Source organism: Astatotilapia calliptera, chromosome 23 (genome assembly GCF_900246225.1).
Source record: "Astatotilapia calliptera chromosome 23, fAstCal1.2, whole genome shotgun sequence".
In the NCBI taxonomy this organism is placed as follows: Eukaryota; Metazoa; Chordata; class Actinopteri; order Cichliformes; family Cichlidae; genus Astatotilapia; species Astatotilapia calliptera.
In genome coordinates, this window is record NC_039323.1 from 5,759,091 (window position 1) to 6,324,703 (window position 565,613).

Consider the following 565,613-nt stretch of genomic DNA (forward strand, 5'->3'; position numbering starts at 1 on the left):
GTATCGTCTTCTACTCACTGCAGCAGATAATCTGCTTCTCACCCTATTCCTAGCACCTTCCTCCTTCACTTCATCCAATGATTTTTTTCTGTGGTCTTCCTCTTTTCCTCTTTCATAGCAGCTTCATATTAAACATGCTTCATCCAACATATCCATTATCCGTCTTTTGCACATGCCCAAACCATCTCAGCCTTTCCTCTACAACTTTGTCTCTTACAGCTCAACCTGATATATCCTTCTGATGTGTTCATTATTAATCTTATAAATTCATACATTATAAATTTATTACTTCTACTCCTTGCAAAGGTACCCATTTGTCACTCCTACCACTCCTAGATCCACAAAGACACATTACCTTGTGACCTTCTCTCCATCAACACTCTCAAAGCAAATCTCACATCTGTATTGCTTTCACAAATCTTCATGGTATGGCTCATTATCTTTATCCCTGTGTAATTACTAAAACTGTACAAATCAACCCTGTTCTTGAAAATCTGCACCAGTACATTTGTTCTCCATTTCTCAGGCATTATCTGACTCTCTAAGATTTAAAACTCCTGGATGTTTCCATACGTCCACAAAGTATGTCATCTGGATAAGTAAATTAAATAAGTTAAACGTATAACAGAAACATACTGAGCCCCATCAAAAAAAAACAAAAAAAACAAGAGCCCTGAAATGTTATGCAACTGCTCAGTCAAATCTCCTTCTTGCAGTTCACTCAGAGTCCTGCAGGGGGAGTCACAGGGCCCATCAGTACAAAACCAGGCGGCAGCGGCTCAGCAGCAGCAAGTGCAGTGCAGAGGAGCTGGAAGAAGCAGACTGTGGGCTGCTGTCGTGAGGAAACACTGCACAGATGAAGGGACCGTCGCGGATAGCTGTCGCATATTCCTCCGTTTGACTACTGTTACACATCAAACGACCCGATCCTCTTTCCCTCCACCGGGATCGCGCCGTCGCTGTGGGTCTTTCATTCGGAGGGGCTTGCCTGTTTTTTCCTCCGGGAGGCTGAATGGAAGCAGCAGCCGAGGGAGCGGTCGGGCTGTCGGAGGCCAGGGAAGGGAGCCCGCTGTCCGGGGCCGCAGCATCCGATGATGGGGACACGGTTGTGGGAGTTAGCTACGGGATGGACGCCGCAGACATGGGTATTTTTCCACATATCTCATAAGCCATTCTCATCGTCCCTCCATCCATTTTCCCTCGCGGCTTTACTGCTGCTACCGTAACCAGAAAGTCCCGACTCATCTCTGCTAGCAAGGAATTAATAAGCTAGGCTAGTGGCTAACTAAGCTGAATGGATGGGGCTCAGGTGAAGTTAAGTGCTGTACATACTGCATGCGTTACTGCAAACTGTGTAGGGTACATTTATACAAGTGCAACTATGAGCAGCCAGCACACGGACAAATACAAGTGTTGCATGGCTGATGATAAAGTTGTTAATATTTTTGGTTCATAAAAGCAGACAGGTGTGAAGTCAAGGTTTCTCATTACTTCTTCATTTCATTTATTGATTTTTATTTATTGCTCTTTTAAAAAATATGAATGTATTCACATGGCCAGCTTTGAGCACCTAAACATTAATTTGCTTATTTGTCACCATCTTGGCACTTACTGGAACCAGTAATTTATTAAGGAGAAGGAAGGTTGAGCAAACTGGAGCCACTACAGTTGCTAACAGGCTAGACACCAGTTAAAGGGTGTAAAAGCCTTGCAATAGTGCACCAGTGTCTGAGGAAGTCCCGATAATGCATGAATAGTATGAAGCAACTAAATGCAATCAGACCACCACTGATTTGGCCGTTTACACCCGTGGTGGTCCTGCAATGACACCTCAAAAAAAGGCCCATTGGTAGTAAGTTTATAGATATAATTAATATTTAATTATTATTAGATTTAAAATGTCCAGGGAACTATGTATATATCAGCTGATAGAATTTAAGCCTATGTGTATCAATAATAACACTTTTCTGGGGTCAGACATTTGAGCATAGAAATCTAAAGACACGTGACCTTCAAACCATCCAGAAATTTGCAAAATGTTGCATTCTGCAAATACAATATCCAGTTATATATGCTCTTATCAACAACCTTGTCTATGCTAAAATGTCAGCGCCCTGCCTTATATAGCACAGTATTATATTCAGAAAGAAATATATTATCTTTGTGATGTAAAGAACAATTTCCAGAGTCACCTCACTACAGCCAGGTTTCTCAGCCCCAGCTTTACTGTTGCACACTTGTGCCGTAGTGGTGTCATGGTGGAATTTTCCTGTGTGCACTCTAGCTGCGGTGAAAATCACACCAACAGCCCCCCTACAGTTGATCACTACAATACCCCCACAGCTGTGCGAAAAGGTTTGGTGGTGTAAGGACCCTTTTCAGAACAGGTGTATTAGAGCAGTTGCTACTTTCTTTACACCATTTGTGGTTGACTTTTAGGGGATTTGTTACACACGTATAAGTGAAAAGCAGGCGTTCTTAGATCTCTGTTTTGTCCAATATGTGTCCAACATATTGACATCCTAGAGTCACACCTTTATGAGTCATAATGGTGCCACTTATTATATAAATGAGGGTAAAGTGAACAAATATTAACTAGTTTGCAGTGAAGGAAGTGGCAGACAGTGGGGAGAGCTAAACAGAGTTAACAAACTCGCAAAAGTGAATAATAAAGGGACCACACAACATAGTTCGTCCTTTTTAATAGTGTTCATTCAAGCTGATGTTTTCTCTGCATGTTCAGGATTCATCATTTCCATTATAAAATCTTCTTTGCGACCATGTGAAGCTGCTTTTAGCTGTGTGTTCAGCCCTTGTGTCTAACAGCCACCAGTCATGTTGCATTCACTGGTCTTGCACACTGTACATCACAGTTCTGGGGGGGTTTTCTTCTCACTGATGAGAAAGGTTCTGACTTTGACAAGAGTTCAGCACCTCCACAGAGAATAGGCTTGTGAATCAAAGAGACTGTCTGCTGAGGGTTAGTAGTCGAGCTTAAATTTATCAGAGGAGGAAAATGGAATCCAGGTGCCCCCGACTGCAGATGGTGTGTGTTTCATTTACTCTGTTCTGCTCAGTTACTGGCTACTCGCATGCATTGGAAAGCATAAGGTTTACAAAGGCCTTGTGTGCATTAATAGTGTTTAGGAGATATTTAACAGAGCTCTGCCCTGCTGAATATTTCATAGTTGACAATTTGGCATTCACCTGTCTATGCTTTCTTGCGAGGAACTTCTTGACCTTTAAATAACCAGGAAAACGATATTATTGCTGACATACTGTAGGGCGTATAGACTTGATCTCACTCCTTTTCGTTCCCCGTGTTGCTGCTTTTGTTTGCTTGCATAGGAATATCACCATCCGTGAGTAAGAGAGCGCAGGCGGGGTGGAGTGGATGGAGACGAGTGTCACGGATGATTTCTGACAGAAAAGCAGCAAGAGTGAAAGGGAAGGTTTACAAGATGGTAGCGAGATCTGTTGTGATGTATGGTTTGGAGACGGTGGCGCTGAGAAAAAGACAGGAGGCCGAGCTAGAAGTGGCAGAGATGAAGACCAGAATGGACAGGATTAGAAATGAGTATGTCAGAGAGGCAGCTCGAGCTTGGCCATGGTGAAGAAGGACATGCAAAGGGATGGTGTAAAAGAGAAGGATGCTGGAGAAAGGTAGGACAGAAACACAGGAAAAGTGATTTTTCTGCTTTGAGCATGAATTAAATAAAAGGAAATCCCACATTTCCCAGAACACCTAAATTCTGTGCAGTGGTTCAGTAAGCACACCTAATCTGTCATTTGATAAATGGTTCTAAAATTATTAAGTGCAGCAGCAAAGCAAACAAATAGACCACTACTGCACGCTCACTCAGTGTTATTGGTCATCCCTCAGAGTCGTGGAGCCTCGCGTGTAAAAATGCGATTATTTCCCCCTCAGTTCTCTTGTTTTTATAGCATCGTGTATAATGTTAATCCATTTCTTGCTGTCTTGCAACCTAAGATTTAATGTGTGCACTGATACAAAGCGTCGCTGGCCAAAGCCCCGCAACAGGGAAGGGTAGGTGCTGATCGTACTTTGACTTCCTTGCAACATCTGACAAGTGAGTGGGTCTAAAAGCAAAAGTCCATTAAAGACGAGTCATGTGCAATAACAATTTCATATGACCCTCACAGCAGGGTGTTAGGTTTTTTTAGTGGATATTCACAGCAGAAACGATTCAGTTCGCATAAATAATGATTAATTGAAATGTCAGCTGTAAAGGTTCAGCTTGATTCTGATTGGCTCTTTATGGTGTTGGATGCTGATCAACGTGAGCTCTCTCGGTTTACGTCAGATCCTGCAAATGCGTAATTGCGGGTTGCTCTGCAATGTGTGAATACAGCGTTGTGTGGGAGTCACAGCTGGCTGTTAAATAGCTGTCTGAGCATTTATTCCCATTTAAAGCATCACGTCTTCTGGCCGTTGTAATTTGTCCCCGTAGTCTACTTTCAGCACAATGGCAGCATTCGTCTCACTTATCTTCTCCTCGCACTCGGCTTCATCCTCAGAGACAGTCTCCTCTCCTTCCTCGCTTCTCCAGAGTGAGCCACAGCTCATCTACCTCCTCTGTGATTCCCTCACCTCAGCTCAGCCACTCATTTGCCACTATCCATCAGTCCTCGCCCTTGTCTGTTTTTCTCTGTTCGCTTCAGGCACGGCCTGTCAGAACTGCTGACGGTAGCACAAAGGGTGGGTTACCTCCTGTGGAATTTACCATCCATCTGCTTCCCCTCTTATTCCTATGGCAAGGTCTCTCTCTTTCCCCCTTCTTCTTTATCCTTCTGAAGCTATGCAGGAAAGGATCAGTTTGTATCCCTGTAGCTCATTCGAGGAGCCTGTGTAGGGTTTTTGACCCTCTGCCAGGTTTTTTGATGTCATTATTTTACGCAGATGATGACGCAGTCCAGTTACATCTCCGATTTTGCGTGCGTGTGGAGGATGTGTGCTATAGTAGATATTTTGAGCTGGCACCACAGCAAGGCTGGAGTATTGTGTTTGCTGCTGTCTGTCCTTGCGCCTTGTCAGGGTTTTTCGCTCTCCTAGGGGTACCCGCTGGACAGTTGACAATAAGGGCAGGGTGGGCATTTTTTATTTTTTTTGTCTGTTGTGGTGACTTTGCAGGTGTGAAAGCCGCCAGTGGAGGCTCCGACTCGCTTTCACTCTTACATGGCTGCAGTGTCATGCTGTAATGGCTTCACTCAGTGGGGAAATAAGGCGAAGACCTACTGTTTTCAATTAAGCGAGTTACTGAGCCCATAATGCAGGCTATTATTATTTCATAAGCAGCACCTGGAGCATGAATGCAGTGAGACAGGAACACTGTCAAACTAATGCAAACCACCCACATAGAATTAGTAGCATTTATTTTCAGCCAAAAAAACCAAACAGCATTGGATGGTGTCTTCTCAGGGTTATATTCCTCCAGATTGGCAGCATGACCTGTACAGTTTGTACTACAGCTCACCCAGTAAATGTCTACCTAAGTCCCTGATAAGCGTTTTGAAGAAGTGATTAGGATTATTAATCAGTACTATTTGATTTCTTTGAGGCTGTTATTCATCTGCTTTATTGTAGGGTCTTTACCCTACAGTGTACAGCACCTTGAGGTAACTGTTGTTGTGATTTGGCACTATATAAATAAAGTTGAATTGAATTTAATCTATATCCATTTAAGCATTCAATTTCCTTTTTTTCACCAAAAACTCTTAAATATCAGAGTAAACCTGTCTGAGAGTAGTACGAACTGACCAGTTTATTAACCAGTTTGTCAAAAAATAGAATTTGTCTGCAATCATTTTAATAAATCTAAATATAATTTATTTTTAGGGCATATTTTTCTGCAATTGGATCTTCTTTTAGCAATTGATGAAAAGAAAGAAAGGGGAATATAGCAATGTTGACTTGTTAAGCCAGAAGCCACTTCCATCTGTATAATTAAAGCAAATGCAAATGTTAACAGTTGTAACTTCTTATAAGATAAGATAGCCTTCATTGGTCAAGGTCTGGCTGTGTGGCAGGCAGGATGAGGACCCAAGTGCAGGAGACAAAACTTGAGCAGCTTTATTGCTGAGAACTACAAACTAAAATACAAAACACTAAACTCTCGGCCTGTTAGAGCTTGAACCTGGTAGTAGAGAGCAATACATGGAGCACGAAGAAGAGGGGTGAGGATAATGAGAGGGCACACCTGGGAAACACTCCTGGGCATGCTCTAACTCAGCTCTAACCTAGGGCTGGGCGATATATCGAGTTTTTAAAAAATATCGATATATTTTCATACGAGATATAAGATGTGACAATATCGTTTATATCGATATAGTCTATGTTATGTTATAATTATACTTGTGGAGCCGCAGGTTTGCCTCTCTTTCGTCCACTTTTGTCTCTACGCAATGTTACTCTGCCTCGCCTCTCATTCACTGAACACAACTCCGCCTCCCTCATAGCTTCACCTGCAGGCAATGACAAGATGAAAGCGGAAAATCTCCGTTAGCGAGTTACCGTGCGTGGGGCTGGACGGCGTCAACGTGTTAGCGAGCTAACCGCGCTAGCGAGCTAACCGCGCTAACGACATGCAGCCCGGAGGGGCTGCACGGCCTAAAATCCTTTCATTTTCTCAAAAATCGTCAGTGCGCCTTATGTATGAATTCTGGTTGTGCTTACTGACCGCGAACCGATTTTATGTGGTACACAGCGCTCAGCAATCTGTCAAAAAATGTTTTAATATGACTTTGCTAAGCTACGGAGCTGCACCGCTTGATGGATTGTCGGAGGATTACGGCTACCGGGGAGGAGCCTCGCGGAGTGATACGTACTGTGTGTGTATAAGGACCACAAATGGCACCTGTTCAGAGACGTGGTGCAGCTGTGAAATCTGTCTCTTTGTTATTATGCTCAGCGTCTATTAGTTTACATTTTGACTGCACAATTGTGAGCTTTTTGTTATGCACAAAAACAACATTGTTTTCTTTTATTTATGGACCATGAGTATTTAATAAATGCTGATAATTTATTTTTAAGTAATTTCTTCATGTACATCTACGCTGTATGTAAATAAAAGTGCCCGTGTGACATCTGGGACACAGTGTGACTAAGAACTCTCTTTTTGTTCTCAACTTATGGCTTTAAAAAAAATATCGAGATATATATCTTATATCGCCATCCAGCTAAAAAATATCGAGATATGAATTTTGGGTCATATCGCCCAGCCCTACTCTAACCCAACCTTTTTGGCGCCACGGACTGGTTTATGCCCGACAATATTTTCACGGACCGGCCTTTAAGGTGTCGCGGATAAATACAACAAAATAAAACTAGTACCCGTACCGACAAAAAAGAACATTTATTCATAACACACGTGAAAAGACCCAGGAAAACCGAGTTAACGATAAAAACGATAACAAAATAACGCTGAAAACCGATAAAAACCCTGAAAACCATACATTTCACACCTGAGCCTCAACTCTTGCAGCCCGGTGCCAAACGACTCACGGACCGGTACCGGTCCGAGGCCCGGGGATTGGGGACCGCTGCTCTAACTGACAAGACAGGGGAAGCAAAACTGATGCAAAGTACATGAGACAGGGACTATCAAAATAAAACAGAAAACACACTGAGATGGGAGTAGACAAGACAGAGCTCAGGAAGAAGGAGAGACAAAGACAGAGGAGGGATAAACAGAGACTGGGGAAACAAGATAAATAAACACAATACAGAGGACAAGAATGACTCTCACAGGAGACACAGGGATGAGGCAAAGACACAAAAGGAACCTTACAACAACAAACAAGAATCCATGAACCAGAAATAAAGAAACTCAGAGACACAAAAAAGAACTAAACTCAGGATTGTACTGTACAAACCTAAAATTCAAATCATCTCTTACAGCAAAGGAAACAATCATAAATCCATAACAAAACCCAAAACGCTGGGTGAAAAGCCTGCACCATGATAGCATTAGTCTCAGTGGGGAAATCCACATTGCGAACAACAGCAGAGAAGACAGGACAGGAATATAAAAATTGAAGAAAATACATACACCACACAAAGTGGAAGAAATATTCTATTCTGAATTTTAAAAATTCTGCTAAATCTTTAAGTTATTCGCTATCTGAGTCTGCTGAAAGTGCCTGAGCCTGACAAAGTGGAAGACCAAGATGCTGCAGGGTTTATTCAAGTTTAATAGGGCCTGAGCCGTGAGAAAATATATTCATTCATTAAACAGTGTGGGCCTAGTTGGCAAGTTCAGTCTGACCCTGGTATAAGCATTACTCCCAGCTCGTGTGATGGTGAATTTGCTTTGGGCCCCGAGAGAAGAGATAAAATAACCAAGGCTGCTTTTTCCAGTCTCTATCAGCCACAGCACAGATCGTTTCTTAGCACTCTTGAGTTACTTCTCCGATTGGTCAGATTAGTCTCTCTGGGCAAAAGACTTGCTATGCTTTTCTATCCTGGTTTCTGATGACTTCTTTACCTATTTTAATCATGTACATATTTATTAGGAAGATACTGATGTGGAAACAGCTCACTTGTCAGCATATGGTCACTGTCACTTAACTTTTCCTAGTTCATTTAAGGAGCATTGTGCAAGTAAATAAGAGAAAATGGGATTGTTTGATTAGCTGGGATTTTGCAACACATCTTGTGCAGAAACTGTTCTCTCTCAGAAAGTTTTGTTTAGATTTGTTCTGCTATGTTGAAAAAGGTGAAGCGAGTTTGTGGTGGAACAATGTAGGAACACAACAGGTTGTATATTGACTTGACTTCTCGGGACGACGGCCAGTATTTCCAGGCTTCAGTAGATTTCATGTTTATAGAGGCTCCATTGTTTAGTGGTTAACATGTAAAAGATGCCTGGTTTAAGATTCTGAGGAGACACAAATCCTTGGGTGGTTTGGTCTGGTGTAACAATCTGTGTGAAATTACTTGGAACATCCCTATTGTCCATAGTATTGCTTTAACTTTGGAATATTTAATTTAATTTTGTTTTGCTAATTAGGGCTGTGCGATATGACCAAAATCTCATATCCCAATATAAGAATTCTATCGTCCGATAACTATATAAATCACAAAAATGTAACATTTTCTGCAAATTCTGTGAATCTCGGGCAGCTCGTCTTGCGGGAAGTGTTTCCAGCTGCGCGTCATGTTGCTGGAGTCGAGTGTTTTAACCGATGCATGAAACTATACATTTTTAGACATAAGTTGTAAAGGCTGCCGTTTTCTTTGTGAGTATTTATTACACAGCGTGCTGCGGGGAAAAGCCTGTTCTAACGTTTGAGTCTAAGGTTTATTTTTTAGCACCTGGCGGCTCTTTTTAAATTCTCATCCGTAAATAATCTGCTCTTTCACGTGATTCAGTTTATTTTGAAAAGTCTCAACAGGATCTTGAACTTTATTGTGAAAGGTTTATGTGGAACATAAACAAACGGACACGCGATGCTGTTACAGTGGTTGTTGCTAATAAAAACAGGCGCTTGTCCGTCCGTAGTGTGGTTATATAAAATATAAGAGAAAGAGAGAACTTTAAGAAATTAATATAGCCACTACAGTGACCATCAAAACGATGAAAAAATATTGCCGTAAACAGTTTATTTTGCGACACCACGAAACAAAGGATAGCGTAAAATGAAACGATAGACGTTTTTATATCGTCATCCGATATATATCGTTATATCGAACAGCCCTAATGCTAATTTTCTATAGAGTTTACACTTTCTGTTTTTCATATTTATATTTTAAGCGAGCGTCAAATACTCAAATTCATCGACTGTGGTGACCCCTTTCCAATAACAGAGCAGACAAAAGAAGAAGCCTTTATTTTGTTTTGTTTTTTGTTCTGCCGGAGGTTTCTTCCTGTTAAAGGGGAGTTTTTCCTTCCCACTGTCGCCAAAGTGCTTGTTCATAGGGGTTCATATGATTGTTGGGTTTTTCTCTGTATTTATTGTAGGGTCTACCTTACAATCTAAAGCACCTTGAGGCAACTGTTGTTGTGTTTTGGCATTGTATAAATAAAACTGAATTGAATTGAATTATGAGATTGTTGATCTGAGTATAGGTTTAGCCATAAATCAACAGGATTTCCATTAATCTGTTAAGTCTAATGGGCAGCCTGGCCTAAGATGACCCCTGTAAACTGTTTATCTGACATATCCTGTTAGACAACAGCTATTAGTTTTACACATATAAAGAGAACCCAAAAGCACTATGACGAAGTTTCAAAATTATGAAAGAACCAGGCAGATATTATAACTTAATATCTTTTTAGTTGGCTACTTACAAATCACAATAGGCTAAATAATTTCTTAATTATTAAATATAAACAGCATTAATCATGCTTTTTATGAGTATAGACTGTGAAATAACACCAGTTTGTCTCTGTCTCGTCACTTGCTGCGTATGCAGAGATGCACTTAGGCCAACACAGCTCCACTCTTTACTCTGTGCTTCACAGTTAGCATTAAAGATTAAGATACTTGATTTGCTGTTGTAGAGGTATACAATGAAATTTTGCTTGGTGAGTCTATCGACCAACAGCAAGGGATGAAAGCAGCTTTTTTTTTTAAAAAAAGACATAAAAATTGTACAAACAAAACAACTATAGAAAAAGCATTAAAAAGAAAAATATACAGCACACAAACAACAAGTAAGGTGTAAAGTGACTTTCTGTTTATTTACCTCAGTGCAAAGATTATGCAATATTCTGTATTTGCACAGATATTAAATCAGACCCAGTAATTATTATTATTATTATTATTATTGCAAACTGCATTAATCAAATGCAGCCATAACAAAGCATTCTTCACTCCTGCAGATTTTCTCCACAGGTGTTTTTCTCTTTTTTCCATGTTTTGACGTTCTGTGGGTAACCCTGAGAAAAAGACTCATTATCTGTACTGTTTTGTGCTACATTGGTAGCTAAGGAATGTGTTGTCTACCACATTGTAAATTATAAACGCTGTAGCCTGTGAGTACTTTATAAGCATTCATCTGCATGTCCAATAGTGGCAAAAAAGGCTTTAAAACCACACGTGGTGCAGGGCTAAAAACATGACTTGGTGTTGATAAAATGGTAAATGATAGCACATGACAAGTGTATATATGACGCTGAAACACATACCAGTGCTGCTATGCCCCCTGCACTCTGTTTTTTCATGTAGGTGGCCATTTGTAGGGGTAGTGTGTGTGTGTGTGTGTGGTGCAAGATTGCCAGTAAGGATATCTTGCAATGCACCAGAGCATATAGATGAAAGACTGAAGTACATGGGAAATATGCAGAAATGGGATTATAGGCAAAATGTCTTTTTTTTTTCTTTTTTTTTTGCTGTCTTGTGAGAAATTTGCTCAACAGTTCCTTAATCGTAACATAATCTAATACAAATATGTGACTAGTAGCTGTGCAGGAAAAACAGCTTCCCCACATCTTTTTGTATTGTAAGACTCACGGTGTCACATTACTAAATACAGCAATAGTTTGATCTGAGGGCTGTTTTTCTTTTCGTCTCTGCACCTAACCAAGATGAGGCATAAAATAACAGGTCTCTGTAGATTATTTATTGCATGTGTGACAATACCGACTGAGACATTGTTGTGCAGCTCTGTTAGAGGAGATTACCTTCTACTGAGTCACCGCTGCCTGCAAAGATGCTGCTCTCAGCAACAACACAGCAGCACACAGTAGTCAGACTGATCACCTCCGTGTTTATTCCGACTATCTTTCCTCTCCTCTCCTCTCCTCTCCTCTCCTCTCCTCTCCTCTCCTCTCCTCTCCTCTCCTCTCCTCTCCTCTCCTCTCCTCTCCTCTCCTCTCCTCTCCTCTCCTCTCCTCTCGAGTCCATAAAAGGACTTCTTTCTCTTGGCTGACAGCTTTCATTGCATTTTGAGGATCAGCAAGGATCACTAAGCTCAGTTCTGATCTGGCAGCTCAGTAATGAAAAACAGACTGAAATTACATAAGAGTTTGAGCACTTGAGTGTGTCATTTTGCCAGCAGGACTTAGCTGTTTTTAGCTTTGCCCAAGAACAGAGTTCTGCAACTCAACCCTGTCTGTTTTTGCAGGAAAGCGAGACCTCCCTGTGGGAGCGTAGGACATGGCCACTCTCGACGTGTAAATCCAATGATATTAAAACAGTTAAACCATTCTCACTTGAAGGCATACAGAAATGCATGGTAACTGATCCTCTCCACATTGAAATAGTAGTTATTAAAACTTCTCATTTGTGTTTGCATTGACTCCGTCTGCATATTGGCTTGTGCACTGTGAGCGGGTGTCACATTCCCACAGACACACAGGTAGGCGTCTGAATAGCTGACTGTCAGGAGCTGTTGTTTAATTGACTTTTCATGCTGTATGAAGTGTGTGTCCTTGGGATGTGTTTAAAACCTGCCTGCTATCACTAGACTTGGCCCAGCTTTAATAAAAGCAGCTCTCCCTGCATCCCCTCACCTCTGATTTCCATTTCAAAGTCCACTGAGCTTTCACGCTTCTCTGAGGAAAAATTACACTTTCATGCCCACCTGTTCCATTAGTCCAGTCTACAGTTTGAAATTAAGATGCAACTGGTGAAATTTAGAATGGAGTCATTAGCTGATATAACTGCCCAGCCGTCATTTCAGCCACTTTTCACTCTTGTTTTGAACATAAAAGACATCGGTATGGACGCAAATGATGGCAGACAGGTCTTGTAGTGAAGAGTGCATCTCTGATGATATCTGAGACATATGTAATCATTTATCTAATGTAAAATCAGTCTTACAGTAATCATTGAGCATCAGTTTTAACAGTTGGCCCGATACAAATGGATCCAGTAACCCAGAAAAACAGACAGACGGGTTCCTGCTCCCACCTGTCCCTGCATTAGTACCATCTTATCCTGATAATCCTGACAGTTAGCCTTACGGCCTGGAGAGAATGGTATTGGGATTAGGGATAGTGAAGTAATCATGACCATGACTTGGCTGGCTTTTTCTTTGGGATGTTGTCTGTCTGCAACACCAACAATACCTCCGACTTGCTCTGGTCAGTCGTGTCTGTACGAAGTGATCACGCTGCAACAGTAAAGAAAAGTCCGGAGCAGCAAATATTCCATTTCCAAAAGGGTTGGGATGCTGTGTGAAGTGTAAAAACAAACAAACAAACATTTGAACCAGAACCTCAATTTTCCTGATAGTGCAAATAACTGCCACATTTTAAATAATCAACAATAAAAGTCTGTGATTTTCCTGTTCAATAACTACTTAATTAATCCATTAGCTGCCTAAGCTATTTTTGCCAGGAGTTTGGAGAACTTTCTCATAAAGGTTCCATAAGTAAATATTTAGTTTTTATATCTGTGTGTATTTATCTGTCTATTGCTCATCATCCAGCTCCAGGCTATGTGCCTCAAAGGATCTGTTTTTGAGCCAGCTGCGGGCAGGAAGCGTTTCATTAAGCCTACTTGCTTGCTATTGATCATAATGGATGACTTGGCATAGTAAAAAGCTGTCCTCTCCTTTCGTGTTCTCACTGTATTTCACAAAGTGGATGATGTGTGCTGACAACAGAGGACATAGAGACTTTCCCCTTGTGTGTGCTCCCCATTGTTCAGTAAATCTAAGGAATCCTGAGGGAAAATACTTTGCAAAGAGAACATTGTGGATGTGTGCTGGCATCATAGTTCTATGTTAAATCACAGTAACATGTTTAGTAGGGGTGCAACGATAGACAAAATTCACGGTAGGGCTGGGCGATATTACCCAAAATTCATATCTCGATATTTTTTAGCTGGATGGCGATATAAGATATATATCTCGATTTTTTTTTTAAAGCCATAAGTTAAGAACAAAAAGAGAGTTCTTAGTCACACTGTGTCCCAGATGTCAAATGGGCATTTTCTTTACATACAGCGTAGATGTAGAAATTACTCAAAAATAAATTATCAGCATTTATTAAATAATCATGGTCCATAAATAAAAGAAAACAATGTTGTTTTTGTGCATAACGAAAAGCTCACAATTGTGCAGTCAAAATGTAAACTAATAGACCCTGAGCGTAATAACAAAGAGACAGATTTCACAGCTGCACCACGTCTCTGAACAGGTGCCATGTGTGGTCCTTATTCACACACAGTACGGTAATATTACGTTGAAGCACAGTACGTATCACTCCGCGAGGCGGCTCCATCAAGCGGTGCAGCTCCGTAGCTTAGCAAAGTCATATTAAAACATTTTTTGACAGATTGCTGAGCGCTGTGTACCACATAAAATCGGTCTGCGGTCAGTAAGCACAACCAGAATTCATACATAAGGCGCACTGTCGATTTTTGAGAAAATGAAAGGATTTTAGGCCGTGCAGCCCCTCCTGGCTGCATGTCGTTAGCGCGGTTAGCTCGCTAACACGTTGACACCGTCCAGCCCCACGCAGGGGGGGATCCGAGGTAACTCGCTAACGGAGATTTTCCTCTTTCATCTCGTCATTGCCTGCAGGTAAAGCTATGGGGGAGGGGGAGTTGTGTTCAGTGAAGGAGAGGCGAGGCCGAGTAACGTTGCGTAGAGACATAAGTGGACGAAAGAGAGGCAAACCTGCGGCTCCACAAGTATAATTATAACGTAACATAGACTATATCGATATAAACGATATTGTCACATCTTGTATCTCGTATGAAAATATATCGATATTTTTAAAAAACTCGATATATCGCCCAGCCCTAATTCACGGTTCGGTTCGGTTCGATACTTTGGTGTCATGGTCATTTTTCAATACAAAAAATGTTCATGCTGTTTTAATTTGTCATTTATTAAAATTATAAATATATATTTTAACTCAAAAGTACAGTTTTTAAATGTAATGTTGCAGAAACAACAAAATAATTTAAAAAAAAAAATCTATCTGATCGAGAAATCACTCTAAATCTCGTTAAAATGACATTAACTCCATAACGCGGCAAATCTCCGTTAACGAGTTACCGCGGATTGCCCCGTGTGTGGGGCAGGACGGCGTCAACACTTTAATGAGCTAACTGCGCTAACGCAGTAGTTCCCACCCATGTAATTGAGCATTGCGTGGCACATCCGACATACTGTTTTACTTTAGTCCATGACGCGCTTACCTTCAGGATCATACTTCACATGAAGACCAAAATAGTTCCAAAGGCCAGATCTGAATGAGGGTGGGAGAGGTTCAATTTGCCATGTTGCAACGAGCTTAGCTTCTGTCTTGCTAGCTTGTGCTGCGCTCAGTGGATCTGCGCTTGACAGTGCAGCCTGGGCGGAGTAGTCGAGCGCAGATCCACTGAGCTCTCAACACAGACAGCATCGTCAGAAGAAAAGTTGATCAAATAAATAAAAAAAATTGTATTGTTCGATGCATATGCGTACCGAACTGAAAGCACTGTATCGAACGGTTCAATATCAATACGAGTATCGTTGCACCCCTAATGTTTAGAGATTGTTTAAACCGTATTTCCTGCTTAAGTTTGTAAGCAGGGTGTATTTGTCTCCCTATGCCAGCCTCTCTCTGTGTGTGTTTACATGCAGAAGCAGTGAGGATAAGCTGTAAGGCTATTATTCTGCCAGGGTGCCATAATTGCAAAGAACATTTAAAGCCTCTTTGCGTAGCTTAGCATTAGGAAGTTGATGACTCCCTAATTATAAATAACACCATAAAAAGTAGCTGATTAATAAAGAAAAGGCAACTGAAAGGAAATATTGACAATGTATGTTACCAGGCTTGTCTTAGATAGATAAGCACGCTGGAGTGCTGTGACAGAAACCAGCTTGTCAATGCTTTTAATCACTGTCTCTGCCACTAGCACTGGTTTCTTTGATCTGAGTCACATTAGGGCTGGAAATGTGGGTGCTAATGTGGAGAGTAAATAAAAATATGATTACAAATGAATGGGTCTATTCAAAACAAGTTAATTGACTCCAGAGATCCTGTTTTTCAGACAGGATCATGCCTGCTGTTCGTCCTCCTTTTAGGTTTAGTATTATATTTAATAAAGCCACTACATTTAAACCACCTGCCGAATTTTGCATAGGTCCCCTTCATGCTGCCAGAACAGCCCTGACCCGTGATTGCGTGAACTCCACATGACCACTGATGATGTCCTGTGGTAAGATGAAAATGGTGCTCAGAAATCAGGAGATCATCACATGTATCTGCTAAGTAAAGAGCGTCATTTAAAAAATCATCAAACGACACATAACACTAATGTACATCAGTAAACTATCACTAAGTTGTTATTACTGTTTCCTGCGCTTCATTCTGGACCAAAACCAGATGGAGGAGCGAGGACTACACAAGCTGGCTGGTGTGGTCATGGAAAAGTACACAGCCTGATGGATACTGAGCTCAAGGGCTCAAGGTTAGAAAGGCTTGATAACAAAGATTTCGGATCAGTTTTCCCTGTCTCAGTCTAAAGAGAAGTCGCAGTTGCAGTATTGGTTTTTTTTGTGGAGTCAAGTTTATATTAACCATCTTCTTAACAAAAAACAAGGAGAACCTGAGGGTATTCTGTCTTTCTGAACATCTGCACCATTCAGGACCTCCCCACCATTAGAGATAATATTACATTATATCATCCAGCGTTGTTCATTGGCTCTACTTTATGCTGCTGAGTACAGACTAGGCTGCTGTGTTGAATTTTTTCTGCATTTAAATACTGACAGAATGATGGATTTCTGCTTTCTGTGGGTCAGGCGCACTTTGACACGACTATCAAAAGCTGCTTTGTTGTGGCATGAAAAATTAACACCCAATCAATTGCTGGACCACCATCAGTGAGTCTCTGCCAAGATAATAACCAATCATCTCAGAGAAGCCGCTTACTTAGCTCATCCTCAGGGAGAACCAATATTGATCCTGGGCCAGACATTGCCGTCAGTAAGATACAAGGCTGTCTACAGTGTGTGTGATGTGAAGAATTACGCAAACACGCGAGTTGTTTCGTCTTTGTTAGTCATTTTGTTGTTTAGATTCACTAAAGAAGAATCTACTACATAAAGTAGTTCTGAGGATTTTCAACCCATCAGCAGGGAGAGTATCTGCTTCTTTGTGAAAGGAGAAGGGGACCTTCAGCAGGGCCCTGGTGTCAATACCTCTGGCCAAACAATCAGAAACAGACATCATGAGGGTGGCCTGAGAGCAAAATGTCCTCGATTGGGCCCTGTGTTCACCATGTAGCCTGATTGGCAGTTGCCATAGAATACCACAATTGGTAGGTCCACCACTAATGCCCTGTTCTGGGAGATCCCCCAGGACCCCATTCATGCCCTGATATTATAAGGGATGCATACAAACACATGGGGGCCATACAAACTACAGAGTACCATTTTTAATTACTTCAGTAAAATTTCTGAAAAATGGACCGGCCTGCTGGTGATACGAGAGGGGAGCGGGAGATCGACAGACGGATTGGTGCAGCGGCTGCAGTGATGCGGACGCTGTACCAGTCTGTTGTGGTGAAAAGAGAGCTGAGTGTAAAAGCAAAGCTCTCAATTTACCAGTCGATCTACGCCCCTACCCTCACCTATGGTCACGAGCTATGGGTAGTGACATACATGTGGCGGAAATGGGCTTCCTCCATTGGTGGCTGGCCTCTCCCCTAGAGATTGGGTGAGAAGTTCGGCCATTCGGGAGGGGCTCAGAGTAGAGCCGCTGCTCCTCCACATTGAAAGGAGCCAGCTGAGGTGGTTTGGGCATCTGACAAGGATGCCTCCTAGGCGCCTCCTGCGCGAGGTTTTCCAGGCATGTCCCACCAGGAGGAGGCCCCGGGGCAGACCCAGGACACGCTGGAGAGATTATATCTCTCGGCTGGCCTGGGAATGCCTTGGTGTTCCCCCGGATAAGCTTGAGGAGGTGGCTGGGGAGAGGGAGGTCTGGGCTTCTCTGCTTGGGCTGCTGCCCCCATGACCCGGCCCCGGATAAGCGGAAGAAAATGGATGGATGGATGGATGGATGGACCAGCCTGCTTTTTTCACTTTTATTTTCAAGGTGTTTTTAAATTCATCAGTAATTTGATAACTTTGATTTAATTCAGACAATGTGGGATCTTTCGCTCTTAACACATTATCCAGTTCATGCCAGTATAGATTTCCAGCGTTTCCAGTATTTGCTGTTGGAAGTGGTTTTGCTTCCTGACTTTTAATTGTTTTGCCCCTTTTTAATGCTACAAACATGTTTATTACATTGCCGAAAGTGGGCATTTTAACCTAAGAATCTATGAGGATTGAGTCAAAATCAGTGTCAAGTGGCCACTGCGGGGAACTGCAGTTTATGGCACCTCTTGCTTCATTTTTCAGCCCTGGAGGTTGGCACTTGGTTTTATTTAGCTTATCTTTTCTTTTTTTGTCACCCTGTTTGCACGTGTATGTGTTTGCATTATATCATATACTGCTGTGTGGCTGCACCAATGCCCTATTTAACAGCAGGATGAGAGGACATGTGGAAAGCAGCATCTGTCTGTTGATTCCAGGCACACGTGAGTTAGTCATAAAAATGCCGGCTGACCTCAATAGGGGCGCCATGGAAACAAGAAGGAGAAAAAGTGTGTGTGTGTGTGTGTGTGTGTGTGTGTGTGTGTGTGTGTGTGTGTGTGTGTGTGTGTGTGTGTGTGTGTGTGTGTGTGTGTGTGTGTGTGTGTGTGTGTGTGTGTGTGTGTGTGTGTGTGTTGTTCAGGTCCACGTCATAGAAAGCAAAGCGTGATTGTACCAGCTCAGTGTCAAAGATGTTGGATTAACCTGAAAGATTTCAATAAATATGGGAATATTTCTAATGAGTCATTTATGCAGAGATCAAGAAAAATAGAATATCCTGTTTGGATCTTAGCAATCCGTGTTCCCCCCCCAGAGAAGCGTTTCAATTTGCAGTATCCTGCACATTATAAAGCAAGTTTGGACAAGAGTAAATTTTATGTGTGTATTGGTATGTCTCAGGTTATTTTATCTCTTAGTATTGTAGACTTTTGTGGGGTTTTGAAGATTTTATCACACCTATTTTACATTATGGGAGTCGTGGAAACCCCAGTTCATACATTTCTGGAAAAGCATCCATTATCCAGCAGGGTTATTTCCTGCTGTTTGCTAACATGCTTTCCTGCATATTGATAGACATTGGATTGCTTTGATTCATCATTAGGCATAATTATCTAAGCTCTGTTGAGCAAATGCACAGGGTTTAATCTATAGTTTAGCAGAGATATGCGTGGATGGTCTTTCAGGAATTGGAAAACAACCAACTAGTAAAATATGAACATAATCATATAAGCGCAGGGGTTTTCAGAATGATGTACAGTCTGTCTCATTTCACCTCGCGTGAATATTAGCAGCCAGTAATGGACGACTCTCTTCAGGGTTATGAGAAGAAGCCATAAACCAACAAATTGCCATTTAGATAGGAAACAGATTCAGCTAGGAGCTGTTTACTTGGAAGGGTCTATTTGTTGTTCCATCCCCTGAAGAACTCTACAGCTGCCATATAATGGTGGAGTGAGAACAATTTTTCAGTATCTCCTCGTTCTGCAGCTTCGCAACACTGAACAAGAAGGGTAAATATGTTAAAGGTAAATGCAGAGATACCACAGACATGTTATTAAATAAGACTCCTGTATTCATGGTCAAGGCATATAAATATACTATTGTTTTCACATTTTTTGTAGGTACATAAGCTTATTACTCTGATTTTTCTTTATTGACTTTAACATGCTCTTATCAGCTTCCTGCTTGTGTGTTTATATGTGGCAGGAATTACATGAACAGCTGCAAGGCATTGTGATTTCAAGTCTTGCACTTCACGCACACACCCCACTTCACACCACTGCCAAGGCTGAAAAATTCATCATGCATCAACGGACTTCCTGCATTCAGAAAATATCCTTGGATTGTGATGTTTTCTTGAGGACATTCATTTCTCTTAACTTATATTTGTGAACATATGATCCGACTCTAAGGGGTAATCACTGTTTAGTTAGGCCTGACCCAACCTCTGGTAACATTTTAATCCAAATGTATGTTGGACTTTTTAAGTAACCGTGCTAATAAACAAACAGGCAGGCAGGCAATCTGAATCCATCAAATAACCTCCCCGTTGGAGTTAATTACGTGCTTGTAATCATAATATACAGTGATTGCATTTGAGGCTGACAGAAGCATTAGTTTAAAGGCTGAAATTTTTAATATAGTTTTGGCTCCTGTGTAATATTTCCTCTTCCCTAACCTATGTCCTTCTTTCCATAATTTAAAGTAATTTAATAATGGCTCGTCTGGGTTTACTTAATGTTGGCAAAGACCTGGAGGATGGATGGATTCTTTGAGTGAATACAACAAGTTACATTTAGACTTAGATTAAAAAAAGCCTTGTAAGTATCTTACACTCAGACTGCTGCTTAATGCAATGCCTGTGCAGACTACCGATATCTTACAGGAGCTTGTCAGAAGGCAGCCATCCAGCTGCAGTGTATGGACCCAATGTGTGGTCTGCTGTTACTTTGACTCACACACCTAATCTTGTGTATTCCCAGTCACTGCACAATCCCACATACCTTTGCGCGCATACACACTCTTGGGGCTGTCTTGACAGGTGCAGGCATGTGGAAAGGAAGAGATGTAGCCACAGTTAGTTAGATTCCTTTGCATAAAAACACATGCAACACATTTGGAGCAGACACTGTGAAGTGACTGGAGAGATGTGGAAGAAGCACAAAAATCCAGCCAACCGCATGCATGTGCACACAGGCAAAATGAATAGTAAGCACACTGAAAGCAGCTGTGTCTTTCTGCACTGCAAACATTCCTCCATTGGCTTTTCTTTGTTTTACCCATATTTTTATTACTGGTTGTTCCACCTTGCAGGAAGCTGTCGTAGCACGCTTGTTTGTGCATCCCAGTGTGAATATGTGTGTGGAAGAGGGAGCAAGTAAGAGAGACGGAGCAGGAGGAGGGGTGGAAAACCGGCTACTGTGAGGCTCAGTCACATGGGCATGCACGAGAGGCAGGCAGGCAGACTAAGAGAGGCTGGCTATCATTTGAGCTGCAAGCACCAAGTCAAGCTGTGAGGATGCTCTCCCACTCCTGTACAACCCTGGCTTATAGGTATTAGCTGTTAGTGTCTCAGCTGGCGAGAGACAGTGAATCATAGTGTGCTGGTTAGAAGAGGAAGTCTCTGCAGAGTCCAGGCTGAAAGTCATGTTCAGTTCTCATTTAGCCTGTTGTGAATTGTTCACAGTAATGCGCACTCTGAAAATTGCTTCCTCGGGAGGAGCAGAGCCAACCCATTTTAAACCATCAAAAGCTTGTGCACATTCAGACGCTGGGATCTGGTAACATTTGCTGCATGAAAAACAAAATGAGCTTCCCTTTTACATTTCCTTCCACCACCTGAGATGTTTTCACACTTGCACTGCAGCTTTTCCAGACATTGTCCATTAATTGTGCCGAATAAAGCAAACACAGTTGCTTCTGGACAACAGTAGAAAGTGATCCCAAGGTAATTCTCCTGAAATTGTTTGCAGCTCAACCCAACTTGTACTTGATGGTTGATTCTGTGTCACCTTTTACAAGAAGGTACACCCTCTTTCAGTTCTAAGCTTTTATGTATCAGGACATAATGAAAATCATGTGGTTGACTATTTTACCAGAAAAAAGTGCAGAAGCGGTGCATGAAAAATTAAACGTAATCACCTTTAGCAGCAGTAATCTGAAATAATTGTTACCTGTATGACTTTATCAGCCGTTCACATCATTTTGAATCTTCTTTAAAGCGTTGCTTCCGTTCATTAAACCAGAGCATTTCAATCTTGCTGATGTATAGATCATTGCAGCACCTTGATTCATTTCTTTTTCTAACTCTAGAGCGCAGGTGTTGACTCCAGGCCTCGAGGGCCGGTGTCCTGCAGGTTTTAGATTTGCCCTTGATCCAACACAGCTAATACAATACACAGTTGGGGCGATCGTGGCTCAAGAGTTGGGAGTTCGCCTTGTAATCGGAAGGTTGCCGGTTTGAGCCCCAGCTTGGATAGTCTCGGTCGTTGTGTCCTTGGGCAAGACACTTCACCCGCTGCCTACTGGTGGTGGTCAGAGGGCCCGGTGGCGCCAGTGTCCGGCAGCCTCGCCTCTGTCAGTGCGCCCCAGGGTGGCTGTGGCTACAATGTAGCTTGCCATCACCAGTGTGTGATTGGGTGGATGACTGGATGTGTAAAGCGCTTTGGGGTCCTTAGGGACTAGTAAAGCGCTATAAAATACAGGCCATTTACCATTTTACAAATTGCTAAATGACCTCCTGTCATGTCTTGGGATTCTCCAGAGGCCTGGTAATGAACTAATCATGTGATTCCGGTGTTTTGACCCAGGATGATATCTAAAACCCGCAGGACACCGGCCCTTGAGGGCTGGAGTTCAACACCCCTGCTCTAGAGTCTGAGATGCAGCACTTGGGGTTTGTTTGCAGTTTCTCCAAGCATTGTATGGTTAGATCTTGGGTGGAATTTACTGGAAGGTTCACTCTTGGGAAGATTGGAAGCTGTCTTGAATGTTTTTCACTAAATAATCTCACTATATAACGATGGACTTCACACTGTTTGGAAATGGTCTTATAACCCTTCATAGAACCCTTCTTCTCTAAATCATTGCTGTCATCTTTCCTCCTTGGCATCATGTTAACACACTCCTGAATTCTCCAGAAACCTCACACCTGCCCTTAATCCATTCATGGGTTTATTTTGATTAGCAGTACCTGCCTGATCCTAAACCTCTTTATTCCCATGTAAGCAGTAAGGATGTACTTTCTAATACACTGTTTCTGCACTTTGGTTACATTTGTGGTAGATAAACAATTCAAGATTAATTATATTTTTGATTATTTTTTTGAAAGAGGGTGTACTTTCTTTCACGATGACTGAATATTAATTGAAATGGCTGAATGGGCTTTCACCCAGCTGCTCCTCTTTTGTCCTAACGGCAGGGTTGCATGTTTCTAGGCGTGCAGCAGTGAGATTTGAAAGCAATATCTTCTCCAACAAATTCAGGCCTATCACCTTGTCATAAGCAATAAGGAACTTTCTGCTTTCCTCAGCGGTACGGGATGTGTTGTAACCTTACTGACACAATACCACAAGAAAATCTTTTAAACATTGCCGCTCCATCTGTTTCCCAAAAGTGAAAAGTAATCACATAAGCAAAACTGGTGTCCTCATCAAAGTGTCTCATCAGTTGTATTCATATCATCATGTATTTATTCCCAACTGTCAGGCTGTGTTGCTGCAGTTTCTCCATAAATTCCACCATCTGGGCTGCTGAGTGTGATAGCAGTTATGATGATAACAGTAACAGAGTGAGGCTGATTAATTCCCTCTCTGTCTGAAGCCATCTCTGAACCACCCTCTTCATCACTTTCCACTCTTTCTTTTGCTCATTTTCCGTTCTCCCTTTCCTGTTTTCCTACCCTTCTCTCCATTATTATGCTGAGTGTTATATATGTCTATAATTATGTCTATTTCAGGCTTTCCTGGTGGAAACAGGACTCTGATTGCCTTTCTCTACTGTTTACATCCTGTTATTAGGCTGGAAATGATCATAACATGGCAGATACTGCTTTACTTCATGTATTTACTGGTATGATGAGTATTTACTAGTGTAGCACGTTGTCACCATACTAGAACTGTTTATCTAATATGTTTAAGCTTGTCTCATGATATGCGGACGCACCTGCACGACATCTGCAGATCACACCCACGGTGTTAAAACACGGGGACTCAGGGGTTGTTGCTGTGGTGTGATGTGCGGCTGGCAGCTTGGGAGCTGCAGCCAGTGTAAATAAATAGCTCAGAAAATGGATCTGTGGTCCCGCCGTGCCTTATTCACGCCACAGAGGCATATTGAGTTAAAGTTAAAGTGAGTTCATTAAGAGAGCTTGCAGTCACACATGTATCTGTGAACCTGTACTTGGGCTGGGGTGGGTGGACTGTAAATGTCTGAAGAAAAACCTATTGGCATTGGAACAAATAAATAGGATACATTTTGGTGCATAGTCTAGCCAACCATCACACACATGGGCTTCAGTGCCGCCTGCACAGCAGAATAATCAGTTGTACTTCATGAGGTTTTCTAAAGGACTTCGTGCCCTTGATGTTACTGTTTCCTGCAGTCACTCAGTCAGGCCCCTGCTTGTGTTTGACACTGTCATTACATAATGTTAGGCTGCTGCATCCACCCTGTGGGATTCATCTTTGTCACGGGAAGGACTAATGATGCTGAGTAATGGAGCCTCTCTGTCACAGAGCGACTTACAGCCAGTGCTTTGTCTCTTCTTGTCCCCTCTCTTACAGATGCAGCTGCTAAGAAAGCCTTCATCACAGAGGTGAGCCACCACCTGCACCTGTCTCTCTGTCTTTTACTTTGCTTTTTGTCCCATACTATCCCACTATAATGGTTTCATTTGAGGCTTTTAATTGGTGCTTGAAAACCGCCTCCAATGTCACTACAAACAGCACAAAATATTTAAAAGCATTAGTGATTTTTCTTCTTGTCTGTATTTATAGGACACAACATTTTATCAGCATGTATCCTTGCTCTCTACATACATATATACAGCTACATTTAAACTATCCTGAGTTTGAATAAGTAATCCTTAGTGAGGCAAAAGCTCACTCCACCCTTCTCTAAAAACATGGTTTATGGCCCTTTTTTATTCTGCTGTTCTCTCCAGTGTCAGCGAGAGCAGATATGATCATCAGCACAGAGCCCTGCCTGCACGTTGTTCAAATTGTTTTGTTCGGGAGGGGCACCCAATTAGAATAAAGGGATGTTTTCCTTAAGACAGTGGAAGAAGTGAGGCGCTGCACTAAAGCCCAGTATGAGATAAACAGGAATTATTCTGAGCCGCGACTCAAACTCAAAGCTGGAAATAAGCATAATAAGTCTTCTTTAATCCTCCTAATTTGATCAATCCCTTTTATACACAGCGCATTTTAGCAAGCCCTAAAGTATTGCCCAATTTGTTTAATAGGAGTGTGCAGATTATTTAAATCTACTTAAATACCAGTTTAAACCAAAAGCTCAGTGACCATTACGTACAGTGGCTCTAGAATTATTTGCAGTGGATAAGATCCTAAAATTATTACATCAGCTCCATTACATTAGCTGAGCTACAGTCTGTATATCGCTTCAAAATGACAAACATCAGACGTTGAAATTGCTGCCATTCAACGGTCTCCATTCATAAAGAAGTGCAAGTACTGCTGACCGGATTATAATAGTCTGCTTCTCTCTTCTTCTTATCAGATGGCCTCATCCTCAGGCCAGCCTGGTCAAGGAAAGAAGATTGGACACAGAGGGGTGGACGCATCAGGGGAGACTACTTATAAGAAGGTGCTATACTATACAGTTTCTGTTTCTAAGAGTGACCTTTGATATGCTATCGAAGAATAGTGCTATGTCTCTAGGTGTTATAAAATGAGTTTTCCTGCCCTGTTACACCCAAAAAAGGTTTTAGAGGCCAGAGGAAAATAAAGATTTTTCTTTCAGTCAGTTTTATTATCAGAGGTTAATTTATCTAAGAAATATATGCATTTTCTGTTTGTCTGGTAATCAGAAATATGAAATGACATGACGCAGACTCATTGCCTTTGTACACTTTATAGATGATACCATTAGATTCTACTGAAACATTTCTAAAGAGCAATCTCAGACTGTCCTGTGAGGTTTAGAAGAAGATGAAGAATTTCATTTTTGCCTTCTCCACTCCCTCTTTTGCAGACCACATCATCAGCCTTGAAAGGTGCCATCCAGCTGGGCATCGGTTACACAGTGGGTAACCTGAGCTCCAAGCCTGAAAGAGATGTGTTAATGCAGGACTTTTACGTGGTGGAGAGCATCTTTTTCCCCAGGTTTTGTTACACCCAAACACCCACTAAAGCCCTCTAGTGCACTAATAAGTGGAATTTTTTTAATTTATTGACCGGATGTTGTTATCCTAAACTTTTAGTGAAGGGAGCAACCTTACTCCAGCCCATCATTTCCCGGATTTCCGCTTTAAAACGTACGCTCCTGTGGCCTTCCGCTACTTCAGAGAACTGTTTGGCATCAGGCCGGATGACTACCTGGTAAGAGTTCACTCGTCTTTGTCTCTAGATCCAGACTACGTTTAAGGTCATTGAAAACACTTGAGTGGTAGCAGACCAATCAAGGTTGGTAGCAGACTTTCCTTTATTGGTTAAAGCACTCTTTGATTTGAATCTACACACACCTTATCAATAACATTTATATCCTTCAAATGTCCTGAAAGGACGATTTTTGACATTTCACCTTTTTTCTAATTTTAGATATAAATAAACTTCTTTTTAACGGCCGATAGTGGCCAAACCGATTTGACACAGAAAAAGGCATCACTGCAACTTGTTGGGGTGGAGGTGTAAACAACAGAATTAGAAGAAAAAAACTCTTGATAAAAAGTGGGATCTTAGTAGAGAGCTAAGTGAAAAGGAATGTGGACAATAAGCCATGAGACAGCATCTGAGAGGGCAGAGAGGAGAGGAGAAGAAGGCTGGAGAAAGAGAAGGCAGGTCTGGAGCTTGTCTCTCTTCCTCTGTCTGGGGAACCCGGAGGCTGCATGATTCAACGCTCTGCATATACATACACTGATTAGTCAGTGTTTTTGCATGCTCCATGTGCACTTGTCCTCAATGCATTGGTACTCCAACCACGTGGAAACACAGCATTGTGCCGGCTTTTCTCCCTTTTCTCTTTCAGTCAGCAAGTCATCTGGAGACATTTCACCACTGACTGGCTGTACTTATTATTCAGATTTTAGGTCACAGCATAAACTCAAAATTATAATATGAATCTAGAGTCCATATTCTCTTTTAATTCTTTTTTTTAAGCATTTCCTTAAGCACTTGGACATAACATAGGACAATCTAGTTGATTGTCTTAACTGGTAGATGGTGTTAATTGAACGGTGCTCAACAAATCCTGAATTGAAATTTATAGAAAATGCAGCAGCAGCAGAGGAAGTGGTATACAGTGGTCCCTCGCTATGACACGGTTCACCTCTCGCAGCCTCGCTATTTCGCTGAATTTTTTTGTGCAATTTTTCATGCTTTTATTTATTTATTTATTTTACTGTGCATTACGTTCTGCATCCTGATTGGCGGTAGACTATTGTCAATCAATCTTGTGCCATGTCTCCTGTACAGTACAGAATGCATTCACCTTCTCAAATTAATATAAATCTTCGATTGCTAGCAGTGTGATTCCATAGTGCTGCACTAAATGTTTGTAAGTTTTCTCCCCAACAAATACAACAATGTTGATTAGACGTTTTGCACCATCAAAGGCAACCGCGGGTGCCTTTGGTTTCATTCTATAATACTGGACTTATTTTCTACAAAGGTTTGAACTTTGAGGGTTTTTAAACAAGAGAGAAAAGTGTGAAAATGTTCATGCCTGTCTGCGAAAAGTGTATAAAGTGTGTAGTGAGGGGTTTTACAGCCTTACAGCATCTATAATAATACTAAAAAATAAAGTTGACTCCTTTGCGGATTTCACCTATCGCGGGTTATTTTTAGGACTTAACTCCCGATAAACGAGGGACCATTGTAAACCTCACTAACCTAAGGGGTCAACACTTTAATTTGGGACATAGTCAACAAAGCTTTCAATGATTTTTAAAATCAGATATCACTGATATTTCTGTACTTGCACACTTACGCACTGACGACCACTGAAATTAATTTAGACAATGCTTCAAAAGTAAGGCCAAAGTAAGATTACATTACATGATCGCTGGTTGTTGGTTAGACGTGCTACAGGAAAGACTTAATGTTCATGTTTAGTGTTCAGTCTGCTGTGGATTTTTGGTTGTAAGTTTAAAAAAACAACAACTTTCACTTCAACTGCAAGGCTAAAATTTATGGGCATAAAGTGCTATAATAATGATGATGATGATACATGCTATTTCTATATAGCATCTTTCTAAACCCCAGTTACAAGATACTAAAATAGCAGCATGGAAACATTTCTGAATGCATAAAAAGAGAGAAAAAAGACAAAATGATGACAGAAATCATTAAGAATACATAATAAAACATTATGAACAAGCCAGGTGCTGTTGTAAAAGCAGATAAGTGACGGATAAGAGTCAATTAAAAGCTCAAATTTTAATCTAGAACATAATTATTCTGTGACTTATGAACTGAAATGTAGTCTCACTATAAAAAAATACTGTATATGAGCCATTTCTGTTCACAGGTAGCTGATGTTGTTAGAGTTCATTAGTGGTGGATGTTAAAAAGTAATTTGTTACAGTAGAAAATTGCTGCCATTAAAAGGTAATTTGGAGGGTTAACGGCTTTTTGCATTACCAGAACACTTTGGTCGTATTTCCTCTGTCTCGTAACCAACAATAAGCTTGTTAGTGTTGCTACGAGTGACAGCTTCAGCCATTGCTGTTGTGGGGCTGTAGCACTGGCACCATCTAATCCAGCCTTTCTAACAAGTCACTCTGTTATGTGTTACCACCAACAAGTTATTCATAGACAAATCATTAGGGCCTGCCAGAAGAGATAATGTGTTGTTGACACATTTGTGGCGGCAGCTACTGATTTTTGTTATTTCCTGTGGACCTGCCAATTATGGGCCTTTCTGTTTTGTCAGTAAATAGTGATAAAGAGATGTTAGATTTTCTCACACCCAAAAAGACAAAGAAAGCTTAAATAGTCTCTGCAGCAGTTCTGTTCGCTGAAGGTTTGATGCTGTTTTATCACATCCCTAAAGAGACTTTCTCGTCTGATAAATTAAACATCTTAGTGTAGGGCTGTGCGATATGACCAAAATCTCATATCCCGATATTAAGACATATATCGTCCTGATAACGATATAAATCACAAGAATGTAGCATTTTCTGTAAATTCTGTGAATCTCGTGCACCTCGACTTGGTGAAGTATTTCCAGCTGCGCGTCATGTAGCTGGAGTCGAGTGTTTTAACCGATGGATGAAACTATACATTTTTAGACATAAGTTGTAAAGGCCGCCGTTTTCTTTGTGAGTATTTATTACACAGCGTGCTGTGGGGAAAAGCCTGTTCTAACATTTGAGTTTAAGGTTTATTTTTTAGCACCTGACGGCTCTTTTTTGCTTCTCATCCGTAAACATTCTGCATACTCTTTCACGTGATTCAGTTTATTTTGAAAAGTCTCAACAGGATCTTGAACTTTATTGTGAAAGGTTAATGTGGAAACTAAACCAGCGGACATGCGATGGTTTTGCCGTCGTTGTTGCTAACGACAATGCATAAAAACAGGGCTTGTCCATCTGTAGTGTGGTTATATTAAAAATAAGACAAAGAGAGAACTTTAGGAAATTAATATATCCACTACAGTGACCATCAAAACCATGAAAAAATATTGCTCTAAACAGTTTATTTTACGACACCACAAAACAAAAGATAGTGTAAAATGAAACTATAGACGTTTTTATATCGTTATCCGATATATATCATTATATCGAACAGCCCTAGTGTGAAGATGAGCCTCCCAACTGTTTGCTTATTGCTATTCCTAGTCAGCTTCACATTCTTATCCTCCCGTCCTGCTTAGGTGTGTTTTAAAATGTTGGAATTGATTCAGGAGAATGTTCAAATGTGAGTAATTAGCGGAAGTTGGATGGGGAGTGTTTGTATAAAAAAGGTTACAACATTGGAATTTTAAAAGCATGTTCTTTCAGCTTTGTGTTTGTTTCCATTGTAATTCTGTAAAATATATATTTATTCTATGTCCTTATATGTCCTATGTCCTATGGCCTTTTGTGTTTCATTAATATTCAAATTTGGGCTCTGTGTCTCAGCATGCTGGTGTTTGTGTTTGATTTCCAGTGTTTATGTTTATTATCAGCAGTGCAGGCAACTCCTCATTTATAGATTTGATCCCCAGAGAGCCAGAGAGTTCTAGTCAGCGTGGTATTCTTCATTAATATGTTGTTAACAGGAAGGTATCAGAGGAGATGTATAATGAAGTGCCGTAATTATTTTTCTGTGCTTTTTTGTGTTCCACTGGTAGCGTTTGCATGGATTGCAGTAATCTAAAAGAACCAGATGGGAAGGGTTAAGGGGGATCTATGCGGGGAGAGGTGAAAAGGAGTCGGTCCACTCAGCCAATTCCACCTTTATGGCAGCAGCAGCGGCTGTGATACAGAGCTTACGGAAGCAGTTAAAGTACTTAGGCGAACTCTTCTGAGTCATGGCTCAGTCAAATCTGAACACCGTTAACAATTTACTGAGTCAGTGTGACTCACACTGACTGAAGAAATGATCATGTTCCATGACTTTGTCGAATAGACTGCAACTTTAAAAAAAACATGTTTTCTGTAACTTGTCTACGAAGTTGCGTTCAGTTTCAGAGTAGTACAATTTGTGCGTCTTGCAGACAAGTACTACTAACAGCTAATTCAGTGTACTTTTACTGAGTACTATATCCTCTACGTAAACAATTGTAAGGTAAAACTAGGTCAATATTCTCATCTATTTTAAGTTTTATTTATAGTTGTTTTGTTTAACTTTTTCATAACATTGGTCATTTTTCTGTGTGTAACCCTGCAGTACTCCCTGTGCAACGAGCCTCTGATCGAGCTGTCCAATCCTGGAGCGAGTGGCTCAGTCTTCTACCTTACAAAGGACGATGAGTTCATCATCAAGACTGTGATGCACAAGGAGGCTGAATTCTTACAGAAGCTGCTGCCTGGATACTACATGGTAAGCAGATTGTGTGCATGACAGCGTACCTAAAATGTATATGTAACGTGCTCAAATGGGCGTGTCCCACCAAAGAAGTTCAAATGAACTGCCACAGCAGCTGTTCTTCCATGTTTTATTTATTTTCTCACTGGGATTTGGCAACTCTTTTCAGGTTTACGTTAAGTAACGCACACTAATTTCTTGTCGTCAAGACACACAGATTCATGAGCACTGGATAAAAGGCAGGGAACCCTTTGTGTACTTATGCATGTTTGTTTGAAGACACCACACTTTTTAAAAAATCCATATTTTAATAGAGATGCTTTGCATGAGTCGTAGTTCAAAAAAATAACCCTTATTTATCTTATGCCAGACTTTAGTGCAGCCTCTATCTGAAACAAGCTATTTAGCTCCCGTTTTTCTTTCTTTAAGGCCAGCCTGCATTTAAGGAAACTTTTATCTGATTGGCTACCCTTTTTTCACAGCTTCAACTGACCATATTAGGGATATCTGTTCTTAATGACATCATAAAAGGCCAAGAGTAGAACGATTTGTCTATTAGCAGTCTGAAACCTGACATTTTGGCACACAGGGATTACTTCTACATGCACTGACCTCATCATTTGAAATATTGGCTATGTTGAAAAACTGTAATAAGGCATATATGGAAGAAAATAAGAAAATCGTGAATAAATAATAGGTTATTATTTATTATTATTTCATTTAAATACTAACTTCTATCCCTACGTTTTTTTTAAGCTCTCAGGTTTATGTAAGATCCTGGAAATGTTTCCTCCAAGCACAAACCTTCAAATAAAGCAGACTTAACAGCTTTTATCTTCTGTGACTGAAACCTCAGGCCATAGGATTTCATAAGAGACTGGCTGGTGTTTTTCAGTAGCCGGATGTACTGTGCTTAAGCCTAACAGAGCATGACTTCCACCAACAGTAGCCCACTCCCACCCCCTCCAAAACTTCACAGCCTCTTTCTGAAAGAAGTCAACCAGCAACAGCTCCATGTATGTCCATGCTGCTAATCCAGCCTCACAGGTTCATAGCCCTCGCCCTTGTGTTTATTAATGCACCGACAGCTGCGGGCAAAGTCCACTGCAGGAATTTGTTTAATCATTTAAGGAAGTTGAAGTCTCAGCGCATTTACTGTGACCTTTTCCATCGTTTTGGTCGTGCTCTGAAACATTTTCACAGGTGTAATTGGTCTTAAGCGAGTGGTTTAATAAAAGCGGAGAGTTTCGGGCTGTAGCCTGAGGCAAGAGAAAGGGGAGGGAGGTTTTAAAGACTCTCAGAAACACGACACAGGACAAAAAATGTATGTTTGGACATTGAGAAGTAGTTTGAGTATTGTAGACTTATCTGTATTTTAGGCAAACACATAACAGACAGCGTACAAGCAGTCATTGGTGGAGCTCCACGTCTTCAACAGCTGACTGGCTCATGGTTGTGGGCTGAAGACTCTGGCTCTGGGCAGCATGCAGACCACAGTGATGTAACTGACTTCGTGCTGCCACTTCTCTCCCCTCTGTTTATTCACACTTCTATTATATGGCTTGTCCTTCATGTTTTAATGTCTTGTCACTCTCCAAAGAGAGCCTCCTGCTGCTGTGGCTCTCTCAGCGTGATTTATTTTCCTTGATTTCCCCCTCTCGCTCTGTCTTTGTGTTTAAATCCTTCCTCTCGTTTTTCTTCTCCATCCCTCTCCTCTGCTCCCGTGCCTCACGTGTTCGTGTTGTTGGCTCGTCACCGCTCTGCCCTCGTAACGCTGACAGAAGGGTTGTGTGTGGCTGAGGGCTGAGGATGCTCTTTCTCTCTTTGCTGCTCTTTGTAGAAGCTTTTCTCATCTGAAGGTCATTCACCAAGTACCTAGTCTTTTCAGCCACATTTTCTAGTCATCCTTCATCTCTCTGGAGTCTGTTCCTCTTTCTCTCTCCTCTTGCAGTCATTTTTACCCCTGATTGCTGTGTGTTACCACTATATGGAGCAGCCCTCTGTTTCTCGCACTTCTCTCATCTTTCTAATGGGACTGAGCTGGCCCAAGTCCCAAGGTCAAAGCAGGTTTATAACTGAGGAACCAGCCAAACTAATTTGTTTGCATTGATTCTTGAAATATTTGGCATAACCTGTGATACAGAGGAAAGTACTTGCTAAAGAACTTTTTTAAAATGTCCTTGTGTGCCTTCATCTTGTTATTGCATTTGGCTTAGCCAAAAATGATCTAAAGTGCTTTGTGTCTTTTCATTTCTGTTCAGTGATAATAGTTTGACTGTGACTTTGCACAAAAAATTAAAAAAAAACCCAGTCAGATATGAATTCAGCCGATTACCCCTTGTAGCCGGACTCCTCAGGCATCGCTGCTCTCCTTCCACAGCTGTTATTTTTAGATCGCTCTGTGTAAGTCCCCTTCTCATCACTTGCACGTGAGCATCTGCAGTTCCCACTGGATCTCCTCCAGTGTATCAAAATAGTGATTCTTCAACTTGACTTACATTTCTGGGAAATGGAAGAATAGCAGGAAGCCAAATCTGGCAATCAGGTTGATTAGTAAACCAGAACTGAGTTGGAGTGGCTTCAGCTCCAGATTTTTCAGTGTGTTATTTATTGGCATACATCGCAACTCAGGTTGTTTATGCTGAATATTCTCCCTCGGGTGCCTCAGCACATTACAAATTTCACAGTGAATAACCTTGTAAATATTGAAAAAAAGAAAAAAGCAGCAAGAAACAACCTGGGTGTGCACACCGACGACCTTTACGCTGAAAACTCCTGTTTGGTCTTTAAGTCCTAGCCAGAGACAGAGCTCTTGCTATGACATATGTTCTTCGAGATGAGAGTCAAGTCAGTTTGATGCAATACATTCAGCTCAATTCAATTTTATTTACAGCAACAGTAAACTCAAGCCGGTTTATATTGTAAGGTAAAGACATTAAAATAATACAGAGAAAACCCCAGCAATCAGATGACCCACTATGAGCAAGTGCTTGACAAAGGTGGGAAGGAAAAACAACCTTGTAAAAGGAAGAAACCTATAGCAGAACTAGGATGAAGTATTACATATTAGGGCTGTTCGATATAACGATATATATCGGATGACGATATAAAAACGTCTATCGTTTCATTTTACGCTAACCTTTGTTTCGTGGTGTCGCAAAATAAACTGTTTACGGCAATATTTTTTCATCGTTTTGATGGTCACTGTAGTGGCTATATTAATTTCTTAAAGTTCTCTCTTTCTCTTATATTTAATATAACCACACTATGGACGGACTAGCGCCTGTTTTTATGCGTTGTGGTTAGCAACAACGACGGTAACAGCATGGCGTGTCCGCTTGTTTATGTTCCACATAAACCTTTCACAATAAAGCTCAAGATCCTGTTGAGACTTTTCAAAATAAACTGAATCACGTGAAAGAGCAGATTATTTACGGATGAGAAGTAAAAAAAGAGCCGCCAGGTGCTAAAAAAAATAAACCTTAGACTCAAACGGTAGAACAGGCTTTTCCCCGCAGCACGCCGTGTAATAAATACTCACAAAGAAAGCGGCGGCCTTTACAACTTATGTCTAAAAACGTATAGTTTCATGCATCGGTTAAAACATGCATTCGACTCCAGCTACATGACGCGCAGCTGGAAACACTTCCCGCAAGTCGAGCGGCCCGAGATTCACAGAATTTACAGAAAATGTTAAATTTTTGTGATTTATATAATTCTTATATCGGGATATGAGATTTTGGTCATATCGCACAGCCCTATTACATATTTAAATTTTTACCTACAAACCCACAAAATTTCATGATTGCAGCTCATCTTATAACTGCTGTTGAGGCATGAATCCCAAACTGAATATTAGTTTTTAGAGTCTTTTGTAGAACTGTAACCATTAATTATTTGCTTTATTTTTAATAAGTAATTCAAGTAAAACATGTAAACAAAATCACAACATAAAAATTCACATCATCGCACTGAGAATGATCAAAAACCTGTCAGTCATACTTTCATTCTGACTGTGTGCTCTGGTGGAGCATCAAAGGTTTTTGTTCTTACAGTAAATTTAAAAGCTTAAATTCCGCTTTGATACGACTCTTTCCCGAGTCGTGCTTTTTAAGTATGATTTTCTTCTCCTGTGGCTACAGAGTCCAGTAACCACTTTGATATACATGACATGGCACTGTGAGAAAAACCTTCATTTCTGTTGGCTCTCTCTGTTGTGTAATGGATCCTGGTGCGATCAGGTGGTGAATATGTAACCGTAGCCAAAGTGTGTGTACACTGAGAATCATGTGTTGTTTGTCAGTCAACTGTTTGCGTAACATGTATCAGCTATCCTCTTCCTCGTGTATGTTTCGTTCCGTCACGTTCCCATGAGGAGAAAAATGCCTCTTTGTGTTCAGTGGCGTTCCTTTTTGTGCTGTTTTGAAGCTTTTATTTAAACTGAAATGGATATCATTAATCAAAAGCAACAATTTCTGTTCCAGTGTCAGAAACACTGCCTGAAGTCATACAACTTCTAAAAGATATATATTTTTTTGTTACATGTGAGCTTACTGTACCTCACACATATTGTATTTCGGCTCAATCCCTCAAGGCGTCTCCTTATGGTGTTCATTTCTCATGTTCTCCCTCTTTTCTTCTCATCTCCAGAACTTGAATCAGAACCCTCGCACTTTGCTGCCCAAGTTTTTTGGCCTCTACTGTGTCCAGTCAGGTGGCAAGAACATCCGTGTGGTTGTTATGAACAATGTCCTCCCCCGCGTGGTGCGCATGCACCTCAAGTACGACCTGAAGGGCTCCACCTACAAGAGGCGAGCGTCCAAGAAGGAGAGGGAGAAGGCCAGGCCCACCTTTAAAGACCTGGACTTCATGCAAGACTTGCAGGATGGCCTGATGATGGACCAGGACACTTGCAATGCCCTGACCAAGACCCTGCAGAGAGACTGCCTGGTGAGAAATATGAATATACAGCTAAATGCAAATACTGGTTTTAGCTTTTTTACTTGTGTTTTCTGTTGAGACAGACAGGAGGGGAGGAGATGGTGAAGTTGGTTTGCTTGTTGTGATGCAGGATCCGTTAAATGGCTCATAAAAAGTAATGGTAGATGAAGAAGCATATAAAAAGAAGGGTGGGGAAGCCCATGATACTCATGGTGCCCTGATCGATAAAAGAGGATGGATGAGAGTAGACAGGGGAGCTGGAATGGAAGAAAAACTTTTCTTGAGGTTATGATGTTTGGCATTCCCAGGACCCCTTTCTATAAATTAGAGCTGTGTTACGAGTACAAGGTTTAACGAGGTGTCTGGTCTTGTAGCTGGCTGGCTTTTTCTCTTGTAAATCACTGTCTGCTGTTTCCATTTACTTTACTCGGAAAGCAGTGTGTGTGCACTCACTGGCAGTCAAATACATTGTTTATCAGTGTGGGCATGCCCGTGCACCACTCTGTCTTGTGTATAGCATTAACATCTCCACGGTTATTGGTTTTATATCCCTCTTGGGGACATGTTAAAATAATAAAAAATAAAAGCTTTCAGTCAGGATTTAGAAGCTGCGTGTCTCATAGGTACTGCACACTGACAACTATCTTTGCCTGTCCTGTGCTCAGGTGCTGGAAAGCTTTAAGATCATGGACTACAGCCTGCTGCTTGGGGTCCACAACATCGACCAAGCGGAGAGGGAGAGGCAGATGGAAGGCTCCCAGGGTGACAGCGATGAGAAAAGGCCCGTGGCCCAGCAGAAGGCTCTGTACTCCACAGCCATGGAGTCCATCCAGGGGGGAGCTGCCTGCGGAGGGTCTATTGACACAGACGACACGTGAGTTTGGCCAGAGAGGAGAACAGCAGAGGCTTTTGGGAGTGCATGTCTCCGACTTCCCGCATTTATACGAGCTAACAACCTGAAGGATAAATAACAATGTTAGAACTTATTCATCTACCTTTATCTCTTACTCTCCCTCCTAAAGTTATTCTGCTTTCAGTAGTTACGCTTCTTCTCTCTCTTCAGCTCTTTGTTCCCTTTTAATGCTCACACTTGATGCGACACTTTAGTTCCTTCAAATTAAATGTAAACCATTTCAGTGCTTCAATTTCAACTGCTTTCAGCCTGAAAAGATAATTGCATTTTTTGGTGCTGCCTCTTACAGCTTAATATACACAACTTCAGAGAAATTCAAAAGAAATTGAAGAAAATGCAAACTTCAGATCTTGCCCGTAAAGCAATCAGCGGTTTTGTGTCAGAAGTCCGAATGTTGAGTTCAGTGTAGATTAAAGGTTCAGCAGAGACTAAAACCCTGCTGACTTGCTAAGATGCAGTTAGCCTTAACAAATCGGAGTATTCATTAAAGTACCCTAATACTCTATAGTCTTAGATTTAAGTAGAAAGAAACCAACATCTCCTGCCTTTATAGGCTTATTCTCATAAGCCAAATTTCTGGTAGAAACATCATCTGACTCTGAAATCTCATTAAATCAGATTTTCTGTCACGAGTTTAAAAGGCACTGAAGGTCCAGGGTATGATTCATTCACATTGCAGAGAAGCACTTATGGGATTATTTAGTCAAAGGTGAATGCCTGGATGCCTGCAGTTACCTGAATGAGCTGTAGGAATGGCAGAAGACTGCAAAGAGGAACCAGACCCGATGCTGTCATCCTCTCCATAGCTGGGGTTCACATTTCTGTTCAGTTAAACCCAACCATGAGTCGTACGGCTTTAAATCTAGATACATTTATTTTGAATAAGTGTTGTAGTTTGACATTAAATGTTGTTTTACTCACAAAGAACACATCCTAAAGCTGACTAATGATGATAAGAAAGAGAAAAATAAATCAAATAAACTCTGTGGAGAAGCTGATGGCTGGAGATTAATGGCACCCAAACCTGCCACATTTCATTTTAGCTTTACTTCTCTTCTCCTTTTAGGATGGGCGGTATCCCCGCCGTTAGCGGAAAAGGAGAAAGGCTTCTTCTCTTCATCGGAATCATCGACATCTTGCAGTCTTACAGGTGATCATCTTAGAAATCAGCCAAACGTCTGTATGATGCTGACATAAATAATGTGTACATGCTGTACACTACTGCCACAGTGTTTTGTACTAAAACACCTTTAAGTTCATTAGGTTTATTCATGTTTGCCATGCCAACTTTGTTTTTGCAGGTTAATCAAGAAACTGGAACACACATGGAAGGCTTTGGTTCATGATGGGGTGAGGTTTTTAGCTTTTGGGTTTCTTTCCTGAGCTTCGACATTGTAAGAGGGTTTATTGGCACAAAATGTCAATTTTCTGTCAGCTTACCTGCCTGACTCATTATTTCTCCATCCACATGGCTAAACCTGTAAATCCACACCTATCCCAGACTAACCCTATAAAGTTACAGGGCAGTGTCACAGAGTGGTGAAGTTTTTTCTTTTTCTTTTATTTATTTAACCTTTATTTAACCAGGAGGATCCTATTGAGATTAAAAACCTGTTTCAAGGGAGACCTGGCCAAAATAGGCAGCAGCAAGTCTCTCACAGTTACTCAATTAAACACAGGCAGCAACAACACACGTGAAAAAAGAAATGAAAAATCAAATAAAATAAAGATAGAATTAAATAAAATTCAGTTAAAATGACAAACAATCTAATTGAAACTGTTGCTTGTTATGGACTTGGCCTCAGGGACTCTTAGTTTTGCTTTAAAAGCACTAAATGAAATCAAATTAATTCAGTTATTTTCCAGTTCTGCAGTTCATTCCAAGTCAAGGGTGCTAAATGGACAAAAGCTCTTTTGTGCATAGAAGTCTCAAACATTCTGCTGATTCGATAACATTGAGTCAATACAGAGCTTCAAGCCTCCTCTGGCATTAACATCAGCACAAAAATTGTATAGTATTTTTTTTTCTCTCTTATTTCTTTTCTAAATGTACTTGTATATTGTTCACATGTTGAAATAAATTACCAATCAATCAATCAATCAATCAATCAGGGAGCTTCATGGCATGGGTTTCCACTGCTGAGAAGCTCCTGTACTGTGTAGCTGACTTGTAGTTTTGACCTTTGTCCTGTGCTCATGATAGATTATCCCACATATACTCCAGAGTTCACTTATGCAGGCCATCCGGGTATATCTTAGCCTTTAGCACACATCCCAAGAACGACACCATGGAGTTACATCTTCAGTCCACTCATATTTTAAAAGTTCAATAGCTCCGTAATTTCAACATTAATCTGTTGTTTATTGTATGTAAAGTGTTATTTACTAATTTATTTATAAAACCATAGGTATATCTCTCCTCCACTACCACTACTAAAACAACGTAACTCTGAGGAAAACACTGTCTGTTGCTCATTCTGAAAAACATGTGGGCCTTAAAACTGTAATGCCGTAGAAACACTTTATTATTAGCAAATTGCAACCACATTCATTTAAGTAGCGTTATTTCCATAAACAGAGCCATTAAGATCAGCAGCTGCCTACACACAGTATTTTATATTTTGTTCTGCCAAGTCTGATTTTACAGGGAATCTGATACAGAAAGATTTACAGCACAAAACAGAAGATCAGTCCCATGAATCTCCCCGCCTCCTTTCTTTACTCCAAGCTCCCACTCCGAAACACCCTGACAAGCGAGACGTGTGGGAGAGCAAACAGCGTCCTGTTCGTCACTGTTGCTGACGACAATGGATCCTCAGCACGACCTCCGAGCCACACGCAACATTACATATTGAGCAACAGTGATGCTGAAACAAAAAAAGCTAATAACTGAGATTCTCTCTCTTCATTGCTTCCGCCGCCCCTACTGTCCTCTGTCTCAAACCAAACACCAAGTGTCATCTGTCAGTCTGCTGGTGTTGTCTTATCTCCGTCTGCTGAAACATAAATAATGAAGAGTTGGGTCTGTAGCCTCGTCTGACTGTGTTTCTGCGTGTCTGTAGCAGGTGTTGTTCACTCGTGTGGTTTGGCCCAGAGAGAAGAATTACTGAAATGGGTCACTGAAGAACACAGACAGTTTTAATCTACTGCGAGCACCAGTTTGATCATTTTATTCATGCACCATTTGTCTCATTAATCTCTCTGTCTCTCCCTCAGGACACTGTATCGGTCCACCGGCCAGGATTCTATGCCGACAGATTCTTGAAGTTCATGAGCACCACAGTTTTCAAGAAGAGCTCCTGTGAGTTTCATTTAAGAAGTTGCCATAGGTAGAGAGAAGGAGAGAGCCACACACCAGGGTTTTGTTGCTTTCAGTGTCGAGTCTTGATAGAAAAATCAGATACAGCAGCTGAAAGATTTTTTAGTTCATATCATTTTAGGAAAATAGATCTGTTGGATCTCTATTTGCTTTTATTTTCACTGCTTTTAAGCATTTTGTAAAGAGTACACAGGGTATGTGAATGAGATTTTCAGCCTTGGTTAGCTAAGGTTAGATTTAAGCAGAGGGGGTTGTTAATCAGTTCTAGCTGCTTTGGTGCTAATAAAATTAAAAGCAGGCATACGGGAGGGGTAACAATGAGACGACCCCCAAAACGGGAATGGTTTTACAGGTGGACACCCCTGACATTTTATGCCCCCCTAGTCTTTTCTGACCGTTTCTGACTCTTGGGCCTGAGAGCCCTGTGCTCACTGCCTGGCAGTGTGCAGCCTGATTGGCAGAATTGGCAGGTCCACCTCTGGTGTCCTGTGATTTTCACAGATGAGAGCAGGTTCACCCTGAGCACATGTGATAGATGTGAAAGGGTCTGCAGAAGCCGTGGAGAATGTTAAACTGCCTGTTCGGGACGCCCTGTTTGGTGGTGGGTCAGTGATGGTCTGGGGAGGCATGTCCATGGAGGGAGAGCCATGATCCATGAGATCCAAGGAGATCTCCGTGGACACCATCCGTCACCTCCTTAGGACCGTACTCTAACACTGTCAGGCATGCATTCAAGCACTTGAGGTCTATACAAACTAATGAGCACCATTCTGAGTTGCTGCTATGAAATTTCACCAAAATGGACTGCATCATTTTTTTCACTTTGATTTTTGCGATGTCTTTGAATTCAGCCCTGTGTAGGTTGGTAATTTTCATTCCCATCATAGAATGTCACATCATTCTGTGGCAACATAACCCAGTGCCTATCAGTATAGATATCCAACGAGAATCTACCCCACTGAAATATGTGTTTTCAGAGTGTTCCATGTTTTATAAGAGTTTACATTCATTTATACATGTTCAGAAATGGTGTATATAGTCGCGATGTTTGCTTGAAATCCCAATTTCCTGTTTCTGCTAAACCCAAACAAATTCCTAACCTAAAGTGATTTTCTCAGGAATTAAAAGGGAAAATAAAGAAACAATATAATGGTCACTAAAAACAAACACAGAACAAGTTCCCGAAAAGGTCTTTAAAAAGTAAAAATTAATTTCAGACTTCATACATAGATAGATAGATAGATAGATAGATAGATACAGAGAGAGAGAGAGATCATAAAAACTGTCACTTAAAGGCTGTGTATACTGTAAGCTAAATACCCCAAACTACACAACACACAGGTTCATTACTGTAAATAAAAGCCTTATTGTAAATTATTCCTCAGCTTTGAAGTCCTCTCCGTCAAAGAAGGGTCGTGTGTCCTTGACGGTGCCCAAGTGTGGTGGTCCTGGTGCAGCTTGGTCAGCCAGCCAGCTGACCTCTGAGAGAGACGAGAATATCTACGACCTGAGAGGAGCTCGCAGCTTCCCAACGCTGGAGGACGAGGGTAAATACACTGCATGCTGTGTGTTATGATAAAATTAACAAAGATGGAACACGGTATATAGTTTTACAACAGCATATTCCATCCATCCATCCTTTCTCTACCATGTATATGTGGCTGGGTTGCGGGGGCAGTAGCCTAACAGAGAAACCCAAACTTCACTCTCCCCGAAAAAAACCTTCGACTCATCCGGGGGAACACTGAGGTATTCCCAGGCTGGCTGACAGATATAATTTCTCCAGCGTGTCCTGTCTTTGCCCTGGGGCCTCCTCACAGTAGAACATGCTCAGAACACCTCGCCCAGGAGGCATCCAAGGAGGAAAATGCCAAAAAAAAAGATTGCTGACAGGTGCCAGCTCTCTCCAAGATAAACTGTAATGACTGTACCTGTGTCTGTCCACCAGGGAGACCAGATCTTCTTCCATGTACTCCTCCATCATTCGAGGAGGCCACTACCGCATCAATTGCCACTACACTCTCCTCCACCACCTCTTTGTCCATTCCTGAGAGATCTCCCTCTGACACGGCCGAACACCCCCGCTACAGGTACTAACACACACACACATCTTTTAAAACATTTATATATTAGATGGTCACAGGGAATCCATCTGTTCACTGCCCTTTTAATTATACATGAGCTTATAAATATTAAAGTTCATATATGGGACAGTTAACACTGTAATTAATGGCTTTGTTATGCTTTAGTCTGAAATATAACTGGTTTTATTTCCAAACTCTTATTTCTTAAACTTAAGCTTAAAGTTGTGTTGTCAGAATTCACCAGTGTGAGCCTTAAAGCATGTTGCTCTTACTGACTGTGTTTCCTCTGTCTTCAGGAGGCACACCCAGTCGCTTAGCCATGATGGGAGGTGAGTCTGAGTCCAGAGTCACAAAATGTATTAGCTTGTTTCACAAACACTCACTTGTTGTATGTTTTCATAGCATTAAACACTCCTGGGTGTGGTGGGTGGGTGGCAGAGAAAATCTGATGTCAGTGTGTTTATGACTAGGCCCGTTTTTCCTCCTCGTGTGTGTGTTTTGGCGTTTCATTTCCTCTGCGTGTTTTTCTTTTTATATGAGGCTGCTTGTGTTTTCAGGACCCAGGAGGAGCTGCGTGTGCGTGAGGAGGATCAGCAGACCATCACAGTGGAGGTGGAGCTGAAGAGACACGACAGTGAGCCCACCATCTCTGTTCCTCAGCCCTCACCTGAAATCAGGTACTCAAACAACACAAGGATAAACACTATGTAAACACAAGTCATCCTCAAACTTAGACTTAAAATCTGATGTTGGAGAGACGAATGCGCTTCTTGTCAGTTGATTTACAAGAACAAAACATCAGAAACACACTTGTAACCTGTGTATTCACATAACACTGAGTTTAATTAAATATCCTAAACCTGTGCCAACATCGACTTTTACATCGTTGGTCAGCCAGCTGCAAAACATGTTTAAGATTTTTCGATAGATACCAGGAACCTTTGGAGGAACTTTTGGTGGCACGTTTTACACCACAGACGTGCTAAAGGGGAAAGGAGCAAAAATGTGATTTACGTGACTCTGAACATGGCATGGTTGTTGGTGCTGGGACTTTCCCACACAAACATCTCTAAGGTTTGCAGAGAATGGTCCAAAAGAAGGGGTGCTTAGTACTAACTGAGCATCGTTTATATACCAAAGTCTACTTTTGCATTCTTGCTGACCGTGTCCATCTCTTTATGACCACAATGTGACCATCCTCTGATGGCTGCTTCAAGCATCGTGTCACAAAAATCATCTTTATCACCTGTTGAGAGAAAACAAGCAAAAAAAGAACATGTACTGTACTCAAATAGTCTCCACAGTAAACATATTTTGATGTGGTGGAACGGGAGGTTTGCATCATGAACGTGGTATCCACACTGGTTTATCCATCACATACACACATTAATGGATGCATTGGGGTTCATTTAGAGTTCAGTGTCTTTCCCATGGACACATGCAAACTAGTGCAGCTTGGGGTTCATTATTTCATGGTTCCCATCTTTATTCTATCTGTTGGCCTCACCCAGAGTTAGGGGGCGGCACGAACCAATGCTTTGGTCTAAAGTTTATTCTTTAAGCAAGTGTTTCTCAGTACCTGTAAACGGACTAAGTATTTGTATACTTTTAAAAATATCCTCATTTAAAATAGATAAAAACGATGTAATACAGCTGCCACCTGGCATGTTGCCATATTAGTCCCACAAAATGCTTAATGATGAATATTTTCCACCATGCACAAAACAGACCATTATGAATAAAAGAAACAAAGTCACAGCCTCTGTCCTTTTCACTGTAAACGACAGAAAGACGTGAAAGAAAGAGGCAGCTCTTATCATACATGTGACCCAAATACAGAAAGAGCTAGAACGAGGCTCCTCTATTACCGCAATATGACTCAGTTTGACACCATACTATAAATAACCTGTTGCCTGTGTCTCAGCAGGACTTAGCCAGCTGTTAGGTAAACACACCTCACCTGTCTCACACACACACAAACACACACACACAGTGGAACACAGAGAAACACTGAAAGCAGCTTAACCCATTTGTTCATGAGGTCAGGGTTCTCTTGTTATGGGGAAATAAATGCTGCAGGTGAATTTAGGGGCATGCATCTATAGTAATTAGGTTATGAGAGAGTGCCCACATGCATACATAAGGAGTGTTTATCTCCTGTTTTTTTAAATGGGAACATGGTGCAGACACTAAATCCAAAAAACCCAAACATGGGGGAAACGATCAGAAAAAGTAGGGTAGTGGGTCGGGAAGCTTTCACGCCTGAGGCTACCGCCCATAAAGCTGCGATTATCCCACACTTTGTATATTTTAAAATGTTTCTGATTAACTAGATTGGATTGCATGTTAGTTTTAATTTCAAGGTGAAACAAAGAGAGTTAGAGCAACACTTTATGCCGCTCTGGATTTTGAAAACAAAAACTAAATAACTTTCATTTTTACAGACTTAAACAGACGTAATGTAAACACGGTGGAGTTTTCCTGGAGTCAGGTCAGTGGAGATTGGGGTGCGGTTGCCGAGGGAAGCCAACTGAATAATTGGGTTTGATGGTGAGAAGGCAGTGGCTAGACATAAGGCCTGGGGGTCTGGAAAGAGCTGGCGGGGAGGAAGGAAGGGGTGGCGAGAGCAGCCGAGACAGTGATAGGCGAATGGATTAACTGCCTCAACGCTCCTCTGAGAAGCTGCTTCTAACACACCTGCAGCTTTGGAAATGGGTTGGATGGAGGTGAGGAGGCCGACATGAAGTGGAGAAATTGTATATTTAATTAGAAGATGAAAAGAAAAGATAAATATAAGGAGCAATTTGTGAAGAAGGCAGGCAGAAAAAACTGTGTAGTGAAACATTTTGTGTAAAAAATAAATAAATAAATAAAAAGAAAGAGGAGGGGTGAAATGGGCTGAGACGAACTGAGTAAGGGAGCATCTTTTTGCATGGCAACAATCATCCCGTCCCCCCTCGTTTGTTCAGCCATTCAGTTCTTCACTTGGAGATGCCAAGTCTCCTTTTTTTGCTTGCTTGGCCTGCTGCCGGGCTTTTCCTCTGGTGGAGCTAAACTCAAACACAGAAGCTGAGGAAGCAATGTGGATGTGCCTAAATCCTTCCTAATAGTCGATGATCTGGCCAGGAACAATAAAGGATTGTGGCAGCACACAGCCAGCTGGCAAATCTTTAAGCTTAAGCATCTAAACCACAAACACCCCCACCGCACATATACGCACAGCTGTTGAATTTTCTCTAATAGCTTGGTCCCACTCTTCTGCCCTGCTGCTGGAAAGTGGCTTATGGCAAGTGACCCAATTAATGGCTCTTAACGGCTGTGGGTCTGTGTGTAGGTGGATGTGCAGGCAGATTTGTTTCTGCTCTTGTTAAAATACATTAATACATAAAGTGAGGTGAATTGAACAGGATGCAACATTTTTATAAATACCTGAAACTGTGTGCTGCACTTTGACCACATAGTTACGCTCTTCTTGAATCAAAGTAATCCAATTGTGCTTGTCTGCATACATATAAAAGAACTATTAACAGCTAATTTAATGCTGCCAATTGGAGACCCTCTCCCTGCATTCATTTTCTAACAATACAACATTCGTTTTTCCACAGTGACGTTCAGGAAGTAGCCGGCACAGACGCTCTAGACGGTGCCGCAGCAGAACCTTCAGGCTCTTTGTCAGCACCTGAGGCTGCCTCCTCTGCATCATCATCTGCCCTAGCTGCTTCCTCCTCCCCGGGGCCACCCAAAGAAGCCACATACAGCCCAAAGGAGGCGGTGGCAGTGGAAGCAGACAGGGCCAGCCAGGTGTCCGGTTCAGGGTGCACCAGTCAGGCTTCGGTTGATGACGACGACGATGTGCCAATCACAGATATCTACTTTGTAAGTACAAACATACCCTCGGACATGTGCAGCAAACACAAAGCAGCAGCTTTCATCACTTCTCTAATCTTTTAGTTTGGCTTTGTTTTTTTAGCCATCACATCATCACGTCAGAGTCGGTGTATCTTAACTGAATAGACTGAATTGTTTGACGCTGTCCTACAGATGCGCTAACACGTAGACTACAGGAAAGGAGCGGAGGATCAGGCTGGTACGGGAAAAAGAGTGTGCGCAGCTCTTGTTTGCAGTGTGTGGTGCTTTCAGCTAATCGAAATGTTTTGGGAAACATTTTGCTTTCTTGCTGGAGGCAAGTTATAAGACTGATATCTGTTATCCTGTTTTTAATGCTCAGCTTAGTCTGTTGGCAGGTAGATTAGTGTTTAGATGTGAGAGTCGAGTTACTCGTCTCATCTACCTCTTAGCAAGAGGCATATTTCCCAAAATGTTTTCTTTAAACACAGGTGTGCGCTTTGGTTTGGAGTGTTTGCTGAGTGATATTAGAGTGATGTATACCTTCACTTTGTTGCTCCCGTCTCAAATGATCTCGAGCCAACCTTCAGACACACACACACACACACTCACAGGATTTTTCTAAATAACATTTAAAGCTTTTTTTCCCCCATTTTCATCTGCTCAGTCTCAGTACTGTCAGATAGTATTGTGCTAGCAGTCTACCCAAAAGCGTAGCTATAAATGAATGTATGAGCATTGGGTGAAGGAGAGCAGAGCTAGTGATCACAGTTACAGATAGAAACGTTCTCACTTGGCCTGTCAGGAATTAAACACCTTCTAATGTGGCTTTGAGAAACTTTAATGACCAACAGGTTAGTCTGTGAGCTCCCTCAGTAATTTAACAGCCTTCTCATCTACCCGGCTGTGGCTGACGCCCATTACAAGCTTCAAAAGCAGGAGATCCTCTCTCTGTGCACAGCAGCAGGGGGTCTGTAGCACTGCGTGACAAAAAGTGACACTACACACATCCTGAAGTGTAACTACAAAGAAGCATGCCACAGGCAGAGCGCTCAGAAGGGACTTCATGGAGTGGCAAAGAGCTTGTTGTTCTATTAGCTGCTGATGAAATGCCAACAACACAAACTACAGTATAAAAGGAGTATGGACAAGTGTGTTTAGACTGGATTTGTACCACAATACTCAGTTTAGCCTTTCGTCTTTTTGTGCTCTCCTCTCGCTCTGAAGAATAAATAGGATTTCTGCATGATTGCCCAAAAGGCTTGTTCCAATCTTAAACACTTCAGGTGCTGCTCCGGTTCATTCACACATGAAGAGCAAGACACGTGTTTCGGAAATTATTTCTCAGAAGTTTCAAATGAAACTATTAACATGCTACAATCTGGAGCAGTGTTTAAATGCCTAATGTCTAAAATGAAATCAAATGAAATCAAAATTTATTTCTATAGCATAATAATTATTATTATTATTGAATAATAATACAACAAAGTTGACCAAAGTGCTTCAAGGTCGGTCAGAGCAATAGCATAAGACAGAATAAAAAACAGTTAAAAGGAGGGCAGGAAACAATATGGGTAAACAGCATAACTAGCCACGAAATAACAAACTAGTTTGAATCAAAAGCCAGACAAAATAATAAGTTTTAAGATGCAATTTAAAAGACTGGATGGACTCCGAGGACGGAATATAAGGAGGGAGGTTATTCCAGAGTCTGGGTGCTACGATAGCAAAGGCCCGATCACCTCAGGACCTCACATGAGACCTTGGTTGCGTCAGGTGCATTTGATTGGAAGATCTATGTCCTCTATTAGGAATATACAAATGGAGGAGTTCACATAGATAGCTGGGAGCCAAATTGTTTAGAATTTTAAAGGTAAATTGATACAGTGCAAGTTGGCTAAAACTGGTGTGATCATAATTTCTAGTGTCAGTTAAGAGACGCGCAGCTGGATTTTGAACTAACTGGAGCCGGTGACTAGAAGAATATGGGAGGCCCGAGTAGAGAGAATTACAGTAGTCCAATTTGGAAGTGATAAAAGCACGAATGAGCTTTTCAAGGTCCTTCAAGGGAAGGCATGGCTTTGCTTTAGATAGATCAAGATCACACTCAGGTCTGTTGGGACTACAGAAAATATCCGTTTACATCACTCCTATAAAAATATCTCTTTAATCTGATTTTCTGCACATTTTGGTTTGCTTATTTTAACACGACCAAATTATGGGAACAGTTTTTACTCGAGAAAATCAATATGAATTAGATTTCAGTGCTTGTGAGATTTGTTCCATCATTTCTGCAAGGAGGAGCGAATTGTGATGCATAAAAACCCAGTTTATCATCCCAAGACTCTGTTTAATAGTCTATCAAGCTGCTGGAACAATTTAATGGTTTTAAATTGTAGATTTTCCAGAGATGGAAATTAAGTATATGTCTGAATTTTGAAGATTTGTCAGCATTTAAGCTTGTGTAGTTCCCCATTAAAAAACAGCACAGCTGCGAGACTGAAAAGAAGAGATTGATTGGGAGTTTAGTTTTTATGATTCACATCCGTACTCACATCATATGTTTGTTTCTCTTCTTTTGCTCACTCTCATTTCTGTTGCCTCTCATGTCCACCCCATTAACCCGTTACACCTCTTCGCTCAAACGTTCAGTTTTTTGCCATTCCCTTTCCACCTCACATCCTTTGTTTACTCCCTCCATGCGCTCTCTCTTATTTCACATGTTCTCATTATTGTGATTTTCTTCAGAAGCCATAATGAAAGTGGCGAGATGGTGTTGTTGTATGCAAGCGGGAAATGAAAACAGAGGCGGCAGCCAAACACGTGAATCTAGCTGTGACCATCGACTTATCCAGTGTATCCGCGCCTTTTCCATTTTCACCCCAGCATGCTTCCTTTTTTTATCGTCAGTGTTTTATTTTGAGTTTCCCTCCTCGCCCCGTGTCCCCCTCCACCCTATTTTCAGCTTTTCATCTGTCTTTGTTTGTCCATCTGTCATGTACCTCTGCTGTTGTCAGTTTCCTGATGGGAGGACCTGGGTGGTCTCTCCTTTCCGACAAAGGAGGAAATGCCAGTCTGGTCAGCCAGTAAGTGAGATATAAGTTAGACAGCAGTGGCCTTGTAACAGTAGCTGTTCCCGTTGTTAGGCTATATTTGATTGCAGTGTTGAGAGGAAACAAGGTTTTTTGGATTGTTGTGATTTATCAACTGATTATGTTGTTTTGTGATCATGTTGAAACTAAAGAACAAAACCTGTTCACAGCAGGTTAAAAAAGTGACAGGAAGCTTCTTATTTGACAGTTTCTTTTATATTCATCTTCTTTTGAGTATTTGTTTCCTCACTCACTGACAGCTTGCTTTATTTCTCTTTGCACCTGTGTAGTTAGTGTGTTTATTGCAATGTGCTGAGCTTTGTGTGTGTGTAAATATACATGTGCAAGCGTGTGAGTGTGTGACATCCACCTCCATCCCTGTTACCTGTTGCCGTGTTGCAGCGGCTTCCCTATCTTAAAGGGCTGGTACCCCGAGAATGATAATGGCGAGACTTTTTAGAGACTCTAAACAACACTGAGTTCAAACGAACAACAACAACACATAAACAAAAGACATGTTTGCTTGTTGGAAAAGGGGAAAAAGACATCTTGTTCCCTTGCTTTTCTTTGACGAGGATGCTTTCTGTGTCTGTGTCTGAATGTCCCGGCATCCTGGCTACCCCCCGCTCGCCATTCCCATCTCCTTCCTTCTCGCTCCTCATACTTCCCGCTTGGATGATTTAGCAGCTCATCCCTTGCTTTGCTCCCCAGGACTTAGTCCAAATGTTACAAAACACCAAGACATGTGATTCAGGCACACATCACTGAGGTTCATCTTTATATTTACATGTTTACAGCATTTTTTTTGGTTTGTTTTTGTATAAGATATTAACATCATGTTCAATTCAGCCAGGATGAACACATCCTTCCAAACACTTTCAACGTTCACACTCTCCAGTATGTCTCAACAACATTCCTCCTTAATGCATCCCTAATTTTCATTTCCTGTCTTGTCTTTTCTCCTGTGATCTCCTGTGTCTTTCTCTCCTGCCTGCCCCTGCTGCTTGTCTCTGTGCCTCTGGCCTTTCCTCTGTCCCTCTGGCCCCCTCTGCTGTGGTGGGTGTGTAAAAACAGCCTCCAGAGGACAGGACCTGGGTGTACTCTCCGCTACACTATGGCTCAGAGTCTAAGGCCCTGCCAGATGGGGATTGGGAAAGAGAGACAGTAAGTGAGATGCATCGGACTAAAATATGAAGCACAGAAAGTTTCCCCCAGAAGTGGAATGAAATTTGTTCGGGACCATGTTTGGGTTTGTTCTTAGGGAAGGATGAGCTGTAACGCTACACTCTGCACGAAGCTGCTACAGTAAATGTAGGCAAAGCTTCTCAGGTCCCAAAGTCCATTACTATTTCAAGAGTACGCTTGGTCTGCGTCCAGAAACCCACTCCTACATTACAGCATTCATTGTTCATTGACAAATGGGTGGAAATGGTCATCGACTGCCTCTGTGATCATTTAGTCCACGACCAGCCATCCCGCGTCCCTCCAACAACAAGCTGCTCAGACTTTAACACACACATCCATCGGCTCATGTGTCACCAGAGCGCCATGGCTCATTCTGCTTAAGCCGTTTAGACTAACCTGACAAGTTGCAATTTATTGAACATCAAAACCCGGTTTCTAGTTATTCAGTCAGTCGGAGGCAATGTGATGAGTTCTTTTGAGTTTATGAGGAACGAGTTTATTTTCTGGTTTAAATTTATATTTAAATACTACCGAATTTAACAGTTATGTAAATTAGACAAATAAGTCACTCAAACTTATGCAAATTTAAAGTCAGAATGGCGTTTAGGTCACTTTAGTTTGGGTTTGTTAACTTTACGAGGTGTTTGTGAGCCAGTCTACTTTGTTAATGTCGCTTTAATGCAAAAGCGACATTAATCTGTTTTTTTTCCCAACTCATTTTGTTTTTCCATCTGCTTCTCACGCTAGACCTTTCTTTACTAAGTAGCCCCCCCCCCCCCCCCCCAAAAAAAAAGACAAAACATAAACAAATCTACTATTTTTTAAAAAAGGCAGAAAACAAAAATCAACAGCTCATACAACACAGAGCTCCACTTTCTTATTGTAAACGTAAGATGTCAGTATAATTTGGCCAATTACACTCCATCAGTGTGACATCATCATGTGACTAGAGTCATGTGACTGAAAATGCAGCATCATTGTCTAATGAAGAGCAGCAATGCTCGAATGACAGATTTTGACCCCATCAGCTGCATATAAAGCCTCAGTCATACCTAGAGCCTAAAGACCAGTCAGCGAATCCCTGGCAACAAGCAGTCGCTAGGGAAAATTCAGCTCAGTTCAATTCAGTTTAACAGTCTGCCAAAAATGTTTATCCCCAATCAGTTGATGAGGGGTTGCTGAAGGTTGCTAGCACTAAGTGAAATAAGGTGTTGCACTGAAAACTGTGTGATTGCGTTGATCATTAGCAGATTCCAGAAATCACCTGTAGTTTGCAGCGAAGACGCCGGCATGTGTGAAAACAGTCGCCAACTGCTCGCCGAGTGGTCGTGAAACTGCGAAAGGTCCGATGCAAGACGGAAATGGAGACTGTTTGTTGTCAAAGTTGCACATTTGGAAGCATTTTGTTTGTAGCAATATGAAACAATTTTTAAACTGAAGGCGAACGTTCTCCGTTTCTCGTTTTTTCAAATTTCACTCGTGTTCAGCTTCACAATTTACATGCAAGTGAGCGTCTCCTATGCAAACTATGGGCAACCATGGCAATCTACTACCAACCACAGCAATCACAAGGAGGTTTTCAGTATCCTCTTCGCTGCAGATTTCACCTTCCAGCAGCCAGTCACCAACCGGTCATAATTATAATAATCCAGAAAGGTTATGTCATTGGTAAACAAACAAACTAACAAAAAAACATCACGTACAAAGTTGTACGTCAGCTGGTGAGGAACATGAGCTAAAGAGTAGAAAGTGTTCATAGTTTGATTGGGATTGTTTAGACAGTCCAGGTAAAAAAAGTGTGGTTTCTAGAAGATACAAGAAATATTTACTATATGTGGGATTATTGCTGGAAAATCAAACTAATCAGACGGCCGTAGCCTGTAAAAAATATTTTTTTATTTTTTTTATACCTGCCTTTACCTGCTGTTAAGGAACTCTGCCTGAGCTCACTGTCCTGGCTTCCTGTTTGCTTTTCATCTGTAGCTGCACTTTGATTTGATGGCTCGGTGTTTATTTATCATTTCCAAATAATTAATGAGAGTTTACAGGCTGTACACCCAGGGGGGAAATGAAACATTTTCACTCTTCTGAATGCATTAACTCAGTCTGTCTGTCTCCCACAGTAAATCCTGTTTTCTGGCAGACAGGAGTGAACGTCTCAGCGGAGAGGACTCATCAGTCTGAAGTCCAGACCTCAGTGGCAGCAGCGCGATCTCTGTCTGAACCAGGATTTAAAAACATGCATACAGAAACACACTGAGAGGAAAAAGTGACTGTACCAGAGTACCAGAGGGAGAAAAAACCCTGACAGTGATGATATCACTGGTTTGCAACCATCCCTGCCTTTCACCCTTTGACAAATGAAATTTATTACATCAGTTTAATAAATAATTGTATATGTGACATAGTGCGCATAAGGCTGTATGTAGTCTTGTATGTTTGACACACCCAAAAGAGCACGATAACCTACTTTTTGTTCTGTTTCACACTAACACAGCCCTCCAACCGACTCTTTCCCGACGAATCTCTGAAAGTCATTTTTATTCGTGATATCCTTTATGTTGCAAAGCGGTCACACATACTAGCCAGCAGACATCTCCTGGGTTCTGTGATCAAACAAAACCACAAGAAGCTCATTAAAACATTGATCCATGACACAAATACGGGTTAAAAAAATGCTAAATTGAGTGGATGCTCCTTATAGAAATGTACCTGTAAGTTTTAAAGTATTAAAGTTTTCCATTTTTAAGCAACTGTTCATCTTTTGTAGCGAGGCTTTAATGAAGCTATATTAATGCTACACTGCCTTCGGTTCTCAATAAAGAAAATGAATGGCACATCCAGAACTAGGAGCATATAAAGTGGTTTCTCCCAGTAAGGAAACCTAATTTGAAGAAAAATGAAATTAAACTCGTTAATCTCAAAATTATCTCCAGTGCAATTACCTTAGACTGGAACATATCAGTCATCCTGTGACTGCACTGGCTGCTGTGTTTCCAACCAGTTCGAAGGAAATCTCCAGCTCAGTGGTTGTAATTGCTGCCAGTATGGTGCCCATTTCCACTATGCCGCTGCTGTTGAAGTTAATTAGCTGTGTCTGCTTTTCCATGATAATCTTACCAGAGGTCATCATCACAAAATTCAGAACAGTTTGATGCTAAAAGATTTTTGCAAAACCAAGTGTGCAAAGTACGTCTTACTAGGCAGCCACCATAGCCTAACATAACTCGGATAAATAGAGCTTTTTCTTTTTTTTTTTCCCCCTGAGTCAGTGGATTACTCTTCTGTATCCCGTGATGTTGGAGGGCTCTGTGCTCGCAGTACAGGAGTTACAGTGAAAACCACTTTAAGCCAATCAAAGCAGAACATCCAGATATCTCTGTCATCCTTTAAAGTAGTGAAAATATGCAGTTTAACTTAAAAAAAAAAGCAAAAACATATTCACCTACAGCATTATTAAAACTTAAGTCCTGTTGTTATATTTTCATTTCTAAACTTTTCTTCAGCTGTTTTTACTACTGTGAACTTTTATTTATTTGTCTGTTTGTATTTGATTGTAATATTCACGACTGGTACTTTTCACTCATTTTTTTTTTTTAATCTATTTGCATCCAAAGACTTTTTGTTTTGCTCATTTTCTTCACTGCGGTATTTTGCGGTATTTTGTTCTCTTTTTCATGTGTTGTCTAATTCAGTGTTGTTTTCCACTACACCACATGTTGTTCCAATAGCTGAGGGTGATGACTCTTGCCTTCAAAATAGAAGGCGTCAATTACAACACTAAGGCAGCAGACATTGTCATTAGAGTAATTTTCATGTCTACACAATGTCTTCCAGTGTTGCCCTGCTTTCGGACCGACGCACAGGGATCATTTGTAACAGTAGAATCGGCATATCTTTTTCTACATCACCTCCTCACGTCAAGAAATCGGGGAATCTTTCCAATGTTTGTAGATGTAGAGCACCAGTTGTAGTGTTTGCGGTCGATATCGTAGCTGTTACCTGTATATTCCAGTGAACGCAGTGCGTGTTGGCTTGGTGAGACACAGCAGTTTGTGAATGGGTTGAACGTTGTTTGCACTCATTAAAAGCACCTGAAGACGAACTAGTGGTAGAGGCCAAATAAACACTCGTCACATTATCCAGAAGTCATATTTTCGAGTTCTTAGATAAGAGTCTCTGCTCACACATGCTGATATTTGGACAGTATTTATTTTAGGATTGTGTGTTTGTGTGTGTGTGTGCACATGTGTCTGTGACATCAATCACAGTCATTGTACATTTAGTGTTTACTGTAGTCTCTCTGTGGCTGACATCTTAAAGACTTAAAGATTTGGAGGTTTTTGGGTTTTTTAAACTAACTACAGGCAGTTTCTTCGGTTCGTTGGTACCTTTTTACGTGTGTTTGTGTGTAAGGGAGGTTACATCAATGTCAGGTGTTGTAAAATAAGAATCGGTTTGTTCTCATGACGTGCAGTGGCCAGTTGTAATCAGTTTGCTGTTGTTCATCAGATGAAGACCATAGCAGCAATATTTTGTACAGTTTAGCTTTTACGTTAATTGCCTTATTAGGAAATTTTACATATAGGTCTGTTGTTTATATTTTTTTCCACTTGTGCTGTAATATTTATTTTTCTTTCTCATAGTTGTGCTCCTGAGAATGTGTACATAAAACTATAAATACATATATAAAGATATACAAATATATTTTCCATTTGAATCGGGAAAATATTATTTTTATTTGGTTTCATTTTTGCTGCTGGGCAAGAAATGATTGCAATCTACATGATTTTACTGTACCATATTCTTCAGTGTGTTTATTGAGATGCAGCTGCTGTATATTTATGGTTTGCAAACCACGGCTGTGTCTTTGTATGATATCCAAAACCGAAAGATTTGTGGGGTTTAATGTACATGCAGATCAATAGGGATTCTTCCAACTGTTCAGCTGTGTTGTGTGTGTTTTCAAATCCCTGTGTGCCCTCATCCAATAGGAAGAGTCCTTTACAGAGACATAGCATGATATCAAAATGAATATGCATATCAGAAATGTGTATTTATGTATATCTGTGTAAATTCATCTATTTATACATGAGGATAAATAGATGACTGTGTGTGCGTGTGTTTGGACTCAATCAGAATGAATACGAAATAAAGCAGTTCTATGAATTGTTGTCCATGGAGATGATGTGTTTTAGTTGGTTCTTTGTTGGGTGGTTTTTCTTCTTTTGGCGGCTCTGTTTGACTACATTGAATCATCTGCCTCCATGTCACCATAACCATAGCATCCACCTCTGTAACACCAACCCTCTACATGTCCTCCTTCATCCGTGAAGCTTCTCTGAGGTCTTCCTCTTTTCCTTCTGCCGGTCAGCTCCATATTCAACATCCTTCATCCAATATGTCCTCTATTGCACACGTCCGTACCATCTCGTCTCTCTAACTTTGTCTCCAAACACCTCAACCTGAGTTGTCCCTCTGGTCTAACTTCTAATCCTGTTCATCCTGGTCCCTCCCAATAAAATCACGACATTTTTACCATCTCCAACACGGCCTCCTCTCTATTGTCACTGTCATCTACGAACATCATCGTCCACAGAAACTCTTGCCTGACCTCGTCTGTCAACTTGTCCATTGCCACCACAAACAAGAGGGGCCTCAGAGCTGATCCCTGAAGTAATCCCACCCCCATGTGGAACCCATCTGTCATTCCTACAGTGCACCTCAACATGCCCTGCATTAGCTTCTCTGACAGTCCTGGCAAAATAATCATGTGACATGGAAGCGAAACTTTGAACATGGCCACTGGAGAAACTTACCACATAAACCTCTGTGTCTGACTCCACAAATCATTAGTAAGTAATAAAGTACTTCAGACTTAAGGAGTCAAAAACATTTTAATTCATGGGTCACATGCTGCCCAGTTTGATCTCCATGTAACTTTTATCTTAACCTATTTAAAAAAACATGCCAAACTTGTCACTGAAAACAATATCCTGTGAACAGTCCATTTATATAAACTGATGATGAACTGCCTCTCTTAAGAAAAACATGTCTCAGCTTTACGACTGGAAACAGTGATGATTCAAAGAAATGCACTGGCATGACTCCTTGGCTTAAACACCATATTTCTGCTTGGTAGTAAAAAGACTGTGTAATGTCTTTGTCAGTAACAAGGCGGTAAACCGAACAATGACTCAGACCTCTGGCTCAGATAAAACAGTTGTTAGCAGCACAATGTTTCCTTTGCAATATTTACATTGTAAAAAGTCATTCACCCGGCCATGCAAATCCTTTAGTGGCTTGGTTCTGATCAGTGGACAAAGTGTTTGAGAACTCCTGCATGAGGCCACAAAACATATAGGGAAACCTGAAATGTGACCCGTCCAGCATCTAGAGTATTGTCTATGTCAGATTTATTTTTACAACTTAAAGGCATTTCACCTCTCATCCAAATGGCCTCTTCAATTCTAAAAGCTGAATGGAAGTCTCACATTATTAATTCTGTAAGCATGGCAGGGGTTGTTGTTTTTGTAGAGTGCTATAAATATGGCCACTTGGTGGTGCCACTTCAAAGGTTTATCAGAGGAAACAACCAAAATATGTTTTAAATAACTAAAGTAAATCTAAGAAGCTGATATTTTGCTCTGGATTACAATGGACAGGCTAAGCTTTAACATCATTGAGATTGTTTTCCTAAGGTCATGAGAATGGCTGTAGGACTGCAGGAGAGGCTGTAAATTTGCACATGCAAAAGCAGAAAGCTGGAAAGCCACATGATCTCATTCGAGATAATCCCTTTAACCTCTTTAGCCCAGCCCTTTAAATATAATGTATCTGTAGAACATTATCTTTGCCACGGGCAATGACCACAGACATACAGGCACACCTGAGTGTAATCTCAAATCTAGCTTTTTCTCTAATTGTAAGAACAAGAATAATTGCATCACCAGATGCCTGTGTTGGCCTAGGCACATCCTTTCGGGTACAATTAAACCATTTCTGACCAGGGTATTATAGTTACCTACAACTATAATGATGTAAATGAAAAAGATAAAAGATAAAGATAGATAGAATATGAACATGGTATAACAATAATAGATGGTATATCCTGCTTTTCTAGCACAGTGTAGTATAGTCTTTCCGTCTTGGTGTATATTGTGCAATACTTTTTACTTCAAAAAGTGTGTGTGTGTGTGTGTGGGGGGGGGGGGGGGGGGGGGGGGGGGGGGGAGAGGGGGGGTACGTCGACGAGCTCTGAAGGCTCCGAGCATCCAAATTAGGAGAACAAAGGCTGCGATGGTAGTCGTGTTTTCAAGGTACACGATGATTGGCCAGCATCTTCAAAGAACTCATGTGATTGGTGGATTTGTCTGTCAGTAAATGAGATTAACTTTTCAATTGGCCTAACTCGAAGTTGCAAAACTCACGTGCCTTTCCTCTTCCTAGAAGGCGGTGCCTGCTGGTTGTTACCTGCTGGTGGAGAAGCTTGTTGTTGTTGTTATTGTTGTTGTTTGTGTTAAAGTTTAAAAAAATAAGTCTTCTAAAATGGGAGCCCGAGACGATGAATACGACTACCTGTTCAAAGGTAAGTTTATCTCTGAAGGGGGATGAATGTCAGCGTCTCGGTCGTCTTTAATATGGCTCTCGGTAACAACAGGAGCAACTGAGGAAGTCAGTAATGCTAAAGTTAGCTCCACTGGTAGCAAAGTAGCAAACGATGAAACGATACCTGCTGAAAAAACTGACGCTGCTGCAGGTAGAGTTTGGAAATTCAGTGAACAAATGTGCATTCCCTAGCTTTAGGATACACCTTATCCCAGTGAGTAAGTTTAGACACGGCAGCTGTCAGGCTGCTTAAAGTGTGTTTAAGTAGCTAGCCGCTAACATCACAACGACGTTCCTACTTTGAAGTTAACTGAAACGAACCCATGTTCTGATTATATTTGATCTGTAAATCAATTAGCTGGATAACTTGGTGATAACGACCTTGAGTATGCCTAACGGGAATAATTAATGTCATTTTATTCTCTCTGACATCATCAGATTTGTTTGTCGTCACGTTAACATTAGACAAAATATGTCTTATATTAGTGAAGGTGGTGTGCATGAACAAAGTGAAATTCTAGCGTAACGTCAGTTTGAAAATGTCAGTGTTGAAAAAAATGATTTTTTTTTAAGTGTTAAAAATATTAAAGCTGATGAGCCACATCATTAAGAAAAGGGGAAGCAGTTGTGGAAACTAGGATAAGAACAAAGCTGATGATAAGTTAGCAGCGGTATGGCACTATAGATGTGATGCCTTCTTTGAAAAGTGTAGAGAAGGTCAGAGAGTGCTTCACTGTGTCTCTGTGGATCTAGAGAAAACAAACGATACAGAGGAACTGTGGTACTCTATGAGGAAGTCAGAGGTAGCAGGGAAGTGCAGGACATGTATGAGGGCAGTGAGCCAGTGGTGACACTGGGTTCACGGTGGGATCGGATCGTCTGATCCACCTGAGCCTCTTCTTGTTTGCAGTGGTGATGGACAGACTGACAGATAAGGCCAGGGAGGAGTCTCTGTGAAATGTCATGTTTGCAGACGATACTGTGATCTGTAGTAAGCGTACGTGGCTGCTGGAAGAGAGCCTGGATAGGTGACTGTATGAACTAAGAGAGAAGAGTAATGAAAGTCAGTAGAAGCAAGACAGAATACCTCTGTGAATGAGAGGGAGAAAGGTGAATAGGTAAGCATGCAAGTAGCTGAGGTAGTGAAGGTAGAGAAGTTTTAATACCTGGGGTCAAGTCAGGGTAGAGTGGATGGAGACCAGTGTCAGGTGTGATTTGTGACAGAAAGACAGCAGCAAGAGTGAAAACAAAGCTTTACAAGATGGTAGTGAGACCTACTGTGATGTATGGCTTGGAAATGGTGATAATGAGAAGTAGACAGGAGGTCGAGCTGGAGGAGGCAAAGCTGAAGATGCTAAAATTTTCATTGGGTGAGACCATAATGAACAAGATTAGAAATGAGGACATCAGAGGGATTTAGATAGAAAGCTTGGCAAGTCTGAGATTATTTGGATGTGCAGAGAAGAAATAGTGGATGTTGAGTATGGAGCTGCCAGTGAGGAAAAAAAGAGAAAAACCTCAGAGGAGGTTGCAGAGGGTTGGTGTGACAGAGGAGGATGTTAGGGTTAGGGATATGGTGAGATGGGGGCAGGCATTCTGCTGTGGCGAGTTTGACTGGCTTAAATAAAATAAAAAAATTTCTCTGGGCTGGCTGTGCAGCGTAACAGGGGTGGGAATGCTGCAGCCTTAAGTGAGCCATGGTAGACCACTGACACAGCAGGTCTACTGTTTGCTTTGTTTTTTCATGTGTCTGGTGTGTATTTTGATTCTAGTTGTACTAATTGGAGACTCTGGAGTGGGGAAGAGTAATCTGCTGTCCCGTTTCACAAGAAATGAGTTCAACTTGGAGAGCAAGAGCACCATCGGGGTGGAGTTTGCAACCCGCAGCATTCAGGTGGACGGCAAGACGATAAAAGCTCAAATCTGGGACACAGCTGGGCAGGAGCGCTACAGAGCCATCACCTCAGCGTGAGTTTGTTTTGTCGTATGCATTACTTAAGGTGTTACGTTAGTAATGGTTATTTATAGGGTAATGTTCACACACTTAGACATGTATAATGAGATGTGTCTTTGCTAATAATTGTGGCTGAGTAGTACGTGTTTGAACCCCTTAGGGTAATAGACCTGGTGCCAGTTTTACATAAATTAATTGTCCAAATTCCTTTTGTTATCAGGAGGAATTAATCACCCAAGAGGAACCATTTTGTAACAGCTGTTTATGTAGCCGGTCTGGCCTGAAACTCTGACTGCCTTGTTCCTACGTTGTGTTGTGTGAATGATGAGAGGAGTCAACTCTCGCTTTGCCAGCTGGGGCGGGTTTATTCTCCCAAAACTGTTCAAAATAAAAACAACTCGGTACAGCAAATTTAACTGGGCTTCTGCATGCACAGTTTTAAGGGAGAGAGAAGAATAGCGGACCACATGAGAAATCACCTGCATGCGCCTGTGCCCTAACCTAGGATCGGCAAATTAGCATGTTACAATAAAGTGCTGTACTCGACAGGGAAACAACAGTTAACACTAAAACATCCAACAAAGCTGTGAGACGAAATGCATAAAGGGAACAAGCAATCCTTGAATCACTTTTGTTTACTTTAACTGTGTTTAATCGCTGTGTAACCGGGAACACTAGCGTACACGCACCTCTCCTCAGCAGGGCCTCTGGGTGACTGAGGAGAATAGCGAAATGACTTTGTGGGAAGTCAAAGGTCACACAAACAAAATAAAAGCTCCAAAAATATAAATACAGAAAATAGATATATATATATATATATATACACATACATATGTACATAAACGATACTGACAAAGCAAAAAATAAATGATTTTTTTAATACACCCGTTACATTTATATGTATAAAAAGTTGTGAAAATAATACAAGGTATAAAATGCAATACAAGAAATCCTGCTGGAGATGCTGGAGTCTTGTGGTGTCAGATTGGTGGCACTATTGTTTTCAGCAAAAGCAGCAAGCCATTGCTCCATTGGATCATTAGGTCCTGTTGTTTTCTTTGTATTGTTTGTATTGTTTGTGTGTCCTCCTTACTTCTGTAGGGATGGAAATGATTGTGAACCTTAGTGTCTTTATATGAAACTGTTATTAGTCACCAATTATAACCAAAACAAGTGTAAAAGAAAATACATTTGGCTTGTAATTTCTATTTATGGTTTAAACTAATATTAAACCATGTTAATGTTAAAAAGTTAGATGCCATAAAGCCATCATTATCAACTATCTTCATCAGGTATTATCGGGGCGCAGTCGGGGCTCTCCTAGTTTATGATATTGCGAAGCACCTGACGTACGAGAATGTGGACCGCTGGTTGAAGGAGCTGAGGGACCACGCTGACAACAACATCGTCATCATGCTGGTTGGAAACAAGAGCGACCTTCGACATCTCAGGGCCGTGCCCACTGATGAGGCCCGAGCATTTGCAGGTGGATTTTTGAGTGTTCTTTGTTTTGCTTTGGAGCAGTCAAAGTAGCTCCTTAACATTCAGTTCAATTGCTGTAAAATAAAAATCCCTTTTCTTTCTTTTTTTTAACCTTAGAAAAGAACACTATTTCATTTATTGAAACTTCAGCCTTGGACTCCACTAACGTAGAAGAAGCATTCAAGAGCATTCTCACAGGTAAAAAATAAAAAGTGTGAACTCAACTCAATAATCATCCAGGTACTCTACTGTTAGACCTCTTATGCCATTGTTTTCTTTCCTAGAAATCTACCGTATCGTATCTCAGAAGCAAATATCAGACAGATCTGCACACGAAGATTCTCCAGGCAACAATGTAGTGGACATAAGTGTCCCCCCAACCATGGATGGGCAGAGGGGCAACAAACTCCCCTGCTGCCAAAGCCTGTGACCCTCCTTTTTTCTTTTTCTGGTTGACTTTGTGTCAGAGTTTTCTCTTTTCCCTTCTACTGTCAGATGCTGTCATCTTACCCTCATGGGTTCAGAAGTGTTTGACACAGAGACTCTTAGATTTGACATTCCTTTATGCTGTTTTCTTCTTTGTTCGTCTGAGTCCCGTGTCAAAACAACTTGTCTAAAATACGAAAACTGAGAAGAAAGACGATTGTTAAGCTGTTAACTACAATCTCTTTTTAATTCACTAGGTGATGATCCTATTGACCCACTCCTGCTGAAGGAGTGGCGAGGGATCGGTAGGCCTGTTTATGAGTGCTCAGAGGTGTTTTTACTCGGTTCCTTTTCTCAGCCTAATCTGCTATAGTGGAGTCTCATTTTCATGTGGGGTTGACCTGATTCTGCCTGTCTTGCAATGTGGGTGCAGAAGAGGAGATGAGAGGAAGGTTCGTTTGGAGTGCTGATGTGTGGTCTGTCAAGAGTTTCTGGTTGCCTCTTTAATTTTAATTTTCCTCTTTTGTGCTGTGTGCCCACTCTGGCATGAAATTAGCATGAGCTTGGGACCAGACTGGCTATGAATGACTGACTCATTATAGGCAAGCATGAAACACATGACACATTTTTGTTTTTGTGTGTGTGAGTGAATGAATTTTAGTTTAGTACACAAACATACCAAAGGAAACTATCAGAATCAGTTTTGGGGAAGCTCATTTCACCGTGTTCAAGGATGTTATGCTTGCAGGTGATTGCTAAAAGGTCCAGGCTATTTGCAACAAATGTGTAACGGTCCACAGGAGATTCATTGTTATAAGTTGTGGTGTATGATGTCAAACTTTAATTTCAGAATTAGATTGGGGTTTTTTGCACTAGAGTCCAGTTATTTCAGTGGAACCTTATATTTCAGAATGGCATAAAATTTTCATCAGGTAGCATTTTGCTACCTGTAAGGAAAACAATGCTGACAGAAAAGGAAAAATGAAGTTGAAATTGTAACATTTCTGTACCGAATAAGCCATTGCTGTCATTAATCCTAACTGTTGAACAGGAATTGATAAAAGTTTGTAAACTCAGAACATTATCTGTGGAAAACCAATAAATAAATACTCCCCACATACTGCTTTCACTTCAGCAACATTAATGGGTTTTACTTGAAAAAATGGAAGTGAAAATCAGAAATGCAAATTTTGTTTTCATACTTGGGTGGAAAAAAACATTTCCACCCATCTGGTTGAGGTGCTGTCATGCATTAGGTGTTCATAAGAAAGCATCTCATACATTTAAATGTGAATTTAATCTGAGTATATATAATCTTTTTTCCTACTTTTGCATTACACCAGAAAATACTGACTCATAACTAAAACCTGTCCATATGACCATACAGCAGACAGTTATTTTGGTATCCCTTACTCAGTTTACTCATACCTTAAGCTGGGTTGTTTTAATAATTGACAGATGGGTTTCTTAGGCATTTGGGATACAAACCTACTTTTTTAGGTTGTATTCAAAATTATTAGAAATGTATAAATAAGGTTAAAGCGATAAAATTAGGATAGTTTACTACATGTAACATCTCAGTGCACATTCAGGGCAGGCCTTTCTGTCTACAAAGCACATTTAAAACAAGAAGTGCCAATTCTGAGAATACACTACTATGAGAAAGCAGGTGACATTGACGACAAGGTTTGTGAGCATTATAACTCAAGAGCGAGATGACATAAGGTTTTCAAATTCATCCTATGAGTACATCTGATAAACATCTCGGACAAATTGGAATCTCAATGACCTTGACCTCGAGTACATAGGTTAACTTTTTGAAAAGCACCTAGGGTTTTCAGGTGCATCTGAGGGTGTTACGGGTGTAAAAGGTTTCAGGTTTTTCCTCAGTAGCTGGAAAGCTGCTCTGTTGGATTTTAAATGAGGCCATTGCACCTCTATTATACAGTCATTGATTCAAACAGACACTATGATCATGAATTTGTTCTACTCCTGCTTGGGTTAATGACTTTGGTTACATATGTTAGTTTAAAGACATAGTCTATTAATAGTTGTGGCTATTATAGACCACAATATGTGTTGAATCACTATGCAATTTGGTGGGATGTATGTCATTTTAGCTGGGAAAAATATATTTTAAATGAAAATATTAGGCTAAAGAAAGAAAACTTCCAATGAGCTTCAGAGTCATTAATTGGCCACCTTCGTTCTTCAACACAGTGTGAACTCTGAGGCAAGCTTTCTTGTAGTTTCTTTAAGTAGTCTTCAGACATAGTTCTACAGGCCACAGTCTATCAAAATCTGACACTGTTTTTCTAAGTGTATGCATCCATTACCTTTGTGACATTTTTCTGTTCTCCACTTGTCCAGTTTCCTCAAAAAGTTCAAGGTTCAGTACGTACAGTACTGAGATGTGCTAATTTTTTGGCTAATAGGATCACCTTCTTGGTGCATAAATACTATTTTATATCTGTCCAATTGGTATCTTTGGGACTTTTTGTAGATTAAAATAGAATCTTAGTTGTTACAAAGAGCTTTAAATAGGCTCTTAGTAACAACGTGTCTCAACATAAACTTAAAATAATTTCTTTGCTAAGTTGTCATGTTACGTATAGACATGACACTAGTTCATCTCTTGAGTTTAAAGCATTTTTTTTATGCGTGAATGTTACATAGGTCAGTTGTAAGCAGTTCACCAAGCAAAAAACACTCCTCTGAAAATGGGTGCAAGGCAGAGAAAAGGAAAAATGAGTTGCTCAAGATCAACAGTTTTCAGTTTGACTTTATGGAAGCAAACAAAGAAATGAAGGGCGAATCGAGATTTTTGCACAGTATCATAAATGATGTGATTTAATTATTTGCATGTCTAAGGTTACGTTTTCTCGCTGCACCATCTCGTGGTACAAACTGGTATTACACTGAAATACAGCCCAGGCCCAACTTTAGTACAGATCTCTTCAACACAGTACATAGATGTTTAGAGAGAGAAGTCACAGTGGATGTTTCTTCACATTCTGCTCACAGCTGAAGTTCAAACATAAATAAGGCCGTTTAAACTGTTATAAACTAAACCGAGGAAAGCCACTATGTCACTGACTGAAGCGAAACAAAACTTAAAGTGAAATAAAAACTAATTTAAAAATGCAGATGTGTTAAACAGTGTGGGTTAATGGTTTTGAATTGTGTTGAATTGTGAAGTTTTCCGGTCTCATTGAGCCTGTCATGTTTCCTGTTGGGGCCCCTCCCTTTGGCACGCTGCTGTTTGCGGCCACATTTATAGCCGTCTTCGGGATTTGTTTGTTCTCTGAGACGCCCTGTTTCTTCACCGCAGACGCAGGCAGCTGATGATGATGATGACCCTCTGGGTTGTATTTAAAGCCCAGGGAAAGCGGAAGCCTGGCCTGACTGTTATCAGTTGAGAACTGCTAGCTGGTGTAGCCTTACACTGAGCAGCCTTCATCGTTAGCCGCCTGTGCTGTTCACTCATACATAGTTATTAAACATGAATAGAGAAGGAAATGCGAGCTTTTTCGGACAACAGGACTAAAACATCACCAAGAAGAAAGAGAAGAAGAAGTAGTCACGGGTGAGTAGCTGTTAGCTTTTATTTGTTGCTTTTTTCCACCAAGCGGATGGCTAGCACTTCGCTGACAGCTAGCAAACAACACAGCTGCCGTGAAAGTGAAACTGATTAGAAAATGCTTCTTTATAACGACATTTTCACTGTGACGAAGTTGGATAGTAGTTATTCGTGTGTAAAGAACAGCAGAGATACACACAGCTAATTTGAGTTGCCGCGCAGTTGTACAGTATCATAATTCAACTCTGATCCAGACAATAGTCTGGTTCAAATTCCCACATCTGTCTGCAGCGGTTAGTTCCTGTAACAGAGCCACAGTGAAGGAAAATGCCCCAGTTCGAAAGCTAACTGCATATTAATGTATGAGGGTTTATCATTGTAAGAAACCCATCATTAATCATTCATTCAAACGTGTAATTTTTGTTTGATCTTGACAAAATCCCTGCATTGATGTTCCCCAGCTGACGAATCCATACACACAGCTGATATTTAAAAGACTCGGAAAACAATAGCTTAATAGAGTCAGCGGTTGCCTTAATTTGGGGTTACCTCTTTGTTTATTTAGGTCAGGGATTGTACCTCTTAATCACCCCTGACGTACCCCCTCCAAATCTCCGTATGCATAAACAATAACACCAAGCAGCAATAGGGAAAAAATGCTCTTCGGCTTCACAAAGCTGTTCATCATCTGGCTCTGTTAATTCAGGATTTAACAAATCAAAGTGCATAAGATTGTGACTCAACTACAACGAGCTATAAATAATCATAAAAGGGCTTTGTTGTCTAACTTCTATTTAAACAGTGAGATGCTTGACTTAAGTTGAATCATCTTTTCTCAGTTGCGAGGGTTAGAAACAGCATTCATTGCCAGATGTTGTCTAAATTCTTGTTTGATTGAACAGCAAAATCTCATAAACAGACACAAACATTTCTGCACTGGCTGTCATGTCAAATCTCCTCTTGAAAAACAAGTGTTGGACATGGAAGAGTATACTGGGTTTGCGTATAAATGCTGTAGTTTACCAAGGGTATGTACAGTGCTAAAGAGGTTTTATTATCAACACTAGCCCAGTGTTAACCCACATAAACAACAGACTAGTAGCTCAGTAGTTCTTTAAAAGTAAGTTGATAAGTATTTTCAGTGAATATTCCCCCCAAATCCCCATTAAAGTTCCATATATATCAGACATGCTACTTTAAAATTATTGTTTCTTATTTTATTGCTTGTAATCAGTGTATTTCAATTTTGCTTATTGTGTTCTAATTCATTTGTACAGAATAGGATACATTTTTGAGACAGCAAGAAAAAATGTTGTTAAGGGTTATCTGGGTTAAGACAGCTGTTTATCAGGCTGCTGCACATCACATTCACTGTCACTGACCTCACACTTGGTTTTATAATGGATTAGCAGCTGCTTTTGGGCAAACTGGCCCACCTCCAAACGGACAGCTTTCTTCTAAAAGACGGAACGTCTTTTCTGGATAATTTTAGCCGTTCCCACGTGGTAGGAAATTAATCATTTGTGAAACAGACTACAGACATTTAAGTAACTCTGTCACAGTACTGCAGTGAGCCAAATGACGAACAAACTCTGGTCTACTATCACATTTTTATATATAAAAAAATGCTATACGTCAGTGTCTGTTTGATCAGTTATCTGGTTAGTAACCCAGTTACCGACTTCCCTGACAGTACTAGAAACATTAAGAGGGAAGTGGTGAGTTGGGTTATTGCAAAACTGTAATACCATGTTGTTTGCTAGTCATGAACATGAACATGAACATGAAGGTCAATAAAAACAGATGGACTGTAAGCATAATATAGCAAACATAAAATGACTCATCATGATAGTGCAGGCATTGTACTGTAGCTGATTTCCATAAGTTCCTTTTCCAAACCCAGAACTTCCCTCCGACGAGCCTAATCTGGACACTAAAGTATTAATGGACAAGTGCACACTATAGCACACAAAAAAAACTTACTTAAAACATCACTCAAACTTGTCTCCTTGATCCATTTATTTAGTTTGAGCATTTGCAGAGTAAACCTGGGTTTCTCTAGTATATTAAGTTGGAGTAAAATTACTTGCTATCTCTCCACCACAGACATTTTTTAAAAAACGATAATGCATTGTCTGTGTGTGTCTGTTTCTCTGCAGAGCCACTAGAGAAAAACAGGAGCAGTTTGTGCCTGGCACTCCCCCAGCCTCCCCTCACCTCCAACCCTTCACACCCTCCAGTCCATTCGTGCTGCCAGCGAATGGACCCTGTAACAATGACGACCGGCGGGTGCTGCCACCTCCCTGGCTCTCTGTGTGACTGTGCCAGCAACACAGGCCTGTGGAAGAGCGTGGAGGAAGCGGGCGGTGACGGGTGCCAGGCGCTCTACGTCACCCAGGTCACAGCCATAGATGGACGGTTGCTGTCCTCTGTGCTCAAACCAATGAGTGCACAAAGGTACTTTAAGAATATTACTGTTATTGCTGTAAGATGTTCCACAGGTAAACTTTGAATGGGATTGTATTGTGATGGCAGCTTCTCCAGAGATAGGAAAAATATATATATATATATTTTGCTATAGTTGCTAAACTTGTGATTATGCCTTGTATTAACACTATTTCAGACAACGCACTTCTCCATTTTTCTTGTTTTTTGTGTGGTTTTTTTTCACATTTCTTCACTACACACCCATTGAATATTATTATTATTCTCTTTGGGATAGAATGGTAAAACATTTTTGCTGTGTTTCATGCAGACGATGCCTGCCATTTATAAAAATCTCTGTATATTTTTTATCTCAGTGATGGTCCCATTTGCCGTATTTGCCATGAAGGAGGCAGCAGCGAGGGTCTCCTGTCTCCATGCGACTGCACAGGCACTTTGGGTACAGTGCACAAGAGCTGCTTAGAGAAGTGGCTGTCGTCCTCCAACACCAGCTATTGTGAGCTTTGCCACACGGAGTTCAGCATCGAGCGCCGACCGAGGCCCCTCACAGAGGTAACAAAGGTCAATGCCCTTTGCCTTGTCTGCAACAATCCTTCTTCTCATCCTTTTTATTCATCGTGGTTGGGCTGCTGGTTGTGAATGAGTGTGTATGTATGAAAGTGTGATGGTGCTTTTTATCCGTCTTTTTCTTGTTTTACATCTCTCTGCTTGCTTGCTTGCTTGCTTCTTTGTTAATGCAGAATGTCTTTTCTCTTCATTAGCTTCTTTCTTTTTACCTGGTTTCTGCCACAGTCTGACTTCTTTCTGTTTTTCTTCCCTCTTATGTCTTACCCCACAGTGGCTGCGAGATCCCGGCCCCCGTAATGAGAAGAGAACACTGTTCTGTGACATGGTGTGCTTCCTGTTTATCACTCCTCTAGCAGCTATTTCTGGCTGGCTTTGCCTGAGGGGCGCTCAGGATCATCTTCAGCTGAGGAGCTGGCTGCAGGCTGTGGGCCTCATTGCCCTCACCATTGCCCTCTTCACCATCTACGTCCTTTGGACTTTGGTAAAAAAAAAAAAGAATTCCCATCCATTATTACTGTAAAGCAGACATTTTCACTCGGAAAGGTTGATGTATAATGCTGCACTTCGGTTTTCTTCAGGTATCATTCCGCTACCACTGTCAGCTGTACTCTGAGTGGAGGAGAACAAACCAGAAAGTACGTCTGCTCATTCCCGAAGCCAAGGAGTCGAACTCTTCCCAGCATTCCTTGCTCTCTAATAAACTGATGAAAAAATCGGCCAGTGAGAGCATCGTATGAGACCAAACGGAGATAGTCGATGATTATTACATCTTTTACGTATGAGGGCTGATTCCCGATGCATCCTGCCCACAGTTTTGACTTTGAAGAAACACCTGTGGGGATTTTTTTTGTGTGTGTCGCTTTTTTTTTCTTTTTTTTTTTTTCTTTGCACCATGGGCTCATATTTTTTCACATTGCATTTTATAATCCTCACATGGGTGCAGGAATTAGCACATTTTAAAGGAATCTGCCTTTCCTCGTGTCAGGTGTTGACCAAGTTTATGCAAAGGCACTGAGGAACGGTGAAAGTGGTGGAAGCATGCAGAAATGGAGCCGAGCTGTCTCATCATCACAGATGTGACAACATGACTGGCTAAAACTGACAGCATAAAACAAGATGGATCGAGTAAACTTGTTAAAGAGGACTGTGAAATTGAATGATTGTCCTGCTTGGTTTAACAACCCATCGATGGTCAGGTATAGCACGTCTACTCATTGTGTATTGCGATGATAAAAGCAGCTGCTACATACGCCTTTTAATCATGTGTTACGTGGGCACGCACTTACCTACTTGGGGCTTCTCTTCTCTGCCCACTGAGGATCTCGTTGTATAATCACATATTAGTCTGTAGTTTGAAGATAAAAAGCTTTGATCTTTAATTTTTATTTCATAGTCACATCTGGATATGTCATCTGAGTGGAATCTTTTAACTCGCAGCTTTTACATCATCTCATCCGAGACCAGGCGGCTGCATAACATTTGTAAAGCAGAGACTTCTGCAATAAAACACTGTGGACATCGAGGTTTTCGCAGTACACGAAGACAGTTCTACCAACGTGCACAGTTATGCATGCAAGCAGCACTGTTAATATTTTTTTTTACTCTTATTGTATTCTAAAATCATTTTTTAAACCACTTAAGAACGAATGACTTTCCTATTCCTACTGAAGTAGGGTTTAACAGTGTCCTCATAGAGGTTCTTGTACTATCAATATGTAACAAGTAGGTATTTATATTTATATAGATGGATAGAAACTCCATCACGAGTATTGGTGTGGTGGTGGCTGGGGCAGTGTACAAAAGCGTTATCGGTGTTGCTTGTTATTCATTTTTGGTGTTTTCCTTTTTTCTTTTTTCATGATCATAACAGTCAGAGAATTCCTGCTGTTGTTTAAGTTGCGATTAAGCATTTGGTCTAATGTGATGAGAAACTTTCTTAATCTGGGATTTTAGTGCTGGTAAACCCTAAAGGTAACCGCCAGCATTTTGATGTTACTGACCAGACTCGCCTGGAACTGGCTGTGTTGGTAGAGTTGGGAGATAGCTGAAGTTGATTACAAACTACAGCGTGTGCCTGGTATTCAGATTTCCGGGTCATATGATGGTCCAGTTTTTGTAATGTGAAACATTGTTTCTTCTCTATGCTTAATTTAGGTTACAGGGAGATGTCTAATTGCTTTTTAACGCATGCTGTAGGCTGTCCACAGGGAGACAAGCTTGTAGATTTAAAAAAACCCTCCCAACATTACATGTACTACTAAAAAAATAATTTAATTCAGTGGATCTAATGAAGCCAATTCAGCTTAGTATTGGTCTGAAATACTTTAATCATTTTTATTTATAGATTTGTCTTTCAATGGGTTGCAATTAAAAGAATTCGTCCCCTTAAAGGGGGTGTTTAAAGCGATATAAGTTTAAAACTAACCTGACGACGACCTGTTTGGTGGATTTTTGATTATAATTCCAAGAAAGGAATTGTTGATGCATGACGCCGTCATGGTGATCAAACTGTGCGATGCCTTTTGATTTAGTTCCATTTAATGAATGCTTCTGCATTTAGTAAATGGGCAAAATCTATCATTCTTGGTTAATTATTTAAATATTTACCTTTAAATCAGTCAGGCTTGAATAGTAATTTATTAACATGATGTGGTGTGTGGTGATGTAAAATTTATCAGAGAGAAATGTGTTTTTAGAAAGGGCTTGTGGTAACATTCAGCAGACAAATCAGATCAGTGAAATTATTAGTTTCCAGCAAGCATCGTATATTTTCCCCTCCTGTCCTTTGTTAATGCTACATAAATGTGGTAAACCCAAAATGAGGTTACCAGTTAAGTAGGTGGTGAAGCGTTAGTCATGTAAAGATGTCTGTTTTCAGGAGGAATGTTGACATATGCTTGTGTTTTCCTCCCTTTTCTCACAGTGCTGCATTACCAGTAACGAGTCATTTCCTTGTTTACATTACCAGTTCCCTTTGGTACATTTCACTCCTGCTCGTTTGATCCGCGTTCTGCCCCAGATAAATATTTGTTTGTGTTTTTAAGAACAAAGGATTACACCCTGCAGTACTGCGGTGTGCTCGTCTGCCTTGCAGGCTTATGATTAATTTGGTCATCCGTGTGTTTACCCGAGAAAGTACTGGAATCTGTTTGTACGATGTGCAAGAAATAACTGATTTTTTTTTTTGATGCAATGCAAACTTATTTCCTGTATTGGGAGTCTCTGCAGAGTTGCATCAAACTATGCAACACTTCTCCTTTTTTGGCTACTAAGAATTTCTGACAGTGTTTTTAGAGAAACGTAAAAAGAGAGTCTAAAATGTTTGTCTTAAACGTGTCATGACACGTTTAAGACAAATTTGAGTCGCGAAAGCAAATATAGAAAGGGATTTTTTAAAATTTCTTTGTTGTTACTCAAACAAATGAACACGCAAATGTTAATAATGTTGCGTTATAACACATTTGTGAACTGGGCATGTTGGGTTTTTTTTGTTTCATCTGCAATTTATGTTGCTATTCCTCAGTATTATTATTTTTTTTATATTGTTAAATACTACAATGTTTATGGTGTGCTGTGAGGTGAAGGGATGTCTTCATCAATGTACTGGTACCTGCAATCAGCCAAGAAATGTTTGCAAAGCAAATAAAACATAATCATAAATTATGTGATCATGAATTTGTCAGTGACAGTTTGTCTGCACTTGTGTAGTGTTGGTAAGGAATTGTCATATATGTTATATAGTGTAGTTATAATGGATGTTTACAAGTCCGTCTAGTGCAGTGACGATGACATGTCATTAAGTCTGTTTTGAAACTCAGCTCAGTGAGCTTGCTAATCCTAATGGGAAAAAAAACAAACGCTAATGTCAAGTCCTTCTATGGTATCCGTGGAGACTCACTCAGTATCTGCTTCCTGTCCGCTGCATGCGGCATAAGCAGCTTAGAGTAACAGAAGTTCAAAATATGCTGTTTTTGTGCAGAGGGTCTGCTCTCCAGGAAGGAAAAATGTTTTTCACAGGTTATTATTAGGAGTCAAAGCAATGTTAAAAGGTGTTTCTTCTGCCTTCCTACTTGCCTGTCTTGCTCTCAGTGACAGCAGTTGCATTCTAGAGATGTAAATCTTGGTGTGCTGCTCCAAGTTAAATGATCTAGATGGTGACCAGATACAAAAGAGCTACAGAGGATATACTCAAGTAAAAAATGGCAATGTATTTTTAAAATATTAAAGGGGGGCTTCTTTATATCCTGTCATATACGCTCTCTGGCCTCTTCATTAGGTACAAATCTTGAGCTGTCAGTCACATGTCATAAACTTTATGCATTTAGACATGGTGATAACTGCTGATGTTCAAACTGAACATCAAAACGTGGAAGAAATTAGATTTTGGTGACTCTGAGTATGATGTAGTTGTTGGCGCCAGACAGGCTGGTCTGAGTGCTGATGTACTGGGGTTTTTCCCAAAGAAAGAATGGCATGAAAATGAGAAAATATCCAGTGAGCAGCAGTTCTCTGGGTGAAAATGTTTTGTTGATGCCAGAGGTCAGAGGAGAATGACCAGACTGCTCTGAGCTGATAGGAAGGAAACTGTAACTCAAGCACTCCCTACAACCGAGGTATGCAGAAGAGGATAGCGGAAGGCACGGGAACCTTGAAGCTGGGCTACATCAGCAGAAGACCACACCAGGTGGCACGCCTGGCAACTGAAAACAGGAAACTGAGGCTACAATTCACATGGGCTCACCAAAATGGGACAATAGAGAATTAGAAAAACGTTGCCTGGTCCGATAAGGCTCCACTTCTGCTGTGACGCATGAGTGGCAGGGTGAAAATTTGGCACAAACAGCATGAAAGTATGGATTCATCCTGCCTTGTGCTGACAGATCAGATGACTGGTGGTGGTGAAGATTTTCCTACAACAACCCACCGCTGACAATCTTCATGCTTATCACCGGCATACCAATCTTCTAATGCCTGGGTCCAACACCTTAGATCATCTCAAACAATAAGTTCACTACACTCGAATGGGCTATATAGTCACCACATCGCAATCCAATAGAGCACCTTTAGGATGTGGTGGAACAGGAGATATGGATGTATGGCCACAAATCTCTGAGGAAGAACTGCATTAACTTGTTGAATCTATGGCAGGAAGAATGAAAGCAGTTTTGAAGGTAAAGGTTCCTACCCAGTGCCCAGTAAGTGTATTTGCAGTGTTACACTGGTGGATGCTCATACTAAAGATGACTAGTTTCAAGTAAAAAAAACAAAAAACCCCCAGTTTTTTGCATGTATTGATGATACCCCTAATGTAGTCATCAAGTGCACAAAGCTGGCTCTGAACAGAGGAGCCGACCTACCTGCTGTTCAGGTCTTTTGTTTGCAAGCGGTAGCCAGTCAGAAGGAAAAAGTATATGTATAGATGGATCCATTGTATAAATGGATAAGGAAAAGTTAAAACCTCCCTAAAAAGCCCATTTAGTTGATTCAGAATTCTGCAGCAAGCGAGCTGACAGGGGTAAGACAGAGAGAGCATGTTTTTCCCACACTGCCTTCTCGTCATTAGCTCCCTGTTAAATCCAGAATCAAATATGAAATCCTTCACCTCACTTTAATCAGGCCCTCATGGTACCATACCACTCCAAAAGAGCACTTTGCTCTCAGACTGCTGGTTTACTTGTGGTTTCTAGAGTATTTAAAAGTAGAATGGGAGGCAGAGCCTTCAGTTTTCAAGCCCCTGTTCTGTGGAACCAGCTTCCAGTTTGGATTCTGGAGACAGACACACTCTCTACTTTTAAGATTAGGCTTAAAACTTTCCTTTTTGAAGTTTATAGCGAAGCCTGGATCAGGTGACCCTGAACCCCCCGTAACTACGCTAGGCTGCTAGGGGGTTTCACACTGAGTGCTTCTTCTTCACTCACCTTTTCACTATATCTTTAGACACCACTCCGCATCTAATCATTAATCTCTTGCTCTCTTCCACAATGTGTCTTTTATTTTGTTGCCCTCAACCCCAAACAGTTGTGGTGGATGACCTCCCCTTACTGAGCTTAGCTCTACTGAATGTGTCTTCCTGTTAAAGTGAAGTTTTTCCTTCCCACTGTTGCTAAGTGCTTGCTCAAAGAGGGGGTTGTCTGATTGTAGGGCCTTATAATATAAAGCACCCTGTTGATGCTATTTGGCAATATAAACTGAATTGTACTCTATCAGGGTCCAAGAATAAAACATAGTAATCAAATTTATGATCAAAGATTCGATTCGACTTAAATTTCTGTACTAGCAGCTGTATTTTCAGATTCGAAAACCCAGTTTTCTAACTTCAAAAAGGCGTAATTCAAAGTTTTAAATATTTACATTAGTAGAGTTTAGAATGAGACATTAACATGTAAGCAGTTATGGGCTCAGGAGGTTGAGCGGGTCATCTGCTTATTAGGCTACTTTGGTCAGATACTGAGATCCCAATTACTGGAAAGACGTCAGAGTGTGCCAGCTAAAAAGTGATTAAAAGCATGAAGTAAAGAAGTCAGAGAGGAAAAGCACTGTAAGTACCAGTCCATTGAACATTTTAATGTTTTTCACCTACCTTACACTTACACATGTAAAATAGTTATCTAAGTGACTTCAGAGCTAGAATTAAAATGACAATATTTCAGTTTGTTTTTGTGTGGAATAGTTTAAAATTGTCCACGCAGTTCAGTACATTTCTGATGAGAAAAAACAAAAACAAAAAACACAAACAAACGAAAACCAAACAAGTCAGAGTACGTTAAATATCCATTTAACAAACTGCTTCAGTCAAGGATTTTATTGTAAATTTACACAGTTCTTAAACTGAAAGTAAAACAATGATGACTTCAGCCAAATCTTCTTCAATAAATACATAATGAGGATATTTTTTGGCATGATGTAAGAAGGATGTAAGAGCCACACTGTCAAATAGCACAATACTGCTTCACCTGGTTGGAGTAACTGTCTGTAGTTTATTTACACAGCACCATCTAGTGGTAAACCATTGAAATGTATCTCACAACCTCCCTTTAGAGGACAGTGTTTCAGTTCAAACAACTTTACAGGCATCAGTAAGACAGCAAAGACTGCCTTGCTCCTGGATAACAGGAACCTTCACGCAGACTGACTGAGTGACATAAAGGCTTCTGAAATGTTTCTTTCATGGCAGAAAAGAAGAGCACAAGTGACTTCAAAAGTACTTTATAAAACAAAAGTAAAGGTTAAAAAAAAGATTTAAAAAAAAAAGAAAAGAGGCTAAAGTGGTGAGGGAGTTGGCCGTGAGCAGAGCTACGGGGGGAAAAAGTGCACAGGTGATGTGATGTGGAGGTGAATGTGGAGGAGAGGATGAGTGTCATTGGACAGAGCGTCACAGGCTCTGGCAGCACTGGAGTTTGTTGCCCTTCTGCCCGTCAGTGGTTGGCGGGACACTTATATCTACGACATTGTTGCCTGGAGACTCGTCGTGTGCAGATCTGTCTGCTATCTGCTTCTGTGACACGATGCGATAGATTTCTGCAGACAAATTTGAGAAAGAGGAAAAAAAATTACACTTTTGCAATGTTCATCATTTAAATTTTAATGTTCTTATTTATTTAACTGGCTGTGCAGATTAAATATAAAAAGGTACTATCAGCTGCTCGTGCATTTCCCAGAGGAGTCGCCACATGTTTTGATCTGGCACAGATTTTTATGCCAGATGCCCTTCCTGATGTAACCCTCCCATTTATCCAGGGATCAGCCCAAGGAATACACTAGTTTGTCACCCTGAGGTGGGGTTTGTTTCTCTCTCAGTCCTCTATTTTTAACCAGTGGGTGTAAAGAACGCTAAATGTGTTATTAAATAAATAAATATTTAACAGTAGCATGTAAGTTACACACTTACTGATCAAACTAATCGAAATATGAGTGCATTTAAAATGTACCAAATTTAAGTAAATATTAATTACAACCCATGCCTAAATCCCCAGAATTAATACATGTTAAAGTATGTACAGTAGTTATATAAATGTAATGTCTTTTTTCCTGCTTCTATCTGGCATGCAACTAACATACATTACTGTCAGAAAAAAGTCTTGATTCGCCATCATTTCTTTACATTTTACAAGGAAACTGACAGCACAGTCTTCAGGAATAGTTCTCCAGGCTTCCTGGAGAACATTAAAAGCTTTTCTTTAGATAATGGATGTCTTTTTTTCCCATTCCCTGACAAGATGATCCCACACTCCTTCAATAATGTTCAAGTCTGGGCTCTTAGGAGGCCAGTCCTTACCTTACAGTGTTCTGTTGTGCGTTTTTCTTCTCAGGTATGCCTTTACTGGATTGACAGTGTGTTTGGGATCACTGACAAATGAAGCCGTTGCTCAGATTTGGCTTATTCAAAATCTAACCGTTCTTTTCTGTATTCATTAATTTTGACAAGATCTCCAACACCACTAGCTGAAATGCAGCTCCAAACCATGACAGAGCGTCCACCATGTTTTATAGATGGTTGTAGACACTCTCTGTTGTACCTCTCTCCCGAGTTCCTCCAGACAAAATGATGGCAATATAAACTTTGGATTTCAAATTTGGATTAATCACTCCATCAGGCCTCTTGGCATTATTTTTCAGTCCCATTCTTGTGTAACTTGGCAAACACCAGCCTTTTCTCTCTATTTATTCCCCCTTACGAATGGCTTCTTGATCGCCATGACTTTAAGATACTGATAGACGTGCCACGTCTTATTTTGTCCTTCATTTGTCCAGTTTCCCCTGTTGTTTTAAGGATATGCTGCACAGCGTGCTAAGCTACGCCAAGTTTTCAGATAAAGCTCATTGAGAATCACCTTGTTGATGCAAAACACTACCATTGGCTTGAGTTGGGTGGCTTTTTTATGCTTCAGTTGGCTTAACATTAACATTAATTCACTGCATTTACAGCAGTCAAATAATCAATTTTTCAGAAAAAAAGCACACTGGGAAGCTATAATATAAAGTGCATCTACATGTCATCATACAGATGTTAACATGTATAATACTGCACATACAATGACTGCAACATTCAAGTTGTAAAAAAGTCCTTCACTAAGAATGAAACGAACTTACTAACCTTAAAAATCGTGGTCAAAATATTGAGCATAACATGACTTATTTTAACAATAGTTAATGTAGTTACCCATACTTGTTTATCATCAACATATTCAACTAATAACGAATGTTGGGGACATCAAAAATCATTTCACAGTGACAAAATCTATACTGAAACATTTGATGAAATTACATGAACTGGTCACTACCAGTATTATGATTTTGGTAGATGCCTTTTATCAGATTTCAAAATAAAAATTCTGTGTGCATTCCTACCTGTTAAAATGTTCTTGAATGCCTCCTCTACATTCGTGGAGTCCAATGCTGACGTCTCAATAAATGAGAGTGTGTTCTTTTCTAATACGAGAAGAGACGTTCGACACTTGAGATATGCACAAAATCACACTGAGCGCAGACTGTTTGGCATAATTGTGTCTCAGTGCGATTTACCTGCGAATGCTCGGGCCTCATCAGTGGGCACGGCCCTGAGGTGTCGGAGGTCGCTCTTGTTTCCAACCAGCATTATGACAATGTTGTTATCAGCGTGGTCCCTCAGCTCCTTCAACCAACGTTCAACGTTCTCATATGTCAGGTGCTTTGCGATATCGTAGACTAGGAGAGCTCCGACCGCACCGCGATAATACCTAAGTGAACCAGCATAAACGGAACGATTAAAATACTGTCAATACAGCACGATCGTGTAAGCTAGTTCAGACAAACTGAAAATACTCACGCTGAGGTGATGGCTCTGTAGCGCTCCTGGCCAGCTGTGTCCCAGATCTGAGCCTTTATCGTTTTGCCGTCCACCTGAATGCTTCGGGTGGCGAACTCCACCCCGATGGTGCTCTTGCTCTCCAGGTTGAACTCATTTCTTGTGAAACGGGACAGCAGGTTACTTTTCCCTACTCCAGAGTCTCCGATTAGTACAACTAGAAACAATACAAAAATTATATTTAGACTTTAAATGAAAAGCACTCAAGGAAATTGTACTTTTAATAGTGTCCCATAGGCGGGTCTGTGACCAGTGACTGGATTTCTACTTTGTTTTTACACTTAATTTAAACAGACTCATTTTTAGCTGCAGGATTACAGATTTTACTACAGAATTTACAGCCATGCTGAAAGTGCTGAACTGTTGCTTTCTATCTCTAGCTATCAGACTTTGCCCTTTTGGGAATGAGGCTATTAGAAGTTGCCAATATCCTGCTCTATAGGAAATCTGACTCATCAGTTTCTCAACGCCTCTTATTGCTGTGTCGTAACGAGTCATCAGTATCTTACAATCAGTATCCAATGGCTTCTCTAGACCGCCTTACTTTGATTTGATATTTTTAAGAGATAGCTACTTGGCCATTCATAGTGTTTCATCTCAGGTTAGTATCACAAGGGAGGAAATAAGGATGCCACCTATTGTGGTCCCATTCTGACAATGAAACCTAATCAACATAACTGTAATCCTAGGAGTAAATGGATCATATGATCAGGGCTTGGTATTTGTTTGGTATGAAAATATGCTGGCTTTTGATGTTTGGAAAACACCTGGGAGCAAAACAGGGCTCTACTGGAGTTTCCTCCTCTTTGCTTTCACTGGGAGCGAGTTTCCTCCCTCAGGCTCCAGTTTTGTTTTGTTTTTTTGTTTTTTTGTTTTTTTTTGGGGGGGGGGGGGGGGGGCACAAAGAGGAATCCTGTTTTCTTAATCATTTCATCTGAGTTTAGGAGGCAGTCTAAAGAAAGCAGACCATTGCTGGAGCCCCTGCTTAAATAGCAGACGGCTACGTGTGGCCACCGCAAAGGAAAACTTCTCTTCCATGCCAGTAAAGTTTAATTAATGCAGAAGTAATGGCACCATCCGTCTGACTAGCCACTAGCTTGCAGCGCCACACGCCCTACTTTCTAGAAAAGCCCAAACTGCTAGCTGTAAACCTCGGTACAAAAGAAACAGCACCGCACCTAAAGTAACGGTAAATATGGGTTTAATTAGAGGAAGCGACGCTTCAATTGTAAAATAAAATAATAATAATAAAATAAAATGTAAAAAAAAAAAAGGGGGGGGGGGATCTCGGGTTAGCTACAGTTAGCAGCCACCACCAGCTGATTTTCTACCCGGCGGTACCGCAGCTAGCATGCTAACTGACGCTGAACCCGTCCAGAAGCGGCAGCGGTTCCGCTTACCTTTAAACAAGAAGTCGTATTCATCGTCCCTGTTCCCCATCGTTTGATACTATCGCCCTCCTTTTTGAGATTGCGGTGATGAGAGTAGGTAGGTTTCCCTGCCCAAACCAGGGTGGTGCGCCAAGATGACGAGAGACAATGTGCACGGAGCGGAGCCGCTGACACGGTCACGTGACTGCCCGCTACGCAGTTGCGCGTACCGAGAGGAGGCGATGCGGTTAGTACTGGGAAAAGTCTCCCTGTGGATACTTTACATTCATTTACCTTCTTATTATAATTCGACTTTTAATATGTTGTGTTTTTAAGGTTATAAATTATGTCATAGTTTTTGAGGTTTCTGACGTTTAATTTACAGACATATGAAAATGAAAAACCAAGTACATCCTTACCGCTTCCATAGGAATAAAGAGGGTAAGTAACAGGCAGGTGCCGGTAATCAAATGCAACAAGTCCTTCATTGTACAGAGAGATTATTCACAAATTGAAAACATTCAAGACAGCTGCCAGCAAATTCACCCTTAAGTTACATGTTCAAGTTCATGATTGTACAAATAGAAAACAGCAAGAATGACTTGTTTGGAAAGGAAGGAGAAACCCTCCTCTTACCAGAAATAACTGCCAGCACGGCTTATCTGCACCTGAACAAACCACAAGACTTCTGGAACAAAGTGGAGATATTTCACCATGCACAATGAAAACAAATCACAGCATATCAGGAAAAACGCCTCATACCATAACTGTCAAACATGGTGGTAGAGGGGTGATGGTTTAGGTTTGTTTTGCAGCCACTGGGACCTGGACACACTACAGAAAATGAGTCGACCATGTACTCCTCTGCATACCAAAGTATTTTGGAGGCCATTTGTCTGACAGCTAGATGTTGGCTCATGCAATAAGAAAACAATCAAGGTGTTGTAATGGTCCAAAGTCCAGACCTGAACCCGACTGAAGTTTGTCTCAAAAGCCTTAGGACAGCTGTGCAATGCAAATGAATAAGAGTGGGCCAGAATTCTTCCAAAATAATTTGAGTGACTGATAAAGTCACACAGAAAACAAGTTATTGCTGCTAAAGGTGATTCCACATTTAGCAAGTTACTGATTATGGGATGTGCTCAGTTTTTCACAGGACTGCAGAGAGTCCCTTGAAGACTTTAAAAAAAGTCACATACAAGTATTTTATTTGCATTGCTTTAGTTTTCCATCCAAACAAGGAAAAAGAAAAATGGAAAAACACATAATACTGATGATGAAACTGAGTGCTAGCCATCCCACACTCTTACAAAGTTGGCAGTACTGATTTCTCCAGCTGCACTGTGCTGAGAAATGGTTAAACAGTTTTGTATATTAAAAAATGTGTTGTGTATTTATTTTAAAGATCCAACAATTAAAGAAATTGGCCCAACAAACGTGATAAACTGCTGCCCATGTTACAGTCTGTGGACGTCAGGCCAATCAAGCTGTAGTACAATAGTGGCCAAATGTTTTGGCACTACCAAAACTAAACTTATATATATTTGTTAAATTAAATCTTTGAAACTTATGAAGCCTTTGTGATTGTTCTTCACTGTATCATAGAAACATCTTTGTGTAACTGCCAAAACTTTTGACAAGTGTAGGACAAAAAAGCAACACCAGGGGACAGCAATGCTTTGGTCTGAACCAACTCTCTACTTACAACTAATCTGACAAATCTATATCATCCAAGTCCATCCAAAACTTTTGAACAGTGGTCAAATGTAGAAAAGGCCCAAAACAGCTAAAGAAAGGAACCTGTGTGGCCAACACTGGCAAGATATTTGAATCTCATCAGCTCTTGAAATGGTGATATTTATGCAGTGCTTAACTTCAACAAATGTATAAACTAATAAACTTAAGATGGCACACCTACAAAAAAACCTCTACACCCTTCTCTTGTCAAATGAATGTACAATAAACTGTGCAGCCACTTACCAGAAATCAGAGAGATTTGCAGTGAGGGCGAGGACTCTTGGGTGCACTCGCTGTTGCTTCTTTTTTTTTTTTTTTTTGGTTTCAACTTTTGTGTCCATCATCTAAACACCTTTGTGAACACAAGAATTCATAATCAACCACTATAAACAGTGATTCACGCTAAATGTGGTTTAAAAAAACACACACAACTTAAGTACAATACTCACTTCTAAAGGAACTCAAGTGGAGAGCTGTGGATTTGCAAATTTTAAAGACATTGCAAAATTTATTCATGTTGATAGGATGTGGATTCAGGCTGCCAGCTGGTGTATTGAACTTGCAAGTTCAACAAATACCAAGAAGAAACCAAAAAAGCTCCCGGGGTGTTCGCTATAAACACATGCAGGTCAAGAGCCAGCAGAGACAAAAAATAACGCACTTCGGGGCCCTTTTTATTGACGACACCTCCACCTTTTGTTTATCTTAATAAATAAATTGAATACATTTTCAGATTTATTCAATCCCCATCTTACACTGTATGTTATTCCCCAACTGTGTCCGAATCTTTTCCTTAACAATTTCCCATTAGTTGTGTTTATTCATGTCTTACTTTGATCAACATGTCAATTTACATCATTTTGGTCCTGCATGATATTTGACACTTGTGTTACATCACTGTCTGGGCACTCCACCCGGAGCTTATGATTTGTTCTCATTGTGGTTATTTTGACAGGTCGGTGCTGCGGTAGATACGCAATGATGATTGTTTTACTCGCTTTTTTTTTTTTTTACATATAGGCCTACCCCACAGATCCATTGGGTGGTGGATATTCAGGTAATAACTATAATATCTGTGTCTGTCTTTCTAACTGCCTCTCACACTTTAGGGCCAACGTCAACAGACTGGGACAGATGACTTCACCAATACTGCGCTCTGAAAAGTGTGCTTTCGTGACAGATGGGCTGTAAATGATGATTCAAACTTGGAAACATTTGTGCATCATTGCGGATAATAGTCTTCACTAAGAAACCGGAAACTACACCGTAACCTTCCAGGTAACATGACGCACCTTCAAAGAAACGTAACTATGTGTCAGGTCGAGGCAGACCTCGGGACTTGAGTGCCGTGGATGTTATCCGCGTGCTTCAGTTCGCCTGAATCAAGATGGCACAGCGACATATTTCGCTGTTGCTCTCTGTTCAAAGCCTAAAAGTTGGATTGTTGGTGGTGAACCCATATTTAAACGGAAACAGTTGCATTTTGTTCTCTGAAAAGAACTAAAAGAAATAATATTTAACATCTTGTTTCTGTAGAAATTGAGAGCTTATGATTTCAGATTTCAGAATGGAGGCTGGCTTTATATGTAGCGTTAAAAGTAGAGCAAAAGTTTTCTTTTTTTTTTCCTTTCTTTTTTTCTTTTTACAAATCAATAATATATTTTCACATAAAAACATATATTAGCAGTAAAAATTATTTTTACATAGCTTAATGTTTCTTGATTTACAGTAACTCTGTACTATTTTTAACAGTAATGTTGAATTTTGTTTTTCACTGTAATGTTCACGGATATTTCTTTTTTTTTTACAGTGTATAGGTATGAGCCCTGCGTAAATGAACCTTAGGCTGGATTGTTGATGTTAAACTATAATGGCTAAGAGTGAGTTACTTTGTAAAGATCAAAGATCACACATTCACAGAGTAAACACTGCTAAGGTAACGCCAAGGCCCAACCTTAACGTAAATTCGGGAACTGCTATTTAATCTTATTTTTTTCCTGCATTGCTTTGTGTTGTGTGTTTGCACAGTTATTTCAACACGAGGAACAGCCATAAAATCGACAAAAACATGTTTTTGTTGGTGGCGCTGGCATCTGAAAATGTGACTTCGTGTCCTCAGTTCATTTTGTAGCAACAGAAAAAAAATACACGATTATTACTACGTCATCTTTCATGCAACACTGAGCTCAGCAACGTTCTCATGGAATCAGATTACCAAAAAACTTTGACAAGATTGAGAATAAAGTACAAGTTGATGGCTAATCTCAGGACCTGTTTCATGTTATCTGAAAGAAGCCTGTGCTATTTTTTACTAAAAACCGTGATGATATCAAGTTATGGCTCCTGATTAACCGAAAGATTAGGCGTGATACGTCAAGATCACACCTTGACGTGTCCCGCCATTGTTTCACTGCCTGTACCTTGGTAGTGGTGCACCCTTAACGGGTCGCCAGTTCTAGGCAGGGCTAACGAGGGCTAAAGAGAGACAGACAGTCAAAATTCAGTCAAAAACTTCATTTACATTTGGGCAATTTAGATTCACCATTTAACCTGACGCCCTTAAGCGCATGCCTTTGTCCTGTGGAATACCTGGAGAGAGCCCACGCAAATTTAAGCAATGTGCAATTTCTTGGTTATAAAAAACAAACACCATTTCCCATCTTACAGCGTTAGTACACTATACTTTTTTAAAGGTGCAGGCTGTATTATATAGAGTAGCCTAACTTCTGTGTATTTTATAGGAAAGGAGCAACAAATCATAAACATTTGAATTGAATTTGAATTATGTTGTAAAGACCCTGCACGCTATAAGTATTTTAAGCATGCCCAAGTTATAAACTTTAGAATAATTCAAAATGAATCAAAAATCTTTATATGGAGTATATTGTTTCCTCATAGTTCCATACTGTGTGGAGCTATGGGACCTGCAGCACGTGCAAAACAAAGATTACTATTACTAATACTAATACTAATACTAATACTAAACCTAAGCTAAGGCCAACTAAACAGAAAACAAGCGGAAAACACATAGTGTACTTAGAAATCTAAACTAAAATAAAAATATAGAGTAAGAAAAATAAGTTTGGTTTTAGTCTTTGCCAGTTTCGTCAAATTATGTCAACACAACCTGCCAAGCAAGTTTTGGTGCAAATGTTTAATCAGAGTGCCCCAGATGACTGGGGCACTGATGACTAACCTTCATATTAGGCCTTTTTTAAATATAACCATTTAAAAAAAGGCCTAATCCTCAAACAATGAAGACTAAATTGAAATTAGCAAACACACTCTGGACTGAGCCCATTTAAAACCAAATAAAAATAGTCACGATAAGAAATTCTAAAACAACTGCGCTTCAAAGCAGTGAATAATCTACAAACAAACTGTATGCAGAGGTTTGAAATAAGCTATGAATTCAGGTCAGAGATTTTCTAAAAGCAGGTCTCTGGACAGAAATCTGGAAACTGTATACCTGAGAAACAGGTAAACAGGTGAAATGGTTCTGGAGCAGACTTGTGAATGAGTAGCTGACTATTCAAAGTTAATGAAAATGTAAAAAATAAAATAAAATAAAAATGAAGTGGTAAACACATGTACTAGTTACTAGTGGCCATTGATGATGGCAGGTCTAAAAAGCTAACGCTCCAGCTCAACAGCTTTATGGTTTGCGTTGTTTCCATTTAATGACCTGTGAATTATTTACTGTAAATAATGACTGAAGAACATACACGCTCTGATGAGCATTGTGCTTTAGTTCTTTTGAAGTTCATTAAGGTGTAAATACCAGGCGCTGGAGTTTGTTCCAAGTTGCAAGAAAAGGTAGTTTCCGTCCTCAAGAAACACCCACCCACTTCGCTCTTTGACCAATCATTGGTCGAGGGCGTGGCCCAAGGACTGAGTTGTTTTATAGTCAGGCAGCTGGGGCACTTTTCATACATTTGTAGGAGAATTGAGTTCGTATTCACAGTATAATCTGACTTATTCTGAACAACGACACTTGCTGTGATGGCAAAGCGAACAAGGAGACCGAGGGACCAGCTGCCAAACTGTTACTATGAAGGATACATGGAGAAGAGATCATTCAATGATGAGGTAAATAAGATTTTTGCTTGGTTGTTTGTGCAGATATGTGACCGTTGTGTACTCACGCTTACAGCAAACATGTCATTATTTTCCATCGAGGCTTCAGGTTTTTAACTTTCAAACAGTTTAGTCAGTTTTTGAGTTTAAATGTCCATGAATTTCTCATAAACGATCAAGACCTGATGAAGCAAAGTCTTTCTATTGATTGATACTGTCCAAAAGAATTTACTCTTATATATAAGAGAGAGAAAAAGAGCAAATCCTTACAACTGAAAAGTGCAAAAATGTGACCACTTTTGCTTGAAATGTTGTCAAATTCGTTTCCTTATTGTAAAGCAATCAATTAGTCTGCAATATGTTTTCTGTTTGTTGTGTGTGTGTGTGTGTGTGTGTGTGGTAACAACAGAGGAACATGAATGATTGACCTGCCAACCATGTGCAGAACATGCCATTAATGTTCCTAACAACTGCCAACTGTTAAATATTTTTATTTACTTATTCATTTTAATGTCAGGGCCATTTAGTGACTTCAAAGAGGACTTCTATGCTTTTTTGGGCAATATTTCATTTTGTTTGTAGTTCTGTAGTTTTTTTTTCCTGCACAAGCCCGTGCTTTATATAAACTGTACTCCAATGTAATATTTGTACTTAGTCTTTACAACGTTATGCTTGAAATGATAAAACAGCACTGCATTGGCATGGTTACTGCTCAGTTACCCTTTAAAACAGATGTAGGTAAAAGACCTAGATAGAAAAAACCAGGTAAACAAAGTTGTTTACTGTGGTAGAGAAGCTCCTTGTCATTTTCACATTTTTTTTCTGCCTGTCAGACTGGTTTGACTTCTTTATTGCTTTTGTCGTAATCATTTGAGAAAACCAGGAACTAACACAAGATATAAACTAGAACATCAAGCTTTAGAGATCATAAATCCTGAGGGCTGTTCTTACAAGGTGTTACTGATAAGACTGTGCACATGAGACTGAAAGGCAAGCCTTTATCTCACTTTATAAATTCAACACAATTTGTTTGAGCTTGGCATCGAATGCCTTAGAGATTTTGCCATCAGCCTTAATATTTGCCAGCAGGTCACAGTGTTGGAAAATGGAAAAAGAGAGCTTCATTCGGGTCTTTGCTTTGTCTGTAGACCAAAATAAGATTAAATTATACATGAAATGTCTCTGGTTTTCTCAGTCTAGGCAAAACAAGTCTGGGGAGGCATTGTACAAGCATGTAGAGCAGAGTTATTAATATCATACACCTGTATCTGTTGAGGTTTCTCGGTTTCCTTTGCGGTAAAGGAATCAGTTGACTCATCAGGTCTTTCCCAGAAATGTCATCAGCCTGGTTTTTGTTGATGTTGTTGTTTTTTCCTTTGTTGTGTAACTTTGCTTTCTTCTTTACTTGGAAGGAAATAAATGAAATGGATAAAAGAAAATGGATGATTTTATTTTTAAAATATCTATCCACGTGTCTGGATTCGTCACTTTTCTTGAGCTGTTTTTCTTTTGTGTGCAGACATCTCAGAAACTGTGGACCGCCCTTTGTGGAAACACCCTTTTTTTCTTCAATGACAAAAAGGACTGCGATGTAAGTTGACTTAATGAAATTCACAAATTTGAATTATTCTTTTTAAAAAACAACAAACAAAAACCCCCCCAAACTTTTCTTGATTAACCCTCTTTGACTGTGTGTGTTTTATCAGTACATAGAGAAACTGGATCTCAGTGGATTTATCTCAGTAACAGATGAGACCAGACAGGACCGTAACTTGGATGCAGCCAGATTCAATCTCCGACTGAAAGGCGGAAATATCAAATTCACCGTAAGGGAATATGTGGAATACATGCAACTGGTCTGATTTCTATCAAAGGAGGATGCTCTGTTTTTGACCTTTTCCTCCTCCTCTGTCACTTCTTTAGGTCCCAAATGCAGAAGTTCGTGAGTTTTGGAAGGGCTATATCCAAGCTGTGGCTGAGGTCTGTGGTACAAACCTTTATCTCACTTTATAGAAAAATAACAAGCTGTAGATGTAACACAGAGTATTTAAAATTATTATTATGTATTCCTGCAGCTGGCTGTGCCCACCTCTCTGAATCTGCTGCCAGGTCAGATCCACATGCTGAAAGAGGCAGTACAAAAGGAAACTGAGAGAAAACAGAACAGCCCTCCATCTGCTGAGACCAGCTGCCCTTCTTATGTCACCCTACAAGCAGACATGCCAGCGTCAGTATCAAAGACACTCGTGACTTTTGCACTATTGCTGACTATGTTTATGGCGAAGAGGTGTTGCTATAACTGTAAATGCGTTAACTGGTATTTAACTGAATTATCTGCATTTTCATTCTCGGAAAAAAAAAGAAAAGAAGCCAGACATGTTGGAATTTTGTTTTCTTTGGAAAGAAGTCAAGATTGACTCTAATGCCAGAAACATTCTTTGCATATGCATTCCATTAGAATTTAATTATATACCGAGCTCAGCTGCTGATGAGTGACACATTTGTGTCATTCCTATAGCTGTTACCACAATGTCTCCCGCCTGGAGGCCGAGCTGCTTCTTGACAGAGAAGTCAAAAGAGGAAACCTGCTGCTGAGACCTGGAAGCGATGGGAGCTCCTTCGCTGTCAGCACCAGGCAGGACTTGGACAGGTACGCACACACATCGGACACAGATATAAACATGTACTCACTCATTCATACATAACACAAATAATATACAAACTTAATTCCCAAAAAGTTGTGATGCTGCGTAAAATGCTAATTAAAACAGAATGGAGTGATCTGAAAACCTCATAAACCCATCATATTGTTTATTCACAGTAGAACTGAAATATGGATTTATTTATTCTGTTTTTACGTTACGCTTTGCACAGTGTCCCAACGTGGCTGATAGCAATAACTATGCTGGTATTTTATTCAGGTTTAAAGTTTATTCATTTTTTTTCTTGCAGCCCTTTAGTCAAACACTACCGCGTGATCCGAAAACACGACGGCGGCTTCATCATTGATGTGGAGCCTAAAGTGAGTATTAACACCAAAGCCCAATTCTGGGTTCAGTTGTACATGTGTGCCTCAAAGAAAGGAGCAACTGAGTAACTTAAGTGGAATCTTTTATTCTCTATACAGGTTTTGCCTTTTTTTTTTTATTGCTTTATGAAATCTTCTGTGTGTGGCTTACACCCACATGGCAGTGACAAACAGTGCAACACACACACACTGCTGCCCTTGATAGAACTTTTTTTTTCATGGTTTTATTGGCGATAGAGATAAAGTGTTATGACCTCCTGGAAAACAATAAGGTATTTAACAGTAAAGGCTGTGGTGGGAATAAAATTGTCATGGCAGCAGATGATTGTTTTAATCTGGCTGCTGTTTTCACGACTCAGCCTGGTGTGTGTGGTTTTTTGCATTAGTTTGCGGGTACAACGCTAGGTTTGTGCTTGAAAGTTGCATACATTTCCTTCTGTGCTCTCATGACACACCTCAGTCTGTAAAGTGAATTTCAGCAGCAGTGCTCACTGCAGTTCCTGCAAGACATTTTATCGTTGCAGGTCCATAAATGACCAAGTCAACACACGCGCACACACACACCCTTGTTAACTTTGTGTATTTGATTATTCTCTCTGTGCAGGTCACCTGTGACACTCTGCACGATATGATCAGCTATTTAGTGACATCAACTGACGGAGTTTTGATTCCCCTCATTATTGAAGAACCATATGAAAAGAAATTATGTATGTACAGAACCTGATATAGTCCAGTCTCTATTTGTTCTTCTGTAATAATTATTCCATGACTAATATAAGCTATGGACTTTTTTTAACAGCTTATATTTCTTCTGATAATGAAAATGGAGAAAAGAGTGTTCAGCAGCCCTTGCAAAAAGGTCCTCCACCAAGCCTTCCTTCCAAGCCTCCCAAACCAGGTATTTTCCATTAACACAAACTCATACATCAGTCTGTTTACTCTGCTTTGTAAGCCTCTTTGTTTTGGTGCAGTTGGGAGATTCCTCCTTGAGATTTAACTTTAGTTTCTTCTTTTGGCTCTGGACTTTGAAATTAAATGCTAATTACCATTAAACTTTAATTAATTAAACTGTAATTTAAGAAAATCTGCACAAAATATCACAGTAAACAATCGTTTGAAATGATATTGAATTCATTCCAGACTCCTGTGACTAAAACATATTACGTTAACCTTTATTTACCTGAACATAATATGCCGTGTTTATTGTCTGCATATTTGTGTTTTCCCAAGGTTGCTGGTTGAAATAGTACCTGTTTTTTTGTTTGTTTGTTTAAAATCTGGTCATTTTCTTTCTTTATTTTTTATTAGGTGCTCCAATAATCAAAATCATGTCTTCTATTTTCCAGTCTGTAGAAAAACACCATCTCCTGAACCAGAGGAATTGCCAGTGGAAGAGTGCTTGTATTTGAATGAGAACTGTGAGTATCACCATTGTCACATGTGCCATCAATCAGCTCATCCATCATGAGTTTTTTGTTATGTTTCACAAGTGTAAACAGGTGTGACTTCATTTTTTCCAGTTACTGTTTCTAAGCAATGTCTGTGTTCAAACAGGGAATGAGGAAGCAGAAGAGACAGAAGATTCCTCAGTCAATCCGTTGCCACGTAAGTGGCTCTCGATCTCTATCTCGCTTTCTAATTTAAGAAACTATTGGAAAATATTCACTTTGACGCTGCATGGTTAATTTCCCCCCTTGTATGTGTCTGTCTTCACTACAGAACCAGAAGGGAAAACCCAGAAAATTCCACTCATGCCTCCAACTCCTGCACCTCGCAAATTTTTTCCCTCCTCCGTTTCAACCACAAAACAAGATGTGAAGGTGAAAGCCGTTACAGACCCCGATAATCAGCGTAGGTTCACTTTAAGGCTTTTTCCTACCTCAGTGAAATCTGAAACACATTTAATATTTTTCTAAATTTTTCTAAATAGTTATTTTTACTTTTTTCTCATGTTGCTTTTAGTTGCTCGCGCAACAATATCTGAGCTGAAACTTCGGCTGGAAAAAAACAAGGGCAAGTGCCAGTGACCTCTCGTGACGGGAGCCCCTGAGAGCAATCTCCATCTGTGACAATATGGCAAAGCTGCTGTGTCAGACCGTCCCTGCAAGATGAACCGACACATGGGAGCAGAAACGGGCCGCTGATAACCTCCCCCTGCTCCGCAGTGTAGCTCGGCTCTGTCGGCAGCACAGAAGCAGCAAAGCCTCTCAGAGGATTAACGTGCTATTGATTTTTGCTTCTCTTGGACACTCGTTAGCAAATTAATCAACTGTAAAGAGCAGTGCACATGTCACATTATCTATACCTTTCTCTTGTACATTTTGCACATTTGCCAATGAAAGTGGCACTTTTTTTCTTTGTTCTATTGAATCACATTTATCAGTGTTTTTAGATTTTGTTTTTTTAAGATTTCCATAGCTACAATGGTTATATTCTGCCTTACAGGCAGGATGTTCATATTTGAACTGTAGTGTATTACTGCCCACCTTTTTAGTGATGCAGCCCTATGAAGAAAAACAGAACTGCCAGACGAACTTTTGGTTTCTGTAAATGTATCATATAAAATTTTTATTTTTTATTTTTTTTACTGAAGTAAAACTTGCTCTTTCGCATCAGGTCATGTGATCAAGCAAATTCTAGTAGGTGCCATGCAGCAACAGGATAGGTTTTATGACGGTCTGTGCCAGGTCTATTTCCGCTTTATGTATTATTCATACAGCCAAACCTTTTTGTCCTCCTTTGTTGATTTCTGTTTTGAGACAGACATCCACGGACAAACACAGTGCTCTCACTCCTTTATTACCTCAATGACTGATACATTATAGTGGAAAAAATTAAACTATTTACAATAAACTCTGACATCTGTCAGCATGTGAAACAAAGTCAACAGAACTCTCGCTTCTTTAAAGCATCGCAGGCTACATTACTCAGAACACACGTAGAGGGAGAAATGTGGCAAAGCAACACTGTTACCGTGTGTTACATACAGCATGAGGTGGATGCTTCTCAGAGGTCAGGCGGTGCACAAAAACAGACTTCAGACTAAGTTTTCAGGGTTTATCGTTTTAGTTTCTCGCCTGGGTGGCTCCATAAATGGCTAATCTGTATTATATGATTTATTAGCTCCAGCTACTGCCTAGCTATTTGTTATATTTAGGACTAAACGCAGTCCACTACTCATAATGGGAACTCTTTGCTGCAAAAGAAATGGTGCATATACAGGGACAAGCATTAGGGTGCAGTTATGTGAGTATACAGTACAATCATTTCAAAAATCCTGAAGCCACATGAGCGCTCTGACTTCACTACAAGGAGTTAAAATGAAGGAAGTTGCCTCTGACTTTTAGTCTGTACGACAGACTCCTCCACAGATAACACCATCTCTGATTTTAAACTAACAAAACCTCAGCAGGAGCCAAAAGAGCCCAAAGTGTGGGTCCTGGCTATTATATGAAATACAATAGACACTGTTAAATGCACATGCCTTGGCAACAAAACAAATTCAGCATCCTAAATATGTTAATTTCTTGTATCTAAAAGCTGCTGGCAGCGATTCAGGTGTAGGTGCAGGTTGTTATTTGGGTTATAGACCGTATGTTGGTTGCTGGCTGGATAGGTAATAACCGCTAATCCAAATTTTTCTGACATAGTTTTAAATTGGAACAGAAAGCTTATTAGCGTACCCGATTTCATCTTTTTGGAAATGAGCAGGAAGGCACAGGGAGAGAGAGCAGACAGGACAGAGCGTAACCCTGAACCAGCAGCTGGCTGCACAACAGTTCGGCTGACAGAAGGATGGACAGCGGCCAGCGCTAAATCAGTGCTCTAGCAGCAGTGGTGCTAAATGGATGTGCAGAGACAGGAAACCTAGCAAGCCTACACCTACTGTATCCCCAGCATTCACAACAGCCAGAGTCATACATCTGAAGAGTTCTGTCACTGAGGGAGCAGCAGACCCACCTCTTCCCACCTAAAGTTCGTCTCTATGCAACACAGACACTGCACGTGGAACAGGATAAACTGTCATACTCCAGTGATTTAACTCTTCTGCGATATGGCTTCGACCGCCGTCAGGGCAGAGGAGATGATCTGCGGCGCTGACCAAGGCTGGGTGGAGGTGGGAGGAGTCCACTTGGCTAGGTGGATGGATGTGTCTAGTTGAGACTGGCGTTGGAGCTGCTGGTGCCGCTGTTCTTCCTCTGGCCGCTCTGCACCACGCTAGGAACCTGCAGGCCCGTCACTACAGAGAAACTCCCGTTCCACACCTGCAGGGGGCAGCACATGACAGGCAGTTTATTAAAATAAATAAATAAATCAGCAGGTGGTGCAAAGTTTTCAGACAAAAATAGGCTTGAATTTCCTCACCATGAACGCTGGGATAACTGGCTGCTGAAACTTAGTTTTAAAAGTGTGCATCAGCTGCTTAGTTTTGGCGTTGTAAAAAGACAGAATACCTGGAGAGAAACACAAAGGCAAACATACTTAACGGTTTATTTTATAAAGATTTTCTTTTTAAAATGTATGGAAGTTAAAGTAGCCTTATTCTTGCTTCACTTTAATCCACAAATAACGCTAAACAGTCTTTTTCTTTTATTTCATTTTGTTCCAGTTACCAAATTGTGGCTGAGGCAAACTAAATCTTTGAGTTCACCCATTGATCTGTTTGGATCCTACCTTCATCGTAGTTGATGTAGACTCCGATGCTATTTGGGATGGGACAGTCGAGGGTTCGAGCCTTGTTGTTGTGCTTGGCTGTGAGGCTCTGCTGCAACCAGTTGTTCAGGTGGATGCACCAGGAAGCGCTGCTTTTCCCCAACTGGTCGAATCGGCCGAGGCTCCGCAGGGCTACGCCCACGGCAAAGGCCTTGCTCTCCTTGTCGAAACGCACCTCCCAGTACTGCTGGCCAGCATCAATCACAGTGTCAGCTGTCACGACACATAAGGCCAGCGTCAAAACAATCGCCACTGTCTTTACGCATGCTGACAGCTGTGGTTATGTACCAACTGCCTTGCTAAGAGATGGAAATCTGATTTGAAAAGTTAGTTATGTGGAAATGATTTCTGTTTAAAATATCCAAAGATGTAAAAAGTGCAGTATTTAAAAGAAACAACAAAAAAACCCTTTGGTTTAAATCTGGATCATTTCTTCTCCTGTAAAGCCTTCATTACACCAACTAATTAGTTCACCTTGGGCGGTAAGGAAGATCAGATTACTTTATTGTGTAACTTTCTAACATTGTATCTTACAATCTACAATCTGGGGCGGTTTGGTAATGCAAAAACAAGTTTGTGTCTGTCCTTCCCTCTTTTTTTGCTGCACGTATTCTTACCCAGCACTGTGTACGACTCTGCTGTAAACCTGTCTCTGCCGGGCCGGGCGGTCGGTGCTCTCTTAGGAGACATCAGGGCTGACCTGATTACAGAAAAGACACGAGCTAGAAAGATTCAATATTTCTGAGCTTTATTCATAATGAGAGTTAGCACATGAAATCAGCAGCTTACAAACCTGGCTGGGGAGTGCATTGGTGAGTTGGTTCGGTTCTTGTCTTTTCGGATGTCCTGTATTTTTCCTCCGCTGCTGTCCCACTCAACGCTCAAGTCCTCCACCTTCAGGTTCTGATGAGCTGAAGCAGCATCCAGCTTGAAAGTGAAAGCTGGATATTGGGAAAGAAGCAACGTTTTTCTTTTAGTGTACAGGAAACTGAAAAGCCCCACATCTTTTGTCAGTCATAGTAAAATAACAGCAGCCAGATCCAAGTATTCTCACCGTGGGTTTCTAGTGTAACCGGCTCAGAGAACTCTCCCGCCACAGCCTTGTTACACGCTCTCACTCTGAACGTCAAGTACCGGGTGTCAAAGCGCAGACCTTGGAATTAGGGAAGTTTTCTAGGTTAGAAAATCTACTCAAAGTTTAACTATAAATGCCAAACATCACCTCACAGTCCTCTTCCTACCCGTGAGAGTGTGCTCCATCTCTCGTATCCCCTCCACCACCATCCAGGGGTAGTCCTCTCGGATGCGAGGTGGACCCTCGTGATTTGTGCGCCGGTGTTCTAGTATGTAGTGGTCTATCTTGCTATCAGGCTCTGGTAAACTCCAAACTACAGTCACCGTATTGTCGCACACCTGGCACTCTGACACCTGGATCTCAGGAGTAGCAGGAACTGAAGACAAAAAGAGTTTTTACCTGTTACAGATTGTGTCCAACGTCAACTTTCACTACTCTTTACTAAAATAGTCAAGAAGTGTAACAGTTCGATATTAAAGCTGCATTTAATACCACAAGGGGGCAGTATTTTCCTAAAAGAAGTCTGACATGACCTTGTGGCAAAATATAAATATTTATTTTATTTTTATTTTTTTTTACATGCACTTGATAAAAAAAAAGTCGCCCTTCTCTGTGCCCAACTCTTCACTCACATTCATCTGATAAACTTTCACCTTTTCTATTTACTGTATCCTGTTTAACCAGCAGTGTGTCTTAGCTCTGTGTGTCTTAGCTTTACAGCTAAAAGCAGGCGATTCAGATCAGATTGAGACCCACACTACATATGTAGGCTGTCAAACCGCAACGGTGCAATAACGAGGTTAGGAGGTCTCGCACAGCTGTGGAGTGATACTTCTCTGTGGTTTTATTGCTGTATGTAACTCCCCGTCACATCACATGTATTCATTTGACTCATTAATATAAAAAAATGCTGGTAAGTGGAACATACTGCAGGAAGTTTAACACACAGCAAGCATCGACCCTTTCTTTTGTTCTGGTTGAAAAAACACAAAAATGCCTACACTGCGCTTAACAACACCTCCAGGGTGGCAGCTTATACTTTATCTACCAAACACAGCCTGACCAGAATCTCTTAAGTATTTTTTTGAACTCTTAACTTCATTGTGTTGTGAAATTAAGTGTAATGTGCAGTGACTCATTTCGGGTTGTTTTATCTAGATTGCATCGTCTTACTTTTGAAATTCATTGAGGTGAAGTTAGACTACATGTACTGTGTAGCAGTTCAAGGTGTAACAATACAAAAGCTCAAATCTTAAAAGAGTTTTCACACATGAACTCAGGTGGGAACGTTAACCAGATTTCCCCCCTTTTCCCACATGCAGCACACCGGATCACGCAGCCTGCTTCAAAAACACTGTTTAGTTTAGGAGATCCCGCTGCCTGAACAGACGCACATCCCGCCTAGCTGCTGTAAACTCTCCTCATATTTTATCTGCTCTACTATATGACCTAGTGAAAAACTACCTGGACTTTGTACGAGGGAGCAGGCAGGTTACAGGTTGTTTAACTTCCGATGCGATTGAGACAGTTGTGCCCTCACGTGCAGCTCTGCTGATCAGAGAAACAACTGAAAGCCGACAATGACATGACTAGATGCAGATTTTATACCAAAAAAAGTAATTTTTCAGACAAAAACTGTAAAGTAATTAGTTACTAATTATAGTAAAATACTACAGCTGTAATTAATAATTACTCAAAGTAATTATTAGTAACTAGAGCTGTTAAGGAGAACCTCAATTTCAGCTCCATATTTAAATTCTTGGACTCTGAATCATGCTAAGCTACTCTTGTAGAGTTCAAAATAATCCTTACTAATCTTATGCTCAGCTGTACTGCAGCCCCTAATTTTATCTGACCTTCAGCCCTTCTCTCTTTAACTTTATTTATATAAACACATTAAAAACCACTAAAACTAAATAAATTAAACATGTTCCTGAATATTGATGCTACACAACATTTACAGCAGGAACCTATCCTCCAGAGATGAACTATTTCCAAAAGCCTGACAAAAAAAAAAGAAAAAGAAGAGGTACATTTTCAGTTTAGATTTAACAACCGTCACAGGCGATGCTCATCCGATTGCAAAAACAGCCGAGGCAAACATCCCTCTTTTCAGAAAGCATCAATCAGAGGAATGATCAGGAGTGGCACACTTTAATGATATTGAGTGTATGGAGGCAGACTATCTACCACATATCCAGGTGCAAGACCATTTAAGGCTTTAAACACAAACAGTTTTCCTTTATATTGGATTCTGTAGTGCACACTACCTGTAAATAATCAACAAGTAACTGACCTACTAATCTATGCAGTGCATTACAAGAGTCGAGTATAGATGTAACTAAGTGTGCATGTGTAACTTTCTTATCATTGGTTATCCCTTTTAAACAGAAGCTTTAAACAATCAACCGGGTGTGTAAAATTAAACAGAAGTAGAGAAGCAGAGTGCTGCTTTAATGTTGTGCAAGTCAGCAACTCCTTCGTTTCAGACCTGGGAGAAATTTGAGTCCTTGCAACATCTCCCTCTCCTGGCTGAAATCCACCATCAAGTGACTCATGTTGTCACTGGCTTTAGCCTTCAGGGAGAGGCGAAAGGCTGGAGCCATTGTGACGCTGTGGAGAAAGACACACAAAAAACACACAAAGACGTGGGGTGGAAACAAGTGCGGGTCTATTATTGAACTGAACCAGAGGGCGACAAAGAAGAAACAGGTGATTCTAGTACTGCTCACTAAGAAAAGACCACTAACTACATTTCTGACATACTAGCGCTGAACTCATCACCCTAATTCAAAAAGCGGAGCTAGAGAGGGAGCAGCATTCATCCAGGGAGGGGCTGACACAGGATGGCACAGACTCGAGATGAGAGTGGGGAAACTCAGAGACAAAAGAGTGGAAAGCTTCCATCGTGCTTACTGTCTATGAAATGGGTGCGGTGGCTACAGGTTTGAATGCATGCACGCTACATTCATTAGATGGCTCGCTGGTTACAGGAGGCTATGACAAAAGGAAAGCAATGGATTGCTGAGTACTATACCTATCCTTAATGTCTTTGGCCGCCTGGAGAGGAGAAGCACAGAGAGGGAAAGGAAAAAAAGAGGAGAGACACGGAGCGAAGAGAGAACTGAGTAGGAGCCCATCATGTTGTCATTCAACACAAAAAGCTGCCGGTGGCCATGTTAAAATCACTGCTAGTATGACAGCACAAGGAGGACAGATTAAATCGTATGTGGACACTGAAATTCACATCAAACGGCGCAGCAGCATGACTGTCAGTTACCTGAGTAAAACCGTCCGTCTCAGAGGAGCAGAGCGTCTGATTGGCCATCTCCAGAAGCTCCTCTGAACTCTCCAGGGCTTTGGAGCAGGCGCTCAGCTGACTCTGAGAAAAGACCAACTTACAGTCAAATGGAGCGCATCTGCAAACTCCCACAGGTTATTCGTCTGTATAATAAGTTGATTGTGTTGCCAGCAGAAGCCATGGAGCTAGCTGCATCATTTGAGAGTCATCGCTCAGTCCTGAGGCTACAGACGTTTTTGAATTATTGGTATTTTGACCTGAGATGAATGAAAACAAAGATCAGCCTTCATTCATGCAGCTAGTTTGGAATAAATGTTGCAAAGAAAGAGAGTAAAAAAAAGCAAAAAATGCAAACTTGAGATGAGTCATTTTCACCTCCTCTCTGCAGCAGGTACCTCTGGCTCCACAGCTGCAAGTTCCTGGCCTTACCTTGTTTATTGTTACACAATATGAACAAAAGTATCGGACCACGCCTCGTAATCTTTGAATTCAGGTGTATGAAAATCAAGCATGCAATCGGCCTTTACAGACTGCATGGCTCACTGAATTCGATGGTGCTGTAATAGGATGCCTCTGTTGAGATCTCTTGTAAGAGGCTTGTTGCAACATGGAAGTGTTTAGGAACCATGCTAGCTCAGCCATGAATTATATCGATGACATAAAGTTACAGAGCGGGGTCGCCGAGTGCATAAAACTCGCCGACGCTCTGCTGATTCAGTAACTGCAGAGTTCCAAACTTCCTCTGGCATTAACACCAGCACAAACACTGTGTGCCGGGAGCTTCACTGCATGGGTTTCCATGCTTGAACAGCTCCTGCAGGTGTAATGTGGAGATGGCTCAGTAGTTTTGAGGCATATAGCGTATATTTCTCTTCTCGCTCTCTCTCTATGGTCTTCTTTCTTACTTCATTTTTTAAAGCACTTTAACAAGCTAAAGCAATGTAAAGGAAAAAAAGTAAAAAACAGTGTTGCTATGGTGGAAATCATTGAAAGCTGATTGGAGCAGAAGTCACCTGATTCTGTACACACCACTTAAAAACAATCACATACGGACACTTTCAGTCTCCTTGCATCTTTGGGGCGATTTTGGCCAAACCATTCATGTTCAGGAGGTTCATGGTTCGAGGAATAAATGACAGTTTGGACCTTTTTTTTTTTTCCAAACAAAGGGGAACAACAGCACCGTACAGATGGTAGCAGTTTAAAGGAAGTGGCAATATTATTTGTCTTGCTCCATAGTCCCCTATAAATCTTTCTAAGCTTGGCAACGCACTTCAAAACATATTACTAGCTATTGTTACTGTCTTCCTAATGCCTCAGAGGCATTTCCAAACCAACAAATGACACATAAAGTCAACACACTTTCAAGAGAAGTACAACCGAACATGTGAAGCATTTTAGAATTCAGCTTGAAGGATAAACGCTTCTCACCAATATTATAAATTACAGTGGCATTAAAAAACATAAACGTTAAGACAAACACGATGATGCTCCACTTAAACCTGTTATCTGTAATTTTGTGGTTTGTATTCTGTACAGTTACAGTATTTTTTAACAGATCGTGTTAAAGTACGTTGCATTCTGCTTGCTGTTCACTTAGAAAAGTTTAGATTTTAGTCTGACTTAAAGGTCAGGAGGCTCCGGTTTTATCCTGTGAACCGCCTTACTCAATCAGTGATCAAGAGATGAGCATGGGATGTACAACAACAAAGAATGAAACAACGTCCCCACAAGCACTGATGCAACACCTGCTTTCGTATGCAGACAGGTAATAAGTCTAAGCCATGCAATGATGCCCCCCCGATTAAAAAGATCTAGACTTTTCAAATCAAGAAACAATAACGGCTACCTGCAGCTCATAGGTACGGCTTGCTCGCTCCTGTTTGATACGGGTCAGCATATTTTCTTTCATTTCGTCCAGAACAGCATGGAGGGAGCTGCATTCAGACTCCAGGTCCTCCTGCACCCGGTTGGAATTTGCCTGGTGTCGCAGCAGAAAAAAAAAGTTCAGGGTATCATTTGAGATCAAATTTAACTTGAGCCCTTCGCGTTACTGTACCTCCAAGTTGTCCAGACTCTGCTTGAGAGTGCAGATGAAGTTGGAAATCTCCTCATTCTTCATGGCCAGTGTGTGGGTGATCTTCCGCAGAGATTCCTGAAGAAAAAGACAAAATTTTCCTTTAGTCAATTCAGATTTTTCTTAACATTTCTGCTTTGAACTCACACACAATCTGACCCTTCCAGGCAGGCTCAGGATCCCTGTATTAGCGCACAGGAGAGCCTCCTCTGTGGATAAGATGTGTTAATCAGCCCTTGTCTGATGAGTGGACACATAACGCTTTAGGCTTTGAGCTCCCTTTTAAACAGATGAGATCAGAGAGGGACCTACCCTCGGTGCACAGGGAGGGCGGAAGGATGCGCATTTATAATTTAATAATGCAGCTCCGCAATCGTTACGCAGGCGACTTCAAAGACCGGACACACAATATTACACAGAAAAACCCACACTTTTGATTTGCTGCCACTCCTGCTGCACTGCTCCGACGCCACAGTGAAAAAGCCCATTCATACAGAAGAACTGTGCAATGTTTGTTGATGGAAGAGGAGCTACGCCAAGGCCCCCTTCCCCACGTCCCCGACTGCTACACCGATACTTGTCGATAAGAAAGCGGTCGATAGCGAGCACAGAAACGACCCCACATCCACCCGAACAAACACCGAGTACAAAAACAAGACGACTGAGGAATTCAAGCCCATGCTGCATCCACAAACTCCCTCATATCGCCGCGTCTCCCCCTCCTTCCTTTGTACACTACGCCCTGAAACGGCTTCCCCCATCAGAGACACCTGTTCCCCCGGCTCCGGCTCACCTTCTGGTCTCCCATCTTGCAGTCAGGTGCACCGGCGCGGTCGCAGCTCCACACACCGCCAGTATGTCTCCTCCGTCCCCCGGTGTTTGGTGTATTAGCACGGCGGAGCTGGTACTGATGCTGCCGGAGAGCAACGCATCTTCGGACGGACACCAACCACCAACGCCTTTGGGCCGTAGTAAGCGGGGCGCATGCGGCACGGGGGGATTCTGGGTAGTGATGTTCTGGTGGCGCGGGTGAGGGATGCTGCTTTCAGGTGCAGTCAGAGAAAGGACAACGCGATAGATAGATAGATAGATAGATAGATAGATAGATAGATAGATAGATAGATAGATAGATAGATAGATAGATAGATAGATAGATAGATAGATAGATAGATAGATAGATAGATAGATAGATAGATTTTAAATAGCCTATATAACACAATACAGAGCCATTTAGGGTCCCAATAAAAATCTTCTTGGATATGGTTTTAGGTTTTCCTGTTATTTATAAAATCTCTGTATCTACTTTAGCTACTAAAAAGACAAAACTCTGTGTCTGCTTCCTTCTTTCTTTTTTCTTTGTAGAGGACACAAATGAATGTCTTCTAAATAATGCAGGAGAAGGCTCCACCTGAAATCTACATCTATATTACCAGATAAGTCGCCACAGCAGTGCTGGAGCCTATATCTCCCTAAATACTGATTTATTTATTCAGCATCTCTAATCTGAGATGTAAAACTGAGCGCATGGTTGGTAATAGTATGGTGAACCATATTATGAATTTGGATGATCTTGTGGTCTCTAGCCGTGGTAGTGCTGGTCTCTATTAGCTTCTTCACATATGTTGTGGATTAAAAAAAAAAAAAAAAATCATATACAGTGTCTGTAAGAGCGATGTTATTATTTATAGAACCAAGGAAAACAAACATTTAAGATTTTATAGACTTCATATTGTCCTACAATAACGTTACTGTGTATGTAATAGGGTCAGATGTCTTGGACAGAGCAAAAAATAAAAACAACAACAAAAACACGTGATGATGATATTTGTAGGCAACGTGCGATAATGTATATACCAGCATATTTAATGCATGCACAGACGGAGGGAGGGTCTTCATTTAGATCATTATGTAGAGCAAGGTGCTTTTCTTTCCTTTAGTTTGTGCATATTGTACAGCTCTAGCATATATGTGCACAGGAAAATGAGTTTACCGAAACTAAATGTAGCTTTCAATGACGTCATGAGGGTGACGATGGCTCAGTGCATGTAAGATGTTTGTAACTACTGGAGCCAGCATATTTAAAACTACTGGGTGTAAGTATATTTGCAGGCTTAATATGAAATCACTACGGGCTAAATGCAAATGATGTTTAACACTAGACATTACCAGTATTAATTCTAGAGACACTGGTATCCTCTCTTTGTTGGATGGTGTTTTGCAACTGAAATAAAGATTAAATGAATGAATAATCTGCCCATTAAGGTGTGGTTAGAAATATGGAAATAAATAAAACTTTTACTCAAGTATTGTGCTTGTTTTGATGTAACTGTATCATATATGTCACTACTTCATATCAGAGCTTGATGTTGGCCTTTTTTCTATTCATTTAAATTCAGACTGAAAATTTGATATGAGAGATGCAAGATGCCACCCTCCACACCACTGGGCTCCCCTCTGTTAAAAGTGCTGTGTGGATAACACTATCAGCTCACAGTAAGAAAGCACCGACTTTGAATTTAACTGTCGGCTCATGTAAGTTTGCATTTTCTCTTTGTGTCTGCATTTGTTCTTACAGGTGCTTTGACTTTCTCGCTCCCCCACCGTCCTCTCAAACACATGCATGTTAGGTCAGCTAGTGATTATAAATTGCCCAGAAGTGTAAATGTGAGCACGTATTTGAGTATGTCTATTTGACCAGGGCCTACCACAACTCTTCCTCTCTCTTGGCCTCTTGCCTTATGAGAAAAATAAAGAAAATAACTATGTGTTGTGCATGTGTATTGTGTCACAGAGACCATTCATAACCTTTAAAACTGTTAAAAGTGATGACAACGTGATTTTTAAACAAAGTATAAAAGCATACGTGACCTTTGTACTCACAATTTTAGTTTGGACACGTTTGGACAACTTTCTTTTCTATTTCTATGTCCTCAGAATGGGTCACATCACAGTGACCGCAAACTTGCATACTTTTGATGAAGGAAAACAACAATGAAACGACCAATAAGTGGCCAATAAGTGTAACTCAAAACAAAGGAATTAAAAATAACCAACAGAGACTCCTAACTTAAGAGATGCAGCTTCCTGTCTGCTCAGCAGCAAACAAAAGACCCACTCTGACTTAGCTGCACTGGTTCTCTGAATAGAAAGAAAAAAAAACCCTTTTAAGTATCGCTCCCCTAAAACCTAAATGTTGGTAACATTTCTTGATTCTGATCAGTATACTAAGTAAATTTTGCATTATGTTTGATTAAAAAAACAACAACCCCGCAGCTGTTTCAAAGCGCAACATTTTTTACAGTAATTTTTGTCTTTTTCTTTTGCTTTTATGCATCGACATGCGTTTCTTATGAAAAACCACACCAGTAATTAGAAAATGGTCCGAATTTTATTATCATTTCATATATAACAGCATAAAAGATGAAGTGTATTGTGTTCACAGAGTCCTACTAAATAAATGATTTTAAGATTCTTTCTTTTCTTGCATTACAAACAGGACCTACTTTCAGAGACAAAAAAAAGATCATAGGGTTGAGGTTTCAGAAGCTATACACCCCCTGCAACCTTCAGATGTCTCGTCTTGTGGCCTTTTTTCTTTCTTTCACTGTCAGGAACAAATAATACACTGACACCTGCTATAATGTTAGTGAATTAAAGATTAGTTTTCAGAGCAAATCAATGCAGCGCGGCTTTACACTTTAAACACCTGAATGCAAAATGCCACCCACACTGTTGTGTTCTTAAAGCCTTTTGTTGTGTTCACTTTATAAAACAACAATGCAAGAAAATTTATATATGTAATATATATGAGTTGAATCTCTTTCTTTTTGTCAAGATTGTGGTTGGAGACTGGATCAGAAAGTTCATCAAGCCATTTTGCTTAGTTGTGTCTTGTCACAGGAAGCCAGATGTTACTTTTCTAGTAAGACGGTGTGGAGACGAGGCGAGTAGAGTTTTAGCACCCTTGCACTTAAAACCCACAGGGGTTTCACAACCCCTTCACATCATCCTCATGTTTTTTATATTTGGTGACAGCAAGAAAGTCAGCAAATGTACATTTATATCACTGAGGAATTCACAAGGTGCAGAGCAATGCAGGGTATATATATATATATATTTTTTTTTTTATAGAAAGGCCTAAGAGTAGTAGTCAGGTTTGATTTCTAGTGACTAAAACTGTTAGGTATAAAAAATGAGTTGGTGTGTCTGGTCAATAATTCTGTCTTTCTCTTTCTCCGCTTTCTTTAGAAAGCCTACATCAGTTTCCATCTTCATTTGCCGTGTCTGCCTAAATCTCCAATAGTAAAAGTAACTGACTGACACTGAGCAGTATTAGAAAAAAAGAAAAAAACCCTACTCCTCCCTCCCACCAACCCAACCGCCCACACACCAGTTCTACGTCTGGCTTTGTCAGATGTGCAGAAAGGCAGGCTGCTAAGACAGGATGACACTGACGATTAGAAGACCACTGCTCACACGATAAGATGGAAATGTCGCTGAAGCAGTTGATTCTGATGCTACTTACAGGTAAGACTCCCAATTTTATATTTAACAGATTAAAAAAAGACACAGTGTCATGCTAAATGCAACATGTGCACATTTCCTGAAGAATGAAACTCGTCTTCCTGTCTGTAGTTTTTGTCTACATGAACTATTTTGTAATTCAAAAAGTAAAATATCTTCTTTTTTCTATTTACAGTGGCAGCAACAGCCATGGTGATATCAGGTCAAACTGCTGTATTTCTGAATGAAACAAGAACAGTGAGAGTTCCATCTGGATCAGACCTGGCTTTGTACTGCTTTTTGGACACTGAGAAATATGAGCGATATCGAATCTTCTGGTATTCCAACAAATCTGAGAAATCTGAATCTTCTTCCAACGAGTCAATATGTCACAAAATCATTAACAAACCTGCAAACAAGACTGAAAATGAAGATTCAAAATGCATTTTGTCAAATGTTAATACAAACCACAGTGGATGGTACTTTTGCAAAGTCACAACAGAGATTCCCAGTTTAACAGAAATCCGCAGCAGTGGAACAGAAGTAAATGTTTGTAAGTATCACTTCTAGCTTTTAAAACTGTTAATTTTTTACTTTAAGTCTCTTGCATAACTTTTTTGAGCAGTATACAAACATTTAATAAATGCTGTATAATACACTAAAATGTAGCAGTACAGTAGTACACAGATAAAAAGCACTTTACTTTTTATCAGGTAATCTATATTTGTCAACAACTTCCTCTGTTAGTATGGAGACATCATTTTTATGTTAATAAATACAACAGCATCCACTTCAACCCACCTTTAACATTAATGTGTTATAAACCATTACATGTTTATATGCCGCTTACAAACACCTTAACACCTGCTTTTTTGTCATGAATGAATGCATAACTAATTTAAATGTCCTGGCTTGCAATGAATGTTTCTCATATAATTTTGTTTCCTCCACGACAGCGGACAGTGAAGTTACAACGTACCCGTCAAATGTGACGAATATTAAAGGTGTGTGCATGTATGTGCGTGTGCATGTGAGAGAGAGCGCGTGTATGCAGTTCTCAAAAGGCATAGGACATTTTCAGGACCCAGGAGATACTGAGCTGCGTAGATTTTCCATTCAGTGTCGCTCTGCGTGGGTGTCATTTGTCCACTTACACAGGGGATAAAAGCTCTAGCTGATGGGTCAAAACTGTTTCAAAGTGCTCACATTCGTCCTGTCAGATGCGTACTGCTCACAGGAAGTGCGTGGACCTTTACATAAAAAGGGCTGACTTAACGACTACATATCTTTTAAAGTGATCACATAACGCAGCAATTCATTTTATTGTATCCATGGTGTAACTTGAGAGTTACTTGTAAGTTAAATGCGTTCACATTTCAGGGCAAACTTTTCCTCCCGCAGACCCTCCTGCCCTGAGTGACAACTGGTGGATATGGGTGGTGTTGGGAGCATCCTCTTTCATCCTGTTCATCCTGACGGTCACATGTGTCCTACTCTCAAGAAGACAAGAGAATAGAGGTAGTGCTATTTCTTTTCATTGTGAAGGTTTAGATAATCATCGACAGTCTATACAGATTGCAGATAAGCTGTGCTTCAGCTGTATGCAACAGAAGCTGCTAGCCTGAGATAAAAGTTGCTCTATAAGAAAAAGAGGTCAAGCAACAAAAAAGCAAATTATCACACAAGATAACTTCACAAGATCTACAGTCACTTCAAATCTACACTGCATACAGTACAGGCTGATTCATTTCGTTGCAAATATTTGCATTTAAAAGAAGAAAACCTCTCATTTTTTTATATGAGAGAAGACGTTTTTATGATTGCAGAAACCTTCCCAAGTAGTGGCTGATGGACACAAACTAAGCAAGAAAGTGGTTAGTGTGGTTTGACAGCACACCGTGAGACAAACTCTGCTGTCACTAATAGATGTCTTCTCCTCCTGTGCGGTTTCACTTAAGAAAAAGATTTTAATTTCTAGCAGACATCAGAGACAAGGACCGCAGTTTATTTTGTGAAGCAGAGCTCGAGGTAAACACTTTGAGATCTGGTTGTAGACAAGTGATCAGCACTGTTATTAATATCAGATATCTGCAGAAATAAAACACAGGCAAAGCTGAAAAAGCCCATCCACATCTGCATCAACCAGCACTTTTACTACTTACAGATAGATTTCTGTAGTGTCCATATTTGACAGGCAAAATAAACTGAGCTGTTTCATGATTACTGAAGCCCTTACAAGTGGTTTGACTATAAAACTGGTATTATTATGATTGGAAAACTATGTTTTTTCCAAAACTCATTTTTTCTGTCCATTAACTGACAAAAAATTAAGTTTAAAACTTCTGACTTCAGTCCCACTCGTCATCATAAGATTGTATTTAGCTCACAGATTTAAGTCATTGACACATTTTTTAAACTAACTTTAAACCACAGAGGACAAAGCAGTTCTTTATGTAGGCAACCAGCAGCTTGTGCAAGTACATGTGGTTGTTTGGCCACCATTGATGGCCACAGAGGAAGGAGAAAAAACAGATGTAGAGTGAAGCTTTGAAAGTACTGCCAAACAGCTGTAAAATCACACGTATGACCCAGGCAAGGTGGTTTCTGATTGACACAAATTGTTGTTTGGAGTATTGTGTTACTGAGAAAATGTATTAAAGTATACTACTGAGGAGAATGAGGGAAAAAAGAGAGTTACCGGCAATAAAAAGCAAACCTCTGCTTTAGAAAAAGGTATTGAAACGATATCATATACAATAAAAATATAAAGGAAATTAATTTTAGTTAAGTATTTTGTAAGTTTGGCCACATTTGTCAATATAACCAGCACAAGGGGACGCGAGTGCTTATGCCTATTGAGACTCGGGCACCCCTCGGGTATCGCTGTACCATTCTGAACTTCAATCTTTTAATATGTCAAACAGCACCTGCAACATAACAATAAGAGCTAATATTAATGTTGAAATGAATAAAAATGAGATGAAAGTTGAAATTTTAAAACAACAAAAACTAACAACCAAACTGACTTTTGAAACTAAACTGAACTGAAAACACAAAAGTAAAAATAAATATAAAAATAAATAAAACAAAACCTAAAAATGTATAATCTTAGTTATTTTATAGTTATGACTAGCACATCTGTGTCGCAGTGAGAAATTAAATACAGAAATTCCAGGGGACTTTGGTACTGACTCTGTTTCTTTGACATTTAACTATCTTGACTGTAAGTGAACTTTAACTTGAAAGGCTTTGATGTATTAATTTGATGAATCTTTTTACTTTTGAATCATAGTCAAGTGATTTCACTGAGTCAACACTTGTGTTTTTGCAGTACAAATGAATGTTTGCACTGCAAAATGTTTTGCCTTTCAGTAAAAAATGTCAAGATTAAATTTACAGTGACAGCATTTTTTTTTGAAAAGCGTGAGAAAAACTTACACGTGGTTCCAAATGTACAGTTTTCGGGGCAGAAAGGATATTCTGTTAAAATAGAAATGAATTACAATTAAAAATAAATATTTGACATTTGAATAATTCCCATCTTAAACTATTTTTTTTCTTTTGTTAGGAAACTTTCAAGTTTACATCTCCTGATCAATTTTTAAATTGCAAAACCACTTTAGTATTAAGTTGATAATAAAATATGTAAAGCAATTGTAGTAACAAGATGTATATTGACTCTTAATACTATGTATATTCAAATATATAAAGATTTGGACGGACAACATCTGACGTGACTTGCAGTCTTTCTCTAAAAATCAAATGATCAGATAATTGATGCTGACATACTACATATGAAAAATAAGGTCATGTTATTTAGTTACTTGCACAGAAATCAGTCTTTATTGTAGATCACTGTATTTCATCACTGAATAGACTAGAACAGAATTCCTTTATTGTCACTATACAGATGTACAATGACATACAGAGCATCTCCTACTCAGTGCAAACATATTTGAGAAGAAAGGAGGGGTGGGGTGCACAGTTTCTGCAGCACTGCATACATATGAAAAGTATTTAGAAAAAAAAAAAATATATATATATATATATATATACATATATATATATATATATATATATATATATATATATAAATCTACAAATTTACAAATCTGGAAAAAAGGAAATAAAGACGTAAATAAATAGTGTTATGTGTTTACACTGTATTTCATCACTGTTTTCATTGTGGTTGGGGATCTAAATAGCTTCTTTTGCAGTGTGTAACAATTAGTCAACTGCACAATAATCAAAATTAGCTAATTCAACTAATAAAACTAAATAAGAACATTTTTAGGGTAAAACTGTATTTTTTTTCCTGCATTTTGGTCTCAGTGATGTTTGATTACTACGTTAAAGTCTAATCAGCCAAATGATAAGCAAAAAAAAAAAAAAATCCCTCTGAGCTTTTGTTCTACAGATTGTCCTACAGCTCAAATGCAGATATACATTAATTAAATGATATGCCATTGATTCTGTATTTGCCTTTCGTCCACCAGAAGAGCCCATCTATGCAAACACCCCCAACAAACAGCCTTCACCTCGGCCGTCCATGAGCGCAGCGGCGGTCAGCCTGAAGGCAGCTTCTTCCTTTCAAGACCCGCGGACCCCGAGTCCTGCCAGCAGATACGACGAAGGCAAACGGAGATATAGACACTGAACAAGTCACGGATCTCACAAACTAATGCCAGCAAAGGTCCTCACAGCTAATTTCACCGGGACACTGAAAGAAACTTTCCCCTTTCATTATTGTCGGATCTACATTTTGTTCATCTGGATTACTGGTTTAGGGTTTTTTCATTCAAACTGTACGTTTTTTAAAATGCGCAGGTGAAGTAGCTTTTATGAGCCACTAGATGGCAGATGATGAATGCGGTTTGAATGTGTAAATTCATGGTTTTGTTCCCTTAATTTTTGTATTGTATTACTTAATATTGAATATGATGAATACTGAATATTTGGAAATGTTTCCAATAGCTTTTGAATGGAGTATGGAGAAGATTTATACACACATATGTATATTTTTGTATTATTTTTTTAAAGGAGACTAAAACGTTAATTTCTTATATATGGACTGTGTCCTTCTTTTTATTTTCAAAATAAACGTGGCTTTCTGTCGTGCTTAGGCTAACACTTTAATACGTCCTCTGATAAAATACTTATTAAGTCGACTTAACATTTCCAAACAAACCAAAAGTCCGCACTTGGGAACATTAACAGGACTATGTCGTTGCTATCTGCTCGGTCGCGAAGCCCAGCGGCTCCTATATAAGTAAAGGTGCGATCAAACACGTGACGTGATCAGGCGCTGCCTACCGCTGAGAGCTGCCTGTCGGATAATCACTCCCTGCAGGAATTAGACGTGGAGTGGACGTTACAGGTGGAGCAGGGAAAGAAAGAGCGGAGCTGGATTCAAGACGGGAAAGACATCGGCACTCTGAGCGGTTTAATATTAAAACTAACTACTGGTAAGTGCGAGTTAGCCCGCTGACTCGTTTTTTTCTTTCCTTTTTTGTTATTGGTGCAGGTTTTTCCCATTGGGCGTGTTATTTTTCCACTGCGCTCGGGCTTGTTGTGGGAATTGGATTGCCAACCTGAGGGGTGGAGAGGTTGCAGAGACAGCGCACTGCAAATTCTCTGACTTACCTTAAGATTATAGGATATCCTAATCTAATAATAGCAGCGGGGCGTTAGAGTAAGCAGTAGTAGGATATACTTACAAACTCTTGCACCAGTAGATGCACGGATAGTGTTACACTGAGAGAGACGCGCTCATCAAACTTGGAGGGGTCGCGCGTTCCCTGCAGCCCTCAGGATTAGATATAGCAGCGCTACGGGAGCGAGTGTGTGGTTGGATCCGGAGGAGAAAACGCTTTGAATCGCGAGCCAAGCTGTTTTATAAAGCTTAAGCACACAGATTTTTATTTATTTTTTCCTCCGCTGGAAACCAAGCATATAATTCACAGACTTCAGAGACATGAATCAGTTCTTAAATATAGTGCGCAGAAGGAAGCATCAGCATGTTTAATCTTTTGGAAACGTTTCTCTGCGCACACACAGCTACAAAAAAAAAGAAAAATCAATACTGCTGCATCAATAATTCACACATTCTCAAATAATTTATTAAAAAGCAGCAAATTTTCATTGTATGCACATTATCACTGAACCGAACTTGATGTTAAATGGGGGTGAAGCGGATATTCGAGGGCATTTGTGGTGGAGGTTTAGTGATGGTGAGAATTGTACCAGTGTGAGTGTGTTTGGCTCAGTGAGCAGACGATAGACGAAGTGAAAGGCTTTCAGTTCACTTGCTCTGGGGATTGCCCGATTGTAGCTGTCATACTGCAGCTACATTAAGTGGGTTCATGGCTGATAATAGCACTTACATTGCTCTAAGCTGGAGATGATGCAGATTGTGTCTGTTTCACTGTGATTGCATGTATATGATTCATCTCCAAAAGAACTTTGGAGTTTATTTGACAGATAACTTCTTATAGTTCGCAATCAGATTCTCATAAACTGCGGTTCTCAAGCCTATCCAAGCATGACCCCCCCCCCCCACCCCACCCCCAATCAGTAGGTGACTCAGATTTGTTATCAATCATTAACAATAACAAGGACAAAAAAGAAAGCTAGTTAATTTTTTAGTGAAGGTCAGCAGGACAGCGTCAGCAAACCCTTGTTTTCCCAACATGCTCTTTCTTTGCATATTGATCATCAGATTACCCCCACCCGTCTTCTTTTAAGTCTGTGCCCCCAGTTTGAAAACCACTGCTTTCGACTCAGACAGTCAGCAAAGTGGCTTTCAGAGATTAGATAAGTCTTGGAAACCACAACAGGAAAAACATCTTTATGGTTGTCACATCGTAACTGGCTGGCACCAGGTTTTTAAGGTCTAAGCTCAGAAAGCAGAAGGCATATTGCACATAGCAGTTTATCAACACGACAGTTCTTGGATTTAAAATGAAATGAATAATAACATCGTAATGGCAGTAAGTGAAGGTTTACAAAAACATCAAGATTCTCTTGCCATCCCAGTAAGAATACACCTTAGTGTTTCTAAGAAAGCTGAAAGAACTAATTCAGTGATAATTAAAATAAAGTGAGACATGAATTCTTTGTATTTTGCTCCTTTTTGTCCTCTGTAATGTTTTATGGTATTATAATCTAAATTATCTTCTGGTTTTTGGTGGCTGTTTGGCCAAAGTGAAAACACTGAGCTGATAGCACTGGTTTAAAAAAACACACACCCTTTTTCTAAAAAACAATGTAAGAGTTGTGAAGTAAATTCTTGGTGTTGATTTTTAAATCTAAAGAGAGGAGCGCCCCACACTTTACGACCTGCACAGACTTGCCTGGGTGTGTGTGTGTTTTTCTCCGTGCGTGCATGCGTTCATGCGTGCATTTTGACTCAATAACAATTGATATGTCAAAACAAAAGTCAGTATCTTATTAAACAGGCTTTTGCTTTTGTTATTGTGTTGCTCAGTTGTCACTTTCATTCCAGTTAATGATATTGTCAGTTGTGCTCTGGCGCAGTTCCACTGATTTGGGCCGTAGCTTAAAAACTGTACACGCTGCATGTTTTTGAAGTATTGCTCTCAGCTAATTACAATCCTCCTGCATATCAAAACAAAAGGTGGGAAGCTACTGTCATTGTGATAAAAGAAGGGGGGCTTTTTCTTTTTTAAGCAAATGTGAGCTTGCAAAAATATAACCCGGTGCTGAACTGGGGTGTGTTTTCCAGTGAATAACAACAGTCTGTGACACACAGGGTGTCAGGGGTGAAAACCCTCCCACTGGCACTTTCCTGTTTAGGCCGGTGTGCTGTTGAAATACTGTATCACAGCCAGCTCACCAGCTGGCCTGCCAGTGGACAGCTCAGCTTACGCCCAAATGGCAACAAGACGTAGAAAGAGGCAGTAGACGACCAACCAGTCGGCCAGTGACTCAAACAGAATCAAACCTGAATAACAGTTTGTCAGGCCAGAGGTAAATCAGTTACTGCCGAAGGGGACCTCACCCATAGAGCTCAGCGTAGTGCCGTCATTTAAAGCGTACACCAAAGCAGTCATGGCTCACTCCAGCTGTTTGACTGACTGCTTTTTGGATGTATTATGACTCACAGGGATGACAACAGCATGCAAGTCTGAGCACGTCTCAGACGCTGCTGCTGCATGAGGTTTTTACTTTGTTATCAGCACGCAGTTGTGTTGAGAATCCATTGTAGAGGTTTTTGGAGATGGCGTGGAGGCTCCTAAAGAGGCTATAAATATCCCCATGCTTCAAGTGGTTCCAGTGTCTTGAGATACTGCTGCCAGGCTTCTTCGGCGCATTGAACTCGTTCATGTGCAGCTTTTGAACCCACAGTTGTTCGTGTTGTACCGATTGATGAGTAAAAACCCACTTGGAGTCCCTGTGCTAACCCTTTTAGAATGTTGCTTGGTAGGAAGGTACATGCTGACATTTACATCTAGATGTATGGAGATGCAAGGGAACAGTTTTAGTCACAATCTTGTTAATTCTGTTAGTACTGTTTGACCTTAGATCAGACTTTAAATGTCAGTGATTTTAAACAGAAGCAAAAGAAGTATAGAGATTAGAAAGTGTTGTTCATTGCATGCAGGTTCTGTATACTGTCTGTGTGAGCAGTATTAGTCAGTGAGTGAATACCATAGATTTGCTCTATAGTCTGACACAAAGGGAATATCAAGTTTTTCAGAGCTGCATAATGAAGTTGCGTGCTCAGTGACGGGTCCGTGAGCAGGTTTTGCTGGCCGTACTGGAATTTTCATCGTGCCCTTATGAAAAATAATAGTACACTAGTCTTCCATGACATAGCTTTTGCCTCAGTGAAGAGCACACCCACGCTGATGGCGGTTTAATTTTGTTTTTGTCACTAAGGTGTCAAATAAACAAGAGGAAATCAAAAAAGCTGGGGTTCACTGTACAAAAGGTCAAATCCTTTAATGTTAATAAATGGCTCACCATTTAAAATGTAGTGTTAAAACATCTTAGGTCCAGTTTTACTTACCAGAACTAATAAAGGTGTGCTACTGATAAAAGGCCACTGTGTAATAAGCCATAAAGTCTTAGGGGCTGTATTGCTAGTAAGCCATTATGTAGAGCAGAGGTGTTATGCAACTGTGTGCATGACAAAAAAGGTCAAACAGTCCATTGGTGTGTCTTTCCTGATTAAAAATAAAAAAGCATTCTAAAGAAATCCTTGACACGAATCTGAAATGTAAAATTAATGTTCGTTTCCAAGGAAAAATAAATCCTGAAAGGTGCGGCACCTCTTAAAATAAATGAAATCTTTACTTCCTTCTTCCCTTATTTATTTGATTTCAATACAACTCGTATCTCCCGTTTGACTGCGATTGTTTTTTCCAAGCTACTCGCGGTGTCACAAACCCTGCTCGTACGCAGTGAACAAAATCTGATTTTTCTTTTTGGTAAGATCAGAGAAGCTTTCAGCACATTTACTAATGTCAAAGTCTGAACATGCATCAGCGTGCGCTCACATGCAAGAGAAGCAATGACCAAAGACATGAACAAAACACATTTTTATATCAAAATATTAAAAGCTGCACTTCTAACGGGCTATCTACCTCTAATGTAAGAGGTGTTGTTTCTAGTTATAAATAAACAAAGAATGACAACAAATTTTCATTTTTCTACACTCTTTGTTTTGTTAGCCTGCAGTCAAACACTGATTTTATCTGTAGCAAGGTATAGGGCTTTTTTGTTTTTTTGTGGAGGTACACGTTTAATAAATAAACTGCGTGTGCTTCTCGGGGATCACTAAATGGATACAGACAACATTATCTTAGTGACTAGCTAATGAAGATGCAATTTCAGCTTGTTCTCCTGCCTTAGGAGGCAAATTAATGCGATAAATAACTAATTAATGCGTTTAGATTAATAACGTACAATCCACTGATAAAGCAGTGGGGCCTTTTTACTTTCAAATTCTCAGACTTTTAGGATTTATATAATTTTTTGTCAATTCATTAAGCGACTTCCAGACTAAACATAACCTAAGGGCCCCATTGCGAATGGAAATCTGCATCATATGTGTTGTAAATCCCTCAGCAGTGCACTGTCACCCCTTACGCTATGTTAAGTGTGGGAGAGCCAGAGGAAAGGACGACTGTTGCGTGTTGTATTGTTATTGTGGCCATGCCTACCTGTCTGCGCCATCGTGACCTATCTGCCAAAACCTCTGAAAAACAACCTTCAGTTATTCCGTTCAGCTGTGGCGCTTAACCCACAGTACCCTCAGCCCCCAACAGGCTGTGGTAAAAAGCATGCAACATGTCACCTCTTTGACAACACAGGGGCAGTCCTGTACATGCAGCAGCTCGTCCCACTGTGTCAACTAACAACAGGGTGGGAGCACAGCAGGTTAGCTGCAAAATGCACAACCCAGACTGCTCAAAGACCCAGGGGAGTTAACGCTTAGCTGTCTCTCAAGGAAATATAGATACTGTCATTTTTTCATTTCTGTCAACAGGCGAGGACTGTACGGTGTTTCAAAAGATGCATCTTTACTTTTTACTTTTACTTAAATCTGAATAGCACATGCAAAGCAGCTGTGTACTGCACACCCCATTTTATTTATTTCTTCTTCTTTTTTTTACCTTGCGAATCTGGTCTCGAATATGCTCTCTGTGTTATTCTGAGTTAAAGTGCCTTGATGAATTTTGAATGAGGCTGCATCGCTCAGTTTGTCAAAACACAGAGAGTGAATCTCGCCAAAGAAGTGGTAAGTCTCGATTCCACATGAATCCCAGGGTAGGGATGGAGTTCGTGAGCTGTGAATTACCGTGATCTGCATGCATGCCCAAACCTGAACTGATCCCTGCTGCTGCTTGAACCCTGCTGAGTCCAGAGGAAGCAGGTTCTTATCAGGGAGGAGGACAGGAAGATACAGAGAGTGCAGGAGGAAGAGAGAGAGTGGGGGTGGGTGGGTGGGCAGTATATGGCACTCTGCAGAATTTCACTTAACATCAGCTTCCTTTGTGAAGTTTACTGTTATGAGTTGTCATAGCTTTAGCTGTAAGTGGTGCCAGACATCTCTGGTAGAAAAACATGGTTATATTTGTCTCTGTTTAGCATACTGTCTGGGTCTTCAGGATTTAACGGTCAGCAAACAGAACATGTTCATTTATGACACTTTTCCCCACCTTAGTATTTTCACTACTATCTTTAACTTGAAAGGTGTTGCTTATTTTTAATCTGGCTCTTTTGAGCAACCCAAATTAATAAAAAAAAAAAGAAGGAAAGAAAGACGGAAGTTCTCCAGGAAACGAACAAAGTGTTCATCTTAAGTGGTCCTCTTTTTCCCAGTCTTGCTTGCTGTCACTTAGATAAACTTAGATATACAAAGGGAGCTAAAGTGCTTGTTTCAGGCAGTAGATGAACTGGGGGGCTACATGAGGACCCAGTATAATGTAAAATAAAAAGGATTATTTTGAATTGTGAGCCATGCAGAGTGACTCTTGTAGAGGCCATAAGTCCATATAAATGAGAAGAATAGGTAGCAAGGGCATAATAGTAGGGGTATTTTAAATTTATATTGCCCTGCATAAAAATCATCAAGCATAACAGAGATAAAATGAAAAGAAATAAAGTGTTGGAGGAAAACCAGCTTGCATTGAAAATTTTCAAGGGAATGTAGCCATCTTTTAATGTACCGGTATGTAATATTTCCCGGTTTGGTATTAAAGTCAGGTTTTCTATTTCATGGGTCTCTTTGATTATTTCATAGATGTTTTCATATCTCTTCCAGAAGTGGGCTGCCGTGAAAATGATCTCCTCCAGCATCCCTCACCACTAGCTGAGCAGTATGGCTTCTGCTCCTCCTTCCAGAGAGGACACCAGCAGCTCGTTAGCACTGCGCTGGAGGCTAACACCGACATAGATTTCCAGCAAGTAGCTGCGCTCGACGTTCCCGGTTAAACATCTGAACGATTCACCTTTAGAGGGTCTCTGTAAGCAAATATGATGACTTATGCCAGAGTGCCACATGTCCAGGACCGTGACATCACCACAGTTTAACAACATCTGGACTGACACTGTGGACCATGATCTTTCTCTGATTTCGTGCTTTGGTGGCGGAGCTGGATCTTGCAGCTCTTCCACACTTAGACAAACCCGGACTCTGAGCCATGTCTCTTCTTTTAGCTCTGAGCATCATCTGTGGATTGATGCTCCATGTTTGTTTTAGTGCCGTCAATACTGACTATTGTGTGCCACGAAAGACCGTGCCCTACCAGAGTGAGTCAGAGATTCTCTCACCTTCTCCAGTAATATGTCGTAGAATTATTCTTAGCATATTCTTTCTTCTTGTGGGCTGAATCAGAAGTAGAAGCTAGAGCAGTTTTGAATATTTTTACTGTGATTTATGACCCAGTAGTGCAACTTTAACATCTCTTTTTTTGCTGGCTGGGACAAGTTTATTAGTTTTCAGTAAATTAGCATTTTGCTTTTTGCTGTGGGGGCATTTTTCCTACTGCATGGAGTCACAGTAGCTAACATGTGGGAGGTAAATAAAGCAAAAAACAGTGTATGATGCAGATTTCTCCGTGCAGATGAACTGAAGTTGTTCAGGGAAGAGGGGATCTACAATTACTCCACGATGCTGATGAGAGAAGACCTGGGTGTGATGCTGCTGGGGGCAAGAGAGGCCATCTATGCTTTGAATATGAGCGACATCTCAGTTAAAAATGCTACGGTAAGAACATGAGGAGTCTGTACACTCTGAACAGAGCTGTCAGATAATGTACATATAAAATACACACGCTGGAGCTGCCATGTTGCTTATTTTGTTTGATGAAATAGTAATTAGTTAACTTTTTTATCACTGTGGATTAAAAATGGAAGATTCATTAAACATTTATGATGTTTTACCACAGCACTGAAGCCATTTCCTCAAATAATCAGTAGCCCTGCCAAAGATGGACTTATCATGCTTAGATGTGATTTGTATTCATGGTTCTTAACTTTCTTTTAGGTTATGCTGTGATAGCACTGGCTTAACACAGTGAAATATTTCAGTACTTTACAAAGAAAAAAAAAAAAGTAAACAGCATTTTGTTTCTCGCTGGTTTGCAGTATAGCAATAGCTGATAATAGCTAATAATAGAGGTTGTTAATCAATAGTTAATCAACAGCTAGGCTGGTATACAGTACTGATTTATTGCATGCACTTACTGGCAGTTCTGTTAGGTGTATCTGTTTAAGTGCAACGGCAATATCTGATCAGCCAATCACATGGCAGCAGTTCAGTGCATTCAGGCATGTAGACAAGTTCAAACCGAGCATCAGAATGGGGAAGAAAGGAGATTTAAGTGACTTGGAAGGTGGCACGGTTGTTGGTGTCAGATGGGCTGCTCTATTTTTTTTTCTGAAAGTCTCAAATATCATTCACAGCATATTAAATATCTTCCCTAAAATCCACTGTGTCAGGTTTGTCGTATAAAGAGAAGAAACATTTCATATTTGCACATCTTTCAGATGCTGTGAATTATGGGCAAATGTTAGGTCACATTACGTACAGTGTTTTCTCACACATCATTTCATTCTACATGACCACTGCACATTTGCATGAGATATTTCAATAATAATGGTTCTGTTGGACTCTGTTGTTTGTTCATAGTTGTAGATACATGTCTAACAGTCAGAGGCGAGGAGTGCTTTGCCAGCTAACCGGTTCATGCTTTTAGAGCACGCTGACAGGTCTCGAAAAACAATAAATTGTGAAAGCTGTAACTGGACTACTACTGTGTGGTTGCAACACCATTCCTGAATGCTTTGACAAGACTCTTTCGTTTTGTTGGTGCAGGTGTATTGGCGGGTGACTGAGGATAAGCAGAGGGACTGCACGTACAAGGGAAAAAATGCAGAGGTTTGTGTAAAGTCGTTCAAAACAAAAGCTTTGCACTAGACAACTTTTACTTCGGGGGCATTGCTGCAGCTGTAAAAGATGACCACTGATTGAAAGTTGTTTACTCCCCCCTCACATTTTATCTTAGCACATGTGTAAATCATTTATATGAGAATGATTTTTTTCCCCTTTTCATGTCTTTACATGGAATTCTCTTTGAAGTACTTGGTTCATATCTTTGTGCTGAGAGTCCAAATAAAGGCACAGGAAGAAAACGCATGTGCACAGCCCTGACCTTTTGGTCACCGCGAGCTGCGGACAGCATGTGCAGTCACTATATGTATGCGGTATGTTTGTGTTTTTGCGGCTGAACTAACAAAGCTCTGACCTTGGCATTCTCTCTGCTGGATCTTGTTGCAGGTGGAATGCCGCAACTACATTCGAACCCTGCACAGAGTGAATGACTCTACAATTTATGTGTGTGGTACAAATGCGTTTAGCCCGACCTGTGATTATCTGGTAAGTGTGGCTTTAAGAGTTAAGAGTTTAGTTTATTGCCCCCTTGTAAACTGATGCTAGTAACACTTGCATGAGATCCATTAAGGAGATCCACATGAAAAGCTCCTTCCTACTGAAGATGTAGAAGTTAATTTTTTTTCTTTTTTGTAACTCAGTGACTCCACAAAACAGTTACAGTGGGGCAAAAAAGTATTTAGTCAGCCACCGATTGTGCAAGTTCCCCCACTTAAAATGATGACAGAGGTCAGTAATTTGCACCAGAGGTACACTTCAACTGTGAGAGACAGAATGTGAAAAAAAAAATCCATGAATCCACATGGTAGGATTTGTAAAGAATTTATTCGTAAATCAGGGTGGAAAATAAGTATTTGGTCACCTCAAACAAGGAAAATCTCTGGCTCTCACAGACCTGTAACGTCTTCTGTAAGAAGCTTTTCTGTCCCCCACTCGTTACCTGTATGAATGGCACCTGTTTGAACTCATCATCTGTATAAAAGACACCTGTCCACAGCCTCAAACAGTCAGACTCCAAACTCCGCCATGGCCAAGACCAAAGAGCTTTCGAAGGACACCAGGAAAAGTATTGTAGACCTGCACCAGACTGGGAAGAGTGAATCTACAATAGGCAAGCAGCTTGGTGTGAAAAAATCAACTGTGGGAGCAATCATCAGAAAATGGAAGACATACAAGACCACTGATAATCTCCCTCCATCTGGGGCTCCACGCAAGATCTCATCCCGTGGGGTCAAAATGATCATGAGAACGGTGAGCAAAGATCCCAGAACCACACGGGGGGACCTGGTGAATGACCTGCAGAGAGCTGGGACCAAAGTAACAAAGGTCACCATCAGTAACACACTACAACGGCAGGGAATCAAATCCCGCAGTGCCAGACGTGTTCCGCTGCTGAAGCCAGTGCATGTCCAGGCCCGTCTGAAGTTTGCCAGAGAGCACATGGATGATACAGCAGAGGATTGGGAGAATGTCATGTGGTCAGATGAAACCAAAGTAGAACTTTTTGGTATAAACTCAACTCGTCGTGTTTGGAGGAAGAAGAATACTGAGTTGCATCCCAAGAACACCATACCTACTGTGAAGCATGGGGGTGGAAACATCATGCTATGGGGCTGTTTTTCTGCCAAGGGGACAGGACGACTGATCCGTGTTAAGGACAGAATGAATGGGGCCATGTATCGTGAGATTTTGAGCCAAAACCTCCTTCCATCAGTGGGAACTTTGAAGATGAAACGAGGCTGGGTCTTCCAACATGACAATGATCCAAAACACACCGCCCGGGCAACAAAGGAGTGGCTCCGTAAGAAGCATTTGAAAGTCCTGGAGTGGCCTAGCCAGTCTCCAGACCTCAACCCCATAGAAAATCTGTGGCGGGAGTTGAAAGTCCGTGTTGCTCGGCGACAGCCCCAAAACATCACTGCTCTCGAGAAGATCTGCATGGAGGAATGGGCCAAAATACCAGCTACTGTGTGTGCAAACCTGGTAAAGACCTATAGTAAACGTTTGACCTCTGTTATTGCCAACAAAGGTTATGTTACAAAGTATTGAGTTGTATTTTTGTTATTGACCAAATACTTATTTTCCACCCTGATTTACGAATAAGTTCTTTACAAATCCTACCATGTGGATTCATGGATTTTTTTTTTCACATTCTGTCTCTCACAGTTGAAGTGTACCTCTGGTGCAAATTACTGACCTCTGTCATCATTTTAGGTGGGGGAACTTGCACAATCGGTGGCTGACTAAATACTTTTTTGCCCCACTGTAGATGTTTTTCTTATATCCAAATACATGTGTACTCAGTACTACAGTGTAGAAGGGACTGCCTTAAAATAAAGTACAGTACTTACTATAATGAATGAAAACTGTGGCATAGATTTCCTCATTTAATGTACGTGTGTTTGGATGCACAGTTTTGTTTTTATCCTTTCCCATGTTGATTTGTTTGCAATGAAAATGATATCACTCGTCTTACTTTAAAGGGAACCTGTAATACTCATTTCCAACTTCATATTTTATTCTTGGCCTGTACTAGTGCAGCTCTGGATGACCTTATCTTACACTCTTAAACAAGCTCCTCTCCCTTTAACCAGCTTTTATTTCATTGGCTGCCCCTCACAAACAAACAATGTGAACAGCTGGTATATGGTACACAGCTAGGGTGGTGTGTCTTAGATGACCATATTCAGAAAATCTGCTCTCACTGTTTGAAATGTAGGGTTGTTGAGCAGCCAGTAGCCTACCTGTAGATATGCTGAACTTGCATCCACCGCTGAAAGATTCTAGACATAACAGAGCAGAAGGCAGTGCAGGGTCTGCTTTAATTCAAGCAGTAATAACTGGGATTGAATTTTGTTAAGCTTTATGCTGAAGTGTTGTAAATGGGCACGCTTTGAGACATTTCTCTCCTGTCATCGTCAGTTAAATTTCCTTCCCCTGTTGTTGGTGTCTTGGAAAACTGTTTATTTTGGCAAGATGCTGAAATTTCAGAGGACTGAGCAGCCTTGGCTGCATCACAATGGGGTGTTAAACTGTTGCTATGTGAACCTGCAGCACTATGATAATAACAAACGAAATAAATAAAGGCAGACAATATGCTCATTATGTATCCCCAGACTCTGGAAGAAGATTTTAAGAGAAACAATTAAAGTGATTCCGGATATGAGTTTTGAAAACCCATGTAAAACCCTTTGTTTCGTTTGGACACTTTAGCGAGTTATTATGCAAATGTATGCAAGTTTAGTTAACTGCTTAAACATGTGAACAAACGGTAAGCTTCCAGTTCCAGTCCTCAATCTCAATAAAACACAGCTTTCTCAACTTCTCTCTCTTTGCTTGATCTCTTTCTTTGTTTCTGACAGACGTTTGCTAAAGGACAGCTGACGCTGCAGGGAAAGCCGGAGGAGGGGAAGGGCAAGTGTCCTTTCGATCCCTTTCAGAGATACTCCTCCCTCATGGTTGGTGAGTGTCTGAGGCAGACACAGAATGAAGATTTGATAGTTGTGTGCAGATTTCACTTCACACACTAAATAAATAAGAAAAATACCGCTCGGAGTATATTTGCTAGAGCTACCTGCTCATTCAGCATTCTCTGTACGATTTGTCGAAATGCCAAATTTTTCTGTATATAAATGTGATGTTGTTACAATTTAAAGTGAATAATGGATTTCCAGGAATTTTCACTCACCTCTTTTTCCTGTCTCACAGGAAACGATTTGTATTCTGCCACATCCATCAACTTCTTGGGCTCTGAGCCTGTTGTTCTGCGCAGCTCAAACTTGGCTCTTCGTACCGAGTTTAAAAGCTCCTGGCTCAATGGTGACTTCCTCTCCCTTCTTTTTAAAATTTTATAGCACCCCATGAACATTTTAGCGTTTGTGGTGCTGTTGACTTCTATTTTCGTTTGCCTGTGTTCAATTCAATTTGTTCAATTCAATTCAATTTGTGTTTTCAGAGCCAAACTTTGTCTACATGGATTTTGTGGATGAGAGCTTTGATAGTCCCGATGGTGACGACGACAAGGTGTACTTGTTCTTCAGTGAAAATGCCATAGAGTACGACTTCTACAGAAAGGTTTCAGTGTCACGAGTGGCCCGTGTCTGCAAGGTAATGAACACAGTCTGTTCAAAAGCCTTGGCCTGTCTGACACAGGTCTGGTTGTTGTTAAAGGCAATACGCACACACATCACAGAGTGCTCCATATCTGTGTTAAAGGGGGATATGGGCGGCCAGCGGACACTGCAGAGGAAATGGACGTCGTTCCTGAAAGCTCGCCTGGATTGTTCCCTGTCTGAACCCAGCCTGCCCTCCATTGTCCAGGATGTCTTCCTTCTCAGACACAAGGACTGGAGGAAGAGTGTCTTCTATGCTGTCTTCACTCCACAGTCGTAAGTGTTTGCTGACAAATCCAGTGGCTCTTATTGCTCATGGCGGGTGTTGGCTTTGAGGAATGTTAGGAGTATCCTGAGCTTTTAGTTAACACACACAAAAAAAACTACCAAGTCTGTTGCAACTAGTATTTTGTTGAGACTCAGCTGATAAGAACTTGTCTCAGTGTGTTTCACCTAAACTTGTTATTTTGCGTTTCCAGGAGCTTATCCCAGAAGTCGGCTGTTTGTGCATACAGCGTATCTGCTATTAGAGATATTTTCAATGAGGGAAAATTTAAAACCCCTGTTGCTGTGGAGACGTCTCATATTAAATGGGTGATGTACACCGGTGAGGTGCCGGTCCCCAGACCAGGAGCGGTGCGTTTACAGACTTTTGTTGCATGCAGAAATTCAATTGAAAAACCAGATAAACGCAAATAGATGTGGAAGAAAAAAAATCTAAATTGCAGTTTTTGTGTTTCAGTGCATCAATAACATGGTGCGTAAAATGGGGATGAATCGCTCTCTGGACCTTCCAGACAAAACGCTCCAGTTCATCAGGGATCGTCCTCTAATGGATGAAGCAATTCGGCCACTGACAGGAGGCCCGCTGCTGATCACGAAGGGAGCTCTGCTGACTCGGATTGTAGTGGACAGCGTGCAGGGCCTGGACGGAGAGAAATATAACGTCATGTTTATTGGCACAGGTAAAAAAAGAGCTGTGTTTTTCAGAAAGGCCCCTTTGGAGTACTGCCGGTGTTACTTGAGTTTTATTTTTAATGTTAAACAGTCACTCACATAAAATTCTTAAAATAGTTAAAAGTTTAATATTCAATACTGCAGTTTTAAATGAATTCATAACCTTTTAAATGGCTTTAAAACTTGACAGAAGGAGAAAAGTAACAAAATCAGATATCAGAACAGCAAATTTAGAAACTGGCTTTTGTTTCTGGGTGAAGCTTAGCAGCTGAAAAAACATAGTGATCCACATAAATTTTGTTTGAGGACTTAATTTTCCTAATTATGCTGATTAAAAAGAGATTCGTTTATTGTACTTGGGAAAGAGTTTGAGCACTGCAAGTGGCTCCCTGACACAGAATTACAAATGTCCTCAGTGATTATGTTTCTCACTAAATCTGATCAGAACTTATCAGAAAGACTGAATTATGCAACTTTAACGCAACTATATTGTCGTTATAATGTAACTAAAGGAGGTGAACATATTAGTTTCCATTAATTTAGCAATAGATTTTAACAATATGACATTTGTCATATTGTCATATAAGTGTTTTCTAGTTATAAGCTTACCATTAAAAAACTGATGGCACAGTTTTTCCCCTTTATAAAGGCATCACCCGCACAACACCTGGTTGGGCAGGTGACCCATTTGCTGAAGGTGGCTGCAGGTGCCTGAGTTTGAGTCCACCTCACACCATTTCCTGTGTGTCTTTTCTATAGTCCCTATTTTTTTGTAATATCTTGGCTAAAAAAATGCCCAAAGCAAATCTAAAACTGTTGCAAATGCAGAGACCAAAGTAAAGGCTTTTAAAGCAATAAATATAACTTGGTTAATCATTAGCTTTTTATGATTTGTTCTAAGCAGCAGAGTCATCAAATGATATGGGTAAATACACTTGTGTAAGTTACGGGCTCTGCTTTTTGTCTTTGTAATAGGAAACGGTTATGTTCAGAAGGCTGTGAACTATGACGGAGAGATGTTCATCATCGAGGAGGTTCAGCTGTATGAAAACCATGAGCCCATCTCTATCTTGCGCCTCTCATCCACTGAGGTAATATATAATAACAAGTCCATTATACATGTTTCGTCATCATCACAGTTTACGGTTGTTTGCTGGGGTTTTGGTTGGGAGATACTGTTTAATATCTTAGTTTGAATATGTCATCACCTATTTGGCACTTACAGGCAATAAAGAGGCTTCAGTTGTGCTAAAGGTGAAACACTTTTAGTCTTTTGATATTTATGAGTCTTTATGGTTGTGCACTTATAGGGTCAAGTGTATGCTGGTTCAACTTCTGGTGCAGTCCAGATGCCGGTCAGTAACTGCAGCCGCTATGAGACTTGTGTGGACTGCATCCTTGCAAGAGATCCGTACTGCGCCTGGGATTTATCCACCAAGCAGTGCTCCTCCGTCAACACTTTGTCCCCCTCCCCACATACAATACAGAGTCTCAAGAAGGGAGATGTGTCACAGTGTCCTCCACTAGGTACTTTAAATTCAGTTGTTTTTATTTAGTGTTAAATCAGAACCCAAGAAAGCACAAGGGTTGTTCGATTGTAGAAATAACAATATTATAGAGAGAAACCCACTGACACCCTTTGATCAAGCGTGTGCTGACATGGCAGCAGTTTTATGAGCATGAATTAACCTTGCGTTTGTGTGTTTTTAGATCCAGTGACAGCTGTCGAATTAGTCCTCATTCCAGAGAACAATATCCAGCTGTCGTGCCAACTTCACTCTAACTTGGCTGTGGCCGACTGGCGATTCGGTAACCACACACTTCACTCCAACAACAAATACTACATCTACAGTGGCGGTCTCCTCATCCTGAGTGCTTCTGAAACAGACGCTGGCCAGTATATCTGCGACTCAGTAGAGGAGATAAACGGACAAAAATACAACCAGACTGTGGCGGTTTATCATTTACAGCTCTACTCTGACCCGACAACGGGGATCATCCCCACCTTTGGCACAGAGGTGCCAAGTACCACAGAAGCTATTCACAAAACAATACATTTGACACCAGATCCAGTGCCAAGCCATAACATTGACAAACCGTCGTCTCCTGAGAGTCAAAACGACAGTGGCAGGATAACTCATCTACAGGTGGCTGTGGCCATGCTGTCCCTGATTTGCCTCTCTCTGATGGGAGTCATATTTATGATCTGGAGCCGTGGGCACTGGGAGTGCTTAAAGTTTGTACAGCGGCCCAGTGAAAGCGAGACGAGAAGGCAGTCAACCGAGTACAGGCAGATCCTGAACAGAACTTCAGAGGTAAAGCTCCTGGGGCCTGAATCCGGGAGACCTTGCAGTGCCAATAATAATCACCCTGCTGTTGACTTCAAAGGGAATGGGGAGCATCACTTCCCACCTATGGCCAACATTTCAAGTCTGGACGGTCTGGGATACATAAATGATGAGTCAGAGATTTGACTCTGCTGAGGTGTAGAATTCAGTCTGAGGCAGGACTCGTGCACTAATTATCTTCCTATAGGTGTACTCCCACTAAGATTCGGTTCCTATAAAGGTTTTCGCATTATAAATTCTTTTGATTGGTGTCCTGTTTCCTACACTGACTATCATTTCCATATTCTTACCAGGCAGCTCATGTCCTCTAAAAAGATATTTAACTGGTGGTTAATGTTTTTATATGTATTTTTTTTTTTTGTATAATGATAAATTGTGAATAAGCTTTGTGCAATAGATTGTGTACAGCCAACACCTTTTCTTTTTGGACTATTTATTTGTAAATATAGTATAAAAAACACTGGACATGTAGCATTTTGATCATATTTTCAATGATTTTTAATGATTGATCAGTTGTCTGTATCACTATTTTATTTCCTGGTGGCCGTAAAAAACATCTTCTACATACATACCTCTATTTTTAAGCATAACCCCCACTAATATAACAGTTGGACCTCTGTCTTCAATAAGAAAAAAAAAAGAATTTTTATATTTAGGGTGAACTGGGGTAATTCTTTTCTTTTTTTTGGGGGTGTGTAGCTACATTTCTGATTCCAAGCATACTGTACACTTAATAAGAAACAGACAAAAATGTCATTGTAATGTCAAGGGTGGGGGTGTACATTTCTGTCAGTGAAACAACTCAGAGGTGCAGCGTATCCAAGAGTTTCGGTGTCAAACTTTGAAACATGCTGCCTTGCTCATGAAAGGAACTTTGAGAGTCTTGTCATGCACTTATGAATCAGTAAGTCAGTAATGTCTCACACAGTCGGGAAATGTATTTGAAGGCAACGCACAAAGCCACTGCTTCCAATATTAATGTTTCCAAAGGTTTCATATGGTTTGTAGGGGAGGAAAACATCATCATTAACACCACATGCTCAGTTCGTAATTATTACAGTTTGTTTTGGACAAAAAGTCAATTGCAGTGAAGCCCCCCGAATCTTCTCTGTGGTTTTCAGTTTTGGTCATTAGCGCCATTGCGCAGAGACTTTTATGTTTCATCAAGTTCTGTACAACTGTCTGTATGAGAGTTGAAATGGGTCTCTGCTGAATTATTAAACAGCAGAATTGTATATGGATGTACAATATCAGTAGTACAAAGTAATCATTCAAACGTTACCTGTGCATTTGAATATTTTTTTTATTTTTAAAAAAGGGTACAATTTGTGTGTGTGTGGTTTTTTTTTAAAAAAGCACTAAAAAAATCATCCCAGCTATAACACTGCCAACTACTGTTATACATTTTATAACAATAAAGCTACAAGACTTAAACGGAATTGTTTACATCATTCAGAAATGGCTTTTAGCTGACCTCTCTCAGGCCCAATTTTCCTCCCAACATTTAAATGAGGCTTCTTCTCTTACATCTGGCTTTGAGTTATTGTGTGATCCTTATGGCAAATATTTATTTGCCTTTGTGAAATGCATTGTAATACTGTTCTTTGGTCACAGTGGTGCAGTGGTTAGCGCCATTACTTCACAGCAAGAATTTCCTAAAGGTGCTTGTGTGGTCATAGGTGCAAATAATTGTCTCTCTTTGTTAGTCAAGCAACAGACTACTGACTTTCTAGGAGGTGTTTAAGTTATTAAAATTAGACCCCAACCTATTTATTGGAAAATTGACATTATTTGCTGATAGATATTTGCTAATCGGTTAGTATCTATTAATGATGGCCCAAAACATGAAAGTTAAAAAAAGAAGACACGGGAGTTGTTATGAGTGTTGACATTGCCCCCTGGTGGGCAAACTATGTAAAGTGCAACTTCCTGTTGGCAACCAATGTCTTCAGAATTTACAAATACAACAATTTGAACTAAGTAGTGGGAGTGTAAACTAGTAAATTCATGTAACAAAGGATGGCAAAATCTCTTTTTTTATGCATCTGAAAGAAAAAGGAAATCAGCTAATGTATCCAAATATTGGTATTAGTTTTAAACATCCTGTATTGGGCTCTATTTGAAAAGCTAAAGCCAGGGTCCCCAACCCCAGTCCACGAGGGCCGGTGTCCTTGCTGGTTTTAGATCTCACCCTGGGTCAACACACCTGAATCACATGATTAGTTCATTACCAGGCCTCTGGAGAACTGCAAGACATGTTGAGGAGGTCGTTTAGCCATTTAAATCAGCTGTGATGGATCAAGGACACATCTAAAACCTGCAGGACACCGTCCCTCGTGGACTGGGATTGGGGACCCCTGAGCTAAAGGATAATAGTGTTGCTGAAATGAATTCATCAGCAGTAAAACTGTAGGGTGAAATATTATCAATTTTCAGGGTCTTCTTGTGAAGCAATAGCTGCTACTTCTGTATGACGAAATTCAGATTAGTTGAATTTAAGAATAGTAGGATTGCAACATGATGAGCTTTACTGGAGCAGATTTCATCCAGAATTTTAGGATGTCAAGAGATACTTTTATTCATACCCCGAAGCATTTCACTAGTGTCTCACAGCAAGAGAGTGAAGTCAGGCAAGAAATGTACAAGCTCCACAAACTGACAGGACTGCTTGCAAAAAAAAAAATCAGACTGGCATCTGGTTCAAATCACAGCTGAAAAGCTCATTCTCTATGATTTTTGGTGTTCAGACTATCAAAACTGAACTGATATACATGAGTTTGCTTGCAGTTTAAAGACAGCATAAAAAGTATATATAAAACTCAAGTAAAAAGATTTAAATTCACTCTATATTAAAGTAGCTGTGGCAGAACTGACTCATTTTTAAGACTTTCAACATAAATCCAACAATTACATGTATTTTTATGATAAGCAGGGACAGGCAAACACAATGTGAAAAAGAAGATTTATTGAAATGCTGCAACAGTGTTAGTTTAACATATCCATTTTATCAGTCACTTATCAAATATCAGAAAAATCAAAGTATTAAATTTGGCAGTTGGCCATAAAGGGCACTTCAGTATGTTGAAAAGAAAAAAAAAAAAAAGTTGTGTATCTATGAGGGAGCAACCTTTCTTTATGACAGCGCTTTTACTTCAAACAAGCTTTATCTGGATCAACGGTGTTGCATTACCAGCATATATGCATATTTCTTTAAAAAAAAAAAATAAATAAATCCAATAATTCCTCAGTCATGTCTGATATTAGACTATGTTTAAACAATTTGTTACCACATCTGCATGCATTAGTTCACTCAGCCAGCGGTTTGTACCCGTCTTTACTGTTTACATCACATCCGTTCATTTGTAATAAGAGAATCGCCTTCATTCAGAATCCCACAGCAGGCTGCATGCAACACAGTGTAGACCCCAGATGCAATAACTCAGTCTATCTGGGAGAAAATTGAAAGTTGCTGGAGGTTTGCAACAGCTGATAAGGTGCTGTCACTGCAGGGCACTGACCACTAGAAGCAAACAGTGTAGCTTTAAAACAACAGGAATTGTGAAATACTGAGGTGGAGACACCCAGCCCCCTCCGTCGTAAGAGTAGAAAGTGTTTTGGCTCAATGATAAGTTGCACAGAAGAGTTGCTTCACTGAAGCATCCAGTTTTACAAAAAAAAAAAAAAAAAACAACAAAAAAGAACAATTAGAGTGTTTTTTTAAGGCAAAAATCAGGTGTTCAGGCTTTTTTTTTTTTAAACATGCAAAAATCTGAACACAACAGTAAGGCGCATTTCAATACATCACAGGCAAGCGTGGACATATCAAGCAGACCATCAAAAATAAGCTCAATTTATGCTCAAAAACCTAAAATTTAAAAAAAAAAAAAAAAAAAATCACCAGTTTGTACACCGTCTTCTTGCAAAAAAGAAAAAAAAACCCTGCTCTTCAGCATACCATTATTTCGAGCATGCAATTCTGGCAATATACAAAAACAATCCTATTATAGAGGTCTATAAGGCACACATCTCTCACACACTCTTGAAAGTGTTCACTCTTTTTCCAATTGAGTCATTCATTTTAAGGACTAGATGTAAACAAAGCTGAAATGGAATGGTATAATCTAAGGATAGTCCTCTACCACATGTGTAGAGGCTTTCTGATAAAACTCTGTCCTCTCATAAAACACACCTGTATACTTTGAAAAGTAAGGGTTAAATAAATGGCGTTTTTGAAGTGCTTTCTTGAACATTGGTTAAACTGCCAGTTATCTGTCTCCCCCTAGAGGCGATTCTTAGCCATCACCAGTGACTGTTGTCGGGATAGCTGGGCACCGCCGTAGGGTACTGTGGCAAACTTGGGCCTTGGGCAGTCTGAGCGACGGCGTTAAGCCCCGCTTCCCTCACCGTGGCACTCTTCCACACCCCGGTGCTCCACTCTTCCTGAGCTCGCTGCATACTACCGCCACCACCACGGTACATTCTGTGCACCTGGAGAAAGTGGGTGTGTTAGGTAGTTGTTGGTGTGCTTTGGTGTCTGCAAGGAACTGTGTGCACGTTGACCCACACAAAGGTAAAGGTAAGTGCGTGTGCATTTTCAGCATAGGCGTTCACTCACCTTAATGAGAACCAGTGCCATTAAAGCAGTCACCAGAGTGAAGAGCAGAGTTGTGATAAGCATCACTACAGCAGAGCCCACATTTTGGCTGAAAAACGTCACTGTTGCAATCCAGCCGCTTTGTTGTGTTGGTGAGGGTGAGATGGAGTTTTATGGGTTAGTGTATCAGACAGTATGCACTTAGCAAAGTGGATTTAATACAAATGCAATTTAAAGTTTTATTAAAAAAAAAAAAAAAAAAAAAAAAAGAGCCACGAAGCAGTGAGAACTGAGGCATAGCAACAAACAGCGCAGCAATGATCAGCTAACACATCGACCAAAAGTCTTATTATCATTACTTTTTATTATTACTTCCTACATTTTTAAAGATTTTCTGGCCTGGTTCTTATATGGAGTGTTTCTTTTTACTGACGCATTCAAGGCGCTTTACACAGCTTGCCTCATTCACCCATTCATACAGACATTTTTCTACACGCAAGTGTTTTCTATCTAACATTCACACTCTGAAGAACGCATCAGAGAGCAACATGGGGGTCAGTATTTTGCCCAAGGATACTTTGGCATACAGATTGGAGCAACCAGCGATCAAACACCAATCCTCCAAATAGGAGAAGACTTGCTGAGGTTTAGCCACCCCTGTTTTCATGTTTTATGTTAACAAAAAAAGAAAAAAAAGAAAGAAAACAAGATACTACTTGACCTACACTTACTGGCCACCTTCATGGTCATTAGGTACACCTTATCAGTACCAGGTTAGATCCTGTTTTGCTGTCATAACTGCCTTAATTCTAGGTGACAGATACAACAACGTCCTGGAAACTTTTCAGTTCATAATCGCATGATATCATCACACAGTTGCTGTAGATTTCTCTGCTGACCAACCATGATGAGACTCATTCCACGACATCTCAAAGTTGCTCTATTGGATTGAAATCTGGTGACTGTGGAGGCCATTTGAGCTCAGTGAATTCACTGTCATTTTCTTACATGCTGTCATGCCAAATTCTGACTCCACGATCCAAATGTTGCAGTAAAAATTAAGACTCATCAGACAAGGCAACATTTTTTCAATCTTCAGTTGTCCAATTTTGAGAAGCTTGTGTGAATTATGGCCTCAGGTTTCCTGTTCTTAGCTGGCAGGAGTTTTCCCTACAGTGGTCTTGCTACATCCCTTCATTTTTTAACGAGTGGTTACTTTTCCTTTCTATCAGCTCAAATCAGTGTGGTCATTCTCCTCTGTCAGCAACAAGGTATTTTGATTCAAAGAACTGCTGCTCACTGGATATCTTTTTGGGACCAGTCTCTGTGATTCTAGAGTTTGTTGTGTGGGAAAATCCAACGGTTTCTAAAATACTCCGACCGGTTTGTATAGCACCAACAACCATGCAACATTTAAATTTGGGGGCAATATAGCCTCAAAATTAAATCACTATATTTTTTAAGAAAATGTGCCACAATACTTCTGAAGCAGAAAAAAAAAAAGACACTGAACACTAAAAATGGTAAAAGATTTTCTATCTGGGATGTTGTAATGTGGCTTGGTCTCTTTAACCATTTGCATAACAGCTTCCTTTCCCACCGTTTAAACTGGTCTCATGTACTTTGCCAAACAATATATAACCACGTCAATGATTTGCATCCATTTTCTGCTCTTCCAGTCTATACGCAGTTTAACTAGCTATGCACCAGTGACGTTTGGTTGAACCATTTGTTTACTTTTGGACTGTACACAGCTGCCAGCATCTCTCCTACTTGCCTGTCACCCTAGCCCAGTTGTACTCCACAGTGTTTTTGCCTCGAGTGTTGAAAAGAAGTTTGTTCCATTCAGCTGGAACAGGTTTCTAGCATATTTTCCAAAAGTATTGCGCTATGTTGGGGGTGTTAGAGCAGCTCCCTTTTTACCAAATCTTCAGCAGCAGAAATACACTTCTCACTGTCAGATATGTCACTTTGTTGTGCATGAGGGACATAAAGGCACAGTGTTGCTATAACGATATCACGAATGACCCCCCCACCCGCCAAAATCAGCAGGTCATCTTGACCATGTTTAAATTAATCGAATGGCTGGCATGTGATTGGCTGATTAGATAAGTGCTTAAAAAACAGTTGGACAGGTGTACCTAACAATGCGGCCAATGAGAGTACAATGTCTCTAAAAACAGATCGATGTCAGTACTACATGAAACCGGTTTAGAAACACCACTTCATAAAAACTTTGCGAAATTTAAAAAATAATAAAATAGTAATCCACAAAATTTAAACCACATTGTTATTCTGCAGCTCAAACATATACAAAAAAAAAAAAAAATGCACTTTCATTCTGTATTTACATACAACTGGGTAGATAACAGGCTAAAAATGGCAATTATTTTCAATTTTAAAACAGTTTGAAATGTTTCACCTCCTTATATGTTAACTTCATGATTTTTTTTATTGAACAGATGAGAAACAGCCAAGTGTGGTGAAAAGCACATTTTCCAGCTGCCTTGATCATCAGAGAGAAACCTTCATGACCCAATCCGATAAAAAAAACCCCCCAAAAAACATAAAATAACTAAATAAATAAATAAACTAGCAGCCAATATGTGTGGTGTTCAAAGCAGGTTTGGTTCAACTTACCATGTTCCCCAACCAGGGATGCCGATAGCCTGGATGAGGGCCAAGACACACTGAAAGAAGAAGATGAAGAAGAAGGCCATGAAGTTGAACGAGCTGTCAGCCCTATGAAGAAAATAAGAAAAGAAAATACAAAGATGATACAGTAGAAAAAAAGCCCGAAGGTTTTCCATTTCTGTTGCAAAGTTGCTTCTTCCTTCTTGTTGGCAAGATTTGAGTCAAACTACCACACATACTTGCAGAGAAACATGAACAAGTCACAGAAAAGCTGGAAATGTTCTCAGTAAACTCAAAAGATGGGTGCAAATTCAAATCAGAAAACAAGCAGCACAGTCAGAGCTGATCAAACTTTTTGGGGGCTTGTATTCAATTCAATGAATTTTATTTATATAGCACCAAATCACAACAACAGTCGCCTCAAGGCGCTTTATACTGTAAGGTAGACCCTACAATAATACATACAGAGAAAACCCCAACAATCATACAGGAAGAAACCTCCAGCAGAACCAGGCTCAGGGAGGGGCGGGGCCATCTGCCGCGACCGGTTGGGTTGATTTCTGTCCGTTCTAAAGAGTTCATTCTATGAGTATTAGGGCTGCATAAGAAAAGAAATATTGTCGATACTTTTGAGAAGAAAGTTGAAATTTCAAGATTAAACCGAAAAACTATTTTGAGAAAAAAATTCAAAATCTACTTCAAAGTTTTTCAATCTGACCATCTTTTTAATGTCCTTATCGCCACAATATGATTATGTGTTAAAAGAGAAATCATATTCTTCCTAGTTACCAAGAACGATTTTACTAACTCAGAGGGTATTGCAACCGTGGCAGTTTTGTCTTGTAATGACAACTGTAATCTCCACGTTTCGACTTTTTCCTCAAAACAGAATTGTGACCTTAATCTCAAGGTTTTGACTTTATTCTCAAAATTATGAATAATCTTTTTCTTTCAGTTAGATTTGTTTTATTTCACTTTTAAATACCAAAAAAGCTCACCTTTTCCGCTTTTATTAACTATTAACTAGCTTGTAAGTTAAAAGGCTTTTGGTCAATTTTCAACCAATAAATCCTTAAGATGATCTTGAAGACATCGGTGGATGGAAGTAAAATTTTAATGGATTATTAACATGACGCCACTCCACACGCTTAGAAAGTTTTACCATAATTTATGATAAACTTTTGAAGCCATCATGTTTACAGAGAGTGAGACATACATGCATGCAATCAAATGCTAACAAAAACATACATGTCCCTGGTGGAGGCGATCATAATCTTCCTCATCTTTCCTGAACATACTGACACAAAATTACACATGCAGATAGTAGTACGTAAACCCTTGAAACTGACACACTTTGAATCAGATATATAATCTTCAGGAAATACTTTTAGACCACTTTTCTTGACACATGGTGCAAGCAGCTCTCTTAAGCTCACTCAACATCTAACTGATTCAAAGCTATGACTTTTTTAAGAGACATAAAAAGTCTTCTAATTTAAAGCTTCTAAATTAAGATAAAACCGAGTTTATTTTACTTTAAAAAGCTTAGAAACACTGTGTTTAACCAGATACTTACTCTGAATGGCATTACCTTGGCAAAGGAATCCTGGAGTCATTTTTGACCAGGATATGTGCTTCAATGCGCATATTTACCAAATATGGCGCACTGCTTTCTTGCATTTGCGCAATATGTCTAAAATTAGAATAGTCATGTCTAAGAGTCATGGTGAAATAGTAGTTCATGCATCTTTACTTGTAGGCTCGAGTATTGTAATTCATTATTATCGGGTTGTTCTAAAAGCACCCTGAAAAACCTTCAGTTGATCTGCACCTTTTGGCATAGCTCTGGAATAATGCAGCTAGATACAGATGAATTTTCATTTTCCCTTGATCTATATTATGTTTATTGCTGCCTTTTAAGCATTCCAGACTGGAAAACAAAACAAAACAGCTTTTACCGTAGAGCCTTTGCTTGTTATAGTCTTCTTCTTTGGAACATGCTTGAAAGCCATTAGTTTTTCTCTCTGCCAGTTTTACTCCCTGGGTAAACATTTGACTTTGATAATGTGTCATCTGAGTTTGTTTTGCATTTATAAGAACTTTTTAATGTACGCCTGATGTTATGCTAAAGTTGTAATGTATGCATGCGTGTAATCAGAAGCTGCTCATAAATTTGTGGGAATTACTAAATGATAACTGACCTGAAAGCTTTGTAGAGTGGTCTAAACCAGCAGGTGTAACTACAGGGGCAGAAGAGGACGAGCCAGAGCAGGGAAAAGCCAAAGTTTGTGGCACCTCCACCCCCGGCCCACCAAGCAATACATCCGATTAAATTTACACACAGTGTTCCCGAATACACTGCAAAGAGGAGAAATAAGCGTGCGTTAAAAAAAACAAAGGGAAATAAGTACTTTCTCAGCAAAAATGGAAGGAATCCATATGCTTCCTGTTCTGAAGAAACTGAAGACACTTACTCATCCAGAGAATGTAGACTCTGCGTACCAGCAGCTGGTGGGGTGCAGGTATTTCCTCTTCAATGTTCTGGTAAAAACATGGCTTTATTTTTACAAACTCGGGCAGGGGTGGAAAGTTATTGGCCCGCTCTGAAACAAGAAGCAAGATTACATCATAAAAGTACTGCCATAGTAATAGTTTTTATTTGAATATATCTGAATACAGTGCAGGGAGGGAGAGAGAGAAAACGAGGTATAGTGGAGTTGTACTTTAAATAAGATTTCAAACATGAGGCTTGGAGGCCAAAACTGGCCTGCTAAAGGGGCCCAATTTTTGCAGGGAGTAAAAATTGCATTCCAAGTACTTTGCAGCCCACCCCTTCTTTAATAGAGAGATAGCAACTAACCTGCCATTTTGAAATTCCACGTCTTCCCTGAAAAAGAAGAATATACAAAAAAAGAGACGTAAATCTCCACACATTTTTAAATTATATATATATATATATATAACTGCCATTAATTTTCTGCCAGTGCTAACCTTGATTTATACAAATTCAAGCTAACCTTCGACCACTTGCAGGAACAGTAAACCCTCTAATTAGTTCTAACTGCAGATTTCAACTTTGCTCAAATTGTATACCGATTTCAATACGCCAACAGGAACACTTTCATGTTTTACCAATGCCAACGTGAAGTTATTAACTCTTTGCTTTACGTGAGATATTTTAGAGTTGATAGCAGCTAAGGCGTGTTCCTAAGCAGTTAGTTGTCGTACAGTAGCAGATATGAGCTCAGTGACTTTATCTCACGCTGCTGCTTCATTTGAATAGCAATGGTCTGTACAGCAAAAGGACAGCAAAGACATGTCGGCTTTACCGGGGTAACAGAATATCCTCGCGGTTCAGTCGACGACAACGGTGGGGTCCTGGAATCGTTTAGGAATCGCATGCGCTTTTTCGACCCATCATCTGCGACTGCGCTACCCCGTTCACCACATGTAGTTCAAAACTGTTTATATTCGGCAAGTACAGGGGACCAGTAGAACTACACGTCCCAGCAGCCATTCGAGCGGTAAACGGAAAACGCGTGACTTCAACATGACATCGTTTCCACCCAGTCCCCTCTCTGTAAACAGAGAGGTGGAAGTGGTGTTGGATGGTTCAGAGGCTGAGGTGGTGTTGGATGGTTCAGAGGCTGAGGTGGTGTTGGATGGTTCAGAGGCTGACGTGGTGGTGGATGTTTCAGAGGTAGATGTGGTGGTGGATGGTTCAGAACTGGACGTGGTGGTGGATGTTTCAGAGGTGGATGTGGTGGTGGATGGTTCAGAGGTGGACGTTGTGGTGGATGTTTCAGAGGTAGATGTGGTGGTGGATGGTTCAGAGGCTGACGTGGTGGTGGATGTTTCAGAGGTAGATGTGGTGGTGGATGGTTCAGAACTGGACGTGGTGGTGGATGTTTCAGAGGTGGACGTGGTGGTGGATGTTTCAGAGGTGGATGTGGTGGTGGATGGTTCAGAGGTGGAAGTGGTGTTGGATGGTTCAGAGGCTGAGAGAGGCCTTTTTAATCATAAAGTAGAGAAATGAAAACCTCATTAACACATTCATAAACATTTAGCCGCTTTACTGACACAAAAAAAACTGTTGGTCCGGGACACTGGAATAGTCGGGAGTTTATACAGGTGTTGTGCCAAAAAGTGATTGTCTGCCAGAAACTGATTGCCGTCCGCGGGAGCGCGCGCAGCTGCTTAAAGCTGTAGCGCCCGGATTACTTGCGTTGCCAGCTACTTCCGTGCAACTGATATAACGGGCGGGGGGGCAAACAAACACATTTATGCCTTTGTTATTAGGCAAAGGTATGCATTTATGAAACTTCAACGTTTCTTGTAACTGAATTATGACGCTTTTCAGAACGTTGCTTTCAGTGTGTAGCGCAGTCACGAATGACTACACGCATCACGATGGAATAATTAATGCCTACAGGTTTAGTATGTCTACTCTCGTTGTTCATATTTGTTATAAGACTGTCGAATAGTAGTTAAAACAATAAAGACCATTTGTGCCAGTATCACCATGACTCTTTCTTGTTTGTTCAGAATAACGACTGAGAACATGGCATTTTAGCGCTACCAAAAAGTGATTGTGGCCTATAACTCGTCACTGAAACAATATTTCTGCTTCAAACTTGGCGGATGTCATTCAGAAGGGTCATATGCCAAATATTACATCTCAAACAGTCCCTTAGAACTGCTGGATAACCCGTAAAGGAACATTAACATTGATAATATGCCATTTTCAGCCTGCCAAAAAGTGATTGCCGCCTATATCTTGTCACTGAAACAATATTTCTGCATCAAACTTGTTGGGTATCATCCAAAAGGGTTACATGTGACACATTATATCTCAAACAGTCTCTAAGGACTGTTGAATAACTATTAAAGGACCATTAATACCCATAACATGCCATTTTCGACCTGCCAAAAAGTGATTGTGGACTATAACTTGTCACTGAGATACTATTTCTGCTTCAAACTTGGTGGATGTCATTCAGAAGGGTCATATGTCAAATATTACATCTCAAACAGTCCCTCAGAACTGCTAAATTACCATTATAGGAACAATAAAACTGACAATATGCAATTTTCAGCCTGCCAAAAAGTGATTGTGGCCTATATCCTGTCACTGAAGCAATGTTTCTGCTTCAAACTTGTTGGGTATCATCCAAAAGGATGATATGTGGCACATCATATCCCAAACAGTCTCTAAGAAATGCTGAATAACCTTTAAAGGATCATTAATACCCATAATATGCCATTTTCACCCTGCCAAAAAGTGATTGCCACCTATATCTTGTCACTGAAACAATGTTTCTGCTTCAAAATTGTTGGATATCATCCACAAGGGTTACATGTGACACATTATATCTCAAACAGTCTCTAAGGACTGTTGAATAACTATTAAAGGACCATTAATACCCATAACATGCCATTTTCGACCTGCCAAAAAGTGATTGTGGACTATAACTTGTCACTGAGATACTATTTCTGCTTCAAACTTGGTGGATGTCAATCAGAAGGGTCATATGTCAAATATTACATCTCAAACAGTCCCTCAGAACTGCTAAATTACCATTAAGGGAACAATAAAACTGACAATATGCAATTTTCAGCCTGCCAAAAAGTGATTGCCACCTATATCTTGTCACTGAAACAATGTTTCTGCTTCAAAATTGTTGGATATCATCCAGAAGGGTTACATGTGACATATTATATCTCAAACAGTCTCTAAGGACTGTTGAGTAACTATTAAAGGACCATTAATACCCATAACATGCCATTTTCGACCTGCCAAAAAGTGATTGTGGACTATAACTTGTCACTGAGATACTATTTCTGCTTCAAACTTGGTGGATGTCATTCAGAAGGGTCATATGTCAAATATTACATCTCAAACAGTCCCTCAGAACTGCTAAATTACCATTAAGGGAACAATAAAACTGACAATATGCAATTTTCAGCCTGCCAAAAAGTGATTGTGGCCTATATCCTGTCACTGAAGCAATGTTTCTGCTTCAAACTTGTTGGGTATCATCCAAAAGGATGATATGTGGCACATCATATCCCAAACAGTCTCTAAGAAATGCTGAATAACCTTTAAAGGATCATTAATACGTGCTGGTGGACGGTTCAGAGGTGGAAGTGGTGTTGGATGGTTCAGAGGCTGAGGTGGTGTTGGATGGTTCAGAGGCTGACGTGGTGGTGGATGTTTCAGAGGTAGATGTGGTGGTGGATGGTTCAGAACTGGACGTGGTGGTGGATGTTTCAGAGGTGGATGTGGTGGTGGATGGTTCAGAACTGGACGTGGTGGTGGATGTTTCAGAGGTGGACGTGGTGGTGGATGTTTCAGAGGTGGATGTGGTGGTGGATGGTTCAGAACTGGACGTGGTGGTGGATGTTTCAGAGGTGGACGTGGTGGTGGATGTTTCAGAGGTGGATGTGGTGGTGGATGGTTCAGAATTGGACGTGCTGGTGGATGGTTCAGAGGTGGAAGTGGTGTTGGATGGTTCAGAGGCTGAGGTGGTGTTGGATGGTTCAGAGGCTGACGTGGTGGTGGATGGTTCAGAGGTGGACGTGGTGGTTGGGGGCCCGACTGTGGATGTGGTAGTGGTGGATGGCTCAGAAGAAGAAGCATTAGACAACTTATGTGGAATTCTTGGCTGTTCCTCTGTGAACACCATTAAATGATCAATGTTAATTTTTGGTATTGTCACACCTTTGCTGTCCAAAAGATCCACACTTTTTCCTGCTATTGCAGCAATTGTGTAGGGGCCGAGGTAATTGCGATCTAACTTGCCCCCTTTCCTCTGCTGGCTCCTCGTGTTCATCCTCCACACTTTCATGCCGACTGTAAAACTCGGACTAGGTCTGCCTTTATTTTTGTTTTGATATTTTGACTGTGTTTTTTTGCTATTGGAAATAGCAGTCTGAAGGACTTCATCCAGCCTAAGAATTTCTTCTGTTGCCTTATTTTCAATATAGTAATTTGAATTTTAATCAATGTTTTTTATTTTATGTATTATGTCACAAACCATTTACAGGAAAAAATACAACTAAAATGTTTACCTGTATCGGTGTGTACTCCACCTCCTTTTTAATGATGACACTGCTGGCCTGGCATGCCACACACTGAGTCACCTGAAAGGAGGGCAAAATAAATAAAATAATATTATTATACTATAATCAGTGTAATAATTTTAATCATATAAATCTCAATAAAAAGACTTTTAATTTTTTTCTGATACAAAACGTATAAGACATCGACAGCTAACTAGTACACTTGTTAACTTGAAATTTAAGACAATGAAGGACATTTTGCGAGACAAACAATATGCATGTATAATCAAGTTGTATACAGACCCATAAATTTATTTCCTCTGACATTCCAGGCCAATAAAATCTTTTTGAGATTGCCTCTCTTGTTTTTTTCTGGCCACAGTGCGAACCACCTCTGCTGGCATGAAAATCAAGGAAAACTTCATTGGCTTTGTTGGGCCCACACAGCACTTTTGCCTTAATGCAGTGATTTGTGCCTTTGTACCTTATGTAGTACAACTCGCCATCTGTAAGAAATAAAAGAAATACATGAGTAGTTTTAATCAGCTATAATATAGTCATAAATGTTGAATTATTACAGTACTGTAACATGCTCAAAAACACATGATGTGTATTTGTAAATAGAATTATTTCCACAATATCAATGTACCACACCAAAGAGTTAATGTTTAATTATAAATATTTCCTGAATAACACACCATAGTTCATTATGAATTACAGTTATGAGCCAATGCACGCATTTAAAAATCAAAAGCAGGGCATTTTTCTGTTTACTTGAAATTAAAAACTTCATTAAGGGGGAGCGACTGTTGTATTGCTGACACGTGTATTTATTAGCACAGCAAAATAAAAAACAACACACGAACAGAACACGTGACCTCACGATATAAATTCCCTTTTTTCTAAATTATTCCTTTTTTTCAAATTACGTCTTTCACTTTAGAAAAATTACAAGACAACAATAATATGTTGTTGGTGTCATTAACAAAATCCCCATTTAAATTTTTCAAACAGAATTAAGTTGTAAACACTACGAACTTCCAAAGCTAGTCAGTACTAGTTACAACACCGTCACCACGTCAGCCTCTGAACCATCCAACACCACCTCAGCCTCTGAACCATCCAACACCACTTCCACCTCTGAACCATCCACCACCACATCCACCTCTGAAACATCCACCACCACGTCCACCTCTGAAACATCCACCACCACGTCCAGTTCTGAACCATCCACCACCACATCTACCTCTGAAACATCCACCACCACGTCAGCCTCTGAACCATCCAACACCACCTCAGCCTCTGAACCATCCAACACCACTTCCACCTCTGAACCATCCACCAGCACGTATTAATGATCCTTTAAAGGTTATTCAGCATTTCTTAGAGACTGTTTGGGATATGATGTGCCACATATCATCCTTTTGGATGATACCCAACAAGTTTGAAGCAGAAACATTGCTTCAGTGACAGGATATAGGCCACAATCACTTTTTGGCAGGCTGAAAATTGCATATTGTCAGTTTTATTGTTCCCTTAATGGTAATTTAGCAGTTCTAAGGGACTGTTTGAGATGTAATATTTGGCATATGACCCTTCTGAATGACATCCGCCAAGTTTGAAGCAGAAATATTGTTTCAGTGACGAGTTATAGGCCACAATCACTTTTTGGTAGCGCTAAAATGCCATGTTCTCAGTCGTTATTCTGAACAAACAAGAAAGAGTCATGGTGATACTGGCACAAATGGTCTTTATTGTTTTAACTACTATTCGACAGTCTTATAACAAATATGAACAACGAGAGTAGACATACTAAACCTGTAGGCATTAATTATTCCATCGTGATGCGTGTAGTCATTCGTGACTGCGCTACACACTGAAAGCAACGTTCTGAAAAGCGTCACAATTCAGTTACAAGAAACGTTGAAGTTTCATAAATGCATACCTTTGCCTAATAACAAAGGCATAAATGTGTTTGTTTGCCCCCCCCCGCCCGTTATATCAGTTGCACGGAAGTAGCTGGCAACGCAAGTAATCCGGGCGCTACAGCTTTAAGCAGCTGCGCGCGCTCCCGCGGACGGCAATCAGTTTCTGGCAGACACATTCCTTTATTTCACACAACATGGCAACCATGACTTCAGAAAGTCAAACTCTTCTGCCAATCACAGAGCCCGAATCATCAGCTACACTGGGCGTTCTTTGGTTCACAGCCTCGGGTGTCCCCTATGGAGTGGCTAGTGTCGACATAATAAAGTTAAATTGGTTTTAGACCACTGAATGACATGAGAGAATAAGCTTTTATTGTTACATTTCACATCTTAAATACTATCAGACAGTGCCTAGAACTCTCTTTCTACCAAGAATAAGTCACGTAGCTTTATAAAACGTGAACAGTAGCATAAACGTGCAGCGCAGCAGTACAAATCAAACAGCCCCTTGGCAGCCGGTAACTTCTTTTGGGCCAATCAGTGAGGAGCATTGATGGAAGTGACAGGCTCCCGCCAATTCCGACTCGGGAGCGCGAGGCAGGCAGCAGGGTAAACCAGGGGAGCATGTAGGAGCTGTAGGAAGGAGTATGTGTTATGTTTTATGTGAAATAAATTAGCTATACATGTCGTTCGAATAGCAGCACAATATTGGTTTGCTACCACGGTGTATTTTCGGGTGTTAACGTGAACCTTGAGGGTATTTTGAAGTCACTTTGTCGGAGAACACAGCTAACGACAGAAGCACCGGGTTAGTGGTTGGGATGTTGGCGGCTGAAAACTCATCGGTGGAAGGACATTTGGCAGCATCGACTCCTCGTAGAAGAGGTAATGCTACGGCCCTGAATGCCATTAAAGCACACATATGTTTACATGTATATCATAGACAAAGTACAGTTTTGTCTTAACTACGTACAGAGTTGACAAACTGACAAAACTGTCATTTGCGTACTATAAAGTTATCCAACGCTAAAAACTGTTTTATATCGCGAGGCTATTTAATGCCAATGGGACGAGACACACACGGATTGTTTTTAAAAAAAAATGCGCCATTGTCTTGAGTCATTAAAGTCTGCAGTGTGCAGCTAACCTACTACTTTGCTGTTATAATGTCACTTAACGCCAATCCGGAAATTCTTAGCGTCGGATAACGTTTAAATTAGTTAAGTTAGGCTTCCGTTGGTCGGTATTTATATCTATCCAAATCTAACTGTAAATTAAAGGCCTTTAACCGAATGACAGTTGTATTTTTTTGCTCTACTTTGCAACTCAAAGCTCTGCCTCAGGTGCTTGGCTAAAGCTGCTAGGCTAGATGCTTAGCAGCAAACATGAAAGCCGGGTCACAGTTAACGCGTCAAAGCTGCTCCCTTCCCTTTAGCTTTACACACATTGACGTTTTGAAGCTGTTGTAACTGTGTCGTGTTGTTACGACCATCCTCAGTTGTTGTTTCGAGGGAGGTTTCAGCTCAGCACTTGGCAGGCAAAACGTATCCTGACAGACCCAAACTGAGGCGCTTGCCCGGTGGACTCTACCGGGCCTTGTTGCACCGATGCATACGCCGGTTGGCGGGAGAGCCAGCCAAACATAGCTACTATACTCGGTGTAATGTTGTTGTTGCAGCGTATTGTGCCGTTAATACAGCACATTCAAGAGCTACCTTTACTGTCAGATAAATGCATCTAATGCCAATCGATTAGTATTGGTTCTCGGACTGTTGTTATGACACTATTCAGTAAATGCTATTTTACTACAAGCAGTCTTAACACTAAAAAGTGGTGTTGCCAGTGTTTTGTTTTGCTTTTTAAATGGATAAATATAATTTTTTGTGGGGGTATGGCTATTGATAAATATTTTATTGATGAATGCCAATATCTGTTCTGATAACGGTTCCACTTCTCCTAAAGTCTGATCACTCTGCTGGGAGTGGGGAGGGGGAAGTAGGCCTTAACAGGTTACCAGCATGAGTGTAACTGTTTTATTGTGTGTACATACGAAAAAACGTTAAACGCTATGTTTTAAGTATTACTTGCAATAGCAGTCATTTTACAAAGACAGCTGGGACAGGCTCCAAGATGGATAATGATACTTGGAAGTTTAAAACCTGTTCAGTTTTTTTTTCTTTTTCTTTTTTTTTTTTTCCTTCAGTCCATCAAAACCATTTCAAGTGCCTTGATGTGACTGTTGTGAATTGGCACTGTATCAGTACAACTGATTTGAATTGGGGCTCAGAAAGCAGTTTATTTGCTCTAAAAGGCACAGATGTTTCAAATATTCCAACTAATTACAATCACTTGTCTCGAAGCTTTTGCCATTGGTGAAATGTTTTTACGTCACAAAACAGTGCTCCTAAACTAATGTTTCCACAGAAATTCCCTTTCTCTACTTAAAGATTTATCAGAAATAAATAAGGAATTGATAAATATTTATAAAATCTTATTATATTATATAATATTATATAGTCTTTTTTTTCTTCTTCTTCTTGAGCACTTTTACTGGCAGGTAATTTAAAACAAATGAATATCATGATGTGAAATTTTACTTTAATTATCTTTTAATGTGTCTGTTTTCATTTTTCAGGCATGGATTGTAAGTCAAGTAACAATGCCAGCAAGAAACTTGTACAAGGTAAATGCAATGTTTAATTTTTACTTCTACATTTTGTGAAACATATTACTCTTGACAATGAGAAATGAGACAATGCAGATTAAATGTTTCGTAATTTCTGTGCTGTCTACTGTAAAATTATACCTTGCACTAACAGTGCCTGTTACTTACTTCTAGACTTTCTGTATTACTTTTTCCCTCATCAATATATTGAATCAAAATTGTGTCTTTCATCATACACAGTGGTGCAGCTCCAAATGATCCGTATTTTCTTCTGTCTCTAGCCCGTCTTCCTTTCAAGCGCCTGAACCCTGAACCTAAAGAGAACCAGCCACCTAAGCGCCCCTGTGCCCATTCCTGCCCTGAACCTGAAGTCTCAGACAGGGAGAATGAGAATGCATCCTCTCCTCTTTCTGTGCGCAGTGGCCCACCTTTGGTTAATGGTCGTGGGCCACTTGATGGCTTCATAAGCCGTAGACGCGCCACAACTTCAGATGAGAACATGATTATAGATCTGACTGAGGACAACACATCATCTCCTTTAAAGCCCCTTGCCTCATCTGTTTCAGCCTCTCCCTGCGTCCCAGCAAAAGATAAGCATCACTGCAAAGACACAACGGCTTCGCCTCAGAAGTCCTGCAGTGCTAATGGCGCTCCTAAAATGCAAACATTAGACTCTGTTGTAATCAACAATGATGATGATAAAGAGGAGGAGGAAGAAGAAGAAGAAGAAGAGGAGGAGGAGGAGGAGGAAAAGAACAACACCGCATCCATCTCTCAGCTTGACACAACACAGGATTCTGACACTGAAGCAGAGGAGCTGAATGAGTCAGGAAATGTTTCTAGTTTGGGAAACCGGTCCATGCAGTCAGTTTCATCAGTCACCTCTCCGTCTGAAAGCTCGCCAGAAAAGTCCAAGACGGATGACCCTACACCCGCTACTACACCTACAGTATGTACAGCACTCTGTGACCCTGCTTTTTGTTGCAGCCCACATTGGGCAGTATATTACTACAAACGTGACATAATCAGTGTTCAAAGAGTTTGTTTTTTAAATATAAATTATATATATAAATCTGCACATATCACACAAAAAACAAGATTTCTATTGAGTGTTTGCTTCCTATCATCAATAGATTGCTTTAATTTGATATTTACTCATGTAATGCATAACACTAAAGTACTAAATCATTAATAATTAACAGTGTGGTGTTTTTGTTTTGTTTTTTTTGGGGGGGGGGGGGTGTAATCTTGGCTGTTCAGAAAAATGTCATTGTTAATTGAAGTAATTATACCATTGTTAACATTTAACATTGTTAAAATTTAAACATAGGAGCATTTGTGAAAGACAGGCAATGATCTTGAGCCATATTTCTTTTCTCTCACTAACAGGAGTCAAAGACCACCCCCAAGATACCAGCAGATCAAAAAAAGGTCAAAAGACGCTCATTGAAGGTAAAAAAAACAAACAAACCCAAATTGTTGCATTCGGTTCACTTTCATTTATTTATTTATTTTGTGAGCCTTTTGTGTGTCATATTTCTTCACCCACTTTATCAGTTTGTAGAAAAAGTGATAAATATTTGACATTTAGAGTTTACAGGAACAAGACGAGAGACTCCGGCTGCGACAGGAGAAGGAACGGCAGAAGGAAGAGGCCAAAGCTGCAAAAGAGAAAAAGAAGGAAGAAGCTCGGAAACTAAAGGAGGAACGAGAAAGGGAAAAACGGGAGAAAAAGGAGAAGGATGAACGAGAAAAACGGGAGAAAAAAGAGAAGGAGGAGAGGGAAAAGGCAGAGAGGCTAAAAGCAAAAGAGGAGCTGCGGAAATCCAAAATGGAGTAAGTAATGAATTATTGTTTTACATTGTAGTTGTCCATACTTTTCGCCACACCTGCAGTCATTTGAGAGACTTGCAGGTCAGCTGATGGAGGAATCTGAACAGTGAAAACACTTTCATTGTTTCATATGGTTGTAAAGATTTGTGTCCGTTGTGGCAGTGGAGCTGAAATGAAATGTGGTTTGGGTTATCCATATATTATTTATATTTCCCTCCACACTTGCAGTCATTTAAGCGACATATAGGGCAGCTGATAGAGGAATCCATATAGTCTATTCATTCAATCTGAATTAAGTTTTGTTTTTAAGTTTAGATTTGGTAAAATATTTTTGTTAACATCTGCCATAGGGCCAAGCTGGAAGAAAAACGAAAGAAAGAGGAAGAGAAGCGAATGAAAGAGGAGGAGAAACGATTGAAAGAAGAAAAGGATGTAAGTTATTTTTCTTTTTTCTTTCTTTTTTTTGACAGTTATGTGCTCAGCATCTTGTTCTACATTCAAAATTAACCATTTGACTGTTCTGTTTTGTTACAGCGCCTCAAAGCTGAGAAAGCAGAAATTACGCGGTTTCTACAAAAATCGAAGATCCAGCAGGCTCCAAAGGTAAGTAGATTTACTAACCTGACATGAAAATTGATGGATGTCACATTTGAACTCTGATCTCTCCTTCAAAATCCGTACAGTTTCATAAAATGTCTTTTCTTTAAAACTACACCCACATTAAATATTTACAGCAAGTATTGTTAAGACAAAAAGAGAGCAGTCTACAGTGTATTTTTAACTAACTACTGTTACATTGTATAACAAGCTCAGTGTATTCACGTTCAGTTATTTAAAAATCTGTGCCCATTATCTACTCCTACATAAGGTTTGTGTAATCAAAGCAAACCTCTTTCATACAGCTGCTACCCAATTTTCATTGCACTGCAAACTTAATGTATGTATTGTTAAAAATACAATACTAAAGGTGAATGCTGCTCAGAGAGTGAGCTACCTTGGCGGAGGTTTGCATTCTTAGTGCTTCTCGTTTATATTGACTTCATAAACCTCCAGTATAATAATTGCCATGTGTTTTCTTCCCTTGTCATTTCAGACACTTGCAGCTGCGTGCGGGAAATTTGCTCCATTTGAGATCAAAGAAAACATGGCTCTGGCACCACTGTGCCGGGTTCAGTGTGAAGAGTCTGCTCTGGAGGAACTGGACCGATGTTTGTTGAATCCTGCTGATAACCTGAATGGACTGAAAGATTGGATTGGGCAAAAACCCAGACAGTCAGGACCCACAAAACCCAGACAGACCAACTCACTCAGGTGAGACTGGAATTGGTGGTAATCCCAATTTAACTTTTGTTTTGTAAATCTATATACAGCAGCAGTAATCCCTTGCTCAGACTCCTTGGGCAGAGGCGGTCACATGATCTTGGTTATTAACTGCTTAAGTTAACCCAGGGTTTGTCAGTTTAATTGCGAGCATGTTTATTTGAAAGAGGTGGCCCAGTTGCAAACATGAACAGGCAGAACATCTAATTTTTAAAAAGAAGTTAAAACTGTAATATTAGAAAAATATAAAAAAGTAAAATGCATAACACAGGCTGGAAGCAACACAGCTGCTTCTGAGCAGTACAAGTGTATTTGTTGTCAGGAAAAGTATTTTGAAGGCATTTTGGTCAGTTAGTCTGAACAAGATCTACTATATCAAAGTCAGCTAAATTGGACTGTAAAAAGTCAGGGGAAAGGTGAAATGATAACTATGCAAGTTTCTTCTTTCACACAGTGTCAGTGCCACTTCTCTATAATACACAGATGAATTTAATCAACTATTAAATTAGTATTTTCCTAACTGGCCCTAGGACGGTTACAGTTTCTATTCTGCATCACTGGTCATGTCCAATGGTCTGACAATAAAGTATAAAAACAAACATAATTCAAATGAATGACCAAAGTCTAAAGTACAAATGGATTATATATTAATGCCTGTAGAACAATAAAATTGTTTTAAATTGGTTCTCATGTATCATTTTTATAAACTGAAAAAAAAAAAGATAATTAAAATAGTCCTTCAAGCTTTTGTTTGTTTTCTTCCTCTCTCAGGGATTGTATAGCAGTGGAAGGGCCAAAACCAGATAGTGTGCCGGACCGTAAACGTTATGGGCCCATGAAGCTTCTGCAGTTTCGTGAGAATTACCGTCCAGCCTACTGGGGCACATGGAGCAAGAACAGTTCACACATCTCACCTCGCCGCCCCTTTAGACAAGACAAGGTGAAACCTTTATTTGTAATTTTATTAATGTCTTCTGTTCATGCACCACCCTAGCGGTGAATGTGCTTATGTGGGTTGCCAGTTTATGTGTAGCTGTAGTGATAGCAACTGTTCTCTACGACCATAGGGTTTACTTGACTATGAGGTGGACAGTGATGAAGAATGGGAGGAAGAAGAGCCAGGAGAGTCCCTGTCTCATAGTGAAGGGGTAAGTCTTTTTTTTGCCCCCCCATTTAATAACTGATTTAGACACATGCAGACATATAAACATATAGGTATTACTGTTCATCAAACAACACACCCACATTTGTTTTTTTATTCTCTTTGAAATCATTGAAACCCGTTTCAATCACTCATGATTTATATAGAAATCACAGATTGTTGTCCCAAAGTCCTGGTGTGAAAACGACCATTGAGGTGTGTGTGTGTGTGTGTGTGTGTGTGTGTGTGTGTGTGTGTGTGTGTGTGAAGTGAACTTAAAAAAAAGACCATCTTGTGATGTGATTGTTCAACCATGACACAATAAAATGTTGACTGTGAGCACTTGGACCACACCTAATGATTTTAAACTCAGTCATATGCTTTTTAATGTTTGTTTATCCATTGGTAGGGGTTGATGAGTATGGCAAAGTATTCAAATCCATCTTAAATTATAGTTGACGTTACAGTATGCATCTTCAGCCATGCCATGATTATATGAAATGACAGCTATGCACGTTTCTTTTTACAAGGTGAAAACAATACCGGTTATGCTTTGTGGCTGGTAATAACTGTGACAGTGATTATTTTACTCGTTAGAAAGCTGTGAACTCTTGATCACTTTTAGGAAGATGAGGAAGAGGGAGGAGAAGATGATGACGATGACGATGATGGATTCTTTGTTCCTCATGGCTACCTTTCAGAAGATGAAGGGGCACTGGAAGAAGAGGTATGAGTCGAACTACAGTATTAGTGCCCTCTGTCACCTTACTGAAAGAATTGTTTGACTCTTCTAGTTTCAAAATACTTTGGCAAAGTTTCTTTTGGCGGTTCGCACAACTGATAATGCCCAATAAACCTCCCAGGATGGTGGTGACCTGGAAAAGCAGAAACTCCGTCAGAAACTGAAAGCAAGGGAGTGGGATGAGCTTATGTCCAGCAAGAAGAAGATGAAGGTCCTGGAGCCGATGGTGAGGGGCTGCATCTGGGAGGGAGAAGCACCTGGCTTTGAACTTTTACAGTCATATGTTGTGTGCTTGGTGGAGCCTTTACCCAAAGCAGACAACAGTCCCAGCCCAGAGGAGATGTCACTGAAGTCTCAGAGAGAAGAAAAATGTAAGTGTCTGTCAGATGTTTTGCTTGCATGCAAAGTTTGAATGGTAAATGGCCTGTATTTGTATAGCGCTTTACTAGTCCCTATGGACCCCAAAGGGCTTTACACAATCAGTCATCCACCCATTCACACACTGGTGATGGCAAGCTACATTGTAGCCACAGCCACCCTGGGGCGCACTACCAGGGGCGAGGCTGCCGGACACTGGCGCCACCGGGCCCTCTGGCCACCACCAGTAGGCAATGGGTGAAGTGTCTTGCCCAAGGACACAACGACCTACACATTGTCCAAGCCGGGGCTCAAACCGGCAACCTTCCGATTACAAGGCGAACGCCCAACTCTTGAGCCACGATCGATTGAAGAGCTGCCTGAGCTGCCTGCTCCTCTTGTGATTAATTATGGAGCAAGTAAAGGCGGCTCACTTTACCATAAATTGTGTGGGTGTGTATCTATCTGCATATTTAGCAAGAAATGTGCCCATTTCTTCATTCAGTGAAGTGATCGTTAAGCTTCAGCAGCAGTTCTCAAGGTTCTTGCTGTGAAACTGTAACTGTTTAGCAGTGAACAGAAGTCCTGTCTGACTAAAAAAGTCCCTCACAGGCTCCAGATGCAGGAAGAGCTGTATTGACTTTGAATGACAGTTTGATGTGAGGAAAGCTATGCAGTAGATCCATATTTCTAATGAATATACATGAAAGGTACATCTCCAGCTTCCCTGCTTCTGGGTTCCTGACCCCATGGATCCAAAGAAGTCATCTTCATCGGATAGGCTACTGTTTGTACTGGCCTCATCCAACTCTGTGTCTAGGTGATGTCTGATGAAGTTGAGACCTGTGGAAAGATGTATGGTTTTCAAAAGAATTAGGTCTGGGCATTATTGTGCTGTATAGGATGTTTGCCTTGAAAATTTGATCACACTGGAGATGTTTTTTACCAACTACTAAAACAAAATCTTGTCATTCATAGCCAACAAATAATTTGCGATGAATTCCAGATTACATTCAAAATCAGAACTTATGCAAGGCTAAGCAGTGCTGGCAAATAGTCTCCTTCAAAAAAATGTTTAGCCTTCCTCTTAGTTATAAACTTCTACACCTCATAATTGAAGTTCATTGAAGGAGTCAGGACAAAAAGTCACTTAATGAGAAAAGAAAAATATTAAAACAGCTTAATTACCAATGTAGTTTCTAGCAGAGAAAGGGAGTGATTCTGGAAATGCGCATCATTTATTTATATATTTTTTAAATCATTTAATTTTTAATGTGGCTCAAGACTGTGATCCTATAACCCACAGGTGTTAAGCTCCAGTCCTCGAGGGTCAGTGTCCTGAAACTATTAAACGTCTCCTTGCCGCTACACACCAGAATAAAATGTCATTTGCAAGACTCTATAGTACTTGACTCCATGCTGAGGTGGCAATTCAGCCGTTTAATTCATGTGTGTTGGAGTATGGACACATCAAAAAGTTGCAGTACACTGACCACCGAGGAATTGAGCTCAACACAGCTGCTGTAACATAAGGATGACATCCACCTAACCACAGCTAAAAAAAAAAACAACGAAATTTAGCATGCTTCCTCGGGTTAGATGTTGAGTTCTTGTTATGCTGAAATGTCGGTTTGTTTTGGCTCACACTGAAGACACCGCGTTATACAGCTGTTATTTTGTACTGCTTTTACGCAAAACATGCTTTGCACATGAGGGCAAGGGTGTTCATCCTCTTCAGTTCTAGCTACCTCTGCCATTTTTTAAAAATGTGTTTTATATCTGGTCATGTGACTGCATGGCTACATCTGATTGGTGAAAGAGTTACAGGTGGCATGATCCATTATTAGTAGTAGTATTATCTAATGTTATTAGATATAATGTTATTAGACTAGAAATTAATTATTTTTAAAAAAGTAACAAGTCAAGTATTGCCAAATATAGTGGAGTAAAAGTAGCAGTTCTTCTTCACAAATGTACTCAAGTAAAAAGTATGGTGTAACAAAGGTACTTTTAAAAGTACTTTTTCCCCCAAAACGTATTCAAGTTAATGTAACGGAGTAAATGTAACTTATTACTACCCACCTCTGTAATTGAGATCTCAAATTCTGACCATACAGTAACCAGCATGTTTACGAAATAAAATTTTTAGAGTAGAGTTTCTAGAGTAAGCCTTCAAAATAAAAGCAGGAAAAATCGTCTGTTATCAATTATCTTCTCATGGATGGATGGTAAAACAGGTGTAAAGTGTCTATATAAAGTCTTGCAAACTCTGGATCAACTTATTTTGGCAGCGGAATGGGTCATGGTTCGACGCTAGCCTAATATTGTACAGCACTGTTGGCTTCAAGGAAATAAATCTTTTGATTTTTATGTGAAATGTATTTAAATTCTAATAAATGTATGTATTTATGACATAACAATGAATAACTCCCTAATATTCTCGTCTTGGACAGTACTCGGTAAGCTCCTGCCTCTTCTGCATGGCAATCTCAACAGTAGCAAAGTGATCATCAATGAGTTTCGGGAGTTTTGTCGCCAGGAGATCACCTCCTCATCTCCTCCTGTTCTGTCCAGCCCTCAGAACCCAGCAGAAAATATTCCCAGCAGGTAAAGCAATGGTTAGGGAACAGTAAATGTAATATTCAGTGTGGACGTTTATGTTTGTATGGTGTAGTTGTATTGTCTTGAGATTTTTCCTTTCCCTCCTGCTTTGATCAGGATGCAGCTGCGACGCCTCATCAAGAACAATGCTATTTATGAAAAGCGTTCAGCCCACAGGCGATGCTGCTGGTATGTGCACCAAGAGGTTCTGTCCCGTTTTGGTCAGGAGGCTCTTCCAGTGCCCTGCCAATGGACCTACCTCACCACGGGAGCTCGAGAAGAACCCCGTGAAGAACCCCAGGCAGCCACAGGCTCTCAGGGAAACTCTCCCACAACTCCCCAGAGCTGCTCCACCACCCCTTCATCCTCTAACAAAAGGAAGAGCACAGGCAGCATGTCAATCACCAAGTTTATGAAGAGATGTAATGATCCTGAGCAGGTAGGTAAAGGTGGATTATGAGATTTTTTTTTTTTTTTTTTTTTTTTTAAAGCCCTGTTTGCAGGACTGGTCTACAATGAAATATCCACTTCACATTACCACTTTTAAATATCATGTTACCAAACACGTGAAAGGATTTTCTTAAACTGACTGCAGCTTTTTACTGTTTACCAGATGGAAGCAATGGAGGCTGACGGTTTTCAAGCTGACACTGAGGATGATGATGAAGATGACTGTGTAATTATTTCTACCCAAAGTGGTAAGCTGCATAGGAAGATTATTTTTTTGTAAAACTTTACCTTTTAACTGTAATTTTCAACTTTAAGGTTTAAACCAAGATTCAACGACATCACAAGAAAATAATAGTGAATAAATGGATGTGAAAGTGTTCATTTTAAACATGGCTACAATCAAGTGAGGCCAGCATATATACGAGTAATTCCTGTGATGCAAAAGCTCAGAGTTCAGACTGCTGCAAATGCTCATTTTACTCTTAATTCTGTATAATGCCAATGAGAATGGCTCCTAACATAGTCATCTACTGTTCATACCTTTTTTGGAGTAGCAGTCAATCAGAAGAAGTTTTCCAGTAGTCTGTAGTTGGATTTTGATGGTAGTGATTGAATTTAAAAACTGTGTAGTGAACTTTTATTTCAGCTTCTGAAGTAGGGCATGTCAGAAAAGGTTTGAAAGTGAGTGAACTGAGGGGTACCACCAAGACCCAGTATAACATAAATGGGGATTGTTTTCAATTATCAAGTATGGAAACTTACTGTGGAGTCAAAGAATAAAATTATGGAGCTAGAAAATAATAGCACAATAGAGCCACTTTGAGCCAAGCATTTAACCTAAGCTGTTTATTACAGTTTCCTATATATATTATTCAGTTTTAAAGTGTATGTATACATTTTAGACACCTAAATTAAATCTTATTACATTTGTACTTTTTTTTTTTTTTTTTTCTTCAGGCCCTACAAAACAGACATCCAGTGAGGGAGATGGTACAATGGAAACAACCCCCTCTGACACTGCTGCTCTCCCCACTGCAAGCTCTGCGTCTGCCCTCGACACTGTCTGAGTGCAGGACAGGCAGTCTTCACCCAGTCAGACTACCCCTTTTCTGCCTAGAAATTCCTGCTTGCTGGATCTGAACTCCACGGTGTGCCAGACAGAATCAAGTCTTCAAGTAAGATGAAGCACCTAAGATACGGGTAACTCGTAGCAGGTAAACTCTGCTCAGGATTGAGTTCCCTCTCAACTAATTCAGTTCAGTCAGCAGCCATCGGGCCGATAGCAGCTATCCCTAATATTGGTGACTGGTTTGAATAAGGACAGGCTTGACCAGTATTCCAGTATTCATTGATTATATCTGATATTTGTGTTTAACGTGGGCCCATAGAGGGGAAGGTGAATTTCTCCGGCACTGCTTTAGCTGCTGCTGCAGATTTGGGTTAAACAGGGAGAAAAGCAGAACACAAATGGCCTTTTTTTTTTTTTTTTTTTCTTCCCCTCCACGAGAAGCATCCAAGACATCGAGAACATTATTTACGGTTTTTGAAATGTTCAATTCATCAAGTTGTGGATGTGATATTTTCTAATGTATATAGGTTACCAAAATGAGAAGCTTAAAGTCCATCTGTACATTTTCTTCTGATTTCCATGGGTTCATTTATTCTGCAACTTCTAAACCTGACAAACTCACTGGAGTAGTTGCTAGATCTGTACTTGTACAGTTAGGTTCAGTGCCACAGTGTTTTATAAATATGTATTTTCTTTATTTTTCAAGAATACTTGAACAGGATAAATCCATTAAACATGAATAAAAGTACTGCACTTTTATATACAGTTTATTTCTTGTCTCTTTGGGATGTTTTGTTATTCTATTAGTAGAGTTCTGTAAAAAAAAACTGGCAGCTGAGTTGTTACATGGAACTAAATTCAGAAAATATTTGTCCCACAATGGGCAATTAAGTTTGACAGTTGATAAGTAATATATTAATGATGCACATGTGTTACCTAAATCTTTTGTTACACAACATCAGTAAACTGTCATGTTTAAGAAACCAATGCCAGGTGATTTAGGCTCACGTGGCTTTATCCTGCTGGAAACAGTCATCACTGTTATACACTGTTGTCACAAAGGAATAAACATAGTCAGGAGTAATATTGATGTTTACGCCAAATTCTGACTCTACCCTCTGAATGTTGCACCAGAAATTCACTCATCAGACCAGGCAACAGTTTTTTCCAATCTTCTGATCATTTTGGTGTGCGAACTGTAGCATCAGTTCTGTTGTTAGCTGACTTGAGTTATACCCAGAGAGCCATCTGCTTCAAGGTTAGACGTGTATTCAGAAATGCTCTTGCGCATATCTTGGTTGTAACGAGTCGCTATTTGAACAATCAGGCCATTCTCTGACATCACATCAACACATTTGCTGCGCACTGGATATTTTCTTTTTCAGATCATTCTTGGTACACGGTACAGATGTTTGTGCTGAAAAATCACGTAAAGCAGCTGTTTCTAAACTACTTAGAGCAACATCTGAATACTGATACTGCAGTTCACCTTAGCCAATTTGAATGTATATGATAAGGGATAGAACACCAATCAGACTAAGCCACACAGACAGCACTTGGTGACAGTGGGAGGGAAAAACTCAGTTTTAACTGGAAGAGACCCCAAAAGCAGGCTCAGGGAGAGGAAACCATCTACCTGGTTACAGCTGGCTAGGGGGGCTGAGGAGTATTAGCAGCTCTAATTTGGTTTAAAGATGGTAACCTGTTTTTGACTTATTTTGCTGTTATTTAGTTAAAAAAACAAAACTGGGGCACTAACATGGTTTACCAGTTGAGAGGAGGGAAACTCCCACCAACACATCCATTAAAAGATGATGTAGTCTGGTTAAAGACACTTTGTATTTCATCCAATTAACCCTTTAAAGCCAGAACCATAAAATAATTGCCAGAAAATTATAATTTTATGAAAATGGAGTGATTATTGAACTGTCTGCATATATGAATTTTAAGTTGTATCATATTTGTTATAACCGGTTCTTTTCTTTTTGCAATTTATTTTTTTCATAGGGAAAATAATCTGCAATAATGCATTAAATATCATACACTTGACTTTAAAAGGTCCAAATCTGAGAGCAGTAAATGGCTGGCTGCTAAACTAATTTCACATTTAAGGTATCAGCACATCAAGATGTTGCACATATTATGAAGGCTTTGCAAATAAATACATGTCCAACACAGGAATAGAAAACATTTCTTATTCCAAAGACAACTTTTATTTATTTTTTTTAAACAGACTTCTGTTTGTTAAAAGTTAAGAGGCTTTGCAAGCGATCGTTATTACAGGCAGCTTAAAAAGCAACAGAACACCACTCGGAAGGAAACATCTGGACAGATCACAACTGCTCACTTAATTATTTCATACTGTTATGGTGCTAATGAAAGATCTACATCCCTTTTATGCAATACCTGTGGACAAGCGTTAGACTGCAGAAAGGTTTCTTTTGGCTGATTCAACCTGGGCTGTGAATGAAATAGTGGACATCAGTTTGTTTCCCCATCACCCAGTTCTAATTTGTGTGTTCAGTGTGCAACTGACCATTATTAGCAACATAAGAGGGGAAAAGACAGTAACCCCTAACCTTAGACTGATGTTACATAATTGTGTACATTTCCCTTGTGATGCATGGAAATGGTAAGAGGTAGGCTGTTGTCATTTAACCAACCACTACAAGGAGAAAGTAATTAGGTTTTAAAGTTCTACTTGGTAAATGCTCATGTACAGCAAAACCACAAACAAAATAAACATATGCAGCTTGAATAAACTTTGAAACTTCAGTCTCTTTTGCAACTTGAGTTGTCACTGGATTCAGTTCGGACAGTTGGTGTTTTGAGGCGTTTTCATGTACTCGGACCCTTTTTATGTGGAGAAAAATAAGTGTTTGATGCAAACAAATACAAAAAATAATTAACCACCATTTTCAATACAACAGAAATCCATGCTGCCAGAAATTTGGCTATCTCCATGCCAGGGTGGAGTTGGTTACACAAAGCTTCAACATAAAATTCAAACATTAATCATTTAAGTGTGAACAATGTAATAGTAGAGGTGTTTAGGCCCCTCCCTACTCCCCAAAATATCCTTCATTGTTACAAACTTACAAAATAGTTGATTCCAGTACTAGAATTGCCTTCACATTGTCACCACATGGCTGACACAATTATAAAACTATATATATATATATATATGGGCCTCATCTTTTAATTATTTTTAAGTTACCCCTCTGTTTTGTCTCAACATAAATTTCAAAATTATCCAAAATAAAAATTTTGATTTATGAATTCTGATTTAGGCTCATGCTCATACTGAAGCAACAACAAAAGACAGTCTGTGTTGTAACACCAAGGAGCCCAAGGCCGCTCCGGAGCAGAGGACAAAAGGGCAACAGAAGCTTATGTATGTTTTCAGCAATAAAGCCAGACTCGTATCACATCAAATCAGTTAACAGACTACACTGAGCTAATCTCGAACACCGCCAAACAAAGCACAGAGCATTTCAAGTCTGAAGTAAAGCCAGTGCATTGACACCCAGCAGCCTTACAAAAAAAAAAAAAAAAAAAAAAAAAATCACAGGAGCCGCTGAAGGAGCTGAGATACTTAACGTGATTCAACAACTGTATCTTGAACGGTCTTTGCCATTTATTTTTTTCTAAAGGGGAGGGAGTGGTGACACAGTTAAAACAGGGTCTCAACATGCTTTGAAAACTCTACCTGACTGACTTGGGTAGAACAGGAAAGACTGCAGCTGCAGAGTCTGTTTACTACACAGCATGTACAATCAGGATGCAAAACCCCCCAAAACAAGCATGTGCTCTTGCTTTCTCCTTCCATCTGTCAGCAGTGCTTCCTTCAACATGTCCTGCTGAAGCAGGCTGTGTTGTGACCTCATCCCCATGGGGAGATTATGCTCAGCCCAACAAATATATTAGGGTAACATTGCCCCTAATCTATCACTGCTACCGACTTAGGTTAGAGTTTGCAAAAATAAATGTGTCACTAGTAAAGGGCCGAATTCACCCCAGTAGTGTGAGAGGAAAGAGGAAGGTAGAGGGGAGGGTTCGGGAGAGAGTACTCTTGCTCAGCTCAGGCTCTGAATGTTTTCCAGCAGTTCCGGTTTGAGGAGAGTGGGGCTCTTTCCACCTGCAGCTGCAATATCAGCCTGCACAGCTGCATCCCAGGCAAACGTGAGCAGCGCAGCAGGGACCTAAAATATAAGGGAAGTCAGTACAATACAGATTATTTTTCGTTTAAAAGGGAGAAAATTAGTAGTTCAAATGTAAATGTGACACTTTACCTCAACATCAATATTACCTGACTAAAAACGACCTCAAACATTCACTCTCTGTTCTAAAAATTTGCCACAAACTAAAACCTGAATTAAAACCCCTGCTCTGTGCTGTGGGTTTTAACATTGAAGTTTGTTTTCATTCTCCCAGTGCCCACATTCATCAGAAAGAAATACTAAATACAGTGTTACATGTTAGGGCAACAATGGGACTGACAAAAAAATTAATCCACAGGCCAGTTTGCCAAGTAGATTCTGATTTCAACCCACCAAGTTGCACTCTGCGAGAGCAATGTCTTCAGATTCTTGTAGTTTTTGACCTCCAGGAGCAATCAGTTCAAAGGGCTGCCAACCGTCCACCAGAGACTCCCGCATGAAGGAAAACAGCACAGGCATCCGGTCCCAGGCATAAAATGTTCCTGAGAGGGTCACAAATCATGAGCAGTTGTGTCAACAATGCCCACAAAACTACAATGTGTAGGATTTTTCAGAGTAAAATGCTTTTGGTTTACTCAATTGATTTAATCTTGAAGTACATTTTAAATTGTGGCTTCACCTTGTAGCAGGTTCCCATCAGGTAGTCTCACCCTGAGCAGGGTGTAGTTGTATTTCCTCCTCTCCCTCTGTTCCTCTTTCTCCCTCATGGCTTTAGTGCGCAGCATGGCACTCTTCTCTACTAACTCACTCCTGTGAAACACACAAGGGACTCATTCGCTGATAGACAAACACTAGTAAACCAGGGAAACTTTTCTGGCTAGAGGCACATGACACACCCAGAGGCTATAAAAAGAACATCAGCATTAAATAATCCATTATTCTTGGGTGTGCTGTTAATAGTGGAAACCTAGAGTCAAATACTGCCATACAACCCAGGACAACTAAGAGTTAAAAAATAAATAAATCATAATTTCAATGCTGCAGTCGTTTAAAACAAAAAAAAAAAGAGAGGTGTTAGTTGTACACCCTTTCATGGAAACAGTATTCCCTGATGGCTGCGCCCTCTTGCCCCCATGTCTCAGTCTAATCGAGCATCTGTGGAATGTGCTGGACAAATAAGTCCGATCCAAAGAGGACCCACCTCAGAATTTACAAGACCTAAAGGATCTGTTGCTTTACATCATGTTGCAAAGTTATGAGAACTAATGATCCATCGAGGGGTCACTGTCTACTGCACACATCCAGGAGACTGTCACTGTCTCCTCTGAATCTTCTTTACTTGGTTACTCAAACTTGGAAACCATGTGGAACAAATATAACCAAAACCTAGTTTGATCACCAGCATATTTAGGGGCAAACTGTTACTTGTGGTTCTTTTACAGCAGTCTTGTAGGATAAATTCAAACAGGGATGAAGTTTCTCTAACCACACTGTCACAGACAAATTGCAAATCCTATGAGCCAAATATTGATCTTTACTCCATTTCACTGGAACTGCTACCACAGCGAGTGAAATCAAGTAACTGATCTGACTGCACAGACAATTCATTAAAGAAAAGAGAGACAACATTTCACTACCACCTAACTAGAATTTATAGCTGACTTGAATTAGATCCATTTTTTGGATTGAAAGTGAGTCTATACCTCTGCTGTTGCTCCCTTTTGAGCTCCTCCGCTGTCAGGTTGTAGAACTCTGGCGGCAGCTCAAAGCGTTGAGCGTTAGGAGACTGCCTGAAAGCTTGAGGCTGCCTGTCCAGCTGCGCTCTGACCGGCTCGCCTCTCTGAAGACGATCCCTCCTCTCCTTCATCAGCTCCAGCGCATCGGGGCTCTGCTCTGGCAAAACCAGGAACTCCTCTTCCTCCTCTGATCTCCGTGAAAGGTGGGCACGCGTTAAAACGATGTAAAGACTGAATGATGCATAAATGAAAATCACTGGCAGGTGAGCAGACACATACTGCTCATAAATATCACTATTCATTTACCTTGGCCCTCTATGGGAAGCATCACACTTGTAAAGCCCAGAGCCTGCAGGAACTCCCTGCTGCCCTCCACAGACTTTACTTTCTCCTGAAATAACACAAGGAATCTTATAAGACATGCAAAATTATCTTGTTTTCTTATAGAAATCCCATAAAGTCTGCTACAAATAGTTAGTCTTGATCCAGGAACGTTACACACCTGGAACACTTTGTTGCTGAGTTTAATTTTCCTGTATTTCTCTTCTGTGGGGTTCTTGCATATATTTTCAACATATCTGGAAACAAAACAATGACAACAAAAAAAAACCTTTGATGTCTAGAACAGATATTCAAAATCTGTGACAACAGCATAAAACATTTACATATGTAATTAACATCACCATCAGCGTCTTACTTGCTTATGATGTCCACAGCAGCCTTCACTTTCTCTCTGTCTTTGTTAAATGTGTGCATCATCATAACAGACGCCTCGACTGCATCTTCCTCAAACCGCTGCAGGGAAAAATTGCATGTTTATCAAAAGCACCGATTAGATAAGCATTCAGTCTGACTGCACACACGTTATAACTGAACCAACATCCTCAGACATACCATTAAAATGGCCTCTTTAATGTGTATTTCCCTCTCACTCTTGGTTAATGTGGCTCCAGTTAGTGGACAGATGAAATAGACGCCTGATACTGAGAGAAGGGTGGGATCTTTCACTGGCACTTTGGAGCCCTGGGAGGAAAATGTCAATCAGTGTTGTTAGATTCAGTGATGAAATTTTCATCCACACTAACAGGCCACCGCTATTACTCTGAATTTAATACAGCTCACATAACTAGGCGGCTCCTTTTCTGATATTCTGAATTAGGCCTCACAACCACTGACGTATTTTCCAGTAAGGACATGTATAATTCAGGTTTCAACAAGCATATAGGGGTTTTTTTTTCATATAAAAAAAGAAAGTTCTGGCTTTTCAACTAAAGAAAACCACTAGGATTGTGATAAAAGAATTTTAGTACTGAACAGATTTAAGGTAAATAAGGGAAGATTAAAACAAAAGCCCACTGTCTGGCTGGAGAAGGACACCTACTTTTATGAAACTGACATTGAGATGAACAGCTGTCTGCACCTATGCTGCCCTTTTCAACACTGGACACTGTATGATAGGCTGTGTATAAACAGGAATATTTACTTTAATCAGTCATGAAAACAGCTTATCAGGAGTACTGTCTTCTTCAAAGTGAAAGAAAAAATTGAAATATTTTAAGAAGTTAACCACAGTCGATGTGAACCAAAATTAGCATGAAAATTGTGTCACAATTCTGGTTTATGCAACACTTACCTCTGCTGCAGCTGCCTTTTCTTTTTCAGCAAGTGCAGCTGCCTCGGCCTCAAGTTCTCTTTTTACTGCAAGCACGTGTAGAAAACAACTGTTATAACCAGAATATTTTTTAACAGTTAATAAATAATTTTTTTAACCAAAAATATTACCTCAAAATAAAAATCTTTGCCGTTTGCTTTATCAGTTTAAAACAGTATCTAATCATATCTACTTCCCATTGACAGGATCAGCATCTTAATATAAACATAAAGATTATATACTTGATGCAAATCTTCCCATGAATACAAAAACAATGATTTTTTTTTTTTAAATAAATACTTTTTTGGTTCAGGGACGAGTTGCTACCTCAAGTGGAGGAATTGAAATATCTGAGGGGGGAGAAAGGTCTGGGCTTCTCTGCTTAGGCTGCAGCCCTCACTAACTGGCCTCAGTTAAACAGCAGAAAATGAATGGGTGGGTGACTTCTATGATTATGTGGTTTTTCAGAGGTAATAAACGTTTTTGGTGGCTGATCTTTCATACACTGGATATAGTGTACAGTAGCAGACAACAAATTTAGAAGATATGTTTTTTTTTTAAACAGATCAACTATAATAATCCGTAGAGTGCTTCACAGTCCAAAACATGTTTTAATACCCACAACTGAATTATCCTAATACCCACAACTGAAACGAGGAGGCTGACGTTCATCTGTGTTTGATAGACACCACCTGGTGTAATAACAGGGCTGCATGTCTCACCCTGGGTCCTAATGGCGTCCTGGGAGGTGTGAACCTTCGGCTTCTGATGCTGTTCAATCCTGGCCAAGGCTGCAGCTCCAGCCCTCTGGGCTCCTTCACTGGGGGCATGGCGATCGTGCTTGACACTGGATCTGCCCTGCACCACCTCAGGCTTGGCACTGTAGGGTTATTAGGAGAGAAACAGGACTATAAGAGGAGACGTGTTGTGGCTTCACAGTAGGAAGAAGAAAAGACAGTGCTAAGCTAAGTAGCAACGACAACAGTACAAACACGTCAGAATCACAACAGCTCTGCTTCCTGTTGAGAAGCAGGTTTGCTTAGTTCTTTAACTAAACAAGCTTGTGCAGGGATTAACTGTTAGTCAGGTCACCATGAAATTATACAGTCGCCCCCCGCCGTGCTCAAGAATATATAACAGTTAGCCGTTTGACAAACACCCGTGAGAAAAACACACACAAATTAGCACTGTTGTGGTTAGCTTCAATACATGGGGAGACGGAAAAGCGGTAGTCATTACTGATCAGCTGTCAGCTATGAGATAAGCCCGTTTAGCCAATGTTAAATAGCTATCTGTGCGGCTAGCTCTGCTTAGCGCTGTAGCAGCTGAGAAAAGAAAAGTTTGTTATTTGCCTGGTGTCTTCCGTTAGTTTCTTCCCGGGTCCCGCGGATTTAAATTTGATGTCTTTCTTAAAGTCATCGAAAAACTTCTTCATTTTCTGTAGCTGCACAAAAATCTGACTACCAGGAAAAAACCAAACAGATGGGCAGCACCCAGCCTGGTTTTAGCGAGGAAGAGGAGGACCACAACAAAATTGTTTCAAATGAGAACAAACTGCTTCCGCCTCATCACGAGAGACGGTCGCCCCCTCGTGGTTGAACTCAGAACTGAAAGTCCAACCAGATCAGTTGTTCGTGTTTTATAAGACAACTTTATTTTTTATTATTTGACCTTTTTGTTTGTTTGTTTGTTTGTTTGATTACATGTACTTACATGTTTGCTGAAATTACCCGAGTATTGACTGGCTCACACACACACACACACACACACACACACACACACACACACACACACACACACACACACACACACACACACACACAAACATATTATGCTATCACATTCTGGAAACACATCACATTAAGTTACTAAAAGCTAATTTTAGCTGTTCCCTAATTCACAAAGTGGTTGGCCCAATGCAATGCAAAAAATGTTTTGTGTCTCTTCCTGAGCTCGAACCAGTGATCTTTTACTTATTAGGTAAAACTGTAAACCAGTTACTACTATGGCAAACATAATGAGCTGTATCAATGTTAGACTAATATCAGTGTGAACAGTAATGAAAGAACAAAAGGAAAAACAAATTAAAAGAGATTAGTAAACGAGTTTACAACACACAAATGAAAAACAATAATTTGTGTTTTTATTCTTTTTAGTTTAAGTGGAGATATGTACATTAGCTGGTTCATTGAAGCTGACTGCTCTGTCTCTACCTGTCTGATGATTTACCTTTGATTACATTCATAAAGCTGCTTTAGACTATCAAAGACTGTTAAGAACAAGTACAAATACGAAAAAGTGATGACAAATAGTATAACATAAAGCTTGCATGATTCGGCATGTCGGCAAATACAGATATATCAGAAAAAGAAGTGCATTTTCATCTCTTTATTAAAGTAATCAAAGAAACTGTCAAAATATCTCTTTGGGCTCAGTAGGCGAAGCCATAAAATTTATATAAATAGAATTTCCAAAAATACAGTTAGTCGTTCATTTTTCCTTCACATTTTCCAAAGCTGTCCAGAGGTGTTAAGAGTTTTTGATGGTGTGGTGCAAAAAAAAAACAACTATTAGCTGTTCATGACTTGTTGCAATACAATCTGACAAGAAAATTTCAGACATGTTTCTCAAACATGATTTCAAGACAAAATAAAAGCTGTGATCAGTTTTTGGCAAGGGGACTTGTATATATATCCTTCATTTATTCTGGTAAAAAGGGAAATTGACGTCAAAAATGTATTTTTAAGAAAGATGTGCCCAAGGGGGCAGCACAAATGGCAGAAAATGGTTATCTCAAGATATTTTAAGTGGCCAGAACAGACTGCTGTGATTATCAAATAGGTAGAATCAAGAAAGGTTCTTGCAAAACAGACCATGTCTTTACTTTATATATAACCTTTTCAGAAATCCTATTGACTGCAGTCTATTTAACCATATAAGCAAATATATTACACAGATAGAAAACAGTTTTTGGCACAAAATCAGACACACACACTCCTAGCATAGAGTGATTAAATTTACAGGTGGCACTTGAACGCATCACTGACTTGACTACACAGGCACACCTCCTGCCACGTCAAATGTGACGTAGCAGGAGGTGTATTCCGGGAGGGAGGCGAATAGTGACCAGTGCGAGCGAATAGTCATCGATTGGCATTAATGATCTTACACCGGAGAGGAGTCTTTGTGAGAGGTAAGAGTTAAATATTTGATTTACTTCTATCTGCTGTGTGTGCAGCAACCTGAGCGGTTTCCCGCTCCTCAGTCGGGCGGATATTTGCTAACATGTGCCCGGCTGTAGCTTGACTGATGCGCAGACCGCGGCTAACTATCTTATACAGTGACTGAAAATGAGGTTCACTAACTCTATGCGCTTCTTAGCAACAGTCCGTGTTATTACATTGTGCTAACACTGGATTTATCTGTGCTCCGAGTCAACACAGCAGTCCCTGCTACCTCTTTACAGGCTCACCGTCACAGTCATGTTGGAGATGTGAAGTTTAAAAGTTTTATAAACACTTTAACTAAAAGTGATATATGAGTATTGTGTATTACAGCTGTAGATAATTCAGGTTGTGTGGCTGTGGTGTTAGTCGTCAGCATCCCATTGAAAAGCTCACTTACAGAGGAGATTTCTTTGGTGTAAACCCTCTTAGAAAACATCATAATATCGCGTTGTTACACAGCTATTATTGTACTGTTGTAATTATCAATCATAATAAGCAAACATAATGGGTATGAAAGAGTCAGTATTCACACTGTGGTATAAATGAAACTATCCTCGACCTTATCCTATAGTGTTGTGACGACTTCCTGGTAACAGTGGGTGTGGATTTAAACAAATAGGATAAACATTCCAGCAGTGCTTGTTTTACCTACACTACAACTAGCACAGGGCTATTAAATACTCTTATCATGTTTCCACCTTCCATCAGAAGATCTTCAGTCACTTTAAGGACATTGGCTATGTCATCAATTATTTTTTTACTCCTAAAATTTGTTTTTATATACACATACAGTTTCTTGGGTGCTCAAAATGAGCTTTTAGTAGTGACTGTACTAAGAAATATGATTGGTCCACATGAAACTATAGGAAAGAGTCTATGTTACCTTATATAACAGATTTTTTCTGTAATTTTTTTTTACCCATTTTACTTAAAAAAATTATTTAAAGGTGAGTAAATTAAACCACACTGTTAAAAAAAGCTACAAGTATTTTTTAAAAGGTCCTTGCAGAAGGCCATATCTATATGTGGGAAAAACCCTGCAAATGTTTGGATATTGTAGTGCGACCTTTCTCTTATCATCTATTTTTTTATATTTACATAAAGGCCACCGGCTTATACAAAAACAACACAAGACCTGGGGCATGTTTTTCAGTTCTTTTTAAATAAAATAATCTTTTTTCCCACAGTTAATTAAAAGCACAGGTGATCATGGACCCAAACATCAGCACACTCAGGCAGAAACTGGCTGACGCCGGCCAGTCTCACCTCCTGCAGTTCTGGAACGAGCTGAGCCCTGAAGAGCAGGCCGAGTTGACCCAAGAATTGGAGGGTATGGACTTTCAGGAGATCAACGGATTCTTCAAGAATGCCATGCAGACATCTAACAGCAGCAAACAAGGGAAGATGGACTGCCGCATGGAGCCCGTGCCCAGGGAGGTGCTGGGAAGTGTGACGAGAGACAGGGAGAGCGTCAAAGACTGGGAGCTGACAGGTGAAGTATATTCTCACCTATTTACTGCTTTTGACCTTTAAACTGTACTTACTCGGTATACTGAGTGTTTTAAGGAAACATAAAGCATTAGAATTGGGAGTATTTTATTTTAATGAGAATATGTAAGCTATTATCACTTGTTAAACAAGATTCGCCTAGTTACCGCAAGCACGTTTAACACAATGAAATCTTGACAGTGATGACCTGCAGGTAAGAGAGGAAAGCTTAACTGGTATCAGACTGGGAAGCTTAAGTGGATTAAAACATCACATGGGTAACCCAGCTGGATGAATAGTTGTTCTCATGGCAATATTTTTAAGTATCCACATCCAGATGTTAGCTCACAGAAAAACAGCCCATTAGATCAAAACTTTTGCAAAAGCTTATTACAAAGTTCCAGTCATGCTGCGTCAGAAGCTCCATGTTTATCCATTGTGCGTTTCTGGGCAAGGGTTGACATTTGAGTAAGTTGCTGGAATTATTCATTATGTTTTGCGCAATCCCTCATGCTTCATTCTTCCCGGGGCTGTATGACTATCTCGGTGGGCAGCAGAAACATCTGGTGTTGATTTGTACTTGACGTAACTGGAGTTCCCTCTTGACCCTCAATCATGAGCTCATTGTGATCTGTTGGGACAAAATCTGTGTTGCTGGGTGTGGGGCATGTGTCAAAGTTTATGGATTAACCCACTACATAAAACTTGCTTCCTGGCACCAACCAGTAGGAAGAGAGTTTCATATCGTGTCACGTTGCTGCAGTTTATGTAAGACAAACTGGAACCATTATAAACTATTGGTACATTGAACCATAGTAAAATCTTGAGTGGGGTTGTAAGATTTTAGCTCATATAATGTGTCACGTCCACAAGTACTCCAGAACCAGTCATAAAATGTTGCTAAACTGTTTGGATTAATGTTATCAGAACTGTTTTGTTAAGTTTATTATTATTCATCTACTAACCAGGCAATAAGAGGTCTGCAGAGATTAGATACTGTGCATTGTGTGCCATCATATCAGTGTACAACACTAAATGCATGGCCCTGTTTTAAATAAACTACAGGACACATTTCTGCTACTATTTATGACCGTTGTGCTGTGTTGCCCTTTAGGTCTTCAGTGCATCTCTAAGAATAAAGTGGCAGTCTTACTGCTGGCAGGAGGCCAAGGAACCAGGCTGGGGGTCTCGTACCCCAAAGGCATGTACGACATTGGGCTGCCGTCCCACAAAACCCTCTTTCAGATCCAGGCTGAGCGCATCTTGAAGCTGCAACAGCTGGTTGAGCAGTCGCACAAAATCAAGTGCTGTATCCCCTGGTGAGACACGAGGTTTCCATGACTAAGGCGTTTTAGTCGACTAAATCTACAGCTTGATTTGAGGAAAAATAAACAAGCTCGAGCAACCAAATAGGGCTATCCTATTTGTAAAGTGAACTTCAGCTGTCACAATTATGTTAGCATGATGATTAACTGGGTCAAGTCACTGTGTGAATCAAAGGAAACTCAGTCAAGGAAGCTGTGTTGCCGGAAAAGCTTTAAGTCCCTGCAGGGGAGATCCAGCAGTTTATAGTTTTAAAATATGAATGATCGAGATAAAAAAGCAGGAAATAGAGTTGTGCGTGTCAGATTTAACGTAGTTGAAGGATATGTTAGAAACATCTTCATCAAGTTGTTACTTTTTATTGTCTGCTATAAACTTAAATATTATACTGTTGGTTCAAGCTAACATCACCTTTGCTGTTAAGTTTTTGTAAGAGATGATGAAGATGTTTTCTGCAGCACTGCACAATTGTTAAATTGTTTAAAATGCATAAGTGCTGCGTTCTTTCCGTGTTGCCTTCAGGTACATCATGACGAGCGGCAGGACAATGAAATCCACAAAGGATTTTTTCTCCAAACATAACTACTTTGGTTTGGACAAGAACAGCGTGGTCTTCTTTCAGCAGGGCATGCTGCCGGCCATGGACTACAACTGCAAGATCATCCTGGAGAGCAAAGGAAAGCCCTCCATGGCTCCGGGTATGTCCACACATATACAGAAGTGTATGTATGCTTCATTCACAGTGTTGCTCAGTGTGTGAGAAATGTGTCTGTGTTTGTGTTCTAGACGGTAATGGGGGTCTTTACAGAGCTCTCGGGAACCAGGGTATCCTGGATGACATGGAGAGGAGGGGGATTGAGTCCATCCATGTTTATTGTGTTGATAACATTTTGGTCAAAGTGGCTGACCCTGCCTTTGTTGGTTTCTGTGTGCAGAAGGGAGCGGACTGTGGCGCTAAGGTTGGTCATACCACCTATTTTTTTCCTTTTTTCTTCTTCTTCTTTCAGCTGCCCGCTCTAGGGGTCGCCACAGCAGCTCATCTGCCTCCATCTTTGGTGAATTTCTTGTGGTAGCACCTTCCAAAGTTACTGACAAGGGCGGTAATTCCAAACTTTGGGTTCAACAAAGGTGTGGTGTGGTGCTGATGCCATCATTTGGGGAGTGACACTAATATTTTTTCTGTGGGAATGTGTGGAACTGGGTCTAGACTGGACATGAGTAGTACTTATCCCCTTGAAGCCGAGTAAGTCATATTTGATACATGAGTTTTTTTTAGTTTTTGAGACTTTACCCCCCCAAAACCAAAACAACTGACTTCTTTTTGCATTTATGTTAATCAGTACCCAAATCAGGCCACATAAAAAGGCACGACAAAACAAAAGATAAAGAACCGAGGAAGCAGTAAAGATATTTTATTCCCCTCCTAAAGTTGCCTGAACACTGATAAGTCACCTCGAAGCACTATAAAAGTAACACTGAATTGAATTCATAAATCTAAAGTTGACCTTTATCAGACCTTTTAGTATCAGTGATTGCACACACAAAGATTAAAAGTCATTAAATAGGAATGGCACATACAGATGAGTCATGCAAATACTAAAGCATGTATTTGAGTTAGGTAATATGTATGCCAATAGTCGAGTCATGTTTGTAGTATTTTATCCAGTCTGAGCAGTTAGTCTCGTTCTTCTTGAGCAACCATTTATCATGTATGACAGTTTTATACATGATAAAAAAAATAAATGAAAGAAATCTGCCCACATGACCCTGTGGGCTTAAATTGTAAGAAACAAATGTGTAAAATTACCGAAAAGGTTTTGGTAGCTCATTGTGTAGACTCTTCTTTTTTATGAAACAAAAGTTTCTGTTAATTCACAGAAACCTCTTTTTTTATACAGTGGACCTGCTGTAAAAGACAGAAACCTATATAGTACAAAGTGAAACAGAGGAAATTTGCTGTCACTTAATCATGTGTTACCCTGTGAGCAGGCACTGAGGAGGTCTTCATCAGCAGGAAAAACTGAGGGCTCGTGAAAATATGATCCCAAGTCCAAACTTTATGCCCTTCTTCACAGCTGCCCAGGGGTCTAATTGGAGTCTTAGCCAGGCCGATTCTGGCCCTTGGACCTTATGTTTGAAAACCCTGTTCTAGAAGGTCCGAAGGGTGACAAGTGTGGGATGTCATATATCGAAAGGTGGGGTCAGTTTAACTTGGCAGGTTCCAGATAGCTGCACCTTCCACAACTTACCACTGGGTGGAGTTGTAATCCACTTCTGCAATCTTCTTTTGCACTACACTTAGCTTTCTAGGAAATTTAGGAATGAGCCCAGAATCTTCTTTTGCCTACTATTATGGTCTTAGTTGATAGTGTGATGTGAAGATGCCACTTTTCCCACATATTTTGGAGCCTTCTTGTCCTGTGAAGTGTTAGTGATAACCACTGTTCCACTGTTCCACTGTGCCACAAGTGTAAGTAATTAATTAGTAATGTGATTTACTATAAAAGGATAATCCCAAAGAAGCTTAATGTTGCAGAACTAAAGACATAAAGGAGTTCTGATTTATAAAATAATATTTTCACGTATAGACTCGCAAAAGAATTTGAGCAGAATCTAGTTTGTGGTGATGTGAAAATTCAGTACTCACTGGCCAAGATCTGCTGCTGAGGAGGCTATGTTCGAGATAAAAAGTTTTACATTTATTCTTCACCATTATTCATTCTGTGAAGATCCTGCTGACCTTGGTGCAGAGATAGTTAGAGGGACATTTTTCTAAAATAACACCTACTGACGAGCTAAGCGATAAGAGTCCAGTACACCAGAAAGAGTGTAACCATCAGGAGACCTCTGTTTTTAGCTTTAACAGTAAAATATGACTGATATATGTGTGACTAAGCTTTGCTGGCAGATCTTACTAATTAATTTCTAAACAAACCACATACTACTTCAAATACATCAAAGTATGAAGTCAAGATTTCACTTTTTTAACTGTTTTTGCACAAATTACATGCTTCAGTGTGTGTTGGATAGCTGAAAAGTGCCTGAAGGATCCTGCTACTTTTTGATTTCCTCTAAGAAGTAGAAGCACTATGTATATTTTCCAGCTAACATAGAGCAGAGTGAACTAATTATTGTAATAAGATCACCCAGACCCTGTTTCTGTTTGAAATTATGAGATGTGGGGTGGAGCAGCGATGGAAGAATCAGATCAGAGCGGGGTACCACCCTCTCATCGTAAATTACTAAGCTCCGCTAACAGTTCATGTGGCTTCACCAACCCCCCCTGCCAAACCCCTACCAGTTTACCATCCCCCCCTCAGGACCCTGTCATTAGTAACCGACAGATAGGAAGGGGGGAAGGATTTTTCATTCAGTGCAGACTCGTAACTTACTGGTTGTAAAATGGAGTGCACCGATTGCTTCATAGCACTTTTATTTACTATTTTATTTCAGTTTTAGACTATTTCTGACTTTAAATAATTTACAGATAATTTGACTCATAAAGAGACAACAGTGAAAATATTTTGTAGTTTTTATATGGAAAACTAAATTTAGCACAATTAAAGTGTACCGATCTGGGGATTTTATTGTATAAATAGTTAAAGTAGAGAGTTATTAGCATTTTACAGTTGCTTATTTTTATTCTTTGACTTAACTAGAGTAGCTTTGCATGATTCATGTTAAAATAATCCTTTTTTAATATCATAACTTTTTTTGATACAGTTGATCGGTTCATCCTCTGTCTGAAACAAGCTTTTTTAGTTCCCTTCCTCCTCGCTTTAAACCAAAAATGTATGATTGGCTGTCTCTTGTGGACAAAATATTTGAACAGAACAATTGTGTGTGTCTGACCATATTATGTTTGGGATATCTGCTTTTATCAATATGATACAGAACCAAGAGTAGAAAAAATTGACTGAAGCTGAGCATTCAGAGCAGTCTGAAGCCTGAGCTTTGGAGTTACAGCAATTACTTGGACATGTGCTGAACTTTTGATTTGAATCTTTGCTTATTTTTGATGTGAGCATCCAGCAGTAACAGTTACATATGTGACAGTAAAAGGAAAAGCACAGTCCACTTTAAGTTGACTTTGTAGTAATCTGAGGTTTTTAGTAAGGTCATTTTGTGACATTGTTTCCCAGGTGGTGGAGAAAACAAACCCCACAGAAGCAGTAGGCGTTGTCTGCAAGGTGGATGGTCGTTACCAGGTGGTGGAGTACAGCGAGATCACCCTAGCAACTGCTGAGAAGCGGAGCGCCGATGGTCGTCTGATGTTCAACGCAGCAAACGTGGCCAATCATTTCTTCAGCTTCTCCTTCCTCAGAGACATAGTGCAGTAAGGCAAAGCTATAAACACAGTTATCATTACGTTTCAGATTCTTTCAGCTTTACATCATCGTAATGAGACATTTTTTCCCCGTTTTCACATTAGGAAATACGAGCCCCAGCTGCAGCACCACGTGGCCCAGAAGAAGATCCCATATGTGGATGCTCAGGGTCAACTAATCAAACCAGAGAAACCAAACGGCATCAAAATGGAAAAGTTTGTCTTTGACATTTTCCAGTTTGCCAAGTGAGTGACGGTGCATTTTTTTCATATATGGCATAGAAAATATGAATGTGCGTGTGCATGCCAGTACCAGTTAGCTAAATCTTGCCTCATACTAACCCCCCCTCCTTTTGAGAGGTGACCAGTTTGCATATATTTGGGGCCCTGGTTCTACTGGTCCTTGATTTTTTTCTTCCGTGCAAGGACTGTCTTTTTTTTTCCAGCCCTAATTTCTGCCCTCCAGTCGTGCCATTTCTGCAAGGTCTGGTCCAGCAGACTAAGCTTGCCAAATTCTCCACAGGGGGATGGAAGTTTATGAGCGGTTCCACATCCTTTAGTGTTACATGACATCAGCTCTGAGTCACGTCACTACTAATAGAACTTTATATTTAATGAAAGTATTCCTGTAACAGTTAACTGATGGAAAATCAAGGACACCATATCAAGCTTACTTCAAAGTTTTTGAAGATGTATTTTTAAAGTAAAGAAAAATCTATTTTTGATGCTGCTGAGGACATGGATTTGACCCAAGTCTTCAGTTTTTAATGTGGCCTGCTCTGTTGTCTTATGACCTGTCTTAGAGCCATTTGGTCCATAAAAATAAACAAAACTTAACTGATTTCAGTCCTCTGCAGAAGCATTTTTATGTGTTCCTCTGGTCTATCTTTAGTGTGGCTGCTATTTTTATATCGCTCCATGGAAGTCACGCACAATCTGAAAGCACAGTGAAACCACTCCAAGCATAGAAAGAAAAATGACATTTTTGTTTTTATTTGTTGCGGTTTAATTTCCTGTTGAGTAACTAATTAACCTGCTAATTTTTCAATCCCTGGGAGCTGCTCGGTTGTGATGCAAGTCTTCGGTTTGCCTGTGTGCTGATGGGATGCTCTGTGTTTGTAACAGGACGTTTGTTGTGTATGAGGTGCTCCGAGAGGACGAGTTCTCCCCGCTGAAGAACGCAGACACTCAGGACGGAAAGGACACACCCACCACAGCCCGACACGCTCTGATGTCCCTCCACCACCGCTGGGTGCTCAACGCTGGGGGACATTTCATTGACGAGAACGGCAGACGTGTACCCGCCATACCCAGGTGACTACAGCATGTCATGTCACTTTACAAAAAACATACATAATAATGAGATCTTTGTGGTTATTCCCTTCTCCTCGACACTTTCCACATGGTGTACAGACTGTATGCGCTGGACTTTTTGTTTGTTTTGTAGACATCGTATTCTTTTAGCTTCACACTCTCACTCCCCCTTCTCTCATGCTTGGTCTTGCTCCTGTGTGTCCCGTGCAATGTTTCCAGAGACGGAGCAGCAGGCAGTGTCACAGATGATGGCAAGAGAAAGTAATTATCCCTCTGCAGTACTGAGTGCATGGTGATGGGGTTTTGGCTTTCTTACCCTCTCGCTCAGACGTGTTAACACCGTGTAATATTACTTCTGATCCTTGACATCCCTTTCCTTCATTTCCACTGAGAGGAAAAGAGTCTGTAGAGGCCCTGCCAGTCGGCGGCCTTCTTTCAGTCTTTTTACGGTCAGTCGGGATGCAGGAAATGACATCGAGGATCAGTGAAGTCACCTGAAAACATGGTCTTCTTCCGCACCTTGGTTAAATGATCTACTATCATGTCAACCTGTGATATATTGCATGCTGGGTAAAGGGAGACAGTTACTAGACTGCAGATGAGCACACACCTGTTGGTTTCTGTACCAAATAGTTATGTGGTCAGCTTCATCGCTTGCTATTTTGCCTTTAAGTTTAAATCCACCTGCTTGTTTTTCCAGACAGAATTAAATGAGCATGTGCTTCACAAACTCTTTCGGCACCACGAATGTTTCCAACACTCTTAAAGGGCGTGCTTCTTTCTCAGTCATTCAGCTTTTCCATCAGGCAGCTGCTCAGCAAAACACCTGAAACACCTGATGTCTGATTAGTGATTTTTTCTCTCTGTAATCATCATCTAGAAATTAACACGTTGAGTGACGGCAGTCTCGCACAACGTTCCTTTCATTCGTCTGTTTTCTTCTAGCGGACTTCTATCACAAGTCAAAGGACTAATCACTTGTTGCGATGAAGCGCTGATTCTCTTTGTCCTCTAATCACAAGCCGCAGTAGAAGAACAGCTGTGTCAAGGAGTCCTAGCAGCTGTCTTTTCAGCTACAATTGCTTCTCTTCTTCCACGAGACCGTCACTCATTCGCTTTCTGTTTTTCTCCTGTGATCCTCTCTGAATTTGTCTTTCCACCGCAGCCTGAAGGATGGAACGGACCTGCCGATCAAATGCGAGATCTCCCCACTGGTGTCGTACGGGGGAGAGGTAAGAACACGTTGTACTAAATAAAACTCCAGATGTTATTCTTATCCATGAATACTCAGTAAAATACTAACATTGTCCTGATGGTGTCTGTACTTCAAGGGTCTTGAGGAGCTGGTGAAGGGAAAAGAGTTTCAACCAACTCTGACGATCGATAAGGAGGGAGTCCACCAGCTGGTGAAGAATGGGGTGTAATGACTGAACGGGAGAATGCGGGGAAGGAAACGGCCCAACTTCCCTTTATCTCTCATTGTATGGGAAGAGAAACTGTGATGTCATCGCTGTGCAATAACAAATATCACACACATGTGTTCAAGAAAGAAGCTGTCCTGTCCAAAATGAATGAATGAACAACATGAAGTTTACTTTTTAGCACCAGGCTTTCCTTTGCTTTGTAACTCGTTTTGCTTTTCTTCTTCTTCTTCTTCTTTTTTTTCCTTGAAGACTTGAACACAGCAAGAATTGAAGTATGAAAATCCTGTCATACTGACAGGTTGAAGCTGTCTGCAGGTGCATCTATTTATTTTGCTTATGAGACTTATTTTTATATGTACTGATAGATTATCTATTGGTGGAAATGGCCATCTACTTGTTTTACCTGGTGATTTTTTATGCAACAGCTGATTCAGACGAAATGATCACACAGATGTTTCCTACAATCAGATACGGTACATGGTCAGGATGTGGGGGGTATTTATAATAATTGCTTCTTCTCTGCTTGTAATCAGTGAAGACTGGATGTTATTCAGCTTTAAGAGACGCTATGGCTCATCTTTATTAAATACATTTTCCTACTTGGAAAGCAATGTCTTTGTGTCTGTTTAATTATTCAAATGGTGTTAACATGTTTTTTTGTCATATCTTTGCTCGCCGGTGTCTGCGAGGTGTGTTTTTTGCATTATAGCTCTTTGGTGTTGTGAATCACCATTTCCAGCAGATGGTTTATGTTCAAGATGGCTCCGAGGACGCAACGCTGCTGCAGCTATTCAGGGCATTTTTCTTTGTGGCTCCTTTCTGACTCACTTTCTTTCTCTCCCGCTCCATAACGGCGCTGTTAAGACTAAAGAAGGTCTCTTATAACGTCTATGGAAAGACAGCCTGACCTGTAGCTAAGCTGAAAAACTCTTTAATGGCATTTTAATCAGTACATTAATTCTTTAACATATTTCATACACTTTACCTGTTCTACTGAGAGTCCATATTCAGCAGATAACAGATATGTGACGTTGTTACTGGGCACAACATGCTCATGATGCTATTTACAAGTCTTCAAAGTTTGCTCAAAAAAATCACATTTTAACTATGAATATTAGTATTCACAGTCAAACTTAGTAGTTTTAAAAAATCATGAATGAACCATTAATGGCTATTAAAATGAAACAAAAATAAATAATACTTAAAAAATTATTTATTTAATATTTATATTTAAAACGGATAAAAAGATGCAAGGCAGAGCTGGAGGTGAGGAGCCGAAGATTTGTTCCTTGTTCCGACACATCTGAATTAAATGAATGGCTTGTTACAAAGCCTTTGCCAAACTTCATGGCATGCTGAAGAGGTAACCCAACCATCTGATTCAGCTGTGTTGGAGTAGGGATGCATCTAAAAGCTGCTGGATAGTAGCTCTCGAGGACTGGAGTGGACACCCCTGATGTAAAGCTTTCATTAGGAGTGACCAGGATGGACAAGATTAGAAGTAGAGGGACAGCTCAGGTTGAGCGGTTTGGAGGCAAGACTGAGATGGTTTGGACATGTGCAGAGGACGGATAGTGGATATACTGAACAAAGGATGTTGAAGTTGGAGCTGCCTGGCAAATGGAAGACAGAGTGTGTTCATGATGTAATGAAGGAGGAGATGCAGAGTGTTGGTGTGGCAGGAGAGTGTTAGTGATAGTGTGAAATGGGGGCAGATGATCTTCTGTGGGGACCCCTAAAGGAAGTAGCTGAAAGAAGAAAAAGAAGTGACTTAAACAGAACGTTTTAGGGTTAACTTGTCGAAGGCCTATTTGCTGGCATATCAGACTGTAAAAGTCATGAGCCAAAGACCAAAGCCTCCTTTATCCTCTAATAACTGACTCCAATACTTACAATAATTTACAAAAGAATTTAATGTTCTCTTCCTAATGACTTAAAATAAGAGACTGAGTACATAAACTCATGAGTGAGGTGTTTAATGAGGGCTGTTTTCCAACGCACCATCTGATATCCCCATGTTGGTGTTGTTCCTGGATCATCAAAGCTAATGTTTGTCCAGGTTTAACACTGCAACGATATCCTAACTATAGCCCCGTAACCCTAACCAAGATCACATGTTAGCCCTCAACCCAAACCCCTCCTTTTCTTGGATGTTTTCCTGAGTGGACATGGGCAACGTTTTTTTTCCACATCGCAAAACTATGACACCATAACACTGTCATTGGTCACTTGTGATACTGAACCAAGGTCAAAATGAATTATGATGATTCAGAAACAACACTAACACAGGGATATCAGATACACCTTTACACAACTGGAAATCTCTTTGTAACTACAGTCGTTGCCCCAACAGGCCATCGGAAAGAACTGGAAAGCTTTAAGAGACTTGACAAATGCCTAAACAGAATATTAAACTGGGGAATACAGAGTAGGACAGTGGGAGCTGTGGTAAAACACTTGCAAAAGCAGCAGAAAAAACATCTCCAAGCAAGTAAAAAGTAAAATCCTAGGGTTCCAATAAATTTCCACTGGCCATTGGTGTCACTTCCCTGCAGGTCAATATGGCTTCCTCATCAGCAAAGCAAGCAGCTTTGCATGTAACTAAGTAAGAAAAGCTCTTAGTCACCATGTCTAACAGATGAAAACTTCATTGTTTTTATAGAGATCAGGTCATAGAGTTCAGACCACATCAGCAGCAAAACACACAGAGTACAACGTAATAAGAAGTAGACCTCTCTCTGACACCTGACTCACACTTTTCATGGATCTGGTTCGACTATTGAGGTTGTGACAAACTGCTGCGTTAGTGCCACTGAGTTCAATAAAAGAGTAGCTTCTTTTGCAGTTTTTAAACCTAAATAAGCTTGTTTTTAAGGTTAGTGATGAAACAATAAGTTATATGAATTTGACATAAAGCAAGTGACAGCAACACCACCGCAAATACTACCTTCAGTTATGGCTGCTTCTATGCTTCGTCCTGTAGCTGTCAAAAGAAAGGTTCCTTTCAGGAGGAAGAAAGCTTTTTGATTGAGCTTTGGATTTTTTGTGTGTGTCTTTAATTGAAACCTTATGTGTGGCATGTGGAATTCTGGGACGTTGGCAAACTCCCAGGAATCCACAGAATGTGATTTTTTTCCTCCCTCCCTCTCTCGCTCTCTCTCTCTCTTACTCTGTTTCTCTTCTCTCCCTCTTTTTCCCCCCCCCCTATTTGCAGGGGTGTCTTACATCAGCCCAGTGAGTCCTGGTGAAGGCAACTGACGGACAGAGAGTGAGCGAGCAACAGAGAGCAAGGTTTGGAGGGTTACATCCAGCCGCCTGCGTCTCACTGGAATAATCTAAAACCATCAGTGAACAAATGGTTTGAAATGAAAATAAAACCTTCTTAGAAGTAAGTCACTCATTTCTTTTACTTTAAAAAAACAACAACTTTTTATTCTCTATGTTAGGACTGTTAAGACTGATCAGCTTTCTTGGCTCTCTCCTTGAATTATTTCCTCTTGGGAGGCCCGTTTGCACACGCGATCCAGACTTCTGTGTACTTTTGTGACTGAAGCAGCTTCTGTTTGCATGGCAGACGAGAAGAGTGGACAGCAGAACAGAGCGATGCGGTGCCGCATTCAGACTCCTGTCTGCTCTGCAGTGGATGCAGCTGTTTTCAACAGAAGCTATTACTTACCGTTTGGCTTTGCTGCGGTTGACTTCAAATGTGATTGAGGCCAATTCCTTCTTTTCACTCCTAAAAATCTTTTTATTTCTAATGGAAATTAAAATTGAAGGAAAGAATATAATGCAAACTTCTCTTTGCAGGCTAAGATCTTCCGATGTGGAGTATTTTTTATTCTCTATGTGCTTACTGTAACTTTAAGACAACACACATGTCTACTGTTGACTGGCTTAAATATAATTTTGGAGTATGTTGCGGTATTGACTTCATCATACAAACCCCTCTCTTCTGTGCGGAATGACTGTGCGTATTATTTTTACGGGCATAGCTAATGAAAAAATGATGTGACTTCTTTTCTACTGCCGTGCATCAAACTCACACATATTTTGTGTGTGTTTTTGTGGCCTGGAAGTTTTGGAAAACTAAAACAACTGACTCATTTCATGCTGCTTAGATCCTCTCTGTGGTCACCTGGTGAAATGTTGAAATTTGAAGTTGCAGCTTTCTAAAAAAAAAACACGCCTTTGTGTCACTGAGGTGATGTGTGTACTTCAGTGTAGGTGTTACATAGGTGGTATGTAGGTATCATCCTGTGGTATGTGGGTAATAGATGTTCACACAGAGGTCGCTTTTGTGCTTTGCCGAAGAGCGCAGGATATGGACTATGAGCTCAGAGCTTTGACATTTGAACCACGGTGCCCAGCTGAGGTGAACAGTCATGAGAGGTGGCTCTGATCAATGGAATAATTGTTAGAGGAAGGTCACGCTGACACTCAGGTATGCGTATGTAGTCTGGGTCTAATATGGGGATGGATTTCTTTTCTGGACAAGCACTTTCATTCCAGTAATGCAAAAACCTGATGCTGACCCCAGTGACTTCATAATATCTGAAGTGATTTGACAAAAAAAAGCCCTATTTTAATAAAGCTGATTGCTGAGACACTGTTGATGGCACAAGGCTGTGACTTCTGTGCAGGACTGTAATTGCTTATGCTATCGCTGCTATTAGATCAGACACTTTCTCTGTGAGGACCAAATAAGTAATAGAGTAGGAACAGACAAAAGAAAGCAATAAGTCAGATTTCATAACATCACCGCAAATTAAGTCCAGGAATGTACTGATTACAACAAACTGTGGATTTATTGCAGTGTAAGACTATATGGGTGTGGCTTTTTCCTTTAAGCTCTCTTTGTTGTGTCCCTGCTTGGCGTGTTATTGTGTTAATAGGAAACCATCTTTATCATAATAATTGAGTTCTTTGCCAAAGCAGAATTAAAATAAGTTATTTCCTATTACGTTGAAATATATGAAACACTTGTGGTTGATGCAAGAGGGGAGTGGACCCATATATTTTACTTGCTCAGACTGTTGGTTTAAGCACATGCCATCACTCTGTTCTCCATATATGTCAGTATCTGATGAGCAGCTGTGTGCAGATGCATATAGGCGCACACCCAGATAGAGAGAATAAAAGAAGCAACAGGAGGAATTATGCATTTCTCCTGCACGCCCTTTCAATTAGCAACCCTTCTGTCTCGAGCTTTGACGCTGACTGACATCCTCACATACAGACCCAAATCACACACCACAGCAAAGGTTGTAATTTCAACCCTACTTTCAAAACACTGCACTAGAGGCACCCGGTGCTTACTTAGCTTAGCAGTAACCCGACACTGACCTTGTTTGATTGGAAGTGTTTTCAAATCAATGCCTCTGGCAGGAGAAAACCAGCTGTGCGCTCGTTAGCTGAGGTGCATGCTGTAATTTGGCATAAATAGATCCATTTCAGGGAACGTCATGGCTAAAATACTGCGCTGTTGACTTTGTAATCCCACATGTGCTTGAACTTCGACCCTGCCCAAACCACCACCCATATCATCACCTTTCTTTTGAGGGGCATTACGCAACGTGTAACCCAGAGAAGTCTACCTTTGTCCTTCTTATTTCTGAGTATGTCTAATTGGTGTTTCTCTGAAAACTATATGTTGATTTGTCTTCAGTCATGGAAAACATATATTTAATTTCCGCTGTAGAATAATTATTAAGCTCGCTGCTTTTGTCCAGAGTGAGCTTATTCTCGATGTGTATCATGAAAGCTAGGTAATTATAAAGGAGCCAAGCTAGAGGTGCTCATTAACACAAAGCAGTCAGAAATCCTCCTCTTTCTGTTTGCACGTGTCCTCAGCTGTCCTCCTTCTCCTGTTTACATGTGGAAGTCTTTTCTTGTTTGTTTGTTTGTCTGATGCTCATCATCCATCTCTTCACCTCAGTTCTCTCATGCCTTCCCTAATTACAGAGTGTCAGGGACACTCTGAGGCAATATCTCAACATGAGAAAAACCTCATGACTCGCTGCAGCCTGCTGCTGCTGGGTACAAATGACAGTCTTGGCTTTGAATGAGTTGTCACTGCTGAGTTGTCACTGCATGGACAACGCCGGCCTTTTTTTCTGGAACCACTGCTATCTGCTCTGCTGTGTCGACTTGTTTTTATTTGATCCTGTTACAAAAAATACAAAAGAATTTATTGAAATCATTCTGTTTTAATTAGTGACCTTTTGGACAAGAATGCGCTTTCAGTTTGAAAGTGGGTGGCAGTGAATGTATTTTTTTTTATATATTATTCACTTCAGTGGCAGTCACTGATATTTGTGAGTCAGTGTGCTGTTTAAATTTAAGACAGCCCCAACTGCCACAGTCAAATGGCTTCAATGCACAAGTGCTCTTGAGCTGGGCGCCGTGTGGCGGATAGAGCTCTGCTTTAACGGGGGAGATGGAAATTGGCGTGAGATGCTGTTTTTCCAATCTGACAGTGTAGCTGTAAAGTTCAGGGCCTGCATATTCAATCAAACTGGATCTCCACTCATAGATTTTGGGCTACTCTCCTTACATAACAAACACAGCCTGTAGCTGCACAATATTCACAATGAACAGTTTGTGCCTTTGTCGAAATATTTTGGTGGAGTTTGCAGGTAAAACTCTGTGCCCGGTCAGCCTGAGGGTGCTAAAAATGACGCTTCAGTCTCTCCTGCAGGTTCTCACATTCTTTCTCCATTTTTACAGCCTTTTTTTTACAAGCACTTGTACACTGGCTTGAACAGTTCGTGTCCTCAGGCAAGTTTCAGTCCCCAGTGGCACCATCGCTGGCGTACTCCAACAGGTGTGCTCCTGGCTGAATGCGTTGTACACAGTTATGCTGTAAAAGAAAAACCCCTTTGCTTTATTACATAGTGTATTGGTGGGACAACCGCCTTACGCAGCCTTTAAGCCATCATGTAAGCAAGCAGTACGAAGACAGAATCCAGACAGTTTTTCTGTGTAGATTTTCAATCATCTGAATAACGGTAATGGACCGAAAAGAGATCTGGTTGCCTTATGCTTTGAACCACTTACTCCAGCTCTGTGGAGTTTGACTACTGGCTTTTTTTAAATAGAGAAATTTCTGCGAAGCTTAAAACAAAGTGAAATATGACAGTATGTCACAAAGCTGCGTGTGATATGGTGTTTCTTCTACAGCGCTTTGTGACTGCTGTTCCAGGATAACAATAAATAAATAAATAAAGCAGCTTTGTGACTCAGTAATAAAGAAAAAACAAAAAAGACGCCTCGACACAAGATGTGACACATAATATTTCCCCTGCACAGCTTTTTAAAGGAAATAAACAACACGAAGGCAACAAAAAACAGACTGTTTATGTGAAGAGATCCGGCAGAGGTTGTCTCCAACCAGTGAAGCAGTGAAGGACCTTTGCTTTTCAGCTTTGGGTTTCACATTACTGTAAAACTATTGCTTAGGAAGCGGAATCTTGTATTCATCCACAGTGTCGCAGAGCAGCATTTAAAGTCTGCCGTGTCACATTTGCATATGTGGTGTAAGATATCCCACATTTAAGCATGTAACTAAGGACTTCTCCCCACATGTCACAACATTTTATGTGGACAATAGAGGATTGTTTTCCGTGGCGTTTTTCCTTTCCAGTCACAATAATTTAATTGTGTGTGTGTGTGTGTGTGTGTGTGTGTGTGTGTGTGTGTGTGTGTGTGTGTGTGTGTGTGTGTGTGTGTGTGTGTGGGCCTTCTTCCATGCATGTCCCTGCTCCTCATTCTAAGATTTTACGGCTGTGTGTTTACATGGCTCCACCTGGGTCTGGTTGTGAAATACAATTCGGATTCCATACTTTTCCATAAAAATAAAATATCTGTGATTCTATATTACAGCCTTAAGGGAGAAACAAGAGGATATAATAGAAAGCACATGTGGATGGTTATGGTGCATAGCATACGGGTGCACTGAATAGCAATCAGACCTGTGCACATAAACACACTCACACTAGTACATGTGCTCTATGCAGGGCGTGGCTCTCGGTGCAAAAGTGCTTCTTATTATCTTATTACCAATTTGGTACTCATGCTCATAATTTTTCTACCACGTGTCCTGGCATTAACACAGAAAACAAAAATGAGGGGAAAATAATAGATAAGAAAAATAATGGTTGACTTTTAAGCATTTTCTTATTTTCTGCCTTATGTATTTACTCATATTAAATCTGACCAAAGTTAATAATAGATAATGAGATCAGCATGTGTGTAAGTAATCCTTATGAGCCCAAATCTTGGGCTTCAGGCTTCAGTCTACTATTGATACCATTTGAACAATAGAAGTGCTTTAAAGACAGGCTCCATTACATTCCAGGTCTCCAACAAAACCCAGTTTAAAAATACAAGGTAGCTAATAGATGTGTTTTATTGTTTTATTCATAAGATCAAAATGATTTAGTGGCCATTAAAATGTGTTCAGATTTGGCAAACTGATAACGATTCATCTCATAAATCAAGACATGCCACTTTGCCGTATGTTAGTGGGCTTAGTATTAGCATAAGATTACGCTCCATCCTTCCTGTGCTTCTTAAATCAAGAGCCTTTGTGCAGTCAGTCGGGACAAGGGGCGATATCTAGGAAGCAGAGTAAAATACGAGCAAATGGAAAAGCGAGAATTGAGCAGTGACATTATAATGTGTTTACCCTGGAAATTAACCTGTCATGCAGTTATTTTTATTTTCTAAAAGCACTGTAGTTAAATTTCATATTTTAATCAACGTGAAGTCATACAGTTTGACAGAAATTATGGCCTGTGTTTTAGCGTTGTGATTATAAAACAGAAGATATAATTTTCTAAGTGCCTCCCTAGCCTCAGGCCTTTGTGCTTTCCTTCACCCCCTCCTCTTCTGTCTGGCCACTGATATTGGCAGGACAGTTTTTGGTGCCTGGATGGTGAAATTCTCAGTCTTTCTCAACCGTGCCAGCCTCGCCTGGCTGCTTCCTGTCATGCGAGGGATCCTGTAAAACCTCAGATGTTGATGCTGCTGTGTGTTTGTATGTGAGAGAGGCAGGGAGTAGAGCCAGGTAAACCTGTGTGTTGACTTTACAGTTTTTCCCAGGCTGCAGGCCCTGGTGCACCAGTGTTACTCTGTGTGCTTTGCCCGTTACTCCCGAGCAAATTAAATTATTTACACAAACATATAAAGCCTGGGAAAACAAAATAAAATCCCTGTGCATTTTTTTTTCTTTGGCAATGTGAGTGCTCTGCAGGAGGACTTTGCAATCAGTGCATGAGCGCCTGTGAGACTGCCTTAATATTTAGGTTGAATAGTTATTCTTCTGAATTGTCCAGACTCATCAGTTTACCTCAAAGGTATTTAAGACGTCCTTCAGGTTAAAAAATGTGTGTGCTGTGCGTGTGTTTCTTTCTGCGGCCTTGTGGGTTTCTGAGTGGAATATCTGTCCTTCACCACTTCCTGAACTAGCCAAGAGAGACCTGATATCGACCCCAGAAACAGAAATTTGAGCAAACAGTTATTCCATTCAGGAACGTTCTGCTCCAGCTAGATAATAAACTTTGCTTGCTGCTGATCACCGCTTGGTTTATAACAACCTGTTTTCAATCAAAGGCTAGAGCCCTATCACAGAGGCTGAAAGTCATTATTTCTAAAAAACATAATGTCTGTTCTAACATGCAATAACTCTGAATAGCTTTGGCCATAGATGTTGTCCTGAGTGGGGTCTAGCCTCTAGCATGTAAGATTTTGTGTAAAATGTAAAGTAACCCAAAAACTCCCAGTGCGAGCAGGAACATTTAAAGCACGTTTTCTATCATATTTGAGTCTTGGTAAGACAGTATGTATAAATAGCTGTTATGCTGGACTATATTGTAAGTCAAGAGGAAAATAACAATTCATTATTGGTGCTAAAGTATTGCATTTGAATCTGTTTTGAGGACATCCAGCTCTTTTGTGGATTCATTTGGTGTTGGAATAATCGGGAAAAAAAAGGTTCCCGGCTGGAAAAAGTTCACCAAAACACCCCCTCAAGTTGGAACAACAACTTTTCCAAGTTCTGCACATGATTTGCCGAGTTCTTGACGTCATAAAAGCACACGCGGAGTATGAAAGGAAATGTTTTGTTGGCTATAGCAGCTTTTGGTCAATCGTGGAAATTCACATATTGCAGACCACTTTTATAGTATCATTTAATCTGTAGTACTGTATTAGATTGTAACATTACTTGCCATCCATCTACACTGTCTGAGACTAGCTAGAAAGCTTATTATCAGTGAATACATAAACAATTCAAGTAAAACTATTTTATTTATTATATGCAAGAAACAGTTTCTCATTGTAGCATCCATGTTATTTCCATTTTCTGACTTAAAGCACTTGAACACAACGTCAGAAGAATGACCTTCTGACTCTGGAAATTCGTCCTCCTGGAGAACATGTGAACGCACAGCTCAGTAGGAATTTACTGCAAGTATCTACTTAGCTTAGCATAGGATAAACACTCAAGACTGGGGAGTCAAATAGCCTTTTTCTGGCCTGCTAGCACCCAATTTTCACACTTATAAAGACATCTATGCAAATAGAAAAACAGAACAAGTTAGATTAGATTAAGCTAATATAACCAGTGGCTGACAGCAGCTTTTTGTAAAGAGACACATAGGAGAAAAGTATTTATCGTCTAATCTAAGTCTTTGCAGGAAGGGAAAATAACATGTCTCCCAACATGTCAAAGTATTCTTTTCACCAGGAGGGCTAACTTATCGACCCATGAGGGGCTGAACATGTAAGCCTGTGTCTCAGCCGACCTGAGGGTGAGGCCCCTCGCGGTCATGATTTCCTGCATGGGGAATATGTATGTAAATGTAACTCTTGATGATGTGGAATTATAACAAGTTTCTTCATAAACAATCAGAGTTTCAAAATGACACTAATAATGACAGATGAGTTTAACCTCAGCTGAAAATCGGGTTCTTGCCTAATATTGTGACTGAAGATAGAGCACTCCATTATGACATTTAGCATATTATGTTTACAGTCCCCTGAAAAGGATAAGCGGAAGCGAATGGATGGATGGATGGATGTTTGCAGTCCTAGGGGAGGCACACAGATGTATTTAAAAGAAGAAATTTCCATGCTTTCTGTTTTTTATATGCTAAATAGTTATGTCTATGGCAGCATATGAAACCAGAAAAAAGGCCATCCTCAGGGACTCTTCATCCCACCGATGGCTAAACATTTTCACTCAGGGAAAAAGGAAACTTTTGGAGTTGGAATACAGTAAATGAGGCCAATTTTCCTTTTGAGCTATTGCCTCGGCATTTATAACTTATAGTCTGGAGATACAGCTCGGTAAGGTGGAACTGATGTGAAACTCACCACTCTGTTATGTATCTTGTCACTCTTGACAATTATAAACTGGTGAAGTCATATATTTGACTTTTTTTCCTAAATTTTGTGGCCTCTTTGGACTATATTTTTACTATAGATTTGTATGCTTTTACAGAATAACTTGTAACAGGAAAGTTTCCCCGGACACATTGAAATGTGTCATGCCTGCTACTCTAAAGCCTTTTGTTTTGATTGCTTTATACACTTTCTGCTCAGGTTTATTTTTTGTTCTTTTTCTGAAAGCTTTTGGAAGTGTCCGCAGTTTATTTTCAGAAATGTGAACCTTGAGCGGGCCTTGCACCGGTATAGACTTTCCTGAAGGTTAGCTGTCTTAAAAGATAGGTGATCAGAGGTGTAGACTCTCTCATGTCTATGAATTTAAAACGTGAGGCGGCACACAGATACTTGGATATGCCTAAGTCAGCAATTTAACATGTTCAAAGTGAGAAAGTTATAAGGCAAGAAGGATCAGAAATACAGTACCAGACTACAAACTGTATATCAAAGATGTATGTTCCTTCCAAAAGTGTGAAAGTGTCTTAAACTTACCGTTTTGTGGCCATGTTGAGAAAATACACTGGATTATAGATCTAAGAAAAATGGCCCTAGACCTTCTTAAAAACATTTTAACAAGTTTAACACTTCATAATAATAATTTCCTAAGAAAACAGCCCCTAATAGGGTAAAAGGGTATATCCAAAAGCACACCTTTATTTGTGGAGTCCACCTTGTGTTTGGCAAGGTGCATTATCCCTCAGTTTCCCAGTCAGACCCGCCTCTCAGTCGTCAGTGTGGTTACAACACCAAAATTGCAGCAAATTGGCAAAAATGATCACCCTAACAGTTCATAACAGGATTTCATTAACTAATGGGTGATGTAACGGTGGCTACATCCATCTTTTACATATAACCGATCCCAAAGCGAGGCCTCTGGACATCACTTTAAGAACTACACCATGACAACAACCGTAAAACACGCTCGTTATAATTCATCTTGCTTTCCTTCTTCCTCAGAGCTCCGTTTATGAGTTGACATGTCCTCTATGGAATCATAGCCCTTTTTCATCCAACACCTCTTTTGTGCTTCCATCCTCACCTCGTTTCTCCCCTCCCGTGGTTCTCAGTCTCGCTGTTTACACTGGATTGCATGTTGTGAAAAATGCAGGCCAAATTTGGACCCGGTTTACCTGGGCGCCATCGTCACAGTAGAGAGCAGACTTTACCTCAGACCAGTGATATCCAAACCAAACTCTGCCTGCTAGTGTTGAAGGATTGTTTAATTAGCAGGAAAATGGCAGACATATCGTACCTGGAAGGGGACACTATTTCCATTTTCACCTCAGAGAATTTGAATCCCGTGTGTGCTCCAGCAGGCTGAATAACAAAGGGCCTGGAGGTTGTTCTGCATATGTACAGGTGGGGGTGTCTGTGTATACCCAGCTCTCCTAACTTTTTCCTGTGGTGTCTCTCAGGAGCTATCAGAATAAATTCACCTCTGAAGGGTTTGTGCAGCTGGTCTCCAGTTTCCCCGTCTTTTACTTCACCATTGCTACTTGTGTATTTCATCATGAAATGAGACAGCTAATTTTCTCTTTATGGAAAATGTTAAATATACATAATATGATGAATAATAGTACACTTTAAAATTACTCACCAATTATATTTTAATCATATTACATGGTTTAGTAATAGTTTAATGAGATACTTTCTGTTTTTCTTTATTTTTTTCACATGAAAGTCTGAAATTTTTCTTTGGAAGTGCAAAGGAAAAATCCCTGGAAAGGATACCTTTTGAAACGGAGATAGGATATGAATAAGTTTTTCCTGCCGTGTTCCTGTAAGAGGAGAGCGGAGAGAACTTTCCAGAAATGTGGACCTGTGCTGGGTTCTTAGCACTGTGGACTGATCTGATGTTACTATAACAGGGAATAAAAGCTGTTTTATTAATACAGGTATGGAAAACACACCTGGAAGTTGTGTAGCTGTATTCCGGGGAAGCAAACAACTCTTAAAAAACGGGTTTAATTTTTATAGATTAGACTTTATAGTTACATTTTTTTGCCTTCTAGATTTGATTTTGTCACAACATACGTAGTTTATCCAGGCTGCTGCTGAGCCGAGTCTTTTCACTCAGATTCCCGGTGTTCTTACTACAATTTAAGCTTTCACAGTAGTCTTTATTACCATATTAAGCACTTTCCAAACCTCTGCAATTAAATCTTAAAGTAAATTATGTCGAGATCTGTGGTTGTTCAACACTTTCTAACTTTCTGAAGGTCCGTGAATCGGGAATTAGGATCCGTCTGCTGTAAAAACAGAGCTGGGGTTTTTATAACTGACTAAACAGTTATATGATTATTTGTGTTTCATTTTTGTTGTATCACATTCGCAGAGTAAAGATGTAATGAGTTTTAGGGGAAGTTCAGTTGTATCAAGTGAGTGATAAGGAAATTTATTGCCCAAATTCTCCAGAGCAGCAGAGTCCAAATGTATTCATTTTCAAATTGCAGTTTTGAAGCTGTTACTGATTAAACTTTGGAATATTTATATGAGGAAACCTTAAAAAAATGATGTTTAAAGCTGAGAAAAAGTTAAAAACTTTAATAAATAATAGGCCATACATTTTCCTCTGCTTATCCATTCAGGGTTGTGGTGGGACTGGAGTCTATCCTTGGTACATCAGGTACTCCTAGGTACACAAATGACTTGCACAGGTACACCCTGTGTCAGTCATTAGTCTTCTGAAAGGTTAACACAGAGATCTAGACAACCATGCATGCTCACATTCACACACAGGGCCAATTTAGAATCATCAGTTTACCTAACATGGATGTTTTTGAAGAAAACCCATGCAGACATGGAGCGAACATGCAAAATTCCAGCATCTTAAAGGGCCTCTCATCCCCATACAACAAACAAATGAAAGTTAGACATTTTACTTTTGGCAAGAGAATAAAAAGCCATTATTATCTAAAACATGTTTTTCTTGGTGTTGTTGCCATTTAAAGACATTTCAGACTCACTTTTTGTGTTTGTCAAATGTACCCCGCCTTTATTTGTGTAAAACCTGCAGGTTTTTCAAGTTTGTCTTTATCCACAGGAGTCATCTGTGATTACAGCGTGCTTTGCTCGCTTACTGAAAGTATATCTGATCATTAGTTTTAGAGATAGTGCTTTGGAGGTGTTTCAGAGGCTGGCCTTTTGATCTGTTGATTACAACTCAGGGGACCACCAATTATCAACAGGAGACATGGTCTGGGGATTCAGCCTCTCTGTGCTCAGTTTTGTCAGTCCACATATTTAAGTTTAGATCTAAAGCGCTCCAGACTGTCTGATAGTTGGTGAGCAGTAATGTGAAATGTATGTTTGCACGCAAACACACTGGTATGCTCCTTTGAGAGTCTCCAAATGTATAACCAAAAGTCAGTTCTCCTCCCCGACATACAATACAGGCAGTCTTTACATAAATGTTCTCCAGCACATGGTAAACACATTTTTGACTGCCACATACACGCAAGCCATCAGGTGTTTGTGTTTCATTAGCTACGAAATGCCAAGAGGAATTAAGCTTAGCAAAAGCGTCTCAGTGGGAAATGGCCGTAACATGAAGCTGCAGGAAATAGCAGTAAGAAAAAGCAATGAGATTATGTGTGAAGGTACAATGAAAGAGGCAAGTCAGGGTGTAATAAGTGTCACAACATGCACTGGGTGGACTCTCTGTTCTCTGTGCTCAAGCAATCAGAGAATTCATAACTAATGTACAACTAATGCTAAATCAAGCATTTTGATAGGATTTTGTTCTTAAACATAAGGCGCGATTCTAAACTTCTTGTAAAAACAGTGTAAGCTCAGGGCTACAAAGCTATATTACACCTCCTGACCCAGTATGAACCTTCCAGATCCCTCAGGTCATCTGGATCCGGTTTTTTATCAGTTCCCAGAGTCAGAACCAGACACGGAGAAGCTGCATTCAGCTTTTATGCTCCATATATCTGGAACAAACTCCCAGAAAGCCTCACATCAGCTGAAACACTCAGTTTATTTAAATCCCGGTTGAAGACTCACCTGTTCTCAGCAGCATTTGAATAAAACACCAAATCCACACTTTAAGCTTAAATTTCAAAACTTACATTTTAGCTACTGATTTTATCAACTGTTCTGATTTTATCTACTGTTTTTTTAATCAATTTTAAATCATGCTTTTTATTTGTTTTTGTTTTTTAATGTCTCTGTAAAGCACTTTGAATGACCTTGTTGTTGAATTGTGCTATATAAATAAACTTGCCTTGCCTTACACTCCTCATTTATCCTCAAAACTGAAAATACACTGTTTGATTTAGGTGACAGAGCTGAATGAAGGATGAAAAACACAGGAGGAGTGCTCACTATCTTTGAATTTATCTTATCGTTACCTGTTATCGTTACCTGCACATTTAATGTCCAATCTGAGTGCACTTCTTGTTCCTGTGTGCGTCTTAGTCAGGTAATGTTTAGAAACACATGCTGCAGTGCAGGCGTATCTATAGGCGGACAGATCCTGTACCGCATATATGTTTGATTTGGACAAACTGAAGTTTCAGCAAATCTTGAAACAGATGACAGCAGATTGAACATGAAATAAAATGAACAGAGGCCTGCACTGTGGTGAAACTCTGTTTCATTGACCAGACTGCTGCTCCTTTTGTTATTTCAGTGGGAGAATGTCAGGAATATGTTGCTTTTGGCCCGAGACGAAGACCAGGAAATGTTCGATACAGACACACACACACTCACTGTGATGTTTCTTTATGAAAATTCCCACAATGTTCTCTTAGTTTTGCTTTGCATCACGTGTGTTTTAGTTTAGATAACCTTGCTTTATTGATTTCCTCTACTACCAAACAGCTGAACAGCGTGTAGAGTATTCTACGCTGTAAAATGTTAAAGCAAAACTAGACTTCAGGTGTTAAGTTCTGATTTCTTCAAGCAGACACACGGTGATCAGGAATGTGCAAATTTAGTGCGGAAACATAAGTGGAAGCTTTTGCTAATGCTGGCGAAGCTGTTCAGAGTTTTAATAGTCTCCTTTAAAAAGATCAAGCACGCTGGCATTTCACTGATCTCTTTCATCACTTTTTGCACTTTTACATTTGCACAGTCACAGCATTTGTAAATGTAATCTAAAAAGTGCTACAAATAAAGGCTGATTATGAATTGGATTTGGTGAGAAACTAGCTGAAACTAGGTGTTTCTCTCTGGTGTTGGATGGACTGGTCAGTTGGAGGCGGCTGGTTGGCTGTGCGGCCTTCCAGCTGAGGTCATGTCTGTGACTCAGTGCCTCAACGTCTCTTTCCCCCTCGCTTCATAATTTGTCCCTTCGTTTATTCGTTCCTCATTTCTTCCTATAATTAGTGTGCATTATGTAAAATCATAAAAAAACCCAACTTTAACTGAGACTATTTTGTCTTCTTTGGCTGAAATTTAAACATCCCTACAGTTAGATTTTAATAGCTCTTTCACAGAGCGATAAAGCTCTAAATAAAGGGAAATTCCAGTTTTCGGTGGCAGTTATTGTGTTTTTTATTGAGTGAAATAAAAACATGTTTCCAATTAAACTGCCATTTTCCTCTTATATATCTAAACAAATGTTTTTGTTCCCATGAATACAGGAGGAGTTAGTACAAAATGTAATCTGGTCATCCTGCAGGCACCAAAGAGTTCACAGTTTTATCCCCGAGTTTATGAAACTGTCTTTCAGGTGTTTGCATAACCCGCTGTTTCCATCTTGTCTTTCAGGTTGGAAGTCTGTCTCTTTGCACGTGTTTGGGATGAAGCACCTGTGGGACATTCACTTCCTCCTGCTCATCCTTGTCTATTTGTTAGGAGGCGTCACGTCACAGGTCAACCCAGGTGTGTGCAAAATGAGATGACGTACTGTGTTGAGCTCCCATTTTTCTGTCCTTGGGTGTCTGAGGGTGTAATAAGGTCATATTCAAGAGTTTGTGAATACTATAAAACCACTTTTATGAGTTTTGAGTAGGGATTTTTGGACTCAGTGCTGCAGCCCAACAGTCCAGACTGCAACTGATTCAGATTCTGGATAAGTGCTGCATTGTGGGAGCCATGTGGTCCTCTCTTTCTGGTTTGGCCTCTTTGATCCCAGCATGCACGCCTTTCTCCAGCTCTCTCTTCAATGTATGTGTGGTTTTTGTGATGTCAATGAAAAGGGACCAATAATTTTTTTTTACAAGGAAATGGGGTAGCAACATTTAATGGGCAAAGATTGAGTCAAAAAGCAACCAAAGAGAGCTTTCTAGTTATTGTTGAAATTGTAGAAATGCAGCAGATATTTGCCAGTAAAAACCTCGAGCTGGCTACTGTTTATGATTTCAGTTTCAAAGCTTCTGTCATCAGGTTCAGTTTTCTTTATTGTTGAAAGAATAATGAATGACATATATGCCACAGTATTTCAGATCTAATAACAGTAATTAATAATGGTTTTGTCAGAAAAGTTCAAAACAGGGTTTACAGGTTATATCCCGACAGCTCTGCCAAGAAATGTTAAAAAAAAAAAAACAACAGTGGAAAAAAAAAAAGTGCCCCATCACTTCCACATCCTCCAGCCTTTCTACACCCCACTTCCACTTTCAAAATAAAACTTTCTTACATGATGTTCTGCAGCATTTTAAGACCGTAAACCCAATTTTATTTTGAGAAAGTATGAAAGTAAAAGCAAACATGAGGTCATGATGACAGGCCTGGGGGTTTTCTGCTCTCTCAAATGGACACTGCTGAAACAAAACTACAAACATTACATTTTTCAAACCCACCAAACCAAAGTATTTTTTTAAGAAACACAACTTTTCTTTTTCCTTTTTTTAAACAACAGCTGTTTTCTACATGTTTCTTTCTCATTCTCACCACTGAACTGCACAGGCAAACACAAATACTTACACAACCACATCACAGGTAAACGCACATTTGAACCTGACTCACTCTGGCACTCATTTATTCATCAATCCAAAGACAACAGAATAAATTCAGCCTGGTTGCAATTGAGATCAAAGGGTGTCAAGGAGTATAAGTAAAATAGTGCCTGCATGCTGTGGTTACTTTCAAGCATTTCCTCATACGTAGTTATTAATAGCTGCATTTCTGACCTATATAGTCATATGTGAAAGCCTTTTCAGGATTCAGTACCAAAACTTTCAAACATGTCTTATGAGACATCTTCTCAGTTACACGTTGAGTGTTTGACTCTGTTAAAGCTTCTCCCTCTTGTCTGTCTTCTTTCCTTGTTTTTGTGAGTGAGTGAATGCATGTGTGCGTGTTTGTGCGCCTGCTTGCATGCATATACCCGCATGCACACGCATGCTGTGATCCAGCTATCCCACTGGAGTCTGTGGCTAATGCATACCAGACATTCTGACAGCAGGAAAGTCCATTGAAATAGGCTCTGTCTTTCTCCCCACCATTTCTGTGTTTGTGTGTGTGTGTCTGTGGGGTGTGCAATTCCCAGTATCTGACCACTTATAAGTCAAGGAAAAGACTGTTTGTGTATCTGATCGTTGTCAGCGTTCAACAAGTTCACCATTTAAGACCTTTGATCCCGTTTAAAATCTGATCCAAACCATTGTTTAAAGCATTCACATCCGCTGTCACTGTCCTCCGCTAAAAACTCAAATCTCAACCTGCTGTAATAAACGGAAGCAGGACATATCCACCTATAATTCTGTCTAATGCTTTACTTGTGCTGCATTGAGAAGTGAGTCGTTTTTTCACTGTGTGGAAATATTCACTGCTGAATTTAGTGGAGCTAAGATGCTGAGTGATGCCAACTTTCCCCTGTTTAAAATTCCCAAGCAATGGAGTTATACCATCCCTGTTTTTCCCATTTTAATCGTGAGTAGGCGAACTTTATTTCACTGTGGAGAGAGGAGGAGGGCGGGGAGGAAGTGTGGACACGAGCACAGGCCAGGGCAGAGCATCCAAATATTGGGCAGTACTATTATTGTGTGGGCTTCTTCTTTTGAGGATGTTTAAGTCTTGAATGAATGAATGCAGTCGAATTTGAGAGCTTATAAAAGTGAATTTCACTACAATAAGAATATAAATTATGTGATGTGAGGAATTAATTAAATGCCAGTCTTTGCAAATTTGCTGCTGCAACCTAAATATCAAGAAGCTTATAGTCAAATAACTTGGTTAATGGTTTATATTTACAGCCTGGATGCTAATGGTAAATGGCCTGTATTTGTATAGCGCTTTACTAGTCCCTAAGTACCCCTAAGTGCTTTACACATCCAGTCATCCACCCATTCACACACATATTGGTGATGGCAAGCCAGATTGTAGCCACAGCCACCCTGGGGCGCACTGACAGAGGCTGCCGGACACTGACGCCACCGGGCCCTCTGACCACCACCAGTAGGCAACGGGTGAAGTGTCTTGCCCAAGGACACAACGACCGCGACTGTCCAAGCCAGGGCTCGAACCGGCAACCTTCCGGTGCAAACTTCCACTAAAGCCCCAGTTTCTAATGTGTGTCCTTGGGGAAATTAATTGCCCACCATTGACCCAGAAGCTGCTAAAATGGTATGCACAGCAAACCTTTCATATCACATGCAATTTTTTGATAGAAATATTGATTAATTCAGCTTTAAAGCAACTGACTTAGGTGACTGACTTGAGCCATAACCATGTAAATTCCCATTTGTGGCCACAGTGGCTGCTATAAGTTTACATGGTCATGGTCTCGGAGATACAATAAAGCAGACAGCTTATTTATAGGCAATGAAACCAAAACATGACTGACACATAAGGGACAGGTATGTGAACATAAACTTTCATGACTGCGGTGTGTGTGTGTGTGTCTGTGCAGTCAGTGGTTGAACTGCAAAAGCTAAAGAACAAGTCTGCCTTTCAGTGCAGGGTGCGGTAAAAATCAAGAGGTGAGCGAGAGGTTTGGTCCATTGCTTCTTCATCTCTCTCTCTCTTTATTCCTCCACCACACAAGGCAAGTATTTTTCCACCTTTTTTCACGGGGGATATTTTTAGATAGCGCAGCTCAATGTGAAGCCTGATGGGTTGTGGTGATGGTGGTGGTGGGTGTGCACATAAGGGGAGTGGGGTATGTGTCCATACATCCAAATGCACACACTGGACTGCCCCCACAACTCACCCCGGGGGTCACCTCTGAGTGGGTCGGGTAGATAAATAAACACAGCAAAAACCAACATTTGGAAGAGCGGTCACACATCCGGCAGGGCGTACTGAAACCCGCCTCTTTCTCGCTTTGACTCTCTCTGGGATGTGGTTAAAGGGTCTGATAATGGCTCCTGTTTCATTCGTTGCGTCTTGGGCAATTTCACCTCAAAATGGTCACTGAAAGTATTCTCTTAACTTTTGACTGTGTTTCATAGCAGAGACAGTTAAAGTAAATAACAAGAGCTGCTGTGCTTTGCTCACTCACTCTCCACCTCAGTGTCTGTTTACACTCTTCACCTCTGTGCGAACGAGACTCTACTGGCATTCAAAAGTGCGGGAGCGCCAACCACCTCAAACCCCCTAATCTAGCTGGACTGAGCTGCCACAAAAGGACAGATTTCAGCTACATGTCAGTCTGAAACCAGTGATTACTATTCATCGTTTGTTTTCAAACAGTGTAGTTCTTTGACTGGATTGGGATTCGTGTATTACACATCTCTGCAGTTCATCTTGAAGGAGGTTTGATTATTTTTTCCCCTTTACTCCAGCTGTCATTCGTGCAGTTCGAGCACCTGAAATTGTTTTGTAATTACGCATCTAAGGATACCACTAATTTACTTGGAACATGAGACGAGTAGGATGGTTTTGGTTGATGTGGTCTGTTTATTGCCACAGCGATCTGGTGCATGGAGAGAAATTGTAGGAGGGGAGGGATATAAACAGTAGGGGATAAATGATGCGGGATGGAGTGAGGAGGGCAGCAAAGGTTAGTGAGGACAAGATGAGAGGAGGTCAGAGGAGGTAAATGTAGACATCTGGAAGAGTTTTTGTTTGTGCTTCCTTCACCGTGTCACTGCCAAAACGAAGCTTTCATGCGTGTTTGTGGTTTCATCTACTCTTGCTCTTTTGTGTATCTGTGCGCGCTCCAACTTCCAAAACGTAAGGCGTCTCCCCATCTCGACTATTAAGCAAATATTTGGAGGAGATTAGGATCAGAGGAAGAAAGAATAACAGGGAGACATAAAGAGCAAGAGGAGGACACAGGAGGCCTTGGACCTCAAGCTCTTGCTGGCATCTTCTCAAAGGGTTTTTTTGTGAAACAAGGGGCCAGGCGAACTTGATCAGACTCCCTTTAACTTCCACCTCCAACCTAGCTAAAGGCTGCGACCTGATGCTATCACACATGCAGAAATCAAATTTTTCAAAGACTCTTTCATACATGGTTCAAAACAGGTTGCATGGTGGTCATATCCTATTAGGTGGAATTAGTCTAGGAGCCAAACATAGTATCTCTCCCAACCTGTCAAGAGTGCCCCTTTTTTGGCCTCTGAAAACACCCATAAATCGCTTAATTCATTCAGAGGCGTATAAAAGTTAATAGATGCCATGTTGGCTGGATCACGCTCAGTTAGCCTCTAGCTCACTGAGTCTTAATGAGATGAAGATTTTGTAAAGCATGCTGTTAACTTTAATCTCTTTTAACCACTCAGATGGTCAGAGGAGAGCAAGGAGGGACCACACAGGATGGGACACAGGGGAGAGAGGAAGAAAGGAGCTTGAGGGGGTGGAGGGCCATGTAGGAAACGATGGGCATAATGGTTTTATTGACCGCACAGTGGGGGCACCAGTCACTCTGACCATAGACACACACACACACACACACACACACACACACACACACACACACACACACACACACACACACACACACACACACACACACACACACACATGCATAGAATAACTCAATCCTCATGTGCTTGATACCAGTGCTGTTTTCACTGGCAGAAACACCGAATGGATACAGCTTATTATTTCAATAAGGAACCACAATTTGAGGGCACAGAGTGTGTAGTCGTGTGTGTATGCGCATGCATATGTGTGCAGTCCTCCCACAGCACTACCCCACCCCTTCGTCCAGCACTATCCATCAAGTTTTTCAGGTTTCTTGACAGAAGCTGGGAATGAAATATTTCTGTCTGGTGAATGTTTGAGTACGAGTTTGAATTTTCATCACCGTCGAGCACTGCGGAGGGTCTGGGGAGAGTTAGGGGAGACGTTTGCTTAACAGTGTGATAACTGATTTAAGTACAGGAGGTGGACAGTCTCCCAGGAAATTCCTGCTTAAAAAGAAACACTTAAGTAGAAGTGGTCCTCTTATCAAGTTAAAAAATACCGTGATGATATGTTGGTGCGACTGCAGGTTTAACAGAGGTGGAACGAGTTAGACTAGAAGATTGATACAATATTTACTGCTGTTTGTAAAGACATGGCCAAGAGATATTTAGCTTTGAGTCTTCTTAAAGTGGACCTATTATAGTTTCTCTTATTTTGATCATATATATTGTTAGTAAGCTTGTGTACAAAAGCACATACTCTAGACTGAGAAAATTTAGCTCCTAATCAGTGGTTTTAAACGGATTTCTGCTCATTGAGAGTGGATGTCCTAAAAATGATTATTTCAGACACACAGCTCTGGCTGTGAGCACAGAAGTGCCATAAACCTGCTTTTTTCTAGCCTTCTGCTTGTGAGGGGCGGCCAATCAGTGGGTGAACTGACCGGCTATAGCAAAGACCATCATGAGGATTATTCTAACTACAAGGAACCTCTACTAAATTCCAAGAATTCAAAAATAGCTGGGCTGAAAAACCTTTCATTTTTTAAACAAGAGGATATATTGAGGTTGAGCTAAATGTATTAGTGTTTTTAAAGCTAACTGTTTTTTTTCAAAGGGCTGATAAAAATGGGTGACAAACAAAGAGAAAACAACCCAATAAAGAGTGTCTTACCAAGGTGGTGGGTGGCTCTACTGGAAGCTTGGAAAAACATTTTTCCATTTTTCTGTCATGACAGTGCTTTTGGTGGTGGAAAGCACTGTCACTGGTCCACAGTCTCCTGTGGGTGTTCAGTTTGGTTAGGGTCTGATTACTGGAAAGGCCAGAGAGTGTGATTTACATTGTGCACATATCAAACTGTTCAGTGACACCCTCGCATCCACTGGATGGGGACATCGTCACACTGAGAAAACCACTCACATCTGAGTTAGGATTAGCCAAGTAATATAGTTAAATATTACTCCACTATGAAAACATAATTGTCTGTGTCAGTGTTTTAGTATTTTCTTTCATTAATGCATCAATATGTAGGCAGCTTCTTTATATATGTATCATTATGCTTTATATCTGATGTTGTCATTCTTTAAAATGTCATTCTGCCAAGACACACATGTGGAATATGGATTCATTTCCAACATAGGCAGCAAGACACAGGAACACAGAAGGCAAACACAGAGAGGACATTTAATGCTGATAGTCCATACCCAGTTATTCAGAAAGTAAATCCAGGGACTTCAACAATACAGAAAACCAAGCTCAGAGAATATACAGCTAAATATACAATGTGACAAAGGAAGGCTGAGACAATACATACATATATACAGAAGAGGTAATGAGGGAAGAGAACACAGTTGGGGAACTAAACAAAGCTGAAAACAATCAAGACAATGGGCAGGTGTAGTAAAACTAGACAAAATACAGAAAGCTAAACATTGACCAAAATAAAATGGGAAATAAAGACTAAACGAGAAAAAAAAAACTAACTTGACACAGGAGATGAGAAGGAAAACAGGAACACTGAAAGTAAAAGGGCAAACACAGAGTTATGGAGGGACAGAGAAGGAGCATAGAGGTGGCATTAATTTAAAAATAAATGCCACCAAAATCATCAGTAACAAAGACTCAACAAATAAAGGAACGCAAACAGACTTCAGTCTTAAACAGCAAAAGTAGGAAATAGACCATAAAGAGCCCATACAAAGCATCAGAAAATAAACAAGGCTTCTAAGCACAAGATAATTAAAAAAAAATACCTTAATGAATAGAAAGCTAAGTGCAAACTAGACACACACACACAAACCCAATCAAAAAGACAAACTAAAAAGCAAGACTCAAATGACAGGCTAAATATAAAGTAGGACCACCAGGAAGGTATAATAAATAAAACAGAAAGCTAAATTTAAACAAAAATGAAGAACAAAACCCAAACAAAATATGAATCATGCTCAAAACAAAAGAAAACATGAGCTCACAAAAACTCAAAACCGATGACAAAAGAAACTGTAGCTAAAGACACAGAGCAACTTGAGTGCTGTTAAAAATACACAATTTCAGAGTAGATAAACACAATTACAAAAAACGTTAGACTGCAAACATTTCCTGACTAAAGTAGCTGAGTATATGTACTAAGTTACTTTCTGCAAGCTGTGTAATACTAACCAATCTGGTTTCCATTTTTCCCTCATCAGAATTTTTAATAGGCTGAAAAAAAGGAAACCAGTGGAAAAATCATATTTTCCTGCTTGCGTCGTTACCAAAATGCTACTGTGTAACTCTGGCCTTTTCATAATTGCATAATCAAAAGTGGACTCACAGCAAGTTAAAAGAGAATTACTGCTTTCACAAGTGCTAGTAAAGAGAAAAAGCTTCTCATTGACAGCAGTACTTGTAATCAGCAACCCCCATCCCCCCGCCACATGCACCCCACTGGCTCGGTGGTGTTTATGGCTGAGAAAACATCAGGCTGCTTTGTCTGTCTGCTTGCATATTTGTGATTTCAATTGATGGATGTTGTGGTGTTTCAGGTGTGTGCCGGTATCCTCTGGGGATGTCAGGAGGACAGATACAGGATGAGGACATTTCTGCTTCTAGTCAGTGGTCTGAATCCACAGCTGCAAGATACGGCAGGTAGGTATCTCTCTACAAACTCTTACATACGTGTTTCATGGCATGTGTACCCTGATAATGAGTGAGTGTGTGTGTATATGTGTGGGTGGTTTATCCTGCAAGGTGCCTGTGCCTGTTTATTTGCAGTTAACCACAGACTGGGGTATCAGTTCTAACCTACAGCCGCATGATTGTGTGTCTCTGTGTGTGTCTGCTCTAGAACTTGGGTGGCCCTCAGTAAGTATCAGGATAATGATGTAATATACTTTCCCCATCCATCCTGGCTGGAGTTTCAGTCTTGCCCAGCGCCGTCTTTCCTGTGCCAGGCCCCTGCCTGAAATTAACACTTTAAGATGAATTTACGATGCAGCCTTTCACCAAAAGTGTTTTCATAGCAGGCTGCAGGAACTGAAATCCAACACTGAACTCACTTTTACTTTCCTCTCACCTTTTTCTTCTCTGTCAAGTCCTAACGTTTCTGCTCTATTGCTCCCTTTCCGGCTGTAATTCTAATGTGCACATCTACTATTATTTGTCTTTCTCTCTCCCTCCATTTATTTCTCCAGGTTGGACTTTGAGGAGGGCGATGGCGCGTGGTGTCCGGAGATAACAGTGGAGCCAGACAACCTGAAGGAATTCCTCCAGATTGACCTGCGCTCCCTCCACTTTATCACGCTCGTGGGCACCCAAGGTCGTCACGCAGGAGGCATGGGTAATGAGTTTGCCCAGATGTACAAGATCAAGTACAGTCGTGATGGCAGTCGCTGGATCTCGTGGAGAAACAGACAGGGCAAGCAGGTAAATGCACCATAGAGTTTGTCCTCTGCAGTAAATCAGGTGAAATTACATCTTTTTCTGGTTTGGCAGTCATATCTATTTGGACCTTTACAGCAAATGATAACGCTGTACTGATTTTACCCTTTTAGTGCCTCTCATTACTTGGACCTATTATGACTGCGTTTAAAGTGATGCAATGGCTTTGCTATCTATAAACTCTGTGACTCTCAGTCATTAGTGTCTGCCATAACAGTGTATTTGTTTGACCTCCAGGTGATTGAGGGAAACAGAAACGCCTACGACATTGTCCTCAAGGACCTCGAACCGCCCATAATTGCTCGCTATGTCCGCTTCATGCCAGTCACAGACCACTCCATGAATGTCTGCATGAGAGTGGAGCTCTATGGCTGTGAATGGCTGGGTAAGTGGTGGATCAGGTGGAAGGGAAAACCGTGCAGAGGGAAAAGTGGGAAATATAATGAATAATGTGCAAAGAACTGTAAAGGCAATTCAACAAATCCTCCTCATCTTTGAGCCCATAAAGATAGAGAGGATCAGCTGAGGATCTGTTGCTTTTTAATGACAGGCAGGGCAGTGTCTGAAAAACACTGGTGCCCTTAATGAGTATATGGCAAGAAAAATATTAAACATCTACTTTATAGGCACTTTAGTCCCTTTACATGGTAACTTTTTTTTATTAATCAGTGAAAAAAGAGCCAACGTGTACTTTTTAAAGCACTTTTTCTCTGTCTCTGCTCCCTTAAATATTATGCAAAAATCAATGCCCAAAACCAGCTTTAAAACTGGCACAAATGCCATGATGTATTATTTTGAAACCCTGCATGCTTCTTATGCTCATGTGAACACATCCTTGTTTAAAATTCACGTGTATAGCTAATGAATCAATAAAAAGCTGGTTAATTAATGACATTACTCCTGCAAATGCACTTTCAGTTTTGATTAAATGCATTGAACTACAACATTGAATAAACCTTTGACGTATTTTGCCATATTTTTTTACACAGTCCCATGAAAAAGGTGCCTTTGTTGAAACATTTCCAGATTTTAGTGCATGAAATAATACTGCATGGCTGAATAGGTTTTGAATATGAAGTAGTGAAATGTTTGTGAAGCAGACTTTATTGGTCATGTTAGCAGATTGTTTTGCTCGCATGAGGATGACAAAGAAAAAAAGAAAGCAACTGCTTTTTAAAAGTCACTTTACCTCCAGCTTGTTAGAAGCTTTAAGGGGGTGTCTTAAAGTAAAAGTGCTATTCAGTCGGTTTTGTTCATTCCTTGTGCTACATAAAGTCCTTCTTTTCTCAGCGCTGGCAAAACAGTCCCGTTTCTCCCATACTGCTCCTAAACATTACATTTATATTCTTCGTTTCCTCGTTCTGCCTCTTCATCGAGGACTATTACTGCTACCAAAGTGGAAAATTCCACCCGTCTCTTGTGACGCTTGACATTTTGGTAAAAATCTGAACTACAATGTAAAACAAACTTTGTGGTTTTCAACAAAGGCTTTCTGCATGACGTGAATGATGGATCTCATAAAAGTCCATGGGATTCTCACTTAAAAAAGAGAAAAGAATAATTTTTCTTTGCTTTGCAGACGGCCTTGTTTCATACAACGTTCCAGTGGGAGAACAGATGAATTTGCCCGCTTATCCTGTTTATCTCAATGACTCTGTGTATGATGGAGCGATCATCTACAGGTGTGTGACTGTTTAATGTATTGGGGTTTTTTTTTTGTCATTTTCCTCCATCACACACAACCCTCTCACTTTACATCCACCTTCTTACAATCCTCCCCTTTGCCATGTTGTTGTCCAGTTTCTATGGTGACAGCAGAGACAGACAGTGGTGAGTGGGCCATGGTGGTTTACTGTTAGGCAATACCTCATGGGAATAATTGAGTCAAGCCTGCTCACACAGTTACAAAACCAGATTGAACCAATCTGAGTATTTTGTTGACATTCATGTTTGGGTTATGGTAGGGTGAATAATCTCCTCCATGACACAAAGCTTCTTTTCTCTGTCAAGGAAAAAGGGCAGAGGGAAAAGAAAATGGACCATATTACAATATCAAAGCCAAAAGCCAAAGATTAAAAAATGATTTATGCAATGCTGCCACCTAGTGCTGGATCAACATATGAAAAGTGTTCCTACTAGGGCTAGTTAACCTTTCCAAAAATTATTTATTTTTGCCCTTCAGATTTATATTGTGATATAATTTGTATTATCCAGTGCATAATAGTTCTCTCTTCAAAACAATGCCTGTAGCTTTTTGGCATTTGAAACATGATATTTTACTCTCAAGATTCATTGTTGTATTGTTTTTTTATTTATTTAATTTAAATATAGTGACGTCCTTAGTTACAACCCAAACACAAATACCTTTGGATCAAGTGGAATTTCTTCTGAGTTAATCACACCACATGTCACATTGACCTCTTCCCCAAATGTTTTAATCTCTCGGCTAAATGCAGTGAAAAGACGTTTCTTCAACTTCTGTTTTAGTAACCAGTTGTAGTAACAGTTATTCTTCAGTATGAGGCTCCATAGAATTTAAGATTGGAGCATTAAGCATGCTCTACCTCTCTGTTTCTCAGTATGACAGAGGGCTTGGGCCAGCTGACTGATGGAGTGTGTGGCCTGGACGATTTTACAGTAAGTCATGAACGCAATGGATGGCCAGGATATGACTACGTGGGCTGGAACAATGAGAGCTTCCCGAGTGGATTTGTAGAAATAATGTTTGAGTTTGACCGCATACGAAACTTTACCACGATGAAGGTGAGGTTCGTGATCAGAAAAGCTGAAATTCTCCATGACTGTTCAGCTCCACACATCTCACCGGGTGGCTTTTTCCCCGCTCAGGTCCACTGCAACAACATGTTCTCGAGACACGTCAAAGCCTTCCGTCAGGTGGTTTGTTACTTCCGCTCTGACTCGGACTGGGAGGCCACGCCACTCTCCTTCAGCCCAGCGGCGGATGAGAAGAATCCGACTGCCCGCTTCGTCATCGTCAACCTGGCTAATCACATGGCCAGTGCCATCAAGTGCCAGTTCTATTTTGCTGATGCCTGGATGCTGTTCAGCGAGATCACCTTCCAGTCAGGTACACATTTGAGAGCTGTGTGATGCTCTCTGCTAGTCTGTTATGTATTTAGAATAGGTTTGTATGCTGTCATGCTCATTTCAAGCTCTGTGTTTTTATTGATTAAAGTACTTTCATATGGTTAAAAAAATACTTATGCCATACTGGGATTTTATAGTGGGCTTTGTGCAGCCCTTTCTTCAATCCACTGTCTGAAACAAGTAGCTTTCACTCCTGCCTCATATAAGCCTGCCTTCTTCTGATTGGCTGCCCCTCGTTTGACTTCTGCAAATAGCACCAAGTGCTTGAGGGCACCACTTCCTCTCTTTGCAAGTCTGGAATTACTGAAAAAATACTAAATACTACTATTTTCTCACTATGCTTTAATAAAAAGTTGACAAGCTCGGCTAATTTCCGATCAACTCTGTGCCATCTGCCCTTTCAGACACAGCCATGTACAACACAACGCTGGCTCCACCCGAGCAAACACCTAACACACCACCAGGTTAGTGCAATACTCACCTCACTTACACTAATAATACACCTATCAGTTACAAAATCTGTGGCAACACCCAACGACATTGGTCTGAGCATTTGGCAGTGATAATGAATGCACCAACACAGCATGCAAACTATCAAGGGTTTAACTTACTGATGTCTCTTTGCTGTTTTCTTATTCCAATCAATGAAAAGCAATTGAGATTTATTATTATTTGTTTACTTCCATGTTTCATTTGCATTTTACAAACTGATTTAAGCAGGTTTTAGATATGCAGTGCCGTAAATGGATATTTTCACAAAATTAATGTTAACTAACCCTCAAAAGCAGGTCCGTCCAGCTGTCATAGGGTGAAAGGCCTGGGCTGGTCTGCAAGAGCACACTCCACTTCAAAATCTTCAACTCTTGCCTCTCTCTCTGTTTCACTGCAGAAGATGACCCCACACACAAAGTAGATGACAGCAACACCCGCATTCTGATTGGCTGTTTAGTGGCCATTATCTTTATCCTTGTAGCCATAATTGTGATTATGCTGTGGAGGCAGGTGTGGCAGAAGATGCTGGAGAAGGTGAGCACACGGTTTGTGCATTTCAGCTGAAGCTTTCTTCTGAGAAGTGATCAGTTCTGTTTCTTCACCTCTATATCTTTTATTTCAGGCCTCTCGTCAGATGCTGGATGACGAACTAACTACTAGTTTGTCAATACAGAGTGAAACACTGGGCTACCACACCCACAACCAGTCGAATACAACCAATGCACAGGAGTCTAATTCCACCTATGAGCACATCTTTCCTCTCGGTCCAGACTACCAGGAACCTTCGCGCCTCATAAGTAAGCTGCCGGAGTTTTCACAGAGAACAGAAGAGCCCAGTAAGCAGGCAAACACGGGTACTTACAAATTCAAATGTATTTTTATTCATTTGCACTGATTTATAGTTACCATGTTGCATTTCAGGTTCGACCAGCACTTCTGCTTCTAAATCCACTGCCTCTTTTGCAGTCCAAGATGGCGTCCCTCACTACGCAGAGGCAGATGTTGTAAACCTACAAGGTGTAACTGGAAGCAACACCTATGCCATCCCTGCAGTAACTATGGACCTGTTGTCAGGGAAGGATGTTGCTGTGGAGGAGTTCCCACGAAAACTGCTCACATTTAAAGAGAAGCTTGGAGAAGGCCAGTTTGGAGAGGTGCAGGTTACAGCTTTGGTTACAGCTTTGCATAAGATAAAACACAAGTCACGTTTTGAATCGCACTCTCCCCGCTCCCTGTTTCTCTTCTAGGTCCACCTGTGTGAGGCAGAAGGAATGCAGGAGTTTATGAATAAAGAGTTTTTGTTTGACATCACAGAAGATGAGCCCGTCTTGGTGGCTGTGAAGATGCTCCGTTCAGATGCCAATAAAAATGCCAGGTGTGCCGGTGCTTCTTGTACCCTTTAAATGAAATGAAATTGCAAGCGTACATGTGAAGTTTTTATTTTTCTCACCTTTAACTTGCAAATTGTTTTCCATTGGAAGGAATGACTTCCTTAAAGAAATAAAGATCATGTCACGTTTGAAGGACCCCAACATCATTCGCCTCCTAGCTGTGTGCATCCACAGTGACCCTTTCTGCATGATCACAGAGTACATGGAGAACGGAGATCTCAACCAGTTCTTGTCCCGCCACGAACCAGAGGGACATCTTGCTCTGCTTAGCAATGCACCTACTGTGAGGTAGGAAGGGGGCTAATATATGCAAACACATGTAAACATGATTTTCAAGCAAATTATATGAATATTTATTCTCTCTCCTCCCCAGCTTCAGTAATCTCTGCTACATGGCCACTCAGATAGCCTCGGGGATGAAGTACCTATCCTCACTTAACTTTGTTCATCGAGACTTGGCCACACGAAACTGTCTGGTGGGCAAAAAGTACACAATAAAGATAGCTGACTTTGGCATGAGCAGAAACCTGTACAGTGGGGACTACTATCGCATCCAGGGCCGGGCAGTGCTGCCTATACGCTGGATGTCATGGGAAAGCATCCTGCTGGTGAGGACTTCCTGCAAAAACATCACTTTATTCAACCGTTACTGATAAATTGTAAATTGATATCTAATTAAACTTTAGTAAATACTTAATTTAGTATAAAAGAAAACAATTATATGATAATTCATATACCATAGATTGTCGGTTATTTTTATGACATTATGTATAAAATGTTTTATAGACATGATATACTGTATTATTTTTTTCTACTGACACTGAAACAAAAATTTAGTATTTGTTGATACATGTTATTGTGATTGTTACTCATCAGTGTTGCCAATTTCAGCTGAAACAACAATCGTGTGATTTACGTCACCAACACCTCATCTGTCTACTTATCTGTCTAATGCTCTATTTATTTGTCTACTTGTAAAACAGATAGCAGATAGCTTTCAAGTCAATTACTGATTAGTAAACATTATCAGTTTAAATGCTGTTATTTGTACAGTGATTATTAAAAAGTAGAAAAAAAACATGTTTGCAATCTTCTGCTTTGCAGGGGAAGTTCACCACAGCCAGCGATGTTTGGGCCTTCGGGGTGACCCTGTGGGAGATACTAAACTTCTGCAAGGAACAGCCCTACTCTCAGCTCACTGATGAGCAGGTGATAGAAAACACGGGAGAGTTTTTCAGGGACCAGAAACGACAGGTGAGGGCTGCCAGAAGCATTTTGTCATTGTTTCTTTTTAAATAAGAAAAATGTAGTTATTATCAGCATTTTTGAACAAAACAAAAAAATAAGAAATTAAACAAACTGTTTTACGACAAAGAATTCAATTAAAATGGGAAAAACACAAATGAATGAATGAAAAGGAGTTAGCAGAAGCTTTATCCTATTCTAAAGGAAAATAAATTTCTCACTGGATTTCACCAAACAAACACCAAGTACTACATACCCATACCTTCACACAGTAGGTCATTTATGGAGATATTAGGGAATGATGATGTAAATGTACTAGTTTTGATATGAGATATATTTAGTTTGGTTTCAGATATTTATTTCCATATTGTTTTAATGAGCCTTCTAACAAAATGTTGTTCTCTCTTATTCACAAAAGGTAGCTACAGCAAATCGATCTATATATTCGATTTAGCATATTTTTTTTACACCAGATGCCTCCTGACACAATCCTTCTATGGATTTGTGTCTCCTCGTGAGCTAATGGAGCCACTAGTCTAAAAATCACAGCTGAAAATCTAGTTTGATACAATTCTTTCTAATTTCATAAATTTGACTTCATTTTTTTATTTGCCAGTGTCAATCAACACCTCCACAGTGTATTTCTTGTTAGCCATAAACTTCTATTAGTTCCATTATTACAGCCATTGAAGTGAATGTGTTTGCTCTGAACCCAAAGTGTAAGTTATTTAATAAATTGTATTTTTCAATTAAAGGAAACAGCTAAACAGTCTAAAGTGCTAAAACAGTAAACTCTTTTGATTCCCTGAGTTAATATCTCATCCATATTGTGCAGATCTACCTGCCTCAACCTGTGTTGTGCCCGGACTCGCTCTACAAGATTATGCTGAGCTGCTGGAGGAGGAATGCAAAAGAACGGCCGTCCTTCCAGGAGATACACAGGGCCATCTTGGAAATACAATCTTAAGCCAGTGCAGTGTTAAAGACAGTGATTTCCAGTCTGCTCATCTCTGGAAGTAAATGAAAATATGGCAATAACAGCAGACATTATCCAGGTTTAAGCTTGTCTCTGTAGAGTAACAGGGTTGGGGGCACTATGTACTACCCAAAAGAGTGAGTGTGTGTCAGTTATTAGCAAAAACAAGTTGGCTAAGATGTTTTATATGCATACAAATATTCCTCAAAAAAACAGTGCTGTTTTATACTACGCTATTCTTCAAACATGCTTAAGAACATGACCTAAGGCTCTGACTCATGTCGATGAAGCCTAATTTAATGTAGCAAGTGACATTTGGCACTTTTGAAAATATATTTTAATTGCATTTGTTAATGTTGGTTTAAATTTCCTATGTTACAGCAATTTTCATATTGACAACAAAACTAATGCAACTGAACTCTCTAGTGTTTTCTCTTGGAAGACTGCTTGAATGTAGAGGAGGAAAGTCCAGAAAAACCATCACTGTTACAGTTCATCTTATCTCAAGTATCTAATCACCACACATTTAGATTGACGAGAATAACAAGGAAATACCATCTTTTACATCTCCTTGACGTGGTTTCAACATTAAATGTATATGACTCTGTATTTTAAACAGATAATTCTAAATCTCAAATATCAATATTTTGTATTAGTATTTATATGTTAATATGTGTTTGTTCCGTTGGTTTTGTTTGTGCATTAATATGCTCTTTATTTGGAGTATTGTATTTGATGCAATGCAATAATTCTCTAGGTTACATTTTGGATTTCTACATTATCTTTTATCCTGCTGCAAACTGTTGAGTTGATCATACACTAAGCTCTAAACCATTGTGATTGATAATCGATGAGATATTGGAAGATGCTTATCAGCAATCCAGGCCGCGTTGGTTCAACAGTATGTGTTTACAGTCAGTGTCATTGGAAAGATGTTACTGAGAGTGCTGTGGATGTTGAACAAATGACAGAGAAAATAAGTCTTTTTTTGAAAGCAGATTAAATGTAGGTATTCATCCTAAATGGTGTGTTTGACAAGAACCATAAGATGCCTATGAGTGAACGCTTTCACTGTAGTTTATACAAGCAAATGAAAAATAAATATCTGATGAGTCATCTACAGATTTAGCTTTCTGCAGTTGGCTTTTTCTTCTGTATTATTTCCTCTTCGATTTGTTTGTTTGTCCACGTCTGTGCTGACTTTCAGATAGTTTAACTGTGTTTACAGGCTTTGCTTTTGCAGGTCTTTGTCCCTCTTTGTAAATCAAGAGAAAGCTCAGATCATTGCCCTTTCAACTTATCCCTATCTGGGCAAAGACATTCTACAAATTAAATCTGATATTTGGTTTAAAGATACATTTGTGAAGCTTGCAGATGTTCTCACAAGACAAAGAAAGCATTTCATGGCATTCTCCATCAGCTCAGTGCAGGCAGATGAAGTCCTAATATGTTGAGATTCATTTCATCTTTGTACTCAAATGTTTAAGTGAGAATATTTTATATATTTCTGTAAGCAAAAGTTGTTCATTAAATAAAAATTAAACTGGAAATTGAATCTGTTTGAGAGCTTTTGTCTTATTCATGAACAGAGCTGAATATTTCATGCTGTGTCTGAGTGGGCTGTCCCTAAAGATGATCAGCTGACAACCATGTGGATCTTATTGGCGGAGTGCTGCTACAGCATCCAATCAGAACTCAGAGGTGGGGCGAAAACTGTTACTTCACAGATCAGGAAATCATTCTTAGGACTTTGCACGGATCAACTGACTTAAAAGAACATTTGGCAGCAAATGTAGTTTTCTATATTGGCAGTTTGAAGTTAACAGGATGAATAAGGTGATTTTGGTAACAGGAGCCAATAGGTAATCACTGTTTTTGTTTTTTAAATGATAACCTTCAAATCAGGAAACTTTATATGTTCAGTGAACTTACTACTAGTTATATTACAAAAATGTTTGACTAAATGTCATTTTTGCAGTGAATTTAATCCACAGTATTAAACAGTAATACTGTAGTAAAGTATTGTTGTAAGTAGTAGTAGTAGTAGTAGTAAATACTAGTAGTAATAGTAATATGGATTTCCCTGCAGTGGCATTGGCCTGGCACTGTGTGAGCGTCTCCTTTCAGTGGACACAGAGGGTCTCCAGCTTTGTCTGGCCTGCAGGAACATGCGCAGGGCTGAAGCTGCTCACTCAGCTCTCCTCACCTCTCACCCCAAAGCCCAGGTAGCCCTGCTGCAGGTGGACACCAGCAGCATCTCCTCCGTCATTAGTGCTGCACAGGAGGTCAAAAAGAGGTGGGAAGATGAACTCAGAAACACAGAAATCAAATCTGTACTTGATAAATCATCACTGATCACCAGTTATGCTGATAGTTCTTTATGTGCTATAGACAACCATTGTTTGTTATCTGCAGGTACGACCGGCTGGACTACCTTTACCTGAATGCAGGAATCATGCCAAATCCACGGTTTGATGTAAATGCCTTTTTCAAAGGCCTCTTTTCCAGGTAAACTAGTAACTCTAGATGTGCCTGAATCCTCAATTTTATCTACAGTGCATCACAGTTTCTTTATATTTCATCATCTTCAACTGTGTCCCATGCTGCATTTCTTTTGCCTCAAATTTCTATAAACCTGTATTGCAGAAATGTCATCACAATGTTTGCCACCGGTGAGGGCATTCTGACACAGCAGGATGGTGTTACCCCTGATGGCCTCCAGGAAGTTTTTATGACAAATCTCTTTGGTCACTTTCTTTTTGTGAGTCACTTTTGTAATTTGGTGTCTGAATAATCTTCATATTTTAGACAGATCTGCTCATAAAATATTGTACTGAGATGTGCTTTGTCATAGTTTTCTGAAGGAAGACTAATTGCTGGTCGGTTGTCCTTGATGAAACAAATATAGGTGATACTGGATCTGTCTGTCACTTAGCAACTATGCTCATTAAAAATTAACAGCACATACTGCTCTAGCCATAAGGTCACAGCAGGTAATATTCTGCTCACTTTGCATTTTCGGCTAAATTGGGGCTGCCATCAAAGTAACCTTTTCAAAGTTCTTGTTTAAACTTTCAGCAATTATAAAACAGTCTTCAGTGCGCTTAAGAAAACTGTTCACTCTCACTAAAAGTGAGAGTGAACAGTTTTGGTGGAATCTTCTTAAAATGCTCATTCAGTTTCTTTAAAATCTACATAGATTAGCCACAACATTAAAACCACTGCCAGGCAAAGAGAATAAGGCTGATTCGGCACTGGCATTTATGTGGAGATTAGTTTGGCACATTCCTCCCATAGAAATGTTTTTGTAGACCAAACAGAGACAGTAATGACACCCAAAACAGAACTGGCCTTCAACTGTAGGACTGTGCACATTGTCAAACCCCCAAAACTGCTTTCGAATGCTTAAAAGAACAGAGTCCAAGGCCTTCAAGATCAATAACTAGAACAAGCCCAGTCAACCCTACAGCCCACTGGACCCTAGGTTCCACTGCCCATACTATTTTGTTAAAGTTATTTTGGTTACTTATATAATATCAGCTGGTTTTAGTGTTATGTCAGATTGCTGCATAAGCATCCAGTTTAATATACAGATGTGTTTAAGTACATGCAGTAATCTCATCTGTTCTCACACAGTTCACCCAGTTACCTTGGGTTTAGCTTCTTTTTTGGACAAACTGCAGTGCAAGTTTTAATTTTATCTTTCTGTGATTTTGTGTCCTGCTTTTAATGATAAAGGTCAGGGAGCTGGAGCCAATGCTGTGCCGTGCAGGCCGGACCTCCCAGCTGGTCTGGACCTCCTCTAGTAATGCTCATCGTTCGGCCTTTAGTCTCGAAGACATTCAACATAAAAAAGGCACTCAGCCTTACAGCTCTTCCAAATATGCCTCTGACCTGCTCAGCCTCACACTCAACACACACTACAATAAACAGGTCAGCTCATGCACCTCACATGCCATGACTGACTCACACCAGAAATTGCATTTCTTTTTTTAAGCTCCTAATATTTTGATGAAAGTGACCCTGGTGCTCATTATTTTTTTAGGGTTTGTACTCATCTGTGATTTGTCCTGGTTTTGTGATGACCAATCTGACCTACAACATCCTGCCCTCCTTCCCAGCATTCCTCTGGACACTGTTTACGCCTATCTTCTGGCTTGTGAGTGACACAGTTGTTACAAATGCATAGTTGGGTGTTTGGCTCTATCTGAGATGTGTATTTCTTTCAAACTCACAGATAAGAATGTTCACAAACACTTTCACATTGACACCTTATAATGGAGCTGAAGTTCTGGTAAGTAAAACAGAAATTCACACTTCCAACACACAGTTCAGGTGAAATTCATGTTCTCAATTCTGTTCTTATTTTCAGTTTTGGTTATTTAAACAAAAGCCTGAATCGCTGGACCCATATGCAAAGTATCACAGCTTAACATCTGGGCTAGGGAACAACTACACACAGCCCCGTAAGGTACGGCGGGTAAAAATTTACATTAAAAACTAATGTTGAGTCAAAACAGTCTGTAATGTAGTTCCACATATGTCTTCTGTGTCTCTTCACAGATGGACATTGACTTGGAGACATCGGAGTCTTTGTATGAGAAATTACTGCAGCTAGAAAGAGAAGTAAGGAAGAAACTGAAGGACGAACAAAAGGAAAGCCCACCGTGATCCCCCAAATCCTGCAGGATCATCTTGATGCAGATCACCCAGTTCTGGATGGAAAACATTTTATTCCCGTCTCACAGGTCTCCTAGGAGGATTATGTGCTCTGGCTGTCAGAAAAATAACACACCTCTACCTGTCACAGCAACCTGCAAGGCTGAATTTTAAGTGGGAACTGATGAGTGTGGTGCATGTTGTGACAGCACACATTTTCATCTAACAATACAAATAAGCACTGCCTGTTGCACTAATTCTTATTCAGAGACTTAACAAATTATCAGAACCTACTAACACAGCTACTAACACAGTTTTGGAGTCTAAATACACAGAAATAAATGTGATCACCACTATGCATTTTCTCCACTTTCTCCAATCTGGTTGTTAATCCCATGGTCCTCACGGCAAAACGCAGTGCAGTCTGACAGCAGACTATCTGTGTCTTCCCAAAAGTTGATATAGGTACTTCGTGTGAGCCTCTCGGCGGTGTACGGAGGTGCCGGCAGGTGCGCACAAGCGCTCTCGAAATACCTCTCCGGAGGATCTGGGGCAGAAACCCAGCAGCCATCTCCGTGTTCCATTGTTTGGTCTCCAGTCTCGCACTCCTCCTCTGCTCCGCTCAGTTTCGGATTGCAAAAAGCCCAAACCATCCCGCAGAAATAGATGAAAAACGTGCCCATGACCATAATCATGAGCGCGTAGGACTCTATCATAGCTTTGGTGACTGCGGACGTCATTTTGCGCATATGCAGGAGTTACTGAACGGACTACCGAAAGTCTGGTCGCGAGGGGGAAGTCAGCAAAAGTGGCATCACCGTTCGAGCTGGACCACTCAGAAACGCGAGACAGATATAGGAAGAAAAAAAAATTCCCGGACGATTTAAAGTCGACTATTATGGGAGTTTTTAAGATTCTCAAAATTTCGATATAAACAGTTACTGTTTTTTTGTTTTTTTAAGACTACCGAGGAGAACCAGCAACAAAACATCAAGCTTCTGTTTAATGTGTGGTCTTGCTTTGTGTTCGGTTGTCTTTTCAGCCACTCACAGTATTACATATGCCTATTTAATATTTGCTTATTGGCTACAGGGTATATATATATATATATATATATATAATCATACATGAAGCACAACCAAGTTTCCAACTACCACGTGGCACTGCAAAATATAAATGCACATAAAAGTGCAGGAATTTAGAGATCATTTATAACGTGTTTGTTTAATGAAAATATTACAGACAAGACAACATATTAAATGTTGAAACTGGAGAATATTTTTTAAGGTATAGGTTGTTATTTTTAATTTAATCCCAGCAACACATTAAATAAGACTGAGACTGGTGCATGTGTTTAGTCTTACATCATACTAAAACTCTAAATGTTTTCATTTTCTTGATGATGCATGATGCTCAACTACTCACTGTCTCCTTATTAATGTGTCCGTTTCTCAATTTCCAAGTAAACAAATACAATATATCAGAACCAGAAACATGGTGGTGAAAATAACTCATTCTGTGCTGTGGAACAGCTGCTGATTAAAAGAAAATGTCACAAAAATGTTGCAGATCATCAAATGCATTTTAATATTAGACAAAGATAATCTCAGTGAATACAAAATGCTGTTTTTAAATGATCATTTCATTTATTAAGGGTTATCCAAACATTCCTGCGCCCATGTGAAAAATTAATTAGTCTCCTTGTTAAATCATGAACTAACTTTCTTTAACCACATTTTTTGTAAAGCTGAGTTCATTTTCACCAACCACACCCAAGCGGGATTATCAGGCCTATTGAATCACTTAAACAGAACCTGTCTGACAAAGCGAAGTAGGCTAAAAGATTTAAAAAAACAGCACAACATACCACAAATTAAAGAAACTCAGGAGCAGCTGAGAAACAAAGTCACTGACATCTATCAGTCTTGAAAGTCTTGGAAAACCATCTCTATGTCTTTGAGACTCCAACAAACCACAAAGGGACCCATTTTCCATAAATGGATACAACTTGGAACAGTGATTACTTTTAAAATTGAGCTTTTCCTTCCCACTTTTCCTTCTCAATGTCAAAAACATTTATGGTGGTGGTAGTGTGATGGTCTGGAGCAACTTTCCTGCTTCTGGACCTGGATCACTTGTCCTAACTGATGGAATCATAAATGCTGCTCTCTACCAAACAGTCTTAAGGGAGAATGTCTGACCATCAGTTTATGTTCTGAAGCTCAAGAACATTTGGGTTATGCAGCAGAACAATCTGAAAACCATTAGCAAATATACTACTTGAATAGCTCAACTAAACAAGAACAAAATGAAGGTTTTGTCAAAATCTGGACTTAAATCTGATTGCATTTTGTTTTGCCATGACCTTAAAGAACATACACATAAGGTCAGGCCATTTATGCCTGAAAACCCTCCGATGTGACTGAATCGAAACAATTTTGCAAAGAGGGTTGGGCCACATGTCCTCCACAGCGTTCTGAAACACTTATTGCCAGTTATCACAAGCGCTTGATTTTGGTTCTTGCTGCAAAGGGTGGCACAACCAGCTATTAGGTCCAGGGGGTAATTACCTTTTCACACAGGACCAGGTTTATTTGCATAGCTTTCTTAGACTAATACAATAAAACATCATTTTAAACTGATTTTTATATTCACTTGTGTTATGTTTGTGTAAATTTTTTTTTTTGATGATCTGAAACATGCAAGTGTGACAGATACGCAAAAAAATAAGTGATCAGGAAGCAGAAAAATAATTTTTAATTGTAGCCCTGTGTTACAGTCTTAAACCACCACAATGCATTTTTGTATAGCACTGTTTGCAGGTTTCCTCACCTACATCAGGCAGTGCTGATAAAGCTATCTCTAAATACAAATGTGAAGTGCTGTTTATACTTGCAGTAGGCTACTTGCCAGCTTTAAATGGGGGCTAGGCCCCGATATTGTGCGAATGCTTGTTCTGAGCTGTACTAACATACCTATACTCTGTATATTAACTCTACCGTAAACTTAAACTTTAACAATTTAAGTGAAATCTTTTACCACTTCCTTTTGTTTTCCAACAAAACTATAGTGCCTCTATTAAGAGGAGCACCTGCTGTTTCCCTTCGAGATATGTGAGGCAATATATAATAAGCCTGACCAAATATTTGGGCCCTCATTAGTGTGGAAACCAGTCTGCAGTGCTTTTCAAGACAGTTTCGAGGACTGGGGACATTTCTGAAAAGTCAAAACAAGAGCACGCAGTGTAAATGAGGGCACTCATGCTTTATTTTACAGACTACACCGGATAGCAACACTAGCCCCTCTTGCATTGTGGGTAAACGAGTTTCTTCAATTGCCTATCAGTAACCCAGTCTAGTGATTTGATCGTCCAAAGAAACTACACACCCCACCCGCGCCAACCCAGAGGTCCCGGATGTCTATCGCGCCGGAAGAGAAGACGGTCCTTTCCCAGCCATCTTGTGGCTTCACCTAGCGAAGTGCTCGCACCAAGCCTCGTAGAATCGGAGGAAAATCCTGCTGAAGGGGCGCCATCATGCCCGGACAAATGCAAGAAGGTTTTGGCTGTGCCATAACCAATCGGTTCGACCAGTTATTTGACGACGAGTCGGATCCGTTTGAGCTGCTGAAGCAAGCCGAAGTAAAGAAGAAGAAGGAGGCTTCTGCCCCTGGTGCCGCCAAGACTGCAGCCCAGGCTGCCAAGCAGCCTAAAAAGGAGTCTCAGAAAGAGAGAAAGACCCCCTTGACCGATAAGAAGGAGGAGACCCAGGCCGTCCCGCTCAAGAAAGATGGTAAAATATAATTTTCACGTTTCATGTCTCGCACAGTTAAAGCAGATGCTTAACATTGAGCTAACAGGCTAAGCTGCTTGATTACTAGCTAGCAATGGTTCACAAGCCACCCTCCCCGTGACATGCGGTCCACATGGCTGTTGTGTGCCCCTGCTGGCTGTCATTTACCCGAACAATGACATTTAAACAAACGTGTTCTGCAGTGGGATCCGTTGGGCTTAAAAAATTTGCTGCCCGACGTGTTTTGGCTTGCCCTCCCCCCTCCAGTGGGCCTTGTTGAGCGGGTAGAACCTGAAAGCCTGACTGGCCGGGGGTGTATCTCCGGGTTTATACGTTTATGCTTGCCACGATGGGCTTCCAGAGACCCCCACTTGTGGCTGAGCTGACCCAGAAAGCAGTTTTTAGGAAGCAGTTAATTATTTTAAAAATAAAAGAAACATATCTTTCTGTATATTAATGGCAGGCGCTTTAAGGAGAAGGAAGTTTAGCACGTGCAATGATTGAAGTAACGTAATATGAGTACATGTGTACGCTCGTGGCGGATCGGCAGGTGGATTGGACCTCGGAGCCTGCACTGCTCTCGCGCGGATGAACCTCGTGGTTGTAGTGTGGGGCGTGTTAAAGCACAGGCTCTTAACCCGCCACTTCCCATTGGCACATAATGCAGCCGCGATGCACGCGGTCGACGTACATTCACAGCGCTTGTATCTCCGGTTTCCATTTCCCCCCAGATATTTAATTGTCATATATAACATCATGTATAGTTAACAAGTCATTCAATATATTTTTGTTTTACAACTTGTTTGTCTTAAATTTTCCAGCGTCAGGATTTGACCTAGTTCCAGGAGGTTAGTTTGCCATTATCTTCACTTCAGGCTGCCAAGTAGGCTCATATCTGTTTGCAAGAGAGAAGATGAGACAGGTGCGCTGACTATGGTGCAACCAGCTGCTCCTGTGTAGTGGTGGATGTCTATTTTGGTAGCTGGTGAGTTAAGCAATGGGTGGGTGGTGTTGTGTCACACTGGGTCAGTGGCAGTTAGATGGGCCATACAGGGTTAAACACTGTGTAGGTGTTAATTCACATGGCTGGCCTGTGAAAGGAAGGAGTAACGAGTGATTAAGTTATCAGATGGCTTTCCAGGTTAGAAAACAAAAGTAGGTCAACTTCCTTTGCATGTTAATTGGAATTATTTGCTCCACTTAAACACAACAAACACATCTTCTTTGTCTTTTATCACACTCGACATTTGGTCCCAATCTGTCACTTTCACTGCTAATGGTCATCTGATCCTCCTGTTGTGGTCAATCCTAGGTGCTGGAATGAGGAGGATGGGCCGGAAGCCGGAGGGTGAGGGGTCCAGACCCCAGGGCGGCCAGGGAGAAGGACGCCCCGCAACAGACAGACGGCCAGCGGACAGGCGGCCACCTCGCCGCTTCGAGAGGCCTGCTGGCGACTCTGGCGAGAAGCCTGAGGGTGGTGAATTTTCAGTGGAGAAGTGAGTTTATTTTCTGAGCAGACTAATTTCCAACAGGGTGTCTTCTGCTTTCACAAAATAGTTGTCATTATTGGGTGGGACTACAACTGTTTAGGCGTTTTTTACCATGATAAGAGACTGTAGTCTTGCCCAAACTGCGGCAGGCACATATATTTTATTGTCACAAAAATCTGTGTAGGAAACTGAAAAAAATAAAGTCATCTGCAAATCAACTTTTAAGTAGCTACTATCAGGATTTTTATGAACCTTTTAAAAAAAATCAGTTGTATGTGCAGTCCCACTCAGTTGTATGGAGTCTTACAGGGAGCTTTAGGTCATTGCTCAGCTGATTGATTCACTTTCATATTCTCAGTTTTTGTTTACAGCAGGCAGCAGGAAAAGGAAAAACAACAAAAAAACCAAGCAAACAGAAAGCTTAGCACCAAGCAGTAGACACAGTTAGCTGTTCAGGACTCCCTCAGGAGTTTGTAGAAACCAAAACCGGAGATAAGAGTGTTATGTTGTAATGGTGAAAACTTGTTTTTACTGCCCCCAACTGGACAATAAAAATGTTTTCCCCATTGGCTAAGGACCTTGGCCAGACTGTGATTGTAACAGTTGTTCTGCATTAATTTCTTTAGGCCCGTCAGCGACAGGCCAATGAGGGGACGTGGTGGCGGTAGGGGAGGCCGCGGAGGCAGGGGTCGCGGCATGGGTCGCAGCGATGGCTTTGATTCCCGAGGAAAACGTGAATTTGATCGGCACAGCGGCAGTGACAAATCGTAAGTAATATTTTTTTTTTTCCGCTCACTGTTCTTATATATCGCTTCATTGAAATACCCTTAATGCATCTGGTTTTAAGACCTTTGTGTGTGTTGTGATGCAGTGATCATGTTATGATCCTGGCTAATCCAGATGTTGTTTCAGTAGTTTGAAAGGAGAAGAGAAGCGTGGTGGAAGTGGATCTCACAACTGGGGCACCGTTAAGGATGAACTGAAGTAAGTTCTTACTTTAGGAACAGAAGAAACTTCTGTGATAGTTAAATAACACCTTTACGCTTTGATAGCGATAACTCTCTCGTCTGCAAGAGATACATTAAATGATCTATTAGTATGCCATTCTTAGGTGACACATGTGCTGTTCTGGGTAAAGCTTACTAAAATTGATGCATGCAGAGCAATCCTCATTTTCATGGCTTCCCTGCCCCTCCTTGCAGTGAGCTTGACCAATCAAACGTCACTGAAGAAAACCCTGAAGGAGAGGAGCATCCAGCTGCCGACTCTGAGAACAAGTAATTTTTTTCACCTTGCTGTGTTCCTCAATGAGACTTCACTTTCACTGTGAAAAGATTCACAACTTTTGATGTGCATTTTGTAGCCACACATGCACATCCATACTAAATCAGTTACACTGAAAGACAGTGTTATTAATTCTAACGCTTATCTGGGTGTGTTCATGTTGAAGGGAGAATGAGGTTGAAGAAGTGAAGGAAGAAGGCCCCAAGGAGATGACTCTGGATGAATGGAAGGCCATGCAGGACAAGGACCGCGCCAAGGTAGAATTCAACATCCGCAAGCCCAACGAGGGAGCTGATTGGAACAAAGGATTTGTGCTCCACAAGTCCAAGGCAGAAGTGAGTAAAAACAAAAGGTCTGCTCTCGGTTGGAGAAATTATTTGTTGCTACATTTTAACAGGTATCCAGTATTCAAGAATTATTCTTCCAATGTAGTATATTGACACTTCCAAAATAGGTGAGACAACAGCTTAGCCAGGAATTAGGGAAGATTATGGAAACTCCCATGTGTTGGAGGTTATGTTAAATATTCTTTCTCCGTGAGATGAAACTGACTTTAATAGTGTTGCACCGGTGCAAAAGGTTTTCATGGCTGCACTTCAAAGTCAGAACTTCAACATAGAACAGGAAGTAGTTGTACTTATCAGACAATGATGCAAGTTTTATTTTTGCAATATGCCTTTAAAAAAAAAAAGTGAATCGGAGTGTTGTGCAAAATTGTATTAGCCAGTATTCACTTTCTAAGGCAGTACTCCATCATAGGATTTTCAGTCAATGTGCAGAACATGTCACTAAAACTGGGTTTCACATTATAGGTGTGAGTCATAAATTTTTAACGGGAATCGACAGGATGTTTTTATATTAACTGTATTATCTTATTAAGAGATTTGAATTTGTTGGTGGAAGCACATTATTTTGATCAGTGTGTTAATGTTGGCTTGTGTCTTTGTACCTGTCCACTGCAGGATAAGAAGGGTGATCTGATTGAACCTGAGGTTGATGAGCCGAAGGTAAAATTTCTACAGTTGCATGTACTCTGAGTATATGAAATCCAGACATGCATGCTAGCAGAACATTTATGTTGCAGATATACCAAAACAATAAAACTTAATTTTTAACCCTTGTTTTTGTAATTTAGGGAGATGATGAGCACCATTGCAGGAAGCCAGCCAATGACATTACGTCACAGCTGGAGATCAACTTTGGAGACCTGGGCCGTCCGGGCCGTGGACGTGGTGGACCACGTGGTGGCCGTGGAGGTGGAGGTGGAGGTGGTCGTGGCCGCGGCGAAGCCACCAGGCCAATGCGTGGTGGAAGGTCTGACAAGGTATGGGGCATTAAGCACAGCTTAGTTGCTGTTATATCAGCAACAACCAGGTTTATGCGCAGGAAGTTGGGATGCACAACACGAAATGTTTAAATTACCAGTGATTCTGATATTTGCTCTTTTTGTCATATAGAACGTCCTTTTTTATAGAAGTGGTACAGCCCTTCATTTAAAGAACAGATTGCCCTCTGCTGTTAAATCATTTTACGACTGATGGCAGTCAATTTATTTCTGTATTATTGCAGTGGACCATTTCCATTAATCAGTCATCTTTTCTAACTTGTACTTGTTGTCCACCTTTTCTAACAGTCATCTACGTCTGTGCCAAACGTGGACGACCCAGAGGCCTTCCCAGCCCTGGCTTAAGCCATGGTTGCTAATCCTCAGGCCTACAGGAGCCTCCTGAGCACCTCCACTACGAGGCTTGCATGTTCCTGGATCCTTCAGCAGAGTGAACCAATGGAGAAGACTGTCATTTACTATGACACTCAATGTGAGGACTGAGTTTTACCCAATAAAAACAAAACGAAGATGGAAAAAAAAAACAGAAATTAACAAAAAAAACAAAAAAATAAAAGGACTTCTTGCTACTCTGGAGCAACTTATTGGTAGAGGTTTTGTACTTGGAAACAAAGTAGCAGGGATGTTTTCATACAGTATTTTTTTCAGAGGTTATGCATTGTCCATTGATAAATTTTTGTAATTGCTGCTTGAAAATATGCATTTTGAAAGAGTATCTTTAGTGTGGTGTGTGCCATTGCTTTCTCGCTTTAAACTAGGCACTGTGGAGCTCCAACCCAAGCTCATAAGCTCTGACACACCAGGTATTTCAGATGACGTTACAGCTTCAGTCATTGAGATTTATGGATTTTTTTTTCTTTACCACTGGGATATTGTTTTATATTTTGTACAGGAGGTCTATTCTTGTATGATCTTCAGCCTGTAAATCGTAACTATTTTCATAGATTCTTTCAGAGACTGTATTTCACATGGTGCAAATAGGATGCACCTTGATCTTTGGTCAAAAGGTGCTACCTATCTTTGAATGCATTGATGAAATGGCGCCTAAATCTGAATTTAAGGTTCTTTTTGTACTGAAGATGTTTTGAAGGAGTAACATTAGGTCATTTTGGAGGAGCACGCTGGTGATGACTCTTAAATTTGCGCTGATCATGAAACTTTGGTCAGGTGAATTTATTAGCTCAAAGATATTTCACATTTTCTCGTTACTTGTTATTTGAAGTGCAATCCTTGGTCTAATGCATCTTCCTCCTTGCCCATTTCATCTTTGATCACTGGCCATGTGCGAGTCAATTAATGCCTTTCTTTTTACTTTAGAGCGATAAGGGGAGGAAGTGTTTTTACACAGTTGAGATTTGACCCTCTCCAACTGTTTACACACTCCACTCTGGTATCCTTTTACAGATGTAAACTCAGCCCAGCTTCAGTTTGTTTCTGCAGTCTGTTCTGTGCTGATATTTTCCTCCACTGTTGACTTGCCCTGTAGCTTCCACAGTGGCACCACTGCATAATTGCTCTGAAAGAAATACAGTTGTCCATTGTGTGGAACAACAGAAGTTCTCTACAAATGTGTGAATTCTAGCCCTGCTATTGGAGACCTCTGTCGGTAAATAAAGGTGGTCGATAAATTTTTTTGCATTGTCTTTTCTTTTTTTTTTGTCCTGCCTGCACAAAGGCACTATTATTTTACGCTTTTGCTGTACATTTCTTTTAAATTCCCTTTTGACCGCATCACTTTTTAAATGTATGCTACCACTGTGTTCAATTAGGGGGACCTGTTATGATATCTAGCTGTTTTTTCACCTTGCCCTACTAGGCTAGTGTTGCATTGTTACTCTAGTCATTTGACTTGCGCTGGACCTTAGTGTAGCCCCTCAGTTTTCTGAAACAACCTGATTTCTTCACTCCTTTAGGCCAGTTTTGTCCTGAAGGTTGGCTTTTGCAAACAAAAGATGTGAACAAATTGGCTGCCTGTGCACAGACCCAGCGTGGTGTCTGGGATAATCATTTGATGCTAATTTGCTGAGATGAAGCCAGAAGTCCTTATAGTCTGAAACCAAACATGTAGATCAGATTGCATCCTGTATTTTTGGCTCTGGAGTTACTATTACATACAGAAACATTTTTAAAACCCTGACCATGTTTGAAATGAGTTTGTAGAGAGATACTTTACTTGTCCCTGAAGGGAAATTGTTGCTACTGCTTTTAAAGAATGCAGTTTGTTGGGGAAAGACAGCTTTTGTGTTTTTGCTGCAAGTGCAATACTCAGATATTTGTTAATGATATTTGTTAATGATGAGCAGACTTTCAGCTTTAATTTGAGGAATTTAACAAAAGTATTTCATTAACTGTTTTAATAAATAATAGGCCCTTTTTTCAGAGGCTCAAAATTAGACTGCTTTAAATCTAAATAAATAAATTAAAAAAAAAAAAAAATATATATATAGATATATAGATATAAAAAATAAAAACACTCCTCCCTTTAGAGATTCTGCCAGCAGCTTCAGTTACTGCTTATGTGGGTTCTTTTGCATTTAGTAAGTGGAAGGCATACTCTACAATAGAATAGAAAGGCCCTTTACTGTCATTGTCCATGTACAACAAAATTGTGAGTGCTCAACACCAGCTGTGCAGGTTTAAAATATAAATAGTAAGACAGCAAGAATAAACAACAGGAAAAATGTATACAAAATAAGAGGTAGGCTCCATTAGAACAGGTTGCAAAGTGCTTGGTTTAAGATGAGATTCAATTCAGTTTCCTTCATATAGCAGCAAAGAACACGGAAAACCCCAACACTCATATAACTCACCTTATAAGCAAGCACGTTGGTGACAGTGAGAAAGAAAAACTGTTTTAAAAGGAACCAAACAGAACTAGGCTCAGGAAAGGGCAGCCAACTGCTGTGACGGCTTGGGGTCTGGACGAAAACAGGACCAAGACACACTATGGAAAAGAGTCAGAGATGAATAATAAGCAGTGATTAAATGCAGAGAAGTGTATAAAGAACATCACCTGACGGAAGAAAAAACCCCTCAGTGCATCATGAGACTAGATTACTGACTCAATGATTACTGATTACTTTATTTACCATGAGAAACTCGTGGCTTCTTTTTATTTTGACAGATTGATTTGACTGAATCTGAGCAGAGATTTCAACCTTGTACGCTTCATTTGACCTTGACCTTCATTATTCAACCTTTATAGCTTTTAGAAGCCAAATATTGCTCCCATCATATGGGTAAAGATAGTAAAATACACCATTTCTGTATGTAATGCTTCAAGGTCCTAGATCAACGTTTAGGGTCACATGAATTAGGAAAAAGCTTTTAGTTTCCAGGAATATACTAAATTAGTCTTTATTTGAATTCTTTGAAACATTTTTTTCAATCTAACATTGTATGACTTCCTAATGACATAAAAAGATTAATATACTAAACTAGATTTTGATATTAACAATGCTGACGTCAGCACAAATGATGAGAGAACAGATGATGTCATCATACTGTGATAAATATATGATTAAACATCAGAGAAGTGCTCTCTGGGTGTTCTTGTTACTAAACTAGGTTTGCTTTGTACGACTCTGGCACCACAATTATAATCTTTGGAGTCAGTGGACCATATGACATCCAGGAAAAAAAACCCCATACAAAGTCTGAATGATGAACTCATTTATTGGTATTGACATCGAAGTAAATTAAGTATATATTTATGAGCTACGCCGATTCCCATATAAAGACAGTCATAGTCAAAGGGTGCAAAATCATCAAAGAGGTCACTCAAAACACAAGATTGTTTTGAAAAACATAAAAGAATAGCACTGTACATTCATCAAATTTTACTCTTTTTTTTTTTCTTTGCTATGCCAGCCCTGGAACAACAGAAAATATAAATGAATATATGAAATATATCCACATCCAAATATATTCGTTTTGATTTTCTTTCACCCTCTCATGAAGTTCATGTTTGCGGCTTTAAAGACTTTATTTCTGATGGCATCTGTCACTTTTACATCTTTGCAAAATGTATCTGATTCAGCTTTACTTTGTGTTCAGTGGTAATTGTCATTTAAATTAAGATAGAACTGATAAATGTGGATGTTACAAGTATCCCTTTTTTGTTTCTGCCATGTTTGATAGAAATGCATCACATAATTTTTATATTAATCAGATACATATTCTTGCTATTACTTGCCTTTTCTTAATGAGCTAGTAGTGTTCTACTGGATGTTGATCTGGGGACTGGGGAGGCCACTAAATTTATCACGTTAATTAAACAATTAAAGGTAACTTCTGCTTTGTGACATGCTGAATTTAGCATTAAAAGTAGAAAATTGTGACCAGAAAGAGATGCACACCATAAAGTCCTGAGATGATTGCAGGGTCCAAAGTCACTGCGCAACTGTTGTCAGGTGTTTGACTCAAAGCAAGCTGGGAACATGAATCCTACAACTGTTGCCTCAGCAGATGTGAATAATCGTCAGGGCACACGGTGTTTACCAGTGTTGGTGAGCCTGTGCTGGCTGCAGTTTCAGATTTCTGTTTTCAGCTAACAGAATTGATTCCTGATGCAGAAATCCGACATGTCTAAGATGGTTTTCTGCTCAGTGCAGAGATAAGATAAAGCTTTTCCCACGATTTTTTGGTATTAGAGTAAACTGAAAACCTGAAACAGAGAATCGTGTTTGGTCTCAAAGATCATACTTTCCCTCATTCTGAAACTCCTGAATGTTTATCTGCAGGAGTGTATGCTGTACCAAGTTGACTGGCTGTTTCCATAACTGCACAAACAAGTAGATATACAGATATTCTAATGAAGTGTTTGTTGAGTGTAGTAATCATATTCTATAAACATCAGCATGTTTTTACTGGCTTTGTGTTGTCAGGCTAATATTAGCTATTGTCTCTCAACACTGCTGGGCTGTTGAATTTGTCTCAAGTTAAAAAGTTGCAGTTAGTTCCAAATGGTCCAGTTTAACCTCCTCCTTTTGTAGATGAGCTAAGACTGAGGTAGGATAAATGCATATGCACGGGATAGTCAAGGCTATAACAGAGTATGCATTTGGGATGATCTTTTACAAAGGAGAGGACATGTCTACATGTCATAGCAGGAAAAGCACAAACAGAAAAGCAGATTATGTCTGAAATCTATTTTTGCATCAGGAACCAAGTTATCTCTCTGCTTCTCCTTCTATGAAACGTCTGATTGGGCCTTTGGAAATTTCTTCAGCCAGATCAGAAATGACAACATCTCTTGCAAGCCTGTCCTGTTAATTGTAGTCAAGCGATTAGTGTGTCCATTGCCGTTTTGAAGAGAAAACAATTGTAATGCATGACATGAAAAGAATACCCTTTAGGTTTAAAATTGTTACTGCATAACTGAAGCTCAGACTTAAGCAAAAGTTCTCTGATTTCAGTGAGCATGGAGGTAGTTCATGCAGTTCTTTGTTTCTGGGCTGTTGGCTTATCAGCATTCGTCCTCTAAAAGCAGGTTTCATTTGCTTTCAGTTTTACTAAGCGTTTTGAAAGAAGTCACTGCAGTCAATTTTCACTGCATCCAGAGTCAGCTTCCCTCCAAACACCAGCGGCTCTATGAAGATGTTGTGATTGGAGATGAAAGGCATGTCCAGAAACTCTCCACATTTCTCCTCATCATCTTCCTCGTCCAAATTTCCAGGCTCGTGTGATGAAATATAATCAACAGTTGTGTCCAGAGACGTGTGCGTGTGATCGGAGCTGTCTGAGTCGTGGGACAAACTCTTAATGTACGTGGTTGGAATGACCGACTCCGGCTCAGTCTCAGAGCTCAGCCTGGTTGAAGGAGACATACGCAAGATTGGTTTTCTAGATTCACTGTTCTGCTTGGGTAGCTCCTCCACATTCACCAGGATGAGCTTTTCTTCCTCCCTGGGTTCACTGGAGCTGCATGGTGGGAGCGGCAGGTTCATGTTGCCCTGTTTGGAACAGAGACACGAGCTCAAATGACGAACAATAAGAGATGCAGTCCAACCTGAATTCTTCTTAACTTTTATACGTTTACCTTGTCTTGGGTATACTCTTTGGCCCACTTGCTGTTTGCAGGATCTGGCACAACATCTAGCATGAAACACTGAAAAAGCTCCCAAGACCTGAGGGAGAAGGAGAAAACTTTTTATAGCAACAAAATAATAAGGTGTAACTGCGTTATAGAGTTTATGTTGCACATGTACCTTTGCTTTACGGTTGAGTTCTGGTACAAACACACAAGAATCACCACAGCCACGGAGCTGATAATACACACCGGTAGGAGGAACGCTTGGGTGTCATCTGCAACAGTGGCAACAAAATAAAAAGATGTAAGATCACGGAATACACCTTTATTTCCTCTGTTACAGCGCGTCTAGGACGCTTAACTCTTTGCAGGTTCTTGCAACAGGACAGCAAATCTACAACAGAATGGCTGAAAAGTAAAAGCATTAGGTATTTCAAAGGCCCACAGTCCAGTTCTCCACCCAACTGATGCGGTGGAAGTACTTCAAGAAAGCTAAGTATAAATAAATGCCAAGTTTCAATGAACTGAAGCAACTTTAAAAAGAAGAGTCATACAGAAAATAGGTTTACTGCTGCTTATAATAGTTATGAGACACTAAGTCATTGTTTGGACTTATTTTCTCACAGGACTGCATAGAAGGCTGTGACTAATTTATTTTCCTCATTACTGTATATGTACATTTAAAAAAAAATTATACATCAGTATCAGGGACTATTTTAACGAAGATCACTTGGATTGAAAACCAAAAAGCAAACAGTCTGAGTATAGTATAGTATATACTAGTATAATAGTGTGTTTTTAAACAGTTTCACTTAAAACAAAGCTTTAATGTGAAACTTTACAATTACTTGTATATAATAAATTTAGTGATAATAAGTTATTTAATATTTTATTTTTTATTTATTTAATATTAACACAGTACTACAGATGTGATCATTGACATGAACTTCTTACAGACCTGTTAAATTCAAGGCAACACTCAACAACCAGGTAGCTTAGCTTAGCTTAGCAAAATGATTGCATTGGAAATAGCTTGCATGGCATGCAGACCTCCTATTTTACCGTGTCACTAGTGCAGTTTCAGATTTACTCTACAAACCCAAGAGTGGGATTGAACTCCTCCCTGAAAGAAACTAAGTGTAAAAAAGAGGCTGCTTACGTGCAATGAAGAACTTGATCTTTTGACCTGCAGGACCATCTCCTGCAGCTGTTGAAGCACTCATCCACAGTCTGTACTCTGCTGGAGGCAGGTCTTTAATTATATACGTCCTCTCTGATGCTGGCGTAGAGTCTGAAAATGTATAAACACATACAGCAGAGGCAGAACATTTTGTCAGTGTGCATAGTTTCTGTTAAATATGTTTCAGTCACTGACTGTATATAGAAGAGCTCGGTCATTTGAGAGGGACTCAGCATAAAGTTGCTTTTCCTCCACACTGAAACGATCCAGCTGGGGTGGTTTGGAAGTCTGGCTAAGGTGCCTCACAGGTGTGAGGTTTTGGGGCTTCCCAGCTTGTAGGAGGCCCTGATGTAGACCCAGGAGAGATTATATATTTTAGTTGGCTTGAGAACAGCTTGGCATCCCTCTTCAGAAGAGCTGGAGGAGGCGGCCGGGGTGAGGTTGGTCTGGTTGTCTATGCTTACACTGACCCGTTTAAGTAGCACAAACTGGGTAAATGTTACACTTTAAGGTGTGGCTGTCTTGTGATTCATAAGTCACAACTCTATAGATGCACATGCAATCTGTGGTTTCTTTGTGAGGCCCACCCTTCACTCATTGTGTCCGGTTTCCAAACGGCATGCTGGCAACAGAAGAAATGCTGAACTTCACAAACTAATGGCTGATGAATCCTCTGTATGATCTGTATGCTTTTTTAATCATCTGTTCTCTTATGTTTCATTTGGTTACATCGCTTCACAAGAAAAATGCTTTAATGCCTGGAACCATATTGAAATAACAAGCTTTTGAATAAAATATTAATGTGGTCCCTTCGATTTAGCATTCTCATTTTCTTCACCTTGGCCTTTTCTGAAAATGTCAGTAAAATAAAACAACTGCAGTTTAACTCTTCCTTACAGATTTTAGTGTTCCCCATGGTCTCCAAATAGATAGTATACTTGGTAATGCAACCCCTGCGCTGACTCCTGTCAAGCTCACTCCAGGTAATGTTCACGTTGTTTCTTCCCTCAACCTTCTCTTGGACACGTGGGGCGGCTTCTGGAGCTGCAAACCACAAGCACAACCCAAAACACTGCTTAATATGATGACCATTAACAAAATATTTAATATTTAATAAGGAATATTGACTGTTTTGTATGTCTTACCTGACTCCAAAGTGGCAACACCTTTAAATTTCCAACTAATGGAACTCTCATTATAGAGCACATACACCGCTCCGTCATAGCACTCATATGGGTGGACATCTGCAGAAAGGAGGACAGAAGCACTTTAAGAGAAAAAAGAAATGTGCAAAATGTGTGTTTTAAAAAAGTGACAGATCACTCATTAGAGGCTTTGCTTTTCTCCTGCTTCATTTTTCACTTCCTACCTGAAATGACAGCGTGGTTTTTGTTCTCGCCCAGCCTGACCCATCTGAGCTCCTCCAACTTGTTGCCATCTGGGTACCACTCCACTACATATGTGGTCGGTGGTGGTGCAGTTTCAGGTTTTGTCCAGGAGATGGTGATATTGGAGTTGTTGGCTGTTACTTGTAAGTTGTTAGGGGATTTGGCTGAAGCGAAAACAAGGCAATCATGTAGTCACGTAATTCACAAATGCATAGACCAGTGTTACTAATACATTTGTAACATTTTAATGAGAAGACTTAAAATTAAAAGAAAGGGAACCAGACTGTGGATTTTTATAATTCTCCTGACAAAGAAACAAGGCAGAATTACCATCTGGGAAAAGTTTTTCACGAGGGCAGTTAGGAATTGTTTTATTTTTTGCAACAAATAGACGTGTAAGGTGAACTGCAACCTGAATTATTACATAAATAACTGCCCCTGTTTTGTGGAGGGCCTCAACATGTTGGTGTACGCTGATAATGCACAACATTACAACCACCTGGCCTGATACGAGCAGATCGAGCATGCCATCAACACAGATCTGACCCAGAAAACATGCACGCAGGAACACTAAAATTGTCATATATCTAATCTATAGGGTGACATTAACATACACTGTGTCATATCTTCCCTATGCGAAACTGAAAATTAATTCCTGGGAAAAAGGAACTAATGGAGTGAGAGTCACCTTCTACGCCCTTCCCCCAAGTCACAAGTTGTCTTTGGTGTAGCTGGATTTAATTTCCTTGTGGTCCCACCCACCAAATCACACCTTTTCTTTACTATCTTAAAGAGCCGCTAAGTTAAAGCCAGACTTTAGAGAAGTCTCTGTGTCCATGCTGAGTTTTGAAAACTAAAGGCAATGAAAATTTGGGACTTTGTTTTATTGTGTGAGACAAGGGATGAGGAATAAAAATGCTTTACAGCCACAGGCACCTGGACACTCTAGGGTTACTGCTTGGGCCGGACTTGTTGCATGGGTGCTCAGTAAGATTGGGATCTGGAGAGTTTGAATGCTAGGTCAATATGACAGACTCTTTATTGCATTCCTCCAGCTGTTCGTGAGCAGCTTTTTCAGTGGCGAGGTGAGGACACTGTGGCCTGAATGCACTGTAACGAGACCATCAGTGCCATTCACTCAAACTGCAGGGGGGATTTTGCTGTAGTCGAATTTGGTCTAATTTTAGACCAGATCTGTCCTTGAAGAGCATATTCCAAATATGTTTTTGGTGAACCAGATAACTACAAACAAAGACATATCAGTGTTTCAGCACAGAAGCTCTGGTTGCAGAACAGACGATGGAAAAAGAGATACTGAATCATATGTCAAATGTCTTTGTTTTTTTACCTTCAGTACGACGGGTTGTTACTCTGGCAGGAGGGGACAGCCCTTTGGAGTTGCGAGCCCTCACTGTCACATCACAGCTGGCACAAAGTTCAACTAGACAACTCCTTTCATTGGCACTGACGTTGGTGATGACACTAAAGCTAGAAATGCTGAGTTCATATCCTAGGATCTTCCCTCTAGAGACGGAAACGTTCATCTCCTGAAATCAAAGAAATAAAAAAGCATCACATCAGTTTTTTTGATGACTGGAGGATGCAGACCAGACAAAGGAAATGATTACACAAGCCTGGGATTTAGATGCCGCTCAAAATCAACATCACAGCAAGATGAGTATGTAAGACACATCATTTCTGTTCAGCTCCTCTCTTTCTTGTAAACTGAAACTGTGGTATCTGCTGACAGGTTTCACTTGTCTCTCAGTGTCTTTATGTGACATTGAAAGTTTCGAGGTGTGTGTGTGTGTGTGTGTGTGTGTGTGTGTGTGTGTGTGTGTGTGTGTGTGTGTGTGTGTGTGTGTGTATGGTCCAGAGTGGTGATTGTGTGAGTGTGAATGTCACACCTCAGAGGTGGTCAGTTGTTGACATTTAGTCTGCAGAATAAAGTAGTAGTAGTAAAGCACAAAGATCAGAAAGTGTTACTATGGTTACAATGTCACATGCCCACACAGACACACAGAACGGGGAGAGGGGAATACATGTAGACCTCAAACCCTCAGACTCAAGCACACACAGCAGCGCTATGTGCTGTGTGTCAAGTGCAGTGCAATTTCATGTAATTCAGCTCTGCAGCAAACATGTTAAGGATAATAAACAGTGAAAACTGTATAAGTTTTCTAATAAGACTTACCTTCCAGTAAACTTTCATGTGTTTAAAATCAGATGCAAGCCACACATCCAGCTCTTTGGCAGGGGCTAAAAAAAACAAAACAAACTGCAGTAAGTTACCAGGACATATTAACTCAATTCATGCAAGAGAAGCTAGTGAACTGGGTGGGTTTTCATTTCAGTAAATGAGCGCATCTGCATTAACGGTGTGATGGTTCCTTATCAGTGATGAAATGCTTTGAAATATTTTAAAAAGTGACAGACATCCATTGTGCAGCTCTGTTAAACTTTCCATCTTAACTCTGACAGTAATGAGTAGCAATTCCAAGAAACCCCGTGTTATTTGAATCAAAGTCCTTATCTAATTAAAAAAAGAAAATAATGCACAAACAGTGTGGTTAAAAGGTCTGTTGGTGCAAACTGTGGTTATTCATTATTAAAATTAATTCTATGAGGCTTTATTCACAAACTCTGTGATGCTTTTGGAAAGTTCTGTCTAAACCAAACTTGCTAAAGTCTTACACAGGGGAGGGTGGTTTCCTCTACAGTAACTCTGGCAGCAGTGTGTGACCGTACATGAGATGTTGTAACCCAGTGAGGAAGAAAAGGTCACTTCACCCTGTCATTTGTGTACAAATGTAGGAAGATGTGGTAAAATAAATGTAAATGAGGTTAGAGGGAGTGCTTTGTACATTGCCTCCTAGAAGACGCATGTATGCTAGCGTCAACCCTATTCCAAAGTGCACTGCCAGTTATTACTTTCTTTCACTTCCAGTAATTTCTCAAAAGAAGGAAAATTTAAGTATTAATGAGAACACACAGCAGTCACATGGTCACAATGGTTCCCTGTTGATGAGTTCAAGTGCTGTTGTAAAATGAGATTTCAGGGTTGGCCGCTTGCAACTTTTTAAATGCCAGTTTCAGTTGTTTCTATTCAGAGTGTTTATATTTTCAAATACAGATACCAACCACAAAAAAGGATATCACAGCACTGCCTAGTGCAAAAATGAAAACACCTATGAAATGATCCACTTTCACAAGAAAAGGCAACATATTGGGTCATGTTTCTCTCTAAGCTGATTTTCATTGTGCCTTTGATGTCATGATAATAATCATCTGTGGTCATTTAATGTGTGGAGTCAAAATAGCCTTCTTCAGAGGTCCAGAGAGCACGTTGCTGTCCAGAAAAATGAGGAAGAAAGACAAACTGCAATTAATGTGTTTGATGCACACACGCTCGAAGAAGGCGCGCAAGACACTCTTCACAAACGTTGCTTCACCTTTCTGTCAAACTGACGTTCATGGAAAATGATGATCTGTCACTGCTGTACATTCATAGTTTTACATATATGTACAGAGGCCTGCATATCTTCACACCATCAGTATTAAAAAATGCAGCGATACTTCCCATAAAGCATCATGGTCTTCTTCACAGCCTCACCTTTCTTCCCTGTGCCTCACTATTGAACTTGTTTATAATTACACTCAATAAATATTTCCTGAAGATATTTATTAAATTAGCAATTTAAGAAAACATGCATACATCGTATTGGAAGTAGCTGCTTTTGTTCTCAGCACAGTAAGACCCATTTCAGTGGCTCAGCCAGTGGTGAGCAGATAAGTGCCTCAGAAACCGAGAGGAAGCACAATTGTATTATCTGATGGTCTGCACAGATAAAGCGCCACAGATATACTGTATCTGTACCTTATTATCCGTCTCTAGACAGAATGTGTAGTGTCAGGAAGTGCTTCATAATACGCAAAGGCAGACCTTAAAACAGCCTTCCGGAGCTGCAGGTTAACACATGAGTACTTACATTCCTCTTGAGTCCATGCGTAAATGTTTGTGCTCCACTCACTCCACAGGCCGGTGCTGAATTTAGATCTGGCTCTGAAATGGTACAACCTGTAGGGCTCCAGAGAAGAGATGGACCAGTGGGAGGAATTCATCTGCACAACCTGTAAGTTAATAATAAATACATATTTTTCAGTTATATAACCTCAGATTGCCATATAGATATGAGTTTTGCATGTGGAAGTGATCCGCGAATTAACCCATTGTAAGAACACCTGAGAGAAGATAAAAGGACAAATTCCAGCTTGTTTTTACGACTTGAGCATCATTGTCAATTCACTTATACTCATATCAGTCCTGCTACTCATATATGCCTCTCGATCTGAATCAGTAACAGACCTATTTGGTCTAACTGTATATCTTCAAAGGTTCATGTGATATCTCTGACTTCTACTTTTCTCACTGAAAGTCCCTAAATTCTCAAACTCTGAAGAGTTAAAATGTCTTACTGAGTCCTGATAAGTTGTCCATGTCTGCTTTTCTGCCCTGTACTGGATCTCCAAGTGCTGAGTCCTCACAGGCTGCTCCACTTTCATGATGCACTTCCGGGAGTAGCACTCTGGCTTGCCCAGAACGGGAGTCGACGGCATCACTGTTCGGATCAACGCAAAGTGGTCACATAAATGACAAAAACAAACATTTTGTACAGCACTAAAACAAAACAGGTTCCTAATATTTGCCATATATGTATTGTCTTGATGCATGCTCCATCCAGCGTGTAAGGAAATCCATCTGGATGTTGCGTTTTCAGTGGGAAAGGTGTTTCATCCCTCATCCGTTGAATGAGTGACGAAACGTTTCCCGAGCTAAAAACGTAACATCGGTGTGAGCAGAATCATCTTTCTGGGATTCCTCTGGATTATTATTGGCAGGATTTGGAAAAGAGCATGGGTGATCATCAGTAACCATAAACTTCAAGATTGAAGTATAGAACAGTTTCCACTGCAGAGTTGGCGTGAAATTCTACCCACAGCATCATTACGTTGTCACACCCTTCAGTCAACCTGAAAATCTTTTCTTGCTTTTTTTTCTTTTTTTTTCCCACAAGTTTCATCTCTGGAGTCATTGGTCTCCAGTTGATGGTAACTTATATGAGTCTTACCAATTTTACTGAGTGTGTAGTTAATGATGGACGAGTTTGCAGAACCCAGTGGGTTTTCAGTTTGAACCCACACTGAGATGAGCTCGACTGATCTGGAGACAGTGAAATTCACCGACAGCAACTCGGTTCCCTTATCGGAGACTTTGTATGACGTTGATCCAGCCGAGTGACTTCCAGAGACCCCCTTCACCCTGAAAGTTTCAGTTGACAGAAAAAACTGTTATCGATGTGTTTTGAAGGCAAAACTGACAAGCAGAATATTTGTTTTTATAGCAGTATGGTGGTGACTCACCAAAGCGCTGAACTGTTTCGAAGATTAGTGTCCCGTCCTCTGTTCCAAATGCAGACCACAACTCCACTTTCATTCTTTACGATTTTGTAGATGCATGAAATGTTTTTAGGGTGATCTGGTAGGTCTGGAGATCAAAGAAGACAGAGAAAATACTCAACTGAGTACTGAGCGGAGAGCTAAAGCATAAACAATACTAAAAGTAGTAATTTGTCTTTTTATGTCAAGCTGCATGTGTCAGAAACAGCAACAACAACCAAAAATAGTTTATTTTCACACTTGAGTTAGCAAATCCTATATAGACTAAATAAGAAACTTATCATAGCTAACTTTGACACTTAGCTGTGCTCACTCCTTAACATGCAACCAGAGTGTACATTATGTAAAGACAAAAAAGCAGAACCAAATGACCCTTTGACAGCTTTTGTAACTTAGAAGTGCTAAACATACCCTAAAATAAAAAGTTCTCAAGCTGAAAGACAAGTCCTGCCCTGCAGAGCATCGCTCAGGACTTTTCAGTCTATTCAACATCAATCTGTTGGCTTTTTCTAATTAGAAATAGAGAGCCTAAAATCCATGAACCTGGGCTAAAAGTCTCAGTAGAGGGGACTTTCATGCTCACTGAATACTCACATCCAGCTGAGATGTCAAGTCCACAGGGGTCCAGATCTTTACGGTTCTCACAGTGACAGCTGTATGTTCTGTTCTCTGTTATGTTCACCACCTTAAAATGTATGGTTGTAGAATTCAGTGCTTTGTGTTTCTGCTTTGTGGGACCTTGGCCACTGTACATGGAACCCGTACACATCAGGTTAAAGATGCAGAACACCTCAAAACTGGAGCCTAGCTGCACTACAGAGTCAGTACTCGACCTGATGACGCAGGATTTGTCACCTAAAACAGAAAGAACAGCTTACAGACTGTAATAACATGATCATATATATATATATATATATATATATATATATATATATATATATATATATATATATATATATATATATATATATATATGTGTGTGTGTGTGTGTGTGAAAAAAGTTATATCCCAGATGGCAGATACATTTGGGGTTAATCAGGGCTATGCCTGACACTTGGCTCATGTAAGATGAGCCAGTCTGAGTCAATGTCTTTAGTCAAGGCCAAATTTGGCTCATAGGAACCTGCAGAAACAGCCAAACATTAACTGCTAATCTGGATTATGTGAAAATCTGATTTAACTATAATTTCAAATGTCAATCTTCACATTTGCACACAAAAACACTGTCCACACGTTCTTCTTCTAGGCATATTCTTCGGGATATCAGTTATCACATTAGTTATCATATATAAACTATCACATAACCACAAGGTTCACAAACGACGGACAATGGGAAAGATTCTAGATCACTACCTTTAAGACTTCTTTAAAAAACACACCAAACAAACCCACTGATCGTGTTGCTGATATCGAACTTTTATCACCAACATATATAAAGAGAAAATAAGAGATATGTTAGAAAACTGAATCCACACATTTATCTAAGCTTACCAATGCAAAGCTGCACGGCCAGCACGGCAACGGCGACGAAGACCGACCGTAACTGCAACATTGTTGCCACGAGTCATCAGCAACTTTACAGCAGTCTAAGTGTCTCTTCCATTGCCACGGGAGCTGCTTCGCCTTAAAAAGGAGAAGTAAAAAAAAAAAAATGCCTGCGATCTCTTATGCTTTCGATGCAGCGACTGTAGAGGTGGGAGGAATCAAAATAACATTATTGATTAGAAATGTTCACTTCATACAGCCAATAAGGTCGTAACTTATAAAATGTATACATTGTGAGGCATGTACCAGTGTCAGTGTAATCACACGCATGGTTCAAGTGCAGCAGAGGACAGTATATAGTCAATAGTAGTTTAAAAACAGGAGAAACGATCCTGAAAGTCACCCAAATATCACATCTCAACATCAAATTTAACTTTTAGTTACCGTCTAAGCTGTTCGTAGCTCTAGCCGTCTTCGTATCGGATCCTAAACATCTTCATTTAGAGAGAGAGCGCGTCCACACTGCGGTGGTAACGTGAGAGCGGAGACTCCGTGTTGGCTGGCTGCCGCCCCTGATGTGAGGTAACTAACTCCTGAAACTGGTCTACCTTTACTTTAGAAATTATCACTGAAGCCAGATAACCACAGAGGCTTCTGTGCGCACCCAGGCTGCACATCAGCACTGCCTACTTGTCTGTTTTACTAATACGTGCATCCAAGATTTAGCGAATCATTCAATCACGATTTTTATTTTATTGCAGTTATTACCAAAAGTACTAACTGTAAAGTAAAAAAAATATATATAAATGATTTGGGTGGGGCATTTTGTGGTGTTTAGCATATTCAGACGGACAAACAACACGTGACAATGATTGCATAAATGATCAGCAAAACTTTATTGTGCGATAAAAGGTGCAAATATTGATTAGTATCTTATGGGGGGCGTCTCTTCGAGCTGCTGTTTAGATGATGCTTGGGAACCTCCTGAAAAGAAGGACCTGCAAAAGCACAACAAGCTCTCAGAACGAGTTACATTATCAGATTTTCCATGCAGCCCAAAGTCTTTCAGTCCCTCTGTTACATCTCCATGTGGTGCAATGGGGGACTTTCCAATGTGGCATCGCATTCTTCGGAAATACAACACAAGACTCAAGATGAATGGATATGCCTGTAGTGGTTAAATTAGCAAGAATAACGAGATATCTCTAACCTGGAGACTTCCTAAAATGTAGTATGTCAGTAAAGGAGAGACTGTCGTGAAATGTTGATTTTCTTTTAAGGAAGTGAGCCGGCTCTCAGGAAGTGATAAAAATGGCATTGAACTGCAGGTGGTGCATGTATGAGTAGAAATGAAGGTTCACAAAACCCGACAGTGAGCCACCGACTGCAGAGGGAAAGCCCCAGAAGGCTTTAGCCTGGGTGTGTTTTGGAATAATTTCACACTCATTGCTTTTCTACTCACCAAGTGTGGTGCCAGCACTTAGAAACATGCAGGGGTCGCGCCCTAATGTGTGAGTTTGACCTGATGCAAGCATTTGGATTTTTCTGGATAAAGGCACTATCAAAGTTGATAACATTACTTTGTTTTTTGCTTGATTAATTGGATGTGGTTTCATCTTTAGCTTATTAGCAAGCACAGTTTGGTTTCCAGGCTCTTTTTTTGTGATTGTCACATACTGTTGATAGTGGATGACCATGTAATTAATCAGGTCAATGTATGAGCCTATGAGCAAGAAATTACTAAAAGCTTGCTCATAGGAAGTGTTTTTCTTCCTCTTGACTCTTTGTGATGCAATAGAGAACTGATATTGCGAATGAATCTTATTCCTTCACTCTGCATACTTTAAATGCGCATCTCTCATTCTTCCTTGCAGCCACCTTTGTGCAACCCACCTTCTTCCCAATACCGCCTCTCATCACTCGAGCCTCCATCTTCATCTCCACCACCATTGTCTAGACTCCTGGGTTGTCCTACCCGAATCCCTATCACGGCTGGGATTCTTTCCTGCTGTGATGGACTGTCGAGTCTAACTGCTAAATACCTCAAACTGAATTCTGTACATCAATAAATCATGAGGTTAATATAACTACAGGCAGTGTTAGCTAAAAGATCAGGCGACAGACTGCAGTACGCTAAGCTTCACGTATGCTTTTGAGACACTAGTCTCTCAGTCTAGTCTAAAATCTGGACCCAGATTACAGTTTCTTTGGGTATTCTTTAACAAGCTTAATAATAAAAACAAGCTACGCTAGCATCTCTGTGACACTTTACTTACAGTGTTTTGAATGCTAATGCTAAATTCTAATGTCAGCCTGCAAATCCTCCACCATCTCCACCTCATAGATGTTATGGCAGGCACAAGAACATGAAATTCATGATGCTTATCGGAGGATCAACAAAATATTACAGTTCAATCCAGAGAAACCATGAATGTCTCTATAGTGACAGATCTTCCAGTGAGTGGATGAGTTTTTAACTCATTCTTTAAGTAAGTGGGAAACATCTTGTCTACACCTTCAATCTGTTTTACCAAAGTTGACAACAATCTACCAGATAAATGTAAAGATTAAAAGAGATGACAACATCACTAAAAGATGGATGGTGGAAACAGAGGAGATGCTATTTTTTTGTTACCTGGTTTAATTCTCTTGGAAACATAAATCATTTTCTTAACAAATTAGATAGATGTGAATCACTAAATACTAAAAATATTTTTCTATGATGCTATTTACAAGCACAGCGGTACAGTGGCTAGCACCATTGTTTAAATAGCAAGAAGAGTTTAGTTTCAAATCCAGGCTGGGGCCTTTCTGAATGTGCGTTTTCTCTCCAGGTACTCTGGCTTCCTTTCACAGTAGTGATTTTAAATCGACTCCTGGGCTAACACGTCTCCATGCATGAGTCCTGCAACAGACCGATGATCCCATGAGTCCAAATTGCATGGAAGAAAGTTGTTTATGTATGAGTGTGCTCCACTGTTAGCATTTTTGGAGGGGTAGTGTTATATCTATTCATATATTCAGGAGACGTTTTGGCCTCATGTGGTCATAACCATTCTGCCATCAGGTCACTCTGATGTTTGACATTCAGCAAACTTGATAAAGTTTTTTTTTGCTTTAAATTTATTTCATGAATTTGTTTTTGACAACAATTTCAGGCAGATTTTCATTCTGATCGCACAAAGTTACTGAAATCATCATTTCAAGCGATAAGGTGGTTTGATAATGCTTTCTTTGTAGTGCAGGTTTATCTTTTTTTCTTTGTGTTGTCCCCATCGTCCATGCTACAGTTGATCACTGCTGACGGCAGCAATCTGAGGGAAGTAACCGCCAAACAGTATTATCTCACCAGTACATTGAGACAAGCTGGGGTCTGCTGTGTCAGGAGTCATAATCTCATCCTGTGGCAAGTCCAGAGATGGAGAGTCTGTTTCTACTTCATCCACAGTCCCTCTATGTTGTTGTAAGAACTGAAAGCCTCTAGATATTGTGCTTGGTTCAGGAGGTTTAGGCCTCAGACGATCATTCAAAAAGCCGTGAGTACGTTCCCGAGATGAATAAGAGGAATTCACATCCACACTCAACAACAAGCCACTCAGTAATCCTTCAAACACACTTGAACAACTGCCGTCCTCCCCATTTAATGGAGCGTCCATCTGCTTCTCCTCCACTTCATTCACCTCCTCTTCTTCTGAAGTCATCATGCCAATCTGGGGTTTGTAGCAAACATGCTCGAGCCTTCTGTCAACAAGCATTTTCTCAGTATCTGACATCAGGAAAGGTGTTTTCACTGTGAGTGGTCCTGATCCAATCTGGGACTCTTCAACATGGATGTTGGGGTAGATTTCATCCCTCTCCTCCTGGGAGATGACAGTGATGGGGGACAGTGGAGGGTCATTGTGGGTGCACGAGAATAATGGTTCGACTCCATCGTGCTGTGGACCACAAAACAAACAAATCAAATCCATACTTAGATCTAGAGAGATAAATACAATGCAATTGTTTCAGAGTTATGTGTGTCATCAAGACAAAGTATCTAAATCTCTCAGAACGAAAGCAGGAAGTAGCATTGACTTCCTACGATAGTTCAGGCTAGCAATGTCTAGAAACTAATAGTAGGCTATTTTTAGTGTAGCTCAAAACTGGCAAATTGATTTCTTTGTTTTGCTGGCACTGGTGGAGTTGTTTCATTTGCTAGTTGTTTCTCTTTTGGTCATTATGCTGACAGTAAGATGTAGTCTCCTTGGCTGAAAAATGAAGCCAATACGTGCCAAGGGTCAACAACTGCAGTTCCTGGACTTGGGAGCATCCGCTAAGGCTGGCATCAGAAGTGAGTTAACACTATTAGACTCCAGTGCTACGTTACTTGGAACTAGGAATGGGAACAATGAAAAATGTGGAGATTCTAATTCCATTATCGATATCAGTTATCGATTTGATCACTTGTTGATTCTCATTGGCTCCACAAATGCTAACAGCCTATCAAATGCATTCATGCAAATTGACTGCACGCTGTGTGAAATGTTTGTGTGTGTGGGAGGCATTTCCCCTTTTTGTTGTGATCAGTGTTGGGATGGTTGCCTACTATAGTCCAACACACTATTATAAATCCCTATCCTAATGAAGATATGAACTTTCTATGATCTTTCTCTTAGCATTTAGCTAAGCCAAAAGCACAAAGCAGAGACGAAAAACGGCACAAAGAGACTAAAGTGATCGCCACAGTAATTCTACTTTGGAAATGTTATATTTTAAAGCGTATCACGATGCTTTAAAATGCAGAGTTCACAAACCAAAATGTCATGTTATAGTAGCTATATTCATCTTTTATGTACAGTGTATGGCTGATGAGCATGAATGTCATCTCAGTGGACATGCTTGCTTTGTTTACCTCCAATAGTCTGATGGCATTACTGTGTCCAGGTTTTGGCAAGTTTTCAACTAGCCAGGCAGGTCCCCAGGATATACATTTCTGTTTGATCCTAAGACAGAAAACAGTTAGATTTTCAGTTTTTGATTAAAACGCTACAACAAAACCTCCTTATTGTGCCTCTGAGGTACTAGACAAAATAACTGATGCATGCGTGTATTACTACAGCTGTCTACTACTGCAAATCAAAATCAGTCTCTCCGCAGGTAAAACCACCAGATTGGGAAAGAGTGCTTTGACCACATTTAGTAGGCTACACGTGTTGGTTTAAGTTTCTCTTCGTGTTAAATCTGTGGCTTCTTGTTCATCTGTTCATGTTGCGGTGTGGCATTTTAATAAAGCCGACCACAATGGCATCCATCGCTGTTACTAGTAAAACAAAACTTAAGGTCCTGATGTGGTATCCTTAGAAATACTTTGGCTGTTAGGTTTTGTTTTGTGTCTGTCGGACAACAGTTGTTTCGAGCTTAATTGTTCATTTCGAGCATAAATGATTAATACCTTTCCCTCACGCATCTCCAGCACATCAGGTTGGCTATGATCGCAATGAAGATAGCAACGATGAAAACACACACAACCACCAGGCCAACTACAGGAGACAAGAAAAGAAAGACAACACTTATGAGTTATGAAAATAATATTATTTTGATGTTAGTTGTCCTCAAAATACAAAAGGAGAGTTAAAAGCTTAAATATGTTTTAGTATTTGTGGCAATAGAATATTGACCTGGAGGAGCTGCAGGCTGAGAGTAGATCCGGCGCCCTCGCGGTCCTTCTCCTGCTGAGTTGGATGCAGTCATTTGCAGAACCACATTTCCTTCAGGACAGTTCAACCACTCCTGCCTTGGACCAGGTGCAGACACAGTCTCTGTGTAGAGAAGCAAATGAGAGATATTTCTTTTTTTAAGCAAGCACAATATTTTTAAGGTAGCCTTAAGAAGAAGACCGGCATAATGCTGCTATTTGAACATCAACATGTCTTCTTTTGCATGAGATGGACGATCCCTCTGTTTCTTCACTACTTCCCTGGCCTCGTCCTCTTGTAAAGATAACATATCATTTGGGGGTTTTAGTCAGCGTCCTCCAGCCTACTGTCAACAAGCATGATCATAGGATGTGTGGCCTATGTGCTGCTTGAAACCTGCTTGGCTCTGCTGAACTACTGAGGTTAAAAATGGTTCTGATGCACCAACGCTTTCTGGGAAGTGGGTGTCTGTGGATTGCTGAGTGTACACTTGTAACAATGGATACTGGTGAAAATAATTTCCTGGTTTTTGGGAAAAAATACACTTCTTATGAGTAAACGTTTATTTTCAGGTTCAATTACTGATGGGGAATTTGCCACCCTAGTACTTTCAGTTCTGTTGAAACACCAGTTTTGATTAGTGGTCTAGCCAGACCTTGTGTATTACACTGATGACGTCCCCATAAGTGTTGATTGCACATAAAAATAAATAGCAATAACTACATCATTTGTCCATAGTTGACTGGTAGGCCTGTGGCTAGCTTAATTTGCCCAGCTTGAGCTTTTGTTTTAGTTTTTTTTTTTACAAACAACAACACTATCAGTCATGATTTGGCCATCCAATAACCCCAACCTTAACGTTACTGAAGCAGTGCGGGATCATCTTGATAGAGAGCGGAACAAAAGGCAGAAAACACTCAAAGAGCTTTGAATGCCCTTCAAAACGCTTCGAGAACTGCACCTGAAAACTACTTGCCATAAAGCTCTCTAACAGAGTTCAGGCTGTGCTGAAGAATAAAGAATTAATAAGCCACAGCACTCATTTCTCATTTTTCCATGAAAAATAGAGAGAAATGAGGGTTGGCTCAAGACTTTTGCACATTATTGCAAAACAGAAAATGAAGGAAAAACAAGATAAATCTGTAACAAAGAGACTCTTTCACTTGTCAAGGACTTCATTGGCCAAACGTCAGTCTGATCCTTTTTCCTCTGTTAAAGCCACAATCCCATCAAACTTTTTCTAACCAGTATTTTTCCACTCATGTATTGGTGTGTTTGTGCAGATCATTTGCAGTTAAACGTTTCTACCAAACAGAGATAGTGAACATTGAGTCAGATCATGACTGTCTCTGAGTGCAAAGATCTCACCAGTTTCCACATGACTTTCTCTTGTAAGCTGCAACTTTCAGTGCAGTGTAAGAGGATTAACTGCCAATAAAAGATTTTAGCATGATCTGGCTGCAGGTTATATTTTGGCACAGTATATGAGTAATGGAGCAAAATGGCATAAGACAAAAGTAGATCACTGAAGTAATTATCTGAAATACCTCAAAGAACACTGATAGTTAGTATCTGCACGTAGCACATTTGAGAGAGCAGAATGTGCGCTCTCAGGTGCTTTAAAGCTGACATTCCAAAAATAGTGCACAAAGCAGGCTGGTTTGTAACTGTGTTTACGGATGCATTTGTGCACATAGCCACATGGCTTCCTGTTTGTGGTCAAAGCCAGTTCTAGAAAACTCTGAAGACTCTGTGAAAATGACGACAAACAACTGTTTTTTCTTAGGTGAGATCTCGGCATACACAATCAATCACCAAGGTGATCTAAGATAGATACAAAATGCGTAGGACTTCAGAGAAAACTACCAAAAAGGTCTCTTGTCATGTTAGACAGTGATGCTGTCCCCTCCTTTTAGCTTTTTTTGAAAAAGTATTTTTAACATAATAGCTACATAATCCACATGCAGCAGTTTAACATTTCAAATTCATGACATTACTGGAAGCGAGAGGTGAAAAACCCTGCTGATGCACTGCATCTTTGTGGGAGGGGAGTATCGATGGAATCCTGGTTGCACACTTTCCATTTTGTAACACAAGTCTTCTGCTCAGACACAATTTGTGCTTACATAAATTTACTATTGCATACATAAATTTCCCACATGTGTGCGCCCACAGGAGGACTTTGTCTGACCTAGGTGGAATACAGACACAAAACGTATGCCTACATGTGCTCCATAAAAGGCAGGGCTCGTGATGTAGAAGAACAGGAAACACAGCGCAAAGTTGTGGTTCCTCTAAACCTTCAGTGCAAATCAACATGTGTTTATACTGATCTGAAAAAGCAGCTGAAAAACATGTGTTAAAAAAAAGAAAAAAATAGACTTTTTCTTTAAAGCAACAGCCTGCTCATATAACTAAACCTTTTCTGTCACACCAAAGCATGCCAGGTACTTATTTTGGACCTGCCTTAAAAGGATAAATAAGGTGACCCGATAATGTTTATAGACAACCTACCAATTTTCACTTACCGCTACAATAAATGTCTGTTTCGGTTTCTCAATTTATCAGTTAATATGATGTTTTTTCGTCGAACAGCTGATTGTGAAAAAATGCCCATCCCATCAATTGGCATATACAGTTTGATACTCACTATTTAATTCTTTGTCTTTGGATTCCGGTGTTTTGCAATAGATGTTGTACTTTGTGATGAAACCCCTCTGCTGGTATACGGGCAGCTCCTCCCACTGGATCTGGATGCGTCGGGCCTCGTGGGCCAGCACAGAGAGGTTTGGACCAGAAAGTGGCTCTGAAACACACAGTGATGCAAAGACTATGTGTTGGGTACGGTAAGTGTTTCCTGAAGCCCAGGTATAGATTCACAAAATCTAGCACATGCTTAAAAAAATCTTCAAAAATGTAGAAATAAACTTCTCTTAAAAAAGAATCTGAAGAAGTGTTACTCTGTTCTTTGGAGTAGAGCAGTATGGATGATGGAGCACTGACACCTCTGGTGGTCACAGCATACAGAGAGATGTTATACCTCACACCTGGAGCCAAACCTGAAGCAAAGCCAGAAAAAAACTACATTATATTAAAATATATTATTTATTTTGCAAATATGAAGATTAGTTCACAATTACAGAGCTAAGGTATATAAAGACCATATCTGCATTCTGTGCTTGTGCTGGTGTAATACAACAAATGGCCACAAGAGGCCACTGTTTTCTCTCATTTAAAGCCCTGGTGTCTTTATATCATTTCATAAATTTAAATTTGCATTTATGTGATGCAATATTTTTGCTGTTCGTATGTGGACAGCCAGATTCCCTAGTGGCTCAGTGGTGAGTCTACCTGTGATTGATGTGCTGTTTAGATCTTTGGCCAACTTTTGCCACCACAGCCCTTCTCCAGATACAATTGTCCTTTCTATCACGTAATACCGCAGTTCTTCCTCCTGTGTCGATGGGTAGTTTCCTGTTGTCCACGACCAGGAAACAAACACAGCACTGCCATCAGCAGCAGGGCTAAATTTGATCAGAAGAGATCCAGGGACACCTGAACAGTGAAGACATTTAGTTTTCATTTTCTCCATAACTTAACCGTACTTTTGTTTTAATCTTCTGTGTGCAGTATTGCTATACCTGATTGTCTGAGAATTACATCAGCTGGTGGCGACTTTCCATATGTGGTGACCGCACTGATGCTCAGGCTGCTAACCTCTGCTGGTAGCTGAACTGAACACTGGATGCACTCGGCAGCACAGGTTTTAAGCTTCTGACCATTATCCAGAAAGATGTCATACTCAATCACCTTGCCACTGAAATCCTCTCGTGGTAGAGGCTGGGAAAGAAATCCAGTCATCACTTAATATTTACATTTGTCATTTGCAGATTAAGTTCTTTAGGGTTGCGTGTTATGTAAAATAATTTAGCTGGTGTCTGTAAAACCTCTGATCAGAGGATGGCATTTCCTGTTTGCAATTGTCCCTTGTTTAGCGTTAGCCAAGAGGCTGTTATATTTCTTTGCACTTTGCTGTGATGGATAAAAAATTAGAACTGAAATGAAATTGAAATTCTACCTGCACTCCTATATTACTCATTTTTAGTAATATAGTTTGCCAGTCTGAAATACAGTTACTTGCTTATTATCCAAAAGTTAGATTAGAGGTCTGACACCACTTTCATTTTACTGTATAAATTGAAATTACTGCTGCCAGAAGACAGGCTTTGTGTTAGATTATTCTGTGGTCAGGTATTGTGCAGGAAGTCGCTGTCAAGAGAAAGTTTTTTCTTTCATGTAAAATGCACAACAAAAAGGTCTCCGCAGCAAATCAAGTGGTTGCAATTTACAAAATGATAAATGATTCCTTTTAACCAATCAGCAGTGAAGGCTTTCTGTGTTATAACCAAACTGATGCATTATAAAAAACATTTCTTGTATTTGATGGATGTTTGGGATTCATAATTGTCAGCATAACAACAAAAGCCAGGGCTCATGAGTGGCCATAACTTATTACCTTCCACAAAACAGTCACGTTCCTCTGGCCGTCTGTCCCCTGCCTCTCCACCTTCCTCCAAACTTGCAACTGCTGGGATGGACCTGAGGGGAGGGTAGACAATAAGTTGTGGGCTATGAATTAGAAACAACAAATTCTTATATCATCACATTTACATTGCATCTGTCTTATGATAAGCAAGAACAGTGAGCTTGCCTTTTCCAGGGCTTTTCTTCCTCACAGACGGGCTCCATTTGCTGCAAAGCAATGCTTTTCTGGCGCTAATACTACTTGCGTTGGTATGTGTCGGCACAGGCGCTGTGTTGCATATTTTCATCTGGAACTCATACTCAGTCAGATGTGTTAGATTATCTACCCGTATCAGATTCTTACCGAGTTCCACGCCCGCTCTCATTTCCTAAAAACATTGAGAGATTAGATCAACTTCATGGTGCCAGATAAAGGCTTTTGCTGTAAAAACCCCCCACAGTGTCGTTGGAGGAGTGTTAATAAAACTTTACCCAGGAAGTGTTGTTTGTGCGCAGCATGACATGAGGTCTGAGATAAACTGAGGATTCATTGCTTTTCCATTGCAATGTGGCTGCTACGGAATTGCTCGGAAACTGTATCTGCATAATAATAGGTGCATCGGGAATCACTGCAAGACAAAGGAAACCAAATATAGTGCTCACAAATGATAGAGACAGAAACAGCTACATATTCTGTAATGGCACAGAAATTCTGGGCAATTAAAGTTTACTGAAATAGTGACAGAGCTCATCCGAGGGCGTAGGTAAATTTCTCTTCAAAGAAATATTACACAAACAGAAAAACAGTTTGCTGATAAGAAGGTCAAATTAGTCAAACTGTGACCATAAAAAAAAAACTTTCTAAAAATGATACATCAGGTGATGACACATTTCTCGAGAAACTATATGACTCTAATAAAAAAAAAAAGAAAGACTGAAATTAACAAGTGAAAAAAAAACATTCAATAGTATTCAAGTATTCAAATTCAAGATCTGTGTAAGTATTGCAGAAGCACAGGTTTACCTATGTCCTTCACACGTAGGACAACTGGATCGGATTGTGATGTTCCAAAGTGGTTGGAAGCAGTGATAATGATCAGGTATGTAGTGTTTTCATCAAACATGCTTCGTGGTATGGTGATTTTGTCAGCATCCTGGATTTGAAATAGACGTATCTGACTCCCATTTTCCCTAAAAATAAAACATTAAAAAAAATCAAACCATGAGATTTGGATAAACAAGAAAATACAAAACAAAAACATAACACCATACCTGTTTACAGAAATGTTGTAGAGAGTAGGGAGGTACGTTTCCTGCCCCCTCGTCCACGAGCAGTTTATTAAGGATGAGCTCTTTGCTGTTTCACATGTTATAGTGTCAGGTTTATCTGGAGGCACTAAAAGCACATGATTGAAACAAAAAAAAAAAAAACAGACCTTAGTTTTTACATTTGCTGGAAAATGAAAACTAGTCATTTGCTTTCTGTGTCACTTCTATAAACAAATTTCAAAGTGTAAAATATTAGCAAATGCATATTTTCAATAATTTTATACTTTCTCCTAAAAATATATATTTTAGTAATTAAAGTTTGAGCACATCTGCTCCCATTACTACAAGGTACCCATGGGTTTACCTTTCACTTTGCTTTTTTTATTTTTTTATTTTGTACTGTTTGGTTAGCTTCTACAAGAAAAATTAATAAATAAAAAAGAAACTATGTTCCAATAACCCAGCCTCCAAGTTCTGCTCAACATCAGCCGTAACAGACAGCAGTGAAAAACAAAAAAACAACAATTGTGATTTATTTAGCCTGCTGCAAACCAAGTTTACCTACAACCCCACTGCATTTTCTTACTATTATGCCACTTTTATAGGCAGTGTTGTAAATTTGTGTCTTACTCTCTCTTTCTATTTTTTGCACTTGCACACAAATTTTCTTTTGCAGCTGCTGTAAACTGTACATACGGCCAGCTCGTAGATCCACTCCATTCACAACGCTATGCATATAATTACTGCAGATCGCTGCAGACAGTGGGATCCATATGCTGGGCAGATAGAATTTCACTGTAGTGCAGTTGATTCTCTCCCATTTATCCACAGGCTTGCCATTTAGCACCATGTATATCTTGGCTCTGCATGTAAAAAAGAAAACTTTTAATTATCATTTCCTAACTGGTGGAGAGGGACAAGAAGTCTAAAAACTAATTTTCTGTTATCAAATATGAGCCAATAAAGCTGATAGCTACAAACACAGCAGGGAGATTTTCATGCATGGCAGAATACTGTGTAGCATTGTTCTGATTCTCACCTCCAATCACATTTATGGGTGTGGCAGTACACCGTCAGATTTGAGCCCATGAGAAAGAGTGGAGCTGGCTCTACAACCAGGTACCCAGTATACCGGGTAGTCATCGCTCGTTGGCAGCCAACAGGCAGAAGAGGGAAGTCTGTCCGGAAAAGACAAATGCATGAAGTTTTCCCCACAGCATTAGTCGAGAAAGTGAATTTTAGACCATTCCAATAAATACCTTATGTATAGCAAAACCCATTTACTATAAAAACCAAGTGGATCATTACATTCATTGGCTGTAATGTGTGAGTGGGAGATCCCAAAAAATCCTCTTTGTGCAAGAAGGAATGCCAAGAACAGACAAAGTAAAAGTGTTTTCCATGACTATGTATCTGCTAATTTAATTACTGAAACACTTGGGTTGAAGTTGTGGTAAAAGCCGAAGCAAGGGTTACAATTCAAAACCACAAGAGCTACCAAAGTGTGATAAGGGATCTCAGTAAGCAGAAACAGAGTAATGGCGGTGTGTTTTTTTAAATAGCTGGAACCTGTAACACTCACAATTGATAGAAAAAGTAAGAAGTACAATAATACATCTCGAAATGACTGAGGAGACAGTCATCTCAGCTCATTTTTCTGAATCCCGAAGAACCCCTTCAGCAGCTGTAAGAACAAAGAAATGAGAAGAGAAGAAAAACAGGTTGTTTTTTTAGGAAACAAAATGAAAAATGACAAATTTCTTACTTCTTAGGAATCACTTAAAAGAAATTTCCTTTCACAAAATTATCTTCAAAGCCTACCTCAGTCATCTGCGTGCGGGAGCACTGGAGTGAGCTGCCTAACATGAGGCGGAGGAAGAGCTTTTAACTGAATGTCTCATTCTTTCCAGTGCAAGCTTGAAGCTGATAACATTAACAAGTACAAGCGTCACAACACCGTGGCAGATAAGAGAAAACACGTTCCTGTCAATGTTCTATCCTGCTGACACAACTGAGATGAACTGAGATTAAGTATTTCCTCACGTCAAGCATGTTAACTTTCAATTCTTTCGCTGCCAGCAGCCTGTTGGGACACGTTGGTTTTGGTCCGGTGGCTAACGAGCCTTATCGCTACTCACCTGCGGCACCCAGAACCTGAAAGACAGGACAGGAATAGGGAGAGAGAAAAAAACTGCATTATCCCACAAGGAGAGTCTCCTAGCGATCAACGACTGTAACGTGTTTCTCTGTATGTTTTTGTCTCTCAAAGACTGCACATACCATCACTTTCGACATATAGGCGAAAGATTGAGATAACGCTCACCAGAACTCCATCCTGTCTGGGTTTTCTTATCAAGATACCATCCAAAAAGGCTTTTGCTGTGAATCGATCGTCAGACGACTTGCTGTGTGAGGAGCACCTGACTAAAGTGATCTCTTTCATGGGAGTGAAATGTCTTAAAGAGGCCAGTGACCTAGTTTTGTGGTATTCTGGCAAATGCAGAAACTTTGATCATTTTTTTGAGTAGTTTGTTGCCCTACTTCTGTTGCCTGTTTTTCATCACCACAACGATTCTGTTGACTTGAAACATCAGTGTTCTCAGCATCTGCTCTCATTAAACATGCTGCTGCTGGCACATAATCCAGTGGTCAACCGAGCAAGCGACACGGTGACATCAATCATTTTACTTTGAAAAGCACGCTGACAACTTGGTTATTTGACACAATAAGTCAAAATGTGCTGAAGGACAGACTTACATAATAAAGGTTATAAAGATTTTTTTTTTTAAATGACATAACAGAAAACTGCTCAGTGACATGGAAATTAAACACATCCTGGATCTTAAATGTGTTTTAGAAAATTTTTAAAAGAAACTTACAGAGAACTCTTTAGAGAAATCGATTTGCACTCGAACATCTTTTCTCACTGAGCCCGTTTGCTAGCGTTTGTAGTCCCGCAAAGTACTTCAGCCTCAACTGTTTAAAAGTCTCTAGCTATCTTGGCTTTTGTGATTTTCTTTCACAAGATATTTTCCATCTGTAACTTCAAACGGTTTACAGGGAAAACCCAGAAGTTTGACGGGGTGCATGTTCGTGAGATAAAGGTGGCTTGAGGTTTAAGGCAGTTTTCAGAATTAATACTCCTTCATGTTCATGGTTCAAATTCAGAAACTCTCTGAAAGTGTTACTTTTCACAAGTGACATGACAAAATTTGGTATTCTTAACACAAATACTATAAATAAAAAATACACAAATTTTTAAATGATTCAACCTTTTATTGACATTTCATTTTCTTTCACATAAACTTTATGCTCCACAGAACTTTTTTTTTTTTTTTTAATAATCAATCTTTAAACTACAGTGATTTTAAGAGAGCGACAGTAAAGAGCGGCACGTTGTGTTTTTTTTTTCAACTTCCAAACCTCAGAATAAAACCACAGTGTGAAATTTAACAAATAGCGGTCTGAATGAGAAACATACAGTTTATTCAAGGACGTCGCGTTTTAACTACAAAGACAATGTGCAGAGGAAGCGACTGCAGGAAATTGCATACCAGTGATTTCTTTTAAGGAGTTTGTTTTATTTACTTTTGCACACTTGAATATTTTAGATTGCAGAAAGCCCTCCTTCCTGAATAAACTATACCCTCAAATTTGAGATAGATAAAGATACATGCAAAGAAACATGGCATTTTATGTGCCATTTATTGCTTTATCGTGGTACAGCACAGAGGCGATAAGGTTTGGGGGCCCGAGCTACTCCCAACTTGAACTCCAGACTGGGCTGCTCTCCAGCAGGTGCAGTGAATGAAAATCTCTGGAGGAGGGAGGTAAAGAACAGGAATAACTCCATCCTGGCCAGCTGTTCCCCAAGACACACACGCTTACCTACGAATACACCAGAAGTTGAGTGATTTCATTCACAAGGACATTCACCTTAATTCACAGATATTTTTGTAGTTCTTCACACATGAAGTCTGTAAAATGTTGGGAAAAGCATTTCAGGACACTGGCTAAACTTTCCATATCTCATGTGTAGCACACAACGGGACACATTACTGGAAATACTCTTCTTTATTTAAAAGAAGGGTGCCAGCACAAAAAAAAAATGCACACTTTTTGTACTAGGAACCCGGCAGGTTAAAGTTTAATGCTATGAAATTTGCATATGCATATGCACTTCAATCAGGGAAGGTCTTCAACAGATCAGAGTCTTTGTGGGAAAACTGGTGTTTTGCTTCCTATCTGAACCCTTTCTGGTGTTCCACGAAGCTATAACATTTTATAGTGCCCCTGTAAACACATACCCATAAAAAACATGCAACTGTGTTACAGGATATGTGGAGTAACTACTGACTAACCTGCAGCGAAAGGCATAAAGGCTTCTCTCTTCCTGAATTTACCATCCTGGTCCAGAAAATGTTGAGGGTTGAAGGTGTGTGGAGTTTCCCACATCGATTCATCACACAGGACCGAGTGCAGTAAAGTTATGATTATGGTACCCTGAAAAAATACAATTGAAGTAAATGATTTTACTAGTTTGTTTCCAATGCAAGTTTTGAAACAAAGTTTTGGACAGAATCAAGAATTCTCAAGAATTTAGAAACTTAAAAATGTCAAAAATAATAAAATGTGCAATTGTTAATTGTGTTAATTTGCTAGTTGGTGGAAAATCAGCTCATGGAAGAAGCTAATTCCTATAACTAAAGAGCAGGGCTATTAAATGGATTATTGTGTTACATTACACAATTATCCATCCATCCATAATCTCTACAGTCTGTCCTGGGTCTACCCCGAGGCCTTCTCCTGACAGGGCATGCCTTAGACACATCACTCAGTACTACAGATCCTACAGATGCCCGAACCACCTAAACTGGCTTCTTTTGACAGGTAGGAGTAGCAATCTACTCTGAGCCCTCCTCGAATGTTGGAACTTGCCGTCCTGTGCTACAGTAGAGTGACATCTCATCTTTAATCCATAAAGTTTAATATGATGTTGGCCCAACCTTTGCAGCTATAACAGCTTGGACACTTCTCAGAAGACTTTCCAGAAGGTTTAAAGGTGTGTTCATGGGAATTATTGACCATTCTTCTACAAGCACATTTGTGAGGTCAGACACTGATGTTGGATGAGAAGGCCTGGCCTGCCATCTCTGCTCTAATTCATCCCAAAGGCTTTCTATCTATAGGTCAGACTGTGTGCAGGCCAATCAAGTTCTTCCACATCAAACTTGCTCATCTGTGTCTTTATGGGCTTTGCTTTGTGCACTGGTGCACAGTCATGTTGGAACAGGAAGGATCCAACCTCAAACTGTTCTCACAATGTTGGAAGCATGAAATTGTCTAAAATTTCTTTGTATGCTAAAGCATTAAGAGTTCCTTTGAATGGAACTAAGGGGGAGAGCTCAACTCCTGAAAAACAGCTCCACACCATAATCCCCCCTCCACCAAACTTTACACTTGGCACAATGCTGGCACCTGACAAACCCAGAGAACACGTATCCATTGCTTTGGAGTCCAGTGGCAGCGTGCTTTTCGCAGCGTGCATCTGTTGGGTTTCCTTTGCTCTTGGTGATGTCAAGATTGCAGCTGCAGCTCTATTCCATCAAGTTCTCTGTGCACTGCTCTTGGTCTAATCTGAAAACCACGTGAAGTTTGGAGGTCTGTAGTGATTGATTGTTTGACTCTGCAGAAATTTGATGACCTCTGTGCTCTGTGCGCCTCAGCATCTGCTGGCCCCCACTATGTGATCATGGCTGTGTTGCCGTCGTTCCCAATTGGTTCCACTTTGTTATAACACCACTAACAGTTGACTGTGGAATATTTAGTAATGAGGAAATTTCATGACTGGACCTGTTACACAGGTGACATCCTATCACGGTACCACGCTGGAATTCACTGAGGTCCTGAGAGCTCCCAGTCTTTCACAAATGTTTGTAGTAGCAGTCTGCATGCTAAGGTGCTTGATTTTATACACCTGTGGCCATTAAAGTGCCAGGAAGACCTTGATTTAGTGATTTGGATGAGTAAGTAATTACTTTTGACAATATAATGTATTTATGTCTGTGAAGGTTGTCAGTCATCCAGGTTATGGTAATCTAGTGCACTTGGAAGGAAAAGCGACTGGACTTCTCTAAGTTTCTTGAAGGATCCTGCAACACGGGGCAGAAAATGTTCCCTCCAAGCCACAAGAGAGAGAGATGGAGCACACAGATGTAACGAACGCTCTTAAAGCATGTGGTTATCGAATCAGCAAAGATACTGTAAAAAAGGTCAGACATCAACTAGGGAGAAACAGAAGGAAAACAGAATAGCATTGTCAGCACTGTCATCTCCTATCATCCCTTTATCAGAGAAACTCAGGAGAGACTTCTCCAAACACCTCATCCTAGTGTACTTCAGACCTTTGGCTCATGTGATTAGGCAGATGATCAATAGTGGGCCAGTGACCCTCTTAAGGGACATTCCTAATATGGCTTAAATCCGGGACTCTCCACCAGAAGCTTCTCAGATGAGAGGTGAAAAATCTTCAAGAAACTTAAAGAAGTTCCTGAGATAATGTATTTATATATTTATACGCCTCTAGAGTTGGCGTATAAAGGAGGATTTTTAGTACTTTAAGTGAAATACCCAAATTCCCAGCATGTTTTTGGTTTTGATTATTATTATTACATTTAATCTGTCTAAAAACATTCTTAATTATCTGATAAAAGGATAGGTCATTTCAAAAAATGACAAAAACCTCACTTGGGAAATAACATATGAACTGTATACCTTTGGGATTGCATAGTTATCCAGTGTGGTGTCTTTGCTTGTCATGTGAGCCAAATTGAGGGGGATGATGTTGGCCATTCTCTGAATCTCATGAACGACAGCATCAGTATAGGGCATTTTTTCTCTGTCACTCATAGAGGGCTGTCTGGATGAACCAATCACAGCATCTATCTCAGCCTGGACTCTCTCTGCACAGTGAAAACAGGAAACAATGTGAGTCTGTGTGCAGCATAGATGACTTACAGGGAAAGTTTACACATCTTACACGCATCCTCTCACAATACATATGATCTCTTAGGGACCCCCTGAGAATATAAAGAGATGGCAAATTGATTAGAAAATATGTAGTAAAGGTGGATGTGATTCATAAACACACCTTGTATGTCAGGGTAGTAGATCATGTAAAGCAGTCCCCAGTGTAAAGTAGTGGTTGTAGTTTCAGTTCCAGCACCAAAAAGATCCAGAGCGCAAAAACACAGATTTTGTAAATCAAAACCAGATTCTTTGTTCTCCTTCTATAAGTGTGAGAGAGGATCAAAAATGTGTTACATGCCAACAAATCACACATTTTATTAGAAATGTAGACAACAGACAAGGAGCACTTTACTCACCTCTCCCATTTCTATGAGAAAAGCATCAATGTAATCTCTTGGTGATGAAGGGTCAATATTTTCTTTGTGTTCATTGACCTTTACCTTTACAAACTCAATTAACTGTTGTACCAGAAATAATATTTCCTTGTGAGATCCAGGAATCCACTTCATCAGCCAGGGCATTGTGTTGTACATCTACAGAGTTCGAAGACAGTTTCAGGTACACCTGTTGACTACTGGCTTTTACACCAGATAACTCAAGAACTACAGATATTTGGAAACCCCTTCAAATGTCATGAAATATTAGATCCCAAAACACAAGGAGATGTAAACAAGAACTGAGGTTGTTTTTCTTTTCTCTTAAGAAGTGAAGATATAAATTTCTTGACCTCCTTTCAGATTCCCCACACTAGTCCTTTAATGTATATTTTGTCCTCCCTCCAGTCACCCCCAACCGGTCACGGGAGATTTTCAACCATACATACATTAAACAAAAATCACATTGGGGAGACAGGTCAGAACAGGTAGCGTAAAGAAAAACAATGAAATGTACGAGACAAAAGGGCAATGGAGGAGAAAAAAGAGGACTGTACTCAGACTGAGCTCCTGATAGGGGATCAGTATGAGAACAGAAAACAAAAACTCCTCAGCACAGAAGCACATGAATCTTCACATCGTAAGACCATGAAAACACGTGACAAGCAACAGGGGTGGGTGAGTAGGTTTAGAGTAAGACAATGTAAACAGGTGGTGGCCCCTCCCTGGGCCTGGTTCTTTCTGAGATTTGTTTCTGTAAAGAGGGAGTTTTTCCTTCCCACTGTTACCAAGTGCTTGCTCATAGAGGATCATCTGCCTTTAGGTGTTTTCTCTGTATTATTGTAGGGGTCTTTACCTCACAACATAAAGCACCTGGAGACGACTGTTGATATAGTGTTGTAAATAGAGCTGAATTCAATTGCCTAATCTAACTAAACATAAAGTAGTTAGAACTTCCCCTTAACTAGAAACAACAGTTTCATGTCATACAGAAATTTTTGGATTGGAAATAAAGCTACTGTTGGCTGCTTGTTGACTGATTTAGCTGATTTTTAAGTCGGATGTCCTTATTTATGCAACTTCAATGGGATTTATGTTTCAAACATAAAATAATCTTTTGCTTGTTTGGTGACTGTGTAAACTTTTACACTATGGATCCTACAATTGCAGCAAAAATACGACTGGTTAATTTTAACAATATCAGCAACACGGACAATTTTAGTGCCAGATCAGTACTTTTACCTTTGATTCATAAAATAGATTTCACACAATAATATTTGTGTACATTTACATGACTCATAGTTTGAATACGCACCTTTTAGTTTTAGTAGACTGACATTACTGTATTCGTTTTCAATAAAATTTCTTCGGCAATGTTTCAAATTAAACACATTTTAGTTACAGAATAAAATAATTAATAAAATTATTGGATGTATTCTCACCTGTACTGACAAACTTCCCTGTAAATGCATAATCTTGTTGAATTTCTGGAGAATAGACTGAAACTCCTTGTCAGTGTAGTCGAATCGATTCCCAAACACCAAACAGCAGATGATGTTGGACACAGCGTTGTTTATCAGTGACTGGGTATTAAAGGGCTTTCCTGTAAAATACATAAAAAAGACTGAGGAACCCTTGCATCATGTCAAAATAATAAAGAAAATTGGGACCCAAAACATCACAAACAAAACATCAAATATGATGAGTCACTGGACAACGCATGTTATATGAATCGCATGCAACAGGTGTCATGATACCTAAGTACACAATGTATGTAGCTGTTGGTGCATGCGTTTGTCTTCAAAGTTGAAGGTAGTGTGAGTTAATTTTTTTTGTGCCTTGCTTATCTGCAAAAGCCTCTATGAGGTACTGGCACTCCTGCTGGATGGATAAGTCCAGGGTCTTCTTGCCCAGACCAAAGTTTCTGAGAGTGTGAAGAGCAAATCTCCTCTGTTGCTTCCATGGATAACCATTTGACATCACAAGACCTTTTAGGAACATACAGAAACATTAACTCCAAAATGGTGTAAATTGAGCCTGATCTTGCTCAACTTCAAATATGAAAATACAACCAACTCCACCTTTGTTTCCTGCTAGTTCAAATATGGGTATGACAGGACGATCTATTAAGTCTTCTCCTTTTTGTACCAAGGCCTCTTTCACAGACTTGTAGCCATTCACGACCACAATTCTTCCACCAAATAGTCGCAGGCTGAAAACGTTTCCATACTTCTCTGCAAACTGAACACAGGCATTGACATTGTGGTTGACCACTGAGTGGACATATTTTTTAAGAAGTCACTGTCATGTGATTGTCCATTTCAGTTTTAACCCCCAAGTTTAACTGTTTCTTATCAGCTGCTGAAATCTATTTAAAAGTATAATTTCTAATGCTGGTTGGGTTTTTCAGTTACCCTTTTTTAAAATCTGGAGGACAAATTACTTAATCAACAATATAAAATTAATAGCATGTATCAATATTGTGCCCCCCACCCCGACCCCCAGTAAAGAGAACAAAGGGGAATCTGGAATAGAGTTCAGTTTGGCTATCTTGCATTTAAGTTAATAATTTACTATTTACCTGACATGTTTAGGACTTTTTTTAAAAAACAAAACCTCACATTTACTGATTTACTTAAATCAATACGCAAAAAGTGCAGTGTGATATAGCTGAGTGTTGTTTACGCTTCTGACCCTTTATTTTCGACTACACAGCAATAAAGCTATTTCTATACCTCTGCGAACTGCAAGTGAAGCCTGGCAGGTTGGATACGCCAAAGATCACCAATGAAAGCAAGAGCCCACGGTCCAGGAGGAAAGTTTTTTGGCACTCTGTTCTTCAAAAAATCAGTCAGAAGCAGGAAAACACACACAAATAGTAAAATGCTCCCGCCGTCAATCCACTCCAGGCCGAGCACGCTGTATATTCTCTCCATAGCTTTACTCTGTTATGCAAAAGTAACTCAGTGTTCAGCTACAGGGACAGAATATTATATAACCCAATGCCCGAGAGTACATAACCCAGCCCAAAGTCCAGATAAAGCCTTGATTACACTCCTAGTTGTTAGAAACAAGGTTTTGGTTTGTTTTTCTCCCCTAAGTTGAGTGAAACATTTAGTTCTGTGACTCAAATTAGCAGAACTGTGGTTTGTCATACAGTGACCGGATGTCTATGCCCATATCTTTTTTTTTTTTTTTTAAATACAAAAACCCAATCAAGGAGATAAATAATGAAGTCAGTAAAATGAATATTTCTTGCAGTGATGCCTTCCCTTGGAGGTTGTCTTTGATTAAATGTGAGTGCTCTTGCACCATTATAATAGCCACATATGGCCAGATTACACTCCAAGTTAATGAACACACCATACATGGGCATTGTATTGTGCTGTAACTGTGTTGTTGCCAGGTAATGGCTGAGGAACACAAAACCGTATTGCACAATACAAACATTGAGAAATGCCCAGGGCAGGCACCTCCGACTGATAGCAGTGTGAACTTAAAAGAAATCAGGCTAAGAAGAATTAGATCAATCCAAACTGGATTCAGTGAAAGATGAATATATGTTACTCACACACACATTTTCATATCAGGCTACGTTTATTTGTTCAGCACATTTAAAACCACAGAAGGTCTTTCAAACTGCTTCACAGTCAGGGCTCAACAATGAATCATTAAAAAGTGTGTAGTTTAATGTCAGAATCTTATATTTGTATACAGTATAATAGTGTATGTAATGTCTAAAGGTTTAATCAAACAGCATGCTGGCTCACAACATAATACAAATAGACAATGGTGAAACAGAAACTGCTTGACATGAAAAATGTAATAAAAGACAAATGTACACTGTAAGAAATAGATGTGTTTAGCTTATACTTGATGGTTTAACGTGCCACGGCACAGAGGATGTAAGGTTTGGGACAACAAGTGGTTCCCAGACTGGGCTGCTCTCCAGCAGGTGCCAAGAATGAAAACCTCTGAAGGAGGGAGGTGAAAACACCCCAAAGTTGTGTCCTGGGGTTGTTCTGCCAAAATGTGCAGCAAAAAAAACAAAGAGATGTCAAAAATCTCTTTCCAAAAGGCACCATAAACAGCAATGAAACGTCTAGTTCTGCTACTCAAATTAGCAGAACTGTGGTTTGTCATACAGTGACCGGATGTCTATGCTCATTATCCTTTTTTTTTTTTAAATACAAAAACCCAACCAAGGAGATAAATAATGGAGTCAGCAAAATGAATATTTTTAGCAGCAATGATGCCTTCCCTCAGAAGTTGTCTTTGATTAAATGGGAGTGCTCTTGTCCCATCATAGGAGCCAAATATCTCCAGATTACACTCCAGGTTAATGAACACACCATACTGTTTGGGTAAGCCAAATATATCTGGACAGGACCACAACATGTGTGACACTGACACTTTTGCAATACCACATTTGTCACACATGGGGGAGACAGTGCCAAATGTTTTGTTAAGTCTTGGCGTAGTGGAGCTTATGCAAGACTTTAAATTCAATCAACCTGGAATTGACAAAAAACCTTTGAATACTGGACAGGCTCTCTTTTGAAAGTTCATCTGAAATCACACTTCAGTTAATTGGTGAAGGCTTCACTAACATGGTTGTGCTAACTGCCATAACGAAAACTGGAAGCTAAATGTTTGGGAGTTTGTGGCATTGAGAAGAGGTCATAAAAAACATGACTTATTTAAAAAAAGCATGAATTTGGGAACAGAGCTCCATCCAAAATGTCTGATTTGAAGGTAGTGATAAAAATATGACTGATGAAAATGCAAACTATTAAACCAGTTGTTTTTTTGTTTTGTTTTTTAAATAAATGACACTGGTGGAAAAATGGATAAGACAAGAGAGTCCTCAAGAGTTTGGGTTTACAGGGAGTTTTAAGAACAAGGAATGTGAACAGCAGAAAAATCAGAAATGTACCCCCAAATCATCTATGAGTGGCATAAATTCACTTTTACTACAGCTGAATTTCCCGACAGCACGCTAAATGATTTGATACATTCCAGGAGATAGGGGACAAACACTGTTGGTTCAGACAAGCAAGTCATCAGCACACAAATTCACAAGACTTTCCATTCTTCCAGATTTTTACACCATGAATTCCTGGGTGACTTCTGTTAACCTATGTAGTGCAGTTTTTCTGTGGACAACTTTGTGGTCACAATACCCATGAAAGCACAGCGACGGCTTGCGTTAACCCTCTGACGACAAGGAGACACGTGGATGCTCGTGATGTGAAAGTACAATACTGGTGTGAATGTGCATGTGCATCTTTTTCTGTGTCAGGTCTGATGCCACAAAAGATAGTGGCATGAGAAACATTTAGCTACCACAAACCACAGAGCTGTTCAGGGTGTGGTACATGATCTGGGTCACTAGTTGAATGACTTAGCAGAAAACACACAACCAGGCAGTGACGCATGTCTGGCAAAGGTCTAGGATTTAAAAGGTCCTTTTTCTTAACTGATGCACCCGTACTAGCCTTTGTGATAATAATTAAGTCTTCTGTGCAATAAGCTGGGAAGGGATTCTCCTATAGGACCACAATGGACAACGAGGGAGGCTGCCACCTTAAAAGGTACCAAAATCAGACATGCACAGATCAAAAAGGAGTGCTTGGCTGTGGTTTAGGCATATAGAGCGCTCCCAAAATAACTTTAGCCTGTACATTTCATTACCCAAATAGACCACAAGCCATTGTTTCCACACTTGAAAGGATACTGTTGCAATGGCTTTTTGTTAATGAGAATAGCAAACTTCAATGCACAGGCAAAGTATGTCTTTGAAAACTGCTTGAATTTGCTGACACACTTTCAAGGCACCTTTCAGCCATGCAGAGACCTTTAGATAATGGAAACTGTCATATGACACACATCATACAGTCGATACTGGAAAAGGTTAGAGACCACAAAAAAACGATGAACCCTAAATGACGCTGAGCTGCATGAATCGAGTCATACTATGAAGTCAGATATTCTCTATTATCATGCTGCAACTTGATCCTCGAAGAGTAGAACTACTACATCAGATTCACATGGGCATTTTATAGTGTTGTAACTGTGTTGTTGCCAGGTAATGGCTGAGGAATACAAAACTGTATTGGACAATACAAACACTGAGAAATGCCATGGACATCTCAAACTGATAGCAGTGTGAACTTCAATAAAAAAAACAGACTGAATAAGAAGGATTAGGTCAATCAAAACTGGATTAAGTGAAAGATGAATATATATTACTCACACACACATTTTCAAGTCAGGTCATGTTTATTTGTTCAGCACATTTAAAACCACTGCTTCACAGTGGCACATAGATTATCACTCAACAATGAATCATTAAAAAGTGTTTAGTATAATGTCAGAATTTTATACAGTTTGTATACAGCAGATATGTAATTTCAGTATATATGTATGTAATTTCTAAAGGTTTTATTAAACAGCATTCTGGCTCATAACATAATAGAAATAGATAATGATGAAACAGAAACTGCTTGACATTATAAAATGTAATGAAAGACAAATGTACACTGTAAGAAATAGACGTGTTTAGCTTATACTTGATGATTTAACGTGCCGCGGCACAAAGGCAGTAAGGTTTGGGACAACGGGTGGTTCCCAGTGTGAACTCCAGACTGGGCTGCTCTCCAGCAGGTGCCGAGAATGAAAACCTCTGAAGGAGGGAGGTAAAGAACAGGAATAATTCCATTCGGGCAAGCTGCTCCCCGAGACACACACGCTTGCCTGATAATACACAATAAGAGTTTCAGTCACTATGCTTTCATCTTACAGAGGTTATTACTACAGCTCTGAAACACACAAAAGAGACACCGATCCCCTGCAAACTCAGTGATGTAAGAAATTGTTTGTAGATATAAGTCGGTGCTCACGAACAGTTAACAGCAAGCAGAAACATGCAACACTTCTTTTACCATATCTTGCTCAAACACCTCTCTTGTTGTTTTGCCTACATATTCATCAACAGAATACGTTCACTGAGATAAACTGCCCTCTTGACATACCTGCAGAAAAAGGCATAAAGGCTTCTCTCTTCCTAAAGTTACCATCCTGGTCCAAAAAGTGTTGAGGGTTGAAGGAATGTGGAGTTTCCCACATTGACTCATCATTGAGTACAGAGTGCAATAAAGGCAGGATCATGGTGCCCTGAAGAAACAGGTAAGTTAATTTGTGTTTGTTTAAAAATTATCTCAACTTTTAAGAACAAAATAATTAAACAGGTTAGATGGAAAATCAGCTGATAGAGAAACGAATTATCATTACATATGTTGAGCAATTAATATTTGGATATTCCAAAAGAGCTACTAAATGTGTTGTATCGTATTATGAGTTGTAAAACACTTGTTATTTAACAACAGATGCACCAAACTGCAGTGGTTGTTTTTTATGTTTAACCATTAGCCCACTGCAATTAATTAAGATATTTCCATCATAAATATTGCGCAAAAACTGTCTTTCTGAGTTTATCTATGCTTTAAAGTGACTGAAAAAAAAACATTGCTGAATTTAATGAGTTATTCAGTAGCTATATGACCAGAAACCAGAAAAACAAGCAAAAGGCTTTGGTAAAATAATTCTTAGCATGAGTACCTTTGGGATTGTGTACTTATCCAATATTGTATCCTTGTTTGTCATGTGTGACAAACTCAGTGGGAGGATGTTGCCCATTCTCTGGATCTCATGAATAACCGCATTGGTATAAGGCATGTTTTCTCTGTCACTCATAGAGGGCTGTCTGGATGAACCAATCACAGCATCGATCTCAGCCTGGACTTTTTCTGTACACAGTTAATAATGTGAGTCTACGTCAAGATTTTTAAAGTTGAGAAAACAATTCAAATCTAAGTAAATATATAAAATAGACTTGAGAGAAAACCCAATCCAGAGACAAAATTAAACAGAGACACACATTACAATGTCACATCAGAAACAATCAATTTTTATATAAATGGCTGACCTATAAGAGGCCGCTGTCATTATAAAGTTGAGATACTTGCAGAATATGTAGTCATAGTGACTATTACTCAGTCACAAACCTTGTATGACAGGATAGTGGATCATATACAGAAGGCCCCAGTATAAAGTAGTGGTAGTAGTTTCAGTTCCAGCACCAAAGAGGTCAAGGGTGCAAGCATTCAAACTACTGAGATCAAAACTTGAATCATTTCCTTCATTCTGTTAGAGGCAAAGATGAAAAAAAAAATAAATCTGATGACATTTCATTAAAAATGTAAAAAGAACAAAAACAGCAGAGATGCAGGACAACACTCACCTTTTCCATTTCTATGAGAAAGGAGTCGATGTAGTCTCTCGGAGATGATGGGTTAAAGTCTTCTTTGTGTTCACTGATCCTGTTTTCTATGTAATTATTTATATTCTTGACCAGAGTAAATGTCTTCTGATGAGGTCCGGGCACCCACTTCATCAGCCAGGGCATTGCGTTGTACATCTACAGCGCAGGAGGACAGTCACTAACTTGTCAGACAGCGTGGATATATCTATGACATTTCTATTTATTTAATAAAAATGTACTAAATTAATTAGCTTTCAAAGAGAGATCCACATTACTGTATGTCCCTATGCGAAAAAGTAAAGAACTCTCTTGTAAAATCATGAATTGACTATGATTAATCCCATTTTTTGTAAAGACCTTTTAAATCACTTAAATAGAACCTGTCTGACAAAGTAAAGGAGGCTAAAAGATCTTAAAGCACCTGAGAACGGCTTATAAAAACATTTCTAAGTCGCTGGGACTGCACAAAAAAGATCAGAGCCCTTATCCACAAATGAAGAAAACTTGGAACAGTAGTGAACCTTCATAGGAGTGGTCGGCCTACCAAAATGACTTAAAGAGTGCACCACTGATCACCCAGGAGGTCACAAAAGAACCCAGAAGAACACCTAAATAACTGCATGGGGGAATTTCACTGTCAAAACCACTGCTGCCCAAAAAGAACACAAAAGGTTTGTTTCACATTTGTCAACATCTTGATGATCCTCAAGACCTTTAGAAAAATATATAGATGAGACAACATATGGCATAAAGCTAACACAGTATTTCCTAAAAGAACATTATACTAATAGTCAAACTTGATTAAAAAAACAAAAACAAAAAAACAACCTAATCAAAGCTGGACTCAAGTAAGATTTAGATGCTTTAAATCAGTGGTCTCTATGTATGAATTACAAATATACAAATCACTGGGACACAGAACAATTCAGGAAGGGAACAATTCAAGGAGAGCCTTTTATAATAATGTGATTCAAATAAATATGACACATGCATTTGCATAAATCCTTTTAATTAGATTACTGAATCCTGGTTTAAAGGAGGCTCACCTGTGCCCACATGGTTACCTCCAAGTACAAAAGCTCATTGAAGTCCTGAAGAATAGACTGATGCTTCTCATCACTGTACTCAAATCGATTTGAAAACACCAAACAGCAGATGATGTTTGACACGGCGTTGTTTAGCAATGGCTGTGCATTAAAAGGCTTTCCTGTAAATAAAAATAAAGTGTGGGTGAGACAGAAAATGGACTCCACGTCCAAAGAGAAGACAAACTTGCTTGATATTTACCAAAAAAGCATGTATTATATAAGAAAAATTAGCAATTGTATATTTTATATGTTTAGCAGAAAATTAGATAAGGTCATAAGCAATTATCAAACATTTAAAATGTAAAAATTATCATCAAATAGTGTGTGTCTGTGAAGGTTCTCAGTCATCCAGGTCATCATAGTCTAAGGAGCTTGGAAATCCGAGAAGCTTCTTCAATTCTGAAGAAGCTTCTCGGATTAGAGGTGAAACATCTTCAAGGAACTTAAAGAAGTCCAGACACTTTTCTTTCCAAGTTCCTTAGACTATCAAACAGTGTGATTTTTAAATGCCTTGCTGGTCTGCAAAAGCCTCTGTGAGATACTGGCACTCCTGCTGGATGAATTCTGCCAACGTCGTCTTGCCCAGACCAAAGTTTCTGAGTGTCTGAAGAGAAAACCTCCTCCGCTGCTTCCATGGATAACCACTGGAAGCTACAATACCTTTGAAAAAACATATACAAATATAAATATTTTGACTGGAAGAGAAACTAGGCATGTTGATCACCATCGTCACGCTAATAAATCTAACTTGGTGCCCATCTGATACTCCAATATTAAGTGTGTAATTAAAAGAAATGAAATCACCTTTATTTCCAAATACATCGTCAACCAAAGGAATTATGGGACGATCTGCAAAGTCTTCTCCTCGTTGGACCAGGGCTTCCTTTACAGACTTGTAGCCATTAATGATCACAACTCTATGACCAAAGATTCGAAGGCTGAAAATGTTTCCATATTTCTCTGAAAACTGAATCGACAGTAGATTTAGCTTGTTATTCAACACTTGCATATTTTAGGATAATTTAAAAAGAAATAACTTTTCTGATACAGCTGACTTTTACATTTTTATTCTACCAAAAGAAAACTAAGACTGTAGCAGCTGTGATAAGTGTGACATGTGATACCATGTCCCAAAAAATATAACAACCACAAAACAAGCAAATAAAAACAAAAAACAAGAACTGAAAGCAGCTAATAAAATAAAACAGAAATGCTTGCTTACAAATATTTAATGTCTCTTTACGGGACACTCGGCAGCAAAAAGTAGAAGCTGAAAGGACAATAGCAGCAACTTGAAATGCAGCTCACACTAAGCTTGTAGGCTGTTAGTTATGTTCAGTGTTGCCAACTCCTCAGTAAGGAAAATCGCTATTGGCTGTCCTAAAAGTCGCTAGAAGTCGCTAGATGACGTCATCACCTAATTTGCATAATTGGTCATGCTAATATAATGATAACCTACGCTGTTGGAGAGAGAAATAACATCGTGGAAGAGACATAAAGTTAGCAAAAAACGTCCTAAATGCATTTAGAGTTTATTTAGAACTACAAACTTAATTTCTTTTAGCAATTATTGTTTATTTAATGTCACAATTCCAACCCTGCTCCTTTATTCGGGCTTCGACCGGCAAAAGTGACCCGAAATAGGCACTCTGGTGGAGTTACTTTGTGTGTGAGAGTGTGTGTTTATAAGTAGTTTTAAACCTTGTGATCCACAAAACAGCATAACAGTAAAAGAAGAACTGACTGTGTTACAGACAGTGCGGGAGCAGCGGCTTCGCTCATGCGCGATTCATTTGCAGTTTGGACGCACAGGTGTGAACATCTCCTGCAGCTGGGGGAGGACTATCCTCCGCCCGTGGGGTGCCCACGGCAGCACCGCTGCTTGTTGAGAGTAAGAGCAACACGCCCTTTCACGTCAAAAAGTCGTCATAAATAAGTCTCCAATAATTCCAGAAAAAGTCGCCAGATTTGTCGCTAGTCGCTTTTTAGAAAAAAAAAAGTCGCTAAGGGGTCTGAAAACTCTCTAAATATAGCGACAAAGTTGCTAAATTGGCAACACTGGTTATGTTACCGAATGTTTTAAAGTCTAATAAAAAAACTGCTCTGCCCCATGTAGCCCAATCTAAGTCTAAATGATTACCAATAACGGAGGAATAAAGGGAACCTATAGCACCATTTAGCTACCTATTTGCAGTAAACGAGTCGCCCCATTTTCTATATGAATATATTCTTCTTCTTAACAGCAACAATGATAATAATAATCGTTACTTTGTATCACACCTCTTCGAACTGCAGATGGAATCTGTTAGGTTGCAGGCGATGAAGATCACCAATAAAAGGGAGAGCCCACGGTCCGGGAGGAAAGTTTTTCGGCACTCGGTTCTTCAGAACATGAGCCAGCAGAAGAAAAAGACAGGAAAAAAATAAAATGCTCCTGCCGTCAACCCACTCCAAGCCGAGAGCGCTGTATAATGTCTCCATAGTTCCGCTCATTCGTGTCACTTTACTGTTTTAACTTTGATTTCCCCACTAGATAAAATGGTGGGTGATTATATAACCAAGTGGGTTCGATAGCTGGTCTTCAAAATAAAAGCATTTAATAAAAACATGAAATCAATAACAAGTATCTTACTACGATGATCGTAGCGTGTTTATGTGTGTGTGTGTGTACAATGTTTCCTTGTTAACTGATGGCCCAGTGTAAAGGAAACGTTGCATGTCACATCATCACACATACAGAAATTATTAACATGTATAGCTTTAACAAGCTTTATCTAACAGTTTTTATGATTTTCCTATATGTTATATTAATTGATCATACATCTGAAAATGATACATTCTCTGTTTGTTTGGCGTGTCACGTGTTTCCTGTACTTATTGTAATTTATTTGTCACTGATTTTTGTTTCAATCAGCAGTGAAGGATGCGAAAAAGCATTAATCAAATTAAACAACTCAGCTGATTTGTAAAGAAAGACATTTTCTGGGGGAGTTCCTCTACATTATTTAACAGTTGGGGTAGGGAGATTACAAGCTGTTAGTGATAGCTGTCAGTCCAGTCATTCATTGTATTACTGCCCTCTGCCAAGGTAAAGACTAAAGCTGACACCACTGACACAAGCTCATAATGAAAAAGGCAAGTGCATGCACAAAATCTATTTATTTATGACATTGTGCATTTTATAACAAGCAGTGGTATGAAAAATAAAAACACTCACACCAACTGAAATAAATTATTATGGTTATTAAGATCACCCTGTCACCACCTGGTTTGCCTGCATTCCTCTGATATCCAAATAAACATAAACCTATATACTTTTCAAAATAGTTTGTGAATTTAAAAGGGCCTTCTTGTTTAAGAGTGACATAAGATTGTTGGTAATCAACCCGCCCATTAGGTTATATCATAGAGAGTCTACTGTAGAATAACAACTGATTTCTTATGTTCTTTTAAAGAAATTGGGAAAGTCAAGATAAGGATTACCACGTTTAGCAGAACACCTTCAAAATACCATCAAAGCAAACAGAATTTTTTTTTACTATTCTGATATATTTCCAGAATCTTAAAATACTTTAAACACATCATTGACGAGTGTTAGCTTCATTAACCAGGAGGTCACTGTTTCATGAGGGTCCGTCAGTGCCAACAAAACTGACTAAACACAGCGAGTGGTTTTGTGCAACACAAAGACAGAATCTAAGAGTAATCATCAAGCACAGTGGTGCAAAATTATAGAATTGCATTCCTGCCTCAAGCACTGAGCAACTTCAAAACACTGAATCAAATAAGCATTGTTTCATAGAGTACTTAAAGATTATGTGAAATCATCTTTTGGATAATTGAACTAAAATAGGTTATTGATCCTCGACATACAAGCAAATCCACCAAGATATGGTGGGATTTTGTTTTCAATGTAGACACTGACTCAAGTGTAGATTAAACTTAATAAATTAAAGTTTGAATCCTATGTAAATATCTCTGCAGTACTATTAAACGTTAAAAACAGAATACTGTTTTTTTTTGTCCAGCTGTATTTATCTTATTGTCAAAATTTTACTGAAGTCCTTGTAAATGTTTGCTTATGACAGCGATTATCATGCATATGCAGTGGAATGTGATCTCTTAAAAAGTTGTAATTTAATATTGTAAACCTTTCAAATTTTTATTTGTTGAATACAATGGATGGAATGGCTCCTTTAAAAGGTCTCCATGGTGAGAAGAATTTAGCAGGTATAGATAATGCTTCATATGACAAATATGATGGAGGACATTGATTCATCAAACTGAGTATCAGACAATTTCAGTTTTGTCATAGTTGATGGTTTAACGCGGTACAGCACAGAGGCGGTAAGGTTTGGGACAGCGTGCGGCTCCCAACTGGAACTCCAGACTGGGCTGCTCTCCAACAGGTGGCGAAAGAGAAAACCTTTGAAGGAGGGAGGTGAAAAACAAAAACAACTCCATCCTGGCCAGCTGTTCTCCAAGACACACACGCTTGCCTGAGAATAAACAATATGACATGAGTTTTATTCAAAAAATTTACAAGATATTCACTATATCATAGAGTTTACTACACTTCTGCAACAAACCAAGGATGTATGCCATTTTGTCTTGGCTAAAACAGTACAAGAGGCTTTAATGTACAACAAACCTGCAGAAAATGGAAGGAAAGCATCTCTCTTGCGAAATTTACCATCCTTGTCCAGAAAGTGTTGAGGGTTGAAAGAGTGTGGAGTTTCCCACACTGACTCATCATGTAAGACTGAGTCCAGAGTAGCCACGATCATGGTACCCTGCACAAAAAATACTATAAAAATAACCAAAATACTAAAATTGAAAGAAATAAAAAAAAAATTAAAATTGTTATTCAAGTATATTGGTTTAATTTGCCATATAACAGAAAGTGAGCTGATGGAAAAAGGCAACGTAACATTGTCAAAATGTCCAAAAGAGCTTTTTAGTATGCAATTGTGTCAAACTACAAAGTGTATAATGCCTGTTAATTAAGAACCAGGGACAAGTGCAATGGTTGTTTTAGATGTTTTTAACCTTTAATCGTAGGTGTTAAAAAATTTATCTGTTTTCTCAAAATTTCTAATTTTTACAAGTGTATATTCTGGTGTCTATTCACATTAATTTCTCACTTTCAGTTATTGGTTTGAGTTAATATGAGAACAGTAATGAAGCTGACCTTTTTATTTGATTTGAAGTTGCATTGTCATTACATACAGTATTTCAGAGAAACTAGAGAGAAACCATGCTAAGTCATTGCTGTTTTGATGAAATAGTGGCCGTATGATTTGACATCTACTCTATCTGTCGCAGGACAAAAGGCAGTCTATGCAGGGCCATAAGAGTATCCTTATGTATAGTCATGAATCACTGTAATACAGAGCCCTGATGTAATACTAATGTAATCCATTAGCACAGGTGTGCCACAGAGATCTATTCTTGGACCTCATGTATTTATTCTGCACATAACCACAGACTAAAAATGCACTCAGCCACTGTGTAGTTACAAAACTCTGCATTTTGATGGGTTAGCATTTTGGTTGCTGCCATGTTACTTTTTAGGAGTCAGAAGTTACCATATATTGTTGAGAAGTCTAAACAGGCATGGTACTGTGAATTATTTAAGCATTACATAAGTCATTTTAAGGACTGCATAATATCTGGATAATTTTGAGGAAGAAGAATATTTTCACCATCTTACATCACAAATACACTTTACTTTCCGGGTCCATGTGGTATCAACCTTTTGGGATTTACTTACCTGGAGGATTGATCATACATCAAAAGAGTACAGTTGATAGTGAGTGTTACACTATTTTTATACCAGGCTTTAAATGTGCTTTTTAAAGCTGCTTCATTGGTTATTTTAAGTGTAACATTAGGATTGACTTTTCAAGTCAGCTTCAAGTTGCTAAATTGGTAGACAAGGAATACTTTATTCTACAGCGAAACTGCCAGAAAGTATTATGGTTTGTGTACCTTTGGGATTGTGTATTTATCCACTGTAGTTTCCTTGACTGTCATACGAAGCACATTGAGAGGAATGATGTTGGCCATTCTCTGAATCTCATGAATGACAGCATCAGTATAGGGCATGTTTTCTCGGTCACTCACAGAGGGCTGTCTGGACGAACCAACCACAGCATCAATCTCAGCTTGAACTCTCTCTGCACAGTCAAAACAGGATACAATCAGAGTCTGTATCAAGGTTATTATATTTATCTAAAAGTAAATGAAAAATTAAAATTGACAGTGAGAAACAATTTCAGGTTATTAATGTAAAAATAAAAACGTACTTAAGAAAAAACAGTTACTACCAATACTGAATTATTAACTTCAGATCAAACATAATTAGAAACATAAACAGGAACTATATTTTCAGTTTTAGTATTTGTGAATTTGTTAATATTTGTCAACACAAAAGCTACGAAACATTTAAACATATGTTTATTGAAAGGTGGAAAGTCTATATGAATGTCAATCGGCTATCTTCACATATTGATTTTTTATTGTCAGCTTCATGACCACATATGTGGTCTTCCTGTTTTCTGATAAATAATGCCAGGATCTACTCTGGAAACTAACTGATTCCCAACTAGAAATCAAAACATGCTAAAAAAAAAAAATGATGAGACTATCATAAACTCTGTTTTGTGTATTATGTAGATGACTAACACAACCTGCATGCTTTTTCTCACAGTACAAGACCGACATGACAAAATACATAGTACTGTTGGGTATTACACACGCACCTTGTATATCAGGGTAGTAGATCATGTAAAGCAACCCCCAACGTAAAGTAGTGGTAGTAGTTTCAGTTCCAGCAAAAAACAGGTCCATGGTGCAAGCATGTAAGGTACTGAGAGAAAAACTTGAATCTTTGCCCTCGTTCTATCAACAGTCCAAGCAGCAGAAATTAAAATATCTTATATTTCAGGTTGCATTACAAGACCAAAATGAACAAACATGATGGAGCTCAAATACAACACTCACCTTTGTCATTTCTATAAGAAAGGCATCAATATAGTCTCTCGGTGACGCTGGGTTAAGGGTTTCTTTGTGGTCTTTGATCCTGATTTCTATAAAGTCCTTTACCTCTTGTGTCAGAGTGAACATTGTCTTATGAGGTCCAGGTAACCACTTCATCAGCCAGGGAATTATGTTGTACATCTACAGAACAGGAAGCCAGATTAAACCATCTTTTCATGACTGGACATATCATGCTGTGCATTCAAAGAATTCTGAATTGAAATCTAACACACTTCTAACAGGAATTCCACAGTGGCAAAGCTGGTGGTAGAAATATAATTACCAAGAGAAAAATATTTGAGGACAATGTCAGCAAACATTTTTTTGATTTTTGTTTTAATGAGAGAGATCAAGTTCATATTCCCCAGTGTTCACTGAAATTTAAGTTGATTTAGATAATGCTTCAAAATGAGGAGTTGTCATATAGATGAGAAGTTTCAAGACATTTTTCAAAAAGCACTTGAAGAGACTTGGCTCCACATATTACCCGATATAAGCTGATTGTTATAAAAAAAATCTACTTAGGTACAAATACTACTTGTGAACACACGTATACAAATATGATGTCTATTGGGATTAAGGATCCTTTATTGTTATTCATCATGAAGAAAATGTGATAGAAAGAGATGCAATTACTCAGGTCTCATCTCAGTACTAGTAACATTTAAAAATAATAGACAGACATTTAGAGATTTCTCCAGATACAGACAGACAAACTGGTGGTAGCTAACCAACCGGACATTTTAGTGGAAGACAAGCAGAAGTATGTATATATATATATATATATATATACACACACACACACACATATATATATATATATATATGTCTGCAGAAATTCCCCCCACCCCTACAGGTGGGGGGAATTTCAAGCTCAGGCCCTCTACCAGAGACCTGGGAGTTTTGAGGGTCCTGTGCAGTATCTTAGCTGTTCCTAGGACTGCGCTCTTCTGGACAGAGATCTCTGATGTTGTTCCTGGGATCTGCTGGAGCCATTTGCCTAGTTTGGGAGTCACTGCACCTAGTGCTCTGATTACCACTGAGATCACCGTTACCTTCACCCTCCACATCTTCTCTGAGCCCTTGTTACTTCTGCAGCTTCTTGTGTTATTTCTTCCTGATGTTGCTGTCATTCGGTATCACTATGTCTATCACTACGGCTGTCTGCTGCTTCTGCTTGTCTTCCACTACAATGTCCGGTTGGTTAGCTACCACCAGTTTGTCTGTCTGTATCTGGAGAAATCTCTAAATGTCTGACATTTTGTTTATATCTGTGGGCTTTGCATCTGCCAGGACTTGGCTTCCTCCTCTCTGCCCTTTGGTGTGTTTTAAATCAATTTGATTACTGCATAATGTAGGATGGTGGAAGGAGATTCACCTGTATCGATATGCTTCCCTGTAAGCGCAAAATTTCATTGAAATTATGAAGAATAGACTGGTACTGCCGGTCAGTGTACTCAAATCGATTCCCAAACACCAAACAGCAGATGATATTCGACACAGCATTATTTATCAGTAGCTGGACATTAAAGGGCTTTCCTGCAAATAAAGACAGAAAATATGGGGACAAGTACCCAGTGTCATAACAAAGCAAGCCCACTCTATTGAATGGTGGCAATCATGTCACCAAGATGTTTTTTATACCTTGGTGTTCTGTGAAAGCCTCTGAGAGATACTGGCACTCCTGCTGGATGTATAACTCCAGAGTCTTCCTGCCCAGACCAAAGTTTCTGAGTGTATGAAGAGCAAATCTCCTCTGTTGCTTCCATGGATAACCATTTGAACCCACAAGACCTTTGAACACACAAATACACAATAATAGATTGAATAAGAAACACTACCTTACACCCCTGATTTGGTGTCTCAATTATGTTGTTCATTGTATTCAACACTAACTATATATATTTTTTTTAATGAAAAAGAGAAAAACAGAACCTTCATTCCCAAATAAATCTTCAAACAGTGGTACGGTGGGTCGATCTATGAAATCGTCTCCTTGCTGGACCAGGGCTTCTTTCACAAACTTGTAGCTATTAATGACCACGGTTCTTCCACCAAAGAGTCTGATGGTGAAAATGTTTCCATATTTCTTTGCAAACTGAACAAAGACAGCAGGTAGATTTTGTGGTTCAACAGTACTCAGAGAATTAATACTGCTTCTACATCTTTACTGCAGATACTATAAGATTGCAGCAATGTTGCCTCATTAATATTACAGGGAGTGCAGAATTATTAGGCAAGTTGTATTTTTGAGGAATAATTTTTTATTGAACAACAACCATGTTCTCAATGAACCCAAAAAACTCATCAATATCAAAGCGGAATGTTTTTGGAAGTAGTTTTTAGTTTGTTTTTAGTTTTAGCTATTTTAGGGGGATATCTGTGTGTGCAGGTGACTATTATTGTGCATAATTATTAGGCAACTTAACAAAAAACAAATATATACCCATTTCAATTATTTATTTTTACCAGTGAAACCAATATAACATCTCCACATTCACAAATATACGTTTCTGACATTCAAAAACAAAACAAAAACAAATCAGCAACCAATATAGCCACCTTTCTTTGCAAGGACACTCAAAAGCCTGCCATCCATGGATTCTGTCAGTGTTTTGATCTGTTCACCATCAACATTGCGTGCAGCAGCAACCACAGCCTCCCAGACACTGTTCAGAGAGGTGTACTGTTTTCCCTCCTTGTAAATCTCACATTTGATGATGGACCACAGGTTCTCAATGGGGTTCAGATCAGGTGAACAAGGAGGCCATGTCATTAGTTTTTCTTCTTTTATACCCTTTCTTGCCAGCCACGCTGTGGAGTACTTGGACGCGTGTGATGGAGCATTGTCCTGCATGAAAATCATGTTTTTCTTGACGGATGCAGACTTCTTCCTGTACCACTGCTTGAAGAAGGTGTCTTCCAGAAACTGGCAGTAGGACTGGGAGTTGAGCTTGACTCCATCCTCAACCCGAAAAGGCCCCACAAGCTCATCATTGATGATACCAGCCCAAACCAGTACTCCACCTCCACCTTGCTGGCGTCGGACTGGAGCTCTCTGCCCTTTACCAATCCAGCCACGGGCCCATCCATCTGGCCCATCAAGACTCACTCTCATTTCATCAGTCCATAAAACCTTAGAAAAACCAGTCTTGAGATATTTCTTGGCCCAGTCTTGACGTTTCAGCTTGTGTGTCTTGTTCAGTGGTGGTCGTCTTTCAGCCTTTGTTACCTTGGCCATGTCTCTGAGTATTGCACACCTTGTGCTTTTGGGCACTCCAGTGATGTTGCAGCTCTGAAATATGGCCAAACTGGTGGCAAGTGGCATCGTGGCAGCTGCACGCTTGACTTTTCTCAGTTCATGGGCAGTTATTTTGCGCCTTGGTTTTTCCACACGCTTCTTGCGACCCTGTTGACTATTTTGAATGAAACGCTTGATTGTTCGATGATCACGCTTCAGAAGCTTTGCAATTTTGAGACTGCTGCATCCCTCTGCAAGATATCTCACTATTTTTGACTTTTCTGAGCCTGTCAAGTCCTTCTTTTGACCCATTTTGCCAAAGGAAAGGACGTTGCCTAATAATTATGCACACCTGATATAGGGTGTTGATGTCATTAGACCACACCCCTTCTCATTACAGAGTTGCACATCACCTAATATGCTTAATTGGTAATAGGCTTTCGAGCCTATACAGCTTGGAGTAAGACAACATGCATGAAGAGGATGATGTGGACAAAATACTCATTTGCCTAATAATTCTGCACTCCCTGTATATCTCTTAACAAGAACCCAAACTGCAAACACATGAGAAAATATTTAAAAAGAGAATATAAGTAACCGAAAATGCAGCTCTGGCTGAACCCTCTTGATGTGGTCTCCATAAACCAAACTCAAGCAACAAATCTTTTCTCTTGTGTGAATAAAGGCAACTGCAGATAAAGTTCACTGAGTTAATGATTGCCAGAGTTTTAAATGGGGACTTGCCTGAACTTGTTCTGTAGTACTTTAAACAGGCAGAAGGTCCTTTTACTAACTATTACATCCATATTACAAATATTCTTCCACTGAGGATAAGTAATGGCCATTGAAAAAAGATGCTCCTTTAATTCTTGGATATTTTATTATTAACCCTTCAGAGGAGGTTATGTTTTTGGTAGCATTTATATCCATGCATGCCAGCATTTTGTTTGTAAACATGACAGCTCAATTTTAAAATTTATTGTTATTTATTGTTTTTGTTGCTATGCATTTGCATTTAAATATCTTGTCAAATTTGACCTCTTATGTCATTTTTTCATTTCGCATCTGCCTTTCTTGCAGGTTGACCCCAAGATGCGTTAAATTTTTATAGAAAGTTTTATTGAGAGAAAGAGAAAATTAGCTAGAAATATATTGTAGTATTATATTGTAAAATAAGCACAAGTTATACTATTATCCATTACCTACTCCTATATAACATTTTTGTAATTAAAGTAAAGCTACCCTTATCTGATTTTTAAGGAAAAAAGAAAGAAAAGAAAGATATTAAAATTAAAACACTATTCCCTTAATAGTAAACACGAGTACCTCTCTGAACTGCAGGTGTATTCTGTCAGGCCTGATGCGATGAATGTCACCGAGAAGCGGGAGAGCCCACGGTCCAGGTGGGAAGTTTTTCGGCACTCTGTTCTTCCAAATATCAGACAACAGCAGGAAAACACAGAGAAATATTAAAATGCTCCTTCCATCTATCCACTCAAAGCCAAGAACACTGTATAATGTCTCCATTTAAAGTTCTTAATGTCGCATGCTGGATTACTGTAGTGATTTAACTGTGATGCTACCACGAAACAAAGTGCGATCAGATAAATGGGTGGACTACTTAAAACACAAAGGTGAAGCTAAGACTAGCCTTCAAAATAAAAGCTGATAATGGTGGTGTTATTTTCAGTTTTTTTTACACATAGTACATTATTACATGCAAAAAGGCTACACATAAAATTATGTATGAAGTACTGATTACTGTATCAGTAATATCGGTGATTGACATTGTGAGGGAAAAACAATTATTTCCTGCATAAAACAAAGAATAACCCACCAGCACAGCCAACCCACCTCCTAAAGAAAAGCGAACAAAGACATGTATATGTAGATATGTAAACAGTGTCCAGTAACTTTATACCATTTCATAATGATGGAGAGGCCAAACTATTGAGTGCTGCATTATTAAGTGGCTGAATAAAACAATGATATAGCTTCCAAGCAAACATCTTGTTTGTGTGCTTGGAAGTTTTTTTTTCTTTTCACAATTTAAGTCCTTTCAATGGCAGTCAAGCCTGAATACGAACTACCAAGCTAACAATTACGCATGTTTAATTCTAAAAAAAACATGGTTGACTCATGTAAGTAGAACACGAGGAAAGAAAAAAAGAAGTCTGGTTGCAAATTTTGAAGCCAATATGATAACCTTATTACACCAACGATGTGGATGTCTAGCTTTTTAGATCCAATCTGGTCTTTAAGTCTGACGTCATTAGCCGTTTCCGGGCCCAAATTCCGCTTCAGGTCCCAAAATCAAACAAACACTGCAGCATTACATGACTGTGGAGTTACAAACTGTCTAAATTCTTTCATCTTTAATCAGTGTGGCTGCTGTAACAGGTAACAATTAAGTTTAACATCCAGGCATCCATGAAAACAGGATTAATAAAATTTGGAAGTTAGCAGGGAGTTAGCTCGCTAGTTTCCACCTAAACATAATATACCAGGTTCTGAAAGGGATTTCTGAAAAAAATTAAGATATACAGCTCTGCTATCTGCGAACATTGAGGAAGACAGCAAGCTAAACAGTAGTGATGCTTGTAGGGTTACTGAAGTTAGACTAGCTGTAAAATATTAAGATGTGCTACTTGATCGCTAGTGACACAGTTGTGTTAGCATAATAGACTTTGACAGTTTTGAGAGAGAGTGAGTCCAAAAGTCCGCAAAACTACAGATATCAAAGCAACTGCAGAGCGAAAACAATTAATCCTCCTGACAACTTTGTGGTGTTTACTGCCAGGGGTATGCTACTATATCCATTAAGGAAGGGTTTTTCTCAGCCTTCGTCAACTGAGACGGGCAAAAAGAGTCCCAGGTCCACTCTCAGCCAGGCCAAGTTTGTTTACTATATTGGTTAAAGATGGGTGATGCATCACCTTCTGACAGCGAAGACGGGCAGATAGCCTCCCAGGTGCATCTTAGCAGGGCTGAGTTTATTTAACCCTTTCTTTGGACTTATCACCGTTGGCCATAACACAACCAAAGGTTACTTATTGATCCTAATTACTACATTTGAGACAGTATTGGTCAACATGTCCTCATACAACAAGTGGCACACACTTCATTAATGTAATTGTAGATAATATTTGACCTAAATATGTGGGTCTTGTGATTTAAACATGTAGGTTAGATGCTTATCACAATGATTCCGTTATATAAAACACTCCAGTGTAGGTATATATATATAGTGTACGCGAGTATATATGATTACATAGTATACATGTGAATATATATGTCATAAATTGTGGAATTCTTTTTTCTGGCAGCCACATTTGGGACCAGCTGTAGTTCGTGTTTGGTTCATGCAAATGTATAACAAATTGCATTGATCAAACAAAGAGGAATTATAAGCATGGCATGGCAGCTAGATTCCTTTGGATCAAACTGAGCTGAACTTAATAAGTCGCCTAAGCCAGATAGAGCAAGATTGGACTAAATTGACAGTGATGCTTATTTATGCTGGGTTTTTACAATATTGGCCCACATTTATAAGCAAGGAGCCCAGCTATATATGAATAAGGTCAGTGTGCCATTGTCTACTTTACTTACATGAAGTAATTGTGCTCTTGTGATGTCACCAATGTCAGAAGGATTTAAGCACCTGGCAACCTAGAAGTGCTCCAGTTCCTGTGACCTGTTTATCCATTTCCTGCAAAGCTGACAGTAGTGCAGTATCTTCCAGACCAAGCTCCTTTCTGGACAGCTTTTGCAAGAGGATCTTAACAAAGAGGACAACAGAACTCCAGATTCTTAAAGGAGAGTTAAAGTATTGTAAATTGAACTAAAAGAGAAACAATACCCCAGAGGTACAGAGGTTTGGATGCCCAGTTGCAGCCCAAACACTCTCCCCACAACAAGGAAGTCATGATCCAAATCAAGTACTTCATACCATGTATTCTATACTTTTTTGGTATTGCAACCATCATGGCACACCTGCTGCTCATATATTTTTACATTTCAAATGATTAGTTTTAGAAGTATTTCTAAAAGGATTTCAATGCTCTCTCTACTCTTGCCACCCTAGATTTTCTCTTACTTGTCGTTTTCTATCTCTAACGTCAAACACACTTCAGGTAAAACAAAAACCTTTGACTGTGTGTTAATGGTGTAAAGAGAAATGAAAAGTCAAGCTTGAGATTTTTTTAATGGTAATTGTTCAGAATTAACATTCATTTCAGGTAAAGTAACAATTTAGAACAAATGATTCTGTAAGCCTTCAAATACAGTGGAAAGTTTTCTAACAGATTACTTTGATTGTCCTTAAAAGGGACAGAATCCACTTTACTTGTAAAAGCAATGAACCAGGCAGGTATCTCTGAAATCGTTAACCAGAACAGAGACTCAATCCTTTCACTTGCCTTAATGTCAGAAAAAAAGGATAAACTAATCTCAGTTTTTTGGTGGTTTAACATTTTTAGTAATTTCTGTTAGAGTACAATAGATTTATATTGTAAAAGTTAATGAAAAAGGTCTACTGGACTACAAGAACAAAAACTAAACTGCATTAGATGATAAATGTAATAAAGGAGTGATTTATTTTCAGTTTGCCATAGTTGATGGTTTAACGTGGTACAGCACAGAGGCGGTAAGGTTTGGGACAGCGTATGCCTCCCAACTGGAAATCCAGACTGGGCTGCTCTCCAGCAGGTGGCGAAAGAGAAAACCTTTGGAGGAGGGAAGTAAACAACAGGAATAACTCCATCCTGGCCAGCTGTTCTCCAAGACACACACGCTTGCCTGAGAATAAACAGTAAGTCATGAGTTTTATTCAAACAATTTTTTTTACTACACTTCTGCAACAAACCAAGGATGCATGCCATTTGGCTAAAAGAGTACAACAAACCTGCAGAAAATGGAAGGAAAGCATCTCTCTTACGAAATTTACCATCCTTGTCCAGAAAGTGTTGAGGATTGAAAGAGTGTGGAGTTTCCCACATTGACTCATCGTGTAGGACTGAGTCCAGGGTAGCCAGTATCATGGTACCCTGAACAAAAAAAAAACCAAAAACCCCACAAAATAATCTTAAGACCTGAGATACTGAAATTGGAAAACCAACAAGTAAACAAACAAACAAATCTAAATTGTTACTGAAAATTGGTTTAATTTGCCATATGACAGAATCCAAATCCAATTTATATAGCATTTTAAAAAAACAGAAACATCTTGATGCATGCTCATCCAGGTAAGTAAATATCCAAAATTTGATTCTTTTCATCTGGACGTAGCATTTTCAGTGGGAGAAACATTTCATCACTCATCCAAGTGACTTCTTCAGTCTCAGCTGACTGCAGGTTTCCCCAGTCTTATAAACAGTACATTTACATAATGACTGAAACCAGCCCACTGAAGGAACAATATGCTGGGAGGCCCGTTGGGGAATGGCTGCAATCACAGCATTGTACGATGGCGAAAGATGTACCCTTAGGCCCCCTCCTCGATTAAGAGGTGGTCTTTCCCTTTTCACGTAAATGGCCTCCTTGACTCCGCGTTCAAACCAGCGTTTTCACTTAGGCAGTAGTTGTCCTTCTCTCCTGGATCGGCTGGAGCTTTCTTTTGGTGCCTTCCCATCTTTGACAAAAGTCCAGCTGGGATAACTACGTTTACTCAGGGACTTCTTGATGTGATGTTCTTCTGCCTCCCTGGTCGCTGTGTCTGTGGGGATTGTGTTATGTCTCTGTGTTGTAGCGTCCTGATGACACCCAGTTTATGCTCCAGTGGATGATGAGAATCAAACCTTAAATACCGATTCATATGTGCAGGTTTACAGTACAAATCAGTTTTTAGATGTCCCCCATTACTGATGGAAATCTCACAGTCTTAGAAGGCTAACCTGCCATTTTTCATATCCTCCCTGGTGAAATTGATGTGTCGGTCCACGTGATCCGTGAATTGTGGTACGTCCTGAGATTTGATTTTCACCCAGGTGTCATCCACATATCTGAACTAATGACTTGGTGGTGTTCCAGGGTAGGATAGCAAAGCCCTCTTTTCCACTTCTTCCATGTATAAATTGGCCACGATAGATGAAACTGGGGAACCCATGCACACCCATGTTCCTGCCTGTAGAACTGACCCTTGTATGTGAAGTAGGCCGAATGAAGATACAGTTCCAAAAGCAAACACACTTGGTCAATGCTGAGAGTGGTTCTGTTGCTGAGGTTTGGGTCATCCTGTAATCTCTTACAAACTACCTCCAACGCTTCCGTGACTGGGATGCAAGTGAATGGTAAATGGCCTGTATTTATATAGCGCTTTACTAGTCCCTAAGGACCCCAAAGCGTTTTACATATCCAGTCATCCACTAATTCACACACACATTCACACACTGGTGATGGCAAGCTACATTGTAGCCACAGCCACCCTGGGGCGCACTGACAGAGGCGAGGCTGCTGGACACTGGTGCCACCGGGCCCTCTGACCACCACCAGTAGGCAACGGGTGAAGTGTCTTGCCCAAGGACACAACAACCGAGACTGTCCAAGCCGGGGCTCGAACCGGCAACCTTCCGATTACAAGGCGAACTCCCAACTCTTGAGCCACGATGTAACATCGTACGATGTAACAGTGAAGAGAGATGTAACATCGTACGAGACCATGGTTTCATCCACCTCCATAATGACATCTCTCATCTTCTCAACAAAATCCAAATGTAAATGTACTGTTTATAAGATTGGGGAAACCTGCAGTAAGCAGAGACTGAATAACTCACTTGGATGAGTGACGAAACGTTTCTCCCACTGAAAATGCTACATCCAGATGAGCAGAATCAAGTTTTGGGGTAAAAATCAGAAAGTTTGCCTAAAGTGCTGTACAAGAACAAAACAATAGATAAAATGAAGGATAAAAACATTCACATTTAAACACATAAAACATAAAAGCATAAAAAGCATATCAACTCACACCAGTCTAGACGCTATTGAATAAATGTGTTTTGAAAAGAGACTTAAACAGGAAGTGAAGATGCCTGTCTAACATTTAAAGGCAACATATTCCAAAGTTTGGGAGCCACAATTGAAAAAGCTTGTTCTCCTCTAAGTTTCAGCCTAGTTTTTGGGACAACCAAAATCATCTGGTTGTTGAAGTACATCAGAAAGGTATGGAGGAGCAAGACCGTTTAGGCATTTCTAAGTCAAGATTAGGACTTTAAAATTCATTCTGTGATAAACAGGAAGCCAAAGAAGAGGGGACAGGATAGGGAAGATATGTTCGTGCCTGTGTGTATCAGTTAAGAGACGGGCAGCAGCATTTTGAATAAGCTGAAGATGTGAGAGGGATGATTGGCTGACTCCAGCGTAAAGTGCATTGCAATAGTCAAGCCGAGTTTAGATAAAGGCATGCATTATTTTCTCTAAGTCACGCCTTGACAAAACTGACTTAAGCTTTGCTATTTGCCTTAACTGGAAAAAGCTTTTTTCAAGACAGAGCTGATTTGTTTATTACATTTAAAATCAGAGTCCATAATGACTCCCAGATTTGTGACATTCTATTTGATGTATGACCCAAGCCAACCATAATTAAGTGGGGTGCATGAGGTATTATTAGGCCTGAATATAATTACCTCTGTTTTGCTTTCATTGAAGCTCAAAAGGTTGAGAGCCATCCAAGCCTTGAAATCTTCAAGGCAGTTTAAAAGGAGTTGGACGGAGCCTGGACTATTAGGTGCTAAAAGGCTAGTGAGGTGAGCTGATGGAAAAAGGCCATGTAACATTGTCAAAAGATCTAAAAGAGCTATTTAAAACGGAAGCGATTTTATTTGGCCCAAATCGATTTTCCAACCCTCCAGATGTTAATTTCACTGTTTTGACCTCTTATTTGAAGAGTTCAATCACAAATCTTGGAGTAAAGATCGATTCTGCACTTACCTTTGATGACCACGTGAATGGGGTGATAAAATCAGCATTCTACTACCTCAGACGTCTATCGAAGGTCAAGCCCTTTTCTCTCCAAACGTAACTTAGAAATTGTAATTCATGCTTTTATTACTTCACGCCTGGATTACTGTAATATCATTTTAATAGGGGCTGGGCACTTTGTCACACTTACAATTAGTGCATAATGCTGCGGCTTGATTTTTAACTGGTAGAGGAAAATTCGACCACATCACTCCGGTTTTGGCCTCTCTACATTGGCTTCCAATCGAATTTAGGATCCTGTTTAAAGTTCATTTATTGGTTTTTCGGAATCATCAGAATCAGAATACTTCATTGATCCCTAGTGGAAATTATGAAAATTGTTTTTGAATCTTTCAATGGTTTGGCAACCATCTATTTGTCCGATTTGTTGAAGCCTTATGTTCCCACTCATTCCCTTCAGTCCCTAAGTCACGGCTGAAACTCAGAGGAGACCGGGCGTTCTCTATTGTGGCCCCGTTGCTTTGGAACAATCTTCCTCTTCATATTAGACAAGCTACATTTAAATTTCTTTTGACATTTTTTCAGTGTTTCCTGTAAAAATCTGACTTGCTACCTCTTTGTTCTAGTGTGGCTATTTTTAAGTATTTGTCAGTAAATACAATTACATTTTAATTTCAAGTAAAAGTAATTAAAATTCAATTTTATTAAAGAGGAATTATGCCCTCAGTCATAGGCTATATTGCTTTTGAAGACCTTTGAAGTCAGCCTCAAGTGGTTGAATTGGTAGAAAAGGAATACTTTAGTCTACAGCTAGCTGCCAGAAAGTATTATGGATTGTGTACCTTTGGGATTGTGTATTTATCCACTGTAGTTTCATTGCTTGTCATACGAAGCACATTGAGAGGAATGATGTTGGCCATTCTCTGAATCTCATGAATGACAGCATCAGTATAGGGCATGTTTTCTCGGTCACTCACAGAGGGCTGTCTGGACGAACCAACCACAGCATCGATCTCAGCTTGAACTCTCTCTGCACAGTGAAAACAGGATACAATCAGAGTGTGTATCAAGGTTATTACAGTAACCTAACACTAAGTGAGAAACTAAAAGTGAGTGTAAAAAAAGACATTCCAAGTCATTAATACCAATACTGGATTACTGGACTACTTAATAAACTATGAAATATAAACAGAAACATGAACAGGAAATATATTTTTAGTTTTAGCATTTGTGAATTAGTTAACCTTTGTCAACACAACAAGCAAGAGGAGACAATCGAGCATATATCTATTAAAAAGTGAAAATATAAATGTTAATCTGCCATCTTTACAAAATGCAGATTTTATATTGTCACACATATGCTGGACTTCTTGTTTCCTGATATATACTGCTGTTTTATATTAAAAGAAAGAATACAATTGCACATTTTAGAGTAACAGAAACTAAAGTTAAAGAATTAGATCTTCTCTGGAAACTAACAGAATTTTTATTATTTCTAAACAAAAATTTGACATGACAAAATACAAGGTGCCGTTGAGTATTACATACATACCTTGTATATCAGGGTAGTAGATCATGTAAAGCAACCCCCAACGTAAAGTAGTGGCAGTAGTTTCAGTTCCAGCAAAAAACAGGTCCATGGTGCAAGCGTGTAAGTTACTGAGAGAAAAACTTGAATCTTTCTCCTCGTTCTATCAACGGTCCAAACAACAGAAATTAAAATCTGTTATCAAACTTCATTACAAGACCAAAACGAACAAACATAATAGAGATCGAGCACAACACTCACCTTTGCCATTTCTATAAGAAAGGCATCAATATAGTCTCTCGGTGACGCTGGGTCAAGGATTTCTCTGTGTTCTCTGATCCTGATATCTACGAAGTCCTTTATCTCTTGTGTCAGAGTGAAAATTGTCTTATGAGGTCCAGGTAGCCACTTCATCAGCCAGGGAATTATGTTGTACATCTACACCATAGGAAGATAGATTAATCCATATTTAATGACTGGATAAATATTCATGTGGCTGTGTGCTCCACATATGAAGCTGTGCATTCGGAAAATTATGAATAAAAATCTAGCGAAGGATTCCACAGCAGCAGAAGTGGTGGTAGAAATATAATTGCAATATATTAGAGGGCAAATTCAGCAAACTTTTTTTTGTTTGTTTTTGTTTTAATGAGACAGGATGCACACTCCACCAAAGCTGACAACGATGACAAAGATGTCATTTTATAGTCACAATATTTAATTACAGTTATTTAATTTGCACATTTTAGTTATTTAAGACGCTTAAATTTGGCTTGTGCATTTTCGATAAATCGTGATGTAATGTGATCATTGCATGATGTAGCACGGTAGGAAGAGGTTCACCTGTATTGAAATGCTTCCCTGTAAGCGCACAACTTCTTTGAAGTTATGAAGAATGGACTGGTACTGCTGATCAGTGTACTCAAATCGATTCCCAAACACCAAACAGCAGATGATATTTGACACAGCATTATTTATCAGTAGCTGGACATTAAATGGCTTTCCTGTAAATGAAGACAGAAAATATAGTGTCATGGTTAATGTGTCTGAGGAGCGGACCCAAAAGCAGATACACAAGGGACAGGACTAAAATTTAACAAAAAGCGAGCCATTTAGTTTGGCTGATAACTACAACAAAAACAAAAGCACAAGCAAACAAAGGTGAAAAACTACACAATAACTTATAAGCTCTAACTATAAACCTACAAATGAACATGAGAAACCCAAGACTAGAGAAACATGACATCCATGGACCATGAGGTGAGAGGTTGGGCTGAAGAAACATACATGGACAAACATAACAGAGAGGGGAGACATGGAACAGAACATGAGAAGGCATGTAAACAGGAAGGGGAGATGAGACACCTTGCCCAGACAACATGGGAATAAATATGACAAAACATACAGCCAAAGCATAGAACTAGTAAATAAGAGAAAACTAAAACTTTCCAAAACACATTGAATTCACAAAAGAACTAAGACCTCAAAATGCTGGGTCACAGACAAAGCCCCCTGACACATGGGGGACAAGTACCCATGTCATAACAGTAGGTAAACTCTACTGAATGGTGGCAATAAGCCTCATAACTTCAGTTCTATCGCAGAGAAAGGTGGTGATCTTTGGACTCTTCGGAAAAAAGCATAGATGTCTTTTTCATGCCTTGGTGTTCTGTGAAAGCCTCTGAGAGATACTGGCACTCCTGCTGGATGTATAACTCCAGGGTCTTCTTGCCAAGACCAAAGTTTCTTAGGGTATGAAGAGCAAATCTCCTCTGCTGCCTCCATGGATAACCATTTGCTATCGCAAGACCTTTGAACACACAAATACACAATATTAGACTGAATGTAACAAACACTAGCTACATGCTTACAGCTCTGATTTGGTGTCTCAATTATGCTGTTCACTGTATTCAACACTAACTAAATATCTTTTTTTTTTCAGTGAAAAAAGAGAAAAACAGAACCTTCATTGCCAAATAATTCTTCAAACAGTGGTACGGTGGGTCGATCTATGAAGTCGTCTCCTTGCTGGACCAGGGCTTCTTTCACAAACTTGTAGCTATTAATGACCACGGTTCTTCCACCAAAGATTCTGATGGTGAAAATGTTTCCATATTTCTTTGCAAACTGAACAAAGACAGCAGGCAGATGTTGTGGTTCAACAGTACTCAGAGAATTAATATTGCTTCTACATCCTTACTACAGATACTATAAGATTGCAGCAATGTTGCCTCATTAATATTATATCTCTTAACAAGAACCCAAACTGCAAACACATGAGAAAATATTTAAAAAGAGAATATAACTGAAAATGCAGCTCTGACTGAACCCTCTTGAGGTGGTCTTCAAAAACCAAACTCAAGCAACAAACCTTCTCTCTTGTGTGAATAAAGGCAACTGTAGATAAAGTTCACTGAGTTAATGATTGCCAGAGTTTTAAATGGCAACTTCCCTGAACTTGTCCTTAGTACTTTAAAAGGTGAAGGTCCTTTTACTATCCATATTACAAATATTCTTCCACTGTGGAAAAGTAATGGGTATTGAAAAAAGATGCTCCTTTAATTCTTGGATACTTTATTATTAACTCTTCGGAGGAGGTTATGTTTTTGGTAGCATTTATATCCATGCATGCCAGCATTTTGTTTGTAAACCTGAAAGCTCAATAGTAAAATTTGTTGTTATTTATTGTTTTTGTTGTTATGCAAATGCATTTGCAGCCAAATATCTTGTCATATTTTGACCTCGAATGTAATTTATACATTTCATATCTGCCTTTCTTTCAGGGTGACCCCAAGATGCGTCATATCTTTAAAGAAAGTTTTATTGAGAGAAAGAGAAAATTAGCTAGAAATATACTGTAGTATCATATTGTATAATAAGCTCAAGTTATTTATATTCAGTTCTCTCAGTTCTTGTTAGGAGAGACGGCATCCATCCCAATTTGGATGGAGCAGCTCTCATCCAACAGCTAGACCTCAGTGCAGCATTCGATACTGTTGACCATAATATCCTATTAGAGCGATTAGAACATGCTGTAGGTATTACAGGTACTGCGCTACAGTGGTTTGTATCATATCTATCTAATAGACTCCAATTTCTGCATGTAAATGGAGAGTCCTCTTCACACACTAAGGTCAATTATGGTGTTCCACAGGGTTCAGTGCTAGGACCAATTCTGTTTACATTATACATGCTTCCCTTAGGCAGTATCATTTGAAGACATAGCATACATTTTCACTGCTATGCAGATGACACCCAGCTCTATCTGTCCATGAAGCCAGATAACACACACCAATTAGTTAAACTGCAGGAATGTCTTAAAGATATAAAGAGCTGGATGGCCGCTAACCTTTTGCTTCTTAATTCAGATAAAACTGAGGTTATTTTACTCGGCCCTGAAAATCTTAGAAATATGGTATTTAACCAGATTCTTACTCTGGATGGCATTACCTTGGCCACCAGTAACGCTGTGAGGAACCTTGGAGTCATTTTTGACCAGGACATGCCTTCAATGCACATATTAAACAAATATGTAAGACTGCTTTCTTCCATTTGCGCAACATCTCTAAAATTAGAAATATCCTGTCTCAGAGTGACGCTGAAAAACTAGTTCATGCATTTATTTCTTCCAGGCTGGACTACTGTAATTCATTATTATCAGGATGTCCTAAAAACTCCCTGAAAAGCCTTCAGTTAATCCAAAATGCTGCAGCAAGAGTCCTGACAGGGACTAGAAAGAGAGAGCATATTTATCCTGTTCTTCCCTTCATTGGCTTCCTGTTAAATCCAGAATTCAAAATCCTGCTCCTCACATACAAGGTCTTAAATAATCAGGCCCCATCTTATCTTAATGACCTTGTAGTACCATATCACCCTATTAGAGCACTTCGCTCTCGCTCTGCAGGCCTACTTGTTGTTCCTAGAGTATTTAAAAGAAGAATGGGAGGGAGAGCCTTCAGTTTTCAGGCCCCTCTTCTGTGGAACCAGCTTCCAGTTTGGATTCGGGAGACAGACACTATCTCTACTTTTAAGATTAGGCTTAAAACTTTCCTTTTTGCTAAAGCATATAGTTAGGGCTGGACCAGGTGACCCTGAATCCTCCCTTAGTTATGCTGCAATAGACGTAGGCTGCCAGGGATTCCCATGATGCATTGAGTTTTTCCTTTCCAGTCACCTTTCTCACTCACTGTGTGTTAATAGACCTCTCTGCATTGAATCATATCTGTTATTAACCTCTGTCTCTCTTCCACAGCATGTCTTTATCCTGTTTTCCTTCTCTCACCCCAACCAGTCGCAGCAGATGGCCCCGCCCCTGCCTGAGCCTGGTTCTGCCGGAGGTTTCTTCCTGTTAAATAGGAGTTTTTCCTTCCCTCTGTCGCCAAAGTGCTGCTCATAGGGGGTCATATGATTGTTGGTTTTTTCTCTGTATCTATTATTCTATGATCTACTGTACAATATAAAGCACCTTAAGGCGACTGTTGTTGTGATTTGGCGCTATATAAATAAAATTGAATTGATTTTACAAATCAATACCTATTATCCATTAATATAACCATAAATATAACATTTTTGTAATTAAAGCTACCCTTATCTGATTTTTACTCCACTAACATCTTAACGTACTTTTAAGGAACAAAGAAAGAAAATAAATATATTACAAATAAAACACTATTCCCTTAATAGTAAACACGAGTACCTCTCTGAACTGCAGGTGTATTCTATCAGGCCTGATGCGATGAATGTCACCGAGAAACGGGAGAGCCCACGGTCCAGGTGGGAAGTTTTTCGGCACTCTGTTCTTCCAAATATCAGACAACAGCAGGAAAACACAGAGAAATATTAAAATGCTCCTCCCATCTATCCACTCCAAGCCAAGAACACTGTATAATGTCTCCATTTAAAGTTCTTAATGTGGAATGCTGGATTACTGCAGTGTTTTAACTGTGATGCTACCAAGAAACAAAGTGCGATCAGATAAATGGGTGGACTTCCTTAAACACAAAGGTGAAGGAAAGACTCGTGTTTGCGCATCTGGACTTCAAAATAAAAGCTGGTAATGGTGGGGTTATTTTTAGTGTTTTCACATGTGGGACGTTATTGCTTGCAAAAAGGCTACACGAAGATTATGAATGAGTTTCCTTTTTAAATTCCTTTAAGAGACCTTGGATTGGCCATGGAATTGTTTGAACTAGTGTTGGATGTGGACCCAGTAAAAGACCTTTCCCAGTGAGACACAACCGGTGAATGCTGGGATGTTCCTACAATATTTATGTTAAGACTGTTGCACCCATGTAATGTTTAAATGGCAGCTTGGTGATTTTTAGCCCTGGTTGTTGTTTTTTAAGGCCCAGGCTTGTTTTTATTGTAAATAAATGAAATGTTCTTGATCACCACACTGCGGGTTTTGTACTCCTTGGCTATCATTCTATTTTTTAGCTGCTCTCCAACCAATGGAAAGGATTTTTTTTTTTTTTTTTAATTTATTTAGTGATATAAATGCTGGCAGCACAAGGAGATGATGAGTGAGGAATAAAGAAGATTCAAAAATTTTAAATTAAAAGCAAGTATAAAGTTATTCAAATACAGTAAGAATGATCAAATTAAAATTGATCACTGGAGAAGGTGATGAAAGGAAAGAAAACATATCTAAACTTCTCAGGGAGGTTTTTCACAGGAATGGTTGCCCTGATGGAAAAGGTTCGGTTAGTCTTGATTCTCACCTGAACTGTGGGACAACCAGCAGAGCCTTGGCTCATGGCCTTAGTTTATGACCAGTGGTGTACGATGACAGGAGATGTGATAAATATACTTTGGCTGAAGCTCATAGAGAACTTTAAAGGTCAACAAAAAACTCTTAAAACTAGTTCTATAATCACTAGGTAAAGCCAGTGAAGAGAAGCTTAAATATGAGTGTGGTGCCGCATTTTGGAACAGCTGTAGTTTGTGTTTGGTTCAAGCAAATGTATAACAAATTGCATTGATCTAACAAAGAGGAATTATAAGCATGGCATGGCACATAGCTAGATTCCTTTGGATCAAATTGAGCTGAACCTAATAAGTCGCCTAAGCCAGATAGAGCAAGTTTGGACTAAATTGACAGTGATGCTTATTTATGCTGAGGTTTTTACAACATTAGCCCACATTTATAAGCAAGGAGCCCAGAATGTGAGGTCATCGAGCCATAGTCTACTTCATTTACATCTATAAATTAAGTAATTGTGCTCCTGTGATGTCACCAATGTCAGAAGGATTTAAGCATCTGGCAGTGGAGTGCTCCAGCTCCTGTGACCAGTTCATCCATTTCCTGCAAAGCTGACAGTAGTGCAGGATCCTCCAGTCCAAGCTCCTTTCTGGACAGCTTTTGCAAGAGGATCTTAACAAAGAGGACAACAGAACTCCAGATTCTTAAAGGAGAGTTAAAGTATTGTAAATTGAACTAAAAGAGAAACAATACCCCAGAGGTACAGAGGTTTGGATGCCCAGTTGCAGCCCAAACACTCTCCCCACAACAAGGAAGTCATGATCCAAATCAAGTACTTCATACCATGTATTCTATACTTTTTTGGTATTGCAACCATCATGGCACACCTGCTGCTCATATATTTTTACATTTCAAATGATTAGTTTTAGAAGTATTTCTAAAAGGATTTCAATGCTCTCTCTACTCTTGCCACCCTAGATTTTCTCTTACTTGTCGTTTTCTATCTCTAACGTCAAACACACTTCAGGTAAAACAAAAACCTTTGACTGTGTGTTAATGGTGTAAAGAGAAATGAAAAGTCAAGCTTGAGATTTTTTTTAATGGTAATTGTTCAGAATTAACATTAATTTCAGCTAACGTAACAATTTAGAAGAAATGATTCTGTAAGCCTTCAAATACAGTGGAAAGTTTTCTAACAGATTACTTTGATTGTCCTTAAAAGGGACAGAATCCACTTTACTTGTAAAAGCAATGAACCAGGCAGGTATCATATACTCTGAAATCCTTAAACAGAACAGAGACCAACTCCATTATTTCACTTGCCTTAATGTCAGAGTAAAAAGGATGAACTAATCTCAGTTTTTCAGTGGTTTAACATTTTTAGAAATTTCTGTTAGAGTAGAATAGATTTACATTGTAAAGGTTTGTCAAAAAGGTCTACTGGACTACAAGAACAAAAACTAAACTGCATTAGATGAAACATGTAATAAAGGAGTGATGTATCAAGCTGAGAATCAGACATTTTTAGTTTGTGATAATTCATGGTTTAACGTGGTACAGCACAGAGGCGGTAAGGTTTGGGACAGCGAATGGCTCCCAGCTGGAACTCCAGACTGGGCTGCTCTCCAGCAGGTGCAGAGAATGAAAACCTCTGAAGGAGGGAGGCAAAGAACAGGAATAACTCCATCCTGGCCAGCTGTTCCCCAATACACACACGCTTACCTGAGAATGCATAAGACAGCGTTATTCAGATAATTTACAAAATATTAAATCGTACCACATATTATTAGTGCACCTCTGGAACAAACTAAGGTTACAGTGAACACCTATGGCCTACCAACCAACAATACGTAAAAAATTGCTTAGGCAAATAAAGACATTGTGGTGGCAAGACGATTACAAGGAAATACAGTATTGGGTTTCATTTTGCTCTTTTTAGAGTAGAACAAGAGGTTTTAACTTCCAACCAACCTGCAGAAAATGGAAGGAAGGCCTCTCTCTTGCGAAATTTACCATCCTGGTCCAGAAAGTGTTCGGGGTTGAAAGAGTGTGGAGTTTCCCACATTGACTCATCATGTAGGACCGAGTCAAGTGAAGCCAGGATTATAGTTCCCTGAAGAAGTATGACACAAAAACTGATCACTTAGAAACAACGTGATAATCAGTTGTTTTTTGCTTGTTTGTTTCTTTGTCTGTTTGCTTTTTGCCTAGAGGTTAAAATGTTTTTAATTCAAGAATAAGCCAGAAAACTTTACTAGGAAAAAAAAAGGCACAAACACTTGTTGCAGATTGTGTACCTTTGGGATTGTGTACTTATCAATTGTGGTGTCCTTGATTGCACTGTGAGCCAGATTCAAGGGGATAATGTTGCCCACTCTCTGGATCTCATGGATGACCGCATCAGTATAGGGCATGTTTTCTCTGTCAGCCATAGACGGCTGTCTGGATGAACCGATCACAGCATCGATCTCAGCCTGGACTCTCTCTGCGCAGTGAAAACAGGAAACAAGTTTAAAAATAAACAAAGTAAACTAACTGAAACGACTGTGTGCTTTTAAAGCTATCAAGAATAAACTCAGAAAAGTAAAAAATTGTCTTTGTTAAGTTGCTCTTTGTTAACACAGCAAGTATAAGGAGTCTACAGGACAATCACTCAAATACCTTCACACATGGTTTTGACATTGTCATCCTGATTCTGGTCTTCCTGTTCCCTTACAAGTTCTACTCATTTTAAATTAACAGAAAATGTGAAAACAAAAAAGTGATAACTGAAACTGATAAATTTAAAATAAATTTTTAAAACTTAGAAAATTCAAAACTATGCTGCAAAGATGGCTGGAAAAAAAATCCTAATACCACTAACAATAAATATGTGATAGCAAGATAATTACAGCAAATGCAGGCATGGTGGATATTATGCACACCTTGTATGTCAGGGTAGAAGATCATGTAAAGTAGTCCCCAGTGTAAAGTAGTGGTTGTAGTTTCACTTCCAGCAATAAACAGGTCCATAGTGCATGCACTTAAACTGCTGTGATCAAAAACTGAATCACTGCCCTCCTACCAGAGACAGGAATAAATAACTGTTGACATATTTCATTTGAAATGCAAAAAGGAAAACACAGCACACCACTCACCTCTCCCATTTCTGTGAGAAAAGCATCGATGTAATCTCTCGGTGATGCTGGGTTAAAGTTTTCTATGTGTTCTCTGATTTTTGTTTTTATGAAATCAGTTACGTGTTTCGTCAAAGTTAATATCTTCTGATGAGGTCCGGGCAGCCACTTCACCAGCCAGGGCATTGTGTTGTACATCTACAGAACAGAAAGACAGTTACCAAATTATATGATGGCCTGGTAACAACTGTGACATTTCTACCTGTGTATTTCTCTATGGTACTCAAAGGACCCTGAATTAACATGTGTTGGGGAATCCCACAGCTCCTAAGATGGTTATAGAAATCTAATGTCCAGGGAAAAATAAAATCTTTCCAAACCTTATTTTGGAGCAAAGCCAACAAACCTTTTCTAATCTAGATAATGATTAATACAATTTCCAAATATGGCTCCTGAGTAGCAAAATTATTTCTAGAGGCGCTGATCAATACATTTGATTCAATAAGGAGATGTTTGTAATTTTTATGTATTCTTGACACGTGTCTAAAAGGGGTTTACCTGTGTCCCTATGGTTCCCTGTAGGCGTTCCATCTCAATGAAGTCACTAAGAATAGACTGATACTGCTCATCAGTGTACTCAAATCGATCCCCAAATACCAAACAGCAGATGATGTTTGACACAGCGTTGTTTAACAGTGGCTGGGCATTAAAAGGCTTTCCTGTAAAATAAAGAGTACAATGTGAATAAGGCTTGTTTCAGCTCTGCAAGAGTAATGATGTTTCGCAATGTCTGATGATTACACTAATGCTTTAATAATAATAATAATAATAATAATAATAATAATAATGGATTGGATTTATATAGCGCTTTTCTAGGCACCTAAAGCGCTTTACAATGCCACTATTCATTCACTCTCACATTCATACACTGGTGGAGGCAAGCTACAGTTGTAGCCACAGCTGCCCTGGGGCAGACTGACAGAAGCGAGGCTGCCATATCGCGCCATCAGCCCCTCTTAATGCATGCTTGTCTGTTGGAAAGTTGTAAGAAACACAAAATGATGCATATGTATCAAACAGAAAAATATGTGAAAAACAGTGTGATATTTTTATGCCTTGGTGATCTGCAAAAGCTTCTGTGAGATACTGGCACTCCTGCTGGATGGATAACTCCAGGGTCTTCTTGCCCAGACCAAAGTTTTTGAGTGTATGAAGAGTAAATCTCCTCTGCTGCTTCCACTGATACCCATTTGACATCAGAAGACCTTTGAACACACACACACACACACACACACACACACACACACACACACACACACACACACACACACACACACACACACACACACACACACACACACACACACACACACAGGTAATAGAAACTAATTAGAACATCTTAATATCCCTATTTTGGCAGTTCTGATGCTGTTCGGGCATTAATTATAAGGGAGATTCTTTTGAACAAAAAACAAACAAACAAAAAAACCCACCATTATTTCCAAGTAAGTTTTCAAATGAGGGTAATGTGGGCCGATCTATGAAGTCTTCTCCTTGTTGGACCAGCACATCTCTCAAAAGTTTGTAGCCATTAAGCACCACAAGTCTTCCGCCAAAGAGTCGAAGGCTGAAAATCTTTCCATATTTCTCTGCAAACTGAACACAGAGAGTGGACAGGTAATGTTGTGCGTATGAAAACTGTGTATTTATACATCATTTTGCATTTAATAATTAGTGATCAATTAAATCTGAATCTCTTGCACACTGTGTTTTTGTCCTGTCTCCCCCCCCCTCACCCCTAGCTGTTCGAGGCACATGGTTGCCCCTCCTCAAGCCTGGTTCCTCAGGAGATTTCTTCCTGTTAAAATGGAATTTTTCTTTCTCATTGCCAAGAGCTTGCTCATAGAGGCGTTGTTGTGGTTGTATTATTGCAGGGACCTTGCCCCAGCAAAAGAAAAAAAAGGAGGCAGATATTGTTTACATGGGAAGAATGGGTAATTTTAACCCACTGCCAGATGGTTGATAGGCATCTATAATTCAGTTTTTATGGGTTTAAATAACATATTACAGTTCTGAAATTAAAACGTCAGGATGCTAAAGGCAAAAACCAGGTCAACCTGCAAAATAACAGGGAATAAAAGGAACATAGAATAGTCCATTATTTGCACTTCAGTAAATATTTTTCACAGGGGCTTCCCCAAAAACGTCGTATAGTCCCTCTAAAATGTCACGTAAACATAAAATGTCTAAAACTTTATGTTTCAACATAAAATTTTAAATGTGAAAATAAAGTGTTGCTCTAAGCAGTAAATTTGTTTAAATATATTATTCTTATGTATACTGTTAGAATCTATTTATTTTTAATGCTTGTAAATCCCCATTATTTTATGTTATACAATTACCTCGTCTTTTATATCATACATTTATGTTTTATCCTTTACTGCACACAGATATGTATTGTAGAATACTTTTGGATTTAGGTAGTTACACTCAGACACTAACAGATATATAGGGAGAGGCCGCTTCTCTGAGGAATTTGGGTGGGGGTATTGCACTAGAGATGGTACAATAAGGTACAGAAACTTAAGGCTCACTCCACTTGATGGGCATAGACCCACTGCAATCCAGAAGACAGTAGAAGTGGAGACACCCATACTGAACAGCTTGCCTCTCCGCAGAACTGTTTGGAAGGTATTCAAGGCACTGAAAAAACAACAGTTTGCTTACCAACCCTTTAGGAGTGGAGCATGCTGCAACAGGTAGATAATTCCTATCACACTACACTTGGTGTATCGAGGGTAGGTGGGAATTTTTGTTTGACATTTTTTGTAGACTGTACTATTTTCACTCTTCATCATGCTGCTGTAACACAACAATGCAGTATTGATCTATCTCTCCATCTATAATTTTCAGTGAAACACTACAGCTCACTGAGCTGTGAGCCAGAAGAGGAAAAGTGGGGGTGGCCCACAAAGTAAGAATCCAATGAAATATTTGCAACACCTAACAGTTAACATGAAAAAATAGACTTTTAAACATTAAGTACTGTAGTACTGCAATTTTATTTAGTTGGGGATAAGGGTATATATATATATATATATATATATATATACACACACACACACACACACACACACACACACGAGTTTCTAATATTTCAAAACTCGAAGTGGATTGAGCAGTTAAATCGTGAAACAGTCGGCACCCGTACCATAATATGAGTAAGAAAAGCGCAACAACATTGTAGGGGAAGCTGGCAGTGCAGCTGACTTTAACTCCACACCGAGGGCTCACATGGCTGCGGTCTGGGTTTTGAAGCCTTTTGTCTCTGAGCTAGAGAGACAGAGGTCCATTTCGCCATGTAAAACTAATGTGAAATTCTAAGCGTTTGAAAATAAATTGTGAAAATAGGTCATACCTCTGCGAATTGCAGGTGAAATCTGTCAGGTCTGATGCGATGAAGATTACCGATGAAAGGAAGTGCCCAAGGTCCAGGAGGAAAATTTCTCGGCACTCTGTTCTTCAAAAAATCAGCCAGGAGCAAAAAAACACACAGGAATATCAAAATGCTGCTGAAGTCTATCCACTCCAACCCGAGGACACTGTATACTGTCTCCATGTCTTCACTTTTTTGTGACGACCTGTAGCTTTCCTGTTGAACAAGTCATTACAAACCACGTGAGAATGTTTAGTCAGCTGGTCAGATGAGTCAGAAATGGGTTACATAAACTTTATGGTTAGTCGGTAGTCTCAAGTGACAGTTTGAACTCTGTACGTATAACGTATCTTACCGCACCCCGGAATGTAAAGCCTTTACGGCTTCTGGAAAGCGTTTAGCTCCAAATTGCAGCGTACACCAGGTAGTTGGCCCAGATCACGTCTGTTTAGAACCTCCAAATAGTCTCGGTGTGGTGGTTTTGGTCCGGAGGTCCGAACCGCGATTAAGGTGGTCACACCTGTACAAGCACCGCGGTAAAGTGAGCCGTCATTTGTGAGCCGCGGTCAAGCCAGCCGCCTCCTATCCGCCGCATAAATTTCCTTGCGCTTTTACACCAGTCTTTACGGTAGCGCCTTTTCGCTTTATATAAAAATTCATTAAAAATCATCCTGAGTAGTTGAGGTCCAACTTTCAACACATCCCTCCTCTAGGACACCTACTGTACCTGTGTGCCAAGTTTCAGCCAGATTTACTGTAGAATTCCTCAGAAATTAAAGGAAACTTATATTCAATTCAATACAGTCAATACAATAGAATTATGTCAATTTTCAAAAATTCATTAAAAATCATCCTGAGTAGTTGAGGTCCAACTTTCAACACATCCCTCCTCTGGGACACCTACTGTACCTGTGTGCCAAGTTTCAGCCTGATTTACTGTAAAATTCCTCAGACATTAAAGGAAACTTATATTATATAGAAGTTTAAGGTTGAACGGTAATCAGAGTCTTCATCTCTTAGACCTCTCTTCTGTGGATGCAGCTCAATTTTATGGACAGAGACATTGAAGGTAAAGATAAAGAACACCTCAAGTGTAAGACTATAAATTTTTCAAAATTTGCTTTGCATACAAAGTTAAAGTGTCATGATCTGCAATGGCAGTGGAAAGAGGAGAAGGATCCAAATGCAGCCACAGGGCGTGAGTGATGTTGAACAAGAATCTGTTCCTAGGATTTAGTGTTTAGTTGTAGTTTCCTTTTGGCTTTTGTTTTCAGTCTCGTACTGCCTAAAATAAATGGCTTGCTGATTGTTAACGCTTACTTTCGCCTTCCAATTGTCTGCATTTGGGTCCTCACCGCTCTCCATGTGCAGATTGCGACAGACAAACTTAAGGCAGTTGGTCATGGAAGCAGACTGTTTTCCTAGAAATCTGTTGAGTGGAATATTTTTTTAAAATTTAAACTTTTTATCTACTCTCTTGTCACAAAGGCTCACCACAGTAGAAGCTCCATGTTTGAGGGCGTTTAACATCAGATATTCTTTCTGAAGCATCCCTAAAGGGGCTTTCTGTCTCTTGCTCAAACTGAACCAACAACCTTTCACTTGCCAAACAAATGCATAAAAAAGTTTAAAGCAGCTAGCACTGAACCACAAACAGCACCAAGCACCGTTATATTTCTACACAGTGTTAAGACAATGACTCTAACCTACAGGCTTGAAAATTATGGTTAAAATATTTTCTTTAAACATAAATGCATCAGTCCAGATGTTTCCACATAACTTTATTTAACAATTGAGGTAGGGTGATTACAATCTGTAGGTAGGGTGATTACAATCTATCAGTGATAGCTGTCAGTCCATTACTTCCCTCTGCCAAGGCAAACACTAAAAGTGACACCGCTCATACAAGTTCATAATGAAAAAGGCAAGCATATGTAGAAAGTCCATTTATTTATGACATTGTGCATTTTATAACAAGCAGTGGCATGAAAAATAAAAACACTCATACTAATTGAAAAGTATGAGTGGCGTCACCACCTACTTTACATGGCTTGTCTGCATCCCTTTGATATCCAAATAAACATAAACTTATATACTTCTCAAAACAGTTTGGGAATTTTAAAGGCCCTTTTTTTTAAGAGTGACAAGAGATCGTTGGTAATCAACCTGCTCATTAGTCAAAGGAGCTTGCAAAGAAAAGCGTCTGGACTTCTTTAAGTTGCTTGAAAAAGCAACCTGCTTTTTACAAATTTTACAAATTCAAGCAACCTGCTCATTAGGTTACATCATATAGAGTCTACTGTAGAATAAAAAGTGATTTGTTATGTTCTTAAAGAAATTGGGAAATCTAAGAGATGGGTTAACACTTTTAGCAGAACACCTTCAAAAATTTGTCACCATCAAAGCAAACAGAAAAAAAGACAAAGTCATTGTTAACTTTTGCTTGATGATGAAGCCCAGGTCAGAACAGGTACCGTAAAGAAAAACAGTGAAGGTACTACGCAGTAGGGTACGTAGGTGAAAAAAGAGAACTCTACTCTATGCATAGGCAGTCAAATGAGATCTCTTAAAAAGTTGTAGTTTAATATTGTAAACCTTTACACTTTTACTTGTTGAATACAGTAGACTGAATGGTTCAGGGGAATGGTCTCCATGGTGAGAAGAAGAAAAAATAAAAATGATAAGATACTCATGCTGTAAGGGTGAAATTATTTAGCAGGTAATGCGATGGAAAACAGATGTTTTCAGTTTGTCATAGCTGATGGCTTAACGCGGTACAGCACAGAGGCGGTGAGGTTTAGGGCAGCGCGTGCCCCCCAACTGGAACTCCAGACTGGGCTGCTCTCCAGCAGGTGGCGAAAGAGAAAACCTTTGAAGGAGGGAGGTGAAAAACAAAAACAACTCCATCCTGGCCAGCTGTTCTCCAAGACACACACGCTTACCTGAGAATAAACAATAGGAAATGGGTTTTATTCAAACAATTTACAAGACATTCACTATATTGCAGAGTTTACTACACTTCTGCAACAAACTAAGGATGCATGCCATTTGGCTAAATCAGTACAAGAGGCTTTAATGTACAACAAACCTGCAGAAAATGGAAGGAAAGCATCTCTCTTGCGAAATTTACCATCCTTGTCCAGAAAGTGTTGAGGGTTGAAAGAGTGCGGAGTTTCCCACACTGACTCATCATGTAAGACTGAGTCCAGAGTAGCCACGATCATGGTACCCTGCACAAAATAATCATACGAACCGAGATACTAAAATTGAAAGACAAACTAACAAACAAAACATCTAAATTGGTACTCATAAAGGTTAACAGAAAGTAAAGTATTACATAAGTAATTTTTAGGACTACAAAATTTCTTAACAATTTTGAGGAAAACCAAACAATATTTCCCCATCTTACATCATAAATGCATTTTATTTTTGGGGAGATGAGTGTTATTATGAAAAGGATAAATTTTACCAAAATATCACTGTGTACTGAAATATACTTACAGTATTTTTTTTTTTTAAATTATTTCCTTTTTTAGTTACCACCTTATTCTAGTGTATATACCTTTAAGTATTTGTCGGTAAATGTAATTGCAGTTCAATTTCAAGTAAAAGTAATTGAAATTCCATTTTATTAAAGGGGAATTTTGCCCTCAGTCATAGGCTAAACTGCTTTTGAAGACCTTTGAAGCTAAACTGTACCTTTGGGATTGTGTATTTATCCACTGTAGTTTCCTTGTTTGTCATACGAAGCACATTGAGAGGAATGATGTTGGCCATTCTCTGAATCTCATGAATGACAGCATCAGTATAGGGCATGTTTTCTCGGTCACTCACAGAGGGCTGTCTGGACGAACCGACCACAGCATCGATCTCAGCTTGAACTCTCTCTGCACAGTGAAAACAGGACACAATCAGAGTGTGTATCAAGGTTATTACAGTTACCTAACACTAAATGAGAAGCTAAAAGTGAGTGTAAAAAAAGACATTCCAAGTCATTAATACCAATATTGGATTATTAGACTACCGTATTTCCCGGACTACAAAGCGAACCTGAATATTAGCCGCACAAGCTAAAATCAGGGGAAAATCCTGTTTTGTACAGACATTAGCCGCACCTGACCAAAAGCCGCAGGTGTTTCAATATTGACTTATCATATGTAAGAGAATATGCACAAAGCGAATTGTCAGGAAAGAGATGGCTGTTTGGAGACACACCCCTTTTATTAATATTTTGAAAATCAAGTTATGGGTACATATTTGCACATGTGCTGTGCTTCATAAATGAGTAACAAATGTAGTACATAACAGTAACCTACAGCACACCAGAAAAATAGATTCAGACTACCTTTTAGGCTCAGGTGCAGTGACACAGCTTTAACAAGAAGAAAAGTCAGTCATTCACCACCATCTTCCTGCGCACTAAAACCACCAAAGTCCTCTTCTCCAGTGTCGGAAACGAACAGGCTCAGGATGGCTTCGTCATCCACTCTCAGCTTCTTTCCTTCGTTGTCACTTTCAAAACCAAAGATAATCCTCATTGTCATTGTCAGTGTCGGAGTCGAACACCCTCTGAAGGGCCGTGGCGGTGTCCTCCTCTTCATCATGCAGCAGTCCAGCCCTTCGAAATCCGTTGGTGATCGTGGATGTTTGCACACTTTTCCACGCTGTCAGAATCCACCGGTAGAGTTGAGCACAACTTGCTTTTCGCAAGTTTATCGCCGCTCATCATCCACGACTCCAGCTGAACGCATAGCGCTACTTTGAAGTTTGTTTTTCGCGCTACTTGTACGGCACTATGTTGCCTGGCGGATGGACATGTGACCAACATACCACTCTTGAACCCCGATCCTTCCGCCAGGCAACGTAGTGCCGTACAACAGCGGAACAAACAAAACAAATCGTCTTACGATATCACAAAAATCATGGACAATCTATAGAAAAGCCGCACCTGACTAAAAGCCGCAGGGTTCAAAGCTTGTGCAAAAAGTAGCGGCTTATAGCCCGACAATTACGGTACTTATTAAACTACTAAATATAAATAGAAACATGAACAAGACATTGAATGAATTTGTTAACTTTTGTCAACACAACAAGCAACGAGACATTCGAACATATATCTATTAAAAGGTGGAAAGTCAAAATAAATGTCAATCTTTACAAAATGCTGTTTTTATATTGTATATTTAATACATATGCTGGACTTTTTGTTTTCTGATAACTACTTCCCTTTTATTAAAAAAAATTAAAAAAGAACGAAATTGCACATTTTGGGAAACAATAACTAAGTTAAAGAATTAGATCTACTCTGGAAATTAATGGAATCCAAACTCAAAACAAAAATTTGAAGCATGCTAAAAATGCCCCCAAAATTACAAGATTGTCATCTGGTGATTGGAAGGTTGGTGGTTCGATTTCTGGCTGCCCGAGTCTGCACGCTAAGTATCCTTGGGCAAGATACTAACCCCAAGTTGCTCTCCAATGACTGTGTATGAATTTTAGTTAGAAAGCACCAATAAGCATAGAAAAAAAAGTGTTTGTGTGAATGGGTGAATCAGTTCATTTACCACTACAAGACTGACGTGACAAAATACACAATACGGTTGAGTATTACATACATACAGTGTTGGGAAGGTTACTTTTAAAATGTATTCCACTACAGATTACAGAATACATGCCCCAAAATGTATTTTATTACGTATTCAATTACGTTACTCAATGACAGTAACGTATTCTGAATACTTTGGATTGCTTAATATATTACCATGCTTTTTTACAACTACATGAATGTCCTATTGCTGTGTGATTTATTACTACTATTACTGAAGGTTACTCGCCATACCAATACCAACTAGATTTTTAAATCTTAATATAAATGAGAAACAGTAGGGTGGACATTAGGTAAGGCTGCGCTTTTTGCAGCGATCTCGTATAGAAAACTATTTTGCATGTATATAAAACAGGTTTGCGGCTGTTAAGATAACGTTGGTATCTTAACATCGGTCATTTATCATGATAGAAGTTGCGAGTAAAAGAACTTCTGGCTAATAAGTCGGGTTCCGTGTCGGGCTCGTAGCTGAAAACTAGCTTTACTCTGTTGTCTGGGTCAACTTTGCTAGCGAGAGACAGAGAGAGGCGTTGAAAGGCTGCTCCAACTGAACTTATTGTTTCAGAGGAAAACACGAACACAGTGTACAGTAAAGTCTTAATAGGTTACTTACAACTGGGCTCGTCAGGCACTCTTTTTGGCTGCAGTGGTTATTATTATATTTACATGATTCCATCTCCCGTTTCTGGTCGGTGACAACTCGCACTTTTCGACTTTCCTTTTTGTCCCTCCCTCGTGCTCACAGACGATAACGGGTATGGCAGTCTGTTCTCCCTGCAGCACGGACTACAGTGCCCATTAGGCTACATTCTTTAGGGCAATGCCTGTAACGCTTTGCCTGTTGCCTTCATTTAAATCATTTTTAAAAATATTTCTTCACGTCATTATGAGACACGAGATTGAGACACAGGCATTTGAGCCTCTTAATGCATGTCTTGTTTGGGTTTCCACCAGCGTGGAATTACCAAAAATAGAGAGAGCATAGCCTAAAATATGAAACAGGAAAAGACCACCGTGTAATCCCTTTATTTCAACAAAGTAACTGTAATCTGAATACCAGCTTTTTAAAAGGTAACTGTAACGGAATACAGTTACTCATATTTTGTATTTTAATTACGTAACGGCGGTACATGTATTCTGTTACTCCCCAACACTGCATACATACCTTGTATATCAGGATAGTAGATCATGTAAAGCAACCCCCAGCGTAAAGTAGTGGTAGTAGTTTCAGTTCCAGCAAAAAACAGGTCCATGGTGCAAGCATGTAAGGTACTGAGAGAAAAACTGGAATCTTTGCCCTCGTTCTATCAACGGTCCAAGCAGCAGAAATTAAAATATCTTATATTTCAGTTTGCATTACAAGACCAAAATGAACAAACATGATGGAGATCGAGCACAACACTCACCTTTGCCATTTCTATAAGAAAGGCATCAATATAGTCTCTCGGTGACGCTGGGTTAAGGGTTTCTTTGTGGTCTTTGATCCTGATATCTATGAAGTCCTTTATCACTTGTGTCAGAGTGAACATTGTCTTATGAGGTCCAGGTAGCCACTTCATCAGCCAGGGAATTATGTTGTACATCTACACAATAGGAAGATTAGATTAAACCATATTTTAATGACTGAATAAACATTCATATGTCTGTGTGCGCTACATATGAGGCTGTGCATTCAAAGAATTCTGGATTAAAATCTAACAGAGATTTCCACAGCAGCAAAGCTGATGGTAGAAATATAAACCAGAGGGAAAAATATTTGAGGGCAAATTCAGCAAACTTCTTTTTGTTTTTTGTTTGTTTTTTGTTTTGATGAGATAGGTTGAGGTCAGGAAGGCTGATTCTCTGAGATTTTGTTTATCTCTGTGGGCTTTATATTTTCCAGGCCTTAGTTACCTCATCTCTGCCCTTTAGTGTTTTTTTAAGTCAGTCTTTGTTTTGGCTCCTCACAACTGATTTGGATTTAGAAATTTTGACAGGAGACTGTTCTCCCAAAAACATAACTCTGGGATGCACACTCCACTAAAACTGAAATATACTTAAGAAAGTTGTGATGTTACAGTAGATTATTAAAGTACATTTATTTAAGACGCTAAAATGCAACTTGTGTATTTTCTGTAAATCGTGATGTAATATGATTATTGCATGATGTAGCACGGTAGGAAGAGGTTCACCTGTGTCGACATGCTTCCCTGTAAGCGCATAACTTCATTGAAGTTATGAAGAATGGACTGGTACTGCTGATCAGTGTACTCAAATCGATTCCCAAACACCAAACAGCAGATGATATTCGACACAGCATTATTTATCAGTAGCTGGACATTAAAGGGCTTTCCTGCAAAAGAAGACAGAAAATGCGGGGTAGAAGGACCCCGTGTCATAACAAAGCAAGCAAACTCTATTGAATTGTACCAATCAGCCTCATAACTTAGGCTCTATCACAGAGAAAGGTGGTGATCTTTAAATGCAATTTCTTTCATAGTAAAATAGCACAGATGTTTTTTATGCCTTGGTGTTCTGTGAAAGCCTCTGAGAGATACTGGCACTCCTGCTGGATGTATAAGTCCAGGGTCTTCTTGCCCAGACCAAAGTTTCTGAGTGTATGAAGAGCAAATCTCCTCTGCTGCTTCCATGGGTAACCATTTGATATCACAAGACCTTTGAACACACAAATACACAATATTAGACTGAATGTAACAAGCATTCGCTTACAGCTCTGATTTGGTGTCTCAATTACGCTTTTGACTGTATTAAACACTAACTATATATATATTTTTTAATGAAAAAGAGAAAAACAGAACCTTCATTCCCAAATAAATCTTCAAACAGTGGTACGGTGGGACGATCTATTAAGTCGTCTCCTTGTTGGACCAGGGCTTCTTTCACAAACTTGTAGCTATTAATGACCACGGTTCTTCCACCAAAGATTCTGATGGTGAAAATGTTTCCATATTTCTCTACAAACTGAACAAAGACAGCAGGTAGATGTTGTGGTTCAACAGTACTCAGAGAATAAATACTGCTTCTACATCCGTAGTGACTGCAGATAATAGAATATTGAGCAATGCTGCCTCACTAATATTATATCTCGTAGAACCCAAGCTTCTCTCTTGTGTGAATAAAGGCAACTTTAGATAAAGTTCATTGAGTCAATGATTGCAAGAGTTTTAAATAAGGGCTTGCCCGAACGTGTTGTGCTTTACTTCAAAAAGGTAAAAGGTCATTTTAGTAACTATTACATCCAATTATACACTGCTTGTGAACATGATAGCGCAATTATAAAATGTATTTTTAACATCTGAATCTAAATATCTTGTCATATTTGACCTCTGATCTCACTTTTAGATTTTACATCTGTCTTCCTTTCAGTTTGACCCTAAAATGTGTTATATCTTTAACAAAAGTTTTATCAAGAGAAAGAGAATGGTTAGTTAGAAACATAATATTGTTTTATATTGCATAATAAGCTTATTATTACATGCAGTTCTTCAAAAATCAATACCTATTTTCCATTACCTACTCCTACATAATGTTTGTGTAATTAAAGTAAGTCTCTGCCATGCTACCTTCATCTGATTTTTACTGCACTACCATCTGCACTTGCATCTTACAGTAAGTACTGTAACGGACAACCTTATTGACTATCTCTATTCACTTTTGTTTCTTTAAGAGAGATGTTTGGTTGTGCTGCAGGAAAAGCCAATGAGTGTGTGGGAGGGGTTTCTGGTTGTTGTTTTTCGGAGCTGGAGAGGAGCGGTGACCCTCCATGGGGTGAACGCCCGTGTTCCTGTACCTATATACAACCGTGGTGAGATCAAAACGTCTGGTGCTTGAGAGCACATGTGAACGTTACTGTACTTTTAAAAAGACCACAACAAAAAAAATCAATATGGTAAAAATAAAATAATATTCACTTCAAAGTAAATACTACCCAGAGAATGAACTGCCGGGTGGAGGTTTGCATTCTCTGAGTGTGTCTTGTTTGATTATACAAAGATAAGAATGAAGCCCAGGGCTCGTACCTCTCTGAACTGCAGGTGTATTCTGTCAGGTCTGATGCGATGAATGTCACCGAGAAGCGGGAGAGCCCACGGTCCAGGTGGGAAGTTCTTCGGCACTCTGTTCTGCCAAATATTATTCAACAGCAGGAAAACACAGAGAAATATTAAAATGCTCCTTCCATCTATCCACTCAAAGCCAAGAACACTGTATAATGTCTCCATTTAAAGTTCTTAATGTTGAATGCTGGATTACTGTAGTGTTTTAACTGTGCTGCTACCACGAAACAAAGTGCGATCAGACAAATGGGTGGACTTCCTTAAACACAAAGGTGAAGGAAAGACTCGTGTTCCCGCATCTGGACTTCAAAATAAAAGCTGATAATGGAGGGGTTGTATTTTCGCATGTGCAACATTATTACACGAATTAAATACAGATTACTTCACCAGTGTCAATATCAGTGTTTGAGCGAAAAGTGTTTATTTCCTGCGTGAAACAAAGAAATATAAGCCACTAGCACAGCCTACCCACTTTTTAAAGAAAAAATACAGTATGTAAACAACGTCCAATTACTTCATACCATTTCACAACCATGGACGGGCCAAAAAACAAACAAAATATATAGCTTCCAAGAACACAGCTGAGTTTCGTTTCTTTATTTACACAATTTAAGTCCTTTCAATGACAGTCAACGAGCATGAGGGATGGTCGTCTGCCATGACCGCTGAGGGGATGAACACAGGAGGGGATGAACACAGGACAAAGACATGCTGTGAAAGAGACCCAAAGAAATACAATACTAGAAATAACAGTACTACTTATACACATTATATAATATTCCAAGGTAGCAGTATACAGTATACTGCCTAACTATAGATGCATGAATGCTCCCAAATGGTGTGCCTCTGCTTATTGATGTGTTGAGAATTCAGTGATAGCCATAAAATATTAAAATATTCAAGGGCAGAAGGAAATAATTGTTTGTGGAACCTGTTCCAGATGTAGAGGAGGCGTTAAATCCAATAAAAGCCGTTCTCAGTGAGACATAACCGGTTATTACTGACATAATCCTAGAACCTTTGTGTTAAGACTGTTGCACCTATGTGTATAATGTTGGACTATCTCTGGTTGTTGTTTTTTAAGGCCTGGGCTTGTTTTTAGGTTCAAGGTTCAAGGTTCTTTATTTGTCACATGCATAGTTATACAAGTATAACACACAGTGAAATGTAGCCTGACACGCTCCTCGACATGTGCAGAAATGGGAGGGGGGTAGAGGAAGAACATTATCTCTCTCTCTCTCTCTCTCTCTCTCTATATATATATATATATATATATATATATATATATATTATATACATTGGGTGAATGTGCAGTAGTAGCAGCAAGCAGGTGAATTCTGTACATTAATATGAATAGACATCTGACTATTTTACAGAATAGGCAATATAAACATATTTAAAATTAAAGGAATTTGGAATGTACATTGTGCCTTGGTTTAGAGTGTCTGGAAGAGTCCTGTCTCAGTCAATTATAGATGATGTGAGAGGGCGGATGTGTGTGTTTGTTTAGGGCCCGGGTGGCTTGGGGATAGAAGCTCCTCTTGAGTCTCTCTGTCCTTGCCCGGATGATGCGGAACCTTCTACCAGATTGCAGAAGTTGGAACAGTTTGTAGCCAGGATGGGACGGGTCCTTCAGTATCTGCACCGGCATCTCCTGGTGTAGGTGTCCTGAAGCGGGGGGAGAGCAATCCTGCAATCCTGCTCTTTGTAAATAAAATGTTCATGATCACCACCCTGGGTTTTGTACTACTTGGCTACCATTCCTTTTTTTTTTGTTAGCTTGTCTCCAACTGGTGGAAAGGACCTTAGTTTGGCTTTTTACATGTACAGGAATGCTGACAGCATAAATTAAATTCATTAGGAATGATCAAATTAAAGTACATTAAAAATGAAAAAGTTGATGAAGCGAAAAGACAACATAGAAATAACTCAAAACTCAAAACACAGAAATGATAAAAATAACTCGTGAAAAAGCCTGGTTATAAAAATCTGTCTTTAAGAGGAATTTAAAAGATAAAAGTGATCTCGCTGTCAGCTCCCTGACAGAAAAAGCCTGGTAACATCGTTTCTCACCTAAAATATAGGACGACCAGCAGAGCTTTGGCTGAGGACCTTATGACCAGGTACGATGTCAGATTAAAATACACTTTGGTGGAAGCTCAGAGAGGGCTTTAAAAGTCCACAATAAAATCTTAAAACTAATTGTAAAATCAGAACTCCAAATTTCTAAAGGATCATTCAAGTATTGCATCTTATTGAGCTAATAACAGAAGCAATACTCCCGAGGTACAGAGGTCTTTCTTGCACCAAAATCCTAAACTTAATGGTGTCAATTTGGATGCCCAGTTGCACCCAAACACTCCCCACAGCAAAGAAGTCATGATGCAAATCAAGTCCTTTATACCCTGTATTCGATACTCTTTTGGTACTGCAACCATCATGGCACACCTGCTGCTCATTTTAATACAGCTTAAATTATTAGTTTTGAGAAGTATTTCTAAAATGTGGCAATAACACTTTTACTCAAGAATCCCTTGCCACCCTAGATTTTTCTCACTTCAAACACAGTTCAGGTAAAACAAAAAACTTTGACTGGGTACATGCTGATATATAGAGATATGAAAAGTCAAGCTTCAGAAGAGACAAATTTTCAGAGTTACTATTTGTTTAAGGTCAAGTATTCTATAAGCCTTCAAATAAAGTGGAAATTTTTATAATGTTTTCTTTGAAACAAGCTTTTCTCATCATAACATGACAGAATTCAGAATTGTAAAAGCAATGAACAGGCAGGTATCATATACTATGAAATTGTTAGCCAGCAAAGGGACTCAGTCCATGCTTTCACTTGCTTTAATGTCAGAATGAAAGGATAAACTAATCTCAGTTTTAGCTGGTTTAACATTAAAATGTATACTTGAATATAAAAGATTCACTGTGTAAAAGTTTATCAAAACTGGTATACCGGCTGACAAGAACAAAAATGACAAATCCCATTTTACACACACTATGAGATATGAAAAATACAGAGGGGTAGATACTGTATTAGATAATAAATGTGATAAAACAGTGATTCATCAAGCTGAGAATCAGGCATTTTCACTTTGTCATAGTTGCTGGTTTAACGTGTTACAGCACAGAGGCGGTAAGGTTGGGGACAGCGAGTCCCTCCCAGCTGGAACTGCAGACTGGGCTGCTCTCCAGCAGGTGCAGAGAATGAAAACCTCTGAAAGAGGGAGGCAAAGAACAGGAATAACTCCATCCTGGCCAGCTGTTCCCCAATACACACACGCTTACCTGAGAATACACAGCATACAGTTTTATTATGTTAGATAAAATAGTCACTTTTATCACAGATTAATATTGCACAAACAAAGACATTGTGGTGGCAAGACGATTACAAGGAAATACAGTATTGGGTTTCATTTTGCTCTTTTTAGAGTAGAACAAGAGGTTTTAACTTCCAACCAACCTGCAGAAAATGGAAGGAAGGCCTCTCTCTTGCGAAATTTACCATCCTGGTCCAGAAAGTGTTCGGGGTTGAAAGAGTGTGGAGTTTCCCACATTGACTCATCATGTAGGACCGAGTCAAGTGTAGCCAGGATTATGGTGCCCTGAAGAAGTATGACACAAAAAACTGAGATGCTAAAATTGTAAAATAATCAAAAGTGTGTTACGAACTTGCATGTTCATGTGTTTGTTTTGTGCAGGTGATGTATCTTTTTATGTTAATTCAGCTGTGCCAGGGCCCTGCTCCGATTGGTGCGTGGATACACCGCCCTGACGTGACTGGTCCCAGCTGGAGGACCCGCCCATTAAATGGAGACTGGAGTGCTATGGCGGGAGAGGTCCTTGCGTTTCTCCTCATGACCCAGCAGTGTACCTGTGGCAGCCGCTGGCTGCAGTGCGGCTTAGAAGTTGTGGAAGTGGAGTGGGTAGGGGTGAGCTGCCGTTTCTTTTGATCACCCGTTTTCTCCTGTTTTGAATTAGTTAAGGAACTCAGACTCTGTCTTTATTTTTTGGGTTTTGTTTTGGTAAGGGCAGGGGTGCGGGATTTGTGTAGATTTGTTTTGTTTATTGTTTTGGCCTTGGCTCACCCTGAAGTGTTGACACTCCCGTTTTGTTGTTCCTTTTTTCCACATTGTAAATAAATCACATTATAACGAACGGATTTGTTTGCTGTGGCTGCTTGGGTCTTGGGGGGGAAGCGAGTGCCTCACTCATGTTATTGCCTGGCCCTAGACGGGTGGTAACAAGTGTAATAAATAAAAAAAATTAAATAAAATCAGAAGAAAGAGAAAATATCAGATATTTAAACTAATAAAATTCATTGGGACAACACCGTGTTTACCACTGTGTACTATATCATCTTTTTACTCATTTTTTTTACTCATTTGCAAACTGAGGAGACCTGGTGCTGGACTTTTTTGGAGAAAATGTCCCATCCTTTCTGATATAGGAATTTAGCTGTTAGGCAGTCTTGAGTTTTATTTGTTAGATTTTTTTTGTTTCATGACTCTTCTACTATCCCACCTTTTTAGGACATGTTTCTGTAATCAGATTCAAAATAAGCTGATAGTTTTTATGAAATAGTAAAATATCTCAATTTAAACATCTGACATGTTTTCTAATATATTTCTGTTACATGTTGGTTTATAAAACTTACAAATCACTGCATTCTGTTCTTATTTAAATCTCACAAAATATCCCATTTCCATATATTTTAGCCAATAACCACAGTTAATAATAAATGCATCTAATTTATCAGGAATTTAGATCATTTTCTGAACAATATTCGAAAGACTCACTCACCTACAGGTTCAAGCTCACATAAACACATGATTTCTGTCTTCCCATACAATACTTGAAACACTAGTATGAACTAGAGTGAACAGCTACTTAATTAAAGTTATAACTTTGTGCAACTTCAAAAAAAATAAACAATGTTTGCATCATCAAGTATCAACAACAGTCCAAAATGGACAAATAACAAAGCTGAGGTCGAAGAGCAAGTGTAGGATCTCCTGAATACTTAGAAAGGACGTGGTAATCACCTTGTTTCAACAGTTTGTCCGTTTGTTTGTTTGTTTGTTTCGTTTTGGCGTTTATTTGTGTATTGTGTATTTATTTGCTTTTTATGTTTGGGGGGTTGGGTTGGTTCCTGGAGGTTTAAAATGCTAAGCCAGAAAGTCTGTCTTGGAAAAATAAAAGGCACTAAAATTATTAGTGGATTGTGTACCTTTGGGATTGTGTACTTATCAATTGCAGTGTCCTTGCTTGCACTGCGGGCCACATTGAAGGGGATAATGTTGCCCACTCTCTGGATCTCATGGATGACCGCATCAGTATAGGGCATGTTTTCTCTGTCAGTCATAGACGGCTGTCTGGATGAACCAATCACAGCATCGATCTCAGCCTGGACTCTCTCTGCGCAGTGAAAACAGGAAACAAGTTTAAAAATAAAGCTTAAGATGAAAATAAACTAAAAAACTAAAACTAAACTGAAATGAGTGAGACTTAAAAAAAACTTAAAAGCCATAATAACTGAGTGTTGTCTGCTGCACAGTTAACTGGGGAGAAAATTCTCATTCCACCTGCAATCAATATGTGATGGCAAGATGATTACACAGTATGCAGGCATGGTGGATATTATGCACACCTTGTATGTCAGGGTAGAAGATCATGTAAAGTAGTCCCCAGTGTAAAGTAGTGGTTGTAGTTTCGCTTCCAGCAAAAAACAGGTCCATAGTGCATGCACTTAAACTGCTGTGATCAAAAACTGAATCACTGCCCTCCTTCTAGCAGAGACAGGAATAAATAACTGTTGACATATTTCATTTGAAATGCAAAACGGAAAACACAGCACACCACTCACCTCTCCCATTTCTATGAGAAAGGCATCGATGTAATCTCTCGGTGATGCTGGGTTAAAATTTTCTATGTGTTCTCTGATTTTCATTTTTATGAAATCAGTTATGTGTCGTTTTAAAGTTAATATCTTCTGATGAGGTCCAGGCAGCCACTTCACCAACCAGGGCATTGTGTTGTACATCTACAGAACAGAAAGACAGTTACCAAATTATATGATGGCCTGGTAACAACTGTGACATTTCTACTTGTGTATTTCTATGTGGTACTAAAAGGATCCTGAATTAACATGTGTTGGGGAATTCCACAGATCCAAAGATATTGAAGGAAGTCTAACATCCAGGGAAAAATTAAATCTTTCAAAACCTTATTTTGGAGCAAAGTCAACAAACCATTTCAGTTTGGTGATTCTATACACTCAGTTTATGTTTCAGTGACCACTGAAATTAAAGGTTAATCTAGATAATTATTAACACACTTTCCAATTATGGATGTTCAGTAAAAAAAATTAATTTTAGATCAAGACATTTGAATTCAATAAGGTGATGTTTGTTACTTAACTATATATGACATGTATTTAGGACATGTTGTGATGTAATAAGATTAATAACTGTTGTTGCCTTTTTAAAGGAGGTTACCTGTGCCACTGTGGTTCCCTGTAAACGTACTATCTCGGTAAAGTTATTAAGAATAGACTGATACTGCTCATCAGTGTACTCAAATCGATCCCCAAATACCAAACAACAGATGATGTTTGACACGGCGTTGTTTAACAGTGGCTGGGCATTAACAGGCTTTCCTGTAGAATAAAGAGACAATGAGAATACGAGGCAGTAAAAGGCTTGTTGCGTAATGATGTTTGTGCAATTTCTAAGTGTGTGTGCGTGTGTTTGTGTGTGCCTTGATGATCCGCAAAGGCCTCTGTGAGATACTGGCACTCCTGCTGGATGGAAAAGTCCAGGGTCTTCTTCCCCAGACCAAAGTTTCTGAGTGTATGAAGAGTAAATCTCCTCTGCTGCTTCCACTGATACCCATTTGACATCACAAGACCTTTGGACACACACACACACACACACACACACTGATGCTGCTGGTCTAATTGCTGCTAATGAGATTCTTTTGGGGGAAAAAAGGAAAAGAAAAAAAACACCATTATTCCCAAATAAGTCTTCAAATATGGGTACTGCGGGACGATCTGTGAAATCTTCTCCTTGTTGTACCAGCGCTTCTCTCAAAAGCTTATAGCCATTAAGGACCACAACTCTTCCACCAAAGAGTCGAAGGCTGAAAATTTTTCCATATTTCTCTGCAAACTGTACACAGAAAGTGGACAGGTGTGTTAGTGAGGATGACAACTGTGTTTTTATACATCGCTTTGCATTTAAACATTTGTTTTTATTCATCTCTGACTCTCTTGCACGCTATGTTTTCGTACTGTTTCCATCCCCTCACCCCAAACCAGTCGCGGCAGATAGTTACCCGTCCCCGAGCCTGGTGCTGCTTGAGATTTCGTTCTGCTAAAATGCAGTTTGTTGCCATGTGCTTGATGGTTGCTGGGGTTTTCTCTGTATTATTGCAGGAATTTACAATATCCTAATCACACTGGTGGTAGATGTTGTTTATTTGATCTTTTTTTTTAACCCACTGCCAGGTGGTTGCAAGGCATTTATAATTCACCTTTTATCAGGGGCGGATCTAGAGAAATTTTCTTAGGGTGGCAAAGAAATCAAATGGGGGTGGCAAAATCAAAGCCTTTTTTTCCCCCCAAACACATATGCAGGTGGTTACATATGGTTAAAATGATTCAAATGCAGTAAGTATACACATTTTTCATATAAATATAGTCTATAACTTAATTATTGTCTGTAGTCCACATAATTACACACTTTAGTTACATAAAACATGTGAGTTTTGATGTTATGTACTGTACAGCCTGTATAATAAATAAATATGTAGCCCAATGAGTATAAAATCCAGAAAGCTACACAACATGGGGTGGTTCATTTACAAACACAAGTCTAACTTTAGTTTTACGCTGTTTTTTGTTAGAAAACAATCACATTGTTACAGCTTAAATTACACAAAATGTCAGAAATCTGCACTGTTATGAACAAAAATTTAAACCTAATCTTTCATGATTTGTTGGATTAACCCACTGAGGTCTGAAATACAACCGGCCATTTTTGACTCCTTTTGAGTTTCGGTTTGTATTTCACCCTCAAATTGTTTCATTTTATTTTTTCCCCCTTGCCTTGTTTGGTATCATTCTTTTCAGCTCAACTGAATTTAGTTGTTTTTTTCACTGACATACTGCATTAGTACTATTATTACTATTAATAGTACTATTACTGATCTGAAATCACACAAAGAACTTAAAATCCTAGTAGTATTTTTTACTGTAAAAAAATCCCACAGACATGTTGAGTAAATTTTTATAACTTGAAATGCAAATATAAATTGTTCATTTATTGTTCATTTTGTAAACATATACAACTATTTATCTAAAAATGCAGCCAATACACCTGCCGTTTGTTTTTTTCATTTTCTACAACCATTTAAAAATATTACTAAAATTAAAGTGAGAGAACAATCAGGTGTTGCAATAAAATGCTCCACAAATGATGTGTGCCAATAAAAAAAAGTTTGTCCACCAAAAGACAGAGGAGAACAGCACAGGGATAAACCTGCAGGCCTGACAACAGGAGGTGTATCACTCTGCTGGTTTTCTACTTAGTGACAGTGTTTACATTGCAAATGTGCCTTAGTGACATTCATTAGTGCCCTCACTGACACACAAAACAAAACGACTACACAACAGAACAGCTACACAAGACAACACAATACACTAAGTATACACTCCACACTAAACGTCACAAATCTCCCACATCTAAAAACTCTCCCTCACTCGCTTGCTCTGTCTCGCTGCCGTTACCGTCATTCCCAAAACTTTTCCCTCTTCCCAAACAACCAAATCCCACATGTTGACTTTTTTTTAAATTGGTCGACATGGTACATTTTTCCACCGATAGGAAAGAGGTGTTTTTTTCCCTTTCTTTACCGTTTTCCTGCTGTCCTTAGAAAATGCTTAAAACACACACACACAAAAACGTAACGACAGTATTTAGAAAAAAAGCATGGCTTATATATATTATCATAACTCTGGATTTACTGGCCTGTAATTAAAATGTAAAAACTTTAAAGTCCGAACTTTCAATGTGGGCTGAAACAGAGACTCAGCATGGCTGCAGCTTGTTGCTATGTCAGCTTAAAATAGTCATGTGATTTGGAGGTGCAGCATGTCCGTGGACCATGGAGGGTTAATAACACTCACCTTCCTTCCATTTCCAGAGTGTAACATCCAACCACCTGTGTAAAATCCAAAATTCCCATGGTGTTGTTTAAAATGTGCTCTGGCACAATCATAAGCATGGCTTGCTACTGAAAACAAGAAAAAAGCTGGTCCTGCTATGGGCCGAACCATTTGTTAATGGTGCAGGGGTGGAACACTATCCAATATATTCAGTTTTAGCATTTATATTCACTGTTGACTGTAACTACGATAAAAACTGTTAATGCTATCTTATTTTAATAAACAACACCGTCATATGCAAAACTGGGGTGGCACTTGGGGTGGCAAGGGATCATTTTAGGGTGGCACTTGCCACCCCATGCCACCCTTCTAGAGCCGCCCCTGCCTTTTATGGATATAAATAACATGCTACAGTTCTGAAATGAAAATGAAATGATGCTTAAGGCTAAATCCAAGGTCATTTTTACATGCTGCAAGGTGATTGCCAACATGATAAATATGTAAAAAAATATATTTGAAAATAATTACATATATAAAGAATTACTTAAAAATCGAGTATCATCATTTAAAGAATTTAATAACTCATTCATTTTTAATTATTTTTTGTATTAATTAATAATATTTTTGTTATTTAAATATTTAACATTTTAATTCATTAATGATACATTTAATTAAATATTTAATAATGTATTTATTGACACTCCAAGCCCTCCATACACTTAAACACGCTATGCAGATTTAGAACTACACACGCATAGCACACTCATACCGCAGAGAAATGCAAAAATGTTTGTGTTTGATTGCAAAAGCAAAGCAGGAGTGACATTATTTCATTGTCGGTAATGTTATAAAACCAGCTCCATGAACTGCTGAATGAACAGTCTGACCTACAGAAGCACAAAGCTATTGCGAATCGAATAACAAAATATAACTTGCACATTTGATTAGTGTAACTTAAAGTGTATCAGTACAATTCAGTTAATGAGGCAGAGCGACTTTATTGGGCAGGCCTGGTGTCTTCATCTTAAACTCTAAACTTAGCATAAAATCTTTAAGTTTAATCCTCTAATGAAAACAATAAATGTGTATTTTAAAAGCGGTCAAACTAGAGTGTTACTTTAACCTGTCAGCAATTTGTTTAATATAACATATTATTCTTATGTATAGTGTCATACCTCTGCGAACTGCAGGTGAAGTCTACTAGGTCTGATGCGATGAAGATCGCCGATGAAAGGAAGTGCCCAGGGTCCAGGAGGAAAATTTCTCGGCACTCTGTTCTTTAAAAAATCAGTCAGGAGCAGAAAAACACACAGGAATAAGAAAATGCTGCTGAAGTCTATCCACTCTAACCCGAGGACACTGTATAATGTCTCCATGTCTTCAGTTGTTTGTGCTGACCTGTAGTTCGTTTACAGGTAACAATCAGTTGATCGATTTGTTAACTCCCCCTCGAGCTTTGGTTTCTTTTCACAAAGAGAAAAAAGAGAAACCAAATGCTTCATTACAAAACACGTGAGAACGTTTACTCCGCTTATTCGTCAGATGTGTCAGGGATGGGATAACACTCTTAACTGCGCCAGCACAACAGATCTGAGGTTTGGTACCAAATGCATGCGGTAAGCATGCAGCTGGGGCATGCTAGGTTGTGAAAACAGTGCTCAGTGCTCTCTTGTTGTACCTGCAGCTGCTGCAGAGGGGTCCAATGGCCAAAAAGCAATATAGTAACACAGATTTCTCTTTGAAAAGCGCATATTAGCATAGTAAAACCTTCACTGGCTGTAATGGTGGTTTAACCAGATCCCTTAGTTTCTGTAGATGTTCATAGAACTTGATTTTTTCTCAACAGAGACTTCAGAAGTTGAACTTCAGAACCTGTAATCTGCTGAATGCACTCTCCCAGTTTAGGGGTTGAAGCCTCCAATGCACCCATTCAACCTCTCAACCTGCTCCAGTTGTACCTCAGTCCTCTTAATCTCACAATTTTACTGTCACCAATCTGAAACTTGCTGTTTTCAACCACTTTTAGAGGTGTGTCCCATTGTGTGTCTGTACAAAGAACAGGCAGATTCCACACAAAAGCTCCAGCCAGCAATGCGGTTCACATCCAGCCTATAATTATCCTTTGTTTATAATCTTAAGATTGCTGAATTATTGGTCACTAATAGTATTTGTGTGGTAATAGTGCTTTCACTTAAGGATTTAAATATTTGCCTCACCATGGTTACTTTAGACGTGGTGACATTCTCTCACTGGTTATTTTATATCATGCACATGTGAAGATAAAGAACACCTCAGAATTTTCTTTGTGTGCAAAGGCAAAGGTTTGATTTACACCCAAGAAAAGTTCTTTACTTCTTCACATGCCAGAATGTGGTGTTTTATTCATGAAGACAACAAGTGACTCTGAAAGCCTTTAAATAAAGAGTAAAGTGTTTATTGAAATTTTATTTTCACAAAACCCATTTGAAGTATCCTGATTACATCATGCACTCTCAAACTGATAAACAGCACTGAAACTAACTGTACTCCCACCCGTCACACCCGATTCTGAAACTATATTGTGACCTTAAACACAAATCCTAATGACAGTGTGATTTATTTAAGCACATTGAGTCTGGTAGGTCTGACAAATTTAATGTGGTTTGGAAAAGACTTTAAGAGAGTTGGAAGAGAATGTATTTACTGCATATTTGAAAACAGTCCTTTAATACAGAGAGGACAAAAAAATCACAACTGGCATTATTCTAAAATTGTAATATAGGAGATCATCATTCATTACAACAAATATAATAGAATATAATAGATTAGCTGGAAGACAGTGTAATAATAATGGAAGACAGTGATTAGTTGTGATTCATTGTACTGAGAAAGATATGCCCTCGGTTTACAAGAACTGGTGGTTTAACGTGGCACGGCACAGAGGCGGTAAGGTTTGGGACTGCGAGTGCCTCCTAACTTGAACTCCAGACTGGGCTGCTCTCCAGCAGGTGCAGAGAATGAAAACCTCTGAAGGAGGGAGGTAAAAAACAAGAATAACTCCATCCGGGCCAGCTGTTCTCCAAGACATGAGCGCTTGCCTGAGTACACAATGAGACACAAGTTTTATTCACACAATTTAGAAGTTAATCACTTTGATCACAGATTATTGCTGCAGCTGTGGAACTTAACAGAGATACCATTAACAGACCGATCCCCTACCAAAGTTAAGGCTGTAACTGTAAATGGCTGCTAAGTCAAACAATTAATGGCAAGACATACTACTTTATTAATCTTGCCTTCTTAAAACACTTGGCTTGAAACATCCTTTAACTGGATTTTGAGGAACTGCAACAACTGACTAACCTGTAGAAAAAGGAAGGAAGGCCTCTCTCCTCCTGAATTTACCATCCTGGTCGAGAAAGTGTTGAGGGTTGAAGGAGTTTGGAGTTTCCCACATTGTCTCGTCATTTAAGACCGAGTGTAGAGCAGGTATGATCATTGTACCCTGAGAAAATACAGCCAGTTAGAAGCGTTATTTATTTGTGTCTCTTTAGCGTTTGTGCTAGTCAGTTTGTCATACATGTTTCTGGTATTGCTAATTGTTTGTGCATTTATTACTTCTACAGTAGACTATTCATTAGTACCGGGTCACTATAAATGCTCACTGAAAAGCCTTCAGTGAGCATTGATCCAAAATGCTGCAGTAAGAGCTCTGACAGGGACTAGAAAGACAGAACAGATTTCATTCATATTCACTTCTCTTCATTGGCTTCCAGTTAAATCTAGAATTAAATTTAAAATCCTTCCCCTTCCCTTTCTTTTTTCATTCTCTATGTGTTCATCCATTTCTTTGTATTTAATCATTAGTTATTATTAATGTCTGGCTCTCTTCCACAGTGTGTCTTTTTGTTCCTTTCTCCTCCCCTCACCCCTCGTCTGGTCACAGCAGATGGCTGCCCTTCCCTGAAGCTGGTTTTGCTGCAGGTTTCTTCTTGTTTAAAGGTAGTTTTTCCTTCCTACTGTTCCCAAGTAATTCCCTAAAAGGAGCCATCTGATCAAATCAAATCAAATCAAATCACTTTTTATTGTCACATCACATGTGCAGGTACATTGGTACAGCACATGCGAGTGAAATTCTTGTGTGCGAGCTTCACAAGCAACAGAGTTGTGCGAAATACAATAACATAAACAGGCAAAATATACGAATGGCTAAATCTGAAACTAATAAATATATGTACAATATATAATAGTATATGCAAAAAAAAAAAAAAAAATTTCTGGATGTGTATACTAAATGTTTTTCTACGTGTGTGTGTGTGTGTATACACATATTATACAAATTAAATAGAGTCAATAAATAAAATATGTAAAAATATACAGAGTTGAGACATGTGCAAAACAGTGGCATTACTGTACAGTATGGAGTGCATAATGTTGATTGTTGGACTTTAACAATAATCAGCACCCCAAGGTGACAGTTATTGTGATTTGGTGATATCTAAATAAAATTGAATTGAAACTAACTATATTCATACTGTGTTTAATGTTTAGGCCCCAAGTATATTTTGGGATGTCTCAGCATCTCAGTCCATCTCATTTGTGTCCCATTCTCACTCTTGCTCTAGCTTTTATTTTCTAGCTTAAACACATTTTACTGGATATATTTTCTGCATTTTGTGGTGACGTTGGGGCAGCTTTTTATGGAAGTTACAGTGTTCTCACGTGACATATAGGCTTGTTTAACTTAACACAACAGGTTTAGGATGTTCTGGAATTCAAAACAAAACTTTATTTCAGTCAACCAACTTTGAGAATCCTGGCATTAGACAATAAAAGGACGGCTTTCCTAGTTTTTAATTCAAAATCTATCTGAAAAAAAAAAAGGAAAATGCAAAAGTGCTATAAAATTTCTCTTCACAATTGCTTTGTGTACCTTTGGGATTGTGTACTTATCCACTGTCGTTTCCCTGTTTGCAACATGGGCCACATTGAGGGGAATGATGTTGCCCATTCTCTGGATCTCATGGATGACCGCATCAGTATATGGCATGTTTTCTCTGTCAGTCATAGACGGCTGTCTGGATGAACCGATCACAGCATCGATCTCAGCCTGGACTTTTTCTGCACATAGTGAGAAAACAAACTGGTGGCTGTTGTTGAAATTTGGCACTATTAAAAAAGTAACTGATGTTTATGCTGCTTAGATAACCAGGGGGGAAATTTACACATCTTTCTCTCCCAACATAAGAATGATCTGTGAGAAATCTCTGAAAAAAACTAATAGAAAGATGGTCACAAGTGTGTATTCAGGATTAATATTGTTCATACACACACCTTGAATGTCAGGGTAGTAGATCATGTATAGCAGTCCCCAGTGTAAAGTAGTTGTAGTGGTTTCAGTTCCAGCACCAAACAAGTCCAGGGTGCAAATGCACAAATTGCTGAGACTAAAACCAGAGTCTTCGTCCTCCTTCTATCAGAAACACAAAAGCCAGAAGTGGGAAACATGTTTCATTAAAAAATGTAAATGAACAAGAACACATTTTGAAAACACTTACCTCCCCCATTTCTAAGAGAAAAGCATCAATGTAGTCTCTTGGTGATGATGGGTTGAAGTTTTCTCTGTGTTCTTTGATCTTGACTTCTACAAAGTCAATTATCTTTTGGGTTATAGTGAATATTTTTTGGTGAGGTCCAGGCAGCCACCTCATCAGCCAGGGTAATGTGTTGTAAATCTACAGAACAGGAAGACAGCCAATAAAGCATCTGACACCCTGGAAACAGTTAGCTTTCAAAGATATTACATCACATGGTGTCCCTGCAGTTCACTTATCAACTACCCATGGCAACCTACTAGAAGTAAACAGAATAACCAATATGTTAATGTTAAGTAGCTCAAATTGGACAAAAGTAGGCTTAAACTGTGATAGACAGTAATGAAAAGTAACCAAGCAAATTCATTTAAACACAATTTTAAAGTGCACTTTAATTGCAATTAATATCAGTTTTACATTGCACCAGATTTCAAAATATGTAACTTTCTTCCTCCACTGTTTTTAAATGAACTCGACATTGAAATATTTCTGCTTTTGGATATCAGTGACAGAATCTGAGAAAAGGCAGAGCTTTGGAGGAGTCTAATATGCACAATAGTTATGCTCCACTAACTGCTCCGTTTGCAAAAACAGCTTGGGCTGCACAAAAAAGTTCAGTTAAAGTGGTTTTATATATGTTCTGTATGAATCCTGAGTCAAACAACAACTGCAGTATGTAAAAGAGTTTCACCTGTGCCCACATGGTTCCCTGCAAGCACACTATCTCATTGAAGAGCTGCAGAATTGACTGAAACTGCTTGTCAGTGTACTCAAATCGATTCCCAAACACCAGACAGCAAATGATGTTGGACACAGCATTGGTTAACAGTGACTGGGTATTAAAAGGATTTCCTGAAAGAGGCCATTAGACAAAAAATTTGAGTAAACTTATATTAATGAATTTTGGATACTTTAAAACAAATTTTACATGGACTTATGTTTAAGTTTAAAACGTAGGAAGTTGTTGTGTGTTTCACTATGACTGTTTGAATAGTTGGATTTAGAGTCTTATGTAGTAATGTGTGGGTTTACGTTGTCATGCAGAAGTTTGGGGTAAAGTAAAAGGATATAGCCATATTAACCATTAATGGTTATTATTAACGAAGATTAAAAAAAAAGTATTATTACTGTGTTATCATAAAAAGTGTGAGTTTAATGTGTGTCTGTGTGTGCCTTGGTGATCTGCAAAAGCCTCTGTGAGATACTGGCACTCCTGCTGGATGGATAACTCCAGGGTCTTCTTGCCCAGACCAAAGTTTCTGAGTGTATGAAGAGCAAATCTCCTCTGTTGCTTCCACTGATACCCATTTGATATCACAAGACCTTTTGGAAAAACAAAACTGCGTTAGACGCAAAGTAACTTAAAATCAAAGTCAAAAACATATTGACTTAAGTTTTAACATTGCTAAAAAGGTGACAGGCTAGTGATGCTGGTCTTATTAAAACTTTTTAAAAACTTTTTAAGTAAAATTATCACCTTTATTCCCAATCAATTCTTCAAACATTGGTAGGCTGGGGCGATCCATGAAGTCTTCTCCTCGTTGGATTAGGGCTTCTTTGACAAGCTTGTAGCCATTAATGATCACAGTTCTTTGACCAAAGAATCGAAGGCTGAATATGTTTCCATATTTCTCTGCAAACTGAACATGAACAGAAGATTCTGTTCAGTGCTGGGTTGGGATCTGCATAATTTGTTTTAGTTACTTCCTATTCTGAATACAAATACAGCTTCACACACTTTAATGTCTATTTCTCTCAATAAATAGACAAAAATGACAACAAAAAGAAATACTTTATTTATTCCATGGGTATCTATTTTTATGTAAGAAAATATTAAGGACTACGCTGAAAGCTCTGTGACTCTTCTGCCCTATTGCACATTTCAAAAGCATCCATCCATCCATCCATTCGCTTCCGCTTATCCTTTTTCAGGGTCGCGGGGGGTGCTCGAGCCTATCCCAGCTGTCATAGGGCGAGAGGCAGGGTACACCCTGGACAGGTCGCCAGTCTGTCGCAGGGCTAACACACAGGGACAGACAACCATTCACACTCACATTCACACCTAGTGGCAATTTGGATTATTCAATTAACCTATCCCCACAAGCTGCATGTCTTTGGACAGTGGGAGGAAGCCGGAGTACCCGGAGAGAACCCACGCAAACACGGGGAGAACATGCAAACTCCACACAGAAAGACCCCGGCCTGATGGTGGAATTGAACTCAGGACCTTCTTGCTGTGCGGCAACAGTGCTAACCACTGTGCCACCGTGCTGCCCATTTCAAAAGCAATTAAAAAAAAATAAACTTGCTTTATAAATGTCCTGTCTGCTGGTTTATTACTTTCCAACCCACAAGTGACTCATGATAACTGTTGTCTTCACTGTAGAATGCACACACACACACACACACACACACACACACACACACAAAGGACAGACAATATATATAATATGGATAACAGTGGTGAAGATGAGGTGTTTGGTGGGGGCGCCACATCATATTCTGGTTAACACCCCATAGAAAATTGGGCAGGCTCTGCACGAATACATACTAACCTTTCAAAAAGAGAGCAACAGCACTTTAAATGCCTGGTGCACACGATTTTTATGACATGAAATAACAACAACAGCAACAAAAATATTATTATTATTACTACTACTACAACTACTACTAATAATAATTAGTATGTATACCTCTGCAAACTGCAGATGAATTCTATCAGGTCTGATGCGATGAAGATTTCCAATGAAAGGCAGAGCCCTCGGTCCGGGAGGAAAGTTTTTTGGCACTCTGTTCTTCAAAACTTCAGTCGTAAGCAGAAGAACAAACAAAAAGATTAAAATGCTCCTGCCGTCTATCCACTCTAAGCCAAGAAGGCTGTATAATGTCTCCATGGCTTCGCTTAGTGAGGCTGTCGCTTAATGTTGAGATGGACTATATCTGCAAATATGACGATGATTGTTTTATAGCCGGAGGACGTGGAAAGACTCCAGAACAACGAACCGCGGTTTGCTTTCAAAATAAAAGCACGTGGTTAAGATAAGATAAGATAAGACTTTATTGATCCCACAACGGGGAAATTTTTGCGTCACCTCAGCTCAAGTACAGATATATGAAGGAAATACAAAAATACAATTAAGTACAATCAATGAAAAAAAGTAAGATAATACACTATATACAATGGTAGCATACACAGTATGTGATTATGGATATACTTGGAAATATGGAAGACATAAACTATATAGCTTGGAAGGTCATGGAAGGTCCATTATGCATGAAGTGGTGACCGTGGATGTTCACAGTGTCCAGTGACTTATGACATCGTGATTGAGGAGTTATAGAGTCTAACTGCTGTTGGGATGAATGATCTGCGATCTGCGAAAAGACTTAACCAATATAAAATTACACTACATCTCTAAGACACTCTGTTACAACTGTTACACCTGTACCAGGTGGTTAAGAAAAATCGGAGTTGTAACAGTGTATGAAGTTAGGAAAATTTAGGGCTATGCTAAGGAGGAACACAGGTAACAGTGCTTGTTTCAGGTCTTAGACACACGGTGTGCTTTCAGTGTAGGATTATTGTTTTCGTACATTTATTAATTAAGAAAACACCCGAGAAATAAAACTTTTACCTTTTAGTTAAATTTAGAAAGCTTATGGCTTTGTTTTTCACTGACTGTCTACTTTGTTGTTTTTTCTCAAAAAATTACGTAATATATTTATTAAATATTTCATTCACAAAGATCTCATTTGTGATTTAAGCACGATCAGTTTTTGAGCAGTATATTTCAGACCTCTACTGGCCTTTATGGTTTACAGTAGTTGGTATTCTTCTTCTGGGGACCTTTGGGTTCTTGCCATAATTACATAACATATTCAGAGCCAAAGAAAACAACACACTCAGTGTGTGAAACGTTTAAACCGCCCAGTAGGTTAAAGGCACTGGCATCTTATCTTGAAACCCGACTCCTAAGTTGGTTTGGAATGTGGGAAGAATAATGAGGAGAACTTTAAAGAAAAATTATTTAAAATGATACAGTTAACAAAAGATATCGGTGTGCCTTTTATTCGAATGGATTGCTTTTATGTATATACACTGCCTTAAGAGAATAGTGATTAATTGTTTAAAATGTATTTTTTTTAAAAAGGGGGAAAGTAAGTTGAACTGAACAAGGGGAAGTTAAAGTAACAGAGTCGTTTGTCAGTCATTAAATGCTGCCCAATAATTAATCTCTATACAACAATTTGTTTGCAGGTTTGTGTATTCCTGCTATTACATTGAGGCCGACAGTTGAGCAAACTTCTTGGCTAGCGCCCCCCAAATTGCTATTCGTGTGCATTAGTCTTTTGCATCATCCAGCTGTATTGAAACACTCAAATGGGAATGAATGGGTTGTTAATACTGCAAATTTGTTTCCCATAACATTTGGATTTAACCAATAATATTTAGAACTGGCACATATACTTAACATGTTTATGTTACATTTAGATTTACATTAAAAAGTCTGCAAATATCTGTGACTTGAAAAGTAATATCAAAGCAGACTTTTAAGAAGTTTGGAGCTAAATGTGATACATTTTGAAGTTGTTTTCAGCATGCTTCAATTTACAATCAGCTCCATAGTAACCAGCTGGAAGAGCTCAACCTCCTGACTTGTTATTTACATTGGAATTCCCAAGAGGTCCTCAGTCTTATGTAACATGGTTGGGGCCTCCACTGAGGAGCTTATGTCCACACTTCATTTGTTCCTATGCTTGTTACACAAAAACTAGCAGCCATCCTGAAAGTTAGAGGTGGAATATATGAAAAAAGTAAATTTGGTACAGATCTTTTTATCGTTACTTTCCAAGCCATGTGTGAAAAGAAAAGTCTTTTGTTCTTTTTTTAACATAATTTTAAGTTGTCAGTGCCACCAGCTAGCCATGCTAGCCATGCTAGCTGGTGGATGTTCTGTTTTGTTTATTCTGTAAAATACCAGCAGCCTTAGTTCCCAAACAGCCACAGGGCTTTGCCTTTTTCAAGAAATGTTTTCACTGGAGTTGACTTAAAAACAACGGAAGTTGCAAAAGTCTCTGATAAAAATACAGACTGCTGAAAAATTAAAGGAAAAACGTGAACCCTTGACTCAGGTGGTAAGTTTCTACAAGTTTCTTGCATTGCTTCATTAAGTAAAGTACTTAATACTCTGACAGTGTAGCGGCATCTACACTTTTAGCTCTATACTACGTACAAAATGGCTGAGTTGAATTAAAGTCATGTCAGTTTTAATTCAGTTTTATTATAGCATCAATTTACAATAAGTTATCTCAAGTCATAAAAGGTAAAGACACTTGCAAATCAAATCAGAATTTGTCAGTTGCTTTAATAAAGTTGGTTTTCTGCTTCTATTACACTTACACTTACACTAAAGAGAGAGAGAGAGAGAGATAACATTCTCTGCAGACATGAAATGCGGGAGAGAGTATAACGGTGCAGCGATTAAGGATGCCATGCAGGGGAGTTATAAACACGGGGACTCAGGGGTATGGGGCGCCGTTTGTAAAGTGAAACATGCTGAAATTAACGGCAACATTTTTCCACATTTAGCTCAAAACCTTACAAAAACATATTTTTTCGAGTAAATTTTTACAACATTTAGTAAAATATTTGTAATTTTTCATCAAATGTTAAATATTAAATCTAAATGTTAAATATTAAATCTAAATGTTAAATGTTAAATCTAAATGTTAAATATTAAATCTAAATATTATATTTAAATCTAAATGTTAAATGTAAATGTTAAATATTAAATCTAAATATTATATTTAAATCTAAATGTTAAATCTAAATGTTAAATGTTAAATCTAAATGTTAAATCTAAATGCTAAATGTTAAACCTAAATGTTTAGGCTAATATGCAAATGTATTGTACGGATCAACGGAAATACCAAAATAAAAGCTTCCCGAAAACCTCCGGTGCAAAATTGTGTCTGTTCTCTTCCTCGCTTCTCCCCGCCATGTGCTGCTTCACTTCTTGCATACGAGCATGTCCAGCGATTTTGCTGGACATGTGCTGCAGCGATTGTGAAGTGGAGACTGCAGCTGCTAAGAGTGCACTACTGCTAAACCTTTGGATGGCCGACAAAACGGATCTTCCGATGTTTTCAGCTAAATCGCCGGACGTGCTTTCTCATGGTCGGGTTATGGCTGAATTCCAGTGGAATGACATTCCAGCCATGTGTTCCAGCCCTAAACCTAACCTTATCTAACTATAACCTTATTCCTAACCTTTACTAGCAGTTAAATGACGTAAAATAGTGTTTTCCAAATCTATTTTTAGAAAATGAACGAACGTGTAGATTGAGTCCAAACGGTTCTCACGTGCTCTCCTTTTTCCGTTGCTGTAATTTAGGAACGTGTTGTGTACCCGAAAGCATAAAATGTTGACAATTTGTCACCTAGCGAAAATTATTACGCTTTGGGAGTGAGAACGTGTCTGACCACTACCGGCACACTTTTGCAGCGGAGGTTTTCAGAAAGCTTTTATTTTGGTATTTCCGCTGATCCGTGCAATAAATTTGCATGTTAGCCTAAACATTTAGATTTAACATTTAACATTTAGCATTTAGATTTAACATTTAGATTTAGATTTAAATATAATATTTAGATTTAACATTTAACATTTAGATTTAAATATAATATTTAGATTTAACATTTAGATTTAACATTTAGATTTAGATTTAAATATAATATTTAGATTTAACATTTAACATTTAGATTTAAATATAATATTTAGATTTAACATTTAACATTTAGCATTTAGATTTAACATTTAGATTTAGATTTAAATATAATATTTAGATTTAACATTTAACATTTAGATTTAAATATAATATTTAGATTTAACATTTAGATTTAACATTTAGATTTAGATTTAAATATAATATTTAGATTTAACATTTAACATTTAGATTTAAATATAATATTTAGATTTAACATTTAACATTTAGATTTAAATATACCATTTAGATTTAACATTTAGATTTAGATTTAAATATATTTAGATTTAACATTTAACATTTAGATTTAACATTTAAAATTCTGTTTTAAATATGAAAAGTTACAAATATTTTACTAAATGTTGTAAAAAATGACTTGTTTTGAGCTAAATGTGGAAAAATGTTGCCGTTAATTTCAGCATGTTTCACTTTACAAACGGCGCCCCATAACAATGCAGACAGAAGCACACAAGTATACATGCAAACAACAAAGCAGTACTTTAAATTGCACTCTATACTTAGAACCCCCCTGATATTATACAAGCATGAACCCGTACCTTGTTGAAATAAATATGTGGGTGTTTCTTTCCCACAATCTGGAAATTCCCAATAAAAGGTAAAGCGAATGGTCCCGGTGGAAAATCTCTTGGATTCTTGTTTCTGAGGTGGTACATGATCAGAAGGAGCAAAAACACAGAGAGTAAAACTCCCTCGTTGCTCAGTAAAAAGTTGGAAAACCACATTGTTAAATTCAAACAAAGCTGATTCTTTCCAATCTGGAGATGTGATTCTTTCTGGTAGAAAGTAGTGGTAGTGGTTTATAAACCTGATGCTTGATAAAATATTCATCTGATGCAAATGTTTATGATGCACAGTACTAATACTTGTCTGTTCAAAGGTTCTTGTGATATGGTGGTTACATAACAAGCTGGGCTACAAAACACAATCCATTTGCTCAGCTCTGTAGGATGAATTTGTTCAAGGCTGTTGAACTTACATCTACTCAAAGTGTAAATACTGCCCAGTGGTAACAAAAGTCATCTAGTAAATTCATCCTGCAATTTCATATACTTCTGAGTGGAAGTCACATGAACGATGACCAGGAATCATGGTTTTACTGTTTCTTTTGCTATATAGCTAAGATATATTGTCACATTATCAGCACAAATATACATAGTATATATGTAGTATGTTGTCACATGGTTTTCATGGACAAAGAATAAAAAAGGAGTGCCCTTTGTCCTGATCCTGCATAAAACCTTATCTGTGATTAGATTACAGTGCACGTCTCAATTTCTGACTTGCAGGAGCAGGAGGGAAACTTTTTTTTCTGTTCTTCTCAGGTTAGTGATAAAGTGGTTTGTAAATGGACATACGCACGTTCCCTCACATTTGCACACACGACAGGTTATATGTTTTTGTATGAAGAATTTTTTATTGAACTTTTTATCCTGCGATGCACTCTGAGTTCATAGTTAAACACATCTGACCTTCCAAGGGATTCAGAGATTCAGCTGGATATTCATTAAAGTGACTGATTGCTTTCAAATAGTGCAATTATCCAGGGTTCTGCTCATGAATCTGCTTGTTGATATTTGCCTCCACTGAACATTATTTACACTGTGAGTAGATGTAAGGTCACAGAGCCTGATGGGTCTGGATTTGCTTTGCAGACCATTTCACAAACGCTGTTTCTCAAGCACCTTTGAACAGAGAATATTCTATATGAACTTTGTCATGACTGATTTATTCTGAAGGTCTACGTAGCAAAAAAGTCCATGAAGCATGAACAGGCTTATAAAACCGCTGAAAACCACAAACATACGACAAAGAGCGAAGGCAGAATTAAAATTTAAACTTGAATGCACTGTTTAACTGAGTCTATTGAATGAAACTCAAATATATTTAATGAAAGACCAATGTCACAGAGGAACTGGCTCCAATTTCTGTTTTAGAAGTGTCATACATGATGCTAAAAGAAGTGATAACATGAATAAGTTTGCAGAGTAGCAGCACTCCTAAGCAATGAAGACATAATATAATGGAAAATGTACTAGTATTAAACTCCAGGGTTCAGTGCTGTACAATGGATAAAGAAATTTAGTCAGTGTTTCATCACAGATATGCAATTCATTCCATCTTAACCCAGCCATTTTTTAGAACAGCATTGTTATTCCCTCCTTTAAGACAATTAAACTTATTTTAAACTGTGAAACATCTACTAATCATGTTTGTAAAATATGCCATAGAATTGGCAAAATCTATATTTTAATATACCATTAGTCACTGACAAATCAACCTGGGTATTAACATTTAAAAGACATTCTTAAAATCAGCAGAGAGTACGAGGAGTCCAAGTTCCAGCCTTTTATTTTCACACAAAGCTTTCAGTGTTATGTAACCTGACACGGGGGCTTGTTTTCCCAGAACTGCAGGTTCCACCCAAATAACATCAGACATACCAAAGCCCTGTCTGCAGAATCAGTGTGGTTCTCCACAAGGATCATCAATACTTTCACCATGGTTTTTCAAGCTCTTTTTGACTGTCTGAATTTTAGTAGTTGGCTGTTGCTTGCTTTTGTATTGCTGATTTTGTTTGATTTGATAAGAAACCGCAGACCTCGTAACTTTCCACCAGGACCCCGGGCTTTGCCTCTTCTAGGAAATGTTTTCACCGGAGTTGACTTCAAATCAATGATGAAGGTGAGCTTAACAGTCATGTAAAAGTAATGCATGCAACAGTATGCACATGCATTTTTTCCAGCAGAAGTTTGACTTACACACAACAACGTGGTCCACATGAAGTGCAAAAGAAATCACAACTGCAGAATAACAATATTGCAACTTAAAAGATTTTTAGTCATCACTGTCACACTTTCATACTGTGTCAGCAGTTTCAGTGGGGGATTTGGGAACTTCAATCTCTTAATGAAATATTTGTCATTGTCTACATATTGAAGGTATTACTTTGAAAAAAAAATGTTTGTGAAACATTTCTCCTCCTAATTTTTCCTGCTTGCAGCTGGCTGAGACGTACGGTCCTGTGTTCAGTGTGAAGAGAGGCAGTGAGAGGATGGTGTACGTTGCAGGATACAAGATGGTCAAAGAGGCTCTTGTTAATCAGCTGGATAGCTTTATTGATCGACCAGTTCTTCCTCTCTTCCATATTATCTATAAGGGTCTTGGTGAGTATAGGGGCATCAAGGTCTAGGAACTGCCAAACATACCCCCTCCCACCCGCACCACCAAGTGTCATCAGTCTGTCACTTTGACAAAAAGGGCTCATGATGTAACCAAGTATTCTAATTAAATTAAATCTAATCTCTAATTAAATACAATCTGAATATACTTTACTGAAGTATTTGCATTTTACAACTCATATTTTGGAGGGAAATATTACTTTGAAATATTACTCCACTACATGAAACTGTAGTTACTAGTTATTGCATAGATTTGTATTATTATTAAATATGTTTTGAGTATAAAGTATAACAATTATACGATTGTATACTATTAACTTTCCGTCATAAAATAAGCAGAAAGTAGACATAGCTGTAGCATGAAAGTGAAGTCACATTTGTTGTTGGAAAACATTTTACAAAGGACATCATATATATACAGCATATTTTTTGTGGGAAAAACAGAAGTATAACTGAGCAGAAACTAATTGTTAGTTATTCTATATAATATTGTCATAGGCATATCTTTGAGCAATGGCTACCTGTGGAGGAAGCAGAGGAAGTTTGCCAACACTCACCTACGTTACTTTGGAGAGGGCCAGAAGGCACTGGAGAAGTACATTGAAGTGGAGTGCAGCTTCCTTTGTGAAGCTCTCAAAGAGGAGCAAGGCAAGTAGAGTTCGGGAATTCACTCAGTTGGGCTGTTTGTTGTGCACTGAAATCATTTCTATAGCAGGATTTCTCTTGACCTGAGTTAAATTTGACATCTTCACAGGAAGACCATTCAACCCACACTACACCATAACAAATTCAGTGAGCAATGTGATATGCTGTGTGGTCTTTGGGCATCGCTTTGAATACACTGATCCAAATTATCGCAAAATTCTGGAGCTGGACAATGAGGCTATTGTGCTTTCTGGTTCAGCACAAGCACAGGTATTCCTTATGTAAACTATTGTAGTAATAACAAAATAAGCTGTGTTGGTCCATTGCTGTTCTGAGAGACTGTCGTCATCAACAGCTCCTTGATGCCTTTCCTGACTTGATGAAGCACCTGCCAGGGCCTCATCATACTATCCAAAACAACTATAAGGAGCTTTTGGCATTTGTAAAGAAGGAAATAGAAAAGCACCAGGAGGACTGGAACCCCGAAGACCCTCGTGACTTTATTGATACATATCTGTCAGAGATGGAAAAGGTAATATGAAGGCATTTCTAACAAAGCTTATGAATCCTGTTAGGTCAAGAATTGCATGCTTTTGCATCCTTGAACAAAGTGAACAAAGCCAGCAGTTTCTGCTCAAAATAGATAGTTTAAAATTTAATTTATATTTACAACTAAAGCACATATCATTGTAAAGAAAAGAAACACACACACACACACACAAAGTTTTTTCTATGTTAATGTGAGAAAAATGTGAGAAAAAAATGTCAAGACATAAATGCTGCATTACACTTAGTCAGTGCTAATATGACTGGCAAACAGCAAGCCCAGCTTGATAATATATTAACTATATTTTATAAATTATTTTTTCCCTTTATCCCTAGTTTGCAAAGGTACACTATGACATCACAACAGTGTGATTTGTCAGTTGCAACTTTGATGCAGGAACAGCAACAAAATGGGTATATCAGACACACCAAACTGTAATACAAGCAAAAACTGGACTAAAAAAGATTTAGTCCAGTTTCAGTGCATTACTTGCTGATGAAATTTGTTTAGTTCTTCACCAAAATACCACTTTTAATTCCCTAAAGAATTATTATCAGTGTCACTTGAAAATTGATAAAATATCTAAATGCTTATATGAACCAGGAGTTTCAATTAGCCATGGTGGTGAATACTCTGAACATGCTTCTGGAGAGTACACCGGAAAATCCAATTAGTTCCCAAAATGTAAAAAAATTGTGAAAAATGACATAAAGCTTACTTAAAATAACTAAGTTAGGGCAACTTATTCATTATGAGTACAATTTGTCAAGAAAATGTAAAACATACTGTTAAATAATAATATATTTAGTGGTGGTGTAAAATAGCCTAAATCAGCTCATCACTTTGAATAATGTCAGTACTTTTTTGTTACATTAGAAACAAATGGATCCCCAGGCTGGCTTCAACCTTGAAACACTGTCGTTATCCTCCCTTGACCTGCTTGAGGCTGGAACAGAAACAACTGCTACCACCCTGCGCTGGGCCCTTATAGTCATGCTGACCTACCCAGAGATACAGGGTCAGAGTCTAATCAATAACACTTAACATTGATGTATTTCAGTGAAGGACTGAGACTGTTGATGAGAGTTTAACCATGATGAGCAGTGAACTGTCTGTGTTAGTCCTTACTGTGCTTACATTTTCAGAGAAAGTCCAGGCAGAGATAGACAGAGTGATCGGACAGTCTCGCCTGCCCACCTTGGCTGACAGACCCAACCTGCCGTACACTGATGCTGTTGTCCATGAGGTCCAAAGGTTTGGAAATATTGCTCCCCTGGGATTCCCGAGACGTGCCACTAAGGACACTACACTGGGAGGATACTTCATTCCTAAGGTAAGTGACGATTTACCTGACTCACACAGAGATGGTTATTTCTAAACAGCTAATATCAAAAAGATTGTAAAACTTATTTTCAGGGCACAGCTACGACTATGATTCTTGCATCCGTGCTGTTTGACAAGAATGAGTGGGAGACTCCAGATGTCTTCAATCCTGAGCATTTCTTGGATTCACAGGGCCAGTTTCGAAAAAGAGATGCATTCTTGCCATTTGCAGCAGGTCATTTTAAATCGACTTTTTTTTTTTGTTCTTTAGCAACAATAATCAGAATTCCCATTTTAGAAAATGAGTGCCACCAAAAACAAATACTTCTGTTTGTCACCCCACAGGTAAACGTATGTGTCTTGGTGAGCCCCTGGCCAAAATGGAGCTGTTCCTTTTCTTTGCATCTCTGCTCCAACGCTTCACCTTCACTCCCATTCCTGGAGAAATGCCCAGCATGGATGGTGTGTTGGGCTTCACCCACACGCCTCAGGAGTTCAGGATGCAGGCAGCGCCTCGCTGATGTCACTCTATTCAAACATAAAGATCAATAAGCTGAACCTCTTTATGAGCATACTAGAAACCCAAAGAGAAGCAATACCTTTTATTATATATATTCTGACCTGCAACTGAAAAAAAGCAACTTTCTTAATGTAACTCTCTTTAAGTAGTCTTGAGGAATAGTTCTCCAGGCTTCTTAATAACATTCAAAAATCTATTTTTGATGTTGGCTGCCTTTTTAAAAAAATTGTCTAGAAGTTGTCGCAGTGTGCCTAACCCCTTATACTATCTCCTGTCACTGACTTTCAGTCGGGTTCTTAAGTAATTTACCTCAAGAATGACTTCTTGACATTGATTCTTCCACTATTTTGGAAAATCAGCAACCATATAACAAAAACCTTGATTTTGTTCAACAGCTATTTTATATACAGCTAGAGAACAAATATAATCAACAGCATAGTTTAAACTGGAGTGGCCACAGTGTAGTGATTAAGAGATTAAGGGATGGTGATTGCGGCAGGAAGGACATTTTGCGTAACAATTTGTTTTTTAAATTTGCCAAGTCAAATACACAAAACTACACTTTGATATCAAATATACAAAGCTACACTTTGAAGGTCATGGTCTAGTCGTGATCATTCTTTAAATATTTAGCATCTAAAACACATATTTGGTTCCATGAGACATTTCTTTTGAACTGTGTGTAATTATGAACACAAGATCCCATTCGATCATAGACAGAAGACAGGGCAAAATTCAAAAAATTCAAAAAAGTGAAAAATTCACACCTCGTAGATTAGACCAAAAAGTGGAAGATTTGTTTGTAAAAAATTAACTGATCTTCATATAACCTGGCATGCTGCAAATTGCTTTTACATGTGATTATATAGAAGACCCTGTATTTATGGGTATTAATTCAAATGTAGGAGTGCTGCTTTTCTATTTCCTGCTTATGTTTTTAAATGTATTAATCAACACATTAAGAAATAAAACAATTGCATACTACGTGCTTATGATTGTCATTTTATTGGTGGCTTTCATGGATTTAGTTGTTGTCTAAAAGCCTCCAGTTCATCAACTATGCAAGGGAGAATATGTGTTCCCCTTTTGATTACTTTGATCATTTAAATATATTTTGTTCCCGTTATTATGTTAAATTTTGTTGAAAAGATTGTTTTTCATGTATTTTGGATAGGCAGAGAATTTTTTTGGTTGCGTGTCAGACACAGTAATCAAAGCCCGCCCTCAACCCATCACTGACATTTTGTTTGTTTTCCTGGAATTGCCACATGCACAACAAATGTAGAAAACTAGCTAAATTGAGTTACTAGTTTATTTTATAAGTTGAGTTCCACTTGAAAGCCATTGACTTTAGGTCCTGGATTTTCAGAATTCAGTTCTGCAAGGTTTGTTCAGTCCCGCGCTGACATTAGAACCCCTTATTGTCTTTGTCAGGATGTGTATTTTGTGAAAAAGAAAGTCCACCTTCTTCCCGTTTAGGTATGAGAACAAAGTAAATTTAAAAAAATCACCTCGTTAATAGCAGGTTGTAAAATTAGGCAAATACAACCTCACATGAAAAACAACACATTACATACAGCAGTGACTCATAAGTTATTTAACAAACATTAAGCTAAAATGCAGAAGCAGTTTGGAAAATTTCAAACATCTTTAGTGTTTCCAAATGAATTAAGAAGGTAAAGCTGGTGATCAAATGCACTTAGATGATCATCAGCAAGTATGACTATTTCTTAAAAAAAAAAAAAAAAAAAAAAAAGCAGTTGTAGTACTTGTAAAGCATGAAATTATAATTTTGATGCTTTTATAATATTAGGTAGTGTCATTCATTGAAAAGAAAATTAGTTGCCATAATCTTGAGTTCCACATGTTTACTCCTGACTAAATTTACTAATATGAATCCAGAATTACTTACTGAGGAATATTCTCCAGCATATTCTGTGATTTATCTACAGCATTGCAACCTTGGATGAAGAGGTTGATTTAAAGATAGTATTAGTCTTTCTTGCTGATAGTGGATCCTGCTCTGTACAAACTCAGGGCCCTGTTACACAGGGCTTACTCATCTGAATCAGAGTCTGAAGACAATGAACAGATAAGGAGGCTCTTTGTCTTTGCTGGCTCCTTTGTGGTGAAATCTTTACACTGTTCCTGCAGGTCGGCCTCAAGGCTGGTCCAAACCTCTTCTCGCGAGAGAGGGTGAGATGTCGGCTGATCACCTGTGCTGACCCTAAACCGAGCAGTCAAAAGAAGAGGAAAAAGACGAAGATTGTTTAATATTATAACAACACCAAGCACTGGTACTGTGGATGTTTGTTTGTGATCACTGACTGGCGTTACTGTACTACAAAGTCATTATTTAACTTTTTAAAAATAAATAGTGATATTTGGATTTACACATACATATTTAATCTAGAAAACTATTTTAGTGAGTTCCAGTTGAAAGCCACTGTCTTCCACTAATTTCCCTATTTGTAAGTCCTGGATTTGCAGGTCTCAGTTATATTATGTACAATGTGAAAGCTACAATGCACAGTTTCAGAGTTTCATTTGTTCTTAAATCTAGTTTAGAAAGCTCTAGACAATGTTGAAGAAAGGCATCTAGCAGATAGTGGTGCTATATGTTTGACATCGCCAAAATAGATTTTGAGACAAGATGGGCACCTTAAAATATCTGTTAAACTACAACATTTTTTATTCATATACATCTGAAAAATTAGATTTTTTAAGACCATTTTGTATACCAGTCTAGTAATTCATTAAAAACTGTAATGTAAAGTGTAATAAATATATTTGCTTTACCAAATTACTTTGTTATTTGCTTCATACTAACAAGCTGTGCACATCACATGAGCTATTTTGCTAGCTTCAATTCTTTAATAGCTTAATTCAGTATGCTAATCTTTTGTCAGAAACCAAAATTAAGATATTGTGGTGGACCACTAGAGGGCTCCACTCATAACCAGTGTTGAGGAAGTGTGTTGCTGTGTTTTGTGGCGCGATGTGTTCAGTTGAAGTTGGGAGAGGAATAAAGAAGAAAGATACAGATACAGAAAGGGTGCTCTTCATAGAGGACTCACGCTCTGGGAGACGTTTTCTCGTGGACTCCGGCTCCCAGAAGAGCCTCCTTCCCCTGACCGTTGCCGACAGGCTAGCAGCAAACTGCGGGCTGCAGCTCATTGCAGCTAATGGCTCTCCCATCACAACGTTTGGGAAAAGGTTGGTGACTGTTTGTTTTCATGGCCAGGATTTCCAGTGGAACTTTGTTGTTGCCGCTAGCTCTGTACCTATCTTAGGTGCTGATTTTCTGTGTGCCCATGGACTGCTTGTCGATGTTGCTAACAGACGTTTAATTGATGATCTCTCATTTTCTTCGCTACCCTGTTTTACTCGTGCAGCCGAGCCCCTGATTCGGGCTAATGTAGTGACCACCAGTAATGCTTTTCAGCGTTTGCTTTTAGAGTTTCCATCGCTCTCTGTCCCTAATTTCTCTAGCATGGTAACGAAGCACGGGGTTGAGCATTATATTCCCACGGTCGGGCCCCCGGTATACATGTGCGCACGCCGCCTCAACCCCGCAAAACTGTCCGTCGCTCGGGAAGAGTTTGCAGCCATGGAGCGCCTTGGCATTGTACAGTGCTCGAACAGTGCATGGGCCTCTCCGCTTCACATGGTGCCCAAATCGGACGGTCGGTGGCGGCCATGCGGAGATTTCCGCCGTTGAAATAATGCCACGGAGAATGACAGTTACCCCATCCCCCACATTCAGGATTTTTCCGCCAATCTCGCCGGGACCTCGACCGTGCGCGCCTAAGACGTTATCCCCTTCGGCTTGTTCGAGTTTTTGCGCATGCCGTTTGGCCTGAAAGGTGCCGCCCAGACCTTTCAGTGGCTGATGGACTCCGTTTTGTGTGGGCTGCCGTTCGTTTTTGTTTACCTGGACGATATTTTGGTGGCCAGCTGCTCGGCGAGCCAGCACGAGTCCCATCTGCGCCAGGTTTTCCAGCGTTTGGCAGCGCACGGCCTGATCATCAACCCTTCCAAGTGCCAGTTTGGGTTGCCTGTTCTGGATTTCCTCCGGCACCGCTGAGGGTGTGGTTCCGTTGCTTGACAGAGTCCAGGCCGTTTCAGTTTTCCAAAGCTTTAAATGACATTCTTCCTTCCCGCATCATTAAGGATGCTCTGACTACTATTGGACCCTGTATCTCAATTTTAATGAACGCTTCATTGTCATCAGGCTGTGTTCCGACTGCCTTCAAACACGCAGTCGTGCAACCTGATATTAATAAAAGCAACTCTGACGGCAACGCTCTTTCAAATTACAGGCCAATTTGTAAACTTAACTTCATGTCTAAGATTTTTAGAAAATATAGTTATCCAGCAACTACAGTCCTTCCTAGAGACGGTGTCAGTGACAAATTTCGATCTGGATTCAAACCTTGTCATAATACCGAGACAGCTTTATTGAGAGTTTTTAACCATTGATTCAGGGCACCCTGTGGCTCAAGTTTTATTAGATCTAACTTCTGCCTTCGATATGGTTGACCATAATATTCTCCTAATAAGGCTGGTGTCACGGACTGCCGGGGCAGACCGTGTGGAGTGAGTAGAGGACCCAAGAGCAGACAGAGGCGAGGGCACAAAACTGGACTTAACAGCAAAGTAACTGAGGGAAAACCTGAACATAGACTGGGAAACTATGACTCTACTGAGATTTAGACTATGACTAAACAATATACAAACTATGACTTACTATGGCTGGGAAACTCTGACAAGGGGTAGGGGAGATAACACTGACACTGAACACAGCAAGACTGAGGACTAAATACTAGAGATGGACCGATCCGATATTACGTATCGGTATCGGTCCGATACTGACCTAAATTACTGGATCGGATATCGGAGAAAAATAAAAAAATGTAATCCGATCCATTAAATATCACGAAAGCACCTCACAAAACTTGCAACACGCCGTAACTCACCTCAGAACGTTAGCACGTCGGAGCAGTATGCATCACGTGATAGAGCGGCTGTGGCATGCGGGACCTGTCGGTGGTCTGGATAGCATGTGGAGCTTCGCTAGCAACCCGGCATTTCATCTCCGACAAAGTTATCCCCGAGAGAAGTAAAGCAAGTGTGTAAGTCCATCTCTGAATGTAAAGCATTCCTGCGTTAAGTTTAACGAGCGACTGCCTCTCGCTCTCCGGCTGCTACTTCAATCATGAAACTGCTTAATGATCAGCTGATCGGCTTTTCTGTCGCGAGTCCGTGTCTCTTGTTTGCTTTTGGCCCACTTTGCACCAGAAAGAGGAAACCAGCGGCTGAACAACAGCAGCACGTTTAAGCTTGATCAGCTATTGTTAGAATGTATTTAATATTACTTTCTACTCGAGGATCTTTTTCTACATAGCTGACGCTGGTAACTGTGCAGGGGCGCATCTAGCAAAGTTTAGCCAGGGGGGCCGACAGGGCATTAACAGGGAAAAGGGGGCACAAAGACATACTTTTCTTTCTTATTCTCATTTAAAATGTCTCGCTTTTAATTATTTAATATTTATCTGAATCTTACACCCAAAGTTTTAATCTGATGTAAAATGTATAGAAGTCCATTACTGCATATAGTAACTGTTAAGTCTAATATACCCTAGTAAGCTATAGTACTTTTTCCTTTGGGAAGGTACCATCTGTGCAGTCTGCAATTTTGTTGAAGAAAGATGTTGAATCTATTTAATATTTCTTGAAAAATAATTGATTTCTGTGCATTTTTTTTCCACACTGCATCAAATTAAGGTTGATTACGTCGATTAAGCATCATGAGGTGGAGCGTGAGGGGTGGTTCCCTATTTTTTATTTATTTATTTTTGTTGTTGCTGGGAGTTGGAACCCTATTAGTTAGGTTGCTTAATATTTATGCTAAGTACTCTTTAAAATACCAGAATAGGGAGGATGGTGTAGGTTTAAGTTTATTAGATTGATCAGTATTGCTGAACTATGAAATATTTTTTTTTGCATACAGGTATAACAGAATAGCTTTAGTGTAGTTGTTGTTTTAAACTTGAGTATGAACTTATACAAAATGCAGCAAGATATTTAAAAAACAGTTTTGTTGATTAAAAAACACTGTATCGGATTCATATCGGTATCGGCAGATATCCAAATTTATGATATCGGTATCGGTATCGGACATAAAAAAGTGGTATCGTGCCATCTCTACTAAATACACACATGAGGTGATCAGAGGAAGTGGAGACACATGAGGACACAGCTGACACACATAACCTAATGACAGGACAGGGGACGTGAAACTAAATGCAATGAACAAAAAACAGAGGACTCTTTCAAAATAAAACAGGAAACATGATGAGACAGACCAAACAACATGGGCTTGACAACATGAGACGTGGAACGCAAAGGGCAAATGAGACTAAGATCCAGGGGAAGGGGAAATGAGGAGCTCCAATAAACAGAACTAAGGCTGAACAACTTAGGGGTTTAAGAGAGGTGGATGAGCTTAACCCAAACAATAAATGACAAAACACAAAGACTCAAGTTCTAACTAATGCAAAAACAAGAACTTAACATATCCCCATACTAAAAACAGAAATACACAATATATAATGAACTCAAAATGCTGGGTCACAGACCCACCCATGACAGCTGGAAGATGTAGTTGGCCTTAAAGGCAAAGTTCTTTTATGGTTTAAATCGTATCTAGCAGACAGATCCTTCTCTGTCACCATGGGGAAATACTCTTCCTCTTCTGCCCCGGTTAACTGTGGTGTGCCTCAGGGATCCGTATTAAGCCCTACGCTGTTCTCCTTGTACATGCTGCCCTTGGGACTCATCTTTAAAAAACATAACATATTCTACCACTGCTATGCGGTTGATATCCAAAGCTACCTTCCTCTAAACTTGGATGCCCCATCTCCTCTCTTGCCTTTGTTTGACTGTCTGCGAGAGGTTTAAAATTGGCTATCCCAGAATTATCTTGTCTTAAATGAAAGCAAAACAGAAATGATTATTTTTGATAGCCACATTCCCCAGGGCCAGCTAACCAATACACTGGGGTCTTTCACCAGCCACCTCTCTCCTTCTGCCAGAAATCTTTGAGTACTCCTGGATAGTTCTTTTAAATTAGAGAAGAAATCCACTGTGGTAAAAACTAGCTTTTAACAATCATGGCAAATTTTCAAAGCTAAGCCCTATTTACCACATAAAGAACTCAAAAAACTCATCCATGCCTTAATCACTTGCAGATTGGACTATTGCAACACTCTTTACCTGGGCCTCCAACTCTCCCTCCTTCAGCGCCTGCAATCAGTCCAAAATGCGGCAGCTGGCCTCTTAACCAGCTCTAGAAGACATGAGCACATCACCCCCATACTCCCTAACTTGCACTGGCTTCCTGTCAAATATCACACTGATTTCAAAATCCTTCTGCTCACTTTTAAAATTCTAAAAAACTTGGCCCCTAGCTACCTAACTGATCCCCTTGATCTGTACAACCCAAAGAGAGCACTAAGATCCTCCAGCCAACTGCTTCTAATGCAACTAAGGCCTCGTTTAAAAACCAGAGGTGACCGTGCTTTTGCCATTGCCACCCCTAGACTCTGGAATAATCTTCCAGTTGATATCTGTACATCGGAATCAATTCAATCATTCAAATCACGCTTAAAAACACACCTGTTCAACTTAGCTTTTGAAGCATATAAGTTCTACTTTCATTCTGCCTGCACTACACCATGTAATGTAATTTTAATTGTAACTGTACTATTTGTTAATTGTTCTACCCGCTTGGCGGTTTTATTGTGAAGCACTTTGATGTACACTAGTCTTTTAAATGTGCTATAGAAGGGGATGGATGGCAAGGGAAGTGTACAAAAATGGAAAACAGTTTCAGACAGTAGATGCCCTTCGTGTGGCCATCACCACTTGGAGAAATGTTCCCACTAATCTCATGGAAGCACTAGCGTCAAGCATTCCGCAATGAATTTTTGAAGTGATCAACAATAATAGTGGAACTATTCATTACTGAGTTCATGTTTGAAACTTTAATTTCTGTTTTAGAGGAGTTTACGGGGTTTTTTGAGGTGCGGTCCTAAACTTTTGATCAGCTGTAAAACAGTCTGTTTCTGTTGTTTTCAATAAATTACATGCTCCAAAAATGTTTTGTCTCATTCCCATTTCTTTTTGTTGCATGTTGAAGCTCTACTTGGAACCTTCTTAGGATCCAATCATGCAAAATTTGAGTTTTTGCCATTTTTCAAGTGGACTTTTGATCGGGACTGTATAAATCTTTACTACCATTTCAACTTGGTTGTCAGCACCGGAATAATCACTGCCAAGAGTAGAAATAACACTTGATTTTGTGTGGTTCATTCATTTGTCTAATATATTTTTGATTAATTTGTTGGTGATTGTAGAAGAGGTCTATCAATACAAGAAAACTTGTATGATTTCAGTCAGTATTTAAATAAATTCAATAGGACAAATTTTTTAAATGGAGTTTACTGGGGTTATAGTGACTTTATTCATTTATATAAAAAAATAACATTTTGCCACTGAACTTGGACTTAGAGAAAATACTTTCACACTGGCATTGAGGAGACAGAGGTGCAGCAAGCATGTGTAGGCCTTGCTTATAGATAAAAATAAGCAGAGTTTTATCCACACATCAAACATTTTTGTGAATTTAAAAACAAAGGATAATATCTGAAGTCCTTTGTGTTAAGAAAAACTCAAGTGTTTCACAATAAAACAAGAAATAAAAGCATGGCAACAATTAGGATTGTAACATGCATATAGTGTCTCAATATGTAAAATTTTCATTAAATCTTTGGTGGTCCCATAAAGCTTGTAGAGTTTCAGTTTATTCATCGTTGTGTTTGCCCGACATGACATCAGCGAGGCGCTGCCTGCATCCTGAACTCCTCAGGGGAATTGTTGAAACCCATCACACCCTCCAAGCTCGGCATTTTTCCAGGAACAGGTCTGAAGGTGAAGCGTTGGAGCAGAGATGCAAAGAAAAGGAAGAGCTCCATTTTGGCCAGGGGCTCACCGATACACACACGTTTACCTGTGGGAAACAGAAGTTTTTATCCTGCTAACCCTTGATATCAAATGTACTCTTAATGGAAACCTAATTACACGCCATAAAATTACCTGCTAAAAATGGCAAGAAAGCATCTCTTTTTTGAAATTTGCCCTCTGAGTCCAAGAAATGTTCAGGATTGAAGACATCTGGAGTCTCCCACTCATTCTTATCAAACAGCACAGATGAAAGTATTGTAGTAATAGCTGTGCCCTGAAATAGTTATTAGATGTTGTTATTAGCTATTTATAAATAATTGACACACTTATGAATTGAATTTCTGACTCAGTCTGGTAAATAATCCCTTACCTTAGGAATGAAGTATCCTCCCAGTGTAGAATCTTTACTGGCCATTTTTGGTAATCCCAGTGGAACAATATTTCCAACCCTCTGGGTCTCGTGGATAACAGCATCAGTGTAGGGCAGTTTGGGCCTATCGGTCAAGGTGGGCAGGCGAGACTGTCCGACTACTCTGTCTATCTCTGCCTGCACTTTCTCTGAAAGGGGAAACAGTAACAACTAAAAGTCATCACAATATGCCATATTATTAACTGAAGTAAAAGTGGTCCCAAATATTAAAAACAAATGTCAGCAGCAGGTTTGCTATAACAACAATTACCGATGCAGTATTTATATTTAATTGGTGTTGTGTGAAAATGAGGCTCTGAACCAACGATGTCTAATTTTTTGGGGGGGGGGGGGGGGGAAATGCCTCGATGCCCCTCCGGTCTACACCTCCTTCATTTTCATCTTTGGAGACTACACAAGGAGAGTAGTTGGGAAATTGAAGGGGGATTGATTAATAAGGGACTAACCCTGTATTTCTGGGTAGTTGATCATAAATACTAGAGCCCAGCGTAGAGTGGTCGAAGATGTCTCTGTCCCAGCCTCAATCAGGTCAAGGGTACAAGCCAGAAGTGTTTCAGTATTAAAGCCAGCATGAGGATCCTCTTTTTTCTAATGTAACAGAAAAATACAGACATTATCCACAGTACTGGGCTCATTTAGGTAATTTACATTATTACCAGTTAATCTCATGATCATAAGGATTGTGTTTTTTGATTAATGGATTCATTTGGGTGGCTGAAGTCTCAGAATTTTTTAAAGACTTCTTTTGAATGCCAATAGGGATCTGCTAGTGGCCAGCAATGACATGAACATGATGAATTGTTATGGTTTACATGAACATATGCCCCCATGGCTATTGTTGCTTTTTTTGTTTTTGTTTTTTTAATAAAGTGAACATAACAGGATTCATTTTTGTGTTACCTTCTCCATCTCTGACAGATATGCATCAATGAAATCACGAGGGTCATCTGGGTTCCACTCTTCCTGGTGCTTTTCAATTTCTCTGTTCAAGAAAGTCATGATCTCCCTGTAGTTGGCATGGACAGTCTGGTGAGGTCCTGGCAGGTACTTCATCAAGCCAGGAAAGGCATCATACAGCTGGTGAGGATGATAAACTCTTAGTAAAAGACCAACAAGAATATCATAAGCGATCATCACATTGTAGTTTAAACAACGAGCACCTGTGCCTGAGCTGAACCAGCAAGCAGAAGGGCATCATTGTCCAGCTCCAGAATTTTGCGAAAGCTCGGGTCACTGTATTCAAAGCGATGTCCGAAGACCACAGAGGAGATGATGTTACCCACTGCATTTGTCATGATGTAGTGGGGGTTGAATGGTCTACCTGTGAAGACGTCAAATTCTACTCAAATCAACAGAAATCCTGCTACAAAAATGATTTCAGTGCAGAGCAATCCCTTGAGTCATGTGAATTCCTGCAGCCTACTTGCCTTGCTCCTCCTTGAAAGCTTCACAAAGAAAGTTGCACTCCACTTCAATGCACTTCTCCAGTGACTTTTGGCCTTCTCCAAAGTAACGCAGGTGAGTGTTGGCAAACTTCCTCTGCTTCTTCCACAGATAACCGTTGCTCATAGATATCCCTTGGAGAATATTATATTAAGTTAATAATAAGGAAGCCTTTGCACGGATGTACATTTTGTAGGGGACTGAGTACAATGTGAGCCAAAACAAAATGAAGTTATCATTAAGGACTATGTGACAGGCAAGGCAAGACCCAGTTGCAAGACTCGGAGACAAAAGGGTAAACTAAAAGAGGCAGCTTTATTGCTGTAGCTTATACACTTGAAAATACAAAAAACTCAGGTGAGAAATAAAACTAGAAACTTAAGGAACTGATGAATTAGGAAACTAATGACATGGAATTCCAGAAGACAGCTAGAGAAGCCGACACCACAGAGAACAGAGGGAGACGCAGACAGTATGCACGCAGGAGGAGATTGGGGTAGAGTGGACACACCTGAAGAACACAGCTGAACAGAATCTGAAGATATGAAAGACTGGTGAGTAAAGGGAACAAAACACAGAGAGATGAACATGGAAAGATTAAGGGAGAAAACAAACAGTATTAACTGGACACAAACAGAACAAACGTGAAGAAACCAGAATTGAAGAACTATAGTATAACTAATAAACCCATCCGCACAGGAAACTAACATACTCAGGAACTAGTTCATAATTATCTTATTATGAAATAATAAATAGGTCCAAAATGAAACTCAAAAACTGGGTCCAAGACCCAGGACTGTAACAGCACTAAAAAATAATTTCATTATATTTTTACATTTGATATGCTTTTTCAGGGTTTGTTTTGAGAATTGGGCCATACAGAGACGTGATATAATGAGGATGTACAAATATAGGCAATAGCACATGCTTACATGCACGTGTTTTAACTACTCACCTAAGCCCTGTAATACAACATGGAAAAGAGGGACGATTGGTCGATCAACAAAGTTGTCCAGCTGGCTGACAAGAGCCTCTTTGACCATTTTATATCCTGCAACAAACACCATCCTCTCACTGCCCCTCCTCAAACTGAACACGGGGCCGTACTTCTGAGCCAGCTGCATTTGGAAATAAATCAAGAGAAATGTTTCACAGTTTGTATTCCTTCAGAAGTAAAGACTTTTTGTCAGATTAAAAACCCTTCAAGTGGTAGACAATAACATAAACACAGTACTGAAAAGGATCTGAGCTGGAGTTACTAATAACTCACTGAGACTTTTAAATGTTTTTAAAGTTGAAGTCTTGCTATTATCTGTTGTTTTTCCATGTGCACATTATATTGGCCAGTGTACTACGTGTACACTAAATTGCACTGTAAGGATCTTCTCCTCCTCACCTCATGCATTGTTTTGTAGTCTACTCCAGTGAAGATATTTCCTAGTAGAGGCACAGCCCAGGGTCCTGGTGGAAAGTTGCGAGGCCTCCGGTTTCGTATTACATCACTTAAAATTAACAATACAAAACTGAGCAAAAACCAACTAGTAAAATTCATACAATCGAAGAAAGCTTGAAAAATCATGGTTGAAGTATCAGAAATCCCTCTGCAGAGAAGCAGTGCGGCCCAGCAAAGAGTGCTGTGGTATGTGTGGTGTTATCATCAGGCTGCAGAGTGCTCAGGAAAAAGAGGCCCCAAACATGTTACATAACACAAATAGACTCTTGGGAACTGTCGGAAGCTGGAATTTGAACTGTTTCAGCTGAGTGATGACTGTGAGCTTATGTGTTAAATGTTAACATAAATGAGACTATTACAAGGTAAATCAAACTTTGTTTGTTTGGGTTTTTTCAGAATTTTTTCACATCTGGAAAGTATGATATTTCACAGTTCACAATTATAAGGTGAAAGGTCATCTTGGGGTAGTCAGCTGGTAAAGCAAACAGTTATGAATGCTGGGATTCTTGTAACTTCATTCATTTGTATTAAGAAATTATATTTTTGCCACTGTCGATTTGTCTTTTTGGAAATAATCTTTTTGGCTTTGGAGAAACCCTTTTCACATTGGCACTGAGGAAGCAGGGCTGCACAAGTATTCCACAGCAAGCCTGAATAGCTCAACACTAAAAATTCAGACATCATCACTGACACCATTCGCCCTTAAAAAAAACCAGCCTCGATACCCTTGATAAGAAAACAACCTAGGGTTCTTGACATATGCTGCAAAGCCTCAGCACAGAGTTAACCATCACTAGTTCGAGGTTGCAATGAAAGACCAAATTGGCGGATGTTGCCAAATAGCCATGGGTTTTAGTTTCCTTAGGTCCTATTTAACATTCTAAGTTTGTCGTCATATTGTTTTCTGTTGGGTCTAAAGTCAGACCCCGCTGATCCCAGAACTTATTCCCGTGAAAGAAAAACAAGGCAACAGCGATCGATCGTTTTACTTGCAAGGGAGGCCTTGTCGGTATCTCAGCTCATCATAAATGACCTTGACGACGGCCCCCTCTCGCTCCCTTTTATTGACAACGTTCACACAATAAACAATAGTTTACAACACATACCTTCCCCCGTAACCCCCCTTGGTTACAAAGACAAGGCACTGGGTGTGTGTGTGTGTGTTATGTGAGAATGTGTGTGTGACCCTGCTGATCAAAGGGTCATATAACATAAAAGCACAGCAGGAACATCCTTGGTCATAAAGAGGGTAGTCTCCCCCACACCCTAGATGGTTCACCCTAGATAACACAGTGAAGCCATACAAAGGGGAGGAAGTTTGCCAACATCAAACAAGGGTGTTCCTGTGATAAAAACACTATCACCCCCCCTCCCAGAATCTTAAGGATCTGGGGAGGGGAGGACAGAAAGAATACTTTAAAACTATGTACAAATGGTAAACATAAAAATGACAAACATTTAATATTTCAACTTAACATTTTCCTTTTCTTTTGTGGTACATACCATCAGTCTAAGCGGCTTTGTTATATATGGCGTTATTTTTGTGCCATTGTTCTCAGTGCAAGTAAAGAAATTTTGAGCACACATAAAAAATTTTTTGAGCGCATGTAAAAACCATTTGCAGATGCACAAAAATAACGCCATAGTTATAAGCATTTGTGAATAAATTGGACATCAGGTGAAGATAATTCCTGTCTTCAAGTGTTCTTCCTTCACTGCATCAGTATCCCTCTTACAGGGAGCCACAGTGTATGCCATAAGGAACCTTCTGCCGGATGTAGCTAAGAAATACAGACCCAGAGGGAAGCTGCTTTGCCCGCCCAAGAAAGACTCTTCAACAATATGAAAGAAATGAAAGAAACTGATTTAAATAAGTTTTTAAAGCTCACCACACCAACTCATATTTTTTCCTTTTCAACCAGAGCAAAACAACTCCTTTAACTCTCACCCACTTCAACTGTGCAAACAGGGAACTCAAGGTCCAAAGCAGTTTGGGCATGAAGTTTAACTGGATATTGAAAAGCATTTATAGTCTTACTGAGCACTCAAAGCATTTCAGTATGTTTAAAGTGTTTCATTTTATGGTGTCTTGTCACTATTCTCTCCTAAAGCCTGTAAGAGTTATTTAGTCATGACCCAAAGACACGCTGTGATGTATTTGTAACAGAAAATAATTTTACATTTAAAGGAATAAGACTCATTTTAAATTTGCTCAGTAAATTGATTCTGGCAGCCATTTTTAGAATTAATTCTGCTGTGAATTCTAGCATTCACATACTAGATTCTATACTAGATTTGTATTCAGTATTACACAATCACTTATCTATCTGTTGATAGGTAACATGTAATCTTTTGCAGTCCAGAGAAATTTGTTTTATCATGAAAGGAAATTGCATTTCTAATAGTTGTAAAAAGATGCAAAGTTCACAGAACAGTTTGATTGGCAAAGAATTGTAAAGTCTAATAGATAAAAATAGGTAAAAAGGGCAGTTTTATCCACATGTCATCAAACTTTCTTTTTGTTAATTTAATTTCAATACAGCATATATTTAAAGAATTTGCCTTATTATAGATAAAGTTACTATTAGCTTATGGCATCATGTGGCACCTAATTTTCAGTCAGTTGCTATAATGCATGCACATTATTTTTTCAAGGTTGTCTAACCATTATTATGTATTATGTAAGCAAACTTTATTGTTTTATATAGCACTTTTCACAGAAAAAACTCAAAGTGCTTCACAGTAAAAGACAAGAAATAAAAGTACAACAACAGTTAGCACTGTGACATGCACATTGTGTCTTACTATGTGAAATGTTCGTAAAATGTTTTACAGAGTATATTTTCTGTGTTTCTAGTATGCTTTTTCTGTATGCTGTGATTTGGTGATCCCATAAAGCTTGTGGAGTTTCAGTTTATTCATCTTTGTGTTTGCATGGCATGACCTCAGCGAGGCACTGCCAGCATCCTGAACTCCTCGGGAGAGTAGGTGAAGCCCATCACACCCTCCAAGCTCGGCATTTCTCCAGGAACAGGTCTGAAGGTGAAGCGTTGGAGCAGAGATGCAAAGAAAAGGAAGAGCTGCATTTTGGCCAGGGGCTCACCGATACACACACGTTTACCTGTGGGAAACAGAAGTATTTATCCTGCTGTTCATTTTGCTATCAAATGTACTCTTAATGGAAACCTAATTACACGCTATAAAATTACCTGCTGAAAATGGCAAGAAGGCATCTCTTCTTCGAAATTTGCCCTCTGAGTCCAGGAAATGTTCAGGATTGAAGACATCTGGAGTCTCCCACTCATTCTTATCAAACAGCACAGATGAAAGTATTGTAGTAATAGCTGTGCCCTGAAACAGTGTTATCAGATGTTGTTATTAGCTATTTATAAATAATTGAAAGACATATGAAATGAATGTTAATTTCTGGCTCAGTCTGGTAAATAATCCCTTACTTTAGGAATGAAGTATCCTCCCAGTGTAGAATCTTTACTGGCCATTTTTGGGAATCCCAATGGAACAATATTTCCAAACCTTTGGGTCTCGTGGATAACAGCATCAGTGTAGGGTAGGTTGGGTCTGTCGGCCAAGGTGGGCAGGCGAGACTGTCCGACCACTCTGTCTATCTCTGCCTGGACTTTTTCTGAAAGGGGAAACAGTAACGACTAAAACAGACAACTTAATAACCATCATAGTCAGACTGGCCTAAAATCTATATTCTTCAGGCTGTTCTCATTTTTCTTGTTTGTGCCTGCCCATCTGTCCCCCCTCATCCTGCTTGTGACCTAAAATCTCATGACAATACACCAATGGTTTACAATTCTTAAAATGCATTTGACAGACAGAAAAAAGGGAGTTCTCTCCTTTGGAGTTATAGTCAAGGATGCAAAGGCGTATCCATTATGAAAGTGGCCCACCTAGAATTTAACCCACAAATTCTTCTTGGAGGAGGAAACCATCCTTTATTTGCTTTCAGCTGTTTAAGATTCTCAAGCTTTTTGACCTTCACTTTTTCTTCATGCGATGATAAAGGAGAGTTGAAAGCAGGGATTGAAGATATGCAATCTGGGATGTGAGAAAGGGGGATAGAGTAATAAGTTACCAACCCTGTATTTCTGGGTAGTTCATCATAAATACTAGAGCCCAGCGTAGAGTGGTGGAAGCTGTCTCTGTCCCAGCCTCAATCAGATCAAGGGTACAAACCAGAAGCGTTTCAATATTAAAGCCAGCACGAGGATCCTCTTTTTTCTAATGTAACAGAAAAATACAGACATTATCCACAGTACTCGGTTCATTTAGGCAATTTACTTTATTACTAGTTAATCTCATGATCATAAGGATTGTGTTTTTTGATTAACTGATTCATTTGGGTGGCTGAAGTCTCAGAAACCTTTGAAGGACTTCTTTTGAATCTAAACACAGTTCTGGGACATTACAAATGTGACCTATTAGTGGCCGGTATAGACAATTGTCATGGTTTACATGAACACATGCTTATTGTTTCAATTAATTTTTTAAAATCTAACAGAATAGTATTCATATGCTTCACTAGAAATGTTTTTGTGTTACCTTCTCCATCTCTGACAGATATGCATCAATGAAATCACGAGGGTCATCTGGGTTCCACTCTTCCTGGTGCTTTTCAATTTCTCTGTTTAAGAAAGCCACAATCTCCCTGTAGTTGGCATGGACAGTCTGGTGAGGTCCTGGCAGGTACTTCATCAAGCCAGGAAAGGCATCATACAGCTGGTGAGGATGATAAACTCTTAGTAAAAGACCAACAACAACATCGCAAATGATCATCACATGGTAGTTTAAACAACGAGTACCTGCGTCTGAGCTGAACCAGCAAGCACAACGGCATCATTGTCCAGCTCCAGAATTTTGCGAAAGCTCGGGTCACTGTATTCAAAGCGATGTCCGAAGACCACAGAGGAGATGATGTTACCCACTGCATTTGTTACGATGTAGTGGGGGTTGAATGGTCTACCTGTGAAGATGTCAAATTCTACTCAAGTCAAGAGAAATCCTGCTACAAAAATGATTTCAGTGCAGAGCAATCACTTGAGTCATGTGAATTCCTGCAGCCTACTTGCCTTGCTCCTCCTTGAAAGCTTCACAAAGGAAACTGCACTCCACTTCAATGCACTTCTCCAGTGACTTTTGGCCTTCTCCAAAGTAACGCAGGTGAGTGTTGGCAAACTTCCTCTGCTTCTTCCACAGATAACCGTTGCTCAGCACTATACCTATTAGAATATTATATTAAGTTAATAACAAGGAAGTCTCTGCATTAATGTACATCTTGTAGGGCACAGGGTAAAATGTTTTTGGACTGTGAGAGGAAACATGGGAGCTAATAAAGCCCATGCAGATACAGGGAGAACATGCACACTTCACAAAGAAAATCATCAACTACCAAATTCACTGCAGTGAATCAACCCAAGGCGTTCTTGCTGTGTGTAATGTGTCTAATGGAGAACACATTAAAATATGTACCTAAAGTTTCTAGAAAGTAGGTAAAATTTGACTTACTAGTTGCATTTCACCACAGGACTTCTCATTTAGTGCTATGCCAATGATATATTGGTGCTTGTCATTTCCAAAAGGCAAAAATTTAATACAGTTTAAGACTTGGGGAAGGAGGTTGGTACACCCAAAAATATATGTGATAGCACATGCTTTCGTGCACGTGTTTTAACTACTCACCAATGCCCTTGAATATAACATGGAAAAGAGGGACGATTGGTCGATCAACAAAGTTGTCCAGGTGGCTGACAAGAGCCTCTTTGACCATTTTATATCCTGCAACAAACACCATCCTCTCACTGCCCCTCCTCAAACTGAACACGGGGCCGTACTTCTGAGCCAGCTGCATTTAGAAATAAATCAAGAGAAATGTTTCACAGTTGGTATTCCTTTAGAAGACCTGAACTCTTCCACGGCATACATTTTTAATTTCTCTTTGATATTTGGGCTGAATGGGACCAGATGAATGTAAAAACAAAGAATTACCAGATTTTTTTTTTTACCTGATTTTTGTTTCTAAGAAAAATGAGAGCCACATATAAGGATATTTGTTTAAAATTTCGATAGAACAGTAGCAGTATAATGTCCTTGTAAGTGGATCTCAGGCCCTTGGAGAGCAAAATTGAGTATTTTGGTCTAAATAACCCAAAATGTGAAGTCCACATATATGGATGCCAGGTCCTAGGAGGTTAAAGTTGAAGTCTTGTTATTATCTGTTGTTATTCATCGTGCACATTATATTTGCCAGCCTACTGTATGTAAACCAAGTTGCACTGTAAGGATCTTCTCCTCCTCACCTCATGCATTGTTTTGTAGTCTACTCCAGTGAAGACATTTCCTAGCAGAGGCACAGCCCAGGGTCCTGGTGGAAAGTTGCGAGGCCTCCGGTTTCGTATTACATCACTTAAAATTAACAATACAAAACTGAGCAAAAACCAACTAGTAAAATTCATACAATCGAAGAAAGCTTGAAAAATCATGGTTGAAGTATCAGAAATCCCTCTGCAGGAGAAGCAGTGCGATCCAGCAAAGAGTGCTGTGGTATGTGTGGTGTTATCATCAGGCTGCAGAGTGCTCAGGAAAAGCGGCCCCAAACATGTTACATAACACAAATGGACTCTTGGGAACTGTCAGAAGCTGGAATTTGAACTGTTTCAGCTGAGTGATGACTGTGAGCTTGTGTGTTAAACATAGATGCGTAAAAGATATATTATTAGTTTTTTTTTTGGTTTCACAATAACTTATTTTGTGGTGTATTTTCAAAATGCTTCACACTTGAAAAATGTCAGTATTACACAGTTTACAATTATGAAGTGAAAGGTAATGCGGGGGTGGCCATCTGGTAAGATAAACAATTCAGGCAGGAAGTAGTAATGAGGAAAGAGACAAAACTCTTCCAAAGTTCATTCAGGAACAGCTCAAAGAATACAAAAGCTCTGCTTCAGTGAGTACTGAGACTGAAAACCCAGCAGTGCTCGATGGGGAGTCAACATATGGAGGAAACAGATTAGATGATCCATTAAAGGCTCGGTAATTCTCATATGTTGTATTTGTTCTCCTCCACCCTGCAAATCCATGCACACAGTGTCACATTGTTTACTGTGTCTCCAGAGAGTTCAGGACAAAAATGCTCGGGCAGACATTCTCCGTCTGACTGTGCTCTCTACTTAAAACACTACGCTCTAGTTACACAATCAACAAGTGATGGTGTAAGTTACATAAAACTGTGCATTTGTGCGCATGCGTGTAATTTGAAGCGCTGATGTGAGGAAACTCTTTCTGGATGTGGACAGTAAAAAGCAAACTTCCTTATTCTGATGAGATTAGTCGGATGTGGCACTTCAGTAATGCGATGCTAGAATAGATATCTTTGCTTTACTTTAGTAGTTGCCTGATAAACTATTCCCTTGATTGTATTAAAATGTTGCAAATAAGAGAACTCAGTGTTATTGACTCTAATCATTCAGGTAAATAAATCCTAAAAGCTTGATTCTGTTCATCTGGACGTAATGGGAGAAACGTTTCGTCACTCATTCAAGTGATTTCTTAAGTCTCCGCTGACTGCAGGTTTCCCCAACATTATAAACAGTACATTTGCACAATGACTGAAACTAGCACCACTGAATGAATGGGCTGAACAGAGAACAGAATCAACCTTTTGGGTATTACTGACTTTAAACTCAATCCCCCTGTTATTTTTTTCACATTAAAACCATAATAAATTAAAATTGATCTGCATTTACTAAGTCTATGCATTTGATATGTTTTCTAAGTTCTATTGCAGGGGTGTCAAACTCAATTGCACATGGGGCCAAAACTCAAGGCACACTTTAGGTTGCAGGCTAAACAATATAAACATTTATTGAACACACTAAAACAATGTTTTTTAAACATAAATATGAATAAAAACAGAAAGGAATATTATTCCAGATTAAATAAACTTAAAAAAAACAACAACTTTAACTTTAAATATTTTGCTCTTCATAAAAATATATCCTGTCAAAATTGTGCAAGTTAGAAATATGAACATGCAGCCAAAAACCCCAGAAAAAATAAATGAAAGCATACACAAGGTTGGAGCCGCATGTCGACAGAGCTGGGCATTGCCTCAGGAATGGAACTAATAAACTGTGTGGGCCATTCAGTGTTGTACTTTCCCTTGAGGGTATCATTACACTGCAGCTCCATCTGAATCTGCACAGGTGCAGTTCAGCATCACACATGCCATGTCCATGAACTGACAGATTTCCTTGCTGAGCTCAAAAACTCTATTGAGAATTTTTACACCAACTCAGCCAACAGACCTCAGTACGATAAGGAATGTCGGCAAACTCTGAATCTATTTCCCACATAAAAGACTGAAATTGACGGTGATTTAAACTTTTAGCTCAGATAAAATTTACGGTCTGCGTTAGGGTGATCATTACATGCTCGATTTTTAGGACTTTACCACATAGCCTTTCCTGGTGTATGATCAGTGATATGCTGTTAACTCACCGGTACAGTTCTCCTCCTGCATCTTTACTCGCATCCTGCTGACTAGTCCGCTTTTTTCACCGCACAACACAGGTGTCGTGCCAAAGTAGGTATCCCCGACAGAATTTGTTTCCCCTGTGCTGGGAGCACGCAGGGAGTACTGATGTTTTCATTTTGTGAAAAAGTGAAAAATTTGTATCGTTACATTACCATTCAGTTTGAGGGTTACAACAGAAAATGATATATTTATTGCTCACGGGGTATCAGATGGGATTATTTTAACAAACCATTAACATTTTGGCTGATAACTATTTTTATATTTTTATTCTCCTATAACTTTACTATATAAAGAGCTAAATCCTCCAAAGTTTCAGGAGTAATGCGTCATAATAAGAAGTGTTTGTGAACTAAAAATCAGCAATGTGGGATACTGTTTGTCAGTGATTTACACAGGGGGAACAAATTGTGGCAGGATCAGCCTGATATTATTTGTATCCCACTATAACTTCGTTGTATAAACAATGTGGGATACTGTTTGTCCGTGATTTGGACAGTCCAGCGTGTGCTCCCAACGGAGGGGAAACAAATTCTGTCGGGGATTCCTAGTTTGGCACGACACATGAATGTTCCCAGTTAGCCTAGCGTCCAGCAAGGAGGCTGCAGCACCACATTATGGGATCTGTAGTTTGTATATTAGGAGCACCTCATATTGCCGGGCCATGCATAACTATAATAGTATATCTATATAAAATCATCTCACGGGCCAGATACAAATCGGATTACTCACCCCCTACCCAACCCTGTGGCTAGTCACGTGTTCCATAATGTTGTGCTGTGGACATTTATGTGCTTTTTGTGCAGAGGAGCTTGTTTTGTTTTCTGTTCTCATGCTGTCCTCCCATGGGAGCCCAGCATGAGCAGAGGTCTTTTTTTTTTACTTTCCCATTGTAGTGTATATTTCAGTGTTTTTCTGTAATGCTACCGATCTCCAACCTGTATCCCCATGTGATGTCTTTGTTGTGTGTGCATGGTGTGGGGGGGATGTCCCATTTCACTGCAAGGCAACCTGCATGTGACGAATAAAGCCTTGATTGATTGATTAAATGTACGCCGGCCCGGATGTGGCCCGCGGGCCTTGACTTTGACACATGTGTGTTAAACTTTGCACTTTGTTCACAGTTCACGGTTCAGTGTGAGGTGGGACACCACAGTCAGTGCTGTTTATCTGATTGTGTTTGTCCTCTGTTTACTTGTAGTGGGACAGATGCGTCGCCGACCCAAGACCGTGACAAAAGAAATAACTGGGAACAACCATATTACAATCCTCTGTAATGCACATTGAACCTTTAGGGCCTTCTAAATCTAACTAATGCAAATAAATCACACTGAGGTTTCTTTACACTGAGAGATTTCTTTGTGTTAAAGTTTGCACTTTGCTCACGGTTCAGCATGAGGTGGGACTGCAGCGCTATCAGTGATTCAGGTTACAAGTTAACCTGTGACCTGTTCTCAGGATGTATCTAGTCAGAGATAGATCATTAATCACAGTTGTTCTGTGTATATGTTCCTATTAAGTGGATTTAAGATTTATGTCAAGTTTAAAGCTAAGGCATTTGGAGGATTTATTTAATGGTTCCACAATATGACTTACCCCAGACAGGCTGTTGTCACAGAAGAGCAAACATGTCCTCTTGTGTTCAAAGTTGACCATGAAAAGTTGAACCTTGACATACCTGGACATGTTGTCTGCTGTTCACTTGTAGCAGGAGAGTTGAATAGAAGATATGGAGTTAATATACAAGGTTCTCGGCTTGGAGTGGATAGATGGCAAAATTATTTTAATATTTTTGACTGTTTCTCTACTGTTGACAGATTTTCTGAAGAACAGAGTGCCAAAAAACTTTCCTCCTGGACCCCGGGCTCTTCCTTTCATTGGTGACCTTCATCGTATCCAATCTACCAGACTTCACCTGCAGTTAACAGAGGTATGAGTCCATTCCTAAATAAAAAGTTATTATATTATAATAAAATTAAAAAACATTTGAAATTGAAAAAAACAACCCTTCTTTCAACCATACAGATTTCACCTGCAGCTCACTGACTAATAATAAAAGCAGAAAAATAATGTGAAAGGAAACAAACATGTGAAATGAATCACTGGAGTGCAAGGAGGCATAATTTACACCGAAGTAGACAGAGTCGTTATTTAGCTTCTATAGAAATACTTTGTATTTGTATTGCATTTGGCTTCCTCCCGTGCCCATGTGGGTAAAGTGAAGGGTTCAATAAACCTAAGAGGTTCATTGAACCCTTCACTGAACTGGTATTTATTGCTCACAAGTTTAGCTATTTAACTGAATATTAACTTAACGGCCTCATTACAGGTAGGCTAACACCTGATATAGTGACATTTTCATAACTATAGGAACTTGTCTTAATGCCAAAGCTGTTCTGAATTCCCCACTCTGCTGAATGCAGAATAAGGATATTTTATTAATCTCAGAAGAAATTAACTGTGGCCTACTAGCTTACAGCAGTTCTGATATTAAGTAAAAAACAACAAAAACCTTTTCTTATATAAATTGCAAAATATGAATATATATAATATATACTACTCCTACTTTCATCTCCGTAATAATAACCACCTTCGTCCCTCACTCACTCCACACAGTACCACCATACTTGTCAATGCTCTTGTCACATCTAGTTTAGATTACTGTAATTCTCTTCTCTATGGTCTACCTCATAAATTCTCCATAAATTGCAGTTAGTTCAAAATATAGCTGCTTGTATTATTTCCAGAACTAGATCCACTGAAGTAGACAGAGTCGTTATTTAGCTTGCATGATGCTTGAAGCAATTGTATCATGTTTAAGGCTATATTTAGCAAACTTTTTAAATCAAATGGACACCAGTATATCCTGCATTAGAAATGAAACTGAATTAGTCCATTTAAATAAATGGAATAATTGTACATTTACATCAATGGGCAATAATCTTTAATAGTTTTTTAGTTTCTTTCTTTGAGGTTTGGACTGTTGGTTTAACCAAAAAAAAAATCATTATCATTTTCTTGCTTGGAAATTGTTATTTACTTTTTATCTTAGTTTTTTGTTTGTTTGTTTGTTTGTTTGTTTTTTACTAAAATTCTACTGAGAAGTGAAATGATTGAGAAATACTTTGTATTTGTATTGCATTTGGCTTCCTCCCGTGCCCATGAGGGTAAAGTGAAGGGTTCAATGAAGCTAAGAGGTTCATTGAACCCTTCACTGAACTGGTAGTTATTGCTCACAAGTTTAGCTATTTAACTGAATATTAACTTAACGGCCTCATTACAGGTAGGCTAACACCTGATATAGTGACATTTTCATAACTATAGGAACTTGTCTTAATGCCAAAGCTGTTCTGAATTCCCCACTCTGCTGAATGCAGAATAAGGATATTTTATTAATCTCAGAAGAAATTAACTGTGGCCTACTAGCTTACAGCAGTTCTGATATTAAGTAAAAAACAACAAAAACCCTTTCTTATATAAATTGCAAAATATGAATATATATAATATATACTACTCCTACTTTCATCTCCGTAATAATAACCGCCTTCGTCCCTCACTCACTCCACACAGTACCACCATACTTGTCAATGCTCTTGTCACATCTCGTTTAGATTACTGTAATTCTCTTCTCTATGGTCTACCTCATAAATCCCTCCATAAATTGCAGTTAGTTCAAAATACAGCTGCTTGTATTATTTCCAGAACTAGATCCACTGAACATATAACACAGCTCCATTGGCTTCCAATTCACCTCCGTGTCAATTTCAAGATCCTGCTTCTCACTTACAAAGCGCTTCATAACCTAGCTCCTCCATATCTATCCGATCTTCTCCATACATACTCACCCCCGTACACCCCGCTCTTCTTCAGCTTCCCTTCTGTCAGTTCCACCTGCTCACCTGACTACCATTGGACTCAGAGCCTTTAGTTGTTTTGCCCCAAGACTTTGGAATGCACTTCCACTTGTTCTCCGGACCACACACTGTCTCACCACTTTTAAATCACGTCTCAAAACTCATCTATTTAGAATTGCATACACCTGATCTGTCTTAGTCCATTTTTACCTGCTCAGTTTTTATACTTGCCTTTAGACTTTTATGACTGTTTATGTCTAAATTTTATTTTACCATGTTTATTATATATACATATATTTTGTAGGTTAATTGGTTAATCCAAATTGCCCATAGATGTGAACGTGAGTGCAAATGGTTGTCTGTCTCTGTGTGTTGGCCCTGCGACAGATTGGCGACCTGTCCAGGGTGTACACCGCCTCTCGCCCTATGACAGCTGGGATAGGCTCTGAACGGCGCCTATAAATAAAATGTACTATTATTATTATTATTGTTATTGTTATTGCTATTGTTATTGTTATTATTATTATATATAGCCTCCTCAGAATGTATCATGCTCCAAAAACAACAATATACTGTCTGTGTTCAGTTTGCAGAGAAATATGGAAACATTTTCAGCCTTCGACTCTTTGGTGGTAGGATTGTGGTCGTTCATGGCTACAAACTTGTGAAAGAAGCCCTGGTTCACCAAGGAGAAGACTTCGTGGATCGCCCAATTATACCCTTATTTGAATCAATTATTGGGAATAAAGGTAGTGTTGGCATTTTCCCTCCAAAATTCCAAAAACTTGATTGAACTGATCACATCAGGTCTAATTTAATTTTTATTTCCAAAAGGTCTTGTGATGTCAAATGGTTATCCCTGGAAGCAACAGAGGAGATTTGTTCTTCACACATTCAGGAACTTTGGTCTGGGGAAGAAGACCCTGGAGTCATCCATCCAGCAGGAGTGCCAGTATCTCACAGAGGCTTTCACAGATCAGCAAGGCACAAAGAAAAAAAAACAATATAGTTACATGTTATCTATGTTTAGTATGTGTGTTTATAAAATTTAAATATAATTCACCATTGCTGACATGTTTATAAGGTTCACAGTACTAAAGCACATGGCCTAAAAAGTTTCTTTAATAATTGTCCCACTTTTCTTTACCTGTGGCTCATCACCTGATTTATGTTTTAACAAGGAGTTCTAATCAGAGGCCAAACATTAAAAACAGCACCCACTCTGTTTCTCCACTTGTTGACATGCATTATATCCTGTTCATTTGATTTTAGTTTCATTGATATAGCTCCAATTCTTTGTTAAGATTCACAATTATTTGCTGAAATGTTCTGAAACACTCGGGACATTTCCCTAATCCTTTATACCAAAGTTTATTTGACACCCTTGGGTAAGAGTTGGAGGTGCATTTCCCTTGCAATTTTCAAGGTCCCCTTTGTTCCCAACTATGTATTTGAATTTTAATTTAATTAATTAATTTTTTTAATTTTATGGATGTTTTTTCTCCTCATTTTGCAGGCAGACCCTTTAATGCTAAGAACCTGATTAATAATGCAGTCTCAAACATCATCTGCTGTTTGGTGTTCGGCAATCGATTTGAGTACACTGACAAGCAATTCCAGTATATTCTCCAGATGTTCAATGACATTGTTCGATTACAGGGAAATTTGACAGTACGGGTGAGTGCATGTTATTCACACACTCATGTACTTCTAGTTCCAGTCTCAAACATGGATGTAAATGTGTGCTTAATCAATTTGCATATCTATCTGCTGTGATGTCCACTTGGCGGTTTTTCACCACTGTGCATTACAAGTGAAATACACTCCAGAAAGGATTATTTACTGAATGTGGATCTACAACACAGCAGTATCAGATTTACCCATCGCCTGTAAAAGCCAAACAGAACCAATTCACCCATTCATTTTCTAACATTTCCTGGTTAGATACAGTAAGGGAAACAATTTAAGCAGAGCTGCTTGTTGCTATTTTAAAACCAATCACACCGTGATGATGAGTGTAAATCCTAATGAATGAAGCCTTAGCTTGACACCCCTGACTTCTAGCCTTAAATTAATTCACAGTTCCAAGCAAACAGCTCAAAAAGACTTTTTAATAAACTTCATTGAGCCTTTTTTACTTTGACACCGAGCTGTTTACAAACATTGTGGCAGTGATATGTTTCACACTAAAATGTTCGAACCATTTTAAAAATGAAGAGAGACGGACAGGTCACAAAGCTGTGTGACTTCACTCTTAACTAAATTGGCCTTTTGTTTTCTTTGTTTTGTTTTGTTTTCTTGGTGCATGCCCAACTTGTGCCCTGTATAGAGGTGCCATCCAATAATAAACACACTTAATATGAAAACAAACAAATGACCTACCTAATTACCTATACATAAACTAATTCAACTAAATAATTATCCCACCTTTAAGTTATTACATTAATACGGTGGCCCTGAGAGGCCAAACGCACTGCAACAACAAAAAGGCTGCAAAAGCAGTAGGGAGGGCCTTTCTTGCAATGATACAGCTGCAGGTTTCAAACCTAAAATTCATGAACACACAGTAATAATGATCTTTATTATTGCTTATGTTAATACGGCCAGTCAATTAGATAATCTGGTTACTGTCTTCCTGCTCTGCAGATGTACAATACAATACCCTGGCTGATGAAGTGGCTGCCTGGATCACACCAGACGATATTTATCTTGACAAAGAAAATAGTTGAATTTGTAGAAATTAGGATCAAAGAACACCAGGAAAACTTTGACCCATCATCACCAAGAGACTACATTGACTCCTTTCTCAAAGAAATGGGAGAGGTTAGTGTTTTCATGTCTATCTCGATTTGCTTTAATAAAAAAAATTAATTCCCCTCTCGCCTCTGCAAGTAGTCTATCCTTCAAGCTCAGGTCCTCTACCAGAGGGCTGGGAGCTTAAGGGTTCTAACTCTAACTCTTCTGGACAGAGGGATCTGCTGGAGCCATTCACCTAACTTGGGAGTCACTGCACCTAGTGCTCCGATTACCACTGGAACCACTGTTACCTTCACTCTCCACCTTCTTCAGCTCTTCTCTGAGCCCCCGGTACTTCTCCAGTATTTGGTGTTCATTCTTTGAGATGTTACTGTCATTGGTACGTTTATCAGTACGTCTTCTGCTACATCTTCTCCTGCTTGTCTACAACTACTATGTCTGGTTGGTTAACCATCACCATTTTGTCTGTCTGTATCTGGAAGTCCCACAGGTTCTTAGCTCCGTCATTCTCAACCACCCTAGGGGGTGGTCTGTCCTCAGTGTCTGCAATGTTTCCTTCTGGTAGTGTGATCCCCTCCATTCTGACAGCCTTACCTCTCTGAGAGGATTTAGGTCTATGCAGAACATCAGTGGGGACAGTGCATCTCCTTGGTAGATCCTGTTGGTCTCTAGTGTTGTTCGCCACATCCCTGTTGAGTTCCTGATGAAGGCTCTTAGGGTCCTGTTGATCTTGCACTGTTACGGTGCACTCGGTGCAGTGACCCCGGAGCAAAGCAAGTGGCTCCAGCAGATACCAGGAACAACATCCAAGATCTCTGCACCTTCATGGGGGCGAGAGGGGAATTTAAAAATTTTTATTCTTTACTTTACAAAACGTTTTGATAAGATGGTTTGTATTTATATTGTGTACATAATCAAATATAACAATTTTCTCTTGTATCATTGATAGAAGGAAGATAAAGATTCTGGGTTTTATCTCGAAAATTTGATGGCTTGCACAATGGACCTGTTTGGTGCTGGAACTGAAACCACAACTACTACTTTACATTGGGGACTTTTATATATGATCCACTACCCTGATATACAAGGTGTGTCAGGGTAATATCTATCAGGGATACATATTTGTGAGCTTAGTCAACTGTGCACAACACTTATTTTCCTGTTTTCTGTGTGTGCAGAGAAAGTCCAAGCTGAGATAGATGCTGTGGTTGGTTCATCCAGACAGCCGTCTACAAGTGACAGAGAAAACATGCCATTCACTGATGCAGTTATTCATGAAATCCAGAGAAGTGGAAATATTGCCCCACTTAACATACTTCGCGTGGCAAACAAGAACACAGCTCTGGATAAGTACTCAATCCCAAAGGTACACAATCAACCAGTAACAAATGTTTGCCAGTTAAAAAAAAACAACTCTGAGATAATCAGATGTGTCAAAGGTACATACTAATAATGGATTGCATTTATATAGCGCTTTTCTAGACACTCAAAGCACTTTACAATTCCACTATTCATCCACCTTTCCCTCATCCACCTGCTGGGCTCAGTGGAAGCTCCACCATAGCCACCACCAAACAACTGAGTTATTTTTACATTTTACACATCGGCCAGCTTCTGGCCAGTCCACCACCTTTCGTTGTTTATACTGTTACAAAAAAACGAATCAACAAACACACACACAAAAAACCCCATCGGCCCATAAAAACAAAAACTCCCCATTGGCCCACCGGGCAGATGCCTGCTATGCATGATCTGATGGCCAGTCCAGCTATGGCTCCAGGAGGTTTTTAGCGTACATGATGTGATCAGCTGACCTGCTCTTCTCTGTAGATTTACACAATTACACAACAAGTGTAGATGTGTTTTTTCATCTATCCTGGCAGATGTCTATCCCCCTACACTTTATACAGAGTTGCTATAAAGTTTAAATTCAGTGAAGTAATCTAAGCATGATCATCTAAAATGCAAAGTCGCTGCTACACTTGATGTAACCTAAATCTGACTAGGAGCACCACAGCTACTGTGCACCAGTCCAACACAGTGCTTTACTGTAAATTCAGCCCTGTAATGCAAACTAACCTGTTTATCCTGGACAAAACTACCCAGTATTTCCATGCAACATTTGAATAGCACAAAGTTAATATAGGTTAGTTTGTTTTGCAGGACATTTTACGACAATGAAAATACATAACTTATCAAAACATATCATACAAAGTTCCAACATGTGGTTAAAATAATGACATTGCATGTAAGCTTTAAATTTTCTGTTTAAGCGTCACTGTGCAGTCTCCAGCTTTAAATCTAACCTCTCTTCCTCATCTCCTGTCGGGTTTTTCTTCCCAAATCTTTATCCATCTCCCAGTGAAGTTAGCTCTCATTCTCTTCTCTCCCTGTGAAATCCATCAACTTGACCTTTAGCTATGAACGCACTGTGCGAAAAAGTGCACACAAACAGCTTGTGTGTTTTCTGATGTTTGCTGAGCTAATAGAAACTGTCTGTGAAGGAAACTTAAAGAAGTCCAGACGCTTTTCTTTTCAGGCTACTTAGACTGATAGAAACATTGATTTTTAAATTGCATGCAACTTAAAAAACACTCGCTTCATCCATCCTCCTTATCTGTAGCACTAGCTAGATGCTGAAGTACCGCCAACACAACATACAGACTCCTGCCTTATTAAAGTTCCGGCCAACTTTAACCCCTGAGTATAAACGTTATAAATGATAACACTGAACGTAAAGTAATGAGCATTTTCTGAACACGTAAGGAGTAGAAAGTACAGATATTTGTTTAAAAATGTAGGGAGTAAAGTACAAAGTTGTCAGAAGAATAAATATTCAAATACAGATACCTGAAAACTAGACCAGGTGACCCTGAATCCTCCCTTAGTTATGCTGCAATAGACATAGGTATGGGGGATTCCCATGATGCATTGAGTTTTTCCTTTCCAGTCTCTTTTCTCACTCACTATGTGTTAATAGACCTACGTCTAGCCTACGTCTATTGCAGCATAACTAAGGGAGCATTCAGGGTCACCTGGTCCAGCCCTAACTATATGCTTTAGCAAAAAGGAAAGTTTTAAGCCTAATCTTAAAAGTAGAGATAGTGTCTGTCTCCCGATTCCAAACTGGAAGCTGGTTCCACAGAAGAGGGGCCTGAAAACTGAAGGCTCTCCCTCCCATTCTTCTTTTAAATACTCTAGGAACAACAAGTAGGCCTGCAGAGCGAGAGCGGAGCGCTCTAATAGGCTGATATGGTGCTACAAGGTCATTAAGATAAGATGGGGCCTGATTATTTAAGACCTTGTATGTGAGGAGCAGGATTTTGAATTCAATTCTGGATTTAACAGGAAGCCAATGAAGGGAAGCCAAAACAGGAGCAATATGCTCTCTCTTTCTAGTCCCTGTCAGGACTCTTGCTGCAGCATTTTGGATCAGCTGAAGGCTTTTCAGTAAGTTTTTTGGACATCCTGATAATAATGAATTACAGTCATCCAGCCTGGAAGTAATAAATGCATGAACTAGTTTTTCAGCGTCACTCTGAGACAGGATATTCCAAATTTTAGAGATGTTGCGCAAATGGAAGAAAGCAGTCTTACAAATTTGTTTAATATGTGCATTGAAGGACATGTCCTGGTCAAAAATGACTCCAAGGTTCCTCACAGCATTACTGGCGGCCAAGGTAATGCCATCCAGAGTAAGAATCTGGTTAGATACCATATTTCTAAGCTTTTCAGGGCCGAGTACAATAACCTCAGTTTTATCTGAATTAAGAAGCAGAAAGTTAGCGGCCATCCAGGACTTTATGTCTTTAAGACATTCCTGCAGTTTAACTAATTGGTGTGTGTTATCTGGCTTCATGGACAGATAGAGCTGCGTGTCATCTGCATAGCAGTGAAAATGTATGCTATGTCTTCTAATGATGCTGCCTAAGGGAAGCATGTATAATGTAAACAGAATTGGTCCTAGCACTGAACCCTGTGGAACTCCATAATTAACCTCAGTGTGTGAAGAGGACTCTCCATTTACATGCACTAATTGGAGTCTATTAGATAGATATGATACAAACCACTGCAGTGCAGTACCTGTAATACCTACAGCATGTTCTAATCGCTCTAATAGGATATAATGGTCAACAGTCGAATGCTGCACTAAGGTCTAGAACAGGGCTGCCCAATCCCAGTCCTCGAGAGCTACTATCCTGCAGCTTTTAGATGCATCCCTACTCCAACACAGCTGAATCAAATGAATGGCTTGTTATCAGGCCTTTGCCAAACACGATGGCATGCTGAAGAGGTAATCAAACCATTTGATTCAGCTGTGTTGGAGTAGGGATGCATCTAAAAGCTGTAGGACGGTAGCTCTCGAGGACCGGGATTGGGCACCCCTGGTCTAGAAGGACAAGCACAGAGATGAGTCCACTGTCAGAGGCCATAAGAAGATCATTTGTAACCTTCACTAAAGCTGTTTCTGTGCTGTGATGAACTCTGAAACCTGACTGAAACTCTTCAAATAAACCATTCCTCTGCAGATGATCTGTTAGCTGTTTGACTAAAGCTGTTTCTTTGAGCAGTTTTGTAGGAATGGGGTCTAAAAGACACGTTGATGGTTTGGAGGAAGTAATTATTGAAGTTAACTCAGAAAGATCAATTGGAGAAAAAGAGTCTAACTTAACATCAATGGTACTAAGAGTAGCTGTAGATAATATTACATCTGTGGGATGATTATTGGTAATTTTTTCTCTAATGATAAAAATTTTATTTGTGAAGAAGTTCATGAAGTCATTACTAGTTAACGTTAAAGGGATGGTTGGCTCAAAAGAGCTCTGACTTTTTGTCAGCCTGGCTACAGTGCTGAAGAGAAACCTGGAGTTGTTCTTATTTTCTTCAATCAGTGATGAATAGTAAGATGTTATGGCTTTGCGGAGGGCTTTCTTATAAAGCAACAAACTATTTCTCCAGGCTAAATGATGATCCTCTAAATTTGTGACACGCCATTTCCTCTCCAGATTACGAGTCATCTGCTTTAGGGTACGTGTTTGAGAATTATACCACGGAGTCAGGTACTTCTGATTAGAGACCTTAGTTTTCACTGGAGCTACAGTATCCAGAGTCGTACGTAGTGAGGAGGTGAAATTATTAATAAGATAATCGACCTCTGTTGGGGTAGCGTTCAGATAGCTGCTCTGCTCTGTGTTGGTACAGGGCATTGAAGATGATAACAGTGGGTAAATTATATTCTTAAACTTAGTTACAGCGCTTTCAGAAAGACATCTGCTTTGATAAAGTCTACTTTATCAAAGTAGATGTCTGGTTTGTTTTTTTTTTTTTTTGTCTGTAAGTAATGAACAAAGAACAGTTACAACTCAAATACTCAGATACTCAAATACCAAGTGTATTAGGGGGGTCATAGGGGGTCATATGATTGTTGGGTTTTCTCTGTATCTATTATTGTACGATCTACTGTTCAATAAAAAGTGCCTTGAGGCGACCGTTGTTGTGATTTGGCGCTATATAAATAAAATAGAATAGGATAGAATAGAATACAATTGAAAATTCTAGTTACAGTAATAAAGTTAGTTTGTTACTTCCCACCTCTGGAAACACCCTGACACGGGAGCATAAGTAATGAACAAAGAACAGTTACAACTCAAATACTCAGATACTCAAATACCAAGTGTTGATGCTAAAGAACTGTAGCCAATGGGAAGTTCAAATCCTGCAATTTGAACAAATGGTATTTTTCAGGGCACCAAGATCTTGGCTCCATTGCACTCTGTTCTACATGATGAGTCTATGTGGGAAACTCCACATTCCTTCAACCCTCAACACTTTCTGGACCAGGATGGAAAATTTAGGAAGAGGGAGGCCTTCATTCCCTTTTCTGCAGGTTAGTCATCAGTTGCAATCTGTTAGGATGCCTGGGTCGTTGACCCAGGGGTTTTGAGTTTATTATATTATTTATACTTTCTAGTTTTTGGTTTCTTTCAGTTCTGTCTTATGGTTTATGTCTCTGTCTTCTTTAGTTGCTCTGTCTCCCCTATCACCTGCATCCCCTTGTCTAGTTCGCGTCTATGTGTATCCTAGTTCCTATATCCCCGTGTTCAGTCAGTGTTTGTGTCTGCCCTGGTCCCACGTCTCTGTTCCCTTTGTAGTGCCTGCATGTGAGTCTGTGTCTTTGTTCAGTCTGTGTTATGTGTTTCCTGTTTTACTTTGAAGGTCTCTGTCTTTATTCAGTGTGTTCAGTTTACGCTTCTTTGGTCTCGTCAGTTCTGATTTGCCCCAGCTGTGTTTCCCTCCTGTTACTCATTTCCTGATTGCTCCCTCTGTGTATTTAAGCCCTGTGTTTCTTAGTGTCTGTGTCGCGATCTACCGTTTATTTTGCTGTGTGTTTTGTCAATCCGCCCGTGTTAGTTTATTTTTGACCTTTTTTCCCAGTTATGTTATGTTTGAGTTCAGCATTAAAGCTGTTTTGGTTTAAGTTCTGTCTCCGGAGCCTGCACCTTGGGTCCTATTCCTGTCTGCACACAGCCACACCTAACACAATCCTTTAAAACTCTGGTAAATGCTGTTTTAGGCAGAAGTTTAAAAAATGCTACATGTTGCTGCTTATGGTCAACTTTTTGTATATGTAACATTTTATTTTGATTATTTGTAGCATAATCATATTTACACTACTCAATACAGTGATAAAGTGGTGAAGTAGATACAGATTAGCAGATACTCTGCTGCTTGTTCCTTGCATTAAATTGTGTGCTTTTAAATGTTCTTGTGCTTTATTTGTTGATCTAAATGAACACATAACTGTTATAAGCTGTGATTAGCGTGGAAACCCTGTAAATTATGTATTTAAAACATGTAGTCTTGTGTATTCTCAGGTAAGCGTGTGTGTCTTGGGGAGCAGCTGGCCAGGATGGAGTTATTCCTGTTTTTCACCTCCCTGCTGCAGAAGTTTTCAGTTACTGCACCTGCTGGAGAGAAACCCAGTCTGGACTTCATTTTGGGAGCCACACGCAGTCCCAAACCTTATCGTCTGTGTGCTGTGCCACGTTAGAGCACGAGTTATCCTCAGCTGAGCATGTCTGTTTCTCTGCGCTCTCAATGACTGTCTTCTGCTATTGTTTTTGATGCAATGCATAAAGAATATCTGCTTTACTGTTCTCTCTGTCTATCTCTAGCGCTCTAGTGTAAGTAATTAATAAGTAATATATATTTTAAATTGAATTTGAACGTATTTTAATTTTGCACGATTTTTCTGAATAAATATGGACTCACAAATAAAATAATCCTGATGCAATAAAATCCACAGACCATTACCTCTCAAGGGAATCACCAAAACGTCGTACTTATGATATTTTCTCTGCACATTGGATTTGTTGAACCTGTAAATAATTTATTTAGAGATTATTACACACATAAAATACTTTTTTCAAATGATCACTTACCAAAAGAATGAAAATCTGAAAATAATAGCAGAAAACCAGCAAATCTTCACACAAGTCCATCTTTGAGATGATGGACTTTTGAAATTTTCTTCTTTTATCTATATAATTTTTTAAATGGTTCTCCGTGAAAGAAGTTAAACAGCTGAGATGCCTTCCTCACCTGTATAACTACTGGTCAGTGCACCTTATTGTCCTTCCTTGTCTATGGAGATTCAGTACAGCATCTTGTAACTATTTTTTCTTACTGATACTTTGTTTATGCTTTTGTTGTTGAATCTCACGTGTAAAGGAGATTTCAATCTCAATAAATTACTTCATAAAAATACCCATTTGCTATTAGAAAAGGATACTTTTTTTAAACGAACTGCCTTTGCATTCAGTTATGTGAAAAAGAAACGTTTCACAGGACACTGCAGTACTTTAAAAAACAAAAACTATCTTTAGCAACAGTAACTTTAAATATTTTCATTCTGTATGACTTGTCTCTCACATAGTTGTAGAGAAATGTTGGCCCACTTTTAATAACTCTTTGTCATCTTCCATCCCAGACAGTAAGCAGACAGAAGCAAATCATCATGTCCCACTAGCTACAAGTGCTATGTTGATAATAGAATAGAATAGAATAGATCTATGTACAATGAGATTGAAAGAAACTTCTGCCCAGTGGAAACATGCAAAAAAAAAAAAAGAAAAAAGAAAAGGTAGAAGTGCACAGTTCTCCGGTGCTAAGTACATGCTCAAGAATAAATATGGATTTTATATATACAGTAATATATAACATTGCACATGTTACATATTGCAAAGTGATTAGGATTATGACTGGATTCAACTTTATTGTCATTACACAGCTATGAATACAGGGTAACGAAATACAGTTTGCATCTAATAAGAAGTGCAAGAGTAGTAAGTGCAATAAGAGCAGATTACATACAGATATGTTAAGCAAATATACAGATGTACTACAGGCAGATGTACGGATATACTAATATATACAGATAAGGGTACTACAGTGGCTTGCAAAGGTATTCACCCCCCTTGAACTTTTCCTTTTTTTTTTTTTTTTTTTTTTTTAAATGACATCAGAAACAGCAGTATGCGACATTACGTGATGGCAGAGCTTCAGTTCATCCTTTGTCATTTTTTTTTTTTTTTTTTTTAATAAATAGGACAGGGGGAATGAATGAGAGAAAGAGGGGGAGAGAAAGAAAGAAAACCAAAGGGGAGAAGAGACGGTGAGAAGGGGGGGGAAGAGAGAGAAAAAAAAAAAGAACTCCTGGGTCACCTGTATGGAGAAAAAAAAAACAAACAAACAAAAAAAACAAACAGAGGAGACAGCAAACAACAAAGAGCAACATAATAATAGAGAAAACAAAGCACCATCACAATAAACTAGCTAGTCATAGATATCAATATTTACTAAATAATAAACGATATTGTGCAGCACGCAAGATAGACAGCGCACAGTGTGCTTTGAGGTAGCAGCCAAGAAAGCTTTAGTCCGCGTCTGTGAATACCCATGTGTGCATACCTGTGTGGATCAGCATGCTTGCATTCCAAAGGTTTCTCCATGTAATGATCTGCTAGGGAGTGTGGGGGGGCCACAGCCCCGTCCTCCAGGGTGTGAAGCGGGTATGGAGGAGATCAAAACTCCAGACATCCAGAGGCCCCCAGAACACAAGAGACCATGGAAGACCAACAGAGGGGCAGCCGCGCCACTGTCCCAGTAAGAGCTGAGGAGAGTCCCAGATGAGGGCTCGCCCAGCAGCCGCGGAGCAGAAGTCAGGGGGAGTTGCAGTGACGCGCCCGTGAGCTCCGCCGGCCCCCAGCTGCGCCTGAGTGACCGAGCCCCAGGCCGAGAGGCCGGGGGCACCCCACCTCCAAAGGGGCCCGAGCGAGCCCCAGGCCCCGACAAGCGGCCGCCAAGGAGTGAGCCGGTGTGTACCCGGACGCCCACCCCCAGACACAAAGAACCACCAACACACCGACACCTGAGGGAGTCCGCCACTGGCAGGGGAAGTGGTGGTGGGTGGAGATAGGCCTCCAAACCTTGGAGGGCCTGAGGTGTCCCCAGAGAGGTGGCGTCTGATATCCAACCTGACATATAGACACAGACATACAGGCACACACAGACACAAACATCCATTCCCACCCTCATGCTCTCATATGCACTCACTCCACACTCAACCAACGTGGAGACAGACATAAAGAGACACTGTACACACAATCACACTCCCCAAGCGTACTCTACAAACCGGGTCTAGGTACCCTTGCCCCTGGAGGGGGGAATTGCACCCAGACCCAGGTGGTGTTACCCTTTTCCCTGCGGTGGGGAGAAGCAGACCACCCCGACTCCGCAGCAGCAGGGAGGCCCCACACCCCAGACCGCAGTCGGACGGCCAACTCCTCCTACTAGCCCTCCCGCTCCAGCAGGCCGCAGAGAATGGGGGTGGGAGAAGACTCCAAACCTCCCTCCACCCGCTCATTGTAGTGTTGATGCATATGTGTTCTAAGGTGCAATTAAAACCCAGGAGGGCATGGAGCTACCTGCCATGGAGCAGCAGGTAAGCGCATAGTCCCTCCTGCTAGCCCTCAATGACTAAGTGTATTTAAAATTGAGAGGTGGGCAACGACGTCAGGGGTGAGGTATACACCCTGATGGTAAATTGGACTCCGTGATTGTGCTCCCAATATTCTCTTAGACAACCTCTGAGGCCGTCACAGAGCAGCTGTATTTGTACTGACATTAGATTACACACAGGTGCACTCTGTTTAGTCATTAGCACTCATCAGGCAATGTCTACGGGCAACTGACTGCACTCAGACCAAAGGGGGCTGAAAAATTACCCAAACAAAAATGTTTGGAATCATGTATGATTTTTGTTCTACTTCTCACGTGTACAACACTTTGTATTGGTCTTTCACGTGGAATTCCAGTAAAAATGATTCATGTTTGTGGCTGTAATGTGACAAAATGTGGAAAAGTTCAAGGGGGCCGAATACTTTTGCACGCCACTGTATAAAGGGTGGAATGGTTATGAACAGATTATGTACGGAGAGACAAAGTATACAGATGAACTCTGAGTAGACTATAATAGCTAACAGTGTATGCACTGTACCAGAGAGCATACTATGTCAGTGTCCTAAACTACAGTATTAACCAATATGAGCATACGGTGAATGTTACAAATGAATGTGAATCATGATCATGGTCCCTGAGAGGGATAAGGGGTTATGGATGGAGAATTAGTGTGGATGGAAGCAGCAGGGGACTGAGTTCAGTAGGGTGACAGCTGTGGGGAAGAAGCTGTTCCTAAACCTGCTGGTTTTAGTCTGTAGGGTCCTGTAGAGTCTTCCAGAGGGGAGGAGCTGGAAGAGTTTATTGGCAGGATGAGAGGAGTCCCTGAGAATGAAGTGTGCTCGGCGTAGACATCTCTTCTTGTGGACATCCTCAATGGCAGGAACATGAGGGAAAGAGGAACAGGTGGCAAGACAGCTGGAACTAATTGGGCAAGACAAGGAAGTAAAGCACAATACAATAACATGAGACAAAACCTTCAAAGTAAAAAAAGAAATCCACAGACTAAACCTAGAGGCACAATGCTAACACGGAACAGTGGGAACACAGAACCAAAACCTAAGAACTAACTAAGACACATCAAGAAATCAAAGAGTAATAATACCAAAAAGGAAAAGACTGCGTCGCCGACCCAAGACCGTGACAAAAGAAATAACTGGGAACAACCATATTACAATCCTCTGTAATGCACATTGAACCTTTAGGGCCTTCTAAATCTAACTAATGCAAATAAATCACACTGAGGTTTCTTTACACTGAGAGATTTCTTTGTGTTAAAGTTTGCACTTTGCTCACGGTTCAGCATGAGGTGGGACTGCAGCGCTATCAGTGATTCAGGTTACAAGTTAACCTGTGACCTGTTCTCAGGATGTATCTAGTCAGAGATAGATCATTAGTCATAGTTGTTCTGTGTATATGTTCCTATTAAGTGGATTTAAGATTTATGTCAAGTTTAAAGCTAAGGCATTTGGAGGATTTATTTAATGGTTCCACAATATGACTTACCCCAGACAGGCTGTTGTCACAGAAGAGCAAACATGTCCTCTTGTGTTCAAAGTTGACCATGAAAAGTTGAACCTTGACATACCTGGACATGTCTGCTGTTCACTTGTAGCAGGAGAGTTGAATAGAAGATATGGAGTCGATATACAATCTTCTCTGCTTGGAGTGGATAGATGGCAGGAGTATTTTAATATTTGTGTGGATGCCTTAATAGGCATCCACACTATTGAGTTCCTGTTTCTCTTTATTCTTTATTATTCCGGGTGTTTCCGTACACTTTTTGCCGTGGATCTACTTCCACAATTTTTGTGCTATTTTCACCGTTCAAACTCTAAACTGTTCTGCTCTTTCTGCTAATGCCGGCTATGACTTTTGGTGTTTATTACTATTATACTTTTTAAAATATTACACTTTTTTCCTTTAATTTGTCCCATTGAAATGAATGGGAAACTTCCACAATTCTGCTAAAACTTTCTTGTCTTTGAAACTTAACTACTGCCTCATACTTTCACCTAGAAACTTCATTCAAACTTTAAAACGTTCTCAAATGATTTGGCTATTCCTGTATGATTCAGCTTTTTCAGATCTTCTACCGTTTTAATCTTATCCCTCTTTGAGTTTTCAGTTGCAAAATTGTGATTTTTCAGAAAATACATGCGTTGCTATGGTTGCTATGCAATTAACTCAGAGGGGACAGTGAAACTGTTTGAATTTTCTCTTCATGTCCAAACAACTTCTTGCTACTCGCTCAATTTCCACTCAAGCCCCACAAATTATACACCAAAACGTAGGTATTTTTGCTGGCTTTCAGAAAATGTCACTATCATTGTTGTGGGACTCATAGATATTTTGCAAATCTCCTCAGAGTAACACAAAGTCAGAAAACTCTCCATATAAACTCAATGGAGAGTTTGTTCAAAATCACCGCTGGATTTCTCTAATGAGAGGCATTTTCAAATTGTCATATCTCCTTAACGAAGCGAAGTTAAGACATGAGGCTTGTCCCCGTATATGTTCAGACACTCCTGACGCTCACAATTCAAGAATTTCTTTCTCACCTATTACCGTTCTGAAATGAGTTGGACTTGTTTGAGGGTAGGAAATTTGTCCCTCGCTCAGATTTAATCAGATTTCAATCTCTGGAAATGAACCACTTTTTTCTCTCGTCATATCTTTTTGATGGATTTCCACAGAGCCCTGAAAATTTCCATGACTGTTCACCAAAGCCTGCTGTTTCTTACGGTGAAAGAATGATTTTGATGCTCCATATAGATTTAGAGTTACCAAAGGTTGTTTGAGCGCAAGTCAAGGCAGTTTTTGCTTCGCCTCTACTCAGTTACAGTGTATTACAAGTCATATATCTTTAAGAATTTATGTTTTATCTCTGAATTATGAAGACCTGAAGATTCCCCCATCTCTTCTGAATAAAACGATGCCTGAATGACCGTTCTAGCCTCTACGGTTAGGAAATTATGGCCATTTGTTCGAGGGGAATCCTGAATGTCAGAAATACACTGAAGAAAACTCACACCTCTCTCTGTGTCTGTGTGTGTAAGGGCTGACTACAGCAGGTGCAGCTAATTTAACTGACCTACATATACCAAGCCCAGACTCTCCACAGCTCCTGTTCCCTTTACTGTCTGTGTATGTGTGTCTGTGTATCAATATTTCTCCTATGTTTAGGTATTACTCCTCAATCATAGTATTTCTGCTAAAGCAAAGTACTTCTACTGCATCTAAGTACTTTTGCCAAATCATAGTATTTCTGCTAAATCATAGTATTTCTGCCAATTCATAGTATTTTTGCAAAATCATGGTATTTGTGCAAAATCATGGTTTTGGGGCCAAATATTTCTGTTATTTTATAATATATGTGCTGAATATATTATATGTGCCAAATCATAGTATTTATCCCAAATTATAGTATTTATGCCAAATTACAGTATTTCTGCTAAAACGCAGAAATAGTACCTTTTAGCAGGAATTTCTACCAAAAGATAGTACTTCTGCTAAATCAGAGTATTTCTGCTAAACCAGAGTATTCCTGCCAAATCATAGTATTTGTACTGAAACATGGTACTTCTGCCCAATCATAGTATTTATACCCAATCATAGTATTTCTGCTAAATCATAGCATTTGTGCCAAATCATGGTATTTGTGCAAAAACATAGTATGTCTGCAAAACCATAGTATATCTCTTATGTTATAGTATTACTACTAAGGCATAATATTTCTGCCAAATCATAGTATGTGTGCCAAATCGCAGTATTTATACCAAATCACAGTATTTGTGGTAAAACATAGTATTTCTGCCATACTGTGGTATTTGTGCAAGAACATTGAACTGTTATGTTATAGTATTACTACTAAGTCATAGTATTTCTGCATTGTTATAGTATTTGTACTAAAACGTAGTATCTCTGCCAAGTCATAGAATTACTGCAATTTCATAGTTTTTTTTAGGAAATCTGTTATGTTATAGTATTACTACTAAGTCATAGTATTTCTGCCAAATCACAGTATTTGTGCCAAAGCATCGTATTTGTATGGAGTCATAGTATTTCTTCTAAATCATAGTATTTCAATCAAATCTCAGTAGTTGTTGTTAAAACGCAGTATTATTGCCAAATCATAGTATTTGTACCCAATCATAGTATTTCTGCTAAATCATAGCATTTGTGCCAAATCATGGTATTTGTGCAAAATCATAGTATGTCTGCAAAACCATAGTATATCTTTTATGTCATAGTATTACTACTAAGTCATAGTATTTCTGCGTTGTTATAGTATTTGTGCTAAAACGTAGTATCTCTGCCAAGTCATAGAATTAATGCAATTTCATAGTTTTTTTTTAGGAAATCTGTTATGTTATAGTATTACTACTAAGTCATAGTATTTCTGCCAAATCATAGTATTTGTACTAAATCATAGTACTTGTGCCAAATCATAGTATTTGTTGCACATCATAGTATTAGAACCAAAACATAGTATTTGTCCCAAAGTATCGTATTTGTATGGAGTAATAGTATTTCTTCTAAATCATAGTATTTCAATTAAATCTCAGTAGTTGTGTTAAAATGCAGTATTATTGCCAAATCATAGTATTTGTACCCAATCATAGTATTTTTGCCAAATCGTGGTATTTGTGCCCAAATAATAATTCTGTTATGTTATAGTATTACTACTAAGTTGTAGCATATCTGTTATGTTATAGTGTATCTGCGGAATATAGTATGTGTGCCAAATCATAGTATTTATACCAAATCACAGTATTTGTGCTAAAACATAGTATTTCTGCCATATTGTGGTATTTGTGCAAGAACATTGAACTGTTATGTTATAGTATTACTACTAAGTCATAGTATTTCTGCGTTGTTATAGTATTTGTGCTAAAACGTAGTATCTCTGCCAAGTCATAGAATTACTGCAATTTAATAGTTTTTTTAGGAAATCTGTTATGTTATAGTATTACTACTCAGTCATAGTATTTCTGCCAAATCATAGTATTCGTGTGAATTTGTATACTGTAATATCACTGTATTATGTAGTGGCTAAGTAGGGGCTGTTTACTAAGTGCATCAGTGTAAATAGGTCATCTCTTGTGTTGGAGTGCCCTCTTGTGGCGCCTTTTGGGTAGTGCCTTAGTAAACGGGAACCCTGTAAAAAGTGGCATCAGACTGATTTGTAGTGGAGGAATTTGTTACCAGTTTTCTTAATCTTTAATCTGTATGCATGTTGTAATGCATACCCTGTTCTTAATCATAGAAACCACACCATATCACCTCTCCACATCCTCCTACTGTATGCCATACCTCCCTGTACCATCCATCTGACCGCAATAAACTCCACCTGTGGTAATCTAATCCCTGGATGTCAGCCTCTCCTTCTGACCAAGGATAGTTATAGTATTTGAGCCAAATCATAGTATTTGTGCTAAAACATAGTATTTCTTCCAAATCATAGTATTTGTGCCAAAGTATAGTATTTCTTCCAAATCATAGTATAACTGCACAATAAAGGTTCTTGAGCCACATCAGTGTTTGTGCCAAATCTTAGTATTTCTTCTAAATCCTAGTAATTCTGCTCAATGATAGAATTTCTGCTATGCTTTAGTACTTTTTTCCTAGATTGTAGTACTTCTGCTAAGTCAAAGTATTTCATGTAAATCATAGTATTTCTACCAAGTCCCAATGTTTCTGCTAAATCATAAATAATGTTTTAGTACAAATTGTATGATTTGGTGGAACTTTCTGTGTTCCAGCACAAATGCTATGATTTGGCAGGAAAAAAATATTATTTAGTATAAATACTAAGTTTTAGCAGAAATGCTATGTTTAAACTTTAAAAAATTCTGCTATTTCTGCTGATGTGTGTTATGACTTTTGACCATTGAAATGAATGGAACACATTATCAATGTGGTCACCGATTTTGCATGATGGGTTGAGCTGTGCTTTACCTCAGTGAGATAAGCATCCGTTCTCAGACTGGGAGGCCTGGGTTCAAATCCAGCTTATGGCAACATTTCTTTCACTTAACAGTTAAACTTTTTTTAAACTCTTTTCAACACAAATTTCATTTTATTCACCCCTTTTCAGCAAAATTTTCAGTTTTTTTAACCCCTTTTCAGCACAAATCCAAACTTTATCAGCTCTTTTTCAGCAAAAACCTCTTTTCAGCAGAATTCTGCTCATTCAACTCTTTTCAGCAAAATTTTCAGTTTTTTCTGCTGTTTTCAGAAAAAAACTCTTTTCAGCAGAATTCTGCTCATTCACCTCTTTTCAGCAGAAATTCTGCTGATGGAACTCTTTTCAGGAGAATTTTCACCCCTTTTTTTTTGCCCAAATTCTGCTAGCACAATTGTCAATCTCTCCACCTTTTCTTTGTGAGAAAGTGTTTGGCTCAGTGAGCTAAATAGCTGCCCTTTGATCAGGAGGGCCAGGTTCGAATCCTGCTCAGGGCAATTTTTTTTTTTTTTTTTTTTTTGTTTCAACTTTTTCAGCTTTTTTCAGCAGATATCTTCAGCCGTTAAGGCATCCACACTGCATTTTCGCAGGAAATGCAAATTTTTCTAGTTTTGACTGTTTTTCTACTGTTGACAGATATTCTGAAGAACAGAGTGCCAAAAAACTTTCCTCCTGGACCCTGGGCTCTTCCTTTCATTGGTGACCTTCATCGTATCCAGTCTACCAGACTTCACGTGCAGTTGACAGAAGTATGAGTCCTTACCAAAATAAAAAATAAAGGTATTACATTTGAGGTTTCAAAAACCTTCATTCAACCAGACAGATTTCACCTGCAGCTGACTGACTAGTCATAAAACAAGAAAACTAATGTGAAAGGAAACAAACATGTGAAATGAATCACTGGAGTGCAAGGAGGCATAATTTACACTGGAGTAGACAGAGTTGTTATTTAGCTTGCATGAGGCTTGAAGCAACTATATAATGATTAAGGCTTTATTTAGCAACCTTTTACTGGCTTGTGCAAGCCCTACATACAGGGTTAATAACAAGTAAAAATATTAATTTATAAAATGGAATCGTCAACCTAGAAAAACAAATCTAGCACAATTCATAAATTAAATGGACCCTAAAATATACTGCATTAGAATTGTAATATTTTAGTTTATAGACATAAAATTAGTTAATCTGTAACATTTTAATCAATTACATTCAGCAATGCACTAATTCCAATTTCTCAAAAGTTAATTTTTGAAATATTTGTGTAATGGGTTCTGTGATAGTAATTTGGGTTCTTCTTTTGAAGTTTGGACTGTTTGCTTAACCAAATACGCGTTATATGTATAATGTACTTGTACGTGCTTGTAAATAGTTATTTATTTTTCTTTCTATTCAAATATTTTTAACAAGTGAAATTATCACGACAAAAAGGTTAATTATTTTTAGTCGCATTCCTATGTGTATATTTGGCTTCAATCAACCTAACAGGTTGTAGCCTACTATGACTAAATTTTAGCAGTGCTGATATTTAGTAAACAAAAAACAACAACAAGTATTGATTGTAGAAATGATAAATATAAATAGCCTCCTACGAATGTATCTTGTTCCAAAAACAACAATATGCCGTCTGTGTTCAGTTTGCAGAGAAATATGGAAACATTTTCAGTCTTCAACTCTTTGGTGGTAGGATTGTGGTCGTTCATGGCTACAAACTTGTGAAAGAAGCCCTGGTTCACCAAGGAGAAGACTTCATGGATCGCCCAACTATGCCCTTATTTGAATCAATTATAGGGAATAAAGGTAGTGTTTGATAAAAGTGGTTGCATTTTTCCCTCTAAAGATCTAAAGATCAGGTCTACATTATTTTTTTATTTCCCAAAGGTCTTGTGAAGTCAAATGGTTATCCCTGGAAGCAACAGAGAAGATTTGCTCTTCACACGTTCAGAAACTTTGGTCTGGGGAAGAAGACCCTGGAGTCATCCATCCAGCAGGAGTGCCAGTATCTCACAGAGGCTTTTGCAGAACACCAAGGCATACATTCTTTTTTTGCAATATAGTGACATGTTATTTATGTTTTTCATGTTTTATAAAATTTAAATATAATTTCTCCCTGCATACCATATGACATTAGAGGATTCGGAGTACTAAAGACTTTCCTTTACCTGTGGCTCATCACCTGATTTATGTTATAACAAGGGGTTCTAATCAGAAGCCAAACAGCAAACAGCACCCACTGTTTCTCCACTTGTTGACATGCATTTTATCCTGTTCATTTGATTTTAGCTTTATTGATATAGCGCCAATTCTTTCTTTAGATTAACAATTATTTGTTATGTTTTGAAACAATCTTTCTCTAATCCACCAATGTTTATTTCTAGGCCTCATGAACTGTGTACATTTTGCAATGTTTGAACCACTTGCAATTTTCAAAAATTAGGTCCCATTTGTTCCCAACTGAGCCCTGCCATGTAGCTGGCCCCCATCATCTTCTAAAAAAGATTCTTTATTATTTTAGTATATTTAAAGAGGTGTTTTTCTTCTCATTTTCCAGGCAAACCCTTTAATGCTAAGAACCTGATTAATAATGCAGTCTCAAACATCATCTGCTGTTTGGTGTTCGGCAATCGATTTGAGTACACTGACAAGCAGTACCAGTATGTTCTCCAGACAATAAATGACATTATTCGATTACAGGGAAGTTTGACAGTACGGGTGAGTGAACTTCACTCACACTCTCATGTACTTCTAGTTCCAGTCTCAAGCTTGGATGTAAAATGTGTACCAAATCGATCTGCAGGTCTATCTGCTGATGATGTCCCCTTCAAAATAAGAGAGCAGCTGAAATTGTATAAGTACTATAAGTACAATGCTTGAGAAAATATACTTACTGTTTTTCACCACTTTGTATAACAAGTGAAATATACTCCAGAAAGGATAATTTACTGAATGTGGATCTACAACAAAACAATAACAAGTTCATCCATCACCTGTAAGAGCCCATTAGAACCAATTCAACCATTCATTTTCTAATGCTTCCTGGCCTGAGATAGAGGATGCATCAAATAATGTAAAATGTAACTCAGATTTACATCTAGATATCCTTTCCTGCAAAGATACTGCTGTGCTGTGGAACACGTGAAAATACAGTAATAATGATCTCTATGAATGCTGTTGATACAGCCAGGCAATCAGATAATCTGGTTACTGTCTTCCTGCTCTGCAGATGTACAATACATTACCCTGGCTGATGAGGTGGCTGCCTGGATCACACCAGAAAATATTAACCTTGATAAAGAAAATAGCTGAATTTGTAGAAACTAGGATCAAAGAACACCAGGAAAACCTTGACCCATCATCACCAAGAGACTACATTGACTCCTTTCTCATAGAAATGGGAGAGGTCAGTGTTTTAATGTGCTTGTTTCTTGCTTGTCTTATATAAAAGATGGGTTTATGAGATTTAAAAGTGTCCCATCATTTTTGGTGTGTGTGTGTGTGTGTGCAAATAATGCACTATGCAAATAATCAAATATCACGATTATCTGTTGATAGAAGGAAGATAAAGATTCTGGGTTTTACCTAGAAAATTTGAAGGCTTGCACCATGGACCTGTTTGGCGCTGGAACTGAAACCACAACTACTACTTTACACTGGGGGCTTTTATATATGATCCACTACCCTGACATACAAGGTGTGTGTATAAGTAATATCTACCAGCAATATATAGTTTGTGAGCTTAGTCAACTGTGCAACACACTTGTTTTCCTGTTTTCTGTGTGTGCAGAGAAAGTCCAGGCTGAAATAGATGCTGTGGTTGGTTCATCCAGGCAGCCGTCTACAAGTGACAGAGAAAACATGCCGTTCACTGATGCAGTTATTCATGAAATCCAGAGAAGTGGAAATATCATCCCACTTAATGTGGTCCACATGGCAAACAAGAACACAACTCTGGATAAATATTCAATCCCAAAGGTATACAATCCACTAGTAACAAATGTGTGTATTTACAAAACAAATTAACCTGATAGAAGACCATAAATAATGAATAAAGAATAATTCTGAGATACTCAAATCGCAGGCTTGATGCTAAAGAACTGTAGCTAATGGGAAGTTCAAATCCTATCATTTAAAGAAATGTTTTTGTTTCAGGGCACCAAGATCTTGGCTACATTGCACTCTGTTCTACACGATGAGTCAATGTGGGAAACTCCACATTCCTTCAACCCTCAACACTTTCTGGATCAGGATGGAAAATTTAGGAAGAGGGAGGCCTTCATTCCCTTTTCTGCAGGTTAGTTATTAGTTACAATCAGAGATGGCAAAAGTACAGACTTTCTTTACTTGGGTAGAAGTAAAGATAATTGTGTTAAAAAATACTTCACTAAAAGTTGAGGTACTGAAGCAACAATTTTCTGTCACGTAAATGATAGAGGGTGATTTTGCCGCCACACCTAAACAGTAATCACAACTCAGTAATTTCTAACACGAGCCTCAGTAGGTTTTCTTAGTGGACAGGCTGTGATCAGCTGACCTGCTGCTCTTTGTGGATGTACACAAGTGAATTTAACAAGATGTCAGCAGTTTCCCGAGCTATCTTGGCCGATGCCTATCAGCTACACAGACACTATACTTTTTATACTATCTTTATACTAGGCCTATACAGTCGGCATGAAGTGGGAATTCAGTGAATGAATCTAAGCATGATCATCTTAAATGCAAATTCATATCTGCTGCACTTGATGTAACCTAAATCTGATCAGGAGCACCACAGCTACTGTGCACCAGTAATTTCACCACATTAATGCAAACTAACCTGTTTATCCTGCACATAACCACCAAGTATTTTCATCAACATTTGAGTAACATAAAGTTAGTATAGCTTAGTTTGTTTTGAAGGACGTTTCACAAAATGAAAAACCATAATTTATCAAAACACATCATACACAATTCCAATATGTGATTAAAATGATGAATGTAAGCTTTGAATTTGCAGTTTAGTAAGTTTTTTAACTAACTGTTTAGTAACAGTTTTTGTGTTGGTTCTTCTGTCACCTGACAAACAGGACATACATGACAATAAGAATAAAATGTGCAGCTGCTTCAGTGTTTCTGTCAATTTGTGCAGATCTTGACTCATCAGTAATGTTTGTAGGTTGAGTGCATTTTTACAAAAATTTGTGCAAACTGCACTACAAGGTGGAATATTTGCAAAATCGCGACTACCTCATGATATTTTGTCTCAAAAAGTAACCCTATGAATATGTCAGTGCCATTAGGATGAAATTATTGTGTCACCAACATTTTGACGTTAGACATATAACTTTAACAGCCTGTGTAAACTAATATCCTGGCTTGCTCGAGGCTGCCGTTTTCTCTGACAGTTTCAATCAAAATTAGAAATGCTACTTGGGAGACTGAGATAACTAATAGTGCTGCCTGTTGTGCAGTTAGTTTCCAAAACACGTTATTCATGGTTACATACAATTTTAGGGACGATCTGATTTCCTCGTGTCAGCGTTGTTCCCACATCATCATAATTAATGTTGTTCCCGGTTCAACATTGCAAGTGACCAATCACCTTCTTGTGACGTCATTCCTTTGCGACTTCGAAATACCCGCCTTCGAGTATTTCGAAATACAAGTGAAGAAGCGAGAAACCGCCGCCTGTCCGCCAAATTTGAAGTCAATTCGCCTGTCCGCCGAATTTGAAGTCAATTTAGGATACTTTTCTTTAATAAACGTTAAGCATTATACATATGTTCCTCACTTGGCTTGCTGTTTGTTTGCTAGTGATAGGCTACTTGACGACAGCATTAGCTAACCAGTGTTCGCTAGACCAGCGTTCCCCAACTTTTTGGGTGTTTCGTGGCCCGGGGGTTGGGTTAGGCAAAATTGCAGTAGCTTCCCTGATCATTTTACAAACATAAGTGAAGAGAATCTGGACTAAAAGGCCTAGACTTATGGTTGTGTGCTGATTCTATGAATCAAACTATCACCTGGAAACATAATTAACTGGTCCATAGCTGTGAAACTGGACATGAGTTCTTGATTCTATGGAGATTAACAGTAATCCAGAAATTTACAAATTTGTCCCTAGGACATCGCGTAAATGTTGCCCCTGGGACATCGCGTAAATGTTGCCCCTGGGACATCGCGTAAATGTTGCCCCTGGGACATGGCGTAGAAGTTGCCAGAGACATACCATATGAAAGTTTAGCTTCTTTTAGCCCCTGTTTGTTTTATTTATATATATATATATATATATATATATATATATATATATATATATATATAATATATATATATATATATATATATATATATATATATATATATATATATATATATATATTTTATATTATATTTAATATTTACATTGTATTGCAAAAAACCCCAAAACAAGTTAAAATGAATTAATGAATATTGACTAATTAAACCTTCGTTATTTTTCCACCAGAAATGGACGATATAATTAGAAGAAGTGTTCTGAATGACAAAAAAAAAAAAAGAACTGGAAAAGATACACAACTTTGTGTGCATGTGTCACAATGCCAGGAGGACCCATTCAGTGTTGTGTTAGAAAAATTGAACTCATTAACCCTTCATGGACATTATAAATGTTTAAATGTTGCCTCAGGTAAAGACAGGAAAAGAGACTATTACAAATTCAACTGCATCAGAGCTGGGAAAAAAAGTCGAAACAGCTACAGAGCAGTGGGCTGTAAGGCCTATGTTTCATTTAAAGTACTCAAATGTTGGAAAGACCACACAGTCATCGTGCAGCATACATATGATAAGCATGATGGGCATGATCCTTCGGACCCAAAAGACGCACATTTCAACAATATTTCCAGTGATTTGAGGAGGAAGATTGAGGAACTGCTTTCCCTTGGAACTAAGCCAGCCATCATACTAACCGAATGTCATAAATGGGCCAAAGAACATGGACACAGAGATCTTCACAACAGAGAGCATTTTGTCACACCACGTGACATTGACAGTGTTAGAACCTGCATGATGAGGAAGAAGCACTTTAACTGTGGAGACAGTCAAAGTGTACATACCTTACTTAATGGAAAACATCAAGAACATGTTCTCTTCTATCAACCATACACATCTGACCAAGAACTAATGATTGTTTTACAGACACCTGTAATGAAATCAAACATGGAGAACTATGCAAAACAGTATTTGTTGACACCACGCACTGCGTTAACCAGTATTCATTTCCCTTATTCACACTTGTTGTAAGAGATGATCATGGGCATGGAGTCCCTGTGGCCTATGCTATTGTCAGCAACGAAAGTCAGAAAACCCTGGAAACTGTTCTTGGAATAGTTTGTGAGCATTTCCCAACTTCCCCGAGGTAAATAATACATTGACAGCTATTAATTTTGAAATAATTCCTTTTCAAAAAAGTTATAACATGCCAGAATCTAATGCTATAGCTGCAGCATGGGCTGCAAAAAACTTTCCTTTCCAGTTGTTAAAGTTATTACTATAGGCTGTATGCAGTATTTTATATATCTACTTGTGAGTTGAAATGTTTAATTTGGCATTGAAGTGGTGCTTTGAGATAGCAAAAACATTTTCATACTGTTTAATCTCATTTAGTGTTTTCTTTTTTTCTGTAGAGCATTTATGGTTGACAAAGACTTTGCGGAAATAAATGCCTTGCAGAAGGTTTTTCCAGAGTCAGCTATCCTTCTATGCTGGTACCATGTCTTGCAGGTAAACCACATTGTTTTCTTTTCACGTTGTCTAAGGTGCACCTGAAACACATTTTTACAACAGGGTCCTGTTGTTATGATTTGCCTCATTGAGATATTCACCTACTCAGGTTAATGAATATAAAGGGATAAAATGTTGAGTGACTTTGTCCATTCATTTAAGACCACAGTGCACTCATCTTCTGGTGGCTGCTTCCCAAAGCTCTTTTTGACATTTAAAAATATGTTTGCCTGGTTGATTTCTGTAATGCACAGGTCCTCTTGTCCAGTGAGTGACAAAGTTATTTTTGGAAGTCAGCTTTCTTTTATGCTTTTTGTACAGCTGCTCCTCTGTCTCTCTCCAGATTAACTTTTTTTCTCTTACATTCACAGGCTGTTAATCGATGGCTTTCAAAATCAGAGTCCGGGGTCCATGGGCTTTCTAAAACCCAAAAGAGAAATGAAATCATTTCTTTCTTTTGTAAGCTGAAAGCTTGCACATCTGTAAGTGTAATTTGTCTATTTCACATTTTGATTTCTTGATTACACTAAGAGCATAATAACTTTCAGTTGCTAAAAAAAGTTACAGAGAGATACAAAATAGATTTTTGAAACAATTTCTAAAACTGGCTTCTTATCTTGCTTATCAAAACAAGTACTTAAGCTGTGCAGACCATCATTGTGTCACCCACTGTGCAGTAGAACTTGTGAGTGGGATTCTTTCACAGACAGATGCTGAAACCAAATATGCTTATAGGTTTAGTGTTCCTTCTTAGCCATTGTAAGGGAAGAAATAATTGCTTCTTAATACAAAAACACGACATATTATTAATAACTTAAAATTCTTAATGTTATTCAATAAAAGGAAAAGGGCTTCAATACATAATATTAAAGATTTCAATAGGTCTGTTAAATGGATTGAAATATATTCTATTGCATCCAATTCTCTTAGGAGGACGACTTTAAAGCCACATCAGCAGAGTTCTGCCAGACATTTAAGCAATACCCTTTGGTGTGCCAGTATTTTCAGAAGCACTGGGAAGGCATTGGCCACATGTGGTGTGACTACGGCCGTCACTTCAGTCACGCTCGTTCTGAAACAAACAATGTGATTGAAAGGTATGATTTATTATTTTGACCTCATTCGATTGTATTGCTGAAAAAAAGATATTATGCTTTAATCCAAGAGGCTAAACTGAGTAGGTTCTTCATGTCATTGCCAGAACAGGTTTTAGGCAAATCCTTTAAATTCTAGCAGCGTTTTTTATGTTATCACGACAAAAAACAGAGTAGGTGGATTTGCCTAAATCAGCTAAACCGGCACAGAGCATTCCTTTATAAAAGACGTGTGAAATAGGTATTCCAATTTTTAAAAAAATAATACAGTCTTGGTTAAAACTTTAAATTCCTTCAATTACAGTTACTAATCATTTCAAATAACTGTTTTTCAGATTTTTCCACCGCCTGAAATACCAGTTTTTATCTGGCTACAAGAATAGGCGTCTGGATGATCTGATTGAAGTGCTCCTAGGGAAGGCCGACGACTACTTCTCAGTCATAAAAACCCTGCAAGATGTGGGCCGCATGAAAAACAGGTTTGCTGACACCTTGTCTCAAGTTTCAGACTCTGCTTCAAGACTGATGGAAAGTGGTTGGGCTCTTAAAATTACAGTCAAGAACAGCCATGGAGTTAATGCATATCAAGTCCCATCTGAGTCAAGAGAAGACATAGTGTATGATGTCTGCCCTGTTGAGTCCTACTGCAACTGTACATATGGCTTACGGGGACTTCTTTGCAAGCATCTAGTGTTACTTGCAAAATTAGCAGAGGTTGACAATGACATCTATCCAAACATGGAAACAGACATTTCTACCTTGGCAAGAATTGCAGTGAAAGAAAGGCATTACTTTGTACACTGTGAGGACTTGAAAGTGATAAAAATGCCAAGTTTGTTTGGAAATCTGTGTTTTTTTGCATCGGCTGAAACACTTCAGTGCACTTGTTGTACGTTCTCTCACTATAACACATGTGCTTGCCTGAAGGTGGCTTGTAGCCATTTTAAACAAATGAAAAACTCTCTGAAAAGTCCTCTATCAACTTTGAATGACACTCCTGTAGTTGAAAGCACAGACAAAAAATGCACAGAAGATGTGGTTGGAAAACTAAATGCTATTTTAGACACAGTTAAACAGTGGGCATTCATTCCAGAGGGTATTACTGCAATGATAGATGAACTGCATACAAATGTCTTAAAAACAAAACAAGAAGTAGGCAAAAGTATATGCCAGTACGAAATAAAGATGATGCACTCAAAATTAGGCCATTGTATTCTAGCAAGAAACGTTCGGCCAGCATCGACATTCCAACAGTCTGTGAAAATGAATGTGAACAGTCGATAACCACTGAAAGAGAGACATCCTCTGGAAAAAATGAAAACCTTTTGAAATACAAAACAAAAAAGAGAAGAGTGTTATTCATTACTTTGGCTTGGTTGCTGTTTTTGATACAAATTCATCTGTGCCCATTGTAATATTTTCATATGTTACTATTTTTATATTGCTATGCATTATAAATAAAGGATTACTTATTACTATTAAAGGTCTGCATTTGTAATTGTTGGTATTATTTATAAAATATGCGCTCTTAAGTTTTTTGCTCCATAAAACGATACCTGTCACTTTTTGGACATAGAGTATCAGCTGTTGAGAACCCCCGGCTCATACAAAATAGAAGTAAAAGGTTTCAACATCCAGCCTTTTTATGATTAAATACAAAGTGTAATAACAGAGTTATTGGGGTGTGATTTTGTTAATAGTTAGTCTTAAGTATAAGTTTAATAGTAATGATGAGTAAGAAAATATAGCCAGAATAATGGAATGAGACTAACACCTGACCTCACACTGAGATTTGGTATGAAGTGGCATGTTTGTGCTAATGCTGACATTGGGGCTCAGAGTTCCTCTGTGTGTATATATTTGTGAACGTTAACTTGGCTAATGTCCAAGGGTTTGACTGCTTTCCTGTTGGATTGTATCACAAAGAACAGGGATAAGAGCACCAGTGGCCGTGCACACCCTCATCTCTCTCCTTCACCCGATCATTAGTGTTGGAAACCGGCATTAGCTCAGAGTAGATTAGACTTCAGTATAGTGCAAGTGATTTGATTTTATGATTATTTGATTCAGTTTTTTCTGTGTTCAAGCTCAATTACTTTAATAAAATATGTTGAATTCAAACAAATAAATAAACAAATAAACTGTGGACATTACAGTTTGAACAACATAATATCACGTTATTACAATATACATAATTATCACGTTCGTATAATATAATATTTATATTGTACGAACGTGATCCTATATTGTACAAACGTGATAATTATGTATATTGTAATAACGTGATATTATGTTGTTCAAACGTGAAAAGTATATTGTACAAACATGATAGTATATTGTACAAACAGGAAAAGTATCTTGTTAGAACAATAAACCTTTCACGTTATAACGTGATACACTTTTTTTTTTCTTTGGCCTGGGTGGCAGCTCTACGCTTCCGTAATAAACAGCACTATATCAATTTAATTGTGAAGAGAAATCCCCACAATACGACACAGTTATGTCTAAAATAGTTTTGTGTAAAAACTGGATCTTGAAACGTCCACTTTAATTACACAGTCCTGGTGTGCAAAGGCAAAATTACGAAAAAAGATTTCACTTTAAACATTTTTGGACATTGTTTAGTTATATTGTGACTTACTCTCACAGAAGATACAGATGCCACAAACAGACTTTGAACAACGCATGTGCTTGTATGCACCACATTTCTGGCACTGCACCTGTGAATTTAAAAAAAAAAAAGAAGAAGAAATAAACAAACAAAAAACAAATGAACAAAGTCCATTATATAAACAATCTATATGGCTAAGGACATGTCATAGTGTACCCGGTCTTTGGCTGCAATCACACACCAGCACTGACTGCACTTCCTAGTTCGATCTGCAAAATATAATTTGTTTAAGTACAAGTTACATTTTCCAATGTTAGAGAAAAAGAAGGCAGCTAATTTTATCTTTACCTATTGAGGAAAATAAGTAGTGGCAAAGTCGGGACCTGAGCTTTGTGATTTCAGTGTTGTACTCCTCCACTTGTGTTTTACCGTCAATGAGAGATTGGGCAAACTAATAATTGACAAAGAAGAAAAAAAAAAAAAAAGAACAAAAAGAATTAGATTAACAAAGAAATGTTTGTTTGTTTTTTAACCCCCCCCCCCCCCCGAGAAAAAAAAAAAACAGAGCAACCAAAGCAAAGCATTACTGCTGAAATGGTTCAATCTACAAAAAAAATTGAGATTTTACCATCCTGCCTCTAAGGCTTTAAAAACTGAATAGGCAACAATGTAAACATTACTTACCGTATATAGGTTAAAGCTATAGTTTTCAGTACCATTATGACATGCACTCCACATGAGTTCCCATCCTGTTGATGTGGGTGGCTCACATGTGACAAGGTCCACTCTCCAGTGCAGCCTCTTGCTGAAGCAAATGAGCTGAGAGATCGCAGTTATTACAAATAAAAAGCATATAGAGAAATCAATAACCACGTTTGGTAATGATTTCAATTAAATTAAATATGTTATGTTAAATATGTTAATTAATTACCTCCAGTTTTTCAACACCGCACTTTTTCTGACCTCCGACTCGCCAAATGAATTCATATAGACTATGGTCCTCTTGGGTATGTCACAAAACTGTTTTGTAAAAAGATGGATATGGTAGGCTTGGGCCTTGAGCTTTCCTAATGAGGGACACTGAAAAGTATCATGCACTAGAGAGAGTGCAAAATCTGTGCAACTTACAAACAAGGTCCAGTGGCTGCCGTTTTCCAGACAGGCTCCAATCAATTTCTCATACATCTGAAAGATGTTTTTCTGGAAATGAAAAGAATGTGACAAGTATGTTTTTCTGTCAAGAATGACACTGCAAAACTGCGAAATCTTGTCAGGTGAGACTTGTAATTAATTCTGCAGATACACAAACATATAGAAAGTGTCATTTTTTGTTTACATTAATTAATTTCTATAGTGTGTACAAAACAAATCAAGACCACAGACTCAACACGCACCACTCAATTTTTGGTGTTCTTTATCAGTTGGCCAAGACAGAAATGTTTTAATCTGTGTGCATTGCTTTTGAGCAAGTCTTTACACAGAAAAGGTTTCAGAAAGGTATTTTTCAGGTTCTTCTGACAAGGCTTCAATTTTGGAAAATGCTGTTTGTTTATAGTGGCAACTTATAAACCCTTTGTGATAAGAACATAGTTACCACAGTCCAAGTCATACCTTCAAAAAGTATGCACTTTGTGCTCTTGTGGACCCATCCAAAATTTTTCCAGTGATTTGGCTTGGTATTGGATAAATGTGAGGGAAATTCTATAAAAATAACATAAATACACCTATGTTTTCAAATACATTACAAAAAACGTAAACATGCTATGTCATTATGATCAAACAAGCTTTTCAACATACCTCACACTGCAAATAGATTAGGCCATCTATTACCTTATAAAACAAATAAATAAATACATATAAATAAAAACAGAACTAAGGAATACGATTCATTAAGTAAATTGTACAATAAAGTGTATTTAAAGCAGAATTTAACATTAGTTTTATGACAACATAAAAGGATTTTTATGTCAAGAGGTACCTCATCTGAAATGTTTGTCTGGTCAAACATGGATTTCAAACCCTACCCTAACCCACTAATCAGAAGGTTGGTGGTTCGATCACAGGCTGCCTCCTGGCTGCATGCCAAATATCCTTGGGCAAGATATCGGGTTGTTTTTCTTTACTCGAAGAGATCAAATTATTGGTGGGCCATGTTTGCCTACTGGTGGTGGTCAGAGGGCCCGGTGGCGCCTGTGTCCGGCAGCCTCGCCTCTGTCAGTGCGCCCCAGGGCAGCTGTGGCTACAATGTAGCTTGCCATCACCAGTGTGTGAATGTGTGGGTGAATGGGTGAATGACTGAATGTAGTGTAAAGCGCTTTGGGGTCCTATGGACTAGAAAAGCGCTATACAAATGCAGGCCATTTACAAATGCAGGCCATGCCATTCATAGAATCAGCACACAACCATAAGTCTAGGCCTTTTAGTCCAGATTCTCTTCACTTATGTTTGTAAAATGATCAGGGAAGCTACTGCAATTTTGCCTGACCCAACCCCCGGGCCACGAAACACCCAAAAAGTTGGGGAACGCTGGTCTAGAGAACACTGGTTAGCTAATGCTGTCGTCAAGTAGCCTATCACTAGCAAACAAACAGCAAGCCAAGTGAGGAACATATGTATAATGCTTACCGTTTATTAAAGGAAAGTATCCTAAATTGACTTCAAATTCGGCGGACAGGCGGCGGTTTCTCGCTTCTTCACTTGTATTTCGAAATACTCGAAGGCGGGTATTTCGAAGTCGCAAAGGAATGACGTCACAAGAAGGTGATTGGTCACTTGCAATGTTGAACCTGGAACAACATTAATTATGATGATGTGGGAACAACGCTGACACGAGGAAATCAGATCGTCCCAATTTTAGACTGATGTGGGCCAAAGCCTAGCATAGCCTGTAACGTTATTATGACGGACACATTTTATGAGTGAACTTGAATTTAAGTGACTTACAGGTTTCTTTGAAAAATACTTTCTTATATCCAGGTCCTTCCTTTTTGCTGCAAATCTCTCCTCCTTGCAGGCCCTCGCAGCGCAGGCTTGCCGCTGCTAAAACTAAACAGAGCTCCCTGAAAGGCACAGCCAATCACATTGGCCATATTTGTCACATGACGTAGGACTCCAGTAGAGAACGTAATTTAACTCTTTCTGTACCGTTAGGTGAATGAGACGCTGACAGATCGGTTTTTTTTTTCTTTCTATCGGGTTGTTTTTCTTTACTCGAAGAGATCAAATTATTGGTGGGGACAATTCAATAATCGCTCGATGTTGGTAGGGACACGTCCCTTCCGTCCATGCCAAATCTACGCCCTTGCAGTGGTGTTTAACTGATTGTGTTTGTCCTCTGTTCACTTGTAGCAGGACAGATGAAGAGAAGATATGGAGTTGATATACAATCTTCTCGGCTTGGAGTGGATAGATGGCAAAATTATTTTAATATTTTTGACTGTTTCTCTACTGTTGACAGATTTTCTGAAGAACAGAGTGCCAAAAAACTTTCCTCCTGGACCCTGGGCTCTTCCTTTCATTGGTGACCTTCATCGTATCCAATCTACCAGACTCCACCTGCAGTTAACAGAGGTATGAGTCCATTCCTAAATAAAAAGTTATTATATTATAATAAAATTAAAAAACATTTGAAATTGAAAAAAAAACCCTTCTTTCAACCATACAGATTTCACCTGCAGCTCACTGACTAATAATAAAAGCAGAAAAATAATGTGAAAGGAAACAAACATGTGAAATGAATCACTGGAGTGCAAGGAGGCATAATTTACACCGAAGTAGACAGAGTCGTTATTTAGCTAGCATGAGGCTTGAAGGAACTGTATCATGTTTAAGGATATATATATATATATATATATATATATATATATATATATATATATATATATATCTGGATGGGTGCAAACTGCATTTCGTTGCTCCGTACATGTGTATTTGCAATGACAATGAAGTTGAATTCTATTCTATTCTATATTTAGCAAACTTTTTAAATCAAATGTACACCAGTATATCCTGCATTAGAAATGAAACTGAATTAGTCCATTTAAATAAATGGAATAATTGTACATTTACGTCAATGGGCAATAATCTTTAATAGTTTTTTAGTTTCTTTCTTTGAGGTTTGGACTGTTGGTTTAACCAAAAAAAAATTATCATTATCATTTTCTTGCTTGGAAATTGTTATTTACTTTTTATCTTAGTTTTTTGTTTGTTTGTTTGTTTGTTTTTTACTAAAATTCTACTGAGAAGTGAAATGATTGAGAAATACTTTGTATTTGTATTGCATTTGGCTTCCTCCCGTGCCCATGAGGGTAAAGTGAAGGGTTCAATAAACCTAAGAGGTTCATTGAACCCTTCACTGAACTGGTATTTATTGCTCACAAGTTTAGCTATTTAACTGAATATTAACTTAACGGCCTCATTACAGGTAGGCTAACACCTGATATAGTGACATTTTCATAACTATAGGAACTTGTCTTAATGCCAAAGCTGTTCTGAATTCCCCACTCTGCTGAATGCAGAATAAGGATATTTTATTAATCTCAGAAGAAATTAACTGTGGCCTACTAGCTTACAGCAGTTCTGATATTAAGTAAAAAACAACAAAAACCTTTTCTTATATAAATTGCAAAATATGAATATATATAATATATACTACTCCTACTTTCATCTCCGTAATAATAACCGCCTTCGTCCCTCACTCACTCCACACAGTACCACCATACTTGTCAATGCTCTTGTCACATCTCGTTTAGATTACTGTAATTCTCTTCTCTATGGTCTACCTCATAAATCCCTCCATAAATTGCAGTTAGTTCAAAATACAGCTGCTTGTATTATTTCCAGAACTAGATCCACTGAACATATAACACAGCTCCATTGGCTTCCAATTCACCTCCGTGTCAATTTCAAGATCCTGCTTCTCACTTTCAAAGCGCTTCATAACCTAGCTCCTCCATATCTATCCGATCTTCTCCATACATACTCACCCCCGTACACCCCGCTCTTCTTCAGCTTCCCTTCTGTCAGTTCCACCTGCTCACCTGACTACCATTGGACTCAGAGCCTTTAGTTGTTTTGCCCCAAGACTTTGGAATGCACTTCCACTTGTTCTCCGGACCACACACTGTCTCACCACTTTTAAATCACGTCTCAAAACTCATCTATTTAGAATTGCATACACCTGATCTGTCTTAGTCCATTTTTACCTGCTCAGTTTTTATACTTGCCTTCATACGTTTATGACTGTTTATGTCGAAATTTTATTTTACCATGTTTATTATATATACATATATTTTTTAATGTTTTTTTATGGTATTGTTAACGTGTTATTGTAAGGTGACCTTGATTATTATTATCATTATTATTATTATTATTATTATTATTATTATTATTATTATTATTATTATTATTATATATAGCCTCCTCAGAATGTATCATGCTCCAAAAACAACAATATACTGTCTGTGTTCAGTTTGCAGAGAAATATGGAAACATTTTCAGCCTTCGACTCTTTGGTGGTAGGATTGTGGTCGTTCATGGCTACAAACTTGTGAAAGAAGCCCTGGTTCACCAAGGAGAAGACTTCGTGGATCGCCCAATTATACCCATATTTGAATCAATTATTGGGAATAAAGGTAGTGTTGGCATTTTCCCTCCAAAATTCCAAAAACTTGGTTGAACTGATCACATCAGGTCTAATTTAATTTTTATTTCCAAAAGGTCTTGTGTTGTCAAATGGTTATCCCTGGAAGCAACAGACGAGATTTGTTCTTCACACATTCAGGAACTTTGGTCTGGAGAATAAGACCCTGGAGTCATCCATCCAGCAGGAGTGCCAGTATCTCACAGAGGCTTTCACAGATCAGCAAGGCACAAAGAAAAAAAAACAATATAGTTACATGTTATCTATGTTTAGTATGTGTGTTTATAAAATTTAAATATAATTCACCATTGCTGACATGTTTATAAGGTTCACAGTACTAAAGCACATGGCCTAAAAAGTTTCTTTAATAATTGTCCCACTTTTCATTACCTGTAGCTCATCACCTGATTTATGCTTTAACAAGGAGTTCTAATCAGAGGCCAAACATTAAAAACAGCACCCACTCTGTTTCTCCACTTGTTGACATGCATTATATCCTGTTCATTTGATTTTAGTTTCATTGATATAGCTCCAATTCTTTGTTAAGATTCACAATTATTTGCTGAAATGTTCTGAAACACTCGGGACATTTCCCTAATCCTTTACACCAAAGTCTATTTGACACCCTTGGGTAAGAGTTGGAGGTGCATTTCACTTGCAATTTTCAAGGTCCCCTTTGTTCCCAACTATGTATTTGAATTTTAATTTAATTAATTAATTTTTTTAATTTCATGAATGTGTTTTTTCTCCTCATTTTGCAGGCAGACCCTTTAATGCTAAGAACCTGATTAATAATGCAGTCTCAAACATCATCTGCTGTTTGGTGTTCGGCAATCGATTTGAGTACACTGACAAGCAATTCCAGTATATTCTCCAGACAATGAATGACGTTGTTCGATTACATGGAAATTTGACAGTACGGGTGAGTGCATGTTATTCACACATTCATGTACTTCTAGTTACAGTCTCAGGCTTGGATGTAAATGTGTGCTTAATCAATTTTCATATCTATCTGCTGTGATGTCCACTTGGCGGTTTTTCACCACTGTGCATTACAAGTGAAATACACTCCAGAAAGGATTATTTACTGAATGTGGATCTACAACACAGCAGTATCAGATTTACCCATCGCCTGTAAAAGCCAAACAGAACCAATTCACCCATTCATTTTCTAACATTTCCTGGTTAGATACAGTAAGGGCAACAGTTTAAGCAGAGCTGCTTGTTGCTATTATAAAACCAATCACACCGTGATGATGAGTGTAAATCCTAATGAATGAAGCCTTAGCTTGACACCCCTGACTTCTAGCCTTATTAATTCATACTTCCACACAAACAGCTCAAAAATATGGAGCGCCAGGACTGCCATAATGAATTAATTAAATACACCATTAAATAATTAATTAAATGTGGCAATAATTAATTAAAATTGGAATTAATTAATTAAATAAATAGTTATGACACATGTAATTAATTAATTATTGACACATTTAATTAATTATTTATGTATTTCACATTTTAATTAATTATTGACACATTTAATTAATTAGGGGACATGGGAGAAAAAAAATTAAGACGGACTTTTGCGAGATCTCGCAAAACATTTGCAAGATCTCACAAAACTAACTCGGGATCTCTCAAAACTTTCTCGCGAAAGTTGAATTCCAACAATGGCGGCAGCTACTTAGTTGTAATATTACTCTTTCTGGGTCACAAAATACACTTTTAAGATATTTTGAGGCGTGAATGTAGTTGTGTAAATGTCAGATACCTGCTCGGTTTACAAGACATCACATATTTGCAAAAGTGCTCCGACATTTTTGGAGATCTGACACCCACTAGCTCGAAGCTAACGAGAGGTCTAGACCTACTACAGCCGGGAGGAACACCGCTTTCCCGGCACATCGTGCCTCGACCTCCCAGTCGGCTTCGAGCTGGCGGCCTCCGAAGAATACGGCTAAAACTTTTGCGAGATCTCGCAATACTTTTACGAGATCCCGAGTTTGTTTTGCGAGATCTCGCAAAAGTCCGTCTTAATTTTTTTTTCTCCCATGTCCCCTGCGGGGCTCCGTAATTATTGACACATTTAATTAATTATTTAATGATATATTTATTTATTTCATTTTGGCAGTCCTGGCGGCCATAATGAATTAATTAAATGCACCATTAAATAATTAATTAAATGTGTCAATAATTAATTAAAATTGGAATTAATTAATTAAATAAATAGTTATGACACATGTAATTAATTAATTATTGACACATTTAATTAATTATTTAATGATATATTTATTTATTTCATTTTGGCAGTCCTGGCGCCTGGCTCTCATCTTTTTTTTTTTTTTTTTGTGTCCCGTTTGGATCTATAGCCATCAGAATTGTTGTCTTGAGGCCAAGAAAGATGCCAAGCGGATTTATTTTACCAAGTGGATCATCATGGCCTTGCCATATTGGTCCATTTGATTGACCTTTATTATAATTATGAATTTATTTTATTTTCAGTTGCAAACGGGACAGACATAACTGTGGGATGGGACAGGGGGAAAGAATGAAAGAAAACCAAAGGGGAGAAGAGACGGTGAGAAGGGGGGGAAGAGAGAAAAAAAACAAAAAAAACAAAAAAAAAAACCCAGAGGAGACAGCAAACAACAAAGAGCAACATAATAATAGAAAAAAAAAGCACCATCACAATAAACTAGCTAGCCATAGATATCAATAGTTACTAAATAATAAACGATATTGTGCAACACTCAAGATAGACAATGCACAGTGTGCTTTGAGGCAGCAGCCAAGAAAGCTGTAGTCCGCGTCTGTGAATATCCATGTGTACACCTGTGTGCATACCTGTGTGGATCAGCATGCTTGCATTCCAAAGGTTTCTCCATGTAAAGATCTGCTAGGGAGTGTGGGGAGCCACAGCCCTGTCCTTTATGGTATCAAGCAGGTATGGAGGAGATCAAAATTCCAGACATCCAGAGGCCCCCAGAACACAAGAGACCAAGGAAGACCCACAGAGGGGCAGCTGCGCCACTGTCCCAGTAAGAGCTAAGAGCCTGGCTCTCATCTTGAAATAATTTTATCTGTCAGCCTCACCCATCAAACTCAGGGGGCGGGGTTAACGCTGATCGAGTCAAAACCATTGCTTTGGCCTGGTGGCCATTGTTTCTAGCACACAACAACCGGCATGTGGAAGCTAACAGAACTGAACTTTGAAAAACCCTGTTTGTTTGTCACCAAATACCGTTTTAATATTTTTTTAGCCGAGAATGTAGTGGTTTAATCTTCATGTGTCTGGTCGGTTTGTCAAGATAAAGCCTCTTTGCAAAAGTGCTTCGATGATTTCGGAGATGTCTGCCCAGTCTCACGGCAAAGCGTGGGATAGACCCGCTCGCCTCGCAAGCAATCCCACCGACAAAGCGCAGGCCCCGGTACACAGCTGTAGTAACCCCCGCTGACTTCTTTTACTGAGGTTATATTTATCGGTGTTTTATTTCCTGATGTTCTTATGTGTCCTACGCGTTTCAGTCGCCAATTCTGAATTATAACTAACATTAAAAACATGTTTAAGGAGGAGAGAGAGCAAATAAATCTGTTTAACATCTGATCTTTGGGTTTTTGTTCAGTAATCAGCGTGACCTGTGTATAAACGCTTAAAAGAGATAACGTTGGTGTTTCTGTCATGTAGTAACTGCTGGCTTTAACTGTACAAAGGTTGTTCGACACTATGAAACACATACAGACTTCATGATGTTCGGCTAATATTTTTATTGTGAATATTAATCATGAGGGTAAACGGCCCTGTACACCACGGAGCGAGGTCAGCATATCCACGATATCCTCAGCTCCATGAGTTAGCACAGAGTTTCTCAGCTGACTATCTAACTGCCAACTATTCCAGAGACGTGAAAATATACAGCATAAAGAAAAGTGTAAGAGACTCAGCAGCAGATTAGAATAACAATTATACATTTAATAAATCACCAAATGAATCCAAGAAACGAGCAAACCTGTTCCGACAATTTGAGTTTGTATTCCTTCAGCTGCAGACTCGCTGCTGCTTAAATGTTTCAAAAGGAAGATTAGATATAAACAAACGTCAAACATAGACTCTGCCTTCACATTTGATATGAGGCCAGCACGTATAGTGGCTGTGTCCTGTTTTAAGATCATACGTGTAAAATTGTTGTCTGACTTCCGTCGATCCAGCCGCTCAGAGTCCGTGGTTACCATGGTTACTGCATAAGCAGCTATAATGTTAACAGCTGGCACTGAGGAAACCTACCGGCAGCATGGGTGTTTATGTTTTTCATTGCAAAAGAACTGTCTGAATGGTTAAGTTAACTTGGATAAATTATAGTTAAGGAGTATCACAGATAACGCCCACGTGAGCTGTGTGACTGTTCACCACTACACTGAAATCAGTAGGCTATTACTGAAATACATGTGCTATATCATAAACTGTGATATAAATAGGGAGGTCCTATTAACATGTTAAGTTTTAAAGGACACCTTCCTGCCTTTAGTCTCCTTCATGAGCAGTATTAGTTTTCTTCTAACATCCAGAAGTCTGCACGATGCGTTTCATAGTTTGTAACAAGCCTTTGACAGGTAAACATAACATGACCGAAAAAGCAGAAGAAAAAAAAAAAAGAGAGAGAGAGTGTTGACATATAAAGAGAAAATGATCTCAATTATGGAGACAGGCAAATGGTTCATTTATGTCTGATGTGATTATTCCTCCCTAAATATCGTCGGTGAAGTTCGCCATGCACGTCAGATTTTCCTGCGCATTTTTATACCTCTGCCAACAGAGAGAGAGAAAAAATCACATTCTAACAGACAGCTGGTGCTTAGAATACAGTTGAATAACTATTAAAAAACAGATGATATTTAGATGATAGTTCAGTCTAACACATGTGCCAGTGAACCATTAAACGTCTGTGAAACTATGCAGTTATGAAACGTAACTTTAACCTCAGCCAAACCGATTTGCTCAGTTGTAAATAAAACAGCGAAGTAAACGTGACCCGACAGACAGAACCTGAGTGAATGAAGTCCAGCGTTTAACCACTGAGAGCTAAAACTCAGCTGAGGTTTCAAAGCTGTGTGCCGGTGATTGGACATCAGCCGCTGATGAAGCTGGTTCGCCTATAAAGTGCTCTGTAAGGAAACAAGCTCCAGCAGCTCTGCGCTCGGGGAAAACACTATATTTACTTATCTTGTGCAGAAAAATGCGCTGACATTGCTTTATATCGAGCACCGGCTGCCCAGTTAAACTGTGACTATCACCAGGTAACGTAGGCGTGTTTCTTGAATTAGCAGCAGGTGTTAAACAGCTGACAGGTGAGGAGGAGGATGCATGCAGGTAAACTGAGGGTCTGTTGAGCTGATCGCTGGTTTCGTGAGAAAAATGTCAGCTCGTTCTTTATGTTACACAAGCACAGAGACACAAGACCAGGCGGAAAGAGACGATCGTTCGGTGAAAATGAGAATCTGCGAATGCAACATGTGGAACACGGAGAGTGGAATATGTAAACAAACCGGTTAACGTAACCCCCTGGGTGCACTCTGCATGCTAATTGTTAGCAGAGCTAGTGAAATCTCTGAAAACATCTGAGCACTTTTGAAAACATGTTCTATGTTGACAACCTGACCAGACATATGGCGCGACATTCGCGGCTAAAACACTGTTAAAAGTGTAGCAGATAAAATTATTTCAAGATGAGAGCCAGGCGCCAGGACTGCCAAAATGAAAAAAATAAATATATCATTAAATAATTAATTAAATGTGTCAATAATTAATTAAATGTGTCAATAATTAATTAAAATGTGAAATACATAAATAATTAATTAAATGTGTCATAACTATTTATTTAATTAATTAATTCCAATTTTAATTAATTATTGCCACATTTAATTAAATATTTAATGCTGTATTTAATTAATTCATTGTGGCAGTCCTGGCGCTCCATACAAAAAGACTTTTTAATAAACTTCATTGAGCCTTTTTTACTTTGACACCGAGCTGTTTACAAACATTGTGGCAGTGATATGTTTCACACTAAAATGTTCGAACCATTTTAAAAATGAAGAGAGACGGACAGGTCACAAAGCTGTGTGACTTCACTCTTAACTAAATTGGCCTTTTGTTTTCTTTGTTTTGTTTTGTTTTGGTGCATGCCCAACTTGTGCCCTGTATAGAGGTGCCATCCAATAATAAACACACTTAATATGAAAACAACTACCTAATTACCTATACATACCTATACATAAACTAATTCAACTAAATAATTATCCCACCTTTAAGTTATTACATTAATATGGTGGCCCTGAGAGGCCAAACGGACTGCAACTTAAGAAAACACCAGCAATAACAAAAAGGCTGCAAAAGCAAACAAAGCACAACGGAAACAGGAAAAAGGAAAACACAAATAGGAAAAATGAAAACTGATTTCCAAAAGCACAAGAGAAGTTGATCTGGGGAGACAATAACCCGATGGACCAGTTGCAGGAACCAAAATATGCTAAGAATTGCGTTGGGAGACGCTTAAAAAAAGTTATTTTAAAAAAAGCATTTACGCTCTTATAAAGAGAGTAGACCAGAAGTCCAATAACAAAATGCCACTCGGGTTCATACTGGGAGGGCCGTTCTTGCAATGATACAGCTGCAGGTTTCAAACCTAAAATTCATGAACACACAGTAATAATGATCTTTATTATTGCTTATGTTAATACGGCCAGTCAATTAGATAATCTGGTTACTGTCTTCCTGCTCTGCAGATGTACAATACAATACCCTGGCTGATGAAGTGGCTGCCTGGATCACACCAGATGATATTTATCTTGACAAAGAAAATAGTTGAATTTGTAGAAATTAGGATCAAAGAACACCAGGAAAACTTTGACCCATCATCACCAAGAGACTACATTGACTCCTTTCTCAAAGAAATGGGAGAGGTTAGTGTTTTAATGTCTATCTCGATTTGCTTTAATAAAAAAAATTAATTCCCCTCTCGCCTCTGCAAGTAGTCTATCCTTCAAGCTCAGGTCCTCTACCAGAGGCCTGGGAGCTTAAGGGTTCTAACTCTAACTCTTCTGGACAGAGGGATCTGCTGGAGCCATTCACCTAACTTGGGAGTCACTGCACCTAGTGCTCCGATTACCACTGGAACCACTGTTACCTTCACTCTCCACCTTCTTCAGCTCTTCTCTGAGCCCCCGGTACTTCTCCAGTATTTGGTGTTCATTCTTTGAGATGTTACTGTCATTGGTACGTTTATCAGTACGTCTTCTGCTACATCTTCTCCTGCTTGTCTACAACTACTATGTCTGGTTGGTTAACCATCACCATTTTGTCTGTCTGTATCTGGAAGTCCCACAGGTTCTTAGCTCCGTCATTCTCAACCACCCTAGGGGGTGGTCTGTCCTCAGTGTCTGCAATGTTTCCTTCTGGTAGTGTGATCCCCTCCATTCTGACAGCCTTACCTCTCTGAGAGGATTTAGGTCTATGCAGAACATCAGTGGGGACAGTGCATCTCCTTGGTAGATCCTGTTGGTCTCTAGTGTTGTTCGCCACATCCCTGTTGAGTTCCTGATGAAGGCTCTTAGGGTCCTGTTGATCTTGCACTGTTACGGTGCACTCGGTGCAGTGACCCCGGAGCAAAGCAAGTGGCTCCAGCAGATACCAGGAACAACATCCAAGATCTCTGCACCTTCATGGGGGCGAGAGGGGAATTTAAAAATTTTTATTCTTTACTTTACAAAACGTTTTGATAAGATGGTTTGTATTTATATTGTGTACATAATCAAATATAACAATTTTCTCTTGTATCATTGATAGAAGGAAGATAAAGATTCTGGGTTTTATCTCGAAAATTTGATGGCTTGCACAATGGACCTGTTTGGTGCTGGAACTGAAACCACAACTACTACTTTACATTGGGGACTTTTATATATGATCCACTACCCTGATATACAAGGTGTGTCAGGGTAATATCTATCAGGGATAAATATTTGTGAGCTTAGTCAACTGTGCACAACACTTATTTTCCTGTTTTCTGTGTGTGCAGAGAAAGTCCAAGCTGAGATAGATGCTGTGGTTGGTTCATCCAGACAGCCGTCTACAAGTGACAGAGAAAACATGCCATTCACTGATGCAGTTATTCATGAAATCCAGAGAAGTGGAAATATTGCCCCACTTAACATACTTCGCGTGGCAAACAAGAACACAGCTCTGGATAAGTACTCAATCCCAAAGGTACACAATCAACCAGTAACAAATGTTTGCCAGTTAAAAAAAAACAACTCTGAGATAATCAGATGTGTCAAAGGTACATACTAATAATGGATTGCATTTATATAGCGCTTTTCTAGACACTCAAAGCACTTTACAATTCCACTATTATCCACCTTTCCCTCATCCACCTGCTGGGCTCAGTGGAAGCTCCGCCATAGCCACCACCAAACAACTGAGTTATTTTTACATTTTACACATCGGCCAGCTTCTGGCCAGTCCACAGGTTTGTAGCTTGAACCTATTCGCTGGAACGTTGAGGACAATATAATTACACAGCAAGCAAGACACGAAGTAGGCAAAGTTCTTCTTGTTACTCATGCATGAGGGAGACCTGCATGGAGCCAAGTGTCGTTCCACCACTTGACCTCCGTCAGACTCTCAGCCAGGTTCCCCATAGCACTCCTTTTATTGTGGTTACATGAATATGCATAGGGTCATTAACATATAACATCTTACATAGGTATACATGTGAACAAAGAATTGTGTGTGTGTGTGTGTGTGTGTGTGTGTGTGTGTGTGTGTGTGTGTGTGTGTGTGTGTGTGAGGTCAAGATGTGACCCTGTGAAGACTCCCCAAAGCTGGTGCCAGGAGTCTAGCGGGTCCATCTGAACAAAAGGCTCTTATACTTAAAGAGATGTACGTGTGTTTGCTATACCATATATCAACAAAGAGAAGATAGGACCTCTCTTATGTTCCTAGGATGTGGGTGTGCATTCACACCAAGCCTTTGTAGCCTGCTAAAGATCACACATCCTATCACTACACAATTGATTATACACCTCTAAGTGTATATGGTTAAATATTTCTAAGCATAAATGACAATCAACAATACAAAACCTAACATCCACCACCTTTCGTTGTTTATACTGTTACAAAAAAACCGAATCAACAAACACACACAAAAAAGCCCATAAAAACAAAAACTCCCCATTGGCCCACCGGGCAGATGCCTGCTATGCATGATCTGATGGCCAGTCCAGCTATGGCTCCAGGAGGTTTTTAGCGTACATGATGTGATCAGCTGACCTGCTCTTCTCTGTAGATTTACATAATTACACAACAAGTGTAGATGTGTTTTTTCATCTATCCTGGCAGATGTCTATCCCCCTACACTTTATACAGAGTTGCTATAAAGTTTAAATTCAGTGAAGTAATCTAAGCATGATCATCTAAAATGCAAAGTCGCTGCTACACTTGATGTAACCTAAATCAGACCAGGAGCACCACAGCTACTGTGCACCAGTCCAACACAGTGCTTTACTGTAAATTCAGCCCTGTAATGCAAACTAACCTGTTTATCCTGGAAAAAAACTACCCAGTATTTCCATGCAACATTTGAATAGCACAAAGTTAATATAGGTTAGTTTGTTTTGCAGGACATTTTACGACAATGAAAATACATAACTTATCAAAACACATCATACACAGTTCAGAATCAGAATCAGAATCGTGTTTATTGGCCAAGTGTATGTGCAGACACATACAGGGAATTTGGTTCCGGTAGATGGTGGCTCTCAAGCACAGTAATGTAAATCACACACACACACACACACACACACACACACACACACACACACACACACACACACACACACACACACACACACACACACGTGTCTATATATACACATTACACATACATACACAAAGCTGTGTAAACCAACTATAAATAACGAATCTAAACTTATATACATAAAATACAGAAATGAATGAGGTGGAATGAATACTACAAAATGTACATAAGGTGCAGCTGCAGTCTGGCAGTGGGAGCAGTGTGACAGGTCAACTGTTAAGAAGGGAGATGGCGAGGGGAAAGAAACTGTTCCTGTGTCGGGTGGTCCTGGTCTGCAGGCTTCTGTACCGTCTGCCAGAGGGCAGCAGATCAAAAAGTCTGTGTCCAGGGTGTGAGGGGTCTGTGATGATTTTCCCTGCCCGTTTCCTGGTTCTTGAGAGGTACAGATCCTGGATGGAGGGCAGGGGGGTGCCGATGATCCTTTCTGCTGCCTGTACAGTCCGCTGCAGTCTGCTCCTGTCCTGTTTAGTGGCTGCTCCATACCAGACTGTGATGGAGGAGCACAGGACAGACTCAATGACCGCAGTGTAGAACTGGATCAGCAGCTCCTGTGGAAGACTGTACTTCCCCAGTTGTCTCAGGAAGTACATCCTCTGCTGGGTCTTTTTGAGGATGGAGTTGATGTTGGTCTCCCACTTCAGGTCCTGGAAGATGGTTGTACCCAGGAACTTGAAGGTCTTCACAGTTGACACAGGGCTGTCTGGTATGGTGAGGGGGAGCAGAGTTGAGGGATGTCTCCTGAAGTCCACTGTCATCTCTACAGTCTTAAGAGTGTTCAGCTCCAGATTGTGCTGACTGCACCAGAGTACCAGCCGCTCAACTTCCTGCCGGTATGCAGACTCATCACCATCTTGAATGAGGCCAATGACAGTGGTGTCATCTGCAAACTTTAGGAGTTTGACAGCCGAGTTCTTGGAGGTGCAGTCGTTAGTGTAGAGGGAGAACAGTAGTGGTGAGAGGACACATCCTTGAGGGGCACCAATACTGAGGGACCAGGTTTCAGAGGTGATCTCCCCCAGCCTCACTTGTTGCTTTCTGTCTGTCAGGAAGCTGGTGATCCACTGACAGGTAGCTGGTGACACACTGAGCTGGGAGAGTTTGGAGGAAAGAAGTTCAGGCACAATGGTGTTAAAAGCCGAACTAAAGTCCACAAACAGGACCCTGGCATAAGTTCCTGGGCGGTCAAGATGTTGTAGGATGTAATGCAGCCCCATGTTCACTGCATCATCCACCGACCTGTTTGCCCGGTAGGCAAACTGCATAGGGTCCAGCTGGTGGCCTGTAATGTCTTTCAGATGGGCTAACACCAGTCGTTCGAAGGATTTCATGACCACAGACGTTAAGGCAACAGGTCTGTAGTCATTCAGTCCTGTGATGGTGGGTTTCTTGGGAACAGGGATGATGGTGGAGCGTTTGAAGCAGGAGGGAACTTCACACAGCTCCAGGGATCTGTTGAAGATGCGAGTAAAGATGGGAGCCAGCTGTTCAGCACAGGTTTTGAGGCAGGAGGGTGAGACGCTGTCTGGTCCGGGGGCTTTCCTGGGCTTCTGTTTCTGGAATAGTCGGCTCACATCCTGAGTGTGTATTCTGAGTTTCAGGGAGGAGGAAAGAGGGTTGAGAGGTGTGGTGGAGGTCGTTGAGTCTGGATTGGAGAGGGCGGTGGTGGTCGTTGAGTCTGGATTGGGGAGGGTGGGGGTGGTCGTTGAGTCTTGATTGGGGAGGGTGGGGGTGGTCGTTGAGGCTGGATTGGGGAGGGGGAGGGTGAAGGGGGGAGAGGTGGAAGGTGTGTTGGGGTCAATATCTGAAGCAATGTCCCTGGGGAGGGGAGTGTGGGGCATGGGAGTCTGTCCGTCTCAAACCTGCAATAGAAAGTGTTTAACTCGTTGGCCAGGTCTTTGTTTGCTTCAATAGTGGGTGGGGGGCGTCTGTAGCTGGTGATTTCCTGCAGGCCCCTCCACACTGACGCAGGGTCGTTGGCTGAGAGCCGTTCTTCCAGCTTCTGGGAGTAGATGCTTTTAGCTGCTTTGATCTCCTTGGTCAGTGTGTTCCTGGCTTGCTTGTACAGGGCCCTGTCACCACTTCTGTAGGCGTCCTCCTTGGCCTTACAAAGATGTTGGAGTTAAGGAGTGAGTTTATTGTTGTTGTATGTGCAAAAGGTCTTTGTTGGCACACACACGTCTTCACAGAAACTGATGCATGATGTCACAGGGTCCGTGAGCTCATCTAGGTTCTCAGATGCAGCTTCAAAAACAGTCCAATCAGTGGAGTCAAAACAGTCCTGCAGTTCCTGCTTTGCTGCGTTAGTCCACTTCTTCACAGTTTTGACTACAGGCTTGGCACGTTTGAGTTTTTACCTATAAACTGGAATAAGATGGACCATGCAGTGATCAGAGTGTCCCAAAGCTGCCCGGGGCACAGAGCGATAGGCATCTTTTAGAGTGGTGTAGCAGTGATCCAGTATGATGTTGTCCCTGGTGGGGCAGTCTATATGCTGTCTGTATTTAGGGAGTTCGTAGGTTAGGTTTGCTCTGTTCCAACATGTGGTTAAAATAATGACATTGCATGTAAGCTTTAAATTTTTTGTTTAAGAGTCACTGTGCAGTCTTCAGCTTTAAATCTAACCTCTATTCTTCCTCTCCTGTCGAGTTTGTCTTCCCAAATCTTTATCTCCCAGTGAAGTTAGCTCTCATTCTCTTCTCTCCCTGTGAAATCCATCAACTTGACCTTTAGCTATGAACGCACTGTGCGACAAAGTGCACACAAACAGCTTGTGTGTTTTCTGATGTTTGCTGAACTAATAGAAACTGTCTGTGAAGGTTTTTTCTCATCCGAGGTGAAACGTCTTCCAGGAAACTTAAAGAAGTCCAGACACTTTTCTTTTCAGGCTACTTAGACTGATAGAAACATTGATTTTTAAATTGCATGCCACTTAAAAAACACTCGCTTCATGCATCCTCCTTATCTGTAGCACTAGCTAGATGCTGAAGTACCGCCAACACAACATACGGATACCTGCCTTATTAAAGTTCCGGCCAACTTTAACCCCTGAGTATAAACGTTATAAATGATAACACTGAACGTAAAGTAATGAGCATTTTCTGAACACGTAAGGAGTAGAAAGTACAGATATTTGTTTAAAAATGTAGGGAGTAAAGTACAAAGTTGTCAGAAGAATAAATTTTCAAATACAGATACCTGAAAACTGGACCAGGTGACCCTGAATCCTCCCTTAGTTATGTTGCAATAGACGTAGGCATGGGGGATTCCCATGATGCATTGAGTTTTTCCTTTCCAGTCTCTTTTCTCACTCACTATGTGTTAATAGACCTCTCTGCATTGAATCAAACATGTTATTAACCTCTGTCTCTCTTCCACAGCATGTCTTTATCCTGTTTTCCTTCTCTTACCCCAACCAGTCGCAGCAGATGGCCCCGCCCCTCCCTGAGCCTGGTTCTGCCGCAGGTTTATTCCTGTTAAAAGGGAGTTTTTCCTTCCCACTGTCGCCAAAGTGCTTGCTCATAGGGGGTCATATGATTGTTGGGTTTTCTCTGTATCTATTATTGTACGATCTACTGTTCAATAAAACGCGGCTTGAGGCGACCGTTGTTGTGATTTAGCGCTATATAAATAAAATAGAATAGGATAGAATAGAATAGAATACAATTGAAAATTCTAGTTACAGTAATAAAGTTACTTTGTTACTTCCCACCTCTGGAAACAGAGCAAAGAACAGTTAAAACTCAAATATTCAGATACTCAAATACCAAGTGTTGATGCTAAAGAACTGTAGCCAATGGGAAGTTCAAATCCTGCAATTTGAACAAATGGTATTTTTCAGGGCACCAAGATCTTGGCTCCATTGCACTCTGTTCTACATGATGAGTCTATGTGGGAAACTCCACATTCCTTCAACCCTCAACACTTTCTGGACCAGGATGGAAAATTTAGGAAGAGGGAGGCCTTCATTCCCTTTTCTGCAGGTTAGTCATCAGTTGCAATCCTTTAAAACTCTGGTAAATGCTGTTTTAGGCAGAAGTTAAAAAAATGCTACATGTTGCTGCTTATGGTCAACTTTTTGTATATGTAATATTTTATTTTGATTATTTGTAGCATAATCATATTTACACTACTCAATACAGTGATAAAGTGGTGAAGTAGATACAGATTAGCAGATACTCTGCTGCTTGTTCCTTGCATTAAATTGTGTGCTTTTAAATGTTCTTGTGCTTTATTTGTTGATCTAAATGAATACATAGCTGTTATAAGCTGTGATTAGCGTGGAAACCCAGTAAATTATGTATTTCAAACATGTAGTCTTGTGTATTCTCAGGTAAACGTGTGTGTCTTGGGGAGCAGCTGGCCAGGATGGAGTTATTCCTGTTTTTCACCTCCCTGCTGCAGAGGTTTTCATTGTCTGCACCTGCTGGAGAGAAACTCAGTCTGGACTTCATTTTGGGTTTCACACGCGGTCCCAAACCTTATCGTCTGTGTGCTGTGCCACGTTAGAGCACGAGTTATCCTCAGCTGAGCATGTCTGTTTCTCTGTGCTCTCAATGACTGTCTTCTGCTATTGTTTTTGATGCAATGCATAAAGAATATCTGCTTTACTGTTCTCTCTGTCTATCTCTAGCGCTCTAGTGTAAGTAATTAATAAGTAATATATATTTTAAATTGAAATTGAACGTATTTTAATTTTGCACGATTTTTCTGAATAAATATGGACTCACAAATAAAATAATCCTGATGCAATAAAATCCACAGACCATTACAACCTCTCAAGGGAATCACCAAAACGTCGTACTTATGATATTTTCTCTGCACATTGGATTTGTTGAACCTGTAAATAATTTATTTAGAGATTATTACACATATAAAATACTTTTTTAAAATGATCACTTACCAAAAGAATGAAAATCTGAAAATAATAGCAGAAAACCAGCAAATCTTCACACAAGTCCATCTTTGAGATGATGGACTTTTGAAATTCTCTTCTTTTAGTGGACTTCTTCTTAATTTTTTTAATGGTTCTCTGTGAGAGAAGTTAAACAGGTGAGATGCCTTCCTCACCTGCATAACTAGTGGTCAGTGCACCATATTGTCCTTCCTTGTCTATGGAGATTCAGTACAGCATCTTGTAACTATTTTTTCTTACTGATACTTTGTTTATGCTTTTGTTGTTGAATCTCACGTGTAAAGGAGATTTCAATCTCAATAAATTACTTCATAAAAATACCCATTTGCTATTAGAAAAGGATACTTTTTTTAAACGAACTGCCTTTGCATTCAGTTATGTGAAAAAGATACTGGGACCTGGTATGTCAACAGCACCGCCTACAACTGCAAAGCTCTCCAGCGAGTAGTGCGGTGCTCTGAACGGATAATTGGAGGTGAGCTTCCCTCCGTCCAAGACATCTACAGGAAGCGGTGCCTGAGGAAAGCGGGGAGGATCATCAAGGACTCCAGTCACCCCAGCCATAAACTGTTCAGACTGCTTCCATCAGGAAGGAGGTTCTGCAGCATCCGGTCCCGTACCAGCAGACTGAGAGACAGCTTCTTCCATCAGGCCATCAGACTGCTGAACACTTCATAGACACCTCAGCTTCACTACTGGAACTTAAACATTATGCACTACACACTGTACAGTAATGCCACTGTTTTGCACATGTCTCAACTCTGTATATTTTTATATATTTTATTTTTTACTATTTAATTTGTAAAAATGTGTATACACACACACACATACACACACACACGTAGAAAAACATTTAGTATACACATCCAGAAATGCATACACTATTATATATTGTACATATATTTATTAGTTTCAGGTTGGCAATTCTCGTATTTTGCTCGTTTGTGTTGTTGTGTTTTGCACATCTCTGTTGCTTGTGGGGCTCGCACACAAGAATTTCACTCGCATGTGCTGTGCCAGTGTGCCTGCACATGTGATGTGACAATAAAAGTGATTTGATTTGATTTGAAAAGAAACGATTCACAGGACACTGCAGTACTTTAAAAAACAAAAACTATCTTTAGCAACAGTAACTTTAAATATTTTCATTCTGTATGACTTGTCTCTCACATAGTTGTAGAGAAATGTTGGCCCACTTTTAATAACTCTTTGTCATCTTCCATCCCAGACAGTAAGCAGACAGAAGCAAATCATCATGTCCCACTAGCTACAAGTGCTATGTTGATAATATAATAGAATAGCATAGCATAGAATAGAATAGATCTATGTACAATGAGATTGAAAGAAACTTCTGCCCAGTGGAAACATGTAAAGAACAAAAAGGAAAAGGTAAAAGTGCACAGTTCTCCGGTGCTAAGTACATACTCAAGAATAAATATGGATTTTATATATACAGTAATATATAACATTGCACATGTTACATATTGCAAAGTGATTAGGATTATGACTGGATTCAACTTTATTGTCATTACACAGCTATGAATACAGGGTAACGAAATACAGTTTGCATCTAATAAGAAGTACAAGAATAGTAAGTGCAATAAGAGCAGATTACATACAGATATGTTAAGCAAATATACAGATGTACTACAGGCAGATGTACGGATATACTAATATATACAGATAAGGGTACTACAGTGGCTTGCAAAAGTATTCACCCCCCTTGAACTTTTCCACATTTTGTCACATTACAGCCACAAACATGAATCAATTTTATTGGAATTCCACGTGAAAGACCAATAGAAAGTGGTGGACACCTTATCCCTGACCTGTCTGGTGTGTTCTCTGGACTTCATGGTGTTGTTTCTCCCAATATTCTCTTAGACAACCTCTGAGGCCGTCACAGAGCAGCTGTATTTGTACTGACATTAGATTACACACAGGTGCACTCTGTTTAGTCATTAGCACTCATCAGGCAATGTCTACGGGCAACTGACTGCGCTCAGACCAAAGGGGGCTGAAAAATTACCCAAACAAAAATGTTTGGAATCATATATGATTTTTGTTCTACTTCTCACGTGTACAACACTTTGTATTGGTCTTTCACGTGGAATTCCAGTAAAAATGATTCATGTTTGTGGCTGTAATGTGACAAAATGTGGAAAAGTTCAAGGGGGCCGAATACTTTTGCACGCCACTGTATAAAGGGTGGAATGGTTATGAACAGATTATGTACGGAGAGACGAAGTATACAGAAGCACAATACAATAACATGAGACAAAACCTTCAAAGTAAAAAAAGAAATCCACAGACTAAACCTAGAGGCACAATGCTAACACGGAACAGTGGGAACACAGAACCAAAACCTAAGAACTAACTAAGACACATCAAGAAATCAAAGAGTAATAATACCAAAAAGGAAAAGACTGCGTCGCCGACCCAAGACCGTGACAAAAGAAATAACTGGGAACAACCATATTACAATCCTCTGTAATGCACATTGAACCTTTAGGGCCTTCTAAATCTAACTAATGCAAATAAATCACACTGAGGTTTCTTTACACTGAGAGATTTCTTTGTGTTAAAGTTTGCACTTTGCTCACGGTTCAGCATGAGGTGGGACTGCAGCGCTATCAGTGATTCAGGTTACAAGTTAACCTGTGACCTGTTCTCAGGATGTATCTAGTCAGAGATAGATCATTAGTCATAGTTGTTCTGTGTATATGTTCCTATTAAGTGGATTTAAGATTTATGTCAAGTTTAAAGCTAAGGCATTTGGAGGATTTATTTAATGGTTCCACAATATGACTTACCCCAGACAGGCTGTTGTCACAGAAGAGCAAACATGTCCTCTTGTGTTCAAAGTTGACCATGAAAAGTTGAACCTTGACATACCTGGACATGTCTGCTGTTCACTTGTAGCAGGAGAGTTGAATAGAAGATATGGAGTCGATACAATCTTCTCTGCTTGGAGTGGATAGATGGCAGGAGTATTTTAATATTTTTGACTGTTTTTCTACTGTTGACAGATATTCTGAAGAACAGAGTGCCAAAAAACTTTCCTCCTGGACCCTGGGCTCTTCCTTTCATTGGTGACCTTCATCGTATCCAGTCTACCAGACTTCACGTGCAGTTGACAGAAGTATGAGTCCTTACCAAAATAAAAAATAAAGGTATTACATTTGAGGTTTCAAAAACCTTCATTCAACCAGACAGATTTCACCTGCAGCTGACTGACTAGTAATAAAACAAGAAAACTAATGTGAAAGGAAACAAACATGTGAAATGAATCACTGGAGTGCAAGGAGGCATAATTTACACTGGAGTAGACAGAGTTGTTATTTAGCTTGCATGAGGCTTGAAGCAACTATATAATGATTAAGGCTTTATTTAGCAAACTTTTACTGGCTTGTGCAAGCCCTACATACAGGGTTAATAACAAGTAAAAATATTAATTTATAAAATGGAATCGTCAACCTAGAAAAACAAATCTAGCACAATTCATAAATTAAATGGGCCCTAAAATATACTGCATTAGAATTGTAATATTTTAGTTTATAGACATAAAATTAGTTAATCTGTAACATTTTAATCAATTACATTCAGCAATGCACTAATTCCAATTTCTCAAAAGTTAATTTTTGAAATATTTGTGTAATGGGTTCTGTGATAGTAATTTGGGTTCTTCTTTTGAAGTTTGGACTGTTTGCTTAACCAAATACGCGTTATATGTATAATGTACTTGTACGTGCTTGTAAATAGTTATTTATTTTTCTTTCTATTCAAATATTTTTAACAAGTGAAATTATCACGACAAAAAGGTTAATTATTTTTAGTCGCATTCCTATGTGTATATTTGGCTTCAATCAACCTAACAGGTTGTAGCCTACTATGACTAAATTTTAGCAGTGCTGATATTTAGTAAACAAAAAACAGCAACAAGTATTGATTGTAGAAATGATAAATATAAATAGCCTCCTCAGAATGTATCTTGTTCCAAAAACAACAATATGCCGTCTGTGTTCAGTTTGCAGAGAAATATGGAAACATTTTCAGCCATTTTCAGGAGAGAAACTCAGTCTGGACTTCATTTTGGGAGCCACACGCAGTCCCAAACCTTATCGTCTGTGTGCTGTGCCACGTTAGAGCATGAGTTATCCTAAACTGAGCATGTCTGTTTCTCTGCTCTCTCAATGACTGTCTTCTGCTATTATTTTCCGTTGTTTTTAAGTCAACTCCAGTGAAAACATTTCTTGAAAAAGGCAAAGCCCTGTGGCTGTTTGGGAACTAAGGATGCTGGTATTTTACAGAATAAAAAAAACAGAACATCCACCAGCTAGCAATATTCACACATGGCTTGGAAAGTAACGATAAAAAGATCTCTACCAAATTTACTTTTTTCATATATTCCACCTCTAAGTTTCAGGATGGCTGCTAGGTTTTGTGTAACAAGCATAGGAACAAATGAAGTGTGGACATAAGCTCCTCAGTGCAGGCTCCAACCATGTTACATAAGACTGAGGACATCTTGGGAATTCCAATGTAAATAACAAGTCAGGAGGTTGAGCTCTTCCAGCTGGTTACTATGGAGCTGATTGTAAATTGAAGCTTCAAACTTCAAAATGTATTTAGCTCCAAACTTCTTAAAAGTCTGCTTTGATATTGCTTTTCAAGTCACAGATATTTGCAGAGTTTTTAATGTAAATCTAAATGTAACATAAACATGTTAAGTATATGTGCCAGTTCTAAATATTATTGGTTAAATCTAAATGTTATGGGAAACAAATTTGCAGTATTAACAACCCATTCATTCCCATTTGAGTGTTTCAATACAGCTGGATGATGCAAAAGACTAAAGTACACAAATAGCAATTTGGGGGGCGCTAGCCAAGAAGTTTGCTCAACTGTCGGCCTCAATGTAATAGCAGGAATACACAAACCTGCAAACAAATTGTTGTATAGAGATTAATTATTGGGCAGCATTTAATGACTGACAAACGACTCTGTTACTTTAACTTCCCCTTGTTCAGTTCAACTTGCTTTCCCCCTTTTTTTTAAATACATTTTAAACAATTAATCACTATTCTCTTAAGTCAGTGTATAAAAGCGATCCATTTGAATAAAAGGCACACCGATATCTTTGTTAACTGTATCATTTTAAATAATTTTTCTTTAAAGTTCTCCTCATTATTCTTCCCACATTCCAAACCAAATTAGGAGTCGGGTTTCAAGATAAGGTGCCAGTGCCTTTAACCTACTGGGCGGTTTAAACGTTTCACACACTGAGTGTGTTGTTTTCTTTGGCTCTGAATATGTTATGTAATTATGGCAAGAACCCAAAGGTCCCCAGAAGAAGAATACCAACTACTGTAAACCATACAGGCCAGTAGAGGTCTGAAATATACTGCTCAAAAACTGATCGTGCTTAAATCACAAATGAGATCTTTGTGAATGAAATATTTAATAAATATATTACGTAATTTTTTGAGAAAAAAAAACAAAGTAGACAGTCAGTGAAAAACAAAGCCATAAGCTTTCTAAATTTAACTAAAAGGTAAAAGTTTTATTTCTCGGGTGTTTTCTTAATTAATAAATGTACGAAAACAATAATCCTACACTGAAAGCACACCGTGTGTCTAAGACCTGAAACAAGCACTGTTACCTGTGTTCCTCCTAAACGTAGCCCTAAATTTTCCTAACTTCATACACTGTTACAACTCCGATTTTTCTTAACCACCTGGTACAGGTGTAACAGTTGTAACAGAGTGTCTTAGAGATGTAGTGTAATTTTACATTGGTTAAGTCTTATTAACCACGCGCTTTTATTTTGAAAGCGTCTTTCCACGTCCTCTGGTAATAAAACAATCATCGTCACATTTGCAGATATAGCCCATCTCAACAAGCGACAGCCTAACTAAGCGAAGACATGGAGACATTATACAGCCTTCTTGGCTCAGAGTGGATAGACGGCAGGAGCATTTTAATCTTTTTGTTTGTTCTTCTGCTTATGACTGAAGTTTTGAAGAACAGAGTGCCAAAAAACTTTCCTCCCGGACCGAGGGCTCTGCCTTTCATTGGAAATCTTCATCGCATCAGACCTGATAGAATTCATCTGCAGTTTGCAGAGGTATACATACTGCTACTGCTACTACTAATTTTTATTAATAAAATGTCATGTTATAAAAATAAAGTGCCCCAGGCATTAAAAGTGGTATTACACCGAATTAAGACACGTAGGATACGGTGAACAAGTGGGTCTTCAACTTAGCTTTAAAAAGCTCCACAGAGCATGCGTTGAAGGAGGTTGTTCTACAAAAATGGGGCAAGAAAAGAAAAAGCACGCTCTCCAATAGTCTTTTTTCTGGCTTTAGGAACATGTAGAAGGCCAGAATCCTGACATATGACCTCTTTATTGGACAAGAGTGTAACTATCAATAACCTTACAAATATCAATTTCATTTTGTACAAATCTGGCCTACTGTCTGAAGTTTGTGTGGTTTTCCATCTGAGCAGATGAAGCTTTCTGCACCATCTTTTCAACATCCTAATTTGTTTATGTGCTAAACAGAAATAATTTCCTTTCTTGTTGCTAAAAACTCATTCTGAAGTATGCTTTCACTAACTCAGAGGGTATAACAAACGTGGCAGTTTGTCGTGAAACAACTACTGTAATCTCCACATTTTGACTTTTTCCTCTAAATAGACTTTTTGACTTTTCCCCCAGAAACATAATTTCGCCTTTTTTCAAAGAACAGTATTTTGACTTTTTTCTCAAAATACATTCTTGATCTTATTCTCAAAATGATCAACAGTATTTTTTTTCTCGCCCTAATACTCATAGAACGCAACCATTATCATGAGTTACTAGTGGGCTGGAAAGTATTAAACAAACAGACAGTGCATTTATAAAGCAAGTAAATTGCTTTTAATTGCTTTTGAAATGTGCAATAGAGCACAACAGTCACAGAGTTTAACATTGTCTTAAATATTTTCTTATATAAAATGCCTACCTATGGTATGAATAAAGTTTTTGTTATCTTGTCTTTTTGGTTATTTATTGAGAGAAAGGGACGTTGCTGTATGTGAAGCTGTATTTTATTCAGAAGAAGCTGTATTAATATTGGCTTTCTTAAGAGGAAATAGCCAAAATTATGAAGCGGTCACCCAAATGAGGCAGATCCCAACCCAACACTAAACAGAATCTTCTGTTCATGTTCAGTTTGCAGAGAAATATGGAAACATATTCAGCCTTCGATTCTTTGGTCAAAGAACTGTGATCATTAATGGCTACAAGCTTGTCAAAGAAGCCCTAATCCAACGAGGAGAAGACTTCATGGATCGCCCCAGCCTACCAATGTTTGAAGAATTGGTTGGGAATAAAGGTGATAATTTTACTTGAAAAGTTTTTCAAGATGTTTTTTAATAAGACCAGCATCATCTGACTATTTAGCAATGTTAAAACTTAGGTCAGTATTTTACTGACCTTATTTTTAAGTTACTTTGGGCCTAACGCAGTCTTGTTTTTCCAAAAGGTCTTGTGATATCAAATGGGTATCAGTGGAAGCAACAGAGGAGATTTGCTCTTCACACACTCAGAAACTTTGGTCTGGGCAAGAAGACCCTGGAGTTTTCCATCCAGCAGGAGTGCCAGTATCTCACAGAGGCTTTTGCAGATCACCAAGGCACACACACACACCCACACACACACACAAAACGTACACAATTTTTTTACATAATCGAAATTAATTATGAGTTTGCTTTAATGTTTTGTCTAATGAACATATGCTCTTTCAGGAAAACCTTTTAATACCCAGTCACTGTTAAACAATGCTGTGTCCAACATCATTTGCTGTTTGGTGTTTGGGAATCGTTTTGAGTACACCGATGAGCAGTTTCAGTCTATTCTGCAGCTCTTCAGTGACATAGTGTACTTGGAGGGAAGCGTGTGGGCACAGGTGAAACTCTTTCACATATGTTAGTGTTGTTTGATTCAGGATTTAAAAATAACAAATAAGAAACTTTAGCTGAACTTTTTTGTGCAGCCCAAGTGAAAGCTGTTTTTGCAAACAGAGCAGTTAGAGGAGCATAGCTATTGTTCACATTAGACTCCACCTGGGCTGTGCCTTGTCTCAGATTCTCAGACTGATATCTCAGCGCAGATTATCTTTCCTGAAATATTTTACTGTTGTGTTCCTTTAACTGCAGTGGAGGAAGAAAGTCACTTATGAAATCTGCTGTGGTGTAAAAGAGATTTTAATTACTATTAAAGTATGCTTCAAAATTGTGTTTAAATGATTTTACTCGGTTACTTTTCATTACTGCCGATCACAGGTTAAGCCTACTTTTGCAAAATTTGACCTATTACTGCTACTGTCTTCCTGTTCTGTAGATTTACAACACATTACCCTGGCTGATGAGGTGGCTGCCTGGACCTCACCAAAAAATATTCACTCTGATCCAAAAGATAATTGATTTTGTAGAAGTCAAGATCAAAGAACACAGAGAAAACCTCAACCCATCATCACCAAGAGACTACATTGATGCTTTTCTCATAGAAATGGGGGAGGTAAGTGTTTTCAAAATGTGTTCTTGTTCATTTACATTTTCTAAAAAACATGCCTTTTATTTCCTGCGTCTGGCTTTTGTGACTCTGATAGAAGGAGGACGAAGACTCTGGTTTTAGTCTCAGCAATTTGTGTTTTTGCACCCTGGACTTGTTTGGTGCTGGAACTGAAACCACTACAACTACTTTACGCTGGGGACTGCTATACATGATCCACTACCCAGACATTCAAGGTGTGTGTATGAACAATATTGATTCTGAATACACACTTGGGACCATCTTTCTATTCGTTTTTTTCAGAGATTTTGACAGGTTTGTAGCTTAAACCTATTCGCTGGAACGTTCAAGACAATTTAACTACACAGCAAAGCAAGACATGAGTAGGCAAAGTTCTTTATGTTTCTCGTGCACGGGAGAGAATTGGACAAACGCCGTTCCTTCGCTTGACCCCAGTTGCTCTCGTCCGTTCCCCCGTAACACTGCTCTTTTATTTAGGTTACATGAATATACATAGGTTCATTAACATATGACGTATACATGCACACAAAGAGTACCGTGTAAGTATGTCTGTGTGTGTGTGTGACCCCATAAACGACTTCCCTAAACCTAATAAATATATATTTCTAGGCATAAATGACAGTCCAACAATACAAATCTAACAGATTTCTCACAGATCATTCTTGTGTTGGTTAATTTTGTTCAGTTTATTTCAGTTTTATTTTTTAATCCAGGTTCCTTTTATTAGTGCCAAATTGCAACAACAGCCACCAGTTTGTTTTCTCACTATGTGCAGAAAAAGTCCAGGCTGAGATCGATGCTGTGATTGGTTCATCCAGACAGCCGTCTATGACTGACAGAGAAAACATGCCGTATACTGATGCGGTCATCCATGAGATCCAGAGAATGGGCAACATCATTCCCCTCAATGTGGCCCATGTTGCAAACAAGGACACAACATTGGATAAGTACACAATCCCAAAGGTACACAAAGGAATTGCGAAGAAGAATTTTTTTATAGCACTTTTTGGTGTTTTTTGTTTTCTCAGATAGATTTTGAATGAAAAAGTTGTCCTTTTATCATCTAATGCCAGGACTCTCAAAGTTTGTTGTCCTCAATAACATTTTGTTTTGAAGAAGAACCACTCAGTGCATCATGGAAACTATATGTTTCATCAAAAAAGAAAGTTTTAGGCTTAATCTTGAAAGTACAGAGGGTGTCTGCCTCCCACATCCAAACTGGGAGAAACAGAAGAGGGGCCTGAAAGCTGAAGGCTCTGCCTCCTATTCTACTTTTAAACACACTGGGAACCACAAGTTTTATAGAAGTTAATATGAATGAAATATGCTCTTTCTTTCTAGTCCCTGTCGGTACTCTTGCTGCAGCATTTTGAATCATCTGAAGGCTTTTCAGCGAGCATTTTGAGCAACCTGTTAATAATGAATAGATGAATGTAGAAGTAATAAATGCATGAACAATCAGCAATACCAGAAACACGTATGACACGCTGATTAGAACAAACACTAGACATGTTTAAATAACACTTCTAACTGGCTGTATTTTCTCAGGGTACAATGATCATACCTGCTCTACACTCTGTCTTAAATGACGAGACAATGTGGGAAACTCCAAACTCCTTCAACCCTCAACACTTTCTCGACCAGGATGGTAAATTCAGGAGGAGAGAGGCCTTCCTTCCTTTTTCTACAGGTTAGTCAGTTGTTGCAGTTCCTCAAAATCCAGTTAAAGGATGTTTCAAGCCAAGTGTTTTAAGAAGGCAAGATTAATAAAGTAGTATGTCTTGCCATTAATTGTTTGACTTAGCAGCCATTTACAGTTACAGCCTTAACTTTGGTAGGGGATCGGTCTGTTAATGGTATCTCTGTTCCACAGCTGCAGCAATAATCTGTGATCAAAGTGATTAACTTCTAAATTGTGTGAATAAAACTTGTGTCTCATTGTGTACTCAGGCAAGCGCTCATGTCTTGGAGAACAGCTGGCCCGGATGGAGTTATTCTTGTTTTTTACCTCCCTCCTTCAGAGGTTTTCATTCTCTGCACCTGCTGGAGAGCAGCCCAGTCTGGAGTTCAAGTTAGGAGCCACTCGCAGTCCCAAACCTTACCGCCTCTGTGCCGTGCCACGTTAAACCACCAGTTCTTGTAAACCGAGGGCATATCTTTCTCAGTACAATGAATCACAACTAATCACTGTCTTCCATTATTATTACACTGTCTTCCAGCTAATCTATTATATTCTATTATATTTGTTGTAATGAATGATGATCTCCTATATTACAATTTTAGAATAATGCCAGTTGTGATTTTTTTGTCCTCTCTGTATTAAAGGACTGTTTTCAAATATGCAGTAAATACATTCTCTTCCAACTCTCTTAAAGTCTTTTCCAAACCACATTAAATTTGTCAGACCTACCAGACTCAATGTGCTTAAATAAATCACACTGTCATTAGGATTTGTGTTTAAGGTCACAATATAGTTTCAGAATCGGGTGTGACGGGTGGGAGTACAGTTAGTTTCAGTGCTGTTTATCAGTTTGAGAGTGCATGATGTAATCGGGATACTTCAAATGGGTTTTGTGAAAATAAAATTTCAATAAACACTTTACTCTTTATTTAAAGGCTTTCAGAGTTGCTTGCTGTCTTCATGAGTCAAGCACCACATTCTGGCATGTGAAAGAAAAAAAACTTATTTTGGTTGTAACCTTTACCTTTTTACACAGAGACAAAATTCTAAGGTTTTCTTTATCTTTACATACATGTGCATGATATCAAATAACCAGTGAGAAAAAAAAATCACCAAAACTAAAGGAACCATGATGAGGCAAGTATTTAAATCCTTAAGTGAAAGTATTATTACTACTACTACTACTACATCTAGAGACCAATAATTCAGCAATATTAAGATTATAAACAAAGGATAATTATAGGCTGGATGTGAACCACTTTGCTGGGTGCAGCTTTTGTGTGGAATTTACATGTTCTTTGTACAGACAAACAATGGGACACAACTCCAAAAGTGGTTGAAAACAACAAGAAGTTCCAGATTGGTGACAGTAAAATTGTGAGATTAAGAGGATTTGGGTACAACTGGAGCAGGTTGAGAAGTTGAATGTGTGCATTAGAGGCTTCATCCCTTAAACTGGGAGAGTGCATTCAGCAGATTACAGGTTCTGAAGTTCAACTTCTGAACTCATCATTTATTGTTTATTTATTTACATAGCACATAGCACAGTGGGGCAAAAAAGTATTTAGTCAGCCACCGATTGTGCAAGTTCCCCCACCTAAAATGATGACAGAGGTCAGTAATTTGCACCAGAGGTACACTTCAACTGTGAGAGACAGAATGTGAAAAAAAAAAAAAAAAAAAAAAAAAATCCATGAATCCACATGGTAGGATTTGTAAAGAATTTATTCGTAAATCAGGGTGGAAAATAAGTATTTGGTCAATAACAAAAATACAACTCAATACTTTGTAACATAACCTTTGTTGGCAATAACAGAGGTCAAACGTTTACTATAGGTCTTTACCAGGTTTGCACACACAGTAGCTGGTATTTTGGCCCATTCCTCCATGCAGATCTTCTCGAGAGCAGTGATGTTTGGGGCTGTCGCCGAGCAACACGAACTTTCAACTCCCGCCACAGATTTTCTATGGGGTTGAGGTCTGGAGACTGGCTAGGCCACTCCAGGACTTTCAAATGCTTCTTATGGAGCCACTCCTTTGTTGCCCGGGCGGTGTGTTTTGGATCATTGTCATGTTGGAAGACCCAGCCTCGTTTCATCTTCAAAGTTCTCACTGATGGAAGGAGGTTTTGGCTCAAAATCTCACGATACATGGCCCCATTCATTCTGTCCTTAACACGGATCAGTCGTCCTGTCCCCTTGGCAGAAAAACAGCCCCATAGTATGATGTTTCCACCCCCATGCTTCACAGTAGGTATGGTGTTCTTGGGATGCAACTCAGTATTCTTCTTCCTCCAAACACGACGAGTTGAGTTTATACCAAAAAGTTCTACTTTGGTTTCATCTGACCACATGACATTCTCCCAATCCTCTGCTGTATCATCCATGTGCTCTCTGGCACACTTCAGATGGGCCTGGACATGCACTGGCTTCAGCAGCGGAACACGTCTGGCACTGCGGGATTTGATTCCCTGCCGTTGTAGTGTGTTACTGATGGTGACCTTTGTTACTTTGGTCCCAGCTCTCTGCAGGTCATTCACCAGGTCCCCCCGTGTGGTTCTGAGATCTTTGCTCACCGTTCTCATGATCATTTTGACCCCACGGGATGAGATCTTGCGTGGAGCCCCAGATCGAGGGAGATTATCAGTGGTCTTGTATGTCTTCCATTTTCTGATGATTGCTCCCACAGTTGATTTTTTCACACCAAGCTGCTTGCCTATTGTAGATTCACTCTTCCCAGTCTGGTGCAGGTCTACAATACTTTTCCTGGTGTCCTTCGAAAGCTCTTTGGTCTTGGCCATGGCAGAGTTTGGAGTCTGACTGTTTGAGGCTGTGGACAGGTGTCTTTTATACAGATGAGTTCAAACAGGTGCCATTCATACAGGTAACGAGTGGGGGACAGAAAAGCTTCTTACAGAAGACGTTACAATTCTGTGAGAGCCAGAGATTTTCCTTGTTTGAGGTGACCAAATACTTATTTTCCACCCTAATTTACGAATAAATTCTTTACAAATCCTACCATGTGAATTCATGGATTTTTTTTTTTTTTCCCACATTCTGTCTCTCACAGTTGAAGTGTACCTCTGGTGCAAATTACTGACCTCTGTCATCATTTTAAGTGGGGGAACTTGCACAATCGGTGGCTGACTAAATACTTTTTTGCCCCACTGTAATTACAACAAAAGTGTTGGCCAAAGTGATGTACAAAGATAGAAATTACACAATAAAATTAATGTAACAAAAATAGCATCAATATCAAATAACGAATACCAAGTAACAGATAAATAAGTAAATACATAAATAACTCTCATGCTGCGTTGAAAGCCAATGAGTAAAAATGTGTTTTGAGATAGGATTAAAAAAGACTGACAGTAGAGGGCCTTTCTGATGTGGAGAGCTAAATCATTCCACACCTCTATGAAACAGCCTCAACTTTGGTGTAGCCAAGAGCAAACGTTTACCTGACCTAAGAGCTCTAGGGGGCATATAAGGGTGCAGTAAGTCAGACAGATACTCTGGGGCCTGTCCATTCAGTGCTTTGTAAGTCACCAGTAAAATGTTATATTTAATTCTATGGTAAATAAATGGCCTGTATTTGTATAGCGCTTTTCTAGTCCCCAAGGACCCCAAAGCGCTTTACACAACCAGTCATCCACCTATTCACACACATTCACACACTGGTGATGGCAAGCTACATTGTAGCCACAGCCACCCTGGGGCGCACTGAATTCTAAAGCGGATTGGGAGCCAGTGAAGTGAGTCAAGCACTGGGGAGATATGTTTGTGTCTCTTCGTTTGCTACAGAAAAAGTCCTTTCAGAGAGGTGTGACCTGAACCATTCTAATGGAGTGCCTTTGATGCCACAGTGCTCCAACCGAGAGATCAAGATGCTGTGGTCAACAGTATCAAAGGCAGTGGTCAAGTCTAAAAGCAGAAGTACAGCTGAGTCACCTGAGTCAGTGGCTAGTAAATGATCGATAAGAACTTTTAAAAGTGCAGGTTTGGTGCTGTGAAAGGCTTTAAAACCAGATTGAAACCTCTCAAGAACATTGTGACAATTTAGAAAGATTGAACAAATACAATCTTTTCTAAGATTTTTGACAGAAAATGGAGCTTTGAAATAGGCCTAAAATTTGCAAGAACAGAGGAATCAAGATTAGGTTTTTTAAATACACATGCACAACAACATGTTTAAAGCAGGCTGGCACCACCCCTGAACTAAGACTGCTATGAAACATTGCTAAAATGTCAGAACAGAACAACATTCAAAATCTTTTTTAAGAAACGTGTTGGCACGACATCGTTTGGGCAAGATGATGTCTTTATACCAACTTGTGAAATGAAGAAGTATCAGGGCCTGGAGGTACAACTGGAACAGGTTTAGCAGGTTAACTAGTGGTAGTTGGCGGCATCAATCCCAAAACCATTAAAGTGCCTTCAGCAGATTCCAGGTACAAAAAGATCTGAAGTCTCTGAAAAGAACAGATCAAATTCTAAGAATGTCTACAGAAACTGAGGGATCTGGTTAAATCATCTTTCAGCTAGTGACAATTTCACTTACTAATATGCGCTTTCAAAGAGAAATCTATGTTACTGTATGCCTCTGTGTTCCATTTCCACTCATCTATGATGTTATGGGTTTTAATGGAAATCTATAAATTCCACCAATTGCTGGAAGCAAGCAAAATAACCTATAGTTGTTTATTAATCCTACTACACTGAAATATATTTTGTTTGCTGCCTTTCCACAGTTTTACATAGAAACTAAATGCATGAACTCAAGTGATTTAAATAAGCTTGCAAAGAAAAGCGTCTGGACTTCTTTAAGTTACTTGAAGACGTTTTACCTCTCATCCGAGAAGCTTCTTCAGTTCTAAGGTCAAATGGTGGAGAGTCCCAGATATAAACCTAGTGGGAGTGACCCCCCACAGAGGGACAAAAGGACCCCCTGATGATCCTCTAATCGCCTGAGCCAAGGTGTGAAACTGGGTGTGGGTCCCAATCAGCCAGAGTTTCGGGTGTGTTCATTGTGAAACCTGGCCCCACCTTATCATGCGAATTCCTGAGGTTAGATGGCCCAGGATGTGAGTGGGCGTTAAGGCGTCTGGGAAGGGATCTCAAGACTGGATTATAGATGGCAGAGAGTTGGTGTCGTAAACCCCCGCCTCTGTTCAAAGATGGTCGCTCAAAGTGGACATAGATTGCTTCTTTCACTCCTCTTTCAAACCATCTGTCCTCTCTGTCCAAAATGTGAACATTGGCATCCTCGAAAGAGTGTCCTTTATCCTTAAGATGCAGATGGACTGCTGAGTCTTGTCCTGTGGAGGTGGCTCTTCTGTGTTGTGCCATGCGCTTGTGAAGTGGCTGTTTGGTCTCTTCAATGTAGAGGTCTGGGCATTCCTCGCTGCACTGTACAGTAGTGATGGCCCGCTTGAAGCTGACGCTCCGGAGCGTGTGTCGAAAAAAACAACACACTGGTTCAGAAGCACTGTGTCGAGGCTTGCTTCGTTTGGCAAAAGTCACGTGACCAGTGACGTCCGAAGCTTCATTACGCACGTAACTGCTTCGGTACCTGATTCAAACGGATATAAGGAAGTGAATCATCCACGGGATTCGTGGAGTGTGTTGATGGTGACAGATAGCGACGAGGTGATCATTCCACTGACAGATATGGAGCCAGCGAGGAAGAGAGGACGTTCTGGCGTGTGGGAATATTTTGAGTTGATTTTGCTCAATTCATTTTATCTGCCGAAGTGAAAAACTTGAAATGTCCAAAATCATGTTTTCATAATGTAAATATCATTACAGCATATGACTTTAGGAACACTTCCATGTGAATTAAAGCTAATGAAGACTACAAAAATGTATTTGACACTATACGTACATTACATTGCTACAGTTTAGAAAATCATTTTGTTTATTGTTTTTAGGTGATAGTCTGCAGGACCCAGGAATACCTGCATATCTACCAACTTGCAGTGTAGTTCCTGCACTCCACAGCCTCTTCTGTTCCATGCAAGTGGATTTTCTCCAGGGCAGGAGAAACTATTTCTAAGAAAAGAAACAGACTCAGCCAGCGCACAGTAACACTAATCCTCTTGTTAACTGTAAATAACAAAAGGGCTACCTTACATTGATCATGTTTTTACTTTGCAAGTTCTTGATTAGGGGTGGGTTTTGATTATCGCTTTTCTGATTACAATCCATGCTAAATTGAATAAAGTGATATTGATTCATTAAAATCCCGTGTCGATTTGTAAATTAACGTTATTATGCCTGAAACGCCAGCATCTCAGGTTAAACCTCACAACATGTCGTCAAACACCATGCAGCTAAAACAGTAACTGGGAGCAGGTTTACGGATTCTGCATACAAACGTAAACACAGAGCGCGGACCCGACGCGTCAGAGTCAGATTTTGATGTGTCGGCGGGTCCGCGCTGTGTTTGCCTCTTTTTTCTTCGCTGGCTTCTGCAGCTGCAGGTTTCATAACTCTCTGTTTACATCTCTAATTAAGTCTCACATGTGTCAGCTTTCTTTTAATAGATACGAAATTATGGATATATACTGATACATGACCAGAATTGTAATATTTCTGACTGAGGCAAAACTTTCCAGATTCCAATCAAATTGAATCGGATCCTGTATCGAATCAAAATGATTCTACAAATCAGTGACGATGCAGCCGTACTCAGCTTCCTAAGCATTTTCCCTTTCCAGTTCACAATCAATCCCACCCCTAAGTCAAAAATATGTATAGGAATTGGCCTAATCTAATATTTTGTATGAACCTGTCCAGCTGTCCAGTGATTAAACGACAAGTAGATGGAGGCAGGACTTCACAGCAGGGGCATACTCCATAATGTGCTGTGCATTCTCATATGTATATTATATATATTGCTCACTTATTGTATTTACCAACATCAAGGAGTTATGAGCAAAGAAAGGCCACACCATAGTGCATGTTTAAATAGGGAAAGTTTATTGATCAAAATGTATTACGCAAATACGCATTACATTTTTTTCAGCCCCCCAATCGAGAAAACAAAACCAATTACATGTTCAAAGCAACGGAACGGTGGCCCAATATCAGAGAGAACTCCACTCTTGAGTGAGCACTGATAATTGAGCAGTCCGTTTTATTTTGCAGATTCAAGCTGCTCTTCAAAATTTTCACCACCAGATGTCACCGGAGAGGACTGTGTTGAAAAGCTTCGAGTAATGAACCGCTTTTCAATACAAGCTTCAGTGCTTCGGAAAGCTTCATTTGGCCATCACTACTGTACAGCATGATACTAAACAAAATTTAAACTGGAAAAAAACAAAAAAACAAACAAACTTGAAACACTAACTGCAGACCCAGGGAACCATAGAACCACACAGGGAAACCCAGGTTGCCACAGGACATTAACACAGACAAACCCACAACAGGCAGGAGAACACACAGGGCTTAAATACTCACAGCAGTAATCAAGGGATGGGAGACAGGAGGGGAACACACCTGGGAGAAATCAGAGCTGACGAGACAGCGGAAACGTAACTTGAACACACTGACATCCGACACGGACCTTCAAGGTAAAACAGGAAACTCACACACGCAAAGACACAGACTCAAAGACGCGGACTTTACACAGAGATCTGACTACACTAGAGGGGATACACAGAACCAAAACGTAAGAATAAACAAAGATACATCAAGAAATGGAGAGATTAATAATACAGAACAGAAAACACTGGGTCACAGACCCAGGACCGTGACAATTGTCTTGGAACCAGCAATTAGTGAATTGAATCTCATTTTATTTTTGTGTTCATGATATGATATGATATATTTTGTAGTCTCAGTAAGACAAAAAATCCGGGGATTACACGTAAGATGGTTTCTCATATCGATTAAAGTATTTCTTCTTAGAAACAATGCCAACTTATTGCTGTACCCCACCACCAATCTGCAGTCTGTGTTCAGTTTGCAGAGAAATATGGAAACATCTTCACCCTTTGAATCTTCAGTCAAAGAATTGTAGCGATTAATGGCTACAAGCTTGTGAAAGTGACTCTGATCCAACAAGGAGATGATTTCAAAGATCGTCCTTCTATATCACTGTTTGAAGAATTAGTGAGGAATAAAGGTGATGTTTGTTGCAGTTTGTTGAAACGGTTAGTAGTTGCTTCCAGTAAGACTATTGCATAAAATTTCTTTGAGTCTGATTCTGTTTTGTGTTTCAAAAGCTCTTCTGTTATCAAGAAGACCAGTTTCTCTGTGAATTTCACATTCCCGTGGCAGCGTGCTAGGTACTTGCTCAGACATTTAGGGCTTTGTTTCGCTGTAAAAAGAAGTTTTCTTCCCACGCAGTGTACAGTGGACACTAATGTTTTTGTCACTTTTTATGAAATCACACTCAAAGTAAGGATAAGGTACTTCCACGCTTTAAACGCTGCACCGTTATACTCTCTCCCACACTCTATATATTATTCATTGTTGATCTGCACCAACGTGATCTGCACATCTGTTACCAGAAATGTCGCACACACTTACATCATTGTCATGAGACACTCTCACAAACAAAATCACGTTTTAGTAACGCAGCATGCTTACAGGAAAGTAACAGTAATCTAAGTAGTTTTTTGCAATAGTAATCGCTTATTTTATTTGTTACTTGTACTGATCTGACGCACAACCTACAAAAGAAATAGCAGCAACCTTAAGGAAAACATTCGCAGTATTAGCAACCCAAGCATTCCCATTTGAGTGTTTCAGTGTAGATGGAGGATGCAAAAGACTAATCAACCCAAATGCTGTAGCACTTTTCTTTTTTTGGTCCTGAAGATCATTTTTTCAACTATCTGTCTCAATGTAATAGCTGGAATACAAAAACCTGCAAACATTTGGTTGTATAGAGATTCAATATTTTTGAAGAATTTAATGGCTAATAAATGAGCCTGTTACTTCTTCTTCAGTTAAACTTACATTTTCTCCTACACATTTGAAGAATTATACACTTTAACCTCTTTAGACAGTGTATACAGATAAAGCTAATCTATTCAAATAAAAGGCACACTGATATCTTGTGCTAACTGTATCATTTTCAATAAAAGAAAGAAAGAAACAAAACAGTTTGCCTCATCAAGATAAGGTGTCAATGCCTTTAACCCACTGAGCGAAAGGTTTAAACCTTTCACACACCAGCTGTACCAAAGGTTTAAACCTTTCGCACACTGGCTGTACCAAAGGTTTAAACCTTTCACATACTGGCTGTACCAAAGGTTTAAACCTTTCGCACACTGGCTGTACCAAAGGTTTAAACCTTTCACATACTGGCTGTACCAAAGGTTTAAACCTTTCACATACTGGCTGTACCAAAGGTTTAAACCTTTCACACACTGGCTGTAACAAAGGTTTAAACCTTTCACACACTGGCTGTAACAAAGGTTTAAACCTTTCAGTTTTTCAGTTTTCAGTTTTATTTGTCATATGCAAGTTAGCACAGGGTCAACATTGCAATGAAATGTGTTTGACGAGCAGCAGTCACTCAGCAGCATGATACAGTAGGAGAAAATATAATAAAATAAAATAAAATAATAAAAAAAATAGAAAAATATTAAGGAGCAAAATACTAGAGAGACATGGTAAAAGAGAAAAGATGACTAAATATTAGGGGTGAAACGATATTCGTATCGATATTGAACCGTTTGATACAGTGCTTTCGGTTCGGTACGCATATGTATCGAACAATACAACATTTGTAATTTATTTTATCAACTTTCCTTCTGACGATGCTGTCTGTGTGGAGCTCTCAGTGAATCTGCGTTCGACTACTCCGCCTAGGCTGCACTGTCGAGCGCAGATCGACTGAGCGCTCAACACAGACAGCATCGTCAGAAGGAAGAGCGCAGGGCAAGCTAGCGAGACAGAAGTTAAGCTCTCCTTGCAACATGGCAAATTGAACCTCCCCCACCCTCATTCAGATCTGGCGTTTGGAATTATTTTGGTTTTCATGTGATGTATGACCCTGAAGGTAAGCGCGTCATGGACTAAAGTAAAACAGTATGTTGGATGTGCCACGCAATGCTCAATTACATGGGTGGGAGCTAGGGTTGCCAACTCCCTGAAAAATAAATAAGGGACACCTCGTGGCCAGGCCGGGCAACCCAGTTGTCTTCACCATTCCCAGTGTGGTGAATTTTCTAGCTCTTTTTTTGTGTGTGAAATTATTTTTTTTAACCATTTGACTTGAAGTTGATTTAAGTAGATGCATATTCTATTCTTTGTGATATGAACACATGTGAAACAAATGATCATTTAGCCATTTATTTTTAGCTCAAAATGACAACATTAACACAATAAAACAGGTCTCTTTCTTAAACAGAAGCCTGTCATGCTTAACTTTTGAGAATATAAGTAAATCTTTCTTTAAAAGAACTCTGTCCTGCTTAACTTAAAATAATAGAAAACAATAGAAAGAAAAATATTCTTGTAACAGTGCACATTTAGTGCATTTAGTACAATTGGCTTCAGTTGAGGTATTATTTCAGCTTTTCTAATGGTAATCAGCTGCTCCTGTTTGTAAACCCGCTTGTTCCCATGATTACGCATCATAACTCATCATCATTATTCACCTATGTATTACTTTTATGTATTGATTACAACAAATAGATGACTATCTATCCTTGCAGTTGTTTATTACACAAAATAAATTATATTATCACACTTCTGGCCACATAGCGCTGATATTCACTGCACATGCCCATATTAACTTTTTCCAGCCAGGTGTTTTCCTTTTCCCATTCTTCCCTTTCTCTGAGGGGAACAAATATTGCTGCTCTAATGCTGGGCTCGCACTGTGCGATTTTTGGCCCATTTTGAGACGATTTTTGAGTCGTGCGACGGTTTTGGCGATCGGCCCGATTTTGGCCTTCATCGTGCGTCGTGTAGTATACGTGGGGTAACGAGAAGTGATTAACACCTCACGACCAGCTCCCGATCATCAATCGCTCGTGAGGGTCTCACCACAGCCGCTCACACTGCTCACGCGCAAACACGTAAACGTCGGTGAAAAAGATGTTGCAGCACGGCTGTGCAGCGTGCGATCTGGACACAAGCGATGGAGGCACAACTTGTAGAACTTTGGAAAGCTCATCCGAGCCTTTTCGATGTGGCATCACAAAATGATCACGACCACAACAACCGTGAAAATAGTTGGATCTACACTGCTGCTCAATCACAGCTGCCTGATAAATGTTTTTCATTAGCAATTTAGCAAAGTTGGTGGTGGTGGTGTGTCTGTGTGAGTGAAAGACAGAGAGAGCGAGCGAGCGACAGATTTTCTGTTATAACCTTAATTTTATGGAGGCACAGTGTGAGCTCTCAGGTCGCATCAGAGCATCGGGTCGTATAGTGTAAGACCTGCATCGTGACCTACCAACTTCTAACCCTGCGAGTCAATCGTGCAGTTTGAGCAGGAGCTGAATATCGTGACTGAAAAAATCGCACAGTGTCTGCCCAGCTTTAGGTGTACTGTCGTCCGAGACTTGCACCGCAGTGTCGGCGTTTGTTTCCCTGTTGGCCATGCTTCTTGTTGTGGTCATCTGTTGTCTTCCAGTATTTTCTCCGCAAGCGACCTTTCCTCGACCAATGAGATGAGCGGTAATCTGAATTGTCATACACTTATTGTCATAAGTGTGCTGTCAGCTCATTGGTCACAAAGCAGGAGAGGGGCTGGGAATTATGTTTTCAAACAAAGCGTTAATTCCATTAAAAGTTATAGGCCACTTTTGATTCTCACTGTATTACGGGACAAAGTGCGTCCCTTATTAGCTCAATACGGGACGTGTACTTTTGTTTCGAAATACGGGACGATTCCGTATTTTAAGGGACGGTTGGCAACCCTAGTGGGAGCTAGTGTGTTAGCGCAGTTAGCTCGTTAACGTGTTGGCCGTCTAGCCCCATGCACGGGGCTATCAGGGGTAGCTCTTTAACGGAGATTTGCCGTGTTGTGGCGTTAAGGTCATTTTAACGAGGTTAACCTGAAAGCACTAGTGGGAACACAACGAATATGACTGCACATTTATGCGACATCATCCTAGTGCAAAGACAAAAACAACAAGCATGCATGCTACAAACTTTACCTGAGTCATTTAGACAGCCGTTAGCACATGATTCTCCTTATGGGGACCTGATATGTTTAATACGCTGCTGAGAATATAGCCCAGAAGAAGCGGATAGTATAGCTTTTATTTTGGAAAGAGACATTTCTCTGTAATAAACTCTCTTTTCCAAAGATGAGTGATTCCTCAATCAGATACAGGGCTAGCAATATCGCTAGCCCGACGTCCTGGGGCTAGCGATTTTTCCAGTCGGGCTACCAAAATCTATCTCTGCCCTGCCCGTCCGGCTATTGTAGGAAGGAAAAATATATGTCAATGCTTTTGCATTCTTTTGGAAATGTAGCTGGGTAATTATGTCTTTGGCATTGGTGAGCCACTGTCAATATGTGACATATTGAAATCGTTTGAATTTGCGCTTGTTTTTTTGCTTTCACTTTGCAATCGTGTGAACTGTGTATAGAGAGCGACAGTACTGATTGGTGAGTGATGATAATTTGCGCACCAATTCCTCTGACATCGTCTTATCAATCGTTAGCTTACTATGCAAACATGACAAGTGAAATCTCCGGCAGCTTAAACATGTGAGAGGTTGATCGCGCAGAGAATTGCTGAGCTTATGTGAGTGCGTGTGTAAAAGCAGCAGGATATATATTTCAGTTCTGCTGAGCCAAATAAGACAGGTCAGGGTGAAGAAGTGACAGCCAAAGAAAAGCTTACCGCAAAACGGAAAAGTTATGACAAATCAGACTATAAGGCAAAAAGAAAGTGCAGCTTTATGGTTTCATGGACAAAATAATTTCTGTGGCTGCGATATGATGAGCTAAATAACCAGGGCTGCACATAAGTGGTCCGCAGGTGCGCATTCGCTGTCAAAATAAAAAACACGCACTAGGGTTAGGGTTAAATTTAAAAACTGTACTTTTGAGTTAAAATATATATTTATAATTTTAATAAATGACAAATTAAAAAGGCATGAACATTTTATTTTGTATCGAAAAAATATCGAACCGTGACACCAAAGTATCGAACCGAACCGAACCATGAATTTTGTGTATCGTTGCACCCCTACTAAATATATATGTATCTATAAATATAAATATATGTACACTAGTGATTAAATAAGGTGTACCAAAGGTTTAAACCTTTCACACACTGGCTGTACCAAAGGTTTAAACCTTTCACATACTGGCTGTAACAAAGGTTTAAACCTTTCACATACTGGCTGTACCAAAGGTTTAAACCTTTCACACACTGGCTGTACCAAAGGTTTAAACCTTTCACACACTGGCTGTACCAAAGGTTTAAACCTTTCACATACTGGCTGTAACAAAGGTTTACACCTTTCACATACTGGCTGTACCAAAGGTTTACACCTTTCACACATTGCCTGTACCAAAGGTTTAAACCTTTCACACACTGGCTGTAACAAGGTTTAAACCTTTCACATACTGGCTGTAACAAAGGTTTACACCTTTCACATACTGGCTGTACCAAAGGTTTAAACCTTTCACACACTGGCTGAGTCGTTCCCATTGCTCCTAAATGTGTTATGTCGTCATGGCAAGGGCACAAGAACTCAGAAGGCCCCCAGAAGAAGAATGCCAGCTACGTTGAATCATACAGGGCAGCATAGGTCTGAAATATGTTGCCAAAAACTGAGGGTATGTTTAAATCACACATGCAATCTGAATGAAATATTCTATAAATATATTATGTAATGTATTGAGAACAAACTGAAGTAGCCTAAAGACAGTCAGTGGAAACCAAAGCCATTAGCCTTCTAAATTAAACTAAAAGTTAAAAATGTAATTGCTCAGGTGTTTCCTAATTAAGAAATATAAAAAAAACAATAATCCTAAACTAAAAGCACACCGTGTGGCTAAGGCTACCGACCGGAAACAAGCACTGTTACCTGTGTTCCTCCTAAACTTAGCCCTAAATATTCTAAACTTCATGAACAAAATACAGAATAAGTTGCAATCAGACTTGCAAATGTAACGGAGTATCTTACAGAGCTAGTTTAATTTTACATTGGTTAACTCTTAACCATGCGCTTTTATTTTGAAAGCAAGCCGCAGTTTGTTGTTGTGATGGGATTTCCGACTCTTTTTAGAGAACCGTCTCTTTCGGCGAGACTCACTAAAAAGAACCCACTCTTTCGGCTCCCAATCGACTCTTCAGCTTGTTTTGTTGTTTTAATTAATTTATTATTAACAACAATATAAAATTATGCACAAAAGGAATTACTAATGTAAAAAACAGTGGTTTTATTTATATATGTTTATATATAAATATATACGGTGGCCCCTAGAGACAAAGCATGTACAAACTTCAAAAAGCACGTACAAACTCGAAAGCACGTACAAACTCCAAAACTCATTTCTAGCGTTAACTGAACTTCCAAAACAGAGCTACCTAGATCACTTAAATTACACAATTGAAAGCATATATGTATTGTTTGTGTATTTATACACAAGCACTCATATATGTATTCAAATAATTCAAAAAAATGTTCATTTAACTTTTACTACAGCACACCAGATCCGGTCGTTGGTACTTCCTGGCTTGTGTATCCACTAGGTAATCAATCAATCAATCAATCAATCAATCAATCAATCAATCAATCAATCAATCAATCTTTATTTATAAAGCACTTTTCATACAGAAAAAATGTAGCACAAAGTGCTTTACATAGTTAAAAGCAGCCCACCCCACCCTCCAACTCACTCCCCACACTCTCAATACACATATATCCCCCCACCCCCACCCACACACACATACACACACGCGCACACTTAAAGAGTAAAAATTGGGCTGGGCTCGCATGAGCCAAGTGAGGAAACATTATAACAGAGAGCCGTCTGCACCGGGAGCCGGTCACAGGCCGCAGCCTCCGGGCTGGGCACACAGCAGGAGGGAGGCCAAGGAGCCCCCCAACCAGGCTGAGAGGACCCCAGAGACCACGGTCAATAACAGCCCCGGTGCAGAGAGCGCCCTCCGAGGAAACACTGGAGATATGACGCAATACGATATATACAGCGTAAAATGATAAAATAAATAAGAACAGGATACAATATAAATATAAATATAAATATAAATAGAGTAAGAAGATTAAAAAATGAATAAGAATAAAATCAAAAAATATTAGGTAAATCCTAAATTAATAATAGAATAACAGGATAGAATAAATAAGCATAAAAAATAAATAAACGCTAAGTAAAAGCTAAATTAAAAAGGTGGGTCTTGAGCCTGTTCTTAAAAACATGTACGTTCTCTGCGGCCCTGAGCTCCTCCGGCAGGCTGTTCCACAGACGAGGACCATACCACTGAAAAGCTGCCTCTCCGTGAGTATGTGTCCTGACTTTAGGGACAATCAAAAGGCCAGTACCAGAGGACCTCAGGGTCCGCGAGGGTTCGTATGGTAAAAGCAGATCTGAGAGATAAGAAGGCCCAAGACCATTAAGACATTTAAAAACCAATAAAAGAACTTTAAAAGGTAACAAAAGCTCAACACTGCGCCTAGCATCCTGGAACACTGCTGTTGTTTTTTGTACGTGTTTTGGAGTTTTTATGTGCTTCGGGTTTGTACGTGCTTCTGACTTTTTACGTGTGTGGTGGAATTAAGGCACGACGGGTCCAAAGATCATAGTTTTGAGCCATCTTTATTTCACGTGGCTGCAGCTCTCAAGCTGCCAGCCGCAAATACACCACAACACACACCAACCCCTGATATGGGGCGCCGTTTGTAAAGTGAAACATGCTGAAATTAACGGCAACATTTTTCCACATTTAGCTCAAAACAAGTCATTTTTTACAACATTTAGTAAAATATTTGTAACTTTTCATATTTAAAACAGAATTTTAAATGTTAAATCTAAATGTTAAATGTTAAATCTAAATATATTTAAATCTAAATCTAAATGTTAAATCTAAATGGTATATTTAAATCTAAATGTTAAATGTTAAATCTAAATATTATATTTAAATCTAAATGTTAAATGTTAAATCTAAATATTATATTTAAATCTAAATCTAAATGTTAAATCTAAATGTTAAATCTAAATATTATATTTAAATCTAAATGTTAAATGTTAAATCTAAATATTATATTTAAATCTAAATCTAAATGTTAAATCTAAATGCTAAATGTTAAATGTTAAATCTAAATATTATATTTAAATCTAAATGTTAAATGTTAAATCTAAATATTATATTTAAATCTAAATCTAAATGTTAAATCTAAATGTTAAATCTAAATATTATATTTAAATCTAAATGTTAAATGTTAAATCTAAATATTATATTTAAATCTAAATCTAAATGTTAAATCTAAATGCTAAATGTTAAATGTTAAATCTAAATGTTTAGGCTAACATGCAAATTTATTGCACGGATCAGCGGAAATACCAAAATAAAAGCTTTCTGAAAACCTCCGCTGCAAAAGTGTGCCGGTAGTGGTCAGACACGTTCTCACTCCCAAAGCGTAATAATTTTCGCTAGGTGACAAATTGTCAACATTTTATGCTTTCGGGTACACAACACGTTCCTAAATTACAGCAACGGAAAAAGGAGAGCACGTGAGAACCGTTTGGACTCAATCTACACGTTCGTTCATTTTCTAAAAATAGATTTGGAAAACACTATTTTACGTCATTTAACTGCTAGTAAAGGTTAGGAATAAGGTTATAGTTAGATAAGGTTAGGTTTAGGGCTGGAACACATGGCTGGAATGTCATTCCACTGGAATTCAGCCATAACCCGACCATGAGAAAGCACGTCCGGCGATTTAGCTGAAAACATCGGAAGATCCGTTTTGTCGGCCATCCAAAGGTTTAGCAGTAGTGCACTCTTAGCAGCTGCAGTCTCCACTTCACAATCGCTGCAGCACATGTCCAGCAAAATCGCTGGACATGCTCGTATGCAAGAAGTGAAGCAGCACATGGCGGGGAGAAGCGAGGAAGAGAACAGACACAATTTTGCACCGGAGGTTTTCGGGAAGCTTTTATTTTGGTATTTCCGTTGATCCGTACAATACATTTGCATATTAGCCTAAACATTTAGGTTTAACATTTAGCATTTAGATTTAACATTTAGATTTAACATTTAACATTTAGATTTAACATTTAGATTTAAATATAATATTTAGATTTAATATTTAACATTTACATTTAACATTTAGATTTAAATATAATATTTAGATTTAATATTTAACATTTAGATTTAACATTTAACATTTAGATTTAATATTTAACATTTAGATTTAATATTTAACATTTGATGAAAAATTACAAATATTTTACTAAATGTTGTAAAAATTTACTCGAAAAAATATGTTTTTGTAAGGTTTTGAGCTAAATGTGGAAAAATGTTGCCGTTAATTTCAGCATGTTTCACTTTACAAACGGCGCCCCATACATTGTTCAGTCATCAGGATCAAAACTTTTTGATTTTTGAGATTTTGATTTTGTACTGCAGCAAGATTTTTTGTTTTGTTTTGTTTTGTTTTTTACTGAAATACAGAAAGGAGAGAATACTTCAGAAACAACTCTAATAGATTATCAGAACAACTAACTATAGCTGCAGGGCTCGCAAAATTTCAAAATCCCTGGTAGCCCTTCAGGCAGGGACTCTTCAGTTTTTGGTAGCCCAAAATAAATTTAAGTAGCCCGAATAAAAAAGAGAGCAATTTTTTGATTGATGTTTTGTTTCCTGTTTTGTTTCCGTTACAATATTATACATTAATCAAAAAATTGTTGAAACACAAATGACAACATTGTATAAAAATTACAATCAACAACTCAAATACTTGATTCTAATTGAACAGACATTTCTTTGAACTTGTAAGAACTGTGTAGGACATGAATCAGTCTGTGTCAGATCCTGAATTTGAAATTTCCACGGGTAAGAGGCAAGTGGAACCAAGATAGGCCATTTGCTTTCTGAAGTTTGCAAAGACTGCTAAATTGTGCCAGTGGTAGTTCACTCTTTGCAACATAGTACGCTGTTCTAAACAGATTTTTCAGGTTTATTTTTAGTATGTTATTTGCAATTGGTGTTTGTTCTGGGAAAGATATTGCAGACTGAGCAATAATGCATTTCTTGCATTTCTCAAGGGTTCTAACGGGGGCCTTTCTTAAAATTACTGGTCCCAGTAACAAAGGCGCTTGTCGACTCAGAAATCGAGGGAAACCAACAACACACCCGGCAGAACATTATGTTATTTGCACGGGCGCACATAAGTGGTCCGCATGTGCGCATTCGCTGTCAAAATAAAAGACGCGCACCAGATAAGAAGTTGCAACGCGCGTTTGCGTCCATATAAAAGGCTCTGTTTTTGTCCACTAGAGTGGAATTTTCACAGCACATTCTGCACCACATCTCTGTGCGTTCATCATTTGTTTGAAGCCAGCTCACTTCCTGCAACAACTTTTCCGAGAATCTTTGTGATTCAGACTCCTTCTGACATTTCTTTGGAGGTGGAGGAACACCAAAGTAATTGCTTAAAGGAGCTTGCTTCTTCGACATCTTTAAGAGTTCTAAACAAATGTCTGTCCTCCTCCAGCAAATCTTATGTACGCAAATGCGCGTTGCAACTTCTTATCTGGTGCGCGTTTTTTATTTTGACAGCGAATGCGCACCTGCGGACCACTTATGTGCAGCCCTGGTTATTTAGCTCGTCATATTGCAGCCACGTATATTCTTTTGTCCATGAAACCATAAAGCTGCACTTTCTTTTTGCCTTATAGTCTGATTTGTCATAACTTTTCCGTTTTGCGGTAAGCTTTTCTTTGGCTGTCACTTCTTCACCCTGACCTGTCTTATTTGGCTCAGCAGAACGAAAATATATATCCTGCTGCTTTTACACACGGACTCACATAAGCTCAGCGATTCTCTGCGCGATCAACCTCTCACATGTTTAAGCTGCGGGAGATTTCACTTGTCATGTTTGCATAGTAAGCTAACGATTGATAAGACGATGTCAGAGGAATTGGTGCGCAAATTATCATCACTCACCAATCAGTACTGTCGCTCTCTATACACAGTTTACACGATTGCAAAGTGAAAGCAAAAAACAAGCGCAAATTCAAACGCGATTTCAATATGTCACATATTGACAGTGGCTCACCGATGCCAATGACATAACTACCCAGCTACATTTCCGAAAGAATGCAAAAGCATTGACATATATTTTTCCTTCCTATGATACCCCAACGGGCAGGGCAGAGATAGATTTTGGTAGCCCGACTGGAAAAATCGCTAGCCCCGGGACGTCGGGCTAGCGATTTTGCGAGCCCTGAGTTGGTACTTAGTGCTAATAAGCAGATGTAGGTCTAAGCAATTTCTTCAAATATGGTCAAGCAAACAATTATGTGAAAAAACTGTGGTTCCCAGAATTTTAATTATGTAAATTTATGTAAATTTCAGTCCACTTGAATTTCAACAGTGTAAAGTTTAGATTTAACTTTAAAAAAAGGCATTCGCTAACTATTAGGTTGATTGGTAAATTGAAATTTCTCATAGTCTCAAAGTGAATGGTTGCCTGTCTGTCTGTGTTAGCCCTGTGACAAACTTGCAACCAATCCAGGATGTACCTCTAGAAAATGGATGATAAGATGAAATATTGATTGATAGTCAGTATCCATGATTTCCAGGCTCTAATTACAGCACTTCCCACTAATTTCTTTCTGTAGATTACAAATATTGTGCTATATCCTTCATGTTTGTTGTGTTTTTTGTAGCTGGCTGAAATCTACGGGAATGTGTTCAGTTTCTGCTTCGGCAGGGATAAAATGGTAATCGTCTCTGGATACAAGATGGTAAAAGAAGCTCTGGTAACACAAGCTGACAACTTTGTGGATCGACCATACAGCCCCATGGGCGACAGGTTTTATTCGGCAAACTCAGGTTTGGAAGTCACTATTTGATGTACCATTCAGTATTGAAATTATTCTCCATAGGTTGTTAAGTTCTTAAGTTGCTTGTGTGTATTGAGATGGTCTGTTCATGAGCAACGGTGGAAAATGGAAGGCACAGAGACGCTTCGCTTTGTCTACATTACGAGACTTCGGCCTGGGGAAGAACCGCATGGAGCAGTGTATCTGTGAGGAGATCCAATACCTGCAGGAGGAGATAGAGCAGGAGAAAGGTGTTTTATATTAGGTGGAACATAAGCATACAATCCTGCACAAACAGTGCTAAAGCAAAGAATTTGTGCTTTCTTAACAATCGTCTATTTGTCTTCAGGTAAACTTTTTAGGCCAGCAGGCCTCTTCAACAATGCCGTGTCTAATATAGCGTGCCAGCTGGTGATGGGGAAAAGATTTGACTACAGTGACCACAACTTCCAGCTCATGCTGAAGAATCTGTCTGAGATTCTTCACCTGGAGGGCTCCATATGGGCTCAGGTATGTCACAATAATTTCCTTCTGTCACAAAAAGAATGAGAGACAGCACTGTGGCATGGGTGTTGGATTTCTTCTCTCTATCGTCCTTTGAATAACGCTTCCTCTCATCAAATCTCAAGCTCTATGAATCATTCCCCGGAGTGATGAAGCGTTTGCCAGGTCCACATAACAGATTGTTCAGCAATTTTGACAAAGTCAGAGAGTTCATCACTCAGGAGGTGAAAAGCCACAAGAAGGACCTGGATCACAACAATCCAAGAGACTACATCGACACTTTCCTCATCAAAATGGAGAATGTATGTGGACACTGCATTGCACAAACTGCACTCTACAAATTAGCAATTTGTGTTGTGTCTAATGTGACTTTTTAATTTGTTTGAACAGCTCAAAGAAACTGACCTGGGCTTCACTGAGACCAACCTGGTTTTGTGCTCTGCTGATCTTTTCCTGGCTGGAACAGAAACAACAGCCACCACTTTGCTGTGGGCTCTGGTTTTCTTGATCAGACATCCTGATATCCAGGGTGGGTATTGTACTGGGCTTCATCCGGAGCTTTAAAATAGTTGGAACATAACACTAGTAGCTCTAATACAATTTACTATAAATGCTAACAATAGCAAAAGCAGACCACATATACTACTAATGGAATGCTTTTTATTTGTGTTTAAAACTAATAGTTGGGAAAATGTAAATCCGAACCTGAAAATGGCGCGAGAGAAATTTGTTCCCCAGAATCAATAAAGTCTATTTTCTAGTTCTGTCAATGCAAATGCATCATCACGATTAACGTGATTAAAATTTTTACCACATTTACCCCCATCTGGAGCGCAGAATGTACAAACCTTGGACAAACTGCCCGAAATGCGTTGACAGAGACATTTTGGGGATTTTGAGTCATTCTGTGCTCCAGATGGGTAAAATATGTTAAAAAATTGTCATTGCATTAATCATAATGACAGATTAATTCACATTGACGCATTAACGTTGAAAGGCCTACAATTATAAAACTTTTCTGGAAAACAGTGTTATTGTTCCTAAACATTTTAAAAACTTTTAAAAAAGTTCAAAACTTGAATATTAAGTCATTAAGTAAATTGAATGAAACAATTGCAAGATTACTAGCGTCAGTGCAAAGTTTTACAGCAATCCTTCCACAACTTTGACATATTTGTTAGACATGTCTAACATCCAACAACCAAAGTTTGTCAATGAGTTAACAGGTATTAAATAAAAGATACAAACTAAAAACAATCATCTTATGGGACTCAGTAGCTCCATAGAAGCTTGGGCTAGTTGAAGTTGAACTCTATTAATTCTCTTTCACAGAGAAAGTCCAGGCAGAGATAGATAACGTGATTGGACAAACCCGCCAGCCTTCCATGGCTGACAGACCAAATCTGCCCTACACCGATGCCGTCATCCACGAGATTCAGAGGATGGGAAATATTGTTCCTCTCAATGGACTCAGAATTGCCGCCAAGGATATAACTCTGGATGGTTACCACATACCTATGGTGCATGCAGTATACATTTTAAGCTTCACATGTTTGTTCTGTCAGGTGTTGTTGTTAAAGTGCATCTTGTTGTTTTCTTGTCTATTTTTTCTAGGGTACCAGTGTGTTGCCTGTACTCACCTCTGTGCTGTTTGACAAGACTGAATGGGAGACTCCAGACACCTTCAACCCAGGACACTTCCTGGATGCTGATGGGAAGTTTGTGAAGAGAGAAGCATTCCTACCTTTCTCTGCAGGTAAAACCCACAATGAGTGTTTTGTTTTAGCAAAACCTGAACAAGAAAAAAAACATCATCCACAGGTTGTAAACTTGCACGTGTATGTGTTTGTGAATTCTTCAGGGAAGCGTGTGTGTCTTGGCGAAAGCCTCGCCAAGATGGAGCTGTTCTTGTTTTTTGTCGGCTTGCTGCAGAAGTTCACTTTTTCTGTTCCTGATGGAGTGGAACTGAGCACAGAGGGAGTTTACGGAGCTACACGTGTGCCTGAACCCTTCAAGGTTCACGCCAAGACTCGCTGAATTACATTTGCTCATTTTCCATATAGCCAGTGTGTAATAGACAAGACTAAGTGAGATAATTTTCATTAAGGGTGGATTGTTTTTATTTTGTGGGAATAATGTTGATATTATTTTTCAGTATCAGTCTTCATCTGCTGTGTAATTGCTGCCTATTAAACTAACCTGTTCATTTTTTTCGTCTATTTTTGATGATTAATGTCATCAATCAAAACCTATTTATAGGTTCTATACAAAATGTATTTCATTAAAAAAGAAAGTTTTGATTATTTTGTTTTTATTGTTAATGTCATGTGTATGAACGTTTGTGGTAATAACATATTCACAGAAAATAATTGACTGATTTGTGTCATTAACTTTATTAAAGCCACAGGTTATGCAACCAAACATTTGGTACTATGCCTTACAATTAATGTTAACTCAAAATAGTACTTTCAAATGTAGTCAGCTCTTTTCACATATGCAAAACATCATTTCAGTTGAATTTTACCTTCAAAATCAACTTATAAAGAGATGGATGACCTTTTGCAGTGTCTCAGTATAATTCAGAATCAGAATCAGAGAGACTTTATTTATCCCCAACCCACGTAGCAGACAGATCTGGCCCGGATCTGGTGTCACGCCAGCATTGCTGGCTGACTTCTGGCATGGTAAGTGGTATTTCATCCAGATATGGACCAGGCCTGGCAATGATGGCACTGTTTATGTGATGGCATGCCATATCTGCCCCGATTATGGTTTGGTTTATGTGGCCCAGGCTCATAGAAAACAGGTCTGGCCCGGATCTGGCATCAAGCTGGCACTTCTGACCGAATGGTTTCATGGCAGAGTGTATCCAGACGTTGGTCAGCTCCGGCAATGATGGCACTATTTATTTATCACCTACTGATCGGAAGGTTAGTAGTTCAATCCCTGGGTCCTCCAGTCTGCACGTTGAGAGTGCGAATGTGTATAGTTAGGAAGCACTCAGTTTAGAGAAAGTGTGTGATTGGGTGAATGTAGCATGTTGCATAGAGCACTATGAGTAATTCGGGAGAGTAGAAAAGCTCTATATAAGAATCAGTCCATTCACTGTCTGAACAGAGTTTTGTCATGTTACTTTTGCACTATTATGTTGCGGCGCATGTTGTTATTACATGGCTTGACTAAGGAACACATTAGGCTGGTATCTGGGGCCAGAGTTGAAACTGTTCTGGGCCAGCACAGGACCAGCAGTGTGATGCAACTGGCCAGTGGCTGCACACCACTTACACATGACCCACATACCGCAGTCCGTTTGCCAGAGGTAATCCACACATGGGCCAGCACAGGACCACCAGTGTGTCTGCAAGGACAGGGCATAAACAGTGAGATAAAAAATAAAAAAAAAAACTTAGAATATACAGTATATACACAGTTTTAAAATTAAAGTGGCTGAATAAGTGAATAAATAACTGTAAGTGACTAAAACTGAATAAAGTGTCGGCGGTATAAAAAAAGAGTCTTTATGTTTATGGGTGTAAGAGTTAAAAAACAGGGTGGCTTTGGCGACAAAGGTGGCTCTCCTCCTCTCAGTCCTGCAGGAGATGCAGCGGAGGCGCCGCCCATAGGGCAGCCATTGAAATGTGGGGTGAAGAATGTGAGAGGGGTCATTAATAATTTTGGCTGCCGGTCTAAGGGCCTGTTGGCTGAAAACCTGTGCAAGAGTTCTGACAGGCAGGCCAATGATTTTAGAACACACTGATGCAGTGTGCTGCAGTCTGTTCCTGTTCTGAAGGCTGAGGGAGTGGAACCAGCAGGTAATGGAGAAGGTCATGATGCTTTCTAGGAAGGCATAGTAAAAAGTCATCATGATGGGTGTGCTGACTCCAAAGGAGTTGAGTTTCCTAAGGAGGTGTAGCCGTTGGTGGCACCTCCTAAGAATCTCCTCTGTGTTGGCAGAGAATTTCAGATGGTTCCCAAGTATTTGTACTCCTCAACTACCTCCACTGGCTTCCCATGGATGGTGGTGGTGACTGAAGCAGCCAGATCCCTCTGCCTACTGGAGAAGGTCAAAAGCATCTCTTTGGTTTTGCTCGCATTCAGTTCATAATAAATAATAATAAGTAATCACATTATACATAATTTACATATTATGTGACACATAATTGTGTCACATAATATCTCATCACAGATTTCAATATAACACACCAGTTTTAGGGTAGACACTTTAGTCCTGAGTCAAAGGCTAATTATGTTGACCAGAATTTTTCAAAATAAAGACTGGCCTCGTCTGTCCATGAAGCCAGATAACACACACCAATTAGTTAAACTGCAGAAATGTCGATGTTTTTTCGAAATTCTATACGCGAAAAGTGAGCGCGAGAGCGCGAGAGCGCGAGAGCCCTCGTTGCGCCTGCTTGCTGCTGAAGTCAAAGTAAACTTTATTGTCATCTCCGCTACATACAGTCCAGTATGTAGAAAGACGAGACGACGAGGCTCTAGTTACAGCAGTGCAAGTAAACAAACAATAAATATAAGAAGAGTAAGAAAATAAATATACACTGTAGGACTAGGAGTAAAGGGCTCAATAACAATTTAAAATTTACAATTTGATGATTTAAAGTCTCACACACAACCCGTCGAAAGGGGAGGGGCCCTGCTGCTTCCAAATAGAGCACATTTCATTTATAATGTTGTAAATCCAAGCCCATTATGTATTCATGATTTGAATCCTGGGTTGTGTGAAATCTCAGAAATAAACCTTAGACAAAGAGAATCTGTGAACTAAGGTGTAGGTCTGTTAGGCTATGTTGTGCTGATCCTCGAGTTGGGGGATTTGTGTTCATACTAGAGTGCAAAATTAAAACCAGTGGAAGATGGACAAGAAAAGTTCAAAGCCATCAGGTGCTCAGTTTAGAAAAAAGTAGAAAAGAAGAGGAGGAGAAACGAGCAAAAGATGCAGGTAAGCAGATGTGTCATTGGATAATGGCATGTCATCCTGAAACAATCAGAATCAGAATACTTTATTAATCCCTAAGGAAATAATGTGAGTTACAGTTGCTCCAAGAAGAAATGGTAAAAATAGCAACAGTAACAGACTAAACTCCAAACAATACATTATGTTACAGATTTTAATATTAATTCAATGTCAATTGTTGATTTGTGCTGTTCTCATTGTATGACAAATTATGATGGCTGTTTGGTAGCCGTTTGCATACTATGCATACTCTCTCTCTCTTCATATGTGTGTGTGTGTGTACAACAGTTTTATGTTAATGTACAATCCTTAATATGTTTTCTGTGTGTGGGAGGGGCGCCAGAGGGAGTGTTCGCCCAGGGCGCCAAACAATTAGGACCGCTACTGACTACATCACATTCACCTTTGTTTACAGATAAAGCTCATATATAAACTTTGTGACGACTGGTCTGTCCTGAAATTCTACTTAACAAAAGGCGTTAACCAGGCGTGTTGTTATAAAACCCTCTGGCATCCGCGAGGACGCACATAATACAGATGGTGTACTGCTCACGTCTTCGCTCTCTGTAACGATGTGGTTTTCCAATTTTGTGCTGAGCACTGAGGGGGTTTTACTTTCATTTTTCTTTATCCTTTTGATCGCATACTACTTCAAAAACAGGAATCCAAGAAATTTTCCGCCTGGACCTTTTGCTTTACCTCTCCTCGGGAATCTTCAGTTTATTGGCAAGAAACATTTGCATCTTTACTTCGCTGAGGTACTGATTCACACTTCTGTTACATTTAGTATTGAGTGTACTTTGTAGTATAGCTTTGTTTGTTTGTATGCTCTTGTGTGCTGGTGTGTTTGAAATTGAGATATTTATTCAATGTTCTATGGAGGGAAATATGCCTTAAAAGGGTTTCAAATCCGTAAAACAGTTTAACGTGTCTTCAGATTTCTGTGGATTTGTGTGTGGAGTGAAGCAGGCGCTTGTCTGTCCTTAAAGGTTACACCCAAATCATTGTACACATTTGTAAATCTTAGTTTACGCTTGTGGAAGATATCATACGCATTTGAGGCAGATTTCTCTTCTCTCTTTTTTTTTTTTTTACTGAAACACGGAAGGAAGGACAACTGCATGCATTGATGCAGAGAATATCAGAGCCATGAAAACTAAGGGCGTTTTTACTGCATGTAGCCCGACTCAGTTAATAAGCTTGTATAGCTTTTCCACGTAATTTAGTTTGTTTTCACACAGCGAACAAAATACTTAACCAAAAAACACTTGTGAATGTCTCGATGCATGCTCGAAAAGGAAAGGAAATCAAAAAGTGGATTCCGTTCATCTGGATGAATTTTCTGTGGGATAATTCGTTGGTCACTCATGGAAACACCTTTTTCAGTCTCAGCTGAATGCAGGTGTCGTGCAAAGGACCGCGGTAAAGTGAGCCGTCATTTGTGAGCCGCGGTCAAGCCAGCCGCCTCTTATCCGCCGCATAAATTTCCTTGCGCTTTTACACGAGTCTTTACGGTAGCGCCTTTTCGCTTTATGTGCCGATTGAAAGCCCTGCGCACACGTGCACGCGCGCGAACAGTCGCACGCACATGCGCGCACACAAATTACAATGAAACACCCCGATACAGCCAATACAATATAATTATGTCAATTTTCAAAAATTCATGAAAAATCATCCTGAGTAGTTGATGTCCAACTTTCAACACATCCCTCCTCTGGGACACCTACTGTACCTGTGTGCCAAGTTTCATCCAGATTTACTGTAGAATTCCTCAGAAATTAATGGAAACTTGTATTCAATCTAATACAGTCAATACAATAGAATTATGTCAATTTTCAGAAATTCATTAAAAATCAACCATAGTAGTTGAGGTGCAACTTTCAACACATCCCTCCTCTAGGACACCTACTGTACCTGTGTGCCAAGTTTCAGCCAGATTCACTGTAAAATTCCTGAGAAATTAAAGGACATTTATATGCAATTCAATACAGCCAATACACTACAATTATGGAAATTTCAAAAATTCATTAAAAATCATCCATAATAGTTGAGGTCCAACTTTCAACACTTTCTTACTCTGGGCGTCCTACCGTACCTCTGGGCCAAGTTACATCTCAATTCACTGTAATCTTTATCAAAAATTGAAAGAACAATTCTATGTCAATGATGGATGTGTGTCCTTTCAAAGTGACACTAAATAACAGAACTCAGGCACATCAGGGAATAATCCAAAAGGCGGATTTATTAAACAAAAACAACATACAAAATATCTCTAACCCATACTACATAACCTAAAAAGAAACAAAGGGACACTTAGAAGCACAAGAAAACAATACTGAAAGGGCAAGAGACACAGTCCAAACATAATCCACAACTAAAGTGCCGAAAGAACAAGTCATCCCACATAGCAGACGGGTCTTGCCTGGATCTGGTGTCAAGCCGGCACTGCTGGCTGACTTCTGGCATGGTAAGATGGCACTGTTTATGTGATGGTATGCCACATTTGGCCTGATTGGGTGAATGTGACATGTTGTATAGAGCACTTTGAGTAATATGGGTGAGTAAAAAAGCGCTGTATAAGAATCAGTCCATTCACTGTCTGAACAGAGTTTCGTCATGTTACTTTTGCACTATTATGTTCCAGCACATGTTGTTATTTCATGGCTTACATGGCTAAGGTACACATTAGGCTGACATCTGGGGCCAGAGCTGAAACTGTTCTGGGCCAGCACAGGGCCAGCAGTGTGTCTGCAACTGGCCTTGTGCTGGCTCATGTGTGGGCCACCTCTGGTAAACCAGATCTGGGCCACCATAGGGCCGTCATTCTTTCGGTACGCAGGCCATGTGTAAGCACATTGTGTGTGACAGATCCAGGCCATACCAATTTTGCTATGTGGGAGGAATTATGTAAAAATAGAAACATCATAAAAATGAAAATGAACACAAAGTAAAATGTACTGAAAAGAACATCAGTATGGCCATCATTATTTGCTTGGAAAGTCTAAAGTTCCATGGCTTTGAACAGCCAGAGAACGCAATGCCCAGCTTAGAATGACTAAAAGTAACTTCTTTTAACATTCTGTCATTCTGCTTCTATATCAAAAATCCACTAAAAATAGTCATTTGAAAAAAAATATTCGCCACTTTTCATCAGTTTGGGTTCCTCTGTTTATAGCAATTTTTAGAAAAGAATCGAATACCTTTGTCACTATACAGTTGTACAGTGAGATACAGAGCATCTCCTACTCATTGCAAACATGCTGGGAGGGTGGCTCTATCCACCTTAGTGCAGCTGCTGTACCATACTGTGATGCAGTAAGTTAGTAGGCTCTCAATGGGCGAGTGGTGGAAGGGTGAGCTGTAGTCCACAAAGAGCATTCTGGCGTAGCTCTGCCGCTGTTCTAGGTGACTCAGCACCGAGTGGAGGGTGATGGCATCTTCTGTGAATCTGTTTGCACGGTATGCAAACTGGTGGGGGTCGAATTCTGGGGGGAGGTAATCCTTGGTGTGCTGAAGGACTAGTCTGTCAAAGCATTTCATGATTACCGGTGTGAGGGCCACAGGGCAATAATAGTTCAGGCTGGTGATGGGAGATTTCTTTGGTACTGGGATGATTGTGGCTGATTTTAGACAGGATGGGATGGCTGCTTCATCCAGTGAGAGGTTGAAGATTCTGGTGGAGATGAGGGTGAGCTGGTGGGCACATGGTCTTAGCACTTTACCACATATTCCGTCTGGACCGGCCACCTTCCTGGGGTTCACTGCTAGGAACACTCATCTGACATCGTGCTCCGTTACAGTGAATGGAGCGGTGCAGGAACCAGGTGAGGATGAGGATGGGAGCAGGGCTGAGGCAGATGAATGCTGCTGTTGTGGTGTTTCAAAGCGGGCGAAGAAGCTGTTTATTTCCTCTGCTAGCTGCACACTCAGGTTTTCTGTTTTCACAGTTCTGCCTCTGTGGTTTATGATGTCTATTATTCCATGCCATGTGTTGTTGCTGGACAGGTGGGACCCCTTTTCAGGTCAGCTCGAGCAGACCTGTACAGAGCTCTGTCAACAGACCTACAGGGAGTGCAGAATTATTAGGCAAGTTGTATTTTTGAGGAATAATTTTATTATTGAACAACAACCATGTTCTCAATGAACCCAAAAAACTCATTAATATCAAAGCTGAATGTTTTTGGAAGTAGTTTTTAGTTTGTTTTTAGTTTTAGCTATTTTAGGGGGATATCTGTGTGTGCAGGTGACTATTACTGTGCATAATTATTAGGCAACTTAACAAAAAACAAATATATACCCATTTCAATTATTTATTTTTACCAGTGAAACCAATATAACATCTCCACATTCACAAATATACATCTCTGACATTCAAAAACAAAACAAAAACAAATCAGCGACCAATATAGCCACCTTTCTTTGCAAGGACACTCAAAAGCCTGCCATCCATGGATTCTGTCAGTGTTTTGATCTGTTCACCATCAACATTGCGTGCAGCAGCAACCACAGCCTCCCAGACACTGTTCAGAGAGGTGTACTGCTTTCCCTCCTTGTAAATCTCACATTTGATGATGGACCACAGGTTCTCAATGGGGTTCAGATCAGGTGAACAAGGTGGCCATGTCATTAGTTTTTCTTCTTTTATACCCTTTCTTGCCAGCCACGCTGTGGAGTACTTGGACGCGTGTGATGGAGCATTGTCCTGCATGAAAATCATGTTTTTCTTGAAGGATGCAGACTTCTTCCTGTACCACTGCTTGAAGAAGGTGTCTTCCAGAAACTGGCAGTAGGACTGGGAGTTGAGCCTGACTCCATCCTCAATCCGAAAAGGCCCCACAAGCTCATCTTTGATGATACCAGCCCAAACCAGTACTCCACCTCCACCTTGCTGGCGTCTGAGTCGGACTGGAGCTCTCTGCCCTTTACCAATCCAGCCACGGGCCCATCCATCTGGCCCATCAAGACTCACTCTCATTTCATCAGTCCATAAAACCTTAGAAAAACCAGTCTTGAGATATTTCGTGGCCCAGTCTTGACATTTCAGCTTGTGTGTCTTGTTCAGTGGTGGTCGTCTTTCAGCCTTCCTTGAACTGAACATAAGTTCCCTGCAATTTCTGAAGAATATTACAGTAAATCTGGCTGAAACTTGGCCCAGACGTACAGCAGGTTTCCCGGAGGAGGGATGTGTTGAAAGTTGGACCTCAACTACTAAGGATGATTTTTAATGAATTTCTGAAATTTCCATAATTGTAGTGTATTGGCTGTATTAGATTGAATAGAAGTTTCCTTTAATTTCTGAGTAATTTTACAGTGAATCTGGCTGAAACTTGGCACACAGGTACAGTAGGTGTCCCAGAGAAGGAATCTGTTGAAAGTTGGACATCAACTACTCAGGATGATTTTTAACGAATTTTTGAAAATTGACATAATTCTATTGTATTGGCTGATTGCGTTGAATATAAGTTTCCTTTAATTTCTGAGGAATTTTACAGTGAATCTGGATGAAACCTGGCACACAGGTACAGTAGGTGTCCCAGAGGAGGGATGTGTTGAAAGTTGGACCTCAACTACTCAGGATGATTTTTCATGAATTTCTGAAAATTGACATAATTATATTGTATTGGCTGACTGCATTGGATACAAGTACCCTTTAATTTCTGAGAAATTCTACAGTAAATCTGGCTGAAACCTGGCACACAGGTACAGTAGGTGTCCCAGAGAAGGAATCTGTTGAAAGTTGGACATCAACTACTCAGGATGTCTTTTAATGAATTTTTGAAATAAACATAATTGTAGTGTATTGACTGTATTGCACTGAATATGAGTTTACTGTGATTTCTGAGTAATATTACAGTAAATCTGGGTAAAACCTGGCCCAGAGGTAAAGTAGGTGTCCGACCGAGAAGAGGATTGTGTTGAAAGCTTGCCATCAACTTTTAAGAATGATTTTTAATGAATTTTTGAATATGCAACCAGACTGTCACGATGGCTGTATTGGGCTGTTCCATTGTAATTTGTGTGCGCGCGCGCGTGTGTGACTGTTCGCGCGCGCGCACGTGTGCGCGAGTCTAGGCTTTCAATCAGGATATAAAGCGAAAAGGCGCTACCGTAAAGACTCGTGTAAAAGCGCAAGGAAATTTATGCAGCGGATAAGAGGCGGCTGGCTTGACCGCGGCTCACAAATGACGGCTCACTTTACCGCGGTGTGCAAAGGTAATTATCCCCGACAGATTTGTTTCCACTGCTGGACGGAAACAATCTCTCTCTCTCTCTCTCTAATATATATATATATATTATTATTATTATTTATTAACCTTTATTTAACCAGGAAAAGTCCCATTGAGATTAAAAACCTCTTTTGCAAGGGAGTCCTGGCCAAGAGGCGACAACACGTTGAAATTACAAAGTTACATACATATTATAAATAACAATTACATTTTAAAAACATTTTTCTCTGGCTCTCTCAATATGGACTTAAAAGCATTTAATGAAATAAGATCTGCTATCTTCCAGTCTTTTTGCATCATGTTCCATGTGAAAGGGGCAGCATAAGTAAAAGCCCTCTTTCCCAGTTCAGTTCTGGCAAATGGAACATTGAGCAATAAAAGATCGCTTGAACGCAGGCTGTAAGAAACAGTACTTCTCCGTGTGAGCAGATCGCAAATGTAGGTGGGCATTTGTCCAAGCAGGGCCTTATAAATAAAGATGCACCAGTGAGCAAACCTCCTGGAGGACAACGAAGGCCATCCCACTCGAGCGTACAGATCACAACAATGGGTCAAGGCCCTACAGTTTGTAATAAACCGTAAGGAGGCATGATAAACTGAGTCAATCTTATGAAGACACTTGGCGGAAGCATTCATGTACAGCAGATCACCATAATCTAAAACAGATAAAAATGTAGCATTTACAATATATATGTGTATATATATATATATATATATATATATATATATATATATATATATATATATATATATATATATATATATATGGTTGCCATATATGAACATATAGTTATAAGTGGACAGGCCTCGCCTGCATAAGAAATGGCTTATCAGACAATTGTCCCATTCAGTTTGAGGCAGTGAGAAAGAGGGGCTGAATATCGCCACCTGGGTTGGCTGGAAGACTGTTTACTTGGCCTAGCAGGGCGAAGGACACTGTCTCAGCTGAACTCTGGACACGCACACACATACATATACACTGATATGCACACACTCAAACCCCCATCCCTTTCCAAACGCCTTCGACGCTTATTCCCTTCCGATGCTGCACCCTTTACCCACCCCTGTTGCTTGTCATGTGTTTCTTTGGTGTATTAAGAGTTTTTTCATGTGCTATGTGCAGAGGTGTTTTTTTCTGTTCTCAAACTGATCTCCCTGCTGGAGCTCAGTCTGGGGGGAGCTTTTTTTCCCTTTATCTTTCCTCATGTGGTGCATTTTCGATTGTTATACCTCTCTTACCTGTCTTTCCCATGTGATGTTTTGTGTAATGTATGTATGGTCAGAGGGTAAGATGGAGCCGCCATTGCGTGCAATAGGTCGGCAGCCTTGTGAAATTTCCCCGTGTGGGACTAATAAAGGTATATCAAATCAAATATAAAATGGGTTGGACGTCCTAAGGAGCAACACAAATACAAAGCTTTTGTAAAACCCCTTAAATTAAAGTCTGTACTTCACATAATGATTATTTGATCTGTGGCTGTGCACAGAGGGAAATCTACAAAAATTGCATCTTTGTCCAATAAATTATGGACCTAACAATATTGTTCATGCTTGTGTTTTTTTGTAGCTGGCTGAAGTCTATGGGAACGTGTTCAGTTTCTGCTTCGGCAGGGATAAAATGGTAATGATCTCTGGATATAAGATGGTAAAAGAGGCTCTGGTGACGCAAGCTGACAACTTTGTGGATCGACCATACAGTGCCCTGGCTGACAGGTTTTACTCGGGACCCACAGGTTAAGAAATTATTCTCTATTTCCTCTCATTCAGCGCAGGAATTGTTTCCCAGTTATTAACTCCCACATCTGCATGTTTGTATTTAGAGGGTCTGTTCATGAGCAACGGTGGGAAATGGAAGGCACAGAGACGCTTTGCTTTGTCTACATTACGAGACTTCGGCCTGGGGAAGAACCGCATGGAACAGTGTATCTGTGAGGAGATCCGATACCTGCAGGAGGAGATAGAGCAGGAGAAAGGTGCTTTACATTAAGTGGAACATAAGCTCACAATCCTGCACAAGGGAGCAAAAAATTTACCTGTAACAATTGTCTCTTCTTCTTCTTCTTCTTCTTCTTCAGGTAAACTTTTCAGTGCAGCAGGTCTCTTCAACAATGCTGTGTCTAATATAGTTTGCCAGCTGGTGATGGGGAAAAGATATGATTACAGTGACCACAACTTCCAGCTCATGCTGAAGTATCTGTCGGAGACTCTTCAGCTGGAGGGCTCTGTATGGGGTCAGGTAAGTGAATTTCAGAAAGTGAAAAAGGGACAGCAGTATGGCATGCGTGGGATTTGTCTTAATCATTTATAAATTTAACTTCCTCTCATCACCAGCTCTACGACTCTTTCCCTGGAGTGATGAAGCGTTTGCCAGGTCCTCATAACAAAATGTTCAGCTATTTCGACATAGTCAAAGATTTCATCGCTCAGGAGATAAAGAGCCACAAGGAGGACCTGGATCACAACAATCCAAGAGACTACATTGATGCTTTCCTTATCAAGATGGAGAATGTATGTGGACACTGCATTGCACAAACTGCACTCTACCAGTTACTGTGACTGTGTACTGTAACTTTTTCATTTGTCTGAACAGCTCAATGAATCTGACCTGGGCTTCACTGAGACCAACCTGGTTATGTGCTCTGCTGATCTTTTCCTGGCTGGAACAGAAACAACAGCCACCACTTTGCTGTGGGCTCTGGTTTTCTTGATCAGAAATCCTGATATTCAGGGTGGGTGACATGCTGGGCTTCATATGTTTTAAAGTAGCCAAAACATAAAGCCAGCAAAGGTAAACATTTCTCCCACAGTTAAAGCTGAACTCCTTTAATTCTCTTTCACAGAGAAAGTCCAGGCAGAGATAGATAACGTGATTGGACAAACCCGCCAGCCTTCCATGGCTGACAGACCAAATCTGCCCTACACCGATGCCGTCATCCACGAGATTCAGAGGATGGGAAATATTGTTCCTCTCAATGGACTCAGAATTGCCGCCAAGGATATAACTCTGGATGGTTACCACATACCTATGGTGCATGCAGTATACATTTTAAGCTTCACATGTTGGTTCTGTCAGGTGTTGTTGTTAAAGTGCATCTTGTTGTTTTCTTGTCTATTTTTTCTAGGGTACCAGTGTGTTGCCTGTACTCACCTCTGTGCTGTTTGACAAGACTGAATGGGAGACTCCAGACACCTTCAACCCAGGACACTTCCTGGATGCTGATGGGAAGTTTGTGAAGAGAGAAGCATTCCTACCTTTCTCTGCAGGTAAAACCCCACAATGAGTGTTTTGTTTTAGCACAACCTGAACAAGAAAAAAACATCATCCACAGGTTGTAAACCTGCACGTGTATGTGTTTGTGAATTCTTCAGGGAAGCGTATGTGTCTTGGCGAAAGCCTCGCCAAGATGGAGCTGTTCCTGTTTTTTGTCGGCTTGCTGCAGAAGTTCACTTTCTCTGTTCCTGATGGAGTGGAGCTGAGTACAGAGGGAGTTTCTGGAATTACACGTGTGCCTGAACCCTTCAAGGTTCACACCAAGACTCGCTGAATTATGAAAAATCTTTCCAGTTAACCAACATGTAACAGTCTAAGACTGTTAGCCGTCATTAAAGTAATTTGATAAATGTCTGTTTTTTGTTACCATGCGTAGGGGGTCATCACTGTATGATTGCTGCCTTTAAAATTGAGCGATTCATTTTTTTATCCGTACATTTTATTCAGTATGAACCAGTTATTTTTCCTTAACAATATTCCTTCAGTACCAGTATTATTAAGAAATAAATGCTATAAGATATGTACATGATGCATTTTATTAAAAACATTTGTTAAAAAAGCTGTGTTGGTTTTAGAACAGTGAGGGGGGGGGGGTCTGTTACGCCTGACTTATTTACAAGCCAGTGCTTTTGTTCTCATTCAAGCTATTTTCTCCATGTATTTATCAATCCATGTATTGTATTACATGTAGGCTCAGGACAACAGTGCGAAAAATAGAAATTATTATTGGTATTGTCATCTTTTATAAGACACAGATCTACATTGACTTGAGGTAAAAAAAAAAAAAAGAAAACAATTATGATTTCTTTTTTTGGGGGGGGGGGCAGTCACATTAAAATGTTTGGATATCTTAAAATACCAGAATGATTGAACAATTTTTATTTTATTTTACTGTTTAGCCTTCTAAACAAATGAAGACTGATAAGTTTTTACTGGAAAATATGTTTCTTGTGGCTGAAAGCTTTTTTCACAGACACAGAGATTATTATATCCACCAGTTCCAAGTCAGCGGTGTACCAGCCCATTTCTAACTAGGAAGGAGTGATTCAGTCATGTAAATCTTCTGTACACAAATGCAGTACATCAGCAATAAAGAAGTAAAACCATCATCTCAGCCACACCTGGGTAATGTTTGCTTTCTTTTTCTTTCAGTGGGTCTTTTCTTCAGCAGTGGGAAGGTGTGTAGGAGACAGCAACATTTTGCCATGGCAACATCACATACCTCTGGTCTGGGTAAGAGGCCAAAAGGAAAGAGTATATGCCATGGAAGTCATACACAGATACACATACATTGATCATTATGAGGAATCTGACTCAGATGACTCTAGGATGGTCCATATGGGTTCTAGTAAGATGCAAATAAAACTATTTTGTATGACCACATTCAAGCATAAAGCCACAAGTAAGAGTTTTTGTACACATTTAATTAAATTACTGAGACACAGTGTGATTCAGATGACTGATGCAGATCAGTGGTTATTGTTCCAGTGAAAGTGCGTTCTTATAGAGAATATTGTGAGTTAAACCAGCAAAACAACTTCCTTATTTCCTCCCTTAACAGTTCAATTCAGTTACATTTAATTTTATTTATACTGCGCCAAATCAGACAACAGTCACCTCAAGTTTTAAACTTAAACTCGAAAGAAAGGATACCTGCCTCCCAAATCCAAACTGTGTGTTGGTTCCACAGAACAGGGGCCTGAAAACTGAAGGCTCTGCCTCTTATTCTACTTTTAAATACCCTAGGAACCACAAGTAAGCCAGCAGTCTGAAAGCAAAGTGCTCTACTGGAGTGATATTGAACTATGAGGTCTTTAAGATACGATGGGCCCTTATATGTGATGAGAAGGATTTTAAAATCAATTTAACTGAAGGGCTTTCTAGGAGTTTTTAGGACCACACATCAATAATGAATCACAAGTCCAGCCTAGAAGTAATAAGTGCATGAACTAGTTTTTCAGCATCACTCTGAGAAAGGATGTTTCTGATTTAAGAGAATTAAATTTTTCTTGCAATTGTGAGAAAAGTCTTACATATTGGTTTAATGTCACCACTGAAGAACATATTCTGGTCAAAAACGACTCCAAGATTCCTCACAGTGTTACTGGAAGCCAAGCTAATGCGATCTAGAGTAAGCATCTGGCTAGATACCATATCTTTTGAGCCGAGTAGAATAACTTCAGTTGTATCTGAATTTAAAAGCGGGAAATTATCCAGGTCTTTATGCCTTTCAGACATTTCTACAATTTAAATAACTGATGTGTGTCAATTGGCTTTATTGACAAATAAAGCTGGGTGTCATCGACATCACAATGAAAATGTATGCTGTGCCTTTTAAATGATACTACCTAAGGGAAGCACTGCACCCAGGCTGAGCGGAAGAGGCTCCAGAGAGTGGTCAACACAGCGCAGAAGATCATCGGCTGTCCCCTCCCCTTTGTCACAGACATTCATACATCCGAGTGCAATACTCACAGAATGTCACTTTTTGTTTTATTGTTTGCTTGTTTGCTTGTTTTTACCATTCACTAACCTTTAAAGAACAGGGGGGAAAGGTTCCCTCATGCTTCTACAACTGTGAAACCTGACTGTTACAACTGAGCTGTTTTCCTGGGAGACCATGGAGGCCTAAATAATACAGAATCAGGGGGGAAAGGCAGTCCAGCTTATTATTCCATCAGTCCATTTTCTTCTTCCTATCCATTTCAGGGTTGCAGAGTTGCTGGAACACAGCTCTCTGTGAGAGGTATGGTACATCTCTTGTCCTATGACAACTCTGCATAATTACACAACTGTACATAATAGACCAAATTTAATCAGACCACATACATATTCCACACTGAAAACTTCTTAGCTTTACAATAAAGACACCTTATGAAACACATCTGATTATGCAAAAGTGTTCATTCATATAACTGACAGTTTCAATTTACAAATTTACAAAGTTAAATAAATTCTTTTATATATATATATATATATATATATATATATATATAGAGAGAGAGAGAGAGAGAGAGAGAGAGAGATGAATAAAGTTTTTGTGAAAATGACTACTGAGTCCGGTGCATCTCTGGAGGCCCCAGGAATGAAAGGAACCGGGGTAAAACTGATTTCCCAACAATAGATAGATAGATAGATAGATAGATAGATAGATAGATAGATAGATAGATAGATAGATAGATAGATAGATAGATAGATAGATAGATAGATAGATAGATAGATAGATAGATAGATAGATAGATAGATAGATAGATAGATAGATACAGGGAGTGCAGAATTATTAGGCAAATGAGTATTTTGTCCACATCATCCTCTTCATGCATGTTGTCTTACTCCAAGCTATATAGGCTCGAAGGCCTACTACCAATTAAGCATATTAGGTGATGTGCATCTCTGTAATGAGAAGGGGTGTGGTCTAATGACATCAACACCCTATATCAGGTGTGCATAATTATTAGGCAACGTCCTTTCCTTTGGCAAAATGGGTCAAAAGAAGGACTTGACAGGCTCAGAAAAGTCAAAAATAGTGAGATATCTTGAAGAGGGATGCAGCAGTCTCAAAATTGCAAAGCTTCTGAAGCGTGATCATCGAACAATCAAGCGTTTCATTCAAAATAGTCAACAGGGTCGCAAGAAGCGTGTGGAAAAACCAAAGCGCAAAATAACTGCCCATGAACTGAGAAAAGTCAAGCGTGCAGCTGCCAAGATGCCACTTGCCACCAGTTTGGCCATATTTCAGAGCTGCAACATCACTGGAATGCCCAAAAGCACAAGGTGTGCAATACTCAGAGACATGGCCAAGGTAAGAAAGGCTGAAAGACGACCACCACTGAACAAGACACACAAGCTGAAACGTCAAGACTGGGCCAAGAAATATCTCAAGACTGATTTTTCTAAGGTTTTATGGACTGATGAAATGAGAGTGAGTCTTGATGGGCCAGATGGATGGGCCCGTGGCTGGATTGGTAAAGGGCAGAGAGCTCCAGTCTGACTCAGACGCCAGCAAGGTGGAGGTGGAGTACTGGTTTGGGCTGGTATCATCAAAGATGAGCTTGTGGGGCCTTTTTGGGTTGAGGATGGAGTCAAGCTCAACTCCCAGTCCTACTGCCAGTTTCTGGAAGACACCTTCTTCAAGCAGTGGTACAGGAAGAAGTCTGCATCCTTCAAGAAAAACATGATTTTCATGCAGGACAATGCTCCATCACACGCGTCCAAGTACTCCACAGCGTGGCTGGCAAGAAAGGGTATAAAAGAAGAAAAACTAATGACATGGCCTCCTTGTTCACCTGATCTGAACCCCATTGAGAACCTGTGGTCCATCATCAAATGTAAGATTTACAAGGAGGGAAAACAGTACACCTCTCTGAACAGTGTCTGGGAGGCTGTGGTTGCTGCTGCACGCAATGTTGATGGTGAACAGATCAAAACACTGACAGAATCCATGGATGGCAGGCTTTTGAGTGTCCTTGCAAAGAAACGTGGCTATATTGGTCGCTGTTTTGTTTTTGTTTTGTTTTTGAATGTCAGAAATGTATATTTGTGAATGTGGAGATGTTATATTGGTTTCACTGGTAAAAATAAATAATTGAAATGGGAATATATTTGTTTTTTGTTAAGTTGCCTAATAATTATGCACAGTAATAGTCACCTGCACACACAGATATCCCCCTAAAATAGCTAAAACTAAAAACAAACTAAAAACTACTATCAAAAACATTCAGCTTTGATATTAATGAGTTTTTTGGGTTCATTGAGAACATGGTTGTTGTTCAATAATAAAGTTATTCCTCAAAAATACAACTTGCCTAATAATTCTGCACTCCCTGTAGATAGATAGATGAAACTGCAGAATCAATCTCTTAGATTATGTTTTTTCATCAGTGCGTTACATGTACAACGACAATAAGGGGATATTCTATTCTGTTCTATTCTATGAGATGAAAGGTTCATTCATTGACTCTGAATAGATTTCATCATGCAGACACAAGGGAATGCGGTGCTCTTTAAACACAGGCCGTTGTGAAAGCGCTGTATCACCATCACCTTTAGACTCAGGTAATTGACTCGTCTGACCTGAGCTTCTGGCTAACAACCCCCCCCCCCCCCCCCCCCCCCCCCAAGCGTGACAGGCTTACAAAACCACTGCCTTGTGCCTGGAAAAGACAGATTACAGACTTTCAGCTGCTGCTGCTGCTGTCTCTCTCTTTAACTATGTGGTTTTCCAGCTTTTTGCTGAGCACCGAGGGGGTTTTAATCTCTATTTTTTTCTTCCTTCTGATCACATACCACCTCAAAAACAGGAATCCAAGGAATTTTCCACCAGGACCATTTGCTTTACCCTTTATTGGGAATTTCCAGATTGTGGACAAGAAACACCCACATATTTATTTTACCAAGGTAAACTTGTCAAGTCATACTTGTATTATGTTAAGTGGATTCTAAGTATTGAGTGTCATTGAGTGTTTATAGTACTGCTTTGTTTATTTGGACATATTGTTGTGTGCTGGTGTGTCTACATGCTCTACTTTCAAGACAGAAACTGAGATGTTCATGTTACACTCACAAATAATTCTTATTTCTACTTAAACACAGGGAGGAGAGAATACTTCAGAAACAAGTCCATTGTTGTGGAAATTTATTAACAAAGCCTGCAGACACGATGAGCAGTTAAAACCCAACACTTTATTTCCCATGCATGAGGAGAGACGTCAGTCAGGGGGCACTGAAAGTCGTCTCTGACAATGAACAGTTCAGGTCCCTTTTAAACACAGTCACAGAGCAAAAGGCTTTTACAGTTGCAGTTCACACCTTGGCTCTAAACAGAAAAACTCTCTATCACCTGTGTGAATCTCCCCCACTCTGGGGTCAAGTCTTCCTGTGTGAGCTTCCGTCTCCTGGGAGGCATTCACCAGTTTCTAACCGTCTGTTTCCCAGCGTGAATGAGGTGTGAATCAGACATACTAAACTAAGTAACATGAAGGCCTTTCATCAAGACAATACAATAAAGGACAATACGCTAAAGAGAAATCCCACAACACCATGCACACCGCTTGTGGTCTACGTTCATGCACTTTAGAAAAACTTTTTAAAAATCTTTATTAATGTTGCTGTGTGGTACAGCCCATCCAAGAAGGTTCTCCTCCTTTTTTGAAGACGAAAATGTATTTTTTGTTTATCACTCTTAACAATGAGAAAACAAAAGTTGATGTGATTTGATTTGGATTTTGAATATTTACATTTGTTAGTCAAACTGTGAGTGTGGATTTCTGGCTTCTGAGCAGAGCAGTTTACACATATAAAACCAAACATATTTATTTCATCCTTTGTGTTTGTTGTGCTTTTTGTAGCTGGCTGAAGTCTATGGGAACGTGTTCAGTTTCTGCTTCGGCAGCAATAAAATGGTAATGATCTCTGGATATAAGATGGTAAAAGAGGCTCTGGTGACGCAAGCTGACAACTTTGTGGATCGACCATACAGTGCCCTGGCTGACAGGTTTTACTCGGGACCCACAGGTTAAGAAATTATTCTCTATTTCCTCTCATTCAGCGCAGGAATTGTTTCCCAGTTATTAACTCCCAAATCTGCATGTTTGTATTTAGAGGGTCTGTTCAAGAGCAACGGTGGGAAATGGAAGGCACAGAGACGCTTTGCTTTGTCTGCATTACGAGACTTCGGCCTGGGGAAAAAACGCATGGAACAGTGTATCTGTGAGGAGATCCGATACCTGCAGGAGGAGATAGAGCAGGAGAAAGGTGCTTTACATTAAGTGGAACATAAGCTCACAATCCTGCACAAGGGAGCAAAAAGTTACCTGTAACAATTGTCTCTTCTTCTTCTTCTTCAGGTAAACTTTTCAGTGCAGCAGGTCTCTTCAACAATGCTGTGTCTAATATAGTTTGCCAGCTGGTGATGGGGAAAAGATATGATTACAGTGACCACAACTTCCAGCTCATGCTGAAGTATCTGTCTGAGAGTCTTCAGTTGGAGGGCTCCATATGGGGTCAGGTAAGTCAAAAACAATTTACTTCTTCCAGAGTATGACAAAAGCATGCATGCTGTGCTTTTTCTCTGACAGATTTCCCCTCTGTAAATACTAGGCCGTTGCTTTAATGCTTTGAATAAAACTGTCTCTTATCATTTGTTATTAACAAGCTCTATGAATCATTCCCTGGAGTGATGAAGCGTTTGCCAGGTCCTCATAACAAAATGTTCAGCTATTTCGACATAGTCAAAGATTTCATCGCTCAGGAGATAAAGAGCCACAAGGAGGACCTGGACCCCAACAATCCCGGAGACTACATCGATGCTTTCCTTATCAAGATGGAGAATGTATGTGGACACTGCATTGCACAAACTGAACTGTAAAACTGAACCATTTTCTAATATTAATTGACAAATGTGACTTTTCAATATCTCTGTGCAGCTCAATGAATCTGACCTGGGCTTCACTGAGACCAACCTGGTTTTGTGCTCTGCTGATCTTTTCCTGGCTGGAACAGAAACAACTGCCACTACTTTGCTGTGGGCTCTGGTTTTCTTGATCAGACATCCTGATATCCAGGGTGGGTGGCTTATAAGCCCTTATATGGAGCTTTAAAATAGCCAAAAGACCAAATGTGAGATTATTTACTTTTTAAAATACTGGATTAGCCGTGACGTGAGTCATGCCGCAATGGATCAGATGATTGTAAATGTGAACAGTAACAACAATAACAGGAACTAGTATGGATGCAATCCAGCAGCTTTCAATTCAATATGTGGACCAAAGAAACAGTTCTTCACACAAACATGCTGACGATTGCACCACTTTTTGTTCACCAACAGTGCATTTACTTCACCGTTCTTCTTGTCACTCAGATTGCACCCAAAATGTTCTGCAGGGGCTGTTGTACTGTCAACCAGGAAGGTGTGAGTTCATTAAGGAGAGTACTGGACTTGATTTATTGAGACAGAGAAATTAATCATTTTATATTTGGTGATTGAACTCAGATGACCCATCATGGCAGGCAGAACAGAATCCTGGTTTTGATAGGAGTTAGGACAGAGTCTACCTCAGAGTGACTCAGGTCAGGTGGAGGTGTGGAGTCTGAAAGGGAGAATGACAGAAGAGTACAGAGCTTTAAAGCACACAGAGTGGATGATGATTGGCTCAATGAAGGCAGCGAGAATATGATTGAACTTGAATAATGATGTCAGTATTGATTTGGACAATGTAAAAACTGGAAGTGATGTGAAGCATGTACTAGCAGGCAAAGTTAAATAGAGTTAAATGATTAAACAATTATCACTCCTTTTTAATCTATGCACGAGGTTCATTTAAGTTCAATAATCATCATCTCAGTATCCTCATGGTGCTTTATTTTCGGAAAAAAAAAAAAAAAAAAAAGGACAAACAATAATAGAGAGAAAACCCCAATAATCAGATGACCCCTTATGAATAAGCACTGTTAACGGGAAGAACCAGAATTGGAGAGGGGCAGCCATCTATTGGGCAGAGAAGAGAGAGATGGGACAAAATACTTCTAACGCTAACAACTAATAACACATTTTGTTTTCTGTTCTCATGCTGACCTCCCATAAGGAGTCCAGCATGACTACAGGTCTCTTTTTTCCCCTCCTCCACTTGCCCATTGTTTTTTCCATATTACTACCCGTCTCCGACCTGTCTACCCACGTCATATCTTTGCTATGTACAGTGGGGCAAAAAAGTATTTAGTCAGCCACCGATTGTGCAAGTCCCCCCACTTAAAATGATGACAGAGGTCAGTAATTTGCACCAGAGGTACACTTCAACTGTGAGAGACAGAATGTGAAAAAAAAATCCATGAATTCACATGGTAGGATTTGTAAAGAATTTAGTCGTAAATCAGGGTGGAAAATAAGTATTTGGTCACATCAAACAAGGAAAATCTCTGGCTCTCACAGACCTGTAACGTCTTCTGTAAGAAGCCTTTCTGTCCCCCACTTGTTACCTGTATGAATAGCACCTGTTTGAACTCATCATCTGTATAAAAGACACCTGTCCACAGCCTCAAACAGTCAGACTCCAAACTCCGCCATGGCCAAGACCAAAGAGCTTTCGAAGGACACCAGGAAAAGTATTGTAGACCTGCACCAGACTGGGAAGAGTGAATCTACAATAGGCAAGCAGCTTGGTGTGAAAAAATCAACTGTGGGAGCAATCATCAGAAAATGGAAGACATACAAGACCACTGATAATCTCCCTCGATCTGGGGCTCCACGCAAGATCTCATCCCGTGGGGTCAAAATGATCATGAGAACGGTGAGCAAAGATCCCAGAACCACACGGGGGGACCTGGTGAATGACCTGCAGAGAGCTGGGACCAAAGTAACAAAGGTCACCATCAGTAACACACTACAACGGCAGGGAATCAAATCCCGCAGTGCCAGACGTGTTCCACTGCTGAAGCCAGTGCATGTCCAGGCCCGTCTGAAGTTTGCCAGAGAGCACATGGATGATACAGCAGAGGATTGGGAGAATGTCATGTGGTCAGATGAAACCAAAGTAGAACTTTTTGGTATAAACTCAACTCGTCGTGTTTGGAGGAAGAAGAATACTGAGTTGCATCCCAAGAACACCATACCTACTGTGAAGCATGGGGGTGGAAACATCATGCTATGGGGCTGTTTTTCTGCCAAGGGGACAGGACGACTGATCCGTGTTAAGGACAGAATGAATGGGGCCATGTATCGTGAGATTTTGAGCCAAAACCTCCTTCCATCAGTGAGAACTTTGAAGATGAAACGAGGCTGGGTCTTCCAACATGACAATGATCCAAAACACACCGCCCGGGCAACAAAGGAGTGGCTCCGTAAGAAGCATTTGAAAGTCCTGGAGTGGCCTAGCCAGTCTCCAGACCTCAACCCCATAGAAAATCTGTGGCGGGAGTTGAAAGTTCGTGTTGCTCGGCGACAGCCCCAAAACATCACTGCTCTCGAGAAGATCTGCATGGAGGAATGGGCCAAAATACCAGCTACTGTGTGTGCAAACCTGGTAAAGACCTATAGTAAACGTTTGACCTCTGTTATTGCCAACAAAGGTTATGTTACAAAGTATTGAGTTGTATTTTTGTTATTGACCAAATACTTATTTTCCACCCTGATTTACGAATAAATTCTTTACAAATCCTACCATGTGGATTCATGGATTTTTTTTTTCACATTCTGTCTCTCACAGTTGAAGTGTACCTCTGGTGCAAATTACTGACCTCTGTCGTCATTTTAAGTGGGGGAACTTGCACAATCGGTGGCTGACTAAATACTTTTTTGCCCCACTGTATGTATGGTCGGGGGGGGGGTCCAATTTCACTGCAGGTGTAAACATTGCATGTGACAAATAAAAGGCTTGACGACATTTCAGACAAGTTTTTATGAAGCACATAGCACTAAATTCTGAATCACTGCACTAAGCTCATCCTTTTTTATTGCCCAAGAACCTCACACTCTCAGCGATTACAGCTGGAGCAGAGTTTATATCTTTGTGTTTGGTTGCTTAGCTCCAGCTCAGCAGCCCTGTTGTCTCCCCCTTTGTCTCTGAGGAACAGAATGTGTTCCATTCATTATTATGAGTGTCCTCACCACCAACAGTTTGTCCCATGTGTAAAGTGGCTCTCTAGTGGCAAAAGAAAACATCATGAGCAAGAAAAACAAAGGTGTACAAAATAACCACGATATTACAAATAAAGAATAACAACAAAGAGTAAGTTACTCAGACCAAAAAAGCACAGACTGAGACTCATAATTGTGCTATGGTAACAGACAGGTGTTGAAATATGGCTTCTTCTGAACTCTATTAATTCTCTTTCACAGAGAAAGTCCAGGCAGAGATAGATAACGTGATTGGACAAACCCGCCAGCCTTCCATGGCTGACAGACCAAATCTGCCCTACACTGATGCCGTCATCCACGAGATTCAGAGGATGGGAAATATTATTCCTCTCAATGGACTCAGAGTTGCTGCCAAGGATACAACCCTGGATGGTTACCACATACCCAAGGTGCATGCAATATACATTTTAAGCTTCACATATTTGCTCTGTCAGGTGTTGTTGTTAAAGTGTATCTTGTTGTTATCTTGTGGTTTTTTTCTAGGGTACCAGTGTGTTGCCTGTACTCACCTCTGTGCTGTTTGACAAGACTGAATGGGAGACTCCAGACACCTTCAACCCAGGACACTTCCTGGATGCTGATGGGAAGTTTGTGAAGAGAGAAGCATTCCTACCTTTCTCTGCAGGTAAAACCCCACAATGAGTGTTTTGTTTTAGCAAAACCTGAACAAGAAAAAAAACATCATCCACAGGTTGTAAACCTGCACGTGTATGTGTTTGCAAATTTGTCAGGGAACCGTGTGTGTCTTGGTGAAAGCCTCGCCAAGATGGAGCTGTTCCTGTTTTTTGTCAGCTTGCTGCAGCAGTTCACTTTCTCTGTTCCTGATGGAGTGGAGCTGAGCACAGAGGGAGTTTCTGGAATTGTACGTGTGCCTGAACCCTTCAAGGTTCACGCCAAGGCTCGATAAATCTCACTGAGCCATTTAACCAACGACTAAGAGTCAAGACTGAGAAAAAGTATTTTAATGAAGGATGGATTTTTTTTTTAATTTTAATATCTTCATGTCATTGCTGTATCACTGCTGCCTGCAAAGATTACCTGATTTTCTTTACATGTGCATCCGAATCACTATATTGTGTTTTAATTCAAGGATATTCCATCATTAAATTGCAATAACGACAAATTGTAATGTACACTTTTAGTAATAAAATGTATTCATAACTAGTTGTTTGCCAATCTGTGTCGCACACCTGATTTAATTCACTGGTTACACAAGAAACCGTATATGCAAAGCCACAACTACATATTCAACTAGCTTCTTTTCCCATTTTAACATTTGATTTTTTCACAAGCCAGTGCTCCTCTAGTCTGCATGTCAAAGTATTGTTGTGTGTATGCATACACGTGAATGCTAGACAAAGTGCTCAGGTATATAATCAAAGTGCTTTGTGAATGAGGCTGGTAGTAGATAGCACTTTAAATGCTCAGCTATACTTAATATGTAAGCACCAGTACATTTAACTATTTGTGTTACTATTCAAGTTTTTTTTCTCCCTTATATCAGTTTACTGAAAACCGTTCACGTATGTATGTAAAGATTTCACATAAAACAAAAATGTTTGTGCTACTTTTTAGTAGAATCTGTAATAATTGAGGCCTGACCCAGTATCAGACAAACTTTCACACACACACACAGATCATTATATATACCCAAGCTGTGAGTCAGCAGTGTACCAGCCCATCTCTAAATAGGAAGGGATCCTGGAGCTGAGGTCCTGATCACTTAGTTTTACTCTGCTTCACAATGCAGCTGCGTGATTTGTTTCTTTGTCTTGATATAAAGGAGCAGCTGCTTATTATTTTTGCCGGCCTCCTTATGGTATATTTTCATTTTCGTAAGGATAAGGATCCACCGGGCTTTCCTCCAGGCCCTCCAGCTCTACCTATTTTAGGAAACATCTTCAACATTGATGCCAAACAGCCTCATATTTACCTAACCAAGGTAAGCTGACATCATTGTGGCATTTACACATTTCTTAAAAGTCCACTTGGGCAACCTCAGGATTTCCACTGACACTGACGCTCTTTAGTTAAACTTTTTTATCTGAAGTAGAATCACTGCTTGAATAGTTTAAAGAGAACATTAATAATAAAGTTAAGAAAATGTTCATGTTTCACTCTGGAAAAATAATAAAATAATACCAAATACCTTGCAGATACTAAGTTATAGTGTTAACAACAGGTTGTGCTATGCATCTTATCAGAATCGCATGCTAGACAACAGGCCACTTATTGTCTGCCGCTGCATCCACAGCTTGCTGATTTTTATGGGAATGTGTTCTGCATACGTCTGGGAAGACACAAAACAGTGTTTGTGTCCGGGTGGAAGATGGTGAAGGAAGCTTTAGTAACACAAGCGGACAACTTTGTGGACCGGCCTTACAGCCCGATGGTGACCAGAATTTATTCAGGGAACTCAGGTGAATCACACAAAAAAAATACACAAATGCAATACTTCAGCAACAAAGCAGTCAGGTCAACCTCTGAGCCACACCTCAGTAATTTTTGCTTTCTTTTCCTTTCAGCGGGTCTTTTCTTCAGTAATGGGAAGGTGTGGAGGAGACAGCGACGTTTTGCCATGACTACTTTACGCACCTTTGGTTTAGCTAAGGAGTCGACAGAGCAGAGTATTTGTGATGAAAGTCAACATCTGAAGGACGCGATGGAAAAGGAGAAAGGTCAAGAGACAGCAATGAGTGAAAGCAAAACACACACAGTGTACTGTGACTAAACGCATTTCCTGTCTTCAGGTGAGCCATTCGACCCAGTGCCGTTCTTAAACAATGCTGTCTCCAACATCATCTGCAAGATAGTGTTTGGGAGACGATTTGACTACAGTGACCACAACTTCCAGATCATGCTGAGCAATCTGACTGAGATGGCCTATCTGGAAGGTTCCATATGGGCTCTAGTAAGACACAGTGGGATTTTTTTCTTCCTGAAAATATTGAAAGGTAACCCACCACTGAATAATTTTTTTCAATTTCCTCCCCTAACAGCTATATGATGCATTCCCAGGACTGATGAAACACCTGCCGGGACCTCACAATCGCATCTTTAGCAGCTCCAAATCTTTGGTGGCATCTATCAGGGAAGAGATCGAGAAACATAAGTTAGATCTGGACCCCAACAACCCGAGAGATTACATTGACAGCTTCCTCATAAAGGAGAAAGTATGCTGTTTACGTTCAACCAAAATAATAATAACAGTAATAAATAAAATCTGTTCATTAACTTGTATTTTTGATACCTTGCTTTGCTCGCTAGCACAACAGAAACAGTCATTTGGGCTTTGAGGAAGAAAACCTGGTTCTGTGCTGTCTGGACTTGTTCCTGGCTGGCAGTGAAACCACTTCAAAGACTTTGCAGTGGGGACTCATCTATCTCATCATGAACCCTCAGATCCAGTGTAAGTTCAGAACAAAACTAGTTTTTAATACCATCCAGGTCAGAGATCAAAATAATTATATGACACAGATACCTGCTAATTAACAAGTTAATATAATTTGACTCCTAGGTAAAGTCCAGGAAGAGATAGACAGAGTGATCGGACAGACCCGTCAGCCCACCATGGCAGACAAACCCAACCTGCCTTACACTGATGCTGTCATCCACGAGATCCAGAGGATGGGAAACATCGTTCCACTCAATGGACTCAGGATGGCCGCCAAGGACACAATCCTGGGTGGTTACTTCATACCCAAGGTGCATCTGGTCTGCTCATAGAACACAGCAGCTTAAGCCCCCTACATAAGATTAAAAATTGCTTAGTTCAAGTTCTTGCGTTGGTTTCATCCAGGTAAACCATCACGTTGGGGACCAAAAACAAGGTTTGCATTTGCCAAAAATAATTTCGCTTTTTACAAAAATACTTTTCTATTTCCAAAATAAACAATGACTGAGATTTCTATTTTTCCACTAGCCACACTGCAACTTAAAACTGAATGTTGCTTTCAAATGCATTGCAGATGCCAAAATGGGAAAACATTTTTTTCTGAAAGAGAGCAAGGTCGCTAATAATGATACATGCTAAATATATAGCCTATACCTTAACAAAACAGTATGTGTCGTTTCCCAGATTATAACCCCCTTAACAGTGTTAGCAATGAGCAAGTGTTTACTGTCAACAAGCCCTTGCATGAGATTTTAGGCAGGGTTCTTTGTCCTTTTTTCAAGATAAAATGGTCTTTTTTGTCTTATATTTGTTCTTACAAACATTGCCTAGCTGTATAAACCAGCACTTTGAATACCATCTTTGAATGTGACTGCTGTCGTCTATGTGCAGGGGACCTCTGTGATGCCTAACCTGACTTCAGTGCTGTTTGATAAGAATAAATGGGAGACTCCAGACACCTTTAATCCTGAACATTTCCTAGATAGCGAGGGCAAGTTTGTGAGGAGGGGAGCATTTTTACCTTTCTCTGCAGGTAATTTTAACATATAAACTGTAATTATGATATTGGTTAGATGGGGTGATAACCAGAGTCACCTTCATTTCCCAGGAAGGCGTGCGTGTCTCGGTGAGGGGCTGGCAAGGATGGAACTCTTCCTGTTTTTTGTCAGTTTGTTTCAGAAGTTTAATTTTTCCACTCTGGATGGAGTCAAGCTGAGTACAGAAGGAGTCACCGGAGCCACTCGCACACCCTACCCTTTTAAGGTGTACGCTAAGCCGCGCTGAACCATCCCCAACAAATCAACAGAAAAAGCAAATATGAATATTGTTGTGTTGCTGTGAGATGGAGACTATGCCTTTTTCTATATTATTATTATTATTTATCGTATACTGAGTTTTGACTACAGACTGTACATAAAAGATAGACCTCACACTGGTTAACAAAGTGCATTGTAAAGCCTTAAGCTGGCATCTTCACTATTTTTGTGACTCGAATGTGATGTAATAAGCAAGAGGCAGCGCTAACTTTGAAACTGAAACTTTTCTTTAAAGGAGAATATGTCCAGTAGGGGGTAGCTCAAATCTGCTGCAACATTTTCTGATTGTTGCCATGGCTGTTTAGAAGTGCTTCCATGATGTGCTGAGCAGACGTCTAGTGCTATTAAGCATTGGAATACTCCCTAATGTGTGCACACACACACACAGCTACATGCACGTGCCCAGTTGAACCACAGTATTATTTTGTAAGGCTATATAAGATGGCACGTGTGCAGACATTAGTCAACTATGCTGCTTGTTGCTATACCTTTTATGTTTTCCACAAAAGTGCCAATAACTGTTTCCAAATGTTTTTTAGTCAGTGCTGGATGTGTGGAAGCTACGAACAAACTGATATACTAGACTACAACTGCTGTTTTTTTTAATTACAGTTGTTTTGCTGTGGTGACTAATTCTATTTACATAATTAAAGGTCAGGATGAATTTGATATGCAGATTAGCTTTAAATGAGACACACAGTTGTGTGTTACGTGACCCTTAAGTGTGAGTTTTAAATTGCATTCGGTTGTTTAATTTGCTTGTGAAAATTATCAATCATTGTTGATATTTATATTGTTATTGCACCAACATTTCCTTTAAGGTAAACAGGTTCAAAGTCATCAAAATATTTATCTTCCTAAATTTAAATAATGCAACTTCTGCATCACCAATTGGATTTTTATTTTGTTTTTACAGTTTATTCAAAATATCCGAGGCCTACATTTCAGAGACATGTACAGTTATTACCCCAAAACCGAGGAGGTCGTTTCAACAATCAGTTGAAACTTATTATTCACAATTAAAATGCTCCGGTACTTATCCAACTAGTTCAAAAACTACAAACATTCAAGTTTTAAAATGTATAATATAGTACATAAAAAAACTAAAGTAAAAATAGAGCAACAAACTAAAAGCATTTCTATTCACAGAGTTCTTAACTGATCTGAATAGGAAAATTAGCAACCAAAGCGGAAAATTATAAGTGTGATGCAAAGTCGTCTCTTGATTGCAGACATTGACCATGATGTGCCCTCACACATTATGTAATATCAACACCCAACTCAAAAATAGAGACTAACTCTAAAGTGCCATCCAAACACCCTGGACTTCATTAATAGGTTAATAGGTTTTTAGCGTTATTTTGTTATCGTTTTTATCGTTAACTCGGTTTTTCTGGGTCTTTTCACGTGTGTTATGAATAAATCTTTTTTCGGTACCGGTACTAGTTTTATTTTGTTGTATTTATCCGCGACACGGTGGCACGGTGGTTAGCACCGTTGCCGCACAGCAAGAAGGTCCTGAGTTCAATTCCAACATCAGGCCGGGGTCTTTCTGTGTGGAATTTGCATGTTCTCCCCGTGTCTGCGTGGGTTCCCTCCAGGTACTCCGGCTTCCTCCCACTGTCCAAAGACATGCAGCCTGTGGGGATAGGTTAATTGGATAATCCAAATTGTCACTAGGTGTGAGTGCGAATGGTTGTCTGTCCCTGTGTGTTGGCCCTGTGACAGACTGGCAACCTGTCCAGGGTGTACCCTGCCTCTCGCCCTATGACAGCTGGGATAGGCTCCAGCGCCCCCTGCGACCCTGAAAAGGATAAGCGAATGGATGGATGGACCTTAAAGGCCGGTCCGTGAAAATATTGTCGGGCATAAACCAGTCCGTGGCGCAAAAAAGGTTGGGGACCACTGAGTACAGAGTAAAATGACTCAAACTACATGTACCGGAACACTCCCAGGTTTATGCCAAGGCTTGCTGAATTATACAAACTGAGGTGATAAATTCACAAACAACAGGCTTGAACAGTAAGTATTTGGGACCATTTTATCTGAGTGTGTCTGAGCTACAGGTGAATGATCTAGCATCATCCACACACACAACAGCAGGGTGAAAAATACAGTATCAAAATGCGAATTTGAATTATTCTGGAGCCTGAACTTTTGGCTCACAGCGATGATTTGCACACACCGACCACATCATCTGAAACCTTTGGTTTGTGTGGATAACGAGGATAGAGCTGTACACCCCCGAGTCTTAAAAGAATACAATATACATGTTTAGAAAAACAAAATGCATTTATTCACAAGAAATCCAAAAGCATTAAAATTTGAACTGCTTACAACCCAGAAAGTTTATAATGCCTTTCCCCTACACTATTTTTAATCCATTTACTCACAGTTCTCTGTGCTGTGCTACACTTGATACCACCTAGTTTTAAGAGTCACTGCTTTTTAACATCAGAAATCTATAATCTTCATTCACTCAAAAGAAAAATCAAAGCAATATTAGATACTCCTACACAAAATTATAATAGAATCTAATTATGTGTTGTGAAACTAGTGCAGTTTAACTAGAAGGTGTAACAACAGGCAGCCAGAAACCAACAACCTGAAAGACAAATTCTGCTCCTCTATAGTGCTGTTAACCTCTGCTGACACTAAAGAGCCTGAATATATGTTCACGATACAACCTGATTAGAGTAAGAAAAAAAAATTCAAGTTACAATTTGAAGGTACTATATAAATGTTCAACCTGATTCTGACATTTGGATCAAAGGCTGGTGTTAAAATCATGTTTACATTACAGTTGTACAAATTTAGAGACTACGGTCTTGGATAGTCACTGCTAAATATGATTCAAGAAGGCCCAGCAGTTTTTACTGTGATCACATCACTCCCTGGGAATATAGAAAAATATTCTTGATTTACTTTAAATGGTTTAGGATTTTCACAGCTTTACACGATGAGCTTTTTTCCATTTTAGTAAAAATCTTTAAGTGGCTGAAGCATAAAAGCAGTTGGTGGCCAGCACCAGACACAGAACTGATTTTCCAAAGTTTCTTTGTGTTTTTCATCAGATGCTGCTGTTTGATGACCGTGTCACCATCACTGCATACTTTGACTGTTCAACTTGGACGTATTTCAACAACCGTCTAAAGTTACAAGTTCTCGGCTTTAGTGTTCATTAATATCACATTCGTTAAAACGAGTGGGCTCAAACTCTATATTAAATATTGTTAAGCAGTCAGTTATGTTTCTCTTAGTCCTGACAGGAGATAAATGAGCTGATTATAACAAGTATTCAGCTGCACAGCAAAGCAAAGACAGGGTAGAAATGTGTTCTAGTCTACTCTAGAGTTGGTGAATTGTGCACTGCTTGAGTTAACAGTAGGTTAACTTTCTATCCAGGTTCAATGTACAGTAAGAGAGCATAAATATCATCAGGTGGGTGACCTATTGGATGAGCCGATGCTCACTGATCCCAATCAGCATTTCATTGACCCCTCCCTGTCTTGAGAGCAGATGTGTTTAAGGTCACTTATGGGAGGGAGTGATGCTTATAGATTTTTCCTTAGCTGAATAAAGGGAGACATTTGGCTCTGTGACACAGTCTACTTGGAGGTAGTGGCAGGCACGCTGATTGAAAGTGCCCGGCGGGGGGCATTTGAGATTTGCCGTTGCTGTGTCAGAAAGGACTGACCGGGAGACAGCATGGAGGCAGTGCAGCCCCCGAGACGTGATTCGATGGCCAGCTTCTGAAAGTTCAGACTCTGAGTACAGAAAGAAGACACTGAGTGAAGAAGAGGCAGTAGGTAAATATGTAACTGATCATCTTGCAGGCAATGTACCATTTTACTTTACCTTGTTATACCACGCCGTGACAATCAGTTTTTCCTCATACTCTCTCAGCTTTGCCTGCTCACACTGACGCTATGAGACAAATAACCAAAAAATGTCAATCCGTTTAAATGAAAACGTAAAATAAAATGAAATAAACAACCCTTCAACTTAAAACAAGCAGTAAGCAGTAATGTTTTCATATAGCAATCAAAAGCTTTTCCACATCACTTCTTTCACACCAGAAAGACCCCCACAGGATAAATGAACCAATTTCAGATCTTTGCCCTAAAAGTGAGGCAACGGGAGGTAATCTTATTTACTGGTTTCGGAAATGCAAGAAGGGAAAACATTACTGGAACTTTATAATGGAAAAGCTAGAGACTGCCATATTCAAAAACCTGGAAATTTATGGCTTACATAAATTTTCTCACACTGTTGTTGATATCTGTATATTCTGATACACCTGTTTCTTCTCTGCAAACTGACTCAGTTTAGGGAAAAATGTAGTAAACATATAACTTCAGTTTGAACAAGATTAAAATGCAGATTTACTTCCAAGCTGAGAATCTGCTTGTCTCGGTCTGCAACCTGGTTCCTCAGAGCCTGGATCTCAGCAGTAGCAGGATTCAGCTTAGGGTCCAATGCTCGGATCACCTACAGTAGGAACAAAGGAAATGAAATACTAACACAGACAATACTCAAAGTAACGAAACATGAATAATATTACCCACACTGCGAGCTTTCTCCAAATACATCTTGTATCTCTCCTCCATGGCTCTCATGTCATCATCCTTCTTCTTAAGAGCAGCCATCAGCTCATCCACCTTCAGAGCTTTCAAATAAAATAGCAACACTTATAACTAAGCCATCACTTTGTGTCTAGTGTTGATGATGACGCAAACGTGCAACTTACAGGTTTGAGTGTTGTCAGGCTGAAGGTCCTCCAGCAGCTCTTTCTTCTTCATGATTTCATCCTGGGCCTCGTTCAGTTGGACCCTGAAGGGGAAGAAAAAATGCTGCTTCTTTACCTCCCTCTACTGGAAAACATAGAAATTCATTTTGCACCCCTCAGTTATTTGTCAAAGCTCAGACCAGCTGCACTTACATGTGTGCATCAAGTTTCCGCTTCAGGTTTGACTGAAAATGAGAAAATAGAAGTACAAGATTAAATGTGGTAAAGGAATTTCATTCTGGATGGCAAAAATAAATAAAAGGATTTCCCCTGACACACTCACTCTAAAGTAAAAACTAACAATCAAGGCGTGATTGAAAGAACTGTGCTGGCACTTTAAGGTGTTTTCTGGAAAAGTTAATTTGGCCTTCCTGTTCTTAAATTTAACCAGAGGTTTGCATCTTGCTGTAAACCAGCTATGTGATTGTATACAAATGGCTGTAATTACAGTGCATACATCTTTCTCTACCAATACCAATCTACCTACCTTATATAAAGTGATTTTCTTTTGTAATTCCTTGCCAGCATCAAATATACCAGGCTAACATTAACTCTGCATTTTCTCTGTACTAACGCCAGACCATTTGGGCAAACTTACATCATCAGGCTTGGATGCCTGGCTCTGCAAAGCCTTTTGAAGGTCCTCAACCTGCTGCTGCAGCTCACCGACCCGTTCTCGGCTCAGTCTGAAGATTAACCAGAATGTAGAGGAATGAAAGGTTAACATCCAGATCAAATACATTTGATAAATGATGAAAATACATCAAACTAAATGTATGGAGAGAACAGCTTCCATCACATCTATCAGTGCTTGACAGAAACCTGTTTTCAGTGTCCAGTTCACTGCGAGTCTTGTGTGCTTCCTCCAGCTGGGCCTGCAGAGAAGCGATCTTCTCACGCTCATATTCTTCCTGCTGCACTCTCAACATCTTATTCTCATGCTGCAGCCGGATGAACTTTTCTCTGAACAATAACACACACATAAGTCACACACATCAGTTTGGTGGGAAAAGTAAAAATCTTATTAAGTGCAGCAACAGCAGTAAGATACTACCTGTACTCAACGGGCATCAACTCAGCAGCCAGGTTATCATGACTGGGGCTGCTAGAGGGAAGCATGCCTATATGAAATAAGCATGCAAATTTCAGATTACCATAGCAACACCACAATAACTAATGTCAGGTATGACCTTTCCTATAGGATACCTGCTTGGGAGAGTTGGTGCTGCTGAGCTTGAGTGCATCGAAGCTCCTCATTGATTTCCTTCAGAGAATCTCGCTCAATGATGATCCTCTTGTGGTGGTGAAGAAATTTTTTAACAATGTTAGGAGTTTTATCACAGCTAGAAGAAAATTATTACTTTATTATTGCTAACTAAAAAAAAAATGCTGTTAAACCTCTTTTTCTTTCGTTGCAGTTTCATGTTTCTCCTCCAACTTCTTCATCTCAAACGCCAGGTTGTCTGCTCGCCTCGTCTCCTCAGACAACTTCCTGTGTAGCTCCTGGACCTAAATAAATGAAAATGTAATAATATAAACTCATCCACCACCAGACACATTATTGCTCAAAAAATGCCAATAAATGTTATTATTACAAACAAATGATTATATTGTGAGATTTATAATTTGTGTGGATTTTGGATGAAAGTTCGAGCTGTGCTTTTGCATGTCATTTACCTGTCTCTTGTATGTCTCGAGCTGTGCACGGGCAGCGTTGGCCTTGCGCAGCTCTTCCTCCAGACTGACTGTGTTTTGCATGTAAGTCATGTTGTTTTCCTCCAACAGTTTCATCTGCCTCTTTAAATCACCCAGATTCTCCAGCTTGCGCTTGTACGTTTCCACCGAAGCCTCCAGCATCACCACCCGATCTGAGCAGTTCCTATACAGCACATAGGAAAACTGAAATGTACAGTACTGCAGCACATATCTCAATTTACTGTGCCTGGAATAAGCAACATTTTAATACAGATATTAAGATCACTGCATACTTTAAAACTACCTCTTTAATTAGTTACATATTAAATAGCGTAAAACAAACATTTTCCTACGCAAGAATATGAAGGACTGTAAAATATTGTCACCACACATTTGAGTCTCCATTATAACCGTGAACAAGAGCGTCTTCAGAAATAACGCTAAGGTAGAACATTTTGATCCAAGGTAAGCACCTTTTGTGTTGAACTTAAAGGATCTCCCAGTGCTTGCGTGAGAGATCAAAGAGCTCTAGTTTCAAAAACCTGCTGATTATCTAGTCTCAGGACACTTACAAAAGAAATTCGAAATCTCATTGTTTCACTTCCTGTAACATTATCGATTAAGAATTAGTCATTTACTGGAACGAGATAATCTGTACCGGTGTTACGCCGATTTCATGCCAGCAAAATGACACCCCTTATTGTTAAGGTCAGAAACGCAAACATCAGCCAGTTTCACTCATTGAAGGGTGTGGCCTTACTGCCTCTACTAGTTTTGCAGCAGGAAGCAACAGAAAGTGGCTGCTTGTAAACGGTCCTTCGATTACTCCCTTTAGAAGTCACCACAACAGATCATGTGTCTCCATCTGAGCGTATCCCTAGCATCATCTTCCTTCACACCAACCTTCTGTGTGTGTTCCGTCGCTATATCCATGAATCTTTTTTGTGGTCATCCACTTTTCCCTTCACCTAGCAACTCCATATTCAACATCGTTTTTTCATTGTAAGCACTAACCCTCCTCTACATATGTCCAAATAATCTCAGCCTTGCCTCGCTAACTTTTTCTCCAAACCAATTTAAGTTATCCAACTGATGCAATAATTTCTAATCCTGAGCCTGAAATGCATTTTTATTTTACTGAATTTGTATGATCTTACCTCTAAACAATTTAATACTTTAATGAATCTATTGTATTACAGACACAAACCTCAGCACATCCAGTTCATCTTTGAGAGCTCGCGATTCTTCTGCCAAGCTGGTGAGCTCATCATTTCGGTGCTGAACTTCTATCAGCTGCTTCTCCAGCTCCTCACAGTGGATCCGATAGTCATCCTTAGCAGCCTCCAGCCTAGAAAATGCATAACACATCATTGTTTTGTTTTCACCATAGGGAGGTTCATCAGCCATTTCAAGAGGAAAGGACAAACCTGAAGTTCTCCTCCTGCAGTGTTTCTAGCTGTTGCTGTAACTGACTGTGTTTTCTTCCCAACGGCGTGCTTGGGTCATCAAATGTGTCCAGCTGATTAGCTCGGTCTGTTAGGACGTCATTCTCAGCCAATAAGCTGTTCCGTTCCTCTTGAAGAACAGCCACCTGTGCAGGGAAAGTAAGGTGAGCGAGCCATTCCCACAAGTAGTTTTAAAGTTGAACTGGTTTCATCGGGGGAAAAAATATGACATGAAATATCTTCATTTATTTCATGCAAAGTAAAATGTCACAACATCATCGCATCAAAAGATACACCACTGCCATGAGAATTTACTTTCCCAGCTGTTAAAGCAAACAGTGCAGTTAATCCATGCTGAAAGCAGAGCACAGACAAAGTGCACTTTAAGCAAACATGTTAATGCATGGTTAGTTTTCATTCTCACTCACCAGTACCTCAAAGCTGGTTGCCAGTTTATGAAACATTAGTTTGAGAATAACACATGACTGTTTAAATTCCTATCCCATAACGTCCTTACAACTTGTCTACAACTAAAGTTGAGATATATGTTCACTATTATTCTTCTTATTATGAATACCAATCAGGCACATGACTAAAAATCACAGGTCAAGCACAGAATAATTTCAGTGATCTTGTTATAGTGCAGAGTTCTGCTAGTAGACCTTTGATTCTGACCTTCATGTGCATGTTTCTTTGACTGATGCAACCTTTCGGCAGGATGCTGCAGACTATACACCCATGGCAACAGGCGGCCTCGATGACAACAGCATTTCCAAACGCAAGGGTAAATGATAAGGAGCCTACTACCAATGTAAGATGTCAAAACCTCTTACTGTGCGTGTAAAATATTTACAAAATGCATTTTCAATTTATCTACTACCACCAAACAAAACCATGTAAAATAAAATTATTTAGTAACTCTGTATGGCCTGTTGTAGGCTAACTTAAAGCCATTTATTTTGATAGTTTGAATCTTTAAAACAACACATAATTAGTAACACAGCACATCAGTACAAAAGACCCATATACATTACAAAATAATGTAATGTTGCTTTTCTCAAAAGAATATGGTCTTTAGGTTAATTACTGGAAAAACAGTAAAAATTATTAAATAAGCATTGTGTGCCCTGTGTCAAACAGAATCCCAACTGAACCGTCTGTTAGCAGAGTTAGAGTACAAATATTTAAGCAGCTCGTTTAGTTGAGTTTAGTTGCGCGGGACAGACAACCATGTTATACTTACCTCGCTACGATCAGAGAAGAGCAAGACTGGAAACAGAACAAATCAATCTGTCGAGAGTCCAGTTGAACAGTTGATCAGTCCCTATGCTAAAATTAGTCTGCCTGTTCAGTGATGAATGAGGCCTTGTAGCAGTGGCAGAGCATGGGCTGAATGGCACGGTAGGACAAGCTGAGCCCAGACTCTAAGCTCATGGTCATTCTGCCACAGCAGCTCCACACAATGGAGCAAAGCATTACACAATTCCTGTTTATACTGTACATAGACATGTATGTGTGGAGACATAGAGACCTGAATATCAGCAAAGTAAGGCAAAAGAGCGCTAGTCAATCAGATTCAAGAGTATTTCTCAATAGAAATTCACCTTGGCTGTGTGTAACAGGTCTGCACTCACCTGTAGGTCCAGCTCTTGACATCGCTGGGTTAGCGCTTCCTTCTCTGTCTGAAGTGCAGCGAGGTCCTCAAGAGCTTTTTTCAGCTGGACACATGAGGATTTAGAAGTTAAATTATCGAAGAGACACTGATGTGATTCTCTCATGGATCAGAGAAAGCAAATATTAAATGGCTAAGTTTTTCTTAAAAAAAAAAAAAAAAAAAAAAAAGCTAAGTTCAAGAACCAAGCATAAAATACATTACTCATAAAATCAATACAAAACCATCAATGTTCCCCGATTCATTTTCCCATTGAAGATGCAGATCTCCAGCGCCACATGTGCAGTTCATGTCAGTACTTGAGCTGTGGTAGTCTCTGCACAGTGACAACGTTCTTCCGCAAACACGTCAAGGAAAATAAAGGCTCAAGTTACAGAAATAAGTTGGGTGGACTCCTTTGAAATGGCAATATTATCAGCAGCTGCGATGCCAACTGCCTGACAAAAGTTACATTACTGACTTGTGCAGTTTGCACGGTACAGTAACGCTCCAAGAACAAGTCAATAAACTGACAAGCTGAACAAGCCAACAATTTAAATTACATACACAGGTCCTTTGCTTGACTTAGCACAAGCAAATTAGAGTAAGCTGAACTACTTTAGACTTTATGCATGTTAGAAAAAACATATTATTAAATACAACTAAAGTTTTAAATTATGAGGTCAGTATGTGTGCAAGTAATATCTATGAGCCAAACGCTGAGGTTGCAAGCGGCTCTAAAGGAACATTTTAACTGCAAAGAAATAGAGGAGCGGCTGTCACTCAGGTGGCAGATCAGGTCGTCTACCAATCGGAAGGTAGGTGGCTCAATCCTAGTCTGCTCCGGTCCACATGTCACAGTATTCTTGAGCAAGATACTGAACCCCGATTTGCCTCCCGATGCATTCATATCCACCATATCGCACCAAATGGGCATTAACAATGCATTTAGCAACACACTTTCTTTCAGACTGAGTGGGATATAATAATAATACTAACCTGCTGTTCCAAATCCCCGGACAGCTCTGCTCCAAATGCGGTCTTGGTCTCTTTACTCATGAGCTGAAGAGGAAAATGGAGCAGAGTTTATTACATACACTAACTGAAAAAGCTGCAAAGCCTCAACCTATTTCACCACATGCAAGCAAATACTCGAACCTCCTTCATACACTATTGCTTCTGCTGCTGAAACAGTTACTGTTATTTAAAATGGCAGAAATGCTCAGCAAAGCTGTTTCTGAGTATCTTTAATACAGCTAATTTGTCAGAGCAAGTAATGCTATATTAAAACAGGCTGACCTCCTGGATGGCTGTCATGACAACATGCTGCACAGACTCCTCCAAGGTCATGATGAACTGAATGTATTCTGGTGATATAATGAGGGAGATTAAATCACACAAACGTACACACCATTGTAATATTTTGTCAAACTACTAAATGCAGCACCTGTCCTCACTGGTTTCTAATCTCATAAACTCCGTCTTTGTAAGTGACATGTTACAACATTTTTATTTATTTTTTTTACATTTTGCTCATGCAAAATGTCTTTAATTGGGTCTTACATGAGTGTAGAGATTATGTGTAACACACAAGCAGCAACATACCCTGTTTGCGCTCACATCTGACTGCACAGCCCAGTATAAGCTGCAGAAGTCTCCCCAGTTCAGTGGGGTCTGAATGCTCTGCCACCAGTGACACATCTGGCAAGGGAAAATCTGAAATTTCCTGGGATAAGACCTGAAGGTGCACAGAAAATAAAAGCTGCACATTAACTTTTCACTAAAGCTTTTCTCTAAGATGTAGAAAAGCCGTAAACAACTGTTTATAGGTTTTCAGATTCTGTAGTCGACTCTACCAATGACTTAACATCTCTGCATAAACAAGGATTACATTCTCCATACCTCATTATAATAGTCAACCACCATCTGAAGTATCTTTTTCAGGTTGTTCATCTGAGGAAAGATATAAAATATTCTCATATTTGTTTTATATCGATCAAAATGAACAAACAACAATGGAAAACAATATACGTTCATGCAGACCAAAAGAAAAGAGAGAAACTTTTTAATCACACATTTGAAAATGTCCTTTTTCATGGCAGATATTTTGAGTTGCATAGTACATTAAGTTAATGTTAATGATAACGCTTAAGACCAAATTAGGTCATTTAATCGCTCATCATCAAATTTCTGCTCAGCCACCTCTGATTTGCCTGAAAATCTTATGGTTTAAAAAATAAAATTATATAGCAATTGCAGTCAACCTTGAGGTCATGTAGCAAATACTTGTAGATAATTATCTATAAATATCCTTTTTTTTTTTTTTTTTTAAAGGCCTGTCCATCTACTGTAAAGCCTTATTTTTGCACATTGAAATCTGAGGCAATTTTTGAACTTTAATATATCTCAAAAACTATTTTGAGCCTAAAAAAGCCAAAAATTTTCACTGGCCGCTCTATAAAAATGAATGAGTAATTTGAGACACATAAATAAAAAATGTTTGCATATTTGCCAGTTAAAATATGAAAAAAGGAAACATTTCTGGAAAGTCCCATATTTTATGACACGACAATTTAAAAAAAAAGGGACATTGCAGACGATAATTTCTGAAGAGTATAGAGTTGTATTTAACAATAATTAAAAAAAAAATGAATAAAACAAGAAGAATACTATTTAACATGAAATTCTTATTCACAAATATTAAGAAAATCTTATTTACATTCAACTTTCATGCTGGACTGATCAAGAAAATGACAAGAATTTTTTATTTTTGGACCATAACATTTTAAAAGAAATCTGAAATGTTCAGGCAAAAGATTTGAGATGAATGACCCACATGTAAATAAGACTTCTATTATATGCACAATAAAGTAACGATCCCCAAACCCCAGGCCACGGACCGGTACCGGGCCACGAGAGTTGAGGCTCGGGTGTAAAATTCATGGTTTTCAGGATTTTTATAGTTTTTATCATTAACTCGGTTTCCTGGGTCTTTTCCCATGTGTTATGAATAAATCTTCTTTTGTTGGTACCGGTGCTGGTTTTATTTTGTTGTATTTATCCGAGACACCTTAAAGGCCGGTCTGTGAAAATATTGTCGGACATAAACTGGTCCGTGGTGCAAAAAAGGTTGGGGACCGCTGCAATAAAGGATGTGTCCACGAAAAAAAGCATTCAGGAAAGAGGACAAGGCAGCAGCAGGGAAAGCATCACAACCAAATCAATGTGGAGAAAATGGCTTTTTTTTTTTTCATCATCCTTATACTTTACAGCTGACATATTTGGACAAACATACATGCACACTTTCACCAGAAGAGTCAGAGCGCAGAGTCAGAGTGCACGCTTAAGCAGAACCCCTGGAGCAGCTTGGAGATCAGTGTCAAGGACAGTTTTGCAGGTGTGGAGCAAACAAAGGATTTAGCACACAAAGGGTTCAGCAAATTAGAAGAAAAATAAACATTTAAAAGAAAAACCCAAAGTGAACAAAAAGCAAACATGGGGCATGGTAGTACTTTGTACCTTTAATCTCCAGTTGTCTTCAACATCCGTTTTGATACGACTGAGCCATCCATCAGTGAACCATGCAGGGTCTCTGAAGCACAGAGATGATAAGACTTATTCTACACAAGAGTCCTTGTTTAGTAGTGTACAGTTCACATTCTTTGTTAGATATCCATGTTATGTGCATGAAATTTCTGAAATAAATTCTACAACCTTTTCTACTCAAGCTGTTTAATTTCTACAACTGCCAGCATTAGATGAGATACAACAGGCAAGTTCTTTTATTCAGCTGTGGGTTGTACATGGGGAAGAGCCAGAAAAAAATTTAATTAGGTGAAAATGAGTTTCCATAGAAGAGACACTTTTGACTTTTAGAACAACTCTGTCAGGCAAAAGTGACAAAATTGTTTCTGTAATAGGAGAAAATGTTTGAATTCTAAACTAACCCACTGATTGTGGATTATATGAGTAAGATATTATCTTATTGGAAATATCTGACATGTGATAGGTGAGAGCATGCAAACTCCATTCTCGCTCTCAGAAATATCACACAAAGCTATAACTGTGCAAACTGTAACTGCTATAACTGAAATTGATATTCACTTACAATTAAAACCTCCAACAAGTGTTTGAAATGGTGCTTTCACTTTGCCTTTCCTTTACAGTGGGGCACTTTCTCTGTTCTCTCTGTTAAACTAAAACGTTTAACAAATGCACTTCATTTTAAGTTAACTTTTTGTGATAAATAATCCTCATCATAATTGTGATTAAGATTGTTGCCATAATTAAGCAGCTCTACTTTGTACCCAAAATGTTCTTGCTGTGAGGGGTTCTTGTCAATGACTACAATGTGGTGCTGGCCAGAAATGTAATAAGATAAGATCAGTAGTTTTCTTTTTGTTTGTGTGCACTTTAAAGCACAAGTACCCTTTCTCTCTATAGTAGAGGAACTAATGAGGGCGTGAGAGCAAAAAAAATGCAAGCACATTATCCCAACTGTTCCAGCAGTGCACGTTTGACCTAACGTGGAGTAGGCAGGAGCATGTGTGACATGAATTACTGGCTGGAAATAAATAAAGCATGTGCTCTCACATCTGATGCAGAGCCTGTGACATTGCTGCTCCAGTGGTCAGCTCCTCCACTGTTTGGCAGGATGCAGGAGTGTTGAAAGTTTGCAGCTGAGAGGCAGAAAACAAAATAATATTATGATGACTGATAAACCAAGGGAATAATGTAGTAGTGCACCAGCAAATATATTTTAAAGACTTTAACTACAACATTACAAAGATTCTGAGATGCCATACAGTGCTGTGAAGTATTTGCCCCCTTTCTATTTTTTACTTCTTTGCATATTTGCAAAGAAGATTTTACCTGTTTTAGATCAAACAAATATTATTACAGAAAGAACCCTTCAAATTATGATTTTTTTTTAAAAAAATAACAGAACAAAGCTATTTAAACATACCTGGACATACCTGAAAAGTAATTGCCCCTTAAACCTAATAACTAGTTGCGCCACCCTTAGCAGCAAGAACTGCAAGTGTTTGTGTTAAGTGACAACGAGTGTCTCGGGTTGCTGTGCAGTAGTGATTCTTAAAGTGTGGGCCAGGGCCCCCTGGTGGGCTACAGTAATAACAGAAATTCAGTGTGAAATTACTCACTCAAGTATGTACAGTAACATGTTTATATAAATGTATTTATTTATATAAAAAGGTGATTTAAAACTGGTAACAGAACATTACTCTGACCTAAATTTATTATTATTGAAGTTTGTGCTGCAGTGGCAAGTGCGTCAAACGTTGGCCTTTATACTTTGCATATATGACTTGGTAGCATTAGCAATTTATAGCCACTTATTTTATTTTATTTTTATAAAATTTTCATGGAAATTGAGCACCATTTCATATTTTGTAAAGAGTACAGATTTAATGATGGCAGGCCCCTCTGGAATCTTTCATTTTTAAATGGGCCGCAGCACTCTTAACTTTGGGAACAGCTGCTGTGGAGGAATTTTGGCCAAATGTTCTTTGCAGAATTGTTTGAATTCAGCCACAAACTAATTGTCGGAGCAGAATTTATGTCACCATCAAGTTGTCCAGGTCCTGAAGCAACAAAGCAACCATCACACTACCACCACCACGTTTGACTGTCGACTTGATGTACTGTTTTTGAAATGGTATGATAGTTTTATGCCAGATGTAATGGGATGCAAACATTTGAAAAGGTTCAATGTGTCTTGTCACTCCACAGTATATTTCTCCAAAAGTCTTGGACATGTGAGACAAGCCTTTGTTTCCTTTTTGGTCAGCAGTGGTTTTCTCCTTGGAACCTCCATGGATGGCATTTTTGCTCAATTTCCTTCTTAATTGCAAAGGTCAGCCTTGACTGATGCAAGGGAAACATGCAGTCTTCCAGGTTCCTGGTTCTTTTGTGACCTTCATGATGAGTCATTAATGGATTATTGATGATAATTTTGGTAGGCTTACCACTGTTCACTACTGTTCCAAGTTGTCTCCATTTGTGAATAATGGGTCTCACTGTGGTTCGCTGCTACCTTTTGAGACCTTTTAGCCTGTTTCACCTTGTCAGACAGGTTCCATCTAAGTGCTTTTGTGATTTAACAGTGAAATTAAACTCAGGCTTCCAAAAAAATTTGGTTAATCACAGTTAATTATGATTTAAAAGGAAGGGGGGGGGGGGATTTCTTTTTCAACATAGATAAGCCAAGTAGGTTTGAAAACTTTTTTCCCTTAAATGAAATCATCATTTAAAACTGCATCTTTGTTTTTACTGGGCTTATCATTGTCTAATATTAAAATGTGATGATCTGAAACATGATGGGACAAAAACAAACAAACAACCAAAAAATAAATAAATAAATAAATCAGAAGGGTGGCAAATAGTTTTCACTGCACTGTAGTTGTTTCAAAACCCCTACAGAGAATAAGGAAAGATGAGAGGACAGAATAAGACACATCATCACTTTGCACCGTTTCATTTGTGTTCTTCTTTAGTCTTGTTTGTCTCATTTATAGCAGTGTTTTTTTACTTTTCTACATTTGCAAAATGTTTCCAAAGTCAAACCACTGAGTTAAAAAAAAAAAACCCTCAATATTGACTAAAACAATTCCAAGTATAACGTTTCCCATAATCGAGCAGCACTAGGACATAGAAGAAATGATAAATGTTTAGGGCAGGATGTACAGGGACACACAGGACAACAGTGGCAAAGAAACCACCGCAGACCCAAGTAAAGAAAAAGGCTTTCTTGCTTACATGATGATGTAAATAATTCAAGCAGCAGCCACGGTGTACGGTTAATTCTCACAGTCTAATATCAATATCCTTCCGCAAGAACAGTGCAGCTATAGTCACGATAAAATTTAAAGACCACCAAGCACGGTTTTGAAGAGTTTATAGGAAGTTTTACTCCCTTCATGGGACACCTTTACACATTTTCTTGTTTTTGGCATTGGGTAAGTTGACCCGTTACTTAGTGACACTGCTGTTACGGGTTCAACAAAGTGGCTTACTGACAGACACAGCAATCGTGGATCCTGGACGAGATCTCATTAACTCAGCGCTTATCCTATTACTAACCACAAGACAGGCAGCAAAACTGTTTGTTCTCTGTGAGCGCAAAGTGCCTTATTACTTGCTGCTGTTTGCTACATTTAAGCAGTTACATAACATTAGCAAAAATCCAAACCGCGACATTCCGCAAATACCCCCCTGGTTAATTGGATTAGCAGCCCGAGTCTTGCCAAACCACATAAACTAGAGGATTGTTATCTTTGCACCTGCTAGGTGTTAACTTTACATTCAGCAGACTGCAGGACCCCCCGCCCCCAGCTACATTTCCTACCTATGGGGTCACAGAGACGAACAACAGCTGCACAAGAAGCTAATCTCTCTAATAACGACCTTATTCTGCCATTACACCGTCCGAACAAATTGTCAGATTTCCTTCATTTTCTCTCCAGTTTCTTTCGTTGACACCCCCACCAGCTACAAACAGGTGACTTAAATCCCTTCCGCGGTTTCGGCGACACATTCACAAATAGACTCACCCATATTATGAGGCTTTCGACCAGCTCCGTCTTGTTTTCGTCCATTTGTTGCCTTTTAGCTTAAAGCTAAAATATTTCTTCCTCCACCTGTCGGCAAAAAAGCTCTTCCGCTCTGTCCCTCAGCATTTGACCTCACCTGCTGCCAAAGGTGGCTATCTAACGTCAGATACGTATTTTGAAGACGAGTGAAGACCTGTCTGACTTAAGTTTGCGTAAGATGTACGCGAATAGCGTAGCTTCTTCTTCTTGCTTACAGGTTGGGTTGTTGCGAAGTGAGAGGGTATCTAAGCAGAAACCAATCGGTATTAAGATCGGGGATGATTGACGGCTGTGACTCCACACTCTGGCCAATCAGACAGCTTGATTTGAAATTCCTGTACGCCTCACTTATCTGCACAAAATAAACACATTTTTTGTCCGTTCAGTCGTTTTCTTTGCCCACCGATATTAGGGAACAGGAAAACAAAAAGTTATTAGAAGAAAATGGAGCGTGGCTAATTTAGTATTATTTATTGTGTTCTATAAAGGTTACACTATCCATTTCCCCCAAATGAGGTCGTCATTTCACCTGCAGTTAACAGTTAAGTAGTAAAAACCCTGCTCGAGGCTACAGCATCGTGACTAAAGTCTTTATACACTGATATGATAACTTAAGGAGAAACCAGACAGTATCGAATTCCCAAAAAAACAATCAGATTTGCAGGCAAAGGTAAATATTTCAAACTATTTGCTGCTTGAAACAAGCCACAACCAAAACCATGTAAAAAGTGATACTGAGCAAGAGATAGTGGCCCAAACATAAATGTGGCTCAAGCTTGCTCAGCCAACATCTATTCACTGCAGTTTATATCATGTTTGGCTTCTCTGCTTTAAAATATTTTATTATCACACCCAACAAATTAAAAATCCTGCACAGCAAATTTTCTTAGGCAGAGCTTTAAGATAAATGCTGTTGGAATGATAATCCCTAGGACACGTTTTATTGGCTATACAAGTATTTCTGTAATCTGCACTGTTCCCAAAGAGCCACTAAAACCCTGGCAGCATGTCAGCTACTCTCTGCGAGTAAATCATTTCCCATGAAGGCTATAAATTTCTCAAGTTACCCATTTATTTTATGCCTCACATGAGGTTGTGTCTAGTTGATATGAAATCTTCTCTGTGTCACATGCTTTCCCAAGCCACACCATGGAAAATTACAAACAAATCTTAAAGAGCACCTATTATAAAGGGATTGTTACATCACTCAGCAAGCAACCTAATGATCACAAATCAAAGCTAAAATTTGACACACTCATAAAATAGTACGTGCTTGAACTGACTCTGGACTTTACCCATTAAACTCTCTTTGGATGAGGACCTCATTTATCTCCTGATTTCTGCCACTCAGACCTTGACCCTATAGTGGCTATTTTTAGAGGATTTGATCCACATGAACTTCCCTTTTTTAGCGTTTAAGGTATGGTGAAGTGCCAGGGCAAATATTTGACAAGATATTTCTGCAATAGCTGCCTTGGAAAAGTACGTGATGGCTGTCACAACATTTGGCACTACCAGACAGGTTGCTTTGCCACAAATATTTGCCACAGTAAGTCAATGCTATGTTCATGTAGTACTCTGTTTTTAATGGTTTTACTATCCACCGATTTAGACATTTCTTACTTTCACATTGCAACTTGGATTTGGATCAAAGGATCAGTTGAAGTACCCTTGGTGTAGTAATATAAAAAAGCATTGCATGGACAAGGTTTTGGCTAAGTAAACTCTGGGTAAATTATTGGCAAGTTCAAATATAACCTACTTAAACAAAGCGTAGGAGGAATCTTTTCTGGCTTTGATCTGGTCATGCGACCCAAACCGGTTACCTCTGGCCAGACTGAAGGAACAAATATGTTGATTTTTTTTCTCGTTTTTTTGTATTTATTTTGAGACTAAAGGTTGACAGCTGCCTATTTTAAAGGGAAGTAAGTGAGTTTTGTACAAAGCACCAATGTATTGATCTGACAATGCTGTCCCCTTTAAGTAGAAAGACTCACAGGCCAGCTGATATTGGAAAATGTAGTTGATCATTAACAGGGAGCTTCAATTTATTTTGTTCAGTGATGCTGTTGGGCAGCACTTCACTTCCTTCTAGAAGACACTGATTATCTATCTGCCTAACCTCTATACACCCGTGCAACAGATTTAAGTCCAGGTGAGTCTTTTTTTCCAATGTTTTCTGTAATAGAAATATGATTTTGTGCTTTACCAAATTGTTAGAGAAGGTTTGGGGGAATTTGTTGAGTGTGTTTCTTACAGATTTCTTGATTTGTATGAAAGACCAGACCTAATGTTAAGCCCATTAGGTGATCTGAGCCATAAATTGATACTGAAGTTATTTGACAAATGAAATCTGTTATAAACCTGCAGCCTTCTTTGATTTGAGCATATTGTTATTAACAGTTTCATCTTTCCATCTGAAAAAAATATTTCACCTGTTAGTGCAGGCTAAGCTTTACAAACCATTTAAATTAGCAGTCCGAACGCTGAAGTCGGAGCATCAGTAGCCGTAATCCGCAAACAGAGAAGAGCTGAGCTTCTGTTCTCTTTATCTCACACATCAATAATTAAATCATTATTTAGATAAACTAGCATTACAGGTGTGTTTATCTATGTTGCTATGTCATGTTGTGTTTCAGATCAGACTGAAGTTCCACTGAGTCAGGGTCGCCTGTAGGATAATCCACGTATTTGCTGTGCACACCTGATCAGTCAACATCAATGTATATGAGCTGCCTAAAGGTGAGTGGTTCACACAAACGCATACACTCACAGTAAAGCTCATGTCATGCAGGGGCTTATTATATTTCCTTGTTTTCAGTGGGGGTTACACTTCTCTTTGTCACTATCTCTGAAGCACTTGGGTGAATCTCATGCTTTAACTTAAAGAGTTACATTAATTTGGATTTTTAAAACAGTTTCTCCTACACGGAAACTGGGAAAACATTATTTATAAGACACTTCCTGGGTTATAAAAAAGGTAATTTATTGCTTTTATTGGGGGCACAGTCTGGTGGAGGAAGTTGATGTCACTGCTTGCATGACTCAAATCAAAAGTTTTCTGTTGTGTTGTGTTCTGTGTTTCACCGTTACATCGGTATAAGCTTTTCAAAGATTATTTCACTTGAAATCCATGAACACCAGGAATAGGAATAGAAAACGCTTATCAATTCTTCTGTCATTGTCCTTTTTTTTTCTTCCTACTTTTCACTTATGTCTTCTCTTCTATGTCTCCTCGTCTCTCCTGTTTTTAGGAATCCATGCAGGCATGTCAGTCTTCGAACAGACGAGACTGGCACTGCCCAGTCTGCCTGCAGACGGCCAGATTCCCAGTCCAGACGAACTGCGGCCATTTGTTCTGCGGTACGAGATCCTGCACACATTTACACAAACTGACCAAAATCTTCTCAGACTCTAATTATTTTATGCACACACCCGTTCGGTCAATCATCTGTGATTAGGGCTCACACTTCGTGTCTTAGTTTATGCGATTTATTCACTGATCAGTGTAGAAGTAGTGTGCTGTAGCTGTTTCAGGCCCATCTGTTTGGCCCATCTGTTTGGCTTTTAATAATTAACGTTTGCCACGGTCCACCCATTACACTTGTAGATAGAGGAGCAAACGACCAAACACAGTAAGGTATGTGTTCACAGACGATGCGAGATGGAGGTTTTATGCCCGCTACTAGGAAAGCAAAACCTCAACATCATTAACCCAAATTCATAATCTACACTTGGAGCATTAAGGAGAGTTGCGCTATGAGTTGACCTGAGAGGTGTATAATACATAGAATAAAAAAACAGAGCTCGTATCCGTATATTAGGCTAACCATGTAAAAATGTTCAGGTCTTTACAAATCTGCTTTTGAGAAGGGCTCTTGTAATTTTTGCTACAGGGTCATTTACCTTAGATTTGCCTGAAAAAAAGAATCCAGGAGAAAGGTTGACTTCTCAATGGGGAATACATTTCAGGTTCTGTCATTTAGGGATTGTTTTTTTTTTAAATAACTTGAGCTAGATCCTTCAGTTTTCTGGTGTAAATATCTGGTAACATGGCACTATGAATATAAAGTCTCAAGAGTGGATAGCATATAATGACTGTTGTTGAAATCCCTGAAATATTATGTCCAATCTCTACCAGCAGATTTGGAGACCTAAAGACACCACATTTTTGCAGGTAGAGGACTGATATTTTGTTCACAGCTTCTCATATTCAAGGCGCATAATATTCTTTGAAGAATATCCAAAACTTGGGATGGTGATCTCTCATGTTTCCAATATGAATTTTTAAAAATATCTCATATTTATATGTGGCAGCCAAAGATTGCTTAAGTATAACAACAAAAGCCAGTTTATGCAGAGTTATGACCCAGAACCATGACTGTGCATAAACTTATTGCTTTAAAAAAAACAAAAAACTAAACAGTAGAACTGAGAACCTGAAATTCTGGATAATTCTGCAAATTCCTATTAGGAAGTGTTTCTCCTGGAATTTCTTTGGGCATATCTGAGATGGTCAATTAGATGTTCATATCTGTAGCTTTTGAGTAACATTTATGGCCTGAATGCACTCATCCAACCTTGATACTATCTATTATAGATTAAATGACGAGTTAAATAAATAGTTGTGTTTGATTCTGCAGCTCCCTGTCTTATCACCTATTGGAGGCATGGGTCATGGTTAGATGCAATCAGTTGTCCTCTTTGCAGACAGAAGGTGCGTTATTCTCCTAGTTCTTTTACTGTACATCATAAATGTGTTACGAGCGTGGACGTGAAATAAAAATGCTTGCAATCTTGCAGGTCAGCGTGCTCTGCCACCTGTTCAGCGAGACCCGATCAGACCAGCAGTCAAAAGAAGTTCTCAATGAAATCACAGCCTACAACAAACGTTATTCTGGAGCTCCGCGCAGGGTCAGTACTCTGTTAAAACATCGGTAACAATATTGTACTGCTACTCCCCAACAGCAAACTCACCTATTGAAGAGCCAAGAATACTTTTATTATTATTCTAAGATATCATAAGCCGTGGTATCTATCAGGGCATCTGAAAGGGAAGAAAAGAATTCTTTCATTATTTCCTCGAAGAGTTAGAAAAGGGAATACCTCTTATGCAACCTAGCAGTTATTGTCCTGTTTAACCAACAGTGATAGACAAAGGAGGTATGAGCTCAACAGCTCACAATGACACACCTAGAAGCCACGTGACCTTCTTTGTGTGTTTTTTTTCTTTGAAAACATATCCTGTAGCGTTCATGCTTAAGAACTGGAACTACTTTTGACTATACATTTAGAATAATTTATTTCTTGCTTTTAAGAGAGACACAAATATAATAAATGCAGCATCAGGAAATCAGCAGAATACCCCTGACCCATGTCGAAGTGCTCAGTCAAAAATCTTGTGGATCATTTTTGATTGCGCCAACTTGAAATGTTTGGTATCTGGTTGTCTGATGTCCTCCTGCATACTCACCCCTCCAGGTAACGGACTACCTCTGTGACACCCCCTTGCTTCTGCAGTTACTGGTTCGTGGCCTGGGCACCATGGGAGGACTCGTGTGGCTGTTTCTGTTCAGGGTTGCCCTGTGCTGCGTGGGGACCGTGATGTCCATCTCCTCCCCTGCTCTGGATGCAGTGTCTTCATCGAGTACCCTAGAAACAGACCCCTCTCTCTGTGGACTGCTAGGTCTCCTGGACGACCTGGTGGTGGTCATCCTGCTCCTTATCTGTGTTATCAATATCAACCAGCAAATAACACCAGAGAGAGGACAACCTGGAAATGCTACAACCTCACAGGGAGTGATGGGAGATTCACTTTAGAGAGCATGAGCAGCTGGAGCGTGGCAGCACAAGCTGTTAGACATGGACTTTTATTGAATTTCTTCCCTCTGGCTGGATTAGTGGTTAGAAGAATATTGACAACTGCACAGCATGCAACAGTCAAGGTGTTAGAGGTTGTCTGAGCCTCCCTAAATGTAGATTCAGATTCCAGGTGTTTTTGTGAACTGTTTACAGAGTTCATGCTAAACTAACTAAAAATATGATGTTATGCAATTTGTAGGTTCAGATGTGGTTACAAATCCTTAACCCTTCTTGAGTCCTTAAGTGTTTGACTTGTCTTTGTTTTCCCTTTAAAAAAAAATCTGTACCAGTGTACACAAACGTGTTGTTCCAGTAAGCTACAGAACATGTGTCACGTCAGTACTGTATTATTGACATCCATGTAAATACTTGACATTGTATAAATTTAAGTTTTTATCGTTTAAATAAACAATATTTATTGATTTATATAGCTGTTCTTTATCATGTCACACAACACCACGTTTTTCCAGTATTAAATCATTTATTGTTAGCAAGTTCAGTAGTGGATGTTTCAGCAGACCAACACTAATAACAGCAGACCTGCAGTTTTGTACAATATGCAGATTAAACCTATGGAATTCATGTTTAATCCATAAGTCAATAAAGTATAACAGGCAGTAATAATGCATAAACACCAGCGTACCCCAGCAAGTAAAAAGCTGGGCAACAAAACGTAAACAGACATGGCAGTTTTAGTTGACACCCTACTTTGACAGCACTAGAAACATGTTAATGGAGGAATATCACTCTTGATTGCTGCACCAAGAAGCTGCGTTCTTGAACATACGCAGCCAGGGTGAAGGTGTGAGAGAAGGTCTGAAGTCCCTTGGGGCCCAGGGCCACTGCCAGCTCAGGGTGCAGCGCTCCGGGTGGGGCATCATGGCCAGGTGTCTGCCATCCCTGGAGCAGAGTCCTGCGATACCCTGCGGTGAGCCGTTAGGGTTGAGAGGGTACTCTTCAGTGGGATGACCCTGGTCGTCAAGGTAACGGAGGGGGGCTAGTCCACCAGAAATAATCAGGTCCTGAGCCCGAGAGCTACGGAATTGCACAAGACCTACAGGAAAGAAAAAGGTTAGGGGAAAAATCAATACTAAACACAGGTGCTGATTACAGAGCGTACGGACTCACTGACTTGTTAGGCAACCAGATTAATCTTTGATGTTATGCAAGTTTAAAGAGGGGGGCTCATCATTTCTGTACATTCTGCTAGAAAAATGATAAATAGCTGAGTGATTTATTGACGTGTGCAAAGTTTTAATGGAAATATATAAAGCTAGAACATTTTGGCTATGACCACCTTTTAGTGCATACTTTCCTATATTCATAATTCCATACATTCTGACAAGATCCCAACACCATGGCTGAAAAGCAGGGCCGAACCACGACAGCCTCCAACGAGTTTTGCAGATGCGAAAGATTTTCGGTCCAGCTCTTGTGTAATCTGATATACCTCAGCTTTTTCCCCCACTTCCATTTCCCTCCCTCAAAAACGACTTCTCGTCAGCCAACCTTCCACCGAGACTATTTCTGATGAGGGTTTAGTGAACAGCAGATAGATCAGCTGAAGAGAAACATGTCATCTCTCAGGTCTTATGCCAGGTTTCTGCTTTTCTTTCTCCCCTATTTCTTAAGGACATGAATGTCAGCTACTATCTATTTCCTGCAGATAGCTTTTAAGCCTGCCACATCGTCTTTTGTACTTATACAGTTTCTGCAAAGTTTTTAGAGACAGTGCATCATGAGAAGATATGCCAAGTTTGCCAGCTAATAGTGCCTTGATAATCACCTTGTTGATGCAAAATACTATTTTATGCCTGTTGAAAATTGAACAGTCATAACTAGGGATGGGTATCGTTTAGGTTTTATCCGATACCGGTGCCAAACCGGTACTTTTGAAACGGTGCCGGTGCTTAAACGGTGCTCAAACCGGTGCTTAAAGAATGGAAAACACAAACTTTGCCCAAAAACCTCTCATGTTCAGCTGTTTTTTTTGTAAAAAGATAACAATGTTAGCCTTTTCTGCAGCTACGGGGCATATATGGTATCACTCTTGGCTGGAAGCAGTGCTTAAACAATGGAAAAAACACAAACTTTGTCCAAAAACCTCTCATGTTTAACTGTTTTCCAACTTTTTCTTTGGTCATTTTAGCGTTTTTGGCCAGGGTGAAGGGAGTATCTGCCATCAAACAAGAAGACAGCTGCATGTAGATATGATGTTTGCTAGTTCACCTTACATGCATTAATGTAATAACGTGGTTAGCCTACTCAATGTAAATTACACATGAACAACATTAAGCTACTCACGCAGAGAAGAACGGCTGCTGCTGCCGTCATCATCCTCATCATTTCTGCTACACTGGCAGGGCTAGGGGCCAGGACTCTCCTCTTCGTGTTTTTGGGGGATGTTGCTAACTCCGGGTCCGATAACAGGCAACCCACCCGCAGTAGATGTGCACGGTGTGAGGTCTCGCAGCAAGCTATCAAATACGGCGCATTTCTCGGCTTTTCAAAAAACGCTATGCGTCGCCAGCTGTTTCATCGGATTTGAGGTGTTACCTCCTTTGCACAGTATCACAGTATCAGCTTAAAGCACTTGTTGCAGGCTGCTGAGTTTGCATATTTTGCTGTGAAGTACAGCTAGACTTTTGACCGCTTTGCCTTGGGTGTTTTTAATCTGTAGCTCTGCTCTAAAAGAACGTACGTACCTGGACCCGCCTACTATCCTCGGAAACGTAAAATGATTGGCTAGAATCTAAAGTGTATCACAGCTCAGGAAAAAAAAAAGCACCGAAATAAAGCACCGAAATGTGCGCTGCTTTTCGGTCTGGTTACTACCGTTTATGTCACCGGTACCCATCCCTAGTCATAACATAGTTGCAAGCTGTTGTAAGAATAAATGCTACATATGGATCATTTTAGCCCCTTGATGTTTGGTAGGCAACATGATGATATCTGATCTGATAACATCCTGGGCTTAGGATGCCCTGTGGCCAAGCTTGTTCATGTTTGGTTGATCAACTCCTGATCTATCATCATCTCTGAATATTTGAACTCCATAGGATCCTCTAGTGCAGGGGTGGGGAACTCCAGGCCTCAAGGGCCGGTGTTCTGCAGGTTTTAAATATCACCCTGGGTCAACACACATGAATCAAATGATTAGTTTATTACCAGGCCTCTGGAGAACTTCAAGACATGTTGAGGATGTAATTTAGCCATATAAATCAGCTGTGCTGGATCAAGGACACCTGCTAAAACCTGCAGGACACTGGCCCTTGAGGCCTGGAGTTCCCCCACCCCTACTCTAGTGTCTTCTAAGACAGCGGTCCCCAACCTTTTTTGCGCCACAGACCGGTTTATGTCCAACAATATTTTCACGGACTGGCCTTTAAGGTGTCGCGGATAAATACAACAAAATAAAACCAGCACCGGTACCAACAAAAGAAGATTTATTCATAACACATGGGAAAAGACCCAGGGAAACTGAGTTAATGATAAAAACTATAAGAATCCTGAAAACCATGAATTTTACACCCGAGCCTCAACTCTTGTGGCCCGGTACCAGTCCGCGGCCTGGGGTTTGGGGACCGTTGCTTTATTGTGCATATAATAGAAGTCTTATTTACATGTGGGTCATTCATGACACACAGGAAAAGACCCAGGGAAACCAAGTTAATGATAAAAACAATAAAAAATAATGATAAAGGATTTATGGTTTATTATTTATGGTTTTTAGGATAAAAACCCTGAAAACCACAAATTTCACACCTAAGTCTCAACTCTCAGACCAGTACCGGCCAGGGGGTTGGGGACCGCTGTTCTAAGACACCATTTTCCAATAGAACAGAACTGGTTTGTTGGTACTGTTTTTACTGCTGGTGATTTTAAGTTAAGCGTAAGTTACCACTGTGATTTAGTTTAGTAAGTTGTGACCCACTGTCATGATACTAAGCACGCTCGTTTAAACCTGACTACAAATCCTGCTTAGCAGTAGACCTCTCATGCTGATCTGACTTTACCTTCTCCATGTGCAACCCAGACTCCCAGCGCTGAGCCCTCCATGCCTCTCAGCCAGATGGATGGAGAGTCCTGGATCCCAACGCTGACAAAACGCGACTCAAACCTGCCTGACTTATTGTGACTCAGCACCACTTCAGATTCTGGTGAGAATAAAAAAGCCAAGAAAAAAAAAACAAACATCAGGATTAAAAATTATTCTAAACAATTCTGTTTTAATTCACTACTAAGGTATTGTGTTGCTTTATTTCAATCACATTTTCAAGAAACATTGCAAAGAAATGTCCTCTTACCCACTCCTTCCTCGCTCTCTCCCACCCAGCCCAGCAAGGCGAGCAGCTGACAACCATTACATACGCCCAGACTCACTGTATCCTCACGTTGTCGAAAACGATCAAATTCAGCCTTGGCTTTGGAGTTGTAGGCAACAGTAGCTGCCCAACCTTTATGAAAAAGTAATATTGTTACGCAGGAAAATAATAATATGTACCTCACAGTGGTTTACGTCTGAGTGCATGCGAGTGCATTTACCTTTAGCTGATCCCAGGACGTCTGCATAGCTGAAACCACCAACAAAAACAACTGCTTTGAAAGGGTCCAGGGTTACTGAGCCAGTACACAGGTCCTGCATGGTGACATCCCAAACCTACACACACATTTACATTGCAAAGCTCAATAATGAACACATGCAACACAGTTTCGATTTAGATGAGCAGATATCTGGTTCATAAAGCTGTTGTTAATGACCTCAAAGCCCGCCATGTACAGAGAGACAGACATCTCTCGATCTCCATTACTGCCCTCCTCTCTGACCACAGCAACACGTGCTAAAAGAGCAGAACAGTTTAAAATACAAAAAAAACATAATAAAAAAATCACAGAGTATTAATAAATGATTATATCTGACTAAACCTGATGAATTTAAATGATTAAGAATTTAGTGGTGCTGTCCAACCACTAAATAAATATGGTTTCATTCCATTCAGCACACTGGGAAATGATGTAAAGTGAAAATACATAAGATAAAACAGACTTATAAAGAAAAACAACAATGGATGACAATGCATTACCAGTTAGCGGCTAGCTGTTGCATCAGTTCAGTGTTGCTGCTGGCAGTTTGAAACACTAGCGAACTGAATAAAACGTTTCAAAGGTTTGTTGTTCTTGGAGGACTTCCCCAGTGGGGATACACCCTCTGACAGCATGTACAACTGTTATGCTAAATTATAGTTTATAGACAATTAAATAATCAAAGAGTGTTTGACTTCATAATAAAAACAACCATTAATTCCAATTCTGGAGTACAATAAGTCACTGATACCAGGTTGGCTGATGGTGGGCATTTCAGAGGGGTTAAAGGTCAGTTTAAAGTATGGCTGTGTCCTCTTTGATAGCCCCTCCTCCTCCTGTTTAATATACAGCTCATTGGCTTGGAGACGCTCCAGCTGGAAACTCGTGTCCTCCCACATTGCTCTGAGGTCAGGCAGCAGCTCCCTCAGCACCTCCTTTCCATCTACACGGACCCTGATCTGGAAGACAAGTGCAATGAAAGACAGCGGTCATCCCTTACAAAGACACAAGACCCGAGTCCGTGCCAGGTTTAACATCTCACCATGGCTTCTGGTCCAAAGCCACATGTTCTGCCGATATGAAGGCACTGGACGCCTGCATCGCTGTATCTTTGACACACAGTTTCTAAATCTGACTGAGAAACCTCCAGAACCAAACCCAGCTCCTCGCTGAACAACAGCTCCATGACTGCACGTGGCAAAAGATTGTAAAGACACAGTTATTTTGCATTATGTATGTGTAATTAACTGGTAAGGAAAGGGAAATAACACATTCAGGCTCTAACCTCCAGCTCCTTGTGAAGTCAATTCAACATCAATCCCACGGTTTCCTGCAAACGCCATCTCTAGCAAGCAGGTAAGAAGGCCTCCGTCACTGATGTCATGACCTGCACTCAGCAGGCGATCTGAAAGGACACAAAATAGATTACATGTTGTTGTTCTTATTTTTTTAGGAGCTTTCCAAGCCACTAGGTGGCTCTCTCGTCACAGTGCAGAGCTGTGGCTGTGCAGTAAGAATTTAAAGGAATATTTAAACAAAACTGAAAGGGGGGGGGGGGACAAAAAAAAAAAAAAAAAAACCACACTGAAGAAAACTTTGCTCCCAGTATAATTCGATGCCAACTTTTTCCCCTTTCTGTGGCAGGGAGATGTTTTCCCTGTGCAAACTGACCGTGTATGAGTTTCTGAGTGGTGTTGAAACAGGCTGTCAATAGTTCTGGCTGGTCCAGGTCAGGAGAGCAGTCTCCCAGCTGGCTGTAGCACTGAGCCAGGGCAGAGCCTCCTAGACGATGATGGCCTGGACTGAGAGGAACCCACAACAACACGCCTGCAGACAGAGGACAAAAAGTCAGAGGCAAGCTGTCTGTTACTGAGATCACGATGTGCGCAGCGTGAGTTAGAGAAGCATGAAAATAGAAATAAAAAAACTAAGGAAAATTAACTTATTTTTTATGCCATTAAAACACTGACAGATTTGAGTCTTGGTGTGTGCGTTATACCTTTGCCATCTGGATCCTCGAGATCAGGCGTCACAGTAGCAGTGATGTCAGGGCAAACGGCATATGCTGAAATAACAAGAGCACCTGAAAAAGAAGCAGAGCAAAAGCTAAGTTTAGACAGCTCTCACACACACACACACACACACACACACACACACACACACACACACACACACTCACACACACACACACACAGAGTACCTGGAGCTTTGACCGTCTCTTTTCCAACTCTAGCAGCCATGCTCAGAGAGTCCTTGCCTCCATCGATGGCCACTCCCAGCTGACCCATGACTGCACACATGGCTTGGCAGGCTTCCCACAGGCATGCCCCCTCTCCAGGCAGCTTAGCAGCCCACATCCAGTTACCACTGCACTTCACATCCTGACAAGATTTTAAAAATAATAATAATAATAATAAAATTCCAATAATTACATCATGCTGGGATTAAAAATACACCTTTTTACATTTTTGCATATCTGCGATATATTAATTAAGCTTGTTTGTTTCTGCATATTTACTCACCTTTAGTTCTGTTACCCTTGCAAACACCAGATTGGTCAGAGCCTCACCCACAGCCATGCGAGCCCCTGCTGCAGGACACACCAGCCCTTTAATTGGCTGCTCCCCAATGGCTGTTGCTGCTCCTCCTAGGCTGAAAGGTGATAGAGCAACAACAGCCACATCGGCCAATGGGGTGTGAAGAGGGCCGACACACTGTTGCTGGGCAACCAAGCCAGTCACAGACCGGTCCACCTGATGGAGGGAGAAAGAGACAACAGAGAGAATCAGTGTCTGCACAAGTTATTTCTAAAAACAAGAGACTGTAAGACGGGTATATACACACACCTTGTTGGTCAGGTAGCGTTTGGACGCCACAGCAGGCAAACGTAAAACTCTGTGCAGAGCATCTTTGACAGTCAGCCCAGCAGGAAGACTCAGTGTTTGATGATTCAGGGCCAGTGACTCCATCTTAAACTCCTTCTGCGGCATTTTTCCCAGAACCCACTCCAGCTGCAAGTCCACAGGACAACGCCCGCTGTCTGCCTCATCGCCACTTCCTCCCTCGTCACGGACCAGAACAATCTGAGTGAGAAATCAGTAATTCACTGAGCGTGGATTTACTCAGTGAGACACTTGTGGCATTATGACCTAGCCAACAAGGTGAAATGACCGGTATGATAGATGTGCATTTATCGACTCGAGCCAGTCTAAAACGTGCCTTGCCGTCTCCTGTGATGTTTCCCACAAAGTCAACAGGACACTTCTCCCTTTGACACACCCTCTCCAGGAAGGACCGATCTGATGGCTGCAGCAGGAGGGCATTGCTCTCCTGATACTCAGCCCCCCAAAGCTCCAGCACACTCAGTGTGGGGTCACCTTTCTACAACACAAAGCATAAAAAAAATCCAGACATTTATCTATTTAAAAGAAAATACAAGAAATGTGTTTAAAAACACAAACAGAAAGCTGTGTTCATGTGGTGATTACCTTGAATCTACTGCAGTATATCACAGCTCCTGCTGGCTCACTGAGCTCCTTGAGCACATTACCTAAAAAAAAGAAATGAGAGTATAGGTTCAATACCTTGGTTTTTCTCTCTTTCTTTATATAACCTCTTAAAGAAGCCACATTTTCCTCACCATTTCCTCCTGCCCCCTGATCATGTATACTGCAGATTGGATTTCCGCCACTTCTTTCCAGGCATGCCCTGATAGCACGGTTCATCTTTTGCTCCATCTCAGCATCTCCCCTCTGGACAGCACCCAGATCCCTGTCGCTGGAGTTGTCCCCCTGAACCTACAAGTTTACATGTACTTAAATACTGAAAAACATTCACGTCACGCGAGGCCATTGATTAATTGTAGTGTCCATACTTGAACAGAAGAGGCTGCTCCTCCTCCTACACCGATCCTGTACACCGGCCCTCCGATCTTCACCACCTCCATTCCTGATGGACAGCAGAGCAGCAGAGAGTCTCTGATCAATGTGTGTAAATATAGCCTCTGAATTGATTAATGTCATTTCACACAGTGTGTTAAAGCATCACCAGGCTCTGGCACTTCTTTCTTCACGTGTAGATCTTCGATAGAACCGAGACCACCACTGAACATGATCGGTTTAATCCACTCCCGTCGCTCCCCATTAGCCAGCCGCATGCCGAAGGAACGAGCAAAGCCTAAAGGAAGGTTATGTGTTAAAGAAGTGCCAAAATAATTCGATAGTCATTCATAAATTTGTACAGTTATGTTAGAAAACAGGTTACAGATTTAAAGATGCAATGTTTTTGGGAAGCAGTCTGAGGAAAAGAGACAAAATGAATTTTCTGCAACAACAGAGATAGTATTGGATTTGCGTTCTTGTTTAAACTTATGTGTTTAGTGTGTACGGTCGTCCTACCTGAGAGGACAGGTTCTCCAAACTTGTTGCCGTAGTCCGACGCTCCATCGCTGGCCTCAATGGCCACCTGCAGAGGAGGGGCAAAGGTGGAGGGATACTCCCATCCCTCTCCTTTACACTCCCATGGGAGATCATATCCTACAGATGGAAAGACATGTTGACTCAAGGTCAGTTTCTGTGCAGCACAGTCCAACCATGTTTTATGATACCTTATTAACAAAAATGCATCTATTTTACGTTTGGCATGTTGTGCCTCAGGGTTTCATTATTAGACCATTATCCATTTTCTGTACAGATGCCAAGTGTGTGGCAAATCATTCAAGACTTTCAGATTCTTTTTAACTGTTATCCAGATGACATCTAGGTTTATCTAAATGCATGTGGTCAAATTCTTCAATTTTACCTTTAAAAGAGAAAATTATTATACTTTAATGAAACCACCTTTTTACTTTCCTCAACTGGCAACTCACTGATCAACATCAACTTCTAACCAAAACCATTTTAGCAGCCTCACATGGTGCCAAAATGACTCATCGATAAAAACTATATTTAGGTATTTAAAACTTCTGTGAAGTGAAGACTTATTATAATATATCACAACTCTAATATGTGGATTTTAATTTGTTGTCCTGTAGGTTTTAAAGCAGCGGTCCTCCATCCCCGGGCCGGTCCATGAGTCGTTTGGTACCGGGGCGCGAGAGTTGATGCTCGGGTGTGAAATTTATGATTTTCAGGGTTTTTATCGTCAACTCTGTTTCCTTGGGTCTTTTCCCGTGTTGTAGTTGTGCGTCTTATTTTGAAAGAAATATTTACATGTTACCATAGCAACCAGAGAGCATTAAGGGGGAGAGAGGAGGACGTTACTCTCAATGTTGTTGCTGCATTTCAGGAGGACGCTGCTACTAAAGTTAGACAGTGAATTCGTGTTTAGTATTTACAAAACACCACAGTTTTTGTCTTAGTTGTATCATTTTATTTTTATTTTATTTATCTGTGACACCTTAAAGGCCGGTCCGTGAAAATATTGTCTGACATTAAACCGGTCCATGGCGCAACAAAGGTTGGGGACAGCTGTTTTAAAGCTTGCCCTTAAATAGTAGATAAGATAACCTTTATTAGTCCCACACGTGGGAAATTTGTTAGATGCATAGAGTCTTGGACCTGGTATGTGCAGGTTCCCGAAGCAGTATCCTGCAGTGCCAGCAATGACGTGGCCTCCTCGTCCGGCACTCTGGACATCTCTGATACGACCACCAGTCCCTGTTGTTGCTCCGCTGAACGGTGATACACCTAAAATGTCCATCCAGCTCACGATTAATCTCAGGTAAAAACAGAAACTTGCATTTTAAATAAGTACAAAACTTTTTGCGCCCTAACCAGTCGGGAAGTTGTGCGTCTCTGCTGTGAAGATGACATGTCTTAGTGAGCGCCGAGTCTCATACGGGCTCGCTTGGGATGGGTCTTTTGGGTAAATGAACTCAAGCTCCATGCCTTTGATGCCACTGAACACACACAGAAAATTTACAGTGAGCCAAAATAGACAGACACGCTCACGAGTGTGCTCGCCCCTGCTGTCGCCACTACTACCTGCTGTTGTCGCAGAACTTGATGACGTTGTTCTGGTTGCTGTGCCGCTGCGTGTCCATTATGAGGCTGAAAAGAGTCTCCTTCTGCTCCTTCCCGTCGATCACCATCCGCCCCCGGAAGAACCAGTGACGACTGTGCTCACTGGGAAGGACAAAGAAAGCCTTGCAGCGTATAAATACCAAAAACACACAACACACAGAGCAGTCCCGCCAATCTGTTCACTGCGGACGACCCCACCTATTGGACTGGGCCAGGTCAAAACATTCCACACTGGTGGGGTTCCTTTCAATCCTCTGGAACATCGATGTGTAGTAGTCCAGATCCCAGGAGTCAAAGGCCAAGCCTGCACCAACCACAAAAGTGCATACATAAAGTTTCTCAATACTGAAAAAACAACCACATGGCATCACCAGATCTTTTAAAGAGCACTGAGTAGTTTCCATCCATTTACTATCGATTCAAAACGTGCTCTTCTAAAAAGGTGCACAGCGCTTCGGTCAGCATTTCTTCCCCTGAATTGTTCTCTATATATAAACTTGGAAAAATATCATCTAACCCTCGGGCGAAACAAAAATCAATCGACACACTCCCATGCATTCAAACATGCTTCAAAACACAAGAAAGCCGACAACTCTGAGATGGCTTTGGCTCGTTTACATATAAATTTGATCACTTCCACTGCACTTAAACTTAAGCAGTACTTAGCATGAACACATTACAATTAGTATTCCAAGGATCCACACTGCATAACAAACTTGTGTCCCATCTATTAAACACCAAAACACTGAGTGTAAAATTGATTTCACAAGGATTCAAAGCAGAACAAATTCCACATATACCTCTTTTTAATTATCTCCTCAATTCACCAGCCGAGCATGGCGGCGCCTACAAAGTACGTGCACTGAAATGATTCTCATTTCTTTGAGCTGCTTGTGAATGTTAATGAAGCTGAGCGAATAAGCAGAGCATGAACATAAGAACGCACGCCACGTTCTGTCGCTGTGGCTGGTGTCAGCCTGAAACCTGTTCACATTATTAGGAGGAAATAATCACTCAGCGTGCAGACACATGAAATGTTTTACAGTTCTGGGTCATTACACAGAAAATCGCCGTTACGCACAGATGACAGAACTGACTTGTTCGTATGGCTGCAAAAAGTATTTTTACTGTGGGCTGTAACTGCAATCTTAATCATTTTGGCAAGTCAGAAATCATCACATATTTATTGAGCTTGTTTTTGCAGGAGATTTCCTTGAACTTTAAATATTATTTAAAGGAAAAATTAGGGAGTTTGAAGAGGACACAGGGTCGTCTGGTCAAACAATTGCAACTGGCTGTTTCTGTCAGCCTACAGCTTTCACCGCAGTGTGACTGCAGCTCCAGGTCGGCGAATAGAAGATCATGTTACAACGGGCTCATAAACCCGAAGGAGAGACACCGAGTGCGAGATACTGGAGCGCTTTAGCTTCAAAGCTAAAATGGGAATTTTAAAATTGACTAACAGAGAGTGAATAAAGATGCAAGACATCTCTTCTTGGAAACAGTTAAAAGATGTGCAGCTGCATTTTGGACAGACTGCAATGGATTTTAAAGATGGTTCGTTAAGAGCGGTAAATAGCAATAATTTAAGTAAGAAAATATTAAAACCAAGAACGACTTAGAAATGACACACCTTAACTTAGCAATGATCCTTAAATAAAATCAGCATCACTAGGGAAACAAAAATGATTTTAAAGTGTGATTAACCGCTGCATCCAACTTTTTCTAGGAAAATAACTTAACTGCTTTTATTATCTTATACAGTAATGTCTCAAGCCACTTCTAATTTATTTGCATGTTAATGTTAATATAGTATTTAAGACAAAAATAGAGTCGGTACGGTTATAAAACCGATGACAAGATGATCTCACAGTGTTCAGTGATGCTGAGGTCAGGGCTCCGGGAAGGCCCGTCCATGACTGACAGTGTTTTCTGCTTTTACTCCATTTCAGATACCATTCACCTTTTTTTTTTAGGTCTGCCAATAAGTCATTTGTTCTCCAGTTTACTCAATTTTTTTAAGGACAAACTACACACCATGCTGAGATACGCCAAATTTTTAGTTAATAGCTCATTAAGAATCACCTCATGGGTACAAAAATACCATTTTATGCCTGTAAAACTGGGATTTTATGACATACTGCCTGTAACTAAGCACTTAAAGATAAAAAATAAAATAATATGTTGTAAGTTTTTTGCCATGTGTGGACTAAGCACTGGTTCAGTCCCTTGTTTTCTGTGTGTTACAAACCTTAACAAACAAACTAACTAACAAAGAAAATGGTCAGGTACAAGGACTAAAAACCTTTAGTCAACCAGAAACAAACAAAACAAAAATCTTGGCTTCAAATATCACTCAGATCAGTTTATTCAGTCCTTCAATCGACTGAGCCTTTATCTCTTTAGGGTTTTACATTAGACACACACGTGCACGTGCAAGATAATCAGCAGCATCACTGCCGTCCTGTGACTTCAACCAGCTAAGTAATAATGTCATGCATCATGTGACGTTATTAGCAGTGTACTCACAGACCACTGTAAGACTGAGAAGCAGCATAAAGGAAGAGCAGACAAAGAGAAGAGAGAGGCAGGTCACAGTTCATTAAATGCAATAAAAGACTGATTGAGGAAAGTAAAAGCAGAGATTAAAAGAGGATGAAGCTCAATAATGCTCCATTAATTAAGAGAGCCCCAGTAAGGAAACTCTATTAAAGTGTAAAAAAATATAAAATGAATAAATTCTCACCCAGCTCATCGTTAGCGCTCTCCAAGGCTGAGCGACCCTTCCCCAGGATGTCCACGTCGAACACCGCCTGAGGTTCTGTTTCCACAGTGAAGGAGGTGATGGGGTGTTGATAGATGCACTCCGTCATGCTGTCATACAGACACTCAATCAGCTTCTTTACATCTCCACTGATTTCACTCACACTCTGCTCGGTCTTGGGCTGAAGCAGAGACAGTTCACATTAGACCCAGAAAGTAAAGTCGCGAAAAAAAAAGAAAAGTATATATATATGCGTAGATTTTTCTGTGTGTGTGTGTGTTCGCACCTTGATGAGAAACCTGCGCGACAGCTCAACTCGGGTGACATTAGTGAGACCGGCACTCTGGCAGATGGACACAGCGTTAGTGGACCAGGCAGTGGAGAAGTTCAACCTGAAAATATAACATAAAAGACTTTTTTATAATGTAGACTTTCTCTCATATGAACGATTTAAAAGAATTATTTTAATTAAAACTGTACCATATGTTTCCCTATTTACTTTTAAGTCAGGCTCGCCTACAGTCTGCTCAGCACTTTTAAAGATTTCCATATTACTTACCCTTAGTCACAGTGAACACCTGCCTAACATTGTTCAGTACAGACGGTATTTATTTTAATGTATGCTACAGGAAGTCACAAACGTCTTGGCCAGAACCCTCACGGCCTGGCTTGTTTGCAGTTTACCAGTTTGACTTCTTTGTTTCCTGTATTTCATAACCTTAAGTTCTCATTTCACTAACTGGAATCTTATTCATACAGAATGACAATGTCTAAGGCAGGAGGGAAAAAAAAGAAAGAAAAAAAGTTGGGGTATATGTGGTCAAAGAATAGAGTACAAATAGAAATGCACAATGTATCGCCAACTGCCAAGAAAACAAACATACAGCACCTGGAACACAAACATTTGAAAATGCACAGGTACAGATTTGTATCTTTCTTCCAGCTCGTAATCGCGACCTGCTGCCTAGGACTGCAATATCTGAACCATTTTAGTTAGAGAGGTGCTGTGGATCTCAAAAAAGAACAAGGACTAGCAATCCCAGCTGCAATCCAAAAACAGTGGAGGTGGATGTCGGATCCTCGCTGGTAAAGCAGCTGATTGCTACCTAGCCAGGACCTCATCAAGTCAGGATTCACAGGGAAAGGCCAGGGCTAGCTGCTTGGCAGTGACTGAACTTTCGAAATAAGAGCAGGGATTGCCTGGTAAAGCAACTGCAGATGGCATCTGTGTGTTTTGTGCTAAGCAAAAAGACTGAGATGCAAATGAATTATCTCTAAAAACCAGGCAGCAGTACCTGGGCCCGATCTCCACCAGTTTCTCCCCACTGCCCTCTGTGAGGTTTGGTTTCTCAGACAGCGGCTCTGCGTGCAGAGGATGACGAAACAACCAGAGTAGAACCCCCTTCTGCTCATCGCTGAGACTCTCGCAGCCTGCAGGAGAAAAATCACAGCAGGACAAAACATTATAAACAGATGTAAATGTGACATTTTAAGTGGTAGACTAGTAAGAAACCTTTAAGGTGAATTCAGTGACTTTAATCCTCATTCTACCCACATCCATAATAATTAGCATCTTCAAGGCCTGTTACACACTCACCTGTCAGTTCCACATTGTAGCACAGCTCGGTCGTGACTAACAGATGTGGGTAGAGCTTTGCTGCCCTTTGTAAGGCCCGACTTTTCAGAGCTTCATTACTGTAGAACCTCACGACAGCCATGACTGATGAAGAGATACACAAATCCAGTTTAAAGGCAGAGGGTAGTGCATTAGTCAAATCAATTGTAGAGGGTCAAAGAAGGTGAATTTTAGGCATCATTTGTCAATAGAATTGATTTAGCCTATTACTAACTGCATTTTCTGAAGTAACGAGTCATTAAATCAGAGTCCAAAGTATGAAATTGATGACCAATATTAAGTGTGCCGACCCTAGTCTCCAGATCGATTCAGGTCAAGACAAACCAATAATGAGATAGCAGGCCACTCGTAATACTGCAAAAAGCCTACAACCCATTCCAACACCTCCGTAAGACCTCAGAGAGGCTGTGAAAGCCATCTATCAGTATAGCAGAGTAATCTATGTTTAGATATGGCAGTTTTCAACAGCTTTAAGAGCTTTAAATATTTTGATTACAAACCATTACGCTATAGCAGGATTGGGCTACACGTCATTCTGAACCCAAACAGGAAAAAGAACTGGAGTCCTGCAACATGCTATGGGCCACACAGCGCCCGGATTTCATCATCATGGAGTCAGCGATTTAATGAAGGGATAAAAGAAAGAGGAGGGAGGCTGAATCTGCACATTTTGTACCAAGGACCTCGAAGGCACACAGAACAGAAAGGATGTTACAAGATAAATTCTCACTCCGACTTAGGCTTTTTCTTAAAGGTCTTTTTTTTTGGATTTTCAGCAAGATTACACAAACTACAGAGGTGAATTTCATGAAATTTGCTACAAAGGTGGAACAGGAGCTAAGAGGAAGAACGCTGGTACAGATCACTTTATTTTGATTTGAAATTCTAAGAATTTACATTAGCAGAAAACGCACTGAAATCTAATTTTCATTTACTGTACATTAAGTTCAAAACAAATAACAACTATTAATACTGCACGATCTCAATTTATTTGTAGTTTTTAAAAGTTTTCAGTCCACTGTACGTTTGATTCAAAAGGAGAAAAAGGTTGCAAATCGTCACAGAAAGCCAACGATATCAGCATGTTGAACATACAACCCAGGGACCACAACAAAGTTTGAAAGTTGTATTCAAGTCATTAACTATTCCAATTTTTAATTACAAAAAAAAGTTAATCCGTTTTTGGTAAAACATCTGGAAAATGTCTAGATCCAGACTCAAGTTGTTTGAATTATAAACATGTATAACACTTTTGCAAGGTTAGAAAACCAACATGTGAAGGTTTTCTTTGATCTGTACTCTACATGTATTGACATATGTGCAGAGAATAAGTTTTTTTCCTCCACATAAGAAATTCCGGGCTCCCCTAAAGAAAAATGAGCAGTACCCTAGCACTCATTAAAAATATTCTAATTAAAAAAATAATTCATGTCATCAGATTTTCAAGAGATAAGAGATGTTTGTCATTAACACTTATGATTTCATGGTTTCAAAAGTATTTATTCATTTCCTTATATATATTTGCTGTGGCTCAGGTGAACATTCTATTAAACTTCCTTAATTTTACACTTAATAAAACCTACATTACAATAATAAATGCAGAACTATGTCCAATATAAAATCACACACACAATCCTGATCCTGACAAATGGCCCACTGATTGCAGGTCACACACTGCACGGTCAGGAGTTTTCTGTTAGTGTTTAACACGCTACAAACTGCAACCCCCTTCAACATAAACACACACACACACACACCTCTGTGTCAACTGACTGAAACACAACAACGACACATTATAAGGGATACAACTTCTTAATAAGTGACTCGTGTCTAAAAAGAGCTGGGGGAGTTTTCCATGTTTCCTGTGTGGAAGCTAAGCGGCTAAAAGGCAGCAGAGTTAGCAGAAAGCACATTAGCTAACTTACGTGCAGCAGCAGTTACGCTGTCTGGGATCAAACCTGGTCTCTGCTGGAGTCCCGGAGTGACTTCTGCTCCTGCAGGACAGACTGAAAGCGGCTGGGTTAGCTGCGGTCTGCACACTGACTGACTGAATGGATGGAAGGATGGCTGGACCTCTGCACCCACGTGTGAGCCACTCAAACTGCAAGACGCATGCGCAAGTGGGTGTCGTAGCAAAGAGTGATTTACAGTATTTGCTCAGTGATGATCCCCAGTATTTAAACTGTGGTAAATTACTTTTTGGCTTATAATCTGTCAATTTTATCCCATATTTCAGCCATATTTCTTATGAATGATATCAACTACTTTTGAGCAACAGTGAACTTTCCTGTCACAAGTTAGAAGCTGGAATCTGTTTGTTTTTGTTTTGTTTTGGCAAAGTGATTTCTATTTATCCTTAATTTATTCTGTGAAAGTCTCATTGCCATTAAAAATGCCTTTTTCAATCGAGTTCTGGCCAAACAGGACCAGAAATTGCACAACAGTCCTATAAAGATATTTTAAGTGGGCAAAAAGGACAAAAGGAGGATAATGCTTTCAAAACAGGTTATTTCTTTATTTTATATAAATCCTCTTTGTAAATCCTGTTGATGGCAGTCTGTTTATCATTATCAGCAAACATACTAGAAGTTTCAGCGATGTCAGTGAATTTTGGGAGGCTTTGAACTTTTAATGTGAAAACTGCCAACAGGGAAGCAACTTGTAAATTATTTTGTACTTTTCCTTTTAAAATTTCTAAAACACATGAAAAGAATCTTTTTATTTAAAATGATTCAGAACAAGCTGAAATTAATAGAAGGGGGGGGGGGCATGTCATTTAGATCTTCATGCTGGAAAACTTTGGGGGTTTACTTCGACTATTAATCTTAGTATTTCTAACATCCTGTCCCGGTGATCCTGAAGAATTGTATACAGCTCAAGGGAGCCAATTACTGTTTTCCTTATTTCTTCTCATATAAACTCGCCCTGCACATCTTTCCTGCCTCGGGTCTTTGTGGCAAAAATTCAACAAGGTGCTGAAAAAGTTCCTCAGAGATCTCAGTCCACAGTAAGCTAGTAAACATCACACAGCTGCTGCAGATCTGGTGACTGTGGAGGCCATCTGAGTACAGAGGACTCACTCTCATGTTCATTTAAATTTTGTGACACCACAAACTAGCCTGCTGGAAGCAGCCATCAGAAGATAGGTACAATACTCAGGTCAGCTGTGGCCTTAAAATAATGCTCATTTGGTACTAAGGGGCCCAAAGTGTGCCAAGAAAGTATTGCCCACATCATTACAACACAATCACAAGCCTGATACAAGGCAGGGTAGATCCATGTTTTCATGTTCTTTATGCCAAATTCTGACGCTACCATTCAAATATATGTGCAAATAAACCCTGTAAGCAAAAAGCTGCTGTGGGTGCAGGTAATATAGTCATCTCAGGGACACAATTCATGTTGTGAGTAAAGAAATAGCCCCCAACTGCTGTTTAAACTTGATGTACCAGGTACAGCCAATCAGAAAAGAGTTGGCTCTAACTAAAGGTGACATTAAAGAGAGAGGATAGGATACACTGGGTTTGCACCCAGGAGCAGAATAAGGTAAATAACTACTATTTTGAACTGTGAGTAATACAGTGCTGCTCTGGTGCAGTCCAAAAACAGAAATATGGAGTTGTAAATTCGCATAATAGGCTCACTCTCTCAAGCTATAAAAAACAAAGCAATTGAAGACATTTTCTTAGTTGTGTAAAACGTTTTGAAAATTGGAAAATATATGCAGGAGGTTGCAGACATTTTAATGCAAGTGTTGAAGGAAAAGAACAAAAATACTCCCACACACACACACATAAAAAGTCAAGAGTTGCAGTCTTAGATATATTTAATAAATTAAAGCCAAGGTACAAAAAAAACCAAGTACATTTCATACCTCCCTCCCCTCCACCTACAAGTCGTTCTTTAAACTGTGACAAACATTGTTCATTTCCTCGCCTCAGAGTAAGAGCGAAACACCGACAGAGGATCGGCGTTCGACGTCACAGTTCATATCAGACTGAAGCAGAACAGCTCACTCCAAAGCCGATTCATGCCTCGGATCTCACTCCACAAATCGCATCTCTACCCTACCTCGCCCCCACCCACCCCCTCCCCACAAAAACACATACATGCTACATGTCTGCAGGCACCGCGGATAAGACAGAAGGATTAGACTGAGATAAAGTTTTATCAGAGACCACAAAGTACATTTCAAATGCTGAGTGTTATTAGGTGTCAGCTGGTCCTGCTGATTCACTAGACAGTGTATTTTACAGCCCTCGCATCACTTCACCAATAATGTCTCAGGCATATTAGATGAGCACAGAATGTCGGTTTCAAAAAAACTTTCTCAGCGGTCTTGCAATTTGTTACTGAACTCTCTAATCCTTCTCGGTCCTCTCCAAGGCAGTGACCCAGGTGGGTAAAAGGATTCTGGGTAGCTTGTTTGCAAGCAGTTCGTTAAGAGCAGTAGTTGGTGTCAATAACAGATAAGACGGATGAATCTCAGCAATGATTTTCCACATGAAAAGGAGGTTTAATAGATGGGTGTGGTTGCTGGTGAGCAGCATAGGTGAAATATTTGGCCGTGCATGGTCAGTTTTAATGAAGAGAGTAAGCTGAATAAGAGTGGTATGAAGATACGAATGGATGACTGGGCTCTTTCTTTAAAAAACCGGCAGAAATTATGCATGTGAACTGTAGGTCTGATATAAGTGCACTAAACAAGTGGAAAAAGATATAATCTGTGCAGACACACGCGCACACATTCATGCACAACCTCTCATACATACAGGTATGAACACACGCATACACTCAAATACACATAAGTGTTCAGCAATAACTGTTAATATGCACAAGTTGATTAATATTTTTGCACAATTACAGTGACTAAGCAGTCCACCGTCAGGATTATTATTCCCTCCCAGCAGTCCCTTCTTCATTTACATCTTGGGCCGCGTTCTCTTCCAGCAACTACAATTTATTTTCCTTTCATTTTGTTACTGTAGGCAGCCCTGCTTCACCTAAGGGACCACTGCATTACCCACTATCTACAAACCTGAGGAGACTGCAATATGACTGGGTGGAATCATATGTACATGAGGTACAGCCCTGTACACAATGGGCAGGGCAAGACTGACCAAGTTAATGTGGTCTTCAGCTTTCTGTCTCCATATAAATCCCATAAAAGGCATTTATTTAAAAACAAAACACAAAAATGAAAGATCCATGATAATTTGGCAAATGCAGAGATCACAAGGGGCATGAGTAGGACTAAATATTATATCGACGTCAGTCTTCCTGCAGAATCCCCCGCCTCTCCCCCTAAGATTGGTCCTTTTCTCCTTTCTTTATAGCAGCAGCAGGACTGAAAACCACTGTCTTAATATATGTGCATACATATACATTTATATAATTAATTTGATTCATTTTGAAAATAATGTTAAGTAGCTACGTACGATACCACTACCATTTCATATGGATGCTAATCACCAGGAAACAATCTAGGAACCACAGGAAGATCTAGAAAGGCAGAACAAGACAGAGAGAAAAGGAGATGTGTGGCAGCACTTCTCCTCAAAGCTTGACTTAACAAAAGACCTTTAAGTAAGAGAAGAGAGGCAAGTGGGCGAGAGAAACAATCAAGGTTATAACAAAAAAAGAAAAAAGAAATCATGGCCTCTCTAGAGCCATGGATTTAATGTTTGTCCATTAATCCAATGGCGCGTCTGCACTGGAATGGTTTCATGTCTTGTTCTGCAGCGGGTTCGGTTACATTACAATCATTTCATGATATCTTCGCTGAAGGGGTTCAAGAGAACTGTGTAGTTGTGGCATCCAGCTGTTTTGCACTGAAGACAGGTCATGGTTAGGTAAAAGTTCAAGGGTAGAGTTTCAGTACTCAGCGGCGTACTCTGTACCATGGAGACCTCTGCACAGTAGCGTAAACTCCTTCACTATATCCTTCACCCTCCTCTTGTTCACTCGCTCTCTGTTTAACAATAGAGAAGAAAAGAAGGCAGAAAAGAAACAATTATAAAGTATATGTAAATTGCTCCTTGGGCTGCTTCCTTCTTTGTGTGCAAACATGTGTTTAAAGCATAATCAGTAAGGTCTCATATTTTACAAACATTTGTCTCCAAACTTAGAGCAGAACTCTGGTTTGTTTTCCCCCTTGGTGCCGTTCCTTTGTGTAGCTGTGACACAGTAATCGCGCTCGGGTGCAGACAAAACCAACCGCACTGAGACACTTTGGAGGAGGTAGTTTTGTGTGGTTCGTTTATGGTGTGAATGTGATTTGACCTCAATCTGAACAAACTACCAGGAGTAAATTTCCAGTTTGAGCAAAAAACGCATGTATGCCGTGTATTCTGGGAAGTAACAAGGTCCAATATACGTGCTGTGGTCTGTACGGGCTAGCAACTGTGAACTTAACTTAAATCTCCAACAGTTCAGAACACAGCATCCGTATTTACTGTTGTTGCTCACACTCCAGACATATCTAGCCAATGATCATACTGAACAGTCTCGCGTGGTTTGTAGTGACAAATTATCACAGTGAACACGTTATAAGTTTACAAACTCATCAACAGATTAGGACCAGAGTAAATGAACAACAGATGTGACAATGCCTCAAGTAATGGTAATTTAATGGTCGGGCATGGCACAGCAATAAGCATTTCACCTCATGTCATACTGTGTATGCATATGTTATGTGACAAAAAAAATTTGAATTTTACTTGAAATTTGAAGTATGGCACCTCTTTTTTCTGGAATAATCTACAGAAGGACCTGAAACTGTCAGAGTTGGTGGTGATGCAGAACAGTCCTCTTGGTCAATGTGATGTTACTTGTTCTTAAAGTGTTATCGCATATGATGTGAGTCTCACACTCCCTCGATTTTACTGTGCGTTTCTGTATTTGTTTCATATGTTAAATCTCAGTGAGACCAAATAAAAGGATGACATTATGGATGTGTGTGTCCAGTGGTGTTACCTGAGTATCTGGTGTGAAAAGTTATCTTTCTGCTCAGCTGTGATCCGTGATGATGGGAATCCTGGAGGTTGCAGCGCCTCTTTCAACCACACGGCGAGAAGAGAGAAGCAGTGCTTGTTCAGACAAAACAGCACATCTGCAAACTGGTCCATCAGACTCCGAGACGCCCCACCTCCAATGCCCTGGGGAGAGCAGAGGAGGTAAATTACATCAGGGACTTAATCGCAGTAAATGAGGAAGAAGAGTTTGGAGTGTAATAACACAGCAAACTGCAGGATCACTGAAATGATGAAACATTTCTGTGGTGTGAATGTGGTGCTTCTCACCTCCAGAACGGCCTGTACCAACAGCTTGCCGTCCTCCTGCACCACTCTGGCTAATGGAGGCACGTCTGAGCAGTGGGGTAATAGTTCAGTCTAAGACAGGAACACAGAGAGAATCGTCAAATTTAAAGACAAATGACTCACTTCTGAACACACTCGTATGGTTTAAGCTCTGTGTGTGTGTGTGTGTGTGTGTGTGTGTGTGTGTGTGTGTGTGTGTGTGTGTGTGTGTGTGTGTACTTACAAAGAACAAGCACGTTGACTTGACAGTCGGAGCCTCAGGAAATTTGAGTGACAGAACTCCTAGAAGTGGGAGACAGAAACTACTGAAGGCTGGTGTCAAACATTTACAATTTGTACTTTGTACTGACAAGCACACATTCACAGAAACTGTAGCAAAACACACAACAGTGTGTATGGTTGTCTAAATCATGTGCAAACTTACCGCAGTGGAACACTGCTTTCACGTCGAGGCTCTCAGACAAGAACAAATCGGGCTTCCGTTTGAGGGCCTAAAAGCAGATAAAGGAATTAAACAGAGTATGTTTTTGTCGGCCCGACCCAATCGGTACTGCTTCACCACATTCCACTGCATAAGATCCTTCAAATTTCTGGTATCAACAATACCCGCTAAGCCTGGTAGTCAGATCTGACAGCAACACGGGCAAGGAGCCAGATCTGCCTACCAGGCTGCAATACTCTCTCTCCGTCTGTTTAGGAAGAACTATATGCAAACTCATACAGAGATCCTCCAATGCAGAAGTCGGCAGGTGTAACAAACAAATTGCACAAAATCAAACTTTGAAATCATTTGAAAACTTAAGTCAAACTAAAAGCAATGGTGGTTTTGGGCTCGTTTCTTGAACTCAATTGTATTCCAAACATTACATTCCTTGTTTTTGGTTGACTGGATTGAATATGCAACAGAAGTGTGTAAGTAATTAACATGTGCAGATAAAGAGAAAGACAACTCATCTCATAATAATGAACTCATTCAGGATGGAGGAGAGGAGAGAGGGAGAGAGGGAAAGGGAGAGATGAAGGTCAGATCTATCCAAAGATAGAAAACCAAGGAAGAAGAATGAAGACGAAAGACAAAAATATAAAACGGGAGAGCCATCAGCCAATTTGTCTGAACTGATTAATATTAGTTGAATATTAATTCATTTGGGCTTTGATTGGCTCTGGGCTGGAATGACTTCAGAGGAGGACTCAGCTCAGAGACTAATCAGTCACCTGAGACCACAATGCTGATACTCATACTGTTGCATCATCCTTCCCATGAGCGCCGCATCAACTAAAATATTTCCTCTGAGGTTCTGAGTTTGTGGATTTATTTTTTCCAGATGAGGAAATCTACCCTGGTGTTGACTTTAGGGAAAATGGTTAAAGACATAATACGATTTAAGTGTGTCAGGTGGTGGATTTTATTGCAAAATGACTTCAAACAAGTCCTCTTGATCTTTTGTTATAAAGTAGTAACTGGTTAAGGGTTTACATGGCATGTGTCATGAGAATTTAAGACATCAGAGGGTATAAAACCCTTCCAAAAAACCCAGGGTCATTTTAAAAATGCCCTGTTATCTTACTGAAACAAGACTGGTTATGTGATGATGGTAACTTGGCAGTGAGAAGAGAAAATCCTGCATTTTTGCAAGAGGCCATAAAAAATGTTTTATTAGCTGATTACCTGAATATAACCTGAACTTACAAAATAAGGATTTTGGTTGTTTTTCCTTACTGTACTGGGCACACTGCACAGATAAAGCTCATTTCTACAGGGCAAATAAAAACTCTACATGAGTACAGCGCTATGTTTTTGTGGTGAGGAGACTGTTAGAATCAAAAGCGTTTGAGGAGAGACAAACGTCCCGTTTTCAAACATTCCCCTCGTGTGTTACATTCCACTGCCTTGCCTATGTAACAAAGAACAGAAAAGGGTATATTTATATAGAGAGAGAAGAGGACAGAGAAACAGGTCGGAACTAGAAAAAGAGAAAGAGAGAGAAACCCAAAGTGAATGAAATAAGAAACCAAAAACACACCTGAGCTTGGAGTTGCATAAATGAATCAACAATATCAGGATGATCCCTGGGTCCTAAAATATAATAAAGATGAAACTTAAGAAATCATAAGAGAATAAGAATAATATACAAACAGCAACTTAATAGATTCAACAGTCATGTGGAAATAAAAGAGAACTCAAAAATATTTCATTGAAATAATTCACACGTGAGTAAGGAACGAAGGGGAGAAGGGGGGGAGGGGCATATGAAGCTTTGGCAGAGTCTTGGAAGAAGAGACCAACCAAAAACAAAACACAGGCAGAAGACAAAGACATGGGTCTGTTTGGAGAGAGAAACGGAAAGAAGTAACGAGAGAAAAAGAACAAACCTAAAAGAACAAAAGTGTGTTTGGAGTGGGAACCCAGGAGGCACCTCTGTTACTGTTACAGCTTGGAGGAAGAAAAAACAAGGAGAAAAAAAAAGGCACCAAACCAGAATGAACCCTCTTTTATCTGCTCCTCATGAGGCGCCGCCGACATCAACACCATCAAATAGCAAGCAAAGCATTTCCTCTCATTTAAACGAGCACCTCAGAGGTGAAGGTTACTGTAAAGGGTCCATTCAGCACTAGTCAATAACATCCCCATTGGTTCAATGAAAGCCCACAGCATCAATAGGAATCACATTTAACATTAAGGACAGCTTCACTTATCACGACCTCCCTTTATGCTGGACACAGACTACAAGGCTCTGAAAACATATGATGCAGAGTTAAACACACATCTCTTGTAAAAGCGGAAGAATCCACATTGAAATTTTTGACTTTCGGGATCAATCCAATAGCGAAAGGTTGACGTTGGAAGGACTCCAACTTTTTCTTTTTTCTGGATAAAAGAAAACAGATGTAGTGAGCGCCCAGCTTTGGCTGTTCCCAGACTCCAAACAAAGTTTCCTGCTCGATACCCTCCTCCAGCCCACTACCACACAGGAACACTTCCGAGACAATTCAGGATTATTCAAAAGGGTTGTGATAGTGAGCCTGACTAATTCTTGGACAACAGTGGTTGCAGTCGTATGGAGCAAGCCCTCCCTGCTATGTTATATGTCAACTGAAAAAAGCTAGTCTTTTTGCTGTGACTGTATCCAGTACTAATACTACTGCAGGACACCTGCTCAGAAAACAAGAGTTTAGAGGAGGGAGGAGAGGCAGCCATTACTTAATCAGTCAAAACAGGAAAAGGGGGAGAAGAAAAGGGGACAACACAAAGGGAAGGGGAGTATCAGACAGACTTGGCAACAATACTCAAAGCCATGTTTAATGAAAGAGGAGATATCGACTCGAAGATGTCCATTTATGTCAAATATTTAATAATCACTCTAGCCCCCGGGTTACGCATATGAGGAAACTTTTCCTCAATGAAATACTTACATTGGTTTGTAAATGTAAAAGACAAATAAATGTAATAAATAAATTCCCCTATTGAACAGAATCATGACAACATCTCAACTGTTACAAGATAGTAGCAGATAGCAATAATCTGAAAATGACTTGAATCATAAGTGGAAAAAAAGGTCTGCTTTTATGACTCTCTGTCAACACACCAAGCAGACAGACAACTCCGCTCACATTATTGAGTAATTAGAGTGAATGTCTAAAGGTCGACTGTGGAGTCCGATGACCTGTAACCTTTTTTGTTGTTTTCTTTTTTATGCTCCCAGGCTGACCTGTTAGCAAAATCTACTATGTTGCACAAGTATTCTTAGCAGGAAGCATCAATGGACATGAAATAAAACCACCTCTGCTAAACCAAATCAAAAACTGTCAAATCAAATACGACTAGAAACATGTACTCAAAAAAGGAGCATGTGCACATTCAGGCAATTTTTTTTTTTTTTTAGGTGCCTGACAAAAAAAACCCCAAAATAAATCACAATATGTTGTGAAAATTATACGTCCACGATTTAAAGGTCTACCTCTGCAGAATGTAAAGGAAAGATTAACTAACTATTAAATTAGAGCCAAATAATGTGCAGCTTTTCTGTCTTTTTCAGAAAAAAACCTACCTGATTTTAACAGAAACCGTTTATATTACTGACACTCCCGCCCCTGCAGGACCCCCTACCTTGCTGGAAGATGGACAGTGTTACCGAAGTAACCAGCTCAAACAGAGCCTTGATGGGTGGGAAGTGGTCTGTCTCACTGGCAAAGATATGCACCATCTGAAACAGCAGGGCCTCACATTAAAAACTATTTTTACTTACACATAAAAAACTGGGTTACTCAAAGGAAAACAGGCTGCAGTATGAAGAAAGGACTTTAAACAGGCAACAAACTAACCAGATAATTACTGACTACCAGACACTTTATTAGGTAGGCTTCACTAGTATTGAGCTCGGCCCCCTTTTCCTGTCAGAACTGCTTTAATTAATTGTGGCATAGATTAAACAAGGTGCTGGAAACATTCCTCAGAGATTTTGGTTCATATTCATGACATTTTTGTGAGACTGTTTTATAAATTTTATGTTCAGTTTCTCATTCTTTGCCGACAGGAGTGATGCCTGGTGTGACCTGCTGCTGCAAACGCTCATCTGCTTCAAGGTTCAATGTGTTCTGCTTTCAGAGATGTTCTTCAGACCTTGCTTGTAACAAGTGGTAATTTGAGTTGCCTTGCTATCAGCTTGAAGCAGTCCAGCAATTCCCATCTGACCTGAGGCATCAACAAGGCATTTGGACTATTCTCTGAAAACCTCAGAGACAGTTGTGTGGCAAAAATCCCAGTAGATCAGCAGTTTTTGAAATACTCGCACCAGCTTGTCCACACCAGAATCAAAGCCACTTAGATCAGCTTTTTACCCCTTATTCTGATGCTCAGTTTGAACTTCAGCAGGTCATGTTGATCATGTCCACTTGCTTAAACTGACTGAGCTGCTGACATGATGGCTGATTAGATATTTGTGTTAATGAGCAGCTGAACAGGTGTACCGAACAAAGTGGCTGGGGACTGGAGGGATTTTTTTAGATTCATTTTAGAAGGCAAGCACATATTCTTCTATTTTCTTTCTTTACTGTTACCCAGTGGAGAGATAAAAACAAGCTTTGTATTATTACTTTTAATTCCTCCAGTATTTCTGGATTTTTCTTATCTGTGGAAATTGGCATAATTGACACTTGTTTAGTAAGTAGACATTCACACGTTCAACTGGACTTGCATTTGAGTTTTAAAAGAAACGGACAAAAAAAAAAAAAGAAAAAAAGGAAGAAAAAAGAAAAATTAGGTTTCTTCTGCAGAAACCTTCCTGCTTAGGCTACAAACTTTAACTTAAAACATATGCTGTGAAGCTGCAAATAATAAAAAAATCGGACTAAATACCATCTGTAAATAAATACACCAGACCTTTTTCTGTGGAGTAAAAACCTAACACATTTATTTGACATTATAAATAGCACTAAACTGTCAGTAACTGCTTTTAATAGGTTCATAGTGTTCTTGCTTAACCTCCTGAAGGAAAATGTAATCAGTAATAAAAACATGTTTCAGTTATGTGGCAACATAAATCCTACTAGAAAGTCTGGTGATGAATAAATACCAAAACTCTGGATCATGACTTACAATGTTATTTAGCATTCTCATTAACCTTGGACTTGCTGGCACATAGCTCTGTAACTCCTACACTACCACTTTTAACAAAGCGTTAGAGCTTTAAAAGCAAATGAAAAGATACTCATATATGTCTAAATCTCTGACCAAAATGTGTGTGTACCTGTCGGGTGAGGTCAAGGGCTGAAGCCTGCGGAATGGTACTGTACATCTGCCCAAGCATCTCACTTAGCTGAGAAACCATGGGAGCAAAGTCATGAAGGAGAGTTTTCACTGACTTCTCAAAGATGGCACACACCGCCTGAGGGATATTACAGGATTAGCTACATAAAATATAGACAAAATATAAAGGCATGCATTGCACATCTTAACAACTCACCTCTACAACCTGTGAGTCGTTGAGCCACTTGCTGAGTACCGTCTGTATGAGAGCAAAAACTTGTTGCAAAACAACCACGACCTGAAACACACAGACATCATTAACCATAATCTGCTGACATCTGTGAGTCCATATAGTGCGGCTATGATTGTTATTGTTATAAATAGAAGTATAAATCCCCAGTCATGAGTTTATTCAGTGACATCCTGATGTGTTCAGTGACGGAGACAGCACGGGTTGGGTTGTAGAGAATTAAAGTCAAACGGCTGCAAGGGCTATGCATCTCACTGCTTTCCATGTCTACTTAACTAGAGTGTGTCATGCTATAAATCTGTAAAATGGTACACTCTCTGTGTTTATATTAGCTCAAATCTGACAAATACAGATTCAGCTCATTGACGACAGCCATAGAAACTGTTCATTCATGCAACACTTCTAATTAAAGTGATGACTGTGTGCTGTGACTGACCGGGTTTGGTCCTGGTGGAGGTGGGGCTGTTTTGACAGGTGGTGCTGAGCCATCCGCTGACTCGTCATCCTGCTTGCTAATGTCGAGCGTAGTGAATAGGTTGGACAGCAGCCCCAGGATGTGGATGATTGCTAACTTATTAGAAGGATTAGGCTGAAGGAACAACAAAAAAAGAGAAACAGATTACTTCTAATTGGAAATTTGCTCATTTACAACCTAATGCCGGGACCCAGACTGACTAAGAGCATTAGTGTCAGCCTTGAAATCTATAACTGCTTAATTATTTAAGACACAAACAAATCTTGAAAACTAAGACATGTTGGCACAATTACAATTGCGAACAGAAGAAACAGTTTTAAGAATGATTCAAAGGTATCAACAATTCAAGGCGGTAAGAAGTGAAGTGTAAATAAAAACAATAAATGAAATTTGACACTAAATAATTTATTCAGTAATAATAAACTCAATGTTACGGTTAGGTTAAATTTGTTCTTTCATATTTATATCTTTACAATTAAACTGTTAAATTATCATATTTTCAATTACAATTTCAAGTGAAAAAAATAATTAAAATTTTTTTTTGTCTTGTTGTCATACCACTTTTCTTAAAGGCATCATCACACCCACCCATGCAAACACACTTAGCACAAACACACCATCACAGGTAAAAACATTAGTAGGAGTTTCACAGGCAGTGGTTAATAATTGCCATTTTTGGTGGAGATGTAACAACCAAATTGCAACAAAGAGAACAAACATGTAGTTGCCACACCCTCTAAGAGCCACATCTTTTATGTCTCCTTCAAATCCATTGACAGTCCCATGCTAATCCTGCAACAACTGCAGCTGAACTACAGTTCATGGACAAATGCTTCTCAACAGCCCCCAAGTGCCTCCATCAGTTATTTATTCCCCCATCACATGTCATGGTCATTCACCCCTGATGTAATGCAACCCGAAGGTCTCCCCACTAGGTGCCACTATTTGTCCGGCACCAGACACCACCTGATTTCCTAGTCTGATGTAATGCCGATACATCAAAAAGCAAGACAGAAAACAATAAGAGGGGGAGGAAACGAGGATGGGTAAGACATGGTTTGACTGTGTGTGCGTATTTTGTGAAGGATGGGAGGTGAGACAGGGCCAGAGACAGACACAGAAATGAAAAGCTTCATCTAAACTGACATCTCTATTCAGCCCATCCAGGGTCTGTACTGATAAAAACAAACAATACCACACACAAAAACAAGCGATCAGGAGAAAACCTGTTCTGTTCCACAAACAGTAAATATCAGACTATTTTTAGACAGGAACAGCTCTATATTTGTACTATCCAGTATGACAGTTTATTGGATGTAACATTTAAACAGAGTCATGAATTTTCTTTTGCCTGACTGTTTGCTCACAAGCATGACCTACTGTAAGTACATTGGTGTAGGCAATTTTATTTTCCCAACTCTGCTTTTATCCTGTGGATGTTTCCATGAGTAAGAGAAAGGGTGTCTTTGCTACTTCCATGTGAGTCACTAGCCCATGGTGCAGGGTCAAATCCAATCTGGTCCCGCAGAGATATGTTCCACTGCAGTGACACCACACAGACACAAGGCCTGTTCCTATTGGCCAGAATCCAACTGTGCCTGCGCTCTGTTTGTGTGTGCCGTTTCACGTTGGTTTGTATACGTACCGTCTCATCTGCTAGTTTCTCCAGTTGCTGAATGTAGGGGGTTATGAGAGAGTGAAGGTTTCTTAAGATGTCTTCCACGGGGAGAGCAGAGAGCAGAAAGCCAAGAGCCTGCATGAGCCACATACACTGACTTGTCTGCAAGAGGAAGGAATCGCAGGTTTAGCTTTAGTTTAAGCAAGCTTTAAATCATCACAAAGATCTATACAGACATAGCTAACAGATTGTTGCACAACACATAATCTTCAGACTACAGGCTGCAAACATGTCACATAATCCTTTCACAGCTTTTCTCATTTAATTGTCACTTCTAAACTGAGTGCCAGGACAGAGACAGAAACAGAGACTGAACGTGACACGGTAAATACTGACCTTGTGTATCTGCTTGATAAGCACCTCCTTGATGGAAAAAAAGAGAGAGAGAAAGAAGGCTGTATGATTTTGAGAGCTCAACAAAAACATCTCAAAATAGCAATAAAAAAGTAATCCAAAATAATCCAACTGAAGTCAGTTCAAAGTGTACTTATTTCTGGAAAACAAGAACATTACAAAAATCTGCAACACCTTAGCTTCCAAAAACGAAGAAGGAAGCAGTTAGATTATCAACTTCTTAAATCCTGGAACAATTTGGAAGAAAGTACACAAGCGTATAATATCCACACACCTGTGAGACAGCGACTATGTTTGTCGCATATTGGGGTAGGTCATATTTGCACTCCCTACAGATTTTCTTGAGGGTTGACACTGAAGACACAGAAAGGTCTGGGTTTCCTAAAGCTTGTAGCACCAAGGGAAGGACACTGCTAAGCATCACTGGGTGGTCTGCCAACCATTCAGCGAGAGCACCTAGAATTCAGATACAGATCAACAAACTATTTGTGTGTTTTTTCTGTATGCACCACAACTGTCTAGTCACATGAATTACCATTATTTACATTTGATATTCATTTTATTATCTTTATTGTCTTACCTATTGTGAACATCACTGTGTCTGCTAACTGGACGTTGTTGATATTGATTCTGGGGATGAGACCTATCAAGCCTGGGATAACGTCAGAGTAATTTACATCTATCGTCTCTGCTATGGACTGGAAGCCATACAGCAAAGCTTCTGTGTGCTGAAGGAGGAAGAAGAAGCGTATCAATGTATTTGTGTACAAAATAAGAAAGGTGACGCAATTATAATAGCTTAAGGAATGGATTAAAAGAAGAAGAAGTGATAAATAAATAAAACATTGGAAAGAAAAAATAATTCAAAACTGAAATCAAAATGTTTTTTGTTTTTGTGATTACACATTTCGCTTTTACGTCTATTTAGGTTATATAAGTCTACAGGTGCTAGCCTCAAAAAAGAATTATATCTGCCATGACACATTTTCAGTCCAGGCTCTTTTGCAACACTGAAAGAAACTGAAAATAGCTTAGATTACTTCTTTGCTTGTTTATGTGTCTATGTCTCACCCACCTGCCATGATGTAGGCTGCTCTGCATTAGTCAACAATCTTCCCAGTTTGTCATACAGGTTACTCAGCAGCTCAGATCCCAGCATTTCATACACATACATGAGTGTGTCTGAGATATCCACTCTGAAGGACAAACGTGCACAGACAGACATTTTAGGGGCACGGACTCTAGAAACCTTATCCATTGATCTGTTTACAAGACAGGTTTTGCCCTCTCAGCTGTCAGTTCAGTGAGAGTCTATTAGAGGAATACATGCTCATTTGTTGACCAATCATCCTGTCAGTGAGTAATTTCTGAAACTCTTAGACCATCACCGAAACACTTGCACACAACAGCAGTGGCACAAACGGGCTTGTACAATAGACTGAGACAGATCCATGCATACAAATGCGCAAACACAAAAGCAAACAAACACACCTGTAGATTCGGAACTGCTCTTTTTCATCTGAGGACCAGGATGCATACTCCTGATCAGAGGGGAACTGGGCTTTGTGCAGCAGGACATCCACCAGCTGGAAATACACTGGCCTGTAGACCTGCAGATATACGGCCTGTTTGTCTGACTCAAATGACATGATCTCATCCTGAGAAGAAAGAGATAAAGAAGAATCAAATCGATGGTCTTTTACATAAAATGACTGAAATACTTCCAAGGTATCTATCTGACTCACACAAAGTTCACAAAAAAACAAGAACTGATTTTGGTTAATAGTTTAGATTTTACAATAATAACACAATTACCCAAGCTCTGCAAATAGAAACCAACCATGAAACAGATAATATAGAAGACAAAACCCAATGATTTCAGAGCTGCAATTAATAATTTAAAAAATGAAGACAAAGACCTATGACAGCCCGAAGAAGAGTTTATTTGTGCAATATGAAGTGCAGAATGACTCATGTTCTCATGAAGTCTGTTAAAAGTGAATTGCAAGCTTTGTGATACTATGGAAGAGGTAGCAAAACTTAATGGAAGGGATGGTTTTGAATGCCCAGTAAAGACATGACTAGCAGAAACATCTAGACTTACTGGGATTACCCATAAACACATTTTATATACTGTAAGAATCTAACCTTGAGGTACAGATCTGATTTGAACATCACTCACTTGTAACGTGTACCAAAAGGTGAGTGTGAGGGAGCTCGTTGTCTCATTGACTGGGTAGTGGCCGGGGATGCCTGTACAAAACATGATCATGTTGACTAAAGCCAAGAAGCTCTGCCAGTGATCCACCTGCTCCAACAGAGTCCTGGAGAGAGTGGGAGAGACGAGTGTAAAGGGAAAAAGAAAGAGATAGAAGAAAGGTGTGATTTGGCAAGTGCACAGTGAAGTTAGTACACATTTAAACTAGACTACTCCTCTCTTTAAACAACACATAAAACGCTGACAGTGTAAAGACAGTTTAAAGCATGATTTATTTCATACAAACTGAGCTCAGTAAAAACCAAGATTTAATTTGGGGTTTATTCCCCTCCAAAGTAGGGATGGGTATCGTTTAGGTTTTATCTGTACCAGTACCAAACCGGTACTTTTGAAACGGTGCCGGTGCTTAAAGAATGGAAAACACAAAATTGGTCCAAAAACCTCATGTTCAGCTGTTTTTTTGTAAAAAGATAACAATGTTAGCCTTTTCTGCCGCTATAGGGGATTTATGGCATCACTCTTGGCTGGAAGCAGTGCTTAATCAATGGAAAAAACACAAACTTCGTCCAACAACCTCTCATGTTTAACTGTTTTCCACTTTTTCTTTGGTCATTTTAGCCTTTTTGGCCAGGGTGAAGGGAGTATCTGTAATCAAAAAAGAAGACAGCCGCATGTAACTACGACGGTGTTTGCTGGTTCACCTTACGTGCATTAATGTAATAACGTGGTTAGCCTACTCAACGTAAATTACACATGAACAACATTAAGCTACTCACGCAGAGAAGAACGTGAAGTACAGCCAGACTTTGACCCTTCACCTTGGGCATTTTTAATCTGTAGCTCTGCTCTAAAAGGGCCCGCCTACTACACTTGCCATAATGGCACCGGATACCGGTACCCATCCCAACTCCAAAGTAGGAGGAAGTTTTTTTCTCAATAACTTTGTAAAGACTTTGAAAAAGCATTGTTTTCGTGCAACTCTGCTGCACTGAAGACCCATGAAAATGGAAATTAGTCTGCTATTGTTGTAGAAGCTGTTTTCACACCCAGGAATTTATTTTAAAAAAAGAAAGAAAGAAAAGTGATGAGGTTATGTCTCAGCTGTCTCCATCTTTCTTTTCTGTTCCCTGTCTTTGTCAGAGATGCACGTCTGCGTGACAGCACCGAATCAGACACACAAAGCAGCCACTGAGGATAGGATGAGGCCTGTATATAAAGAATGAAGATGAAGCCTGGTCTTTGGCTCTGAAAATTCTGCAAGCTGCACCTTCCAGGATGACCGTGTTGGGGTTGGCTGTGTTAGAATATGCGCAATAACCAATCAGAAAATAAAAAGCAGTTCTCCAATTCAGTGCTTTGTATAATACCTCTTCTGCTCTTCATTCACTTTCTAGGCTGCTTAACCACCACAGCCTGCTTCTTCTCACTTTTTCAATTCCAATGCTGCTCTGGACTCTATATTAATATTAGAGGGGGTTTTTTTGTTGTTGTTTTTTTTTTTTTTAAATCTAGATTCACTTTTAAATACCGTTTGTGTTGTTTGTCTTATCTAAATTGAACTAACAAAAAGTGCTTTTTAAGATTTTTTTCATGGCCACTCAGAAGTCCCTTCCCCCAAAACCATGCTTACCTTTATGTGTGGAAACACAAAAAGGTAAAGACCACTTCAAAAAATAACTAAATAACTCGTATTTCCTGTAACCTAAGAAGGTAGGTTAAGGTAGTGCCACTTTCAAAATTTCAAGGGCAAGTAATTTCTTGAAATATTAATAGCAACAATACTGACCAAGATCACTTTATTTTTAAGTGTTTGTGCTATAATAAACACACACCTAGAGTGGTTTTCTCCCAATGTGACGGCGATCCGGCAGATACCGTGGCAGGTTTCCATGTCTCCATTCTGAACAGCCTCTCTGAGCTGCTCCTGGAGTGCCAGCACTTGAGGGACCAGTTTCAACAAAGTGTTCACATATCTGCAACCCATAAACACAAACGAATACAAAGAACATCTACAATCAGTATTTATGAAACTGCAAAGTTTAATAAAAATGATTTTTTTTTTTTTTTTTTTTAATACAGCAGATAAAACACAGGATGCAAGGCTAGGGACTCTCAACTGGTGTATATCAACCTGACTCACACTGCTCACAGCTAGGTTGATGTATTTATTGCTCCTTTCCAAGACAAGTGTTTATTTCAAATCAAATCTCAGTCCAAGTTAGTCCAACCTCTGATCTAGCACACCCACCGTAAAAATCCCACCAGAAAATCTATTCAGAGCTTCTTCTCACAGCTTCACTGCTGTCAAATTTGATTCTGTCCTCTTCCTGCTGTCTCAGCCATTTATAATTCCCTCACTCTGGCTAAAAGACACGTATGACGTGACACACGGCACCACACGCTCCCCTCACAGCTGCTCATGTGACGACATCATACAACATCAGTTCTCCTGTCGTCTTTAATGACAGCAAGAAAAAGAGTGACATTTGGAGATGAAGGGCTCCTGAATGTCAACTAGAAGATTATGTGCATGAGTGAATGCTATACATGTAAACCATATTACGTGTGTCCCACTGGGTTTTTGTGGCATGCAGCCTGTGCTTCATCTTTTACGAGAAAGTCAATACGGAGGTTGGTCCAGGTCGATGAATATTTATCAATGACAGAGCAAGGTTGTGGGACTATACCGGCATTTGGAAAAGCACACAAAATTATAAAAAAACAACAACAAATATTTCAACCTAATCAACTGTAGGTTAGATTAGAGCACTAGAGAAGCACACTAAGGCCACAACTGACTATTATTTCCATTATCAGTATCTGCCAGTAATGTTTTTTTAATCTTTAAAAATCTTTAAAAAAACAACAATAACAAAAAACATCTATTTGACATACGCAAAAAAAAGTCATCTTTAAATTGTGATAGCTACATGGATTTCCTGTCTATGTTGACTAATTAAATATTTCTCAGTGGTAATTTAACAGCAGCCACAGGAAAAGTGTCCAGACCCAACCGACCCCCCTTGCAATGTACCTCCTGTGTTGCACGTTAAATGTATCCCTTGCTGCGGTCATAGAAAGGATTTATTATTTTAATTTCTTTAGGACCCTTTTATGAGTCAAGCAGATGGTTCTATGGTCCTGTATGAAGTCCAGCCCTCTATTAAGCTGCCCATGCTGACTCAGCCTTTTCTTGAGTGAGATCCACCCTGTTGTGAAGCACATGTGTATGAATATGGCCTCCATCTAATAATCTCATACCTGTACATCTATTGGCCTAGATCCTGTGTTCAGCTGTCTAAGTAATGCTATGAGTTGCACTGAGAACTGCACTTAACCTAACTGACTGTGCGAGCACGCGTGTGTGTACATGTGACCGGTAGACTGCACTAATGCACTCAGAAGATCATTCATTTTTAATAAGGTGCTTTGCAAATGCAGGTCATGCACTTTTAGCTCAGAAAAGGAAGGCTTGGTGTGCATGTCATGTGATTAAAAGGGAAGAATGAATTTGTATGCATTTCCCCACTTCCTTTACTTGAGATGACATTCTGGAGATTCCTCTGAGACAGCCTGCTGCCATCTCCTCTCCGCTCGCTTATAGTTATCTCCTCTTCTCTTTAGCTCCTACCATGATGTTATACAATTTCTGCCTTTCTTGACTCCGCCTTCATTCTCTCCCTCTCATTCCAGATCTCCCCCCCCCCCCCCCCCCAACATCCCTCTCCCCACCTCTGATCCCCTCTGCAATTACTGCAACACTCTGAGACAGGGGAAATGGGTTGCCTGGCAACAGGATGCAGCTGGACCAATAGCATCCCCCTAAATGAGTTGACTGTAATGTGTTTAAACAGAAAGAGAGAACAAGAGACAGGGAGGAGGGCTTAGTGCTGATGAGAGAGATGAGAAAGGGGAAAGGAAGAGCACAAAGAATCAGAGGTAGAGTGAGAGAAGTGATAAAATAGAATTAAAAAAGCGATTGTGAAGGATGGAAAAAAATGTGGGCTTTGACAGTATTTTAAGGGATAATGGAAAAACAGATTTATTTGTTTCCTTGTCTTTCATTCATTAATGAACAGATACTATTTTATGGAGTTACTTTAACCTTATGATTAAACAATGGACCAACAAAACCAGCGGCCACATGTGTCTCAGGAGACGCTTCTAATAAGACATGACTTCTGGGAGGAGCTGACAACCATGACATTAAAAAAAGAAAAAACAAAAACATAACTGAAAAAAAGGAAATCAGAAGAAATCAGAAGGATAACATTTGTAACAGTCTATTCTAGGAGCCTGGAAATACTTATTTTATGCTGTGTGTGTCATGTTGAGACTGAAGATGTTCTACCTGTAACTCCACTGCCATTAATTGTCCTCCTACCATCTGCTAGGAATAATGTCAGGTTGTTTAAAACAAATTGTCAACAGTAACTTCACAGGTCCAACCCTCTGTCTGTGCAGCCGTGCAGAGGTATGGAGGATGAAGCCTTTTATCCTTCCACACATCTCACACCTTCCCTTGCCCTCCCCTGTCTCTTAGCATCCTTTCTTCTCTTTGCATCGCCCCATCGCCCCCTCCCTCTAGATTTCTGTCTCTAAGGGGAGGGGTAATGGGTGCCTGCTATGTCTGAATCAACCGGGGCATGATGACATCTCTCCCCAGCTCTGTAACCATAGCAACGCCAGCCAACCGAGAAATGCCGCTCTCCTCCCCCTGGCTGTCAGATTGCCCTGTATCAATCCCTCCCTCCTTCCTTCCTTCTTTCTTTCCATCCCTCCCTTGTGCCCTTCCAGTGCCCACCCTGTCTGCTCTCAGCCCTAAGCTACTGATTTTTTCATCTCTCTCTTTCACTGTTTTCATTTTGTCTCCAGTGTATTTTCACCAGTTCCTCACAACCTTTTGTGTAGCAGTATAGTTATCATGTCGTCTTATAGTTATAATCCCATTTTAATGGGTAAACATAAATGCACATTTACAAACATTTGTACACACCTTTGGGAATCGGGTTGCGAGATGGCATTGACTATTGCCTCTACTGCTGTGTCGAAGAGCTCTGGGTCGGGCAGGGCACTAAAGCAGTCGTGCACCAGGCCTTCACTCTCGCTGAGGGGCACATCTAGCAGCACCCACGATGACAGGCAGCGTAGCACGCGAGCTTTCACGGCTCCCGGGCTGTCTGTCCGCCGCAGTAGTTGTTGCAGTAAGGGACACACTGACCCCCACTCCCGTCCCAGGGCTCCCCGAACCTAGAGTGAGAATGATAAAAAGGGTTAATACTGCTAAAGCTTTGTTTAGGTCTAGTATTTGTCTCTTTTATTTTGGTGGCAATAAAATACTTGGATACCATACTTTTTGGAATATAAACCATTGTTTTCTCACAAACATCTCTGTAGTTAAAAAATCCAGTCAAAAGAAAGAACTGTTGTTCAAAAACATTTAATAAAAGAAAGAAAGAAATGTGAGGTAGCTAAAATGCAAAAAATGTTAAAGCTTTCTTAGTCTTGTGTTGTCATATCATAGCATAAAATGAACTCTGGTTGAATACATGGGCTGCATAAAATACTACAAGAAGTCGCTACTGGCATGTGAGCCGTTTAAGTTTTTTAAATTTTCCACATTTCCACAACAAAAAAAATCTTATAAAGCACTATTAACACTCTGAAGATGCATGGACAGAGTAAAAGAGTTAAAAATTTAAAAAAATATTTAATATAGGGAAACCTGCAGTGGATGCAAAGATAGGAGAAAGGGGTGCCTGGAGAGATACCTGTCCTTTCCGGTACTGGGGCAGACGGCTGGTCTGGAACTCCTCAGGCAGGACAGTGAGCAGCTCTAGCAATGCAAGGCAGCGTGCCCGTCCGTCCACTCCTCCCCCGTCCTCCTGAAACACTCGCACCATCTCTGCCACTGCGCCAGGCCAGGCCTCAGGCATGGTATTGAGTGCCAGAGAGGCCAATGCCACACACAGCCTTGTGAGCACCATCTTGGAGCCAGAGGAGAAGCAGGCAATCTGGGAGAACAGCTGGCTCTTCAGAGACTCATACTGGTCTGTGGGGATATCTGACCAGTACCGAGAGATCTTGGTGTGAAGTGCACTAGCGCCAAAGTACTGGATCTCTGGAACCTGTGAACGAAGAAAAGATGGATGCAAATTACAGAAAATATCTTAGTTTCTTCTATCTATGTGTGTCTTTGTGAGAGTCTGTGTACCATGTACCTTTTCTGGGCTCAGGAGGGCCCAGCAAAACTGCCAGGCCTGAGGCGAGACCTGAGCCTGCATTAGCCATTTCTGGGCCAGATTCTTGTTTTCTATATTAGGGTCATAGTACAACTGGTGGAGTGCCTATGAAAAAGAAAAGAGAAGAATAATACTAAACAGTGAAACCAATCCATACAGTCTTGAACCATGAAGGATCTGAACAACTTTCTTGTGAGAAATGTTTGCAACTACACTCCACAGTCACAACAGTGGGTGTCCGCAAACAGACCTGCTGCGAATAGATGCATTCCTTTGAGCGCTTATATGCTGGAAAGGCCTTGATGCCTTGAGAAATGAGAATCTTTTCTCACTTGGCAACACATAAACACCAAATAGACAGGTTACCTCCAAAATCTGAAGAGTTGAGAAAGCAATGACCTGAAAACAGGACTCTGTGAAATGTAGCTCTGAGTAATTTGAGTACTTGAGTGCAGAGAGAGCCAAAGAAAAAAAAAAGATAAGGGATGAGTGTGAGAGAGGGCAATACAAGAAAATAAAATGCAGTGTTAATTAAACAGACACCTCTAATCCTGACAATGCTAGACAAAATACGGAGGCACTACTCTGCAAAAAATGCCTTTTTATTTCCTCCTCTCTGTCTCGCACACAAGCGCACTAGCACACATACATGCTCACTGAACTGAAACAGCTGGCTGCCAGCACATAGTGTCTCAGGGAAGCAAAAAAAAATCTATTCAGTGAGCTTTTGATCCTTGTCTTTTACCCCTGAAGCCTGCTCACATCACTTCCTCCACCACCAGTCATGCTCTCCTCTTTTCTCTCTGACAGTTCATCTCTCTATTTTTCTTCCTCGAGCCTTAACTGTCCATCTGGTTTCTTCCCATGCCTCTGTTCCTCACATTTCTTCTAGGATTTACATTTTACCCCAAAATATAATGTTGTAGAAAAGGGAAGGTTTAACAATACAGCAAAAAAACATGACAGGTTACAAAGGACAACAATACAACTAAAGCTGAAAAAAGACTATCAATACAAAGTCAATACTGACTAGAGGCAGAGTTTCAGGTGATGTTCTCTAAATGTCTGTCATCCTCCACTGCAATTATCTGTCTCTACTCACTATACTACTCTGAACACGGCTGCTGGCTGTTAATGAGCTGACTGTTTGCACAGTCAGGTAGCATCTGTACATAGCTGTACAGATGCTATAGCAAGAGCTATAGGAGCCATATGTATGGTAAGGGGCCTTTACTTATTCTTAGCTCATACTTAACATCTATCTTCAGTTTCAGAGAAACATAAGTGATAACAGGCTATGAAACCTCTTTTTTTTTAAACCACATATACCACGATTGAGGACTGTTGACACATGGAGAGAAACTAAGCCTGATAAATTGTAGGGAAAATAAGGACAACGGTTTACTGCTGCTTTTGTGCTAACCTTTAACTATAATTCAACCTGCATTACTGTTAACAACTTATAAATTGAGGGGTGTGAACTATGTTTCACTTCAAGTGTAGCATGCTAGAAAATATGAGAACCACTGATGTAGAAAAATCTCCATGGCAAAATGTATGAAAAATGAATGTTGTGCTGTGATTTGGCAGGATCTTTGCAATTTGGCCCCAACTATAACTGGATTTTTAGGACATTTATCATTTTTAGAGAGAGGAAAAATAATTTCAATATTAATATAGATCAGCTAATCCATCCATTTGTGATGTATATAGACCTATCGGCAGTATTTTCCTGGAAACATTACCTGGGAAGCATATATGGAAAATAGGCAATGTTTCCCATATACTCAGTTATTTGTGGCATCTCAGTTATTTGCGAGATGCCACAAATAACTGACCAGCTTTCTTCTAATGATGTTCTGTTTTTTTAAACCATTTAAATCTCATTTTATTGATGATTAGCACTGAGTGTAATCATTTCACTCAGCACCTTGTTGTCCTTCTCACATGATCGTATACAAACACTAGCAACAGACCCATCTAGGAGTAGCTCTGCTTCTCTGTGCTCATTATCTGAATAAAATATGATAATTCAGGGGAGGATTGCAGTTTGCTTTACTAGAGAAAAGTGTCTGACTTCACAAATCTCACAATCAACACAAATATTTATGTGCGAATTTGCCCAAAACTACTGGATTTAGGTAAAACTGAAAACACACTACTCTTCAATAAAGTTAACAGAAGCAAGAGTGCAAGGAGCCTGGTACCAGGGACAGCTATTAGTTAAAGTTATAATACAACAAGATCTATGAAGTTACTAGGGTATACATAACTGAGAGCGAACTGCTCATCCAAGAGGAAAATGTTAATGCAAATCTGAATAGATGAATATTCAGGTCCAGCTTTAACTCATATACCAATTAAGACATAGATCAAACATAAAAAGATTGGGTGTATAAAAAACGGTTTAGTCAGTTCCACTGTGCCATTGATGTAATTCGAGTCATAAACAGCAGCTTTTAACTCCACTGTGTGATCGCAGACTTCTCCTTATTTAATCCTGAACAGCGCTGTGTCTGAGCTGCTCTGTCCTTCCGAGGTTTATTATCAAAGCACACCATGCTAAACAGTCTGCTCAGTTTGCTCCTTTAATCTGTTGACAAAGAACCACTGCTTGTCTTTTCCTATAAATCACACGAGACATCTCAAAAATCTCAAACAACTGTATTGTCTACTGTTAACTGGTTCTTAAAACAAGAAGAAAAGAAGAAAACCCACATCCTTAAAAACACTGGCCCTCAATTTTACTTGCAGTTGATAGAGGTAGTTGTATCTACAGATGGTCGCAAAATGCCTGCACCACCTGGCTTCAGCTGAGGAAGCCGAGCTCTTGGCAGACACTGTCAAAGGTCATTAGCCTCCTCACCACTGTAGGAAGGGAAAGGGCGTGTAGGTAAAAAACAAAACAAAAAAAAAAAAACCCAACATGCCTCCATCAGACAGATTCACTATCTAGCTGAATCCTCACGACCAAAACAAATAGCTATAATACTTCACCTATAATTTACTAAATACCAAATATGAAGCAAATCCAGGAGGTGAGAGCCATTACAAATTAAAAATGATCTTATTAAAATAACAAAACGTGCATAGCAGCAGATTTGGACTAATAGAGGCAGGCAGATCTAAAATAAAGGCAGTCTTTTTATTTTTATTTTTTTACTAAAGAAATCTCTCTTCCCCAGCATGCTTTTAAGGCATAAAAGCAGGAACCCCCCACACACATACTTTGGAAATATCTTTGCACACTGTGTTCACACACAGCAGGTCAGGTTCAGTGTATTTTCAAGCCATCTGTCCACAAGTGTCACTGTAACAGCTACGGTTGTGTATGCAGAAGGCATGATCACATCACTGACCCATGATAACACTGCGAGAGTCAGAGACATGCAGACGAATGATGATTAATGAGGGAACAAAGAACAATAGTTTGTGTGCGCGGGTGGCTGTTGACAGCATACAGCCAAGATAGAAATTAAGAATACTATGTTGCCAAGAGTGATTATATCTCAGTCACATGAACACTAAAAAAATCTCTTGTACCAAATGTCTCCATATGCAGTCCCTTGTTCCATAAACCATTTATTTTCCTGAAAAGTTTCAGAGGACTGCTGAGGTTTAGATACTGAATTGAGGATAATAATATTTATTTACTATAGAAATGCATCTATCTGATATTTAGAGCTGACGTTAGTTAACAGACATGACAACTGAAAAAACCCCATAAGTGTGCTTTTCCTGTTGACTTCACTCTCTGTGATTTGTGCTAATGTTCGGTGTAACTGTGATCAACTTCCTTAATATTATTTTACTTCATCTAACTAAAGGTGCGTCCCATGATTCAGTTCTAAGATTGTTGCCATTTATCTTAGATATAAACAACCATAATACTGTCACAGTACCACCCACCCAAGGATTTGGCCACAAGGATGTGAAGGGTATGGGTCTGAAGTAGGGCTGTTCGATATAACGATATATATCGGATGACCATATAAAAACGTCTATCGTTTCATTTTACGCTATCGTTTGTTTCGTGGTGTCGCAAAATAAACTCTTTACGGCAATATTTTTTCATCCTTTTGATGGTCACTGTAGTGGCTATATTAATTTCTTAAAGTTCTCTCTTTCTCTTATATTTTATATACCACACTACAGACGGACAAGCGCCTGTTTTTATGCGTTGTGGTTAGCAACAACGACAGTAACAGCATCGCATGTCCGCTTGTTTATGTTCCACATAAACCTTTCACAATAAAGCTCAAGATCCTGTTGAGACTTTTCAAAATAAACTGAAGCAGGTGAAAGAGCAGATTATTTACAGATGAGAAGTAAAAAAAAAGAGCCGCCAGGTGCTAAAAAATAAACCTTAGACTCAAACGTTAGAACAGGCTGTTCCCCGCAGCACGCCGTGTAATAAATACAAAGAAAACGGCGGCTGTTACAACTTATGTCTAAAAATGTATCGTTTCATGCATCTGTAAAAACACTCGACTCCAGCTACATGACGCGCAGCTAGAAACACTTCCCGCAAGTCGAGCTGCCCGAGATTCACAGAATTTACAGAAAATTATACATTTTTGTGATTTATATCGTTATCGGACGATAGAATTCTTATATCGGGATATGAGATTTTGGTCATATCGCACAGCCCTAGTCTGAAGGGCCTCCAGGCATACTAAATTGCCCTTCATGAAATGACAGGAGCAGGTGTGAGATGATGGGTTTTCAAGAAGAGGATACTCAAGCACCTACAGGCTTCACTTCCCTCTTTTTTTGTTTATTTGGAATATGATTACTTTTATGTCTCATCACCCAAGTGTTGAACTGTCTGCGGGGTGAGGAACCGCAACTCAAGACTGAATGGAGTGCATAAGCTGGCCCAAATCTTCGGAGTAAAGATTGGGCGAGTGGAAGCCATGTATTCTGGACTTTACAGGGATCGTCATTTCGCCTAGTGAGCCTACGTGTCATCGAGGTAAGGCCAGCCTTCTTTGCATGCCGGTGGCCCCTAGAGAAATGTGAAATGTTTGACGACCATTAAAATATCACTAAAGCAAAGTTTCATTTTTATGCAGATGATACTGTGATCCACTCCTCTGCACCTACTCCTAATCAGGCTCTCTGTCAGCTACAATCAGTTTGTAAAACATTGCAGCACAACTCTGTGTGTGTGAACTCAAACGTACTAAACCTTTCAGCTCTGAGAGTGAGTTAGTATCACAGAAGTACTTATGAATTACAATTGATAACTTTAAAAAGGGTATCTAAATTGAAGTATCTGGTGAAAAAAATAGAAATTTTCTGTCACTGTTGATTAAAACATTATGTTAATTTTGTAAATTATGGTTATTATTAGAGTCAAGAAACAACACTACCCAGGGAAGGTTTTTTGGCCAACAATTGGCCCAATAACAAGCTGCGAGAAAGCACGGTGTTCTTAGTTTCACAGTCAGATTCTCCTGCTCTTTGTTTCAAAATACCAAGATGGTGAGGGTGAGAACACTTAACTTGTATCTTTACATGACAGGAGCTAATTAACCAATTATTAATGTCTAGACGTAAACATTAAAAAAAAGATTCCCAGTCTCTTTCTCACAGTGAGTAATTCAGGTTATTCATTTAATACTGGCATTGGATTAGCACAAGAAGATATATCAAACTCTTACACTCTCACTACTGAAAAACTATTTAATACATCATGTGTAATTTCTCAGTGACAGATTTTAGGGTGCTGCTATGTTCTATAATATGTTAGCTGGCTGGGTGAATAGTCTCCTCAGCCTTTAAATGTGATAAAACTTCTTAAAACTGCACCTGCTGCTACATAGATCTCACCCTGAAATTACCTACAGTTACTGAATGACAGAGGTGCTTTACCAGCTGAGAGGCAGGGAGCTAAACCATACTAAATGGACCTTGACAGTCTCCTGTGCACAGCATCCTGTGTGGGGTGATTACAGGTAGTTACGGTAACAGAAAGTCACCCTGTTAAAGTTCCCTTGAGCAAGAATTGGGCCGATCCAGTGCAGTGTTGGGCTTCTTTCCTGTGGTACAGCAGTATTTTGTCTCAGGGGAGAGCTAAAAAATGGCAAAATCCTAAAAACATACTGTGGCGCTCTGAATTTCCTCTTAAAAATTCCCTTTCTTGGCACATAGTGACTCCAAAGATAATTATAGTTGGGCGGAAATGTACGCCAGTGTTCGAACCCCTTTTATTATGCACACAAAGATCCTGACAGTGTGACACTTTGTTTCACAGAGCTGAGACTGAACAAAGAGCACTCTATGGAACACATAGAAACACTGGGCCAGGAACCATCATCTCCACCACCATCTATAATATAAGCACACACTACCAAACACCCACTGCAGCAAAGGGAAAATTCTGCATCTACAATCTCCTTTTTTTAACTGCTCCAATAAAATTACAATTTATCTTTTTATTCATAAGCCATATGCTACTGTACAGTAGGTAATTTACTGCTGACACTAACATATTAGACAATAAGTTAAATATCAGATTTACATGCTAAGGATGTTTTTAGGTAAGCAGGAAAAGACACTTTCCATTCTCTTAGCATCCTACTGATCCCATAACCAAAGTGTTATCACCAAACTCACAAGAAAGGATAAGAAAATAGAAAAAAAAATCTCAGCTACCGGTATTACTTTCTAAATATAGTCAAGCCTTAGACTAACAATATCTCATTAGTTTTGAAATGCCACTGCACTATAAATACAAAACTGCTGATATCTTTTATGGGAAATTATACTTCAGATGCTATGTGCTGTATGCATGCTATATTAGTTCATGAGATTACAGATAGTGCTGTACGGCTTGGAACAGACTGAATGCTGGTGCAAGCTGTCACACAATCTGAATAACGACCTTAAATTCTTAAACACTACCCACACATGACATTTTGTTATTTGCAAAGACATTACAGAGATGCTCTTAAACACTTTTTAAAAACTATTATTTACTGAATGATTAGTACCCTGACACGACTACCTGATTCAGACAGTAAAATGAGTCAGTGAAAGCTGAATGTAGCGCATGTGGCTCACACCATTTTTTTTTTTAAATATCAGGCATTGTTTTTGCATGTGTGAAGGGTTTTTGGTAAGCAAGGTTTCACTTCAATATTGCAAACCCAAAATAAAAACAGAACAATGTTATGATAATATCTAAGCATATGAGTTTGGACTTAGTTTACTTTATCTAAAAATTTACCTCCATGCTTCAAGTTATATTAATTACACATTTTAAGGAGTGCATGTAATATATGTTAGTGTTAACTTTAAATTTAGAAAATGTAATTCCATGGAATGGAGTATCTTTTTCCTCTGGTGTGTCAATAAAACAATACACTCTCCACTTGCAGAAATGAAACATGAATAAGTGAAAATAGATTATCCCAAGGCAGAACAGGACCGTGCTCAGTGTTTGTTATTCTTCTTTGTGCTTTTATTACACCACACTACCTATCTATCCAGGCATTTTCCCCACAGGAATCTGCCTCTCTCCTTTAAACCTGCCTCTAATCATTTCTGTCGCATCCCCAACCTCCTCTCACCCCCTCCTCTTTCTTTACTGGCACTGTTATCGACATGGACCCCTCCCTCCTTCACCTCATCCCTCTATCAGTTTTATCACATCAGCTCTCATCCACCCCAGGAGAACCTTTCTCTCTCTCACACACACTCTCCACCGCCTCCCCACCCATCCCCTTGTGTCCCTGTTAGCGGCCACCAAGGAGGAAGATTTATCACAGCGACCTGGCTGCAAACACTGCCATGCACACGCACGTACACACACATATACACACACACTCTAGCTGAATATAACCAATCTGACAAAGATAAACAAAACCTTGAAGCGCACTTAGGAGAATGTGCATGGAACAACCTGTTACCACTTCAGTATTCTTTCTAAACATAGCATTTAGTCGAGGCTAAATTAGGTGAGGTCAGCTCGTAAACACAGCAACATCACGTCCCCTAAATAAACCAGCATTGTAAGAAAAAGTCTTAACCAAAGTAATTACAGCGGGCTACAAGGCGCACTTAAGCGTCCTGCTTTCCCCCTTAATTCGCCCGTATTATCTTTAACACAGCCCCTGCTTTTCCTCTTGAGCTGACTGATGCAAAAACTTACCGTCTCCACGTTTTCCACCGTAAAGTCCAGGGCGTCCGGTGTGGCTGCTATTCTCCCCGGTGTCTCCATATCTCCGCTGATACGGAGCTGTCAAATGATCAAAGAGGAGCAACACATTCAGCAGCAGCTTTCGTTAAACTTTCCCCCGCAAAGTGTGTAATTTCCATAATAATTCCGCAACAGCAATGAGCATGTTTAGGTTAGGTTTACGATATGATTAATTGTAGTCATAAGGATGACAGGAGGGGCTAACCGGCAAGCTAACATTAGCTCTTCTAGCTGTCGCTAACCTCCACTATGTAAGAATACTACAGCGATTGCTAGCGTCACTGTGCTAGCACGAAACTAGCTAACGTAGCAATGTAACTTGACGCAACCCTAGTGTCAAATTCAACCAAGCGAGACGGCGACGCTGGTATTTTCAGAGTGACAGTTTTATCATAACAATCTCATCTCAGTGTGTTATCGCCAGTCTATCTGGTGGACCAGTATTTTCACACCTTTCTGTCCTGCGACGGTCTGAGACGATGCTGGCAGCTCCCCGCCGCTCTTCTGCCTCTGCTCCGTCACCAGTAGCCTTTGCTACGTTCACGTGTTGTTGGAAATATCGTAATCGCAGCGTAACCAATGAACAAGGCAAATGAAACAGCGATTTTGTAAAATTCCCATAATACTAAATGCACAGGATATGTATACGTTACTGCAAAGAGTGAATTTTGCTATTATAATTTATTAGTTAGTTATATATTATCAGTCTTACTAAACTGTTTGCGTCATCACAATGTTAAATTATGTAAATCGTCCAGAGTTGCCCTTTTGAAGCCATTAACATTAAATGCGACAGTTTCCTCCCTAAATAGATTGCGAGTGATGGAATACACATCTATGTACACATACTACACATACTACCAATACTACTACTACTACTACTAACAATAATAATAATAATAACAGCCCACAGTTACCTTAATTTAAATATACCGATACTGTTGCAGAGCCAAACATTTACACTCACACCAGGCAATTCAGAATCACCAATTAACCTAAATGCATGCACTTCTTTGCAGGGAAGTTGGGGTATCAGATAGAACATACAAACTCCATACAGAAAGGCCCAGGACTGTATTTCAATAGACAATCTTCAGCATCACCATGCCACCCTGTGTTTTCAAATACATCTTAATCTTTAGGTTTTCAAGCAAGTTGTGCTTTTTAAACAATGGCTTTATTTCTTTTACTGAACTTGGCTTGCAAATCCATTCATTCACCCATCTATTCATTTTCTTCCTTTATCCATTCCAGGGCTGCAGCTGGTTGGAGCCTATCCCAGCTATCATATTAGGTTTATTATTTTATATGCAAATAAAATATATAATAGACCAATATATCCTTTTTAAAGTGCATATCGTATAAATTTCTCCTGGACAAAATGATAACCACACATCACTGACAACAGACAACTATTTAAAACATATATATATAGTGTGCAAACAGTAATAAAAACAAAGCCATCCAATTCAACTGAAGAAAATTGCAGTTAAAATTGAATCAGGAGTTGTAGGACATCAATGACTCACAAGTCTAATCTTATTTAAACCAGTGAATCAGCAGTAGAGTTGAGAGCCCTAACCCAGCCCGAACAACCCTCTGTGTATATGTTTACTATTCTTCATTCCACCCCCAAAACAGTTTAATATCTTAGTATAATTCTATATCTACATGAAATGTGTGAGACAAATGGCTTTCAGTTTATCAGTCTAACTAGAGCAGTGTGTTGCAGTTTACAGTTTGGCCTGTTATAAGAATCAATTTTAAAGCAACAGCGCCCCCATGTGGACGAGAGAAAAACTTCCAACATGCCTTAAAAATCACGAGAAGCGAGAACGTTCTTATTTTTTATTCCGCTTTAGCATAAAGTTATAAACCCAAAAGAACGAGTGAAGCTTTTTTAAAATGTTGCATAGCTGAATCCTTAGTGAGACAATGATTTAACATAGTCCCAGTTTAAACATTGATTTGTTGCAGATTTAAAGGCGTCAATAAGTCAAACATTACGAAAACCTATTATTTAAAAAAGAGAGGAAAAAACTGGAGTAATACATATTATATAGCCAGTGCAATATTACTAATGCATCACAGGCATTTGAGGAAGTAATTTATTTGTTAACGTTATTTTTAAATTAGGTATGAATGGAGAGGAAAAAACAGGACAGAAGAAAAACAACGTTAAAGTTCGTTGAAGTGAGTAATATGGAGCTTAAATATTAACTATAAATAGCAATGTAACAGATCTTTAATACATTTGTGATTTGTGTGGCTCGTGTTTGCGTCGTCGTTGCCTTGTGCGCCTGTGCGTCACAGACTCGCTGACTATTTTGAACCAAGAACACGTGGCACTGGTTCTGGAGAGAGAGAGAGAGAGAGAGAGAGAGAGAGAGAACACACCACACACTCCTCCCTCAACTTTGTTCCTCCAGCCACGCACACACTGTTAGAGCTACTGTTTCTCCGCCGCGGTTAGGACACTAAAGCGGCCTCGGGTTTTTAAACTGTTTTGTGAAAGTCTGCAGTCCGACTGTGGACAAAAGCGAGTCCTGGGCGAAGAAGAGGAGAGGAAACCACGCTTGTGTAGTGATTTTATTACTGCGTCGCCACAGGACACAGATGATGGAGACCAAACTCTGGATTGCCCTTTGCGCGCTTCTAGCGATTTACTTGGGATCCGCTGTACACGGTAGGGGGCAGTTTATTTCTGTATGCTACATGCCCGAACTTTATGCTTACAGCGCCTAAAAAGTAAACATAGTCTTTCACGCCAAACTCACCTGCTGACACTTGTGATGTTGTTAGAGTGGGGATTAGTGGCATTATTAGTCATGTCTGTCCGGCTTTAAAATGACAAAACTCATCTGGGTTTAAATGATGAAGTCAGTGTTGTTGTTTTGTTTTCATTTTACGCAACAAAGAACTCGCTTTTACACTGAGCAGATTTATTTTAAAAATTCTACTCCACATCTTCGCCTCTACTTTTTGTTCAAGCAAGCCACATTTTATCTCGCACATCACTTCCTCCCTTGCTCCCTCTCCCCTTCTTCCTCTTTCTGCTTGCATTACATTAACTCACCTCTCACACATCCTGTCTTTCACTCTTAACCCACCTTCTGTTTTTTTGCCCCCTCCTACCTTTTCTCTCTTCCTCCGGCCTTCTCTTTTCTTTCTTCCATCACCACCTCTCACATAAAAGGACAATGAGACTGTTGACATTTGAAAAGATTTTATTGGGCTAAACTGTCCCTTCAGCTCCTCGAGCTGAAATTCAAATGAATAGGAAACAGCACGGCGCCACTGGAGAACATTTATTGGCTGTAAATTAGCAGGAAAAGTACATTGTGATAAATGACACCTCTAATTACCGTATGTGCAGCAGCACACTGTCATTTTACTGGGTTCCTACTAATTGGCTCGCCTCTGCAGTACACTATGCAGACTTTATGAAGAGATTTTAAGCGGTTCAGTGGTAACAGGTTCAGTTTTTACTGTATGCATTAAACACAATGAAGGGGATGATGGCAGGTTATTAGCATTCACCATTAAAAAAAAGCCCTGTGAGTTTTCATAGCAAAGAAGCAAAGAATATGAGCAATGCTGCACTCATATAGCCTTCTTTTGTAACCAATCAATCAGATCTTTTCTCCTGTGGAAAACACAAGTTTTAAATCCATAAGAGTAACATAGACAGACTATTTAAAATTAGATCAGAAGTAAGAATATTTTCAGTAACTGACATCATGCTTCAGCCAGCATACCTATGCAATAATATGCACACGGTATAACAGAGCTGGGTTTAAGTTTCATTTCTATGGTGTCATATTTACTCAGGAAAAGAACTACAGATAGAGCATCTTATGAAGCAGAACTGTGATATAAGTTGAAGCTCTCTCGGTGCCTGGTTTCAAAAAGGCTGTTTTTAATAGCTTCCATTTACAAGAAATCCCTATGTTTCATTTCATTGAGCTTAATTTTTAATTCTAATAAATTCCCTGAGCTGGATAATTATTAAGTTTTACTGGGAGGGTTTTTTATGGTGCAAATTAGTTTAGGACAGAAGTTTTTGCCTGCGGTGTGTAACATGCATGCTCCAGTAAAGTTCGCTATCATAAAAAATAACAGAACACCTATAGTTAGTTTAGGCTCTCACATGTGGTCTATTGAATGAGAACGAGAGCCAAAAACATGGTAGGCAGTTTGAGTGCAGCATGTGCATAGCTGTTTGTTTTTAGCTCTTTCAGTTTCACTTAATAAAAAGCTCACTTCAGCAGTATTGGCTCAAATGTCACCAGAACCACTTGCTGAGAAAACAGAGCTTATGATGTGTCTCAGACAGACTGTATCGCAGTATATTTTTCTAGCAGTGCTGCAGCAGCAGACATCTGTTCACAGAGAAACTTTTGGCTGTTTCTCTCGCTGGCAGGGTCAACAAATGGGCAAAAGCTATCTCCCCAGGTACATGCTGCATTGGCCTGAAAGATTGTGAGTAAGCCCTTGTAATATCTAAAAAGGGGCGTGTGCAATGGTGGAAACAGTGACTCTCTTCATGATTTTTACCCTGCACACAAATCCATGTACAAAAACAGACATAGCCTACTAGACGAGACCTAGGAAGCTCGCTAATGGAGCTAAAGTGAGGGAACAAGGCCAGTATTATACAGCCAAGCACCTCTGTCTATTTATGAGTGTGTCTGTTTTGGTATCATTTAGTTCACACAACTCTCTCTTTCTCTGGGTCTGTCTGTGTCTCACTGCCTTGCTTTCACTGTGTTTACTGATGAGCTGTGTGACTGATTATGGCAGTAATGAAAGGTATCAGGGCAGTGTGTTATGGAACGGTAATGACTTTACATTACATTAGTGCTCTGGTCTTCATCAAAGGAGGGGAGAAACTGAAATGGAGCCTTGTACAGTAGAGATAAATGTGTCAGCACAGAGGGGGAAAAGAGAGTGCAAAAGACTGAAGGTCTTCATTAGTTCACACAACTTATATGGCTTGTAGTTGAAAGTGGCAGTCAAACTGTGTCTATTTTTTTTTTTTTCGTGCGGCATTGTTACTGTGCACTTTAGTTAGCAATTCACGACCTATAGGTTAGAGTTCATAAAAGGATGCAAGGTTAAACTTGAGTTGGTAAAACACTTTTTAAAAATAGATATACTTTTATTATGGATGGTTTGTCATATCAGCCTTCTAAAGATGTCTCCCAAAAGGGAACATCACACACTGGCTAAGCTAATCACATCTCTACAGGTCACAAGTAGGTTTACTTTGATTTACTTTAAAAGGTCACATGCGAAAAATGGTTGGGAATTTATGGCTCCTGATGCAAAAGAAACTCTGGACTTGCAAAACAAATACAACTTGATATCCTAAAAAGTCGACTCTGTTCGTCTGGATGTAGCGTTTTCGGTGGGAGAAACGTTTCGTCACTCATCCAAATGACTTTTTCATTCTCACTGAGACTGAAAATGCTACATCCAGATGAACAGAATCAACTTTTTGGGATTTCCTTACCTGGATGATTCTCTTTCCAAATTCTTTAGCCAGACACTAAAACCTTGTTTGATCCAGGGAAGCTGTTCGATAATTGTTGTGATGATTTTGAGGCTTTACTCAGGACAGATACATTTACATATAAAGCACTATGCAAACGTTTGGGGCTCTTTAGACTTTTGGATTCCAGCAGTAACACAAGAGGGCATCTGATGGGTTTTATCCCAGACATATAATAAGATTTTTAAAGTGCAACCTGCTGCAACGAGATGAACAAATAGTTTTGGAGCGGATGTTGCAACCCCCGCAAATCTCTGATCTCAAGTAAGCAGACGTTGTGAAAGCTGAAAAACCTCCCTGTCAAAAGCCAACAACTAGGGTCATGCGGAAACTTTGTTTGTTTTCAGTTTATATTTCGATCGTGTAAACAATATAAAGAAAGTTATTTACGAAAAAAGAGAATTAATACTGTAAAAAATTAAGCGAAATACACTCCAACATTGCTCCATTTTTTTGATTTAGTTTACATATTGAAAAGAAGTGAGAAGACGTGCACACTTATTCAATAAATGAATGAATAATAATGTCATTTATTCAAAAATGTATTCATGCCATTATCACTTGTTAATACCTTACTGTTGTTGCTTAAAATGTTTGCACAGCTTCATGTGTGCATGTTTTAATTTCAGTATCCATTGTTCGGTTGTTTAAATATTAGCCTGTGTTGACCCTGAGTTGTTACAATGGTTTTGGGGTGTGAACACTACCTGTTGCTACATATGTATTTAGAATAATGAACAAATAATTTGTGACTTTAAGGATATTAATAAGATGACACATTTGCTTCTGTCCTTACTTCTTCAGCTGATGAGCATACTCCTACCCCTTCTTCAAAAACTACTCCTAGTACTGTTCAAACTACAGGGACTCCAGTTCTGGACCATGAGTCTAGTTTGAGCCCGGATGCTGCCAATCATTCAGGGAGCAGCCCAGCGACAAACACAAGTTCCAATGGCACAGTCAATGTGAGCAGTAGCACAACTACAGAAAATACAAGGATCACCATCATAGCCGAACCAGGGAAAGATAATGGTAAGCATGCACCTCCAAACTCTTACTCCTGCGCTCACTTACAAAACATGATGGTAGGCTAAAGTGTTTAGGAAGTGGCCTAATATTGCAAACTTGCAACAAACTGATGCGCTGTTGTGGTTATTGTTTCTGTCTGTTTGACGTTTGCCATTACGGGAAGTTTTGTTAGACTTCAGAAGAATTTATAGGAAGCACAACAGCAGGTGGCTCAGAGTTGAGGAGCTATATTTAACAGAGTCCTTATCACCGTTTTCCACGTCCAGAAGTGGGCCACAGGGCTAGTGACAGGGTTTAAGTGTTGACTGTAATTCCACAAACACAACACAGGAAGGGACAGAGAGCTCAGTTAAGACTTTAAAGAAACAGAGTACAGAACAGGAAACGCCACTAAATGCAAAGATGATGCAAAACAGTGAAGAAGAGCAGTGCAAAGAAGCTGTGACTAGCTTAACTGTATAGGAATTGGAGAATAAAGGCAAAATATAGTTGGAGAAGAGCTGAGAAAGAGGTGATTCAGATGCCACTGAGGTGAGAAGTGATTAAATGCTGTGCGACTTTTCACATGGGGGTGAGAAAGAGAAGTGAAATCCTCTCCCCCAAGACAGACATGGATAGCTCTTTCTTTGCCTTTCTCACACACACACACACACACACACACACACACACACACACACACACACACACACACACACACACACACACACACACACACACACACACACACACTCAGTCCACACATAAGACTTCTAATCAGTAAATCTGTAGGCTGAGTACCTTTTATTAATACGCAATTACTTTTTGTAAAAAATAGCAATTATTTTCATTTACATGAGTCAGTATCTCTGCAGGATTTAAGCTGGCAGATATCTGTGGTTATATGTTTTCATCAGACATATTTAACTTTTAAGTCATTAGCACTTACCTCAGTAGAGTGGAAGCAAGTGAATTTTCATTTTTAGTGCTTGTAGGTTATACTTAGCATGCTCATGCACGTAATTATATGCTACCACTGTGATTCATAAGTATGGTGTGAATATCTGTAGCTGCTTTCTTGATACACACAGCTGTATATGTCCGTAATGCCAAATGAGCAAAATATTTTAATTTAACTGACTGTCAGCTGCTAATCAATAGATGAACATGAGCTGTTTAAAGTTAAATGAAGACAAAGTAAGGCACCAAGTGTTAGAGAGCCTCTGTCCTGTAGCCGCACAGACGTAATCAGAAGGGAAAAAACTTAAGTGACACATTTGATTCTGATATCTATTTAATAGCTAATAATTATTCTTGGACAAAATTGCTGTTTACCATTCGTGAAACACAGCTGAAGCTGAAAAGCTTGTTCAAGGTTTTCCCAGAAAGTTGATTCTGTTCATCTTCAGCGGGAGAAAGAATTCGTCACTTGTCCAAGTGGCTTCTTAATTGAGCACGCATCAAGACATTTTAACCCACTTTGGCAGGTACTGCCTAAAGCTAGTGTTGGAGACTGAAGAAGTCACTTGGATGAGTGAAGAAATGTTTCTCCCACTGAAAACGCTACGTCCAGATGAACAGAATCAACTTTTTGGAATTTCCTTACCCAAATATTGTTCCAGCTTTTGTTTCTTACTCCTGTTTAAAGTATATACTGACCTACTGAACGCAGCAATTACAAAACTGCATGTTATCCAGGATGTTGCTGCCAGAGTTTGAAGAAAAGCAGATCAGATAATTGCTGTTTTACATAATCTACCATTAAAACTGAATTGAAGTCCTTTTAGTTTCAAAAGCACTTACTGGCCTTATCTGCTCCTATAGCGCAGGCCACCTTCTTATTCCACCTACAGTAGCTTGCCATGAAGCTCCTGGTGCACAGTTTTTGTGCTGATGTTAATGTCAGAGGAGGTCTGGAACTACTGAGTCAGCAGAGCGCTGCTGACTTCTATGCCCGTGCTCCTCGGCACTTTTTGATCCCACTTTGTAAATTTACATGGTCTCTCACCTTGTTGTAGTTCTTAAACACTTCCTTTTTGCAAGACATTTCGTAGACTGACTAGCTGTAACAGTGGAATCCTAGTACAAACACTTCCTTTTTGCAAGACATTTCGCAAACTGAGTAGCTGTAACAGTGGCATCCTATTACAATGCCACACTCAAAATCAGAAAGCTCTTTAAAACAACTCATTCTTTAACAAATGTTTGTAAAAGCAAACTGCATGGCTAGGTGCCTGATTTTGTCCACCTGTGACAGTGGGACAGAAGACATCTGCTCAGCACTTTTCTCCATATAACGTGCCACAATATGATCTTACAAATAGCTTAAAATCCACACTTTTTAAGTAATCATAAGGTTTCTCCATGAAGCTTTTGGGTGCCAGTTTTAGTTATTATAGACCCAGAAGTATGAAGTCTTCTGTCTTTAAATATCACTTTTACCGAGCACTTTTAGCTTTAAAAAAGCAGCATACAGAAAAGGAAAATACATTTTCCTTTTGCATGTGTATATTTAGTTATATTTTAAGAAAAAAATATTCTATTGGAAATAACTTTGAAAGGTGATAAGGTAAATTAAATTAATTCACTGATATTTAGCATGTATAATAGATAACATTTGCTTCATATAATAGAAAGCAAGTCTTGTTTAGAGTGATTTATGGTAAACGTTAAATTAAAAATGCTTTCAGCACAGAAGTACAGCCGAGGCTGATGAGAACCGCATTACATTAGCAGATATGTGATGATGGCACCACATAAAAGTTAAACAATCATCAGAGTAATTATATTTTATCCTGTACAAAATTTAATTCCACAGTTCTCAAGAGATTTCACCAGCCACGATCATTTCATTTCATCAGCCTCAAGCGGTCACTAAAGGTTTCAGGAGACAGCTTCTGAAAAAACCATGAATACCTGAACGGATTTCATGGCAGTCTATCGAAAAGGTGTCAGAGTAGCTGAAAGTCAATTGAACCATCTGTTTTCAGAAGAAATGACCTTAATCCTGGTCCTCTAATCTTTTTTTCTTCGAAAGAAAATACAGTAAAAAAAAACAAAACATTTTTAAAAAATACAACTTTACAGTAATGTGAAACAAATTCATTTATCTCCGGTGTTTTGCTTACATTCAAATATCATTCAGTCTTGTTAAGATATTAGATCTGCTTCTTTAACAGAAGTAGATCTAATTTTCTGATTGAAACCATATGCTTCACCATTATGGATTACAGTAAGAGGATTTATCTGCATATCTCTGTCTCCACCCTTAAGCCCTTGGATGAAGTTTATCCTCAGGTTTATATGGATTTTATATGAATAAATTTTATTTGTGTAAAAGGTATTATAGGCATATGTTGTTATATACTGTAAGGCTCTTATTGGCAAGCTGTTGTTTTGCACACTGGTTCTAGAGACTGGTTTAGTTCTTTGGCTATCACTGCAAGCCTTTTAAGTCCATACTGAGCTTGGAAAAACTGATCTTATCTTCTATGTTTAGACCACCTGGAACTCTTCACCGTTTATCGTAAAAATAAATAAAACCACTTCCTGTGTGAATTGATAGTAATAGTTACTGTTTATATTATTTTCTGTAATTTTAAATAATCAATATTATTATAAATAAAGGCTAGATTCACTGCTTTTTTTAAATTTTACAAAGTAAAATAGGTCAAATTAAATTGGGTGTGCTGGCAGAAATGTAAACACAGGAAACTAAAGGCATGACTTGATTTTTTTACCTGATAGTACTACATCATTTTGACAATAACATTGTCTCTCTTTCTCTCTTTCCATAGTAACCGACCACGCCATTAAGACCACATTAGCAAAAAATGAAAACATCACAAATACGACACTTTCCCCTTCTCAGAGCAGCCCCACCACAGCTGTTCCCATTAATATCGGCACCACACATGTACTGCACACTTCTGCAGGTGCACCGGTCACCCCGACTCCCTCATTAAATCAAAACGCATCACACCATGAGACCAAAGCACCCCCTGCTACTTCTGCCCCAGCATCGGAACCAACAAAGCCTGAATCTATCACTAACGCCACCACCACCAAGTCCAACACAAATTCCAGCACCGCCTCCGTCCAAAAGGCCTCCACTTCCCAGCCAACGTCAAACACTTCACAGTCCAACAGACAGTCCACCCAGCCTAGCATCCAGACCAGCTCCCACACCAACAACCCATCAGAGCTCAACGTGGACGGGGACGGTAAGTGCATAATACCTTCTGTGCTGGTATATGAATTTGTTCTTGACTGTTCACTTCCAGGATATTGACAGAGCCAGAAGTGAATTGGCTTAACAACAAAGGAGATGCTGTTCTTTGTTTCCAGCACAAGCCAGTCTTTGGCTGTACACACAGAGACACAAACACACACCACGCAACCCCCCCCCGTTTACATCTTCTACAAGCACTGTCACCACCAAGCACTCCACAATCATGGGTTTGTTTGAGAAAGGGACAGAGGCAGTCATGGGACTCTAGCCTCAAGATTTCTGTTTTTCTCCTTTTTGTCTGTCTCCGTCGCTCTATTTACTAAATGATTTATATATGAACAGTTGCTCTCTCTGTGTCCATACAGTCCACACAGGGTTTAGAAACCATTCATTTGAACACGTTGAAAGTACTTTTACCAGACTATAGGTGCAAAGAAATGAATAACTGATTAACTCATCTCAGTTGTCAAGGCTGCTTGACTGCAGTTTAAGTGTAAAATTCTCTCTGCTTGTCTCACTCTGTGTGGTTTTATTAGGTGCTTGGCACATTGCCTCTTTCCATAAGCCAGAGGAGCAGCAAGCATTCATGACTCTGTGGTTGTTGTTACTTTTGACCAAAGGATATTAAAAAAAACAGCTAAGTTTACAAAACAGTCTTCCATAGCAACATTCATATACAGAGATGCCAGAAACGCAGATCTGAAATCCTCCTGCCCAGAAATACTTAGCGGAAAGAAACAACCAAGAAAACGTCAGGCTAGTCTTTGAAATTAAACAATAACCTGGGATAAAATGGTAACATACTTCATGTGCTGTATACACTGCTCTAGTTAAGTTTGAAAAGGTCTTAAAATGATACCTTAATAATAAAATGACTTGCTGATTTTACTTGTTCACCTTAAGTATCGTTCTGGCAAGTTTAAACATCCTGTTTGACACTTCTGTCCTGAGCTTGATGATGAACACTCAGCAGGCTCATGGAGTGTCTATATATAGTTCTAACCAGAACTTCAAAGTCAAATCCTCCCTAAACGCTGCATTGCCAGCATGTTTACTCAGCATACAGTGTGGTAATAGAAAAATGGCCCCAGCTGATGTGTCTCTGGTGTTTCTTGTCTAGGGACAGCCCACAACTCTCCTGGATTAGACCCCCTCCTGGCTGGTCTGGTATCAGCCTTCATCATTGCTGCTATCATCATCACTCTGCTCCTCTTCCTCAAACTGCGCCGAAGAGGCAACGGGCCGGAGTTCCGCAGGCTGCAGGACCTACCTATGGTGAGCTCACCCATCATATCCAAGCAACACTGGAAAATATTCAGCCTGTCAGATGTTGTTAAGCACAGATGTGTTATGCACTCTTAGTTACAGTTTTCATTTGGCCTGACTGGAGATGTACTTCTGCTGCTGCTCTTCCTAATATAGTTAAAACTCACAGCGTTTCCTCAGGCTTCTAATATAGGCCTGGGAGTTTGAGGGTTATTTCTAGGCCTTTACGTCTCTGAAACCACACGTTGTGCCTTGAATCTCATGTAGCCACTCTTTGAGTGTGGTGGTTACAGCCCCTAATGCTGCTATTACTACTGGGACCATTTTGGACTTTACCCTCCACAGGGCTTTTCCATTTTCCATTCTTCTCATGCTCATTCTTTCCGATGTTGCTGCTGCGATTACTGGCATCTTTTGTTCCTTGTTAACTACCACTATATCTGGCTGGTTAGCCAGTATCAGCTTGTCTGTCTAGAACTTGGAAGTCTTACAGAACATTTGCTCTCCTGCTCTCAACCGCTTTGGGATGTGCCTCATTGGACATTCTGGGCACAGATGTTCCTGTGCACAATCCCAGACACTTGGCAGTGTCTCTCAGTGTGAGCTGCAATGGCGTGCATCTTCCACCCTTCTACAATATTCGGCCTCTTGGGCTTCTTTGCACAGTCTTCACCTTTGTTCCTCCTGTCTCTGTTGCCCCTGATACTTTTAGCCTGCCATGATTTAAGCCTATGTGCATGTATACAGCCCCAGCCCACCCGAGGGCTTAGGTCTCCTCCTTCTGCTGCCCATAACACCCTTTTAGCAGTTTATCTTGCATCTTCCTGAAGGATTCATGAATGCTTTAGTGGCTTCCAAAGTCCAATAGTCCCTCAGACAGGAGTGTTAATAATATGAGCCAATAATAAAGCTATTAAAATGTTATAATTTGCTGCCTTAAAATCAAGGGATTCCTGAAGGCAAAAGTGTGAGTATGACTGTGTAAACATAGGTGTAAGCATTTACATCGTTCTTTTTCTTATAGGATGATATGGAGGACACACCTTTGTCCATGTACAGCTACTGATGAAGGCACAATAGGATGTTTGATGTCCAAATACCCTCGCAGATTCCAGAATCAGGCCACTGTGGTTGGTGAAGTTGGTCTCTCTTCCTTAATCTGCACCAAACAGAAAGAATCCTGGGTAGGTGTAAGCACATTTCTGGATTGCTTTAAGTTACCCAGATCATTGGCAAAAGGATCCGATTGAAACTGCAATGGACAATGAAGAAAATATCCATGATGTTGCCTTTTGGATTTTTTTTCTAAATTTGTCTGTTATCACAAGTGTTCCCAATTTTTCATCCATCCATTCATTCATTTGTTCATTACTGTAAACTTTACATTATTCAGCCCATCTAAGGTTGCTGGGGTTGTGTAATATATTTGATTTCTCTAGAATTGAAAATAGGTTGTTTCAAAGCAGAAGATCATCTGACATGGCCATCGACTGAGCCTCTCCTACTGTGGCTCACTGGTTTAATGTTGCTTTACCAGTTAAAGTCTGGCAGAAATAAAGGCCAGCAAGCTAAAGAGAAGAAATAAACAACACAAACCACCTGATTATATTGTTAACAAGGTTGCACTTTACTTTTTTTAGGAGTGGAGATTAAAAAACATAAGTAGAAGAATTTTCTGTGTATTAAAGATAAGGTTTTTGTGTACATAGGCAGCATAGCTGGGTGAACGTTTGTGTGTGCAAGTGTGTTAAAGAGGCATGGGAGGTTTTATTTAACTTCTTTTTTTTGTTACCTTAATGGTTTTGCTGGCTTTTTTGCCTGATTTTGATATGTGCAGTGTTTTAAGTCCAGGAGAGAGTGCCTTACACAGCACACAAACAGCTTTTAATGTATATTGTTTTCATATTCCACAAAAACTAATTTCCAGATTAAGTATGCATTCCCAGTAACCATTTAAACACACGCTCTGAGGGCCAAGTGGCTGCTAGGAGTCGTCTGTGTTTGAAGATAAGCCTCAGGCATGTTCACCGTAAGGCACTCTTTCATACAATGACAGACTGATGTGCGTTAGTGGCCTTTCCACACAATGTTTTTCATTTTCCTGTGTATTGTAGATACTACTGATCTGCATCAAGCAAAAGAATATGGATATAAAACACGTGGGGGAAAAAATATAATGGGTGGAAATGTGACAAACAGGACAATTGAATCGCCCACAATGACACAAAACACATTTTAACTCCTCTTTATTTAGAAAAACAAAAACAAAAAAAAAACATTGTCCACTGATACAAGTTAAATTCTGGTTTAAATCATGCTGATAAGTTTGAGCTACACCTGTGTTTGTAGTTTAGTATTTGTGCCACCGAAAAGGAAAATGAAAGAAAATTTGTGTCAGGCCATAAAAGATTCAGTGGTCTTTGGCATAAATTCTACACTTTTAATTCTCATCAATCCTCAAACTCATTCCTTTATTTGGTGAGAGTAATGGTTATGCTATAACCATTTAAAAAGATCTAATGTATAAGTCAGTCATCATTTTTAAGTCCTGTATTGTCGGTTTCTGTAAAAACGAATGCCGAATGCTTTTCCTGAGGCTTTGCTGCCAGATGTGAATTATTGGATTGTTGGTGATTTATGATTAAAGATATTTTGAAACCATCCCCTGCATTTCCCTAATTAGCATTTTTGGCTGTGTTGATCCAACTTTTCACTTCAGCACCAAAGAAATCACAATAGAAAACGAGTCTCTTCTTTTAAAACAGACTTTTATTTTTGGAGACAAAACGTAAAACATTTCTTTTACACATCTTGAATAAACGAATCAGTCCTCTGCTTTACTGCAGCCTAACCACACAATACTTGGCAAACACCATAAAATGGCAGTAAAAGGGTCGGATTCATCAGCCATTATGTGGACACAATAACAAATAGATGAGTCTTTTCTTCATTAAATGGCTTACACAACAAAATTAACAGCTATACAAAGATAGTGTTACAGTGGATTGTGAAAAATACACTATGCTCTGGTTTTTTAGAAGGTATTGTATTGCTCACTACAGACTACTAAGACAATCTGTCTTGTTAGTGAGGTGGACAATGTGTATGTGGTCAATACTGTTGAAGCCTGAATGCATGCACCCCACTGAACACCTAACCTGGCTGTCAGCTGCCTGCAGCTCTGCACTGTGGTCTGGGATCCTTGATGGGGGGTGTCTGGAAGCTGAAATATTTAACAGCTTGACACGTAGCCTGGCGCAGTGTGATTCATGTCAGACACTGTAGCAATAAAGGGACCTTCAACTGCCTTGCTGAGTTGTGGGTATATGGAGATCGAAGTGGAGACTGACGGGCACCGGCGCCTTGATAATGGTAATGGCTTTTGATTCCTATTTATTTTATCTCACTTCACTCCTACCTCACTTCAGTTACATTACCAGGAACCAAAATCCCATCCCTCATCAGATTCCTTCTGGACTGAAGAGTGCATTATGCAAGACGAAAAATCCATTAAAAATCCATTACAGTTTCACAGAGAAGACTTACAGTTACTTTTAATACAGAGTCATGACATTCACCAGAACTTTAAACGCAAGAGCTGTCTATAAAATGATCCAAGTCCCAGTTATAAAATACCAACTTAACTCAATCTGAGTATATCACGGTGCTCTAAGCTTGCAAACCAGTGGTGTGCTCTTCAAATCCAAGTGATTAGTTATGTCTCATTATGCATCCCACTGTCGCTAAGGGCAAAGATGCGAGTCCAGCCCAAACCTTAACCACATCAAAGTTTCACCTAACCCCAACAATCTGTAATCATAACAAACCTAAACATAACTATTTTTAATTTTGTCATGCCTAAAGCCAAACTTTGTGGTTTAGCAGACCAATTGCAGCAGTTCTATCCTTAACTCCAGTAGGACCCATAATTTTCTGCCAGTAGCGCGCAACATGCGGGCAGAGGGTGTGGCAACAATTAAAACGTATTCTTTTAGTGCCTCACACTGCAAAAATAATGCACCTTACAAAAGTGCTTCTATACTGACACAAAGCTCCACAATAATGGGAGAAAAAAGGTTTTATATCAAAGGTCATACAAAGAACTATTTAAACAACTGACTGTCACCTCAAGTGGTTCCCAGCATCCTATCAGTCTGCGCATATGGGAACAGAAGATTTTACAATCCTAAACTGTACCTGATAACACTAAATAGACTGAGTGGAGAAAAAAAATGCTTCGATGATGAGTACTTTAAACAAACAAACGAGAAGGAGAGTGGGCGATTCAAACGAGACCAGTTTAAAAAAAGAAAAAAGAAATTTAAAATAGCGTCACACTTAGTGATCTGTCCTTAGTCCAACACTTCTGGCACTCTCACAAAAACTGTTAAACTGCATTCAAATAAAGCTCCCCCCAGAAAAAACCCCAACTCATATCCAAGCAGCTCTGTAACAGCAATAGGTAAAATGATCTAATTACTCGCTTTCCTTTATGTACAGTCAATACTCATTCTTGAATTTATCAAGTTTTATCTCACATTTTATGCACAACATTTAATTTCTCATCACGCTCGGCAATGACGAAGCAACAACGCTGTCTGCTGTCTTTTTCTTGCTGAATGCTTCCTCAGCCTTTACCTTTTCCAAAAAACTCACAACACATAAAGGTCAAAGCTCATCAAGACTTAGGTCAGATCCCAAATCTGCATTCACATCATCTTCAAGATCATCATCACCATCATTATCATCGTTGTCATCACCATCTACATCTGATCCAGGACCAGCAAAGTCACTCCGCCTGGACTGAATACTCAGACGTGCTCTGGGCTTCTGATGAAGAGCTGGCAGACATAAGGAGCAAAGAAGAGCGGTTAATTTTGTGCACGCGAGTACCGCATTGCTGTGGTACCATCTGGGATTGGGTTGGAAAAGATTCAAATGTTTTCCCTTAACAACTATGCACTGGCACGAGTGCGTGTGCAAGTGTGTGCAGATACAATTGTCAAATTATCCTGGCTTCGTGGTCCCAAATCACTCTGGGAAACATTTAGAGCAGTGATGGTAATCTCTTCCGGGAACGTCAACCCTCTGTTACAGTAAGTCTGAGGGCAAGCAGTGCATGAGCTCACACAGGCACACAGAGTACTAAATTTCCCAGAGAAATGACCGGCTTTGCAGAGACCGTTGGAGAGGAAATGAGAGCTTTAGTGTTTTTTCTCCAGACGGAAGAACACAGAAGGACACCAGCCTCCTGACAGTGACATGCTACACTCACTATCACCAGCAAATTATACAATCCTGTATATTTTATATCTAATTTCAAGTTTTTTGTTTGGTCATGTAATTTTTTAAAACTACTGTTTTTTGTGTGCAACTCTTCACTGGTCATGGTTCATGTAAGATGAAGTTACAAAAGGATATGGTTAGCTTAGCATAAAGACTGTTAATGAGGTGACCACAAGCGTTGTTGTATCCCAATAATACATTTTTCCTTTAACATTAACATGCTTACAGTTAATCCCTACAAAATCATCTACCAATATCAACTACCTGTAGTTTTACAATACATCAAACTAGATTGTAAAATAACAATGAAATATCATCTTCAAGATCTTGGCAGAACTCATCTCTAGCAAATCCTCTGAGAGTAGAAGAGCAAGGATATTCTCCAGGACAGACACTGTAGTGGTATTAAGGTTTTCTTTTAACTCTTGGAAAGAAACCTAAAAGCATATTTTATTTCCTGACATGTCAATCTATTGCTTTAAAGTCCTTTTCAGGCATGGTTCAACTTCAATTCCAAAAAAAGTTGGCACACTGTACTATATGTAAAGAAAAACAGATCAATGATTTTCAAATCTCATAAACACATATTTTATTTACAATAGAACATAAAAAACATATCACATGTTTAAAACTTTGATATTTTCCGTTAAAAATATTAGCTAATTTTGAATTTGATGGTAGAAATACATGTGAAAAATGTTGGGACACGGGCAAGAAAGGGGGTGGGGGGGGGGGGGGGGGGGGGGGCGTGTATGGACTAAAAAAGAAATTAGAAGTAAATTTTATAACTAGTTAGGTTAACTGGCAACAGGTCAGTAATATTAGGGGCAATCGTGGCTCAAGAGTTGGGAGTTCGCCTTGTAATCGGAAGGTTGCCGGTTCGAGCCCTCGGTCGTTGTGTCCTTGGGCAAGACACTTCACCTGTTGCCTACTGGTGGTGGTCAGAGGGCCTGGTGGTGCCAGTGTCCGGCAGCCTCACCTCTGTCAGTGCGACCCAGGGTGGCTGTGGCTACAATGTAGCTTGCCATCACCAGTGTGTGAATGTGTGTGTGAATGGGTGGGTGACTGGTTGTGTAAAGCGCTTTGGGGTCCTTAGGGACTAGAAAAGTGCTATACAAATACAGGCCATTTACCATTATCATATAAAAGAGCATCTTAGATTGTCAGTTTCTCAGGAGTAAAGATCGACAAAAAAAACTGTCTACAAATTATGAAACAATTTAATATTCCTCAATGTAAAATATCAAGGACTGCCTCATCTACAGTACACAATATTATCAACAGATTCACAGAATCTGGAGAAATCTTTGTGCGCATGGAAAAAGGCAGAAAATCAATATTGAAAGTCCATGATCTATGGGCTCTCAGCTGGCACTGAATTAAAATGGGCCATGATTCTGTCATGAACTTCCCCATGCCATCCATAAAAGCAGGTCAAAGAGAAGAAACCATATCATGTGAACATGATCTAGGAACACTACCTTATTCTCTGGGCCAAAGCTCATGGAAAATGGACGGAGGCAAAATGGAAAATTATTCTATTGCCACATAAATCCAAATTTGAAATTCTTTTGGGAAAGGACGGATGCCAGGACCATCTTGCTTGTTATCAGCGCTCATGTTGCATCTCTGACTGGTGCATTACCGCCTATGCCACTGGCACTATGCAACATCAATACTCAAAGGTATATACAGGTTTGGAGCATCATGAAATGAAAAATACAACAAAGAAGAGCCCGGACTATTATCAGACAAGAACGAGGCAACATTCCTCTCCTCAGTTCCCAGATGTTTATGGACTGTTGGTAAAAGCAGAGGAGAAATGATGCCATCAAATTCAAAATGACCCTTTTTTTTTTCCTCTTAAAATGCTACATTTTCTCAGTTTAACCATTTGATGTTTTCCAAGTTTTACTGTGAATAACACATGGGTTTATGAGATTTGCAAATCATTGCATTCAGTTTTTCCCCACATTTTCACACAGTGTCCCAATTTTTTTTGGAATTGGGGTTATTTATTGCTGCCTATTAAAGTGTATTTACGAAGTCTTTCAGGTATAGGCTATATTTATGTTATATCCCTTATCGCTTCAGAGCAGACATACACACCACAGCAACAAAGCAATATTTGCCATATATACAAAAAATTAAGCAAATATATAGTTCAACCATATTTGTGAAGTTTTGTGTGTGTCTGCGTGTGTGTGTGTGTTTGGGGGGGGGGGGGGGGGGGGGGCTGTCTTTGGGGAAAATACACCATATATAAATGTATTTGTGAATTAGAAACAGAATTGCTGACAAAAACTGCATTATGCATGCTACATAAAAAAAACTGGTGTTTAGGCCAGTGTGGTGGGCAACTCACAAAGATGTGCATTGTCAGTGATTATCTGTTGATATGACTGTGTGCAGTTCAGACTTGTATTGACAATTATACCAAAACAAGGTCCAAACCAGTAAGACTGCAGCTCTGACTTCAACAGATCACATGATTTAGGTATACTGTCAGATCAATGGAACGGAGTCATGTCTGAACAGGGCTTATTTCACTGTAAGCTAAATTGGCAAAGACTGTAGTGTACTCTCTGCACTGAGTCACACCTACTGGGTTGAATAAGACTGACGGTTGAGCCAGATGTGTGGGAGAGTGGCAGGAGAGGGAATGACTACTCTCATCTTGTTAAAACCGCCATCAGGTCGTGCACATCTGCTTTCCTTTTCTGCTTTTCCAACGTTTTATGTTGATGTGACAGGTAGTTTAACTGTCAGAACATGTCTTTGTGCTGTATTTGCACCAAAGGTTGATTTGCAAGAATACTATCATGCACACATGTGGTATTGCTGTGACTTTAGGTGCACTAGGCCCTTACCAGGGTCTTCCAGCCACGAGAGATCATCTGAGCTGATCTCCGCCAGGCTCGGGGTCAGGCTAAGGTCTTCTGAGTCAGAGTCCGCCTCTTCAACTTTAACCACTCTCTTATGGCTGTGAGAGAGTGGGAGTGGTGATGCCCCTAGATCAAACAGCAAAAAAACCCCAAACATGGTTTATTATGCTGTGCATCTGTGTTCAGCAGAAACAGAAAGGATGGCACTTACTCGATGTGTGGGCTGAAGGCAGAAGTGATGTTGGTTCACATCCTCGGAAAACGAGACTTCTGACCTCATCCTTCAGTTCTGACACAGTTGATCTGGTGTAAGTGATTTATAGTAACATATGTAGTACAAGACAAGAAAAACAAAACAAAAAAAAACTAGATACACACAGACTATACATGGTTACACATATACCTGATCTGGCAAACCTCTTGCTGTGTGTGAGAATACTGTAAGACTGTCTTTGTCAGATCAGTGTTGTGAATTCTGTAGCTGTCTGTCAGCTCCTCCAGAGTCTGAATAAATCACACAGAGAAAGATTAAGCATCTGAAAGAATCAAAACCACAAACCCACAAGAAAACACTGGCTGTGAGTTACAATGTGTACCTTGCAGCTGTGTTCGTACAGTCTCCTGGTCTCCCTGGCCTGTGCCTGCTGGAGAAACATGTCCTCCTCCTGCCTCCCTGTCAAGGGTAAAAGAAAGAGCAGATGTTCCAAGCAAGATGGTTCTTGCTTTTCCTTTGTAGACCAACAGTGGAAAAGGACATGTGCAGTCTCGCTGAATGAATGCAAGGAATCTGTGTGTGTGTGTGTGTGTGTGTGTGTGTGTGTGAGAGAGAGAGAGAGACTCACTTAGCCGTGTTTTTAGTTGGTCCAATTCTCTGCGCAGCTGTTCCAGCTCCTCTCGGCGGAGCTTTGAGCTAAAACTGGGAAAAAGAGAAAGTAAATGACACTCACACAACTCTGTAATAGCCATCTCTTATTAAGAGATGTAAACATTTTAATGTCAATTTAGGGTTGGACCTATCATCATTTCAGTCTCCAGTCACCTCCCCCAGCTTCACCCCTAATGCACCTCTCCTCCAGGTTGCCTAGCGATGTGGCTCGGGTGATGTGTCCCCTTAGACTGTTCAGTTCACGTCCAACTTCCCTTCTCCACTGCTCCATCCTTCTCTCTGCTCCTGGGCTTTGTCCTCTCCTCCATTCCTCCCTTTGTCTATCCCTCTCTCTCAACTCCTCATGCAGCCTGTGAACCTCGTCTGGAAAAGATAGATAGATATCTAGGACCAGCTGATTTTTTTTCTACTTTACAGCTCCTTCCATTACCCTTGCACACAAACCAGAATAATTCATCAATATCTTTAATTATGAATGAATCCATTAAGGCTGAATACACTTAGCAGTTTTCCCAGGCTGTAGAGAGAAAGGGTGGATAGTGAGTAGAGAAAATAGAGGCGGGCCAATAACAAATAAAGTTTGCTAGGACTCATCTCTTTCAAGCGGTGCTGTAAGTGCTGATGGCTCACAAAATTGAGACCATATTTTCCTGTAAATCCACTTGCTTCCTGTAGCTGCAAGTGTTTAGCTATTGTCTAACTTTTTCTGCATCTCTCCTGAGACAGCTAAGTTAGAGTAGAGTGGAAGTGGGTCAAACTGTATTTAATGTAAACTAAAACTTTAAGCACCTCCAAGTTTTTTAGGAAAAGCATATTATGCTTTTCCTAATTTCTGTCAGTTATATAATGTTACAGAAGCTGATCATCATATTAAATGTGGTCAAAATGTCAAATAATGTCATTATGTCTACAAAGTAATCTGTGTGAGTCACAATCTTAGACTTCAGCTACACCGTCTGAGTGTTGTTGTTTTTTCCAATATGTACATATAGAGAATGTAAAAGAGAACTGACTACATAAACCTGCAGGGATGTTGCTGTGCCAGTAAGAACTGTTTGCTGCAAATCATCTGCTAGCAGTATCAAGTGCCTACTAAACCACAAAAAGGAAGCACAACCTGAGAGGACGTTTTAACAGGTAAAGGGAGACAATAACAGGAAGCTGGAGGGGAAACTACCATGCAGCAACATCAAAGATATGTGTGGGAGAATGAACACCATGACTGGCTTCAAGAGGAAGAGTAGCCAGCCCCTAGGACATAGCATACGAGTTTAACCTGTTTTATAACTGGTTTGAACTTGGCACTCTGCCACTTCTGCCGGTCCAGCATCTCCAGCACCATCCTCACTAAGCACACTACAGCTGCAGCATCTTCTACACCAGCTTCTCCTCAGCTGTTCTTTACAGTGAATGAGGTGAAAGCAGAGCGGAGGAGGCTGCACTCTAGGAAAGCAGCTGTGGTAAGTCCCAGGCTATTTAAAGACTGTATCTCAGATGGCAGCGCCTCTGCACACTATCTTCAACCTTAGTTCAGAAGAGTTCCAACCGTGTGCCAGTGCTCAAGGCAGCTGACCGTGATCAACAACTACAGACCATTTACCCCCACTTCCCATATCATGAAGACAATGCAGAGGCTACTCTTTCCCTTTCTGACACCATAAGTCGAGCATGCACTGGAGCCTTTATAGTTTGGATAACAGGGTAACACTAGACTTATTTCTTTTGGACAAGCCTGGTGGCAACATGCGGTTTATCTTTTCTTATTTTTCTAGAGTGTTTAAAACTCTTCAACCTCAGATTTTGAGAAACAAGCTTGAGAAGGTGAGGTGGATTCTACCTTCACCTCGTGGATACATAACTAATTAATGAGCCAACCACAGTTTGTTAAACTGGATATATCCAGTGGATATATGAACATAAATGCCTTAGGATAGGTAAAAATGGTAAAATTCAAGGATTGTTTGTACAGTAATCTGAAGCTCATCACATGTAATGTCTAAAATGGAGAAGAGCAACACAAAAACTATGTGGTAACAACTAATTTACATTAAAATGCTACATGCTTTGGGCGCATTGTTTGTGACCTGACACCTCAGTTTGGATGATGACTCTCAACACTTCTGAATCTGGTAACAGTTCATTTCTTGTAGAGATGGACCGATCCGATATTACGTATCGGTCCAATACTGACCTAAATTACTGGATCGGATATCGGAGAGAAATAAAAAATGTAATCCGATCCATTAAATATCAAAAATCACTTCACAAAACTTGCGACATGGCGTAACTCGGCTCATAACCGTAGCACGTCGGAGCAGAATGCATCATGTGACAGAGCGGCTATGGCGTGTGGGACCTGTCGGCGGTCTGGTTTGGAGCCTCGCTACCAAACCGGCATTTCAGAGAGAAGTAAAGCAAGTGTGTAAGTTCATCTCTGAATGTTTGTAAAGCATTCCAGCGTTAAGCTTAACAACCGATATATGGAGCGACTGCCTCTTCTCTCTCCCTCCCTCTCCTGCTGCTACTTCAATCGTGAAACTGATTAATGATCAGCTGATCGGCTTTTCTGTCGCGAGTCCGTCTCTCTTGTTTGTTTATTGCCCACTTTGCGCCAGAAAGAGGAAACCAGCTGCTGAACAACAGCAGCACGTTTAAGCTTGATAATCTGTTGTCAGAATTTATTTAATATTACTTTCTACACCAGGATCCTTTTCTACGTAGCTGACGGCTGGTAACTGTGCAGGGGCGGATCTAGCAAAGTTTAGCCATATCGGTATCGGCCGATATCCAAATTTATGATATCGGTATCGGACATAAAAAAGTGGTATCGTGCCATCTCTAATTTCTTGTAGTTGACAAAGTGGAGTGAGATGTGTTTATGAGAAAAGTAATATGACACAGTAACGGTTACCTTGAAGCACCTGAATGTGACATTGCTGAGAGTGCTTCTCCCTTTCCAAATCATGGAGCCTCTGGGTGAGGGAATCAATCGCCTTTAAAAGATTTTGGGAAGAGAAAATGAGTCACTGCTCAAATCAAACAATCTGTTAAATACCATAAATATATTGCTATTTAGTTCTCAGTGTTAAACAAATAAACACACCTTGCTCTGTATCTGGAGCTGTGACTGGACAGAAGCCAAGTCTGCCCACTGCACACCAGGACTGAAAGTTGGGGAAGTCTGTCGGAGAAGTGGTGCTCGAGGAGGAAGAGCAGGGGGGTCTGAATCTGAATCACAACCTCTCTCGCGCACTGGAAACAAATCTGAAAAGGAAGAGTGGAAATCACTTAGATGGTTCAAACAACTGTTGCGCCTACAGTATTTAGTTAACTCTGAAAGAAAGGAAGTCAACTTAACATAAACAATGACAAGGGTAATTTCCCCTTCTAGTCATATTGAGAAATTTAAAATGCTACGCTCACCTTCGCCTCCTTTGAAGAATTTCCCCGTTGGCGTCAACCTCTCCTGTTAGAGACAGAAGTTTTGGTTTGTTTTTTTTACATTCAAAGAGTACTTCCCAAAGTCTTCTATCTACGCTATCTTAATTTAAATCACTTTAATAGAGCACTGCTGCCATCTACAGATCGCTATGGGAACTGATCACAAGGGATCAGAGAAGGTTCTCCTGTGGTCAATGCCAGAGCTTATCAAACAACAGGGTGCAGACAAGCATGTGAAATATATAAAATAAAATGACGTTTTTAACAAGTTTTGCAGATGCTACTGTGCTTTAATATGCACCTTTATTTATGTAAATATCAACACCCAGCCTTTTTTTTTTTTTTTTTTTTTTATTGTCAGCGATTGATGAACGTTGTGTGATGTGAACTTTGTTTTGGCTTCACAGAAGTACTGTTCAGAGTGATGCAGAAAAAAAACCTGCCTCAGTATGAATCAACACGTACAAATAGAAGTATTTAAATGTACTCACCCTCATCTTTGCAACACTGCCATCTGCTACAGACAGAATAGAGCTCAGCTGATTGTCCCAGTTCATGTCTCATTCGAACTAGAAAGAGAATTCAAAAAGGGAAGTTGTCAAATTCAAATATTTATTATTATTGTCGCTTAACTGATTATTGATCCACGAGGAGCATCATCTGACACGAAGCTTTCTGCCCTGACATAGGTTAAAGCTACATCAAAAACCACTAGACCACAATGACACAACCTTAGACACGTGTTATTCCTGGTAGGCGAGGTATCAGCTGCGTTAAGAGCTTACACTTTGAGGGGGATTAAATTACAGCAGCCCTGTGCATTTGCACGTTTTTAGTTACAGCGATCAGCTGCTTCACAGGAAAATGTAACATGGGATGTCACGATATGACAGCGTATTAGCTCATTTTCAGATTACAAAGAGAGCAGGAGTTTTCCAAACAGGCCTGTTGGGAATGACTACAAACGTAAACACAACTGGTTCACATGCAGTTAAAATAAAAAGTCTTATTACCTGACTTAGCTGAAGTTTGTGCATTTTTCTAACATTTCTGGCTACTTTATAGATAAAAAAAATTCTAAGGGGATGATCATCAACATCAAAAAGGCCAGATGAGTGGATTTGGGCATCTGACAAGGATGCCTCCTAACTGAGGTGTTAGGTCATGTTCACCAGGAGGAGGCCCCAGCACACAAACAC

General features: G+C 39.7%; 43 protein-coding genes across 77 annotated transcripts in view; 22 read left to right on the forward strand and 21 right to left on the reverse strand.

Annotated features, from left to right (window-relative positions):
- The first annotated feature begins 698 nt into the window (after positions 1-698).
- On the forward strand, positions 699-55,295 carry pip5k1ca (phosphatidylinositol-4-phosphate 5-kinase, type I, gamma a). Of its 4 annotated transcripts, none has more exons than XM_026158804.1 (19): positions 699-1,145; positions 24,328-24,359; positions 25,283-25,369; positions 25,757-25,887; positions 25,986-26,103; positions 30,595-30,747; positions 35,383-35,682; positions 36,339-36,547; positions 37,653-37,736; positions 37,888-37,936; positions 39,803-39,887; positions 41,291-41,452; positions 41,854-41,995; positions 42,286-42,318; positions 42,547-42,666; positions 45,595-45,865; positions 48,853-48,921; positions 50,002-50,091; positions 52,236-55,295. In XM_026158804.1, the coding sequence occupies exons 1-19, from the start codon at positions 1,013-1,015 to the stop codon at positions 52,236-52,238; spliced, it is 2,271 nt and encodes a 756-aa protein (XP_026014589.1). In that variant the 5' UTR covers positions 699-1,012; the 3' UTR covers positions 52,239-55,295. The 4 variants fall into 4 exon arrangements, with proteins under 4 accessions (XP_026014589.1, XP_026014591.1, XP_026014593.1 ...); XM_026158807.1 differs by lacking the exon at positions 699-1,145 and adding an exon at positions 3,476-3,663; XM_026158806.1 differs by lacking the exon at positions 48,853-48,921 and having other exon boundaries at positions 703-1,145.
- A 2,225-nt stretch (positions 55,296-57,520) lies between these two features.
- Positions 57,521-62,700, forward strand: LOC113016185 (ras-related protein Rab-11B-like). Its single transcript, XM_026158809.1, has 5 exons — positions 57,521-57,700; positions 59,493-59,688; positions 60,967-61,160; positions 61,274-61,354; positions 61,441-62,700. Exons 1-5 carry the CDS (start codon positions 57,661-57,663, stop codon positions 61,584-61,586), a joined length of 657 nt encoding a protein of 218 aa, XP_026014594.1. The 5' UTR covers positions 57,521-57,660; the 3' UTR covers positions 61,587-62,700.
- Positions 62,701-64,760: 2,060 nt separating this feature from the next.
- Positions 64,761-71,837, forward strand: marchf2 (membrane-associated ring finger (C3HC4) 2). Of its 2 annotated transcripts, none has more exons than XM_026159785.1 (5): positions 64,761-65,168; positions 67,322-67,619; positions 67,964-68,168; positions 68,446-68,655; positions 68,753-71,837. In XM_026159785.1, exons 2-5 carry the CDS (start codon positions 67,423-67,425, stop codon positions 68,909-68,911), a joined length of 771 nt encoding a protein of 256 aa, XP_026015570.1. In that variant the 5' UTR covers positions 64,761-65,168; positions 67,322-67,422; the 3' UTR covers positions 68,912-71,837. The 2 variants fall into 2 exon arrangements, with proteins under 2 accessions (XP_026015570.1, XP_026015571.1); XM_026159786.1 differs by having other exon boundaries at positions 64,764-65,168; positions 67,964-68,159.
- Positions 71,838-74,711: 2,874 nt separating this feature from the next.
- Positions 74,712-79,632, reverse strand: LOC113016583 (ras-related protein Rab-11B). The gene is made up of 5 exons (XM_026159487.1): positions 79,419-79,632; positions 77,980-78,175; positions 77,697-77,890; positions 77,523-77,603; positions 74,712-75,692 (listed from the first exon to the last, which is right to left on the reverse strand). The coding sequence occupies exons 1-5, from the start codon at positions 79,456-79,458 to the stop codon at positions 75,547-75,549; spliced, it is 657 nt and encodes a 218-aa protein (XP_026015272.1). The 5' UTR covers positions 79,459-79,632; the 3' UTR covers positions 74,712-75,546.
- Positions 79,633-84,955: 5,323 nt separating this feature from the next.
- On the forward strand, positions 84,956-91,112 carry LOC113016512 (signal-transducing adaptor protein 1-like). The gene is made up of 13 exons (XM_026159390.1): positions 84,956-85,214; positions 86,722-86,793; positions 86,909-87,028; positions 87,126-87,182; positions 87,278-87,429; positions 87,721-87,852; positions 88,155-88,224; positions 88,835-88,937; positions 89,030-89,128; positions 89,577-89,648; positions 89,785-89,835; positions 89,950-90,081; positions 90,193-91,112. The coding sequence occupies exons 1-13, from the start codon at positions 85,128-85,130 to the stop codon at positions 90,255-90,257; spliced, it is 1,212 nt and encodes a 403-aa protein (XP_026015175.1). The 5' UTR covers positions 84,956-85,127; the 3' UTR covers positions 90,258-91,112.
- On the reverse strand, positions 91,014-100,408 carry fsd1 (fibronectin type III and SPRY domain containing 1). Its single transcript, XM_026159389.1, has 13 exons — positions 100,190-100,408; positions 99,379-99,474; positions 99,169-99,300; positions 97,299-97,400; positions 97,056-97,078; positions 96,510-96,631; positions 94,185-94,394; positions 93,998-94,096; positions 93,737-93,884; positions 93,561-93,643; positions 92,905-93,156; positions 92,596-92,684; positions 91,014-92,495 (listed from the first exon to the last, which is right to left on the reverse strand). Exons 1-13 carry the CDS (start codon positions 100,202-100,204, stop codon positions 92,385-92,387), a joined length of 1,482 nt encoding a protein of 493 aa, XP_026015174.1. The 5' UTR covers positions 100,205-100,408; the 3' UTR covers positions 91,014-92,384.
- Positions 100,409-101,786: 1,378 nt separating this feature from the next.
- On the forward strand, positions 101,787-109,000 carry LOC113016361 (uncharacterized). Its single transcript, XM_026159144.1, has 6 exons — positions 101,787-101,889; positions 103,645-103,923; positions 104,096-104,452; positions 104,856-104,903; positions 105,301-105,417; positions 108,396-109,000. Exons 2-6 carry the CDS (start codon positions 103,881-103,883, stop codon positions 108,554-108,556), a joined length of 726 nt encoding a protein of 241 aa, XP_026014929.1. The 5' UTR covers positions 101,787-101,889; positions 103,645-103,880; the 3' UTR covers positions 108,557-109,000.
- A 215-nt stretch (positions 109,001-109,215) lies between these two features.
- Positions 109,216-126,676, forward strand: LOC113015733 (semaphorin-4E). Of its 2 annotated transcripts, none has more exons than XM_026157917.1 (14): positions 109,216-109,364; positions 115,691-116,178; positions 116,493-116,635; positions 117,746-117,808; positions 118,208-118,306; positions 121,183-121,282; positions 121,529-121,639; positions 121,776-121,927; positions 122,036-122,208; positions 122,412-122,568; positions 122,675-122,897; positions 123,865-123,980; positions 124,200-124,416; positions 124,600-126,676. In XM_026157917.1, the coding sequence occupies exons 2-14, from the start codon at positions 116,070-116,072 to the stop codon at positions 125,361-125,363; spliced, it is 2,427 nt and encodes an 808-aa protein (XP_026013702.1). In that variant the 5' UTR covers positions 109,216-109,364; positions 115,691-116,069; the 3' UTR covers positions 125,364-126,676. The 2 variants fall into 2 exon arrangements, with proteins under 2 accessions (XP_026013702.1, XP_026013703.1); XM_026157918.1 differs by having other exon boundaries at positions 115,694-116,178.
- Positions 126,677-129,130: 2,454 nt separating this feature from the next.
- scamp4 (secretory carrier membrane protein 4) lies at positions 129,131-135,944 on the reverse strand. The gene is made up of 7 exons (XM_026157919.1): positions 135,795-135,944; positions 135,326-135,352; positions 134,940-135,068; positions 134,667-134,823; positions 132,472-132,573; positions 129,853-129,970; positions 129,131-129,725 (listed from the first exon to the last, which is right to left on the reverse strand). Exons 2-7 carry the CDS (start codon positions 135,330-135,332, stop codon positions 129,537-129,539), a joined length of 702 nt encoding a protein of 233 aa, XP_026013704.1. The 5' UTR covers positions 135,333-135,352; positions 135,795-135,944; the 3' UTR covers positions 129,131-129,536.
- A 6,023-nt stretch (positions 135,945-141,967) lies between these two features.
- On the forward strand, positions 141,968-154,403 carry chaf1a (chromatin assembly factor 1, subunit A (p150)). Of its 4 annotated transcripts, none has more exons than XM_026158775.1 (16): positions 141,968-142,340; positions 144,091-144,138; positions 144,402-145,069; positions 145,510-145,572; positions 145,721-145,956; positions 146,304-146,385; positions 146,488-146,556; positions 147,047-147,264; positions 148,045-148,213; positions 148,341-148,421; positions 149,040-149,141; positions 149,278-149,527; positions 151,967-152,120; positions 152,232-152,553; positions 152,728-152,812; positions 153,522-154,403. In XM_026158775.1, the coding sequence occupies exons 1-16, from the start codon at positions 142,277-142,279 to the stop codon at positions 153,629-153,631; spliced, it is 2,721 nt and encodes a 906-aa protein (XP_026014560.1). In that variant the 5' UTR covers positions 141,968-142,276; the 3' UTR covers positions 153,632-154,403. The 4 variants fall into 4 exon arrangements, with proteins under 4 accessions (XP_026014560.1, XP_026014558.1, XP_026014559.1 ...); XM_026158773.1 differs by having other exon boundaries at positions 141,970-142,340; positions 145,712-145,956; XM_026158774.1 differs by having other exon boundaries at positions 141,970-142,340; positions 145,712-145,956; positions 152,737-152,812.
- Positions 154,404-157,250: 2,847 nt separating this feature from the next.
- Positions 157,251-162,762, reverse strand: ubxn6 (UBX domain protein 6). Its single transcript, XM_026158777.1, has 11 exons — positions 162,533-162,762; positions 161,903-162,060; positions 161,163-161,227; positions 160,424-160,552; positions 160,227-160,324; positions 160,032-160,107; positions 159,836-159,920; positions 159,497-159,716; positions 158,473-158,603; positions 158,187-158,335; positions 157,251-157,835 (listed from the first exon to the last, which is right to left on the reverse strand). The coding sequence occupies exons 1-11, from the start codon at positions 162,613-162,615 to the stop codon at positions 157,710-157,712; spliced, it is 1,320 nt and encodes a 439-aa protein (XP_026014562.1). The 5' UTR covers positions 162,616-162,762; the 3' UTR covers positions 157,251-157,709.
- A 1,499-nt stretch (positions 162,763-164,261) lies between these two features.
- uap1 (UDP-N-acetylglucosamine pyrophosphorylase 1) lies at positions 164,262-174,890 on the forward strand. Of its 2 annotated transcripts, XM_026159768.1 has the most exons (11): positions 164,262-164,373; positions 165,595-165,899; positions 167,010-167,214; positions 167,741-167,916; positions 168,005-168,177; positions 171,361-171,554; positions 171,651-171,791; positions 172,671-172,859; positions 173,079-173,120; positions 174,025-174,091; positions 174,191-174,890. In XM_026159768.1, exons 2-11 carry the CDS (start codon positions 165,617-165,619, stop codon positions 174,281-174,283), a joined length of 1,563 nt encoding a protein of 520 aa, XP_026015553.1. In that variant the 5' UTR covers positions 164,262-164,373; positions 165,595-165,616; the 3' UTR covers positions 174,284-174,890. The 2 variants fall into 2 exon arrangements, with proteins under 2 accessions (XP_026015553.1, XP_026015554.1); XM_026159769.1 differs by lacking the exon at positions 173,079-173,120.
- Positions 174,891-177,527: 2,637 nt separating this feature from the next.
- On the forward strand, positions 177,528-208,728 carry ddr2a (discoidin domain receptor tyrosine kinase 2a). Of its 5 annotated transcripts, none has more exons than XM_026159490.1 (17): positions 177,528-177,671; positions 191,447-191,560; positions 199,498-199,600; positions 200,146-200,377; positions 200,630-200,777; positions 201,972-202,074; positions 202,972-203,155; positions 203,240-203,480; positions 203,905-203,964; positions 204,390-204,526; positions 204,615-204,846; positions 204,959-205,146; positions 205,240-205,367; positions 205,474-205,671; positions 205,757-205,991; positions 206,488-206,637; positions 207,464-208,728. In XM_026159490.1, the coding sequence occupies exons 2-17, from the start codon at positions 191,479-191,481 to the stop codon at positions 207,593-207,595; spliced, it is 2,553 nt and encodes an 850-aa protein (XP_026015275.1). In that variant the 5' UTR covers positions 177,528-177,671; positions 191,447-191,478; the 3' UTR covers positions 207,596-208,728. The 5 variants fall into 5 exon arrangements, with proteins under 5 accessions (XP_026015275.1, XP_026015274.1, XP_026015276.1 ...); XM_026159489.1 differs by having other exon boundaries at positions 204,615-204,828; positions 204,914-205,146; XM_026159491.1 differs by having other exon boundaries at positions 204,615-204,789; positions 204,914-205,146.
- A 566-nt stretch (positions 208,729-209,294) lies between these two features.
- On the forward strand, positions 209,295-212,619 carry hsd17b7 (hydroxysteroid (17-beta) dehydrogenase 7). The gene is made up of 9 exons (XM_026158840.1): positions 209,295-209,466; positions 209,694-209,900; positions 210,020-210,112; positions 210,251-210,365; positions 211,343-211,537; positions 211,650-211,763; positions 211,842-211,898; positions 211,977-212,075; positions 212,168-212,619. Exons 1-9 carry the CDS (start codon positions 209,432-209,434, stop codon positions 212,273-212,275), a joined length of 1,023 nt encoding a protein of 340 aa, XP_026014625.1. The 5' UTR covers positions 209,295-209,431; the 3' UTR covers positions 212,276-212,619.
- Positions 212,620-215,649: 3,030 nt separating this feature from the next.
- Positions 215,650-221,805, forward strand: serbp1a (SERPINE1 mRNA binding protein 1a). 4 transcript variants are annotated; one of them, XM_026159010.1, is made up of 9 exons: positions 215,650-216,054; positions 217,367-217,550; positions 218,171-218,311; positions 218,460-218,528; positions 218,747-218,821; positions 218,992-219,163; positions 219,791-219,835; positions 219,964-220,152; positions 220,462-221,805. In XM_026159010.1, exons 1-9 carry the CDS (start codon positions 215,799-215,801, stop codon positions 220,516-220,518), a joined length of 1,188 nt encoding a protein of 395 aa, XP_026014795.1. In that variant the 5' UTR covers positions 215,650-215,798; the 3' UTR covers positions 220,519-221,805. The 4 variants fall into 4 exon arrangements, with proteins under 4 accessions (XP_026014795.1, XP_026014793.1, XP_026014797.1 ...); XM_026159008.1 differs by having other exon boundaries at positions 215,651-216,054; positions 218,457-218,528; XM_026159012.1 differs by having other exon boundaries at positions 215,652-216,054; positions 218,995-219,163.
- Positions 221,806-223,320: 1,515 nt separating this feature from the next.
- On the reverse strand, positions 223,321-236,520 carry il12rb2 (interleukin 12 receptor, beta 2a). The gene is made up of 16 exons (XM_026158706.1): positions 236,159-236,520; positions 235,721-235,914; positions 234,824-235,084; positions 234,194-234,317; positions 233,902-234,092; positions 233,249-233,391; positions 232,762-232,903; positions 230,967-231,031; positions 230,121-230,319; positions 228,754-228,936; positions 228,530-228,628; positions 228,282-228,428; positions 227,364-227,495; positions 226,383-226,479; positions 226,214-226,301; positions 223,321-226,127 (listed from the first exon to the last, which is right to left on the reverse strand). Exons 2-16 carry the CDS (start codon positions 235,779-235,781, stop codon positions 225,687-225,689), a joined length of 2,373 nt encoding a protein of 790 aa, XP_026014491.1. The 5' UTR covers positions 235,782-235,914; positions 236,159-236,520; the 3' UTR covers positions 223,321-225,686.
- Positions 236,521-236,592: 72 nt separating this feature from the next.
- Positions 236,593-249,602, reverse strand: il23r (interleukin 23 receptor). Of its 4 annotated transcripts, none has more exons than XM_026158703.1 (19): positions 249,506-249,602; positions 249,226-249,336; positions 249,004-249,105; positions 248,765-248,866; positions 248,222-248,360; positions 247,879-248,045; positions 247,186-247,309; positions 246,938-247,104; positions 246,406-246,542; positions 246,101-246,302; positions 245,906-245,988; positions 245,031-245,229; positions 244,741-244,944; positions 244,350-244,448; positions 244,040-244,195; positions 241,372-241,512; positions 241,146-241,233; positions 240,606-240,696; positions 236,593-239,649 (listed from the first exon to the last, which is right to left on the reverse strand). In XM_026158703.1, the coding sequence occupies exons 4-19, from the start codon at positions 248,823-248,825 to the stop codon at positions 238,999-239,001; spliced, it is 2,709 nt and encodes a 902-aa protein (XP_026014488.1). In that variant the 5' UTR covers positions 248,826-248,866; positions 249,004-249,105; positions 249,226-249,336; positions 249,506-249,602; the 3' UTR covers positions 236,593-238,998. The 4 variants fall into 4 exon arrangements, with proteins under 4 accessions (XP_026014488.1, XP_026014487.1, XP_026014489.1 ...); XM_026158702.1 differs by having other exon boundaries at positions 249,463-249,602; XM_026158704.1 differs by having other exon boundaries at positions 249,004-249,336; positions 249,463-249,602.
- Positions 249,603-250,567: 965 nt separating this feature from the next.
- On the reverse strand, positions 250,568-257,587 carry LOC113016259 (cytochrome P450 2J6-like). Its single transcript, XM_026158961.1, has 9 exons — positions 257,321-257,587; positions 256,667-256,826; positions 256,424-256,573; positions 256,028-256,188; positions 254,568-254,744; positions 254,333-254,471; positions 253,957-254,144; positions 251,544-251,685; positions 250,568-251,070 (listed from the first exon to the last, which is right to left on the reverse strand). The coding sequence occupies exons 1-9, from the start codon at positions 257,519-257,521 to the stop codon at positions 250,895-250,897; spliced, it is 1,494 nt and encodes a 497-aa protein (XP_026014746.1). The 5' UTR covers positions 257,522-257,587; the 3' UTR covers positions 250,568-250,894.
- Positions 257,588-260,848: 3,261 nt separating this feature from the next.
- LOC113016253 (cytochrome P450 2J2-like) lies at positions 260,849-266,553 on the reverse strand. Its single transcript, XM_026158955.1, has 9 exons — positions 266,277-266,553; positions 264,801-264,963; positions 264,507-264,656; positions 263,955-264,115; positions 262,888-263,064; positions 262,652-262,790; positions 262,206-262,393; positions 261,620-261,761; positions 260,849-261,341 (listed from the first exon to the last, which is right to left on the reverse strand). Exons 1-9 carry the CDS (start codon positions 266,487-266,489, stop codon positions 261,166-261,168), a joined length of 1,509 nt encoding a protein of 502 aa, XP_026014740.1. The 5' UTR covers positions 266,490-266,553; the 3' UTR covers positions 260,849-261,165.
- Positions 266,554-267,136: 583 nt separating this feature from the next.
- On the reverse strand, positions 267,137-275,859 carry LOC113016256 (cytochrome P450 2J2-like). The gene is made up of 9 exons (XM_026158958.1): positions 275,605-275,859; positions 272,973-273,135; positions 272,682-272,831; positions 272,416-272,576; positions 271,002-271,178; positions 270,761-270,899; positions 269,988-270,175; positions 268,648-268,789; positions 267,137-268,495 (listed from the first exon to the last, which is right to left on the reverse strand). The coding sequence occupies exons 1-9, from the start codon at positions 275,803-275,805 to the stop codon at positions 268,320-268,322; spliced, it is 1,497 nt and encodes a 498-aa protein (XP_026014743.1). The 5' UTR covers positions 275,806-275,859; the 3' UTR covers positions 267,137-268,319.
- Positions 275,860-278,459: 2,600 nt separating this feature from the next.
- On the reverse strand, positions 278,460-288,717 carry LOC113016258 (cytochrome P450 2J2-like). The gene is made up of 9 exons (XM_026158960.1): positions 288,417-288,717; positions 285,685-285,847; positions 285,381-285,530; positions 284,564-284,724; positions 283,982-284,158; positions 283,745-283,883; positions 283,035-283,222; positions 279,182-279,323; positions 278,460-279,075 (listed from the first exon to the last, which is right to left on the reverse strand). Exons 1-9 carry the CDS (start codon positions 288,615-288,617, stop codon positions 278,900-278,902), a joined length of 1,497 nt encoding a protein of 498 aa, XP_026014745.1. The 5' UTR covers positions 288,618-288,717; the 3' UTR covers positions 278,460-278,899.
- Positions 288,718-290,929: 2,212 nt separating this feature from the next.
- LOC113016260 (cytochrome P450 2J2-like) lies at positions 290,930-296,555 on the reverse strand. 2 transcript variants are annotated; one of them, XM_026158963.1, is made up of 10 exons: positions 296,334-296,555; positions 295,956-296,189; positions 294,031-294,193; positions 293,653-293,802; positions 293,096-293,256; positions 292,559-292,735; positions 292,346-292,481; positions 291,719-291,906; positions 291,393-291,534; positions 290,930-291,143 (listed from the first exon to the last, which is right to left on the reverse strand). In XM_026158963.1, the coding sequence occupies exons 2-10, from the start codon at positions 296,154-296,156 to the stop codon at positions 290,968-290,970; spliced, it is 1,494 nt and encodes a 497-aa protein (XP_026014748.1). In that variant the 5' UTR covers positions 296,157-296,189; positions 296,334-296,555; the 3' UTR covers positions 290,930-290,967. The 2 variants fall into 2 exon arrangements, with proteins under 2 accessions (XP_026014748.1, XP_026014747.1); XM_026158962.1 differs by having other exon boundaries at positions 296,329-296,555.
- A 1,182-nt stretch (positions 296,556-297,737) lies between these two features.
- Positions 297,738-305,904, reverse strand: LOC113016255 (cytochrome P450 2J6-like). The gene is made up of 9 exons (XM_026158957.1): positions 305,598-305,904; positions 304,377-304,539; positions 304,084-304,233; positions 303,750-303,910; positions 302,985-303,161; positions 302,744-302,882; positions 299,673-299,860; positions 299,062-299,203; positions 297,738-298,915 (listed from the first exon to the last, which is right to left on the reverse strand). Exons 1-9 carry the CDS (start codon positions 305,796-305,798, stop codon positions 298,740-298,742), a joined length of 1,497 nt encoding a protein of 498 aa, XP_026014742.1. The 5' UTR covers positions 305,799-305,904; the 3' UTR covers positions 297,738-298,739.
- A 2,426-nt stretch (positions 305,905-308,330) lies between these two features.
- Positions 308,331-316,418, reverse strand: LOC113016251 (cytochrome P450 2J2-like). Of its 7 annotated transcripts, none has more exons than XM_026158950.1 (9): positions 315,984-316,417; positions 312,649-312,811; positions 312,399-312,548; positions 312,137-312,297; positions 311,506-311,682; positions 311,290-311,425; positions 310,870-311,057; positions 309,103-309,244; positions 308,331-308,927 (listed from the first exon to the last, which is right to left on the reverse strand). In XM_026158950.1, exons 1-9 carry the CDS (start codon positions 316,182-316,184, stop codon positions 308,752-308,754), a joined length of 1,494 nt encoding a protein of 497 aa, XP_026014735.1. In that variant the 5' UTR covers positions 316,185-316,417; the 3' UTR covers positions 308,331-308,751. The 7 variants fall into 7 exon arrangements, with proteins under 7 accessions (XP_026014735.1, XP_026014734.1, XP_026014737.1 ...); XM_026158949.1 differs by having other exon boundaries at positions 311,290-311,428; XM_026158952.1 differs by lacking the exon at positions 312,649-312,811 and having other exon boundaries at positions 311,290-311,428; positions 315,984-316,080; positions 316,207-316,412.
- Positions 316,419-317,226: 808 nt separating this feature from the next.
- On the reverse strand, positions 317,227-323,370 carry LOC113016257 (cytochrome P450 2J2-like). Its single transcript, XM_026158959.1, has 9 exons — positions 323,075-323,370; positions 321,859-322,021; positions 321,555-321,704; positions 321,073-321,233; positions 320,346-320,522; positions 320,122-320,260; positions 319,721-319,908; positions 318,151-318,292; positions 317,227-317,885 (listed from the first exon to the last, which is right to left on the reverse strand). The coding sequence occupies exons 1-9, from the start codon at positions 323,273-323,275 to the stop codon at positions 317,710-317,712; spliced, it is 1,497 nt and encodes a 498-aa protein (XP_026014744.1). The 5' UTR covers positions 323,276-323,370; the 3' UTR covers positions 317,227-317,709.
- A 6,210-nt stretch (positions 323,371-329,580) lies between these two features.
- Positions 329,581-334,121, forward strand: LOC113016261 (cytochrome P450 2J2-like). The gene is made up of 9 exons (XM_026158964.1): positions 329,581-329,846; positions 330,166-330,328; positions 330,842-330,991; positions 331,098-331,258; positions 331,344-331,520; positions 332,412-332,553; positions 332,681-332,868; positions 332,952-333,093; positions 333,204-334,121. Exons 1-9 carry the CDS (start codon positions 329,664-329,666, stop codon positions 333,377-333,379), a joined length of 1,482 nt encoding a protein of 493 aa, XP_026014749.1. The 5' UTR covers positions 329,581-329,663; the 3' UTR covers positions 333,380-334,121.
- Positions 334,122-341,886: 7,765 nt separating this feature from the next.
- LOC113016263 (cytochrome P450 2J2-like) lies at positions 341,887-345,945 on the reverse strand. The gene is made up of 9 exons (XM_026158966.1): positions 345,675-345,945; positions 345,234-345,396; positions 344,263-344,412; positions 343,996-344,156; positions 343,736-343,912; positions 343,282-343,423; positions 342,776-342,963; positions 342,538-342,679; positions 341,887-342,451 (listed from the first exon to the last, which is right to left on the reverse strand). Exons 1-9 carry the CDS (start codon positions 345,855-345,857, stop codon positions 342,276-342,278), a joined length of 1,482 nt encoding a protein of 493 aa, XP_026014751.1. The 5' UTR covers positions 345,858-345,945; the 3' UTR covers positions 341,887-342,275.
- A 1,638-nt stretch (positions 345,946-347,583) lies between these two features.
- Positions 347,584-353,344, reverse strand: LOC113016262 (cytochrome P450 2J2-like). The gene is made up of 9 exons (XM_026158965.1): positions 352,055-353,344; positions 351,438-351,600; positions 350,828-350,977; positions 350,561-350,721; positions 350,301-350,477; positions 349,838-349,979; positions 349,187-349,374; positions 348,941-349,082; positions 347,584-348,852 (listed from the first exon to the last, which is right to left on the reverse strand). The coding sequence occupies exons 1-9, from the start codon at positions 352,235-352,237 to the stop codon at positions 348,677-348,679; spliced, it is 1,482 nt and encodes a 493-aa protein (XP_026014750.1). The 5' UTR covers positions 352,238-353,344; the 3' UTR covers positions 347,584-348,676.
- A 2,138-nt stretch (positions 353,345-355,482) lies between these two features.
- Positions 355,483-368,667, forward strand: LOC113016252 (cytochrome P450 2J2-like). 2 transcript variants are annotated; one of them, XM_026158954.1, is made up of 10 exons: positions 355,483-355,561; positions 356,106-356,218; positions 358,729-358,891; positions 358,977-359,126; positions 359,659-359,819; positions 360,789-360,965; positions 361,849-361,987; positions 362,078-362,265; positions 366,645-366,786; positions 367,775-368,667. In XM_026158954.1, the coding sequence occupies exons 1-10, from the start codon at positions 355,498-355,500 to the stop codon at positions 367,948-367,950; spliced, it is 1,473 nt and encodes a 490-aa protein (XP_026014739.1). In that variant the 5' UTR covers positions 355,483-355,497; the 3' UTR covers positions 367,951-368,667. The 2 variants fall into 2 exon arrangements, with proteins under 2 accessions (XP_026014739.1, XP_026014738.1); XM_026158953.1 differs by lacking the exon at positions 355,483-355,561 and adding an exon at positions 355,580-356,035.
- Positions 368,668-371,299: 2,632 nt separating this feature from the next.
- On the reverse strand, positions 371,300-390,340 carry LOC113016265 (uncharacterized). 6 transcript variants are annotated; one of them, XM_026158970.1, is made up of 10 exons: positions 390,296-390,340; positions 390,115-390,147; positions 389,929-390,018; positions 389,446-389,517; positions 389,249-389,337; positions 389,034-389,136; positions 388,666-388,768; positions 388,534-388,586; positions 388,348-388,426; positions 371,300-371,840 (listed from the first exon to the last, which is right to left on the reverse strand). In XM_026158970.1, exons 1-10 carry the CDS (start codon positions 390,323-390,325, stop codon positions 371,617-371,619), a joined length of 876 nt encoding a protein of 291 aa, XP_026014755.1. In that variant the 5' UTR covers positions 390,326-390,340; the 3' UTR covers positions 371,300-371,616. The 6 variants fall into 6 exon arrangements, with proteins under 6 accessions (XP_026014755.1, XP_026014753.1, XP_026014754.1 ...); XM_026158968.1 differs by having other exon boundaries at positions 389,249-389,517; XM_026158969.1 differs by having other exon boundaries at positions 388,701-388,768; positions 389,002-389,136; positions 389,249-389,517.
- On the forward strand, positions 377,470-381,942 carry LOC113016267 (cytochrome P450 2J2-like). Its single transcript, XM_026158974.1, has 8 exons — positions 377,470-377,633; positions 378,519-378,681; positions 378,763-378,912; positions 379,433-379,593; positions 380,105-380,281; positions 380,434-380,572; positions 380,666-380,853; positions 381,031-381,942. Exons 1-8 carry the CDS (start codon positions 377,478-377,480, stop codon positions 381,175-381,177), a joined length of 1,281 nt encoding a protein of 426 aa, XP_026014759.1. The 5' UTR covers positions 377,470-377,477; the 3' UTR covers positions 381,178-381,942.
- Positions 384,187-387,788, forward strand: LOC113016264 (uncharacterized). The gene is made up of 5 exons (XM_026158967.1): positions 384,187-384,247; positions 384,516-384,612; positions 384,984-385,094; positions 385,543-385,709; positions 386,042-387,788. Exons 2-5 carry the CDS (start codon positions 384,523-384,525, stop codon positions 386,988-386,990), a joined length of 1,317 nt encoding a protein of 438 aa, XP_026014752.1. The 5' UTR covers positions 384,187-384,247; positions 384,516-384,522; the 3' UTR covers positions 386,991-387,788.
- A 1,193-nt stretch (positions 390,341-391,533) lies between the features above and the next one.
- Positions 391,534-409,059, forward strand: LOC113016254 (cytochrome P450 2J2-like). Its single transcript, XM_026158956.1, has 9 exons — positions 391,534-391,887; positions 393,788-393,950; positions 394,036-394,185; positions 394,720-394,880; positions 400,739-400,915; positions 401,799-401,937; positions 402,028-402,215; positions 407,666-407,807; positions 408,158-409,059. Exons 1-9 carry the CDS (start codon positions 391,687-391,689, stop codon positions 408,331-408,333), a joined length of 1,497 nt encoding a protein of 498 aa, XP_026014741.1. The 5' UTR covers positions 391,534-391,686; the 3' UTR covers positions 408,334-409,059.
- Positions 409,060-414,564: 5,505 nt separating this feature from the next.
- On the forward strand, positions 414,565-419,935 carry LOC113015599 (cytochrome P450 2J2-like). The gene is made up of 9 exons (XM_026157634.1): positions 414,565-414,866; positions 415,959-416,121; positions 416,272-416,421; positions 416,534-416,694; positions 417,129-417,305; positions 417,397-417,535; positions 418,096-418,283; positions 418,869-419,010; positions 419,271-419,935. Exons 1-9 carry the CDS (start codon positions 414,666-414,668, stop codon positions 419,444-419,446), a joined length of 1,497 nt encoding a protein of 498 aa, XP_026013419.1. The 5' UTR covers positions 414,565-414,665; the 3' UTR covers positions 419,447-419,935.
- A 6,601-nt stretch (positions 419,936-426,536) lies between these two features.
- LOC113015601 (cytochrome P450 2J6-like) lies at positions 426,537-454,279 on the forward strand. The gene is made up of 10 exons (XM_026157636.1): positions 426,537-426,574; positions 438,844-439,009; positions 439,098-439,250; positions 439,349-439,509; positions 439,629-439,805; positions 439,894-440,032; positions 440,836-441,023; positions 441,118-441,259; positions 441,365-441,519; positions 454,227-454,279. Exons 2-10 carry the CDS (start codon positions 438,895-438,897, stop codon positions 454,245-454,247), a joined length of 1,251 nt encoding a protein of 416 aa, XP_026013421.1. The 5' UTR covers positions 426,537-426,574; positions 438,844-438,894; the 3' UTR covers positions 454,248-454,279.
- Positions 444,893-454,248, forward strand: LOC113015600 (cytochrome P450 2J6-like). Its single transcript, XM_026157635.1, has 9 exons — positions 444,893-445,233; positions 452,270-452,435; positions 452,523-452,675; positions 452,778-452,938; positions 453,034-453,210; positions 453,293-453,431; positions 453,543-453,730; positions 453,825-453,966; positions 454,072-454,248. Exons 1-9 carry the CDS (start codon positions 445,048-445,050, stop codon positions 454,245-454,247), a joined length of 1,488 nt encoding a protein of 495 aa, XP_026013420.1. The 5' UTR covers positions 444,893-445,047; the 3' UTR covers position 454,248.
- Positions 454,280-459,134: 4,855 nt separating the features above from the next.
- Positions 459,135-469,982, forward strand: LOC113015833 (uncharacterized). Its single transcript, XM_026158184.1, has 19 exons — positions 459,135-459,370; positions 460,321-460,486; positions 460,574-460,726; positions 460,819-460,979; positions 461,127-461,303; positions 461,398-461,536; positions 464,805-464,992; positions 465,087-465,228; positions 465,335-465,501; positions 466,108-466,126; positions 466,331-466,545; positions 466,858-467,023; positions 467,129-467,281; positions 467,354-467,514; positions 467,603-467,776; positions 467,871-468,012; positions 468,121-468,308; positions 468,889-469,030; positions 469,106-469,982. Exons 1-19 carry the CDS (start codon positions 459,185-459,187, stop codon positions 469,279-469,281), a joined length of 3,015 nt encoding a protein of 1,004 aa, XP_026013969.1. The 5' UTR covers positions 459,135-459,184; the 3' UTR covers positions 469,282-469,982.
- A 1,604-nt stretch (positions 469,983-471,586) lies between these two features.
- On the reverse strand, positions 471,587-486,734 carry hook1 (hook microtubule-tethering protein 1). Its single transcript, XM_026159252.1, has 22 exons — positions 486,465-486,734; positions 483,487-483,572; positions 482,413-482,485; positions 480,796-480,846; positions 480,499-480,631; positions 480,193-480,260; positions 479,893-479,955; positions 478,877-478,960; positions 477,225-477,388; positions 477,005-477,145; positions 475,780-475,981; positions 475,501-475,611; positions 475,309-475,396; positions 475,157-475,223; positions 474,925-475,065; positions 474,701-474,788; positions 474,256-474,287; positions 474,064-474,146; positions 473,882-473,982; positions 473,703-473,804; positions 473,172-473,240; positions 471,587-473,080 (listed from the first exon to the last, which is right to left on the reverse strand). The coding sequence occupies exons 1-22, from the start codon at positions 486,507-486,509 to the stop codon at positions 472,922-472,924; spliced, it is 2,151 nt and encodes a 716-aa protein (XP_026015037.1). The 5' UTR covers positions 486,510-486,734; the 3' UTR covers positions 471,587-472,921.
- A 160-nt stretch (positions 486,735-486,894) lies between these two features.
- LOC113016308 (E3 ubiquitin-protein ligase RNF170) lies at positions 486,895-492,791 on the forward strand. 2 transcript variants are annotated; one of them, XM_026159050.1, is made up of 7 exons: positions 486,895-487,044; positions 488,565-488,658; positions 489,143-489,245; positions 489,758-489,866; positions 491,147-491,220; positions 491,307-491,417; positions 491,985-492,791. In XM_026159050.1, the coding sequence occupies exons 3-7, from the start codon at positions 489,225-489,227 to the stop codon at positions 492,321-492,323; spliced, it is 654 nt and encodes a 217-aa protein (XP_026014835.1). In that variant the 5' UTR covers positions 486,895-487,044; positions 488,565-488,658; positions 489,143-489,224; the 3' UTR covers positions 492,324-492,791. The 2 variants fall into 2 exon arrangements, with proteins under 2 accessions (XP_026014835.1, XP_026014834.1); XM_026159049.1 differs by lacking the exon at positions 486,895-487,044 and adding an exon at positions 487,981-488,052.
- A 35-nt stretch (positions 492,792-492,826) lies between these two features.
- Positions 492,827-509,526, reverse strand: pfas (phosphoribosylformylglycinamidine synthase). The gene is made up of 28 exons (XM_026159048.1): positions 509,298-509,526; positions 507,334-507,456; positions 507,032-507,167; positions 506,023-506,128; positions 505,719-505,917; positions 503,171-503,276; positions 502,934-503,074; positions 502,724-502,848; positions 502,508-502,636; positions 501,347-501,484; positions 500,997-501,125; positions 500,824-500,897; positions 500,590-500,746; positions 500,438-500,499; positions 500,169-500,330; positions 499,796-500,032; positions 499,472-499,702; positions 499,150-499,330; positions 498,949-499,032; positions 498,621-498,776; positions 498,235-498,354; positions 497,992-498,137; positions 497,701-497,908; positions 497,127-497,206; positions 496,911-497,025; positions 496,673-496,822; positions 496,382-496,522; positions 492,827-493,419 (listed from the first exon to the last, which is right to left on the reverse strand). The coding sequence occupies exons 2-28, from the start codon at positions 507,452-507,454 to the stop codon at positions 493,109-493,111; spliced, it is 3,945 nt and encodes a 1,314-aa protein (XP_026014833.1). The 5' UTR covers positions 507,455-507,456; positions 509,298-509,526; the 3' UTR covers positions 492,827-493,108.
- Positions 509,527-512,527: 3,001 nt separating this feature from the next.
- Positions 512,528-540,416, reverse strand: LOC113016052 (importin-13-like). Of its 2 annotated transcripts, XM_026158531.1 has the most exons (23): positions 540,313-540,416; positions 539,813-539,899; positions 531,634-531,759; positions 531,184-531,540; positions 530,409-530,662; positions 527,245-527,385; positions 525,377-525,518; positions 524,686-524,852; positions 524,270-524,390; positions 523,775-523,922; positions 523,469-523,650; positions 523,177-523,203; positions 522,808-522,942; positions 521,124-521,276; positions 520,655-520,735; positions 520,439-520,576; positions 518,800-518,896; positions 516,716-516,768; positions 515,116-515,182; positions 514,915-514,973; positions 514,674-514,763; positions 514,348-514,529; positions 512,528-513,343 (listed from the first exon to the last, which is right to left on the reverse strand). In XM_026158531.1, exons 2-23 carry the CDS (start codon positions 539,879-539,881, stop codon positions 513,247-513,249), a joined length of 2,886 nt encoding a protein of 961 aa, XP_026014316.1. In that variant the 5' UTR covers positions 539,882-539,899; positions 540,313-540,416; the 3' UTR covers positions 512,528-513,246. The 2 variants fall into 2 exon arrangements, with proteins under 2 accessions (XP_026014316.1, XP_026014317.1); XM_026158532.1 differs by lacking the exons at positions 512,528-513,343; positions 514,348-514,529; positions 514,674-514,763; positions 516,716-516,768.
- A 1,800-nt stretch (positions 540,417-542,216) lies between these two features.
- On the forward strand, positions 542,217-554,579 carry LOC113016165 (putative protein TPRXL). The gene is made up of 5 exons (XM_026158771.1): positions 542,217-542,546; positions 546,219-546,446; positions 550,217-550,642; positions 551,771-551,925; positions 552,941-554,579. Exons 1-5 carry the CDS (start codon positions 542,477-542,479, stop codon positions 552,980-552,982), a joined length of 921 nt encoding a protein of 306 aa, XP_026014556.1. The 5' UTR covers positions 542,217-542,476; the 3' UTR covers positions 552,983-554,579.
- Positions 554,580-554,843: 264 nt separating this feature from the next.
- Positions 554,844-565,613, reverse strand: part of LOC113016164 (protein Hook homolog 1) — an 11,780-nt gene continuing 1,010 nt past the window's right edge. Inside the window, exons 2-12 of the mRNA XM_026158769.1 lie at positions 564,906-564,983; positions 564,397-564,439; positions 564,077-564,237; positions 563,885-563,966; positions 561,153-561,336; positions 560,930-561,003; positions 560,684-560,760; positions 560,491-560,591; positions 560,299-560,390; positions 560,073-560,213; positions 554,844-556,757 (exon numbers count right to left, since the gene is read on the reverse strand). Coding sequence (XP_026014554.1) covers positions 556,585-556,757; positions 560,073-560,213; positions 560,299-560,390; positions 560,491-560,591; positions 560,684-560,760; positions 560,930-561,003; positions 561,153-561,336; positions 563,885-563,966; positions 564,077-564,237; positions 564,397-564,439; positions 564,906-564,971 — 1,194 coding nt within the window. The 5' untranslated portion in view covers positions 564,972-564,983 and the 3' untranslated portion in view covers positions 554,844-556,584. The remainder of the gene's footprint in view (positions 556,758-560,072; positions 560,214-560,298; positions 560,391-560,490; positions 560,592-560,683; positions 560,761-560,929; positions 561,004-561,152; positions 561,337-563,884; positions 563,967-564,076; positions 564,238-564,396; positions 564,440-564,905; positions 564,984-565,613) is intronic.

What these genes read in the sequence shown, in the direction of transcription:
- pip5k1ca (XM_026158804.1), top strand. Translation starts at nt 1,013, where the DNA reads ATGGAAGCAGCAGCCGAGGGAGCGGTCGGGCTGTCGGAGGCCAGGGAA. An exon ending in TCGCTTAGCCATGATGGGAG is followed by an intron (nt 42,319 to 42,546) that starts GTGAGTCTGAGT and finishes TTGTGTTTTCAG; the next exon opens with GACCCAGGAGGAGCTGCGTG. An exon ending in CAATCACAGATATCTACTTT is followed by an intron (nt 45,866 to 48,852) that starts GTAAGTACAAAC and finishes TGCTGTTGTCAG; the next exon opens with TTTCCTGATGGGAGGACCTG.
- LOC113016185 (XM_026158809.1), top strand. Translation starts at nt 57,661, where the DNA reads ATGGGAGCCCGAGACGATGAATACGACTACCTGTTCAAAG. An exon ending in ATACGACTACCTGTTCAAAG is followed by an intron (nt 57,701 to 59,492) that starts GTAAGTTTATCT and finishes TTTTGATTCTAG; the next exon opens with TTGTACTAATTGGAGACTCT. An exon ending in TACAGAGCCATCACCTCAGC is followed by an intron (nt 59,689 to 60,966) that starts GTGAGTTTGTTT and finishes TATCTTCATCAG; the next exon opens with GTATTATCGGGGCGCAGTCG.
- marchf2 (XM_026159785.1), top strand. Translation starts at nt 67,423, where the DNA reads ATGGACCCTGTAACAATGACGACCGGCGGGTGCTGCCACCTCCCTGGC. An exon ending in AAACCAATGAGTGCACAAAG is followed by an intron (nt 67,620 to 67,963) that starts GTACTTTAAGAA and finishes TTTTTATCTCAG; the next exon opens with TGATGGTCCCATTTGCCGTA. An exon ending in CCCTCACAGAGGTAACAAAG is followed by an intron (nt 68,169 to 68,445) that starts GTCAATGCCCTT and finishes CTTACCCCACAG; the next exon opens with TGGCTGCGAGATCCCGGCCC.
- LOC113016583 (XM_026159487.1), bottom strand. Translation starts at nt 79,458, where the DNA reads ATGGGGAACAGGGACGATGAATACGACTTCTTGTTTAAAG. An exon ending in ATACGACTTCTTGTTTAAAG is followed by an intron (nt 78,176 to 79,418) that starts GTAAGCGGAACC and finishes TATTGTTTCTAG; the next exon opens with TTGTACTAATCGGAGACTCT. An exon ending in ATTCAAGAACATTTTAACAG is followed by an intron (nt 75,693 to 77,522) that starts GTAGGAATGCAC and finishes ATTTGTCTGCAG; the next exon opens with AAATCTATCGCATCGTGTCA.
- LOC113016512 (XM_026159390.1), top strand. Translation starts at nt 85,128, where the DNA reads ATGGCAAAGCGAACAAGGAGACCGAGGGACCAGCTGCCAAACTGTTAC. An exon ending in ATGACAAAAAGGACTGCGAT is followed by an intron (nt 86,794 to 86,908) that starts GTAAGTTGACTT and finishes GTGTTTTATCAG; the next exon opens with TACATAGAGAAACTGGATCT. An exon ending in GCGGAAATATCAAATTCACC is followed by an intron (nt 87,029 to 87,125) that starts GTAAGGGAATAT and finishes TCACTTCTTTAG; the next exon opens with GTCCCAAATGCAGAAGTTCG.
- fsd1 (XM_026159389.1), bottom strand. An exon ending in CCAATGCACTCCCCAGCCAG is followed by an intron (nt 93,644 to 93,736) that starts GTTTGTAAGCTG and finishes TTCTGTAATCAG; the next exon opens with GTCAGCCCTGATGTCTCCTA. An exon ending in CTACATCAACTACGATGAAG is followed by an intron (nt 92,685 to 92,904) that starts GTAGGATCCAAA and finishes GTTTCTCTCCAG; the next exon opens with GTATTCTGTCTTTTTACAAC.
- LOC113016361 (XM_026159144.1), top strand. Translation starts at nt 103,881, where the DNA reads ATGGAAATGTCGCTGAAGCAGTTGATTCTGATGCTACTTACAG. An exon ending in TGGAACAGAAGTAAATGTTT is followed by an intron (nt 104,453 to 104,855) that starts GTAAGTATCACT and finishes CCTCCACGACAG; the next exon opens with CGGACAGTGAAGTTACAACG. An exon ending in AAATGTGACGAATATTAAAG is followed by an intron (nt 104,904 to 105,300) that starts GTGTGTGCATGT and finishes TTCCTCCCGCAG; the next exon opens with ACCCTCCTGCCCTGAGTGAC.
- LOC113015733 (XM_026157917.1), top strand. Translation starts at nt 116,070, where the DNA reads ATGTCTCTTCTTTTAGCTCTGAGCATCATCTGTGGATTGATGCTCCAT. An exon ending in GAGTGGCCCGTGTCTGCAAG is followed by an intron (nt 121,928 to 122,035) that starts GTAATGAACACA and finishes TCTGTGTTAAAG; the next exon opens with GGGGATATGGGCGGCCAGCG. An exon ending in GTCACAGTGTCCTCCACTAG is followed by an intron (nt 124,417 to 124,599) that starts GTACTTTAAATT and finishes GTGTGTTTTTAG; the next exon opens with ATCCAGTGACAGCTGTCGAA.
- scamp4 (XM_026157919.1), bottom strand. An exon ending in AGTCTACATTCTCTGGATGA is followed by an intron (nt 134,824 to 134,939) that starts GTAAGTGTCTTC and finishes TCCTCTTTGCAG; the next exon opens with TGTATTCGGGAACACTGTGT. An exon ending in CCACTCTACAAAGCTTTCAG is followed by an intron (nt 132,574 to 134,666) that starts GTCAGTTATCAT and finishes TTTTCTTCATAG; the next exon opens with GGCTGACAGCTCGTTCAACT.
- chaf1a (XM_026158773.1), top strand. Translation starts at nt 142,277, where the DNA reads ATGTTGGCGGCTGAAAACTCATCGGTGGAAGGACATTTGGCAGCATCG. An exon ending in ATCGACTCCTCGTAGAAGAG is followed by an intron (nt 142,341 to 144,090) that starts GTAATGCTACGG and finishes TTCATTTTTCAG; the next exon opens with GCATGGATTGTAAGTCAAGT. An exon ending in GATTGAAAGAAGAAAAGGAT is followed by an intron (nt 146,386 to 146,487) that starts GTAAGTTATTTT and finishes GTTTTGTTACAG; the next exon opens with CGCCTCAAAGCTGAGAAAGC.
- ubxn6 (XM_026158777.1), bottom strand. Translation starts at nt 162,615, where the DNA reads ATGAAGAAGTTTTTCGATGACTTTAAGAAAGACATCAAATTTAAATCC. An exon ending in AAACTAACGGAAGACACCAG is followed by an intron (nt 162,061 to 162,532) that starts GCAAATAACAAA and finishes ATAACCCTACAG; the next exon opens with TGCCAAGCCTGAGGTGGTGC. An exon ending in CTCTCGCAGAGTGCAACTTG is followed by an intron (nt 157,836 to 158,186) that starts GTGGGTTGAAAT and finishes CTTATATTTTAG; the next exon opens with GTCCCTGCTGCGCTGCTCAC.
- uap1 (XM_026159768.1), top strand. Translation starts at nt 165,617, where the DNA reads ATGGACCCAAACATCAGCACACTCAGGCAGAAACTGGCTGACGCCGGC. An exon ending in GACATTTTCCAGTTTGCCAA is followed by an intron (nt 171,792 to 172,670) that starts GTGAGTGACGGT and finishes TGTTTGTAACAG; the next exon opens with GACGTTTGTTGTGTATGAGG. An exon ending in CGTGTACCCGCCATACCCAG is followed by an intron (nt 172,860 to 173,078) that starts GTGACTACAGCA and finishes CAATGTTTCCAG; the next exon opens with AGACGGAGCAGCAGGCAGTG.
- ddr2a (XM_026159489.1), top strand. Translation starts at nt 191,479, where the DNA reads ATGAAGCACCTGTGGGACATTCACTTCCTCCTGCTCATCCTTGTCTAT. An exon ending in CGAGATCACCTTCCAGTCAG is followed by an intron (nt 203,481 to 203,904) that starts GTACACATTTGA and finishes CTGCCCTTTCAG; the next exon opens with ACACAGCCATGTACAACACA. An exon ending in GAGAAGGCCAGTTTGGAGAG is followed by an intron (nt 205,147 to 205,239) that starts GTGCAGGTTACA and finishes TTTCTCTTCTAG; the next exon opens with GTCCACCTGTGTGAGGCAGA.
- hsd17b7 (XM_026158840.1), top strand. Translation starts at nt 209,432, where the DNA reads ATGAATAAGGTGATTTTGGTAACAGGAGCCAATAG. An exon ending in TCTTTGGTCACTTTCTTTTT is followed by an intron (nt 210,366 to 211,342) that starts GTGAGTCACTTT and finishes TTAATGATAAAG; the next exon opens with GTCAGGGAGCTGGAGCCAAT. An exon ending in ATAATGGAGCTGAAGTTCTG is followed by an intron (nt 211,899 to 211,976) that starts GTAAGTAAAACA and finishes TCTTATTTTCAG; the next exon opens with TTTTGGTTATTTAAACAAAA.
- serbp1a (XM_026159008.1), top strand. Translation starts at nt 215,799, where the DNA reads ATGCCCGGACAAATGCAAGAAGGTTTTGGCTGTGCCATAACCAATCGG. An exon ending in ACCGTTAAGGATGAACTGAA is followed by an intron (nt 218,529 to 218,746) that starts GTAAGTTCTTAC and finishes CCCTCCTTGCAG; the next exon opens with TGAGCTTGACCAATCAAACG. An exon ending in GCTGCCGACTCTGAGAACAA is followed by an intron (nt 218,822 to 218,991) that starts GTAATTTTTTTC and finishes GTGTTCATGTTG; the next exon opens with AAGGGAGAATGAGGTTGAAG.
- il12rb2 (XM_026158706.1), bottom strand. Translation starts at nt 235,781, where the DNA reads ATGTTGCAGTTACGGTCGGTCTTCGTCGCCGTTGCCGTGCTGGCCGTG. An exon ending in GGCCGTGCAGCTTTGCATTG is followed by an intron (nt 235,085 to 235,720) that starts GTAAGCTTAGAT and finishes TTTCTGTTTTAG; the next exon opens with GTGACAAATCCTGCGTCATC. An exon ending in CTACACACTCAGTAAAATTG is followed by an intron (nt 233,392 to 233,901) that starts GTAAGACTCATA and finishes TGATCCGAACAG; the next exon opens with TGATGCCGTCGACTCCCGTT.
- il23r (XM_026158703.1), bottom strand. Translation starts at nt 248,825, where the DNA reads ATGACTGTCTCCTCAGTCATTTCGAGATGTATTATTGTACTTCTTACT. An exon ending in TGTAATTCTCAGACAATCAG is followed by an intron (nt 244,945 to 245,030) that starts GTATAGCAATAC and finishes TTCACTGTTCAG; the next exon opens with GTGTCCCTGGATCTCTTCTG. An exon ending in ATGCCATCAGACTATTGGAG is followed by an intron (nt 239,650 to 240,605) that starts GTAAACAAAGCA and finishes TGTGGTCCACAG; the next exon opens with CACGATGGAGTCGAACCATT.
- LOC113016259 (XM_026158961.1), bottom strand. Translation starts at nt 257,521, where the DNA reads ATGGAGAGAATATACAGCGTGCTCGGCCTGGAGTGGATTGACGGCGGG. An exon ending in TTCTCATAGAAATGGGAGAG is followed by an intron (nt 254,472 to 254,567) that starts GTGAGTAAAGTG and finishes TCACACTTATAG; the next exon opens with AAGGAGAACAAAGAATCTGG. An exon ending in CTTTATGCCTTTCGCTGCAG is followed by an intron (nt 251,071 to 251,543) that starts GTTAGTCAGTAG and finishes GTGTATTCGTAG; the next exon opens with GTAAGCGTGTGTGTCTTGGG.
- LOC113016253 (XM_026158955.1), bottom strand. Translation starts at nt 266,489, where the DNA reads ATGAGCGGAACTATGGAGACATTATACAGCGCTCTCGGCTTGGAGTGG. An exon ending in GGCTTTTGCAGACCAGCAAG is followed by an intron (nt 264,116 to 264,506) that starts GCATTTAAAAAT and finishes TTTTATTTACAG; the next exon opens with GAAAGCCTTTTAATGCACAG. An exon ending in ATAAGTACACAATCCCAAAG is followed by an intron (nt 261,762 to 262,205) that starts GTACTCATGCTA and finishes CTGTTTCTTCAG; the next exon opens with GGCACCATGATCCTGCCTTT.
- LOC113016256 (XM_026158958.1), bottom strand. Translation starts at nt 275,805, where the DNA reads ATGGAGACATTATACAGTGTTCTTGGCTTTGAGTGGATAGATGGAAGG. An exon ending in AGGGAAGCATATCGATACAG is followed by an intron (nt 271,179 to 272,415) that starts GTGAATCTCCTT and finishes CCTGTTCTGTAG; the next exon opens with ATGTACAACATAATTCCCTG. An exon ending in ATAAATACACAATCCCAAAG is followed by an intron (nt 268,790 to 269,987) that starts GTACACAAACCA and finishes TTTTTTGTGCAG; the next exon opens with GGTACCATGATCGTGGCTAC.
- LOC113016258 (XM_026158960.1), bottom strand. Translation starts at nt 288,617, where the DNA reads ATGGAGACATTATACAGTGTTCTTGGCTTGGAGTGGATAGATGGGAGG. An exon ending in TACACCTGCAGTTCAGAGAG is followed by an intron (nt 285,848 to 288,416) that starts GTACTCGTGTTT and finishes GTCTTTGTTCAG; the next exon opens with TTTGCAAAGAAATATGGAAA. An exon ending in AGGGAAGCATTTCAATACAG is followed by an intron (nt 284,159 to 284,563) that starts GTGAACCTCTTC and finishes CCTATGGTGTAG; the next exon opens with ATGTACAACATAATTCCCTG.
- LOC113016260 (XM_026158963.1), bottom strand. Translation starts at nt 296,156, where the DNA reads ATGGAGACAGTATACAGTGTCCTCGGGTTGGAGTGGATAGACTTCAGC. An exon ending in TTCTCACAGAAATGGGAGAG is followed by an intron (nt 292,482 to 292,558) that starts GTGAGTGGTGTG and finishes TGTCTCTGGTAG; the next exon opens with GAGGGCAGTGATTCAGTTTT. An exon ending in ATAAGTACACAATCCCAAAG is followed by an intron (nt 291,535 to 291,718) that starts GTACACAATCTG and finishes ATACTTCTTCAG; the next exon opens with GGAACTATAATCCTGGCTTC.
- LOC113016255 (XM_026158957.1), bottom strand. Translation starts at nt 305,798, where the DNA reads ATGGAGACATTATACAGTGTTCTTGGCTTTGAGTGGATAGATGGAAGG. An exon ending in CTACTATCCTGATATACAAG is followed by an intron (nt 299,861 to 302,743) that starts GTATGTATGCAG and finishes TTCACTGTGCAG; the next exon opens with AGAGAGTTCAAGCTGAGATC. An exon ending in ATAAATACACAATCCCAAAG is followed by an intron (nt 299,204 to 299,672) that starts GTACAGTTTAGC and finishes TATTTTGTGCAG; the next exon opens with GGTACCATGATCGTGGCTAC.
- LOC113016251 (XM_026158946.1), bottom strand. Translation starts at nt 316,184, where the DNA reads ATGGAGACATTATACAGTGTCCTCGGGTTAGAGTGGATAGACTTCAGC. An exon ending in CTTCTACCCTGACATACAAG is followed by an intron (nt 311,058 to 311,289) that starts GTGTGCATAATA and finishes TTCACTGCGCAG; the next exon opens with AGAGAGTCCAGGCTGAGATC. An exon ending in CTTCCTTCCATTTTCTGCAG is followed by an intron (nt 308,928 to 309,102) that starts GTTGGTTGGAAG and finishes GTGTATTCTCAG; the next exon opens with GTAAGCGTGTGTGTATTGGG.
- LOC113016257 (XM_026158959.1), bottom strand. Translation starts at nt 323,275, where the DNA reads ATGGAGACATTATACAGCCTTCTTGGCTTAGAGTGGATAGACGGCAGG. An exon ending in TTCATCTGCAGTTTGCAGAG is followed by an intron (nt 322,022 to 323,074) that starts GTATACATACTA and finishes GTTCATGTTCAG; the next exon opens with TTTGCAGAGAAATATGGAAA. An exon ending in TTCTCTTAGAAATGGGGGAG is followed by an intron (nt 320,261 to 320,345) that starts GTAAGTGTTTTC and finishes TGTTTCTGATAG; the next exon opens with AAGGAGGACGAAGACTCTGG.
- LOC113016261 (XM_026158964.1), top strand. Translation starts at nt 329,664, where the DNA reads ATGGTTTTTCAAGCTCTTTTTGACTGTCTGAATTTTAGTAGTTGGCTG. An exon ending in TATTATCTATAAGGGTCTTG is followed by an intron (nt 330,329 to 330,841) that starts GTGAGTATAGGG and finishes ATATTGTCATAG; the next exon opens with GCATATCTTTGAGCAATGGC. An exon ending in ATTCTTGCCATTTGCAGCAG is followed by an intron (nt 333,094 to 333,203) that starts GTCATTTTAAAT and finishes GTCACCCCACAG; the next exon opens with GTAAACGTATGTGTCTTGGT.
- LOC113016263 (XM_026158966.1), bottom strand. Translation starts at nt 345,857, where the DNA reads ATGATTTTTCAAGCTTTCTTCGATTGTATGAATTTTACTAGTTGGTTT. An exon ending in CTGGTTCAGCTCAGGCACAG is followed by an intron (nt 343,913 to 343,995) that starts GTGCTCGTTGTT and finishes CATCCTCACCAG; the next exon opens with CTGTATGATGCCTTTCCTGG. An exon ending in GAGGATACTTCATTCCTAAG is followed by an intron (nt 342,680 to 342,775) that starts GTAAGGGATTAT and finishes TAACTATTTCAG; the next exon opens with GGCACAGCTATTACTACAAT.
- LOC113016262 (XM_026158965.1), bottom strand. Translation starts at nt 352,237, where the DNA reads ATGATTTTTCAAGCTTTCTTCGATTGTATGAATTTTACTAGTTGGTTT. An exon ending in TGTTATATTCAAGGGCATTG is followed by an intron (nt 350,978 to 351,437) that starts GTGAGTAGTTAA and finishes ATATTCTAATAG; the next exon opens with GTATAGTGCTGAGCAACGGT. An exon ending in ATCTGTCAGAGATGGAGAAG is followed by an intron (nt 349,980 to 350,300) that starts GTAACACAAAAA and finishes CTGTTACATTAG; the next exon opens with AAAAAAGAGGATCCTCGTGC.
- LOC113016252 (XM_026158953.1), top strand. Translation starts at nt 355,876, where the DNA reads ATGACTTACCCCAGACAGGCTGTTGTCACAGAAGAGCAAACATGTCCT. An exon ending in ATATGGAGTTAATATACAAG is followed by an intron (nt 356,036 to 356,105) that starts GTTCTCGGCTTG and finishes TACTGTTGACAG; the next exon opens with ATTTTCTGAAGAACAGAGTG. An exon ending in CTTCATTCCCTTTTCTGCAG is followed by an intron (nt 366,787 to 367,774) that starts GTTAGTCATCAG and finishes GTGTATTCTCAG; the next exon opens with GTAAGCGTGTGTGTCTTGGG.
- LOC113016267 (XM_026158974.1), top strand. Translation starts at nt 377,478, where the DNA reads ATGCAAATTTTTCTAGTTTTGACTGTTTTTCTACTGTTGACAGATATT. An exon ending in GGCTTTTGCAGAACACCAAG is followed by an intron (nt 378,913 to 379,432) that starts GCATACATTCTT and finishes CTCATTTTCCAG; the next exon opens with GCAAACCCTTTAATGCTAAG. An exon ending in AGGGAAGTTTGACAGTACGG is followed by an intron (nt 379,594 to 380,104) that starts GTGAGTGAACTT and finishes CCTGCTCTGCAG; the next exon opens with ATGTACAATACATTACCCTG.
- LOC113016264 (XM_026158967.1), top strand. Translation starts at nt 384,523, where the DNA reads ATGGTTGACAAAGACTTTGCGGAAATAAATGCCTTGCAGAAGGTTTTT. An exon ending in GCTGGTACCATGTCTTGCAG is followed by an intron (nt 384,613 to 384,983) that starts GTAAACCACATT and finishes TTACATTCACAG; the next exon opens with GCTGTTAATCGATGGCTTTC. An exon ending in ACAAACAATGTGATTGAAAG is followed by an intron (nt 385,710 to 386,041) that starts GTATGATTTATT and finishes ACTGTTTTTCAG; the next exon opens with ATTTTTCCACCGCCTGAAAT.
- LOC113016265 (XM_026158968.1), bottom strand. Translation starts at nt 390,325, where the DNA reads ATGTTTGACCAGACAAACATTTCAGATGAG. An exon ending in AAAGTGCATACTTTTTGAAG is followed by an intron (nt 389,518 to 389,928) that starts GTATGACTTGGA and finishes TTTCATTTCCAG; the next exon opens with AAAAACATCTTTCAGATGTA. An exon ending in CTACTTATTTTCCTCAATAG is followed by an intron (nt 388,587 to 388,665) that starts GTAAAGATAAAA and finishes TATATTTTGCAG; the next exon opens with ATCGAACTAGGAAGTGCAGT.
- LOC113016254 (XM_026158956.1), top strand. Translation starts at nt 391,687, where the DNA reads ATGGAGTTGATATACAATCTTCTCGGCTTGGAGTGGATAGATGGCAAA. An exon ending in GGCTTTCACAGATCAGCAAG is followed by an intron (nt 394,186 to 394,719) that starts GCACAAAGAAAA and finishes CTCATTTTGCAG; the next exon opens with GCAGACCCTTTAATGCTAAG. An exon ending in CCACTACCCTGATATACAAG is followed by an intron (nt 401,938 to 402,027) that starts GTGTGTCAGGGT and finishes CTGTGTGTGCAG; the next exon opens with AGAAAGTCCAAGCTGAGATA.
- LOC113015599 (XM_026157634.1), top strand. Translation starts at nt 414,666, where the DNA reads ATGGAGACATTATACAGCCTTCTTGGCTCAGAGTGGATAGACGGCAGG. An exon ending in TTCATCTGCAGTTTGCAGAG is followed by an intron (nt 414,867 to 415,958) that starts GTATACATACTG and finishes GTTCATGTTCAG; the next exon opens with TTTGCAGAGAAATATGGAAA. An exon ending in AGGGAAGCGTGTGGGCACAG is followed by an intron (nt 416,695 to 417,128) that starts GTGAAACTCTTT and finishes CCTGTTCTGTAG; the next exon opens with ATTTACAACACATTACCCTG.
- LOC113015601 (XM_026157636.1), top strand. Translation starts at nt 438,895, where the DNA reads ATGGTAATCGTCTCTGGATACAAGATGGTAAAAGAAGCTCTGGTAACA. An exon ending in TCCTCATCAAAATGGAGAAT is followed by an intron (nt 439,806 to 439,893) that starts GTATGTGGACAC and finishes TTGTTTGAACAG; the next exon opens with CTCAAAGAAACTGACCTGGG. An exon ending in CAGACATCCTGATATCCAGG is followed by an intron (nt 440,033 to 440,835) that starts GTGGGTATTGTA and finishes TCTCTTTCACAG; the next exon opens with AGAAAGTCCAGGCAGAGATA.
- LOC113015600 (XM_026157635.1), top strand. Translation starts at nt 445,048, where the DNA reads ATGTGGTTTTCCAATTTTGTGCTGAGCACTGAGGGGGTTTTACTTTCA. An exon ending in TCCTTATCAAGATGGAGAAT is followed by an intron (nt 453,211 to 453,292) that starts GTATGTGGACAC and finishes TTGTCTGAACAG; the next exon opens with CTCAATGAATCTGACCTGGG. An exon ending in ATGGTTACCACATACCTATG is followed by an intron (nt 453,731 to 453,824) that starts GTGCATGCAGTA and finishes TATTTTTTCTAG; the next exon opens with GGTACCAGTGTGTTGCCTGT.
- LOC113015833 (XM_026158184.1), top strand. Translation starts at nt 459,185, where the DNA reads ATGTGGTTTTCCAGCTTTTTGCTGAGCACCGAGGGGGTTTTAATCTCT. An exon ending in GGAGATAGAGCAGGAGAAAG is followed by an intron (nt 460,727 to 460,818) that starts GTGCTTTACATT and finishes CTTCTTCTTCAG; the next exon opens with GTAAACTTTTCAGTGCAGCA. An exon ending in CAGACATCCTGATATCCAGG is followed by an intron (nt 461,537 to 464,804) that starts GTGGGTGGCTTA and finishes TCTCTTTCACAG; the next exon opens with AGAAAGTCCAGGCAGAGATA.
- hook1 (XM_026159252.1), bottom strand. Translation starts at nt 486,509, where the DNA reads ATGGACGAAAACAAGACGGAGCTGGTCGAAAGCCTCATAATATGG. An exon ending in TCGAAAGCCTCATAATATGG is followed by an intron (nt 483,573 to 486,464) that starts GTGAGTCTATTT and finishes TCTGCCTCTCAG; the next exon opens with CTGCAAACTTTCAACACTCC. An exon ending in GAACTGGACACTGAAAACAG is followed by an intron (nt 474,789 to 474,924) that starts GTTTCTGTCAAG and finishes GTTAATCTTCAG; the next exon opens with ACTGAGCCGAGAACGGGTCG.
- LOC113016308 (XM_026159050.1), top strand. Translation starts at nt 489,225, where the DNA reads ATGTATATGAGCTGCCTAAAG. An exon ending in TGTATATGAGCTGCCTAAAG is followed by an intron (nt 489,246 to 489,757) that starts GTGAGTGGTTCA and finishes TCCTGTTTTTAG; the next exon opens with GAATCCATGCAGGCATGTCA. An exon ending in CTGCGGCCATTTGTTCTGCG is followed by an intron (nt 489,867 to 491,146) that starts GTACGAGATCCT and finishes TTGATTCTGCAG; the next exon opens with CTCCCTGTCTTATCACCTAT.
- pfas (XM_026159048.1), bottom strand. Translation starts at nt 507,454, where the DNA reads ATGGCTGTCGTGAGGTTCTACAGTAATGAAGCTCTGAAAAGTCGGGCC. An exon ending in CGCGCAGGTTTCTCATCAAG is followed by an intron (nt 505,918 to 506,022) that starts GTGCGAACACAC and finishes TCTCTGCTTCAG; the next exon opens with CCCAAGACCGAGCAGAGTGT. An exon ending in CTGGGTTGCACATGGAGAAG is followed by an intron (nt 493,420 to 496,381) that starts GTAAAGTCAGAT and finishes TCTTTCCTGTAG; the next exon opens with GTCTTGTGCAATTCCGTAGC.
- LOC113016052 (XM_026158531.1), bottom strand. Translation starts at nt 539,881, where the DNA reads ATGGAGACACCGGGGAGAATAGCAGCCACACCGGACGCCCTGGACTTT. An exon ending in ACATAGTCGCTGTCTCACAG is followed by an intron (nt 523,204 to 523,468) that starts GTGTGTGGATAT and finishes TTTTCCATCAAG; the next exon opens with GAGGTGCTTATCAAGCAGAT. An exon ending in TTATCAAGCAGATACACAAG is followed by an intron (nt 522,943 to 523,176) that starts GTCAGTATTTAC and finishes TTCCTCTTGCAG; the next exon opens with ACAAGTCAGTGTATGTGGCT.
- LOC113016165 (XM_026158771.1), top strand. Translation starts at nt 542,477, where the DNA reads ATGATGGAGACCAAACTCTGGATTGCCCTTTGCGCGCTTCTAGCGATT. An exon ending in CGAACCAGGGAAAGATAATG is followed by an intron (nt 546,447 to 550,216) that starts GTAAGCATGCAC and finishes CTCTTTCCATAG; the next exon opens with TAACCGACCACGCCATTAAG. An exon ending in GGCTGCAGGACCTACCTATG is followed by an intron (nt 551,926 to 552,940) that starts GTGAGCTCACCC and finishes TTTTTCTTATAG; the next exon opens with GATGATATGGAGGACACACC.